The sequence below is a fragment of the Peromyscus maniculatus genome, chromosome 23 (genome assembly GCF_049852395.1).
Source record: "Peromyscus maniculatus bairdii isolate BWxNUB_F1_BW_parent chromosome 23, HU_Pman_BW_mat_3.1, whole genome shotgun sequence".
In the NCBI taxonomy this organism is placed as follows: domain Eukaryota; kingdom Metazoa; phylum Chordata; class Mammalia; order Rodentia; family Cricetidae; genus Peromyscus; species Peromyscus maniculatus.
In genome coordinates this window covers 9,279,121-9,850,717 of record NC_134874.1, presented here as the reverse complement: position 1 = coordinate 9,850,717, position 571,597 = coordinate 9,279,121, and the positions used below count along the sequence as shown (strand labels likewise).

The following is a 571,597-nucleotide window of genomic DNA, read 5'->3' as shown; positions in this document are numbered from 1 at the left end:
TCACAGTCTGCATGACAGACCACCCCGCTCACAAGCTCCAAGTTCAAGTGCTGTTCTCTACTCCGTGAATCTGCGTGGGAGAAGTAAGCTCTCAGGAGCCTTCCCAATTACGGCGACGCTCCATGCCTGCCTGGTCTGGCCACACCAAGTCTGTCAGTGGGCCAAGAGGTGGGCAGCCCATTACTGTCCCGGGCTCTCTGTCTCAGAGTGATCTTGGAAACAGCGTCTCCATAGTGGCTTCTGCCGCAGTCCACCTCGCTGCCTGCAGAGTTCTAGTGTGAACTAGACAAATATCTAGAGCTTCACGCCGGCCCCTCGATCCAGAAAGACTTAAGCAGCCAGGGACTGGAACACGAAGCCATTACCTTTTTTTCTGCTTTGTGTGTTCCATTTGTGGGATTTTTGAATAACAGCAAATGAATGGCTTTACACAGTTGAGTTTCCTCTCAGGACCTCCAAGTCCTTCTGAAGGAGTTGTATTGCTTCTCACCCCTTCTGTGGAGTAGGGATTGGCACACACACGGAACCAGGCTGCCCTCGAAGTGGGTCACAGTGTTGGAACAGATTCTTAGTCCCAATCTGTTGTGAGGGACCCCCCGGAGGCACAGAGCTGAGGGACACCGAGGCTCGAGCACCCTGGGACATCTCTCCTCCCCTACACACCAGCAAAGCCAGCTTCTTTTACTTCCTCATAAACAATGCCTGCCTCCCTTCAAACCACGCACCTGCCTGCCGAGGGCGGGGCTCTGCATATACCCGCTTCCACCCTTATTCCAGCATTAGCATCACCGTGCAATGAAGATGTTCAGGATCCCCAGGACCCTGCCATCAGGTCTCCAGCTCATAGGCCTGGAGCTTATCGTTATTAGTTTAATGTCTGGCTTGCCCTCACCAACTATGAGTTCTGCAACAGAGAAGGCCTATTCATTTGTTTTTATTATTATTACTGTGACTCTAGTACCGAGGTAAAGGAAGACCCACAGTAGAAGTGGAAAGATGGAAGATGGATGGATGGATGGATGGGTGGATTAATGATGCATGAGTATGTAGAAGAATAGATGGAAGGATGGATAGATACTAGGTGGGTAAAGAATAGATAAATGGATGGATGACAGATAAATTAAATAGGTGATGGATAGATGATGACTGCAGAGATAGATGAGTGAATAGATGAATGGATGAAATGATGGGTGGATAGATGATGGATGAATTGACAGATGTATGTATGGATTAATGATGGATGGGTAGGTGGATGAATAGATGGAAGGATGGATAGATGCTAGGCGGATAAAGAATAGGTAAATGGGCTGGGCGGCGGCGGCGGCGGTGGAGGCACACACCTTTAATCCCAGCACTCAAGAGGCAGAGGCAGGCGGATCTCTGTGAGTTCGAGGCCAGCCTGGGCTACCAAGTGAGTTCCAGGAAAGGCGCAAAGCTACACAGAGAAACCCTGTCTCGAAAAAAAAAAAAGAATAGGTAAATGGATGGACATACGGGTGGAGGATAGATAGGCAATGAATAAATGATGTTTGCATAGATGTATGGGTGAACAGATGACTAGATGGATGATAGATAGATGGAAAGATAGATGGATAGATGGACGGATGGATGGATGGATGGATGAGTGGGTGGATGGGTAGGTAGGTGGGTGGGTGGATAAGTGGGTGGATGGATGGATGGATGGATGGATAAGTGGGTGGATGGATTAATGGATAGATGGGTGGATGCATGGATGGGTGGATGGATGGAAGGACAGATGGATAATCTTCCCTCTTTCCACTGAGTTGGCTTACTCTATTGTTGCTGCTGCTGACTCCTTCAGTGACACCAGGACCTGCCTTTCCAGGTATCCATCAATGACAAAGGACCAGAAATTCTTCAGAAAACTTCTAGGTTTTCAGTTCCAGATTGGACTGCTGAGGTGCCCAGCATCATGGACTGATAACAACTGGGTTCTCAGCCTCTCCAGTGAGAGCCACTGTAGGACTATTCCAAATGCCGAGGCTCCCAGTCTCAAGGACTGGCCACCTACTAGGTTCTCAGTCCCTTGGATATGATTCAACTATTGTCACTATTTTGAAGTAAGTTGATTCAATACATTGTCTTAATGTATATATTCATTCTATCAGTTCTGTTCCTCTAGAGAACCCTGACAGATACAAGATCTGAGTTCCAAAGGTTTGGAGAAATCCATGTCAGGAGGGAACTACTCCCATGAGCCTCTGTGGAGAATCCTCCTTTGCTTCTCCCTAGCTTCTGACGGTGGCCATCAATCCTCAGCATTCCTTGGCTTGTGGCTGCATCACTGAGTTCTGCCTCTGCTATCACATGGCTTCTCCAGAGTGTTTGCATTTGTGCCACGATTTCCTTCCAAGGGCGGTAGTCAGTTGGAGGGTAGGCTGTCCCTTAACAAGTTCTATCCTGTGTCCAAACAAGCTCACATCCTGAGGCCCTGTGGGTTAGGTCTTCCACACAGAGGTGTGCATTCTTGAGATGCCCGCAGAGGGTCACAAGGAACACTCAGGGTGATGTTGGTGGTGGGCATGTTCCTTATAGCAAGGATCCAGAGGTGACCTCCGTGTCTGTGACTAGGGGAGAGAGATAACCTGAAGTGATACAGGATATATATATATATATATATATATATATATAACCTGACGGGATACGGGAGACAGAACTCAAGCCTAAGCTACTGGCTTTGCATGCATCGTCACAGAAGAGCTTAAGAATGTAGCAAAACTCCAAAACAGCAGGAATGGCATGGAGATGGACCGCTCGTTCATGGATACTGGCTTTTAATTCCACGCTCAGAGTAACACCGTTTCCCAGTCCGGGAAAAGTGGGCTGGAAGGATTTCTCTTGAAGATGCCAGGGTCACTGCCCGCAGGAGGCATCGAGACGTGCTTAAGAGCGGACGAAAGTAAAAGCCATCCAGCACAGAGATACCGAGGGACCTTGAGCAGGCGGGAAATGCGCAGTGTGGATGGAAACAGACCCCTGGGAGCGTGCTCAAGTGGGTTCCGAAATCTGCAAAAGGGGAAAGTTCCTGGTGACAAGGGCATGTGGTCATGGAGGGAGACACAGCAGCGACATTTGATCTACTGGTGACCATAGAGGAACGGGAGCCTGAGTGGGGAGGGTGTCGGCAGAAGGATCCGCTGGTGCAGGAGCAGGTGCCAAACCCAGCCTGTCCTGGGGGCTGTGAGCACATGAGACCAGTCACTCCATTTAAGGAGTTGGGGCACAGAAGTAACAGGAACCAAAAGTATATGGGCACAGGCCAGGGCACAGGCACAGGCCTCCCTTAGAGCCCAGAGACTCAGAAACCTTATAGCCTCAAGGTTGGTTTTTTTAGGTTTCTTTTTTTTTTTTAAGCTGGTGTGTGTGTGTGTGTGTGTGTGTGTGTGTGTGTGTGTGTGTGTGTGGTGTTTGTGTATGCCACATGTGTGTGGTAGCCCAAGGAGGCTACGAGAAGGTACCCAGATCCCCTGGAGTTGGAGTTAGAGGAGGTTGTGAACTGCCCACTGTAAGTGTTGAGCATCAAGCTTGGGTCCTCTGCAAGAGCAGGAAGCGCTCTTAACTCTGAGCGGTGTCTAGCTCCCCACGCCCCACCCCAAGTCTACTTTTCTGTCCTCCTTTTGGATGGGTTCTGGGGTGCTGGTTCTGCAGAGAGACCTGTGGAGGGCCTGCCCCGGGTGTCATGTGACTTTCAAAAGCAATTGCTGCATGCAGAAACACCTGCAAAAATACCTCCCAGGCATTGTGCAGGCAGGGTTGGGGGATGGGAGGGTGGGGGTTGGAGGATGGGGGTGAGGGGATGGGGGTGGAGGGGATGGGGGTGGAGGGGATGGGGTTGGGAGGGCCATGCACAATGGCATCTGGGATTCACTGGTTTTGTGGTACTGAAGCCCAGGGCTCCACACACATTCACTGGGTTTGCTCTCAGTTCCCCAAATAAGGGCCCTACCCCATAATAAAGTTCCGAGGCCCAAAGGAAGGGACAGGTTTGGTGGCAGCAGGTGTGGGGGGCTGTGCTGTGACAGCCTGCAGCCTCTCCACATCTGCTTCGTCTTCAGGCCAGTTCTCCCCTCTGTAATATAGACAGCCACCACGGGACCCCTTGGAATCCTAACTGTAAGATGCCTTTTCTCCCAGGAGTTCCGGAAGTTGGCTCCCTTGTGCCAGCCCGAGTCTCACAGACATCCCAGCATCACTCTGGTCAGGGCTGTGGGAGACTGTGACCACACCTGGGCCTCCTGCTTGCTGCCAGAGTTTGAGGGTAAAAGGACCAGGCGATCTCGTGCAAAGTGGGGGAGACAGAATTGAGCTGCGGTCATGTGACAGGCAGGTAAAGCAGAGCTCACCAGACACCATCGTGGCTCACTAAGAAGTAGGCTGAGTGTCATTTACTTCCTCCCAGACAACCCAGTTCTGGGTCGAGAGAGCGGTTCAGTTAGCAAAGCCCATTCGAAGCCCTGGGTGTTCTGGAATAGGACTTTAACTATGTAAAGATGTGTTGCATTTGTTTATATGGCGGAATATTTATTGCTTTAACTGTGCAAAGATGTGTTACATTTGTTTATGTTGCAGAATATTACTTTAACTGTGTAAAGATGTGTTACATTTGTTTATGCTGCGTTTGTTTAACAACGTACAGATGTGTTGCATTTGCCTTGCCTACCTAGGGCACTGGATTGGTCTAATCAAAAGCTGAACAGCCAATCGCTAGGCAGTAGAGGGATAGGCAGGGCTGGAGGGAAGAGAGAGTAAGTATAAGACAAGCAAGAGAACCAGGAAGATGGGAGACATCTAGCGCCAGCCAGCAGATACAGAGTAGGACATACAATAATAAAGAAAGGTAAAAAGCACTGAGGCAAAAACATAGATAATAAGAGACAGGTTAATTTAAGTTAAAAAAAAAAATAAAGAAAAAGCCTAACCAAAACCCGAGCATAAGCTAGGACCGAACATTCATAACTAATAAGAAGTCTCTGTCATGATTTGGGAGCTGGTTGGTGGCCCAAATACAGCCTGCTACACCCGAGTCCCATCCTCAGCACAGGCCCGTAATCCTAGCACTCAGGATCGGATGCAGAGGGACGAGAAGTCTGAGATCATCTTCTGCTACATGTTGAGTTCAAAGGTAGATGGGCTGTGTGAGACCTGATGGGAAAGAAGGAAGACAAAGGTGGGTGTCTGGGTGTTCACCCTGATTCATTCCTGCTCTCCAGGTAATGAAACCGAGACCCAGGGGGTTCCACATCCAGGCCACATCACACCCCCACTGTATGAGCGAGCACTCCTTACCCGGAGGCATTCCATAGTCACAGAGGACGGGAACTCATGACTCCAGTTGGACCCCATCCCGCAGGGCTCAGTGCTCCGTTCCAGTCTTTTCCTTCAAGCCTCATCAGCAACTTCTTTCTTTTTACAAACCGTACCATGAAACCAACCAACTGCTTTGGGAGCTCCCTGCTGGCTTCAGCTCCCAAGCTGTTCCCTAGTGAGAAATTCCAGGACCCCCAAGCCCATGGGGCAATATTTCTCAATGCCATCTTGTTTCAGGATGGCAAAAAAAAAAAAAAAAAAAAAAAAAAAAAAAAGACACAAATACACCCACTGAACTGCGCTGTCCATGGAGTCCTCCTTGAGGCGAGATGCCCCCATCAGGCGGGAGCCTGCACAAGTCCCTTGTAAGAAGGGTTAGCTGGGCTCCTTCGGTCCAAGCTGCGGCGTGGGGGTTGAGACAGACAGCCTCTTTTGGTTAGTCAATCAGCAGCTGCAAGGGATGCGTAGGAAGGAGCTAAAATTATTTGTTCCTTTTCTTTCTCAGAACAGCAGCCTCGTGGCTCAGGGGGCAGCTGTCTCGCAGCCTCTGCACGGGCGCCTTCTGCAGCCTCCTAGGTGCCCCAGGATTCCTTTCCCATCTCATTCCCTTCCTGTCTGAAGTTGGGGGGTGAGGATCCTGGGCCAGTGGGTGGACAAAGCAGGCTGCCAGATGGCCCCCATGAAACTCAGTCAAGTGCATGCTGGTGGATGTCCCCAGGTTCCTGGGGCAGCAGCCTGGGGAAGGCCACACCCCAGGAAGCCACAGAGGTCCCACTAATCCTGCTTTCACTTCAAGCCCCCCCCCGCCCCCCCGTGGGAAAAGACACTCAAGTCTACCGAGGAGGAGGAGGAGGAGGAGGAGGAGGAGGCCGCCCTTGCCTCCTATTCCAGAATCTACTGTTTAGCAAAGCCTAGCCAAGGAACTTTCATCCAGGTCTGGAGCAGACAGGTTGAGGCAGGTTTTAAAAAGCACTTTATGAGGCTTTCAAAGGTACTCACGGGGAAGGAAGTGAAAGGAGTCTGGGCGGTGGGGGGTGATGCCGGAGGAACGGCATCTTTATTTCCAGCCCCGCTTGAGCGGCTTCTTGACAGTTACCACTCGGGTTTTGCTGAGTCAGAAGAACCCTCAGCTGCCTGCCGGAAACACAGCTGTTAGGCGAAAATAACCACAGAAGCCAGCAAACGCGTACCTTCCAGAAAGGGGCCGAAAACCACAAAACAAAAGAGAAAGATACAAGGTAATAAAAGAGACACTGTCACACGCATACACGCCACACACGGACACCGTGCACACACTCCACACACACCCACACACCACACACATACCACACACTCCACACACTCTACACACCACACACACACCACACACTCCACACACCACACACTCCACACACAGACATCACACACACACACACACACACACACACACACACACACACACACACACCACACACTCCACACACACACCACACACTCCACACACTCCACACACCACACACTCCACACACCACACACTCCACACATAGACATCATACATACACACACACACACACACACATCCTAATCTCTCAGAACCTGTGAACAGGACCTTATTTAATGGGACCATAGTTGGAAAAAAACAATCTTTGTTGATCCCCCTGAACTCCCCAGGGAGTGCTAAATCCGGTGACAGGTGTCCTTGTGAGACTGAGGTGGAGGATAGACGTAGAGAGAAGGCCAAAGATGGAGGTAGCAACTGGCTGGTACAGCCAAGAATGAGTCTCTGACTTCCAAAGACTCCTTCCTATGCTACAAGGAACTCAGGGTCATGGCCACCCTCCACCTCCCACCCCCAGCTCTCTTCCTCAGTCCCCACAGAGGCAGCACGACATTTTTTTTTTTTTTCCTAAAATTCTCTTTCCTCGGGCAGTAGACATTATGGGCCAGGCCGGGTGGAACTGTGCAGGAACATCATCATCGAGGATTCCCGGCATCAGGGAGGAGCCAGTTCCTGTCTCTGCCCCAGGCCAGGTGAGATAACTGAGGCTGGAACCTCGGAGAAACCAGGCTGTGGGTTTGGATCTCACTTGCTGTGTGGCCAAGCACAAGCTAAACGACCTCTCTGTTTCTCCGTGTCCTGTCTCTGTGCTGGGGAATACTGAGAAAGTTTCAGGAGAGGCCCTGCCTCATGTGCATGGAAGGCCTGGGTTTTGTCCCGGGGGAGGGGGGCAGTTTTCAGAAGTTCAAGGTCATCCTTGGCTACATAGTGAGTTTGGGGCCAGCCTGGGCTACATGAGACTGTGCATAAATAACAGTTCTCCTGATAGTGTAGAAAAGATGGAGTCTGTGCGCTCCAAGCTGTGTTTGGAGGCAGCTTGCTCAGCAGCTCTCACTGTTGAGTGCTGAGCGGCAGGGGTAGTAGATGCCTGTGGTTTTGCCTGTTCAGCATCTATGTGCTGGGAGACCATCTCTCTCCAACCTTCTTACCCAAGATGGGGAGGCTTGTGATCCAGACGGGGCCAGAGTCAGGACTTTCTGATTCTAGCGTGTGACCCAGACCCAATGAGTTGAGCAGAGCGACCCGATGTCGAAACCATTGGGGAAAGGTAACTCGATTGCTCTGGGCTCTGCCACGAGTGAGTTATCAGCGGGGGAGTCAGAGCTCGCAGAAGGATGTCCGGTGGCAGAGGGCAGAGATGTGGGCAGACGTACGGAGAGACGCTGGTGTGCCAGCACACGCCTCTTCTCTCACGAAGCGACTTTTCTCGTCTCTTTCGGATACGGCTGAAGCCTAAACATGTTTTTCCTCCGGCACTTGGAGGTTTCTCGCTCTTTCTCTACATCGACCCTGACCTCTTCCACCATGACCTCTGTGTGCTGAACAACTGCCCACGTCACGGCATGGCCTCTCTCTCTCCCCTCCGCATCCCTCTTCCCAGTGGCTGTCAACATTTCCAACCACCCCCCACCGTGGTTTTCTCTCAAACTCTAACAAAATTCTCCTTGTGCTTCCAACAGTCTGTTCCTAAATGCTTTGACTCACGAGACTAAGGACCCAGTGAGGGAACACTGATCTCCCCAGTGACATGGTGCCTAACATGAGACTCTCCCAGAGTTCCCAGTGGCGATGCCTCTGTAGCAAGCACCTTACCCATGAGGCACCACCCACCCCACTTGGTACTGGCGTCTTTTATTTCTGTGTTTGTATCTTTTCCTCCTTGTGTATCTTTTTTCCCTCCTTGTTCTTCATTTGGAATGATACCTGCCATGGCGTTAAATGTATTGATAATTTTCTTTTGCAGCCTTTAATGTGCTATTAAACTAATGAATTTTTAAAAAATATTGACTTTCATCTCTAGAGGTTCCGATTGGTGCCTTCCCCTCTTCCTTTTCTTCCTCTTCCTCTTCTTTATTTTTAAACACTCTCCACTCCGTGTGGGGTGTGTGTGTGTGTGTGTGCGCGCGTGCGCGCGCGCGGGCACCTACATGTGGACATCCAGTGTCTTCAGTTGCTTTCCTCCACTTTCTTTTTAAAGATATATTTTTATTTATCTTTAATAACGTGTATATGATGTGAGGCGGTCAGTCATTGGATCCCTCCAGAGCTGGAGTTACAGGTGGTTGTGAACCGATAAATGGAGGGGTTGACAACAGAACTCGGGTCCTTTGGAAGACCAGTAAAAGCTCCTAAGCTCTGCTCCATCTCTCCAGCCTCCGAGACAGAGTCACTGAGCCTGGAGCTCGCTGATTCAACTAGTCTGGCTAGCTTGTGAGCCCCGGAGATCCTCCTGTATCATCTCCCCAGCCTTGGGATTGCAGAGCTGTGGAACCACGTCTGTCTCGGTTGGGCTTACAATTGCCGCGATGAAACACCGTGACCAAAGCAACTTGGGGGAGGAAAGGGTTGATTTGGCTCACACTTCCACAGGACTGTTCATCACTGAAAAAAGTCAGGGCGGGAACTCAAGTTGGGGGAGGGGGGACCTGGAGGCAGGAGCTGATGCAGAGGCCATGGAGGGGTGCTGCTTACTGGCTTGCTCAGCCTGCTTTCTTGTAGAACCCAGGGACGGCACCACCCACCATGGGCTGGGCCCTCCTCCATCGGTCACCAACTAAGAAAGTACCGTATGGGCTTGTCTACCACCTGATCTCACGGAGTCATTTTCTCAGTTGAGGCTCCCTCCTCTGTAATGACTGTAGCTTTGGAACAAGTTGACGTAAGACTAGCCAGAACAACATCCTACTTTTACAGGGCAGCTGGGAATCGAACTCGGTCCTCCTGCTTGCCCAGCAAACACTTGACTGCGACATCTCCCCATCTCCCTCTTCTTCATATCTCTGGCTTTATTTATGAAACCGTTCCACAGCCTCCCCCCCCCCCCCCCCCCCCCCGTTCAGTGGCTCTGGGCATTTGGCCACTGTGGGTATTGCCTGACGATGCTCTCTGTAGGGGGCACACTTCTGCGCCTCTCCGGGTGGTTCAGCCATTTCCACCAGCGCTGGACACCGTGAGCGTCACACCACGGAACACCTGGTTTGGCTGTTTTCCTCAGAAGTTTTGTTCAGGCAGGTAGTCGAATTGGCTTTCCAAGGCTTATTTCTTTTGTTGTGTTCGATTTAGAGACGTATGTCGTCCCCGTCCCGTCCCGTGCCCCCCCCCCCCCCCCCCCCGCAGCCCCAAGGCTGTTTTAACCTTGCCACCAAGGTCTAGCCTCATTGTGGTCTCCAGGAAATGCCTCCGCTGTTTTCACCCGTCGCTCCTGGTCTACTTGCTAGAACTTGAACGTCCCCAGACCCAGAAGAACTCCTGGAATGACTTGGCTCGTGCCACCCCGTGGCTGTGCTCTGCCAGAGCTTTGTAGCAGGTTGCCCAATGCCTGAGCAACTTGGCGTTCGGTTTCTCACCCGACGAGTCCCCTGTGCCAATCTGTGGCACTGTTAAGTGAGTGACTCTTGAGGGTTTCACCCCCACAGGCTTCCACCCCTGTCTCTTCACGGGGGAAGCCACACGCTCTGCTGGGATCCGGCCCCATGTAACAACCTCAAGTGTCTCTCCAGGCAGAAAGCTGGACTCCGGCTTCGTTCGTTCGTGAGCCGCCCTCTCTTCAGAACTCTCGGGCCCTCCTTGGCCAGTGTCTGCTTGTATTTAGCTGGCAAACGGCCCTGGGAGCAGACACTTTGGCCAGAGGCGGGATTTGACTAGAGGGAGGGAGGGAGGGAGGGAGGGAGGGAGGGAGGGAGGGAGGAAGAAAAAACAAGTAAGGGAGAGGGGCAAGGGTGTAACTCAGTGGTGGAAGGCTCGCCTGGCTCCTGTGAGGCCCTGCATCCCCCCCCCCCCCCCCGCCGTGAACACACACACACACACACACACACACACACACACACACACACACACACACTCACACACACAGAACTAGAAGGGCCTAGAGAGGTTTTACAACCTGAAAGTGATTGCCAAACAGCCTTGGAAATACACAGAGACTGCCCCAGCTCTGGAGACCCAGGGGAGCCCAGGGAAATTTCCAGATGCCTGGATGGATTTGCTCCAAGACCACAGAGTCCTTCCTTCTGATTTCTGAGAGACCTGGTCTGGCATGGCCCAGGATGGAGAGCTTACCTCTTGGCTAGAGGAGGGCAAGCTACTTTGGCTAATGGTCCTCACATTATGTTGCTTTTTCCAGAAAGGAGACCAGGGGTGTGACTGCAGAAGTAACAGCCAGTTCCAGAAAGGGAGGCAAGCTTAACTCAACAGGCTTAAGTAGGGTGGGGTTTGAACTCGGAGCCCTGGGCTGGCTTTCTGCTGTTGAACCGCTAGACCTTCAGATTCCCTCTCCCCAGGCATGCTGCCCTGCTTGCCAGCAGCCCTTCACAGTAATCCCCCTGTAGGCTCACAGAAGGAGCAGAATCTTCTCATCGGGCCAGAAATGCTAGTCAAGGGCTTGCTCATTGCGTACAAAGCCCCGGGGCCGCTGACGTTCAAGGAAGAGTTCTGGAGAACTAAGCTGGCTTGGTGGTGAAGGGCAAGCCTGAACCTGCGTCCCAGGGCAGCACATGAAGGAAAAACTGCAAGTGTCGATTGCTCACCTCCTGAGTGCCAGGAAGAGAATGTTGCGGGGTGTGTTCTGAGAGGGAGGCCAAGGTGGCTGCCGGCTGGTTTATTAAGCAGCCTAATTCCGTCAAGTATGGAGATAATGGAAGAGATTCCCTGCAATTGTTCTGAAGAATTCCATCGCTGCCACTCACTTTGCCTGGAGGTAAAGTGTGTGTGTGTGTGTGTGTGTGTGTGTGTGTGCGTGCGTGCGTGCGCGCGCGTGCGTGCGTGCCCCCGCATGCTCACCTTCAAAAATCTCCATCTGAGATGCTTCAAGTTCCCCGGCAAGGAAACTTTTTTTGCTGGTTCACACTAGCTTCAGAGATGGGGAATCTGAGATCTGGGAGGCAGACCAAGGAGCCAGTGAGGAAGTCAGGGGACTTAAAACACTGGAGAATCGAATTGGCCTGGGATGCTGGAGGACAACTTTGCAAGAGGAAATAGAAAGGGAGAGGGGAGGAGGGAGAGAAGGGACCCAGGAGGAAAGGGGGAAAAAAAGAGTAACAAAGGAGGGGGGTTAGGAGGAAAGGGAAGTAGGGGAGAGGAGGAGAAGGGAAGGGGAAAGGAGAGAAAGGAGAAAGGAAAGAAAAACTAAGAGATGGAGAGAAGGTAAGAGGAGGGAGGAAAAGGGGGAGGGGTACAAAGTGGGGAGGGAGAAAAGGGGAGGGAGAAGGAGAGGGAGAGGGAGAGGGAGGGAGAGGAAAGAAGAGAGAGGAGAGGGAGGGAGACTCTGCCATGGTGTTTGAAACTTCAAAGCCCACCCCAAGTGACTTGGAATTTGGTTGCCAACACTCCCATTAGGCGGTTCCCAACCACCTGTAACTCCAGCTTCAGGGGGGCGTCTGACAACTTCTTCTGGTCTCCAAGGACACCCATGCATATCTGGCATATAGCCACACAAACACACATAAAATAAGAACTTAAAACTAAACAACATTATTGTCTGCTGGTGTTTTTGTTTTTTTTTTTTTAACCAGAGTAGCCTCTCAAAGAAATAAGGATGAAGAATACACCCAAATTTCTAACAAGCTCACACTGTCTGTTCGTAGGTGTCTTACTTAGGGTTATCATTGCTATGATGAAACACCACAACCAAAGCAACTTGGGGAGGAAAGGGTTTATTTTATTTATTTTTTTTTTAAGATTTATTTATTTATTACGTATACAGAAGAGGGTGCCAGATCTTATTACAGATGGTTGTGAGCCACTGTGTGGTTGCTGGGAATTGAACTCGGGACCTCTGGAAGAGCAGTTGGTGCTCTTAACCTCTGAGCCATCTCTCCAGCCCGAGGGAAGGGTTTATTTGGCTTACACGTCCACATCACTGTTCATCATCAAAGGAAGTCAGGACAGGAACTCAAACAGTGCAGGAGCTGATGCAGAGACCATGGAGGGGTGCTGCTTACTGGCTTGCTCCCCATGGCTTGCTTAGCTTGCTTTCTTATAGAACCCAGGACCACCTGCCGAGGGGTAGCACCACCCACAATAGACTGGGTTCCCCCATCAATCACTAATTAAGAAAATGTCTTACAGGCTTTGCCTACAGCCCAATCTAATGGGGGCATCTTCTCAATCCAAGCTCCCTCCTCTCAGATGGTTGACACAAAACTAGCCAGCACACTGATAAGAAGAAAGGGATCTGTAGACCCTTTCAGGTCTTTGGGGGGTGTCTCTGTAGACGTCAGACAAGACCTCATTGCCCGTAGGTCCCATCCCTCACTAGCTCAGAGCAGTCAGAAGGCCTAAGGGTGGCACCTGAGCAGATGCCAACGTGACAAGCTTAGTAACTGTCATTTGGTCCTCACTTATGAGAAGAAATAAAGGGCCTGTGCTTGTCTGTGTGCAGATCCCATGACTCAGTATACTATCATTTTCTCCACTCACAATGAGTGCGTGCTTGTGTGTGTGTGTGCGTGCGTGCGTGTGTGCGTGCGTGCGTGCGTGCGTGCGTGTGTGTGTGTGTGTGTGTGTGTGTGTGTGTGTGTTGATTCAGGTGCACATAGATAGTGTGTGTGGAGGATAGAGGACAAGCGTCCTTCCTTAGGCACCCCCTCCCCTTTGTTTGAAACTGGGCATCTCATTGGCCTGAGAGTTCACCACACAGAGCAGGCTAGGTCCACGGCCTCCCCGGGACCCTCCTGTCTCAGCTTCTCTGACAGGGCTGGGCTGAGAGGAGCGCAGCACTGTGACCGGATTCCTACGTCGCTCTTTCTGGGGATCCAGACTCAGCCCTCATATTTATAAGACAAGCATTTCACCCTACCCCCCTGGGTTATCACACCAGCCCCTGACATTTCCATCTCAGAAGAATCAAAATGTTCTCTGTCTGAAAAGGGAGGTGTGCCAGAACAATCTTGGAGCCTCTCCTTCACTGAGCATTTGTTAATACCTTACTTGACATTCTCTAGAACATGCTAGAAAAGGGTGATTAAATTCATTAAGAGGAAACAGGTCAACGGTTCTCAAAATGGGTTGGATAGCACATCAGCGGCTCTCAGGGCTTGGTGACCGTGGAGGGGGTTGAAGAGACCGTTGGCAGGTGGCAATCCCCCCGGGTTTAGCCAGCAACTCTTGTTTCAGCTCCAGTAGGAATTTGGGGAATGGCCAAACCTGCCAGCATGGGCTTGTAATCCCAGCAGTGGAGAGGCCGAGACAGGCAGATCCCTGGAGTTTGCTAGCTGGTCAGCCTCTCTTGTTGAATTACACACACACACACACACACACACACACACACACACACACACACACACACTCACCATACCCCCCCCACACCACCACCACCACCACATCACACACCACACATACACACACTCACACACGCCCTCATTACACACACACATACTCACCACACACACACTACACATACATACACACTCACATCCTCATCACACGTACCACACAAATACACACACACTCATCACACACACTCACCACACACATACACACACACCCCCTCATCACACATATCGCACAAATACACACACACTCACCACACACTCACATACGCACTCATCACACACACTCACACACACAGAAATCTTTGTGACTGGAGATGTCACTCACTTGATAGGATGCTTGCCTAGCACGTGAAAGCCCTAAGTTTTTAACAACAGCACCACACAAATACAGGCAGAAGGGTCTGGAGTTCAAGGTCATGGAGCCAACCTGGGCTGTCTCAAAAAAATAATGATTTGTTCAACACGGCCAAATACATTATATACTTGTATGAAAATGTCCTTATGAAACCTGGTACTGTATATAATAAATCTATACCAGTAAATACAAATAAATAAAAAAGGAATTTGTTTGAATTTCAGCATTCAAGAGGAAAAAAACAGGAGAATTGGGGGGGGGGACGTTGGGATTAGCCTGGGCTCAAAAAGTAAAAGAAAAAAGAAGGATCTGTAGAGATGGCTCAGCGGTTAGGAACACTGGCTGCTCTTCCAGAGGACCCAGGTTCAGTTCCCAGCACCCACATACTGGCTCACAGCCATCTGTAACTCCAGTTCCAGGTATCCAACACCTTTCTTGGGTTCCACAAGCCCCGGGCAGGCACACGGTGTACAAACATACTTGCAGGCAAAATACTCATACTCATAAAGTAAAATAAATAAATCTAAAAAGGATTTGTCTGGAAATTCTAAAAGCAAGACTCTGGTTCCTTACAATTAGAAAATGCTTATGAGTTGCGGCTTTAAACAAACCTCCGTCTCTGCCCTTTTCACAGCTGAGATCCTAACAGGCGCTGGGTGGTAAGCCGCCTTAGTCACATCCTGGGGGCAGGAACGAATAGTTTTTCATCAAAAACAGAGCCGTGGGAAATGTGTCATAAACAGGGGATACTTACAGCCATCTAATTAATAAAAGATTCCCACCCTTAACTTGCAAATGGGTCCTACAAATAAATGAGTGGGAGAAAGACCTGAGCCCGGGAGACCAGGGCCCAAAGCTGGGGTTCTCAGAAGGACACGTGCAAACAGCTAATAAGCACACGAGAAGATGCTCCCTGTCATGGAAAACCGCAAAGGAGAACCATGAGCTACTATATTTTACCTCTCAGATCGGCAAAAATGGAAACTCCATGGAAAGAGCGGAGTTGGGGTCCCGGGGGCAAGAAACCTAGTTCCCCACAGCAGTGTGGGTGGGGCTGATATGATTACGACACTGTGGAAACGCAACTGTCGGCTTTCTTTCTTTCTTTTCTTTTTTAAATTTAAACTGGCTTCACATTCCCACTTCTGGGAATATATCCACGGGAAATGAAAATGCCCGGATATAAAGACGTAAAAATATGAGGATGCTTATTGCGGCGATGCTTGTAACAGTTTATAAAGAACGACCTGGAAACGGCCTGGATGTCCATGAATGGAAGATGGCTGAGCAAACCAGGATATATTTATACAAAGGAGCACAGCACGACCTTTGAGAACTACGGCTCGGTCTGTAAGGGTGTGTGGCTGGGGAAACCCTCATCACAGCCTATTAAATAGAAAGAAAGCTGCTATGGCCCTGTTTTTATTAAAAAAGAAAAAAAGATCAAATCCTGCAAGTGTTTTTCTATGTTTTTATAAAGAAATAAAACAATAAGAAAACATCTACAACAAATTGCCTCCCCCCTCCCCTGCTTTTTTTTTTTTTTTTTTCCTGGACAGGACTTCACAAAGCCAAAGCTAGCACTAAACTTGCTTTGTAGAAGTGGTTGGCCTTGAACTCCTAATCCTCCTGCCTCTGCCAGGGTGTTGGGATTACTGACAGTTACCACCACTCCAATTTATAACAACTTGCTATCCTGCCTGGGAGGAAGTGGAAAGCCAACTTTATTGTAAATACTTTTCAAGAAAGATTTTATTTTTAATTCTGTGTATGTCTGTACTTCTTTTTCGTGAGTATGAGCACATGACTGAAGGTACCGTCAGAGGCCAGAAGAGGGCCTTGGATCCCCAGGAGCTGGAGTTACAGATGGTTGTGAGCTACCTACCCAACATGGGTGCTGGGAACCAAACTCAGGTTCTCCAAAAGAGCAGTGAGCCATCTCTTCAGCCTCCTAAATGTGTGTGTGTGTGTGTGTGTGTGTGTGTGTGTGTGTGTGTGTGTGTGAGAGAGAGAGAGAGAGAGACAGACAGACAGACAGACAGACAGACAGACAGACAGACAGACAGAGACAGAGTCTCACTGTGTAGTCCTGGCTGACTTAGAACTCGCTATGTAGACCAGGCTGGCCTGGAATTCACAGCCATCCTCCTGTCTCTACTTCCTGAGTGCCAGGACTAAAGGTATATCTCATCATGCTCAGTCCTAAACACTTTTTATGTGGATGGATGATGGATGGATGGATGGATGGATGGATGGATAGGTAGATGAGTGAGTGGATGAACAGGTAGATGGATGGGTGAGAAAGTAAACAAACACCGATCACATTAGCATCCCTAAGCTCTTGCCCTCCTCCAGTGCCCCATGCAGCACAGAGGCCGCCTTGTCTTCCAGAGGTTCTGACATTTGCTCAAGGTCCCCACCACATCCGAGGACCAGTGCTCATTCCAACTCAGCCCATGGACTTGCAGCTCCCACCCGGCCCCTTGCTCTTAGCACCTTTGGCCTTGTATGGGTGTGCTTGGTGCGACTGTGTGTATTTTGGGGGTTTAGGGTGAGGGGCAGAAGTGTTTTCACAACTGCCTTGAACCCAGAGCCAAGATGCCCTGCTGAGGCATGGGCCCCAGAGTCACATGGGCCTGTTTTCCACCAGGCCTTGCCTTCTGAGTTCCCAGCCTGGGCACTTGGGGCTAAGGGCAATCAAATTAAAGTGGCCAAGGGAGGAGGGGGGCGGCAAGGGGCTGGTGGCCAAATCCAGGAAGACCATGCTTCAATTTGCATAATAATTTTGTTAGCAACAATGGGCACGCAGGACATCTATTTAAAGGCTGTAATGTTAATTTAATGGGAAAAAAGCTAATACAATTCCCCCAGAATTTTTCAATTAAATTAATGTGATGGGCTTTAATGGATAGCTTAAGTGGAGAGCGCGAATAGGAGAAATATTGCATAAATTATACATACATTTATATACACGCTGCCCACATAGACAACCCCCTGCTCTAAGGTTCTGACATATGAGAGGCGCTGTGCTTAAATCTGGCCACTGCTTACAACCCTATTTCAGTTAGAGCAACCCTTTTCTCGTTCCAGATGGGGGCTGTTGCTCCCAGGGGAGTTTCCACAAGCCTCGTCCCTTCAACACCACACAAGAAGATGCCGCTCTTAAAGAGACAAAATGTATCGAACCACCGTATGCCAGGATCACACACATGTATATAAAAAGCCAATGTCAGGGACATATAGCAGATCACGTCTCTCGGTCCCAACCCAAAGGCACCTGATGGAGCAGAAACCGAGTGGTCCGAATTGTACGAACCGCCTGATTTTTTTTTTTAAATCTGTTCCCCTCTTCTGCATGTGTATATATGTGTGTGTCATGTCTGCATACATATTTGAATGCATAGGTAGGGGTGCTGCGCGATTTTCTGTGCATATGTACACCCATGCGTGTGGAGGTACATGAAGATGACGTCGGGTGTGCCCCTGGATCACTGTCCACCCCATCGTTTGAGGTAGGTTCTCTGTAAACTGGGAGCCCCGATTCAGCTCGTCCAGATAGCCAGCTCACACTGGAAACCCAAGGTCTCTCCCTCCCCAGGGCTGCAATTACGGATGCTCTCTCACTGGCCTTCAGGTCTGCACAGCAAGATCCACTGAGCCATCTCCTGGGCCTCAGGAATCGCTGCTAGAGAAAATCAGGAGCACAGAATGAGGGTCTAGTGAGGACACTGTCGATGTGATGTGCAGGAAGCCCTGGGCTGGCACCGGGCTCTGCCACTTCCTGGCTGCCTGAGCAGGAGTCAGCCAGGAGATGGGGCCCAGCCTCCCTTTTTTCTTCTGCGAAGTGGGGATATTAATAGCTGTCTCGCAGCTTGCCTGCTCTTGCTCAGCGCCCCATGGAGAGCGTGGCAGAGGCAGCGGGAAATCGGATCTCTGCTCAAGCAGCCAGCAAACTACTGAGTTTAACCTCCCGAGGGCTGACACCTGGGAGAGAGAGGGGCCGCCGCTGCACCGCTGGGCGCTAAGACCTTTCTGGTCCAGAGAACTGGGTTGCGGCACGCTGGCCAGCTAATGGCTCCCCGCTGTCCGCTGGTGCAGCTGTCTCCCCTCTGAGACAGACTGCTGAGCCGCCCCCTTTCCAGGGAAGCCTGAGGGTTCCCAGCAAAGTGGGGGCAGGGGGAAGCCAGGCCTCCTCGGGGAGCTGTGGGATGCTCTCCCTGGGGGCACAGCCCAGCTCTGTAGTGGAGGTAGGCTGAGAGCGTGAATCCCCCGGGGACAACATACTTAGGCAGTCAGAGCAAAGCTGCCTTTCCCAGGGCTTGGTTTCTTCTGCTTTGGAATGAGACCCAGTAGGAGAGCTGCCTTTTTCTCTGCAGAGTGGGAAGGTATGCCCCAGGAGAATTGCCCCCAGACATTTCCAGCCACCAAGGGCACAGTCTGTCTGCAGGAAGATAGAGGGACTCTTTCCACATCAAAGCCGTTTTCTTCCCTTACTGAGGAAACCCTAGACCTAGTGATATGGAGCGTTCCCACTCTCCCCAGCAAACAGCAGAAACAGAATGGAAATTCACCAGGCAAATGAGCACCAGCTCCCTTCTGTTGGAAAAGGAAGGAGACAGTGTCTTAGAAATCAGGAAGTCAAACCATGTGAATACTTTGGAAGCCTGTGTTGTCCTTGATGCTGAGCAATGGTCAAAATGGTACCCCGTCAACTCACCTCCACCTGTGTGCACACATCAGTATGTCCATCCACTTTCCCGTACTCCCATCCATCCATTAATCTATCATCCACCCATCCACTGATCTTTCCACCCATCCATCCACCCATCTATCCATTCATGTACCCATCTATCTATCCCTCCATTTTTCCATTCACCCACCTCTCCACCCATTGAATTTGTTTTTCACTCATTCATCAAATTTCTTTGTCCACCCACCCACCCACCTATCCATCCACCTACCCACCCACCCACTGGATTTGTCTATCCGCTCACCCATCCATTAATTAATTAATTCATACATCAAATCAACCCACCCTGTCGATTCTTTGAATCTATCCATCTATCCACCCATTTCATCCATTCACCCAACTGTTCTATGCCTTGTCGCCTGTGTTGTGGATGTAGGAGAGCTTTACAATTCTGTGAACGTGTGTTGCTATGAAGCACTAAGTCCGCAAAGGGGAATTAGTCAGGGCTCCCTAAGGAGTTTACGGTCTGTTCAGGGTGGGGGTTGGGAGGTGAACATTAAGGAGAATGAGGGAAGAAGCAAGGCAATGTGGGGAGTGGAGGAAGCTCCGAATTGAATGTGTATTGGTTGGCATGGGCACAGCCATGTCAAGGAGCCCAGTGCCTCATCTTCATGGGAGTGGCAAAGCCTTCCTTGAGTGATGCTCAAAGACATAGCAAAGCCTTCCTCAATGGCGCAAGTGCAAACAGTTGGCTAGTGTGCACAAAAACTAACAACTGCAGCTCCTTCCTCCCAGAAGTTTACAGCTGAGATCACTGGCCCACACACCTCTCCCTGCGCTGTACCTAACGAACAAGCTAGGTTCCTGGTTGCTCACAGTAGTTGGCATGAGTCCATCAAAATGAGCGCGGCCCAACTGAGCCCAGCTTTTCTGTGTGTGTGTCCTTTCTAGATTCTCTCAAGGTCCCTGGTCAGGGTTCCAGAACCAAGCCAAGCTGTAGGCAGCAAGGTAGGATGAGGTACAGACTCAGAGGAAGCAACGCCCCCCCAACACCTCCGTTTCACACTTGGGGTCTCCACGACTATAAAGTGGTGACATTCCATTGTTTTCAGCGCCCGCCCCCACACACCTTGTGGAACTTCACTATGGATGCCTGGGAGGTGAAACTCACAGTCAAAAATTCTTCTAAGATCCATCTGCAAAAACCTTCTGAATTAAAGGCTCCGAGAAGGCTGCTCCGAAGACCCACCTCCAATCATCTAGTCCTGTGTCTCTGAGCAACCTTGAGATTGGATGGTCTTAAATATATTTCTCAACATGGTAGGCATTGTGAGTGGTTCCCCACCCAGTCATTCGGAGGGGACTGGGGTGGGACAGGCAATGGGTGTAGGGGGATCTGGCCAAGCACTTGCTTCTTCACACTGTACATTTTTGTTTGTTTGTTTGTTTGTTTGTATGAGACAGGGTTTCTCCGTGTAGTTTTGGTGCCTGTCCTGGATCTCGCTCTATAGCCCAGGCTGGCCTCGAACTCACAAGGATCCACCTGGCTCTGCCTCCAGAGTGCTGGTATTAAAGGCGTGCCCCACCACCGCCCGGCCACACTGTACCCTTTTTTTTTTTTTTTTTTTTGGTTTTCCGAGACAGGGTTTCTCTTGTGTAGCTTTGCGCCTTTCCTGGATCTCACTTGGTAGCCCAGGCTGGCCTCGAACTCACAGAGATCCGCCTGCCTCTGCCTCCCGAGTGCTGGGATTAAAGGCGTGCGCCACCACCGCCCGGCCACACTGTACCCTTTTAAAGCTGTGTGTGGTTGGCTGTCAGCCTCTATTGAGCACCTCCTGAAGATACAGTGTTCTCACATTATATCCCACATTCTCACCGACTTGCCAAATGTCCCTTGGGAATAGCAGGTCACGCCAGGTGAGCACAGCTGGCATACATCTATAACTCCTGAGGCTGCGCATGCCTCCCTTGTGTGGCCACTACCCTATGTGGTTTACTGACTCAGCCCCTATAGTTAAAGGTTTAAGCTCCTTCCAGGCTTATGGGCCAATGAGCATCTTTGGACATATGTCTTTGACACCTATGTGAGTCTACCTGCCGGATACATGGGGCGACACTGTCTTATTCGCCGCTTTGTAAATATTGCTTTAAGCAAACACACATTTCATGGCAGGGCAAAGCACCGAACAAAGAGTTTCCGGTTCCCATCTCTCCTCTCAAGTGGCAGAAATGCCACCTGTGGTTGGAGGGACTGAGGTCAGCACACAGAGAGACAGAACCCAGAGTTGGAATTATCATGTAAGCCCCTTGATCCAGCTGGGCCTGAAGCCACCCTATTCCCGGACTTGTTTGTTCTATAAACCAAGGCTTTCTCCTTGTGGCTTAAGCCTGTTTGAGCCGGGGTTTGGAAGTCACCGTTTGAAGAGCCCTGACTATCCAAAATCATCCCTCGTCCTCCGAGAAGCGGGAGCTGACTCATGCTTCTTTCTCCCCGCCCAAAGCCCCGGGTGCTGTCTGTACTCAGCTAAGTGCTTCCTCCGGGACAGCCACGGACCTCTCCCCAGCCTCCTCTGCCGGTGTCCCCCAACACCAGGACCAGAATGGATCCTGAAGAAGGTTTTCCTGACAGCTCTGCTAAGTGGGGACTTGATAAATCCATGCAAGGAACCTCCTGGCAGCCACGAGCCTTGTCTTAACTGAGCTCAGCGAGCTTTGCCAACAAAGCAGAAACAGCATCCGTTCCAGGGCACTGGTCTGTGAGAAAGGAGCGGTGGAGAAAGGGGGGGGGGGGAGAATCTTCCAGGAATCTCTGTCCTAAGCCACCAGGCGGACGTCACTGGGCAAATGGCCCAGTGGCCCCGGAGGTCTCTGACTGTGTTTAAACTTTCCATTCATTTCCAGAACAGGTTTGGTCTCAGGGAACCATGCCCCGCCTGCCACACACAAAGCATGCTCTTTGCGTGGCTAATGTTTATAAAGTGCTCTGAGGGACCTTGGACAAGAGCCTCCGCGCACAAGTACAGCACTTTATGGGCCAGGAGAAGGGGACAAGAACCTTCCTGAAGGGCTTCCAGAGTGTGAAGTGGTCCACATCCACCAGGATTCCAGGAGGGCTGAGGGCTGCCGGAAGCGATAAGCACGTGCTCTGGGTGCCAGGCACACTCCTATTTTCTCCATCTAGACCATAGGTGAGCACCTACTGTGTGTCAGGCCCTGTTCTGGGTCTCCATTCCCCTACCCTCTCTGCCCAGTGAAGAAAGTTGCTAGTCTCAGAGGAGGAGATGGGCAGATAGGCAAATGAGCAATTTGCAACGCTGATATATGTTAAAAGGAGAAGTAAAAGATGTCCATGAGGGACTTGGGGGCACTCTGAGGTCACCTGCCCTAAACACTCGATTGGCACATCCACAAATGATGGGGGTCCCTATTTCATGGACGGCTCCTAAGAGCAGCCTACTTAGTCACAGACAGAAAATGCCAGCACTGAAGAGGCTGAGGCAGGAGCATTGCCAGTTCATGGTCAGCCTGAGTTGCATAGGGAGTCCTTGGGAGGTAGAGATGGATAAAAGGAAAGAAGGACAAAAGGAAAGGGGAGAAGGAAGGAGAAAGAAGAAAGGGAGGGGAAGGGAGGGGAGAATGTTTTAAGGGTACTCAGGGTTGTTAAGACTCAAACATAGAAATAATGTCACAAAGGCCATGTGTTATACCCAGAGATCCCTAGAAGTAAGAGGCATGGACCATGGGTTCAGGAAGTTAAGAGTCATAGGGAGCACAAACCTTGGCCATAGTTTCTGTGGGGAACAATTGGTTGGGGTGGGTTAAGTAGGCGTAGTGTTGGCCAGCTTGGGTCTGGGGCACAAAGCTGTTTTTCATTATATGGTACTTTGGGCCTGGCATGAGCAGGCATGTGGATGGTGGTCCAGGACACAAGATCAGATGTGGGGGGGGTCATAAGGGGGGTGCCTGGAGATGGAGCCTGCCTGGCCAGTTGACACTGCTCCCTGGCGCATCATTTACTATCTACTGCATTCAGCATCCCTGGGAGGGATAAGCCCTCCATGGGGTCAGTAAGTTCACAGGCATCTCAGAAGATAAGACAGGTAGATGTGCAGAGCCAGGTGGAGACTCCAGCTGTCCCCCCTTTCTTGGCCTCTTGCAGTCACCATAAGAGCAAGGACTTTGGAAGAACCCTAGAGGGACTCTCTACCTTAGGAAGAAGGCAACCGGCTCTATCCCAATGTGTCGTTGATGATGCTGTCAGCTGTCGATCACAGGCTCTCCATCCTCACCAGCCAACAGGACAGAGGGTAAAGTGAGATGCAACATTCCCAGTGTGGAGCTGACTGATGGAAAAGAAAAAGAATTTGTGCTCAAACACCCAAGAACTGTTGGGTGTTTTCTTACACATTTTCCTCATTTCAACTCTGAGTTTGCTGTTGGGGGATACCCCTGATGAAAACGACGAGAATACTGTTTTCTAGAATGTAGCAGTCCTGCCCATGCTGTTTCAGTTTGCTGGATTGTCCAGCTTTCACGGATTTGATTCCAGACATGCTAGCTTGACTTATTCAGAGAAAAACTCTGTTTCAGCCACAAATTGTACCCTCAGCCCTTGCCAAACACATTGCAATCCTTTCAAAAGGTCCTGACAGCAGTTGTCCAGGAATCTAAAGTTCATTTTCTGGATCCCATCTCCATGCCCTCTGTGCATGCCTCCCATTGGTCCCCAGGGGATTCATCCTGCATGGGAGAATCATGGAGCTGATTTAGGTTTAGCCTGACAGTAACATAGGGCAGAGTACAACTGTATGGCAATTCCTCTGTAACCGAATGCCACATGAATGAGGTGAGTGATTGTGTGAGATGGAAGGGTGGAGGGACTGGTAGCTAGGGGGATGGATGGATTAGTTGGTTGGTGGGTAGGTAGATGGATGCATGGATGGGGTGGGTGGATGGATGGATGGATGGATGGATGGATGGATGGAAAGATGGATGAGTTGGTGGATGGATGAATGAGAGGATGGATTGGTAAATGGATGGATAGATTGGTAGATGGATGGATGAATGGAAAGATGGATGGATGGATGGATGGATGGATGGATGGATGGATGGAAAGATGGATGGATGGATGGATGGATGGATGGATGGATGGATGGATGGATGGATGGATGGATGGATGAGTTGGTGAGTGGGTAGGTGGATGGATGGATGAGTTGGTGAGTGGGTAGTTGGATGGATGGATGAGTTGGTGGGTGGGTAGGTAGATGGATGGATTGGTTAGTTGGTGGTTAGGTGGATGGACTCATGGATGCATTGATGGATGCATGGTTGGATGAGTTGGGGGGTGGCTGGGTGGATGGATTGGTAAATGGATGGACAGACTGGTAGGTAGATGGATGGATGTGATTGATGGGTGGGAGTAGATGAACAGATAGATGGATAAAATTGGTAGATGGATGGATTTATGGATGGAAGGAAAGGATAGGGGGCTGGCTTCCCTACTGATGAATTTTTGCTTCTAGGGTGAGCTTCAGAACAGGATGGACAAATGCTCTGATGTCAAACAGGCCTAAGCCTCCAGATGAAGTCTTATCTAGTTTCCAGGCAGGAGGGAAAGAATGAAGCATGCTCCAAGCACAGCTTGGTTCAAGGGAGGGCTGGGGATCTGGGATGGACAAGGGTAAATCCTGCTGTGATCTGAAGGACACCAACAAGGCAGCCTTCTGCTGAAAATGTCTCTAGACAACTCCACCCACCAACCCACCCACCTACCCACCCACCCACTACCAATCCATCTACTCACCCACCCACCCACCCAACCACCCACCAATCCATCCACCCACTCTCCTGTACCCGCACCAACCCATCCACCTACCCACCCACCCATCTAACCAATTCATCTATTCATCCATGCACCAATCCAGAAAATACCAATAACAATTGCATTATTTGCCCAACTGATACAGACACAAAAGTTTCTGTTGTTAGAAATTATATCTTCACAAATTCTAAAACAAAACACAAATAATCACGTGAAAAAAATGTTCAAACTCGCCAGGTGGTGGTGGCACACACCTTTAATCCCAGCACTCGGGAGGCAGAGGCAGGCGGATCTCTGTGAGTTCGAGGTCAGCCTGGAAAACAGAGTGAGTTCCAGGAAAGGTGCAAAGCTACACAGAGAAACCCTGTCTCAAAAAAAAAAAAAAAGAAAAAGAAAAGAAAAAAGAAAAGAAAAGAAACCAACTTTAAAAAAAAGTTCAAACTCACTCGTAATAAAAATTCAACTAAAATAATTAACTTTTTGAGACAATATTTCTCTATGTAGTCCTGACTTTCCTGAAACTTGCTATGTAGACCAGAGATCCTCCTGCCTCTGCCTCCTGGGTGCTGGGATTAAAGGCAAGGGTCATCACACCCAGCCTTTAATTAATGTTCTTCAGACAGAGTCTCGTTATGCATCCCTTACTGGCTTGAAACACAAGTGATCTTGCTGCCTCTGCTTCCTGCATACTGAGATCAGAGGTGCCAGAAATGCAAACTTAAATAAACAGATATCAAATTATCAAAGTTTTTCAGATTACACAAGTTATTTGGCAAAGTATTCTGAGAGGTGCATCCCACTATGTTGTTTATGGGAGTATTAATTGGCATAGTCTTTCTAAATAGCAATTTAGCAATTTTCACTGATAGTCCCAATTAAGCCATTCCCTTTCACTCATTAGCTCTTTTTCTAGGAAATTTCCCTAAAGAAATAATCAAGGAGGTAATCAAGTGTCTAGGTATAAGGAAATTGATTGTGGTGCTATTTACATAAAAAAGAAGTGACCCTTCTGTGTTCAAATGAGCTATAATCAAAACAACTATCAACTTGCTCATCCATCCACTCATTCATCACCCATCCATATCCATCCTCCATCTGTCCATGCACCACCCACTCATCCATCCACTTGTCCATCCAACTCACTCATCCATCCATCCATCCATCCATCCATCCACTCATTCATCACCCATCCATATCCATATCCATCCATCTATCCAGCATCCATTCATCCATCCACTCATCCATTCATCCATCCATCCATCAACCCACTCATCCATTCACTCACTCATCACCCATCCATTTCCATCCTTTATTCATCCATTCATCCATCTATTCACTCATTTATCACCCATCCATATCCACCTGTCTACCCATCCATTCATTTATCTTCCATCTGTCAACTCTTTTATCCATTCACTCATCAACTCACTCATACATCCACTCATTTATCACCAATCCATATCCATCCATCCATCCATCCATCCATCCATCCATCCATCCATTCATCCATCTACTCATCCATCCATGCATCCCATTATCAACTCACTCATCCATCCACTCATTCATCACCCACCCATATTCATATTCATCCATCCACCACCCATCCATCCATCCATCCATCCATCCACTCATTCAACAACCCACTCATCCAGCCAGCCATTCCTTCATTCATCACCCATCGATATCCATATTCATCCATCCATCCATCCATCAACCCACTCATCCATCCAGCCATTCTTTCATTCATTACCCATCCATCTCCATCTATCCATCTATCCATTTATTCACTCAGCAAATAGTTATTAATTTCATATGATATGCTTTATCCTTTTTACCCTTATGATATTAAATGTAAAATTAAGGGAAACTTGCAATATAAAATTTCATATATAACATAACTCTAACTCTTTGAAATGCATAAACATTCACAACACAGCAAACACACAGAGGAACATATATTGAACCACTAACCAGGATGATGTGTGTTTCCACAGTTTTTATTTTCTTCTTTTATTTTTCTGCTTTTCTAAAAAGTTTTACATTGAGCCCGTCAGAAAAAAATATATATATACCAAAGTTTCTTTGGATTGTTTAAAAGTTTTTACAATGAACATAAATATCACTAGAAAAGAATATGGTTGTTTTCATTAAGAAAAAAAGGTAAAAAGCCAGACCTGGTGGCTCGCACTTTTAATTTCAGCACTCAGGAGGCAGAGGCAGGATGATTTCTGTGAGTTCAGGGCCAGCTACATGGTTAATTCCAAGCCAGACAGGACGACATAGTGAAACCCTGCCTAAAGGGGAGTTTTAAGTTGTAACATAGCTGCAGAGGAAGGCGTTTTGCCTGGGGAGAGATGGCTCCCTGCCTCTTAGGTCATGGCAGAAATGTGAGACAGCGGGGAGCGTCCTCAGGCTTCCTGAATTCACAAGGCTGTGGACCCTGAGCCTAAGAACCAGATATGTCTAGAGAGCACCTTGCTTACACTGCGCTTGGCCTGCACCGTGCACAATTTGCACCATTTCCTGCCAACCCTACAAACTCCTGGCTTCTTGTATGTGTGTGTGCGCGCACATCTGCACAGTTACATAAGGAAGCCAAAGAACAACTTCAGGTGTCCCTCAGGTGACATCCATTTTTTTTTTTTTTTTTTTTTTGAGACAGTCACTCACTGGTCTGCACCAAGTAGGTTAGGTTAAACTACAGCAGTGAGTCCCTGAGATCTACCTGTCCCCACCTCTTCAGCACTGGGATTAAGAGTGTGTTCCATCACACCAGGCTTTTTAACATGGGTTCTGGGAACTTGAATTCAGGTTCACTGTCTGAGCCACTTCCCCAGCCCCTGGCTTCCTATAAATCGAGCAACGTCTTCCAGGAAGCCCGAGCTGAACAAGAGCCTCCATCACCCAGGCTCCTCCCTTTTCGTGTGTCTGACCTGTAGACTTTTGAATCAGTGATTCCTCATGTCTACCAACAACAACAACAAACAAACAACAAAAACAATAAACAAAAAACCAGGGCGGCACACACCTTTAATCTTAGCACTGTACTTGGGAGGCAGAGGCAGCAGGATCTTTGCAAATTCCAGGCCAGCCAGGGCTGCATAGTGAGACTGTCTTAAAAGGGAAAAACCCCAAAACCTTCAAAATAGTAATAAAAAAGCATCAAGCAGAACATCCATAAACCGGCGCTTTGTTTTCAAAGTCAAGTTTGCACTGAGCTCTTAGCCATCCAGCAGACCCTCTGGGCTTGTCACCCATCTTCACCCAGCACATGCAATATACACTGTGCTACAGTTTGGGGTCTCCAGGTGATAGGGACTTTCCATTCTGTCATTTTTGTATGACCCCCATCCTATACACAGCCCGTGACTGATGACGACATCACGGGACTGTATTAGATGTGTGAACGCGTCATTGTGAGTTAATAAGTTACCTTCCCTTCATTGTCTCTATGCTTCTGATACAATCTGTTTGCTCTCAAGGTGACTTACAACAGTAAATGGACTTGCTTACCTCCTCTTGAGGTACCCAAGACCCTGACGTAAGTGATCTGTGAGCATCACTATTGCCCGGCATGGCAGGTTTTACTGTTCAACAGTTATTTACAGAGGAAACTGACATTCAAAGACATTAAATGCCCATTGAAGGTCACTCGGCTCAACGACAAGCTGATTCACAGCTCCCACCCCCTCCACCCTGCCTGGCTGCCCCCGGAGCTCATGATGAAGTGATTTCAGTAGCGGAATGTTATGCCACCTCTCTGTCCCAAATAACCAAGCCTGGGCTTCGGACCAAGCATCTCCCTCCACAGCCACAGTGACCGCAGCAGCTCCCTCCTTTGTCAAAGGGCCACCTTCATCTCTTTTATTTTATTGTTTTCACTTATTTTATTGCCTTGGCACAAGGCCGACAGCAGAGGGTATGCAGAGATCAGAGCCGGCCGCTCCTCTGGAAATGACTATGAGTTCAGCCTCCTCCCGATGTCTGGAACCTGACGTCTGGAAAGTGGAACGCGGCATCAAATGCTGCTGCCGCCGCCGCCGCCGCCGCCGCCCCACCGGATCTCACTTAGGGGCACAAAAGCTGGGAAATTTCAGAGCCAATCTGGCCCAGGGGTGGGGAGGAGGCCTGAGCTCTTAAGCCGGTCTTCCAAAGTGTCTCCCTGGCAGCGAGGACTACCGTGGCCACCCGCCGGCCGGCCTGTTCCATTGCAAACAGGAAACCCCAGAGTTTATAGATGACCCCGTTACAAGGCAAATGTTTTGGAACAAATTGTTCATTTAAGTCCTTGTTTTCCACTAGCTCCCTTACCGGATTCCCCCCTCCTTTTCCACCAGCCCTCTGTCCTGGTTAAGTCGGGGCCGTGGCGCCACCTGCTGCCCATCACAGGCAGCAGGGGCTCAAGCGGAATTCGGGGGCCCTGGGTCCTCTCTCCCCACGTCTCAGATGGATAGGACAGTGGTTCTCTGCATCCTGCCCCGCCCCCACGCAGAGCCCAGCTTCTGTCCCCCAAAGGCAGCCATGCCAGCATCAGCTAGCTGCGTGACCCCGTGGACTCCATTTGGGGGGGGGGGGCTGCCACAGTAACTCCTATGCCAGGTGGGATGAAAAGGTTGTGCATGGGCCTGGTGGGTAGTACATACTCTTTCTGCGTGGTCCCTTGTTCTGTCTAGACCTCAGGAAAGTGGTAGATTTATCTCCATATCATAAATGGGAGCCCCAAATATCTGGAGATGCAGGTCAGCTGATAGAGCACTTACCTAGCATGCATGAAGTCCTGGGTTCAATTCCCCAGCACATGGTAGTACACACCTGTCACCCTAGTACTGGGACGTGGAGGCAGGAGGTTCGGAAGTCATTCAAGGCCACATTTACATAGAAAGCTCCGTGTCATCCCGTGTTACGTGATATCCCATCTCAAAGAAAGAATAGGAACCTCAAGATCTGGCCTGGAGTCCTGACATCTCAGCCCCTGTCCCACAACCATGGGCAAATCACTTCTCCGCTCGGAAGCCTCAATTTCTCTATGGTTTCAGAAGACAGTAACAGATCTCGGGGGGGGGGGGGGGGGGCTGGGAACATAATATGAACAAGGACAGATAGAGACCTTCACAAAGGGACGAGGTGTGAGCTGCAGGATGCAGAGATGATCTGTGATTATAATGCTGCCCGTCACAGAAGGCATTACCAAATGCCGGAGGGGTAGATGACTGAATGATCACAGACTCAGCATCCAGGAGTTGGTTAGTTACAACTCAGCCACCAACTGGGCCCTCTCTCCCTCACTCAGAAACTCAAGGACCTCTGATTGGCACCTTTGGTTTATCTCTCTGTCAGATGGGCACAGCAGCTGCTTTACCTCGTTCTTAGAAACATATCAGGAATCTGTCCGGTGGCTTATATGAAATTGCTTGGGGATTTTTAAAAGAGTAGGAGGGAGGGAGGGAATCTTTCTCTTCATTTAGGGTATTTTCATGCGCCTGATGACTTCGCTCTCACTCTCCAAAGGAACTGAGGGCCCCCTGAAACAAGTGGGGTTCCCCTTGAACACAAAATAGGAGTCACAGTCATCAGCATCAGCACCAGGGGCGTCTGACAACTCAAAGGTTGAGCTGGTTAAACCCTTTGCTCCTGGTGAAAGTTGAGCACACCCATGAAGTGGGTCCCCTACCTAACGCATGGGACATGAGAGACTGCAAAGAGGGTTTCGGGCTATTGGGGTGGGGGCTCATTACAGGAGAGAAGAGGACCAGCTAATATCAAGACATAGCCCTGGACCCAACTCACACTATGGGGGAGGCATCTGGCTTGGTCCTGTGAGTCCTAGGGAGCCACGGAGGGCTCATGAGCAAGGGAAGAGCCTACCCAGAAAGAGAATCAGAACGGCAGCCTGGGAGACAAATCATAACAAGGGCCACAAAACAACTTAGGGCAATGCCTTGCTCCTGTTGGCCTGGGATGGTGTGGGTTCTTGGTTTCAACTCCCAAGGTCCTCGAGTAAGGTAATCTCTGAAGTGACTGAGAATGGCACCTTTTTAGAATTGTGCCACACAGGGTTTCAAGCTGGCGTCCTCTCCTCTGCCTCCCTCACCTCTTCATCCGCTCTTCAAAATGACTCTCCTCTCCTCTTGTTCCATCCCACTTCAGTCTTGTTCTGTGACAACCAGTTTAGCAGACTGCTGCCTTGGGCTTGGGCTGCAAGTTAGCCTCTTTGTGGCAATATTTGAGCAGCTGAATATGGCATTTTAATCCCATGGAGTTGTTTAACTAAAGATACAAATGTTAGCCCCATGCAAAATGGGGGAGTTTGGGGGAGGGTTCAGGATGGGAAGCACCACTATTTGCTGTCAGCGGCTATCCATCTTACCCTGTACAGAAGAGGCTCTGTCTTCCTAGCTCTCAGCTCGCTCACCCGCCCCCACCACACAAGCCTGCAGGAGCCTGCGCTGCTTAAATATTCTGTAAATAATGCTGACTGCAGAACTTTGAAGACCGACTTGCAGAAGCCCCACAATAGAATTGCAGAATGTCAGTGCAGAAGCAGATGTTTCCCTTGCCTAGCACAGGGTCAGAAAATACAAGGAGCCAGGGCTGCTGCTTTCCCCCTACTGGGCCACAGCAGACATTACTAATCAATCACCACACTGTCTAGTTGAGCTGCTTTGCAGCCTTAGAATCCTTTGAGGCAGGAGCCACTGGTGGTGCTTGAATCTAGCAATCACTGCTAAGGTTTATTGAATACATTTACTGTGTTCCTTCATCCATGTTTCCTTTTATTACTTTAATTATCATGGCCAGGCACACTGGACACCATTGGTGTTCAGGCTGGACTATCCTTGGTGGGATGGGACTGTTTGGGGCATTGTTGAGCTGCACCTTAAATTTTTGTGCATTAGATACGACTGCGAACCTCCCCCTAAAAATTGTGACAAGCCCAAAACACTTCTGGCCAGTTGCCAAATTTCCCCTGGGTCGGGGGAGAAGACAGGAGGAAATTTGCTCCTGCTTGTGACTTTATCATTTTGGAGAGCAGAATTTTCAGGTTTTTAAAATTTTTATAGATAATGAAGATGAGGTAGAGAAGGAACGCAGATGAGTTAGTAATCAAAGCAGGAGGCACACAGCCCCTTCCCTCCACATCCGAGAAACCCCTTGTCTATGGAGGCAAAATCGGAGTGTAGAACAGTGACCCCGAGAACAAAAAAGATACTAAGTAAACTGCCCCTGTAGTGGTAGCCTTGGGTGCCGGAGGTGGCCCAGGCTGTGGCTGTGAGGCACACACACACACATCTGGTGCTTCCCCAGTGTGGAAAAGGCGCAGTGTGGACCCAGCCCCAGGGACCACTAGCTCTAGCCAGTGGCACAAAGGCTCCTAGAAGCAGGGGCAGTACCACCACTAATAACCCACCCATCTCCCCAGCGCTGACAAGCGGCTCCCCACCAGATCGGAGGCCTGTGAAGCCTGGCTTCGCCTCCGGAGATTTGGGGGTTGAAATCCTGACAGTTTAGACATACAGCCCGTGGGCAATGTCTCCCTTCTCCGGGGGGCTTAAGTCTGTGCCAAGAATTTCTAACAAAGGAGGAAGAGATTAATTAATTTTAAAAACCCATAAAAAGGGCTCACGAATCCAACTCGTATGAAACTGTCCATTTTTTCTCCTTGGTAGCGATCAAAATGTCCCGAGTTCCTACACACATATTTTACAGGCGCTTCATAAATCCTCCAGCGGCGAGGTTTCTATAAGTAAGGTCCCCCGGGAAGTCACTGCGGCTTCTTCTCATGTATTCAGGAGAAAATTGGATGGAACACTTAGGGAAGGCAGCAGGGGGGCGGGGCGGGGGCAGCAGGGACCACGCTCTGTCGCCAAGAACAGGAATCGGGTTTTCTTGGAAATCTCTGGAATTTCCAAACTGTCTTTGGCTTTTAGTGCACAAATGACCTCTTTGTGCGTCTCCTTATTCTGTTCACTTATTTATTTCCAACCGTAAAGTTGATGCTTTTTTTTTTTTTGGCATTAAATCTGAAAAAGTAGATGGAGATGAAAAGAAAGAAAAGAAGACAAAACAAACAAACAAACAAAACCCCACCATACCAGATCTCAAGATTTTATACTCGATTTTGTTTTGTTCTGAAATCTCACCTGCATTTTGACAATGCCATTTCATCATGAGTGGGCAAGATGATGGTTCAACTTTAGTGGGAATGACTGTCCCCAGGGAGCTTGTTAATCTGGAACCTTCCCCCAAGTCATCACCCCTGAGGGAGGGAGCTTGTAGGTGTGTGTGTGTGTGTGTGTGTGTGTGTGTGTGTGTGTGTGTGTGTGTGTGTAGGGGGGGGCAGGTCTCCAGAAAATACTTAATAAGCCTTGGGTGACTCTGCTCCCTCCCGGCAGTGACTGGCCCGCACTTTTGAGATATAATGAGTTGCTTTTTTTTTTTTTTTTTCAGATACTGGGCAAATCAGAGATGTGAAAACCCAGATTTTAAAAAAAGGGGCGTGGGGTGGGGGGAGTTAATGCTTTTTTCTCTGAGAGGGCTGGGCCTAAGTAGGCATTTCCCTCGGTGCGGTTACCATATGATTCTCTTCACACTCCACCACGGAGCCAGCAGCCGGGGCCGTCATCTGCACCAGCCCGAGCCAACGCGGCAGACAGCCACCTCTTCACAGAGCAGCGCTGACACCCATCTGCTCAGAGAAATTAACGTTTCCATCTCAAATAACTCATTTGGCTGGATCGTCAAGGTTACAAGCCAGCATCGAGAGGGAGGGGAGCTGGCCACCCAAGGGAGGGACGGGAAGGGGGGGCGGGGGGACGAAGCAGGGAGGACGGAGGGAGGGGCTTTGCTATCTGGAAGTTCTAAAGTTTTGTAGGCAGAAAGGGTGCACAGGAAGGCGTGGCTGTCCTGTGACTGACAGGCACCCTGAGACTAGCTCCTCCCATCCCCTGTGGTTCCTATGGATGCCCTGGCCTGGATCTTTGCGGAGAATGGATGGACTGATGGTTGTTCCTGACCAAAGAGTTCACATGAGCACCCAATGCATGCCTGGATGCAAGGGAAGGGGTGAGGCGCAGAGATTGTTCTAGAAAGGTTGAGAGTTCATCCTTCTTCCTGCTTCCTTTCTTATCCTCCCCCCACCCCCCCTCCCACCCCCCCTGCTGGCCTCAAACCTCACAATCTTCCCAGCTCTGCCTTTAGAACGCATGGATGATGGGTAAGTGTCACCATGACCCACCAGTCTTTCTCTCTCTCTCTTCTTTCTTTCTTTCTTTCTTTCTTTCTTTCTTTCTTTCTTTCTTTCTTTCTTTCTTTCTTTTTTTAAGAAAAGCCTTTCTGAGCTGGGGGGTTGAATTCTAGAAGCCCTAGGTTTGATCCACAGCACCACATAGATGGGGCGTGGCGATGCACTCCCATACCACAGCATTCTGGATGTAAAGGCAAGAGGATCGAAAATGCAAGGCTATTGTCAGTTGCATAAAGAGTTTAGGGCCAGCCTGGCTACTAGACCCTATCTCACACACACTCCACACACACACACACAAAAAAAAAAATTAAAATAAAATAATATCTAAAAACAATACTATTCATCTTAGGGTACTTTTAGACTTCACAGTCAAACAAAATGAGAGGTACCAACACCCACTCTACACTGGTCCCCAAGTTACCAGGAACTGACCAATGTCAACACATCACTAGCACTCAGAGCCCAAAATTCACAGAGCATTTTATAACTGAAATAGTGTCAGCTTACAGGAAGAAAGTTGTAAAAACAAGCCGGATTTCCCACAGGGTTCCTTCACTGATCTCTTCCTCATGGTAATGGCCTGTGTAACCACCATCCAACCACCAAAGCCAAGAGAGTCCTGCATCCCTTAACTCTAAACTAAATAACAAATCTTATTTTGATCCCACCATTTCCTCATTAACATCTTTTTTTCCTGGAGAATGAGAGCTTTCTTGTGAGTGTGTGTGGTACGTGTGCATGTTCCTATGGGTGTGTAGAAGCCGGAGGCCATGGTCAGGCGTCTTTGTCAATTGCTCTCCATGTGATATTTTGAGACAGGGTCTCCCACTAAACCCAGAGCTCTACAATTAAGATAGACTGGCTAGCCAGCAAGCCCCAGGGATTCCCCTGCCTCTGCCTCCCCTGTACTGGGATTACTGGGACATTCCATCATGCTTCCCTTTTAAGTGGATCCTGGGGGTCAAACCCAGTAGACATTCATCTCCCTAGCCAAGAGCACAGGAACTGTCAAGGTTTGGGTGTAAATTCCAGCCTTGCCTCTGTGGTGGTTTGAATAAAAATGGGCCCCATAGGTTCACAGGGAGTGGCACTATTAGCAGGTGTGGCCTTGTTGGAGGAAGTGTGTCACTAGGGGTGGGCTTCGGGGTTTCAGAAGCCCAAGCCAGGTCCAGTCTCTCTCTCTCTCTCTCTCTCTCTCTCTCTCTCTCTCTCTCTCTCTCTCTCTCTCTCTCTCTCTCTCTCTCCTCTTCCTGATGCCTGCTGATTTGAACATAGAACTCTCAGCTTCCTCTCCAGCACCATGTCTGCCTGCACACCACCATGCATCCCACCATGATGATAGTGGACTAGACCTCTGAACTGTAGCCAGCCCCAACTAAATGCTTTCCTTTATAAGGGTTGTTGTGGTCATGGCGTCTCTTCACAGCAATAGAAACCCTAACGAAGAGGGCCTCACTGGAGCTGGAGCTGAATAGGCTGATCACCTCTCCAAGCTCCTGGTCTTTTTGTCAAATGGGAGCCAATAACAAGAACCTAATGATAACTGCTTGCATCCCGAGCATCCAGCAGGTGCTGACCGTGACTTTATCTCCCTCTCTGTTTTCCATTCTCAAGGATAACTGGGCACTAGAATGAATTCCTGTTGGGCCAGTTTGAATTCCTCTAAACTGCTGGATCAACTTTCTCCATTTTCCAGAAAGAAAAAGACAGAAGCAAAGGCAGGAATGGCAGCCATTGCAAAGGTCTATAGGGTCGCTTTGGTGGGAAGGAGGGGACAGGCTTGGTCAGCATTCAAATGGGGGACATAGAGAGGTTGGTGACCAAGTGACCTGAGCAGAGGACTCACTGAGTGTGGAGGGGAGAAGCCACCAACTGGGAGATGACTGTGACTGGAGAGGCTTGTGGGCAGCACTCTGAGGCAAACCAACCGAGCAAGGAGTGAGGTAATGGTGACCTTGGCTTACCAATGAGGAGTCTGAGTGGGCTGCACACTTTTTATTTGAATGATGTGGGTAATGTAGGACAACTGAGACAGAAATGGAATTGAGGGCTGTAGCTAGAGTTTTCCTGCCTTGTCCACAGTCAGGACAAATCTTTGTCATCCGCCAGTCCCACAGCCACTCAGACCCAACCAAGTAAACACAGAGACTTATATTGCTTACAAACTGTATGGCCGTAGCAAGCTTCTTGCTAAATGTTCTTATAGCTTAAATTAATCCATTTCTATAAATCTATACCTTGCCACGTGGGTCGTGGCTTACCAGCATCTTCACATGCTGTTTGTCATGGCAGTGGCTGGCAGTGACTCCCTTTCCCTTCCTGTTCCCTTAATTCTCCTCTCTGTTAGTCCCGCCTATACTTCCTGCCTGGCCACTGGCCAATCAGTGTTTTATTTATTGACCAATCAGAGCAACAGATTTGATCTACAGACCATCCCACAGCAGGAGGCACTGGCATTTGAGGTTCCTGCAGGCACGGTGGAGGTCTAACATTCGCTGGGCTTGTATCAGAACACACATGAGGTAGCAAAAGCTGTGAATTCCAGTCCAACCTGGTCTACATAGTGAAGTGTAAAGTGCTTTCTCTAAAAGTCTGAGGACCAGAAGTCAACCCTCAGAACCCATGTACCTGCAATCCCAGAGCTGGGGAAGTGGAGACAGGTGTACTCCAGGGGCTCTGGCCAGCCAGTTCAGCTCGTTTGGGGAGCCCCAGCTTGGTGAGATACACTGTCTCAAAACAAAGCCAGATGGTGGTAAATTGTACCCAGTGTTGACCTCTGGCCTGCCAAGGCACACAGGTGCACAGCCTGCATACAAACACTGTTGCTAAAGTATCTTCCTTGGGAAAAGATGTAAACAGCCTCTGCCCTCCTCCTAAGGGCCTCAGTGACAAACTGATTTGCAACCCTGTCAAAGTTCACATGGGAAGCCAGGGAGTTTATTGGCTTACCTGCAAAGCATGAAGACTTTAAAAGCCGCCACCGTGGAAGATCTGCACCCAGCAGGGATGGGTGGTTTCTGAGCAGCTGGGGAGATGGAGGCCCCTCCTCTCATCCTTCCCAACTAGAGCCTCTACCACAGTGGTTCCCAACCTCGCTAATGCTGCGACCCTTTAATCCAGTTCCTCATGCTGTGGTGACCCGCCCCCCACCATAACAGTAACTTTGGTTGCCACTTCATAACTGAACTTTTGCTACTGTTATAGATTGTAATGTAAATATTTTTGGAGATGGAGGTTCGCCAAAGGGGTGGTGACCCACAGGTTGAGAACTGCTGCTCCAGTCTCTGCCCCAAGACCAGGTGCAATTAGGGCAGAATTACCTACAATCGCTGGGGAGGGGCACTGGATACTCAGGTGGGGGTCCCATGACTCTCCGGCCTCTCCTTCTATTCGAGAAGATTAACAGTCAACCGGCCCAGCTGAATTCCTGAATTCAGGTGGTGGGAGTTGGGCTCTGAAGATAGTCCTGTATAATGCACACCTATGTTTACATGCACATGAGCTCACACGTGTGTGTGCATGCACGCGCACACACACAAAGGTTTTCAAGATGGCTGGCAATGACATTAACCAAGGACACAAGCCTGTCCATCTGCTCTGTTGTCATCCATGTCCTGCTGTAAAAAGGCCCCATAAAGGTAGACAGGCAACGCTCTAGAAGTGTGCTAAGGAATGGCTTGCCAGCAGGTGTGGCCCTAACCCTTCCACAAGACCGTCCAGCAAAGGCACCCCACAGAGCTGGCAAGCAAGAGAAAGGAGTCTCGAGGACCTCTCCAGAGCCCCAAAGAACAGAAACGCCACACAGACAGGGGAGGCACTCTCAAGCCAAGCTCAGTCAGCCATGGATGTAAATGCCACCATGATCCGCGAGGTGATCACAGAGCCGGGAAGCATCCGTCACCTGATGATGCGGTAACTGTCTCGAGGTCACAGTGTAACACACAGCTCTGGGTGGCGGCGGTGCTCTGTGAATCTGTGTAAACACGGCCATGCTGCCAGGCCTATTAAAGTAAAGGGCACACGGTTAAGTACGGTGCGTGATCGTTGGCCGTCACTGGGTTGTACATTCGACGTACTGTACTGTGTGCTTCTATTTCAGAGTGTTTCTGTATGTCTTCTTCCCCGAGTTTGTTGATTGTAAGAACATCCAGTGCCTATGTCACAGGCTTGCCTACGCATTCTCTGTGATGGTCTCATAGCAGAATGGCCTCTCCATGACTTCCTCAGAACACGTCCCTGTCGTTAGCAATGTGTGACTGTTGACAAAAGACTTAGAGACATGAGGCCTAAGATGCCTCACATTTGCTGACTAGGACATTCTGGAATGAACTGGGGCCTCATCTCTGGGAAGTAGATGAAGCTGACTGCAATACCCAGATGTCTAAGTAAGGGAGACCTGGTGAGGGAGGCAACCTCAGCTTTCTTACTAAAAGGAAATTGTCCACTGTCAAGATGAAGAGCAAGTCTGTCTCCCCATGAAAATGGTTTTTGACTAACAGCGAGAGCTGGAGTGATAGCTCAGCAGTTAAGAGCACTTAACTTCACAACTCTTAGCACCCACATGGTGTTGCACAACCATCTGTAACTGCAGTTTCAGGGGATCCGACGCCCTCTTCTGGCCGCCGTGGGCACTGCATGCATATGGTGCACAGACTACATGCAGACACTCATACACTTGAAAGAAATAGTTTGTAAAAGTCAAACAGCCTGGGAATGTAGCTCAGTGGGTAGAGTACTTGCCCAGCATTTACAAAGCTCTGGATTCCATCCTGAGCACCCCATAAACCGAGTGTGGTGGAGCATGCCTGTAACCCCAGCACTCTGGAAGTAGAGGCAGGAGCATTAGGAGTTCAAGTCATCCTCAGCAGCTTGGTGAGTTTGAAACCTTGGTTAGAGATCTTGTCTGAAAAGAAAGTCTCCCCAGGAGGGTGCTAAAACATGAACTCCCCCTTCATCTCTGTTTCCTCCCCCTTGGCCTGGCTCCTCCCCCTTCGTTTATCTCCTCCCACTTTGCCTGTCTCCTTCCACTTTACCTCGGTCTCCTCCCCCTTTTCCTGGCTCCTCCCATTTTACCTCTGTCTTCTCCCCCTTCACTTCTGTCTCCTCACCCTTTAGCTCTGTCTCCTCCCACTTCATCTGTCTCCTCCCCCTTCACCTCTGTCTCCTTCCTCTTAGCCTCTCCAGTGGTTGGCTGATTCCACCTTTCAGTTTTGTCCAGGACCAAGAACTGGAAAGAAAGCCTGAGACAACAGCCCTAACCACTAAAATCCCTGTCTGTAGATGCCCGTGTTCCCTCGGAGACTGGGAAGGGTCAGGGGAGGTTGAGGCCCAGCAACAGATTGTCCCCTGTTGGAGACACTTGAAACCAGGACATTTAACCACAGCGGGCCGTGTATTTATAGATCCTGGCTGGACCACTGGGCTCGCTCTGCCTAACAGTAAAACGGGGCAAAACTGTCTGTGGCCGGTACAGACCCGAACTCATTTAAGGACCCACCTGCACTCTCATGGCATTAGGGGTCTTCTGTGTGAATCCCTCTTTCCTTTTCCTTCCCAAGCCATGGGCTCTGCAGCGTCACCCCAAACTATTGGCTGTCTTCCAGACTTTGGCCTTCAACCAAAGTATGGAGGATCATAATGACATTGACCCTCTGTGCTGTTCATGACTGGGTCGTTCCTGAGCCAGACGACTGTGTTTTCAAGAATTTTGATCATTTTAGAGTCACAGGAATGGTCCATGCTATGAAAGTTTAAATTTTTAATAAAGTTTTTTTTTTTTCAATTGCGTAGGGCCGAGGAGAGGGCTCAGCCAGTGAAATAGTTGCTGCACACATGTAAAGTTCAGATTCCCAGAGCTCACACTGAAAAAAGCCCAGTGTGGTGGCCCACAGCACCAGAACCAGCCGTCTCCCTCACTGCCAGCTCTGCCACTTAGGGGCTGTGTGACCTTGGGGAAGATACCTACCTTCTCTGAATCTGCTCTACTCGTAAAGAAAACAAAGATAACAAAGACATATATCCCAGGACCCCCCTCCCTCAGCCTGCTGCATGATGGGATTAAAGGTGTGTGTGTATTGCCACCACCGAGGCCTGCTCAACTTGATTTCCAAAGCCGTTGGTGGTCACAAAGAATTTCATTAGACATTCGCCATTGTGTTCATTTAAAAAGTAGAGTGTAGCGGCTCACGCCTTTAATCTCAGCACTCGGGAGGCAGAGGCAGGCAGATCTCTGTGAGTTCGAGGACAGCCTGGTCTACAGAGTGAGATCCAGGACAGGCACCAAAACTACACAGAGAAACCCTGTCTTGAAAAGAAAACAAGAAAGAGAGAGAGAGAGAGAGAGAGAGAGAGAGAGAGAGAGAGAAGAAAGAGAGAGAGAGAGAGAGAGAGAGAGAGAGAGAGAGAGAGAGAGAAAGAAAGAAGGAAGGAAAGAAAGAAAGAACAATGTAGAATCAAATAAGAAATACAGGTCACAGTGGCTTTAAGAAACCCAAGGGTTATTGAATAAAACCTTCTTTCTTGACATGGAAAAGAAAGGAAAACAAAACAACACCCCCCACCCCACCACCACCACCACCCCCCCCCCCCCCCCCCCGCCATTGGCAGTAAAGCATGGGAAGCATTCTTCTGTTTATTATTTTACCTTCAGGAAACATTAGGTCACTCAGGAACCCATGGGCAATAGAACAGGGTGGAAGTCAAGTTGCATCTCCTGGGCTGTGCTCACTCAGTCAGTCAAGTCCTTGTAGCCTGAGTTCAATTGCCAGTACCCATGTGAAAAGGCAGGCCTGGCGGTGTGCACCTGGTGGTAGCTATTGGATGGGTCCTGAGGTTCCAAGTTCAGTCAGTCTGGCCAGGGCAGTGAGTGCCAGGCCAGCAAAAAGATCGTATCCAAAAAAAAAAATCAAGCTGAGCCCGGCAGTGGTGGAACACGCCTTTAATCCCAGCACAAGGGAGGCAGAGGCAGGTGGATCTCTGTGAGTTCGAGGCCAGCCTGGGCTACAGAGTGAGATCCAGGACAGCCAAGGATACACAAAAAAACCCTGTCTTGAAAAAACAAAAAAACAAACAAAAAACCATCATGAATGACTCCCGAGGAACACCACCTAAGGTTGACCTCTGTCTGGCCTCCATACACTCCATGCTCACACGTGCATCTACACGCACACACAAATACTTCTTAAAAATAACAATGAAGCAGCATCTGCCCCACATCTGTCTCCGACCCTGTTGGATTTTAGAGCAGACAGCAGCTCTTTGTCATCCAACTCGGTTGTTAGTACAGGAGCCGAGAGTATAGAGATGGGCGGCCCGCTCAAGGTCACAGGCAGCAGCTGGGGCCGGCATCCTGAAGCCCGAGGCTCTCTTTCCATGGCTTCATCTCGCGGAAGGTCTGGCAGACAGGAAGCACGCCCTCACCCCCACCCCCCACCCCCCACCCCCACCCAGTGGAGACTGAGGCCACAGTCACAGACGGATGCTCCCAAGACGGACCGTGCTGGAAAATCCAAGTCAATGTACAGTGTGTAGGAATGTTTCCATGGAGACGCACACATCACTGGAAACAATCATTCCTTATCGAGACATAAAGGAGCCATTCATCTGAATGGCACTTCTGCAGGGAGGCGGGAGACTGTCCTGCGGACCTGGAGTGGGAAGGAGGCAGAGGCCACCTGGGGCACAGGGAGCAGGCCTAGCCAAGGGGGCCAAGGGGGCTTCTCTGGATCAGGTACAGTAGCTGGTCCTTCTGTCTGCAGACTCAGGGCAAGATGCTGAAGACACAGTGACAAGCCCTTGTCTGTCCATATGAAGTCTTTTGGGACAGCTGTAACAAGTGGTCACAGACTTGGTGGCTTAAAACAACATGGGATTTTTTTTTTTTTTTTAATTAAATTCCGGGTCTGGAGGTCCAAAATGTCAGGAAGAATTGGTCTCCCTGACAGGCTAGGGGCATGGTTGCCTGTCTTCTTGAGTTTCTAGAGGCAGCTAGTGACTACTTCCTCCAGAGTTCCCACTTTTTTGAGGCTGGGTCTCATGTACCCCAGGCTAGCCTTGAATTTACTATGTAGCTGAGAATGGCCTTGAACTCCAGATCCTCCTGCCTCCACTCCCGAATGTTGGGACTATGGGTGTGCATCACCAGGCCTCCATCTTTCTCTCCCACTAACGGCCTCTAAGCCCTGACCTAACAGGAAGACCCTGGAGGGGAGAGACTCCACTTAACCATAGTTTTTCTTTTCATGATTCCAGTTACTAGGGGTCAAGTACATGACCCAGAACTCTTCAATAGAAAACTCCAGAAGTCAGCCTTTCCTAAGCTTTCTTGTTGTTGTTTAAAAATGTTTATCACATTTGTTTTGTGCGCAGGAGTTCGAGGACAACTTGAGAGAATGCATTCTCTCCTTAACACCATGAGGGATCCGGGGATCGAACTCGGGTGATCAGGCTTGGCTGCATGCTCCTTCCCACTTTGGGTCATTTTTCTGACACTAGCCCTGTGTGGTGATACAAGCCTGTGGTCCTAGGGCTCTGGAGCCTGAGGCAGGAGACCTATTGGAGGCCAGCCTGGGCTACATAGTGAGACCCTGCCTCAAAACAAAGCAACCCAACGAAACCAGTGCTGAGGGCACGTGGTATGAGCCTGACGAATGCTATCAATTTCCAAGTAGCAACTGTGACTGTTTTGGCCACCACTAGAGGACAAGCCCCTCAAGGTGTGACTTCTGCATGGGGCATTGGCATTTAAGAAGAGGTGACCCTGAGCTGGCCCCATCAGATGATAATACAGGAAGGGGTGCTGTGGACGACTAGGAACCGCAGAAGACATTGGTGCGGCAAAGTGTCCAGAGCATCAAAATAAAATAAAATTAAATTAAAAAAGGTCCCAGGCACAGGTCCAGCAGGGTAGATGCCAAGCTGGCTCTCTGGGTTCATGTGGTCTTGAGTTCGAATCTCCGGCACTTTGCATCTTGGGGAGGCCCTGTTTGTGATGTCTCTAGAAGTACAGGGCTACCATGACCACTACTTAGCCTGTGAGCGATGAAGGGTACCATGATTTAACAGAGGCTCGGATGGTGTGGAAAGGGCTCTGTGGGGCTGGCCGAGGCGCCCAGAATCAAAGGGTCGCTCTATCTTCTCCCCTGTCGTCTTTCACCGGCTCGATCACGCCGCTTTTCATTTCCTTCCCACACAGTCTCATGTAGACCAGGCTGGCCTCAAACTTGCTGTGTAGCTGAGGATGACCTTGACCTGAGTGTGCCGCCACAGCCATCGTATGCATTGCCGGGAATGGAACCCTAGATTTCCTAAGTGCAAGGAGCACACTGACCTCTGGGCTTCACAGACTCCTCCCTCCTCCCTAGGAGTACTCTGTCCTCTGGGCTACACAGACTCCTCCCTCCTCCCTAGGAGCACTCTGTCCCCTGGGCTTCACAGACTCCTCCCTCCTCCCTAGGAACACTCTGTCCCCTGGGCTTCACAGACTCCTCCCTCCTCCCTAGGAGCACTCTGTCCCCTGAGCTACACAGACTCCTCCCTCCTCCCTAGGAGCACTCTGTCCTCTCAGCTACACAGACTCCTCCCTCCCTAGGAGCACTCTGTCCTCTCAGCTACACAGACTCCTCCTTCCCTAGGAGCACTCTGTCCTCTGGGCTACACAGATTCATCCCTCCTCCCTAGGAGCACTCTGTCCTCTCGGCTACACAGACTCCTCCCTTCCTAGCTCTTTCTGCTCTCCGTTTTGTTTGTGTTTGCTTTTGAGACAGAATCTTGCTACGTAGCCCAAATTGGCCTCAAACTCATGATCCTCCTGCCTCAGCCTCCCAAGAGCTGCAATCATAGGTCTGTGCCACTGTGGATCTTCTTCCCCTTCTTCTCAGTCACCTGGAGGTTTGAGTACTGACTCCTTCACCTTATTTTATTTTATTTTATTTTATTTTATTTTATTTTATTTTATTTTATTTTATTTTATTTTATGTTCATTGGTGTTTTTCCTTCGTGCGTGTCTGTGTGAAGGTGTCGGAACCCCTGGAACCGGAGTTATAGTCTTGAGCCACTATGTGGGGGCTGGGAATTGAACCCGGGTCCTCTGGAAGAGGAGTCCGTGCTCTTGACCACTGAGCCATCTCTCCAGCCCTTGTCTTACATTTCTATCACCTGCACCTGAGAAACAGGATTCATCGTGGTGGAAACGATGCTAGGCAACCCCTGCTTGCCTCTAACATGGTGTTTCTCAACCTACGGGTAGTGACCCCTCTGAGGGTCCAGTGACCCTTTCACAGGGTCCCCTAAGAACATCAGAAAACACAGCTATTTGCATTATGATTCATAACAGCAGCAAAATCGCAGTTATGAAGTAGCAACAAAAATAATGTCATGGTTGGGGGTCACCACACCGTGAGGACCTGTATTAAGGGTCGCATCATTAAGAAGGTTGAGGACCACTGGTCTAAGGACTGGATGATGGATGACAGTATCAGCTCTGCTCTGAGGACTCACAGGTCACACACACACACACACACACACACACACACACACACACACTGCTGCTGTGATGGGGGTCACAGCCTGGGCTTGTCAGAGCGCCGGAGCAGATTCTGGTGGCGTCGCTTGCTAACTCTGTGACGCAATCAAGTGTCCTAATCTCTCAGGGGGCACAAAGAGAACACCTAGAATGGGCCCACTCGTGATGTCCCCTTCATTGACAAAGGTGGTAAATCGGGTTCAGAGAGGGGACGCGCCTGGCCCAAGGTCACACAGCACACTGGTACTAATCCGCCTCCCGGGCAGCAAGGTCCAGGAGAATTGCTGGCACAGGTCCCGAGGATGAGAGGTGTTGACTATGCCTCCTTCCCAGCTCAGCTTCAGGAGGGAAGGGCCAGGCCCATCTTCCCCCGCTACCCCAGCCTGCAGCCTGTAAACACGCCCTCATGGCTGCTGCAGCCCGGGCTGTTCAGTTCTGCCTGCTGAGGCATCAGATGGCACCGGCAGACGGGCTCTTCATGCCGCTGGGGCTGCATCACTGCCATCATTTATTTTGGAGAGGATACAAGATGGGCTATCAGAGGATCAGCTGTGGTCAGGAGTCGTGCTGAGGAGCCGAGCTGAACTAGGGTAGCCCCCCACCCCCACCCCGTCCCCCAGGGGCGAATCGGAATCCAGCTTTTTGAAAAGTCATCAATCCAGAGACAGGGGCAAACAGTTTCCTTAATATAAAGCTTTTTTTTTTTTTTTTTTTTTTTTTTTAAGGGAGTTACACAGACATTTAAAGACTCTTGCAGGTGTCGATAGAGCTGGGTGAGAAAGGAAAGTCCCAGCCAACAGAAACCAATGAAATTAACAGCCTGGACTCAGGGGCTCCTCACGTTCCAAAAAGCCAAGATGTGTGTAAGTATCTAGATGGGGTTTTATGAATGAGAAACGGAGAGTGTCAGACCTGTCTGAATAGCACAGATGTGAGAGGAGCTTCCTGTGCCTGAGACACAGCCTAACCGACTCCTCCAGTCCCGGCCAGCAAGAGGGCGCATCAGGTAAAGGTGCTTGCTGCCAAGCCTGATGACCTGAGTTCAATCCAGGGGACTCGAATGTTGGAAGGTGAGAACTGACTCCTACAAGTTGTCCTGTGACCTCTGCACATGCACAGACATGCTCGTGTGGGTGCGCACACACATACACACACAATTTAAAAATTTAATAGAAAGAGGACCCCCACACCCACAACTCTTACTCAAGCCAACAGGAGGCGCTATAATTAAAAAGGAACCCTCTTTCACAAGAACACTGAGGAGGATGCCTGGGGGGGGACACGACTGGCCTTTCTAGATCACTCCAGGCAGCTAGCTTCCCTTCTGGGGATGAGGGAACGGGTCCTAGATGGTCCAACACACTGGCATTTTCTTTGGCACGTGGGACACATAAAAACTGAGTTGGCTCTCAATTGCCCTCTCTGCAAAATGAGTGTTTCTGAGACCTTATCCGCCGAGTTCTAGAAAACTGAGGAACTCAAAAAGAAATATCTCAGGAGCCGGGCACAGAGAGGCAGTGATGGCTGCAATCTCAGCACTCGGGAGGCTGAGGCAGGAGGATTGCAAGTTTGAGAGTAGCCCGTTTTGCATAGTGAGATCCTGTCCAAACCAAACAAACAAACAAACAGACAAACAAAAGAAGGAAGACAGGAAGGGGGAGGGGGAGGGGAGGAGAGGGGAGGGGAGGGGGAAGGGAAGGTGGGCGATCCTTCCAGGTACATCTCTGATGCCCGGCTTCCTCTGGGCCTTTGCACACTGTATGGAAGCCTGGCAGTGTCTACTTTATTCCTGGATGTCACATTGGTCACATTGGTCATTGGGAACTGAAAACACAGCCAAGGACACCGGGGAAGTGGCCAGGTGGAGCCCAGGGGGAGGGAATTGTACCCAGACCAAGGCTCTCAGCATCTGCAGCCTCTGCCTGTGTGGGGTTCAGAGCACGTGGTCAAGGCTAATTCACCTTCAAGGTCGCCAGCCCTGTAGGGGCTAAGCAATGCCTGAGCTATTTTTACCAACACACACACACACACACACACACACACACACACACACACACACACACACAATACACAGTGTCGTGCATCCTCTTGATGCGCACACTCATCAGGCTCCGATCTGAAAATAAAAGCTGGAGCAATGACCCTGCCCACGGAGCCCTTGCCACACAGGAAGGACAGGGGTTCAATCCCTCAATCCCCAGCACCTAAGGTAAAGAAAGCTGATGTCCTGGCTAGTTTTATGTCAACTTGACACAAGCTAGAGTCATCTGAGAGGAGGGAACCCTAATGGAGGAAATGCCTCCTTAAGATCAGGCATTTTTCTCAATTAGTGATTGATGGGGGAGGGCCCACCTCATTATGGGTGGGGCCATCCCTGGGCTGGTGGTCCTGGGTTCTATAAGAAAGCAGGCTGAGCAAGCCATGGGGAGCAAGCCAGTAAACAGCACCCCTCCATGGCCTCTGCATCAGCTCCTGCCTCCAGGTTCCTGCCCTGACTTCCTTTGATGATGAACTGTGGTGTGGAAGTGTAAACCAAAGAAACCCTTTTTGCCTCAAGTTGTTTTTGGTCACGGTGTTTCATCACAACATTAGTGACCTTGACTAAGACAACTGGGTATCATGGTGCTTGCTTGTTCCTGGTGTTGGGGAGGCAGAGACGGGAGGGTCCCTGGGGCTTGTGACCTGCCAACCAAATCAGTGAGGTCGGAGTCAGTGAGAGATCCTGCCTTAAAAAAAAGGACAGTGAGTAAGGAACAATATTTGAGATTGTTCACGGGCATCCACAACACACACACACACACACACACACACACACACACACACACGAGAGAGAGAGAGAGAGAGAGAGAGAGAGAGAGAGAGAGAGAGAGAGAGAGAGGCAGAGAGACAGAGACAGAGACAGAGAGAGACAGAGAGACAGAGACAGAGACAGAGACAGAGAGACAGAGACAGAGACAGAGAGAGACAGAGAGAGACAGAGACACAGAGACAGAGACAGAGACAGACAGAGAGACAGACAGAGAGACAGACAGAAACAGAGAGACAGAGACAGAGAAGGGGGCCGAGAGGGGCATAGAGAGAGACAGAGAGAGACACATAGAGAGAGACAGAGATAGAGAAAGCAAAGACACATAGAAATACACACACACACATACACACACACACAGAATGATGTTAAGAAAAAGCGAGGGGTCCTGAACTCACAACCGTAACCTGAGTAACTTCTAGACTTCCGCAGTGTGCCCATGTCTGCAGCAGTGGGAAGTGCTAGTTGCCAAGGACCTGGGTCAGGAAGTGCCTACTGATGCTGGAGAACCAGGGGCCCCAGGAAGCCCTGAGGTCCCCTGTATTTGAGTCTCCTGGAATAATATTATTTATTATTCTTGGCTGAGCTGCTCTCTTACTGGGGAACACTAGGGAGCCATGTAATCTCTCCGCTTTGCTGGTTTGTAAATGAGTTAATTGTATTTGCCTGCCCCATGGAGGTGTTGGGCAGCTAAAACAATCAATGGCAGAACAGAAAGGCCCCTTAATCACTGGGTGGGCTGGCCCTGAAACCCTAACTCTGCCCAAGTGAAATAGCTAAAGGCCATGTGTGGTTGACTGGCATCCCAGGTAGTCATCACCAACTCATAGTCAGCTTTGTGATTAACAAATGTGAAACCAGGCTTGGGAGGACCCTAAGGATAGTGTAGGACATCAGGAAGATGTGAGTTCTAATCCCAGCTCTGCCTCTTCCCAGCTGTGTGACCCTGGAGAATCTGCCTGACTTCTCTGAGCCTCTGCTTCCCGTTTTAGAAACTGTGACTGTATCTTAGAGTTGCTGGTGGCAAGTTCTAACCTAAGGTTGCCATGCAGTGGTCACATGACTTCAGCCAGGCTTGGGAGACTCTCTGAGCCTCGGTTTCCTTCTGTGTGAACTAAAACCCCTAGAGCATTGTTCACTATAGATTTATTTGTTTTTGGTGTGTGTGTGTGTGTGTGTGTGTGTATGTGTGTGTGTGTGTGTGTGTGTGTGTGTGTGTGTGTGGGTGGGTGGGTGTTGTTTATTTAGTTTGAGACATGGTCTCACTAAGTAGCCCAGACTAGTTTTGAACTCATGATCCTCCTGCCTCAGCCTCCTGAGTCCTGAGATGGCAGGAGTGTACCGCCACACCTAACTTTATTTGTGTTTAACATGTGGCCTGACACCATGTGCCCTGAGTCGCCAGCTGATAGGACCACAGCACGGTGAAGTCCAAGGCCAGGCGTGACCTCAGTTCCCTCTGTAACCCTGATGGAGTTATGTAGAGTCCCCGAGCCTCAATTTCTCCATCTACACCATGGGTCGGCCATGATGGCTCATTTGGCAACTCAACTCCAAGGCTGATTTTGCTCTGCGGAGTCACAAGCGAGCAGGAAAGCAAGGTAACTCCAAGTCACTGTGATGAAGGAGTCAGCGTGGCAACGATAAACTAAGACACAGAGGCTCTCCAATGTGCGAACGCTCAGCCTCAGTCATCACCAACTGAAGGTGGGTGTGGTGGTGTACTGAGGGGGGGGGGGCGGCGGCGGCGGCGGCGGCGGCGGCGGCGGCGGCGGCGGCGAGAGGCTCTCTGTGAATTTGAGGTCAGCTTGATCTACATAGAGAGTTCCAGGGCAGGCCTGAACTACACAGTGAAACCCCATTTCAAAGCAAAAGCAGCAACAAATGAACAGGCAAAAATGAAAACAGTATTAAATAATAATAATATTAATAATAATAATTATTATTATTAGCAAATTGACAAAGAACAGTTGAGTGGAACTGTATTAGTAAGAGAGGGAAATAAATTCAGGGGAGCCAATACAAAGGCTAGGGCACCCCTTATCAGAAGTACAGGCTGAGGGTGTGGCTCAGCAGGTAAAGAGTTTGCCTAGCCTGAATCCCTGGGCTCCATCTCAGGAGCTCAGGAGCCAGGTATGCTGATGAATATCTGTCAGCCCAGCACTTGGGAGGCAGGGGCAGGAGGATCAGGAGTTCAAGGTCATCCTCAGTTATGTAGTAAGCTTTCAGCCAAAACCTGGGCTATGGGAACCCCCCTGCCCCTGTGAGTATGTGCCTGTGTGTGTGTGTGTGTGTGTGTGTGTGTGTGTGTACATGTGTATATATACATAAGTGTATATATATACATACTAATATGCATACACACATACACATATATATAACACACACATACATATATGTGCATGTATATATGTAGTATGAGTTATAGGCTCAAACACTCCTGAGCTGTAGAAAGCACTTCCCTTCATTAATACGTGGAATGCGTCTGTCACCTACTCCTTTATGCTGTCCCAGGGGAAAGAGCTCAAGCAAAGGAAGAAGCCGGGATGTCCCCAAGACAACAGACTTGCCGTGGATCTGCATCCTGCTGGGGAGGACAGGGAATCTTAAAACACGAACAAGACGGTTCTGAGACAAACGAAAACAGGCCGCCTCATGGTTAATGCCCCAGATCCCTCAGAGAACCCCCATAAAACACTAAATCTCTCTGCTGGCAGGCAGGAACCCCCCCCCCCAAACCAGTGTGGCTTACTTTTCCTCAGTGCCCCCACCTTTTCTCTTTAAATTAAATTTTTTGCCTGAGGGAGGAAAAACAGAACGTCCCCCATGGGCTGGGATACTCACGGGTCCTCAGAAGAGGGAAGGGGGTTGCCCGTGATATTGGAGAGGCCCCGGGTGATGTGATCTTTGAAGATGAAGGGCGGCTCACTGGCCGTGGTCCAGAACTCACCCTGTTTTAGGCCAGTGAAATGTCGTTCCCACTCCCGACCTACAGACCTATGGGAGAGTGAGTCTGAGCTCTGAGGTCACCGGGTCAGAGGTGACTTGTCTCGGCATCGGTAGGAAGCCGTGTGCCGGTTCCGTCAGCAGTTCTACTTGGAGGCATCAGCAGGTAGGACATTCCCGGGCAGGGAGCAGATGGTGGAGCCTGGGTCTCCACCGAAGCCTGTCTCAGCAAACAAGCGCATATCCATCAACAGAGGATGGGAAATTAACCTGTGTGTGTCCACATACGATGGGAGGGAGCGGGGAGAGGGAAGAGAAGCAAGGGAGGGGCAGGAAAGGAAGGACATAGAAAGTGGAGAAGAAAAAATACACAGCCAGGCGCAACCACGCGTATCTGTAATTCTAACACTCAGGAGGCTGAGACAGGAGGGTCACCGTGAGTTCAAGGCCAGCCTGTGTAGTTAGAGTTTTCCGCCTTGCCCACAATCAGGACAAATCTCTGTCACCCGCCAGTCCCACAGCCTATCAGACCCAACCAAGTAAACACAGAGACTTATTTTGCTTACAAACTGCATGGCCGTGGCAGGCTTCCTGCTAACTGTCCTTATCTTGCTAACTGTGCTTTTATCTTAAATTGATCCATTTCCATACATCTATACCTTGCCATGTGGCTGGTGGCTTACTGGCGTCTTCACATGCTGCTGGTCATGGCGGCGGCTGCAGCGTCTCCTTCTGCCTTTCTGTCCTTTTATTTCTCCTCTCTGTTAGTCCCGCCTATCTTTCCTGCCTAGCCACGGCCGATCAGGTTTTATTTATTAACCAATCAGAACAACTTAACATACAGACCATCCCCTAGCACAGCCAAGTGCAGACCATCTCAAACACCTGCACTCAGGCCCATGGTCCTAATCATCCTCTATGCGGACCTGCTGGGTAACGCCACAAAGAACCCAAGAAGGGCTCCCACAGGACAAACAGAACATCCCACAGCAAGCCTGGGCTGCACAACCCTTACACTAAGAAAGAAAAAGAAAAGAGCTTTGCGGATTTTCCGGGCAGTTATTCTCAGCCCTCAGACCCCTGACTGCAGGCCCCCAAAGAGCAGGACCACGCACGGGAGCTGGCCTAGACTAGAGGTGGCGATTTCTCCAGAGAGAAAGGGACCAGCCCTGACTCGGGTGGCTTTAGCCCTTTCATGTTGGAAACATTCACTTCAGCAGGGGTTCCCGCTCTGGTCCCAGCCTTTCCCATTGGCCTTCCTCAGGTGAGCTGTCCTGGTGATTGACAAGGTCGTTAGGATCTCGTGACAGCCATCTAGTTCAAATCCAACCCACACAAGGGTCCTCTTCCCATCTGCACCCAGGCCAGGAAGGTGGCACAAGGTTCCCTCGGCCATCCCCACATCCAGCATTTAAACCATGGGAAGATGACCCGAGTGACCCCAACTTCAGCAACACCCCCCCCCCAGGTAAACAAGAAGACACTCCCTAGTCCAATTGGGTTCCACCCGAGCTGCCCCCAGCCGGGCCCACTGGAGCTCTTCTCAGCCCACGCCACCACAGCCCTTTGTCTTCCCTGAAAGGTGCATCCTCTCCCTGCCAGGGGACAATCAGTCTGCGTGAAGCATTAAATTCCACAAAGTGGGGGGGGAAAAAAATAAAGGCAGCAAAACCAATGCATTTCTACCATGCCACCCACCTACGAGTGTTGTGTGGGAAGGAAGGTAAGCCTTTCTCGTTAAAAAAAATCTTGTTACGGGACAGAACTGGGTGTGACAACCGTGATAATAAACCGCCAATTGCTGTCTCAGCAAGACCGCCGAGAACCCACCGCCAGCTTTGCATGGGGACTCTGGAGGTAGACTGACCAAATAGGTTCGAAACCCGAATTTGTTTAACTGGAAGTTTCCAAAAGCTGCTGGATATTTATAACCAGAGCTCCACCCAGAGCTGGGGTGTGCTGGGGATACTTTCTTTCCCTCTGCTTTCTGTCATTGGGTAGGAACCAGCTAAGGAGGTGAGAGCCATGGGGGAAGAGGTGAACCCAGCAGATGCAAGGAACAGAGGAGATGCCTCACCTGGTCTCAAAGGTACAGAGGAGCCTTTCTGGGCTGGGGTGGGTGGGTCAAAGTCAAGACACAGCCTGGACTTGAAATTAGAAAGACCAGAGACAGAATCCAAGCGCTGCCATTTGCAGGATGTATTTGTGTGGCCCCTCTACTCAAGCACGTGACTTTATAAACCTTACCTCTCTCATCTGTTAAATGGGTTTGATAACAGCTACGTGTGGACCATCAGCTTTCAAGGTAATGTCTGGCGGCTGTCTGACGCCACGTGGCTGCTGCTGTGGTACTGGGGAGGCACACACATAAAGCCATCGGAGCTGGGTGTGGATGCTCATGCCTGTAGTGGGCAGCCATTCCAGCTTTGATCTGGAAGTTCCAACTCTCTTTGAGGCTTCGGTAACGTCACACCTACAAGGCGGGGCTGAGAGAGGACCCTGAAGACCCGAGATCCCAATGGGCCAGCTCTCTTGGTTCCTGGACCCTGGACGCTGGAGGTAGACGGAGCAGAGTTCTCCAGAGAACACCGCCGGACTGTGCTACACCTTTCCCAGACCCTGTTATCTATCCCTTCGCTTGTAAGTTACCCCACAAAATAAACCTCCCTTTTAACTACGTGGAGTGGCCTTAATAATTTCACCAATACATGCCTTATAATCCCAACACCAGGGCCTTAGGCAGGAGGACGCCACAACTTCCAGGCTGGCCTGGGGTGCGGTGTGAGACTCTGTCTCAAAAGCAACACAGACTCAGCCCTAAAAGGGACAGCTCCGTCACCCACCATGGAGGAAGGGAGGAAGAGAGCGTGTAAGAGGCAGAAGGGGAGGGTGCTCTGGAACCCCGTCTTCTGGACCGTTACACACTCATGAACTGCCAGCACCTGTGATTGCCCACATATGACCTACACAAGACTGAGCCGGTCAACATCTGTCACCTCTGGAGGGGGGTGCTCATGGGGCCCAGGAGGTGGGAAATTACATACGGTACTGGGGTTATCTTGTTTGGACATGGGTCAGAGAAATGCTCGGCAAGGAGAAGCTCCTGGCAGACCCTCACTCAGCCTCTGGTCCCTGGGAATCTCCCCCAGGTGTCTGCAGCGAGATGATGTCAGCTCCCCCAGACCAGACCCCACCCAGCACCTCCTGTGGTCCCACCCTTCCCTCGGCAGCTCTGCTGTGGTGGTCACACCTCGTGTGTGTGCAGAATCGAGAGTCTGCTCTCTCCCCATCTCCAATGGCGGGTAGATGGCAGGGGAGACCACAGAGGACACTGGGTGGAGCAGGTGGGAACTTGTGCATGGGGCATAAGGATCGGTCTGCGGAGGTGGGGCCACGGTGCACAGATCTGTGCACACCTGCACACATGTGTGCCATGTGTGGCTGCTTCTGCCTGGTGGGAGGTGAGCATGGCCATTTTAACCACTGCAGCTGTGGTGCCCTTCAGGAGACCAGGCCCCGAGGTAATGTGCGTGAATAGGCACATTACCTCCTGAGGGTGTAGCTGCCCACCCATCTTCTAGAGGATTCTGGGAGACTGGTGCAGCTTTTCATGAGTCATCCGTGTTGTGGGTGCTGTAGCTGCCCTTGAGACACCCAGGGGACTTAGTAGTGGCTTTGAGTCACCATTAAGTAACCCAAAAGTAACCCTCAACTTGGATGGAACTTTCTCTTCAGTCTGTCAATGTGTGTTCTATGTGGGGCAAACAGACGTTTCTTTACCTCTTTTTAGGACAAGTCATGTAGTCATGTATGTATGTGGATGTGTGTGGATGTGTACATATATGTGTGCACATTTGTATATGTGCATATGTGTGTCCATATCTGCATGTGTATATATGTACATGCCTATGTTTTGTGCATGTGTATATATGTCGTCTGTGTATCGTGTGCATGTGTGTATGTGGGTGCAGTTCTGCATGTGTGTGCATATGTATGAATGTGTGTGTATGTATGTGTGTGTGTGTGTGTGTGTGTGTGTGTGTGTGTGAGAGAGAGAGAGAGAGAGAGAGAGAGAGAGAGAGAGAGAGAGAGAGAGAGAGAAACGAATGCACCTTCCAGGGACTAGGACTGATGAAGCTGTGTAAGCTGTTAGTGGTCTCTTTGAGGCCATTGTTTAGCGTCTCATCTTGACCTTGGAGTCTGAAGGGCAGTGTTTGGAAACTGCAGAGGGCTGGTTACTCTGACAACTGGCACACTTCAATTCATCTGTAACATCAACCAACCACCTGAGGTGGGTTTGAGGGCACAGTTCCTGGTGAGGCTGCCCCACATCAGACACCAGCGACAATCGCGGTCTCCAGGCCACCCGCACTTCTGACCAGCGGGCTATAAAACCAGAGCGTGGCCGGCTGGCCCAGTGACCGGCCCTCCCCTTTGGTCCAGTCATTCACCAGGACAGCTGGGAGCTCTCAGGGAAGCGCTGTACACACACACTCACTGCATTCGATCATAGAAGACAACCAGGACCACCAGGGAGAGGTGGTCAAGGTGAGGTTTAGGGGCGTCCGGAACCCAGAGCTCTTGTGCCCCTTCCATGAAATCAGACAGGCTACCTCTGGTCACATCACTGTGTTCACCCCCACCAGGAAGCCTCACCTATGAAAGGAAACCAGATACAAACTCTGCCAGAGGACTGATCTCCAGTGTCCAGCCTTGTGTCCTCCCCAGAGGCCAGGCTAGCCCAGAGTGCCAAGCCTCTCACATGGACACAGACCTTCTGGGGACTGGCCCTGTCCTCAAACATCTCTATGTTAGCATACCCTTAGATGCACACAGGGGGTTCGTGGGTAACAAAGATGCTCTTATTACGTGAGACATTCCAAACAAATCACATAAGAGGCTCATAAAGAATGAGGATGATCAAGAAGATTCTAGGACACCAGGAGGGCAGACCGGAACCTGTGACTGTGAGCAACCAAGTGTTTATGTCCACCCCAATTTCTTTCTTTTTCTTTTTCTTTCTCTTTCTCTTTCTCTTTCTTTCTTTCTTTTCTTTTTTTTTTTTTTTTTTTTTTTTTTTGAGACAGGGTTTCTCTGTGTAGCTTTGCGCCTTTTCCTGGAACTCACTTGGTAGCCCAGGCTGGCCTTGAACCCACAGAGATCCGCCTGGCTCTGCCTCCTGAGTGCTGGGATTAAAGGCATGTGCCACCACCACCCGGCCTGCCCCAATTTCATACAAGATGTGTATTCCTGGTCCAATACTCCAAAATCGGAAGTGCCTCAGAACCAGAAACTTTCCCAGAGTTGACATGATGTCAGATGGAAAGTTCCGGACCTCGAAACCATTATCCTGTACATTGTTGGAGAGGGTCTGTGTGAGGTGTGGATGAAAGAAGTGATGTTGGGTTAGACTTGGGACCTATCCCCAAACCTTTAGCCTGTTTGCAAAGAGAAAAGAAATCCAAGGTGGGCAGAGGTATTGCACACCTTTAATCCCAGCACTCGGGAGGCAGAGGCAGGCGGATCTCTGTGAGTTCAAGGCCAGCCTGGTCTACAGAGTGAGTTCCAGGGCAGTCATGGCTACACAGAGAAATCCTGTCTCAAACAAACAAAAACAAAAAAAGCAAAGAAAAAGGTTAGGGAAGAAGAAAGAGGGGGTGCGTGGGTGGAATGTAGAACTGAAAACACTTCCCCAAGCCCTTCAGGTAATAAATACTCTATAATGAAACTCTAAATCTCAGTTGGGGTCAGCAAAATGGCTCAGCAGGTAATGGAGCTTGCTGCCAAGCCTGACAACCTGAGTTTGATTCCCAGGACCCACACGGGAGAAGGAGAGAACCGATTCCAGCCAACTGTCCTCCACAGTCATGCTGTGGCCCCTGTGCGTGAGGGCTGTGGCTGTGTGTAGCTGTCAGAGGTCAACTTATCAGCTCTCACCTTCTACCACATGGGTTTCCAGGGATCAAACTCAGCTCACTGGGCTTAGCAGCAAGCTCCTTTACCCAGTGAGCCATCTTGCTGGCCCTGGTCTCGCCTCTTCTTAGTACCCAGAATGATGAAGCTGCCTGTCCAAGAGACCTCATCCTCCTGTCTCTGAGAAAGCGCTCTCGTTCCCGAGAGGAATCTTGAGCCTCGGTTTTGCTCCTTAAGACCTCAGCTGCTCTAGGGAGAGTTTTAAAATTAACTGTCAATTAAAGGAGGTTAATTGGCAACAAGCTAGTGATCCATTTTGTGTGTAACCAATGCTAGCCCCTCTCTCTGGACCCACAGATGGACCTAGGGGAACTGGTAGGTTGCAGGGACCCCGCTGCCCACGGGTGACCGTGGACTGAAGTGAATACCTCTCAGCTTTAACGCAGGCCTTACCCCATGGAAGGTGAATCTGGCGGACGTGCGGATTTTCCGGTGCCTCAGCATGGAAGCAAACTCCGCAGATCTATCTGCATGGGTATTTTAAGAGCCTTGCATGTATCTTTTGTTGGCATAAAGCTTTTCCAGCAGACTCCACAGCCCTTGGGGGGAAATGATCATGGCTGAGAGAAAATCTGAGTCCTGGGATACAGAAGACAGGGTACGCGTCACTCTGCACATTGGCAGGCCCCCATGGTTAGTATCTTCAACATGTCCTGGCCTGATTTGACTTCAGTCAGCTCTCTGTGTGTGTGTGTGTGTGTGTGTGTGTGTGTGTGTGTGTGTGTGTGTGTGTGTGTGTGTGCGCGCGCGCGCAAGTACAGATGCATGTGTCGCAGCACATGTGGAAGTCAGAGGACAGCCTTGCCTGTTGGTCCTTACCTTCCACCTTCTTTGAGACAGGGTCTCTTTGTTATCTACAGGATTAGCCTGTCTCCGCCTGCCTTCTGAGACCCAGTATTACAGATAGGCTGGCTTTAAGTGGATTCTGTGGGATTCGAATTCAGGTCCTCACGGTTGCATGGCAACCACTCTATCCACTAAGCCATCTCCCCAGCCCCCCTCCTTGGACTTCTTAGGAGTTCCTGCCCACGTGAGTCCCTGCTTGCCCTTGGCCTGTCTTCCCCACAGGCCGGAGGGGAGGGAGAGGCTGTGGTACGGTTCCTAATGATCTTTCTCTGGATTCCGCTGCTCTGGCTGACTTCATCATTAATGAATATTTATAGAGAGGGGCGATTTGCTAATCGAGTTCAGACTAGACAGGTAAGCGCTTGCAACCAAGACCATGGCGTAATGGGGTGTAGGGGATGGGTGCGCATATTAAAATGTGCCACAGGAAGGGACGGGGCTAGAGGTCTTATCTGCATTCTGTCACTGGCCCCAGACACCAGTTAGGATGCACAGGACCTGAGAAGGCCACACCTCATCTGGGGCGAGCAGTAACCGGAAGCAACAGCCGCTTCAGGAGCAAGCGGTGAAGGATGGCTGTCCCCGGTGGGTGACTAGGCACTCTGGAGCTGCCCTGGGCATACAGCCTGGCTCTCCACACCCTCTCTACCTCCTTCCTCAGAGATTTGGATGGGTGAGGGATGCCCCCACCTCTGCAAGGCTCAGAGGGGACACTCAAGGCATCAGGGCTGGTGGGTGGTCCAGCGTCTATGGTTTCTACGCTTGCCAAGCTCTTTCAACGGCTTGGTACACATACAAACCTGCTCTGAGCCACTGTGTCAGGCAGACACAGCCTGAGTTACATCCCCCCTGCCTCTACCACCCCACCACCCCCCGGCACAGAGGAGAAGACAGAGGGAGAGGAGACAAGACATTATGAAGTTTGAAGTTGTCCAGTATCACCAGGAGAAAAGCCAAGTTCATTTCCTGGCTAGGAGCTGCCATGTGGCTATGGTTATTGCTACAATAGGCACATAGGTTCTGTGTGTATGTGTGTGTGTGTGTGTGTGTGTGTGTGTGTGTGTGTGTGTGTGTGTGTGTGTGTGGTGTTTATCTGTTTAATAACAGGGTCTCACTTAGGAGCCTAGGCTGTCCTGGAATTTACCATGTAGCCCAGGCTAGCCTTGAACTCATGTCTCAGCCTCCTGAGTGCTGTGATTACAGGTGTGAGCCACCATCCCTGGTAGTATATAGGCATGTATGTGTACTCAGTGTGTGTATACAAGTGTACATATGCCTGCTTGTGTGTATGCATACACATGTATGTAGACCCCCTTGTATGTTTGTGCCTGCTTGCATGTGTGTGTGCATGTACTTTATTGCATATCCATGTATGTGTGCCTCTATGCATGTGTGTGGACGTGTGTGCATACAAGTGTAGGCATGCTAGCATGCATGTGTGTGCATGAACATGTGCACATCCATACGTATGGGTGCCTGCATATATGCATACAAGTGTATGTGCCCCTGTATGTATGTGCATGCACATGAGTGCATACAAATGTACATGTGCCTAGTTGCATGTGGGTAAGTATGTGTATACCAGCAGAGCCATCAAAGTCAGTCTGCAGCAGAAGGAGGTCAGAGCTGGTAAGCCCTGCACCAAATGCTAGCATAGCCTTAGCAAAACCCCACCAGACTTCGGTTCCCACGGCGGCTCCGTGGGAAAACACAGTCCGCAAGCCAGATCATTTTCAGACAGAAATCAAAACTGCTTATCACACACGGCATTAGACATGTGAGGAGCATGTCTCTGCACATGGCACTAATTCAACACATGACCGGCAAGGTCCGGTGCTCATCACCCTGCGGACACCATGACAAGGGGTCTATGAAGGGATGGGTGTCTCGGGGTATGGTGGGCACGCCTGTCATCTCCAGTCCTCGGGACGCTGAGGCAGGGGAATCACCCGTTTGAGCAGCCGGTGGGAGCCCGGCTCACATGGAATAGGGAAGTGAAACAAAACGCCGAGGTTAAAGGCCACGTTCAAATGTGCGTTGTTGCAGGAATGTCAGATCCACAAAGGGCGTCCACGCGATGCTGGAGGCGACTCTCCCCGTACCCTGGGAGCATCTCTCTTGGATGTGACTTCCCATAACCATGGCTCTCAGGGTGAAGGCAAACACACGGGGCCACGGGAGTCGAACAAATATTTGTCCTGTGGTTAATATTAACGTGTATGTGTTTCCTTGGGTCTTGCAGCCCGCTCTGAATTAGCGCCAACTGGTCAACAATCCACAGCAGCTCAAAGAGTGAAGAGATGTGACTGTCGCTTCACAAACCATCCGGAGCCCTTCACAGCAGCCTCTGGCAACACATTTTTCCCCCTCCCGGCTTTGATGACCGGGAGCACTTGAGATGTCACGTGAGCGCCAGCCACCTTCAGGCTTCTTCCAGTCTGTCCGTTTAAAGACAGAGGAAATGGGCAAAGAGAGATATGTGAAGTCACTCGATCTGGGACTGGAGTTCAGTGACAGAGCATTTGCCCAGACATGCGGGACACGGAATGCCCACAGAATGCCACACCCAGCCAAAGAGAGAGAGACAGAGAGAATTTAAAAGTAGAAAAAAAACCAGAAGTCTTTTTTTGCCAAAAGTCAAGTGATTGGTCCTTCATGATGATGCACACAGAGGAAAAGCCCTGAGTTCAGTTCCCAGCACTGCTTACAGTGGGACATAACGGAGCATGTCTGTAAGCCACAGCATGCCAGAGCCAGGAGTATTAGAAGTTCAAGGTCACCCTGTAGCTGGTTTTCGTTTGTTTGTTTTGTTTTTACTCTTAGGTTTTTGGGGACCCGCCACCCAGCTCCCAAATAAATATATGGAGACTTATTCTTACTTATGAATGCCCAGCCTTAGTTTGGCTTGTTTCTAGTCAGCTTTTCTTAACTTAAATTTTCATGTCTACCTTATGCCTCTGGGGTTTACCTTTCTCTATGCTCTATACCTTTCTTTCCTTCTTACTCCGTGGCTGACTGAGTGGCTGGTCCCTGACGTCCCCCTCTCCTCTTCTTGCTCCTCCTTCTCCACTTCTCCTTCTCTTTATTCTCTCTGCCTCGCAAATGTGGTGATATTTTATTTGTGCACACCACTGCCTTCCAACCCTACCTGTCCTTTCTCTTGCCTAGCGATTGGCCGTTCAGCTCTTTATTAGACCAATCAGGTGTCTTAGGAAGGCACCGTAGCACAGCTTCGGAGTTAAACAAATGCAACATAACAGAACGCAACCCATCTCTGCATCATTCAGCAAGTGTTCCTCAGCGTAAACAAATGTAACCCATCTTCAACTAATATTCCACATCATTATCCTCTGCTACAAAGTAAGTTCTAGGCTAGCCTGGGCGACATAGGACCCTATTTTAAATAACGCCAACAACAAGGAATTTGAAAATAATTAAAATGATATAATTTTCGCCTGGGGGGGTCATTATTTACTTCCAAGAGACTAGAGGCAAGATGGGAGGAACTGAGGCCACAAGGACACACACCACCGTCTGCTGAAGTGAGACAATCATGGCAGTTCCTGGGAAATAGACACTCACTACATTGGAGGAAAAAATGCAACTGGGTTAAACAATTCTGAGCTGCATCCAACTTTTAGTTTGCTCATCCACAGCAGAAGTTACCATATACCAAGCCAGGCAAAGGCTGGGGAATATACTGGGGAGAGAAGAGGCTCGGAAGCCAGATCCTCCTTGATTTTGTGTCTGTGTGTGTTGCTGCAAACAAAACCAGGGTCCTGTGTGCTTGGCAGGCACCCTACCACTGAGCTTCACGCCCAGCCCTTGATGTTTCTGGCCCCTAACTCTCCCTGCCTCAACCTCCTGAGGATCACACCTCTATACCGCCACATCTGGCTGAGCGATCTTTCAATATTTAAAATGTAAACCCAGGGTCTTAAGGGTTGGCTCAGTGGTTTAAAAGCAGCTGGTGCACAAGCAGGCAGCCCAGAGTTCCGATCCCATGTGGTGACTCACCTGTGCTAGACGTCTTGGGAGCCAGAGATAGGATTCTCTGAGCAAACTGGTTAGCCAGACCAGCTGCATCAGTGAGCTCTGGGTTTGATTGAGAGACCTAGAAGTGGAATAAGGTGGGAGTGTGATTGAGGGGGATTTCCTACATGAGCATTAGGCCTTCACATACATGTGCATATGTACACACACACACACACACACACACACACACACACACACACACACACATATTGCTGTGTTTCTGGTCACCTTGACTGCCTCACTGACATTGTAAGTCTGTTCATGAGGCTAATCACAACTTTGGTGTCCCCAATCCTTCCAACACTAAATGCTGTAACAAGCACCATAATAAGCTGAAGGAACAAGCCCCCTGGAGGGGATTTTCTCAGCTTATTATTTGAGGGGCATCATTTACCTCAAAAACTAACTTTTGTGAGAACTCAGGGCAGAGAATTTGCTGCAGAATGTGTAATTAGTAGCTGGTATTGCCATGTCGCAAAAACATCAGACATTGTTAAGAAGGCTAATGAGCTGCTTCTGCTTGGCTACAAACAGCAGGGGCAAAGTCTTTCAGATTAAGGGAGTTAATTAATGCTGTGAAATTTATGTTCTAGGCTTATCAACAAGCACAGAGGCAATAGATAGAGTTCATTGACTGTACTGGCTGTCTGAAGTGCTGGGTCACAGTGATTGATTAGTGATGTCTGCCATGGCGCAGCAGAGGGAGCTCCACTCGGAGTGAGCCTGTTTTCCACACCTGATCTAGATTTACAAATACAGGATGTGTGCAGAGTAGAGACCTGTCCGGTCAAAAAAATCAATTTTGATGAAGATGTCGATTTTCTTTTCTTGGAGTCATTTTACTGCTTATCTGTGTATATTCTCCAAACCACCCTTTGTCTATTATAGAAATGAAAGAAAGTACAGACAAAAGCAGGGAAGGGTGCAATTGTGAGTGCATGCACACGTACACACACACACACACACACACACACACACACACACACACACACACACACACACACACTGAATGCTTGGGAGCTTGCAAAGAACCAAGCATCATAAAGAAAAACCCATTCTCCTCACTCCCTTTCAATCTGAAATTGTTCCACATCTCCTGCTGTCCTCCTGTGGACCTGGTTCCCAGGTATAACTTCTCAGACAGGGGCTATTTTAAAATGCACCCACATCAGAACCTCCTTTGTATCTCTGGTAAACATTTGCTCTGAGCCCCTGAAGATTTCTAGAAGTATTTGGCATCTCACTCACGGTGCTCAGCCAAGTCATGGCTGATGTACAGACATCCCAGTGAACCCACTTTAGGTAAAAATAACCCCATGCTCCTGCAAAACACGTAATACACTCCAAGAATTTGTGTGGAAATGACCCGATTTCAGCCGACTGGGTCGGGAAAGGTTTGATTCTCATTTTGCAGATAAAAATGCCCAAGTATCTGAGGAACAGGGTGGATTCCTTGGTGCTGTATAAATAAGACAGTGGACCCTGCTGTCTCCTCCAAAGATAGTCTTTGGGGGTCATGGGAAGGCCCAGGTGCAGCTATCAGCTGGCGGAGGGAAACCGAGAAGCTAGGAAAATTCCATGATCTCAAGCTCCCCATCTCTCAGACAGCAAAGGCAGCAGCTGCCTGGTAGGCTTGGCACAGAAGTCAAGGTAGGAGGTGCCTGCCCCTGTGTGGCAGGCTGAGAGGCTGGCCCTCCAAAGGTGCAATTGAGCTGGGCATGGTGGACACCTGTACTCCCAGAACCTGCAAAGCGGAAGCAGGAGGATCATGAGTTTGAGAGCAGCCTGGGGCTTTTCTCAGTGGTCAAAAAAAACATGGCTGAGACCACTTTTCTGTGCAAGGCTGATGACCCAGCTCTACCCAGGACCCATGTAAAGTTAGGAGAGACCCACAAAATTATCCTCCACGTGGGTGTCATGGCACACTGCGTGCACAAGCACAGGACATGCACGCATACGTGCAATAATAAATACGTGACGCTTTAGAGTAAAAATAAAAGTTAAAGGTAAATCTCTCCTCTAATTCTAGGAAGCTGTGAATCTCGCCCTAAATAGCACCAAGTGTGAGCAAGTTAAGGCTTTCCGGGTGGGAGTGTTACCTAAGGTGGAGAGCCTTTGCTGAAGACATCCGAGGACAACCTCTGGCGTCCCCACGCACATGCACAGGCAAACACACACACACACACACACACACACACACACACACACACACACACACACACATACGGTACATGCCAGGCGACAGGGAGACAAAAGTGTGGGGGCTCTCTCAAAGACTGTTGTGCTAATCATTCATTAGTGCAATGTGCTGAGGCCACAGACTCTCCCTAGCCTTGAGAAACATGAATATTTGCAGAAGTCAAGAGGTAGAAACAACCCTTTTGTCCACCAATGAGCAAATGGATTAAGAAAATGCGATCGGTTCACAGGCTGGACTATTATCTCCCCATGAAAAGGAAGGAAATGCTGGCCCATGCTATGACATGGAGAAGCCTGGAAAGGTCACACTGAGTGACAGCAGCCAGTCACAGCCCACGTGGACTCTAGGACCGGCAAATCCGTAGTCCAAAAACACAGTTGAAGGGTTGTTAAGGGTCCATGGAGAGGGGAACCAGGATGATGAATCTAGGCAAAAGGCTCCCTTTTGGAATTTGCTTATGTTCTGAATGAAGTCGAAGTACTTCTGGTACCACATGAAATGTGCTAAAAGCCACTAGTTTAAATATTTTAAACTGTTATTTTTATGTCATCTTTATTTGCTCTAAATTTTTCTTGTGTGTGTGTGTGTGTGTGTGTGTGTGTGTGTGTGTGTGTGTGTGTGTGTTGGTATGTGTACATGTAATGCATGTAAGTAGAGGCCAGAGGACAACGTCTGATGCTGTTCCTCAACCACTTCTCCACCTTGGTTTTTTAAGACAGGATCTCTCCCTGGCCTGGAACTCACCGAATAGGCTAGGCTGACTAGCTACTGAGCTCCAGGGGTTTGTCTCTCTCCTCTTCCCAGGACATGGATTACAGACCTGAAGCTTTAAAGACACACTAGAAGGACAGCTTCCTGGCTCGGCAAATATCTGTCCTACAACCTGAGTGCTTTGTATCGTAGAGCAAACCCCAGACCCCAAAGCAGGGTCCAGGAACCCAGGGGCTCCTTGCTGCAGCCACACTAGAGCTTTAAAGTCAAGCTGAAGGTAGGCAGGGACGAGGTTGGTCCCCGACAGAAAGCTCTACCGACCCTGAGGAGGGTCATCATCCCATCCGCCTATGACTCAGAGAATGCTCCATTGCCACTTCCAGCTGGCTGCAGGTTCTTCCCTGGGAAGCTCCCGCCAGGAGTAAGCACACTTCATGCTGGGCACGCGGGAAGCTTTGGAAGGTCCCTCCACAATCTTCCCTTCCCTTTTAAAGCCCACACGCTGGTTTTTAAATTTCTTCTAGATGACGCTGGCCCCAGCCTTTCAGTCTTCCTTCTGAAACCGCACACCTTTTCCAGTTCAAGGAGCTGGGTGGAACCAGCCAGGCCGTTGGAGACTTCCAGGATGTGAAGGGTGCAGTGCTCCAGGCGGGGCATGCCAGAGCGCTGGCTTTGTTCCCCGAATGCCTTGTCTTGATCTACGGAGGAGAGCTGACTTTCCCCTCCAGGTAAAGGAGGCCACCCATGGGTCCCAGGTGCACAGAGGCAGGACCCGAGGGAAGCCAAGCCTGGCTTCTCGTCAAGGCGCTAGCAATTTCGAGGAGAATGACCCTCATGTTTGCTTAACATGTCTTGGGTCATAGATTGAATCCACATTATCAAAGAGAAGGAAAGAAAATGATTGAAACGCTTAAACACTCCAGGATGTGGGAGGAAGCAAGGAAGGATTTCTCCCAACCCTGACAGCAGGACCCTGTTGACATTTGACCTCCAGAGTTGTGGTAATGTGTATGATGTTTTCAGACGCTCACTTCATGGTAGTTTGTGGCGCAGCCCAGGAGACTATGGCAGCCATGGAGGGATTACACAAGACATCTCCATTCAGGAGCTAGTGACCTGCAGACAGGACAGGAAGAGGCAATGCTGAAGGGATGTCAGAGCCTATCACGTCACCTCCTGGCTTCACACAGTCTTCAGACCGTGAAAGAGAAGGAGGAGGATGCTAGGAGAGATGGTCTGGCCCTTTGATGATCGTGTGTGACGTCATCGGATGACCTCTGTGTCAGACCTCGATGCCATCAGCACTCTGGGTCTGCTCAGAGTCTGAATGTGGGTGGCATGAAGGACCAGGAAGGCGGAGGTCACGTCATCAAAAGAGAAAGAGAAGGAGGGGGGAAAGAGGACAAGCCACGGGAAACGGGAACAAACAGCGCAGTAAGTCATCTGTAATGCCCCTAAACGTCAGTGCAAATGGAGGAAGTGTTTGAAAGGTGCATGATGAAATCTTGAAGATGCTCACATAAGCGGTTAAATGGCGAAGAGAAGAATGTGGCATATCATCTTCATGGATGGGAGGACTAAACGGCCATGCTGCTGATTCTCCCAAATAGATTAGCAGACTCAACTTGGCCCCAATCATAATTCCAATGTTTGGGGTTCTTTTTTTTTTTTTTTGAAATTGACAAACTGATTCTAAAATATGTGTAGAAATACCAATAGCTAGATTAAACAAAGCAACTTTATACATTTGTTATTAGGTTATGTATGCGCATGATGTGGGGGGTGGAGTCTTGTATGCCAAGGCCGGCCTGGGGAGAGCAGAAGGTAGCTTTGTGGAGTCAGTTCTCTCCTCCCACCTTCCTGGAGTCAAACTCTGGTCTTTATCTACCCAGCTATCTTGTCAGCCTGCTTGCTAAAGTTGGAGAATTTACCTAAGAGAATAGTATCAGTTGGAGAGACAGACAGACAGACAGACAGACAGACAAACTGGTTGGTGGATTGAGTGCAAACTGTCCCACGTAGGCTCAGGCATTTGAACACTCTGCCCCCTGCTTCTGGTGCTATTAGGAGAAGCATTAAGTGGCACAGCCTTGCCGGAAGAAGTGTGTCACTGGGGGGTGGGCTTTGAGAGTCCACAGCCTCCCTCTACTCCCAGGTTTCTCTTTCTGCTTCGTGCTTGCAGGTAAGTGTGTGAGAGCTGGGCCGGGCCATGACTCGCTTCATGGCTGATAAGCCCTCTTCATGGCTGGCTCAGCGCTCCATTGACATGCAGCTGGCACCTGGGAGTATGGGGTTGGCCTCGAATGAGTTCCCTGCATGCCTTGACAGCACTCCGTCAGGGGCAGCAAGATTTCAGATCAATTCTTCTCCCCTGTGCCGTCTCTGTTGCTCTTCTGCAAAATGGAGAGAGGCTGAAAACGTGTGCGCTACTGGAAGAGGGAAGCCAGCCTGTGCAGAGCTGGGCAGGAGGCTCCTCTTTCCCATGTCAGCCCAGGAGCCCTGAAGAATGCAGACGCTTAGGAAATCAGAGTGGCTCTGTCAATAGGATTCCTTGCTATGCAAGGAGAGCTCAAATCCCAGGGCAGGAGGAGCCTAGAAAACCACAGAAAGATGCATCCCTGCTCCCAGATCTGATCCACTCTGTGCCATTCTTGAAAGATGGCACCGTAGAGGAGGGCGATCCCCAGGGTAGCCGATCCCTGTGCTACCAGTGAGCGGCTGACTTCAAGATGATGAGGAAGCAGTGGACCATCTGAGACCCCGACCACTGCATGGGCGTCAGACGGCCAGATCCTCTTGGGTAAGGAATAGAGAAAGTAGGAAGGCAGAATGGGGGGGGGGGAGCACCTCATTCTCCTCCACCACACCACTCAGTTCCTATCGAGAGGATAGGGCATTCTGGTGGTATTATAGGTGCCCTCTGCTGGTGTTGAAGATATAGTTCAGAAAGTCCTCCCTTGGTCTGAAACAGCCCTGCAGGCGCCTGACCACGTGGCAGGCTGCCCACCCGTAGAGGCTGGCTTTGCAAGACTCGGATGGCCCCAAGTGCCCACACAGTGCCATGTCCCACAATCAACCTCACCCCATGGCCCATAAATCCTGCTTTGGGAATTCTGTCCTCCGGCCCCTCCCCTGTCTCTCCTCCTGCCCTGTGGGACTTGCCAATCTCAGTCCTCCCATTACCTTCCATAGGCATCGCCTTTCTTCTAGGCAACCCTAGTTCTTTCCAGTTCCAGGGACGGAGCGGGCCAGTCACAGACTTCAGCCACCCGCTCTGCTCTGTATCAGCGGTCGCTCTCTTCACGTACACCATCCCTGTCCCCTTAGCACCATTTCACGCTATTTTAAACTGAGCTGCACACATCAATAGGGTTCTTTGACATAGAAAATTCCAGAACCACCATGATGCTTTCCGGTTTTAAGATGTTCTCACGGCCTGGATTTTTACTGCCTGAAATATCCTAAATCCACCTCGTGACGTTCTTTGAGTGACCATGTATGTTAAATGTTGAGATCCTTGCTGTACCAAAAATCGATGGAGAGCCAGAGTCTTACTTCCCCTCCCCCACCTCTCTCCCACACTGGAGATCAAATCCAGGATGTTACCCTTGCTAGGCAATCTCTCTAACCTCTGGGCCACACCTCCAGCCCCCGATGCTCTTTTCTTGTCCGCCTGATGAGCCTAGCAGACTGCCTGGCAGAGAATTTAGACCAGCGGTTCTCAACCTTCCTAACGCGGTGACCCTTTAATACAGTTCCTCACGGTGTGGTGAGCCCCCCAACCATGACATTATTTTCGTGACTGTTCCATCACTGTAACTTGGCTGCTGCCATGAATCGCAGTGTAAATGTTTTGACATACAGGGTGATCCTAGGCGGCCCCTGTGAAAGGCTCGTTCACAGGTTGAGAACCGTTGCTTTAGATGCAGGGACTGTAACTACCTGCTCCTCCACTGGCAAGTGATTGCTGAGGCCCTCTGTTTTATCTGTTTTATGTGGCGCCCGTCAAGTTCAAGGCCGAGGTCCCTGCCTCTGGGGAGAGGACAGATGGGCCTGGAGGAGGTAAAATGAGAAGAAGCAACCTCGAGCCCTATTCCAATTCATCAACCCACTCCTGGAGGTGGAGTCTCCAAACTTAAACCCCTCCCACTAGGCCCTAACACTTTCTTCTCAGGGGGCCTTGCTTGTTCACCTTCCAACACAACATGGAAAGCAATGGAGGAAGACGCGTCAGCCTCTGGCCTCCACGTGTGCACAGGTGAGCACACCCACGTGCATGCATACACAGATATAAATAAGGATTTAGAGGAAAGAAAGGATGAAGTAAGGAAAATGAGTAGCTGCATGGACCGTGGCCCAGGGGTGAGCAGTAACTTGCTCAGATGTGTCCTGTTATGCCAGGCAAACTTCCACCCGGCCCCTGCTTCAGAGGACGCACTGAAACCATGGCAACGTCGAAGTAAACAGTGTCAGCCTGAGATAGGAGAGACCTCCACGGCAGTGGTAAGAGATAGGTGGGAATACTGGTGAGGTGGCTCAGTGGGTAAAGCGTTTGCTGGTCACACCTGAGGGCCTGAGCTCAATCCCCAGCCAGGTGGTAGCATCTACCTGCAATCCCAGTATTGGGGAAGGGATAGGGACAGGAGAGTCCTTGGGGTGTGCTGGCCAGTCTGGCCAAAACAGTGAGCTCCAAGTTCAATGAGACACCCTGCCTCGGAAAATTAGATGGAGAAAGATAGAAGAAGACTTGTCAACCTCTGGCCTCCTCATGTGCATGCCCAGGTGAGCACACCCACACACATGCATACACACACATGAATAAAAGAAAACTTTTCTTAAAAAAATAAGACATTTGTGTAGTTGGTTGTTTTGCTCTTTTGGGGGGCCTGCCACCCAGCTCCCAAATAAATCACACATGGAGGCTTATTCTTAATTATAAATGCCTGGCCTTAGCTTGGCTTGTTTCTTGCCAGTTTTTCTTAACTTTAAGTTATCCTGTCCACTCTTTGCCTTTGGACTTTTTCCTTTTCTTACTTCTGTTCACTCTTACTCTGTGGCTGGTTGTGTGGCTGTGTGGCTGGCCCCTAGTGTCCTCCTCCTTGTCTGGCTACTTCTTCTCCTCCCAGAATTCTCCTTCTATTTATTCTCTCTGCCTGCCAGCCCCAACTATCCTTTCTCCTGCCTTGCTATTGGCCATTCAGCTCTTTATTAGACCAATCAGATGTTTTAGACAGGCACAGTGACACAGCTTCACAGAGTTAAACAAATGCAACATAAAAGAATGCAGCATATCTTTGCATCATTAAACAAATGTTCCACAGCATAAACAAATAGTATTCTACAACACATATGAATAGCTGGATGGGCCGTGGACCAGGGGCGAGCAGTGGCTAGCTCAGATATACCCTGCCAAGGAACAATCCCAAGAATTCTCCAGCGAACCAATGTGCCTTGGTGTAGCAGAGAGGGTCCCAGTTCTACAAGCAATAAGCCCTTGACCTCAGGGCTCTTCTGCCCTGCCCTGTGCCTGAGCCTTAAATCTGCTCTGATCCAGGCTTGATGGACAAGTGTCAGCCCAAAGACCACCTGACTCTCACAGCTGCAGAATCTCATGGTGCCTCAATACCCAGATACAAACCTCAGAGCCCAGATTCCACTCAGCTTAAAGTCCAAACCTTGCCTGTGTTTGGCATGGGGTGTGGGGGATGATAAAATTCTAAAGATATTCTAGGCAACTGTTCCCCCTCCATGACAGAGTAAGCCAGTGGTTCTCAACCTGTGGGTCTTGACCCACTTAGCAAACCTCTGTCTCCAAAAAATATTTACATTACGATTCGTAACAGCAGCAAAATTACAGTTATGAAATAGCAAGGAAAATACTCTTCTGGTTGGGGGAGGGAGGGTCACCACAACATGAGGAACAGTATTAAAGGGCCACAGCGTTAGGAAGGTTGAGAACCCCTGCTCTAGAACATTTTGCAAGCCTGAGACCAATCTCCACTGGCTTGTGGCTGTCTTGCCGGAACCACACTTCCTGCGCGCCGGGAGCAGAAGCAGAGTTGGGCTGGGCGAGGGCTCCATCTGCCCTGGATTCCAGGCTGGCTATCTGAAGGTGGCCTTACATGGCCCTCTCTGCCAGGAGGCTGAGAAGTTGTCCGCAGTGCCACCCAGCTCCGGTCCCTTCTATGCCAAAGGAGTCAGGACCAGAGCCAGCCCCTGGCATCCCCAGCCAGATGGCAGGGGAGAGAAAAAAAAAAACAAAAGTGGCCTTGTTAGTATGGTGCGCTTTCCCGGGAGAAGCTATTTTTGTTGTGGTTACGGGGCCGAAGTCTCTGCCGAACCCCCTTCCCCCCACCCACCCCTTCCCGGCGAGGGCTGCGGGATGGAATCTGTTCCAAAGTTCGGGCTTTTAATGAGAACCAGAAGTGCCAGGTTTTGTCGGAAATATTTTGGAATGGGGTACGCTCAGAGCCCCACCCCCCCCTCCTCTCGTCCTCTCTCCTGGCCACTGTACAAAGTAAATGTTGTCCCAGCAGGGACCCCCCCCCCGCCCCCATCGCACTTCAGAGCTGAGGGGAGAATGGCTGGCTGCCCCACCCCGGCTCCGCAGCTGGGGTCTCTACCCACTTTACAGCCACTGTGGCACTGGGGGAGGGGCACGGGACAGAAGTGGAAAGGAGGACAGTGTGGGGACGCGCCCCGGGGTTCTTTTGGAAATAGCCAAGGAGCCTGGCACGGAGCCCAGGACACAGGGGCCGTCAGGCAATCCATGTGCCTTGAGGTGAAAAAAAAAAAAAGAAAAAAGAAAAGGTTTCCCCAAGATGGAAGGGGGCGGGGCGGGGAGCAGGGCGGGCGGGGGTGGTCACTGCAGCCAGGAGCCCATGTTCAAAGCCCGCATTGGAGTTCTGGATCCAGAGATCGCTTTCTTCCCGTTATCTTTGATTCTTACCTTCCACTTTCAAAAAAAAGTTATATGTGTATAGGTGTGTGTGTGTGTCTACACACACACTGGCACATTGTGTCCCTGTGTGTGCAAGCGTGTGGAAGCCACAGGACAGATGTCTAGCATCCTGGGATCAGGTGATCAGCTCATATTCACCTTGGTTTTTGAGACAGGGTCTCTCATTGGCTGGAGCTTGCCAAGTAGGCTAATGTGAATGGCCAGAGAGCCTTCCTGAACGGCCTCCTCTGCCATGCTGGCCCCCGGGGTTACAATCAAACCCAAGCCCAAGCCCTCGTGCCTGCAAGTCAGCACTTCACCAACGCGTCTTCCCTTTCTTTTCTTTTCTTTCTTTTTTTTTTACATTCTTGTTTTGTTTTTCCAGTACCGGAAACTGAATGCAGGGCCCGCCCTCCACCACCAAGGTATATCGCCAGCCCGCTTCTTGCAGTTTTTATTTTGAAACAGGATCTTGCTCAGTAACCCAGGCCGAGCTTGAATTTACAATCCTCCTGCCTCAGCTTCCAGGGGGAGTAGCCGGAATGACAGACCTTCACCACTCTCTCTTTTTAAGTGAGTTAGGAACTCAAACCACGGGTGACGCTTTCCCGTATTGCAAAAATAAACACAGGTGAGATGGAAGTGTCCCCAAACTCCACAGGCTCCTGGTAATCCGGTACAGATGTCTCCCAGTGACCTCACCAATGCTCGATAGCCTCAAGATGTTGGTTTGATGACTGTGGGTTTGATTGGGTAGGTGAAAAGGGAGTTTGGTTTTGTCTTGGGGTGCCGTGGTTAGAAGGGAGGACTCTGGATCCAGGTTGTCTGGAGTCTCACTTTGGCGGCAGGCAGTTGTGGTAAACATCGCTGTAAGGTGGGTGGCCTTGGCTGAACATCCGGCCCTCTGCTGTATGACTACAATGACCACAATGACCTGTTGTTGTTCAGGACTGTGTGGGGCCAGCACATGAACAGATCTGGGCTTTTATGCTCGCTGCTCTGGCCTGGGTGAGTGATCTGCTGAGAGCGTCTATGCCCAGGCTGGGAAATCACGGACCTGAACTCAGATCTCATTTACTCTGTGTCACTGGGAGAAGTGACAAATTTAAAGAGCTCTGACTCTTTTGGGCCACCACCCTCTGGAAAGCCCACCTCAGCAAGCTGGAGGTGCTTCCCAGGCTGACACCCCCAATCACTTCCTGTGTGGAGGCATCTTTAGGATGGGCGGCTGAGAAACGCAGCCCAGGCCTGGCTGAGAACTGGCCAGAAACACCGAGATGTGCCACAGCGAGACAAGCCTTTCGAAAGGCATCTGCACCGTGGGTCAACACCAAGCCGCAAAGAGTAGATGGGAGTGCAGACAGGTAGAGGGCGAGCCAATCGAGGCTGCAGCTGGAACGGAGTGTGGCAGCCTCAACCCGGTCTTTCCCGACAAGGGCTATGTAAGCCGCTATACACACCCGTGCCTCCTGCCTTCTATGCGGAAGAGCATCTCTCTTCCCTCCACCCGACCTCAACAGGGCTGGTCAGGTGGATGTGGACATGTGGACAAAGCTTTAGGATGCTCCATGACCAAGCCAGGTTTCAGCCACTCACCTCTTTAAACCACCGGATCGGTAACAGGCAGGCCATGCTTCGAGAAAACCCAACCGGGGGCTGGGGATGTGGCTCGGTGGGTAGAGCCTGGCACAAAGGAAGGCCTGAATTCAACCCCCAGTACTGCATAAACAGAGTGTGGTGACGCGGGTCTGTAATCCCAGCACCCAGGAGGTGGAGCACAGGAGAATCAGAAGTTCTAGGCCACCCTTGGCTACCTAGAGAGCTTGAGGCCAGCCTGGGCTAAATGAGATTCTGTTGAGAAAGGAAAAGAAAAGAGAGGGGAAAAAAAACATGAGAACAAAGTCCTATTTGCAAAGCAGACATCTGTGAACGGCGTGTGTCTTCAGTAGGCTCTTTCTAGGATGGTCTCAAACCCCACCCCCCATGTGAGATAAGAATGGCCTTGAACTCCTGATTCTCCTGCTTGCACCTACCGAGTTCTGGGGTTACAGCCCTGTGCCATCACATCGAGCTCATTATGTATGTATGTATGCATGTATGTATGTATGAATGTATGTATGTATATGTGTATGTATGTATGTGTGTGTATGTATGTATGTATGTGTGTATGTATTCATTTATTTAGAGGCGGAATCTTGATACGTAGCCTAGAACTCCCAATCCCTCTGCCTCAGACTCCTAACTAAGATCATAACCGGGGCCAGCCGGTGGTGGCGCACGCCTTTAATCCCAGCACTCAGGAGGCAGAGCCAGGCGGATCTCTGTGAGTTCGAGGCCAGCCTGGGCTACCAAGTGAGTTCCAGGAAAAATCGCAAAGCTACATAGAGAAACCCTGTCTTGAAAAACAAACAAACAAATAAACAAACAAACAAAAAAAGATCACAACCAGGGTACCACGGCACTAGACTCTGTGCTCTGTGCCACATTTCTGACTAGAAGAGGAGCTATGTGCTAAATTTATGGCTGTCCCTTATTTCTTCCTTCCTTCCTTTTTGAGTGCCGACACAGGATGCGTGATGTTGTGTGAGCATGAGTATACGCATCTCACAGTGTGTGTGTGGAGGTCCACCATTCATCCAGGGACTGGGTGTGGGTCATCAGGCCTTTATCCGTTGAGTCTTCTTGCCAGCTCTACCTGGGACTTTTCAACCATCACCTGGCCACCCCTCTGCTTCCACACCAAGACCAACAGATTTGGAGAAAAGACTCGGTTAAAAGAGGCCACTGAGGCCTGGGGAACTGGAGCAGATCCCCTGCTCATCTTGACCTCCACCTCCACTTCTGCTTTGAGTTAAGAGACAGCCAAGGCAGTTACCTAGAGAAACCCTGTCTCGAAAAACCAAATCAAACCAACAAAAAACAATCAGTAAGCAGAGACCAGACATGGGGTTCACATCCATAATCTCAACTCCAGGGAGTCAGAGGCAGGAGGATCAAAGGTTGGAGGAGGCTAGCCTGGGCTACAGAATGAGCCCCTATCTCAAAACAAACAAGAAATCAGTAATTACCTACAGGTGGCAGAGTGGAGCAGACACGGGAAACATGTGACCCATGACCCCCTTAAATTCCTGCTCCAGGGAACCCAAGGCCCTCTTCTGGCCTCCACAGGCACTGCACACCTGTATGCACAAATAAGACACACACACACACACACACACACACACACACACACACACACACACACACACACACACACAATTGAATGCCAGCAGTGTTGCATGCCTGAGATCCCAGCACTCCTACAGTAAGATGGAAGGTGGAGACAAGAATCCCTGGGAAGCTGAAGGGCCAGCTATCTTGACCCATCAACTTGGTTGTCTACATGCCACGCTTTCCCAGAAGCTCTGGGCACAGCACTTATAACATCTAGGGCCGCTGAGTTTAGAAAGCTTGATTTCATTTAAAAACAAAAGAATGAAAAGCTGACCGTAGGGGCTGGAGAGATGGCTCAGTGGTTAGGGGCACTGACTGCTCTTCCAGAGGTCCTGAGTTCAATTCCCAGCAACCACATGGTGGCTCACAACCATCTGTAATGAGATCTGGTGCCCTCTTCTGGCATGCAGTCATACATGCTGTATATAAAAATAAATAAATAAATCTTTAAAAAAAGAAAAGAAAAGCTAACTGTATGTAACGATGAATCCGGCCACCTGGTTTTTTATTAATGAACTTGTAAAAAAAAATGTTTTTTCTTAATGAGAAAGGGTTCTGACAAGGCGAAAAGTCCCGGAGGGCCTTCTCAACAGGTACCAGCATCACCCAGGTCAGGTCTTCCCGTTAAATGTTTTCCTTGTGTCCCGAAGCATGGTATCTGACCTCTGACCATCTTGCCCTTTCACATCCCTGCCTTGAACCGCCAGCTCTGCCCAAGCAAGTCCATGTTAGACTTCTTTGTAAGGTACCACACCTCACACAAAGCCTGCCTCCCGGTACATGCTCCACACTTGTCTGCAGCCGGGTCCAAGCAGAGTCACACTTTAACCAACAAGAACACACCTTCCAGCTGTGAGTAGCTGCCTGCCTGTCCTGTAGGCAACCAGAGGAGACAGGATGAATGCTTAGAGGAGGGCTCACAACGTGCTTGGGGGAATTTCCGATTCCGCGGTCACCCTCGGGGAGTCGTGCGGGATGGACTAGAGGTTTCACAGAAGCAGACATTGCCTTATCCAGTAGATATTTTGGAATGGCACACAGGTCAAGGGCTTTCTAGCTAAGGAGCTGGGGGGTGTCTGCTTGCAGAAGCCAGAAAAGGCGACTTCTATCCAAGCCCCAGGCTGTGGCATGTCGCTGTGATAAGAGACAGGAAAGCCATCAAGAGGTGGCTGACCTAGGGCACAGAGGAGAGGTGGGGCAGACAGAGTCTAGGAACCTGGGAGATCCAGGCAGGAAGCTCTCTCTGTGCTGGGTGCCCTGGAGGAAAGCAGGCTACAGGGGACTTGGGCTCTTCCAGGAGGGACTCTGGTGGGTGTGGCTACCACTTACTCTCTCCAAGAGCAGAGATGTCAAGCCCATGAGAGGGTAACGATATCACAGGAATAGGGAAGGCTGCAACCCAAGCCTGCCTCTGGTAGACAGTGGCCGTTTTGAATCCACTCCATCACTGGATCCCAGCACCTTGGGAGATTGGGAGAGATGGGTCAGAAGGTAGGGAGCTGGCTTGTCAGGAGCTGTCTGTCAGCCTGAGGGGAATTAAATCTCTCTCTCTCTCTCTTTCTCTCTCTCTCTCTCTCTCTCTCTCTCTCTCTCTCTCTCTCTCTCTCTCTCACACACACACACACACACACACACACACACACACACACACACACACGACAAACAGGTGGCCAAACGCCAGTGCCCCTTGGTTCACATTTGACTTTGGTTTGGGGAGACAGTAGTCAGGACTTCCCTCTGTGAGATGCAACACTGACATGTTAAAATCCCCCTGCCGTGGATGCCTCAGTGGGTGAAGGCCCTTGCCACCAAACTTGACCTGGGTTCAAACTCCGGGACCCGTCTGGTGGAAGGAGAGGACCACCGTCTCCCAGGAGCTGTCCTCTGACCTCACACATGCTGTGTCATGTGCACACCCACGCATACAATACACAAGTCGCCTTTTTTAAAAAATCCCCCCTGCCACCACAAGCTAGAAATCAATGTGCCTTTTCACCGTGCTGGCTGCCGGCGTGAAATGCCGTATTAGTAAACGATACAGGAGGGACACTCTGATCCAATCCTGGAAAAAAAAAATCTTATTTTATTTTTTGCTGATGGCTACCAATTGCTAATGCTTCAGCAGGCAGTCGGTGTCAGCACTTACAGCCTTGTCCTCTGTGACAAAGGGTGACACTGGTATTGTCTACGTGGCAAAGTTTCCCAAAGCACGAACCTTTGTTATCGTTTAAGCAGCCTTTTCACACACGGTCCACACACCGAGACAGTCATAGGATTGAAAGGGTTCTGGTGAACCCACAGGGTCGCACGGCCATCTCCGCCATCTAATTCTGGGAAGTCTGTGGGTCCCCGAAAGAAACCCCATCCCCATAGCAGCGAGCCCCTCCATCCCGCTGAACCCTCCATCTCTGTGCCCCTGCTAGTTCTGAGCATTTCTTGTAAATAGAGTCAGCCCAGCAGTGTGTGGTGGGGCATGACTGGGAGCTGGGGCAACAGTGTCTTACAGATTCAAGGCCAGCCTGGTGCACTAGACAGAGTTCCAGGCCAGCGTACGCGGTAAATAAATTACCGTGATAAAGTGAAATCATTTGTAGATAGACAACACGGGGTGGGGGGGGGTGAGGGGGGCACAGGCCCACAGCGGAGTCATGTTTGGCTGTGGAAATGAGGTCTGCGGTACTACAAACTTCTACGGGATGTGACAGCCTGGAGAACACAGTGCTGCAGGGAGGAAGCAGCCGCAGAGACCGCCTCTTGTTTGCTTGTGTTTGTCTAGTTAGTTTTGTTTGAGGCAGGCTCTCGAGAAGTCACGTCGGCTGGCCCCACCCACAATGGGCGGGGCCGTCCCCTATCAGTCACTTAAGAAAATGCCCAATAGGCTTGCCTACAACCTGGTCTTATGGGTATTTTCTCAATTAAGGTTCGCTACGCTCAGGCGGCTTTTTTCTCACTTTTTCTTTTTCTTTGGGTTGTTTGTTTGTTTGTTTGAGTCAGGGTTTTTCTGTGTAGCCCTGGCTGTCCTGGAACTTGCTTTGTAGACCAGGCTGGCCTTGAACTCACAGAGATCTGCCTGCCTCTGCCTCCCGAGTGCTGAAGATGGCAGGTGTGCATCAACACACTTGTTTTTGTTTTAGCTTTACAAGGGCCCTCCATGCTGTTCCCTACAGTGGCTACCCCAATTTAAATTACAGCCACGACCTACAAGGATTCCCTTTTCTCTGCCTCCCCTCCAACTCTTGTTATCGTTCTAAAACATTTTAACCATGCTCCAGTTCCAGACGTGCATCCAAAGGAATTGAAGTTGGGACCTTGAAGCTCACTCTGCATCCAGGGCGGCCGCATGCACCCCAACAGCCCAGACAGAAGTAACCCCTGGGTACCTGAGATGACGTGGAGTTCCACACAAGGGAATGTTGGAGCAGACGCAAATCCAGCACAAACAGCAGTTTGGGGAAACACGGGCAAACCAGAGGATATGGTATTCGTTACAATGAACTACACACAAACAGACCAGTGCTGCAGGGACCTCGGATGAGGAGTCTTTAAAATAAAATGCTAAGCCGGGCGGTGGTGGCGCACGCCTTTGATCCCAGCACTGGGGAGGCAGAGCCAGGTGGATCTCTGTGAGTTCGAGGCCAGCCTGGTCTACAGCGCGAGATCCAGGACAGGCTCCAAAGCTACATGGAGAAACCCTGTCTCTCGAAAAACAAACAAACAAACAAACAAAAAAAATGCCACACTCAATTCAAGGGGTGGCACAATGGAGGCCAGAGCCTGGGGTCGGGGAGGGGGCAGTCCTGCCAAGAAACACGCCGCTTCCACAGTGCAAGAGGGAAGTGTGACCCCAATGCCTTCTTCTCCTCCCTTTTACTTCCCTGATGTAGAGCGGGCAACTCGGCTCTGCCACAGGCCTCCCCCAAGATGTGCCACTCCAAACCCAAAGCAAAGGCTGTCACTCAAGAACTTGGGCTTTGAATGTGGTTCAGTGACAGCACTTGCCAAGCATGCACGAGGCCCTGGGCTCCATACCCAACAATGTCACACACACACACACACACACACACACACACACACACACACACACTATGGGCAAAGACCTCCAAAACCATGAGCCAAAACAAATATTTTCCCTATATGTTGACTGACCTTGATATATTTGTTTCAGCCACAGCCCAACTAACAGAGCAGATCACATTTTGAGTAATGCAAGATGACCAGAGGAAGCGGGGGAGGGAAGGAGAGGATGGGGGATGGCTGCAGGAGGCATCTGCAGCTACAGTCATGCTTCTGATACCGACGGGAGTGAGAACTGTGAGTCTGTGCTCGGCTGCCAACTTGCCCGGATGCAGACATTAAATATATACAGTTCCTCGTATGTCAATCATACTTCAATAAAGCGGCTCTTAAAAAAATAAATCCATGGACATGGGTTTAAGAATCTAATCTAGAATGTTTAGAGATCCTGAAATGCTCTCTTCTAGCCCTAATAACACGAGAAAAATGCTGTATCCTTTGCATTTTATTTTTTTCTTTTGATTTTCTCTGTGTAGCTTTGCGCCTTTCCTGGATCTCACTCTGTAGACCAGGCTGGCCTCAAACTCACAAAGATCTACCTGCCTCTGCCTCCTGAGTGCTGGGATCAAAGGCGTTCGCCACCACCGCCCGGCTATTTTTATCCTTTCACTGTTATTCGTGTTTGTTTTTGTGAAATAGGGTCTCACTCGGTAACCAAAGCTGGTTCTGCCTCCTGAGAGCTGGATTCTAGGCATCACCCCTCTGCCTGCTCCATCTAATCTTTTCTGTTTAAATGTGTGTTACGTTTATCTGTTGTTGGTTTGGTGTGTGTGTGTGTGTGTACGCACGCACGCGCGCGCTGCCTACCCAGCTTCGCACTGAGTACCTCAGCTAAGCAGATCTCACTAGCTCCATAGTGAATGCAGAGTCATCCCCGTGGGGGCACAGACAAGGGAAGGGAGCTGGCCAAAGTCCACAGGAAGGGGTGATGCTGGTCTCAGCTGAGCTGGTGAGATCCCGGAACCCACTCTCCACTAGTTTCCGTGGATAGTCTCTAGATTGCTGCTCCTGTGGTGTGAGGTCTCTTTGCAGACCTAGCAGGAGAAACTGAGGCATTGAAGAGAACTGGTTCTCATCAGGATCAGCTGGACCCCTAGGGCCAGAACTTTCTTCTGAATAGACAGTTGCTGGGTTCCCTGCTCCGTGCTCTTCAAAGACCTGATTCTGCACCCAGCTTCCCTGACCCTTCTGAACACCCTCAGACACCAAGGACTTAGAAACAGTGCTGAGGGATGATCCAGCGCCCAGCAGAGGGAAACTGTTCAGGATCTCTATCCTTTCACCAAAATATGACAAAGGAAAAATGCTATGTCCCACCAGGAGATAAAATGTAATTCTTCCAGCTTCAATTAATTACTTCGCTGAAAAGGAGACATCCGTGAGAAGGAGTTCCCACATCACAGCTGCTGACGTGTTGGAGGATGGATGCAGTGGATGCAGAAGCAGAGACGGAGGTAGCCCAGAGCTCAACTTCCCATCGGCGGCACTTACAGCAGTCACCGCATGCCACTCTGACCCTCCTGCACTTTATTCCAGGAGCTCATGAGGTAGGGTTGGGGACCGTGTGGATGTGGCTAAGATAGATGAAAGAACAGACTGAAGTCCCAAAGTCACCTGAGTGAAGGGTCAGCAGAGCCGGGCCCAAGGTGAGCTCATTCCACACTGTGCACCTTCCAAGGGTCTGTGCAAGCAAGAAGCCCTGGGCCTGTGGAGACAGACAAAATGGGGCGCTCAAAGCAGGACCTCTGAGCTTGGATGAGGAAATACCCGCCCAGATGTACACCCCGAAAAATCCACATCCCATAGGCCCAGTAAGAAGGTCTGGCCACTCAGGGTGCAACAGCCGACACTTGCCTGCAGCAGCCTTGGCCTTCATGAGCCCCTGTGGCCACCCCAGCAGTGGGCAGCCTGGGTACCAGAAGGTCAAAGAATCTTCCCTTGGCTGGTGATGGATCATCAGGCAAAGGTACTTGAGTTCGATCCTCAGAGGCCACGTGATAGAAAGAGAGATTCAACTCCCACAAATTGTCCTTATCACATATACTTCATGGCACATACATGTACACACACATTAAACAAACAAACAAAATTATAGAAATAAGCTTCTCTAAAGCCCCCAAATATAAGCTGGACCCCTATATCACTTCTCACTCCCAGATAAATTCCAGATGGATTAAATTCAAATAGTAAAGTCATAAAAAGCCTAAGAAAGGGGTGGAAGATCATTAGACATGTACAGAATCCTGGAGAGGAAAAAGACAAACACAAAACCCATCCACAGCCATTAAAAAAAGATGGGCAGAATTAACTGTATAAAAATTAAAGTCTCTATATAGTTAAAAAAATTACAAACACAAACTATAAACTGGAAAAAAAATGTCTGGAGCCTGCCTCCTTGGTATTTAGTAAACTCATATGCATCTTCATGAAAAGATTATAAACACAAACTGCATAAAACACATACTATACATACACTTACATACACATACACATATATACGTACACATACATATACAAATACATAAACACAAATACACGCACATACATAAACACACATACATATATACAAATACACACATATACACACAAATATGCACACATATACACACATACATAAAACACACACACACATATATACATATATATACACAGAAACATTCCTAAAGCAAACATTCCTGGCCCATAAGCACACAGAAAAAAAAAAAATGTGCTTGTAACTGATGTAAAATAACAAGTCAAGTGGGCAGAGATGAGTTGGGTTGGTGATGCCCGGAGACAGGGAGAAGGGAATGTTGATGTTCATTCACGCTTAGAGAAGCCCAGATCTGCACAGCTGCTTGGAGTGGGACCCGGAGATTCCTGTAGGAACTCAATGTACGACACCCCCCACACCCCACCAGGGGGTCCAACTTCCGGCAGCTGTTCTTCTTACACATCTGCCACATGCTCTGAGATGGACACTCTAGGGCATGTCAACACGCTCGAGGATTTGGAGGAATCTATCAGGGGAGGTGAGGGTGGAGCCAGGAGTAAGTACCCAGTTTGCAAAAGAATTAGGAAGCGGCCGGGCGGCAGTGGTGGCGCACGCTTTTAATCCCAGCCCTCGGGAGGCAGAACCAGGCGGATCTCTGTGAGTTCGAAGCCAACCTAGTCTACAGAGCGAGTTCCAGGCCAGCCCTGGCTACACAGAGAAACTCAGTCTTGTAAAACCAAAAAAGGGGGAAAAAAGGAATTAGGAAGCAGCTTGGAGAGAACGTCAAGGTGTGCAGATCTGCAGAAACAGGAAGATCTGGAGGTTAGGTATCGTGGCACAGGCCTCTCATCTCAGCTGGGGAGGCTGAGGCAGCAGGCTGACCACCAACTCTTGGCCAGCTTAGACTATTGAAATAAAGACCCTGTCTCAAAAACATTAGTCAGGCATGGCGATATATGTCTATGATCTTAGTGCTTGAGAGGTAAAGAGAGCAGAGTCAGACATTAAACATGTCATTGACTACACAGAGAATTCACGGGCAGCCTGGGCTACATAAGACCCTGTCTCAAAAGGTGAAGAAGAGAGAGAATTGGCAGTCTTCAGTTGCTCCAGATGTTTTTTGTTGTTGTTGTTTTGTTTTTTAGATTTATTTATTTATTATGTATCCAGCATGTATGACTTCAGGCCAGAAGAGGGCACTAGATCTCATTACAGATGGCTGTGAGCCACCATGTGGTTGCTGGGAATTGAACTCAGGACCTTTGGAAGAGCAGTCAGTGCTCTTAACCTCTGAGCCATCTCTCCAGCCCATCTCCAGATGTTTTTAAAATGAAACAGTCAGGCGCTGTGGTGCACACATAATCCCAGCATTCTGGAGGACTGAAATGAGTTTGGGGTTAGACTGGAACATATAGAGTCTGAGGCTAGCCTGGACTTCTCTCAGAAAGCCAAGGGCTGGGGGTGGAGCTCACGGGCAGAACACTAGCATGCAGGGGGCCTGGGTTCTATCGCCAGCGCTGCAGGGATCTGAGCATCTTCAGGAGGAATGCTGGTGTCTCTCTTCTGCCTTGCATCAGTACCAGCTGTGGGGGACCAGCCTCACACTTATTTACCCCAGGAATTCTCGAGGAATGAGGGATAAGAGAGTTAGTTGGAGAATAAAGAAGCAGAGAGAAAACACAGGATAGACTCAGATGGGTCTGGATCCTTATCCACCGGCCCAGAACTTTATTCCAAAGGTCTATTTATAATAATGCCAAGGGGTGGAGCAAAATACCGCCCCGTTGCTAGTTACAGTCACCTGGTACAGAGCCGTGGTCCAAATAACCTCCCACGCAGTCCTGCTGGGTGCAGCCCCTAGGAAACCTAGTGGGCAACAACAACCAGCACAATGTCAGGACCACCTGACTGGGTGTCCTTGGTAAAGGCACCCAACTTCTCTGGGTCCCAGCTTTCTGCCCCCAGGAAACGGGGAAGCAAACGCTGCCCACGGCTCAGGATTAAATGTGTGGCAAACACTCAGAAGAAGGGATGTACAGACACAGCCGTGGACATAAAGATGTCTGACCATCCATGCCTCAGTGGTGCCTAAACATTGCTGAAACAGAGGAAATCCAGATGTTATTATCACAGAGAAGAAGGGAGAGGATTAGGACCATGGAGGAAGCATGTCAGTGGCTTCCATCCCTAATGCAGGGATTTGCATCAGCACCAGCCATCACAGGAAATGCCCCACTGGAGAAGACGGTCTGTGGATCCCTTGGGACTCAAGTTTTCACCATAAGCTCTTTTGACTGTTAAATCAAATGTATTAGTTTCCATAAACTCAGCATAATTTAATAATTAAAACAGGCTCAGTGATTAAAAACAATGGGTGTCCTTCCAGAGGACCCGGGTTCAGTTCCCAGCACCCACATTCATGGTGGCTTACAACCATCTGTAATTCCAGTTCCAAAGGATCTGATGCCCTTTTCTGGCTTCCAAGAGCACTGCACATATGTAGTGCACAGACATACATGTGAGTAAAACCCCCAAACACATAAAATAAAAATAAATTTTAAGAAATTAAAACAGAAAAAAGTCTACATAAATATTCTTACATAGGAGTAGAAAATTCCAGAAATGGTCACCTCTTAGGAAAACATGAGGCAAATTTTTAAGTGGAGAGCTTGTTTTATTTACTCAGCTTTTTCTTTGTGACCACCAACCAGCTCCCAAATCATGACACAGAGACTTGTTGTTAGTTATGAATACTTGGCCTAGCTTGGGCTCACTTCTTGCTAGTTCTTATAACTTAACCTGTTTCTCTTTATTGACCTTTTGCCTCGGGGCTGTTTACCTTTTTCTTTCTTTCTGTACGTGTTAGTTTCCTGCTTCCCCCAGGGTCTGGCTGCTGCCTGGCTTCTGGGCCTGGGTGTGTACATGTCAGTGTCCCTGTCCTTGTCCTTCTCCCTATTTCTGTCCCTCTCCCTCTCTCTCACCTAGATTCCTCCTCCTATTTATTCTCTCTGCCTGCCAGCCCCGCCTATCCTTCTCCTGCCTAGCTATTGGCCATTCAGTTTTTTATTAGACCAATCAGGTGCTTCAGGCAGGCAAGGTGAAACAGCAACACATCTTTACACAATTAAACAAATGCAGCATAAACAAATGTAACTTGACATCTTTAACAAAGGCAGCAGAAACAAGTGTAACACACCTTTGCACAGTTAAAGTAATATTCTGCGGCATAAACAAATGTAATACATCTTTGCCCAGTTAAAATAATATTCCACAACAGTTTTGGTTTTTGGGTGTTTTTTTTTTGGGGGGGGGTTGCTGTTGTTGTTTTGGGTTTTTTGTTTTTTGTTTTTGTTTGTTTGTTTTTGGTTTTTAGAGACAGAGTTTCTCTGAATAACAGTCCTGGTTGTTTGTAGACCAGGCTGGCCTCAAACTCACAGAGATCCACTTGCCTCTGCCTCCTGAATGCTGAGAATAAAGGTGTGCACCACCACATATGGCTTGTTTTATTTTGTTTGAGACAATGTCTCACTAATGTATCCTTGGCTGGCCTGGAACTCACTTTGTAGACCAGGCTGGCCTCAAACTCACAGAGATTCTCATGCTTACACACACCCACCACCACCACCACCACCACCACCACCACCACCACCATGCCTGGTGAGTTTTGCTGTCTTTTCTCTTCTACTGTGTGTGTGTGTGTGTGTGTGTGTGTGTGTGTGTGTGTGTGTGTGCTTTAACTTGTGCATTTGTGTTATGTGAACTTTGTGACATGATAGAAAACTACACACCCAAGCCAAAATGATGCAGAGGAGAGAATAGTTCCCTATCCGTGGGACGTACAAGGCCAATGCTCCCGGAGTCTGGTTCTATCGGCTGCGTGCCTGGCGGACAGCATGGGAAGCTGATGAGTGGTGTGGCTCCCGGCTTCAGTCCCACACAGGGTCTTTTTCCCATCCATCTCCCACTGGTAGCAGAATCAATATCCACTTAAAAACCTCTGCTGGCCTCCCACTGCCTACAGGGAACTGTCCCAACTCTGTACCACAGCATTAAAAGTCCCTTGCGAGCCTGCTCCCTCCCTGCCCTGTCCACCCCACCCCCACCTGCCGACATTCAAACCATACCAAGGAGGGTGGTTGGGAGAGCTGAGACCAGCAGACCCGGGAACAGCCTTTCTCCACCTGTTAGCCCGTGACCTTGGCTGGGCAATTCAGCCTCTCTCAGCAACATCTGAGATCTTCATCTGTAAAATCGGGCTAATGCTACCTGGATGTTGGAGGAGGCAGGGTGATTGTGTATGTTTACAATCTGCACACTGCACATCACAGAATATGGTACCCAGAGGATGCTCTTGTTTTGGCCTTCTGGCTCCTTCTGGTCTTTGTGGACGCCCTTCCTTGTGTCTCCCAATCTCCTTCCTCATTTTCTGGCCAACAAACTCCTTGTAAACCCTGACCACCCACTTTGTGGTTCCCATAGTGTAAATCCATTTGCTCATGGTGACAGCTGACACAGATGATGATTATGTCCTGTGCTGATCTGCTTCTGGTGGTCCCCAGTGGGGGAGTCACGGCTTCTGGACCACTTAGTATAAACTCGGGCTGAGTATAGACCTGAGCAGAGCAGATGTTCGGCTACTATTTGTTCTGTGTGTTTATGTGTGTGCTGCTTGTCTGTTTTGTTTTGAGTGCCTTGGTTTCTTGAGACAGGGTCTCACGAGGTAGCTCAGGGTGGTCTCAAACCTATGATCCCCTGCCTCTGTTCCCGAGTGCTAGATTATTTACAGATATGGACCACCATGTCCAGACTTCAGTACTTTCTGCTTTTGTTTGGTTTTGCCGATGCAAGGTTTTACGTGGCCCAGGCTGGCCTCAAACGCTTTACGTAGTCACAAGCCCTCCATGTGGCTTTGAACTCTTGACCTTGCTGCCCTCACCTCTCACGTGCTGAGGTCACAGGCGCGCCCAACTAGTGTACATTTTTTTTTTTTGAATGAACATATTTACTCACTTATTCTCTATAACCCTCTGGGCACCTGATTTACTATCTGCATTGCAAGAAGAAGACTGAATGAGAAAAATTAAACATGATTGCAGAGCTGCCCCCCTGCCCACCCACTGGGTTTCTATCTAAATGAAAGTTACGCAGATCTTTGCTCACGGTTTTCTGAAATGTTCTGCCATTCTTTACACCCAAGCCTTCAGCTCAGTGCACACCTGTTTACATGCAATGTAACCCTTGGGTGCAATAACAGCACCTCCTCTTTCAAATGGAATGTCTGCAGACAGAGGCAAGGGGACGCACTCTGCCTCCAATTACAGATGCTCGGGCCTCCGAAAGCAGCATCTTTACGCTCTTCTAGTCCACAGACCGGAAAATGTCGGAAAAGATGCTTCCAGATTGTGAGGGGAAATAAACAAGCATGTGAATGGCTGCCTGGCTGGTCCCTGTTGGGAACCTGGAAATGGGATGAAGAAGAAACGGTATCCCTTTGGCAGCTCTTGGGCACCTGGTGCTCTGCTGGGGTCTTTCATGTCTATTGTTTCATTTCACTTTATTTTTTTTAATTATACATAATTTTATTTATACATAATTATAATATTTATTTATTTTAAAATACACCTTTATGTATGGGGTAGGGAGCAGGACCACGTGTAAGCTGGAGGGAACTCGTGGGACCCCATCCTCTCCTTCCACCATGTGGACTCCAGAGCCCGAAATCAGGATTGGTAGCAAGTGCCTTTACCTGCTGAGTCATCTGGCCTGCCCTGTTTAGTTTTAATATCCATTCTGTGAGATGGGCAGAGAAGGAAACTCTGTGTGTGTGTGTGTGTGTGTGTGTGTGTGTGTGTGTGTGTGTGTGTGTAGGTATAGCCGGAATTCAACCTCTATAGTCAGCCTTTTCACACTGTGCCCCGGAATGCCGGTACACTGGTCATAGCTTCTCTTCAAGAGAGCCATGCCCCCTTGGATGCCCCGGGAGCTTCGAGATGGGTAAAAACAGAGCTGACCTCTCTTCTTTCCCCAGGCAGGAAGACGCCTGTTCTAGAGAAGCCAGGACCGCACACAGAGGGAAAGGGGTTATCCTGCCCCCTTGTGTTGGGAGGATCAGCACGCACCTGCAACCCTGCGGGCGTACTGGGACCCCATCTCTCTTCCTGCCAAAAGTACCCGAGGCTGCAACCTAGGTGTTTCTCACCAACAGAGACGCATATGTCGTTCACTCTGCACCCGTCCCGAGTTCTAGGAGTGGTGCTGGCCCAGGAATCACAACGCGGAAGATGGGGCTGTGTGTGGACTTGCCTCCCAAGATGCTGGGCAAGCCACCCGGGCTCCGCACCTGCCTTTCATTCTGAGGCTCGCTGTCTTTTCAAAGACATGTCTATCAGTGGCAACACAGTGAACCTCTGTGATTCCCGACACGTCTGTACCGAGTGTGTTCCCAGGCAAGCAAAGGCTGTCTTCACCCGGTTTTGATAGACGTAAGACCCTCCCCTATGCGCAGGCAGGGTGGGAACTCCGCGTCTGTCTGTAGGGGCGTGGCGGGGGTGGACAGTGATGGGGATAAACCAGAGTCTTTGTGTAATTGATGAAAGGCGTCGTATTGTTGAACCAGATGAAAGATTTTCTGGTCTTTTGTCTTGTCAGTGAGACTTTCTACACGTTTCCTTTAACAGGCTTCCCCCCACCCCGCACCCCAGGGATGAGTCATTTCCAGAGACTCAGCCGCCTGCAACTTCCCGGGAATTTCCCTTCTCCTGGTCAGCCTCAGTTTCTCCTATCTGTAAAACGGATCCATTCAGTCAGGATTCAAAGGGACTTTGAGGCTCTTTAAGGCTTCCAGGACCCTGGGTTTGGAACACTTCTGTCAATAGCTCATGTCACCTTCAAAGTGTTACATCGTTAAACAAGCCCTGCCTCTTCAGATTACAGAATGTGGCTTGCACGTATTGGGCTCGTGGGTGACAGAAATTGGGGTGGTCATCTGTCAAAATCCTCTGCCTGAGTGGTGCCTGTACCGTTCCCTGTAGCTAGTTATCAACGAAGGGTGTGTGTGTGTGTGCTAACACAGGTACACGCTTGATCAGGGAACAGGCTTCCCCCGGGTTTTTTTTACAATATGCAAGCTGTCACAGGTCTCAAGGCAAGATATTATTTCTGATAAATAGAGATGGACAATAGATGATTTCTATATTAATATTACTAAAAAAATAATATTTTTACTAGTAGTAGGGGGCACCTCTCCTACAACTCACCGGAGACAGGAAGGCCAGTGTATGGAGAGTTGAGCTATAGATACCAGAGACTTTGGTCCTGTGAGAGTTGGAGCACCCCACCACCACCACCTTGCCGTTCACTCCCCCCTCCCACCCACCCCCACCCCTACCCCCCACACCCCACCCTCTCTTCCTTCATCTCACGCAGTTCAAAGAAAGGGGGGGGGGTCTGCATTTTCTTCCTGCTGATGGAGGTTGATTAGCAGTCAGGTGGAGCAATGCCGGGGGACAGCACAACAGATTAATTAAATCACTCTGGCTGGCTAAGTGGTGACACTGTGATTTATAGCGCCGCTCACTCAACCAGACAGCCGGCTTTTCTCGCATGCCGAAGGAAGGAGGCCCAAGCTGGCCGGTGGTTAGAGACCTCAGGCCCTCCGAACTTTCAGGGCAAGCTTTTTTACCCAGAAGGCAGTGGGCCCCCTGCTGCTGGGCTTGCATCTCTGGGCTAGGAGACCCACAGGAGAGAGGGGAGCCCGGGAGGCGTGATAGGCAGGGTCACGTGCAGAAGTCTGATGGGTCTCGGCAGAAGAGGAGGCTCAAAAAAAAAAAAAAAAAACCAAAAACGTTCAGCCGTGGCTCACCCTGAAGAAACAGCCCCCTGCCAGTCCCAGCCTGGTGACTCCGGGCCTTTGTCCCCATTTTTTTCCAGGACAGTTATTGTCTCCTCAGCGAGATGTCCCACTGTTTCTCTTAGATGTTCTGTGGGCGGCTGCCTCCACTTCCCTGAGGAACTAGGTCACACAGGGTAGCGTGACAGCGGTAGATATTCTAACACAGTTAGCAAGAGCCAGTTCTACCATACCCTGTGTGGGAATGGGGAGCTAGCTCATTTCCATACCATTCCAGAACTCCTGAGTGTGTGTGTGTGTGTGTGTGTGTGTGTGTGTGTGTCCCTCTGCTACACTCACAAACACACCCAAACTCTCCAGCATTACAATTAACAATGCCATGCCCCCCCCCGCCCCCCAGCTTTTTAGGTGGGTGCAGCAGGTCCTTTATCCACTGAACTGTCTTCCCACCCTCAGATAGGTTTTCTTAAGGAATCCGAAACCTAGCCTCAGTTTCCCCAATTGATAGTGAGTTCTTCCTCTCTCTGGGCTTTCTTTACTCAACCATCTGACCGGCCCTGGTCAGAATTAAATTAGATACCTTATATTTGAGTCTACAGCCGGCTGGTAGCTGGTCATATGCAAGAAAGCTAGACACCCTCACTGTTCATGGACAGAGAAGCAAAGTACAGCAGAATCCATACAACGGAATGTTATGCAACCATTTTTTTTTAAAGGAAGAAAATGGGGGTGGGGGGGAGGGGACACGGATGGACACTGATGAAGTAACTCAGTCGGCAGTCGGCAGGGTGCTTTGCACAAAAACCCCGAGTTCAATCCCCAGAACCACGGAAAACCAGGGCTGGTGGCCTGAGCCTATAATCTCAACACTTAGGAGCTAGAGATCAGAGGTTCAAGGACACGTTCATTTCCATAGTGAATTTGAGGCTAGCCCTGGACATACATACTAAGCTCTGCTTCAAAAATAAAAAAAGTTTTAAAATCTAAGGAATGACATTCTGACCCCGATACAAGATTGGTGGACCCCAGGGACATGGTACTAACCGAAAGAGATCACACACACACAAAGTACTGTGTGGTTCCAGTACCTCAGAACCTACTGTCTTCAAATCGCAGAGAGAAAAGGGAAAAGGGTGGCCCCGCAGGAGAGAGAGGAGTGGAGTTGGCGTGTGATAGGTGACCTGTTGGGTGTGAGGTATGAAGGTACTGGAGAGGTTAGTGTTGCCACAGTGAAGCTACACAGTATACCTAAAATGAGTAAAATGGCAATGTGTATATGCTACTATGACTTTTAAAATTTAGATAAATTGTATGGCTGATGAGGACAGCAAGCAAAATGTCTTTTTCTTCCAATTAAGTTCTTAGTTAGCAAATCAAGTATTGTGTTTCATGACGACATTTTCAGAAGTGCATGTCATTGTATTTTGCTCCTATCCAGTCCCTCATAACCCTGAGTCCTCCACATTCCTCCTCCCCGATGTATTTTGTAATACTCATTCCCACCTTGACCTCACACCGCTCTGTGATCAGTTTAAACAAAGTGTCTGGTCGCAGAGAGGCTGCAGAGGGATACATCAGGAATGGATAAGCAGCCAACTCTGGGTCTCCTGTGGCTTATTCCCTAGCCTAGGAATCTTGGAAGCCCCTGAGAAGCCACCGGACCCTTATCGCAACTTATGAAGGGAGCCAGAGTGCCATCAAATATTAAAAGGGTAGAGCGGCTGGCATAGTTTTCCATATAAATGACACTACTTACATATATGAAGATGGCTTTTAAAATTCAAACATAATTATTTTTTAAAAGGCATCCAGCGAGCTCTGTCTCTCTTCCCTCCGACACTTCTGGCTGTTGTCAAGTTCTAGTGAGGTGCCTGTTGGCAGACAGCCCAGAGCACTTTGTAACATGCCCTCCAGATCCTCAGCGAAAAGTGATCAAAGGATTGGCAGGGCTGAAGACGGGGCTGAAATCAGCTCCGCGAGGGGTGGGGCCGGGCCATTGTCCCTCTTGGTGGGAACAGCTGCTTAGCAGACACTGGCACTGGCCTGATTATCGCAGGCACACGGGAGGCTCTGGGTTCTCTGGGGGCCTGCACCTTGCATTTTAGCAGACAGCTTGGTAAGGATTCGGTGTCAACCCCTTTTGAAATGCCTCCTTGACACGAGGGTGGAGGCGGTGCCTGGGAATCTCATTAGGGCCCCCTTGTCTCCCTCTGCCACGTCCCCCAGCCTGCTGCCAGTAAAGCCGGGGCACAAATTGCTCCCCGCTTCAATCAGCCTAGAGAAATTGCTCTGCAGACATGGTGTGGGTTACCTAGGCAGACCCTGGAGGCCAGCTCCTGGGTCCGACTGGAAGGATCATTTGTGGGTCTACAGATCTAAAGTGGGTATGGTGGTGATGCCCTGGGGGTCAGCAGCTCTGGGTTGGTTTTTGTTGTTGTTTTGAGACAGGGTCTCCCATAGCTCTGGACAGCCTTGAACTCACTTTGTAGCCAAGGATGACCTTGAATTTCCCATCCTCCTGCCTTTACCTCACAAGTGATGTACAGGTGTGGACCTCCCTGTCTGGGTTAGGGGCCAGTAGCTACTATAAATGGAAAGAAACCACCAGCAAACTGCAGAATTTTATATTCTCAGTATGGGCTGGAGTGGAAAAGGTGGCTCTGGGGTTGGAGGGACAATAGGGACCCTGCAGACCCATCTGATACTCCCCTGCCCTCAGTCCTACCCTCTACTCCCCACCCTCACCCCTCCCTTACTTGGGCCATTTTCTGGTACAGAAAGTTAAGCTGCCGGTCAGCATTAAGCCATAGTGGCCGGCAGGGCTGGGGGCTGAGGATTAAGGAGGTGGTTATGTGCACTGTGCCAACACGCCCTGGTTCCTATGTGGCAGGGTAGGGCATGCCTCAAGGCTCATCCCCCTCAGAGGTCCATTTCTTTGGTCCTCTGGGTCAGTTTTCATCGACACCCCAAAAGGAAATGGGTTCAGGGATATTGGCAATAGTCTGATGCCCGGCAGTGTGTGGGTTCAGAACAATTCCAGCCCCTCGCCCTCCACCCATTGGCAGCTAAAGGGCCCCTGGCCTTGGTCTCCAGAGGCCAAGGCTGATGGGGGGAGGACCAAGTTACAAAATGAATATATGCATGCATGTCTTCGCGTTAATCACCGGAATGCATTTTCGGAGAGGTGAGCGGAGCGGAGCTGCGGGACCCCCATTAATGTTAACTTTATTTCAGTAATGAGATGCCAGGCCTGGAACAATCACTGTGGCTAATACACTGTAATCACAGTGATGAAGCCTGCATGCTGAGAGGGGAGGGTGAGGTGCTGGGGAGGGAGGGGGCCTCAGAGCAGGGGGCCACCTGACGTGGAAGAAGTGGCAGGATCGTGACAGAGAGACTCTGGAGACAAGCCTTAGAAGGACAAGGGTCTGCAGAGAGTGGCCAGGCCAGGAGGGCTGAACCCAAGTGATGAGGGCCATCCCAGCTCACAGATCCTGTACACTAAGCTGAGAGCCATTCACAGGGATGGCCGGAGGAAAAACCTCCATGGAAGGTCCCAGGGTCCCTAGTCACCAGAAAGTGTGCTCGGGCAATGATATGAATGTGCAGGTCAACAGGATGCTGCAGGTGCTGGTACCCAAAGGTAGCAGTTGGGGGAGTCGTCATCAGTCGCTGTCACAGAGTCCACCCAGGGCGGGGGTTTAGGAGCCCAGATCACCTAAACCACAGATACAACTATGCATTAAAGCTGACTTGGCTAGCCTGAGAGAGGAGTGTGAAGGGAAGAGAGGAAGTTACGCACACAAGCTGGGTTCTAGGGGTCATGTGTAGCCACAAGGAAACCAGCAATGTGCCCAGAAAGCTCCATGTTCCCTGAACTCCTGGTGACCCAAACCCCCACTGTTCCAGGCGCTGACGTGAGTCTAGTGGGCAGAATGAAGTTTTTTTGCTTTTAAGATTTGTTTTTGGCTATTTTTAATTATGCCTATGAGTATGCGGCATACGTGGGTATGTGCAGGCACCACAGAGGCTTGAGGCACCAGGCTCCCGGGCACTGGAGTTGCAGACGGTTGGGAGCCACCCAAAAACAGTGCTGGAAATTGAACTCTGGTCCTCTCGAAGCGCAGCCAGTGCTTCTAACCCCGAAACCACCTCTCCAACCCCAGTTTCCAAGTTCGTGGGCCTCTTTGCAATAAACCGTACTAATTCATTAACAAGTGATTAATTATAGGGAAGGACATAGTTCATTAAAGGGGAGATACAGAGGGACCTGAGGTGTGCCTCCCTCCCCTGTGACCTGACTCTAGGTGGGCAAGAATTGCTGAGGTGAGGTCCCCAGTTCCCCTTCATGGGTCATTAATACAGTCCCTACCTCTCCCCAGTTCATAAATGCAGGCTTTTCCAAGCATGCTCTCTTAACTGAATGAAGTTCAGATGGATTAAGGGTGGGAAGTGTTCCCCGACGGCCACTGCAGTCTTTCCCATTTCTACAATTTCCTCCATTATGTTTTCTGACATCACCGCCCAGCCAGCCAGCCATCATTAACTCCTGGCGGAAATCTGGTGTGTCTCCAAGAATGGTCTGCAGGGGTCCCCCAAGTGCTGGTGTGAAATAAAATGGTTTTTGGGGTGGGGTGCAGCTCAGTGGTAGAGTGCTTGGCTAGCAAGAAGGAAGACATGGGTTCAGTTTGCAGCACTACAACACACACACATATGCACGCATACATGCATGCACGCACACACGCACGCATGCACACACATAGCTTCCTAGGCTCTGCCCAACTTTCCCACAAAGCACGTCCAGGCAAAGCCATATAAATGTCCAGGAGCTGCACTATAGCCAGTACCCTGGGTTGCTTAGTGCCCCTGGACTAGGCTGTCTGAGGACTTCTGGGTAAGTAAATTCTCACAGGAGTCTGGGGCACGGGATATAGATGTGTGTGACCAGCCAACATATTCCGCAGACCCATCCTGTTCCTAACCCAGTGCCTGAACTCCACTGGCTGTTCAGGAGAACGACCAGATTCCTACATCCAATAGCAGCCACTAGGCTATCCCCACCCACAGAGCTCCACTCTGTGCCCAGGAGATAGGGCCAGGCACAAATGTGGGTCACTGCCGTGGTGACGCTTGTGTTGCAGTGAAGACACTAGGCATACTGGAACACACCTGTCAGCCCAGTGTTCAGGACGTCAAGGCCAGACAACCTGGTGAGATCCTGTGTTCAAAGGAAGGAAGAGAGGGAGGGATGGATGGATGGAGGGAGGGAGGCATGGGGGGCGGTGTACAGTACAGCCCGGGAGGCCACCAGAGCAGTGAGTGGCTCCCAGCAAACCTTTCAAGACTCCCTCTGGCCCTGGTAAGGTGAATAGTCTGTGGGGAGCCGTGGGAGAGCCTGAGAGCAGGCTGAGACTGCTGGTATGACTTAGGCAAGGTGTGGGGCCCCGTGGGAGAGCAGGAGCCGGGGAAGGAAGTGTCTTGGTGAGCTCCCACCTCCCCTCCGGGAGAGATTACAAGGGGCAGAAGAAGAGTCCACAGGCTCTGCAGTTCTTTCCAGGGGGTGTGACAAGTGTGTCCCTGACAAGGGGACTCCTAGCCTACTCCTCACCCTAACCCCATGATTCTCAAGCAGGGACAATTGCATCCCACGGATGACAACCATCACCCGGGTGACCTTGTTTGTTGTCCAGATGGGAATGAGAGGTGCTGACGGCATCTCGGACTGGGAGGTGCCTCCTTATCCCAGGCTGGCCAGGAGAGTCCCAACCATTAAGGACCATCAGGCCCAATGTCAGGCCCAGCATCCTGCCCTAAACTGGGCTCCTGCCCGCTGCCAGTTCCTCTCCCACCTGGCCTGGTACAGCCACTTCAGTTAATTCAGCAGGTACTTCATCAGATGGCTGAGGCATCCTCCCTGACGCACCTCGTGGTTTAGAGACACACTAACTGCATCTCACTGGCTCCCGACAGTGACACAGATCAGCTGCTTCTGTCATCCCGACAACCACATGAGAAACACGAGTGTTGCGGACAATTCATTACCCAGCTGTTAAGAGCCACAAAGCGGGCACAGAGTTCCCACACACACACCGCGCGCCCCGCCCCGCCCCGCCCCCAGGAGGTCGCTGCGGGTGAGAGCTGGCCCCGCAGGGTGATAATGCCGCTGCAAACCCTCTCCTCTCCCTAACCTTGACACGCCAGAGCCCAGCCTCCTGCTTAACAGGCTGCAGATCCGAAGGGCAGGGTCTGGGACAACGAATGGACAGGTTTTGTTTTCTGCCCCAGGCCCATCAGATACTCACACACACAGAACCAGCCACCACCACAGAGAGTATGTATGGCTCTAACGCGGCAGGTGCTGAGAATCGCATTCCACGGAAGGAAATAAAAGTGACGTCATTACAGAGATGCGTTTATTGGGGTTGGTTGGCTTAAAAACCAGGTTCTTTCCCTCTGCAGGTTATTTTTTGCAGGCTTAGACCTTCAAGCAACAAAAGTATCACACTTCCAGGTGGTATCTTTAAGGAGAGCTAATTAGGGCTCTTGGCACTTAGAACATGAAACATTTTACAATTTTCTGAAAAGCAATTTGCCAACATTAGCTAATTAAAACACCCGGCCTTCCACAGAGGGGTAATGAGAAGAGAGTGGTACCCTCATTTCTAAGCATCTGTTCTAGGGTTAAAAATCCAAATTCCTGTTGCTCCTACTGCTTGGTCAAGGTGCTCTGAAGGCTGCTCTTTGTTGCTCTGAGCACTGTGCCCAAGAGCATTTAAGGAAAGATTGTAGGGGTTTTTTTTTGTTTTTTTTTTTAACTCTTTTGCTCTTTGGGGGTTCTTCTACCCAGCTCCCAAATAAATACACACAGAGTCTTATTTTTTCTTATGTCTGGCCTTTGTTTGGCTTGTTTCTAGGCAGCTTTTCTTAACTAGTCCATCTACCTTTTGCTCTGGACTCTTACTTTTTTTTTTCTATTTCTATGTCTCTTTTCTTTACTTCTTACTCCGTAGCTTGCTGTGAGGCTGTGGGGCTATGAGGTTGTGGGGCTGGGGGGCTGGGGGGCTGGGGGACTGGGGGGCTGGGGGGCTGGGGGGCTGGCATCTGGTTTTCTTCTCTTGCTCTTCTATCTTCTGTCCCCAGATTTCTCCTTCTATTTATTCTCCCTGCTTGCCAACCCTGCCTATCCTTTCTCCTGCCTAGCTATTGGCCGTTCAGTTCTTTATTAGACCAATCAGGTGTTGTAGACAGGCAAAGTAACACAGCTTCACAGAGTTAAACAAATGCAACATAAAAGAATGCAACCCATCTTTGCATCATTAAACAAATGTTCCACAGAATAATAAAAAAAAAAGTAACACATCTTAAAAGAATATTCCACAACATTTCCCCCTTTTTGTCTAAATAAAAATGAAAGGTTTCGACTGGAGAGATGGCTCAGAGGTTAAGAGCACTGGCTGTTCTTCCAGGGGTCCTGAGTTCAATTCCCAGTAACCATATGGTGGCTCACAACCATCTATAATGAGGTTTGGTGCTCTCTTTTGGCATGCAGGTAGAACACTATACATAATAAATAAATCTTAAAAAAAATGAAAGGTTTCAATTTTAACATAGTAGAACAATTATCAAATAAGAATTACATTCACAATGTCCAGTCCATTTGTGTCTGACAAATTTAGAGAAAATACTCCATTATCTATCCTATCTTAGTGAGTCCAAAGTTTTATAACTAACTTACTTTCTATAATAACTAAGGAAAACGAACTCAACCATTTAGTCTTAACTCCATCAAAGACCCTCAGAAGGATGTAATATTACCTAGAAATATGGCTTCCTGGGAAGTCACCCAAAGTTCCTCTGTAATGTTGGGGCATCCGTCTTTGGCTTACAGGTCTAGAATATCAGGCAGACTTTTCTATGAAGCAGGAATTTTGAAGGACTGTCCCATCTTGTCTTGGCAAAGTTTGATAGTCACTTTCCTGTGTGTCCTGCATGTCTAGTTTATACAGCATGCTGTCAGCAGTCAAGGTAAAGAGTTTCTTGCCCAAATGGCTAGCCTTGCCATATTGAAAGCAAACTCCTATAGAGCTTCTTTGATGCCCATCATCTTTTTTTTTTTTTGGTTTTTCGAGACAGGGTTTCTCTGTGTAGCTTTGCGCCTTTCCTGGAACTCACTTGGTATCCCAGGCTGGCCTCGAACTCACAAAGATCAGCCTGCCTCTGCCTCCCGAGTGCTGGGATTAAAGGCGTGCGCCACCACCACCGCCCGGCTGCCCATCATCTTTTTATGAAGTAAATTGGTGCTGGCAGATGTGTCTCATTGTCCTGAAAAACCTCAGGTTATGTTAAGCTTCTTAAATGCCATATTCTGTAGGTCTTTGAAGTGTTTGAAAATCATCTGTCTGTCTAAAATATACCTGTTTAATCTTGAAAACATACCTAATGTGACTACAAGTTTAATTATTATAGATTAACTACTAACCTCATTTCTTAATTATTCATTGCATTTTTAAATGAACTGCATAAGCACAATACCCAAAACATGAGTAGAAACATATATACAGTGTAAAAAAAATAACTTTAAATTTGTATCAATATACCAAAATCCATGCCAATGAAAATATCTGAGATTAATAGTTGTCTTTTTATCCTATATTCCTATATTACCCTAAATGATAACAAACATCCATAACCCACCAAATAACCAAAGACCACCAACCCTCATCTCTTGGGAATGTAGGCATCATGTTCTCCAGACTGCTTCCTCTTGTTTGTGGGTGAAGGCATCTTTAGGGATCCCTGAGAAAAACTGAGATAATGGCCAAGTCCTGGGAAGACTAGCTGTAACCTTTGTTGATAGATATCACCTGTCAAGATTCAGCAGGTCTCCCCTGATCAAACCTGATCCATCTCAATCCTAAAGGAATCCACAGCCTCTCATCTCCTGTGGGAACAAAAGCAAAACCTCTTCTCCAAAGCAATGCATCTTTTAAGTTCCATTTTACAAACACATTTTTTTTTACTTCCATTTTAAAGTTAAGGCATTCCTAAAGTATATAGGCTGGTTTATTTCAACAGTCCCTCTTTCAAATCCCAGGTCTCTTAGCAGCTGTTCTTTGCTTATCATCAATCAAAAAAAAAAAAAAATTCAAGGTCAATACAGCAACATACAGGATTCAGCCTCCCTGTGTATTTCCCATCTCTATGTGGCTTATTTTTTTCACTATTTTACTTCTTACTTTAAAGAGTATTATTTTTAAACTATTTCTTTCTTTCTATGACTATCTATACATATATTCTTTCTTTCTTAAGCCTAGGCACATTGTAAAACACACTGGAACCTGTTTACAAGTTTTTGTTGTTGTTGTTTTTTCCTGACTGAATCTGCTTTACTGCATAGCTCTAGTCTTTTTTGACGGTCTGGGCAAACTTTAACTGCTAAGCTACAACTAGGTTCTCTGAGAGGTTCTATTGGATTGTGGAAGCCAAGCCTAAAGCTCAAGGCAGGGTTGGAGGTGCGTTTGACCAGGAACTACATTCAACCCCCCGGAGCTCTAGAGTGCCGATGCCTGTGCTGTAGCAGGAGTTTTTTACTTAGCATTTTTCTTTTTCTTTTTTTACTTCATGTACCAGCTGCTCAAGGGCTTGTTGCAAGGCAGAAACTCTTAAAGGAGCTGTATTGTTTTATTTTAAAATTTCTCAGGCCCTATGGAAATTTGAGCCTCATGATGGTGCCAAAATGTAGTAGGTTTTTTTGTTTGTTTGTTTGGTTTTTTTTTTTTTTTTTACTCTTGCTCTTTGGGGGTTCTGCCACCCAGCTCCCAAATAAATACACAGAGGCTTATTCTTTCTTATGAATGTCCAGCCTTAGTTTGGCTTGTTTCTAGTCAGCTTTTCCTGACTTAAATTAGCCCTTCTACCTTTTGCCTCTAGGCTTTTACCCTTTTCTATTCCTGTATATCTTTTCTTTGCGTCTTATTTCATGTCTGGCTATGTGGCTGGGTGGCTGGGTGGCTGGGTGGCTAGGTGGCTGGCCTCCGTTGTCCTCCTCTTTCTTCTCTTGCTCTTCTATCTTCTGTTCCCAGATTTCTCCTTCTATTTATTCTCTGCCTGGCAGCCCCATCTATCCTTTCTCCTGCCTGTTTATTGGCCATTCAGCTCTTTATTAGATCAATCAGGTGTTTTAGACAGGCACAGTAACACAGCTTTACAGAGTTAAACAAATGCAACATAAAAGAATACAACACAGCCAAGCACTGATGACATACGCCTTTAATCTGTGCACTTGGGAGGCAGAGGCAGATGGAATTCTGTGAGTTCAAGGCCAGCCTAGTCTACAAAGCAAGTTCCAGGACAGCCAAGGCTATTACACAGAGAAACACTGTCTTGAAAAAAAAAATGCAACACATCTTTGTATTATTAAACAAATATTCCACAGCATAAATAAATGTAACACATCTTAAAATAATATTCTACAACAAAAGATCCCGGCTTCCTTCACTTTTGGAATCTATAGTAGGGACAATATGGAAGGATCTTGGACATAAAGGCTGGTCTATTAAGCCAGAGGCCACCAAACTAGGGTTGAAGGCTGAATTTGGCCCTTGGCTTGTGTTTATAAATAAAGTTTTATTGGTACATAATCAGACTCCTTTGTTTGCACATTGACTTTCATAATTCTCAGTGTCAACAAAGCTGAACCCATTTACAGCTGAAAGTATTTCTCCTTACAGAAAAAGCTTGCTGGACTTGGTGCTAAGCTGTGTGCATCTGTCTGACCATGACTTTCCAACCCAGGCAGTCCTCAGCTGCGACTTGGGGATATTATTAGATGGAAGGCAGGAAAAAGAACCTGAGAAAAAGCAAGGGTTGCCTTCATTGACTCACCCTCCACAACACACTTGAAGTGATGGTACAGGGGGTCTAAGAAGCTGGGTGGGAAGAAAGGGCAGGAGCTGACTGTGTGTCTCACCTCCTTTTCCTAACAGCTCAGCCCTGGGCACATCACCTCACCACTTCCGGCTCGTTACCCTCATGTGTAAAATGGGACGCTGCATCGGCTTGATGGGGTGTTTTACTGAGTCTTCCTGAGCCCTGTTGCAGCTCTGTGGGGGTGCATCAGTGAGAGGTTGTGGGATGTGGGACCTGGGTACCTCTGTCAGTGAGTGGCTGTGTAGAGGCTCTAGGATTGCTGGTTATGTTTGTGAGCGGGGGGGGGGGGGGGGGGGGGGGGGGGAAAGCAGCACGCAGACAGCTAGAAGCTCTCAAAGATGCTACAGGAATCCAATGGCATTCAGAACAGGCTTGGGGTCCACGCTCTGAGACAGCTCCCAGAATATAATGTTGAGGGGGAGAGCATTTGGCGTCAAGAATCCTATGCAAATTGGAGTCAAGTAGCTGCCCCCTTAGGACTGTCCATTGAAAAAACATATGGCCACTTACTCATGAAAATCACATGGCACTCAACACAGCACACAACATACAAGAAAAGAAAAAACAGAAATAGAACGTCAACACTAAATTCCTAGGCTTCCGAAAACACAGTTTAAAAAAAAAAATGTTAAGGGGCAGCCCATAGAAAGAATATATTCGCAAACCTAAAAACACATAAGGCATTCAACTGAAAAAAAAAAATAAAGACATCTGGGGAAGGATGGGTGTGGAATTCGAATGAGAATGTCCCCCCTCCCCCCACCCCCATAGGCTTAGGTATTTGAATGCTGGATCCTCCGTTGGTGGTGTCGGGGTTTGGGAAGTGAAGGGTTAGATGGTGTAGACTTGCTGGAGGAGGTCCATCCCTGGGGGCGGGCTTTGAGATGAAAAGCCTCTCATCCCTTCCAGCTCTCCCTCTCTGCTTTATGAAGACAAGAGCTCTCAGCTCCCTGCTCCTGCCACCATGCTTTGCCAAGATAGACTCTCATCCCACTGGAACCAAGAGCCAAACTGAACTTCTTTTTCTGTAAGTGGGCATGATTTTTTTTTATCACAGCAACAGAAAAGTCACTAACACAGTGGCGCATGCCTATAATCCCAGCATTTGGGAACTGGAGCCAAGAGGATCCAGAGTTCAAATCCAGCCTCAGCTACAGAGCAATTTTTGAGGCCAGTCTGAGCTATAGGGTACCACGGATTTTAGAATGACTTTGAAATTCTGGCAGGTCCACCCAAAAGAGAAATGTGGAGTGACTGAATTGGACCCAGCAATCACACTGCTAAGGATCCCCAGGAAAACTGAAGCCCATAGGGAACCACACATGAATTTTAAAGCAACGTGATTCATAGCAGCCCCAAAGCAAAAGAGATCCAAATGTCCACCAACGGAGGAACTGTTGAACAAGTCATGGGGGCACACTGTAGTGTCACACTCCCAAGGAGTCCCAGCTTCAGCACCTTTGATGTTAGACCCATGTTCTTGGGGGTTGGCTGACTTGAGCACTGGGAGATGCTGGGCAGTGGTGTGGTCTCCACCATCAGATGCCAGTGGCACTCCTGAAATCATATTCCTTGGCAAGCAAAAGACATCTTGAGGGCTGGCAAGATGGCTCAGTGGGTAAAGGCATTTGCAGCCTGAGGACCTGAGTTCAATCTCCTTCCACAGCAGAAGGAGAGCTCAGATGACTTCAAGCCGTCCTCTGGCCTCCACAATAACTCCATCTCTCTCCATCTCTCTCCATCTCTCTCCATCTCTCTCCATCTCTCTCTCTCTCTCTCTCTCTCTCTCTCTCTCTCTCTCTCTCTCTCTCTCTCTCTCTCTCACACGCATGCGCACACACACATGCACACATAAAGACATAGTGGGCCGGGCGGTGGTGGTGCACGCCTTTAGTCCCAGCACTCGGGAGGCAGAGCCAGGCGGATCTCTGTGAGTTCGAGGCCAGCCTGGTCTACCAAGTGAGTTCCAGGAAAAGGCGCAAAGCTACACAGAGAAACTCTGTCTCGAAAAACCAAAAAAAAAAAAAAAAAAAAAAAAGACATAGTGGTTAAGAAAAGCCTTCAGACATTACTGGCCACTGCATTGGGAGTCAAAGTTTCCCTGTGGTTCAACAGCTTAGATACATCTTTTCCAGGTCCTGGGAGCATCCTACAATCCTAGAATACCAAGTTGGAAAGACCCTGGATGTCCCTCTGTTTATAACCTTCACAGAAAGACACACTGGCCAAGATACGCAACAGATACAGAAGAGCCTGGGATGTTAAGGAGGTAGCTCTTCTCTGAATTTGGAGGTCAGTCCAGAAGTCAGCACCTCCGAAGACTGAGCTTAGTTACCATTGCCACAAAGAATGCCATACAGACTGGGCTGCTCAAACGGCAGAGTTATTTTTTCTGGAGCTCTAAGGTCATAAGTTTTCTCAGGTTCCTTCTGGCCCTGCAGTCCCTCAGCCACTTATAAAATAATCATTCAGAGACTTATATATTAATTATCAATTGTGTGGCCTATGGCCGGCTTCTTGCTAGCTAGCTCTTTCATCTTAAATTAACCCATTCCTATTCATCTATAAGTTGCCACATGGCTGTGGCATTACCGGTCGGTCTGCTGCCATCTTGCTGTTCCTTAGGTGGTGGCTGGCGTCACTCTCTCCCTCTCCTCTCCTTTCTTCTCTCCGTACATCTGCTTAGAATTCCCACCTGCCTCTAAACTGCCTTACCATAGGCCAATGCAGCTTTATTTATCAACCAGTCAGAGCAACACATATTCACCGCGTACAGAAAGACATCCCACTGCAGAGCTCATAGATGGAGACGGTGGTAGGCTGGTTTCTCCTGAGGTCTCACTCCATGACTTGCCATTGGCCACCTTCTCCCTTCATCCTCTCACAGGTAGTCCCTTTGTGTATGGTAGCTCAGGTGTCTCTCATTCTTCCTATGAGAACCAGTCACACCGAGTCGGGCCTTATCATAATGCTTCCTTTGAACTCAGTGGCTTCCATTTAAGAAAAAAAAAACTATTTTAAAATCACAATTATTTACTTAGCCTGTGTGTATGTATAGGTGTGCCACTGTAAACATGTGGAGGTCAGAAGGAGAGAAACTGTAAACATGTGGGGGTCACGTGGAGGCCAGAAGACCTCCACATGGTTTCTCTCCTTCCACCGTGTGGGTCCCAGGGATTGAAATCAGGTGGTCAGGCTTGGCAGCAAGCATCTTGACTTACTGAGCCATCTCATTGGTCCATCAATCATCTCTTTAAAGTCCCGCCCTCCACACAGTCACATTCTGCAGTACCGGGTTAAGGCTGCAATCTATGACTTTTGGGACTCACGATTCAGCACACAGCAAGGGCCACAGAACCCTAAGATGCAGCCCACTTGCTAGGGCTACCCTAAAATGCTAACTTCCCCTTCTAGCACATTCTCCCAAACCCCTTCCTGGCATCTACCAGCGGATAGAAGATAGAAGAGGAGGCTGGGGAGATGGGTTAGTGGTTAAGAGTATGTCCCGGGGTTGGGGATTTAGCTCAGTGGTAGAGTGCTTGCCTAGCAAGCGCAAGGCCCTGGGGTTTCGGTCCTCAGCTCCAACAAAAAACAAACAAACAACAACAACAAAAAAGAGCATGTCCTGCTCTTTCAAGGACGTGGGTTTGATTTCTAGCGCTACTTCAGGTGACTGCCTGGAACGCCAGCTCCAGGGGCTCCAATGCGTCTGGCCTCCATGGGTACCTGCACTCACAAACACCATCCCGACATATACAAAGTTAAAAATAATAAAAAGTCTTCTTTTTTTAAAAAGGTGGATGCTTTTGTTTAAATAATAGATGATCCAATCCCAGAGCCAAAGGACAAATTTCAGGGCCAATACCTAACATACTACCTTTCCAGGGCTCCACTGGAGACCCCTGCTGCCTGCCCCAGCAGCAAGGGCAGGCCGCTCTCCTCAGCGCAGAGGGTACCATCTTGGCTGAAGCCAGGAAGACAGCGCAAACCCCTCTGTATTTGTGTCCATACAACATAGATGAGAAGGCCGGCCTAGCTCGGGAGGGTGGGTGTCAGGGGAGGGCCTAAGCAGCCTTTTTAGCACCGTGTCACCCGGGGAATGCCCACAATGTGCCTTTCAGAGACACCTGGTCTGGAATTCCCACAAGACAGACAGTGTGTGTGAGACCTTGAGCCCAGAAGAACCAGGGAACTGGAGTCCTCCTCTACCTGAGGACCAAAAGGAGCGAGTGATTCAAAGGAGGGGTTGTGTGAGTGGACCCTTCGTACCCCTGTTTATTGTCACTCAAGTATGGCTAAGAAGATTCACCTACATTTTGTCCTGGGGTGGGGCAGAGGTTGTGAATGGAGTGGCAAGGGGCAGTAGCTCCGTGCCAGTAGTGACCCATTTCTTTCTCCTTGAGGGTCCTGGTCCCCCAAAACGCCAGGCCCAGGAAGGAGCCCCGATTTGCTGTCCCATCAGCTGGCTCTCTGCCCACAGTCATTGTTTTGAGGGCATCCTGGGCAAGCCTGAGCCACAATCAACACCAGGCTCACACTGGGAACGGAAAACCCATGCAGCTGGTGCCACCAAGTGGCACGGTCAGCAACTGCCAGCATGCTTGCCACCAGCCACCAGCGCCGAGCTGCGTCGGCTGCAGCCAAAAGCCAGGCCCTGAAGATCACGCCTGACTCACTCTGTGGTTCCCCCACAATGCTAAATCAGGTCAGCGAGCTTATTTATGTCAAATAAATCAGCAGAGCCAACTGGTGAGCCGCCTCGAGACTATTTGTCTTGGGCTAGCGCTAAGCACAGGCTGCAGGCAAAAACCCAGGCAGGTTTGGACGTCATGGCCAGAGCCCAAGGAGCTTGCCCTGAAGGGCTGTCCAGATCCACACCCACCGGGAAAATTTGTGTTCAGCGTGGGGGAGGGGAGCTGCATATGCCTATGGGAGACAGCACAGCTCTAAACAGAGGCTGCCCAAGAACACAGGGAGACCTTCACATACTGAAGTCCCTGAACCTTAAAAAAAAAAAAAAAAAAAAAAAACCACCATGTGGATGATGCTCTTGCTGCGAGGGGGGCGGGGTTTGGAAGGGAATTGGGGGAGGTAAGGTATGGGTTGTCCCAAGCATGGCTCATCCTTCCCCATGTGGCCTATTCAGGAAGATGATGGTCCATGGAACCTTCCCTGGGCCTTTTTCTTTTTAATTTTTAATTTTTGTAAAGAATTACTTTTATTTGTATGGTGTTTTGCCTACATGTATGTAGATGCGCCACAATCATGCATGGTGCACAAAGGCCAGAAGAGGGCGTTGGATCCCAATGGAGTTACAGATGGTTGTGAGCCACCATGTGGGTGCCGTGAATCGAACCCAGGTCCTCTGGAAGAGCAACAAGTCCTTTGAACTGCTGAGCCATCACACCAGCCTCATTTATTGATTGATTGATTGTAAATGCCTGCTCTTAGTGATTTTCCAGAACCAACAACATGCCCAAGAGACCTGGAGAGTTCTTTGCTTCTTGCTCAGCCAGTCCTCAAAGATGCATGCAGCTCAGCTCTGGCCTTGGAAAATGCCTGGAATTTATCTATGAAAAACAAAAAAAGGACTTCTCTCCCTCTGGGGTAAAAGCAGACAAGGAGAAAGGGTGAAGAACGCAGACTCGATAGGAGATCGTTATTAACGGGCTGTAGGCTCCCATGGGCTTCAGTTCTTCAGGCTGGACCGTCTAACTGGGAGGAGTCGGCTGTAACTGCATAAAGTCAACCTGCCGGGAACACACACCGTAAAATAGCATGTAGTGGGATCCAGTTTCTATCTACATACACATATAAGATACACATTTAGACACATCATTCGGCAAAACTTCCCGTTGCAGCTGCGGCTCACCTTGGGGGAACTAGGAACCTAATCGGGCTCAACTTGATTTTGAAGGCTTGTTTTTAGGGCTTGGTGGGTTTTTTTTTGTTGTTGTTGTTTTGTTTTGTTTTTCGAGACAGGGTTTCTCTGTGTAGCTTTGGTGCCTTTCCTGGATCTCGCTCTGTAGACCAGGCTGGCCTCGAACTCACAGAGATCCGCCTGGCTCTGCCTCCCGAGTGCTGGGATCAAAGGCGTGTGCCACCACCACCCGGCGGTTTAGGGTTTCTTTTAAGAGACAACCCTTATGCTGAGAGAGGCCCAGGGAAGCCCCTGCTCAGGAAATATGACATGCTCTGGGCATCTCGGCTCAAGGCCACTGAGTATCTCTGCACCCACACAGCTCTGGGCATCCCGGCCAAAAGGCAGCTTCGCTTAGCACAGGAGCGTGACAGCTGTCTCCGCAGGTGCGGGGACAGCACAGACAAGCCGATGGTGGCCAGGGAAACCAGAGAAGGAAGCTGAAGAAAATGTTTGGCCAGGTTTGATCTGTCTTTGGGATGTCTCGGGGAGGGGCTGTTTTGAGGACAACGGTGGTCCGGATGGCTGGTGTCCACCTACCCTGTGGGAACTGCAGTCTATAGAGGTCAATGAAGAGACACAGCTCTGGTCATGTTTGGCTCAGTGGTGGGACTTCTAGGTGGTCAGAGTCAGGATCTATGATCAGTGTAAGTGTTAGCAATCACCCCAGCTGATGACAATGAGTTTACCCAAGTTCACAGATGCCTGGGCTCCTGTGAGGTGGGTCAGGATGCTGCTCAGAGACGTCAGACCCCCTCTACTCACAAGCTGTGCACAACTGCACGTGTGCACGCACACATACATACTCTCACAAAAACATTCACACACACACACAGACACACACGGACAAGGCATGGGACATGTCTAGACAACACATAGATCATCACATTTATCATCCAAATTACCAACTTCTAATTAAGGAAATATTTTATTAAACTTTGAAAACAATTTTGTGTGTGTTTCAGACAAGTGTCAGTATGAAGCTCAGACTGTCCTTGAACTTGGATTTCTCCTACCTCTGCCTTCTGTATGCTGGCAATTAAACCATGTGTCACCGTACCCGGCTCAACATCTGTTTTATTATCTACAAACACAGCTTAGTAGATCTGTGGGAGCCCATTTTCGGGTTCCTCAATGGCTTTACCCAGCAGGTCCCCATAGAGGATGATTAGGACCACGGGCCTGAGTGCAGGGGTCTGAGATGGTCTGCACTTGGCTGTGCTGGGGGAGGAGGTCTTTTGCTCCACCCCCTTGGCATCTCTATAAATACTTTGGGGCAGAGACAGTCCGGGCCCATTGGAATAGGTTCCAGGCCCTCTCGAGGCTATCCTTTATTTTCTATCTGTTTATCTCCAAAATATAAATCCTTCTATCTAATATTTCCTGCTGCTCACACTCAAGAAAACTCTGGGGAGCTGTGGGGTTGGTGGGTAAACACCCCACATAGATCCATCCCCACAGGACAGGAAAAACATATTCGAGCAGTGCTCATGTACACACACACACACACACACACACACACAAATTATCACACATGCACACATGATCACACAGGAGCACATACACACACACACACACACACACACACACACACACACACACACACACACACTCTTCTTAGAATGGGCACAGCCAGTGGTCTAGCACCGGTTGTCTGTGACACAGACTTCTCTCTCATTTAACCCACACCACACATGACTGCACTTCAGGTTATCTGGGTGGTTTCTGACCACGGGCTTACACTCCGCACCACACAAAACCACCTATTTCTAGTTCTGCTGTTTGATCCCCCCTGGCCCCACGGGATGTAGAGTCCTGAGAAATACAACTGACATGCACACAGAAACATCGGAACAACTGCTTCTCCTATTTTTACTGGCAACTTGATTCTGGGGTTGCTTCTGTATTCCATGTCAGGGTCTCATTTTGTAAAGCCCAGGCTGAGCTTGAATGCATAATCCTCCTGCCTCAGCCTCCCCAGTGTTGGGATTACAGCCCCCAGGCTATCACCACAGCCTGCTGGATCTGTTTCTCTGCAGTATTAAAGGCTGTGTCTTTGTTTCTCAGTTCTGGACTCTCAAAGGGAACGACCCTAGGTTGTACCTCTTTAGAGGATGGCAGAGGTTCACCTCAGAGTCAAGGGGTGGTGGGTGGCACAGATGTGACCACCCTGCTCACAGCACGGTGGCAGACCAAACCACCTTCTCCGAATCTTTGATGAGGGACTGGAGAGGGATGCTGCAGATGGAGTGATGCTGGTACCCAGAGCTGCAGTCACACCAGGATGAACCATGTCAAAAGTGCCCAGTAAGAACCCTGCCTGGACGGTGACCGGTGACACCTTGGTGACAGAGGCATACTTACAACAGGGGAGAGAACACTGGCCTGGTTAGCTCTCCTCTGGCATGTTTCAGTCCTTCTCCTGCGCTCGGACTATGCCGTCTTAAGTAGAATCTGCAGGGACACCCCCACCCCTTCCCACTCCCACCTCACCCCACCCCGCTCCACCAACAGGTCACAAACTGCCAGCTCATCCTGCAGCCAGGTGTCTGCTGGGTGCTCAGCGAGCGCACTAAGGGACGCTGTGCAGGGTAACCGCCCTGGGCCTTGAGGCGGGGATGCGCTGTTATCCCAGCACGTCCTGTGGGGATCACGGTGTAATTTAATCAGCACATCGGCATGGTTGAACTCCCGGGGTGGGGAAATAATGAAGTCGGCCGGCGCTTAGTGCTGGGAGTTCTCTGTTCAGCCTTGGGGGCAGCTGTGACCTGGAGCTGGGCTCAGTGAGCTCGGCCGGGCCAGCCTACATGGTGTGACTGTCCCAGGCACCGTGGGCCAGTGAGCAGCATCACTGACCCCCTCCACCCCCACCCATTAGGGCCGAGTGGTACCTTCCCCACTCCAGTTATAAGGGCACTATCTCCAGACACTTCCAGATGTCCCCCGAGGGTCAGGGGAAGGGGGGAGGGGCTGCCCGTGTGACAAACCCACCGCCCTAAATCTATTAGAAAGATGGCTTTGTGAATGTGAGCTAATTGCTTGAGTGTGGCCACGGAAGGGAAAGTTAAGCGGAGAGAGGCTCAGCTGAGGTTTAGATCCCTGGAGGCTGAGGGTGGAGGATGGAGAGTCTGAGGCTAGCCTGGGACAGACAGACCAGGTCTCAAAGGAAGAGGGGGGGGGGGAAGAGAGATAGAGAATTATTTAAGGCTTATCATGTTCTGTAATAACCAATGGGAAGAGACAAAATAAATGATCAATCAAAACGTGGGTTTCCACTCACTGTGATTTAATAAACACAAATCAATAGCATTTGTGTATTTTATCATTTAACTTACGGACACAGACTTGGGCAGGACCAGCAAGATGGCTCTGTGGGCCAAGGCACGGCCACAAGACTGATGGCCCGAGTCCCATGCCAGAACCCACACGGTGGAAGGGAGCGCAAACTTTCGAAGGTTTTCTTCCGACCTAAACCATGGTACATGTGTACCCCCACCCACCCCCAATAATGAAATGTGACTGAGTTTTTTAAAGATTTATTTTTATCATTTTTGTGTGTGTCTGTGTGAACGGATGCCACGTTTCTGGTCCCTGTGAAGGCCAGAAGATGTCATCCCATCCCATCGGTTATGAGTCCCCCAACGTGGATGCTGAGAACTGAACCCCGTCCACTGGAAGAGCAGTAAGCATTCAACCACTGAGCCGATTTCCCCTGCCCCTTAAAAAAAAAAATCCTCTTTGCAACCCAGAACTCCTTATTCAGCGTGAGTTGATACACATGGGCTCGGGATTTTACAAATAACATAAATAGAAACGGGAACGGTCAACCCTTGTTAGCAAACAGCTTAAGAGATGACTGGTCCACGGCCGACCGGGGAATGGACAGACAGACACCTCCTGTACCTGTGGCTGCAGGACTTGACCTGAACAGTGGTGCTCTGTAGCAGCAAACCCACTCCCATGGAAAGACCCAGATGTCCCCAACAGGTCCCTAGCAGCCTCGCACTGTGTGCGCAGACCCTGCAGACATTAAACCCATAGGCGCCACCGTTTCCAAGGGGGAAGCGGCTCTGGGTTTTGCGTTTTTGTTTATTGGCTTGTTTGGTTTTGCCTGAAAAGTCACAGAGGAAGCCGAAAATAGCTGGTGGTTATCTTCGGGCTGTGTGGTTTTTAGGTAATAATTTTTTTTTTTTTTTTTTTTTTTTTTTTGGTTTTTCGAGACAGGGTTTCTCTGTGTAGCTTTGCGCCTTTCCTGGAACTCACTTGGTAGCCCAGGCTGGCCTCGAACTCACAGAGATCCGCCTGGCTCTGCCTCCCGAGTGCTGGGACTAAAGGCGTGCGCCACCACCGCCCGGCCTAGGTAATAATTTTATCATTTGTATCAGGTCCAAAAAAAAAAAAAAACACCTCGGGACAAATGACTAACTATGGTGCCTATTACAACGTGAGTATTGCTCTCCAGGCTTTCTCAACATCACTCCAATCTGCAGCTCTTCTCAGTCAGCCCCCTCCCCTCCCCTTCCCCAGCTTCTCATTCCTGTGTTAGCCTGCCATTTGGGCCATGAGCTCCCGGCCGCCTCGCTTCCTCCTCCTCCCATGATCATGTTCGGTCCACTACTTTTTCTCCCTGCTCTGGACTCTCCCAGATGCCTCGGACTAGACTCCCCCTCATTAAAAACCTGCCCCTCAGCCACACCCTGGAGCGGTCAGGTCCTCACTTTACAGTTAGATTGTCCGGAATTAGCTAGTTAAAAAATAAGTTCCTAATGACTATAACGGATGCCTTTCTCGTCCTTGCCCACCCCCCCCCCATGCTGCTCCCTGGGGGCTGCTGACATTGGCCTCTTGGGAGGCAGCGTCTCTCACTCAAGAGGATACCTCAGGGCAAACTCGGACAGGTAGACGTGTGACCCCGTTTTCCAAATAAAAGGCCCAAGACTCAAAGAAGGCCACACCGTTGAGAAACAGTGGTTCCAGGCTCCGGTCACATTCCTGTCCCGTCTGTGAAGAAGAGGCCAGTTCATGATTGACCTGCAAATCCCTACGTTGGGAACATCTGGGCCCGGAATCCCAGCGTGCCCCTGTTCCCCACTCCGCTCCCGGGAAGCCCTGCAGTCGGCCTTTGGGGTGTGTGAAGGGCTCCATCATGGCCCTAGAAGGCTCCCTCTACTCCTACAGGAACCCAGGAGCTCACCCTTCCATCCTGGCTGGGGGGTGGGGGTGGGGCCACATTCCCCCTGGCACCCCATCTCAGAATCCTCCTGCTGTTGTGTTTCTTCTCTCTGTGGTGACACAGGTGGCATCCCAGCATCCTCGGCGAGAGACCTACCTGCCCGCATCCCCCCACAGCTAATAACACTACACGCCTAAGTTGATGTCCGCACCTCCTCTCTTCCCCCAGGCCCCCCGATATGCCTCACTGACTTGTGCACACAAAACTACGGCCTCTGACTCCAGGAGCCCCATCGGGAGAACTCAAAACCAACCCTGCGAGGGGGGTGAGCCGGGGCCCTTCCCTGCCCAGTGCCACTCCTGTCTGAAGGAAGTACTGGGAATTTCCGAAGTAGCGTGTGTGCGTGTGTGCGTGTGTGCGTGCGTGTGTGTGTGTGTGTGTGTGTGTGTGTGTGTGTGTGTGTGTGTGTGTGTGTATTCCCCTACTTGACTAAAACACAAAACCCACATTCTACAGTCAATTAAAAGTGACTTTTGCAGCTGGGCGGTGGTGGCGTACGCCTTTAATCCCAGCACTCGGGAGGCAGAGGCAGGCGGATCTCTGTGAGTTCGAGGACAGCCTGGTCTACAGAGCGAGATCCAGGACAGGCTCAAAAAAAAAAAAAAAAAAGTGACTTTTGCATTACTGCCTTGGTGTGGACGTAGACACCAGTTTCTCCTATCTCCTGTCTAGGATAGCTGAAAGCCATCCATTCTCGGGTGGGGGGGGGGGGGGGGGGGGGGATGGAGGTGCAGTGGAGGACACGTGGGCAGGGTTCAAGGTGAAGTTCTTGTGTGGGTTTTGATGATTCTGTCTTGGAGGGGACTCGGGAGGGCAAGCCACCTCTCGCTTTTTCCCCCATCCACCGAGTGAAACACAAGCAAACTCGATCCTTGATCCCAGCTGCTCGGGGACTATAAACCCGTGGACTGTACACCACAACATGCCGTTCTGGTGCCGAGTCACAGAGAACTGGCAACGGGCATGACGTTTGCAACTGTTCACAGTCAACCTGGGTCGCCACTCTTGAGAGTGAAAACTAACTCAAGGGAGAGACTAACACCAGTGCTGACCAAGGGCAGACTAGCATTAAAAGCCAGGTGAACCCGGCAGCTGGGGTGCACCTCTAATCCCATCACTTGGCAGGTGCAGAGAGGACAGTCAGGAGTTCAAGGCTGGTGTTAAACACATAGGGAGTTGGATGCCAGCCTGGGCAATGGGAGAATATATATATATATATATCCCAGTTTATATATATATATATAAACACCCCAGTTACCAGAAAGAATGAGCAAGCCAGAACATGCCAGAACATTCCAGGACGTGCCAGAATGTGCAGGTGCACCTAGTTCTTCAGTGAACTTTGAATCCACGCACTGAGAAGTCCAGAGCAAACGGAAGAGAATCACCGGGATCTAACACTGAAAATCGATTCCCTGGCCGGGGCCACGGCTCAGGAGCAGAAGGTTTGCCAGTCACACACAAAGTCCTGGGTTTGATCCCAGTATGGCAGCACAAACCAAGAGAACAACTGCCACCAGCCTGTCCTCCCTTCCGGAGAGGTGACAGAATACAATTCAGAGGTGAGCATGAAGAGGAAGCGGGACGGAGCTGAAAGAAATCCCATCCTGAAGGCAAACGTGGCTGGGAGACAAGGCTCCACGAAGCTGCTGAGATAAAATCTTGAGACTCATGTATGATGCTAGGGCAACCTGAAGCCAACCCACAGAACGCCGGGGCCTACTGTGAGGCTCCGTGACACAAGTGTGCATTAACAGGTGGCCTAAAACCCAAGTTTCAGTTACGGCTGACAACCGCCCACCCCTGCGAGCGAGCCTCGGACGTTGACCCGCCTTCGGGACGCTCTTCCGCATGGCTACCACATCCGGCTCCCACCGAGAGTGGCTGGGAAACTCTAGGCTGGAGGAAGAGCTTAACTAGTATTTGCCTCTGGCACACGGCCAGGAGCGGAGCACAGTAAGGAATGAGCGGATGGTGTGAAGCACATTTCCAGGTCCCCACCGGCTTCCGTGACGGCCAAGGGAAAGGCTCCCCTGCCCCAAGGCTGAGCACAGTGACAGGAAACCCCACTGGGACAGTCATCTGGGGGAATTCAGGCCTCCCGACTACCATGTCAGGTATATGAGCAACCACAAGGGCTCAATGGGGACCAGCGCCCCCCACGTGAGGCTCTACATACCCCTAGATGTTGGGATATGCACACAAGGCCTGCCGGTCCAATGTTGAAACAACCAAAAGTAAGTCCGGACACCCCACACTCCTGGAGACAACCTTGCACCTGGGCGCAGGAGCGACGTCACTTGTTGACTCAAGTCAGGAAGTGAACACAGCAGTCACCTCCTCGAGCGCACCCAACTGGACAGGCAAAGGTGTCCTGCACGACACACGGCACCTCCCACCGCTCTGAGAAGTCATTAAGTAACTACAACCTAGGATCAAGCGCCCAGCCCCTGCCCAGCAGGCTCAGGGCCCTGTAAGGTGCCAGGGCCTCGTCTGGCCTGCTCCACAGGACAGCTCCGTCCATCCGCTCCAGCGGGCGGTGAGGGAGCCAGAGACACTCGATGCCTGCCACAAGACACGGTCAAGGCCAAGGATCCCTGTGTGCCTGCCTTTCTCCTTCGTCATCTCACGTGGACCAGACTGGTTCTGGGTGTCTCTCTCCATCAGGCCTCACGCGGGGAAGAGTTCCGGCGGGCTCTCTCCATAGCAGTACTTGGCTATGGGGTCGCGGTAAGTGTTCTCATGCTGCACGCTCTGTTGGCGAAGGAAGACGGGACAATGAGAGAGAGGGTCAGCTCAAGGGACAGCCACGCACTCCCTGCCCATTCCGCCTCCGGCACGCCTTGGGGTTTCAAGGAACTTTCTGGAATAAAGGCACTGGGTTTGAGCTCTAGCACCTCATAAAAATGGGTGGAGCGGTGCCCATCGGTGATCCCGGCATTGGGGGAATAGAAACTCGGGGTCATTCTTAGCAGTACAGTGAACCTGAGACCAGCCTAGCCACAGGAGTCTCAAACATCAAAACAAGGGCAAGGTGAGATGGCTCAGGAGCTAACACAGACAGACAGCGCTGGCCTCCGGGCCTGAGGACCTCGGTTTGATCTCTGGGACCCACATGGGAGAACGAGAAGCAGACTCTACAGGCTGCCCTCTGACCCCCACGCACACGCGATGGTAACGCCCACACACGTGCGCAATATTAAGTATGAAAAGAACGCACAAAGCAATCTGAAACGGATGGACACGTGGTGGGATCGACACCTGACCCCGTGGTCGGAGAGATCCAGTCCCTGGTAAGGAGCTCTGCAAGGGACTCGGGAGGTGACGCCACTTCAAACGGCAGACATGCGCTAAGAGTCTGTGCGCGAGCCAAGCGCCCTCCCCAAGAGCCTCTCTGGCTGGGCTCAGCAAGTGAAGCTGAGCCCAGACAATCCCCCCCCCCCACACCATCGGGGGTAGACTTCCAGCAATTTCTTGTCGTATGAGCAGTTTGAGCTTTTGGCTGCTCTGGAGCTCATTAATTAGTCTCTACCAAAGCTATGCACCCTGTTAATCCCACTCAACAGACTCGAAGCCCAGGCTCTGGGCACTCGAACCAAGCGGCCACTGAGAATCGTCTCCGCTTGCACAATAGTCGGTACCTTCTGGCTCTGTTGGCTACAGGAAGCTGAGAGTATCAGTTCCCCTTTCCAGCGTTAGCCAGGAAGAGCAAGTGAATCTACTGAGTCCCCTCACGCTTCCCTTTACACCCATTTACCTGGGAAGCTCCCCACCAAGACCAGTGGAATTTCACATTCTCAGCGCTCCCTCTATCCTGACCTGGGATGGTCTCAACAGTGGACTAGAGATGGAAAAGGGAATTACCAGGCACAAACCCAAAGTTTACAGAGGGCCAGAGACGGACACAAGCCAGTTATCCCAGAGGAGTGTGCTTGTGCAAGAGACAGCTTACACAGAGCAGTGACAGGTGCCCAGCCACAAAGGCAGGGAACTGGGGCAGGCGAGATGGCTCAGCATGGAAAGGTGCTTGCCGCCAAGGCTGGTGACCTGAGATTGAGCCTCAGGACCCACATGGTGTATGGAGAGAACTGACCCTCACGAGCTGTCCCCTGACTTGTATGCATGTGCCTCCCCAAGCCCAAAACGAACGTAGAAGGGGAAATACCCAAAGGTGGGGACAGAGGCCTTCCGGGGCACTCCATGGGTGGCGGGTGCACGTCAAGAGAGCAGAGCACTCAAGGTGAGGTAGCGTGTGCTCACCGAGAGCCTTACAAACCTCAGACTGACCCATGTGCCTTTAAATCCCCACCGCCGCCGACCCTTGGGTTCCAGAATCAGTCCATGGCTCTGCCAAGGGACAAGGGACTGCCCTCTCAATGACCAGCTACTGGATCTAAATATCTCGCCTACCCACCCCCAAGCAGCAGAACGTGGTGTCGACGAAGCCCCTTTCCACCCTGGGTCTGTCCATAGTCATCGGCTAGTGTCCTCCAGCTCTGCCTCCCTCCCTCCCTCCCTCCCTCCCTCCCTCCCTCCCTCCCTCCCTCCCTCCCTCCCTCCCTCCCTCCCACCTCCCCTAGCGAGGGAGGGCCAGCACCGCTTCTGACCTGGGATGAAGTTCTGCACTTGGCCAAGCACAGTTCGAAGTGGTCTTCAACCGCCATGAAGAGGTTCTGGAAGGCCACAGCTGCCCGGTTGAGGAAGCGCTCCAGTAGAAGTTGCTGTGGAAACAAGGGGTATTCAGTCCTGGTAGTCACTGCAGGCCAAGCCAGCCCACCAGGAGGGACAGAGAGCGCCAGTCTCTCATTCACCAGACACCTGGTTAGCAATAGCATGGTCCTCTCTGCAAAGGGACCATGAGTCGGGGACCAGCTCGTCTCTCAGGAGAGGCCAGTGCACCCACAGAGCTCTTCTCAAGCACCCCAGGGGATGTCTAGCTCTCCCCCTCACCTTGCTGGGCTGCAGACAGCAGGAGACACAGTACTCATAGGCTTCGCAGCAGCCATTGGCCAGGCACCCTTCACAGGAGTACTGCTTGGCGCTGGGGACACCGACATCACAGCAGCCATTGGCCAGCAGGTCCTTCCTCTCGCAGACATAGCCTGCAAGTCAGAGACGCATCCTGAGCACCAGGGCTGGCTTCATCCAGGCAGACGATTACGGGGAAAGTCGGGCTCCTCCGTTATCACTAGATCCACCTTGTCACCACGCTCAACCACTTTCCAGTCTCCTGAGTAAGCTGTGAGCTCATCAGCACGCCAAGCCACGCCCGTGCTAACATAAGCGGGCAATCTTTCACCTGGGCCTCTCTTAAAAGGTCTAAGACGGGGCTGGAGACGATGGCTCCGAGGTGAAGAGCGCTGGCTGCTCTTCCAGAGGTCCTGAGTTCAAGTCCCAGCAACTACCTCTAGTGGGATCTGATGCCCTCTTCTGGCATAAAGGCGTACATGCATCTAGAGCACTCATATATGTAAAATAAATATTTTTTAAAAGTTTAAAACAGAAACAGCAAGGCACCCATTCATAAAAAAGCATGTGCTTTGCAGATTCAAAAAGCAAGCACACCGCTTTTGATGGCTTATGCATGCTCGCTGCTTCTGTGGCCATTTGAAGGGACAGTCCACCTTCCTAACTCTGCCTCCTGGAGTGTTTGTACACAAACATGGGGCAGGGGCACAGCCACCTCCCAGAATTAGGGATGAAGTTCTCAGATCCATGAGGAGAAGAAAAACTTAATTGGCTCCACAACTGAGAAACCCCATCACACAGATATGAATGTCCGGTGTCAGCCAGGCCTCCTTACTGAAACTGCTTTACTACCCAGAGCTTCTAGACAGACAGTTCCCTGCATCCTTTGGGAACAGGACAGAAAAATCTAAGTGTAAGTCATGAGAGCCATCACCCAACCCCAGACATGTTCCCAGTGGCCATTCGGGCCTGAAGGTATATCTGTACATATATACATATATATGCATATAAGTATATGCAAGGGCCCTCGGGTAGGTGTGTGGACTCTCAGGTATAGGCAAGTGCCCTCTGGTATGGGCAGGGGGCCTCTGATGTGTGTGTGTATGTGAAGGGCTTCAGGTATGTGCAGGGGCCCTCAGGTGTGAGCAGGGGCCCTCAGGTGTGAGCAGAGGCCTTCAGGTGCGTGCAAGGGCCCTCAGGTGTGTGTGTGTGGGGGCCCTTAGGTATTCATGTGGGTCCTCAGGCATGCATGCGGGCCCTCAGGTGTGCACAGGGGCCCTCTGGTGTGTGTGTGGGGGCCCCCGGGGTGTGTGCAGGGGCCCGCAGGTGCTCAGCAGCTGTTCCGAGCACTAGCCCGTGTGAGCGCCCCAGCTCTGTCCTCAGAGAACGAGGCTGGCGGAGGATAACTTGTTTTCGGAACTGCTCTGGAAAACAAGGTCAGTGCAGGAGCGGCTGGCGCTGGCAGAACACTGACACCAGAGGGGACACCAGAGGGCTCTCGCTCAACACTTGGGGACCAGGAGAGAGCCATTCCCACCACCTGGGAGCTGGCGGTTTCTGTTGTGTTTCTGCGACTGCGTCTCCTGAGTGAAGAGACAAGCACTCTCTGATGTCCTAGTCAACGCTTCCTTCCCAGCTGCCCCCACTCACGCTGTTGACAAGGATTCTAAACGGAATTCCCAGGGAGTCAGCACGCTCCCCAGGATCCCATCCCCGATGACAATAATAAAGCAACTCTCTGCATCACGGAGATTCTTCCCACTGCCACTCCCAGCACTCGGCCTTGAACTCCGGTGCTCACCTCCCGATGATCAGGTCTAACTTCTGAGGAGAAGCAAGCTCACCCAGGCCTCTCACTGTGTATCAGAAATCATGAAAAAGTTACCTTTCCCTTTTCATAGAGTTACTTTGATTTTTAATCGTGTGTGTGTGTGTGTGTGTGTGTGTGTGTGCCAGCGCGCGCGTGCGCGTGCCCGCAGAGGCCAGCAGAGGGCGTTGGATCCCTGGGAGCCCGAGTCACAGGCAGTCAGTCTTCCATGGATGCTCGGAATCAAATCCAGGCCCCAGTCAGAGCTCTTGACCACTGACCCACCTCTCCAGCCCCTTCTTTATTTTTAGTTGAAAACAAAAAACAAAAATACCTACAAGATCCATATGAGGCATTGTGATATTTCAACACACATATGCACAGTGTGGTGCTGATCAGATCTGCAGATTTCCATCAAGTCCTGTGAGGCCAGGGCCAGCGAATGTGTTGGTCTTGACTGGGAAATTAGCATCCAGCTTCTGAAAAGTTGGTGATTCTAACTGGCTATCTTGTTTAACAGCGCTGTTACCCTGGCAACATGGTGGCATCTCGTTGCTAACCAGCATCAACGGCTGTGAGTTTTCTTTATTAAACCATGTTCCCCATATTTACAAAGGCAAAATAAAACCTGCGGCCCCTGTGGGATTTTTTTATGGGTTGGGAATCTGAGTGCTGAATTTTTTTTTTTTCTTTTTTAAACTAAAGGAATCTGTGAGTCTTTGTCTGATCTAAATTAACCAGAAGAAAATTACTGTTTTTGTGGCTACAGTAAAAGAAAATGACAATCTGCCACCTGATACTAAAATTTCCTGTTTTCTGAGTCTATAGAAACAAGCCCTGGCCTCCAAGCCAGGCCCCACCCGTTATCTGACAGCTCCCTGCATCTTCTTGGTGAAGTAACAGACCCGTGCTCCATTTCTCTTTTCTTACAAGGATACTTACAGGCCAGTAAGATGCTTCACCAGTAAAAGGGCCTGTGTTAATCCCTGGGATCCACATTGTGAAGGGGGAAAACAATCCTACCAATTAGCCTATGACCACGATATACACCATGTGGTACGCATGCACGCACGCACGCACGCACGCACGCACGCACGCACGCTCGCTCGCACGTACGCTGGCGCGCGCACGCACTAAAAAACAAACACAAGATGAGGAAGCCCTGTGCCTGTGCCTGGTAGGAAGTGGCCTGGGACTGAGGCCAGTGCTGGAGCTGTAGGCAGAGGGGACCTGCTAGGGGTCTGGTTCCTCAACCAAGCTTCCCAGACGCTGCAGGGAGCCTGGGATAGCGAGAAAGGTACGGAAGACAGACATGGGCGCCCCTGGAGAGGAGCAAGGAGGGCAAAGGCATTCATCGTGAGGGAAGGCCAGCCAGAGTCCCAGGGCCTTGAGTGTAGGGGAGAGAGGCCGTACCCAGCTCGTCCGTGATGAGGTGTTTCCCTTGAACAGAGTTCCGGCACTGGTTGCTGGGCCGGCTGCTGTTGCCCAGGTTAAACTGGACCTTCCACGGAATGGGCTGTTCGCGGTCTTGAACCTGGAGCAGGTTCCGATCTCTCACCGCCCTCTCTTCCTGCAATGAGACCATGGGTGAGAGGAAGGTTAAAAGTGTTTTTCTAAGCTGTAAGGGAAAGAATAGAGAAGGAGAGTTAAAATGGGCCAGAAGGAAACATCAAGAATGAGTTAGGGAGTTGGGGATTTGGCTCAGTGGTAGAGTACTTGCCTAGCAAGCCCAAGGCCCTGGGTTCGGTCCTCAGCTTCAGAAAAAAAAAAAAAAAAAAAAAAAAAATGAGAGTAGAAAAACATCAAGAATGAGAAAATAAATCACCAGGAAAATAAAGAATAGAGAATATAAAAGAAGAATAAAGAAAAGGTCTGAAGGAAACCATCAAAAAAAAAAAAGTGTTTTCCCTGCGATCTCACTTGCCCTGCAGGGGTCTACACCTCCAGCTCCCCCCTTTGCGCGTGCGCGCACACACACACACACACACACACACACACACACACACACACACACACACACACACACACCTCCAGCACAGGCACCGTCTGAGCAGAGCCACAAAACAAGCCAGCTGGAAAATGTGGCAAGTTCAAGTTATCCTCCCCAGTGGCTGCGCTGCCCAGAAGTGAACAAAAGAGTCTACGGAATTCTAGAAGGAAACTTCTCTCTCTGCAGGCCATTTAAGTTTTTCAATACTAGAATGCACACACCACGGGATAGAACACACGGCCCGGACACTTTCAGAACCAGGAGGAAACTATGTTAGACTGGTCATCTTACCCTGCCGCCTGATTCCTCCAGACCACGAGGGCTCGGCCGGGACAAGAACTCACGTAGACAACCTGAGTCGGGGGAAATGACTTTAAGGTCTCCCTTTGTGTGGAAACACAGAGAGGTCATCCTTACAGCTGCTTCTAGATGTCATTCTGGCTACACAGCCTTTTGCCTAGCAAACCAAGAGAGGAGTGGCCTTGGAGTAAGAGCCTGGATCTTTCTCTTAGGAGCCACACCATTAAACTAGGAGGATTGAGCCCAGCTGCTGGCTATAAGCCAAGCACAGGGCAGCCAGCCACCTTTGGAACTGCCTAGTCATGAAATGTGTAACAAAACACCTACAAAAGACCCCCTCCCGGCCGGACGGTGGTGGCGCGCGCCTTTAATCCCAGCACTCAGGAGGCAGAGGCAGGCAGATCTCTCTGAGTTGGAGGCCAGCCTAGTCTACAGAGTGAGTTCCAGGAAAAGGCGCAAAGTTACACAGAGGAACCCCGTCTCAGGAAAAAAAAAAAACAAAAAAAAACCAACTTTCCCATGGGCCTGTTTTGGGTTTTAAGGCAGAGCTTCTCATCCTATAGTTCAGGCTCACCTGGAACTCATAACAATCCTCCTGCCTCAGCTCCACGTGCTGGGATGACAGGATTATGGTGTGCACCACCATGCCTGCTGTCTCGATGGCTTGAGTGTCTGGACATCAGGGTTGTTTGTAACTAAGGAGACCCCTGCGCATCTGGTGCCATCACAGCCAGTTCAGAAAACCAGAACGGATCTTTGTAATTACCGTGGGAGAGCAACCTGGGAAGTCGGCGATGTTGGAGACGCGCACGTCCACCCACATCTTGCTCTAGGGAACTCCCTAGTGAGTGCCGTCCTACAGAAACCACAGGCAGAGGTTTCCCACAACCCCGCTTCAATCGTGGGACAGCAAAACAAATAAACTAGCAAAACCAGAAACCCGACAACACAGGAATGTCTGACTGGACACTGGCGTGGACACAGTATTGTCAAACCGAGGTTTGATACCGCACCAGGCCCTTCCTACACTTCCTCTACCTGGGACCCCTGTGAGCTCTAGAAATGTTTACATGACCCTGGGTATTCAGGTAAATAAAATAGGTATGTACGGGCTAGAGAGAGGGCTCATCATTTAAGAGCACTGGCTGTTCTTCCAGAGGACCCAAGTTTGGTTCCCAGAACCAGCACTGAGTGGCTCACAACTGTCTATAACTTCGGCTCCAGGACCCTCTGACACACAGACACATGCACAACTTACAATTTAAAATGTCGTTTTAAATTTATCTTTAATCCATCCTTGGAATAATCTTATTTTTCATCGTAAATGAAAATATGCTGGTTGTTAACTGTAGGAGAAACTAAATGAGAAATAATACCATCCTTGTACGTTTCCTGTTAAGCTGTCACTATTCCAAAAGGAAAGGGTCACTTAAAAAACAATGCTTATCAACATGAAATTAAGAAATTACCTAAATCCCAACACTTCAAGTATATTTGCTTTTTCTGTTGTTGTTGTTTAGTTTGATTGGTTTTTTGGTTTTTGGTTGTTTGTTTTGGTCTTTCAAGACAGGGTTTCTTTGTGTAGCCCTGGCTGTCCCAGAACTCACTCTGTAGACCAGGCTGGCCTCGAATTCACCGAGATCCGCCTGCCTCTGCCTCCTGAGTGCTGGGATTAAAGGCATGTGCCACTACCGCCAGGCAGGTACATTTGGTTTTTCATGTTCACCTCTGACCTCTGACCCAGTTTACACTGGCATCACTGTCAGCTGTTCTGGATGCTAATTGGATGGTTAAAACATTTCCAAGGACCACATCATCTAGATAATCAAATCTTCATGGATGCCTAATAATCCATCATGTTGGTGCGCCATCATTCAGTAGATACAGACTCCACAGACCAGCGACAACCCTGGTTTCTGCTCTCAGGAAGACACTGCAGTTCAATGGGGGAGCCCTGAGAAAGCTCTGTGAATCACTTGCAGGGATGTGTGCTAGACAGTGCCATGTAACCTCCCCAAAGTTTGATCCACCACCTGCAAAGCACGGGCATTTAAACAGACGGACTCTCTCCTACCACAATCAGGACTGGATCCTCCTCCTTCAGTCTGCTCGGTGTACAACAGTCCCTCGAGATGGCTTCCCTGTGTCCTGCCTCCTTTTTGTTCTTTTAAAAGATGTGGCTAGCGGGCACAGGACAGGTAACAACTCAGTAGCTGTAGTCCTCGGTTACAGAGAGAGAGAGGGGCAGAAACCCTGGGAGACAGGGACGCCCTTAGGTGCACCCTGTCTCTCGGAAGCAGACCCTCAGCTGACGACCGGAACAGAGCATCCCAGAAGACTCTCTGCCATAGGACTCCATGTCCCGTGGTCCCCCAGCACCTGAACTTGTCAAACACGGTCATTCAAAACCTCTGCCCAGAGGACTATGTGGGTGAGGAGTCGGCTATGATCCACTTTTGAGGTCCGGTGGTAGAGAGAGCATGTGGAAGGGACAGAAGAGCAATTCTATCCAGCGGGGGACTGAGCTTCCCAACAGTGTTCCCACTGCCCTTCTGGGCTGGCTCATCTTCAAGCCTCTCACCAGTATGTGGATTTTTTTTTTTCATTCAAAGCTGCGCGTGGTGGCGCACACCTTTAATCTAGTGCTCAGGAGGCAGAGGCAGGTAAATCTCTGCCAGTTCAAAGCCAACTTGGTCTACAAAGAGACAGCGCAGGACAGCAGGGCTACATAGAGAGACCCTGTCTCAGGCAACGGCAATAAGAAACATTCACTCAGAGGGGATTTTTACCAAGTGCCACAGACACTTCCGTCAGGGGCTTCAGGGAGCTGTTGACAAAGGCTCTGCTTGTGAATCAGAGCCCCCGACCCCCTAGAGAGGTCAGGGGTCCACACATGCACTGCGGAGGAAAGAGGGGACCACACGTGGGCAGACGCACGAGAGAACGTTCTTTGTAAGCGGTGGAGCCTGCAGTTAACGCACAGGACTTCTCAGACTTTTTAAAGCCTAAGTAGGAAGCATGCCGTGTAGGTTTTGGGGGTAATTATAACGGTCAAACGAAGGACATGTTCCACAGACGTGGCACAGCACCGCCCTACACGGCATAGTTGACCTTAAGGGATCCGCGTAGGAGTCGCAACAATGGAGGAGATATGGCCGGAGGGCAGTGCCCGCATCTGAAGTTTGAGAATTTTTTTTTCAGTTTTTTTCAGTTTGCAACCTGACAGTAGGGAATTACGGTTGTAAAGAATCATAAAGAACTTTAAAAAAAAATTTTGTTTTTTATTATTTGTGTGTGGGGGATGGGACACGGTGTACATGGTAGCTAGAAGAGAGTGTTGAATCCCACAGAACAGGAGTTAGCTGGGAACAGAACCCAGGTCCCCTGCAAGAGCAGCAAGCACTCTTAACCACGGAGCCGTCTTTCCAGCCCCGAGAGAGGTTTTAAAGATGGGGGAAGACTTGTATGTTAAGTGAGGAGACAGCACACCTCAAGAGAGAGAAGCTAAAACATTCGGATAAAAGGACAGGAAGAAACGACGCCTGTATGTCGCAGTGGCCCTTCTGCCAGTCACCCCTCCTACGCCCGCGCCGAGCTCTGCAAAGTCTGCAGAGAACAAGTCTTCGCGGTTAACCAGTTTAAAGGGGGCGAGGTAGCTCTCTTTACTCACCCACGCTTTATATAATGCCCATGTGGTGGTCTGAATGAGAACGGCCCCCCAGAGGCTCATATATTTGAACGCTTGGTCTGCAGTTGGTGGAACTGTTTGGGAAGGATTAGGAGGTGTGGCCTTGTTGGAGGAGAGGTGTCACTGGGGGTGGGGCTCCGAGGTTTCAAAAGCCCATTAGCTCTCCGCCTTGTGGTGGTAGATCAAGATGTGAGCTCTCAGCTACCGCTCCAGCACCCTGCCTGCCTGCCTGCCTGCCTGCCTGCCGCCATGCTCCCTACTGTGACGGTCATGGACTCTAACCCTCTGAAACTGCAGGCCCCAAACAAACTCTTTAATACGTTGCCTTGGTCGTGGTGTATAATCGCAGCAATAAAAGAGTACCACAGGCCACATAAGTGGACGTCAAACATAGTGCCACAAACTACGTGTAAGTGGGCGCCAATCCACATAGTAATGTGGACAACATAAGCGGGCGCCAATCCACGTAGTAATGTAGACAATGTAAGTGGGCGCCAATCCACATAGGTAATTCCTTCCCAGCAGAGAGCCCAGCCCTATAAAGGGCTGTGCCACCTAAGTCCAAGGAGAAACTTAGCTCTCACCTCAGGGCAGATGCCCCCAGAGCTGCCCAACCCTGTGCTCGTGTACCATACATCCTAAATTTCTGTTTGAAGTCATCTGCCTACCCTCCCTCCCACTCCCACAGCAGATGGCAGGCACCCAGGGAGTAGACTTCAGTGCCCGCTCTATCTCCGCCCCTGTGCACAGTGCCGTGCCCAGGTCACCCGGCGCCACTCACCATCCCCAACCCTCTCCCCCTGATGGCATCCTCTCCTGCACTCCGATCTCTATTTAAATTATCCCCTAAAGCATTAATTAGGAAGAAAACCAAAGAAAAGAGGCATCCAAGGATCCAAGGCAACTGGGTTAGCAGCTGTCTGGGCCAAGACCGCTCGCTACACAAGCTTGAGACGTCTCACGGACGCAGAGCTGAAGAGCCCGGGGGACTTCTGTGTGCCTCAAGCCTGCTCTCCACCGGTGACAAACATCACCTGGGTGTGTTTCTCTCTCCCACCTCCACCTTGTAGAAGAGAGGTGGAGCCCAGGCGGGGTGAGACAAGCTGGGCACCCAGCTGCAGGGCGGCAGTCAGCCAAGCCAGAAATCATGTTCAGGACAGGACTGACCCACGAAGGCACAGCAGGCACTGGGGACCTGTGTGAGAACAGTCCAAACCACTGAGGACCCACAGTGTGAGTTCGTGTCTACTGATGGAAAGCTAAAACAGAATTCTGAAAAATACTTCTTTTAAACCAAGTATTTACTCATTAATAAGTGGTAAAATGAACTCACATTAGCAACTGTTTTTTCTTTTTCATTTTGTTTCCTGGTTAAAGATGTTTTCCAAAAAATATCATAAACTGGGTGCAGTGGTGGCGCACACCTTTGATGCAGCACTTGGGAGGCAGAGGCAGGCGGATCTCTGTGAGTTTGAGGCCAGCCTGGTCTACAGAGTGAGTTCCAGGGCAGCCAGGGCTACATAGTGAGATGACACCCCCTCCCCAACACACACACACACACACACACACACACACACACACACACACACACACACACACACACACACTGACAGGCCAGAGAGCGGCTACTGGCCAGTAATGTGGAGTCTATGTCTCATGAGTCTGTGTGCAGAGGAGAGGGAAGAGAGGCTGTGACAATTCTGCGTACAACCATGGTTGATACTGTACCATACCCGACACCAAGTTCTATACCAAAACTTGACAAATGTCCTTCTTGTAAGTTTATTACAGTGTGACCACTGGAAAGCAGGCACGGTGATCCTCAAAAAGCCGGACAGAACACTCAGCAGTTCATTCCCAGGCCTGTGCTAGTGAGCTATGGAAACACGTCCCCACAAAAACTCATAAAGTGGGTGTTCTTTGCCAAAAGATGGAACCCCAGTGCCCATCAGTGGTGAGTGGACAGATATGACAACTATTTACGGGGGAACACTGGGTCATGAGATAACATGGGTGAGTCTAAAAACATCACAGCACTCCCAAAAGATCACGTGTTATACGATTCCATTTATGTGAAATACCCAGGGCGGGGACAGGAGAGCTGGCTCAGGGGTAAAAGCGCTGGCCACACCAGCCTGATGACCAGCGTTTGATTCCCAGACCCAGTGGGCCACTGCGATGGCTTAGCGAGTGAAGGAGCTTGCCTCCAAGCCTGACAACCCGAGTTCAAATCCTGGGGACTCACATGATGAGAAGGAAGAACTGACTCCCCAAAGCTGTCCTGAGTGCCACATGAGCAATGTGGCTTATGCACACTCCTAAAACCTTTCCCCAACACCACATGAACACACACTCACACAAAATCAATAAAAATGCAAAAAAAAATTATTTTTTAACAGGAAGTAGGTTAGAGATTGTTTAGGGTCCAGAAGGAGGGGCAAGTCAATGATAGCACCCCAAATGGTGACTGTGGTAGCGGCTACCAAACTGTGACCTTACTAAAACCACTGGGGCTGCACACTCAGGGGAACAGCCACTTCGGAAGGTAAACTGTGTCTCAGCGGGCACACTGGGACTCTGAGCTCAGCCTATAGGACCTCCATGTACTGTCTGTCACTCGTGTCCTGCTCTGTGAACAGATCTTCACAGGGCTGCCAAATGTCGACACATTTCTGTCATCTTATAAAAGCCCCAGACTCCAATTCGTTCACCTCATAGCTAATGGAAGTCAAAAAGCCCTGGGGGAGGAGACAGTTTCCAAAAATCTGATTCTTCACTTGGAAGCTTGCGTTTTATCTCTGGCAGTGGAGAACGTCAGACCACCCCTGTGAGGGAGCAGGCTCTCTCCACTCAAGCCCAAGTCTGAGATGAACGAGCCATTTGCTGGTAACTCCTTCTCCTGGATGAGACTGGAGGCAGGGGCCAGTTTAGCTTGTAACTCAAGACTTCAATCCGCAGAAGGCAGCAGAGGCTACCCACCCCTGTTCCTGCCTCAGCACAGGGCAGACAGGAGCTTAAAATTAGTCATTTTCCCAACATCCTTCTCAGCGGACCAACTTCTGGACCTGCCCAAGCAGTAGGAGAGAATGTGCTCTAGGGCAGTGGTTCTCGACCTTCCTAAGGCTGCTGCGACCCTTCAATACAGTTCCTCATGTTGTGGTGACCCCCCCCCCCCCGAACCATAAAATTCCTTTCGTTGCTACTTCGTAACTGTAATTTTGCTGCTGTTATGATGGTATTGTAAATGTCTGTGTTTTCTGATGGTCTGAGATGACGCCTGTGAAGGGGTCATTAGACTCCCGAGGGGGTCGCGACCCACAGGTTGAGAACTACTGGTCTGGGGCCAATGCTGTGGCTCCTGTCCTCGGGTGCTGAGAACCACGATCTGCCGTTCCCACTCAGACTCTCAGAGCACTCTCCCCCACGCTTGGTTACCGCTGAGGTAAGTGTCACCACCGCTCAACATGGCCAACATGGCTTAAGGGTGATTTTGAACCCCATTCAGACCTCACAGACTTCTTGAAAGGGGGGACTCTCCTGGGGTGTGCCGACCATATTCTAGAAGCTGATCGGCTAGGCTACTCTGAAAAGTAAAGCCCCGGGAGCTTAACACAATACAAATTTCATGCTTGTGCGGCCAGTATCCGACAGCGAGCTGAGACTACAGGGCGGGAACTATATACACCCCAAGGCCAGAATCCAAGCAGAGGGAGGGACGGAGGTGAAGCCATCTCCACAGGGGCTATGCTTATCCTGGCCCTCCGAAGCCAGTCAGTGAGGGACCAGAATGGGTGAGCACAGGAGAGTGCTCCAAGAGCCGCACAGGAGAGTGCTCCAAGAGCCGCACAGGAGAGTGCTCCAACCTCACAGGAGAGTGCTCCAAGAGCCGCACAGGAGAGTGCTCCAAGAGCCGCACAGGAGAGTGCTCCAAGGGCCGCACAGGAGAGTGCTCCAAGGGCCGCACAGGAGAGTGCTCCAAGTTCCCCACAGGAGAGTTCTCCAAGGGCCGCACAGGAGAGTGCTCCAAGGGCCGCACAGGAGAGTGCTCCAAGAACACAGGAGAGTGCTCCAAGAACACAGGAGAGTGCTCCAACCTCACAGGAGAGTGCTCCAAGAACTACACAGGAGAGTGCTCCAAGGGCCTCACAGGAGAGTGCTCCAAGAGCCCCACAGGAGAGTGCTCCAAGGGCCGCACAGGAGAGTGCTCCAAGAACCTCACAGGAGAGTGCTCCAAGAACCTCACAGGAGAGTGCTCCAAGAACCTCACAGGAGAGTGCTCCAAGGGCCGCACAGGAGAGTGCTCCAAGGGCCGCACAGGAGAGTGCTCCAACCTCACAGGAAAGTGCTCCAAGAGCCAGAATTGAAGGCAGAGGCTGGCGGCGCAGGGCTGGCCGGGGATGCAGAAGTGTGCTTTCCACTTCACAACCTGACAGTACACCCTACCAGCCACTTTTAAGACCTGTATTTCACAGGTGACCGCATGTGACAGAGTCCCAGGGCCAACTGAGTTGTGTGCAGCTACCCTGCTGTGAACTGAGTACCTATCCCCATGCTGGAATCAACGCTAAACCCTTCACTCCCAAGGTGACATTAGTAGACAGTGACATCCACAGATTGGAGTGTCTCCTAGGTAACCACAATTCTGTGAGGTCATGGGGTGGGGTCCCCAGGGATGGGTGGACTGGTACACTTGAAAGCGGCTGAAGGGACCAGCGTGCATGCTGCACTAGGGAAGAATAAAGTCGGCCAGGGGGCGCCCACCACATGCAGAATCTGTCAGCATCCGAGCCTGGGACCTCCCAGCTCCCAGGATGCATGTGTGTCGTTTAGGCCACCAGAGTTCCCGTGGTGTTTCAGTAGCCCACACTAAGAACAGAGATTCATCCCACCCCCACAGGGCTTGAGTCCCACATAGGTTCTGCATATCTCCAGAGACTTTTAGTCATCCACTAGCCAAAGGCCCCATCATGACACCAGGCCAGCAAAAGGTCAGCAGTGATTATCAGAGGAAACAGATCTGGGGGGGGGGGGGAGCAGATTCCAGCTCTCTAGGAATTCTCACCTGGGATAAAAGTGAAAAGAGAAGGTTGAGAAGAAAGAAAAAAAAATCCACCCAATCAAGGTGTGCACCAAAGGGGGCACCTCCAGGAGCCTGCTGGGTCACCCAGGGGGACACAGCACAGAGCCCTCGGCCACTTCCTGGCCTAGACATCTCTACCTCCTGCCCACCTGTCCATCAAGAGGCCTGGATGCAGAGCAGGGAGAATGCCAGAGGACAAACGCCGCCCGGCACAGGTCCGAGTCACTGCCGGGGGGTGGGGGGGTGGGGGTGGGAGCTGTTGTACAAAGATCTGGAGTGGGATGTTCCCCTTTCTGACCCTCCACACAGCCTTCCATGCACAGGAGATGAGGAGGGAAGAGTCAGAGGACAGGAGAGAGGAGGCCCAGATAATCAGAGGGAGGTGAACCAGAGGTGGAGGATCAGAGCACAGATTGAAGGAGGAGGGGTGGAGGGAGGACCAAAGGGAGTACTGGAGGATCCAAGGACTGAAAGGAAGAGAATCAGAGGCTTGCAGGGAGGACAGAATGGATGCACATCATAGGTAGAAGGGCCACAAGGTGGAGGACTGTAGGGAGCCCCAGAGGAGCAAGAGAGGACAGAGGATCGATCGAGGGTCGGAGGGAGGAAGTGTGAGGACTGAGGATCAAGGAAGGAGGGTTAGAGAAAGACGGAGCGTGGAAGAGAAGAGGGTGGGAGGAGGGCAGAGGAGGACGGAGGAGGGCAGAGAATCAGGGGAAGGAGGGGGTGGAGGACGGAGGGCGGGAGGGGGCTGAAGGAGGGGAGAGGAAGACAGAGGATCGGAGGGAGCAGGGCTGGAGGAGGACTAAAGATCAGAGGGAGGAGGGCCGATGGGGGGTGGGAGGAAGGAGAGCTGGGGGATAGGAGAGAGGAGGACCACAGGAGGATGGAAGATAAGGAGGAGGAGATCTGGGGGAGGAAGATCGAGGATCTGGGGGAGGAGCTGGCTGGAGAAGGAAGAAGGATCGGAGGGACAGAGGTCCCGAGCGCAGTCGCTTACCTGCTTGAAGGTGCTGCTGAGGAAGTAAACCAGCGAGAGCCCGAAAACCAGGGCGAGCACCCAGCGCTTGCGCAGCAGCCGGCGCCACAGCAGCGCCGCAAGGTTCAGCATCCCGGCGCGGCGCAGGCGCAGAGACGACCCCGCGGCATGACCCCCAAGTTCGCTCCTAACACTGCCCGGCCTCCCCGCGGCAGCCGCGCCAGCCACGTGACCCGCCGCACGCTCCGCCCCGCCCAGTGACGACGACGCCAAGCCCCGCCTCCGCGCTTCCTTGCCATTGGTCCCTGCGGAGCCCCGGCCTTCCATTGGCTGAATCCGGAGGCAGGGGGGCGGACCGTCGCCGGCCAGAGGCAGACGTTGCCGTGCCGGGGTCCTAGCGCCGACTTCACCCGGCTGAGCCGGCCGGAAGTCACGTGCCGCCCGCGCCGCGCCAGTGATTGGCTTGGGGTGGATTAGCTGAGGCCGTGATTGCTGAAGTGTCTGACAGGTAAACGAAGGGGGATGCTCGCCCATCGCTACCCTGCCGCCCTGCAAGCCTGGCCAGAGAGGCTTCCCCTGCGGGCGCGGTGCGGCCCTGGACCGGCCTGGGGACGCCGCTTGCGCCCAAGCGTCCTCTAGGATCGGTGTGGCCTCAAAGGGAGCGCCAGGGTGTGTGGAACCGAGACGGCTCATTCATTCATTCTATTGCATCCTGCGTGCAAGATATGCTCTGGGATTCGATGTTAGAATAGTTGTGCCGCCTGCTTGCAACAGAGTCTTGGGCATTTAATTTAGGACGTTGCATTAAGCTTGTAGATGGATACTTGAGGATGCTGTGTCTTATTTTCCCCGAGGATGAGTAGTTGGGCCAGGTGGAGTATTAAGCCAGATTGCAAGTTCTTGGGGACATGTTACATGATGACATTTACTTTCTTTGTAAAAAAAAAAAAAAAAAAAAATAGCAGGGTCCAGGGTGTAGCTCGGTGTTAGAGCGCTTGCCTGTATTTGAAGATGGTGCCAAGGAATCTTTTCTCAGCTAATTTGGCCTTCCAAAAATCCATAAACGACTTAGCTGGTCCTAGGTTGGTGGTCCTGAGAAGGCTGTGCAGAATTAAGAAGCCCTTCAGTGGCCAGTTTTTGTTGGCCTGGGCTAAGAGATGGTCTGTATGGGGAAAATACTCCAGGAAGATGAACCTGTTCATGGAAGCATATCCTTTATTTCTTTAAAGATGTTTTTTATTTTTTAATTAAGTGTGGGTTTGTGCATGTGAGTGTGGGTTTGTGCAGGTGAGTGCAGGTCCCTTGGAGGCCAGTAGAGGGAGCCGGATCACCTGCAGCTGGAGTTTCAGATAGTTGTGAGCTGCCCATGTGGGAGCTGGGAACTGGACTTAGGTCCTCTGCAGGAGCAGTATGCACACTTTGCAGGCCCTGCTTGATCTTTTGTTGGTGTGGGAGGTGGGACAAGGGGCAGGGATCTAAGAAAACTGTAGCTGGAAAACCCAATTTAGTCTTTGCACAAGTACTTGATCGCCTTTCATCTCCGCAATGCTGAGGTAGAAGGGCAGACCAGACACAAGGTCTCCTCGCGGGTCATAATCAATGAGCATGCATGTAAATGGCTGGTTAGTGCTGCGAAGAAAACAGCACAGACCCAACAGGAAACAGGAGGGAAAAGAAGGCCTCTGGATGGAGGTACTGTTCACACCAAAGATGTTAGCTGTGTAACCCTGAGCTGGGAAAGCATTCCAGGGGAGGAAGAGCAAGTATGAAGGCCTGGAGCCAGGGAAAGGCTAGCTTTAGAGTGACTGGAGATGAGTCACAGCATTGGTGGACAGTGATGGTGCTTCAGGAACAACCTGGAACCTTCCGACAGCTCGGGTTTTACTGGGAAGCCAGGGGAAGTTCTAAAATCATTTTCTGTATTCCCCAGTCAGGATTCATGATTTCCTTTTTCTTCCTGCCAGTGTGTGTGTGTGTGTGTGTGTGTGTGTGTGTGTGTGTGTGTATACACACATGCAGGGGTGTATGGATGCTCGTGTGCAGGAATGCAGAGGTGTGTGAATGTGCATATGGTATCATTCCTTAGGAACTGGCTGCCTTTTATTATTATTATTATTATTATTATTATTATTATTATTATTATTATTGACTGTTATTATTATTATTACTGAGGTAGGATTTCTCACTGGGACCTAGGGCTCATCAGCTAGAAGGACTGGGCCTAGGGGGTCCCAGGAACCCTCCGAGTTTTACCTCCCCAGTGCCGGGATTGCAATGGTACGCCACCATGCCTGGCTACTTACCGAGGTGCTGGGGATCAGACCGATGTCCTCAAGCATGTGCGGCAAGCACTTCGTCAACAGAGCTGTGGCTCCAACCCCCAGGGTCCATAGTTTGCCAGGATGACAAATCTATCAAAGCCGTAACCCGCTGCAAGTGCCTCAGAGACTAAGAGGCTGCCAGAACTAGCGGGCAAGTGGGGTCACCTGTTATAGTTACCAGTTGCACCCCCCAATTTATTAGACGACTCAAGTCATCCCATGGCCTGCTCACCCAAGTCCTTTGTGCCATCCAAGGTCTGATGCCTTGGAGGAACCCCTGCCTTGCACTTCCCTCTGAAGAGGAAGAGGAGCCGGCCTGCTCTCTGTGGGATCCCGTGACCAGGTCGCATCAGGAACCCTGAATGTCCACGGCCCATTTCGTCAACATGGAGTTCTGAAGTCCATGTGGCTCCTTGCGGCGCACCAGGTGATGTGTCTTCGTGGGAAGTCACCCCTTCACCCACTAAATGTGTGAGAGGGAAGGAGACTTGCAGGTTGACCGTTCCGTTCCCTCCGGTGGGACCGATGGGGAGTGGGAGGCCACAGAGAGGTTTGCTGATTAGTCTGAGGCCACACAGCAAGTTAAAAAGGATGGTGTCTGCTGCTCACGGCACCCCGTCTAGCGGCTGTCGGCAGCCCCATTAGTCATTTTTCCCCTTTTGCATAAGAAGCAGCTCCACCTGTGACTCTCAGTCGCCTCCCCGTGAGATGAGGTAATAACGCTCTCCTGTGGGATGTAACACCCAGGATTGCGTGGCAGAAGTGATAGAAATGTGGTTTGGAAGTTGTCAGAGAGCCCTAGTCATGTAACAGAAGAGTGAGACTTATTTTACGGTTACCATGGCAACAGGTAAGGGGTGTGTCAGGGGACGTGGCTCACATGTGTGTCGGCTTTCAGGTGCTAAGGAAAATGCAGAGGCGCCACAGTAGCAACACGGACAACATCCCACCTGAAAGGTAAGAGTGTCCCCCAACTCCAACTTCCTCCCATGTGGGGCCCCTAGGCTCTGGATGGTGTAATGAACAATACTTGCTTCTCAGTATCTGTTATCGGAGATATAAAACAGACCCAAGGGAAAATGGCTTTGCAGCTTATTTGGCGGCTTTGCATTCCTCTAAGAACATACCCCAGGCAGATGACTTGATAAAGAGAAAAAAAAAAAAAGTTTCCGTGGCTCACGGTCTTGGAGGCTGAGAGAACGCATGGAAAGCCTGGCTCTGTGGCCACCTTTGACCTCATCACCCAAGTATCACGGATGGCAGTGGTGGCGGCATGGGTCGGTGGGAGTGATTGACTTCTCAAGCATGGCTGAGAGGGCCAGGTGGAATCCTTGGAGGATCAAGTGTTGGTCCGGCAAGCCTGAGGACCAGTGTTTAGATTCCTAGATCCCACGTAAAGACTGGGTAGGCTTAGCAGTCACCTGGAATCCCAGTACCTGGGAGGCAGAGACAGGGAATCTCTGGGCAACTTACCTATCTAGACGAGTGGGAGTCAGCTTGCTCTGGCTTCAGTGAGAGACCCTGCCTGAAGAAATACAGTGGAGAGCTGTGCTCTACTCAGACTTTGCTCCTCCTCCTCATGCAGTGCACAGGTCGAGGACCTAAAGACCTCCCACTAGGCTCCACCTCTTAAAGGCCCACCGCACCCCCTAATAGCACCCCCCATGACCCCTGCCTTTACAGTCCCTCAGGGGACTTTCTCCTTCGACCTAAACCACAGCAGAGAGGACACCTTGCAGTGGCGACTGACACAGAGTAGCTGCTGTTGTCTTAGGACAGTTCTCAAACCCAGTAAGACGGATCCACACGGATCGTTGCGGCTCATTGAGTGATCGTTCCTGCCGGGTTTTCATACATAGAGACGCCTGGCCTCTGTTAGCTGCTACAAAGCACAGGGTCCGGCCTGCCTCTTGCCTCACAAGTTGCATCTAACTTTCACCAGCGTGAAGAAGGCTGGGAAGTCCAAGGTCAGGGAGCTGGCGGATCTGTACCTGCTGAGAACTGCCGCCAGCTTCCTAGATGGCTGGCTGCTTGTTCTGTGAACCAGTGAGTTTATTGGGGTCACTTTCCGGGGACCTCGAGTGATTCCAAGGCAGCTACAAATACCAAAAAGCCCAGCCCAGCAAGGGTGGGAATCACAGAAGCTGTTACCCCAGCATCCTCCCTTCAGGGGACCTTCCAGCACATATATATATACATGCCAGCTCCTTCCAGGACCACATGCAGCTGTGGGGGCACAGGCAAGTGGGTTGGGGTCTGATGACCTCCCCGCGTTTCCCTCCGTGAGCCCCAATCTTGTGTGGATTGGGTGCAGCTGTCCTGATTTCAGGACGGGAGCAGCCACACCTTTCCCCAGTCTCGGGTACTCTGTGTCACAGACGCAGATACCAGCGGTGGCGTCTTTAGCATGAAGCAGCACCTCCAGGTCTCAGTTTCTCCAGCCATAGAAAGATGATTAATGTCACAGTTGCTGACGGATGAAGGACTGTGTCTTCATGAACACAAGGACACACACAGACGCAGCATCTATCTTAACCGTTAGCTTGCTTATGGAATCTTCTGAGCTGAGTACAGCTTTGCTCTCAAGTGAACCCAGACATCTTCGGGAGAAGAAGCCATGGCAGAAAAGCTACTGTCCACCGGGCATTAAGGTGCCACTGTTAGAGCAGCCTGAAGATGAGAGACTAAAGTTCAGAGAGGGCAGGTCCTTTAGCGAAAGTCACACAGCCAGGAAATGGCAGGACTAAGATTAGACCTGTGGTCCATTTGTTCCCATCCAAATTTGCGCTTCAACTTTTAATTACACTACTTATTTATTTGGGTGGGGTGCCGGTGTCATGGCATGCGTGTAGGCCAGCAGCTTGTGGGAGTCAGTTCTCTCTCTCCACCATGTGTGAGTCCCAGGTATCAAACTCAGGTTGTCAAGAGTTGTCCGTAGTCACCTTTACCTGTGGAGCCATCCCATTGGCCCCTTTGAGAGCCGTAGTTCACCTTCTCCAATTCAAGTGGACCCAGTCCCTGGCTCTCTTGGCTCTCTAAGGTGGTGCTCTTAAGTGGTTAAGTTGGAAGTGCAGTTCCAACCCCCTCCCCCCAAGGAATATTCTTTCCCATTTTGGCTACAATCCCAACTGGATACAGGAGAGGGGCCGAGGGGAGGGAGGCAGACTGGGAAAAAAAAAAAAAGGCCTTGGTAGGTTGAGCTTTCCCGAGGTGTACTGAAGTTCCCTGGAGCATCAGGAACTCGAGTGAGCTCAGGGATTGGGGGAGGCTTTCTAGAGTCCCCTGGGATGGTAGGGTCATCTACAGCGGCCTGGGCACCTGACAAAGTGTGCGCTTTCTGAGCCAAGCCCTTGAAATGCAGAGAAAGCTCAAGTCCTTCGAGACACACAGCCGTGTTGCTGTTGCCACTAATATCGTAAGTATTTTTATCCAGAGCCCCGGGGAGGAGGGCCACACGGTTCCCAGGCTTTGGAACCACTAGGGAGGGGGCCCGGTGGGGAGAGTGATTCGGTAGCCATCTTTAAGCTGTCCCAGGTTTAGGACGATGTACCATGAAGTCCAGCTTGTGAAGGAAACGACCCTTCTCCCAACCAACCAGTCCCTGGCCGTGTGTCTCGGTGTCCTGTGTAACATTAATAGGTTTTCCAGGGGTAAAAAACGATTCTGTGGTTAAATGAGTTTTGTAAATACCAGGCTCAGGCAAATGCTTTAAACGTTTTTTTGTTTGTTTGTTTGTTTTGTTTTGTTTTGTTTTGTTTTTTTCTCTTCTGAAGATGGGGTTTCTTTTTGTGGCTTTGGCTGTCCGCGAACTAGCTCTGACTCTCACTTACTCTTTCAAACAACACTGGTTGAGCGTGCTTTGTACAATCTGCATTGTGCTTTCTGGCAGATATACAAAAGGGAGTAAGCAGTCACATTTGTCCCTGTCCCTGTCCCTGCATGCTGGAATCTCCAAGGGATTTGAGAAGTCGAGGTACAGGGCCCACTCCCAAAGACTTTGACGCATTCTTTGATGGGTCCAGGCCACCTGCATTTGTCCTGGGATCCCCACAGTGGCACAGCACACAACCAGGATCGAGGGTGTTGGGAAAGGTGGGCAATAAACTAACCACTGAGATCTGTCCCCTGTAGCAGTCCCTGGGTTTAGAGAGAGTTGGCCACTGCCCTCCCATCGAGGAGGAGATGTGTCAGCTGGCGTCTGATGGAGGCAGGATGAGCTAACCTAGATTCGGTGAGGCAGGGCTAGGGGACAGCGTAGTGACCACAGCTACCTGAAGCCGGGGACCCTTGAGAGGTGAGAAGTCCAGTGTGACATTGGAGTTTAGGGTGCTCATCTGAAACCTCAGTTTCTGTCTGTAAAATGGGAATGCTCTTGGTACCTGCCTCTAGAACTTAGCAGAGTCTTCTGGAAATATAGACTGGGAGCTCCTTAGAGGGCTTTTAGTGTGATAGTGAAATAGTCAAATATATATATATGATCAGTAGAGACCGGGTGGTACAAGGTCAAGTCCAAAAGCAGCTTTTGGGGGAAACAAGGTGCTTGAGGAAGTGAGCCAGGTGCTGGGATGTGGCTCAGAAGGTACAGTGCTCGCCTCACTCAGGAAGCCCTGTCAGTGCCCAGTACTACATAAAACCTGATGTGGTAGCGCACATCCTTAATCCCAGCCCTTGGGAGGTGGAAACAGGAGAATTGGGGGTTCAAAGCCATCCTCAGCTACACAGCAAGCTTGAGGCCAGCTTGAGACAGATGAAGACCCTGCCTCAAAGATAAATGCATACATATAAGTTCTTGAATCGGGACCAAATCTTGTCCCTCACCAGCCATTCACCTCTGACCAAGTGTCTCTTTTGGTTGATCTGTGAAATGGGGATATTGTGTATACCTAAAATCGGCTAGTGGGAGGAGCTGATGAGTCAGTCAATGAAGCACACTGGACCCTGAGCCTTACCACTGAGCAACAATCCCCCGCCGCCGCCGCCGCCGCCGCCGCCTTCCCACTTTCTCAAGACAGGGTCTCACTAAGTTGCCCAGCCTGGTCTTGAAGGATCCTCCCGTCTCATCCCCCCAAGTGCTGGGATCGCAAGCCTCTTAGAGCTAGTGGCACTGGTGACTTCACCCACAGGGACTGGATCTCTCATGGTGCTGGAGGCTGCAAGGTGCAAGGTCCACTTTCTGAAGTCTTTCCTCCCAACCTGCCATGTGTCTGTCCTGATCTCTCCGTACAGGGACATCTGCCATACTAAAGGATTGGGGTCCACTGTTTAAAGACCCTGCCCCTAAATAAGGTCACATTCTGGGGTTCGAGGACTCAGGACCACACCCAACATTTTGAGGGGAGATACAGTTGGGTTGGTCACATCATTGGTACTTTGTGTTCACAATCCCACGAGGGTGCCAGTTCTCTGTCTCATATCTGTTTTTCTGTGGCCGAAACAGACCACTCCAGGCTGGGTGAAGTTATAAAGAGAGGTGTGTCTCACCTCTTGTTCTGGATGCATCTGGCCATCAGGTTCTTTCTGGTTCACTCCCTCTTCCCATAAAGCTCCCAGGATTCAATCCTGGGGGTTATACTTGATGACCTCATCCAGTTCTAATTGTGCAGACCCCCACTCCCCTCCAGACACCATAGCGGGGTTAAGTCTACACCTTCCCGGCACAGGGATTAAACTGCAGTGTGAGTTTGGGGCCAGGTCTGACGTGGGCTTTGTCTGCTATCCCATCCTGCAGAAGCCGCAGCCAGGCGCTCAGCCCCGAGGCCAGCGTGGATGAAGGTGGTGTGTTTGAGAGCCTGAAGGCAGAGGCGGCCTCCCCTCCCGCGCTTTTCTCAGGCCTGGCAGGTGGCCTGCCCGCCAACCCCTTCCCAGCAGGCCTGGTCCTGGGCTCCACAGGAGGTGGCGGGGACGTGTTCATCCCGATGCCAGCCACCAGGGACGAGGCCGGTGGCCGCAGCACCGAAGGCAGCACCTACCACCATCGCCAATCCCACCACCACTTCCACCATGCTGCCCACCGCGGGGGCTCCCTGCTGCAGCACGTGGGTGGGGACCACCGTGGGCACTCCGAGGAAGGGGTGGACGAGCAGCCCGGGACTCCAGCGCCCGCACTGTCCGAGCTGAAGGCTGTGATCTGCTGGCTGCAGAAAGGGCTACCCTTTATCCTCATCCTGCTGGCCAAACTGTGCTTCCAGCACAAGCTCGGTGAGTCCCAGTGGGCGGGCCCTGCACTCCAGGGAACGGCTGGGCGTGCCCAGGGCCAGGGCCAGGCAGACAGTAGAGGAACCATGGTGCTTGAATGCATGCATGGAGTTCTGAGTCAGACCTGGGTTCAAATGCCAGCCCGATTGTATGATCTTGAGCAGGTGACCTCTCTGACCCTCAGCTTTCTCCTCTGTCCAGTGGGGTTGAAATAGAAACCTCTTTAGCCAGTATCTCAGTCGGATGGAAAGAGCAGCGTGTCCTAACTAAGAGCTCAGGCTTCGGGGGTCGGAACCACAGCTCCAGCCTGTCCTTGCTGGGCATGTTATTTAACTCTCTGCCTCGGGTCCTCGTGTCTCTCTAATAGGGGTTAGGTATAGACAGCTGTTCCTCTCAGTGCCCAATTCTGTCTGTAGATTCAAGCACTTACACACGGGACACTCAGGGAAGGGCTGGGGATGGCTCCAGTGAGTCAAGTGTTCATTGCCACAACACATCCAAATAACCAGAGTCAGCAAGATGGCTTAGCAAGCAAAGGCACTTGGCCCCAAAACTAATGACCTGAGTTCAGTCCTCCAGACCCATGGAGAGAACCCACTCCTACAGGTTGTGTTCCGACCATCACACACACACACACACACACACACACACACACACACACACACACCCCTCTGACAGAGCCTGGCACGTAGCAGGTACTCAGTTAGTGGGATGGGGACTTGTGTGGTACTTAACCAAGTACCTAGCCCATAACTCATCATTTCATGATGGTCTCTGGAGTGTTGGTGGTGCTACTCTGCCCTGCAGTACTTCCAGACTGTGACTCGGTTACTTCTTCCCATACAAGACAATGTCAGGGGCCGGCAAGGTGGCTTAATGGGCGAAGGTGCTTGTCTTGCACACCTGATTTGCTGAGTTCGATCCCCAGAACCCACGGTGGAAGAAGAGAACTCCTGAAGGTTGTCCTGACCCCCACACATGCACGTGTGAGCCTGCATTCAGGTACTCACACACAATAATAATAATAATAATAATAATAATAACCAAAACAACAAAAAAGAAAATCTCAAGATGAGGCCATCCTTTGTTTCTTTTGTGTGTGTGTGTGTGTGTGTGTGTGTGTGTGTGTGTGTGGTTTTTCAAGACCGGTTTCTCTGTTTAGCTTTGCGCCTTTCCTGGAACTCACTTGGTAGCCCAGGCTGGCCTTGAACTCACAGAGATCCACCTGCCTCTGCCTCCCGAGTGCTGGGATTAAAGGCATGCGCCACCACCGCCCGGCTCCTTTGTCTCTTATTTTCCACCCTCTGGGGCGTTCTGGCCAACTGTGTCACCCCCTCCTTTCTGGATCCCCAATATCACTATCCTTCCCTGCTCTTCCTCAACTCGGAAGCCAGCATGTCCTCAAGTCTCACCCTGAGTGCTGCCAAACTTATGTCTAAGGTTTTTGTTGTTGTTGTTGTTGCTTGTTGTTTTATTTGTCTTTTGAGACAGGTCTCGTTTGTAGCCTTGGCCGTCAGTAGAACTGTAAGTTTGTCGCTGAGGCTGCCCTTGAACTCTCAGCCATCCTCCTGCCTCTGCCTCCCCAGTGCTGGAATTCTAGACATGTGCCGCCATACCTGGCCTTGCAGCTTGTGTGATTCCTGCATGTAGTTGTTTGAGACAAGGTTCCTCTGTAGCTCGGCGGAGATCAAAGCTGGTGTCCCCTGCCGCAGTGTCCTGGGTGCTGAGGTCGTAGGTACGGCAGGTGTGCACCGCGGTGCCCAGCATCAGTGGACTGTGTGGTTGTCTTTAATTTACATTTGTTTATTTAATGTGTGTGTGTACATGGGCCCAGAAATATGTACAGTGGCACCGGTTTGGAGGCCGGAGGGCATTTTTCAGGAGTCGGTTCTGTCTTTCTACACTGTGGGTCCTGGGGATTGAACTCAAGTTGTCAGGCTTGGCAGCAAGGCCCCTTTACCCGCTGAGCCGACTCCAGCCCTGCTTATTGTCTAATCCAAAAGGAGGGTATTTAAAGAAGAAGAGAGAGATAGAGATAGAGATAGAGATAGAGAGAGAGAGAGAGAGAGAGAGAGAGAGAGAGAGAGAGAGAGAGAGAACCAGAGTCACCACCCTTCCCTGTTTCTAATGCGGAGAAACACTTCTGTTGGGTCCATCTAAGAATCCTAGAGAACACCTAACTCTAACAAAACAGTCCTAAGCCAGTCCTGTCTTAGCCCTGTCCGAAGGAGCACAGCAGGCTTTGAAGGTCCTTCAAGTCATTCCCCAGGAGCAAGCCCAGGCCGCAGACTGGCGGACCGTGGTGTTTACATGAGTTGTGGGTTCGGTCCCGTTCTCCCGTCTGCCTGACGGTGGGGAGTTTCACCTCCCTTAGCATTGTTCTGCTTCCCCGTGGCCTCCTGTGTATGTTACAGATAACTCCAGGTTTATTCTAGAGTGGACAGGGTTATGCATCCCACAGAGTCACTGCTGGAGGTTACCTATGTGCACTGCCCCTCCATGAGCTGGGTGCTGTGAGCTGTCTGTCCGTCCATCACACAGATGAGGGAACTGGGGCTCAGAGAGGGCCAGTGACTTGCCTGCACTCACACAGCAGAAGTGGCAGAGCCGGGATTTGAACTCTGGTCTCTCTCTGGCCGCTCTCCACCCTCTCCCCAGACAAGAGCGGCTCAGCCTTCTTGTGGATGTGGCTCATAGCCTAATCCCTGGAAGTCGGTCTTCCTCCCCTCAGTCCTTAGCTTGCCAACTCCAGGGACATGTTGGATGACGTTTTCCAGCATTGGTCAGGGTCTCGGGGGTAGGCTGGAGAGGTCTGAGGGGGTGGAAGCCAGCACATCCCCCGTGTTACCCTGTGCTTCCTACAGGCATCGCTGTGTGCATCGGGATGGCCAGCACCTTCGCCTATGCGAACTCCACCCTCCGGGAGCAGGTGTCGTTGAAGGTGAGTCCCCCCGCGGCTGCCAGAGTGATGGATTTCCGCCTCACAGCTCTGCAGACTTGAGATCTGACACAGGGCGGTCTAGGCCAAGGTCAGAGTCGTAGCAAACAAGGTAGAAGGTGAAGACCTACACCCAGGGTTGTCCTCTGACCTCCGCCTCTGCGTGCAAGCTGTGGCCTATGTGCACCTGTAGTTACAAGTCTATATGTCTTTTCTCATATGCACACAATTTAAAAAAACAAAACAATAATTCAAGGCGGGCGGTGGTGGCGCACGCCTTTAATCCCAGTACTAGGGAGGCAGAGCCAGGCGGATCTCTGTGAGTTCGAGGCCAGCCTGGGCTACAGCGCAAGATCCAGGACAGGCACCAAAACTGCACAGAGAAACCCTGCCTCGAAAAACAAACAAACAAAAATAAATAAATAAATAAATAAATAAATAAATAAATAAATAAATAAAACAATAATTCTACCCACTGTCAGGCCCACAGTAGTTGCCGTGGAGCTGTAATCCACAGGCTCCTCTCTAGAAAGGGGGTTCCATTGCTCCCTGACTTCGGAGACCCCGAGTTACTAGCTCATCTCTATGACAGTGGCAAAACAACACATTCCTCTGACTTGAGCTGGCCTCGGTGGCTGCACCGTTAGTCCCAGGGCCCAGGAGGGTGAACTGGGAATACATGAAGGCCAGGAGTTCCAGGCCTGCTCCCAGGCAGCCCAGAGGGCTGACAGCCAGCAGGCTACAGTGTGCTGGACTACTAAACAGGGCTGTTTGGCAGACTGGGTGCGTCCCAAGTATTGTCATTGATGATTTTCAACGTGCAATGGGTACATCAGACCATCACCCCGTCTTAAGACAAGGCACCCTACCAACTCAGACCCATCGAGGTGATTAACTAAGATAAAGCATGGAAGAGGTTGTGCCTGGCCTAGAGGAAATACTAAATCGATCTGTTTTGCAAAACTGCTTTCTGCAGAGCAGGTGGCCTTGTGATGGCCCCTGTATTCTGCCCAAAGCATGGATGCATCCCAGGTCCCCTTTGCATGTGAGATCCAGGGCTTGACCCCCTCTGTCTCATCTTCATGCAAACCCTTCTGGTAAGAAAACCACAGAGTGACCCACCCCCATAGAGGGGGACACTGGGGACTGGTCCTGTGCCAATGCAGTGTCATCACCATGGTGCCTGGGCTTAGGTGTTAAGGGCCAAGAGGATACCTAGATCCATGGAGGAGCCTCCTGGGATGCTTAAGCTCCATGAATACACAGATGACATTATGTCTGTACATGCATATTTTGTTTTGAGGGGGGTGTGGAGGAGACCTAGTCTCACCATGCAGCCCAGACTGGCCTCTAACTCTGCGTAGTTCAGGCTGGCTTTGAACTTGCAACCCTCCTTCCTCAGCCTGAGTGCCAGGATTACACACTGTACGCGCATGTTTTCTGTGAGCAGGGTCACAGTGACTGGCCTTAAGCTTAGGCATCTGGCCTCTCTTGGTCCTTCGCTTCCTGCCTTTATGGGCCTTCCTAAACTAAGCTGGGACCTGCCATTTATTAGCGAGGAGAAGAGACTGCCGAGTGAGTAAACCTCACTGACAAGAGCTGTCTGTTGGTTGGAGGTGGTGGTTTCTGGGAATGTGCGTGCAAGTGCGTGCCTATGTGCCTGGGTGTGGAGGCCAGAGATCAGCCCCTGTGCACTGTGCGCGGTCTTCCTCCATTCCTGTCCATCTTATCTCTGGAGACAGGGTCTCTCACTGATTGGCCGAGGCTGGCTGCCAGCGAGCTCCAGGGACGCTGCTGTCTCAGCCTCCCCGATGCAGCTACAGGCACCACCACACCTGGCTTCTTCCCTAGGAGCTGGGGACTCAAACTCATGCTGGTGCAGGATGCACTTTCCTGAGCCCAGCCCCTAGAGGTGCTCCCTCAGGCATTAACCTTGACTCCTGGAATAATGGGAGAGTTGAGATCGGTCTGTCTGCTCTTTCTCTGGAAATGTACACTGCAGCCGAGCACCGGATTCTGGGTCAGGTCTGAGACAGTATGTATGGAGCATTTACTGAAACCGCAAGGCAGGGTCAGTGGGAAAGCTATGATCTCATCTCTTCCAGCAGAGCAGACACCCTGGGCCAGGAAGAGACAGGCTTTGGAGGGCCAGCAGCACAGGGATCCCCCCCCCCCCCCCCCCCCGGCACTGGGACGGGAACATGCCCTTCTCTGCAGACTCTGGACATGTTCTGGGATTGCTGTCAGGCCCAGGAGCTGCTGGGAGCAAACAAAGGAGCCTTTGTGTATGTGAGAGACAGGGTGTCACTATGTAGACCAGGCTAGCCTCAAACTTTCAGAGCTCTGCCTGCATCTCTGTGCTGGGATTAAAGGCGTGGCTACCACTCCCAGCTTTCAGGACCTAACTCTTAGCCACACCTTCATCACTGGCCCCGATTTGCTTGTTCTGAGACAGCATCCTACACAGCCCAGGGTGGCCTCAGACTTGATATGCTGCAGAGGCTGACCTCAGACTTCTGATCCTCCCGTCTCTGCCACCTCTGAGTGCTGCTGGGATTGCAGGCGTGTGGCACCATGCCCAAAGTTTGTGCCCAGTTCTTAACAGCGATGGACACTCATGCCAGGCACTCTCAGTAGTGTGTGTGTGTGCACTCATTCTTAGGAACCTGGGAGGTAGTTGCTGCTGTGGATCTATTTAAGCAGCTTATCCAAGGTTGAGCAGCTCAGGTGGGATGGAACCAATGGGTGTGTGTGTGTGTGTGTGTGTCAAGTGCAGGCTAAGGGTAGACAGCCAGCCCATGTCACTCCAGAGTCGGCTGTGAATGTAAGCTTTCTAGATGGTTCTCCCGGCAGAGATTCCCCCTTCCTGTCACCCTCCGTGTGGCTACCGAGTCCCAGTGAGCTAGAAGGACACCCGCAGCCTTCCCTCACCATCAGCTCTGCTTCCTTTGGAGACAGTGACGTTTCCGCGCTCACCCCAGAACATTCTAGAAAGTTCCACTCCACGCACCACTGGCCTCCCAGCCTCCCCCACGGTTCTTTCACTCTATACACAGGAGAAGAGATCGGTCCTGGTCATCTTGTGGATTCTGGCCTTCCTGGCGGGGAACACGCTGTATGTCCTTTACACCTTCAGCTCCCAGCAACTCTACAGCAGGTGAGAAGGGGGGATCTCCAGGCTTTGGGGTGCACAGCTGAGTGCCGTTAAGTGAACAAGGACACCAGCCTCAAATTCCTCCTGCTGTCTCACACACACACACACACACACACACACACACACACACACACACACACACAGAGAGAGGGAGGGAGAGAGAGAGAGGGAGAGGACACCAGTGGATATTCAACTTTACATTTTCAGTTGTTACATGAAGGAGACGAATCAGACCCCATGGAATTAATTCTAGTAATAATTTCATTGAACTGTCAGCCTTTCATAACTGTGGGTTCTGCACCCATGGAGCAGATACAAAGTACTCGGGAAATGGTCAAATCTGGACTGAATGGCATGCAGGCTGTGTCCTGGCTGCTACTCTCTGAACCATACTGCAGGACCACTGTTTACATGGTATTTACATGACATTTACATAACATTTACATAGCACTGGGTATTAAGAGCCCTCTAAAATCTGGCTGGTGGGGGTGTGTGAGATTGTTTGCAAATCATAGACAAGAGTCCTTAGATTCAGGCATCTCTGGGGCGTCCTGGAACAAATCCTTCACGGGCACCTAGGGATGACTGTATACCCAAAACGTTATTTTGATATACAAGGAAGCTGAGGCAGGAGGATTTGACGTTGGAAACTAGTGTGGGCCACAGAGTGAACAACCTTGTCTCAAAGAAGAAGAGAGGGAGGTGGGGAGAGGAGGGAAGAGGAGGGGAGGTGGGGAGGGGAGAGGAGAGGAGCTGGCAGAACTGGGGGAGAGGCAGTGATGGTTTATTGTGTAATAGGTTCCGGGCTTTGGTGAGAGGAGACCCGGGTGGTAGTGAGAGCTGTCCACAGTGTGAACGTGCTTGTGTGAAGTCTCACACAAATGATCGGGGGAGGAGATTTCCCATTACTCCCGTTTTTACTACAATTGGGGGAAAAAAAAATCCATATGTCCCAGCATCTCTTCCTGAGGGGGTAGATGTTTTGACAGCAGCAGTTTGTTAAGGATAAAGAGCGGTGCCGTGGGCGGAGTGACTATCGCTTCGTCGTGGAAAAAGTGGAAATCTTAGGTTAGGAGAATCTCACCAGAATCTTCTCACGACAGGATGGCGGTCAGAAGGGTTCCTGTGGGGGGAGGGGGGAAGGTTAGACTCCGGACAGGGTGCAAACTCAAGGTGGGCCCCCCGGCTTGGGGATCACGGCCCCCTCGCTGTGAAAACATGCCTGCGGCAGCTGGGGCAGAAATGGGGAGGGGCGCTTCAGAGCAGTCTTGGGGGTCCGTCTGAGCATCAGTACAATCACACCCTGCACGGTCCCGTGGTCCAGGGTCCGTGGTCCTGAATGCTAAGGTCCTGCTGAAACGCAGAGGAGGTGGGGTTCCCAGGCAGCTGGAACCGGTTTCCCACTCATGCTGTTTTCTAGCCACCACCATGTTCTCGGAAGCAGACTCAGTGCCTCCATCAGACCAGGGCAGAGCCAAACTGTCAGCACAGGAGGCCAGCAGGGAGGGCAACAGAAAAGACACAGGGCCAAGACCTTGTCCGCTCTGGTGCCGTCAGTCTCCAGTTGTATATGAGTGGTTCCCGCAACCATAAAGCCTGTTGTTTCCTGGTACTGTAACGGAGTCCCTGAGGCCGGGCACTTCGTTTTTTGCGACAGGATCTCAAGATGTAGCTGGGGATGGCCTTGAACTCTCAGCCTGGCCTACATAGCAAGTCACTCAAAACATACAAATAGGGGCTTGTGAGCTGGTCCAATGGTTAGAGCTTCCTGCCCCTGTAGAGGACCCAGGCTCAGTCCCCAGCATGCACACCAGGCAGACTGCAGCTCTAGTTCCAGGAGATCTCATGCTCTGTGGCCTCTGGGAGCACCTGCAGGCAGGGATTGCACGTGAACTCATGCAGGGGCACCCATACATACGCATAAACAAATCTTCAAGATAATAGCAGAAAAATACCAATAACCCTCTTCCTCCCCCTAATATTTTATATGTAATCACTGCTGTTCTTGGTGGTGCCCAAAGGACAAACTTGTAATAAAGTAACAGGAAATGCATTAACGAGCAAAGACAGTTTTAGAGATGAGTGAACTTGGAGTTTGGTCATGGGGAAACACTTTCGTATTGCTGCCTGAACCAACCGCCACCGCCACCGCCACCACCACTACCAAAAGCAAAGAAGAGCCATCCAGACAGAAGGGGGCACATACCTGTCATCCCCAAACTAGGGTGGCTGAAGCCGAAGGTCAGGATGATGGTAAGTTCAAGGCCAGCCTGAGCCACATAGGAAGACCATGTCTCAGCAGCAAGGTTTACCTGAGGTGGACGTCAGCCAGTGAGGTCAGTGCCTCAGACTTGTCCCTGGAGGCCAGGAATGGCCACTGAAGCTGGACCGAGAAGTCCCACAGAGACAGAGCTGTGGTTGTAGAAGGGCACTGAAGTCAGCATGAGGAGCTACCAGTGTGGACTCTCAGGGTGCTAGAGTGCGGGCCTTACCCACACCCCTGGGTTCTCAGGATGCTAGAGTGCGGGCCTTACCCACACCCCTGGGTTCTCAGGATGCTAGAGTGCGGGCCTTACTCCACACCCCTGGGTTCTCAGGATGCTAGAGTGCGGGCCTTACTCCACACCCCTGGGTTCTCAGGATGCTAGAGTGCGGGCCTTAGTCCACACCCCTGGGTTCTCAGGATGCTAGAGTGCGGGCCTTAGTCCACACCCCTGGGTTCTCAGGATGCTAGAGTGCGGGCCTTAGTCCACACCCCTGGGTTCTCAGGGTGCTAGAGTGCGGGCCTTACTACACACCCCTTTCTGCCCTTCCTTAGGTTTCCCAGGGATTTAGAAAACATCTCTCTCCGTGTTTACTATGAGTTTCCCAGTGATGGAGGAAGCAGGTAGGAGCCTTGCTGGCCCCTTGCTCAGAGCCTCTAGCCCAGAAAGGAGAGCGGAGAGAAGCCAGTGCCCACCAGCCTGGCTCCGATCCTAGTGCCATACTCTAGCTGAGGCAGCATGAGCAGGTGACTCCACCTCTCTGTGCCGAGGCATCCTCAGCTCGGATGGGATACGCTTTACACCTGCTCCGTCCTCCCTAGAACCTTCGGGGAAGATGGGATGAGTTGAGCTGAACCAAGTAAATAGCGCAGGGTCGGAATGGCAGAAGGAGCCAAGATGTTTTTACTGCTGTTAAAATTGTGAATGGGATGTTGGAGCGCAGAGCCAACGTGTGGGCCGTGGACCGGGACCAGTTTGGAAACTCTCTCTCGTCTGCCTGCCGTGAGACAAGCAGAGCAACCGAGCGAGAAATTCGCAACGCAGAGTCCTAGACAGCACATTGTGTCTGCAATGTGCTTGACTGTGAACAGGTGAAATGGATTGACAACGTGCCCGCTCCTGCGCAGGTGAAATGGGTTTGCGTCCTTCCTCATCACGGGTGCAATAGGTTTGCAGCTTATAGGGTCACACACAGGCAAATGAAATTGTAAGCCGCCTGGCACAGACAGATGCAGTGGCCGACAACGTGTCTGGTCGTGCACAGGTGCCACGGGTTTGCACCCTGAGTAGCTCCAGTGTGCGGCACGGATTCGTGGACAGCATTCCTTGCAGCCAGGTGGCCTGGCTGCACATCCACCTCTGTTCCTTGCTGTCGACTTTTCAGTGGACCTATGCAGATCTCATCTGCTGGACCTGGGATCTGAGGTCCTGAAATAATGGGGCAGACTAAGTTTAATGCTGTAGACGGCCTTACGTCTGTTACAATGTACTTTTATATAGGAATGTAACAAAGAAAGCAATGATCCAAGGAAGGTTGTCTGAGTCCAGAAAAACATGTAAATAAACACCAGTGAGCACTTGCTAAATATCAACAGAGCAGCCCTTTCCCAGAACTTTCTCAGGACAGACAATTTAAACACAATTGTCTTGCACGTACTGTAGGCTGTGTCTAGGGAAGCATGAAAGCCAGGCAGAGGACCATATCCAGATTCAGGGCACACTGACCAGATTGGGTTCTATAGCTGTGTCCTGACATCCAACAAGAATAAACATGTATTATCAATTGAATGTAAATGTTTGTCCCAGGAGGCACGAAATCACGTCCAAGAACAATCCAGGGAACAAAATACACCTGAGGTAAAAGGCCCTCTGCCTTTTTTTTTCCTGGAGCCTCTCTCACGGTTCCCCGAGGCATTGTTCACCATGGGTCATCTCTTAACTGTGTTCAGACACTTGTCAGTTGCATGACTCAACCATGTGCCTCACTCAGTTTCCTTATCTGAAGAATGGGGGTAGACGACAGTACAGGCCCCAAGGGTTACCTCTGTCACCACGGCAAGGCAGGGTCTGTAGTACATCTGTGATCATCCAGGCCTGGCAGCTAAGCTAGGGGGAAAGGAGGGAGCCCCGATTTGCTGATGGCACTGAGTTAACTTGACGAGCTTAGATGTGAATGCAGGTCTCTCTGGTTCTGAATGTCCTTGTACAGTCAGTTATCTTGTGACATTAAGCTTCAGCTGTCATCTCTGAAGTGGAGCTAAGCCATGCTCACTGCAGAGCCCCTTGTGGTGGGGGGAGGGAGGGTTAATGAGATCCACAGAGGAAGGACCTTAGCGTAGGGCACAGGACTTTCCTCTCCATGCCTCCTCTCTTCCCTCCTTTCTATGAAGACTTTTGGATACATAAAACTAAAGGGGAGGGGGACAAGATGGGGAGGGGGCAGGATGGGGAGGGGGCACACAGTAGGCAAAACACAAGGACTTGTGCTTGATTTCCAGAACCCTAGCACTGAGGAGGTGGAGGCAGGGACACCCCCCTGGGGCTCGTTAGCCAGCCAGCCTAACCTGGTTGCTGAGTTCCAGGCCAGGGAATGATCCTATGTCACAAAAAGGAAAAGAATGAAGGTGGATAGGCTTCTGAGGGACACCTGAAGTTGACCTCTGACCTTCACATACATGCAGGTGCTCGTCTGTACACACATATGCACCTGGACACACATGAATACATACAACAGAATGCAAACGGAGGGGACCTTTATGATGCTCCAGGCTGATACTGTCATTTAATCCTCAAGGGAACTAAGGCTCGGAGAGATTGAGAGTCCCATCTAAGGTCACAGGGCCGGTCAGTAGTAGATGAAGAAGCAGGTGGGACGCCAAGGTCGGTGTGCTTTCTGGCGGTGATATTTGTGAGGTCCCCTTGTGAGGGAAAGCTGACAGGAACTGATTCTCTGAACATTCCCCCAGCCTCATATTCCTGAAACCCAACCTGGAGACACTGGATTTCTTTGACCTGCTATGGATCGTGGGGATCGCGGACTTTGTGCTGAAGTACATCACCATTGCCCTCAAGTGCCTCATTGTGGCCCTGCCTAAAATCATCCTGGCCGTCAAGTCCAAGGTAAGCGCTGGCTGCTGCCACCCAAGGCCCTAGTCGCTGAGCCAGCCTGGGGTTCCAGGCACCTCCTGGAGGAAGAGAAAACTGGAGCAGAGCTAATTCAATCCCCGCCTTCTGCCCACCATGATATCCCTTCATCTGCACCCCTCAGTACGTTTCCTTCAAAGCTTTCCTTGATAGAATTTTCATCTGATTTTACCTGAGGGAGGGAAGCAAAGCCTGTCCATATGCCCTGGTCCTGCATCTCTCAGAAAAGGGTGATAGAGCGTTTTTGACTCTGTACATTCCACGAACTCTTTCTGTAAATGTGACTGATCCTCTGAGGGGAAAGGGCTCTGCAATCAATTAGTAATGCCTGCTGTGGGCAAAGGCGGGGAGTGGGAGCAGTGATGCTTTGCAGTGCACAGCAAGGGAAATGCTCCAGGGTGGAGAGTTCTTGAGGAATGGCCTTTAGAACTCAGAGGACTGCCACTGCCCCTCATGCCGAGGACAACAGTCTTGAGTGACAACTGACCCAACTCACTAGGGGTCAATCTTTGAGCAGCGTCCTTCCTCTGTGATGTTGAGGTTTTCTTGGATGAGGCCCTATCTCTGTGCCCTAAAACAAGGCCAGGAAGCATCAAGACAGAGAGACAGGGAAATCAGGAGAGGAGCCACTAAGCATAAAGGAGCCCAGAGCCACCTCTGCAGACTTGCCCAGACTATAATAACCGTGGCCTGTCTAGTGCATGCCATGGTCCTATAGGCACCATGAACTTCATCCCAAAAATCCAGCATGGCCAGTGGATAGGCACAAGGGCTTTCAGCCTCAGGCACATTGGTGTCTGGACTCAGCCAGATTCCTCCCTGTCTGTGTGACGCTGGGCAGATAACAGAACCTCTCTGAGCTCCTCACCTGTCCACTGTGGGAAATCATGCCTCCCGTGAAAAGGGCTGACCTTACGGGAATGAGAAAGTGCTTTGCCTGAGCCCGGTGCATAGGAAACCGCACACAGAGTCCTTCGTGGCACAAGTTCATTGTCCTCCATCCAAAATGCTTGGATTACAGGTTGGGTTTTTTTTTTTTTTCCAGTTCTTAGACTATCTGCATATTCACAATGAGGTATGTTGAGAATGTGATCTGGGCATAAACATGGAACTTACCTGTCTCGACCCCATGGCGAGAAGGTGGCGTCAGACAGTGCTGTTGGCACACCTGCCTCCCATTGCAGTGTGTCAAGGGAGGTCAGGGCGAAATTTTCCCCTTGTGTGTGTCTTCATGTCTGAGCTCAAACGGTTGCAGAATTCCGGGCCTTTGGGATGTTGTAGTTTTGGGTTGAGGTACGCTCCACCTGCACCAATATGACTTAATCTTCATGACACCTAATCCAGGGGCTTTTCCTGATGTTGCGGAGTCCTGGCCAGGTGCCCGTTTCTCAGACTTCGTGTTCACTGTATGATGGCTTTGTGCTCACCCAGGGTTTGGAGGCTCCTACTTCCTGTCTCCTCCAAGCTCTAGTAGGTCCAGTGAGTGAGAATCCAAGAGTCATATTGTCTGCCTCGTGGAGGCCGTATGCCCCAACCAGGAATAGCTTACAGCCATCAGCTGCTTGGACAAAGTAGGCCACTTCGTACAGGAATACCAGCCTCGGCCAGCCACCTGCAGGCACAGGGCACTTCACCTTTGTGACCCTCCTCTTGTCCCTCAGCCAAGCATGGAGCCCAGCAGGGCAGGCTGGGGCTGAGGCTGGCAGACACAGCTGTGCCCCCTCCCTCCTCTCACCCTGTCCCTGCTGGAGCCTCCTGGCTCTACATAGTCTGTAGGGTCAGCCTGGAAGGTGGGAGAGGCTGAGTCCAAACCAGAGCTTGTGGTTGATGCTGAATGACTCCTGAGAACAGACTGTGAATAGAGGTCATTTTTCCTGCCCATTCTGGCTGCTATCAGGAGCGACAACCAGCATTTGCTGGTTGTGGACTTGATTTCACCATGACTATCACCCCTTCGTAAGTCACCCCTGTGGCGACTGTGACACTGGGTAGCTTGGTGACTTGCACAGAACAATAGTCAGAAGCCAAAGAGCAGTCAGGACTGTTCCTGTGACTTCCAAGTATCTGAGCGTGGAAGTCACCCCCGAGACTGAGCGCTATGGCTCTCTACTGTGGGTGGGCAAAGACACTGTGCCCATATGACACCAGAGGCAGGAGGGCCTCCCAGCGGCTGGCTCATGGTCCGTCATGTGTGGTGACACATTAGTTGTGTCCACTGTCATGTGCCTTGTCCTCTTGGAATTCTCCTGTTCTTGTCCCTGGGAGAGGGGTCTGGTCTGTCAAGTTCCCCTTTTGGATCAGCCCCCATGTTGCTTAGGGGATGACCAGTGAATGAGTTTCATGCTGGCACATGCTCCCCTTCTCCCTGCCCCCGCCATCCATCTGGCTGCCAGCAAGGGAAGTCTGGACTATGGTCACTTGAGGAAGGCTTTCCCAGCACAGGTGTGGTTGAGACAAACAATGGGCGGGGTTTCTGGAATGGACTGGGGACCTCCTCCAAGCCTGGGCGTCTTCTAGCTGCTCTGGATCTCTGAACATGATCCTCCATGAGACCATGGCTTATGTTCACAACCTGGGAATGACCTTGAACACTGTACCTTGCTTCTTCCTGGCAGGCATCGACTTCTGTCTATTTTGTGTCTTAATTGACTCTAAAGTTGAGCCTCCTACGGTTTCACTGCTGTACCCTAAACTCTGCTGCCATGAAACCGAAGTGGCCTCTCTCATTTTCTCCTTTCTGACCTCCTTGTTCGAGTCCTTGTGATCAGAGCGGTCTTTTCAGACAACCCATGTGATGGCTCATCTCATCACTTCTCTTTGCTTCCCTACATCTAAGACTCTCTGTCCCTAGAAGGGAGTAATGCATCTAGCTTATTTGTTGTTGGACCACAGCATCTCTATGCATTCAGAAATATGGTGCACGCATGCATACGCACGTGTGTGTGTGTGTGTGTGTGTGTGTGTGTGTATGTGTGTTAGAATGGATGCATATGTAAATATACATGGATGGATGAATTAGATGAATGGGAGTGTAATAGGTGGATGCATTGTTTATGATAGGCGAGTATATGAATGAGAGGAAGGGAAAAAATGAATGAATGGATTAATGAATGGATAGATGGATAAGGGGGTAGATGAGAAGATGGATAGGTGGATGGGCAAAAGGAAGGATGAGTAGGTGGGTGGGTGGATGGACAGATAGATGAGAAGGTGGACAGAAGGAAGGAAAGGAGGATAGATGGATGGGTAGATGTATAGATGGACAGATAAGAGGATGGATGAATGGAGGATCTAGCCAGCTGTCTTCTCACTTCCTCTACTCATGACAGCAAAGCCAGGATTCCATCCTCAGCTTGATTTTCTTAGGTGTGCAGATGTCCAAGCAAGGCAATCATGAAAACAGACATGCACAAACAAGCAATATTCCCTCTGTGCCATAAAAGACTGTGGGAACTCTGGAAGGACTCTGGAGGCCCAGCCGACAGTCATGATGGCCGAGCACTACCAAGCGATCCCCAGGAGCCAGGCATGGGATCCAGCAAGAACTCTACAGAGAGGCTGCCGGGGTGGGCTGAGGTGAAGGCACAGGGGCATCTCAGGCAAACAGTGGACAAAGCCCTTCCCTGTGGCAGTTCGAGTCTCCCAACACATTGTCGTCTTTGGTCTCATCCGCCCTCAGGGAGGAGGCGCCCTGACCTCTCGTCCCACGGACTGAACTAAGTCACATGGCAAAGACTGCAGACCTCGTGGTGACCACAGGCCAGTCACAGAAGAGGGGGTGTGGCTCAGCCCTTCGCTCAGCAGTCTCTGCTCACAGACGCCTCATAAGGCAAGGGCAGTTAGTTGTCTTGGGCTTTTAAAATATTTTATTTGAGGTACAACTCACATAAAGTTAACTATTAATCATTTGAAAGGGTGTCATCAATTCTGTGACATACGTACAGTGACAGTGCAGCCAGCATGCCTGTGTAGTTCCAGAACATTGCCACCACCCCAGAAGGAAGCCTGCTTTCACTAAGCAGTCAGCCCAGACTCCTCCTGCCAGCCCTGGGCAACCGCTAATCTGCCTTCCGTCTGTGGATTTGCCCACTCTGTACAGTTCCTGCATACAGAATCACGTCGTGGCTGTTAACCAACATTCATGTCTTCAATTTCATCTGCATTTAGCACAGGCTGGCACAGCTCACTCACCTGGAATCGTAGCCCTCAAGAGGCAGGGGAATCGAAAGCCCAGGGCCAGCCTGGGAACAGTGAGACCTTACTCAAAAGGAACGAAAAACAGGATTAAAAATGGCACCGTGGGGAAGAGCACTTGCTCTGCAGACAGGAGGTCCTGGGTTCACATCCTAGCACCACATGGCTGAGGTGCCTGTAACCCCAGCATTACAGAGCACAGGCAGGCAGATTCCCTAAACAGCGAGTTTCCAGTTCAGTGAGAGACCCTGTCACAGACAGTAAAGGGGGAAAGCAACGGAGGATAACTCCCAAGATCCTTCTCTGCCTTCTCTGGCTGAGAACCCCACACTCATATTAGTGCATTACACACACACACACACACACACACACACACACACACACACTCAAGCACGCACGCACGCATGCACATGCACACACACACACAAGAAAACACATCACCACCACACTGTAGCATGGCTCAGCTTTCGTTTCTTTCCGTGACTGGTTCCCTGGGATAGACCAAACGTTCATTTAGCCTTTGCCCTTTGAGGGACTTTGGGTTTTTCCCCAACTTCTGGCCAGTGTGAGTAATGCCACTTGGAACATTTCGTGTGTCGGAATGCAAATACGGTTTTTCTGAACAAATTTAGTTTCCTAGATTTGGTTAGTGAGCTCTTTGGGCTAGTTAAGAGTCAGGTCTATGGATACAAAACCCGTCTGCCCCCCATCCAAGCTAGAGTGTCTTCCCTCTCCTTCACACGGCACTGCTTTGGACTGGGGGTGGATGTGGGCCCTGACACCCTTCCCCATACCTCTGAGGTGTGGTGACAGTTATTAATGCCTCCCTGGCAACTGTCCAGCTCCTTCCTTGATGATTATTATTTTATTCGGAGAGATTAATGTGCCAGGTCAGAGCGTAATCCAGCCTGTAACAAGTGATGTGAATGGCCCTCCCAAGATAAATTGCAGGCTGGGAAAAGGTCCGCAGCCTCTCCTTGCCTGTCTGAGAGCTCTCGAGAATCCTCATCAATCCTTGTCCGGGAGGAAGAAAGCCACGGGTGTTCCTTTGCAGCTGGGGTGGGGCGGGTGGGGGGGGAGACACATCTGTCAGGGACCCCTAATGGCCCTCAGCACAGATGCTCCTGTGCTGGCCTCCACGCCATCCACCCAGAGAGTGGCCTGGTTGAATATTGCAATTATGATATTGGAGACCCCCGGTATTTGGTCCCGTTTGATGGCCTGACGTGAGGCTGAGTGTGCCACCTTGCCGGGGGACTTGGGGAGTGGCTTCCTTTTCTTCCTCTTCTCAATCATCCTTCTGCTGTGACCAGTTCCCCAATTCCCTCATGCCTCCTTAGCACAAGGGGGTCTGTCAGGAACCCTCACAGAGGGGCCCCTTGGTGAGTCAGGATCCTTGGGGTTAAAGATGGTGGCCCAAATGAGTTAAAGATGGCAGCCACTGACCCTCAGCCTCAGCTCCAAATGGCCACCCTGGCCTGGTGTCCTGAGCTGCCATTTGCTTAAGAGTTTCACTGTGTGTATCCTGGGCTGGCTTTGAATTCCTAGTCCTCCTGCCTCAGCCTCGTGAGTGCTGGGATTCTGGGTGTAAGCCACCACACCTGGCCCTGAGCGGAACCGCCATTTGTCATCATAAACCCATTTAATAGGCTGGGGTGTAAGTTGCTAGAGCGCGTGCCCACATCGAATTAATCAATTAATTAACCGCATATAATATATACAACTCATGTATCTTGGGCCCGCCGGACCTGGCTCCTTCCCCACCTCTCTCCTCTCCCACCACCTAGAGCAGCTCCTTGGGGACTTTGCATTCTCCTTCTCAGGCCCCTCACCCTTCCTGTCCCCTCTGCCTGCGGCAGCATCGCCCTGCAGTTCCCATGGCTGTGTCCTTCCCCAGGTTCCGTTCTCTGCCTCCCTGCCCTGCGCTGTCGGCATCACGGACTCTTCCTCCTCATGTGTATCGGATTGTTTTGTCTACCCCCGCCCCACCCTGCGTCACCTCCACCAGAGTGTGAGCTTGGGTGCTCGGGAACCTCAATGTCTTGGGAGTTTCTGTCCCGAGCACGGTGTAGTTGCTATGAGCTGAGAAGACCCTTGCCCTAGTCACTTGTCAGGGTTGAAGCTGGGCCAGCCTCCCCCTCCCCAGGGTCCTGTCTGGTTCCGGTTGACTGATGGTTGGGGGGGGGGGGCGGCCGTGCTGCACCCAGAAGCCGTAAACCTGAGCAGACGCCTTCCTAACCACGGTGCACCCATAACACACACACACACACACACACACACACACACACACACACACACACACACACACACACACCGCCAACACACCTGTTCTCTCTTGTTTGGTTGGTTCTAATCTTGTATGACACTTATTTACGGGGAGGGCGCATGCGTCCGCAGTGGACACTTGGAGGTCAGAAAGACAGCTTACCGGAGTCACTCCCATCATGTGGGTCCCCGGGATTGGACTCATCATCAGGCTCAGCGGTAAGCACTGTTACCCACCCAGCCATCTGACCAGCCCTTGTTTCTGGCACTTGGAGACAGGGTCCCACTGTGTAGTCTAGGCTAGTCCTCCTGTCTCAGCCTTCTGGGTTCTGGGACCACAGACGTCCTCACACCCATTGGTCCCCTCCTGCCCCTAATTAAGAGGCTGAAGTAGCCTAAATTGACTTGACACCATCTGTCCCACCCACTAGTCCATACTACCTTTCTTTTTATTAAAAGAAATTGCCTCTTGGCCCAGGATTCTAGAGCTATGCCGGGCCCCATATGGCGGATACGGGGCCCCTGTGCTCTGTACATGTGAAGTAGCTGAAATTTGAGAGGTACCTCTCCTGTACCAGCCACCTTAGCTCAGGGGTCACATGCAGCTTACCACTGTGCAGCCAACACAGACACCGTGTGTCCAGGGCTGAGGCCGGAGCTCAGGAGCAGAGAGCTTGTCCAGTGTGTGTGATACTCTGAGTTCTACCCCTACCACCATTGCCAAAACTTCTGCTGGATGGTATCATTCTAGAACACTCTTAGAATAGGGTTTAATTCAACATCCCACTAATCTGGTAAAAGAATTTTTCATTATGAGATAGCCATGAGCCTATGGGGGCAAGTGATATGTTCGGGGGTGTCTATTTGACAGGGGGGTGGACTTGTCATGGTTAATACTGATTTTCATCTTGACAAGATCTAAAATCACCCAAGAGACAAACTTGTGGGTGTAACCAAGCTCTTTTTCTGTCCTGCCAACCTGCTCCCAAATAATGACATGGAGACTTCTTATTAATTATGGAAGCTTGGCCTTTAGTTTAGATTTGTCCCACTAGCTCTTTTAACTTAATTCAACCTGTTTCTATTCATCTACATTTTGCCTCAGGGCTTTCTTTCATTCTGTGCGTCCTGTTTACCTACTTCTTCTGTGTCTGTTTGGCTGGCCGGCTCCTGGTGTCTCCCTGGCATCCCCTTCTGTCTCTGTTGAGCCTAGATTCCTCTTCCTGCTTCCTTTCTCTGCCCAGAAGCCCCACCTATACCTCCTGCCTAGCTATTGGCTGTTCAGCTTTTTATTAGACCAATCAGGTGCCTTAGGCAGGCAAAGTAAACAAATGTGAATCATCTTTACATAGTTAAACTAATATTTTACAACATGTGGGCGTGTCTGTGCAGGAGTTTCTGGACTGGGTTCGTTGAGGTGTGAAAGCCCACTCTGAATATGGGGAGCTCCATCTGTGGGCTGGGGTCCTGGATGGAGTGGGGAGGAGAGAGAGAGAGAGAGAGAGAGAGAGAGAGAGAGAGAGAGAGAGAGAGAGAGAGAGAGAGAGAGAGAGAAAGAACTGAGTTCCAGCATTTGCCTCTCCCCTTCCTAACCACAGATGCAATGTGGCCAGCTACTTCAAGTCCCTGTAGCCATGATTTCCCTGCCACGGTGGACTACATCTTCAAACTGTGAACCAAAATAACACTTCTTTCCTTAAGGTAACTTCTCGCAGGTATCGGTCACAGCACCTATGACGGTGATCCCTGCATCTGTGTAGCTGGCAGGGGTCACGCTGCTAGTTTCTCTGATGGAGACACACACGGACAGGCAGTTGTCTTCAGAACTCTGCAGCCCACTTGTCAAGGGGAAGCCACACCACACGGCAGGTGCCACCGAGGCCTTGAGTCATCAAAGCTGAACTTCAGTCCTGACTCCCTGGTTTAGTGCTGGGGACCTTGGCTACTCACCCAGTGCTCAGCTCCCTCCTCCCGGCGGGAATGTTTATGCTGTCGCACACTGAAGACACAGAGCCAGGTGTCTATGATGCCGCCATGCGACAGCAGAACAGAGCAGGGCGAGCCTGAGCAGGGCAAACAATGGCTGTTCTGCCAATCTGACCGCTCCAAGGGACCCACCGTCAGGCGACCCGCTGTCCCCCTGAGGGTCAGGGAGGAGAAGGCTACCTACCGCCAGCAGCTATCCAGCCCCACTTACCAATGCCACTAAAACTATGAAAGGATGGCTCGAGTGCTTGCTTATGTCGCTAGGTCAGCCCCTCCCACAGCAGCCTGAAATGTGTCCCTGGGAATGTATATATTGAAGTCCTAACCCATACGACCTCAGCAGGTGGGTGTATTTGCACCTTTAATTTTTAAAATTCTACTTATTCATTTAGTGTGTGTGTGTGTGTGTGTGTGTGTGTGTGTGTGTGTGTGTGTGTGTGTTCCGAGGACAGCTTGCAGGGGTCTGTTTGCTCCATCTATGTGTGGTCCTGGGGATTGGACTCAGCGCTTGAGACCTGATCGCAGGTGCCTTTACCCGCCGAGCGAGGTATTGGTCACAGCACCTGTGAAGGTGATCCCTGCACCTGCGTAGCTGGGATAGAGTCCCAGGGATAGAGTCTTTGAAGCGGAGATGGAGTTCAAAGGAGAGGCGTTCCTTACTGTTCTTACTGCTGAGACAGAGCGCCTGACCGGAGCAGCCTAAGAGAGGAAGGCGGGATTCTGCCTGTGGGTCAGGGTATGGAGTCCATGGTGGAGAAGGCGGATGGCAGGAGCAGCCCTTCCCTGTGGCAGAGGAGCTTGAGGCGACTGGTTACAGGATGTAGGCAGTGAGGAAGCAAAGAGGGAGTGGAGCCCCGCCCCCCTCAAGCCCCGCCCCATATCTCAGTCTTTGTGGGGAACAGCACCTTCAGATGGGGACTGAATGTTTCAATGCACAGTAGCAAAGTGGGTTTTTTGAATTCAGCTATAGCAAGAGGTCACGGGGAAGGCCCTGACCCAGTGTGACCATTATTAGTATCTTCTATCAAGAGGAAATTGGGGTGTCGATGGCCGCAGAGGTACCAGTAGGAGGCAGCCATCCCTAGCCATGGAGGCAGGCTTCCAAAGGATCCAGCCCTCCAGACACTAGCCTTGGCCCTCCAGCTCCCAGCACCGCGAGGAACCGATTTCTGCTGTTGAGCTGGGCTTGGTGGTGCACGTCTTTGATCTAGGCACTCAGGAGGCCGAGGCAGAGGAGCTCTGAGTTCGAGGCCAGCCTGGTCTATATAGCAAGTTCTTCACCAGCCAGGGCTACAGAGTGAGATCCTGTCTCTAAAAAGAGAGGTTCTGGTCTTGAAGCCAGCCACTCTGCGACTCTTTGTCACAGGAACCCAGACAGATGCATACCCTGCAAGCCAGCCTTCCTAGGACCCTCTACTCCTTGGAGAAGATTTTTTTGTATTTGTCTGGATGCCTGCCTTTTACTACCATAACATTATTTTGTTAAAAATAATAGATTTATAGAGTTTAAAGGTCAAAGCACCTAAACAGTGTGTCTGTATTTATGCACACATATGGATGCAAACCTACACAGACACACTTACACGCTCTTACACATACACACTTGTATGTATCCCTTCCTGCTCTAGATACCCAGTTCTTCCTCCTGAAAGTTAAAATCTCATCCTTGAGTATTTTTACAGCTGCTGTGTACATGGAGAAGCAATGGTGGGTGGATGTTCTTCCAGATCACCCTGCTTTTCTTTTTTTTTTTTTAATTAATTTTACTTATTTATGTATTTTTATTTTAGGTCTGGGTGCTCTGTCTGCATGTATGCCTACATGTCAGAAGAGGGCGCCAGATCTCATTACGGGTGGTTGTGAGCCACCATGTGGTTGCTGGGAATTGAACTCAGGACCTCTGGAAGAGCAATCAGTGCTCTTAACCCCTACATCTCTCCAGCCCCTACCTTGCTTTTCTTAGCTCCCCATCCCATTGACCCTGGAGATGGCTCCAGCTGAACACACATAGAAAACAACCTGGCCATTGAAAGGTGGGACCCAGAGGCTGTGCATTTCCTGTCAGAGTGTCCTCCTGCCATTTACCAGCTGCTTGGCCTCTCCTGCCTTCATTGCCATAGCTGTAAAATGGGTTCATAATAGAAGCCCCCTGCTAGTCACTTTCAGTAGCTGCCCAGGAAATGGCCACTCATGTAGCAGCTTCAAAGACAGCCATCAGGAGCTAGGGAGGTGGCTCAGTCAGGAAAGTACCTGCTTTGCAAGTGTGAGGATCTGAGTTCTGATCCCTGGCACCCAGGTCAAAGCTGGACGTGGTGGTGCACACCTGAGTCCCCACACAGCCTTGGGGAAGGGCGCACAGCACAGGCAGACCCTTAGAGCTCATCCAGTCCAGTCTGGGCAATTGGCGAGTGTTCAGTGAGAGACTCTGTCTCCAAACATAAGGTGGAGAACAGCTGGGAAGACACCCAACACAAACCTCTGGTGTCTGCTTACACACATGCCCACACACCCATACCACAAACACACACACTCCTGCACGTGTGCATGACCTTAGCTCTGCTGGAAACCAGCAGGAAATCTACACCCTTAGGCTCTGCCTCCAACCCCGAGTCATAAACCTCAGAGGTGTGCCCTGCTGTCAGGACCATAGCAAGCACTCTGGCTGATCTGAACACATACCGTTGTCCTACATACTCCTTTTCAGTGTTGTGTAATATTCCCAGGGCTAATTGACCCAATAGAGTTGTGATGGTTAAACTGTTTCTTTATCTCTTACCAACATGACAAATATAGTGCCCAGCCTGCACACACACATGAGGTTTCTCTCACGTGGCCATCCAGAATGGAAATGTTGGATTAATTATCTCCCGCTTTATGGAGAACCCCAGTGGGTCCCCCACACCCTGTTAATTATATCCATGTGCATTGCCTCCAAGGCTGGATCCAAGCTGCACTTTCCCGTGTCTCTCTCTTTGCTTTAGCGTGACTGTGACGTGCCTCGTCTTCAGGGTGGGCCAGGAGCCAGGCCTCACGAAGGCTAAGTCACTGTCTTTTGGAAAGGCTCTGGGTTTCAATGTAGACAGAGAGCATGACTCTAGCACTGCCCATCCCTCCCAGCCATGGTCAGCCCAGGAGCTCCCTTCTTGCAGCAGTGGGCAGTTGGGTCTCCAGGACTTTGGTGGGGATCTGTCAAGGGTCTCTATCAGGCAGACTCTCTCTCCAGAGAAACGGGGCCGGTAGCGCGCTTGTGCTTTGAGAGGTTTATTTCAAGGAATGAGCTCAGTGGTGGCCCGGTGAGCAGGTCTGAAACCTGCAGCAAAGCTGGAAGCCTGGGCAGGGGTGACGCTGTAGCCATAGACAAAAGTCCCTCCTTCCACCGGGACAGGCCTCTCTTGCTCCTATGGCTTTTCCTTTGGGTTAAATGGGACACACCCGCGTGATAGACAGTTTCGGCTGCTTCCTGGCTTGAGGTGTCAACCACAGCTGCATCTCACAATGACACCTAGGAAAGGACTGCAGAAGTAGACACTGTGGCCTCATTAGCAAAGAGGATGCAAGGTGACAGCCTCAGGGCCGAGGCCATGCTTGCTTGAGGCAGGAAAGCATCCAGAAGCGCAAATGGGGTGGGCACGCCTCACCCCAGCAGGAGGGTCTCCAGTTCAAGGCCACCCTGGGCTTAAACATGCAAAAAATACTTTATTAATTATTATTTTTTATTTTTCTGTGTGTGAAATCAGAGGACAACCTCTGTCATTCCTCACGTACCATCTGACCTCCTTTTCTTAAAATAATTTATTTAATTTTATTTTACATGCATTGGTGTGAGGGTGTCGGTTCCCCTGGAGCTGGAGTTACAGACAGTTGTGAGCTGCCATGTGGGTACTGGGACTAGAATCTGGGGTCTTCTGGAAGAGTAACCAGTGCTCTTAACCGCTGAGCCATCTCTCCAGCCCCCAACGTCTTTTTCTTTTTGAGACAAGTTCTCTCACTGGCCTGGAGCTCAGCACCTCGGCTAGGTGGGCTGGCCAGTGAGCCTCAGGGGTCTGCGTGTCTCTGCCTCCCACCTGGTCTTCACTGGGATTATGAGTGCTTTGCCTCAAAGCCTGGCTTTTTACATGGACACCGAGGAAAGAGCTCTACCAACTGAGACATCTCCCCAGCCCCACAAATAACAACAAAATCCTTTCAGAAAAAAGTATCCGCTGTTCATTACACCTGGGGGTGCTGAGGCAGGGGGTTTGTCGTGAGTTTAAGACAAGTCTGGGTTACATAATGAGATCCTGCCTCAAAAAACTAACTGCAGAGAAAAAGACAGAAAACGCAGGAAGTGCCCATTCCAGTCATCAGCATTGAATTTGCTGAAAAGCTCCTCATTTGGATCTGTGGCTGGGAAGCCCTGCATTATGGGATCATGTGATTTCCTCTTAATCCCACATTCCCAAAGAGAGAGTGCCACCACTATGATGTCAGGGCCTTCAAGCAGGCGTCTGGATTCTTCACACTCTCATCTTTATTATTATTATTATTATTATTATTATTATTATTATTATTATTTGTAGCAGGAATCTTAAAAGTTCTTATTAATAAAATCAAACCCGAGACGAGGTATTGGGGTCCATTGCTGGTAGATCAAAGAGACAGAACAAGCCACAGCTATCTCACCTCACCAATCCTCAGCTGGTCTTGTCTCCTCAGACTGGAGGCCTCTGAGTCCTCATCCGGAATGGGTCCCAGCAGAACTACTGCTCAAAAGCCTGAATGCTTAACCAGCCAAAATCTTAACCAGCCAAATGCCTCAAGTTTCTGGTCCTCACGCCTTATATATCTTTCTACTTTCTACCACCACTCCCTGGGATTAAAGGCTGGCTTTCTGGGATTAAAGGCGTGTCACCATGCTTGCCTATTTCCAATGTGGCCTTGAACTCACAGAGATCCCAGATGGATTTCTATCTCTGGAATGCTAGGATTAAAGGTGTGAGTGCCACCATTTTCTAGCCTTTGTATCTAGTGGCTGTCTGTTCTCTGACCCCAGATAAATTTATTAGAATACACAATATTTTGGGGAACACAATACCACCACAATTATTATTATTATTATCATCATCATCATCATTATCATTATTATCATGACATTAATTTTGTGTGTGCGGACATGTACTTGCCATGGCAAGTGTGTGGAAGTCAGAGGAGGATTTGCGGACATCACCTCTTTCTCATGGGTCCCTGGGAAAGAACGCAGGTCATCAGGCCTGGCTGCAAGCACCTTGGCTGACTGAGCTGTCTCACCAGCTGATGCTCCCGCCTTAGGGGCTTTGCATTTGTGTCCCTGTACATTCTCCCAAATTAGCTTCTGCCCTTTCTGCTTAGATGGCATTGGTTCCTGCTCAGCCATACACACGGACCAGTGGGCTACCCTGGGAGTGTCGTGTTGCAGCCAGGTGCTGTTGAACCGAAAGCCATGTGGGAAGTCTTCTGTTGAAAGAAGGGGACAAGGGACAGGAAGAGACACTAGTCTCTGCCCCAGGACCCTTATACTTCATTTCAGAGGAGCCATCCCAGCAGGGTGTATTGATTTATCTAGGGTCACACAGCATTCTGTGACGGAAAAACAGTGTAACACACTGGGCCTTTCAGATGGGGAGGGACATGCCCTTGATATTAGTACAATAATAAATATCATATGTTAGTCCAGTGTAAACATGGGGAGTAGCTGGTGTGTCTGCTCCCGTCTTAGGGGTGCCATCTATGTGAGTTTATCCCACACTGTCTTTGTCATGTTCTGTTGCTGTGAGGAGACACCATAACCAAAGCAACTCTTACAAAAGGAAGCATTTGATTGGCAGCTTGCTTGTGGTTTTAGAGGGTTAGTCCATGGCCATGTCATTGTGGTGGGGGGCAGCAGACAGGCACAGTGCTGGAGCAGTAGCTGAGAAATTTGCATCCTGATCCACAGGCAGGAGACAGAGACAAAGACAGAGACACCTGGGGCTTGGTCTGGACTTTTGAAACCTCAAAGCCCACCCCCAGTGATACACATCCTCCAACAAGGCCACACCTCCTAATCCTTCTGAAGCAGTTCCACTACCTGGGGACCAAGCATTCAAACCTATGTGCCTATGGAGGCCATGCTCAGTCAAACCACTGCGCACGCCCATAACACCTCGTGAGGCAGATCGTCTCAGGTGCTCCACCTGGCGGACAGGGATACTGACACACAGAGTAGCTGGCTTACTGAGGGCTAGCGAGTGATGGGTCAGACACTTGAACCCTGTGTCTTTAGTCTCAGAACGCAGGGTTTCAACATGCTGTCTCTCTCTCTCTCTCTCTCACACACACACACACACACACACACACACACACACACACACACGCAAGCGTACATGCATACATGGACCCGTGCACATGCACACGTCCCAGTCCCACATTCCTGCCAACCTGTCACAGGGCAATGGCAACTGCCACCACTCTGCACAGTGGGCCATAATCATAACAGCCCCCCTGTCAACCAGGCCCCACACCCTCCTTCAGGCCTCTCAGACTCCCGGCCTCAGCCCTCGGGTACCTGGCACCCCCTCTTCTTGTCTCCAGGGCTTGACTCTCACTTTTGTTTGCTTTTGTTTCATTTTGTCCCTCTCCCTGCCTCTTCCCTCTGCCCCCCCCCCAGACTCTCAAAGGCCACAGCCAGCCACCAAGGGAGACAGCGGGGACAGGGCACGGTGGACACCTGGGAGTTCTCACACCTCAGCCTCCACCAGTGGACGGGGGAAAAGGGGGTTACATTATTTATCTATTTACGCCGCCCTGCCCTGCTCCACACCCCCCAAGCTGTTGTTTCCCACTGGGGAAGATGAAAAACAGCCTCAGACAACGGCAGACAAGACAGACCACATGGCCCCCGCGGTTTAATTTCCTTTAATTCATTTTATATTGAACCAAATGATACTGTTTGTTTTTAATGGCGAACACTCAGCACGGAGGAGGGGCGGCCGGACTCCTAGGGGAGAGTCAGGAACACAGCTGCTGCTGAAACCCTGGCTCCTTCTGTCCCCCAGCCCCCCATCACGCACCCCCCCACCCCCATCTTCTTTGGAGATAGGTTTCCAGGTTGAAAGATGACACCCTTCGCCAGCTTGGATGGCGGCTGTCCAGAGCGGAGGCCTGGCTATGCCCCAACTACGTCACCCGTCGTCCTAGGGTGGCCCCACTGGAGAGACGACTAGGTATCCGGACCCGGCTGCTGTGGCTGTTCTTAGTGGTCCTTCTTGCTTATCGCTGGCAAGCAGGACCCACCCAGTGCCCTGTCCCAAGGAGTGGACAGGACACATGGAACTGGGCACAATCTAAGTGCGTGCCTTAACTCCAGAGCCTGAGGCTGCGTCATAAGGAAGTCCATGCTCCTCCAGAACCAAAAGTGGGGGAAAGGAAAACCTCCTCCTAAATCCAGGCCAACTCTCTGGGGCCCACCCCTCTGTGGCCTGGGCGGGGTCTGGTGCCTCTTGGAAGCCTTCTGTGACCCTGATTCTTTAAGATCCCTTTTTGCTGAGATGGGCCTTAGCTGGCTGCTGTTCTTGCAAGTGAAGAGAACTGAAATTCTGAAGGAGGCAAGGAGGCAGAGGGCTTTGGCCTATTCGAGGTCTTGGTGAGGTTGAACCAAAATGATAGATGCCCCAAGAGGTCATTCCACAGGCCTTCCCATGCTGCAGAGGTGGCTCTGTGCCTGCTCTCTTGTCCACATGCATAGACTCAGAGCCTGGAAAGGAAATCAGGCTAGTTGTGGGTCATGTGACTCACCCCAGGCCTGATCTTTCTGTTAAGATTGGATTTTACCCTCTACCAACTGGTCGCTGTGATGAAGAAGGACCCCTCAGAATCAGGGCTTCCAAGCTCAGAGCTCCCAGAGCAGCAGGGAGCAGGCAGAAAAGCAGGTGGCCCCTAAACTGCCACCCTCAAGGCCTCCCTAGTCTTACCCAGCTGCCAAGGCTAACCTTGAACCCATGACAGGCCTCCTGCCTCAGCCTCCCAAATGCTGGGATTACAGGCGTCTGCCACCATATGAGAAATGAATGGGGCTGAGCTGGGGTGTGAAGCTAAAAGGGCCTGCCACAGAGAGGAGCAAAAAGCCATAGCACTGAGGTGGTTTTCCAGATTACAGTAGAAAATCTCAGTCCCAACAGTGATGTCTGCCAAGCTCTCACTACACAAAGGGATATTCACAGCGGCCAGTGGCCAGTGGCCAGGAAAGGCTGCTCATGAATCTGTACTTAGGACTAGACAGGGAGGCTGAGTGCTGGGTTCCCAAAATCAACTGTATCCTACCATGCCTCCCATATTGTGGGTGCCGGGTGGCAACTTCCCAGTGGCCTGCTGGAAGGATCCATGTGCCCCTCCAGCTAAATGATAGCAGCTTGTGTCCAGGGCATGGCCCTCATCCCATTTCTCCTAGCAACCCTCCTTCCCTGGTGCAAGAAAGGGAGTCAGCGCTAAGGCTGGCCCAGGAGCCCGCTGGTGTGAGCCTCCACTTTCTTGCCTGTTGATGAAGACTCTAAGTGTATAGCAAAGAGCTGGGCTCTAAGCTAGGCTTGGTGGCTCATGCCTTTAATCTCAGCAGAGGCAGGTGAATCTCGGAGTTCAAGGTCAGTGTCTAGATAGTGAGATCCAGGTTAGCTTGGGCTACATAGTAAAACTCAGAGAGAGAGAGAGAGAGAGAGAGAGAGAGAGAGAGAGAGAGAGAGAGAGAGAGAGAGAGAGAGAGAGAATGCACAACTGTGTGCAGATTTTAAAGAATCACATAATGCTCTGGAAACTCTCATGACACTTTCTAGGGCCATCTGTCTCCCTTCAGTTGTCCACAGGAAATCATTCCCATGTCTGCCTTTTGTACACTTTGTCTCCATTCTTGCCAAGCTATTGATCATGGATTGAGCAAGCATGGAATATACCCAGTTTTACCCGCAGCCAGACTTGAGTTTGGATGTCAACACTGCCCACGCCAACAATTTTTTTTTGCATTCACCTCCAAAATATTTGTCATGCACAGTATGACAGAGACTGGTGTGGGTAACGGGACTGAATGAAAGGAGCCCAGCTGAGGAGCAGGGCTTGCCTCTTTGCCTAGGTGGCTATCATTAAACGTAAGACTTCAGATAACAGCTCTACTCAGGGATGAAAATAAAACACTGGAGAGATGGCTCAGAGGTTAAGAGCACTGGCTGCTCTTGCAGAGGACCTGGATTTGGCTCCCAGCAACCCCCCAAGGAGGCTGACAACCAGTAACTCCGGTTTCAAGGGACTTGTTCCCCTCTTCTGGCCTCCGTGTGCACCAGGCATACATGTGGTGCACATACATCATGCAGACACACACACACATGCATGCAAACACAGGTACACCAAAACCACATCCTGGAGGCCTGGCTTGGGTCAGTGGGAAGGGCTTTGAGCTGGGACTACAAAGATCAGGTTTCTCTGCAGTGGGGTTGGCCCCGGCCTGCGAACTGGGACAACCCGGAGGGCGGGGCGGGGGCGCGTTAAGTGCGGGGCCTGCTGCCCGCCCAGTCCCACACAGCAGGTCTGAAACAGCATCGAGACCTGTCAGTCACGCTAAGAGCTCAGAACTCCTTGGGCACCGCGGCCTCACGGCGCGGGGTGACGTCATCGGCCGGCGCCGCCCCGCGGACCTTGGGCTCTCCAGACACCGGCGGCGAGGAGCCTGTAGTGGGGAGCTCGGGAGGCCACGATGATCTCATCCACCCGGGAGAGACTGGGCCGCCGGTGACGTCATCGCAACGCCCGTTGCCAGGCAACGCTGGCCCCACCCCACCTTCCATCAGTCCTGTGTTCTCTCCTTCCCGCCTTCCCTTCTTCCCAACCCTCCTCTTGATCCTACTTCTGTCTTTATGTTCTCCCCCTTCTTCCTCCTCTTCCTCCTTTCTCCTCTCCCCTTCCAATTCCCTCATATTTATTCTTCCCCTCTCCCCTCATCTCACTGTCTTTCCTAGGCTCCTGATTCCTGTCTTCCTCACGATGTCCTGGAGCACCCTGCAGAATTTAAATCCCGGCTCCTCTGCCTGTCCTGTCCGAGCCTGTTTCCTCACCTGCTAACGATGCTAATAAGAATAGCCCCGAGGCCTCCGATCAGCCCTGGGGACAGCATGAGGGTGCTAAGTTTTCCACAGCCTCTCCCGGCCCCACAGGTAGCCGGTCTCCTTTTCTGTCCCTTCCCTCTGGGCTCAGATGGTCCTCTCAATGCCTTAGTTAGCCCAGTGTTTTGAGTGGTCTCATCTCAGGCTTGGAATTGGTCATAACCACCCTCTCTCTCTCTCTCTCAGAGGGGCTCTGGCTGTACGGTTCCTGTTGGGATGTGCTAAGAAGGAGATTATAAAACAGGCTTGGTGGGGTACCTGTCATGCCAGCACTTGGGAAACTGAGGCAATGTGATCATGAGTTTGAAGACCTTAAACTCCAGGCCATCCTGTCCAGCCGCTCCCAGTGTCCTTTTCCACCAGGTCTCTGACTGGGTCGTTTCTCTCTTACATCTTTGGCGCGGTCTTTTATCCCTGTTGCAGTTCCCTGTGCCTCTCTATCTTCTGCGTTCCTCTCCCGCAGCCTTTCAGGTGCCTTCTCCCGGAGCTCAGCGATTAGCGAGGCGCCTTCTCTCCTGGATAAGCCGGGGCTGGCCCCTCTGGTCATGGCTCTGCCCCTCGGATGATTGCTGGGACTGTTTCTCCTGAGGTCACCGACAGCTGAGGCCTCAATATCCCAGCAACCTTGCAAGTCACTTTCCTAGAAAAACAAGCCTTTCTGGCCCTCTCTATCAGCTTGGAAGAAAAAGCAAACAGGGACTTTGGCTGAGGGGCCCTGTACCCTCAAGGTTTCTGTTTATGCCCACACACACACACTAAAAGAGGCTTTGGGGTGCAGCCAGGCTGTGGGCGCAGGCAATGGAGCTATCTGCCTGCCTTTGCTGCACCCTAGGGACACCAGGAGAACCCACTTGGCTCTGCAGTTTTGAAAGAACTGTCTGTCGTGGGACCCTTCCCACGATAGCCATTCAGAGAAGCAGGTGGCCAAGTTCGGGACCCTACCAACACTGGCTGCTTACTATGGTGCCTGGTCTCAGGAGGAAACACAAAACCTGCCCTTCCTGTGGGAATTCAAGCCGTCAAAAAATGTAGTCTACTGGCTTCCAGTCTCTTAACAGATCTGCTAGGTCCGGCATTTTCCTAGACGTGTGACTTAGATAGAGCAGGATCCTTTGCTACTCACTCTGTGCCTCCGTTACCTGTGTGCCGTACACTGAGAGTGTCAACAGCACCAGCCTCTGGGGCGGTGTGCAGAGTGCTGACCAGCACATAACCTTGTAAGACACCAAACACGAGAAGGGACAACCAGTGCTGATACATGGGGAAGTGACCAAGGCAGAATCGCGATGACAGGTTCGTGACTCTGCATTTGAGCTCCCGGATCCACCTGTACCTGAAGCTCCAGCCAGCTTGCCCCCGGGGTTTTGAGATGGTCCCTTCTTTCTCCAGGCTGCCGCGTTGTTAGCCTTCTGACCCTCGTGATCCCAGGAGACACCAGTACTTAAATTAGCAATGATTAAAAGCCCAGAAGGTCAGAGCTGGCTTACTACCCCCAGCATACAGAGCAGAACATTGAGGTGCAGAGAGGGGGGGGTATTCCCTCGACTCTTGGGCTAAAAAAATGTACACATTTCACATTGAGCTCATGCTGCTAGTGTCGATGGGAAAGCCATTTCTTTCCCACTCTGTCCCCCAATTGAGAAGGCTTGGTGACATGTTGTACTTGGCAGACTGCCCATAGAGCCACAACTGACCCTTGTCGAGTCCTTCCATGTGTCTGGATGGACCCTACACCTCTCCCGCCTTAGCTCACTGCCTCCATCAGTCCTGAGAGGGGGGGCTCCCATTGGGCCCATGTTACCAATGTCATCAGATTCCGTTGTGGACATTTGCCAGGCAAAGCTCAGCAAGAGCGTTAGAACTCTAACCCAGGCACAGGACCATAAGTCCATGCCCTTTACCCAGGAACCTGTTCAGATACCAGGAGGAGTCCCAGGTGACTCCCCCCTCCGCCCCAGTCCTTGCTTCCTTCCTTCTCCACTGTGTCCTTTTCATGATCATTGTGGCCAGCTCATCAGCTGCCACCAAACCTTCTTCCTCACCCAACTTCAGAGGCTTCATTTCAGAGTCATTTTTGGATGCAAGGACGATCTGGCTGTGACATCTGCCACCCTATTGATCACCGGAGGTAATAGGAACGAGCTGGCTGGCAAGGTGGCTGTTCCCTTTCCCTCGCCAGTCCTTACGTGTCCATCAAAAAGCTATGCTCTCGATCAGCGAAGAGGATACCCTTCTCTGAATTGAGGAGGACCGGTCTTCGATCAAGGGTCTACAAGTAGCTGTCTCTCCTGCTAGAACCCCCAAACAAGCCCTCAGAGTCATTTTCTTTAAAACCCCATATGTCCAGAGATCCCGTCAGTAGCATCTCCAGCGTCTGAGTTCTGAAGGCTGTGGCCATAGGAATCCATCTAGCTGTTTGAACCATAGTATCACCCAGGCTGTCCGCCAAGACTCAAGGAAAGTGAGGGAGCCAGCCTGGCAAGGAGCAGGTGCCCCTGGGGGATGGAGGGAGCCAGTGCAAAGGCCCTGGGGTTCGACTGTGCCTGGCTCACAGGGATGCGGGCAGATGGTACATTTTGCAGCAAATGGAAGACATGGAAAGTGCTTCGGACGCCTCTTAGGATGTGGCAGAAGACACTGATCTGAGCAGCATCTGGCACGGTTTTGGACCCAAGATTGACTTTGCGTTCTGAAAGCTTGTTTTGGCTGCCATGTGAGGAATTTACAGCATAGAGCAGGCCAGTTAAGTAGCTCTTTGCAACAGGATCTCTAAGTGAATTGAACGTTGGTCATGAGAGCCAAGGATACCAAGGGCATGGAAGGGTTTTAGTCACAGAGAGGAGACATCCTTCACCAAAGGTGCCCAGCTAGGAAAGGGCTGGGTTAGGATTTGAATCCAGCCAATAGGAACATACAGAGACCTAAGCTTGAATCGCAGGTCCACTACTGGCCAGCCCCAGTCATCGGTTTAGGTTGCTGTGGCAACCAACCTGAAACTGGATGGCTTCAACGGAAGCTGATTTCTCACCGTGCTAAAGGCTGTAGAACCCATGATCAAATCCCTGAATGATTCGGTTCCCAGTGAGGCCCCTCATCTGGCTTTCGAGCACCCTTCTCTCTGTGTAGGGCAGGATGGCCTTGAACTCATGGCAAATCCCCCTGTCTCAGCCTCACAGACCTCATGAGGATGAGGTTGGAATTATAGGTCTGAACCTGGCAACTTTAAAAAAAAAAAAAGGTTTATTATTTTTATATATGTGTTTGTGTGAGTGTATATGGGTACACAGAAAAGCATGTCAGGTCCCCTGGAGCTGGAGTTACAGGTGGCTGTGAGGCTCCTGATGTGGGTGCTGGGAACCAAAGCCCGGTCCTCTCCGAAAGCACTCATAACTGCCGAGCCACCTCTCCAGCCCATGGTGTCTCTTAAAAGGACACTAATCCTGTCGCAAGGTTCCACCCTCATGTCCACATCACCTCCCAGGGGCCTTGTGTCCCAGTGCGTCTGGCTGTGTCTCCAGGTTCCACATCGGCCATTGAAACCCACTGTGGCTCCACATTACTCAGGGGGGTTGCATCTATCCTGAAGTGGGTGGACTTTTTGTTACTGTTTCCTAAGCAACCGAGTCTATTTACATAGTATTTACATTGTATCCACATGAGAAGCCACCGCAGGCTACAGGGTGTGGCGTCTATCCACATTCTACTGTTTCATGTGAGAGATTGGGGCTGCATAGATGTGAGCGTGTTTTGTTCGGAGGATTCTGGAATCCTCCACTGTGGATACTGAGGGATGGGGGTCAGGGCTTTGGTGCATGAATTAGAAGGGATGTAGTGCAATCCAGAGACAGCCATGCACCCTTACCTGAATGTTGCCACCGTCTTTTTCTCCTCCTCCTCCTCCATATCCTCCTCCTCCTGGTATTCCTCTTCCTGCCCCTTTTCTTCTTTCTTTGGTGTTTGACTTGAAACTACAATCATTTAACTCTCTCTGTTCAGTGATCCCAAGTTCATTTGGGGTATACTGGGAACAGCTCATCTCTCTGTCATATGATGTCTCCTGGACCTGGGCAGCTCACACAGGCCTTGTCTCTTGAATCTGCTTCCTCAGCTGAAGAAGCAGAAGTGGCTGGCCCAGGGTCCAGGTCCTCAGCCTCCACACATAGCCTGTTCTCCCGCACCCTCCCCTAGCCAGCCTCACAGACAGCAAGGGCGGGGAAGGAAAAACTGCCTCTTCTCTACGGGCCTGGGCTTGGACAGTCCAGATATCTCTCCGCCTCAATTCTAACCTGCTTTCTTTCTGCCCCCCTTTTCTCCCCCCCTTTCTTCCTCCCACTCTGTGATGCTGGGGATGGGACCCAGAGTTTCATGTGTGAAGGCCACACTGAGTCTCCCACCCTGTATTCCCCTTGAAGCTGCACTCTCCTGCGCCTCTTTCCAATGTGGCACTGATACGTAACACCCCCAGGCCCGGATTAGCATGAGGCCGAGCATTGGCTGTCACCGTGGCCTACAGTCTTGCTGTGAACCTGTAATTTCGACCTTGTAGTCCCTTGGATCTGCATGGTACCTGTGGTGTGGTGGATCCCGATCACCTGGGCTCCTCAGAGTGGAAGGTTGGACTTTCAGAAAGTTTGCAGTGGACCTTATGGGAATATTTACACCACAGAAATTGGCAAACACACAAATTAGGGACTGTTTACCCCCAGGGACCTGGTTTACCAGAACGCCACTGCATACAGTTGTGAGTGTGTGAGTGTATATGTGTGTGCTCGCACACGCGCGCGCACATGTGTAAATGTGTACATTGTATGTATGTGTGTTGTATCTGTGTGAGTGTGGAGGGTGTAGGTACTAGTGTGTGAGTGTATGTGTGTGAGTGCAGGTAAATCAGTGTGGAGTATGTGTGTGTGTATACGCGTAAGTATGTGTATCTTTGTATGTAGAGGAAGGAACTGAAGCTCAGAGAAGTAATGTTGTCATCCAAAGTCACCCAGTTTAGTGGATGGCAAACCTGACTACGGCAAGTCCCCTACCTTCATCTCTGAGCTGTCATGTCCTGCCTCGTGGATGACTGCTCATCATGAATATTCATTACTCCCGGGGACACACGAATGACCAACCCTTCCTCTCTGTTCTGTGTCCACACTGATGTCTTGGATGGTTCCTGCCTCCGCCCTCCCCCTTCTCAGGCCAGCTGGTCCGTTTATCTCCGTCCTCAGTGTCCCAGCCTCCTCACCAGCCCCAGGTTTGTCTCCAAGCTTTTGTTGTTTCCCTGCTCTCGCTGTGTCCCGACTCATCCTGACATCAAGGAAGGCAGAATGTAGCTCGCCGGCCCGGCACCGCCCCCATCACAATCCAAGCCCAGAACCACCACCATCCCCCTTACTTCCCCACCCCTCACCCCACAAGGTCGTACAACTGTCTCCACATGCCTCTCTCCTGGTGACAGGCAGAAGAGGTGCCCGCGCTCCATCGCCCCTCTCATTGTGGGACGTGCCATAGAAACCCGCCTTCTGTTTGGTGGTCGTCAGAAGTAACAGGCACGAGAAGCCTGGAATTAGGAAGCTGCTTAATTAGGGAGGCTGTTCCCCCTGGATGTACACAGTTCCCGGTGGCCACCCAACCCGGCAGCTAATTGCTACTTTTAAGAGGGTGCCGCTAGGCACTCCACTGCCTTGATTTTCTTTTCCGCGACACAAGGGCTTGCTGATGAAGCGGAGCTCTTCTCCATCCCCTTCGCTGTCTGCCAACTCCAAGAAGGCGCCAGGTGGAACCTTCAGCCTCAGAGCCCCCTGTCCCGCTGTGTGCAAGGATACGCCCTGAGTTGAAGATGCAGGGTGGGCGCCCCAGGATCTCCTCTGAGGGCCTCAGAGTCCAGCGGGAGAAACGGGGAGGGGGCTGAGGTTGGGAGAAATGCTATAAAGAGAGAGAAGAGGGAGAAAGAACATAAAGAAAAGAAACATCGGGCACATGGATGGATTTGTAGATGGAAAGGAAGGGGTGGATTGATGTGGATGAAAAGGGAAAATAAATAAATGGCTGAGGGGTCTGGGGAGATGGCTCGGTGGATAAAACACTTGGCACCCAAGCATGAGGACCTGAGTTCAGATCCCCACTTAGCCACCTAGAAGCCAGGTGGGCTTGGAGCCATTTAGCCTCAGCACTTGGGCGGTGGGGACAGGTGATGCCAAGGGCATGCCGGCTGGCTAGACCGACTCTGAGTCCTGCAAGAGACCCTGCCTCGGTAAGGAAGCGACAGAGGATTGCAGAAGACACACAATGCCAACCTCTGTCTTCCACATGCATACACATGAACACACATGCAACTGTACATACACCACACACACATATACATTTTTCTGAAAAAGGGAAAGGAGGGCTGAGGGATGGTGGGGTACATGGGAGAGAAGAGAGGAGAGTTCTCTCTGTCATCCATGGCTCTGCAACATTGCCACATGGCAGTGATGTGTCAAGTGTCTTCCTCAATAACTCTCTACCGTATGTACCGAGGCAGGGTTTAGGAGCTAGATTTGCCTCCAGGTGATACTCGTGGGACAAGGGGTCCTATGGAAGGAGTTTTGAAGGGAAAGGAAGGCCCCTTCAGAAAACAGCGACCCCCCCCTCCCAACCAGGACTCAGCCAGTCATGAGGATAAAGAGGAGCAGATGGCCGATGACCATTCTTGGTCCTTTTGTGTATCTGCTTCAAGGCGTCACCTTCTAGATGCCTAGCGTCTGGCCACCATGATGGATGGGAAGAGTCGGATAGAAAGTTGCCCTTTGGGTGCTGAGACGGCTTAACTGGTAAAGGGGCTTGGTGCCAAGGCTGACAACCTGGGTTTGACCCCTGGTGCCTGCGTGGTTGGAAGGAGAGAACCAGCTCCTGCAAGTTGACCTCTGACCTCCACACACAGCTGCGGCTCACACACGCATGCACACACTCATGCACTAACTAAATAATATCCGATAATTTTTCTAAAGAAGTCAAGCTTACATTCTCCACTAGCCCATCATTCCTCCTTAGGCTTCTCCTGTCACTCAGTCCTTGGTCTTTGTCTTGAAGAGCACTGGGCGGTTATTCTCCAGGCTCAGCTATAAACTATTGTTTTCTGATGGTTCCACGGAGGACCACAGACGTGACACTGTCCTTCCCAGTGTGTCATATGCTGAGGTTCATGGCGTTACGGTGACTTATTACTGGGGGTGCTGACCTTGGTTGCTTGGGTAATAGGGTGTGTGGTTAACCACAGAGTGGCTGTTTCACGGGCTAATCTTTCATAGCCGCGTGGCTTTCCACCGTAGATCTCCAACAAGCAGACCCCACCGATTGGGTGTTTCCTTTGCAATCTTTTCTGCTGTTACAGAGATCATCCTGGTGACGTCCCTTCTTGGCACATCTTTATGCAAGGCTCTGGTTATTTTATTTGAAGAGTTACAAGTACTGAGCTCGCTTGTATGAGCTCCACATACAAGCTGTGGAGCCTGAGGAAGGGCTGTTGGCTCTTTGTGTGTGTGTGTGTGTGTGTGTGTGTGTGTGTGTGTGTGAGAGAGAGAGAGAGAGAGAGAGAGAGAGAGAGAGAGAGAGAGAGAGAGAGAGAGAGAGATCCACATGTGTACATAGGTCTTTTGTGTGTGTATATACATGTAGAAGTCCCAGATTGATGTTAAATGTCTTCCTCACTAACTCTCTACTTTATGTACTGAGGCAGGGTTTCTCACTAAACCTGGAGCTCACTGACCCAGCTACTCTAGTTAGCCAGCTGTCCCTGGGGTTGCTTGTCCCTGACTCACAGACTCTGGGATTACAGGTGGGCTGCCACACCTGCCTGGCTTTTATGTGGGCGATAGGGATCTGAATTCTGGTCCCCATGTTTGTTTGGCAAATGCTTTAATCCACTAAACCATCCCCCCAGCCCAATATGGAGTCTCTTATGACCATCTCTGAAGAACCATGATGCCTGTAAAATCCATCCACGTTGATAGACATATCAGTCATCTGTTAGTTGCAATATCTGAGTGGTCTCCTGTTTTATAACTATTGCCTGAATCTGTGTTATGTGTTCAGCTATGGGTGGTGCATTTGGGAAGTTTCCAGTTGGTGGGTCTTGTGATTATAGTTGCCAAGAACATTTCCTACTAGTGGGCCCATTTTCATTTCTCTCAGAGAACCTCCTTGGAGGGGTGTCCAGGGTCCCCCATCAAGTTAGCCGTCATGTTCATTAGATTCTGTGAAGAGGGGGTGCATTTCTCTCCCTTTCCTAGCACAGGCCCTCATGAGGCTTGTTCAAGGCCAAAGGGAAGAAGGACCCCTGAACCTGTGGACTGGTAACGAAATAGGTCCTCTTCCTGGCTCGCTCTTGGGGTAAAAAAAAAAAATAGGAATCTCATCCTGGGACTTGTCAGTATGGCAGCGAACCCGGAAAGAGTGAAGTCCCATGTCGAGATCTTTCCCATGGTAACATCTGGCCCCTTTGGAGGCCACAAGGGTTGGAAGTGCAGAAGTAGATGCCCGCGCTTGGTCCCCAGCCTGGCTGTCCTTGCTCCCGTCCCGTGGTGCCAGAGTTAGCCCTGTTGGGTAACTTGGGGGAGGCAGCGACTGTCTTCTGCCCGCCACGCTGCACCCAGTCAGACAGTGACCACACAGCTGCCCCCTACCCGAAGTGTTCTGTTTCTCCATCGCTGACACCTGATCCCGGCACTTTGGTCTTGTGGGCAGTAGGCCGTGGGCGGTGGACAAGGACTCCAGGCAGGAGCCACGTCTCCCTGGCCACATCCATCGGTCCCCATTAGAACCAGCTTGAGTGCTTTCCAAAGCTGATTAATGGCCTGCCTGTGACCTGGACTGTCATTATGGCCATGCCTGGGCCCCAGCTCTGTCCTCTGGGTCTTTGCCGCTAACACTAATTGATGCTTTTTGTGTGGCTGCAGGGAAAGTTTTATCTGGTCATCGAGGAGCTGAGCCAGCTGTTCAGGTCGCTCGTCCCCATCCAGCTGTGGTACAAATACATCATGGGGGACGACTCTTCCAACAGCTACTTCCTAGGAGGGGTCCTGATTATTCTCTACAGCCTGTGCAAGGTGAGCTGGCCCGGGGCATGCTGGGCCTGGCTTGAGGGGCTGCTGAGGAGCCAGGGCCAGCCACGAATACCTTCTGCTTTTAAATGAAAATATATTTCATAGAGCATAGAATTAACCATCAGCCAATCTGTCCATCTCTTTTCTTTCTTCTTTCTTTCTTCCTTCCTTTCTTTTTCTTTCTTTCTTTCTTTCTTTCTTTCTTTCTTTCTTTCTTTCTTTCTTTCTTTCTTTCTTTCTTTCTTTCTTTCTCTCTCTCTCTCTCTCTCTCTCTCTCTCTTTCTTTCTTTCTTTCTTTCTTTCTTTCTTTCTTTCTTCTTTCTCTTTCTTTCTCTCCTTTTTCTTTCTCTAGTGCTGGGAACTGAGTCCAGGACTTTGCTCATGGCAGGCAGGCGCTCAGCCATTATGCTGTATCCCTCTTTCAAACCCTGACACGGGGTCTCATCAAGTTCCCACGCCATCCCTGAACCCCCAGTCCTCCTGCCTCCGCCTCTGGAGAAGCTGGGACGGATTACAGGTCTGCATCACCAGGCCTGGCCGCTGTCCGTGGCATTTGCCATCACAGTGTGCGACAACCACTTCCTCTATGTTTCCAAGACCTGTTCTCATCCCACGAAGAAACCCAGTACCCAGCTTTCCTGGGTAGCAGCCATTCTCCATTCTTCCTGCTTCCCAGCACCCGGCAGCCACTAATCCACGCCATGTGTCTACACATGTGCCTGTGTTAGGTGTTACGTATCAGTGGGCTGTGCCACAACCCTTTGAGTGTGGCTTGTTTGATTTACCATAACATTTTTGAGATTCACTCACGTCGTAGCATCGTAGCATATACCAATACTTTTTAAAATGAATTTATTTAGTATTGGAAGAAGGGTGTGCACGTGCTACAGTGTACATGTAGAGGTCAGAGGACAACTTGCAAGGGTCAGGTTTCTCCTTCACCCATGTGGGTTCTAGGGATTGAACTCAGGAGTTCAGGCCTGATGGCAAGTGCCTCTACCCGCTGAACTATCAAATTGGTCCCTAAAAGCAAACTCTCATTCTCTCTCTTGCCTCTCTTCCCTCTTCCTTCTCTGTTTCTGGCTTTAAAGGGTCTAGGGATAGTGAATGCATTCACTCTGCTTCTTTCCAGCAGGACCAGTCAGGCAATCCAGGCAGAACCAGCCCTGGGGCCTTATCTGGCTCACTCTGATCAGCTACCAGTGGCTGGTTCTAGTGCTGGAAGAGTGCTGTGACTGATTAGCAATGCCTGCCTTGGGCTTGGCAAGGGGGAAAACAGTCTACATGCTGTTTATTTATCTGATCAGGGTAACAGAGGAGACTGTTGATATCAGGCGTCAGGACAGAAGTAAGGCAGAACTGATAGAAATAAGAATGATCAAAGACGAAGGTAGGGGCTGCCAGGAGGAGGTTCTCAGCCTTCACTCTGCTTTGCTTTCAGTCTTTTGACATCTGCGGTCGCGTGGGTGGAGTCAGGAAAGCACTGAAGCTCCTTTGCACCTCTCAGGTGAGTGCGCCTCAGGCCCCGGGAGCCAGACCGCAGCAGCCCTTTCTCACTCCCCACACTGCCTCCCACGAGGGCTCATGGCTGCTTGTCTCCCCCTCTCCCTCTTCCTCCAACAGAATTACGGGGTCCGAGCCACGGGACAGCAGTGCACAGAGGCGGGCGCCATCTGCGCCATCTGCCAGGCTGAGTTCCGAGACCCTATGATTCTCCTGTGCCAGGTGAGCAGGCGCCACCCAGTGGGACTCCGCTCCACAAAAATCCCGGCCTGGGAGCCCATCTCAGGGGCCTGTGGGGACCACCCGTCAAAACCAGAGGCAGCTAGACCAGGGGTTTTGGTTTTGTTGTTGTTGTTGTTGTTTGGTTTTTCGAGACAGGGTTCTCTGTACAGTTTTGCGCCTTTCCTGGAACTCTCTCTGTAGCCCAGGCTTGCCTCGAACTCACAGATCCACCTGGCTCTGCTTCCCGAGTACTGGGATTAAAGGCATGCGCCACCGCCACCGCCACCACCCGGCGCAGGCTGCTTTTCTCTCAGAGCATCAGTGTTGGTAAATGTAGAATTTGTTCACCGCGGTACGTAATATCAGACCATTCTGTGTGCGAATCCCAGCCACATCCATCCTTTAAAAATGTCTGTGCTGTGGATCTAACTCAGGGCCGGCTCCTGCTGAGTATGCATTGTACCTCTGGACACCTCCAGCCCCCAGCAGCATTCCACATTATTATTTTTTTATTTTGAGACTCAGGAACCTTTGAACACAGGCTCCTCCCGCCTCCACCTCCCAGCGTTAAGATCACAGATGCGTCTTTGATACCTGGTGCAATGGGGTCAGGGGGTTGCCACTCCATCCCATGACAAGTGTCAAATGATCATGATGCTGCTGCCTACTACGTATGGGTCCGACTGCAGTTAAAAGAAGCCTGCCCCCGCCTGTGGCATCAGCTCTGGCTGCATTTAAATGAGATCATCTGTGCGGAGCTAAACCTGCCTGGCTGAACCACAGCCGCTGCCAGCATTGTCCTTGTTATTTTCTGCGTAGTTATCATCATCCTTTGTTTTCATTATTGTCGGGGGTCTCCAAGCCACGGTGGTGGTAAGTGCTTTGACTCCCTCACGTGCCCCCTCCCCTCTCCCTGACATCAGGGGTCAGGCGTCAATTCAGTAAATGTGAGCTGGGTCAGAGCAACCGATCAGAGTTCAGAGGCCCTCGAGGTGGAGGATGCCCAGAGCCTGTCGCTCCTCTGGAAGCTCTTGGTCTCCTTAGGGATGCAGACACATATTCATAAATAACTATGAAACAAGGCAGGCAGTGATAAGAGCTGTGTAAGAGAGATTCATGCAGAGTCCCCAGGGACCAGGGCAGAGAGTGACATGCTCCAGGCTGAGGAGGCTTTTTGCATAAGCCTGGATTCCAGAAGGAATGAGAAGGAAGGCAGATGGCCTCTCTAACACCCTCGGAAGATGGGATAGGAGGTAGGGTCCTCTTTTAGCATTAGCAAGAAGAAATTTGTTATTGCTGTCTGTGAGAGACTTTTAAAGGAGTTTGTTTTTAATTGAAATTTTAATGTTCTGGTTTGGTTTTTTTTTTTTTTTTTCTTGGTGAGACCAGGTCTCATGAAGCCCAGACTAGACTCAAACTCACTGTGTAGCCAAGGATGACTGAACATGATCCTTCTGCCCCTGCCCCTCAAGTCCTGAGATTGTAAGTGTGCACTGCCATGCCTCATGTGTGCTGGACAGTCTACTAACTGACGAGCTACAGCCCGTCGCCGTAATGGTATTTGTTTCTAAATGGACAGTGTAGCCAGGTGTGGCAGTGTACATCTTTAATCCCAGCACTTGAGAGGCAGAGGCAGAAGAATCTCCCTCCACAAGTTCAAGGCCAGCCTGGGCTCCGTGGCAAGCCCCTATCTGCCTCCCCCCCCCCCCAAAAAAAAAGACATTTAGTCTGCTTGAGTCAAACTTCAGAAAGGAGACATAACAACTAAATATAACTTGTAACCATGATTGGATCCTGGGACAGAGTATGATAAAGCTGCTGTGGCAACCCTGTTCTTTGCACTTTGACAAATCCCCTTCCTGGTCATGCAATAATTCGAGGGGAAACTGAGCCTGGGTGAGGACGGTGTTTCCATCATTGAACTTTAAGTTTCTTCCAGAACAAAAGGGTTTGTTTTGCCTTGTTTTTGGCTTTTCTGTTTTTTAAGGAAAAAAAAATTTGCAAGCCATACCAAGATGGAGCCAGCAAGACAGCAAGGCATCTTGGCAGGTGAAGGTGCTTGCCTCACCTGAGTTCAGTCCCTGGAACCCAGCACACTCTGCTCTGACCTCCACACATGTACCATGGTGCCCACGTGTGCGCACACCAAACAAATAATAAATACAAAGACTAGTGAGAGGCTGTTTGCCCTCATCCTCAGGCCTCTTCCTGTACCGGTCCTCACAAGCAACTCCGTGGACTGCTTCCTTTATTTCTTGCCACAGATATTTTACAGAGTTCAGGGTCATGTCAAACATAGCACGTGCACGTGTTATCTGTATCCATGTGTGCAAACATGCACACCCATGAACATCTTTTCAAACAAGCTGAGCGAGCAGCCTGGTCTCCCTGAGCTGTGTGTTGCTCTGCACCCTTGTGACCTGTGGCCAGTGCTTTGAGATCAGTCCTTATTCTGTCTTAGAGCCACAGACCCGACATTCTGGGGATAGACCACCGTTAGTTTGGCTGTTTCCTCACTGAGGCACAGTCTCCTAGCATCTCTTGCTGCTGCGAAGATGGCTGTCCCAAAGGTGGCTGAAATAGATTGATCGTGCCCGCCCGAGCCCGTGGTGTTGATTAAATGAGTTCACTCAGGTAGAGCCTCGGAAGCCCCACATGGCCCGCGACCGGCGTTCAGCGCAAGGTAGCTGTTCCCAGCAGGCTTTCTGTCTCTGACGTGGACGTGCTCTTGGTGTTGTGGAATTCCTAATGGTAGAATTACCGGGTCAGAGGTCCCTCCATGTTGGCAGCTCTTGCTAAATTGCCCTCTTTGGAGAGACTACGTTACGTGCCTATTCTTCATAAATGGGGTGTGGCCAGCCCCTTGCTCCTACCCTCGCCTGCACGCGGCAGCGTCACCACCCCCCTTCCTCCGCCAGACTGACAGGTGACAGTGCCGGCTCGGCTCCTCTTTCATTTGCATTTCCCTAATTATGAGCGTGGCTGGGCAGCTCTGCTCGTGCTTTGGAGCCATCTGTATTTCCTTCTCTGTGACGGGGATTATCTGAACATGACGGCGAGGTGAAAGTCATCCTCCTGGCAGTCTCTCCGTGCCTCAATCTGTCTGTCTCTTCCGTTCTCCTGGTACCCCATCTTCCCAAAGGTGGATGAGGAATTCTTGGGAGGGGTTGAGCAAGACACCCTTGTCTTAGATCTAGGAGTGACAGCCATATCCAGTGGCCGACTGAGCTCACATCTCCACCTTGCTCTGCTGCTCTGTGCTGGCCTGCAAGGGCAGAGGACACCTGTGCAGGTGAAAAAGGGTCTACTGTCATTGAATGAATGAATGAACGAATGAATGAATGAATGAGCTCAGATGTCACTTAAGAAAGGTTCCCCATTTGTGTTTCCCCAGACTAGCCATGTTCCTGGCTACTGTGGTCTTACACACCATGGCCTTATGTACTGTGGGTTTTCACCACAGATCCCTTTCCCGTTGTTACCATGATCATTTATGGAGTTAATGATTGTGTAAGGTCTGTCTCCCCTTGGCCAAACTTTGAGCACCTTGCAATTGGAGGATGTAACTGTCTTGCTTAGCAGCAGAGACAGTACTGGCACAGTGAGTATTGGGTGGTTGGATGGATGTGGATGGGTGGGTGGGTGGATAGGTGAGTGGATGAATATGGATGAATGGGTATATATGTGGGTGAATGGATGGGTAAGTGGCTATTAATAGATGAATATGGATGGATGGATGGATGGATGGATGGATGGATGGATGGATGGATGGATGGATGGATGGAGAACCCTTCTGTCTTCCCCTCAAAGAGTTATAGGGTGAACATCAGCCATCACTTCCTCCGCCCTCAATGCACTCCTTGAGGTAGTGCCTGGGAAACAGATTGTGGATGTAAGGTTCTTGGGCAATGAATATCCACAGAGGCTTGCCGGGCTGCTCACATGCTGGTCCATGTAGTCTCTCCATGTGTTCATGGTATGCCACACTCCAAAGCTCAGGAACTCAGGAAACAGAGATGCTCAACACAAAGTCGGACTTCTCTAGAGGAATCCTTTGCCAAAGAATAGAGAGCAAAGCACTCTCCTGATCCTTGACCACTGTGAGCCTGGCTGAGTGTGAACATTCTTGACCACTGTGAGCCTGGCTGAGTGTGAACATTCTTGACCACTGTGAGCCTGGCTGAGTGTGAACATTCTTGACCACTGTGAGCCTGGCTGAGTGTGAGCATTCTTGACCACTGTGAACCTGGCTGAGTGTGAACATTCTTGACCACTGTGAGCCTGAGTGTGAACATTCTTGACCACTGAGAGCCTGGCTGAGTGTGAACATTCTTGACCACTGTGAGCCTGAGTGTGAACATTCTTGACCACTGTGAGCCTGGCTGAGTGTGAGCATTCTTGATCACTGTGAGCCTGGCTGAGTGTGAGCATTCTTGATCACTGTGAGCCTGGCTGAGTGTGAACATTCTTGACCACTGTGAGCCTGGCTGAGTGTGAACATTCTTGACCACTGTGAGCCTGGCTGAGTGTGAGCATTCTTGACCACTGTGAGCCTGGCTGAGTATGAACATTCTTGATCACTGTGAGCCTGGCTGAGTGTGTGAACAGCTGACAAAACCATGACACCCACTGATTTGGGGCTTAAAATTTGCTCATACTTGATGCTTAAGAGGCTGTATTCAGCTGGTCAGTGGTGGTGCATGCCTTCAATCCCAGCACTCAGGAGGCAGAGCCAAGCAGATCTCTGAGTTCGAGGACAGCCTGGTCTGCAGAGTAAATTTCGGGACAGCCAGGACTACACAGAGAAACCCTGTCTCGGGAAAACAAACAAATAAACAAACAAAAAGATCTGTATCCATTTCCATCCTTAGACTCCCTGTGGGGAGAGAGGAGCCCTGCTTATTGGCAGAACAGATTTGGGCTCAGAAAGGCAGACATGCTCACCCAGGATTCAAACCCAGGGCCTCTAGTGCTGTTGACTCCGCCCTTTCCACTAAGTCACAGCTTCTTGCCTGGAGGCACCCTGAAGGCTGTGCTGGGGGACTAGGGGACCTTTCCTGGAATACATGCCAACATGCTGCTCTCTGTGCTGCAAAGCTGGCGCTTATGACCTCCTCAGGGGGAGGGACGAGCTGAGCTGGGATCCAGGCTCTGCACACCTGCCTGTGGTTGCTGCATCCTCTCTCTTAGACGCTGAGTACTTCCTTTTTGGTTTTGTTGTTGTTTTGTTTTTCCAGGCAGGGTTTCTCTGTGTAGCCCTGGCTGTTCTGAAATTGATTGATTAATTGATTGATACTGGTTGATTGGTTGGTATGTGTGTGTGTTTCTTGTTTTATAATAGCCACATTTTCAGCCAAGTTTTCACAGAACCAATCATTTCTGTCCTCATGTCCCAGGCCCTCCCAGTGTGCACACTATACCCAATAGCACATAACAAGTGATGATTTTGCTAGAGTCGGCACTCTGTATCAGCTACCTCTGCTACATAACAAATTGTCCCAGAGCTTAGCAACAAACATCTGTGACCTCATAGTTCCCATGGACCACAAATTAACACAGACTAGCTGTGCCCTCTGCTTTGAGGTGACTCATATGGTTAACATGGAGGTCTCGGGGCTCACCTGAGGGAGCAGCCGTCTCCAAGCTTTAGGGTAGAATTGTGAGTTGGCTTCAGTTCCTCGTGGCCTGTATGACTGAAGTTCGTTCATGGCTGTCGTGGCCAGAAACTGCCCTGGCTTCCTTGTCTAGCTGGTATTGTTGGAGCAAGCCTATGAGAATCTCAGAGAATGTGAGCAGGGTGAAAGTAATAGTTTTTATAATCCAATCCAGAAGTGACTCCCATTGCTGTATTGTCCTTGTTAGAAGCAATGCACCCTGGGTAGGGGTCCTCAAGGAGGTGAATCCTAGGAGGAAAAGATCACGATGGCTGCCTATGAATTCCAGTCCTCTGTCTGGCTGCTGTATGTCCATGGGCCTGTGTCTTCCCCCTCTCTGAGTCTTGACCCATCTCTTTGTGATCACATTAGCAGTGAAGGGACATTGAAAATGCCCCTGACTCACCTGCTGGACCCACCTGCGTCTGTCTGCTTTGTCCAGGCTCACTTCCCCCTCCACCCTCAGCTCATGCATAAGTCCTGGGACAAGAGATGCCCTTCTGCCTTCACGGCCTCTTCCCTCACACAGGCCTGGCGTCTGTGGTTTATCCAGCCGTGCGCTGTCTCCTCTGAGTCTCAGAGCACAGTGTGTAGAGATTGCAGATGCCATCCAGGTATCTCGTGTATGAGCGTCGTTCCTAGGGCTCCTCACCCAACTCCACAATCAGTGAGTCCCAGCCTGGAGAAGAAAACGCTCCAACAGCGGCTGCAATCCTGCCCAGATGACCCCAGCTGGGAAAAACACTCCATCTGGTCCTCCCGATGCCTCCTCCCCTGCAGAGATGGACAGAAGCAGGCTGAGGCTCATGAACGCCTCAGCTAGGGCTCTGGGCAGACCTGGTTCCTTGGATGCCTTCGCTTGGCCCCGGACTGTGTCACTTCTCTGCTGAGGAGGCAAACACAGAGTCTTCCTCATTCTAGCGCCCACGAGTCTCTGTCCCGATCCACATTCATTTCGCAGACACGGTGACAGAGCTCATCAAGGCTATGCCATCATGGACATAGACGTCTGATGTTCAGAAGCCAATGGGGGGGGGGGGGACGTGTGTTTGGCTGTCCTGTCTAAGCCATTTTCACATGTCGGCTAAGCGTGCCAAGACAAGGTTACTACCCCCATTTTACAGATGAAGAAAGTGAGTCACAAGGAAGTTAAGTAATATGGCCTGTGCGGGGACATGTGTGGACCAGCGTGTCCTCAACCTAACAAGCAAATGGGCCGTTTAAATTTATCAAATTATAAACAGAATGCTGGAAATGCAAGCTCACTTGGCAGAGTTCTCTCCTGACTTGTATAAAGGGCTGAGGTCAGTCCCCAGTGGGGACACACACACACCTGTCACCTCAGCACTGGGGAGCTACAGGTAGGGGAGTCAGCAGTTCAAGGTCATCCTCCACCACATGGCAAGTCCAATGGCAGCCTGAATGAGGTCCTATCCATTTTTTTTTTTTTTTAAGGAAATCCTATCAGGTCATTCCTCAGAGCCTTACCGTCGTGGCTCCTTGCTTCTCCCAGAATAAAAGCCAAACTAGGCCTTGCGCCTCATGCCTGCAATGCCAGCATCTGGATGCTGAGGAAGCAAGCTCAGCCAAGAATTCAAGGCCAACTTTGGCTTTATAGTGAGTTCCAGGTCAGTCTAGACTACAGAGTGAAACCCTGTCTCAAAAATGATGTCCACCAAAACAAGAATTGTCCAAGTCCTCACATGGCTCACAGGATCCTGTACAGTCTGTGCCCCTCATCAGCCCTCTGACCTCATATTCATTTTTTTTTTCTGTGTGTCTGTCTGCCTCAGCACCCCCATGCATTCTGGCCTCAGGACCTTTGCACATGCTGATGAGGTGTGCCAAAACCCCCAGCCAACCCCACCCTCCCACAGAAGGAGCTACTTTCGCAGGGCTGTTTCCCCAGGCCCCACCTCTGCCTTCCAGCCAGAACACCAGCTACTGGCATTTCTATTTTAGACATGGTGGGCCCATGGTCTCCCCTCGTGGAGGGCATGGGTGGCCTGGTGAGTTTGCTGCTGCCCCCAAGCTCCCGATCACACTCATTCCTGCCGCTGTCCCCGTCACAGCACGTGTTCTGTGAGGAGTGTCTCTGCCTGTGGCTGGACCGGGAGCGCACCTGCCCGCTCTGCCGCTCGGTTGCCGTGGATACCCTGCGCTGCTGGAAGGATGGGGCCACGTCGGCACACTTGCAGGTGTACTGAGCTGAACACAAGTGTCTGGAGATGCCAGAGGGCCCGGCACGGCTGAGCCCAGCCCCGAGGATTCCTGGGAAAACCTCCAGCGCTTTCTCCTGCCTTCCACCACCTCCACCTGATGGCCCCAGGGTCTCCCCACCGACAAATTTCTCATCACCCTGGTGCAGTGTGTGCATCCTGCCCCGCCAGAAAGGGAAGCCCTCCTCACTCAGGCGTGGCTTCCCTGCAGGTAGGTGGTCCGTCCCCTCGAAATGGAGGAATTGCCCTTACACAATCCCCCCTTATTTAACTGCTCCCAGCTGCTGCTGGTACTCGATGCTACAAACCGGTATGAGCTGAAAGAGTGCAGCCTCTCGCACGTGACCCAGGTCTGCAAATGAGAGCCACTGGGGAGAAAGTTCAACACGTGAGCACCAGGCTTCACCCACCTCCGGGAGATCACCGAGATAAGAAGTGAGGTGTGGTCACCCAGCTAGCACAGGCCGATGGGTCTCCGGCTCTGCCTGGTGCTGTTGCTGCAAGTACAAGGAACAGCAGAGCTAGCTTGTCGAAAGCACAGAGGCTGTTCTGTCCCCACACTGGCTGAGGATCAGTGGCCTGGGCACACAGCGGAGGCAGACTCTGCTGAGCGCGCAGGCTCTGAATGCTGGCTCCTGAGGTCAAGTGGTGGGAGCCGTGGAAAGACTTGACCTTCCCGAGTCCTTGTTTCCCGGGCTCTGCCAGGGACAGCCCATCTCCAAAGGGTCCAGAAGTGCATGCTACCGGGCCTCTGTCATCTCTCCTCTCCTCATTCTCTTCTGTACTGTCCCTGCTGACAGCTCAGGCCTGGTGCAAAGCTCTGGTGGACATGGCTACCCCTCCTGGGAGCCTTGGGGAGCTAACAGTTCAATCCACGTCATAGATGGCACACGGCTCAGGAGCACTCAGTCCATTTTTCCTTCCCTCTCTCTAGTGAGTTAATTAGCTCTGAGAAACAACAGTCCTTCCAGAGTCTCTAAAAGACTGCTTTATATCTTTAACCGAACGCCGGAGATGGACCACAGGGAACGCTGGGAGCAGGCACCCAGGTGCACTTCACTCAAGTCTCTAAGACACAGCTGCTTCTCCCGTCTCTCTGCTTGGAAACCTGGGTTAAGATAGCACAGGTGACCGCACAGAAGCCTCTGGAAGCCTGCCTTCACCCTCTCCCAACTCTGTTCTCTCATTGTCGACATCCTGAAGACAGGCTGGCCCCAGCCACATTTGAGAAAACAGTGAACAGCTAGTGGGCAGATTAGCATACATGCCCTGGGGGAGATGGGGGCCTCACTGCCATCTCCCTCCCCCACAGTAGATTCAGGACTCATGCCCCCCCCCCAACCCCTCTCCTGGACTTTTTCTTTTGCTTGGTCTCCTTGGCTCTTTCCTGGTACCAGCAAGACACCCTTTCCAGGAGACCACGGCATTCTTTAAGCTCTGTTACTATGGCAATAGCCGTGATGTTAAACAATCTCGCTGTCTGGATGTTCTAAGAGGAGAGGGAGGATGGGTCCCTCTGTTCTCTCTGGCCCGAGGGGGTACCTAGGGAGAGCAGTGGAGCCGCCTGCAAGTTGTTTTTATCAGAGAGATCGCTTTGTCTGCATTGTGGAGGGGTCGGAGCTGGGGGAGACTCACAGAAGTGTAGTGTCGGGTAGAGCAGAGGCAGCCATTGGAGTTCAGGCTTGGGAAAGGCGACTCGAAGCTCTGCATGACTCCTCGATGTCCCTATACCCTGTAGCCATCAGTAGGGCCACAAAACCTAGCATGTTACATGCTGGGACCGAGAAAGCTAACAGATCTTCAGGTGTAGTTCAGTGAGTAGAGCGCTTGCCTAGCATGCAGGAAGCCCCGAGTTCCATGCCCGGCACCACATAAACGAGGCATGGCTGTGCACACCTGTCATGCCAGCCCTGGGAATTAGAGGCAGAAGGATCAGAAGTTCAGGGTCCTTCCTTGGCTACAAAGCAAGCTCCAGTATAGCCTGGATTACATGAGACTTTAAAAGGGAGAGAAAATGTACACTAACAGGGTGGGTCACTGATGAGTGCTCCAATGGTTTTACCACCCACCCCCATTACTTTTCTAGCACTGTGTAAATATAAACTATACACCTGCCATATAAAGAATGCCACAGGTCGGGGCATTCCCTAGAGACAGTGAGCTGATGGAGTCTAGGATCTTATTTGCTCATATATCCCGTCAGGGGTTTTCTTCCAGGTTAGATGACTCCTCCTCTGCCCTAGCAAAGGCAGAGTTTCCCCGCACACCGAGCTATGGGAAGGGTGTCCCCCGGAGAACCCTGCCACAGTCCTCGTCTGATTGGCACGTGAGTCCTTTGTATCGAGGGGTTCTGTCTCTGGCTCCCAGTATTTTGTGGGTCACAGGCTCAGATGGCACTGAGTCCCCAGCGTCTTGTTTGTGCAGAAGAACCTGAGAATAACGGATGTAGGGAGGGGCCGGAGAGAGGGCAGAGTGGTTAAGAGTGCTTACTGCACCTCCCCGGGCCTGAGTGCAGCTCCCAGCTCCAGCTCCAGGGAATGAGAAGCTCTCTTCTGGCCTCCATGGGCACCGGCACACATAGGGCGTGTACAAGTGTGTGTATGTGGGGGGAGGAGAGAGGCCCATGCACACACACAATTTCAAACAAAATAAATCTTCAAGAAGTGTGTGGGGAGAAGAGAAACCTGCTTTGGACAGAGGTTAACAGGGCCAGCCTTTTCCAAAGGGAATGACACACAGGTATGGAGCCTTGGGAACTTCCCGATGCTAAGGGCAAAATGGGCGGCAGTCCTGAGGTCTGCGGTGCTTTCCTTTGGGACACGTGGGCTATCTTTGGTGTCTTTGAGACCGTTCTGCCAATAAACCTCCCCTGTGGACGCAACTTGTATTCGTGGGTCAGTCTGCCTCCTGAAGCCAGATAGACCTGTTTCGGGGCATGCGGCACCCGTGGGGATGCAGCGGGTGATTCTCCCTAGAGAAGCCGAGAAAGGAAGAAGAGAAAGTGGGTTGGCTGTGCAGGTGCCTCGTAGGGAGGATGCTTGCCACAGAAGCATGAGGACCGAGTTTGGATCCCTAGAGCCCATGTACCCCCGTAAAAAGCCGGGTGTGGCAGCAAATCTGTGGGGGCGGGAAGACAGGCGGATTCCTGGGGCCAGCCAGCCTCGCTCCGAATTCAGAGATCCTGCCTCCAAACGTGAAGTGGAGAGAGACACATGAAGACACCGAGTGTTGACCTCTGGCCTCCCTATCGACATGTGTGCACACACACACACAAGAGTAGAGGTGAGGGGGAGCCATGCTGGACGGTCACTTCTGGGGAGACGGTCTCCGGGGACATCCCAAAGGAGGCTCGTAGCATAGGCTGTGTCTGAGACTACCCCACTCTGACCTGAGTACCCACAAAAACACACCAGGGGATCCTTGACTCTGAATTGAGGGGGCCTTCGGGGCATTTTGACCTGTCACTCTGGAGGCCCCACATCTCACTGCTGGCCAGGTTCTGTCATAGCACACCCCACTACTGAGTGGGGGTGTGGAAGTGGTGGTCAGGAAAGGGGTGCCATCACAGCACACCCCACCGCTGGATGGGGGCGTGGAATTGGTGGTGATCAGGAAAGGGGTGCTGTTACGGCACACCCCACCGCTGGATGGGGGTGTGGAATTGGTGGTCATGGTTCACAAGTACAGTGAGACTGAGAGGAGGATTTATAGTGAACTCGATCTCAAAAACCAAACTAATTTAGAGAAGTAAATACAGAGCTTGCCAGGGATCTAGACAGGGGTGGAAACCTCTGTGTAAATTAATAGCATCAGGTGACAGTTGTGCCCCTAAGGGACTTGCTAGCCACCTAGCCTGGCTGCCTCAGCAAGCTGCAGGGCAATGAAGAGACCCAGCTTCCAAAGACAAGGTGGAGCTGGGCACAGTGGCACATACTTTTAATCCCAGCACTTAGGAGCAGAGACGGGTAGACCTCTGAGTGCCTGGTCAACTTACTGAATTACAAGTTATCCAGGGCTACACAGTGAGATCCCATCTAAAACAAAACAAGTGGACAGCTCCTGAGGTTGACCTCTCACCTCCATGTGCAAGCACACATGAGCACACACACAAATGGGAGGATAAGGGTGTGGCCTTCTGCTCTCTGGCAGGCTGAAGGGGGCCTATGCAGGTCAGGAATCAGCTGTCACTGTGCAGCCATGGTCCTCTCGTGGTCTCTGAGACCCCACCTTCCCAGAGGAAATGAACACGCAAAGGCCTTCATGAGAGGTGCACAATCAATTTTTTAATAAAAGTGTAACAAATATGTACAAAGCGTCCAGGTAGGAAATTCCCCTTACAAAAGAGCACAAGGCAACAATGTCGGGACCCAGACAGAATGTCCCCCAAGTTAACTGCCTCTCCCCCAAGGCTCCAAATGCCCTCACAGCCACCTCTGCCGTGTATATGGGCTCCTTGACTCTTCTAGTGCAAAGACCTCGGGGGTCTGGGGTTCGGGGGAGAAGACAGATGAGAGAGGTAAGAAAAACATCCCACAGCCTAGGAAGTGAGTGGGACAGGCCATTTGCACCTTAGACAAGCCCTTACGCCCCCGGGAGTTTATTGAAACTGAGGGCAACCCCTGAAGTCATCCATTCTGCTCTCAAGTGTCCCCAAATAAGGTGTTCTTCCCATTGAGCTTACGAGACACTCCATGGTGGCCACAGGTGTGTCCTTGCCCACCTGCCCTCGAGCTAGAAAACCTTGCTACCAAACACAATGCTTGCTTTTAAATGAGCAACATCAGAGCCCCTTGATATAATACGGGTACCTCACTGGCTTGGGGGATCACACAGACTCAAAATGCCAACCTTGGCTCAGCCACCTCGCTGTCGGCTGCCTTCGGCTTCCTCACCTGTAAAATGGGATCAATGGTACTAGCACTAAGGCAGGGAATCTCTCAGGAAAGGCCTTGGAAAGCATCTCGTGCAGCGCTCGGCGGCAGCGGCGGCACTCACTCTGTGAAGGGGTCTCTGATTATTGTACAAAGGGACCCATCTTCCTGCTGAGGAGAGAGCGTAGCAAGCTTTTTAATTGCATTCAGCCCAGAGCGTGGCATGCAGAAAAATACCATATAGCAATCTGCCAGCAAGGCGTGGGGTCACAGTGGTGACCTGGCAGATCTGTTAGAAATTATGAGCCAGACTGAAAAGGGACATTTCATGGCATCTGGTCTCCAAAAGGACTGTTGCTGTACCATGACTAAGTTTGTCCCGAGATGGAGGTCTCCGGCTGGCACGCTGTAGCTGCTCAATAAACAGGTGTCAACGGAATCGATTAAAACGTTTAAAAAGATAAACTTTTGGCTAACGCTTTCAAAAGACACTGTGATGTCAGCGTACCCTCTTTGTGGGGCTTCTGATCAGCTCGAGTGGGAACAATCTGCTTTCCCTCCATCCCTGCCTCCCCAAATCCTCCACTGACTTCTGACCCCCTGGTTTCCCCCAATTTGACTTCGGGCTCAGAAAAGAAAACAGTATGAACACAGAAGAGAACCTGTGTTGTGGTCACTGCAGCTTCTAACCGTTCACTCTGGACATTCAAACAGTCCACAGCACAAGCCAGGAATGGTGGCCCACACCTATAATCAGGAGGCAGAGGCAGGAGGATCAGGAGTGTAGGGTTAGCCTCTGCTGTATAGTGAGTTCAAGACCAGTCTGGGCTCCATGTCTCAAAAAAACCAGTAACAACAAACATAAATAGTCCACAGTCGTGACTCAGTGTCTCCCAAAAGTACGCATGCAGGGTGCTTCCTCCCTCAGTTCTCGGTGAGGAAAGGGACACGTGGTCCATTTCAGAGACATGACCATAGAGTCAGGTGCACACGAGACATGAGCTCAGCTGTGTGACGTGGCATCGGGGCATTCACATCCTCTTTATCCTGCAACAGTATGTTTAAGTCACCATCCCTCAACACAATAGAAACAGAACAAGGCTATCCACAGAGCTGAGGAAGAAGTATGACCCACGACAACGATGACGCTGGGGGAATGGTGACAGGAAGTATTGGGGGGGGGGCTCCTGGATCAGGACACTGCCTGTACTGCGCTCTCCAAAAGAACCCTGACTCAGACTCCATCTAGACCAAGGGAGATGGAACCCCAAACTTTGAACAGAGCTCTTGCTTGTTGAGGATGAGGTAAAGGAGGGAGGCTTCCAGAAGGGAGTGGACCTACTCTGGAAGGCTTCAGTCCCACAGACTCCAGGGCCCTCACCCTCAGAGAGCAGGCAGCCGCTTTTGGACCCAGGTGGCAGATAGCGCCTCATCTCCTCACACAGCCAGCTCCCTGGCAATGATCTCAGAGGCCTCCTAGGCTTTGCATGGACACATACCACACACACACACACACACACACACACACACACACACTCTGCTGCAACCCAGCATGAGGTCTTTTTAAAATTTATTTCAAAGCCTCTCTCCCTCTCTTTCCTTCTTCACAGACTCTGTGGAGAGGCAAATCAAAATCAATGCTCCTTGGCAGCCAGGGGAGGCAGCGGATAAAGGCAGGGCTGGTGCCAGCATTTCACACACTGTGGAAGTTTTGGGTTTTGTTTTTTTTTTTTCTCTTTGTAGTAACACCGTCAACAGAAAGCCCATCCCCCTATCTCATGCAGTCCAAGTAACACCACATCAGAGACCGTGGAGACGAGAGAGACACAGCTAGCATGCTTCAGTATCCTAATACAAATGTCCATCAAGAAGTCAAACCTCATATAAAAACAGCATTTAAAAACAACCCCCATCAAATTCGGGGCAGGACTCAAAGGAAAGGCGGAGGCGGCATGCGAGCCAAGCCTCAACCACCCGCACCCCCCCCCCCAGATCCGATAAATATGTGGTTTCCATTACTACAGGAGAGTATTTACAGAGGACTTGGCTGAAAAGCTCCATCGGGAGGTCATGGGTGCCCGGGTTCTCTCAGCAACACAGCTTCATTGAAATGAAAATCACCGGATATGCCAACCCCTGTGTTTGGAGTTCACATCCTCCAGGGAGATATCGTCCGCTAACAGGCAATGTCAGGCTCAAAAACAAAACACAAAAAGGGAGGTATTCTCTGACCTCTCACCCTCGCGCTGGGTTTCTCCGGGGTCAGCATGTCCCCACTGCCATCTTGACGATATCTCTTTAAAGGGGCTGACATTCTGTGATCTCCACCATAGCAAGCACCTTCCCTGGAAATACAGTGCTTTGCAAGGGCTCTGTTCCTCGCTAGGAAAGGGACTAAATACAAACAGAGAGCGTTTTCCAGATCATTCTATGTCATTCCGGCTTGGCGAGGGCATGGCCTGCTGCCTGCTGCCTCCCTGCCAAATAAGCTATTTATTTTCCTTTGCCGAGTTCAGTTCTGGCAGCTAAGGCGGGGTGGGATGGGGTGGGGAGGGCATTGAGTTCTCAGTTGCGTTTTCTTTAATAGGTTATTTAAAGAAATATAAGGCATGGATTCGACATGGAGAAGGAGGAGGGCGCAAACTGGGAGAGTGCGCACTTTAGGACCTGGTCACGCTTGGCATAGTTGGTGGGACCATTCCCCTTGTAGCCCTGTGCACCCTAATAACTAATGCTTCCTAGCAGATCCCCTGATCCCCAGGCACCATGCATCTGTGACCTGCAGATCCAGCCAGGGGAAAGTGACTGTCCCCTGGCAGGCAGTGTCCCAAATGCCAGATGTCAAGACAGGAGGCTCAAGGACGGAGGTCAGCCTGGGCTCCAGGGCCAGACCTTGTCTCCGAAATTTAAAAAGGGGAAAAAAAAAAATCAAAACTCAGACTAACTGTCTCACTGAGCCCACAGCAGGCTCCCTCACCATCACCTCAGCCACAAAGACTGCCACGGAGGTAATAAAATATCCGTGCAGAGGAATAATACCTGTTTCTGTTGGGAAAAAAAATTTTTTTCTTTTAATGAAAGCAAAAATTAAATCATCACTTCTGAAGCAGTAAGCCTTTGCAGCCAAATATCAGTCAGGCGCACAGCTTCATTTTACATATATATATGTATTTATATGTATATTTATATTAGCCCTTCTAGAAACTTCTGAAAACAGTAGCTTATCCTATGTGTGTTTGAGGAGCAGGGGAATCGGACATTTCATTTAAAAGGTCCGCCTCCCCCCTCCCCTAACATCCCCTGCTTATAAATCACGCTCCATCAGAATGTAGCCGTTTCTTGGCTCTTTAATCTATAAAAACCTAAGCCCTGAATCCCCTTAGGAAGTGGGGGAGGCCACAGCAGTCTCTCAGGGTACGGCTGCAAGGGGGAGGGGGGACTGCCATCTCCTAGGCAGCTTCTGTATCCTAGCTTACCCCTCCTCCCTCCCAGGCCCCCAGGGGGTGGCTCCTAAGCCCCAGGGAGCATTCCCCCTCCCCCGCATAGAGACTCTCCAGTGGTACTTTTGTCACTTGGCCCTTTAAAAAAAAAAGAGAGAGTATATCCAAAGAGCAAAATAGAAACCTGTCATCCCCCGGCCGTCGTCCGGGTCTGTCACTACGACTCTGGCCATGCCAAGGACACACTTAGCACCAAGAAAATTGAAGTGAAGCACCACACACACCAGATAGGTAGGAAAAGAAAATGACATCCCGTTTCTCTGGCTGTGACCAACCATGAGAATCTAGAGAGCTGTCTAGACAGGGACAGAGAGAGAGAGGATGGGACATGTCAAGAAATGGAGGCTGCCCCCAACCAAACGCCCCACCCCCACCCCCATCTTCGTCCATCTCGCCTTTGGCGGGCGCTCTCACTACTTCACGCCAGCATCTGTCCTGGGCGCTTGGTCCATGCTGAGGCTGATCCCACCGGTCCATGTGAGTTTTTTCAGCCTCCACACAACAGCAAGCATCTCTCTCCCCTGCTGCCCCAGACGTTACAAAGTCTCAAAGTTCACATTGCAAGGTGCGGAAAGGGGAGGGACCACGTCTCCCCGCAGGCATGCACAGATACAGAATTTTGTATTTTCTTTTTGTGTGTATGTATATATATATATAGCTATATGTAAATAGCATTGGGGTGGCTATCTCTGCAGCTGGACTTCCCGAGGGGCTTCCTCAGTCCGTGTTTTCACCATCAGCTCTGGGTGGGTCTTTCCACTCCGCTTCCTTCCAAGCTCCGGGCTCCCCCCACTCAGGAAAACGGGAACCAGCTTCCTCCAAGGACACAGGGTTTCGCCAACCTGTGGAAATAAAGATTTGTTTTTCTGTCAGTGCAGTCTGGCTTCCGGGGTGATGTCAGTGCAGAAGGGGAGGGGGAGAGGGGGATTTGCAACACAAAGCTCTGATTGGGAAAGAAAGGGCTCCTCTTCTCACAGTCCCAGAGGCTCTGTCCATGTGGCAGTCACAGCCTTCCTTACCTGAGTGCACCAACCATACCCCCCCCCACACACACACACACCTGCTTTCAGACCTGTACATTTGCATGGGCATCATCTGTGACTAGAAACAGAATTGGAGCCAGGCGTGGGAGCGCACGCCTTTGATCCCTGGACTTGGAGAGGCAGAGGCAGGCAGATCTCTGTGAGTTCAAGGCCAGCCTGGTCTACACAGTGAGTTCCAGGATAGCCAGAGCTACATAGAGAAACTCTATGTAGACTAGCATGCAAGAAACCTCTGGTTCCACCCCCAGCACTGCAGGAAATCATACATGGTCATGCATGCCTTGGAAGGCAGAGGAAGGAGGATCAGGAGTACAAGGTCATTCTTGGCCAGTCCCAGAAACTAGGAAGTTCCAGGTGAGTCCATTTGATGACATAAGATCCTGTCTGGGGGTGAGGAGGTGGGATGAATTGAATTTGGGCCCTGAAGGTAAGTACCACTCTCTATACCAAAACTAAAATGTTTATTAATAGGAATAGATAAATGACAGGTAGATGATTGATAGGTAAATAATTGATAAATGGTGGGTGTGAGGTAGGTAGGTCAGTAGTTAGGTAGTCAGTAGGTAGATGGAGAATGAAAATCCAGAGGCTCATTATCCTTCCCTATTTGGAAGCAGCCTATTCGTCTGCTTGGCTCACACCTCCATCTCCCCATGTTCCAGACAGAGCTAGTTTTCTCACTCATCCATACATGCACACACACCCCAGTGCCCTGTGCTATGAGCCACTGCTGTGTCCCTTTCCCGTGGGAAGTTCCAGGGCCACAGGGGTGGTGTGTGTGTGGGAGAAGCTCTTATTACTTCTCTCCTGAAGAGCAGGTGCAGTCTGTGGAAACATGGGCAGGAGAGGCAGCACATAGGCCCCCAGAGAGAGATAGATCCCTACTGAGAATCGGATTCCTAAGAATCAGCCAGGATACAATGAGGCTCTCTTGGGGCTGAGTATGGGGGAGGAGATAGAGCTAGCAGGCGAGTGAGCGAGCGCACGCCCCAAACATCAAAAACTAGCACCCAGGAAACACGGCCTGCTCCAGTGAGAAGATTGTCTGGTCAAGGCTGGAGGCGGCACCAATCAATTAGTATAAACCCAAGTGGTTAGAAGGCAGTTTGATAACACGTCTATTTAGCCAAACAGGAATAATAGGGTTCCATCTTGGTCTCCCCAGAAAAGGGTTCTTGATCCAATTTACCAGAACCAGACAAGAGTTCCCTCCGGTGGGACAGGCCTCAAATGCAACTGTAAAGTGGTTGGTTGCTGGCATAGCGTTCATGCCATTATTGTCCTAGAGGTTAAAACACTGAAAATAAGTGATGGTGGAGTGTTTAACCCCCCCCCCACACACACCCATGGGGACACATATCACAACTCCTCAAAGGCCCAGGAGACATCACCAAAGGGGGTCAGAAAGAGCTGGGGAGGAGAGACTGTGTATCAAAAAGATGTCTTGTGGACATGACATGGCCGTCCGACTTCTGGCAAGACTGGGACCATCAACGTTTCATCATGGATGGGGAAGGGACTTAGGGGTCTCCACCCATCCCAGAGGGACTCCTGAATGGATACTGGTGGGAAGGCATCACACTGTCCTCAGTGGTGTAGCCACAGATAGCCTGTCATTGCTCCACCGAGAAGCTTCTCGCCCACACTTGGGCTGGTCAGTCTAATTAAATTCAGTGGACCGTGGATTTCAAGAAGACCTGGAGATGGGAGGAGACCTTGTTGAGAGGAAGGGTGTCAGTGGGAGAGGGAGGGGGGAATGAGGGAGGAGAACTGGGGGTGAAAATGTCTAAAGCTCATTATGTAAACATTTGAAACTACCAATGAAAAGATACGGGGGGGGGGGGGGGGACTTGTGCACAGACATTCATAGCTTCATGCAAACACCCAAATGTGCATCAGAGATGAATGGATTGAGTGCAATGTGGTCGGCTCAGGCCATGGAATATTATGTGGCCATAAAAAGGGAATGAACTACAGATTCATACACAAGATGGATCAAACTTGAAAACGTTATGCTAAGTGAAAGAAACCAGGAAGAAGATGAAAGATGGAGTATCATGCATTTACATGAAGGATTCACCAGAGGAGGCACCGTCTTTGGACCCCGAGAGCAGAGTGATGGTTGCTTAGGGATGTGAGGAATGGGATGTCCTGGGGAGTCATTGTTCATAGACACTTTCTTTTCTGCTTGCTGTTTGATAAGACAAGATCTACCCAGGTAGCCCAGGCTGGCCTAAAACTCACAATTTTCCTGTCTCCACCTCTCCAGTACTAGGATTTGAGGTATGCACAGCCACCCCTGGAAGATTTCAGAAGCGAAGGTGACAGAGGTTATCAGAGGAGACACAAACAGGAAGAACGCACTCCATAGTTGTTGAGAGAAAGCCCACAGATCTTTATTTCCCGATTGGAAAAAGTCCCGAATGTTGGTGGGTATCTGTGGTGTCTAGCTTCCTGCTGAGTGTGGCCAGAAGGGGACACAGAGACCTTAGACCCTGGATACTTACTCTTCAGGGGACTTTCTCACTGGTCACAGACCAAAAAACCCCAGCTCCAGCCCCACTGTGCCCTGTTGAGTGGTGACAGCCCCCCTCTATTGCCAACCTCGGGGCCCCACATCACTCTAAGCCCTGTTCACATCTCTGTCTTGAACCCTTGTCAACCTCTCCTCTGATGACTCAGGTTGGGGCTAGCCTCTGCCTCTTCCCTGGACAAGGGACCGATGCTCATCGGACTTCACGACGGTGAGTCAAACACACGGTCCCCACAGTCCACATCAGTGGGACCCAAATTGGTGACTTCACACTCTAGAGACTTGCTTAGGCACTGGCAGAAGAAGATTCTTAGCCACCCATCTGCTAACACCCTTTCCCCACGAGGAGGATGTGGCACACCAGGATCCCTACACTCTCCTGGGGCTACTTTCTACCTTCTGAGAATCTAGAACTGAAGCCATCAATTGACTCAACTGATACACACACCTGACTTAGTTTATGAAAACTAGCTTTGATGGCACCTAAAAAGTCTCACTTGGTCGATTCCTGACCACAAGGCTATGGGACGGAAATCAGCAGAGCCCACAGCAGTAATGGAGACAGTTGGGGGGTCCTGTGGCACCCATGTAATCCCGGCATGCAGGAGGTGGAGGCAGGAGGATGGAGCAATGGAGAAAGTGGTAGGAATACTTACGGGTACCTACCGTGTTCATAGAGTTCTGACTATGTGCTAAGCCTTGATCTCTGTGCTAATGAGGGGCAGGGTCCCTTGATGTGCCTTTCAGTATTACCGGGGAAGGCATGACAGGTCAGAGGTCAATGCTTGTGGTGGTTTAAATGAGAAATGTTCCCCCTGTAGCTCACATTTGAACACTTAGTCACCAAATGGTGTTTATAGCTTATATAGAAATCAGGATGGAGCTCTGTGTTGGTTAGCTCTTGTCAATGAAACACAAATTACAGTCACCCAAAAGAGGGAATGACCCTTAAGGAATTGTGCCCACTAGATTGGCCTGTAGCAAACCCATGATGCATTTTCTTGATTGATGATTGATGGGGGAGGACCCAGCCCAATGTGGGCGGTGCCGCCCGCGGGCAGGTTAGTCCTAGATTGTATAAGAAAGCAGGTTGAGCAATCTAAGGTGAGCAAGCCAGTAAGCAGCACTCCTCCATGGCCTCTGCTTCAGTTCCTGCCTCCAGGTTCCTGCCTTGGCTTCCCTGAGTGATAGGCTACAAGGTATACGATGAGGTATACGATGAAATAAACCCTCTCCTCCCCAAGTTATCACAGCAACAGAGAAGCGGACAGGGCAAGCCCTACCCACCAAGGCAGCCTCTGAGAAGACCCAGCATGTGAACTGAGACTTGAGACACAAGCATGGCCTTTCCCATCTATAAGAGGGATCATGAAAGCGAACCGGAACAACCGGGATTCAGACAAATGGGGAGGGAACCGCACCAGAAAGCAACAGGAACCCGTGTTGCATCGGACGTTTTTTTTCTAAGTAGCCAGCAACTGGGCTGACTTGCCTGTCCTACCTGGAAATCACTGAGCATGGAAGGAATCTCAGGGTTTCCCAGGTCAGCTTTCGGTCACCTTAACAAAGTATCGGAGGTAATACCAAGAGGGAAGGTTTATTTTGGCTGGCTGCTTGGACTTCATTGCTTTGAGGCTGGGATGTGGGATACTGCAAAGCTGCTTTCCTCATGTGGACCAGGAAACAAGAGAGAGGAAGAGCCCGGGGTCCCAATATCCTCAAGGATACACCTAACAGTGACTGGAAGACCTTCCACCGGGCCCCAACACTTAAAAGGTCTACCATCTTGAGGTAGCACAATAGCATAAAACAAGGCCTTTACACATTCCACCTTCGCCTTCTGGGGATGCATCCAAGCCACGGCCCTGCAGCTGCCAAAGGGACCCGCTCTAGGGCCTGTTAAATCACTGTTTACTGAGTGATATCCACAGAGACACGAGCCCCAGAAACAACTGTGTGTACCAATAATGAGCATGTGTCCCTCACATTGTAGTCTCCATGTGACCGAGTCCCACAGTGAGGGGTTGGCCTGGGTGTGCATTTTTTTTTTTTTTTGAGGGTTGCAGATCTCACTTGTAGGACACATATGCCCAAAGACCCCCTTCCAGCTTGATCTATAACCACAGCAGCCACGTAAAAGGACTTAAAAGTGTTTCCCCAACAGAAGGTTGGATTGGCAAAGTAAACTACATGTGGATTAGAAAGATATAAACCGGGGCTGGAGAGATGGCTCAGTGGTTAAAGAGCACTGGCTGCTCTTCCAGAGGACCTGGGTTCAATTCCCAGCACCCACATGGCAGCTCATAACTGTCTGTGATTCCAGTTTTAGAAGATCCAACATCTTTACACAGACATACACAGCAGACTAAAAGGGGACCCGACATCTTTACACAGACATACACACAGGCAAAAACATAAATGCATGTGAAACAAATTATAAAAAAAAAGAAAGACATAAACCGAGGTGGGCCAAGGTGGCACATGCCTTTAATCCCATCACTCAGGGGGCAGAGGCTGGTGGGTCTCTGTGACTTCCAGGCCAGCTGAATCTTGTCTCAAAAAAAGACAGGCAGACAGACAGACAGACATAAACTGAATGGTGCTAGAGCTGAGCTGGGGCTCACTGGACTAGCAAGGCCCTGGCTTCCATTCCCAACACCACAAAAAGTGAACATGCCGAGACAGAGCAATGGAAGTTTAAACATTAAAGTCCTTTTCTCCTTTAGTGAGTATGTATACACACACACACACACACACACACACACACACACACACACACACACTCAGTATCCTTTATCTGAAGTGCTTAGTATTACTAAAGTGGTGTCGGGGAATATGGGAGATGGAGAGATAGATGTCTCAGTGGTTAAAAGCAATTGTTGCTCTGCTAGAGAACCATGTTCAATTCTCAGCTTCCCACATGGCAGCTCATAACAACCTTGAACTCCAGTTCCAGGAGGAATCCAACGCCCTCTTCTGGCTTCTGTGGGTACTGCATACATGCAGGCAAAATGCCCATACACATAAAAATAATAAAAAATAATAAAAAATATTTAATTTTTTTAAAATTAAAAGGCCAAGGGGTGTGTGGAAACCTAACTGTAATTCCTGTGTTTAGAAGACAGAGACAGGGTGTCCCCAGAGCAAGCTGGCCAGGCAGACTAGCTGGACTGGTGAGCTCTGGGTTATGTGGTTCAAGAGGAAGACACCCAACATTAACCTTGAGCCGTCATGTGCACACAGGCGAAATTACACACACATACACACACACATGCATGCCAACACATAGTGTTTTAGAGTTCATATTTTCAGATTAGAGGTGCTCAAATCGTCCAGCTAGATTTATGGAGACACAGGCAGCTAGGTGACAAGTATGATCTAATACACGTGTGTACAATTTGGCAGAAGGACAGGATGATGTGTTTCAAATCTCCCCTGCCCAGAAGGGAATTAAAGTTAGTTCTGCCTGGGATGTTAATGTGTATTTACCAACAGTCTATCTTTCTTCCCCTTTTTCTTTCTATTTTTGTTTGTTTGTTTGTTTTTTCAAGACAAGGCTTCTTTGTGTAGCCCTGGCTGTCCTGGAACTCGCTCTGTAGCCCAGGCTGGCCCTGAACTCACAGAGATCCACCTGCCTCTGCCTCCCAAGTGCTGGGATCAAAGGCGTGCGCCACCACTGCCAAACTTTTTCTTTCTTATCTACCATTCGGTCTCCGAAGCCCGGCATGATGCTAAATTCTACTTCTGCCGCACTCTGGCGGACAGAGGAGCACGCCAGCTCCCAGCGGCTTGGTGTGGATGGTGTCAGATGGCGAAAGCTCTCCTAGTGCAGTGCAGAGATTTGGAGGAAAGCTCTTTGGGGCAGCATCCCTGACGAGGAAAGATTGCTCTAGTGAGTTCTCACTTCAGTCTCGATCTGAGGTTTCATGCGGGAGGCTGAGGGGAGCTAGTGGGACTGAGAACCCCCTGGGAAAAGTGTCTGCTCCCCTTAGCCTGGCCCCTGCTATCAATCATTAGGTGTCAACATAACCTAGGAGGTGACTGACTTCTTTAGGGTCTGAGGAGACTAAAGAACCATAGCGCCTTCCGCTGCCACACCCAACAACTGGCTTTCAGAAGGGCTAGCTCAACGCAGGATCGAACCCAAATAACCTGGGCATTCCTTTTTGAGGCAGGGTCTTGCTCTGCTGCTCAGGCTAGCCTCAGACTCCTGTCTCAAGCAATCCTCCTGCCTCACACTCCTGAGCATACACTACAGCTGCGTGCCACCAAGCCCAAGCCGGACAGACACGGACTGACCAATATCAGGGCGGATGTACCCGTTATGTGCTACATGTTATAATACGTGTTTTGGAGGATGTCCAAACAAAAATGTTCGCTGTGAGCTGGTTTCTAGGGTTACAAAGTGGGGAAGGGTGGAAGTCCACGGGGGAGGGAGCTAGATAGAGAAGCGGTGATTCATGCATTAGAAAGGTTGATGCCCACCTTTCAGTACGCATGGGGGAAGATCTCAATGGATGAGCTCAGGCGCTTAAAGTGGGATCCGCACAGGTGTGCGTGGGCCTGGAGGGAGGGCTGCCAGGGAGGGGGAGCTTCCAGGTGGAGGGAGGGGGAGCTTCCAGGTGGAGGGAGGGCTGCCAGGGAGGCCCCCCCCACACAGGTGTGCACTGAAACTCACTGAGCCCCCTAGAGTGAGCCAGGGTGAACTGTGATGTTGATGGGTTTGTCACCCACATACCCCTGTATGTAGGGGTCTTACTGCCACGTGGACATAGAGAATGTCACTAAAACTTTGCATATTTTCAAGAAAAACTGGAAATGCGGACTTCTGCAGGAGCACGCCTGCTTTGTAAATGTTGCAGGAAAATCCTGAATCGAGCGCAGCTGAGGCCCTGTTCCACATGGAGGTTGTCATACTCAACCCGTGCTCTGAGGAACAACTAGCTGGCTTTTAAGCATACCCCATCTTACCACCGGGGGTTCCCTCTGGGCCTCAGTTTCCCCATCTGCAAGGCACAGGGGTTGGATGGGATGGTATCTAATATCCTGTCCGGGTCTGGATGTGTTCCAGAAAGTTGGTATGGGAAGGGGGTGTTGTCACAGCCCTTTTGAGAATTGGTCAAGACAGTGACTCCTCTCCCAGACGGGCTGCAGTACAGGAGTATGACGTCAGTCAGGTTTACTGGGTCATTGCCAGGGACTTGCTGACTCCCCACAACCACAACTCTGTTCTTCACAGTGCTAGTGCTGGGGTATGGTGAGGGGTGAAAGCACATGGTTGCTTGCTCCATTATGAGGAGTTCAAAGCCAGCCTGGGAGTGTGACCCACGGCGCTGACCATGCGGTCACTCTCTCAGCTTAGACCTGGTGACTTCAGCAGGCTGCTGAGTCACAGATAGGGGGAGAGGGAAGCGCTAGCAGCTGCTTTAAACTGAGGATCAAAAAAGCCCTTAGGGTTCTTTCCGGCACCATGAATGTGGGCACACAGGCTGACCTCCACCCCAAAGAAAAGCAGCAGAAACCCAAACTGTCCATCTCCAAGGTGCACCCATGCCAGGCCACACACAGCAGGTTGGATCAGCTTGTCTCCTGACACCAGACACAGGGGGGGTGGTGTCTCACAGTTTGGGTGATGTGGGGCCAGGTCATCGATAGACAGGACCGTCACTGTGATTCCAGTTCACAGAGGAGCACCCAGGGTCTGGAAGGTAAATGGATGTGCTTACGGTCCCACAACTGGTAAATGGCAGGTAGAAGCTTTAATTAAAGCCAGCCTGACTCCAGGATTCATGCCCCCCAGCTGCTCCCCCTCAGGCATGAAGTATGGGTGAATTTTCTTGATGGTGAAGTCATAATTGATGAGTAAGTCCCATGGTCTGCCAACAGGTGGGGTTTCTTTTGTTTTGTTTGTTTGTTTGTTTGTTTGTTTTGGTGTGTGTGTGTGTGTGTGTGTGTCTGTCTGTCTGTCTGTCTGTGTGGATATTGTGTCTCTGTGAGGCCACAGGGGTCAGTGTCAGATATCTTCACTTCCTCTTCACCTTAGTTTTTTGGGACAGCGTCTCACTGAACCTGACTGAACTGCCAGTTTGGCTAGGTGGTCATTGAGCTCCGGGGATCTGCCTGCCTCTGCCTCCTCAGCTCTGGGATTCCAGGCATTCGCGCAAAGCCTGGCTTTTATATGGGATCCAAACTCAAGTCCTCATGCTTGGGCGGCAAACAGTTCATTCCCTGAGCTGTATTCCCAGCCCCTATAGGCTGTATTTTAAATCTGGGCTGGCTTTCAAAATGGCAGTTCTTCCGGAATCCATTTCATTGGGCTCAGCATATCCCCACTAGAGATCAGAAGTCACCGCACTAAAAGCCATCGCCCCATTGCTAGCATGAGAGCATCCTGAATGGTTCATCAAGTCCAAAGCACTACAGCCAAGATTGTATGATAGATGTGATGCCTGGCCCAGGGATCAGGTAGGCTAGGAAACACCCCAAGGCTTTGGGGACACGGCCAAGATTTGGAGCTCTCTGCACTCCCTCATTGGCTAGAGGTATAGACCATGAAGAACATTCCAGAGAAAGGCGAGCACTGGGAGGCAGAGACAGGCAGATCTCTAGGAGTTTGAGGCCAGCCTGGTCTATATAGAGAGTTGCATGCTAGCCAGGCCTACGCCACGAGACCCTGACTCTAAAGAAAAGGAAGACAGATAAACAGAAAGAAAGATTCAGCTAGGGATGGCAGCCGCCAGCTCTGGAGTCAAGCTGTCAGGCACATGATGTATTCAGGCTAGCGACAGGGATGACCGTGGTGGGGGACAGGAGTGGATGGCAGTGTGTGTCTAGATTCTAGGCATCTTCTAGAATGAGAGTCTAGAAGGTTCCTTTGAGTCTTTACCATGAGTTCACATTTTCTAGACAGTCTCTGGAACACACAAATGCTGACAAGCACTTCTGTACCAGAGTTCCACTCTTGAAAATTTGGCCATTTTTTAAGCTCGGTCTGTGCGGAGCCGAGCCACGGGGCATTCCTTACCACACCACAAACAGCTGGACAGCCAACAGCAGTGGATAGGGAGCACAAATGATTAAAAAAAAAAAAAGTCAAAGGATGCAGGACCGGCCAACCCTGGAGTATCACAAAGGGTTCAGTGGGTAAAGGTGCTTGCCACCAAGCTCGAGGACCCGAGTTTGATCCCCAGGAGAGAACTGACTCCAGAAAGTTGGTGTCTGACCTCCACACCTAGGCTGTGGACACACAGACACACACACATGTGCACATACACACGAACACACAAATACACCATGTGCGCACACACAAACTTTTTTTTTTTTTTTTTTTGGTTTTTCGAGACAGGGTTTCTCTGTGTAGCTTTGTGCCTTTCCTGGAACTCACTTGGTAGCCCAGGCTGGCCTCAAACTCACAGAGATCTGCCTGCCTCTGCCTCCCAAGTGCTGGGATTAAAGGCGTGAGCCACCACCGCCCGGCCAAACTTTTTTTAATACATAAGATACGGCTTCTATGACCTCAAGAACTTCTGGTTCTTGGCCCTGTCTGTGCCCACAGTGCCTAGCAAACCGTGGGCATGAAGCGATCACCAGTTCAGTGATGGGTAGAGCCGGTGCCTGGCACAGCCGAGGCTCTGGATGCCATCACCAGCAGCATAAAACTCCACCTATGAAGATGAGAATAGAGGTTGAAAATAAGAGAAAGTGGTTCTGTGTGTGTGTGGGGGAACAACTAGCTTGCTTCGTTCCGGCTGGATTTGTTTTCCCAGTGCATAGCTGTGCAGCAGGGACCAGCAAGTCTCGAGGGGTGTGTGTGTGGGGGGGGGGAAGGCGCGGGTGCAGCGCTGAACAGCGCTGGGTCACACAGTCATTAGAGATGAGCAGAGGGGAACAGAAGCTGGGTCCCTTCCTCCTCCCAGGTAGGTTGGCTTTTCAAAACCTAGTGGTGGGATGGCTGGATCCACCTGGCTGCATCTGGAGCATATTTAATTACCCAGTGAAGCTGTTTCTGCGGCCACGGCTAATGCTGGCGCTGGTGGTCCTCTCACTAGGCAAGTGAATAACTCTAGACAGGGACCAGCTTGGCGGCCAGAAGGCTGCTGCTGTCCTGCACATCTGGCCCCTTCCCCAGAGTTCATCCTCAGCAGCTGTCGGCCTGCAGTGACCAACTCCCTCCCCTGCCAAGCAGGACGGAGCCTGCTGGGAGGCACCTCCAGATTTAACCACTTAATCCCCAAAAGTGCCCTGTCTAGTTGACTGGCCGGTCAGCTGCCACAGCATTAATTCATTAAGGCCTCCCCATTAGATTCCTTGTAGCTGACCACTTTGCTTCTGGGGCCCACAGGCCCCTCCTTTCTCCTCTTCTGGTCCCAAAGCAGGAGTCTGCTGCCCTCCCCTGGCTCCCCTTTCAAAGACAGATTCCAGGGCCCCATTCCCTCTCTTCCTCCTTCCCCTCCCCCTCTTGAGGCACGCAGCTCCCAGCTCTCTCCCTCCCCACTCACCACACAGCCTCTTTTGTTTCTCTCCGGTATCTTTGGGCCTTGACTGGGTTACCTCACCCCTTCCTCCTGGCCTCACCAGCCCCCCTAGATGCATCCTCCCGCCCCTCCCCTATTACCTTACCAGGTCCCCTCCTCCACTGCAGCCCCCAGGCCAGGGGAAGAGGTGGCCAGCCCCTCACACTGGAAACCCCAGCTTGCCCTCACACTTTGCAGAGACTCCAGTAAATAAATGCCCTCTGCCTGAGAGCATCTTCCCCATTTTGAAAGAGACAAGAATGGCCCTGACCGGTTCAAGTCGAGTGAATTAAGAGCCAGGCCTGGCCCTGGCCACTTCTAAAAAGCTACTGTCAGAGCACCTCCATCTTCCCTGGAAGAGGATGGCTACCCTTTTACAGGCAGCTGTGGCTCTTACCTGAGGTCACACTGCCATGCTAGGGGTGGAAGCCAGGAATTTGCTCCTGCATGCTGAGCAAACCCTTCAGCGCCCAGCCACATTGCCAGCCCTTCTGGTCCCTAAACCTACCTCCTATATATGCAAATTCTGATAACTTTACCCATGTGTGCACATGCAGAGGCCAGAGGTGGAAGTTAGATGTCTTTATTGCTCCATCTTTTCCCCCCAGAGTCTCCCCCTACACACACACACCATTTTAGCTAGGCTGGCTGGCCAGGATCACCTGTCTCTGCTCGCTCTCTCGCTCGCTTTCTCTCTCTCTCTCTCTCTCTCTCTCTCTCTCTCTCTCTCTCTCTCTCTCTCTCTCTCGCTTCATGCTACCTCACAGGGCACGTACACAGACCCAGGGGATCCAAACTCAGGTCCCCATGCTCATACAGCAAGCACTTGACCTTACGGAGCCATCCTCCAGCCTCCACTGCCTGCTCCGTTATATCACCATATTCTGTCATGAACCTTCCCGAGCGGGCTAGTAAGAATGGCTAGGGGTGGGCAGACGGTTCAGTGGGTACAGGCATCAGCAGCCCAGCCTGACGACTTGAGTGTGCTCTCTCGGGGACACACACACAGAAGAAGGGAACCAACAGCTGCCCCTTGTCCTCTGACCTCTGCACTTGTGTGCCCACGAACAGTGAATAAATAGGATAAAAATTAAAAATTTCCCAAAGAATGATGGTGCGATCCGCCAGCAATGAGCATGGTAGAATTCGGCCTATGTTGGAAAGAGGGCCAGCTGATACATACATGCTCAGGAAGTATGGGTAGCTATTTTGTTTGTTGTTGTTACTTTGCTACCATGGTTGAATCCACGTTAAACACAAGCTCCGTGATCCATCACCGAGCTGCGCAGCAGCCCCCAGCCCTTACCGCCACCTGGGATCAGTCAGCACTGTACATGCAACCCACCTAACTTTTACCTGTGCTGGAAGCTCAGTGCTATGATTGTCTCCATTTTACATACAGAAAAACTGAGTCTCAGAGCTTGCTTGCTCGCTTGCTTTTATTGGTAACTTTGAGGAAACAAAGTGTTACTGGCTCCCAGCTGGGTCTCAGAACTAGGTGGTTGGGACCACAGACCCTGCTTAAAGCTAAGCCCCTAAGAGATTTGGAGTGGTGTCCCCCAGTCCAACACCCTCGCCCAGACACAGAAGGAGGCACGCGCATTTCCATCCCCCACGCTGGGTAAAGTGGAGAACACCCTACCTCTGGTACACAAAACTCAACCTATTACCCTCTCAGCTGGCTTTCTTTGCTCTAGCCAACTTGGGCAGACTAGGAAATGATGGGCTTGGTCCTCTTGTCAAAGGAGGAGGTGTGGAGCCCAAGGTGAGGAACCCCAACATGGGCTTCAGGAAGCGCAAGGGACCAGCTGGAGAAAAGCACTGGCACCTTCACGGGTCAGGAGCACCAGAGAGGTGAGAACCCTGATGGGTGTGGCTGGTGTGTATGTGTGTGGGGGTGCAGCAGGCAGAAGAAGCCAGAAGCCAAGAACTGGAGTGTATTTGGGGGTGCCTGTGTCAGGGCGCAGCATGGAGCTTCCTCTGGGACAGAAACAGAGCTGGGGTAGGAAGAAAGCCAGTTCTGAGGTGAGAGTTATCTTCTGTCTCCTGCATCCACATCCACACCACACCAAGAAAATCCTCACCACCACCACCACCACCACCACCACCACCACCACCACCACCACCACCACCACCCCTGCCATCCGGGCTCCAGTTTCTCAACTTCTCACCCTGGTCAGGGCGCAGACTGGAGTACCGGGTCCGCCTAGACCGCAGCCTTTTTTTCGGGGTCCCTGAGCACCCCAACTTCTGACATACATGCACACCTGTACAGGCTACAGGCTCCAGCCCTGGTCCCGAGTCTTCGGCCTCCTGGGCTTCTGCCATCCCGCCTGTACCCCCACGATGCCAGAGTCCACATCCCGGGCCCCTTTCTATTAACCTTCCTTCTCTTCCTATAGACACCTGCCATTTCTTCTTCTCTACAGCCCCCTCGCCCCGCTCCGCCCGCCCCAACTCGGCAACCTGCTTTTCTCTCCCCAATTCATCACCTGTTTTTCCTTTCCTCTCTCTCTCCTTCTTTCTGCCACAAATCTGTGGCACCCTCAAAAATATTGATCCCACCCCCCCGGGATTCCGCGGCAGCAGCAGCACTTTTGGAAGGAGGGACAGAAGGGGAGCAGCGCATGGGACCTCCAGAGCCGGGAAATCGGGCTCAGGGCGCCCCGAAGCGACACTTCTCTTCGCCAGCGCCCGGGGCTGCGCGAGCCCACGCGACATCTGTCGCCCGCGCTCCCGGCTCACACCCTGCTCACCCCCGCAGCTCCCCGGGCGCTGCCACCCCCCACGCTCCGGCTGCCGCCTCTCCCTGCGGCGCGGCGCCAGCTTTCCAAGGTGTCTGCGCGCCCGCCCGCGAGGCTAGGCTGGGATCGGCGCGCGCGCGACGCGACGTCTCCGGGTTTCTGGTTACCTCACCTGTGGTCTTCACCCCCACTCTCGGAGGTCAACCTAGTGCCCCCCATTCCCGTTCTCTGAATCCTCTCTACTCAAGAACCTAGGAAGGTGACCCTGACACTTCTACCCCCCCCCCCCCCAACTAGCTTAGCACACACAACGCCTGGCAGACAGCGGGTGCTCCCAGGTCCCCCTATCAAGGACCCACCTACAGCCACTGGGCATCAAACGTGAGACGCTCAGCACCCACTCAGCACCCTGTGACCACCGGGAGCACACAGCAGGCTCCCACACCTCACACCGCATCCATTGGGGGTGACAGGAGGCCAAGCTCTAAACCGCGACACCTCGCGGTGAAAGGAGCCACGAAGTTACCCGGGAGATGGGACGCTGAAGTGCGCCTGCCTGGGGGGTCGGGGATCGAGGACCAGCACCCAGCCAGTGAGAAACTTCCATGGGAGGGGATGGAGGCGGGGGGGGGGGTTGTCACAGAGAATGAGGATTCGCAAACTGCAGATGTGACACTCGGGGGAGCAGGGAGTTAAGAGCGGAGAGATGGAGACCTGAGCAAGCCTGGAGTGACTGTTGGCGTGGATGGGACTGGGGAGGGGGAGGCTTTTAGCTCCGTCCAGTATGGTTCTGCTCCGTGTGTTTACTGGGGCTGGTGACGACGGTGACGGCTTAAGTCCTTCTAAAGCCACTGTGCGGGAGAGGAGGGAGGGGGAGAGAGAATAGAGAGGGAGGAGAGAGTGGAGACATAACAGAGGGGGGCGAGGGGAGAGAGAGGGAGGGAAAGAGTGTGTGAAGACGGGAGAGGGAGAGAGAGAGAGAGAAGAGGAGAGGAGAGCGAGAGAGAGAGAAGAAAGGGGAGAGAGGGAGAGAGAGAGAGAGAGAGAGAGAGAGAGAGAGAGAGAGAGAGAGAGAGAGAGAGAAGAGTGCAGATACAACCGAGGAGGGGAAGAGGAGAGAAAACATTGAAGAAAGAGAAGACAGGACAGGGTGGAAAGAGAAGGGAGCGAAAGACAAGAGAGAGGTGGGAAGAGAGAGAGAGAGAGAGAGAGAGAGAGAGAGAGAGAGAGAGAGAGAGAAAGAGAGAGAATCAGAGTGAGAGGAGAGTGAAAATCGGAGAGGGGAGGAGAGAGGCAGTGTTGGGGGGGGGGGAAGAGTGAAGACCGAACCTAGAGAGACAAGCGGGGAAAGGAGGGAGGGAGAGAGAAAACGAAGAAGAGAGGAGAGAAAGAGAGAAAGGAGAGAGAGACAGAGAGAGAGAGACAGAGACAGAGAGAGAGACAGAGTATGAGACAGAGACAGAGACAGAGACAGAGACAGAGACAGAGACAGAGACAGAGACAGAGACAGAGACAGAGACAGAGAAAGAAACAGCGCGTAGCAGACGCTCCGGGTCTGGGCCGAGAGGGGACAGGGCAAGCGAAGAGGAGCGAGCTGCTCCCGGAGGTGGCGCCCTGGCTCCCGCCGCCGCGCTCGCTCTCCCTCCAGCTCCCCGGCTCGCCCGCTCGCCTTCTCGCCGGCCCGCGTACCTGTTGCTCGGTCCGGGCTGGGTCTCGGCTCCGGTCCCCCCTACCAAGAAGGCCCCGCGCGCGCCGCCTACGCGCTCCGCCTGCCGAGCAGCCAGGCCGCCAGCGCCGCCACCTGCGCGGCCGCGCACAGCCAGGGCCAGCGGGCGCGGAGCGCGGGCAGCAGCGCAGGCAGCGGGTCCCGGGGCCGCGCGCGGCGCCGCATGGCGCGACGGTGCAGCTCGTCGCCCAGCGCCTGCAGCCTCAGCGCGGTCACCTGCGCCGCCGCCCAGCGCAGCCCGGGGCGAGCGTCGCCGCAACCGCACACGGCCGGAGGCCCGCGGCCGCGATGCCGGGGACACGGGCACATGGCGTGCGCGGAGGAGCCTCCCCGGACCCCAAGTTTCGCCCTGCGCCGCGCGTTTGTTGTGCTGACGGCGCTATTATTAATTAAAGTGTCACATGGTGGAGGGGGCGGGGAGGGCGCGGGGAGGGGGTTACATCATCCGGCCCGGGGGGGGGGGTTGTGTGTGTGTGTGTGTGTGTGTGTGTGTGTGTGTGTGTATGTGTGCAGGAGAAGCAGCCGAGAGGTAACTTTTAACCCTAGCGACGCCGGCAAGGCGGGGACAGGCAGGGACGCGGGGCTTCGGGGATGCTGGCCCAAGGCGTCCGTCCACTGTCTCGATTCTCGGGATGCGGGAGCTCCAGCTCGGACGCAGCCTGCGAAGCCAGCTCGGCGCACAGTGGGGATGACGCTCCAGCGAGTTCGGTGGTTGTTTGAAAAGATCCCCGGGCTGTTGTGTGGCTTGGGTGGCGGGAGGCAGGGGGGATTCTAGTCGACTTGCCCGGTTTCGGGGCTGACTCGGCACCTGTCAGCTTTTGGGTCGGTTCACACACTCCTAACATGCGTTCACACCCCCTTCTGGTGACCTGACCTAAGCACATCCTGGGGTGAGAGCCCGAAATCTGAAATGGAGGTGAGGGGGGCACTGGAGCTGGAGGGGTTGGACCCCAACTCCGGCGAGTTGCCCTTGCACTCCAGTCCCCACCCCGCCCCGCCCCCGCCCCGGGACCTTTCTAGAGAGAAGTTCTTATTGCCTGCTTGCTTTGTGAACATTATCTTTCCTAATGGGGTTATGGATTGTAGTGGACCCTGTAAGACACTGGCTTGGCGCCTGGTGAGATGACCTAACCTGAAGACCAATCCAGTTCCGCTCCAGCCCGGAAAGTACGCTGGGGAGGGTGCCGACTAGTTCTTGGGATTCAGTAGGGTGTCAGAGAGGACCCCCCCCCATTGTCATATCCACTGGGATTTGGACCTGGAGGAGCAGGGAGGTGCCTCCAAGCCAGTGACTTCAGAACCTTCGAGACCCTTCAGGGTCGCCCCTTCAGACCTGCAGAATATTGTCAAGGCCTGAGGAGGCCTTTGGTGCGCCTTGGAAAAGATTTTTCATGACCATGAACTTGGTGGAGTAGCACCTGACTGTAATCCTCACAAGTTCAAAGCCAATCAGGTCCACATAGGGGTTCCAGGCCAGCCAGGGCTACCGAGGGAGAACTTTATATTTTAAAAAAACCCAAAGAGTCAGGGATGACTCCGTGGCCGTTCAGTCCTGTGAATCCGTGTGATCCGAAGAGAAAACGAAAATGGATACCCACAGTATGTCCTCTGAGCTCCGTATGCTTACTATGCTTTTATGTGTATGCATGCACATTAAATAAATAAATAAATAAATAATAGATAGGCAAATAAATAAATGTAAGTGTTAAAAAGAAAAAAAACCAAACCAAAAGACATAAAACTATGAAATCACCTTTTGGTGATTTTTGTTGTTATTGTGACTGTTGTCTTTGTTTTGTTTCGTACAGGCCTGTTATGTAGTCCAGACTCGCATTTAACTTGAAACTCCCTTGCCTGGTCCCCCTGAGTGGTGGGACACCAGGTGTGTGTAACATGAATTGCGAAACAGTCTTATAATAAAACAAACAAAACAACAACAAAAAAACAAACCCACCTGGAGCCAGATATTGGGATGAATGCTGAAAGATCAGAGAGACAAAGGAACAAGCCCCAGCCACACCTCACCTTGCCAACTCCACAAATCCTCTGTTTGCTTCTGCGTCCTCAGCGGAAAAAGAACTTTTAGTTCCTGTCACCTCACGCCTTATATACCCTTCTCCGCCCAGGCATCGCTTCCTGGGATCAAAGGTGTGTGTGTGCTTCCCAGTACTGGGATTAAAGGTGTGTGCCACCGCTGCCTGGCTCTGTTTTGTCTTCTAGACTGAGTCAATCTCATGCAGTCCAGGGTGGCTTTGAACTCACAGAGATCCAGACAGATCTCTGACTCCCGAGTGTTAGGATTAAAGGTGTGTGCCACCCACTGCCTGACCTCTATGTTTCATCTAGTGGCTTGTTCTGTTCTCTGATCTTCAGGCAAACTTTATTAGGGTACACAATACATCACCACGGATGTGCAGCGACATGCTCAGCTTGGCTTATTTTCATCTGCATTCATGGTATCTCCCTTAGCGACTTGGTGAGGTGACACTCAGAGATCAGCATAGCCACGCTGTGTGTGCTTCTGGTGGCCCTCACCTTCCCCCAGTCTCAGTTCATCTTCCCTAACAACTGCCCACACTGCCCAGTACCTTCCATGTCAGCAGGCCCGCCAAGGGCCTGGCTTGTGCTCCTACCAAGAATCTGTTGCTGCCCTGTTTCTAAGATGAGGAAGCCAAGGCCCCGGTCCATGAGGCCTCTTGCCCAAGATGAGGGTTAGTGCAAAGCCTGGCCCTGAACTGGGGCACCCCGTCGCAGGCACCAAGCCCTAGCCATGGTTAGACTGATAATACCTCCCTCCCAGGACCAGGGCCCAGACTAAATGAAAGAACTGCGTGCCAAGCGCCTGGCATGCGGTGGGCCCAAATAAACCTTGGTCCCCTCTGCTTCTGGCCAGAACCACTTCTCCATCTCCTGGGACTCCGGCTCCCTAATCCCAGCCATCCTTACGGAGGGCAGCTGAACCAATGCCCGAGTGTAGTGGTCCAAGATTGAAGATACAGTGTCTATTTAAAAAGCCCTTTGGTTTTGAATGGTCCCCACCCCTCCCTTTTAATCTCCGCGCTTTTAACGGCTCACTTCATGGACATTAATTTTAATGGGACGATTATTGCCCTGTTTGGAAGCCTGCCCCTCGAAACGCTGGGCTCACAAGGTGGCACGGGGTTGGCTCCCGGCAGCGAGGATGCTTTTTTTTTTTTTTTTTTTTTTTTTTTTTTTAAAGCAGAGGGAGTGCAGCTTTGGCTGTGGGGTTGAGAGGAGAGGAGAAGGGGGTGATGGGGAAAGGGGGTCAAGGGAAGGCCTCTGTCTGCCCATCGCTGAATTAGTCTCTAAAGTTGGCTCACACCAGTTACCCTGCTCTGGTTGCACTGGGTCACTGGGAGGTTGGCCTTGAGATGTGGCCTTTAAGAAATTTATTCTCCTCCCCCCCTTTATGTTCGTGTGTGTGTGCGCGCGCGTATGTGCCATGGAGTACATGTGGAGGTCACAGGAGGATTTGCAAGAGTCAATTCTTTCTTTCTACCATATGGGCTCGGAGATTGAACTTCACTTATCAGACTTGGTGGCAAGCCCCCTTATCCACGGAGCCCCAAGATGGGCCCTTTTGAAGCATCCATTTCTTTAACTTGGAAGTAGAGATGGTATCAGCATGGACCTCACAGGCTTGGGGATCTTGTAAACCGCCCCCACCCCCACTAGCATGGAGCCTAGCATATGGCCTTCCTTCGTTTACTAGCACAGGCCTGTAAATCCCTGCGACTCAGGAGGCCGAGGCAGGAGCATTGCTAGGACCTTTTGGGAAGACAGAGTGAATTCAAAGCTAACCTGGGCAACTTGGTGAGACCCTGTCATGTTGGGTGGGTGGCCGACAAACACTTGTTGAGACGAAGGCTGACCGGTTAAATGAGTGACCATCTGATAACTGATAATGACTGAGCAGGTGGGTGGATGAATAAATGGCTGACGGCCTGAATCGCTGACTTATTTGAATGAATGAAAACATTTTCATTGGTCTTTTCCTCTTTAATGTACAAAGCGGGGTGGGCTGGAGAGAGGGCTCAGCGTTAAGGGTTAAGCACATCTGCTGCTCTTCCAGAGGATCCAGGTTTGGTTCCCAGCACCTGTATCTGGCAGCTTACCACCACCTGTGACTCCAGGTCCAGGGACTCCAATGTCTTCCGGCTTCTGTGGACAACTACACAAATGTGACATATACTTACACACATACACACACACACACACACACACACACACACACACACACACAGAGTCTAAAAGATTCAATGATGCACATGGGAATGTTATAAACGATGGCATACTGATACGTTTATGTGTGTATGTATGTACACACGTGTATGCATGTATGTGTGCCTGGCTTAGAGCATTCTCTTACCCCCTACAGAAACCAACACTGTTTTGGCTAGAAGAGGTTGTAAGTTCTTTTATTTGATTAAAACATTATTTACTCAGTCTGGTGTTTGAGAGCCAGGGAGGCTTTCCTTAGGTGTTTTAATGCACGTGGCTGCGTACAGTGGCAAATGAAGGGAAAGCTGTTGCCTCCCCGAAACAGCTGTGTTTCCGGGAGACATCTGTCAATGCCAAGTCCAGATCTGATGCCAGGAGTCAGCTCACAGCACATACATTCTCTAACTCGAAGCCGGGGATAGTGGGGGTGATAGATTTAAGTTTAGGAGCCAGAAGGACCTAGGTCATGGTGGCCGTACTAAATGACAGCAGGAGGCCTCTGCAGTCTCTCCTCTCTCTGGGCCTTGGCTTTCCCATCTGTAGACTGGGAATGGAAACTCTAGCCTTGGGATGGCTGTGAGCATTGACACAGAAGATTTATGTGGAGAGTTAATAGACGTGATGGACACTAAAAATGACCCGTGATCTTTGTGGATGTCCCGGGCTTGGTGAATATCCACTTAGGAAACAAAATAGAAACAGTGACCCAACCCCACTGAGGAAACAAGGAGAGTCAGTTCTCAGGGAGCCTGGAACCTGTGTCTCACAGTTACTCCCAGGCTAGTCCCCTCCATCTGACAGACCCAGAGCCAAATGGCTCTTGTCCTTCCTGGGTATCCTGAGGAGATAGGGTAACCCCTTCTCCGGGGGCTTCCCGATGACCCCTCTGGTGCCTTCCCTAAGGGACTTTTTGTTGAAAGTAAAGAGCAGGTGAATGGCCACAGCGGGGGAGAAAAAAAATTAACCATCCAGTAATTATAGTCTCAGGCATAAACTCGCTTGTGCATAAAGCCTAATTCCTTGATTAGGAGTCAGGAGACAGGGGGCTGATTCAACTCCTGTCCCTGCTGTGAAAATTATGCCTCATTGCCCCCCATTCAGGCAATAATCACCTCCCCGAGGTGGGAGAGATTAGAACTGATAAAGATGGAGGTGAGGGTGAAGGTGACTGCCATGGAGTGACCCAGAGAGTCCAGGGACTGAAAATGATCCTCTCTGACCTCAAGACCCCATTTCTCGATATTCACTCTAGCCCAGTGCAGGCAGGTGTTCCCTGGACAACGTTTCATCCTCAGACTGGAAGGGCTTATTGGCATCTAGTAGACAGAGGTCAGAGAACTGCTCAACACCCTACTTGAGCACAAACTTTCTGGCCCCAAATGTCAATACACTGTATTCAAGAGCCTCCCACCAGACAGGTTGCCTCAGCATGTACTTGGTTCAAGAAGCAAGAACCATCCGACTCCAATCAGACAGTGTTTTATTATTCACTTGACAACTCCAGAGGACGGGTTGCCAGTTTACAGCCTGTGTGCCCACCTGGCCTTTGCCCACTCTTCTAACAGTTTGACTGCCCTAAGGTCACCCTCATTCAGCTCTGCATAGTATCTCAGTGTTGATACTGCGGTACCTGCGGCAGAGTTGAATTGTTGAGGAATATTATTTGAAGGTGTGTTACTTTTGTTTATGTTGCATTTGTTTAACTCTGTGAAGCTGTGTTACTGTGCCTGTCTAAAACACCTGATGGTCTAATAAAGATCTGAATGTCCAAGGGCAAGGCAGGAGAAAGGATAGGTGAGCCTGGAGGTGTGGCTGTACACACCTGTAAGTCCAGTGCTTTTGTGGGAGCACGGGCAGGGGCACTGAGACTAGCTTTTGAGTGTTACCTGCCCCTGGATAAAAAGGTGCTTGCTCCTCTCCAGTGCACTGTCTCACGGGCCTGAGGATGGAGAGACAGAGGAAGTTGCGGGGAGGATGATGGCCATCTGTAAGTCATCATCCTGGGGCAGCAGCAGAGACTGAGCTGTGGTTCCCAGGGAAACGCATCGATATCAACAAGCGGGCACAGAAGAGCCTGCTGACATGTATTCCGAGAGGGCCCTCTGTGTTCGCATTCTCTGGAGGAACCAAACCCATAGAGTGTACGTGTGTGTTCTAAAGAAGGGCGACTGAATTGGCTGGTGGGATAGGGCTTTAAACAATGACAAACAGTTCAGTCCGAGAAGCCCGGATGCCCTAGCAGTCCCAACCTGGTGCTGAGGGCTGAAGTTCCCCGGAGGGTCTGGTCGCTGGTGTTGAGTCCAGATGTGGAAGGCGGAGGAAGCCAAGGTCTGCTTCAAGCAGGCAACAACAGCAACCACATTGGCTCAGAACAGCAGAGGGCTTGCATGCTCCCTTCCTTTAGTGTCTGGCCCATGGGAAGGGGTGCACCCCCACTTATGGTAGGTCCCCTCTACCCCAGTCACTGTCTCCCATGTCAATCTTATTTGGAAACAGCCCCCCAGACACAGAGATGTGTTTCGCCAGCCTAGATGACAACCAAGACCTACCGTCACCCTGCCTGTGGGGGCCACTCTATCTCCTCTGTTTTAAGCACTTCTGGAAATCCAGTTGATTGCTATCCCCCCCCCCCCCCCGTCTTTATCCAATCAAGAGCTGGCCATGTGACTCATTAGGCTCCCAGCCCGGACTGAACATCAGGACCATCTGGGGACCACTAGGGTTGCAGAAGAGACTCCAGTCTGAGGAGACTGCACAGAGGGCTAGCGCCCAGTGACTTCCTGGATGGGCTGGTTCAGGGCCTGGACCAGGAGATGGACTCCAGGTTGTGAGTGCATTCCGTAGAGATGGCTCCTGGGTTCCGTGATGACAGCCATGGGTCAGACAGACCTGGGGTTTGACGTTTGGAGGGATCTCTCTATGCTTGACTTTCTCAGCCATCCTTCAACTTCGGCTCTTCTTTAAGTCAGCGAGATGTTGGGGTCTGGTGCTTATAAATGAAAGACCGGGCTTCAAAGGAGCATGTGCAATATAGCAGAAGGTGGTCCACATAGCTCAGCATTCACAGAGCCCATAGTTGACAATGTCTCCATCTGTTAAGACTTATGGATCAGAGCCAGCCCTCCCTCCCCCCTCCCTCTCTCCCTCCCTCCCTCCCTCCCTCCCTCCCTCCCTCCCCCTCCACCTTTCTCCTGTTCTTCTCCCTCCACTTTTCTCTGTATATATACCAGGATGGATTCAAACTTGCAATTCTCCTGCCTCAGACTCCTGACCGCTGGGCCGACAGGTGAGCCCTCACACCTGCCTGGCTTCATCTTATTCCTATTACATCACTGACCGCATACCAGCCGCCACAGCCCCACGCCTTGAGGTGGCTATGGTACCCAACAAGGACCACTAAGTGACCGGGGATGTGAGCAAGCCAAGGTATAGCCTCTGTGACAGTTGCTGAGTCGGACACTTGGGATGTCCTTGGAGAGGCTGTGGCTTTGCTTTTTACAGGCGGCACACCTTGGAGCTGCTCAGGGTCTCCAAGGACAAGTGGGTTTTCAAGTTCATCAGGAAAGGGTGGGGCATGCCTGTGCACCAAGGAGAAACAAGAGCCGAACCACAAAGGTCCTGACCCCCAGGAGCCAATCAGTTGCCCAGGACAGAGTCCCTTCTCCTACTTGAAGAGTAAAACATAGGAAAACATTACTCATTGTAGATACTGCCGTAGCAACCAGCTTTGAGCTGTAGTATCGCTTACTGTTTGCCCCAGGACATCTTTACTGCCTTGGTATGGGTGTCCATGGCGACCCATTTACTGCTACCCAGGCCTGGAGTGGGAGGTTGTTTAAACTCTTGGCTTGACCTCTGATGAAGGAGGAGAATCCCTGGATAACGGCTGCCAGCTCTTATCTCACGGAGGACACTTCCGAGCTGTGTTCTTCAAGCATCTTTAAAGACCCCAGTGGGGTAGAGCTCAACTCACTCACAGTAGGACCAACTCAAGAACGCTCCTTGGAACTCACTTCCAGCAGCCATTTCGTCAAACGGGCTAGTTTCTCGAAAGCCGGGGGGGGGGGGGGGCAGGCTCTGCCTTCTGGAAGCATCAGGATGTGTCCCACAAGGTACAGATGATAAAGAATTCAGGCTTGGAACTGTAATCCCAGCTTTTGGGAGTTGGAGGCAGGAGGAGCTCCGTGAGTTCAAGGCTAACTTTGGCTACGTGGTAAGTGCAATACCAACCGGGTTACAGAGTGAGCCTTTGTCTCAAAAATGACAACAATCACAAGGTCCTAATTCTGTCCCTGCTGGAGAGTTCTTCTGTTACACACACACACACACACACACACACACACACACACACACACACACACACACACAGACCAAACAACAATATAATGTCCCAGCGCTGATAAGAGGAAGTGGACACAAAGTCCCACCCCTAATTAAGAAACTGTTTGCAATTGATAGCTTCTGGGAGAGGGGGAAAAAAATTGGTTTTCTTCAATGGAGTGACTCTGGGTGTACCAACCACACCCCAGGGCAGGCGCCACACTCTGAAACAGTGAACTAACACAAATTGGACCCCACCCCCCATTTTGGTTTTGTTTCTCTGTGTGTTGTGCCTTTTGTGTTGTTTTGGCTTTTTGTTTATTTGTTTGTTTGTTTTTTGAGACAGGGTTTCTCTGTGTAGTTTTGGTGCCTGTCCTGGAACTCATTCTGTAGCCCAGGCTGGCCTCGAACTCACAGAGATCTGCCTGGCTCTGCCTCCTGAGTGCTGGGATTAAAGGCATGCGCCACCACCGCCCAGTGCTAATGTTCTTTAATACTGATGCCCCTCGATGTTCTTTCTATTTATTTATGCGATTTTCTTAGAATAAAGTCTTGGGAGTAGAATTGCTGAGAGAAATGGATGTGTGTAAAAGAGCATGTGGAATGTCCATTTCGGTCAGCCTGATCTTCAATTAGTTTGTTGAAACTTACTGTTGCTGTTTTTAAGGACTTATTTATGTGTGTTTTTTAAAAAATGTATCTCTATACATGTCTGTGCATTTATGTGCACTGAGTGCGTGTAGGTGCCCCTGAAGGCCAGAGGGCATCAGATCCCCTGGAGCTGGAGTTACAGGCAGGTGCGAGCAGCCGGACATGGGTCCTGCGAATGAACCTGAGTCCTTGGAAGGAGCCATAAGTATTTTTTACCCACTGAGCCACCTCTCTAGCTCCCTGACCCTGCTGCTATTTTTACTACAGCAGAAAACAAACAAAGAAATAAACAAACATGGTAGAGAAAGCCACCCAGTTTCCTACCTGCCTTAGATGTGGGCTGTGTGACTTAATGGTTAACTGAGTCACTATCCTTTAGAGCCCAAAAGCAAGCAAACAAACAAACAAACAAACAAACAAAAAACGGCAGCAGAACCCTGAGTTTGCAAATCACCAGTCATGTGTTTTGGGACATGTGTTCCAAGCCTTTCTTCTTGGGTTTTCTCATCTCTAAAGAGTCACTACGCATCTGGTAACTGGCTCTTCCGGTGCCGGCTCATCACCAGCTTCCAATCTAAGAGCCAATCATCTCCAAGGGAAGGGAGGCAGCACAGGCTAATTGTGCCAAAAGAAAGTCGCCAGCTGTGTTATGTGTTGTGGTACAGGATGCCGGGGGATGAATAGCAGGGAGTCAGGACGGATTCAGAACTGGGATAAGAGTAAGCAAGCTGTGAGTTGAGATATGGAAGGTGTCTGTCTAGTGGGGTCTCACCAAGCCAAGGTGAGGAGATGTCACGGAAGCGCTCAGGGCAGAGGTCAGGCATTACTGTAAGAAACAACTAGCCGGGCGGTGGTGGCCCATGCCTTTAATCCCAGCACTCGGGAGGCAGAGGCCAGCCTGGGCTACAAAGTGAGTTCCAGGAAAGGCGCAAAACTACACAGAGAAACCCTGTCTCAAAAAACCAAAACCAACAACAACAACAACAACAAAAAAAAAACAACCCAAAAACAAAAACAAAAAAAAAAAAACCAAACAACAACAACAAAAACAAAGCCAAAAACTTCTACTGGTTTCATTTTCAAAGGGGCCTCAAGACAGCATTGGTCTCACGACAAGTGAGCAGACACATTAGATTCTAGTGACCAGAGCCCCGCCCATGCCTGCTACCCACCCACCCGACCACAAACTAGAAGTTTAGAATAGAAAATTGCTTACAGCCTAGCCTGCCTGCAAGGCCACATGCCCGACGAGGTTTAAAATGAACAGGACATAAAATGTAAAATTTAGAGATGCTTCCCCCCCCACCCACCCCCACCCCCCACCCCCCCCCCCCCCCCCCCCCCCGCTCCCAGAGCTTTTGTTTAGAAAAAGATGATGGAAGTAACAGATGGAAAGGTAACACCCAGATGATACAGGATGGGTGAAATGGGGGAAGGGGCTTGCTTGCATTTGGGTTTCAAACCTCTACATTCAATCAGCACACCCGGCCTTGCAGAGCAGTAAACCTCCATGCCAAGTCTCCAGTGCTCTTATTATGAAGTGAGGGTCACTGTTCCTCACAGTTATGGAAGTGGGGGATGCCACCCTATGCCATGTCAACATAAAAACAATTTTCACCTCCAAGGGTGACAAATAGGAGTGACTGCGGTGTGCGGTGTGCGAGCCATCCTCTGATGCCAGGAAAGGATGAGGGTTGGCGGGAGGCTGGGAGGTCAGAGCGGCAGTGGAGAGTGGAGGGCAGATGGGACACTTGATTTGTCAGCACACAGGTGTGGAGCGGTCACTTATGAGGAGGCCTAACTTCACATTAGTGCAGCCATGACAGGCTGCACACTAACAATACTGGGACGAGGCTTCACCCTTACAATAACCAGGAAAAGCAACAAATTGTATCTTGCAGGGAACCAATCAGAATTGAGACAAGTACTAGATGCTCTAGAACAATAAGGAGAGCTTACATCACTTGCATATCGGTTGCCAATTTCCTTGCAGCAACGCCAGTACCAATCCCTGTTTGGCAAGACTTCTGTTACCTCACTCCTGCCCCATCAGGAGATCAACAACTCCCATCTGAACCCGGAATTCCCCTACCCCCACCCCCATCCTTTACTCCTTAAAAACCCTGCCTCAACTGAGCTCAGGGCTCTTCTTGATCCAACCACTGTGTCGGAACAGACAGAGAGTCCAAGCTTGAGCTTGCAATAAAGGCTCTTTGCTTTTGCATACAAACTCGGACTCCTGGTGATCTCTGGGGGGCTCATGACACAGGCATAACAACTTATATTGTTCTATTATTAAATAAAACTCATGAGTCAGATATCGGGGTCAAAACCTGATTGATCAGAGAAGCGACCTCCTCTCTCCTTCCTTGATCCAAAAGGGTATGAGAATCTTTATAAGCCCCTCCCTACTACTTCTTGTCTTTCTCTATATGTCCTCCCAAAACCTCTATGGCTAATTCTAGCCAGCTAGTAGCTAGCTCCGTTCTCTGATTCAAGGTAAACTTTACTGACATTCTCAGGAGTGTCAGAGTAGGATCAAAATATCCCACAACACAGGTGGCAGATGAGCAAGTGGTCAGCTGTTGGCAGGCGCCCAGACTTACACTGAGGTCCACAGGCCACACACAGATTGGCACAGAGGACTAGAGACAGACATACAGGCCTACAGACTGACTCACAGGCCTACAGGCAGACACACAGGCCAACTTGTGAAGGCTCAGGCCTCTGCTCTCAGGCTGTATTAATGTAGAACCCATACAACAGTGGCACTCAGCCATAAATGGTTGTATAACAGATGACATCATCATTTACTTTTGAGTTCCAAGGACATCTAGTGTCAGCCATTTTGTGCTGGCTCCATGTGCCCTCCCCGCACCCCCTCCACCCCCATGTCCAGCATTTGCCATCTTGGTCCACATCAGCACCATGTTGTCAAAATATAAACTGGCCCTTTACGTCACCCAAATCCCATGGTCCAATGTGGTAGAGGTTTCATGAAAAGAACAAGAAAAAAATCAAGACACGTTAAAAATACATTGGTGGAAATATCAAGTAGGCAGTTACAGTCGGGTGGGGACACCTCCGTTGTAGGCCTCAGATGACATTCTGAGCTTTGGGGTTGGCAGAAGATAGGAGCTAAGCTAATACATCAAAAGGTTTCATGGGACCATCACAAGGATGCCAGGTTAGACCCAGAGGTAAAAAAGGAATGGTTAAGAAGAGGGCTAATGATAGCCCAAGACAAACAAACAGTAATTTTAGGCTCTGGACCTGCAACATTCCAACCTCCCCACACTCACTGAAGTTTTAACCAGTTAATCAGCCTTCAGTGGAAGTTTTTTTTTTTTTCCCCCAGAACTTTCCTTTACAGATACTTCCCCACCTTACTGCCTTTGGACTGTGGTTCTGGAAATCTCATGATTTTCTGTGGCTGGTTTTTCTCTTTATTAGCTAGTAGCTTAAATGACATCTCCTTAGAGAGGCCAGGACTTCGTGACCATCCTTAATCACTAATTGGCCCCTCCCTGTGTCAACCACTTTGTTATTTGACCTTATTTCTTATTTTTCTACATAGCTTTTCCCATGGATTCAGACATTCACATTAAAACATCTATTTACCGCCGTTTTATTTGAATGTGGGTGTGGTGTGTGTAAACTTGAATGCTTACTTCAGGTTGAGCTGGCTCAGTAGGAAAAAGTGCTTGCTACCAAGACTGATGACCTGAGTACCATCCCTGAGAGCCACACGGTGGAGGGCAAGAACCGACTCCTCGGAGTCGTTCTCTGACCTACACACACATACACACACACACACACACACACACACCCCTACATAAATACAATAAAAAACCCACTACATAAAAAAAATGCTACCTTTGCAATATGTATGTAGCAGCCATTGAAAGCAGGTTTAGTTGACGAAGGGAAAACTCTTCTTTGGTGCCAAGGTGGTAAAAAAAACAAGAATGCCAGAGTGGAGGGGCGTGGCCTCCCGGAACCTAAGAGCCGCGCTCCCGGAAGTTTCCGGCCAACGGCGGACACTTCCTGCGGATGGACGGTCCGTCAACAGCTGGCGGCCCCTGGGTGACGCGTAGGCCCGGGAGCGTCGAGCATGGACGACCACAGCCTGGAGGAGTTCCGCCGGCGCTGGCAGGAGGAACTGGCGCAGTCGCAGGCGCTGAGGCGGCGGCGGCGGCCCGAGGCCGGGGAGCGGCGGCCGCGGAGGCCCGAGGCGGGGGCGCGCGGTGAGCAGGCCTCGGGGTACCTGGCGCTGGCGCAGGGTCTGCTGGAGGGCGCGGGCCGACCCCCGGCGCCCAGGCCCGGCCGGTCTGACAGGAGGGATGCGACCAGCCGCTCGCGCTCACCCCCGGACCGCGACGCCGTGGAGCCCGAGCCGCTGGTGGACCAGCTCATCCGCGACTTGGTGAGTGGCCCGGGCGAGATGACTTTCCCTGTGGCTCACCCCACGGAGGTGCGGACGCGGTCACAGCCGGGACGCTGCACACCCAGGGCGTCCCTGGAAGCATTGGTTCTCCGCTGGGAGTTCGGCCTGCAAACATTTTGGGGGTGTTGGCAATAGATGTGTGTGTGTGCTCTTGGGCTTGCAAGGGGGTAGAGGATTGTTCCCGAACAGCAATGCTTACTTAGACCAGAGTCCCCAAAAGAGATCCCCTTCATAAAGTGACTACGTGTGAGTTTGAGACATCCTGCCCTAGAAACATCCTTAAAATTGGAAGAAAGGTTGACTTTGGAGGAAGGTCCAGAAAAAGCACAGGACAGAATTACCGTTCACTTTTCTCTATTGTTGGACTTTCCTAACTTAACGTGGTACTAAAACAAAACAAAACAACAAAACCAAAAAAGCAAAACTTAAATTAGAAGATACGGAAGGACTCCGACCAAGAAGAATCTTTTGGTTAATATCCTTAGGGGGTTCTTAGCATTTGGAGGGCATGGGTCCCTCAGAGAATCAGGAAGCTTTTACTCCAGCATCCTTTACCAAGTCGGGAGAATCAAATCAAGACCCGCCTCCCTCTCCCCCGCCCCCCAAACAGGGATCCATTGCTTCCAGTCCAGAAGAGAAGGTTTAATGGCTTCATTCACCAGGTTAAAATTTCCATAGCATTCCAGTAGGGAATACTTTTCTGTAAGTGACGGTTGTTTAGAGAAATAATGGGATAGAGCACACACACACACATATACACATAATTTTAAAAATGGATAATTTTATGCAATGGATAGCTTTATTTAAATGACACTAATAGCTTCTATTTTGAGTTTCAAGTTTATTCCCCTTTAAACCAGTGTCTTGTCTTGTGCTCCGCCTTGATTCTAAAATGGCCATAATACGAGGTAGATACTAAGTAACTCCTTTTACAAATGAAGGGACTCAAAGGTGGTCTTTTCTGCCATTTGCCCAGGATTACCCAACTGATAGATTCTGGGGATTGAATTTGGATTCCTGAGTTTTGACTTCACTAGGTGAAGTTTGAGTTGGCTGCCTTAGAGGCCTTGGTGATGTGTAAGTTCCCAGGTCCTCTCAGACCTGCTAAATCAGCAGCCCAGGGAAGGAGGTCCACATCTGATGGAGGTTTGAGAATCTGTGGAGGTTGAGATAGTCTCAGCTGTGTAGCCAGTGCTGGACCCTGTTCTGGCTAGTTTTATGTCAACTTGACACAAGTTAGAGTTACTGGAGAGGAGGAGCCTCAGTTGAGAAAATGTCTCTATAGGACCCAGCTGTAGGCAGGCCTGTAGGGCATTTTCTTAATTAGTGATTGATGGGGGAGGGCCCAGCCCATGGTAGGTGGGAACACTCTCGGGCTGGTGGTCCTGGCTTCCATAAGAAAGCAGGATGATCCAGGAAAGGCGCAAAGCTACACAGAGAAACCCTGTCTCGAAAAACCAAAAAAAAAAAAAAAAAAAGAAAGCAGGATGAGCAAGCCAGTAAGCAGCACTTCTCCATGGCCTCTGCATCAGCTCCTGCCCCCAGGTTCCTGTCCTGACTTCCTGCAATGATGGACTACAATGTGGAAGTATAAGCCAGATAAATCCTTTCATTCCCAACTTGCTTTGAGTCGTGGTGTTTATCACACAATAGAAACCCTGACTAAGATGGACCCTAAGTCCCATACACAAGACTTTTTAGGCCTCACATAAAGCACCCCCAAACAGAATATAAGTGTCCTAAAATGGAAGGGATCTACCCAGGGAGAAGGTCCGGGGCATAGCAGAATCTTATGTTTCATATAGAGTTGGCAAAAACCTGACCTGTGTCCTGTCCCTGGGCTCCTCTGCCCTTCAGAAGCACCTCATTAGGTACTGTTAAGGTCTCTTGAGCAGCATCCAACTCTCCAATCGGTGACATCTGTACAGTAAAGAGGCAGTAAGTCATGTGCTTAGGTAACTGGAGTTACAGGAGGTTGAGCCACCAGGCATGGTTGCTAGACATCGAACTTGGGTCTTCTGGAAGAGCAGACTTTGCTTTTAAATAAATATTTTTTTTTTAAAATTATGTGCACAGTGTTCTGTCTGCATCTATATTTGCACACCAGAAGTAGGCCCCAGATCTCATTATAGATGGTTATGAGCCACCATGTCGTTGCTGGAAGTTGAACTTAGAACCTCTCTCTGGAAGAGCAGCCAGTGCTCTTTAACCACTGAGTCCTCTCTCTAGTCCCGGACTCTGCTCTTAGCCATCAGGGTATTAATGTGTATTCAGATGCCTCCCCCCCCAGATGTCTGTATGCTTAGCCTGAATGTGGAGATCAGAGGACAGCCCCAGATGTTGATCCTCAGGCACTTCCACATTTTATTTGAGACTGAGGATAGGATCTTGTTGGCCTGGAACTTTGTCAAGTAAGCTAGCTGACCCTTGACTTTGCAGAGATCTGTCTGTTTCTTCTCTCTTCTCACCTTCTCTGGGATCACAGCCATATGTCCTCACACTTGCAAGGCAAATGCCGTCTTTACTGACTGAGCCGATGCCCCATCCCTGGCCTTGAGCTCTTGGTCTCCCACCCCCACCCCCTCTTTTCCACCTCCTGAGTGCTGTAACTGAAGCCTGAGCTTGGTGCTTGCCGTCTGGTGGTCAGAGGCAGTATCTTCACTGTTCCTAACAACCCTTCCACGACCGTTTCACCCTGTCCTGGGAGCTGAGCAGACAGAAGGTAGCTTGGCTTTGAAGGGACAGTAAACTCCTCCTGTATCTTCAAGTGACGGTAATATTTATTTAAAAGCCTCAGGTTCCTGTGGCAGTGAGTGTGAGCCCCACAGCTCACGGAGGCACATGAGCAACTGAGTTCGGTCCTCTGCAGTTCATCAGGGGTTTGCACCACCTCTTACCAGATGGTTTTGTGATGGTTTGTTTAACGATGGCAACCAGAATTAGATATTAAACATGGTGGGTAGTGTAGGATGTTTTTCCAATTGTTCAGTTTTCTTTATTGAGATAAAGTTTATACATGATCCGAATAAAATTGTTCTATGTTCCAGCATGCTTGCTGGTCAAAGTACATAATGCGTCAAGGAGCATTTAAAAAACAAAACAAAACAGGGTGTTTTAGTTACTGTTACACATTGCTGTGAAAAGACACTGTGACCAAGGCAACTCTTATAAAAGAATGCATTTAACTGGAGCTTGTAGTTTTAGAAGGTTAGTCTGTATCATCATTACAGGAAGCAGATAGGCATGGTGTTGGAACAGCGGCTGAGAGCTTTACATCCTCATTAGTAGGCAGAAGGGGAGAGAGAGAGAGACTGTGGGCTTTGGAAACCTCAATGCCTATCCTCTCCTGCAAAGCCACACCTATTAATCCTTCCCAAATAGTTCCACCCGCTGGGGACCATATATTCAAATATATGAGCCTATGGGGGACATTCCCATTCAAACCACCACACAGGGTGTCGCTGTGAAGATCAGGCCAGCTTCTAACTCAAATCCTCCTGCTCGTTCTGGGACCAAAGATGTGGGAAGAAATATTTTGATTGTTTGTTTTTTATCTGATACATGTTAGGATTGTGCTTTTGTCAATGGAAGTGTCTTTTGTGAAAATTGTCTTTTGACATTTTTTATTAGGCATGCTTTGAAATATACAGATGCTAGTTGCAGAGTTCATTGCCTTCTTAGAATGTACACACACACACACACACACACACACACAACACACACACACACACACACACACACACACACACACACACACACACACACACACCCAAAACCCCTGATCTCAGGACTGGGTTGCCAGCCTGTCAGCACCATGTTTCTCGCTGCGCTCTCATCCACTCACTCCACTCTGCCGTCTCCACAGTGGCATCAGGCAGTTTTACTCTAGTTTGGGTTCTTGTGCAGAACGCTGTGGACGAGTGGGTCCTGAGGCATGGACCTGATGTTGCTGTCTTCCAACACGGTGATAACTAGGTGTAGTTGGTTTCGCTGTTTGGGGTTTGGGAGAGAAGTGCTGCCGGGAACCTTATGGGATACGTCCATGTTTTCCTTGGTTATTTGCTCGGGAGTAGGATTACAGGGTTGTGGGCATGCAGGTCATAGTTACAGCAATCTCCCCACAAACTTGCCATTTCTACTTGTTGGTAACAAATATAGTAGAAGCAATAATGTTCTTAGTACCAGTGCCACAAGGTAATCTCTGCCTGGCAGGATCTGCTTTATTGTGTGCCTCTCCTGGAGTTTTTAACTCAGGAGTAACTCCTAGAAAGGAAGGTGGAGTTCCCCCAGGACTCCCTGCGCCAACAGGCTGATGCAGCTGAGGCAGAGTGTGCATGCAACCTGGAGCGGGTTCTGTCTCCTGCCCCCGCCCACCCCTTCGGCGGCTGTGTTACACTAGCACCTCTTGTGTTTTGTCGGGTAGGCTGGCCTTGAACACGCTGCAGCTGAGGACAACCTTGGACTTCTGATTCTCCAGCCTCTACTTCCCCCAGCGCTGGGATTACAGTTTTTTGGTACTGTGGGTTCAGCTCCGGGCTCTTTAGGCAAGCACTGTTCTGAGCTGCGTTCCCAGCCCACTGGCACGATTTTGGTGCCCACTGCACTATCACTATCGTGAGGGCAACAAAGAGAAGTGTGGCCTTCCGCTGGCACAGCGGTGTCCGAGTGTCTTCTTTGGCTGGACATAGACCAGGACCTTTGATGGGCAAGCACAGCTGCAGTGAGACTGTGACGTCCTGCCTTCTTAGGCGAGGCTTTTAATAGCAGCACTTGGCCGTCTTGCTTATGGGAGTGGCGTGTGAATACCTACACTGGCAGTTTTGGATGGGCCAGTGCAAGGATGGCATACCCTGGTCAGGATTCCAGGGCATAGATACTGTCTTTCATACCTTCTCCTTGGGGACAGTGGTGGCATTTCAGTTATGCTTATGTAAGCCTCTGGGTTGTGACAGCCAGCTGCTTGGTCGCATTTTATTTAGGTGGTGTATCACAGCTGACTAACAGAGTCACAGACGCCCAACACAAACCGGCCTAAAAACACCCACTGGGGTCTTTGGATCTGTGTCAAGTTCCAGGAGGTGCTGCTCGTTCTGGGCAGTGGCTGCCCGGCTGGGACCTCTCCTCCCATCAGTGCTGCTCGTCTGCCGGCTCTCTCCACAGTAGGCTGTCCCTTCTTGAGGAGAGCGGGCTGCGGCGGCTGTAGCTGTATGCTGTGCAGGGTAGCGGTGCTGGGGAGCACGGCGTGTGCTGTGTCATGCGCAGCTGAAGCTGTGTTCTTACTGGTCCAGACTGGGTCATCTCTTACTGATGGAGGTGGCCCAGATTTGTGTCCATTGCCCACTCCTGCCCATCTGACAGGTCTGTGCTCACTGTGGAGCTAGGGCAGGGGGTCGGCTGTGTCCAGAGTGGACTCGGCCTCGGCCTCGCCGGCTCCATGATTGGTAGCATGATGTGAGTTCAGGCAGGCCAGCCCCGGTGGGGCTCTGGGTCTGCCCCAACTCAGATTCAGACCCTGCTGCTGGCCAGTGCGTCCCTCCTGGTGTGCTGAGCTCATTGTCAGCTGAGCTGGAGTGACTCCCCTGCCTCTGCTGTCCTCTGCCTTCCTGTTAAGGCTCAGTTGAATTCCCTTTGCTATACTAACTCTCTCTGCTCCCTCCAGCCCCAATTTCTTTTTTCTTCTAACTAAAATGTTCTTATCAGTACCATTCATTTAAAAATGTTATTCATGAACTAGCGGACTTCTGTGTGGGTGCCTTTCCCATGATCTGTGTGAGTATTCACTAAAACAAGTTTGAATGTCTTTACTAGGAGGTTCTGTTCCTTGAAACTGTGTGGGCTTTGTCCATCCATCTGTCCATCCGTCCGTCCATCCATCCATCCATCCATCCATCCATCCATCCATCCATCCATCTGTGTATCTATCTATCTGTGTATCCATCCGTGTATCCACTCCTCAGTCTACATTGTTCATTAAGGGGCATGGTAGCACCACACACTTTCCTGAGTGCTAAGGACAGTAGCAGTGAACACGATGGACGGGCTAGAGAGTCCCTGGTGCCAGAGGCTTCCTGGCCGAGTGGTCACATGGGTCATACCTTGCACTTAGTTTAATGCTTGCAATTCTTTCTTTCTTTTCTTTTGTTTTAAATGATGTGTGTTTATCTGTATGTCAGTTTGTGCATGGTGCCAGCAGAGGCATTGGATTCTCTGAGGCTGGAGCTGTAGGAGGTTGTGAGCTATCTGACATGGGTACCAGGAATTGAACTCAGGTCTTAACCACTGAGCCATCTCTCCAGCCCCTGAGTAGTACTCCATTGTGTATATGTACCACATTTCTTTCTTTCTTTCTTTCTTTCTTTCTTTCTTTCTTTCTTTCTTTCTTTCTTTCTTTCTTTCTTTCTTTCTTTCTTTCTTTCTTCCTTCCTTCCTTCCTTCCTTCCTTCCTTCCTTCCTTCCTTCCTTCCTTTCTCTTCCTTCCTTCCTTCCTTCCTTCCTTCCTTCCTTCCTTCCTTCCTTCCTTCCTTCCTTTTCTTTTTTATTATTTTATTTATTGTGACTATTATTAGTGTGTGTGCATGTGGAGGGTGTAGGGGGTCAAAGACGACTTTTTGGAGTTGTTCCTGTCCTCTCACCATGGGTCTAGGGATCGAATTTAGGCTCCTATGGCAAGCTCTTTTGCCCACCCAGCCATCTTACCAACCCCCGTTCAATGTTTTAGAAAAGTTATAACCTCACTTTTTTTATTTATTCTTTTTTTATTGTTTAAAGTTAATTTATTTACTTATTTTTCTATTATCTTGATAGAGTATGTATTCTTATCTTAGTAGTGAGATGTTTCATTGAGGCTTGCTCAGTAATTGAGTAAAACCGAAATTTATTATAAGCCACAGTTGTCCTAGGGACCTCCATGCTATATATATAGCCTCCATGGTTCTATGGATTGTAGTCTGATTGTTCTTTATTTTATATCTAGAGTCCACTTATGAGTGAGTACATACCATGACTGTCTTTCTGGGTTTGGGTTACCTCACTCAGGATGATTTTTTTCTAGTTCCATCCATTTGCCTGCAAATTTCATGCTTTCATTATTTTTCTCTGCCGAGTAGTACTCCATTGTGTATATGTACCACATTTTTTTTTTCATCCATTCTTCCGTTGACGGGCATCTAGGTTGTTTCCAGGTTCTGGCTATTACAAATAGTGAAGCTATGAACATAGCTGAGCATGTATCTTTATGGTATGAATCAGCATTCCCTGGGTATATGCTCAAGAGTGGGATGGCTGGGTCTTGAGGTAGTTCGATTCCTAATTTTCTGAGAAACCGCCATACTGATTTCCACAGTGGTTGTACAAGCTTACATTCCCACCAACAGTGGAGGAGTGTTCCCTTTGCTCCACATCCTCTCCAACATTGGTTGTCATTGGTGTTTTTGATCGTAGCCATTCTGATAGGTGTAAGGTGGTATCTCAGAGTCATTTTGATTTGCATTTCTCTGATGATTAAGGATGTTGAGCATTTCTTTAAATGTCTTTCAGCCATTTGTGTTTTTTGTTTTGTGAATTCTCTGTTTAGCTCTTTAGCCCATTTTTTAATTGGACTGTTTAGTATTTTGATGTCTAGTTTCTTTTTTTTCTTTTTTCTTTTTTTAAAGATTTATTTATTTATTACATAAACAGTGTTGTGCCTGCATGTGTCCCTTCAGGCCAGAAGAGGGCATCAGATCTCATTACAGATGGTTGTGAGCCACCATGTGGTTGCTGGGAATTGAACTCAGGACCTCTGGAAGAACAGCCAGTGCTCTTAACCGCTGAGCCATCTCTCCAGCCCGATGTCTAGTTTCTTGAGTTCTTTATATACTGTGGAGATCAATCCCCTGTCAGATGTGGGGTTGGTTAAGATCTTTTCCCATTCTGTTGGCTGTCTTTTTGTCTTATTGACTGTGTCTTTTGCCCTGCAAAAGCTTCTCATTTTCGAGAGGTCCCATTTATTAATTGTTGTGCTCAGGGTCTGTGCTGTTGGTGTTTTATTTAGGAAATGGTCTCCAGTGCCAATGTGTTCAAGAGTACTTCCTACTTTCTTTTCTATTAAGTTTAGTGTAACTGGATTTATGTTGAGGTCTTTGATCCACTTGGACTTGAGTTTTGTGCATGATGACAGATATGGATCTATTTGTAATCTTTTACATATTGACATCCAGTTATGCCAGCTCCATTTGTTCAAGTTGTTTTGTTTTTTGAAACGGGTGTAGTTGGAATTTTCTTTGGGCTACCAACCAGCTCCCAGATAAAGACACAGGAGACTTATTATTAATTATGAATGCTTGGCCTTAGCTTAGGCTTGTCCCACTAGATCTTTTAACTTAATTCAGCCTGTTTCTATTCATCTACATTTGCCTTGAGGTTCTTTACCTTTCATTCTATATGTCCCACTTTCCTGCTTTTTCCACGTCTGGCTGTCTGGCCCTTGGCATCTCCCTGGTATTCCCCCCCCCCCCCAACCAAAATTCTTCCTCCTGCCTACTCTCCCCACCTAGAAGTCCCACTTATACCTCCTCCCTTGCGATTGGCCATTTGGCTTTTTATTAGACCAATCAGGTTCCTTGGGCGGGCAAGGTGAAACAGGAACACATCTTTGCATAGCTAAACAAATATTCCCCAACAGACCAGGTCTCTCTGCAGCCCTGGCTGCCCTGCAGTTCTTAGAATCTTTGTGACTTAGGAACTCTAACATACTTGTTTGCACCCCAAGGTCCACAAATTCTGTAGTGGATCCTGATACTCAGACTGTGTTGGGCCTTTTGACCAAACACATTCACACGCTCCGTCCAGCCTTTCCTAAGAGCACGTCCTCTGCACTGTGCCCTGCCCGGCTCCCACATCTCCAGTCCCACTTGGACTCACCCAGGCTTTGGAAGCAGAGGCTGGCCTGTTTGCTGCACAGCCTTCCTTCACTGCCACACCAGCCTCTGGGGAGTCTCCGAGTCCATAGCTGCCCTTTCTACCTCCCTTCTTTGCTGGAGCCCCCAGGGAAATGGCCAGAAGGTGATGAATGGGAATGTACCTCATGGTTTTGAAACCAGTCCTAAATAACTAAATCTCGGTGTCTTTCCCAGGCGAGGGCACGTGTGAGGCGGCCAGCGGGCAGGTTAGCTTCTGTAGGTGGCAGCTGTCTGTGCAGGCAGTGCACATCTCTACTGAATCCTGCTGGCCTCCAGCTTAGGGTCGCTCTGGAGATAAATTGGCTTTCTGTGGACTGCTTGGGAACTTAACCTCTCTTTATTGCATTGTTGGTTTTTAAGAGAAAGGACTCCTAAGTTCTAAATAGCTGACTTACTAATGAGCCTGGGCATACCTTGGGGGACTATCTCCTGTATTTATTCTGTCTTATATGCGATGACTTAGCTCCATAAAAGATTCAGCTCCTTCAGTGTAGAGGCCATTTCTCATACATTTGCTAATAGCACCTCCCCTCCCCCAGCACTGGGCCTGGCCCTGAATTCAGACAGTGTTTTGCACATCAATTATTTTGAAGCTGGATGGTGTGCCTCCTGTACAGATATCTAGGAACTTGAGAAGAAATCTGTGGTGTGCATTGACATTCCTGTTTGTTTGTTCCAGGAAGGTATTTCAAGACAGAATTGGTGCCTGTTTTGAAAGTGTTTGAGACTTTCCTCATCTACCAGCTAATTTTCTCAAGCCCCAAGTGAAACTGGATGCTACCAGGTCCTGTGTGGGACTGGGTGGTATGTGGGCTGAGATAAGCCCAGCAGACAGCAGCAGGCTTCTCCATCCCAGGGTCAGTAGAAGATGTGTTTAAACACCATCTTGAGAGCGTCTGAGTGGCGGTCGCCGCTGAGATAACAGTTGGGAGTGCATCCCGGAGTTGGTTTCTCCCCTCTGCCCTGGTTTGGCTCGTAGTGATTACCCCTTCTGCTAAACAAGGGTAGGCAGATTAAGTTTCTCACACGACGGCATAAAGAGCGTCCATTTATGGAGTCAGGCTTATAGTAGCCCTTGGGGGACAATCAGCCTCTCTGGGGACAGAGCCCTTCACAGTTTCTTTCGGTGTTTTTGGAGTGAGTCCAGTAGACTTTGGGAAAATCCAGTGTTCACTGACCTTAGCGTAACACAACCCCTTTGTGCGATTCCTCCCTAGACTGGGAGGAGGAGTCTAGAGTCTGAGCCTGGCGAGCTGTGATGTCACTGTCGGTCAACTGATGCTCTTGCAGTGTCCCTTGAACATCTCTGTGCTGCTGCTGCTGCTGCTTCCTCAGAACATCCATGGTGTCTCTTTTGTCGTGAGCCACACCAGGACGACCCCATAACTGTTGGGCTGGCTGTGTGCCCCAGGTGTCTAGGTGGCAGCCCGACGCAGCTTGATAGGATCGAGGGCTTTCTCCGCACACGAGCACAAGTAGCGTTTGCACACTCACTGTTCACCATGGAAGGAATGGCTGCATGTCGTCACAGGAGACGTGCAGCAGCCGTGAGCTTGGAGTGGTCGCTGGGCTGCAGCCTGGGTCAGAGTGCGATCAGGTCTGGCTTAGGTCCATCACAGGGTCGACCAAGCTCATGAAGTAGTCTCTGGTGAGGTGTTTTCCAAGTGGTAAGCTACTAATACAACAAACTGATGTTCGTGGGCCGGACACTCACACTCTTTCCTCTGGTTGGCTGGTAGAATAGCACCCCCTCTTCACCTGCGTGCTCTTGTACCACCTCAGTGGATGTCGGAAGGAAGTTTCTACACCAGCCTCTCTGCAGCTCTGCACTTAGAACCCTTGTGCACATGGCCTCAGTGGTTGTTTGGGAGAAGGCTGGACTTAATGGATCCAACTGTGAGGTGTAGATTCACACGTGGGTTTAGTGGGCTGGCCATTCAGAAGTGAGAACTGAGGCCAGAGGCCCATGCTCAATGCAGACTGCTCTCTGGAGGGGCTGGCGCTTTTGTGAGGCAGCCCCTCTGGCCAAAGGCAGCATCTAGGAGGGTGCTCAGCTGTGAACTAGGTAGCCCTCTCTCGTCTGGGGGAATCTGAGTGACCCACTGCTTCATCACTAGAGACCACAGCAGGAACGTTTAGGTGTGGTCTCCTGATCATGGCCATGCATGTGCCGCAGCTACTGGTACTCTTTGGTGACTGACCTCCTTGTCCCTCCTACCATTCTTTAACTGTTAGTGATGGGAACAGGAAGCCCAGCCAGGTGGAAGTGGGGGAGGGGACTCAGACTGTTAGAAATTGACATTGTTGATTGACATTTCGGAGTTTAAAGCACTCCTAAGGATGGTGATTTAAAAGAGAAGGTTGGCTCTGCGGTGGTGTTTGTGTTCTTCCGGTTTATCTTTGTGGTCATCCTCCAGCTCCCCCAGACAGCCCAGCAGTGTCTGACCGACTGTTGGTGCCGTGGTCTTCTCAGCACTGCTGGTCCTGCAGCCTGCTGGGCTGCGTCTCTGCTCCCCGGCACCACGACCAAGCCTTCCTGAGTTGTTAGGTACCCTCTCGAGCTGGCGCTGCTGTTCTGTGTGTTGTGTGTTTGGATCCTCCACGGTTGGGATGTAGCCTCACTCTGTAGTCCCCTCGTTACTGCTGGTGATGTCTCTGTTTCTAGTGAGACGCGTTACAAGGCAACGAGTCACCAACAGGAAGCAAGAGTGACTTGAGAAAATGAAAGGGAGCTGGCATGTCCTCCAGGAAAGTGGTACCCAGCCTCTGCGTGCCTAGCAGCAGGGCTTGCATTGGCCTCTCTGGGAAATGTCTTCATGTGTTCCTTGGGCAGTCACCGTGAGTGTGCTAGACAGGAAGCTTAGGTGCCTTTTGCCTGATCGTTTGGGATCTTGGTGCTTCCAGGCCGTGTTCTTCCCCAACTCGGCTCAGGGAGGGCAGTGGGAGGCGGTGGGTCATGCTTTCGCAGAGGGACCGTGTTCCCTGTTGAGCACGGGAGGCCGTGACTTCTGCCCAGAATAAAAGCAAAGATGGCTCTTGTTCATCTCAAGACTGGTTTATAGTGTGGCTTACCGTAAAGGAGCCCATGGCTCGAAGAGCGCCGCAACCTGCCTCGCTCTGTCTTGTCCAGCCTCACCCTGCCATAGCTCTGGTTGTATGAACATAAAGGGACACCTCTCTCTCTCTCTCTCTCTCTCTCTCTCTCTCTCTCTCTCTCTCTCTCTCTCTCTCTCTCTCTCTCTCTCTCTCACCATGTGGGCAAAGTTAGTACTCTCTGCTCCTGCAGACAGAATAATGTAGAAGAAAAGGTGGAGGGCACCAGGGAGGTGGGTGGCATTGTGAGTGATAGCCCTTCACCTTGTGTGTGCCTGCCAGGTCCCGGACCAGCAGTGACCTCTGCAGGGGTTGGGGAGTCTCTGGTTGAGTCTGGTTGGCAGTAGTGCTCTTCAGTGAAGAGTGAAGGTGTCATTGTAGTCAAGGACCTTGCCTGACTTGAGTCCCCATGCCTTTCCTTTGTTTTCTTGGGCAGGGACCAGCGCCTTCCAATTACCCTTGCAGATGGTTTCCTGTTTTTCTGCGTGGCCAGCATCCTTCCACTGACTGAACATTCTGTCCCTCCTTTGCCCACAGAGACCGGTCAGTGCCCTTTCCCCAGAGAGCCTTTTTGGCGTGTGTGCTTAGCCTCGCTCTGTTTTTGCAGTCCAACCCTGTGTTTCCTCCGAGGCTCCAGATTCTCCCTCAGTCCTGAGACTCCGAGATGAATAGTAACATGATTCTTGACAGTTGTTCAGCCTCAGTCTTGGAAGGGTCTGACTGGTGCTCCCCCTCCTTAGTACACTGGAGGCGTTTTCTCAAGTGGCCACCTCGTAGCGTGGAAACTCACAGTGAGCGGTGAATTAGCAACTTGCTTTCAGTCAGTATGTCAGCCAGAGCTTATTAAACATGAATTTCCCAAGTTTAGTCTGTTGGGACCAAGGGCACACTCTGCGGCCAAGAAGCTCGGCCATAGCCACGCCTGGCAGGTGGACCGGTGGACCTGGGGCGTTCACTTCACACTTGGCCTTCCCCAGTCTCCCTTGGATTCCTTTGTGCGCTGGGATCCGCATGACCTTATCTTTCAGCCTAAGCCCGTTACCTCATCTCCGATTGCCTGCCCCAGGGCGGGCTAGCTCTTGTTGCTGCGCATTAATAAACAACACTGAGAAGGAACGCGTGCTGTGTTTGTACTGGCTCGCTCAGGTGAACCAGCACGAGCCCCCAGAGCATTGGAAACCCCGAGGAGAGGTGGGCCTGGCTCCCAGAGCAGCCCCTCCCTGCCCTTTGCCCACGAAAACATGTTAGTGACCTGGTCAGCGCTTCTCCAGCTGGGGCCACCGCGCCCATGTGGTGGGCAGGCTCGCTTGGCCTGGGGGAATGGTGGCCTCCCCGGCCCAGGCAGGCTTTCTTGGCTACCGGCCACCTCAGCTTCTCTTAGAATTCCGTCAGACGGTTTCTGACACACCTGTGCACCCCTTCCTGTGGCACCTGCGCTTCTCCTTCTGGAGCATCATGGGAAACAGTCACAGTGCGTTCACAGTGACTGAAAGGAGGGTAGATGTGGGCAGAGACCCCACTGTCTCACGTTCTCCCTGAAAGGGCCCCGCTCTGGTGTCCAATGTTGGAAAGCCTGGCAGTGCCAGCTGCTCTCGGCCTCACCCTCAGCTTCTTCCTTCTCTCCACAGAATGAGATGGAGGAGGTGCCCTTCTTTGACGTCCAGCTGCCTTATGAACTGGCAATCAATATATTCCAGTATCTGAACAGAAGAGAACTGGGTCGCTGTGCTCAGGTAAGCATTTGCTCACACCTGTCCAAGGGTCCCCAGCTCTGAGCAAGGGTGGGGAGCCCCTGGAACAGTTGGCTCTGTAGAATTCCACAGTTGACAGAATGATGAATGGCATGGCAGCCTTCTCGAAGGAAGGCCGCCTTGAACTTCAGGGTCTTTCTCCACGTTCCCTCTCGATGCACATCCTCCGTGACTGTCTGCTGCACAGTCACAGTCTGAGTTATGACTGAAATCCTGGGCCCTGCCTGCGGCGAGCTAGCCTGTGTTAATACATCCCACGTGTTAGTACAAAGACGGAGCCCTTAAATCAGACTAGTCATCGGGGTGGCAGCTAAGGGTCAGCCCAGGGACAGATCGGTGAAGTCCCGTTTTAGAGGGATAGTCTGAATTACCCTTTAAATAGAAACTCACTCCTGAGGCGAGTGAGAAGGGAGACACTCTGAAGGGGTGACACAGGAGCATTGCCCATCATGCCGACCCGGGAGTACCTGCCTGTGGAGCACAGCGTGGGCCAGGCCTTGGTTGCATGCAGGGGTGTTGTGGGAATGCTTTCCCTGGGGAGACATAAACAAGTATCTCCCCACTTATATAGGGCACTAATGACAGACAGTTCCATCAGAGTGTTACCTGGGGAACCAGGAGGTCCGTTGACATCCTTACAGAGCATGGGGGAAGGTAAACTATAGGGATGTAGATGACCCCAAAGCAGCCACACCCAGACAGCCTCACCCCAGCTGCACAGATGGAGTCCCCTCTTCAGTTCACCTCCCCCAGCTGATATCCTAGCACCCTGGAGACTCCCCGTTAGGGCAGAATTGCCTCTGCATGGCCCGGAGGTGCACGGGAGCAGTGGACCCCGGCGAGTCCAGGGACCATCGCCACCCCACCGTCTCTGAGGGAGGTCAGCAGGCTGAGTCAGGCTCCTGCACAGGCTGGCAGCTGCCCTGGTGATGGTGATGGTGTCCGCTTGGGGATAGCTCTTCTCAACAAGACACCGTGGAGGTGTGGGGTGGGCCCGTGATCTGTATTTCTGACCAGGTGTGCTCTGGGGAGGCCAGGGCTTATGCCCTTCAAATCGTTCTTGTCCTTTTGGGGAAAACGTGATTAAGTTACGGTTTTTCCTTTTAGCTTTATTTTTTTCAGTTGTCAAAAATTGTATGTCTATTAAAACTGAGTGAGTACTCATGGCCATGAGTTTGACCCCCAATGCCACCACTAGAAAAACAAACCATACCAAACCTGAGTTTGGCTAATGATGTAATAACTCAGTGGTAGAGTACTTGATTAGCACGTGAGGCCTGGATTTAAACCCATCACTGTAAGAATAAAAAGCAATTCAATGGAAATCTGTAACTGGTCAGCATGACCAGTCTGAAAGTGAGAAGTCATGCCATCGTCTCAGCGGATACAGAAAAGCACTTGGCACAGTTGAGCGTCCACCATCCGTGTTCACAGTAAAAACTGCACAGATCAGCTGGGGCAGCCCTGTGCTGGGCCGTTTTCTGAAGTATCTGCTTCGTCAGTGACTCGGAGCTGCAGCGCGCCTTTGGTGTGTGATCGCAGCAGCGTCGCCTAGGTGGAGACTCCATCCAGCCCGTGTTCCTGATGCTGGTGTCCATAGCAAACGATGAGATGAGCGAAACGCTGGCTGAGTGTAAACAGTGCTCGGCGTCATCACACACACACACGCCCACCCGACCCCGGGAAATTTGTTTTTTTGTTTTCTAGCTCACGCCTTGGCTCGGCTCCCAGGAATGGAGGCTGAGGGCAGAGTTCTATCAGCCTGATGCCGAGGCGGGGCTTGGAACCTCTTCAGCCAGCCCTGCCCTGCACAGTCAGCACTGTGCTCTCAGCTGCTTTCTTGGGAGTGGACTGCTGTTGAAGGAACACTGCTCTGCCATTTTGTGGAGAGCCGTGTGGCCTTCAAGTGTGCTACCCACCAGGCAGGGCATGATAGGTTAGGTCCAGTGGAGCTGCACTCGGGAGAGATTGGCTCTGCTGGGTGGTTGTCCTGCAGGTGTGAACCGTTCACTTTGCAGCACACTAGTTCTCACTGGAACTCTCCGGTGTGTGTTCAGTTGGCGTGCATGCGTGCGTGCGTGTGCGTGCATGCGTGTGTGTGCTCGTGCGTGTGTGTATAACCTATTTTTGAGAACACGTGCACAGCCCTTTCAGTGCACAGTGATGGAGTCGGCTGTGATGGAGGAGCTGGGCTTTGAGTGTCTTTACATGCAGACCGCAATGGACGGCCAGTCGTCAGTAGGATTGGCTTGGTTTCTGTCATCGTTAAAATAAACGACAAAGTAATAAATATAAGCAGTGTTTTCATTTGCCCTGTGGTATGTTTGTTTTTGCAGAGAGGAAGTCCTTCCATTGAATGGGGTCCTACCGCTTTATGGGCTCCCCCTGCTCTGTCTCTCGCTCCCGCCTTCTCTCTCTCTCTTATAATCTAGGGGTACTCGGACAGTCTAAAGCAGGTACTGTAGATGTTCTGGCTTGGAAGGTGGAGGAAGGGACTGTAGATGGCTTCCAGAAGCTGGAAAGGTAACTGAAGCTTCCTGAAAGGAGGTTGTCTTGGCAAGCACTGGCTCCCACTTGTGCCTTCAGGAGTGTGCGTGGGTGAATCTGTGTGGAGTCCTGAGCCCGTGGTCCTCAGAACAGCCATGGGGAGCTGGTGAGGACACTGAGCAGGAGTGAGCCCAGGAGAGACAGAGACCGAAGGCCATTCTGACGAGGTGGGAAGGCTTGCCGAGTTGCCCACAGCGATCACAGAGGCTGTGTCTGTATGTTGAAGGCCTTGCTTTGCCTGCTCTAGGGAAAGAAGGGTGGCAGGGAAACTGGTTAAGGCTGTGGAATCTTCCAGAGGAGAGGACATGGTGATATGATGAGGGTTATTCAGTACAGATGGGTGGGGTCAGGATTGCCTGTGGGCTGGATGTGGGGAGAAGGCTTGGTCAGTGAGGATGGCTGGCAGTGAGAGAGCGCCGTCCCCCGAGGAGCCGGCGCAGGGCAGGGTGTGAGGCTGGAGTTGAGGCCGCGGCAGCGGAGCCCTGCTGTCAGTGCATCAGTGGGGTTAAGTCAGGACCCAGAGAGAAGGGCACGGGAAGGAGTATCAGGAGGGTGACGGGGGGGGGGGGGGGGGGGGGGGCGGGGGGGGCGGTGAGAGTTGGCTGCTTTCCTTGTTCCTGTCAACCCCACAGCAGCTTAGGGAGACGAGATCGACTCCGGCTCAGACCCTCTTTGCAGAGAGGGCACGAAGAGGGCTGGGCTGTGAACCCCAAGACTCCTCCCACTTCTAGCTGTACCCCACCTCCTAAAGGTTCTTCACTTCCCCAACAGCTGCTGCCGGCCAGCTGGGCCTGCACGCCCTACCACGTAAGCCTGGCACAAAACCACGATGGCTCTCAGGGCAGCAGAAGAGACTAAGGGTCTAAGTGCTGCTGCTTGTCCTGTGGGGCAGGACTCCAAAACGACCACAGGCATTGGCCCCTTGAGGGGTAACAAGCCCCTGGGTTCAAGAGCACACGGGAAGTAGCTGGGACAAGGCGTGCATAGAATGCTACCCTGCTCCGTGCCGTGCCCTCCTCAGGCGGACTGGAGTGTGGACCTGCGGAGAGCGCCTTGCTCCCCGGCTACTGGTAGGCCTAATCCAGGCAGAGCTAATAAAGCCAGGTTTTTGAGCCAAGGGCTTTTTTTTTTCTTTTCTCAATGTGGCAATTCACAGTGGCGCTATAAAGCAGAATGCTGGAGCCACTTTTATTAGCGAGCTCTTGCAGCTGAGGCTCGCTTGCTCGGTGGGGCTTTGAGCTGGGCCGTTCCAGTTCTGGGGTATTAAAGACCGTTAGACCTTTGGAAAATCAGGCTTGTAAACTTGCTGGATTGTAATATGAGTTAAGAAATCAAAGCCATTAGAAAGGCTTTCCTTTGGTGGGACCCTTTCAGATTCGCTGTGAAAGTTGAACTGAGTCCTTCTGTTTCCCCGAGTTATAGTCTTAAAGGCTGGCTGCCGTCTTCTCCTTTAAAAGGAAGGCACCCCCTTTTTCAGTTTGCTGGTGACTGTTGGTTCCCGTCCCTGTGTGACATCTGGTTGGAGGTGCAGTTGTGACCCTGTGGAGATCATTCTTTGCCGCGGGCCGCAGAAATATATCATAAGAACTCAGCTGGTTATGGCAAAGTCACTACCTGGAGGGATCAGGGAATTCCTCCAGAGGAAGCCAAATCCCAAGGAGTTTTTGGTGTTACTTGGCTTGTTATATATCAGCTGTCTTCTGTTATGAAAATCATGTGTGCCTTCATAGTTTTCCCAATTGACTTTCCCCTAAGAAGGACTAACAGTGTAGACTGATCACTCTCTGGGCATACACATTCCAGGTATTTGGAGAACAGCCTCAGGAAAGGCTTTCTCTGGAACCAGTTATCTCCCTTAGCCACTTTCAAGGACTACAGGAAACACCACCCAGGTGGACGCCCAACTGCCAAAGACTAACAATGATAACAGCCCACCTGAAAGTCTCCTGATTTAAATTCCACAAGGAGATACCACCCAGGGGGGCGCCCAACTTCCAAGGACTAACAAGTGATAGCAGCCCACGTACAAGTCTCCTGACTTACAGTAAATTCACAAGAGGACGCCGCCTAGGCCAGGTGGACACTAAGTAATAGTTTTACACAATTTAGCTTAGGCCCTCCTTTCTTACAGCCTTACTAACTTTATAGACCTCTAACTACTTACCTAACCACTTCTAGGAATATTTAGATAAACTTGTGTGCTAACAGCTATGCTCAGCCAGAACTCCCAGTTCAAGCCTCCCTGTAATTATCATTATTGGTAGCATCTGGCCAGGTCCATCACTGGATGGAGGAAAGTACCTCATCAGAGATACCTTTGTACTCTCTAAGAACAGACTTAAGCATCCAGGCTACCTGTTTGAGAAGGCCTGGCGGATGTGCTAATTAAGCTTAACTTCCTCTTTTCCCAAACCTTACCTCCAGTTCCAGATCTCCCTTTAGCTATCACCAGAGGCATCTAGCTGTACACAGGTTGCCTAGAGATTGAGCACACTTTTCCCCACCCTGCAGTAACGGCAGACAGCTTGAACAGATAGGAGCCACAGGAAAAAAGAAGACAGTTTTATTTTCTCCCATTGACCTAGCAACTTATAGATTTTTAACATCCTTTACCAAACACGTTTAAGGTTATAGTTGTGCACGTAAGATCCCTCTTCTTAGATGTTACCCATATTTAGCCTTTAGTTAATTCATTAGTCACTTCCCCTTTGGGTCACAAATGGTAATTAACAACTAGTGCCCCTCTTTGTAATTCTTATCAACCCTCCATTTGATCCTGATAGCGGACAATCACTGCCTGAGGAAGTTCAGGCTGAGTGTCCTGGGTGGAGGGGAGGATTGTGATTTTAGGGAGATATATAACTGTAAAGCAGAGGACAGGAGAAAAAAGAGAGAAGAGAATGGAAGAACTAGATGGGTAAGAACTTGAGAGGAACAAACTGAGATGGGAAAGAAGTAGATTGAAGGGCTACAGCAGAGTACTAGAGGAACGAGATGGAAGACGAGGAAGAGCCAGATGAGAGAGAAGGAGACGGGAGAGGAGATGATATGGGAAGGAACAAGATGGATGAGAACCTAGAAGGGGCAGAACTAGACAAAGGGATTAAGATAGAACATAGAGGGGACAGTAGATAAATATAGAGAGAAATCAGGCAAGAAAGGAGCTAGACATGAGAACAGAACTGAAGCTGTGTATAAAGGATGTTATGCCAGAGGAATTAAAGCAAGTGGACTATAGAACTCGGTGTGCTGAGATTATATTTCCTGATAATAGTCCTCGCCGTTAGTAGTTCTCTCTCCTGAGCCCCTGGGATGTATAATATTAAGGCTGGTTCCTTTAATATTATACAAGAATTCTTAACCCGCCTCTCACAAACCCTCCCAGATATATATGTGTGTGTGTGTGTGTGTGTGTGTGTGTGTGTGTGTGTGTGTGTGTGTGTGTGATATCTAGAACTTAAACTCTATCCTGAGTATTCATCTTTGCAGAACACAGCAACAAAACATCCTGTGTTCTCAGTTTCTGCCCGTCACGAGCCGTATAGACTTCAGAGTGTTCCCTAACAGCTTGGTGTTTTTCTGGGAGATGGTTATGAAAGTCTTGTGGCTTCCAGAGTCCTTCGGGTCCTCAGGGCCGCTTCAGACTGTTTAGCGTAACCAAGTGTCCCTCTGTGGTCTCTGTGCGCCCAGTTGAGATGCTCCGGAGAGGCCGGGGCCTGGAGGAGGAGCCGGGTGGCCTGCTGATTGTCTAAGGCCCTTCCTCCCTGGGCAGGCAGAAGGCCCAGGGCCCGGTTTGGGCAGCTGGAGGTAGGAGGTGGGGGAAGATGGCTGCTGCAGGTTAACCTTGGAGCTGGGGCGAGACAGGCCTGGCGTGAAGATGCAGAAGAGGTGGGTGTGGGTGTGGGAAACCCCGCCTCTTAGAGAGGAGCATGCCAGACCAGAGGCTCCAAGGAGTCCCAGCAAAGGGTTCTGTTGCTCAAACCAGAGTTCTCTTAGCTCATTTCATGTGGGGCCCTCCTCAGAAACGGGACAGCACTCCAGGAAGCCTGTGCCCACTAATTCCGCTTTGCCCCGCCGCCTGGGCCTGGGATCTCAGCCATTGTAAGTCTTGTTCGCAGAACAAGAAGTTGTATCGCAGGGTTTCCATTAGAGTCTTGTCTTAGTGCTCCTTTTTTTCTTTGTTTTTTAATTTTAATTTTATTTTATTGGGTTTTTGAGACAGGGTTTCTCTGTGTATCTTTGGCTGATCTTAGAGCTCAGATCAAATGGTCGAATTTCATGCCCTGTGCCAAGCTAGTACTCTGTCCCTGAGAGTCCAAGCGCTCATTACTCCTTGCCGTAGCCGCATTAGATCCTGGGTTCTAGTGGCCTGGAAGGAAGCACCTTCCGCTCTGGAGTTGACTGTGGCTGCCCTGCCGTGGCTGACTCTGTCCCTTTCCCCCTAGTGCCTTGTGCTCACCCCCATCCTGGCAGAGACGGATGAACAGACACTCCTGGGTGTCATGGGTAGGCTCAGCTGTGGACCAGACATGCCAAAAATAAAACCCCAGTGTTCTCTCTAGTTCAAAACTGGGGCCTCCACTTTACTGAGCCATTTTCCTGGTCTTTATGGCCTGAGCATGTGTGCTCAGATGAGGCCTTATCTAGACGCTATGGCTGAGGTAGAGGAGTGTGGCCTGACGGTGTGGTTAAGTGGATTTGTGACTGATGGTGTGGCTGTGCCAGCGAGGACTGCGGAACGGATCCGTGTCTGCTGTGGGCTAGGATCCGTGGTTTGCCTTCAGCCCTGTCTTGGTTAGCTCCCCCTCCTTTTCATTCTCCCCTCTTAAAAATAAGACACAAAGACCCGCAGGTGACGTTTTCTCGGTGACGGATGGGGTGAAAAGCAGCTATTGCGGCGGAAGGCAGAGCTGGAGTTCATGATACCCGAGGAGTGTGGCTCAGTAGGCGCTGGGGTGACGTTTACCACCGGTAGTGTGTTTAGAAACTTGGCATTTAGATACGGAAAGAATATACCGGAAGTGAGGGATGAGGTGCACATGTGTACATGAATCCATGTGGAGGCCAGAGGCCAACTGTGGGGTCATTCCTTGGGTGCTGCCTACTTTATGTCGACTGGTCTCCTGGGCCTGGAGCTGCCATTGCTGGCTGGGCAGGCTGGGCAGCAAGCACCAGGGACTCTCCTGCCTCTCTGCCCCTCCCACACTGGGATTGCCAATGCATGCTACTACCCTAGCCAGGGTTTTAGGGGGGGTCGGGGGATGAGCTCAGGGACCCGCGTTTGCATGGCAAGTCCTTTACTGGGCCATCTCCCCAGCCCCATTTGGAACTTGAAAGAATATTTAGTCTATGTGTATGTGTGTTTGCCTGTCTGTCTGTCTGTCTGTCTGTGCCCCGAGTTTGTGCAGTGCCTGTGGAGGCCAGAGGAGGGTGTCAGTCAGTTCCCCCGGAACTGGAGTTAGAGACAGTTGAGCAGCCTCAGATCTCTGTTCCAGCCTTTGCTGTGCAGACTTCTGTGCACAGGGTTGTCGGCTCCACAGGTTGTGAGGCTTTGTGGTTTGTTTTGTTTTGTTTTTTTAAGCTGAGGACTGAACCCAGGGCCTTGTGCTTGCTAGGCAAGCGCTCTACCACTGAGCTAGATCCCCAACTCCGAGGCTTTGCTCTTTAGAGTGGATGATCTCAACTGACCAGCGGATTGTCTGCCAGCTCTGATTGGCCAGTGAGCCCTCTAGTGAATGCTGCAGTTAACTCTGCCTTCGACTGGGAACATCTCCCTCCTGGCTTCTCTTCAGTTGCTTCATGTTGCTGTTCCTGTGCGTCCCTGACTGGGGATCTTCTTCCTGAGCGGGCCCTCGTTGGGTCTTCTGCGCTGTTTGACCCTCTGCTGGGGTCTCCTTTCCTGTTTGCCCGTATGTTTTCTTTCCAACGGGCATCTAGGGTGGGGGCTGTGGCCCTGGCAGAGCCTGAGCCTAACCGGCCGCAGGCATTTGAAACAGCTGCTCCTGCCTCTGTGGAAGGGGCAGGCTAACTTGTCTAGGGGTTGTGTGGGCCCTCAAGTCCCCACTGGGTTAGCTCGTGACTCAGGAGATGCAGTGGTCCCCCGGCCTCTGCTGAGGGCCCGTTGTGTGCTGGGACACACCTTCCCATCCCAGCAGGTCACAGCTCTGCTTCAGCCCTGCCTTGATGCTCCCACCCCCACCCCAAGTGCCCAGCACAAGCCCTGTGTGTGGCATGCTGGACTCCCAGAAATTACGGGGTTTTCAGAGATCTCGTGGGCACTCCTTCCCAGTTTTCCTCTTCCGCTGTCTGGTCAGCATCTGTCAGTCCCAACAGCAGAACCTTCTCAAGTGCTGCATTGCTGAGACGACCCCTCCTCCTCCAAGATAGCGCCTGCTGTGTGCTTCCGGCAGGCCCGCAGCTCGCTAGCCCAGGCTAGCCTTGAGCTCACAGCAGTCCTTGTGCCTTAGCCTCCTGAGCGCTGGAGTCCAGGTGTGAGCCGTGTGCGGGGCCAGCGTGTTGAGTTCCTTTCACGCTCAGTGTTTGGAACAGCCGCCCTGCAGTTGAGGCAGGTCAGGCCGATCAGATAAAGCCTCGGTAGTGCTCTCCAGCAATCTGCCAGGCAGGTCAGCCGCTGCCGGCTCTTCAGAATTAGGTTTGGTAAGCTCAAAGCCTGCCTGTCTGTCCCATGCCCCCACCCCCAATACTGCTGCTGGGGTGGCCGTCATGAACGTGAGGCTGTTGGTTTTCAGGGGCTAAAGGGAGAGGAGGCACACGCTGTGGGCCAGTGCCTCCCAGTCCTTACTGAGACAGTTGAGCAGCCCTCAAATCTCTGCTCCAGCCTTTGCTGTGCAGACTTCTGTGCACAGGGTTGTCGGCTCCACAGGTTGTGAGGCTTTGTGGTTTGTTTTTTTTTTTTTTTTTTTTTTTTTAGCTGAGGCCCGAACCCAGGGCCTTGTGCTTGCTAGGCAAGCGCTCTACCACTGAGCTAGATCCCCAACTCCGAGGCTTTGCTCTTTAGAGTGGATGATCTCAACTGACCAGGCAGTTTTAGAGCGCTTGCCGGTTAGGCTTAGGCTCTGCCAGGGCCACAGCCCCCACCCTAGATGCCCGTTGGAAAGAAAACATACGGGCAAACAGGGAAGGAGACCCCAGCAGAGGGTCAAACAGCGCAGAAGACACAACGAGGGCCCGCTCAGGAAGAAGAGCCCCAGTCAGGGGCGTCCAGCCTTTCTTCCCTGTTAGTTTTTAAAGACGGGGTCTCTAGTTCTTGCTAGCCTGGAACTCACTGTGTAGACCAGGCTGGCTTTGAACTCACATGTAACTGCCTGCCTCTCGTGAGTGCTGGGATTAAAGGCGTGCACCATCACACCCTGCCTTCATCCTTTTTTTCATTTTTACTCATTTCTGTCTTTCTTTCTTTGGGTACTACTTGGTCCTTCGAAGGTTCAAGCTTTTTATTACTTCCCAGGGTCCTGAGAATGTCAGTAAAAAACCTGTTGGTGCTTAAGTGTGGGTGCGTGCAAGCCACAGTTTCCACACGGAGGTCAGAGGAAAACCCAAGGTGGCAGTCCTCAACTTCCACCTGGAGATAGGGGCGTTCTCCTTTTACAAAACTTAATTACTGTGTGTGTGTGTGGCGTGTGCACATGTTTGTATGGTGTGCATGTGTGTATGGAGGTCAGAGGACAACTTCGTGGAGTCAGTTCTCTCTCACCTTTCTGTGGGTTCTGGGGATCGAACTCAGGTTGTCAGGCTTGTGCAGCAAGCAGTGTACTGAGCCGCCTCACTGGGTCTCTCGTTCACCACTGTGCCTGTGTGCTAGCTAGCCCTTGGATTTCAGGTGCTCTCCTGTCTGTCTTTACTGCCCACCGGTCCATAGGAGACAGGCTGCCTCGTCCAGCTTTACCTGGGCCCTGAGCATCCAAACTCGGGTCTTACATTGCAGTAAACCCCGGGCCCACCACCGTCTCCTCAGCTATTCCCTGCCTCCCCCTTGCCCTAGTCAGACCTGGAGCCTCACACATGCTAGCTAAGTTCTATCTCTGAGCTAGAGCCCCAGCCCCGCCTTCGTTTTTGGTCCTGTTCTAATTGCACCGTGGAGGAGCAGACTGTGAGACATCTTCATACCCCCATCCCTTAGTCATGTTCTCTTCCCTCTTCCTCCAAGGTCTGACGTGGTCCCAAGAAGTGGTAGCAAGTGTAGGTTCTTGTAAGCAGCTGACCCCTCTCTGTTTGCCAGGAGTAAGCTCCAGTCTCTGGACGGCAGCAAACATGGCCTCCATCCTGCATCTCGGGGCACGCTGTAGGTTGGTTTTGTTGATCTGTGGGGTCAGTCTCTCATTTGAATATGAGAGTCCATGCCTTGTGCATTGTCCTGTGAGGAAGTAAGCTTGCTGCACCCTAACGAGGGCTGGAGATGAACATACTGAGAGTTAAAACCATCCCCCGATGCTGTGGGGACTGGAGATTTGTGCCAGATGTAGGAGTCGCTTCTCCATCATATATCACGGTCCCAGGCAACAGCTCCAGTGTTGTATTAATGCTATCACTATGTTTTAATCTGTACATATACGAGTTCTCCATGCAACAAAAGTTTGAATTTTATGTCACCAGAAATTGAGTTGATTAAAGCCTTCTACATCACAGACCATCAGACTCCCGATTTGTAAGATAGTCATCAATCTGTCTGCAGCCTCTCTCCTGGAAAGCTCTGTGTGCTGGTGTGGTCTTTTCCTGTGTTCAAGTTTGTTCTTTTAGCATTTTGTGTATCGGTACATTTTTTTCCTCTTTCATTTGTTAGATGATAACTTACCATGCCATCTAAAATGTGACGTTACATGGTGGTATAACAGTTTTGAAATCTGGAAAGATAGAACTGGAAACATTTGCTTGTAGTTTTTCCACCTCCGAGTGTTTTGTTAATGAGACGTTGTATGCTGCCATACGCCTGGGGCTATACTATAGGTGTTGATTGATTTTGGATGGGAAGGCCTCTCTAATTGCAGTTCTTGACATTTGCGTCACCGGTGCTGTCCTAGGTGAGCAAGACATGGAAGGTGATTTCTGAAGACGAGGTGCTGTGGTACCGGCTGTGCCAGCAGGAGGGCCACCTTACCCAGAGCAGCATCTCCGATTACACCTGCTGGAAGCTCATCTTGCAGGAGTGCCGCGCCAAGGAGCACATGCTCAGAACCAACTGGAAGGTAGGCAGTGGCCAGTGGTCCCCTGCTGCAGACGGCTTACAGGGACACGGGACGGACACGGGCATGCAGTCGGGGAGGGAGCGGGGTGTGTTGAGCAGCCCCCCCCCCCACACACACACACTGCAGAGTTCAGCATCTTCCTTACACTTGCCCCTGCAGCCTTGGGCCCAGAGCTTCCTCCTGCTGTGCAGGAAGGAGTCTGAGGGGGGCTCTCTGGTCCTGCCTTGCCTGGCTGGTTAGGGTCACCGGAGTCTCGCTCTGTCAGCCCCCTCCCCCTTCCTCTTTCCCGGCCTCCCTCCGGAGGGCTGACATGCAGCAGCACCGTGCACACGGGCACAGGCGAGAGGCAGGCACTTGGAGGCCCCTGCGGAGGAGCTGCTGCTGCTGCTGCTGGAGAGGTGGCGGAGTGCTGAGTGCTGTCTGCTCTTCCCTCACGTAACCCTTGGCTTGCCGCCCTGGCATTTATCACTTCAAGTCTCTACAGAAATATTAGATCACAGCTAAGCATTTGCAGAGAAGCATTTCAGGGAGAGCAAGCTGTCAGGAAGCGTGTTCCAGGGCTGTGTGAGGCGCGGCAAGGTGGTGCATGGCCAAGCTGCTTTCCCACCTAGGCAGCTGGGATTCACCCACTAGAGATGGGGTAGAGCTGGGCCCTTCTCTCACTTAAAGGTCAATCCAGTAGACTTTGAGGCAAGAAAGCCTTGCCATGATTGGTGGTGGCATATGGCCTCTGTGCATGTCTGTCTCTAGGCCCCTCGTAACCAGATTAATGACCAGTGCACTGGTTCTGTAACATCAGAGAGCAGTGCTTATTCTATGGGATGCTAGCTTTAGCACTGGTGATGTTGGGCCAGCTCTTTGCAGGATGCCAAGCAGCACCCCAGGGTCCCCACTAGATGCCAATAGCACTCTGCCCCTGTTATGGCACACAAGGTATCTCCAGGCATTGCCAGGTATCCCCTGGATGGCAAATTGCTCCTGGTGAAGAACTAGTCATCACTGGAGAATTGGCCAAGCCAGTCTTCTTAGCCTGAGAAGACACTACTAACTCAGTAGGATCTCACCGGCCCCATGATGTCTGCATCCACTAAAGGTAATGGAGTAGGCTTGTTTGGAGCCTGCCCACCTGATTAGGTCTTCTGATGGACGGGCAGAATGACCTGTGGAAGAAAGCTGCTCAGATGAAGCAGGGGCTAGACGCAGCATCCACAGTCCACCTGAAGGCGGAGGGAAGGAAAGCTTAGAGTTGGGCTTTCCTGCGTTTCTGTCCAGAGAGGCAGGAACCAGAGAGCAAGCTTGTCCCTGGCGTTGCATTTGGAGATGTCAGAGTCAAGGGGAAACAATAGCTCTGCTTATGCTGCTGCTTTGGGGCGTGGGGTGGGGTGGGGGCGAGGGGAGGAGGGCAGGGTGTCCTCGTCTGGGCCGGGGATGGTAGAAGGAAAGAGCATCACGAGGAAGAGGTGATGTCACCCAGTGTCTGTTCACTGATTTTCTCTGGTAAGTGGAAACCGTCAGATGTGCTCAGTATGCACTTGTCCATTGAGTGATCTGGTTAGATGGGCAGCAGCATGTGAGGCCCTCTGGCATCCTCGGTCACCTCCCAGAACTGTGAGCTGAGAGGAGCACTTGGGTGAAGTTTAAGTGATGGATGACTCACCGAATGTCGGGGTAGAAATCGAAGTGCAGTTTTGGAAAGAACCTCCATCAGCACGTGCAAAGGGCGCTGTGGCAGGTGTGTCAACCTCTGCAAGCCTCCATTCTCATCTGGGTGGCTCAGAGTGACTCTGCTCCCAGGCCTGTGCGGAAGGTGGCCCTTAGGGATGACCTGATGTGGAGCCTGTGTTCAGGGCTCCAGCCAAGCGCAGTGATTCAGACCTAACTCAGATCCATTTCAGGACAGGTTGGGCAGGCAGTTGGTGTGGTAACTCCTAGGTCAGTGTCCCCCAGAAAGGACCCTGGAGTTCTGAGGCTCTCAGGGCATGTGCTGTGAATGCATGTCTGCCTGAATCTGCACTTCAGAGCTAACTGGAAATGGGTTGGTAGGTGGGTGAGGTTGCCATGAAGCTTTTCTTCTGGCGTTTGCCACCCTGGCATTCTGAGATCTGTCTAGAATGAGAATAGCCAGTGGGATTGGGAGCTTGGGGTGAAGGGCTGCTGTTTTACTGAGCTCAGTGAGTGCTGGGGGTACAGCTTTCATTCAGGCCCTCTGCTTTTTTTTTAGTCCCTTCCCCCAGATGTGTCCAGGCTCCCTTCAGCTCAGTTCCATCGGACAGCCCTGAAGGTCTTCTGCCCCTAGGCTGTAGACGGGGCCTGAGGATTAAGTGAGGGTCATTATACAAATTCTCTTGCTCAATTTCAGTGCCATAGCTACTTAATGACTGTTGATTTTAACGAGTGGATGCCATCGTCTCTTTCCTAATGGCATAATCATCGCAGTGGCTAACGCTGGGTGTGGTACTTACACATCAAGTGTTAATCCTTGGCCAGGCCAGCAGAGCTGGCAGTTCAGTAACAGAGTAATCTTGAACACTGCTTGTGCCTACTTTGGGACTCACCTGTCTTACTTACTGTGTTCTGCTTCCTACACTGATACTAATATCTTCAGATTCCCTGCACTCTTACTTTAAAAATAGTTGATATGTTTTCTGAATTTAACAGCAAATCACCTATACAGTCTGGAGAGTGACATATGATAGCTATGCTTCTGATGTTGAATGAATGGAATTATTAATATATAGCAAGCGGAAGTAAAGGAGTAGCGAGCGGGTGGAGAGAAGCAGCAAGTATCTCCACGCCTGGCCGGATGCCCCCAGCATCCAGCAGAGGTGACTAGAGCAGCCTGATGGAGAGTCGTCTGCCTGGGGGAACTTCCCGTCACAGCGCTGCCCCAGGCCGGGCTCCCAGCCTCTCTTCCATGGGTTTTTATGCTGCAGGAAAATCAGCTGTGCCACCTTTGTGGAAATACTTAACTGTCTAGCAGTTGGCTTGGCAACTCCTTGGTACTCAGAGATGAGGGGTTTGGTTGGTTGGTTTGGTTTTTGGAGCAAGGTTTATAATGTAGCCCTGGCTGTCCTGGAGCTCAATCTATAGACCAGGCTAGCCTCAAACTGAGAGATCTGCCTGCCTCTGCCTCCCGAGTGCCGGGGAAGGACGGGATTTTTAATGCCCTGGTTGCTTGCTGTTTACCCTTCTCACCAATAGAGAGCCAGGGTCATGCTTGGATCTAAAGTAGGGAGGCAGCCAGCGTCTCAGTGAGCGCAAACAGCACCTGACAGTTTACTGATGGAAAGACCACCAGAGATCATGGGAAGCCCCACAGAAGTCCCACAGGGCCACAGCTGGAACTTGCCTCCTCCTGCCTCTCTCAACACTGGCCTAGTGTTCCCACGGAGCAACCCAATTTCAGGGTTAGGCTTTTCTCCAAAGACCCTTTTCCTGAGAAGTCTGACATGTAGGCAGAATGGCGTCTTTTCTGCCCTCCCTGGACTCCTCTGAGCTTTTCATTTGTTTTAGCAATTCTTTTACATGTCCATTGGGTGCTTCCTCCTGGGAGCTGAACTGCTGAAGTACTCGATGCGCTGCTTCAGGCCCTTGCCTGTGTGCACATACTTCTTCCTATCTGGTGACATTCTGGGGACAGGCCAGCACCTCACATTCACTGCTCCATGAGAGCCTCTGGTAGAGGCTCACCAGCATGGGGTTGCCATGTTATCCTTTGAAGCCATTGAAGATGGCTACGAATACAGGTGAGGGCAGAGCACGTTATCAAGGGGCTACCCCAAGACTAGTATAAACCACATCCCCCTTTTCCTCACACAGAATCGCAAAGGCGCTGTGAGCGAGCTGGAGCACGTTCCCGATGCCGTTCTGTGTGATGTGCGCTCCTATGATGGCGTTGTCATCGCAGGGTAAGCAAAGCGTGTTCCTTCGCGTCAGCTCAGTCTGTGTCTTCACCCTCTGCCTGAGCACCCCAGTTCCAGCTGCTCTTAGGGTTCTGTCCTAGGGCCTGGGAGCTGCACAGCAGGAGTGGGTGTGTGGAGCAGGTCTGTACCTGTTTGTCCCAGTGTCTGTGGAGACCCCGCTTGGCTCCCCATTGTGAAGCAAGGCTGTGGCCACATGCCCTTCTTCCCCATACAGTGCAGCTGCACCTCATCGCTGCAGTCAGTGTTCGCTGTCTCCTGACTGAGAAGTTTAACATGAGCCGCTCTTCCGGAACCCACCGTGAGGAGTTCTTCGTGGTTGTCATCCCAAGAGCTGGCCATGCCTTTGTTGATTGTACAGTCAGATCAACTGTATCTTAGGGTTAGGGTGTCTCTTGAGCTAGGGTGTCAGAATGTAAACTTTATACACTTTTGTCGTCTCATGCTGTGTGCCAAAAACGGAGCCCCTGAGTTTCTGAGTCAGTTGGCTTTGTGGGAGCCGCTGCAGGGCTCCTGCCTGGAGGAGAGCGGAAACCAGAGCCGACTTCTGCTGACACAGTCCTAGTCACTGAGCCATCCCTTCAGCCCTTTCTCTCCTGAAGTAGCATTCCTCGGTGAGACCAGCAAGATGGCTCAGAGGGTCCAAGTGCTGCCCCCAAACCTCACTATCCAGAGTTTGACCCTGGAACCCACACTTTTTTATGTTGGTGGAAGGAGAGAACCGATTTCTGCAAGTTGTTCTCTGACCTCCATACATGCTGTGGCACATGCGCCGCCTCCCAAATATGAAATGTTAAAAAAAAAAATTAAAAGCACCACTTGAATTCCAAATAGATTATTGAAATACTTTATGGCAGGCTCTGCCATAAAAAATTGTTTCTTTTTTATTACACTTTAACTTATTTACTGTGTGTGTGTGTGTGTGTGTGTGTGTGTGTGTGTGTGTGTGTAGGGGGTGCACATGTGCCACAGCATATGTGTGCAGTTCAGAGAAACTTGCAGGATTGGTTTCTCCTGGTACTGTGTGCGTCCCAGGGATTGAACTCGGGTTGTCAGGTTTGGTGGCAGACCCCCTTACCCACTGAGCCATCTCGATGGCCCTTCTGTTTTAAAGAGGATTTGGCCAGGAAGGCCAGTTTTTCTTAGCTTCGGTTCACTGACCTCACACCCTTAAGAGAGACCCCTCAGCTCTTACAGACGAGTGGGTAACCTGGCTGGCTGGCTGGCTGCAGTCAGACCTGCAGCTTCATTGTGAGGTGTGGTTCTCTGAGCTCCCGATGGCAGAGAGCTTCCCCTCATGTCTGAGGGGTGGTAGCCAGGCGGGGTTACATTATTCTGACTTCAGAGCTCTGCCTAAGTGCATAAGAAGGTTGCGCTGCTCAGGCTGGACTGAGAGTCCTGGCAGACTGGAGAAGTCGGCGACTCTCCTTCCCCAAGTTCAGTTTGGAGCTTCTCTGAACATGGAGCCCCAAAAGGAGACCGCGGCTCTGAAGGCAGCTGCTGCTCCCCCCGCCCCCCAGGGATCTGCCCAGCACTAGATAGGCCACCAAAGGCCCAGCCATACTGGTGTTCTGGGGATCGATTGTGTGAAATTTGAGCCACGGGTCAGAGAGGCTCCTGGGCTCCTCTCTGAGAGAAGCTGCAGTTGAGACCTCGGTCCGAGACCCTGCGATCTTGCTTGTATGCAGCGCGTCTTGTGTTTATCATTAAAATTTGATCTGGCGGTTATGATGCTTGTTTTCTGGGTCAGCTCTTGAGTCCTTTTCATTTGAGACAGTGGTGTTTGTGGTTACCTCATTCCCAATCAATGTTGTATTCTCTAGGCTTTCTCCAGCTAAGCATCTCCAAGGAGCCTCTTAAAGAGACAGCCCTGCCTCTCCTGGCTTTCCTTCCTGCTGATTTCCTTACTCTTCGTGTTTCTCTTTGTTTGAGGGAAGGAGAGCCTGGCCAAAGGCTGCTTTTCGCGCGCCTCGGCCTGTGAGCTCTGCTCCACACGACTGGAGTACAGGCTGCTTCTCCCCGTCTCGGTACTCTCTGTGCAGTGGTCTTGCTTTGGCTCAGGCTGCATAGACCCGGGCTGGCAGGTTATGGACTGACCTGGTTTAGTTCTTGCTGGCTGAGGCTGAGCTGGGCCACGTGTGCAGGTCTGTCCCCAAAGCCGTCCACTGTCCTTGCCTCCTTCCCTGTCGCAGGCGTTCTTGATCGTCACCTTCCGACAGCGGACTCCTGTGTGGTCTGTGGCTGACCCCTAACTCAAGTGCACCGTGTGTTTACCGCTCTGTCTGTTGAGTCACCTGGCCACATCTGTTTGAAATCTGAGATACAGTAAATATACCACGACATTCACTCTTTCAGTCTCAAATTGAGTGAATTATAGTCATTGGCAAGACTCTGCAACTGCTACCACTAATTCCAGAGCATTCTCGACACCCTACAAGAAAACCACTTCCTGTTCTTTGTTTCGTTTCTCTGTGTAGCCCTGGCTGTTCTGGAACTCACTCTGTAGACCAGACTGGCCTTGAACTCGGAGATCTGTGCCTGCCTCTGCCTCCTGAGTGCTGGAACTAAAAGACTTGCGCCCCCACACCCAACAACCCCAGTCCCCATTCTTGCTGGGCATTTCAGCCCTGCCTCCCTCCAGGAGTTCCTAAGTACTCTTGGCTAAGAACCGGCTCCCTCTCAGTGCCCGCTCTTCTAATAATGCTGGTGAGTGATGGAGTATACGGGAAAGTGATCTTACGGCTGTTCTGTCTCACGAGATACCTGTTTATATTATTTTACATAGAAGGAACTTTAACCTTTGCAGCATAACTGGTCTTTTCAACTATTTGTAAATGTCTTTTAAAATAGGTGCTCTGTGGTCCTCTGTTACCCTGGGATGGTGTACAGTCCTCTGTTACCTGGGGTGGTGTACAATCCCCTGTTACCCTGGGGTGATGTGTAGTCCTCTGCTACCCTGGGGTGATATGCAGTCCTCTGTTACCCTAGGGTGGTGTGTAGTCCTCTGTTACCCTGGGGTGGTGTACAGTCCTCTGTTACTCTGGGGTGATGTGTAGTCCTCTGCTACCCTGGGGTGGTCCTCTGTTACCCTGGGGTGATATGTAGTCCTCTGTTACCCTGGGGTGATGTGTAGTCCTCTGTTACCCTGGGGTGGTGTGCAGTGCTGTATAAGATTTTGTATGGAATAAGTGCCAACATTTTATACATAGCCTCTCTCCACTCCCATTACACTCTATTTTCCCTGGGAAGGCAGAGAAATGTGTGGGGTTGTTTTGTTTGTGTGTTTGATTTTTAGTTGTCACAACTTGAAACTATGCAGTTTTAAGCGTGGAAGCAGCTTTAGCGCTGATCTTGTTCCGGAGCTCTCGGGTGTGAACGGTGGCAGACTCACCTTCTGGATGGACACATGCACTGTGCACACACGCCACCCTCTGTCTCCTCTGAAGCCTGTCACAGCATCATCTTTGTTCTTTGAAGATGCTAGTGAGGTCACGTTAGTTTGGCAAAGGTGTTCGAGTGCCCGAAGTCCCCCTGAGTGCCCTGACCCTGCAGTCTACACCTGTGGCTTGCTGGGCCGTGCGTGTTGATTTCCAGGCTGGTTTTCTACTTATTTCCACATAATACAATCAAAGCTTATACTGCATGGTATACTTTTTTTCTTGCAAAGTTTTTCCATGTTACTTCTCATTACTCCACCAGTTCCTAGTTTTCCCCTTCATTCACCCAATGGCAGACAGTAAATAAGTCATTTCCTGTTTCCTAGCTGTTCTGAGAAGTGTGTTGGAGGATGGCATCATAGGACGCACATACACAAATTAGAAGGCTATGCTGTCACTAGGCTACCCAGTCTCTCAGGGACACAGTTGTGGGGCACGTGATTGTGGTAGCATCAAGATCACTTCATGTGGATGGCATGTCTGCACATGGTTCTGTTTCTGTTTTGGCGCCACAGATAGTCTTTAAAATTATAAAGGGGAGGCTGCTGCGGAACTTCATGTTCCTTATAAAACGTGTGTCCATTCAAGTTCTGTGCTGTTGCTGTGTTGATATTTCTCTAGCTGGAACCCCTCCTGTGGATCTACTGGACTTAGAGGAATTTTGTCTCTTCCAGATTCTGAAACTCTGCAAGTTCTTTCCTAGCCCTCGATTTTTGCAGTGTGACTTGGTGGTTTGAAGTTCCCAAACCGTCCCTCAAGCTTGCTCCCGCACACACTCCTCTGCTTCTTGATGCTGCCCTCAGGCCGCTGCCCTCAGGCCGCTGGTGGCTTTCTGGTTCGCAGTCTACCAGCCGCTTCCTCGCGAGCCCCCTGCGGTTGATCTGTTGACTGCACCCTCCCTCCGTGAGATGGCAGGGGTCATGTGGGAGGCATCTTTGGCTCCACAGCACCTGCTTGAGCCTAGCTCCCAGGAGACACAGAGGGCGAGTCCCGGAGTCCCAAATGAAGCTTCCCTCGGGCCTTTCCTCCTGCCCTATGAGTCTCCAGGGGTCGCTCAGCCATGGGACCAGCATCCCAGGAAATGTGAGGGCTAGCCGAGGCTCCTTCCACCAGGACTAGCACTCGAGACAACTCTGTTCCCGCTAAAACTTCCCACTTGTTAGGACACAATTGTATTCAAGGTCACTCGAGATACAGTCCCTTCCTGTCCTGCCAGGCTGAGTGTCCAGCCGTGTTCTCCGTGCTCTGGCCCTTGCTCTGCTGGCCAGGTGGCCCCGGCCGCCGTCTGTGTTCCACTTCCATCTGCAGAGCTGCTTGACAGCGCATCAGGAAATGTCCCGTTTGCCTCCTTTTTAGTTTTGAATTTTGTAGGTGACAGCTCTTAAAATTTCCAGATGTTCTTAAAATTATATATTGGAATTGGAAGTGTAGCTCAGGAGAAGCCAAGAGAACCTGAGGTGTTAGGCCCAGTCCCTAGCACAAAGAGAAAGACCATCAGTAGACTCGATGTATTCCTGGAGGAGAATTACTAGGAGCCAAGAGCTGTGACAGCATCCCTGTTCTGTGGGCTAGGGCCCTCCTTCTCCCCAGTGGCCCTGTGGAAGTTCAGACTTGCAAACAGATGACATCATGGGCTCAGAAAGGTCCCAGCACCAGACCCGAGGTGTGGGGCCAAGATGGGTTTGCTGTGAGTCCTGCAGGAGAGCCACCTAGTGAAGGGCGACCCAGGGAGAGCCTGGCGGTCCAGGAGCCAAGCCTGGGCTCCTCTGAGGCCCCGTGCCAGCCCTGCCGCCATTAAGCTGTTAGCTCACCCAGAGCTTTTATCCATGCCCAGAAGTGGGTGGTGGTGTGCAGTTCACTCCCCTCGCTTGGTATCACATGTCTGAAGCGTCCCCTTCCCGTCAGTTAGCTCACTTTCTCCTCATTCCAGAGGACTGCGTCTCCCAGACGTTTCAAAGTGTTCAGCCCTTTATATGCTAAGGGATGTTTCAGTCTACCTAGGTGCTTCTCCCCGGTTTCCATGGTCACCGTGCACAGTTGCTGCCTTTCCTGGGGGAAGCCGCAGCTGTGTATCCATGTTTCCCTCTGCAGATGGGGTTGGAGGGAAAACTGTATCAGTCAGTGCTGCAAAAGTTAACTCTTCTTGACCTGAAAGTGCTTGGCTGCCTTGTTCTATCTCATTCCGTAGAGGCAAGGCCACTGGAGGGGATGCCTGAGGAACACTGCAGCTTTCTGGCTGGCAGGTGAGCTGGCTGTGTCTCCACCGCAGACCTGCTGCAGGTTTATCTGTCTATCTGCTGCAGACCTGCTGCAGGTTTATCTGTCGTCTGTCCACAGGGTCTGGAATCTCAGTGTTTGTTCGTTGGAGCTGGAGCTTCTTTAGACTCCTAAGTTCCTAAGGCCTGAATCACCACTTGGTGTCATCTGTCTCAGGCCTTGGTCATTTACACTGAGACACATAGCACTGCACGTTTAAACACAGTTGTCCAAGGGAAGGTAACTTACCGACCAGCCTCTTCCCTCCCTTTCTCAGTAGCCGGATCTTCCTCTGTGCTATGCGCCAGCTCTGGTCAAGGCTGTGCTCTGGCGCGCTGTGTGTTTGCCTTGAGTTTTAAAGTCTTTTCTGTTCAGGAACTGACTTCTCAGGCGTGGTAGTGATCTGTGGGTTCGTGAGAAGGTGTACAGAGTGGAGATCCCTGCACGTTCCTCGGAGGCTGCTGGGACAGCAGGGCTTTGTAAGTGCAGACTGGTGACGGAGTCCCTTACGTCCTTGTCACCATGCTTACACTTACCTGGGCATGCTTTCCAGCTTTCTTCTCTCCAGCCTCCTTTTCCTGGCAGTTTCCTTTCAGCCTCGCCTCATATGGATTTTGTGTGGCTGCTTCTGGCTCTGGGCTGCTTCCCATAAGGGGCTCCATCATGACCCACTAGGGACCGCTTTTTTAAAATACTTTGAAATTTATTTATTTTCTGCTGTGAGGCATGTGTGCTCTTCTAGTAAATAAGTCTGAGGTAAGCTGCTGATACTCCACTAGAGGAGAGCTTTGCATTTATTACATCTTTAATGAAGGCGCTCCAGAACGTCCTTAATAAATACTGATGAACTCATGGCTGCATTTATCCATCTCTGCTTCTCCAGGGAATTCTGGGAAGGGCCACAGCTCCAATAACTCTGCATAATCATCATCGACTCTGACTCTATTGATTGTCATTAACCAAGATGTATGGAAAGCAGTTCTAAGTGTGCAGTGCATGCACCACACAAGGGCCATTAAGACGGTCATTATTTCTCAATTGCTACGTCTTACACTCCCCTCGATGTTTGCTCTAGTGCATTCCCACAGAGTGCCTGTACTGTGGGGCCGAGTTCATTTTGTTAATTGTGCACTACAGTAGTCATGTTCTGTAGAAAACAGTAAATACTCTGGATTCTATTGATCACTACAGAAAGCACAGAGCAAGTGAAGAGTTCTCAAAAACCTGTGTGCCGAGGGTGTAAATACCCCTGGCCTGTGGGTGCTGCCTCTGTGTGCTGAGGGTGTAAATACCCCTGGCCTGTGGGTGCTGCCTCTGTGTGCCGAGGGTGTAAATACCGCCTGGTGCTGCCTCTGTGTGCCGAGGGTGTAAATACCGCCTGGTGCTGCCTCTGTATGCTGAGGGTGTAAATACCCCTGGCCTGTGGGTGCTGCGCCTCGGCAGCTTTCAGCCACTTCCGCCTTGCAGGTTGAAGCCGGTCAATCTCTCATTCAGGTCGCAGTTCTCAGGCCAACAAAGGCTACAGCTGCGGGTGGCCACTGAGCAACATGGGCGATGCTGGGGAGTGGGGGTAGGAAGCAGGGGGCGTGACCCCAAGGAGAGCACCCAGACAGGACCGGGTCCAGGCCAGGTTCCTCCTGGGGAGCCCACTGCAGCTGGTCCAGAGGATTGTCAGCACTTAGGAGTGCACAGTTGTGGGCAGGGGTGTCCCTCTGCACTCCTAGGCTGCAGTGGTCATTAGTAATCCACTGTAGCATCTGGGTGTCTCCCTGGCTGGAGGGAGACACAGTGGAGTCCTTGGCACAGGGCTCCAAGTGCTCAGAACCATGTGCTGCTGAGGCTGATCAGATTAGAGTTGGGACTTATTGGGTGTGGCAGAAACAGGGTCCTGGGGAGGAAGAAATTTCGATATCTTTGTTCTCACCAAGGGTATGAAATTGGGTATGGAAGGTGGTCTTGAGTCAGCCCAGCCCCTTGCTCCAGTTCCATGTTTGCTGGTATCTGACTTCCCATGAAATAGGGTGGTGGGACTGGTGGAGAGAGCTGGCGTGGGGGGCTGTGTTCTTCCTGCCCAGCTAAGCACAGTATACAAACCACAGATTCCTTGTGTTGCACTGAAATGGGGCTGTTCTTGTGAGCAGTGGCTGTTGAAAGCTGTTGCTTCTGGGTGTGGAGTGCCCGTGGCTAAGCAGCAGGCCGGGGGGGACCGGGCCCTTCACTCGGCCTCAGCGCCCTTCCATCAGCCCCTCCTCCACTCGTCCATGTTGCTGGAAGAGCCGAGAACACATTTGTGTTAGTGACTAAGAGCCGGCACTGTGGAGCAAATGCAGCCTCCCCTGCTGGGTGCCGCGCGGGAGGGATGTGAAAGGTCGTGCGAAGGGGGACCAGCGAAGGGGGACCAGCTCCTCTCCCCCCCTTCCTTGCGGCCTTTTGCTCTGACTAAATCGTGTGCCGGCAGAAGCACACATTAGCGAGAGCTCTTCAGTGGTGGTCATTTTACATTGGCGACTGCCCTGGTGTACCGCGGAGCTGGCTTGGGGTCGGCTGCCGTCTCTGATGCCCATATTTAGGGTGCAGCACCTGGCCAGGCGTGGCCTGCCTGGGAAAGCAGGTAGCTCTTCGCGTCCCGGTCCGTGTGCAGCCTGGGTGTCATCACTCGCTGTGACGGACGAGGTTGGCTCCGCTCTTGTGTGCTCATACCTCGGCTAATGTGGTTGTGGTTGTACTGCGCACACTAATTACAGCCATCAGCACCAAGGTCCGGAGGCCTCCTGACAGTGCGGCTGCCCTACTGGTGTCCTCACCGGTTGAGCGTAGTTGTCTTTAGGCAGCAGTGGGCATCTGGAGCCTTCCCTTTCCACCTCCGCCCCCCCTTCCCGGGCTCCTCCTGGCTGTTGTGAGTGAGCACGCTTAGACCACACTTAGGACTCATGCAGCTCCCTCTGCCCTAAGCAGGACTGTCCGCTGGTGAGAATGCCGGTCCGCAGCATGCTTCAGCAGGACCACGTCCTCTGTCTGCTGTGTTGCTCTCTCCCTTAGCTGTGGAGCCGGGCCTGGGGCCTACAGCTCTGCTCAAGTCGGAAATCTGCTTCCGTAGTGAAAGGGGCAAATGCTTGTTATTTGCACGCTTCTTTGGCTTTGAGGGACAGAATTAATTCAAGTGGCTGTCTGGAAAGTTCCCTGTTTATGAAAATAACTGGGTTTGCCTGTGTCTCCTAGAGCTACAGGTTAGTGTGCTTGGAAGGAGACGCAGAAGTCTGAGGAGAATCAGTCGCCTGTGTTCTGGGGTTGCTGGTTAGGAACAAGGGCAGCTGCTGCCACCTGTGAGCACACTTCCGGTGACCTGCCCTTTCCAGACGCCTTTTCTCGGTGGCATCAGCTGTGTGTGTGAGATGCAGGCCGGGTGAGGAGGTGAGGCCAGCTGGTGACGGCACACAGATGCCAAGTCAGCAAGGCGGGCTGAGTGCAGGTGGACCGGCAGGGAGTCTGGGATGGTCCCTGGAGTGGGTGGGAGGGCCATGGTGTGTGAGTGGTGGAGCTAGCTTCCACTCACGGAAGGAAGCGTGTGTGAAGGAGCCGGGTCTGCGAGCCAGAGCCTGTGCAGGGGTGGCTGGAGGAGCGCTCCTGTCGGCTGTGCCCTCTGGGCTCCTGCCCTCCCCCTGCGCCTCCCCCAGATGAGGACATTGCAGTCATCATCATCGTCGTCGTCGTCATTGTCTTACACAGCTCACTTCTGTGGGGCTCAAAGTGTTGTTCTTGTGGTATTTTGTTGCTGATTTGCCTCAGAACTCTGGAGAGGGCAGTGAGCTGGGGCCCTGGTCCCTCAGAGCCTCTCTCTGATCCCTGCTCCTCCCACTGTAGCCCCAAGGGGGCGTCAGCGTGAAGTTGGCTGCTGACAGGCATTGCCACCAGTGGACTGCACCGGTGAGGGCCGAGGGACCGGGGGAACTCGTGGGGGAACACGGCATGAAGACCACGGCTGTGCTGAAGCAGCCCAGCCAGGGCTGCCGGGAGCAAGACTGTTCGTGACTGCGTGGTGGTTCCTTTCATTGAGTTGAACCTCAAGAGTGGACTCAAGGTCTAGACTCACACTAGCCTTCCTGCTGTCTCTGTGGCTGAAACAGTGGCTGGATTCCAGTGAACGACCCGAGTCAGACTGAGGGTGCTGAGCCTGGTGCAGTTGAGGGGGGCAGTTCCTGGAGGGGTTCTTCATCAACAGCGGTCATCCAGATCACTTCCTAGGAGCCTGAGGCCTATGGCTGTAGTTGTTCAGGGCCGCATCAGTGTGCAGCTTTGGTTCTGCATTGTCGCTGTTGAGGACAGAGAGGAGGGTTAGTGGTCCTTGGGGCGGCAGCCGTCCACTGTGGGGAAGCCTCCTGCTGTATGCTCCTCTTGACGGCGCTGTCTGGACTCTGTCCTGCAGAGTGAGCTCATGGCCACATGACTGTCGACTGATAGGTGGGCAGTGCTGCGGTGTGTTCTAAAGGAATTCCCCTGCGTCAGGGCACACGCAGAGTCATCTCTGAGAAGTCTCCCCTCGGGTGGCTGAGATGGCTAAGCATTGTCCTGAAGACCCTGGCCTCCTGGTCCATCTGTGGAACCCACAAGACGCCAGGAAGAGAGGCCATGCAGCAAAGTTGTCCTCGGACTGTCACACACGCCCCTCCTCCAGCACACACACACACGCCCCTCCTCCAGCACACACACACACACACACACACACACACACACACACACACACACACGCGCGCCTCCTCCAGCACACACACGCCTCCTCCAGCACACACGCCTCCTCCAGCACACACGCCCCTCCTCCAGCACACACACGCCCCTCCTCCAGCACACACGTGCTCCTCCCCCAGCACACATGCACAGTAATGTATAAACATGGGCCTCTCACCTGAGAGTGGCCTTCTGAAGCTACCTCAGACATGCTTGTGACCTAGGTTTCGGGGTAAACTAGATTTTTTGACTCTACAATGAGCCTCTGAGTGTGTGTGGTTGGGGCCTGTGCTCCTCATGAGACCCCCACAGGTGCTTCTCCTTAACCCAGCCCTCCTCAACTGAGGGATTCAGTGGGAGGAATGTAGACTCCCCCCCCCCCCCAGTAACAGGCAGTGCACAGCTTCATTTGGCCACCCCATCATCTAGGAAGTGTCCAAAGCCGCAGGCCAGAGCTGGTGCCCCTGCTTTCTTAGTGGGCGGGACAGGCGCCTTTCACAGGCAGGTGGCGGTGCTGAGCAGATCCTTGTCCTCAGGAGCCCGGCTCAGTTAGCTCTGCTCCTGGAGGAGGTGTGAGGAGCTCAGGCTTCAGGGCTGTTAGTTCTCAGCGTCCCGGCTGCATCTGTGTCTCTGCACGCATGCTTGATGGGAACACCAGCACTTGTCCATGTTTCTGCCTGTGATCCCAGAGTGGGAGGGGTGACAGCTTGGTTGTGAGGGTGGGAAGGAAGTACACCATCACACAGCTCCTTCCTTTCCTCTTCCTTTCATCCTTTTTTTTTTTTTTTTTTTTGAGACAGGGTCTCATTATGTAGCTCTGGCTGTCCTAGAACTCACTGTGTAGAGCAGGATGGCTTCAGACTCAGAGACCTGCCTGCCTCTGCCTCTCAAGTGCTGGGATTAAACGTAGTAGTCACTGTTGTGCTGGGCCCACAGCCTTTCGTGGCTCAGTTGACACCTTCTCCCAGTCACCCATCCAAATGGTGCAGCACCTCCCTACCAGCCTGCATGCTGCTGTGTGTGGCTCCAGATTTCTCTTGGAACCAAGAGTGTTCTTCTCTTCCAGATACACGTCAGGGGATGTGAGAGTGTGGGACACCCGCACCTGGGACTATGTGGCCCCCTTCCTGGAATCGGAGTCTGAGGAGGAGGAGCCTGGAATGCAGCCATATGTCTCCTTTGTGAGGATCAACAGCTCGCTGGCAGTGGCGGCCTACGAGGATGGTGAGTACCCAGTACCCCAGTCCTTCCCCTCCCTGTGCAGGAGAAAGTCTCATCAACTGCAGCAGCTGCAGCTCCTCCCACCTCCTCCATGCACACACATTCATATGCCCCCCACCTCCTCCCTACACACGCATTCACATGATCCTGCCTCCTCCATGCACACGCATTCACATGCCCCCCACCTCCTCCCTGCACATGCATTCACATGATCCTGCCTCCTCCATGCACACGCATTCACATGCCCCGCCTTCTCCCTGCACATGCATTCACATGCCCCCGCCTCCTCCCTGCACATGCATTCACATGCTCCCGCCTCCTCCCTGCACACACATTCACATGCTGCCACCTCCTCCCTGCACACGCATTCACACACACCCCAGCCTCTTCCCTGGGAACACAAGCACATACAAGTTCATACACTGCCTTCTGCCTTTATGTGAAGAAGCTAGCCAATAACCCTGGTCCATTAGTAGGCATTGGAACATGGTACCCATTAAAACTGGTGTTTAATTCATCCTGGAACCGTGGAGCTGGATATCATTGCCAGGCATCATGAGGCTGGCCAGACCATCTTAAGCAAATGGTGTGTTTAGTTTAAAATATTAAATATACTTGGCCTCCTTTTCCTGTATCCTTGGCTCAGGCTGAAAAGACTGGAGACAAGGATGGAGAGGTGGTCTGACATGGATGGGCAGAAAACTGACAGTCAGCGCCTGCCTTCACCTGGCGCTCACCCACCAAGCACAGTCCTTGATGTGCTGTCTCTGGCCTGGAGAGACTCCGGAGTGTGTGAGAGCGACTGTGGGTTTACAGAACTGTCACGGGGATGATGGGACACGTGACACTGTTAGCTGATGGAAGTGATCACGTCACTGGCCACAGCAGCCTGCCTGCCTGCCTGCACTCACAGTCCTGATGTCCATTGTTGGAAAGCCTGCAGCTCCCAGAGCCCCCCACTACCACCCTGGGCCTGGAATCTGCACCCCAGCACATTTCAGGGACTCAGTGTTCATACCAGGGCCTTGCAGAAATTTAGGCAGCATGTTGTCATTTGGCACAGAGGGGTGGGCCGCAGTAGCTATTAGAGTTTTGTAAACGTCTAATATTTAACAATAAAAATTCAGAGCTAAAAGAGTAAATATAGGGTGGGTTTTTTTTTTTTTTTTTTTTTTTTTTGTTTTTCGTGACAGGGTTTCTCTGTGTAGCTTTGGACCTTTCCTGGAACTCACTTGGTAGCCCAGGCTAGCCTCGAACTCACAGAGATCCGCCTGGCTCTGCCTCCCAGGTGCTGAGATTAAAGGCGTGTGCCGCCGCCGCCTGGCTAAGAGTAAATATAGGAATTTTAAAAGTTGAACAGAACTTTGTACTTTATTCTTCTGGTTTCATGTGAGTAGACACCTTTATGGACATTAGCTAAGTAGAGGCTGGGGATGTGGCTCAGCCTTGTGCTTGCCTGCCATCATGAGGCCCTGGTTCAACTCCAGCTTCCTCAAAACAGCAGTAACAGCAAGAGCAAAAGCACGCTGCTTCTGTTAGGCTTTTCCGTGTGTGGTTGCCATCCCAGGTGAGCAGTGTAGCCGCACTGAGCATGCTCGCTGCTTAGTCTCCAGCTGGACTTGCAGCTTTGGAACTCTAACAGCACTTGTCCAGCACTCGTGAATGGCGCACAGATTTCTACCATTGGGGAAACTGAAGGCCGGAGGGTGAGGTCGTTGGGGAAACTGAAGGCCAGAGGGTGAGGTCGTTGGAACCACAGCTGCTGTCCTCTCGCAGCTTCACCGTCGGCGGGAGTGGTGTTCCTGACAGCAAACACGGAGACTCGTGAAGGGAGCACTGGGCTCAGCATCCCTGACGAGCTTGCACATAGAGCTTGAAGGGACAATAAACTGTGGTCCACGTTAGGTGTGCAGACAGACAGACAGACGCACAGTGACTGCACACGGATGTGCGTGCATGCAGACACAGGGAGCCTGGTGCACGCTAATCACTGCCCCTCTACTGAATGCACTTGGTGTTGATAAGAGCGTCTTTGGCCACTGTCACTGTCTTTGCGTAGAAGTGGGGAGCACCCTAGACATGATAGAGAACCTTCTTTATGTTTGAACAGGGGATCTCAAAACATGTCACAGATTTTGCTTAAAAACCTTAATTCATCCAGAAGTAGTGGACATCTTTACTACCTGTATTTGGGAGGCCGAGGTAGGTGGATTCCGAGTTAGAAGCCTACTAGGTCTACTTAGTGAGCTCCAGACCATCTGGGGCTACATGTTGAGGACCTATCCCAAAAAACAAACAAACTTTATATATATATAAAGTTCAAACAACAAAGCTATTAAGAAGGCAAAAGAAGAGCTGAGCACGTGCTTGTTCTACCCTCTTAAAGAGACTGCCCCTCAGCTGGGCGGTGGTGGCACACACCTTTAATCCCAGCACTCGGGAGGCAGAGGCAGGCGGATCTCTGTGAGTTCGAGGCCAGCCTTGGCTACAGTTCCAGGAAAGGCACAAAAGCTACACAGAGACACCCTATCTCGGGGGGGGGGGGACTGCTCAAAGTATTCTTCACCCCGTAGCCCCCTGTGCACACTTCAGTGTGTCTTGTTGTTTTTAACCTAATGACCCCCGCAGTGACCTCCTGGGTTACTCCTTCCTCCTCTCAGTGCCGTACCACATCTGCTGAGCCCTTACTGCTGCACATCCGAGCGCCTTGTTCTTGTTGAAGGCAGTGACCTTGAATTTGTGTGGACGTAAACCCAGGGTACAGCCCTGGCCATTGCTGGGTTGAAGGCTCTGGTGTCTGGTGTTTGGGTAAATAACTACCAAATTGTCCCCTAGAAGTGTTCCGTTGTTGTCGTCTAAATTTTATGTGTACGGGTGTTTGTCTGCGTGCTTGTGTCTGTGCATGTAGTTCCCGTGGAAGCCAGGAGAGGGCACTGGATCCCCTGGAACTGGAGTCACATAGAGTTGCGAGCCGCCATGTGGGTGCTGGGAATTAAATCAGGGTCTGTGGAAAAGCAGCCAGTGCTGTAGCCATGAGCTGTCTCTCCAGCTCCACCCCTTGGCTTTTTGATGTAGTCCCATATCTGAAAGCCTCGTTTCTCACACCTGTGTGGTCCTCCTTTCTGTGTAAGCCTGTGGCTCACTGAGAAGCAGGTGTGTCCTCCACATGTGTGCAGGGAAGTCGTTTCCTGTAGGAAGGGTTTCCAGGTAGGAGGGTGAGGACAGTGTCTTCTGCTCTTCCAGCAGGTGTGGGCAGTCCCCTCTGCTCACTTTGGTTGGGGTGTTGATGGATTTGGTAGGGAATGGTACATGACTCTGGTTGTGGTTCTCCCGGCGGGAAGGGTTGAAGCTTTTGTGACCACACCTGCTGCTGAATCCATTCTAGAGCAGGAGGAAGTACGGACCTGAGGAGTGGTGGTCTCTAGCACCAGGAGACAGGCTGCCATGTCCCACAGGTCCAGGCTTCCGATAGGCGTGGTCTGTGCTTGGTCTGTTCGGGGCACTGTGGACTGTTGAGCTTTAGGGTCTCGGGCCGGCAGGCAGTCACTTGGCTGTGAGGTCAACTGCAGTCCTTCTAGGACTCAGGGTCTGCCTCAAAGCTCTGGCTTTGTCCAGTGTGAAGACCATTCCTCCTCCAGGAGCTCACCTCTCACACCAGCAGACGCCGTCAGATCAGGCTGTCGGGATTTCCGTGGGAGAGGGCAGCTTCTGGCCCTTTTCCAGATCCCAGGCCGCCTTGTCCTCAGTCTCACTTGGCCGACAGATTGAGATATTCCCAAAGAGCTGACTCGGAGCTCATAGGTGTAGGTATCAAATGCACGTTCTCCTTGTACCCTCCGGGAGCAGTGGCTGGTGCTTCTTGGGCAAAGACACTAGAGAAGGACCTTGTGGGGTCTGCTGTGTGCGGTTTGGGGAGGTACTGACCTTACCCAGGCCCGATGTTGGAGCTGCCACGTCCTCTGCAGCAGGAGCCTTCCTGCAGGGCACTCAGTGGGAGACAGCCCTGCAGCCCCCTTTCCCGAGCGCCCCGAGGAACCCTGCACGCGCACCTGGGGAGCTGGGAGCTGGCAAGGCGATCCACAGTTGTGATTTTTTGAATTCCGACCCACTGGCCTCATATTTCTTGTGCCTCGTTTCCAGTTGTCAGCACTGGCCACCCTCCAGTTTGATTTGACCACTAATTGTGCGGCACGTTACCATCCCGAAATGAATCAAATCGAAACGCTTTTCCTGGAGCATTAGATAAAGCGAGCGAAGGTTCTGAGTAATGAGCAGACGCTGCTAATGCAGGGACAGCGGAGACCTTGCCAGGACGCCATCTGCACCGTGCCTGCCTGCCTGCCTTTGGCCTCAAGCCACGACATTAGGGATGGCAGTGCGCTGGGACCCAGGAGCTCCCCCTCAAACCCGCTTCGGTGAGAAGTGAGGTTAGACATTGTTCTGTGAGGAGAGGTTTCTGTCTGTCTACCTGAGGGGGAAGAAGAGGCGAGCCCTGGGGGCAGCAGCACTCGAGACCTTGATGGGTCAGGGCAGTTCTCTCTGATACCCCCAGGAGGGTGAGCGGCTCATTCACTCCCGCAGCACCTCAGGTAGTTGTCACACATTGTGACAGGCCTCATTGTCGGCCAGGCCCTGGTGACCATTTCTTACTTACCAGTGGATCAGCGGTGGGTGGGAGAGGGTCTGCCTGCTGTCCCAACTGCCCCGAGGCTCAGGAACAAACAGCAGAGTTGAAGCCCCTTTCAGACCCCCAGGCGTTCCTGGCATTTCCCTAACAGTGGGAATGCTCGTGGTTTTCTGATAGTCAGGGGAGAATTAACAGACGACAAGTACATCTGACCAGTGGGATGGCTCAGGAAGTGAAGGTGTTTGCTGCCACGCCTGAGGCCCTGAGTTCTTCCCAGAACCATGTGCTTGAAAGAGAGCCAAGCGCGCGCGCGCACACACACACACACATACCACATCACACACAAAAGCACACTCTAGGTGTTACAGATTTTTAAGTGCAGAGTTCAGAGCTGAGATGCTTTAGAAATATTGGAGACATTGAACTTTTTTTTTTTTTTCTGAGACAGGGTTTCTCTGTGTAGTTTTGGTGCCTGTCCTGGAACTTTCTCTGTAGACCAGGCTGGCCTCAAACTCAGAGATCCACCTGTCTCTGCCTCCCAAGTGCTGGGATTAAAGGTGTGCGCCACCACCCGGCAAACTTTTTTGTTTTTTTGAGACAGTGTCCTGACAGTGAACTGGCTCTGTTCACTTGGCGTGGCAGTAAAGCCAAGGCTTGCGCCCCTAGTGTCGCTGTTTATCCTGCAGCGTCACCGACTGGTGGAGAGAACGTTTTCGTTGTTTTCATCTGTACTGTTAGTCTCGGGAGCCCCAGAGTCGTGAATGGGTGAGGTCTGATTCTGGGGACCACGGTGTCTGAGTCTCCGTGGAGACCAGTGTAGAAATGGTGAGCATCCATCTTTGTAAGCGCTACCAGTGCTCAGATTGCGGCTTGGTGTGAGTTTGTTGAGTGTAAACGCCCTCCCCGCCATCCTCCTCGAAGTGCTGTTGGTGAGGAAGTGGATGAAGAATCCGGTGAGAGAGTTCCACTCCTGTCCTGTGTGCTGCCTAAGAAGGGTGAGATGCATCCCTTCAGGGGAGGCGAGCAGTGCTAGGAGCCTTTGGGAAGAAACTGAAGGTCGGACGCTGCCGCCATTGCCATTCGGGTGAAGCTTTCTTGTGAGAGACCATGAGCTAGGCCTTCCAGAAACTCGATCTGTGAATTCCTAGCTGTAAGATAGTCGCCTAATAGGCCTCTGAGTTAAAGCCCACAGGAAGGGGACCCATCGGACAGGGCTCCCTCAGCATGAACGTCAGCTTTTCCCTGACCATAGAAGAGAGCCTGGTGGTTGGGATGATGCTCCAAGGCTGTCTCCGCCACAGCTAACAAGGAGGAATCGTGACATCTTTAGTGCAAAACTTCCATTGTCTTTATTTTGCCCATGGTCATCCGTCTGGGAATGACTGAACTGGGGACTGTGACATGGACTCTCCTGGGTCTGTTTCAGGATTAGTGCAGCCAGTTGATAGATAGTCCACCTAAATTCCCCTGGAGTTGGTAGTTTTGTGGCTTTAAAACCAGAAAGACGGGCAACAGTTTGTTCATGGAGATGAGTGTGTTCACTGGGGCTTTTTTGGGGATTTGAAAAAGGGACTGTTCCAGTCTCTAGAGTAGTTAGCATCTTTTACCATGGGTATCTCCTGGGGCCCAGAAAGCAGACATTCTGTGTTTAAGGAATCCCTCACACCAGCTCAGGGCCTCAAGGTGCCAGGGCAGCAGCCATGGCAGGACTCTGATCAGAGAGCCTTAAAATGTACGTTTATGTTTAGGGGAGTCTTGGGAAAATCTCCACCTTTTGACCCCGAGGCTGCATAGAGCTGTGGGTCTCCATCTGGGGAGCTTCCATTGGCTCTGCAGACTCTTGTGTTGACCTGGTCTCGCACTCCCGTCCATGCTGAGGGCCGTGGATGATTCTCAGGGACCCAGAAGCTCTGGGTGTAAACCTGGAGTCTTGGCTTCAGTATTTCAGATGCTCAGCCTCCCAAGGCAGCTGAGAAACGCTGGACTTACTGGAAAAGAGTGAAATGATCTCCTCTTGAACAGAGGAGGCTGTTGAATGTGCTGGGTCAGGGTCGAGTGCTGGCCACTGCTTCCTGGGGCTGGCTGTAGTGCTGTTAATGCAGTTTCCAGTGTGAGGCCTGACCTCAGAGTAGCTGTCTGTCCAGTCTGTTGGCGTTGAGAAGCGGGCCAGGGAGCATGGGGAAGGGGACCAGACCAGGGGAGTGAGCTGTCTTCCCAAATGGACCTGTGGCGATGGAGCATGGCTTTATTTCCAGGGAAGATCAATTTTACAGGAGAGGCTTGGCCTTTCAGCCCAGGGCGGCCCAGGAGGAAGGGAGTGGAGCAGCACGGGGGGGGTGGGGGGGTGGGGGGGGGGTTGTATGGATGGGAGCCCCGAGAGCTGAGCTGCTGAGCATGCTGTGCATGAGGGGACTGGCTCCCCCCTGCTGCAGAGAAGATGACAGCCGGCAGAGGCCCCAAGGGCCGGAGTGGAGAGGAGGGAGGGTGTGGGGTGTGGGGTCTGTAGTGCAGAGCAGGGCCGGATTGGAGAGGAGGGAGGGGTGTGGGGTGTGTGGTCTGTAGTGCAGAGCAGGGCCGGAGTGGAGAGGAGGGAGGGGTGTGGGGTGTGGGGTGTGTGGTCTGTAGTGCAGAGCAGGGGAAGTTGGGTAACTGGAGAGGTGTGTGTCCATGGCTGACCATGGAACTTGGGCAGAAAGGACAAAGTCGGGAAGTGTGTGAACGCGTCACATACAGAGAACGGAAGAGCCAGCTTGATGGTGTCCCATTAGTCAGATCTGGCCAGTTTGAGTATCAAACCTGAACGAGGACAGTGACAGATTACGACTTACTGAATAAAGCAGGAATCTCCAAGCCGTGACAAGAGTAAGGAATAAAAAGGGAGAAAATCCGCTCAGCTAGAATGTCAGCTATAAATAGAGAAGGACGGTGGGAGGAGGAAGTCACTAATAGTGACTAATAACTAGATGAGGAGAAAAAATAGTCTGTGCTGAAGCTGATAGATGCGAATGAGACGGGCTCAGAGTGTTCTGTAGCCCCAAAGAGTGTCCTCAGAGAACAGTCGTTAAAAGAGAGACGGGCAATGGCAGGGGCCGCCTGGCAGAGTCTGTCTCAGTGGGGGGCCATGTGGAGAATCGTCACTTAAGGCTCATACAGAGAACACGTAGTCGCCACATGTGTGAGCTGCCGGCCCCACACAGTCGTGAAGCACTAAAGGACAAACCCAAATGGAGGGTCACTCCGTGCAATGGCTGCCCTTCTCAAGGCTGCCAGTGGTGGAGAGCTAGGACAGTGTCTCGGGGCTGTTCTAGACTATAGGACAATCAGCAGTCCACTGGGTGTTTCCTTTTCTTCTGTACCAGAGATCAAGCCCGGGGTCTTGTGGTGCTGAGCAAACACTTCGCTGGCCTGCGTCCTGTCCTCCAGGCTTGGGGAGAGGACAGCCAAGGACTGAGGTGTCCTGGCTTGGGTCTCATAAAGCTGTGGTTAGACAGTGGCAGAGGCCTGAGGACAGGGGTACAGGGCTTCTGGAGACTCGGTGACTCGGACTTTGTTTCCGAATGACAAAAGTAAAACTTTAGTCTCTGCTCAAGATTGTGCATTTGGAATTGGATTTTTCTTTCCGGGTTTTTCTTAAAATCTGTGTGTGTGTGTGTGTGTTTGTGCGCGTGCGCGCGCGCACACACACGCGCGCGCAGGAATGTACACAGTGTCTGAGCTAAGGTCTTCCTGCTTATGTGGCAAGTACTTTACACACTGAACCATCTCCAGCTCTGCTCTTACAAGGAACTCAAGAACTGGATAAAGTATGTTGTTTCCAACATTGCCTTCCCTTAAAGAAGAATAAAGGTGAGGCCCAAAGTGACCTTAGCATACGAGCAGGAGGCAGCAAAGAACACGGCAAGGGGAGTGGACATGTGGGGTGCGGAGTCTAGGAGAGAGCAGCAAGAGCTCCAGGGTGCACAGTGACAGAGACCTGCCCAGGCCAGTGACAGGGACACCTTTATTCTTTTAACAGTCTCTTCAAGAGTAAGCAGTTTTCCTCACACACAGTGATAGTGCGTGGGGGCGGGGGTAGAGCATGTGTAGAAGCTCTGTTGTTGTTGTTGTTGTTACAAAAACACCTTAGGAGAAGAGACAGTTTTCTGTTTGCTTAAGAGCATCCCTGGGAACCCTGTGCCCAGCCATCACTAATCACGCCTGGCAGTGGCTTCCTAGAAACCAGGTCAGGCTGACTCAGTGCACACAGGGCTTCTAGAGGCTGCAGAAGATGAGAATGAGAAACAGAAGGAAAAGAGGTAAAAGCATCTATAGATAATCTGCCGAAGGGCCAGCCCTCAGCAGGTCAGGTACTGAAGAGGAGGCGTGGAGTCACCAAACTGTTGGACAGACGCACAGACACACACTGGAGCTTTAGCTACAAGGCAAAGCCTGCCTAATCCTTCATTTTGTTTTCCTCTCTGCTGTGCCTCCTCTGTTCTTTCTCCGTTCTGTTCTTCTGCCCGACATGTTCCTCCTCCTTCCCTCATGTTCTCCTTATGCTTCCCTTCCTTTTCTCTTACCCCTTTCATACCTCCTGAGACAAAAGTTTCTGTGCAAGAAAAGATCACCTCACAACCACAAGCTACATATTTTTCAGAACAAATTAAAATCCTTACACAGGAAGAAATCACATTATGATCACAAGTTACATGTTTTTCTTAGAAGCCCACAAGTAATTAAACCTTTTCCTTTATGTTAATTTTCCCACCGTAACGTCTTCACCCCAAAGCAGCGATTCTTTTATAATTGATTAACAGATTTGTAAGCAAGCCAAGTCTGTTTCAGCCTGTTCCCTTTGTACTGGCAGGCAGCTGTTTGCGGTTACAAAGAAAGGATCAGTCATTTTATTACTTATCTCAAAAGGTAATCTTATAAAAGATCTTAAAGAATCACAAATCTAAACTTTTATTTATAAAGAACAGTCATTTCTACTTGAAGTCCTCAAAATGCACACCGACTCAATTTTTTTTATCAAGTCATCCTAGGAATCCAAGGGCAAAAATGGATACAAGAAATATTATCATCTTTGGTCACCAACCCATCTTATCAAGAAAGGCACATTAGCTAGTAATAACCAGGCTGCCATTGTTCTTGTTCCCTGATCTCAGTGAGTCCCTCGCTCAGCTATTAAAAGTGTGCCTTTCTAGACTTCAAATTGTTCCTCAAGATTTTCTACATCAAAGCCAAACAAAACAAAAACATCTTTTAACTAACTTGACTAACACTCCACATCTCTAAATTCTTTCCAAGGGTGGTTGCTGTGGGTTGGTCTTTCTGTACTCTGTGAATATGTGATGCTCTCATTGGTTGATAAATAAAGCAGTTTGGCCAATGGTGAGGCCAAATAAGGTTAGGCAGTACTATCAAACTGAAGACAGAGAGGAAGAAGGGTGGAGTCGGGGCAGCCACCAGCAGCCACCAAAGGAGCAAGATGCCAGAGACTGGTAAGCTGTAAGCTACATGGTGATACAAAGGTTAATAGAAATGGGTTAACTTATATCTAAGAGCTAGTTAGTAAATAGCCTGCACCATGGGCCAAACATTTATGATTAATATAAGCCTCTGAGTGATTATTTGGCTGCTGGGTATTTAGGAGTTGCTGGCTGGACACAGAAACGTCCACCTCCAGATGGTGGTTGAGTCATGAATCTGCTCTAGCATTAATCTGCTTCACTGGTGAAGTGAAGTGCTTGCCTTTCCAGAAAGCTGTTGAAGTGCGCACTGCCCCATCCATCCCTCCCCAAGACGACCCCCCCCCCACTTGATGCAGCAGACAAGTTGCTGAGAGTGGATTGTAGTGCTAAGTGTAGAACTTCTCCGAGAACTGTAGAAAGTCTTCCTGACTTTGATCCAGGCAGAGACTCCTCAGACACAAAAACACAAATTATAAAAGAAAAAAGTTAACATCAGAATCAAAACCCTCATTTCTTAGAGACGCCACTAAGATGTGAAAATATGAATGAACTTGGGAGAACAGGGCCTAAAAACCAGGTGGACTAAAGTCTCATGAAATAACCAACTTTATTCAGGGCATCGGACAATTTATACTCTGAGGGTTAAGAAGGATCATATGAGAAAGGTGTACAGTCACAAGGATTAAGCTATCCATGCAAAAACATATTTTTCCATAGAGGCATATGAATAACAACAGCTGAAGTAAGCTCCTGTCTGCTGCCTTGGGAGGAGCGTGCAAACACCTTCCATGACAGTCCCGTGTTTTGAAGAAACTGAGCTCACAAGACTCTTGTCACTTTCTTGGAGTTTTCTCACAAGCACTCAGCATTCTCACGACTCCATTCTTGGACTGTGTTCTAATAGTGTACATGTGTGCATGCATGCGTGTTATGAAGGACTTGCTAGCCTGGCTGATAAGTCAGGGCCTGGTGGTCCAGAGGTGCAGAGAAGAACCTGGGGCCTCAGAAGTTCAGCCTGGCACCTGAAGTCCTGAAGATCCCCAGAGAGCCACTGCCCTCTATTCCCATTGGAAGGCCCAAGAAGCTGGAGTCTGGTGTCAGCCAAGGACGGTGGCAGTTGCAGCAGAGAGAGATAAATGAGCAGGCAGGCAGGCAGGCAGGGCTGCTTGTTGCTCAGTCTGGATCACCTGACAGAAGGAGCCACTGTGGGCAGGGTCTGCTCCCCACAGCACTCCTCCCTGAAAGGGCTCTCAGAGACTCAGCAGACAGGGCTAGTTCTGTGGATTCCAGAGCCCATCAGGTTGACAGCCCAGTCTGCTGCGGTTGCATGCAGCCTGATGCGGTTGCATGCAGCTCGATGTAGAAAGAACTTTATAGAGACAGACAGCAAACAGTTAAGCACAGCAACACTGTAACTGTTGCTTCAGTGAGGTGCTTGCATGGCCTGCCTGCCCGCCCGCTTTGAAAAGATGATCTACATTAGCTATGGAATCACGCTGTTCCTTACCCACAGTGCTTAGACATACTAAGTGCTGGTGATCCCCAAGCAGTCCGTGTTCCTGTGTCTTCGCAATGGGAACAGCACTTGTACAAATGGAGTGTGGGCTGCCTTAGGATGCAGCGTTCCCACTGGACAATCTTAACCTGGAGGCTGACAGCACGTGAACACACAAACTTGTGCTTGGTTGCTTATGGGGTTTTTGTCCATTGTAGCTCTACACTAGAAGCAACCCAGAGCGTATGAGGTGGCGAGTATGCCTTGTGTATCCATGCAGTGGAATGCTGCACATCAGTAGAGTTACGTGGGGGGTCAGCCACATAGCAGCAGTGAGCTGGACCTCTGCAGTGTTGAAATGCGTGGCATCAGCCAGATTGTCAAAAGTGCATCCTGCATTAAAATTCCACTGCTAGGGAATCCTAGAACAGATAGAGCCATGACAGTAACCAACAGGTGAGTAGTCAGCAGTAGCTGGAACTATGGGAAGAGACTTGGCTGTAGAAGGGTGTAAGGGGACTTTTTGGTCTGGGGTAGTTCTGGATGGTGGTTGTAGTGAAGGCTACAGGACCAGTATGTTTTCTGTTCTGGCCAAATTGTACATTTGAAGTTGATAATTTGGGTTGGGGATTTAGCTCAGTGGTAGAGCATTTGCCTAGCAAGTGCAAAGCCCTGGATTTGATCCTCAGCTCTAAAAAAAAAAAAAAAAAAAAAAAAAAGTCAGTACCATTTTAATTACATTTGCCACATCATCTTGTTCTTGCAGTGATGGTTGTTTTGGTCAGTGTGAAGTGAAAGTGAGTGCGACTCACTTTCAGCTGAGGGTCATGTCCTGGTTCTCATTCTGAAGGTTACAGGAGTGTGTTGTTGTAGAACCTGAGCTGCGGAGATGGCTCAGGGTCAGAGCGCTTGCACTGGCAGAAGACACCCAAGTTCGGTTCCCAGCACCGGTGTTGGATGTCTCACAGCCTCCTGTAACTCTAGTTCCAGGGCTCCAGCACCATCACACACACACACACACACACACACACACACACACACACACACACACACACACGGCGAGGGTTGGTAAAAATATATATTGTGCTATCCTTGTACAATACTGAATCCAGCCTCCACCCAGATTTTGGGTTTAAGTATTAATACTGGAAGTGACTGACTAGGACACCTATGTACAGAGTGAAACATCTTTGGGTAAAGATTGGAGATAGAGGCGTCAAGCTAAATTAGCGTCCCCAGTGGCTGAAGTGGGAATCTGATTGTCTCAGATTCACAGAGACAATCCCAGGGGGGCACCCACAGCCTTAGGGCCCAACTCCAAGTCACCAGAAGGGCCAAGGAACTCCCACGGAATCAGGAGGGAATACAGAAAGGCAAGATTATGGCAAAGCACAGTTGTGTTTTAGTTACCCAAGGCCAAATGGAGTGAAAAACTGAACCCGCAGGTCACCTGACACCATAGCCATTCAGAGTGAATGACCAATATCCCCAGTAAGTAGAGAGCTTGCTGGTCTGGGGTGGACCTGCAGGATTATAATCCATCACATCATCATTTTGTGCTTGGCTGGCCAGAGACTGTAGGAAGTAAGGTCCATACAGTGGTGTGTGCCTGTAGTCCCAGCTACTTGGGAGGCCGAGACAGGAGGATGGCTTGCACCTGTGAGTTACAGACCAGTCTGGATACCAAGCAAGACCAGTGTCTTTAGACAACAACAGACAGAGGTTTTATGCTTGCATTGGCCCCATACTCACTGCTTAGCTCTATCAGTCCACGGACTCCCACCTCGGCCTCCATAGTGCTTAGAGCTTTACTTTATTAGAAATAGTCCTTAAAATTCTATTTTAAAATCCTTGTGTGAGGGGCTGGAGAGATGGCGCAGTGGCGAAGAGCACTGGCTGCTCTTCCAAAGGACTAAGGTTCAGTTCCCAGCACCCACATGACAGTTCACACCCACCTGTAACTCCAGTCCCAGGGGATCTGATACTGCAGGGCTAAGCATGCAAGTGATGCATAGGCACACACCACACAGAACACCCACACGCATAAAGTTGTGAAGTCCTCTTAAGAAAATTGAACCCAGACTTGAAGTGATTAGTGTCATAAAGCCCCACCCCTGTCCTCTGCTTCAGCACAGGGTTCTGAGCTCTGTGTAGCTCTGTCGAGACCAGAGCAGCTTAGGGGAAGAAGGTGTTGGTTGGGCTTACACTTGGAGTCGCAGTCCACTATGGAGGGAATCGGGGCAGGAACTCAAGCACCTGGAAGGCAGGTCCACTTGCTGTTCACACAGCATTACCTCCAGCCAGGGAACTCTTAGGAGTGCACCAGGAACCATGGAGGATGCTACTTGCTGGCTCACACACAGGCCCTTCCCAGCCAGCTTTCTGATGCAGCCCAGGACTAACTACCTGCCCAGGGAATGGTGCCTCCCACGGTGGCCTGGGCCCTCCTCTATACACTAAAGATCAAGACCATTCCCTGCTGCAGGCCGCAAAAAAAAAAAAAAAAAAAAAAAAAAAAATGAAGTAGGAATTCAGCTGATTATAACAAAGCTATACCTGGAGGAGTTAAGCAGTATTCCAGAGAATGAGCCCAAGGCTCAAGGAGTCTTGGTGATATTGGCTTTTGAATGTTAGCTCTTTCCTGCTATGAATTTCTCGTGTGCTGTTGTAGCTTTTCCGTCATTCATTGGGCACAATGCCCCCTGTACAATTAAAGTATTTGTATAACTTTCTCCAGCTGTGCTACAGCAGACACAGTCAAAATCCCTAATTTCAGGCCTTTGTGTAGTTATTGTCATTGGCAGTATCCAGTCAGGACCATCCCCAGAAGGATGAAAGTATCTCATCTGAGATACCTCACAGACTCTCTAAGAATAGACTTAAGCATCCAGACTGTCTGTTTGAAAAGGCCTGGCGGAAGTGCTAATTAAGCTTAACTTTCTCCTTTTCCACATCTTATCTCTAGTTTTAGATCTCCTTTTAACAAGTACCAGGTGCATCTAGCTGTGATGGAAGTTGCCTAGCGACCGAGCACACTCCCCCTGCCCTGCCAGAAAATGGCAATAGCTTGGACAGATAAGAAGCCACAGGAAGAAAGAAGGCAATTTTATTTTCACCCATGACCTAGTGACTTATAGGTTCTTAACATTTCTACTAAACACTTCTAAGAACATAGTTTGAGCGTTTAAATTCCCTTTTAGTGGCAGTTAATGAGGCAGTTCCACATAGTTTATCTGATAGTCAAGGGGGGTTTCTTTTGCGTCAGTTTACAGCAAGCAGAAGGGTCGGGTACAGGATCCAGGAGAGGTGAAGCATGGTCCAACTCTCTGGAGCACTCCGACTTGGTCTGCAGTCCAGCTTCCAGGATAATGAGGTAGTCAAGAGAGTGAACACAGATGAATTTCAGTTCTTAAGGGGTCCCCACCTGTCTGGGCTATGCCCCAGGCGGGGTCAGGTACCTAGCAGTTACGTGCAGTCTACTAGGCCGATGCTTCAGGGGTGAAGCATAGACAACCACCCCTATACCCCTCTTCTTAGGTTTTAGCCGAATTTAGCCCTCAGTTGATTCATCCCATTAGTCACTTCCCTTTTGGGTCTCTAATGACAGCTGACAGTTACTGCTCTTTGTGTGGATCTTATCACCCCACCTTTTGATCCTGAGGGAATTCAAGCCTGGTGACCTTGCCTTGGTCAGAGTATTGATGATTGCATGGGTATATAACTGTAAACCTCAGAGACTTGGGGAACTAGATTGGAGGACTAGAGAGACTAGAAGAACGAGATGGAAGGTGAGGAAGAGCCAGGTGGGGAAGAACAAGATGAGGAAAGACCGGATGAGAGAGAAGGAGATGGGAGAGAAGCTGAGATGGGAAAGAACTAGATGGATTAGAACCTAGGTGGGGCAGAATTAAGATAGAACTTAGAGGGGACAACAGATAAATGTAGAGAAATCAGGCAAGACAGGAGCTAGGCATGAGAGCAGAATCGAAGCCGTGTAGAGAGAGAACTGACTCAGAAGAATAAGTGAATGGACTAAGAGTTTCGTTTACATAGATTTATTAGAGTTTCCCTCAGGTTAATTTGCCGCTGGTAGCGTCTCTTCTGGAAATCTGGGAGAAAGCTATCAAGGGGCTGGACCCTAATGGCTTTCGTTAATTCCCCAAAGGCATACATGCCCAGAGGCCAGTCTGGTCTGGCAGTCCTTCAGTTGAGACTCCCGTCTTTAAAAAAGATTTTTTATTAGATTTATCTTATGTGTATGAGAGTTTTGATTACATGTATGTATGTGTACCATGTGTGCCTGGTGCCCAAGACTATCAGAAGAGAGAATTGGAGCCCCTCAGATTGGAGTTGCAGACACTTGTGAGTTGCCATGTGAGTTCTGGGAATTGAACCGGGTCCTCTCCAAGAGCAGCAAATGCTCTGAATCACTGAGCCAGCTCTCCAGCCTGGAGACCCCCTTCTCTGGTGACCATCGGCTGTGCCCAGTTGCCTGCTGAGCAAACCTGTTAGTGACGAACAGTCTTTTTTTTTGTTTTGTTTTTGAGACAGGGTTTCTCTGTGTAGCTTTGCACCTTTCCTGGAACTCGCTCTGTAGCCCAGGCTGGCTTCGAACTCACAGAGATCCGCCTGCCTCTGCTTCCCGAGTGCTGGGATTAAAGGCGTGTGCCACCACCGCCCGGCTGAGGAGCAGTCTCTTTAAGAGGGGAGAACAAGCCCGTGCAGCAGCCTTTACTGGAGGCGCCTGGCCTGTGCTGGGGTGGCCGGCTCCAGCTGATCCAGGGAGGTTGTGGCAACAATAGTTTTGGACTCTGTCAGAGTTTAATTCACCTGAACTCCTCAATAGACCTTTTAGAATTTGAGTTTGTAGTTTAATTTTGCCCACCAGAATTAAATATCCTCTATAAAATGATGCAGATTGTGCTTGGAAAAAAAAATCTCACACTAGTCAGATCGTCATCAAGGTGTGTAACAGGTTTGTGTGTGTATTTGTTATGTAGCATTACATGTGGAAAGAATCCAAGCACCGTGAACGTGTACGACGGCACGGAAGTGCTGGTTTGTTTCCGGTGTCGTCGTGAAGCTATGGCTTGTCCCCCAGCACCCCAGGCAGCCTTCCCAACCAGCATCCCATGCTCTCCGGGGTGCCCTGTCTGGTCCCCTTGGTGACGTGACCGGAAAGTGGTGGCTAGCGTCAGGCTTTGCCAAAGTGATGCCTCAGTGATACTGTCTCATCGATGTCCTCTGCCTTCCCAGAGGGGCCCTGGTAAAGCCTCCCAGCGTTGGCTGGCTTCTCAGTCATCTCTTCTTCCTTGGACTCGGTGCTCTGAGTTACACTGAGATGCCTGGCCCTCAGCAGTGTGCTGTTCACCTCGCCCTCAGCCACCCCGCCTTGTTCAGATGTTCTCCTGATTGCCGTGGACTTCGGAGTTCCTGGGAGCCCACCCTCCCTACCTTCTCCTTGAGCCTCTGCCGCCCTGGTCACCCCAGCTTTCGCCCTTTCCCTAACCTTGGTCCTCCAGGCCATTCAGAATCCAGTCTAAAATGCACCTTCCAGAATCCTTTCTCTTTACTGCTTTTCCTCTGGAGGCAACGGCATGCAGCCTTGCAGAAGGGGTCCCCTTCACTCCGCCCTTTTCCCCTTCAAGGCATACCTGACTCAGCCCTCTGGACCCTTGCTCGTACCGAGCTAAACTCCTGTTCTGGGGAGATGATTCAGTGCGTAAGCTGCTCGCTGTGTAGCTCTCACAAAAGAGCTGGGTGTAGTAGTGCTCCCTCGTGCCCTGCGTGACCCCAGCACTGGGGAAGTGGACACAGGGGGATTCTGGGGCTCACTGGTCAGCCAGACAAGCCCAAACAGTGAGCTCCAGATTCAGTGAGAGACCTCTTCACACAAGGAGAGAGCGCACACGCCAGCCAGCCAGCGAGCAAACCGCTCCTCTCAGATTTGATGCGTGTCCGCAGCCTGAATTCAGTGTGATGTGTGCAGTTAATGAAGAGGTACATGTTTATGGCTAGTGAGTGCTGTGGGTGCATTTTAAATTTCTGTTAAAACTGCTTTTCCCTTGTCAGAGAATCCCTTCTGCGTCCTTCTTAACTGATTGTAGAAAAGCACTTATTTCCATAGTGGGAATGGAGCATGCCAGCTGTCTGTAGAAGTAGCCGGCTCATTCTGTGTCTCTGAACACAGCTAATTGATCCTGTCTGGTTAGCTGTCATGGGGCTGAGACCGAGCTGCAGGTGTTAATCGCGTGAGCTCAAGAGGCAGGCTTGAGCTCACTGTGGCCGGCTGCTCAGAGGGAAGGCTCCAGAGCCCATGAGCAGACATGGTAGGTGAAGGGTCTGCCGTGTGGCTGTCTACACTGTAACCTCTTTTCAACCGTAGGTACATGGAGCAGATCAGAGGGGAGGGGCAGTGCCTATGTGTGTCTCCAAAACCAGTTCAGTGGTTATTTACCTTTCAAGCAATTAACGTAATTACCATTGTGCTGAGAAGTAATTGGGGAAGTTCTGCCCTGAGCTCTTACAGCCCCACCGGGACAGTTTTAGTTGGGACTTATTTTTTTGATGGAAGTCTAATTGCAGTTTTGGCTTTGTGCACACAAACAGAAGCAGCTAATTGTTTAGGCAAATAGCAGATTAATTTAAATATGCATCCCTAATAAAACAAAAATGGTATCCATTATGGTCCTTGTTCCCGTGCCGAGGAATATAAATACCGTGCGCAGGCACCATTAGGCGGAGTTCTTAAGGACTGTCGTCGCTCTTGCACAGTGGTAGCACTTTCCCGATCCCAGTAATCTTTACAAAAGCTAACATAAATCAGCTTAAACTCATTTAGATCCCATTTCTACTATGTGCAGTTTCATTACCACACTCTGCCTGGCCTCCTTTGGGAGGTGGAGGGACGTGCTGCAGACTGGCATGGGTGCCCATCCACAGCTGCTCAGCAGCCTTTATGTCTCCTCCAAAGCCTGGCCCTCGTCACTCATGTCACTGCTAATGACTTCCTGGTCTAGGGCAAGTGCTGAGTGCCTCTAGCCCGGCTGCTCGTCAAGGTGGAGGGTACTGAGTGGGGAGCGGGAGCCAGGAGCACTGCCAGGTCCCGCCCCTGCCTACTTGGGGGGCTTTGGCCTTCCCTCACTGTCTTCTGTCAGATGGGCTGGGAAAGGTCCAGTGTCCTCCTTTGTCTGCGCCCTTTTCAGATTTCTGCTGAGTGAACGGGCTCTCTTGTAGCCCCAGCACTCCCTGGAGCTCAGAATCTTCTCTGCAGGTGTGGAAGACGCTCTGGATGGATGCCTCCTGCCTCTGTTTACACTGTGGGGCCCGGACTCCAGCTCTCAGAGCCTGGAGCTGCTGCAGGAAATGGTGGCATGTTCATAAGTCGCCAGGACCTCCCTTTGCCTTTGCTGAGCGATTTTCTTGTTTCACCTTGGCCTGAGATGCAGGGGAGTGGAGGACAGCTCAGTGCCTCTGCACTCTAAACTCTGTTCCAAGCCAGCAGGTGGTGGGCAGGCGTGGAGGACTTGAGTCATCTTTTGGCATAGGCTGATCAGACCAGGGCTGGGGACCTGTTCATGGACCAGGGTTCACATTTTGTTCCATGCTTGGAGTAGAAGCCTTTGTGGGATGGAGCTGGCTCCTTTAGAGAAAGCTGGATTGTGGAGACGGACAGGAGGAAACAGTTGTAGAAATTAGAGGTGAGATCTCTGGCATGTACAAGTGGCCTTGGTCCTCAGTGTTGTCTGGGTCACTGGTTCTGATCCCTTGTCAGCCTGTCCTGTCCTGTGCAGCTCCACTGGGGTCTGTTTTTTGTTTTTTAAGACAAGGTTTCCCTGTGTAGCCCTGTCTGTCCTGGATCTCACTCTGTAGACCAGGCTGGCCTCAAACTCAGAGATCCGCCTGCCTCTGCCTCCCGAGTGCTGGGATTAAAGGCCTGTGCCACCACCGCCCAGCCTGGGGGTCTGTTTTTTACAACTGAACATTTCTAATTGAAACAGAGGTGAACGTTGGCAGGTTCTGCTAATGGCACACCACTCCCTCTGAACCCACCCTGGGGAGTGCAGAAGCCCAGCACACAGCCTGCCTCTTTATCTGCCATCCAGTGCCAGAAGCCAAGTTCACCCTGTTGCTGGGCCTATAATGCGTTCATTTAGACGAATCCAGGTCAGAGTTTTAAATACTGTACCTGTTGGAGAACTGAACTGCTTTGGTCTGACCGTCACTGCCAACATCTCCCCTAACAGTCATGTGGTGAACGTGGACCAGCTCAACTCAGTGTCCAGAAAGGTCTGCTGCCACTTGTCAGGGTGAGGACAGGTGTGTGTATGTTGGGGTGTGATCTGAACAAAGTTTATAGCTTCCTTCCTGTTGCTGGGATAAAACACTGACCTGAAGCAACTGAGAGAAGAGGGAAGGTTTATTTGGTTACACTTCCCAGTGCCAGGCCATCACTGAAGAAGGGCGGGGCAGGAGCTGAAGCAGAGACTGGAGGATGCTGCTCGCTCACTCATACGTATCCCAGACCCACCTGCCAGGGAATGGTGCTACCCACAGCAGGCTGGGCCTTCCTCTGTCAGTTAACAATCAAAACAGACCCACCCACCCCCCTCTCGTGCCCTGTGCAGTTCCTGGATGGAGACTCACTTGTCAGGGGACTCCAGGCTGTATCAGATTGACAGATCTCCAGAGGCCTACAAGTGAGAGGCTGTGTAGATACCACCAGAACTGGGCTGCATGCAGGAAGGAGCTTTCTGTCTCCCATTGTCCTAACACCTCGATGCCGCACAGGGCACAGCCGGCATCGCCCCCGTGTGACCTTGTTGGCCCCTCCTCCTTTCTTCTAACCTCCAGCTGTGCTGTGGGACATTCTCACAGCGGAGGGATTGGAGGGATTTGCCTTTTCAAGTCTCTGCCGTTCTCAGGTTGAAAAGGACTGGGATAGAACTGTGTTAGTCAGGGGTCTGTCTGTCCCTGCCCTAAGCTCTCCCCTCCTCTTTGGTGCGGGGAGTAGGAGGACCTTGTGCACACTAAGCAGGTCGGTCACAGCTGCCCCGCGACTGCCCTGTGCTGGGGCAAAGCTTCTGGGTCTCTAATGTTGAAGGGGACGTTGGTGAACAGGGCAGAGGATTGCATGGGGAAATAAGTAGCGCTCTCTCTTACTTACATCACTCTACAAGATACTGACCCACCTGCTCCTGCAGAACCAGTGTGTGAGGGCCGTGTACAGATCTCGGGAAGGGAAAGTGGCCGTGAGACTGTGAAGTCCTTGGACTTGGTGTGGATGAGTACTGTCACTTGAAGCCAGGCTGTGGTGAGCTAAGCATGTGTCTAAAGAGTCCTGAAGCAGCTGCCCAGTGATCCCGGGGGAATTTCAGGCACTGGGTCAGCAGAGGAAGCATGATGGAATAAACACATAGCCAAAAACTAGGACCGTGGAAAATAAAAACAGTGTAAGTAAGTAGTGGGGCTAGAGAGGTGGCTCAGTGGCTGAGACCACCTGCTGCTCTTGCAGAGTGCTCACAACCACCCATTGGGAAGCTCACAACCACCTCTAGCTCCAACTCCAAGGTATCTGAGGCCTCTGACCTCGTGGGCACCTGCACTCATGTGATACGCATACACACAGACACTTACCTAATTAAAAATAAAATAGATCTAAAAATGTAAGTAGTCTTAGCTTGTATTTAAAAAACAAGACCAAATATATACTATCTGCAGGAACTCCACCTTACGTGTGTATGTCTTTAGAGACAAGTTATTATTCAGCCTGGACCTGGTGTGTTGCTCAGGCTAACCTCAGACTGTCAATCTGCTGCCTCATCCTTCCTGCCGCTGAGGCTACAGGTGTGTGTGTCGATGTGCCTGGCTCCAAGAATCAGTCCCACTTTAAAAATACAGACAGACAGCAAAGGAAACAGATGGGCAAAGCCAGAGTGTGGGGTGAGCGGCAAAGTGAACTTCAGAGACTCTGGCCAGGGACAGAGAGGGACATTACATGTGAGAAAGGGACAGTTAATTCAAGAAACCATTAGAGCACTCAATGCTTGCACACCAGACTTGGTGCTAGGGGAGTGCAGTGACGCCAGTGCCATTGACGGGGAGCCAGCCTCGTGGCACACATAAATGTAACTGCAGAGGAGGGCTGTCAATGGTGAGAGTATGGAGGTGCTCGGAGAGAGTGGCCTCGTGATCGAGGAGCCCTGAGTGTCTGAGGCAGCTTGGAGCTCGGCTCTGTGCTGCGCTCTGTTTACTGTGCGTTTACGTGTTTATCGCATCCAGTTCTGTTGAGAAAGAGATGCCAGCCAAACCAGCCCTTGCCTAGTAATGAAACTGTGTCTAGATAGACTCCGAGTGTGCTCGAGTGCGCGGTGTTGAACAGCCAGCAGAACATGGGCCGAGTGTGGTGGTGTGTGCGTCCTCGCCCAGCTCCAGTTCTCTCTCCCCAGCTCAGTGCAGTGGTCCAGCCACTTAGAGCTTCTACTGTTCTGCTCCGTAAAATGGGGGAACTGCTCTGGCCACAACGGAGAGCACACAGTGAGAGGAGGCATGTCATGTGGACTGCCCAGAGGCTCTGCAGGGCAGTTCTCACTGTGTGATGCCTCAGAACAGACTCAGAGCCGCGTTTGGAAGAGGCCATGTTAAGATGAGGCCTCCTCGGGCGGTGGGGACACTAGCGCCTATTTAATGAGTGGGCCTCAAGATGGGCATTTTCTGTAGCACATCTCCTGCGGCAGAAGAGAGAGTTTACCAAAGTATATGCCAGGGACCATGTCATGGAGCCTTTTATGACCTGCCTGTCCTCCGTTCGATCATAGTCCTTAGAAAAGTGCATGTGGTTCACGGTGAAGCCTTCTCCTGGAGGAGAGCCCTGTTGCTCTTGGTGACTACCAGCTGCGGGCCATTTGGAAGTCTTGCACCTGCAGTGTAGAGATGAGGGTGGTGCAGAAAAGGAGATAGTGGACTGCACAGAGATGGAGAGTGAACAGTGTCACTGCCCCTGTAGGAGGTTGGGAGCTCAGGCTGGCTTTACGGCTGAGCATTGTTTGTGGAGGGTCTCCCCTGGTCTGCCCAGTAGTCCTGTGTACTGGGTACTGCTGTCTTCAGAGGTAAGAGACTGGTGAAGAGGAGTGACATGTCCCAGTCCTGCAGCTCGGAAGCAGTGGAACAGATCCAAACAAACGTGCGTCTGTGTCATCTTGGTGGAGTGAATTTGGAAACTGACTGCATGCTCGTTCTGTGCCTGTGTGAACTGGCTTACAGCTGCTCTCTGCCTTGCTCCCCCAGGGATTCTTAACATTTGGGACCTGAGGACCGGGAAGTTCCCTATCCATCGTTTTGAGCACGATGCAAGAATACAAGCCCTTGCGCTCAGCCGGGAAGAGGCCACGGTTGCCACAGCTTCTGCTTTTGACGTTGTGATGTTGTACCCTAACGAGGAGGGCTACTGGCATGTAGCTGCGGAATTTGAAGTTCAGAAACTGGTGAGCTCTTCGTCTGTTCGTTAGCTTGCCTTCTGAGAATCCCTGGGTCTAATCAGACAGATAGCAGTGATGCCTGAGCCTTCTGTCCGTGAAACTCCCAACAGCCCACTGAAGTGGGTGATAAAATTTCCTTCATTCCCAAGAAGTCAGGAATGGCTCAAAGTGGCGTATTGACCTGCCCCTGGTTTCTGAGCTAAGAAATAGTGACTCAAATCCAAGTGTAGGCTGAGGCTATGGCTTAATGGTAGAACATTGACTTAGTGTGCGTGAGGCCCAGGTTCCAGCCTCTTCTTCCTCTTTAACTATGTGGGTGTGTGCTCATGAGGACATCAGAGGTGTCAGATCCCCTGGAGCTGGACTTGTAAGGGGTTGTGAGCTAGGAATCTAATTCAGGCCCTTGCAAGGAGCAATACATGCTCTTAACTGCTGAGCCATCTCCACCCCAGCCCTGCTTCCAAACCAAGCAGCACAGCAGCACATGCAAACGCGGAGCTGGTCAGGGCCAGAGTATGCTCGGACCTCGGTCCCAGCCTCCTTCCCCCTGGGGGCCTGAGCTTCATTTCTGGCCTAAGGCCTAAGTGAACAGCAGTGGTAGGTACATTGTAGTCTGTGTGGAAGGAAGCATTCATCCCACACTGTTGTCTCACCTAGAACTAAGAACAGCTTTTGAGGGAAGTCAGTGTGGATTGAGAGCCGGGCTCAGGGATGTGCATGAAGCTGAGCCAGCTCCGGGAACTTCGCACAGGGCTCTGACAAGTTCAGTTGTACACAAATCTTGTCCACCAGGCAGAGGGGGTTTGGTGATAAGACAGTGTTCAACTGTCTGTGCCGAATTTGGATTTAATTTGAGCACACTTCATTTTGGCATTAGCCAGAGGAGCAGAAGAGCCAGCCTTGATCAAGGATTGATGGCGACTTGGAACCAGCTCCTCTCTCCCTTTCCCTGTGGGAATCTTAGATTTGAATAGCAAGCACCTGGCGTCACTGCTTCCCCTCCCTGAGCTGCTTGCCACCGCGGCTCAGCTCTGCGGCTCTCACACGGTGTTCTTCTAACATGGCCTGCCGCGGTCAGCCCATCCTGAGGCCTGGGAGAGATGTGGGGTGCCGGGCTAACGAACAACATGCACCAGCCACAATTGTGCAAGCTGAGTGCCCTCGTGAAGTGTGAATCCTGCCTTGGCAGTCAGGTGCCGTCCTGGGGCTGACTGGAAGCTTTTGAGGTCGTTTACACCTCTAGTGAATGGCGGCCACTGCCAATCTGAGCCTCTTGGCGTGCTAGAAATCCAACCGGAAGATGAGGTTAAATGGCTACTGAAAGATGTCTGTTTTAAGACACTAAGAGATGAGTTTTCTTCAGAGAGAGGAAGTGGGCAGCCCTGCTGAGGATGTGTCAACTCCCAGCATTATTCTCCAGTCTGGGTGCCAAGTTGCCACAGTATGCACTGGGCATCCCTGGACCAGGCACCCCCATCCATGGAGCCCGACCATCTTTGTTCCCTAGCTGTGCCTCCTGAATAACAGTGGCAGCGTTCCCAGGTCTGCAGTGTTAGCTTGGAGCAGCTGGCCTTTGTGACGGACCTGCAGCCCAAGATGTTGGGCTGCCTCGGCACAGTTTGGACCCAGGATTAGCAGAGGCACCGGATGTTTGCTTGTGCTCAGCTCCCCAGGGCAGCCTACAGAACTCGGGCTTTTGAGCGCCTCTGGCATATTGTCAGGGCGATGCTGTCCTTCCCACCATGGCTTTTCATAATTCCACAGTGGACTCACCCTCAGCATCCACTCTCTGTGATTACTAAGTAGGTGGGTCTGACGCAGACTGCTCTGGGGAGAAGCAGATCATCCTAAAGGGGATCCGTCCCCCGTGCAGTCAGAGAGGACACTGACCGGAGTGTGTTATCTGTACTGGTCTCTATCCTCAGAGGGCCACATGGCACAGGACGAGCAGTGCCTGGCAGGCAGGGAGGAGGCTAAGAAGACAGTTGGGATCTTCTGGTGACGCACTGGTGGGACACACACATAGTCCAGAATGGTTTGGTTCGTTTGGGACTGGGACAGTTTGACTTTTTCAGTTTCTGGTAAAACAACAGAACAAAGAAGGGTAGCTCCAAACACTGCGGTGTTCAGGATTTCAAAGACCCGGTAGAACTGACAGCCGCAATGGCCTTGCTCAGCCTGTTTCCACCCTTGAAGACAGCCATTGTTAACAGACACACCCATGCCTGAGCCAAGCGCGTTGTGACTCCACCCATCTGCTGGACTTTTGGGGGTAGCCACTGGGAATCCTGTTCCCTTGCTCCCCAGACCCAGTTCATCTCCACAGTGATCCTGTGGATCCTAAGGAAGCCTTCAGGTTTCCTCCTGAGGTTGTGTGGCATTTGCTGTGTGGCTCTATCCTGTCTGCACAGTGACAGGTGTGGTCCCGCAGTGCACACCCTCTGCGGGTGTCCGGAAGCTGCTAGAGGGGCCTCCTGGGTCAGAGCTTGGCACTGTGGTAAGCACTGCCAGTCTTTCCCGAGTAAGACTTGGACAGGGTTATGTCCCCTGTTCACCTCCAGCTCTGTGTCCTCTGACTTCCTGGTCCTCATGCTGTGACAGGTGGAAAATGGTGGCTCCGTGGATTTTCCTTTGTGGCTTTCCTTCTTGGAGCGCATTGTGTTTCTGCTGTTACAAGCATCTTTTCATCTGGGCAGGAGCCATGTTCACCCCCTATAAATGGTCCCTGTGTCCACCTGTTTCTGGGCCACTGCCCTCTTGATGTACAGGGGAAGTTCCTTTCTTGACCAAGTCGAGATGCCTGTGGATGACTAAACAAGCCCTCTCTTTGCAGGTCGACTACCTGGAAATCGTTCCGAATACTGGGAGGTACCCCGTGGCAATAGCCACAGCTGGGGACCTGGTGTACCTGCTGAAGGCCGAGGACTCAGCCAGAACCCTCCATTATGTCTATGGCCAGCCTGCCACGTGTCTGGATGTCTCAGCCAGCCAGGTCGCCTTTGGGGTGAAGAGTCTAGGATGGGTGTATGAAGGAAACAAGGTACGGACACAGTGGCTTGAACAAGCGTGGGTTCAATTCTTCTTTTTTAATAAGCTTGTATTTTTCTAATTCTTTTATTTTATTTTATGCGCATTGGTGTTTTGCCATGAGTGTCGGGTCCCCTGGAACTGGAGTCACAGACAGCTGTGAGCTGCCACATGGTTCCTGGGAATTGAACTTAGGACTTCTGGAAGAGCAGCCAGTGCTCTTAACCGCTGAGCCTTTTCTCCAGCCCTGGGATTTAATTCTTTTAGATGCAGCTGAAACATTAAGCTCTTCCTGTTCTGGTTTGGTTTAGTTACTTGAAATAGGGTCTCTCATATCCGGATCAGGCTGGCCTTGAACTCACTGTGTAGCCTTGCGCCCCCTCTTGCCCTGAACTCCTGGCGTAGCGGTGTGCGCAGGCACACTTGGCAGGGCGTTAACACTCTTGGTGCTCTTCTGTCTTCAGCTGCGTTAGTGCAGCGTGTGAACATGGCAGAAAATCCAAGCAAGTAGATAGAACCCGAGCTGCAGAATTCTCCTCCACGGCACACAGTAGATTAGTGATTTCCTGGTGTCTGTGTAGAAATAGACATCTGTCGACGGGGGGCAGGTCTTTACAGACGTGGGGTCATGGTATGCGCCCTCCCTGTTCTCTGCCTAGCATGTACTCAGCAACATGCCTCAGACAGTGGTTCATAGCTCATGTCCCAGCTCTCTGTCCTGGAGTTCCAGCGCGTGCTTAGAGCTCACAGGCTGTGTAGCCAATGCGGTCACCGGTGTGCATGTATGTAGACCCCTCTCACTGTCTGGGCTACCTCAGGGAACGCACACCACACACTGCAGCCTGCAGAGATCCTTGTGCAGCCTGTCTTTAGGACGTGCATCGCAGTGGGGTGGTCACTGCTAAACCACACTCTAAGGCCGAGCCAGTGAGACAGCTCAGCAGGGAAAGACGCTGGCCACACACGCCTTCCGACCCCAGTCCCATCCCTGGAAGGAGAAGAGCCAACTCCACAAAATCATCCTCCGACCTCCACCTGTGTATGGTGGCATGTGTGTCCCATGCACACACACACAAGGTAATAAAATTAGGAAATGAAATGAAGAATTTACATTATAGTTTCTGTTGTCATTAGCTGCGTGAAAGCGCCCACTGACGTGTGTGAGCCGGACAGGAGACAGTCTTTGTGTTAACTCTTGGGTGATGACTGTTTTATCACTGCAGGTTTTACTGTCCTGATGCAGTCTTAGAGCTGCCTTATAGAACCCCCCCTTCAGGTGGGATCAAAGAGTTGGGTGAAATTTCCTTTGGCTTTAGGTTCCCTCTGGTTGGCCTGCTCTTGACCCCACTGGCAGTCAGGGTCTTCCTGGGAAGGAGCACCTGAGCCAGTGAAGGAGTTCCTTTCCTCCCCAGAAGTGGTGTGGATTGGAGCGGCAGGCTCTGCCCAGCCCTCTTCCCTGTGACCCAGTGTGACCTCAAGCAGGTTGCCTAGACCTCTCTCTGCCTCTCTCTTAAAAAAAAATTTTAGATTAATTTATATTTTATGTGTGTGAGTTATTTATCTACATGTATTTCTATGCACCACATGCATGTCAGAGTGGGCTCTGGATGCCCTGGAACTGAGTTACATACAGGTGGTGTGAGCTGTCATTGGAGCTGGAAACTGAACCTGGGTCCTCTGCAAGAGCAGCCAGTGCCCCTAGCTGCTAAGCATCTCCCCAACCCCTGCCTGTTTCCTCTTTGGTAAACCTGTTCCTGACAGTACCTGCCGATAAGCCTGGGCTCCACCACTGCACTGTGCCCTCGGCTCCGTGGAAGAGTGTATTTGGTTCACATCAGTGCTGCTCTGCTAGCCCGGTGCATTTCCTCTCCCTGCTGCTCACACTCGGATACCGGGCTCCAGTGATGTTTCTGCGTTTCATTTTCCCAATGTATTTGAGCTGTGCAGTCAAATACTGATGTATGTATGGGTGCCACTGTTTGGGGCAGTGCTCAAAAATGGGAGCAGCCTGGCTTCTACTTACACATCAGGAAGACCAGTCAGTGGCAGCAGAGGCCTCTCTGGAAGGCAGCACTTTGTGCTGGGTCAGCCCACGTGCTGGAGCAGACCCTCATTCCTAGCGGGGAAGCCTGTGGGGAGGACGCCAGAGTGACTTCCCGGGAAGGGGCGAGGAGGAGGTCCCGGTCTCTGGGTCGGTGTTCCCTTCCTCCACCCTGGAAAGACTCTGGTCCCGGAAGGACGCGGGAAAGTTCTGTGTCAAACCGCCAATTCTGTGCAGCGTGTGTTGTTAGTGCTCTCGGTGAAGTCGGGGGACAGTGCATCAACACTCGTCTGTTTCAAGTCTTGGTGGTTTAACTGTTCTCTCTCTTAGGTGGCTAGGGCTTCCCTTGCTGATGAGCATGGGCCCTGTCACTGAGCTGTGCCCTCGGCTCTGTGCTCCTCTGCTGTGCTGGGTTACTCTTGAAGGCCCTGCTCCTTGACTAACACGGATGATGTGTTGATTTCCTCTAGTCATGGAATTTGTTTTTAACGCCTCTCAAATTTTCAACCCAGTGAAAAGCTTTGATTGTAACAATCGGCTGAGTAAGACATTCATTCTTTTTTTTTATTTTTGAAAATCATGCATTTTCATGCCCTGCCCTGCGAATTACTTATTAATTAGTTTTTGTTGCTCTTTTAAAGTGATGCATGGAGGTGTGTTGACCACAGGAGTGTTGCTGGGAGCAGTCATTCATGCAGATGTTCTGTGAGTGTCTCACCAGTCCTCAGGTGCCCGAACCTTAGCATGGAGATGTTTCTCCAGTGAGTGCCACCCGAGGACCAAACGACCTGCCGGCCCTGTTCTTTAGTTTCACAGAGCATCTCCTCATCTTTACTGTGTCTTCTGCTTCCTCGGAACAACTAGGTGTTAATCACAGTTGCTGGTATATGGCAGTTAAGCCATGTCATGGAGGTTCAATGACTGTTTGCTTGTCAATACTGTGATTTGGCCATGTGCATTCAGCTTGGCGATGCAAGCCACTGTGGTGTCTATTAGGGCACTGTGAGCTGCCTAGCAGCAGGCTTGCCTGGAGCTGTGCGCACATGTGGCGGGTGAGGGCGCATCTGTGCCTCTGGTCTCTGTAACCAGGACTCAGATGAAGGCCATGTAAGAACAGAGTTTGAGTTGTCTGTTTGCACCTGATGCAGGACTGGGCCTTAACTATAGTTCACTGTTATCAACCATGATGAGAGCACACTAAAGTCCAAATGCTGAGATGGATTTTAGTAGGGAGTGTACCACTCCATAGCCTGTAGGTGTGTCCAGGGATGCTGTTGCTGTTCACTGGACAGTGTCCTTGTACCATATGCTGACCACACTGGTGTCTTAGAGGCACCACAGTTCATGAGCGTTGAGTAATAGTGTTTCAGCGTCCATCCTCCATCTGCTCAGCCAGCCAGCCTGTCCTGTGGTTGTCACGGAGACTCACCACATCAGTGTGTCTCTGGCATTCCTCCACACTGGGCCATCAAGTGACTGAACTCTGTTAATAAGCCATTTACAAAGATTATCTGCCTGAGCGTGGGAGCAGGGCTGTCTTCTGTGGTGCATGCTGGAAGGCCTTAGAGAGTTAGTGCTCTGCACATTGGACTCCCATGGGACAGTTATGCCCAGGTTGATTTGGAGGTCAGAGTTGGCGGCCACAAAGGATTTACCAGCATTTTCTCTGGCTATATAAAGTCAGAGAAAACATGTCTAGTGTATATTTTAGCCTTTACTGTAGAAGTCAGATCTTTAACCTTTTTATATGTGTGAGTGGTTTCCTGCATGTATACTGTGCTCTATGAGTGTGTAGGGCCTGCAGAGGCCAGAAGAGGGCACTGGATCTCTGGAACCGGAGTTACAGATGGCTGAGAACCACCATGTAGGTGCTGGGAACTGAACCCGGGTCCTTGGCAAGAGCAGCCAGAGCTTTGACCTCTGTGCCACTGCTCCAGCTCCTACTCTGATTAGGTAAAGCATTCTCCTGACTCAGCATCCAGATGAGGGGAGCACCAGCCGGAGATTCCTCCCAGATCCTCAACCCCTGCCCATCATTTGGTTTTGGAGCCAAGTTGGCAGTGCCCGTTTCTTGTGTATCCTTCTGAGATGGGCCATGTGTTTCCAAGCAGAGTGCCATCCCTCCCTCTTTAAAGTGTGGATGGAGCTGGACGTAGTGGTGCACATCTTTAGTCCCAGCACTCTGGATGCAGAGGCAGGAGGATCTCTTGAGTTCAGGGCCAGCCTGATCAGGAAGTCGGTCCAGTCAGGGCTCCATAGAAGGACCCTGTCTCAGGAAAACAAGCATAAATAGTAGAACTCTGTGTTACTGTTTTGCACCTTGTTTTTGCCTGAGGGGAAGCCTGTTTGAGGTAATTTTGAAAGACATTATGGAGCTCCCTGGTATTGTCGCTTTGGAACTTTGTAGCGTTGCAGATGATAGGTGGCCTCACCCCTGCAGCCGCTCCTCTTGAGGGTGTGGCCAGCATCAGTGCCTGTAGGTGAGTTCCTCCTTGAGTTCTTGCTGGGTCAAAGCAGTGTGCTCCTTCATGACATTGACGGCACTGCTCTGTACCGAGGGTGCTCTTGAGGGGTACCAGCATTGCACCCCAGAGTACCTGGATGTCCTTCCTCTGTGGCTGGGAGGGAAGTGTGGAGCTTCAGCTGACTTGGCTGTTCAGTTCACATTTTCACATCTGTCTGCTTGGAAGGTGAATGACCGGGCCACATGGCTTCACTGGCATCATGTGGCAGGGCTAGCAGCCCTCCTGGGCCAGTGTCATGGTGGGAAGAATGGTGGCATGCACTGCTTGTTGGATACTCCTTTGCGGGCCCGCGGTTCTGTTGAATAGTTTTCTTCTTCATCAATGAGGGATGGCCACGGGATTCGTGGGTTAGGTGAGGGGTGCTGGGTAGCCAGGGCTTGTGTGTTCTCTCTGGGGGCCGTGCTCTGCTGCTGGCGGGAATGATGGGGTGGGAACGGTGATCCCCCAGGAAGAGGGGCTGCTCAGAGGTCTTTTAACGTGCAGCAGAGGTGGATTCTGAGTTCTTGCTGTCCATTCGTGGGTTCTCGGACTCCAGTGGACAGTTTCCTAGAGGTAGCCGTTACTGAGTGCCCGGGGACAGGAGAAGAGACAAACGAGAAGTGTCTTGACCATGCCCTCCCCCTGCGGAGTCAGCACAGCTCTTCTCACGGCCCCGGTGCTCAAGCAGCCGCCTCAGTTTTGTTTGTGTGTGTGTGCATTCGGGATTCAGCAGCAGCGCTCTCCTTTCTGTACCATTTACAATAGCACTCTACCTTTATTAATCCCTTCGCTGCCTGGATTAAATTGTGCTCTCAGGGTGGACAGCCAGAGGCAGAGCTGCCCTGGGTGGAACACGATGCTGTCGATGAGTCTCCTGCCTCATAAAGGGAGCCGGGGCCCCACTTAGTGCTCTTAGCATCAGTCTATGTATCTGGACATATTTCCCAATTTAGTTCTGAAGCACTTGGCATTTGATGGCAGATTGTATTAAGCAGCACACGGCGTGCATTCTAATCAGGGCGAGGGGTGAAGTCATCGCAGGCTGGAATGTGCTGGGCAAGGAGGCTGGCTTGGGCTGCAGCAGCTTATATCATGCTAGAAAATAATTGCTCGAGTCTCTGAGCTAATAACTTCCCACGTGCAGCCAGGGAGAGACTTGGGATTAGTTGTCTGCACTGGCCACAAGGTGAGCTGTCTGTCTGGAGCCTCGGGGGTCAGAGTGTGGCTGCAGATGGGCCACACTCTGCCATGTCTTGCCAGAATCGGAGAGCCGGCTTTCCTATTCAGCTTTCCTTTTGTTGAGGTTTCTGTTTCTGAGAATCAGGACTGGTACTTCACATGCAGACAAATAAGTAAAAACTGAAAGTTTATCAAATACTTTCACAGTCTACCCAAAACTTTCTTTCTTTTCTTTTCTTTTCTTTTTTTTTTTTTCTTCATATTTGCTTCTTTGTTGGGGAGTTGATGGCTAACTAACTCCTGGAGACTAGTTTTCTGGAAGAAGGTCCAGCATTGTTACATACGGTCACGTCAGTGAGCCAGCTGCATGGTGCCGGTTCTTCAGGATCTGAGGGTCCTATGAAGAGATGACTCAAGCATGCTTCTAACTCTCGGCTCTCGCCCGGTGCTCCTTAATAGTGACCAGCAATGCAGAAGGGGTTTTCCCTGGTGGAGGTGGACACAGTGAGTTCAGGAACTCCCAGGCTGCTGACAATGAGAAATGAACACTCAAGGTTGCTTTGTGCAGGTTTTAGTATTAAAATAATCCAATAACTGATGTGTTGGCATTATTAATGATGAGAGATAATGAAACTCTCCAACGTTTAGTGAGAACCTTGAAGTATCACCGCAGAGCTCCAGGTTTGCCCTGCACTGTCAGCCACACTCAACTCAGAGGCTTTAGAACTCTGAGGACTTAGAACTGAGCGTCTGTTAGACTGTGCAGCGTGAAAGGTTCTGTGGAAGACATTTCTTGTTATTTTGGGGGGCAGCTGAGTGTGCTTTTGGATCCCTGGTGAAATGACATGATAGAAGGTTTATGCGGGGACAGTGACTTTCACCAGGGGCTGAGCAGGGCTTCTACAGTCAGATACTCTTTGGGCAAGTTACTTGCCTTGCTTTTCCGATTGAGAAAGTGGGGTGACGTTTAGCGCAGGACTGGTGCTCCTGTACCCACTAGCATTGGAGTGAAGTTGGAGTTGTGCCGGGCGAGACAACAGGCCCGAGTGGCCCCGGCCCGTTGGAGCCCCGGTGATCCCTGGGAGGTATGGGAGCCCAGCTTAGTTTCTTTTCCTGAGACTGGTTTTGAAAGAAGCCTGTGAGTAGAAAGGGCCGTGTGGAGCTAATGTAAGGAGCTGATAGGGTGCTGAGTCATTCTGCATCCTTGCCGGCGGGGCTGGACCACACCTCGGGTAGCAGCTTCTGTCTGTACACACTCCTGCATCGTTTTGGATGTCACTGACATTTGTAATATTTCCCGATTTTTAAAGAAAATCATCAGTATTCTGAAAGGCACTGAGCCAATTTATAAAGCATTATATTGAAGTGTCTGCTGCCCCTTCTTATTAGGCTTTTGAATTAAGATTAGATTTTTATTAGGGTCTAATTTTTCCAGTGGCTTCCCTGATTGTATGTAGAATTCCTGTCCTGGTTCACCATCCCACACACATGGGAGGCCGTGAACTTGGAGTTGACTGTTGCGATGATTTCCCCAGCACAGATGGGGATATCCGGCTTTGATTTCTTTGTGCCAGATGAGTCTCGGGGTAAATATTGCCCAGACAGCAGTTAGGTTTGTTAGTGTTAAAAATCAGCATGTTTTTCAGCTAGTCAGGATCTGAGGGGGCCTGGTGGAAATGTTTGCCTCTTTCCAGGAGTGAAAACAGTAACTGTGAGCTGCATGCTCCTACATAGTCCAGACAGTTGAGACTGATGGACTTGGCTGGGAAAGCAAGGACACACAGCACATGGCCTATGTGGGCTCAGCTATTCAAATGTTTGCTGTATTCAGATAACACACAGCAGTTATAGTAGAGAACCTGGGCTCTTTACCCAGCACCTTGAAGACTATATTAACGTAGCCTACGCTTCTGTCTCGTGTAAGGCCCTGCGTTGGAGAGTGGGGTTAGCACTGACATTGGGTACTAAGTTGCACAAGTACTTCTAATGGACGCCAAGCCACTCCTCACAACATTCCCTCCCCGATTAGTTGCAGGATGGATTCTCTTGCAGCTAGGCAGAGGAAAATTTTAGCTCAGCTCATACTTGAGCAGTCACTTGCCAAATTTAGGGACTCGGGCAAAGTGATGAGGTTTGCACAGTGCTAAGATGAGGCTCAGGTCCTCTGAGGGCCATCTGTACAGAGGCAGTCCTGCCATGACCTGGCTTCCAGACACCACTTCCCTCCGGTGCAGGGATAGTGCACTGGTGGAGTCAGCTTACCGTTCCATATCCAGGTTTCTTCAGGTCCCTGTCAGTGTCTAGGCTGGGGCCCTGGCCTGAACTCCTCCTGTTCGTGCAGCAGGCTGGGGCTCCATCTCCCTGTTTCCCTGGGGTGGGAACTCATAGGCCTTGTTCATGGGAGGTTGTGAAATGCACATTCAAATGCCTCCCGAGCTAGATCCTTGCACCCCTACTCCCACACCCCTGCAGTGCCTGACACCCCCACTCCCCTGCAGTTCCTGACACCCCCACTCCCACACCCCTGCAGTACCTGACACCCCACTCCCCTGCAGTCCCTGACACCCCCACTCCCACACCCCTGCAGTACCTGACACCCCACTCCCACACCCCTGCAGACCCTGACACCCCCACTCCCACACCCCTGCAGGCCCTGACACCCCCACTCCCACACCCCTGCAGTCCCTGACACCCCCACTCCCACACCCCTGCAGTACCTGACACCCCCACTCCCACACCCCTGCAGTCCCTGACACCCCCACTCCCACACCCCTGCAGACCCTGACACCCCCACTCTCCCACACCCCTGCAGTGCCTGACACCCCACTCCCACACCCCTGCAGACCCTGACACCCCCACTCCCACACCCCTGCAGACCCTGACACCCCTACTCCCACACCCCTGCAGTGCCTGACACCCCCACTCCCCTGCAGACCCTGACACCCCCACTCCCACACCCCTGCAGTGCCTGACACCCCCACTCCCACACCCCTGCAGTGCCTGACACCCCACTCCCACACCCCTGCAGCGCCTGACACCCCCACTCCCACACCCCTGCAGTCCCTGACACCCCCACTCCCACACCCCTGCAGTCCCTGACACCCCCACTCCCACTCCCCTGCAGTCCCTGACACCCCCACTCCCACACCCCTGCAGTCCCTGGCACCCCCACTCCCACACCCCTGCAGTGCCTGACACCCCCACTCCCCTGCAGTTCCTGACACCCCCACTCCCACACCTCTGCAGTCCCTGACACCCCCACCCCCACACCCCTGCAGTCTCTGGCATAACCACACATGCACACCTGTACCTCCTACCCTTACCCATACTCCTGCACTCGCTGGCACACACATATACCCCTGTACTCCATGGCACACACCCACCCCTGTTCCCCTTCGTGTGCATGCACATGCACTCACACACCCCTGCACCCCCCCACACACACACACACTCCCTGGTACACACACATACACCAAGTGTATTTCCAGTTTTATCAGAAAAATGGCCCATGCCAAGCACTGTAGGTGAGGCCCTGCTGCCTGCCTGTAGCCACCTTTAAAAGCCCTCAGAAGTCAGACCTTGGCTTCCAGCTCTCCACCCACACCTACAAGATGAGTCTCTCTACACAGCCTAGAGGTGTCGCCCTCTTGAATGTGGTGTTCCTTCCTGCCCAGGACTTCCCTCTCCCCATGGCCTTTCAGAAGAACAGGCCTCAGCTTCGGGCCTGCATTTCCTCTCCTGACCTCAGCACACATGGGCCGGAAGCTCACATTTATCCATGTTGCTGCACTGTAGCCTACCATAAACCAGTGGCCAGGAGACCAGAGGCAGAGGGTCACGGCTGAGGGACACTGAGCTCCTCAATGATGGGAAACAACACAGTAAGTGGCGTGCAGAGTCCTGATGTGTTTGGAGTCAGCACCCGCAGGAACAGAGCTGGTGATCAGTGTGTCCTCGCCAGGCAGGGCTGCGGTGTGCGGCGTTCTGAGTTGCTATGGACACTGTGTTAGGACTGCACACTTTGTGTGCCCTTGGTAGAGCTTCAGAGAGCAGGCGCTTGGAAGGCCAGGCCCCGGGCTTGATGCCTCCTTCCAGAACGTCCAAGCTGGGTAGGGGATGTGCCTCTGTCAGCTCCATTTCTTCATAGGAACAGTGGGGGAAGTAGTGGGCCCACCGTACAGCACCGTGAGGGTCAGCTGCGGACACACAGCGCTGCCCAGAGCTGAGCTGACTCCTGGGAACACCATTCTGAGCAGGGATCGGGAAGAGGCACGCCAGTGTGGTGGCTGGGGCGGGAAGGGCTGGGTTCTTCCTGGCCTGCTTCTCAACTGGTCCCTGTACAGTGTGGGGCAAGCCATTTCAAATGGCTTTCAGTTCAGTTTCCTGGTGGCTAAGTACAGGTGTTAGTGGGTCTCTCCTCTGGGTAGTTGAGACTGGAGTGTGCTCAGAAGGGCTGTGGGAGAGGCGGGCGCCACACTCTTCTGCACCCCAGGAACGATATCGTGGACCCTGCGGTGAGCACAGGTTTCTATGGCTTGGGGATGTATACAGCCAATAAAGGCACCCTGTGTGGACTGTGTGCCCACTCCAAAGGCTCTGGCTGTTGTGCTGGTCCAGCCCCTCAGCGGCCATTTGTTTCCATGATCTAGGTTAGAGGCCTGCTGCTTGTCTCCCCTCCGAGCCTCTGTCTGGTCTAACTTGGGGCTGAAACAGAAGTCAGGCTGGTCAGAAGACAGGGTAATCAGCTAAGTGCCTGAGTTTGCTAACAGTGCCATCCGTCTGTCGGCCACAGAGAGCTGACCACAGCCCTTCCCCTGCACCTTCCCATGTGAGAGGACATAGCATTTTTACTTGAAGGATTAATGTTCCGGGATGCAGGTTTGGTTTCTCCCTCTAAAGCGCATGCTGACCCCGGTTCACATGCCCCTGCTGCATGTGTGCCTAATGCCTCTGGAGTGTTTAGAAACGGCAGCTCTGCTGCGGCGCCCCACGCAGGTGTCCGTCATCGGGCATGTGTGCATAGTGACTCACCTCTGCTGGACAGCAAGGTTCCCTGCTCACTTGGTGTGGTCCTCACCGTGCTCGTGGTGGTCAGGTCTTCCCTCCTCCCTGTGGTGATGGTGATGTAAGGCAGTATCTGAAGCAGGCAGGATTGCATCTGCCGACTGCTCTGAGGAGACCTGTTGTCCTGCACCGTCCTGGGCATGTGTCAGGAGAGAGGCATGGGGACCAGCGTCCTGGACTCCGCAGGGATACACTCACCCTGGTTCCTTTCAGCCTTAGGTCACAGTAGGTGTTGGTTTGGCCGCGGTCTGGTCCTTTGTAGACATCTGCCCACATCACAGAGCCCCGCGCCTGGCACGCCTGTGTGATTGGCACTGCCTGCCCAGAAGAGCCCAGTCCTGGAACAGCCAGGGTTGCAGGTGCATTGGCACGTGGTGGGGGCGTGCGCAGGCCTTCCCTACCCCGTGCCTGGCGACGCTCAGCAACGCCGTCTCATCCCCGCAATATCTTGGCCTTTGGGCTTGTCACTCCAATTAAAACTTAAACACAAAAGCAGCCAGGCTTCTCCCTTTGTGTGAGTGAGCGCAAGACAGTGCCAGAGCGTGTCACGGAAACTGTTGGGGGCTGTTTTCAGGGAGCTGTGCTCATGTTGGGGAGCCATCTCTCCAAGTGCTGTGTCTTGCTGGGGTGCTGCTCAGGGCACCTGAGAGGCGGGTTTCTGTTTGCCAACAGTGAAGTCACCTCTGAGGCGGTGGTGAAAGTCACTCTCCACATGGTCACAGACACGGCCGCGCCAGGCCTCACGCGATGACTTATCTCTGGCAAGGACTTAAAATCGTCTCTCTGGCTGCTTGTCAAAAATTACATCATATCAGAGTAAACTGCTTTTAAATCAGGCATCCATTATTCATGTATATTAACTGCTTTTTTATTTTTTTATTGGCTGTTTTGTGTGTGATTTACTTTTTCCCCAGCCTCCTTGCCCTGCCCAATGTCCATCTTTCTCATCCTTTTTTAAAATCTTAGCTCACCTGTGAATTCCCCGTGTTGTCCACTTAGCTGTGTGTGTGTGAAGCAGTGTGCACAGCTTGCTGTGTGTGTGAAGCAGTGTGCACAGCTTGCTGTGTGTGTGAAGCAGTGTGCACACCTGCTGTGTGTGTGAAGCAGTGTGCACAGCTTGCTGTGTGTGTGAAGCAGTGTGCACAGCTTGCTGTGTGCGTGAAGCAGTGTGCACAGCTTGCTGTGTGTGTGAAGCAGTGTGCACAGCTTGCTGTGTGTGTGAATCAGTGTGCACACCTTGCTGTGTGTGTGAAGCAGTGTGCACACCTTGTTTGTGGTGAAACACCTTACTTGTCATTACCGGGATGTATAATGTAGCCTTTCCCGTCTTCTGTATTTACAGAATGCGCCCCGGTGGCCCCGTCCTTGCGGGCCACACCTAGGGAGCCCCAGTGCCGCCCATGCTGGGTGGACAGCACACTGGCCACTGTGTTCACACTCTCGAAGCGTGTCTTTGCTAAGACGGTGCTGTTCTGGCCATGGGCAGACAGCATGTGCGGTCGCATGCTTCATCTCCCTCGTCTGGTGCACATTCAGCCGGCAGTGGGCCAGACACTGCTCCGGAATCCAGAGAAGTGGGCCTGAGCAGCCTGTGCGCCCGGCATCTGTGGCTATGGGACGTTCCCCTCACTTCTGGCATCTGCCTGGATGGGGGAGAGTTGGTTCTGCTGTTTACTGCCCACGCCAGTGCCGACGCTTCGTCGTGTGGTCTATGTTATGTGTCTACACAGTTCCTTGCGTCACTCTTCCTCCCAACCTCGCAGACCTTTTTCTGGAATGATCCTGTTTATTGGCTTTGCTGGTGAAGCCCAGGGCTGTGTTCTACCTGAGATGTCATTTCCCTGTCCCTCTGCAAGGCCAGTGTGGCCAGACTGCACTGTTGTAGGTGGATAGGCGTTTGCTCGGTCCCTTTCAGATACCGCTGGGGTTGACATCGTGGACACTGGTGCGAAGGTGGCTAGGGATGGGACTGCTCACCCCTCTGAGGACTTCTCGCCCTTTGTCCTGAGCCGGCCTGGGAACCCAGCCCAGCCCTGTCTCAGAAACAACAGAACCACAGCGCAGAACCTCCTCACTTGTGGCCTCACCCCAGCATCTCTGTATGGATTTATTTTCCTTTCTCCTGTTGGAGATTTCTAGTGTTTCCTGTCAGCTATAGGAAGCGCTCAGGCTGTACCTGTTGAAAGCTGCTCTGCTCGCTCGCTCGCTCGCTCAGTGGAGCAGGTTAGATGTATGTTGGACCAACGCACTGATTCCCACTCTCTCCACCTGCGTCTCCGCGCTGTGTTCTGAGGACCTGTTCACAGCTCGCTTCCTGCTCCCTGTCACCTCGGTCTTTGCTTAGCCCGTCCGTCTACTGTGACTTCTAGAAATTCTGGGTTCAGTTTCTCAAATGCACTCCGTTTGCTGTGCCTCTCACATGGCAGGCGGCTGTCCCTCTCACGAGGGAGGGGACTGTCCACATGCTGGCTCTGTGTCCTTTACCTGAAACTGCCAATGCCTTGCTAGCCCCTCCCTGCTTTTCTCCGTCTCAACTGTAGGGTTTATTGTGAGCGAATGCATGGCTGGTGTTGATGGGTAGGCACCACCAAGGTCTCTGGGTCGTGGGAGCATTGTGCTCCCCTGCGCTGAGCCGAGCTGAGCTGCACCAGACAGGGCCCCACCTTCACCCCACAGGCTCAGCTCTGTACAGAGACCTCAGATGCTGGGTCCCCACCTGACATTGTCAGGTGTCCCCAGAGCAGCCCCTGACCAGGCCCCTCGCTCCCTTCTGCTCTCAGTGCTCCCGTCTCTTTGGGCTTGCGTGAGTTGTTCTGCCTCCCTTGAGTGAAGGGAACGGGCAAAGGGCTGTTTGGGAACAGACGTGAGCTGCACTTGGAGAAGCTGTCTGCCAGGCTCCCTGGTCTGCAAACTTGTCAGACAGCAAGGGACGCCCCCCCCGGGGGGGGGGGGGCGTTGGGGCAGGATGAACATGTCCTTGTGGAGCCTCAAGGTCACCCAGGAGTGGAGGAAAGAGTTAAGCAGTAGAGGAAAGGCCCAAACCGAGGGACTTCTCGGTTTGCTTGGTTCTCAGTCCCAGCCAGCTATCACCAAACACACCAAAACACACACAATGCGCACGCCTAGCCAGATGCAGGCCCACATAACTACCGTGGCCCCTGGCCCCTGCTGGCCTGAGTGAAAGGCAGTGGGCAGCAGCCTTTCTGCTCCAGGGGGCTTACGGCCCGGTCGACGAAGCACTCTCCACCTGTGTAAGCGCTTGGTAACCAGGCTGCACCTGACCTTCAGGACTGCAGTCCTGGGGCCGTTTCCCCTGTGTTTGAGAGCTGCAAGCGGATGGCAGCGCTCAGGGTGGCACTTGGGAACACCAGATGCAGCACGGTGATGCACCTCCTGCTCTGCTGAGTGGGAGTGGAGAGAGCAGAGGACCCTTGTGGGGGTGCAGATGGAGAGCGTGAGGCCGGCTCGCTCTCTTCACAACTGGCTTCTGACCACGACTTTTCTCCCAAAGAGCAGTGTATGTGGTGGTGATGGGGGAGGGAGGGAGAGGGTCAGCTGTGACTGAAGTCTCCAGGACTTTGGGTCAGGCCTTTACTCTGAGTCTTTGGAATCCACTCCATCCCCATTCAGCACGCCCCTTGTCTAAAGGGAAGCGGGCAGACACTCTTGGCTTCCAAAGGTTCTGAAAGTGCGGTTGTTGTGGGCAGAGGCCGCTGCCCCTGCTGACCGTGTCGCCAAGGCGGCTAGGGTTCTGGGGAGGTGAGCCGGCCGCTTCCTGCAGTTTTGGTAAAGTTGCTTTCCTTGCTCATCAGAACGTGGCCACAGTTCTCTGTCAGCAAGGCTCCAAAGCTCTCTGAAGACATCTCTCTGTTGGTGGCTCATGCTCACAGATGGGTGATGTCAGTCCCGTGTTTAGGAAGAACTTGCTGTGCTGAATCCTGGTTTCAAAGGGTGGAGGAGGGGGTGGCAGGCTTTGAACTAACCCCGCTGAGAGGGTCGCTGAGAGGGTAGTAGCCGTCTTCTGGCCCTTCCGTCAGGATCTGGCTGGAAAGCCTCTAGACCCCCGACACAGACCCAGTCATGGGGAAGACGTTGGCCTCCCTGCTCAGGCTGGTGCTTTCGGTCCATGCTTTCAGTCGTTGGACCTGTGGCCATTTCCTTCCTGACTGTATGGCAGGCAGGACAGCAGCCCTCCTCCTGCTTGAGACACCAGCTGCTAGGACATAGCAGTACGATGGCTCTGTGGTCCCAGAAGAGGCAGGTCCCATGTGTGGAGGAGGGTGGAAGGGCTGGCCCAGCCCCCGCTCTCTCAGCTGTCAGCGCGTTGGCTGCCACACCCGTTCACTCCCGTCCCACTGCACAGAGGAGGACTCATCAATGGTTGTCACCGTAATGCTTGTGTGAATGCTTTATCAAAAACCAAACCGAGACAACTTACTTACCAGTGTGAATTACGTATGCACGGAAGTTCTCCATTCCAAAGAACCAGGGCTACTTGTAGTGGAGAAGCACCGTGAAAGACCAGCCACACACACAATGACTGGCATGCACAGAGCAAGAGAGACAGACCCTCACACTCAAAATCTACTTAGTTCTGGGTGGCTGGTTCCTGGAGATGGGTGGCAATGGGCTACCACATTCTTCTGTTATGTAATTTATTCTTATAACTTACTATAAGATACATTATATTTGAAACAGTGTATCTTTAAAAGTGGAACTGAGAGCAGTCAGAATAGTTGAAAGCCAGGATTTGAAAGCTGTGTTTTATCAGAAACTTCAGCTCTCTGAGGGGGAAATAAACAGAAATAGAAAACTTCCTGCCCAGCCCCTTCTGAAGAGGATGCTTTTGTTCACTTGGAGTCCTGTAGATCCGCCTAGAAGACAGAATGGAAACACACAGGGGCTTGATCTCACAGCGCATCGCGCATCTCTGGCAGATGTCTTCAGGACACACAGCAGTCTGCAGGCTTAGCTTTAGACCTCCTAGAGCACAGCAGACAGCGACGGCAGCGCCTGCGTGTACCGTGCTTGCTGCTAACGCTGCTCAACCTGCATTTGCTGCTTGGCCGCTCTATCGACTCGCCGGCCACATTAGTGCAGAGCATCTGCTCCCAGATTGCGGCGGGGGGAGTTTCCCTTCTCTCCAGCATCTCTGAACACCTCTGAGAACAACTCAAGTGGTCGTGGGTTAAGACTCGCCCAACCAGGGTAATAAAGAGAAAAATTGTCTAATGCATGGTCTTAACAAGAGGGAGTGTGAGCATGAATAATTGATATCACTAGTCTGTGGCAATCAGATAAAATGAAGTCCCATTTGCTCAACCTTATTAAAAGAGAGAGAGTGTGGGAGGGAGGGAGGGAGCCATGGTAAAGGTCGTTAAGGGACTTGTAGCGTGGAAGACCTGCCTTCGAGATGGTAATGTGTTTTCCAATCTCTGTGGTCTTTAACTAAACGCAATAGTAAAGGTTCTCTTTGGATAGTTCTGATCTGTTGAATTATTGAACGTTTTAGAAATACTTGACTGCTGACTTGGATGTCTTTATGGTGAGTTTGCAGAGTCTTGTTGGCGGGGATCATCTCCCTGTATCACTCAGAGATGATTGATCCACTTGTCCAAAAAGAGCTAGGAAAAAGTGGAGCCTGCCGCTGGCTTGTGTGAGCCTCAGTGCTTGTACTTGGCCTCCGCCGCTCCCGTAGACCCCCTTCCTGCTCGCACACTGGTGTACTTTCAAACAAAAAGGTCAGTCCAAAATACTGAGATCTCTATGACGTCCAAAATGGTTGCTTTAAAAAAAAATAGCTCTTTTAAAATTGGGAAACAGTGTTGGACCTGCCGAAGGGTGTTTTGGCATCTCTGCTTGCACAGAGCAGGGCACTTGGAGTCTTACCACAGACCCGCTTAGTGCTGAACGTTCTCAAGACACACCACCAGGTTGCTGGATTTCACTTGCCCTCCCTCAGGAGCCACCTGCGATAATGTCCAGCTCATTTGCTGAAGATGGATTTGCTCATGTCTGTATTAGGAACAGCACCATTTTAGTTATTTTTAAATTGCTTAAAACTTTCTGGAAAAAAAAAAAAAAAAAAACTTTCTGTCAGGAGTTGGGAATGGCACATGTCTTTAATCCCAGCACTCAAGAAGCAGAGGCAGGGGGATCTCTGGGAGTTCAAGGCCAGCCTGGTCTACATACTAGTTTCCAGGACAGCCAGAGCTACATAGCAAGACCGTTTTTTAGGAACTTTTGTCAGGAACTTTTCATTTTAGCTGCATCTTAGCTTGTGCATTAGGTGTTGAGATGGTTTTGTGACTTCCGCTGTCTTTCCTTCCCATGTTAGCAGTAGTTAACTACTATGATCGTGGAGTTAGACTTCCATAGATTCTTGAAGACTCATGCATTAGAAATGTGTACCGTCCTGAGAATGACGGTTCCCACAGTGGAGATGATTTAACTTGTTAGGAATTTCTCAGGACCGACATAAGACTCTCCACTCAGAAGTGGTAAGTGTCTGGATTAACCAGGAGAGAGAGCATGGTCTCTGTGGGAATTCTACGGAGTTGCTCTGCAAACCCAGCTCAGCGTGCTCACCACACGCGCAGTCAAGTCAGCAGAGGTGTAGTGAGGACGTCTGTGCACTGCGAATTTGGGGCCAGGACTGTACTGTTCACTGAATACCTCCAATTGAGCTAATAATATTCTTTCATTCAAACTGACTCTCGGGGCGTCTGCGTGATCCATCCTTTGTTCCCCTTTGCTGAAGAAGCAGCACAGGCACCTTCCAGGAGGATTGCACTGTCTGGAGCCCACAGGCATCTTCTCAGCGGCTGAGAGACCGGAGCTGGGGGTGGGGGGGAGAGCGGGGCAGAAGGGGGAAGGAGACACTATTGGACTGTAGCTCCATGCGGTGTCTGTGCAGCTTCCCTCAGCCCCTGTGAGCTCTTCAGTTAACCCCAAGATCAGAAGCCTGTGACCTGTAGCCTTTATTCCTTTCCAACAAACAGGAAACAATTACCTGGGCTAGGGTTCAGTTCACCTGTGTGGGGAAAGCAGGCTGCCTGGCCCCGTTCATGCATCTCTGTCTCATGTTCTTGCTGTACTTGGGCCAAGGAACTCTTTGGTTTCCCTTTCTTGGTCTTTTGTCACTTGAGTAACTGTGCCCCTCTACTCTCAGTGGCCTGGAAGTGTCCAAGCCATTGAGTAGCCCGGCATCTTCTGGGGACAGTCCTCAAGGGTGGCACAGTGGGAAGTATATGAGGCCCCGCCACGCTGACTTGTGGGTCTGACACCCTGTGCTCTCTCCCTCTCTCAGATCCTGGTATACAGCCTGGAAGCAGAACGCTGCCTCTCAAAGCTTGGCAACGCGCTCGGTGACTTTACCTGTGTCAACCTCCGGGACAGTCCTCCCAACCTCATGGTCAGCGGCAACATGGACAGGAGGTAGGTCTGGGCTGAAGTGACCGTCATCTGTGGTCCTGAGCTGTGAGGGCCCCATGCTTCCACCTTGCCTGCAGCCCCTGGCCCTCCCCATCCTCTGGACTTGGAGCGAAGTCTCGCATTAGGTAATAGTTGGACCTGCTGTGCCTCCGCTTCGATTCTGGGGCACACAGGACGGCTGGTTCTCTTCTCAGGCAGTTGGTGGATGGTCCGGCGAGACCACTTGGAATATCTTTTGTCCCCCTGCTGCAGAATTTGTTTGGCACCGACAAGCTCGCTTTCTGATATTAAAAACAATAACCTGAGGGACGGGCCGTGTTCAGCACAATAGGGCTGCCTGCCAAGTGATGCCAAGAGTGGGTTTCAGAGCACTGTGTGTCCCTCTGGTGACGGCAAAGAGACTTGATGGGAACAGATTCCAGTTTCTATTTAGCTGATTAGCGGCCTTCTCTTTAACACATTGGCTGAGGGAGTCGGTTTTCCTGGTACAGGGGCCAGTGCCAGCCTTTCGCACTGCAGGATTAAAGTGTTTGAAAAGACCCTTCCAGTCCAGATTCCGTTTTCTCCCCCTTGTCTTGTCTCCTCCTTTGCTTTTTGGCTAGTTACCTGCTGCGTCTGATCCAGTGCCCCAGAGAGAGGTAGACTGGCCGGAAGCCAAGGCTGTTGGCACCCCTCCCCTGGGCCCAGCCCCGGGCTGCAGGTGCGCGGCTGCTCGGCTCTGGGTGTCTGTTTGTGCCAAATCCCAGAGCTCTGTCCCAGCGGAGTAGCAGCTTACAGAAATCGCTATTGGATCACATAGTGTTTCCATCCTGAACCTCACCCCCTTGCTCCACCCCCACCTAGAGCAAAGAGAGCCGGAGCATGCTTTGTGGGGAGAAGGCACTCAGTCCCTGTCTCACGGTCAGATGACTCAGAAAGTGGGGCTTGCAAATGGAGCTCTGAGTTCAGTGTGCTAAGGCTTGGGGGGCTAGACAGGTGGTTCAGTCAGTAACCGACTGCTAGGCAAACATGACCTGAATTTGGAACCCAGAACCCATGTAAAAAAAAACAAGGCATGCTTTAATCTCAGCATTTGGGAAGCAGAGGCAGGGGGATCTTTGTGAGTTCAAGCCAGCCTGCTCCATGTAGTAACCAGCAAAAGCCACATACTGAGACCCTGTCTTAACAACAGCAGCCAAAAAAGGCATGGTCACACTAGTCTGTAACCCTGGGGGGAAGAGACACAGGCATGACTGTCCTCAGAGTTCAATGGCCAGCAAGTCAGAGCTCTGGGTTCAGCCTGTCTCAAGAGATAAGGCAGAGGGTAATTGAGGACAGCTGGCGTTGACTCTGACTTCGACATGCCCTTGTTCACAGGTGCATACATGCATACACTGCACACATGCAAGCCCTTGCTCACAGTTGCATACATGCATACACTACACACATACATGCCCTTACACACACACACACAACAACAACAACAACAACAACCATGGCCTAGGCTTTGCAAGTAGCCCCAGTGTATGTCCGGGGAAACAAACTAGTTCTTGTGAGTTGGGCTGACGGTCTCCACTGTTTTTGAGTGGGGCAAATGTCAGGGGCTCTTGGGGACCTCCACATATCAGGCCTGGGCAGGGGACTCTGCCCAGAGTGTGTGTGCAATGTGTGAGCTTCTTGGTGCTGGCAGGAACCCAGAGAGCAGAGGAGCCTCATGTGGAAGACCTTAGCCCAGACAGCTCCAGACCATCCCAGCCACTGTTAGCTGTCCCTCACCCTAGCTGTCCTCCAGGACACACAGGGAATTCTCAGGAAAGCTGACCTTTTCCTCTGGAGTGTACCCACCTCATCATGTGTCGTGACTAGATGAGGAGCCACACGCCCAGTTGAGAACGCCCTCTGGTCAGCATGAAGCCCAAGTCTGATTTTGAGAAATCCGTTTTATTAGAGTGTAGTGGAGTTAAGTTTTTAAAATAAAGCAGGGAGGTCCCAGGATTCTCAGCACACACAGCATCCATCACTAGCTGACGGGCGCGAACAGGGCTCCTCGGTGTTAGAATAAACCCGAGCTACAGGCCTGAGCTTGTGTCTGCAGTGAGGGCCACAGTGAGCCTTCGGAGGAAAAGCCAAGACTCCCTGCCTCATCTAAGAGTCCAGGCAAGTAAACTGTGGAGAAGAATTAAAACACTTAAAGCTCCTATGGACAAGTTTGCTAGAGCAGCCGTGCCCAATGGCTAGGAGTAGCTGCATGGACACACTGTCCCCAAACCTAAGTCATTAGTCTACTCTTTTCTCCCTGGGAGATGGAGGGTTTTAAGCTCATTCAGTTCCAGGAAGGTGGTCACAGCGTCCTGCCTCCTTACAGTTGTGTGTGTGGGAACCCCTGCTGAGGGCAGGACCACAGGAAAACACTAGGGACAGGGGGAAGCCTCCAGGCACAGCCACTTCCCAGGGTGCTCGGCTGCAGTCCATCCTCCTGACTGCCCTCTGTGGTGCCTAGGTGCCTGCCTTCTCTGTTCATCTGTGGCTTACTGGAGTCAGACTGAGAGCTCCGGAACCAGAACCTCCACCTTCCTGTCGGTGCGTGGAGGAGAACTCATGGCTGGTGGTTGAGGGCTGTGCTCGCTGAGGTCCCTCCCTGTGTACCTCGACAGTGAAACCCGGGTTAGAGTGGAGCATCCTCAGGCTCTGCCAGGGAGAGCCAGGGCCAGAGTCAGTGCTGGGGTGAGACGGCAACTGTCGGTTGCTAGGGCACAGCCCTTGGACCAACAACTCTGTCACCCTCCCCGGGTACAGCTTAGTGTGTGTGTGTGTGTGTGTACATCTACCGTGTGTGTGTGTGTGTGTGTGTGTGTGTGTGTGTGTGTGTGTGTGTGTGTATCTACTGTGGGTATGTGTACGCTACAGCACGTGTGAAGATCACAGACAACACTGTCCTCAGCCCTTGCTCCCTCCATGTTGGCTGTGTGGTCAGATGAGCTGGCCCAGGAGCTCCCGGTGACTCTGCCACCCCTCCCCCTCATCTCACCATAGGAGAGCTGGAGTACAGACGTGTGCTGCTGTGTCCAGCTTTACCTGGGCCTTGGGGGCCAAACTTGGGTCCTTATTCTTATCTGCCAAGTGTTTTACCCACAAAGCCGTCTCCCCAGCACAAGGTCATTTTTAGAACCGCTTCCTTGATGTGGAGTTCATGTGTCATGTGATCCGTCGATTTGAGGACGGTGCCCTGGATGGAAGCCCGCACTGTGAGCAGCCACTGCTGTCTCCCCCAGGCCCTCCATTCTGGTGTACATTTGCCTGTGATGTTCGTGAAAATGGTTGGCATGTGACCTTTTACGACTTATCCCTAGTCTAATGTTTTCAAGGTGAGCCCACGCGGTAACTTGTACCAGAACGTCACTCACTCTTTTTTAGTGGCCAAGTAATGTCCACATTGGACAGACAACATTCTGTCCATCTCGGTAGGCCAGTGGACATCTGGGTGGCTTAATTAATTCAATCTCTTAATAGTTTTGACCATTGTCATAATTCCCGTGTAATTTTTTACGTTTCTTCGATTCTCTTGGGTGTAGACACTCGAATTGAGTTGCTGGCTTCAGTGGTAACTGCCCCGCTCCTCTCAAGCGGCTGCTCATCCTGCCTGCCCTGGCCCTGAGGACTCTCCCAGCTCCTCCCTGTCCCAGTGTGTGAGGCACCTCCTTGTGCCTCGTGCTGGAGCCTAAGGACCCATTTCCTGTGTCCATCTGCATGCCTTCCGCGGAGAGATGACTGTTTTTAGTGGGGTGCAGCATGAGACGTGGTCTCACTGTAGCACACTGGCCTAGCATTTGCTGGGTACAATTAGGGCGGCCCTGTGTCTGCTGCTGAGTTCTGGGGTTACAGGCGTGAACTACCACACTCAGACTCAAATCCTGTTTTTACCTGAGGTTTTTATGGTGGAGTTGTGATGGGTTTTTTATTTTTTCTGGGTGTAAGTCCCTGGTCAGATCTGTCATGTGCAAGTATTCCTCCTCTTGTGTAAGCTATGTTCGTTCACTTGTTGACAATGGCCTTCAAAGTGTGGGCTTTAAATAGTGATGGAGTGTGATTTATCTAGTTTGTATTGCTTGTGTTACCACTTACTCATAAAAAATTCCTACTCCGAGGGTATTAGTTTGTTTTCTTGAGTTTTATAATCTAGTGTCTACATTTGAAATGCATGACCTGTTAGGTAGTCTGGGGTACAGTGTGAGGTGGGTGTGGCTTGTGCTTAGTCGTCTCAGCACCGTTCGCTGTCGAGATTGTTCTTTCATTCTGGAACATTAATTGATCACAGAGATCGAGTGTGTTCCCAGTTCCGGCTCTGCCCTGTTTGTCTGTTTCCCCGGTGCCTGATGGACGGCCCTGCAGCTTTTGGTTAGGATGTACTAGACAGAGGAAGCCCCCACCACCCCCAGATGCCAGGCTTGCTAACAGTCGCCGTAGGTGGAGGGAGAACATCTGTGTGTTGGAGTTGGGTGTGGTGCTGTGCCACCTGGGAGGTGGAGGCGCAAGTCTCAGGACAGCTTGGACTAGATACTGCAGCTCTGTAAAAAACAAAATGGGCCCGAAAGATGGCCCAACTATAAGGAGCATGTGCTGCCCTTGCAGAGATCTGAGTGTGATTCTCAGCAGCCACATCAGGGGGCTCACAACTGCCTGTAACTCCAGCTGAGGGGACCCGATGCCCTCTCCTGGACTCTGGAGGCTCCTGCACACACATGTGCACATATATGCACACAGACACATAATTAAAAATACAATCTTAGAGCCAGGCAGTGGTGGCGCACACCTTTAATCCTAGCACTCAGGAGGCAGAGGCAGGTGGATCTCCGAGTTCAAGGCCAGCCTGGTCTACAGAGTGAAGTCCAGGACAGCCAGGTCTCTTACAAAGAGAAACCCTGTCTCAAGAAGAAAAAAAAAATCTTAGAACAGGATAAAATGTGCAACAGTATTTGTACTCTTTTTAAAGTTATTGAGTGTGTGCATGATGAGGGGTACATGTGCCGTGTGTGTATTTGGAGGTCCGAGGACAGCTGTAGAGCGGGTCCTCTCCATCCAAGGCTCTGAGGAGGAAACTCGGGCCACCAGGCTTGTCGTGAGTGTTCACTGCTGAGCCAGCGCGCTGGTTCTCACTCAGACTTGAGATGGAAAGTGTCATCTAAAACCTTGGTACTTCCAGGGTTACTGCTTTGGCCATCAGTGCTGTCCCAGGCTGGCTTTTTGTGAGCTGTAGAGCTCAGGGTTTAGAAGATTCCTTGAGGAATCGGGTGCCGAGAGCTTCGGGATCACCCCAAAGGGATTGCTGCTTGTATTTCATGTAGAAACCTCCACTGTGGTGATACCGTTTGGCACAGAGCAGGCTAAGCTTAGCCCAGCTGGACAAAGCTGGATGTGTTGTGCATCTGAAAATGTAAGTGTTTCCAATTGCTATTGAGATGAACAGTCTCAGAAGGCTGGCTTCGGTGCTGTGTGGGTGAGGCATGGATCCTGCATACACACTTATGTGCGGCCTTCCTCCACAGCTCAGGTACAGTGAGGTCAGGTGGAGGTGTGCACTAACCTTTTAAAAATACCAGTTTCTCCCGATTCATTTAGTCACAGTTTAAAAAGGCTTGGGTGTCAATGGTTTCCCTACATTTACCTTTATTTTCTGGATATAACTGTAGCCAAGATTGCATTCTTCCTGAAGAACAGCCAACCCAGAGCCGAACGCCGCCAGCTTTGCCACCCCGGTCTGCCTTGTTACCGTACAGGACTGTGGAGTCCAAACCAATAGGAAGCACGCCCCGAGGTGTGACCCCCCAATTAGAGAGTCTTCTCGCTTCCTTCCTGCCCGGCACATAGAAAGTTGTGGTGCGCTCGTGTGTGGTGCCTGCTGCCAGGGTGCGTGCAGGGCGCGAACATTACGCTCACTCCATCTGCAAGTGTTATAATGAGTTATTCAGAGCTCTTCACACAGGACCAACCAGAGCGTGCCTCCCTCTCCGTTCCAGCGCGTTTTCCTGCCCATCAGATGGATGCTCCTCTGCTGGAGTCTTTGGAAGGTTCTGGTGTCTTTTGTTTTAATTGGCGGGCTAAAGCTGCCTCCTATGGTGCGGTTTTCATTAGTGGAGGCTGCAGAGAGGGGGTGTTGGGGCTGTCCTCCAAGCCCATCCATGAATATTAAACATACGACAATTACAGCTTTCAGACCAATTATTTTTCCTTCAGCAGGCAAAGTTGGTGATACTCACTAGATGAGGATTCGCAGTTTCTACCATTGGCCCCTTTTTGTCCCTGGAATCGGTCACCCTGGCACGGCTCTGCCCGTTTGCTGGGCTACCTGTTTCCAGCGTGGAGAGTGCGGTTTGAGTGTGGAGGCTGCCGGCTCTGCCAGGCTGCCGCCTGTGGGGTGGGTGCTGCACCCTGTCAGCTCTTCCGGCCTGGTACCCGCCTCCTCGTCTGAACTGATGGCCTGAGCGGACAGGACCCTGCAGTAGTGCAGTTCTGTCTGCGAGGAGAAGCCAGGCGTCTCTTTAAGATGTCAGAAACCGTTCTTCCACACGGGCTGGTTTGTTTCCTTAGTGAGCCTGAGCTGCTGGGGCTCTGGTGCCGCCGTCTAAACACGGTAGAGAAACAGACGGCAGACTTTGAAGTAATGGACCAAACGTGTTTGCCCGTGTCCGCGTGTTACGGCTACACGGTAAACGCTCACAGAGGGCTCTGGATAGACCTGACTAGCCAGCATGCACTCCCCCATCTGTTTCAATGCCCAGCTGGGCTCCGGCCTGAGGATCCCTCCCTCCGGGGTGCCCGACAGCCTTGGGTCTCCTGGCCTACAGAGGCCTGAAGACGGGCAGCTGTGCCCGCGTGGAGGACAGGCCTCCCTGCTGGAGCCTGGGAGTGAGTGGCGCTCGTAGCCATAGGCCTGCACTGCCATCCTGCCGTGTGGCCTTGATTCTGCATCCCAAGACTGGGATTGTGTGTTGTTTGGTTTGGTGCTCTGTCGATGGTGGTGGTGTGGTTTTACAAGTTTTCCTGTACCCCAGGCTCTGTTGATCTTGAACTGGCTCTGTTGTAGCCTGTGGTCCTTCTGCCTTTACCTCCCCGGTGGGTGCTGGGATTCTAGACTGTTCCACAATGCCCAACTTGTGTCGTTCACATTATACTGCGTAACACTGAGAACAGGTCACCATCTGAGACAAATCAGGTGTGTGCACATGCACACATGCGTGCACCGGGTGTGGCCGACACCCTCTGAGGCCTGAATTTTAAACGGTATATTATATAGTCGTGTCTGGAACAAAGCAGGCACCTCCCTCGAGGGTCTGGTGCATCTCCACCTCTCCTCCCGAGCAGCTGCTGTTAGCATTGACTTCTGAACCGTGCTGGGGGAAGCATGCTCTGCACCCGAAAGCAAGTGCAGTAGGGCCTCAGTGCAGCCCCCCATGCACCTGCTCACACTTGAGCAGTTCCTGGCCCCCTGGCCCCTCTGCAAACGGTGTGGACATGTCGCCTGCTCACAGTTCACTGCTCACAGTTGAGGCTCCTGTGAGCAGCTCCAGCTCTGAATGTCTGCCCAGTGCTCCACTGTCGGCTCGTGCTGGGGCTGCCGAGTGACGACGCAGTTACGTACACCATCCCCATCCAGTCATCCAAACTCATGGCGTCTCTAATGCTGCCCCATGTCCCTGTGAGTCTATTGGTCATCCCTAGCAGGTAATTCCTCCTCCCTCAGGCTGCCGAAGACTGTGTGCGCCCATTTTAAAATGACCGTTTCCAGTACGTAGTTTGTATTGGGGTTAGTGCTCACTAGCTCTAGTCCCAGGGCGTTACCAGCTGGGGTTTCTCCAGGACCTTCTCTAGGTGTGATGCCCCTGCCCTTCACGTCTCTGCTGCTCATGCTCTGCTCCCGTCGTGTCCTCTCATGAAGTTCATGTTCAGGGTGTGTGTCTTCATTCTGGAGGGTGAAGGGCTGTGTGAAGTAGGGTAGGAGTCAAGGTATCCTGCGGACTGAGGGCAGCAGCCTCACCCCTCCCTCCCTCCCTCCCACAGCTGCTCTGCGATTCTGCAGGGCAGTGGAGAGGAGGCTCCCCTGAGCCCAGCAGAGCAGGTAAAGGGCGTTGGTTTTGTTTTTACCACCTTAAGTGGTGTGTGGTGGGAGGCTGGCCTCGCTGTCTGAAACCAAGGCCTGTCCCTGTCCCCTGATGAGCACTGGGACTACAGCCTGAGTTCTCCTGACTGTATTAGTCATGCTTTCTCATTTCTGTGACAAAAAGAACTCAGTTTATTGGGGTTCAGGGTTTGAAGGTGTGGTCCATCAAGGTGGAGAGTCATGGCGGCCTGGATGTGTCCACTCCGTGGGAACCCCCCAGCGGGAGTGCCTTCTAAGCCACTCCAGCCTACCCCACACGGTGGTACTCGAGCTCAGTCCCTGCAGCGGGGTTTGTGTGTGCGCCTGTCCTGAGTCTCACCGCCAGGCCCAGGGTCTGAGGAGTGTTACAGGTTCCGTCTTTGCTGAAAGAACGTGATAAAGGAGCAGCATCCGTTTATTTCTTACTACCAGTAGACTTGAATGTGGTGTGCTCAAGAGGCACTCAGTGCTGTGGGGTTTTCTTGTCTTTTCTCACTGTGAGTTGTGGGTCTTCACTGTTTAACGTGGAGGAACCAGTTAGGAGGAGGCCCTGCTGTCATCTCCCATAATCTTTTCAGGGTGGCTTTTGTGTTTAAGAAACCGCCCCCCCCCCTTCTTTATTTGAAACAAGGTCTTGCTACATAGCCCAGGCCAGACTCAGACTCAGCAGCCCTGCCTCAGCTGCCCGAGTAAACCCAGACATTTCCCCAGGTTAGACAAGAGCTCCACCACCACGCTGCATTCCACGTTTTTATTCAACACAGAATATCACTAGGCTGTTCAGGGTGGCCTGGGACTTGCAATCCTCCTGCCTCAGCCTCTCGGGTAGCTGCTATTATATGTAACTCAGCTGAGTTGAGAAAACATAGTAGACCGATATTAACTGCTATCATAAAACTGAAATCCATGTAGCTCATATGGTGCCCACAGAGTCCAGAAGAGGACACTGGGGCCCAGGAGTTACAGCTGTTTGTAGTCCGCCAGATGTGGGTGCTAGGAACCAAACTCTCCAAGAACAAGCCATGCTTTTAACTGTGGAGTCGTATTTCCAGCCCCTTGACTGTTTCTTACAAGTAATGGTTGTTACACAAAATGTAGCTGTTGGGGCTGGAGAGACGGCTCAGCAGTTAAGAGCACAGGCTGTTGTTCCAGAGGACCCGGGTTCAATTCCCAGCACCCACATGGTAACTAGCAGCTGTAACTCCAGCTCCAGAGGATCTGATGGCCTCCTCTGCCAGCTGCAGGCACTACACACGGGGGACAGACAGACAACTGTTTAATGTAGTTGTCGAGTTGGGCATATTAATATGGATAAATGGCTGTCTCTCTCAGCATCATTCCTCATCTTCATGACAGTTTCTAACACTGGGCAGGGGTGGGGTGATCGTGCCTGGCTGTTTGGAGGCGTCCTGTTAGCGGGGAGAGGGGGCTTGCTTCAGCCCTGGTAGAGCTGACTGGGTTTTCTTCTGTGTGCAGGACATGGTAGCTCGGCTAGTCTCCAGGGGCCTCCTGTGGTCCTGCTGCTGCGGGGCTGGGGGTTGTCTGCCTGATGCCAGCTGTGCTAACACCATCCCTTCCTGGCTTCTGTGGTGTTCCTGGCTTCTGTGGTGTTCCTGGCTTCTGTGGTGTTCATGGCTTCTGTGTTCATGGCTTCTGTGGTGTTCATGGCTTCTGTGTTCAGAGCCTGTAGGTGCGGCCCCTCGCACTCAATCTGGTTTTTCTTGTTTTTCCTAGAAAGCCACTCAGTCGTCTAAATGTTCAATTCCGGAGCTTAAAAAATGGACTCAAACAGAAAAGCTGGGGAGTGATAGAGAGCAGAGAAGCAGAATTCTAAAGTCCATGAAACACCGTCTGTAAAAAGGAAGTTAGGGCCCCCTGGCTTTGGTTCTCCTGGGCAGGTTTACAAAACAGGAAAATTAGCTCTGAAATCCAACTTTTCTGGCACAGAACTGCAACATCCATCTTCGTCCTCTGTGCATGCAGCAGGTCTGATCTGTGTCCCGTGTGCACTTGGGAAGCCTTCAGGCCTGGGGAGCGAGTGAGGCATGGTCTTGGGGTTAAAATACTCCACGGGACCCTTGGAAGCAGCGAGTGCGTGCACCTTGTAGATAGTTTGGGACAGCACAAGCTTTACCTGTGCCTTGCCAGGGCTTTCATGGGCTTTGTTGATAGAAGACCAAGTGTCTGTCCTACTGCAGATGTTGAGCCCCATTGGATGCTGCAGAGACCACATAGCTGAAGCCGTGCTGGGCTGCAGGCTTGCTCACTGACCCTCTCCTCGCATCTTCCAGAGTGAGACTCCATGACCTCCGCAGTGATAAAATCGCCCTGTCACTGTCCGCCCATCAGCTGGGGGTGTCCGCAGTCCAGATGGATGACTGGAAGATCGTCAGTGGAGGCGAGGAGGGGCTGGTGTCGGTGTGGGATTACCGCATGAACCAGAAGCTGTGGGAGGTGCACTCCAGGTAAGCTGGCTCCTGCTCTGTGTGGACCCTGGTTGCTGGAGTGGTTCCACCTGTGCCCATGCTGCCACCTTCGTGAAAGCAGCTTTGCAGGAAGGAGACCTAGGCTTCAACTCCTCTCTTTTCCCCCATTAATATCGCCCAGAATAACATGCAGCCTCACTGAGCATCCTAGTTCCTTGGGGGTGGAGTGAACTTTTCACAACTGTGTTGGTCACTGTGGATTCCTTCATCTTAATTACCAGGAAACCAGGGAGCCAGCTTGGCGAGACTCATTTCCAGTGGGCAGGTGGATGGGTTGGCACAGGTGTGTTTAGGTGTGTGACTTGGGCCTTCCTTCACTATGAAGAAGGGCACATAATGTGCAAATTAAGTGAGCACCAGCCAAGGGGAGCTCATCTGGCCTTGAACAGGCGAGATTCTGTGAATGGCGCCCACTGGTAACATTGTTCATGTGAGCCTGCCTCGGTTTTGAATTTAGAAGCAGCCTGGAACTCCCACCGGCTCATGTGCCTTCAGTAGGGGAGCGTGGCCCCAATTCCTGTCTAGCTGAACTTTGCTCCACTGTAAAAGGGTGTGGTGCTGTGGAAGTGCCAGCGTAAAATCATCACAGACGCAACTCTCCCACCCCGATGCAAAATCAGACAGCCCTGCCTCCGTTTAAGTGCAGGTCAATGGCTTTATAAACAAAGTGGAATTTGTTTCGTGGCCTGAAGGGTGGTGAACACTCTGGCCAACAGCTTTTATGAGACCACACCGCCCTCTGTCCCTACCTTAGATGGTGATGCACAATGGTGCCACCAGGTGGCGCCAAAGGACAGCTCAAACTCCCACACCAGACTCCAGCATTTGCCCAAATTTCAGGCAAGCCAGTAGAGAGCTGGGAGAGCTGGTTCTCTGTGCCTCCAGGACAGCGCCATCCATCCGTCCGTCCATTCTGGGCTTCTGCAGTGGCTCAGGCAGGCTGCCCAACGCCCAGCAGATCTTTTCACCACTCGAGGGAGGCCCAGAGAAGTGAGGTCTTCTCTTGTAAGGGTCCTGGTCCTTTCCCAAGCTCTAGTCCGGCTGCTGGTCTGACCACCTGTCCTCAGCCTGCCTCCCCTCCCCAAGTCCCCCTCCTTTATGCACTCCCCCGTTATCCTCCAGCCAGAAGGCCTGTTCCTACCACAGGCTTCCTCCCTGCTGACCTCAGTCAGCCCCAGCTGGAGTGGCATGGAACTCCTTCCTGCAGCCTTACCTTCCCAGTCTGGAGCCTCTGAGGGCAAGCCCCCATTTCCGGGAGCCTCACTCTGTTGTCCCCTGGCTCACAGCATGGCTGCCAGTTGTAGCCATCACTTTGGTACCGGGGCCTCACGCACATGGCTTTTTGATCTCGATGCCATGTTGCAGGCTTGTCTCATGAACATCCTTATATCCCAAACACACCAGCTTGTTGAAGCAGTTGGCTGGAATAGGTGAAGGGTGCAGGTGTGTGCAAAACGGTACCAGAGAAAGGCTTTGCTCAAGCCTGCTTTGGGAGCTGCGGCTGCGCCCCAGGTCCTCCTCCATAGTGTAAAGTATGCCTGGGGGTCCACTGTTCACAGCCAGGGCAGGCTGCACTCCCCTCACAGTGCTCTTCCCCTGCTCCAGGCACCCTGTGCGCCACGTCTCCTTCAATAGCCACAGCCTGATCACTGCCAACGTGCCCTACGAGAAGGTGGTGCGGAACTCCGACCTGGACAACTTTGCCTGTCACAGGAGGTCAGTGAGGGGTTGGGCCCCTCCTGAGAAATGACTTTTAGCGTAGTTTCATCCCCCCCCCCCCCCCCCCCCGTCACATGTTCCTCTCAGAACATCAACCTTGGGCCCTGTTTTCTGTAGAAATTGGGGACAGTGGTTGCAGTAGAACAGAAGCACATACCAAGTGTCTGTCTGGAGTATGCCACGGCTGCTCCTGACATCTGGGGCAGAGCAGGGCCACGGTGTCAGTGTGACAGCGAGGCAAGCCCTCTGCGCTGAAAGATCCCATCAGGTGCTTCTTCCTAAACACTGTCTGCTGGGCCTCCCTGCTCACTCAGTCATGGTGTCTGCATATCTGACATTGTGGGCCCAGAGCACATACTGTCACCATGGAGGGCTAGCCTAGATTGCATGCCCCTTGCTGACTGATGCTTATCTCTGCTTCCTCTAGACATCGTGGTCTGATCCATGCCTATGAGTTTGCTGTGGACCAGCTGGCCTTTCAGAGCCCTCTTCCTGTCTGCCGCTCGCCCTGTGACACCATGGCTGGGTACAGCTATGACCTAGCACTGTCTTTCCCCTACGACACTGTTTAGGGCATCCCCTCATGGAGAAGTGGGAAGGGCCACTTTTCAAACATCAGAACTGTAGGCCAGCGGACTGGAAGTTTGGGGACAGTGCCTCTCCCAGGTGGCCTGTGGCCACACAGCCTCGGGAGCCACCTGAACAGTCTCCCTCCTAGGCCTTTGGTAGCACACGCTGATGACTCGGGAGCTAGCCTTTCCAGAAGCGGCTCCTGCACCTCAGCCTGTGGCAGGAGCAGCAGCTGTCCCTCGACCCACACTCTAGGGACACAGGGCCTTCGCCTCACTGGCCTCCTGTGTGTGGTGCTGACCCTGCCCTGGTCCAGCCCTCCGTGGCTCTCACACAGTTCATGTAGACCCTTACCTGGGTGAGGACGGCCTCCCTTCCGCTGCTGTTCTGTCCAGTATATGGGCTGCGAAGGAAACAGCCATCCTTCCCGGGGAGGGAAAGGCACTCCATGGGGATGGGTTTGGGGGCCCAGTTCCTGAGCCTGGCTGGTGGTATCTCTTCCCTCAGCACCCCAAGAGCAGCACAGTGCTCTTGACAAACAGTAACCATAGCTCACCTACTCTGCCTGCAGACTGTCACAGGCAGATCTCCACACTGTGGCCAGGAGACCCCGTCAGTGAAAACATTTGTGGGCAGACTCTAATTCCCGTTGACCAGGCACCTAACACGCCTGTACAGAGACCCACCCCACTCCGGCAGAGTCCCTGTCCCAGCAAACACCAGCTCAAAAAGCAGTATAATAAACACGTGTGCCAGGACATTCCACATTGGCTCTGCAGAGGGCAAAAAGGCACGGAGTGGGGAGGCTTCCTGCCCTGGACACCAAAGTGGCTTAAAAAAATTAAAGAGGAGCGAGAGGGGCTGAGAGGGCATGCATCTTCCAAGGGGGTGGGGCTGACCCACGTCTAAGCCAGAGTAGTACTGAGTGCAACCCTGGGAAATAATACTCACCTTCCTAGTGGAACCTGGGGCCTTGTGTGCGTGCTAGTCAAGTGCTCTGCCACTGAGACACACCTCCAACCAATACGTGGCTACGTGGCTGGAAGGGTTCTCAGCTTAGACATTCAGGAGGCCTCAGACCCCCTCTGTCTAGCTGGACAGGCCACAGAGCCCGCTGAAGCTTGGCATGGCCTCCTGGCAGGCCCCTCCCTCCCAGGGAGGACTTTGAACCACACTGCAGGTGTGGCAGGTGGCAGCTCACCTCCGGCTTGCTGGGCTGGCGCCCCCTGCTGGCCTGGTCTTGCTAGGGCTTTCCCAGGCCTGCATCAGTGCCACTGAGGAAACTCCGTGATCAGCACGGATGAAGGGCCATCGAAGAGCTGGAAGAGCAGATGCAGAAGTGCCTGGAGTGGAAATAGCATACCCACCAGCAGCTAGGGTAGTTTGGAGCATACCCCGCCCCTGGGCTCCATGACGGGGTGCTTAGGGACATGGTTTCTTCCACAGCAGCTCTGTGGGTATTCTCTGTCAGCTCAGCCTCCCAGGAACACCCCCACACACACACCAGAGCAGCAGACCTACCCAGAGTCTGTCCCCACCGGCTTCTGGGGCTGCTGCCGCTGCACCTGCTAGCAGGGTGGGGACAGGTGGTCTCCCTCTGCTGCCCTGAAAGCCAGGAGCCACTAGGACACGCCCCTGGGAACAGAGGTGGCCGCACACCTGCAGCTTGCCTTCTGCCTTACACAGCCACATCTGCTCTGCCATTAAAGGTTCTGACTCACTCACGGCCTTGTTCGCTGCTCCTGCGAGGTGCACAGTGCGGATCCCTGCACACTTGAAGTCTTCCCCCACCGTTTGTAGCCCTGGTTTGTCACCCGTGGGGGCGGGGGCGGGGCGTGCAGCATGACAGCACGTAGGACAGGGTCTGGGGAGCGTGCGGTCATCTTTGGCCGGGCTTGCTGTCTCACCGTTGTGACTGGGCTGGCTGCCCATGCAGGCCGTGAGCAGCCTTGCTTCGACTGGAGCCCAGACAGCAGTTCCCATGGAACGAGGGACAGCGTGGCCCTCAGCTGAGCAACAGAATTAGCAGCCTTCCCCAGCAGTGTGCTTTCCGCCCGTCCTGAACTGGAAGGCCAGCAGCAACCCAGGACGAAGCACTCAGTCCCCACCCTAGGCTCGCAGCCCCTCCATGCGGGTGGCACACTCTCCCCCCCCCCCAGTCCACTTGTTAAATGGCACATGGCAGCACCACAAGCCGTTTGCTTGGAGTTGAGAACCGCCTCCCCTGGTGGGGGCTTTCAGGTGGTAACTGGCCCGAGGTGGAGGCTCAGACGGACACTGCTCCTCCCGAGTTCTCGCTTGAAGCAGCAGATGGCACGGGCCGTGGCATTGTGGCCACACACCCAGACCAGATGGTTACCTGGATGCTGTGGCAGGCCTGCGGCGACTTGGCCGGCGCTGCCTGTGTGTGGTGGCGGCAGATTCCCTCCTGGGCAGCAGCCCGCGCTCGGCCTCTGATGCTGCCTCCTGCTTTGTGCCAGGGAACCTCACCCTGGAAAGGGAAAGGACTCTGGCCCATGCCCAGCCGAGCCTTGCTCTCCTAGCTGCCCGTCCCAGCACACACACCCCTCAGCTACCACTTCCCGGTGAAGATGAGCCTGCCCCTTGCTGGCTTCCTGTCACTGTGTTGCCACCCTGTCCTAGCCAGAGTCCCATGCGTGCCCTCCTGTGGCTGTGACAGACAAAGGTGCTGCTGATGCCATGGAGAGCAGCCTGGTTCCGGCACTGGCCCCTCAAGGTCACGGCATGCAAGGGCGGCCTCTATGGCAGGTGTTTGCCAAACCCTCAAGGTGACTTGCACTTCTGCCTCTCCATCCGCCCACTTGGGCCGCTTCCAGCACGGTAGAACTTAGCTGGTCCGCCACCACAGGCAGGTGGGGCCAGGATCCAGGGTCGGATCCAGGGTCAGACCCATGGCTCTGCCCGCTCCCATCAGCACGGCACACAGGCATGTGAACCAGAGTCTAGCAGTTTGTTTATGGGTTGAAGAGCCTGCTTCCCCATAATGCACGCATCACAGGGCTGCAGGGAGCCATCAAGCCACTTCTATGAGGTCTGCGTTGCAGAACCCTCTGGGAAACCTATCAGATTAATCCTTTGCCTCAAACCACCACCAACCAAAAAACAAAAGACCATAATGACTCCCACTTGTTTCCCCCACCACTCGGGAGGCTGAGACAGGAGGATCTGAAACAGAAACCAAAGTTGGTAACAGGACAATAAGTATAGGCTAGATCTCACGTGACTGCTATAGACCATAGAGAGTGCACCAGACCTCTACCCAGCTCCACACACAGCCCTGGGACCTCACAGCCCCTGCTCATCAGCACCATCAAACATCTGGCTTCAGGTTCCATCTGGATGGTCACCGCCATTTCTGATGAAGATCACTAACCAGTGTGCGTGATGGGTTGCACATACTCACCTGTCCCAAAATAAATCTCAGCATATATACCCCGCTTCATGGTGCTGGTTGAGGTACAACAGGGGTGGGGTACCTGGCTGCACTGGAGCCAGGTACCCCAGCAGTCCTGCAGGTAACAATCCACTCACTTCCTCCCCGACCTATAGACCACATAGCCCACAGGGCAGGACTGTGCCCAGGGCAATGGCCCTCAGCCCTTGTTGCTCTAAGGCCAGAAGCCCCATGAGGTACCAAGGAATTAATCTACACTCCCTGGGAGCAGGTTTGCACCGCTTCAAAGTCCTTATCCTGCCTGTCACAGAGCATGCTGGGAGCAGAGCAGAGCAGTAGTACTCCAGGTGAGTTCTGCAGTGGGAATGGGGTGCCGGCCTAGCCTGGTCCTCCCAGCAATTGTGAATAAATGAGCTTGCTTCTGTGCCTGGAGGACTGTGCTCCCAGTGAGTCAATCTCATTTTAATTAGCTGTTTGGATTAGCCGTGCCCAGGGCTTCAAAGACATTAGCAGGCCCTCAGTGGGCAGCGCAAGCAAGCACGTTTGATGCGCATCCATCAGCGCAGCGGTTCCCGACTAGACCTCCAGGCGCGGGCTGGGGGAAGGTGATCCATTATTTATGAAAACATTCTACATTCATGAACTGCCTTTGTTGAGAAGGACGCAACTGAAACAAATTGGGGGCGTCTCAGGAAACCCAGGCCCGTGAGATGCCAAGGTGACGGCTGCCCGCAGAGCCTGCATCCCTCCTTACCGTGGCAGGGAGTGCCGGAGATCCCCAAGAGCCCGGTCTCAGATGCTTCACGCGTGATCTCCCAGGCCGAACTGCTGGCTTCCTAGAACCCTAGACCTAGCAACCTGGAAGCCAGGAGGCCCCCGACTTGGGGGATGGGGTGGGGCACCTCTGTAGGGTTCTCCCTGAGGCTGACAGGGTCTGCTTGGCTCTGAGCAGGGAGGCGGGAGCCCCCTCCATCTGTTCCTGCCTGCTGTTTTGGCAAGCCTTTGCCAGACCAAGGCCTGTGTTCAGAAGCACAGCCTGGCAGTGCCATCGGGCCTCTGTCCTCACCAGAGGAGCGGGTGGTAATGGGTGACTGTGATCCAGCGTCGGTCACAGGCCCAGTACAGTCAGTTCAGCCCTGCCTGCCAAGTACTTGCTCAGAGCACCTGCAGACCCCTCAGCTCCTCACTTGCCTCTGGGGTACAGCGGAGTAACCAAAGTAGCCCCCGACACACACACACATACCATGGCGGTCCTAACATTCCCCTGAGCATAGTCTCTGTGCGCCCCTATAATTGGTCACACAGCATGTTTTGCTTTGAAACATGAAATACTAATTAGACTAATTGGAACTTCATCCTCAGCAGTAGCCTGGGACTCCCTCGCGTGTCACTGAGTCACCTCCCCCCCCCCCTTTGTGCGTGTTAAATAGAAAACACCTGTTGATGAGAAGCCCAGCCCGCCACTTAGAACCTCCTCGGACAGCTTACTTGGGGACAGCAGCGTGAAAGGACCCATACGGAATCTGGCACATCACCATGGAGACACCAGGCTGCCATCAGCCATGACAAGCACCCACAGGCAGAGGGGAGGCTGCTGGGGTTCGTTCAGGCATGAGTCACTGTCCCCTGGGAGGTAGCAGCAGGATAGTTGTTCTAGTAACAGCAGACGTCATGATTTTACCAAACCAGCAGAACTAAAATACACGTGCCAGGCCAGCAGGATGGCACGGAAGGCCAAAGCGTTTGCTGCAAGAGCCTGATGGCTTGAGTTCGGTCCCCAGACCCATGTAAAAAATAAATAGCGCTGGGTGTGGGGCTGAAAGGACAGTGTAGTTCCCAACACCCACATCAGGCGGCTCACAACTACCTATAACTCCAGCTCCAGGGGTCTGTCTGATGCACCCTCTTGGCTCGGAGCACCCACACTCGTGTGTACAAACTCACACGGGCATATACACTTAAAAAAAAAAAAACTGGTGGCCCACATCTGTGATCCCAGAGCTCATGTGACATTGGAGGCAGAGACGGAACAGTTGAACCTGTGAGCCAGCCGGACTGGAGTCCACAGCAGATAGATTGGGAGAGCCCCTGCCTCAACCTGGTGGAAGGCAAGAACTAACCCCCCAAAAGTTGTCCTTCCACCTCCACACATACACCGTAGCATGTACACACTCATGCTCACACCTCACTCACACTAGTAATAGTAACAACTTAAAATGTATACATGGGGGAGGGGGGCTAGAGAGATGGCTCAATGGTTAAGAAAACCTGTGCCATCATGAGAACCAGAGCTTGGATCTCGGCACCCACATAACAAACCAGGTGCCCTTCCAGCACCTCTAACTCCAGCTCCAAAGGATCTGAACCCCTCTTCTAGCCAACATGCACACACAAGAACACGCAAGTAACAATAAAAGTTTTAAGGAAAACAAAAACGTCGAAAGCCACATCCACCTACGCATGCATGACAAGGATGTGGAAGGGAAACAGGACAGGGGCCGCAGTGAAGATACCTCACAGACGCCCTCTGTGGCCCTAAGGGCCTGGGACTACACAAACAAGACCAAGCATGCTCACATGCATGCTTGTTCACTGTTGGGACTGTGAACAAGAAACATGCCAACAGCAGCAGGTGCCAGCCTCCCTAAGAACTTTCTGGAATCTAGAAAGGCACCTCCCAGTGTCAACAGAGAGAATAAACCATCCTGGAACAGACCGACCTGGAGAGCAAACACCAGCCAGCCACACGCCATGAGGGGACTCTGCTCCACACCGTGTAAAGACAGCCGCCAAGACGGCACAGTCACGGGTGGTCTCAGCACCAGCCTACTGGGACCACCCCCACCCCCACCCGTCCTGAAATGAGAGGTGACAGGCAGAGCTGTCTGAGCTTACCCGCAGTAGGCACCTCGGGTCTCCACTGCTGCCTGTGTTGGGAACCGGGGTGTCCTGGGCTCACAGCTGCGTCCATGGTGGCAGCCCCGGCTGCAGGCATCCACCATCAGGAGCTGGCAGCAGCAGCCAGCCAGCCATGATGGTACTGAGAGAGCTCCATCACCTACGTTCCAGGTCTTCCGGAAGCCTGCCCAGACAGACAGGCTCTCCCAGGCTTCCCCTGGGTGGAGTCTGCAGGTGGATGCCTGGTCCTTCAAGGAGAAAACAGATGGTACACCAGGACCAGCAGACAGGACGCCGGCCCTTCCTTACCAGTCTGCCTGCTCCTCAGAATCAGTCTCATGTCACCAAGGACCAGGGTCCTTTAAGGGAATGTGAGGGACAGACGGGGATGCCTGGCTCATTAAGAAACCTTTATTGTCATCATTAGAAATAAAAACAGCAGAGTCCCGCACACCACACCCACACCCCACGGGAAGGATAAGCGAAGGGGTACTGTCACAGCAGCTTAGGCAAAGGGCTGAACAGTGGACCTCGCCACTTCCAGCTTCCAACCACCCCCTCCCTTGCGTTGGCCAGTGGCGGCAGGTCAGTGGCAGAGGGCGATGGTCTCCATGTTGAGGAAGCGGATGTGCATCTTGGTCTCGATGTCGATTCCCTGCCAGATCTGGAACGGAGGGAGTGGCATCAGGAGGCATTCCCACCACTGCCTGTCGCCTGCCTGAGCCAGGTCCTCCGCCTTCCCACCCGCCGCCTTCTGCCGCCGACGGAGCCACTTTGCCGATAAGCAGCAGGATGGGTTCCAAGGCTGTGAGCTAAGTGAGGAACAACTCTCATCCCTCTCTTCCGGTTGCTCTGGCGCTGACCTTCACGTTCTTGCTGAGATGGTTACGGTGGCGAGTTAGAATGAAGTCCTGGATCCAGGGTCCTCACTGTCCAGGCTCTTTGACCTCACCCCCCCCCCATACACACCCCAACAGGCTCAGAATTCATGCAAATGAGAGCCTCCTTTTCCTTTTCCTCCGTGCAACTCCAGGATCACCCCACCATGCTTCCCGCTCTCCAGACTCAGATCGGGCCAGCCTCATCCACAGAGCGCCACTCTGTGAACTACTAAGGGCCATTACATGGCAAGCTTCATTAGACAGCCAGCATTAAACACCCCACCAGTTCAGTCACCATAACCCCTGTGGGGTAAGGGGTCCATCTGCTCCAAACCCGAGCTCAGGTAGAGCAATTTGTACCAAGTGACATTGCTGTAGACTGTCAACCCTGGCCGGTTAGGGCCTGCCTGGATATCAGGTCACAAGGTCATTGGCCTACAGGACAAAGCCTTGTCCCTCCCAAGATCACCCTCTCCTGGTTCCTTAGCAATTAACAATTCGGGGGGGAGCACAAGTGGGGAGTCGGGATGGGAGCAGGGACAGAGGAACCTAATAGGCAGGTGACGTGTCTCCCTGTGACATCGGAGCATCAATCTGTCACTCAGCATCTATAGAGATGCCCCTATGGCCTTCCCGCTGTCCCCCGCACTGGTCCTGTGGGGACATGGGAGCAGTTCAACTTCACATTGAGCAGCCCCAACTGCTGGAGTTTGAGATGTTCTCCGAGAAAGATCCTGGACTCCGTGATGAATTCAGCTAGGTTCTGGGAGAGGGCACAGTCATGGGGAGGGGGGCACAGAAGGGACAGAAAAGGGGAGCTAGCTTTTGAAGAGGCCTGGGGAAAGCACCAGAGTGGTTTGTCAGGCTGGCTTCAAGCTCAAGACGCCCCTGCCTCAGCCTGCCAGGTGCTGAGATGGCACTCGTGGGCCACCACGCCACGCTCAAAGCAACTGCAACTGCACCCTCCCCGATACTCCTGCCCCCCCCCCCATGTTCTGCCCCGTGGACCTGGATGAACAGGTCCCAGTGCAGGCCTGAGCAAACCCACACACCCTGTGCAGCCTTGGGTGTGGGCCTCTGACATGAGATAGGGGTAAGCTGCTGACCTGTCTCCTTCCCCGAGAGACGGGGCCCATGCCTGGGGGGTCCACTGTTTATGCTGCCTGACTCATAGGCAGGGAGGCTGCAGTCGGCCTCTCTCAGGTGGACAGAGGGGCAGACTTGGAGCACAGTGGCCGGCCCTGGCTCTGCAAACCGAACCCCAGAGGCCCCAGGCTCCCTCCACGCACAGGCCTTGGTGGAGCCTGCGTGCTGGGAAGCTGGACTGGGTTCAGAGGTCCTCCCGTCTCCGGACCTCCTTGCCCACCTCCATGCCCAGAAGGCTTGGAGAGAGGATTTTAGCATTTTCTTCTTGCTTCCAGAGAACTTGGTCGTCCTGGCAGCCAGGAGCCAATCTAAACTCCCAGCCCTAGAGTGTGTTTGTGACAGTGAAAGCCGTCCATCTGCTAGATGGGTACAGACGCCATCATAAGAGGGAGGACAGGTGAGTGGGTGGCCACTTAAAGCTCCCATCAGGACGTACTAGGGAGGCAGAACCCATCAACATGTTGTCTACTCCAGTCTGCTTGCAGAATGCTGGTGTTCGTCCAGGTGCAGGAAGTTTCCAGAATCTTCCAGAATCCCTGCCGTACTATGAAAAGTGGCTGCTCCTGGGAAGGGACGCCAGTGTCCCAAGGGACAAAAATTGACTTCTCCAATCTACCTGTGCGCCACTGAGGTCAGGGACCACACAGCCACGCTACCCTTTCCACAAAGCCAAGCGGATCAGTTAATGTGGTTTCCAAGGCCTTCCTTATAGAACAGCCCTGACAGGCACTTGTGATCTGCCCACATTTCCACAAGGTCCTCATGGTGTCCTGGTACCCCCATGCCCAGGGTCCTTCTGTCTTCCCCCCCACCAGCACCCACCTTCAGGAAGTCCTCAAAGGTGATCCCCTCGTACACCTGGTCCGGTTCCTGAGGACGAGATTGTAGAGGGAGTGAGTGGCCAGGGATTCCCCCAGGAGGACAGGTCACCTCCTCCAAACACCCAGAGCACAGAGATAAGAGGTAGAAGAGGGGGGTCACGTGTCCCCAGCCAGTCTCCTGGAACCGCAACAGTGGCTGAGGCTTCTGCCCACTAAGCTCCCCCAGGAGGGTTGGGGAGAAAACAGTGAGCCCCAGACACGGGCCCTCCTTCCTAATACAGCCCACCTCACCCTATCCCTACAAGTCCACCTTGCTATGTCCTGCCAGCCTGGCTCCCACCTCGGCTCCCTGTACTGATAACAGAACTATTCTGGGCTAATCTACACTCACAGCCCTCTGGGGGAAGGAGAAGGCAATGATGAAGGCCTCTGTGGCTACCCTTGTGCTAATGAGTCACCGTGATAACCAGGGAACAGGGACCGAGTGTGGCTTCAGCCAGGGGCCTCGCATGCTTGACAAAGCAAGTCTCCAGCTGTGTTCATCCTACTGTAGGGACAGAAGGGATGATACCAGGGCTCCACCCAGGCCAGTGGAAAACTGGGGTTTTTATGACATGTTTTTTTTTTTTTTTTTTTTTTTTTTTTTTTTTTTGGTTTTTCGAGACAGGGTTTCTCTGTGTAGCTTTGCGCCTTTCCTGGAGCTCACTTGGTAGCCCAGGCTGGCCTCGAACTCACAGAGATCCGCCTGGCTCTGCCTCCCGAGTGCTGGGATTAAAGGCGTGCGCCACCACCGCCCGGCTTTTATGACATGTTTTATGAAACAGAGAAACCCTACAAGAGCACTGATCCTTGCCCCCCGGCGCTGTTGAACAAGTCTCTAAGACACTCCACCCAGCCCCAGCATCCCCTGAGACGGTACCATTGCAGGACCCCAAAGGTCCCCTGCTGGCTACTTGGGGTCCCCTGCACTGCCCCAGAGACCTTCACCAGGATTCAGCCCTTTGTGGCTACCGAGTGCCAGCTAGCCTCTTCTCAGCAGGGAAAGGCTCGGAAATGCACACGCCCCCGCTGAGAAGAAACAGGAACGCCACAAGGAGGGAGTGCCTGCAGCTCCCAAGGGTGCGTGCACCAGTGTCGCCAGCCCTGAAACTGCAAGTCAGGGGCTAGGCTGGAGCTAGGCCTGAGCTTAGCATGTGTGGGGTACTGGGTTCAAATCCCAGACTCGCCAAAATACAAGTAACCCAACAAAACCCATGGTGTGTCCACTGGCACTGGAGGGGGAAAAAAGCCCTCAAGGGTGGTTCCCTACAGGGCAGGGCCTCGAGTGGGCATGGAGAGAGAGCGACCTTTCACCTTTCACCCTCTCTTGGTTGCTCCTGGGGTCAAGGGTCAATGTTTTTTTAGGGTTTGTTTCATAAAACACTTCATTAAAAAAAAAAAAGTTTTCCACTGGCCTGGGCCTGCCCTGTCCCCAGGGACTGTTCCTCTCTGTTCCTCCCTCTCAGGGAGAGAGAAGTGGCCACCCTCTCTCTTCCAGGGCACCAGGCTCCCAGGCTGGGTGAGGGGAGCTAATTATAGACTCGGCCCCACTGTGGGGAAGTCTGGTAAGCAGGAGTGTGGTTCTGGCAAGGGCAGGAGGCTGGGAGTTGGAGCCCCAGGACGAAGCCTAACTTAGAGGCCCCTCCCCCTCTACCCACCAAGATCCCTGCATAGACATGGTCTAGAGATGCTACTTAAAGAGTCCCCGCCCTGAGTCAATAAGTGGCTTTGGAAGGACATCAAAGCAGGGATGGCGGGTGCCGTGGTCAGAGGCATTAACCATCATGGGAAGCCAGTGGTCGCCCTGACCCACAGCTCAGCCCGAGTCGGTCCGTGTTGATCTGGCTGCTGCACAGTGTGCGCTCTATAGGTAAACACGCAGGCCAGGCTCCCCGGTGGGCTCTGCCCCCACCCTCCTGGGGATCTGCACGGGGGTGGGGTGGGGGGGAGGGAAGCCTCGGCTTGTGAGGCAGAGTGGATTTTTATACAAATCAGCAGGCGCCAGCTGCCAACAATTTTACTACAGCAAATTAAGAAAAGTCACCGATTGAAAGTGGAGTGGGATGGGGAGTCATTTAGAGAGTGTAATTAAACCAAATGGGCATTTGGCTCTGCCCCAGTTAGAAGGGGGAGCGCTCTTCTCCACCCGGGTCAGGGCCCTTCCCTGAGGCGGTTCACACGCAGAATGTGGCGGGTTTTACTGGGGCCCGGTTGCCTCTCTGAGAGCGGCTCAGATAAACAAGCCAGGAGGGGCAGGCAGCTCTGCCTCTGGGCAAGTGAGGAGCCTCAGTGACAGGCAGGGGGCATAGAGGGTGGGATCAGCATGGAGCTCTTGTCAACGCGGTACAACCACACCAGAACTTGCTGGAAGCCCGGCCCGTGGAGGTGGCCGTCTACGCACCCAGGTTGTTCCCAGGGCTAATGGGCTGCACCCCACCCTGCGAGAGACCACCCCCCCCCCAGCCAGGAAAGATCACAAGCTCCACAGAATCTTTGTGTTGAGCCCAGTTTCCCCACTGATAGAACGGTGTGCACGGATGGCCAAGCCCCACCCCCTCAGCCCCTCGGCCACGCCCCCAACACCAATGGTCTTCACAAATCACGAAAGATGCTGAGCCCAGGGTCGAGCGAGGCCTGAGAAGACGTCCACTTCTAACTGAGGAGGCGATGCTCCTGGGGCTCCCTGCTGCCCACAAGGGTAAAGGAGGCCACAGTGGAGACTGAGCTCTGCTTGGCTGCATCACGCAGCAGTCCCCCGGGGCCAGGAAGAGCCTGCAGGAGGTCCTGACTTCCACTCCATGCCAGGCTCTGGGGAGAGCGGCAAGCGGGGCACACCTGGCTCCTGCCACCGAGACCATCGAGAGGTGCAGGATTCCAACCACGGGAAAGGCAGTGTGGAGCCGCAGAACGGGGCGGGGGTGGGGGGGACCTGTTGGTGGGCCCCTGCTCCCCAGCCTCCCCTCCCTCCACCCCAAGGGGCGCTCACCATCTGCCCCACACACACACTGGCTGCCTCCATCATGGCTCCATCTGCAATGGACCGAGCTGACTCCTTCTCGATGTGCGGGTTTCCAGAAAGCAGTTCCTCCACCACCTGCCAGCAGTGGGGCAGACACTTGGTGACCTTGGAACTGACTCCACGATGGTCTGAGGAGGGGAAGGCGCCGGGAGCCCCGGGCAGGGCCAATGGGGGCATACGTTACATTTCTATATTCTTCCAGGGTGATGCGGCCGTCGCTGTCCGAGTCGTACATATGGAACAGAACTGCAGATGGCGGAGGCGGTGGGAGCCAGTTAGGAGCCGCCAGGAGTGGAGTCTGTGTCTCCTCCTCCCCCAGAGGCTCCTGCTCTGCAAGCTATACCAGACTGAACACAAGATACCCGAGCAAGATCCAGATGCCAGAGCCTTGGGGCAGAAGGACACCGGCCATGGGACCTAACTGGTCTCTTCCTGGTGGGGTGCCTTGAGCCAGTGACTTCTCTTCAGCCTCAGTTTCCCATCTATAAAATGGGAGTTGGAGGCACCACCTGCCGCCACCACTACACTTCAGACACGTGACAGGACTGGACACCTCATGAGCACAGAGCCATTATCTCAAAATGCCAGGTCCTGAGCCACACTGCCCACATCCTGATTGCTGGCCGGTCCTAGGTGGATCCTGAGGGCGCTGCTCTGGCATCTGTCAGGAACCAAGTGCCCAGAACCATGCAGTGTGTATTTCCTGGTCATGATGTCCTAGCCTGACCCTGTGAGATCAGGGCTGCCACGGTCCACTTCACAGATGGGCTATCAAGTCCCACGTGTGTTAAGACAGGGGTCCTGAACCGGTTCAGACCTGTATTCCTCTGATTTCATGACCCTCATATTCCCAGCCCTCAGAGCAAACAATCTCGGGCTGGACTGTGGGTACCTCCTGAGCTGCGATACAGGAGGCCCCCAGCGTGGTTTTCCCACCAGCCCCTCACATGCACTCCAGGGCTAAACATAGCTGAGTATTTGGAGCCTGAGGAGGTGGGGAGGGACGTCAAGAGTCGTGGGAAAGATCACAGTACTGCCGTCCAACCAGGATGGCCACTAAATGCTACCCAGAGCTGGTGACCTGAGGAGCCGCCTCAGGAGACGGCTGTCACAGACTGTGCTCACAGCATGCCATGGCGGGGTGGGGCAGTTGTGGGACCCAGACTCAGGGGCTCCCCAGCCCCGGATGTGAGGTTCTATCTGCAACAGAGTCCTCAGCCCCACAGTCACCCATGTTCACAGCCAGTACACCATGCCCGGGTTCAAGGTCACTCAGCTAAGTGGAAGACCTCAAGTAAAACCCCAGCTCTCTTAAGTACGTCACCCCGCAGCCCCCCACCCTGCCTGTCCCCCAGATCTGAAGCTGCTGCACTTTTATGAGGCTACCAAGGTGCAACTTCAGAGGGGCCACACCAACGCCGCTGTTTAGGGACACAGGCTAGGTCCCCGGCTGTCTCCCTCCCTCCTACATGGCCTAGCCTCCCCTGCTCTTGGGGAGTCCCGTGTTCTGAGGACGCAGCACGCACATTTCAGCTTCTCCTTTCTGGACAGCTCCACCTGCTCCTCGCCCAGGGTGGTGTCGATGGGCCGGAAGTAAGACATGATAGTCAGGAAGTCCTCGAAGTTGATCTCATCAGCCAGGCCACTGGGTCCCTTACGCAGGTTCCTAAGGGGATGGCAGGGGGAGGGAGGACCTCGATATATAAAAACATCTCGAGATGGTTTGGGTGGGTAAAGGTGCCTGCTGACCTGAATTCAAGCCCCAGGGCCCACATGGTGGAAGAACTGACCCCTATAAACATGTTCCTCTGACCTCTACATGTACAGAATACTGTTAGAGTATAACACACACACACACACACACACACACACACACACACACACACCTGCCTCCATGAACATGTGCACACAGACAGACAAACGTAAAGAGACAGAACCCAAAGTACCTGCTAACTTTGGAGGCATTTGTCTCGCGGCCAACAATGAGCAAGGCAGAAGTGGAGGGAGCCGGGGGAGCTGTCCAAAGCCACCCCATGTGGTGGGATATCTGTGTACACTGTACACTGAAGGTGTACTGCTGTGATTGGTGTAATAGAGGGCTGACCGGCCAATAGCTAGGCAGGAGGTATAGGCGGGATTTCCAGGGAGGGAGAGGAAGAGGAGGTGGAGAGATCTAGGTGCGTGGGGGACACAGAGGAAGCAGCGTGGGTGGTATGGAGAGATGAGGTAATAAGCCACATGACAAAATGTAGATTAAAATAAATGGGTTGATGTGAGTTATAAGAGCTGGTGAGACAAGCCTAAGCTACAGGCCAGCCTTTCAAAATTAATACGAAGTCTCCGTGTCGTTATTTGGGAGCTGGCTGGTGGGACAGAGAAAGACTCCTTGCAACCCAGGACACCCTCCCCCTCCCCACTCTCTGTCTCATAATGGAAGAGGTGGCGCACCTCAGCCTGCCCAGGGGAGGGAGCGCACCTGTTATCGAAGAAGGCACGAACAATTTTGGATCGGATCGGGTTGAGCTCCAGGTCAGGGACATTGTTGAAGTTCTCCTTGCTGAATTCCAGGACACACAGGAGAGAGAGTCACAAGAGGGTGGTCGTCAGTGGCATGGGACACAGGCAGGGTGGTGTCTCTTTATCCCCAACAGTCCCACCCTCTCTCCCCAGGCCTCTTGCCTACAGATGGGGTGAGGGTGGGGGGGCGGAGGGGGCCTGTCACATGGAAGAACCGGAGAGGTGGGTGGGACCCTCACACTCAGGCTGCAGCGACAAGATCTGTCCATGTGGGTGCGCTTACCTGGGCTCCCAGCGGCAGGATACTGGCCTAAAGGCCTCAAGGAAATGGACTTTCAGAGCATCTCATGACCTGGCACCCCCTAGCTCATGCCCAAGAGAAGCAAGGACACACAGGCAGTCTCCACAGGAACCGCGTAAGAACCATAGAAGCGGGGCTGGAGAGATGGCTCAGAGGTTAAGAGCACTGACTGCTCCTTCAGAGGTCCTGAGTTCAGTTCCCAGCAACCACATGGTGGCTGGCTCACAACCATCTGTAATGAGATCTGGTGCCCTCTCCTGGCCTGCAGGGATACATGCAGGCAGAACACTGTATGCATAATAAATAAATAAAATCTTAAAAAAAAAAAAACAGAAGGGCTAACCAAATGCCTGCGACCAGATCAGTGATAGCTGAACTGCAGGCCATCCACACGGGGGAATATTACACAGCCAGGAAAAGAACTGGAACACTGATACCCACTACAGGAGGACGAACCCTAAGATTGACATTGCTGGAAAGACATTGGCACTGAAAGGCCATGATTCCGTTTAAGTGACGTGTCTAGAACAGGCCAAGCCACTGAGACTCACAGGAGAGGGGTGACCCAGGGCTGGGGGAGCCAGAAGACCCCTAAGGGGACAGGCATCTCTTGGTGACAAGAATTCTGGATATTTAACTCCGCTGACACTGCCATGCATTTTAACGACTGAGCTGTAGGGTGTGTGGGTTTCATGTCAGGAAAGACAAAAAACCCACCAGCAGCTATGGGCCTGGGCAGGGTGCAGGCGCATGTCCCAGCTGCCTGTCCTCACAGGAGGGGCCCAGCCTCCATCCAGGTTGCCTGCGCCTGCTCCATGGCAGTGGCCTTCCAAGGGACCTGGGGCACGGCCCAGTAATTCAGGGGACAAGAAAGAATGTCCAGGATGGGGAGGAGTCAGCTGATTAAAAAACAAAACACACACACACACACACACACACTCACACCCCTGAGGACATTAGTGGGGGACGTGACCCTGGAGTAGACTGGGGCTGGGAGGTGAGGCTGTTTGAGTTGGAAGGTCCCACAAACGGTCCCTTGTCCCATCCTGGCTTCACCTCACAGGAGAGGGGCGCCTCGGGCTCCAGACACAAGCAGAACCAGGTGACCGGATCTCTCCTGTTCTTACCACCCCTGGGTGGCTTCCTGCCCCTCCCTCATGGCTGGCCCGGTGCCCTCTAGCCAAACAGGAGCTGGTGAATGGGTGCAGCCACCTTTTCCATTCACCAGGGCCCAGTTTGGAAGAAAGACACACTCCGGACAGTTGTCCCGGAGTGATGGGTGCCACTATATGACCAAAAATTAGATTTGGGGCAGGATGGGTATGAAAGGAACTAGGGGGCTGATGAGATGAGATGGCTGAATGGTAAAAGCACCTGTGTGCATGTCTGGAGACCGGAGTTCAATTCCCAGAACCCACGTAAATGTGGCAGGAGAGAACCAACTCCACAAAGTCGTGTGAACACACAATAATGAGTTAAGTGGGTCCCCATGGTCCAATCTGCAGTCCTGGGTACTTGAGAAGCAGCAGCGTGATGGTGTGTGAGTGCCTGGGATCCTAGCGCCGAGGAAGCTGAGGCAGGAAGGCCACAAGTTCAAGGCCTGCCTGGGATGCACAGACTCTGTCTGCTGAGAACCTAAACCAAACAAGGGAATGTAGCAAGGACACAAGCTGCCACTGAAACCTCAAGAACATCACGCTCAGGATGGAAGCCAGCAGAGTCTGGTTTCCAGGGTGACGGGGGCGGGTGTCTTTCTGGGATGCTTAAAGGGACCGAGCAGCTTAATTGGCTGGATCATACATGGGAATGAGTTCTTCCTCCAAACTACCAAAAAACTTTCCCCTGGTTTCACTAGAACAGTAAGAACTACAGCACCCTTCGTTTCCACAGAGGGAATTTCCACACCGGATACCGGCTAACTGCCCTTGCAACGGGCAACCCAGAGAGAAGACACAGGGAGCCTCAGGGCCAGACACACGAGGGCTCTGTCCCCGCCCCCATGCAGTTGCTAGTTTCCAACAACCCCAGGAGGAAGCAAGAGAAACCAGAACCCTGGACAGAAGGAGTCAAGGTTACCACGGAGACGATCAGATCATCAGAGCGGCCCCCCCACACACACACTTGCTGGTCACCGCTCAGATGACAGTCAGTGGCTGTGTGAGCTGTAAGGCCTGCAGCATGTACCTCAGGGTACCCGACAGGGGCTTCTGTGATTCCCTGGAGTAACAGGTGGGACACAGAGAGAGCCAGTCCCCTGCCCAGGCTCACCCAGCTGTGGGGAGTCACACTGGAACCCAGGTACACTCATACCCCTGGCACTGCCCTGCCCACTCACTCTCCTCGCTCTCCGTCTCTACAGGTGCCTGCCAGACTCACACTCCTACCCCACCCGCCCCTCACTTCAGGCACCTGCTTCTGTGAAGGTCAGTCTCCGCATCTGTGAGATGGGTGCAGACCTAATCCTTCCCTCTGGACCAACAGGATAAAGTACAGAGGTTGTGGCTGCCGACCCAGGCTCTGCCCTCTGCAGCACATGGTCTTGGGAGAGAGGATGCCCCCCCCACCCCAGCCTCAGATGTCCCGGTTGTTAAGATGGGGATCGTGAGAATATGGAAGACCCTGGGACGGGGGGTGTCGCACATGAACACAGTGGGAACAGAGATGCCGCGGCGGCCGTGGACCATGGCATTGCAGCGGTGGACAGAGACATTAGTGACACCAGCCTTCCCAAGGAGGGACGTCCCACCCCCATGACAATACCATGGAGGGCAGGGGCTTAACCCATTTTAGAGACAGACAAGGCAGAGACGGATAGAAACTGCGTCCTAGCCAGGAGTGGTCGCACCTGTTACCCCAGGCACTCGGGAAGCTGAGGCAGGAGGATTGTGAGTTTGAGGCCAGCCTACAACAGCTTAGCAAGCCCCTGTCTAAAAAGCAGAAAAAGGGCCGGGGTGGGGGGCATGTAGCTCAGTATAGAGCACTTGCTGGAGGCCCCCAAAAAGGAGGGAGAGGAAGGGAGGAGAGAGGGGAGCAGGGACGGTGACTACTGCCCAGGTGTGATGTCTTGGCCTTGGTCTGGAAGCTGTCACTCACAAGAAGTAGGTCTGGCTGGCTGGTACCCAGCAACCCCTGACTTCTGCCGCCCCCCCCCCACTCTGACAAAGAGAAGGCAAGAAGTCTTGGGGATGGAGCTGGGCCAGGCCAAGCTGAGCGGCCTCGGGGCCACCATCTCATGCCCGCCAGGCCCTCACTGGGCTTGTGGAAAAAAAGCTCCGCTCCACCCTGAGGCCCTGGATGCTATCAGGTCACTGCCCTCGGGACTGAGCTGACCCACCTGCCATCAGTCCAGCATGGCCGCCCTAGTGGTCAGCAAGGGGAAGGACCCCAGGAAGCCCCGAGAGACACCACCTTCCATGCCTCCTCCAGGGCAGCTTGAAGCCCCAGGGCAGGGTGTTTTACATCACCTCCCCCACATTCTGGAGTGCCCTCCCCATGCCAGGCCACTCACTGGGAGTCTCAGTCACCCTCACACCCACAAGTAGTGAAGGTGATGGGCCCACTTTCATAGACAAGAGCACGGAGTCCGGAGAGGCCAAGCCCGTAAGCCGCAGCCACACAGCTCACTAGCAGAAATACTCCGGCCCCAGAGCGCACACTCCCCTCCCCCTAGCTTGGACCTTTTGGCTTTGGAGAGAATTAGAGCTATGGGCCCCCATTCCTGCCCAGACTCCCAAAGAGGATAGGACATGTATCCAGCCCACAAAGGACACACACAACCAAGGAAAATCACCCAGGGCTGGGCTGGCCTCTTCTGTAAACCCAGTGCCGTGGGCTAGTTTCCGGTGGCTTCTGAGCCCCCCCCCCCCCACACACACACACAGCTCAGCTGCCGAGGTCACTCTGCTAGGCCTCAGGGCAGAGTTCACAGTGAGCTCACAGAGCACACGGTTTTCCCATACTGGGGAAACTGAGGCCTCGTGGGCACTCTTCAGGGCAGGGATCTTGTCTCACAGGGCAAATGTCTTCCCAGGCAATGCTGGATGGAGGGGACACTGGGGGTGGACAGCTGAGTGGGATGGACCGAAGGACAAGAGGACAGGACAGAAGACTGGGGAGAATTGTGCACTTTCTGATGGACCTGAAGCAAGACAGATGACAGACAGACAGCACAGGGCAGCCCTGGGTGGGGGCGGGAGGGGGTCAGAAGAAGGGGAGGCCCCGTTCACTATGACTAAGGAGCAGCTGGGAGGGGTGAGGGCCCACCTTGGGGCACCACGTGGATGTGCGGCTGCAGTCTGCTGTGGCATGTGGGCTGAGGTACACATACATGCAGGAAGCATGTCAAGCCAGTTGGGGGTGAGTATCTTCCCCGATAACCCAGCCAGAGGCTACCCTCCCAACTCCAGCCCCAAAGGAACCCAACTGGTCACACTGCTCATGATACGGGATAGGTTGGCTTAGACGCCATAAACTTCTTGGAGAGCACCCACATGGAATGAGGAGGTGACTATTAACTATGCTAAGAGCCAGGGTTCTGCCTGCCTACAGCATGGAGGGTCCCCTCAACATCCCCTCACCCTGTACAGTTGGACCGTCCCCCACTTTGATCTCAAGCTCACCTCTGCGCAGATGGGACCTTCATGAGGTCCCTCCCTCCCAGGACTCAGGATTTCTACACCCTCCAAGCAGATCAGCAGGCTCTGATCTACATCTCAGGTGGGGCACAATAACCTGGCCCATTTGCCAAATGTCTGGGAGCCAGCTGCGCACATCTGTGAGCCGAGTGCTCAGATCCAAGCTCAAAGCAGCCGCCTGCTTTACCCAGAAGGCTGGCTCAGAAAGAGAGGACTGGTCCAAAGCCACACAGCCAAGAGCTTGAGGTCTGTCTCCCAGGTAAGGCTGGGTCTGACCCTAGAGCCTGCTCCTCAATTCTAGGCAAGGCAAAACAGTTTGTTTCTGGCCCCTGGCCACGGCAATTGGCTCGCACTCAGGCGCCTGAGCCCATGAGAGCAGGTGAAAAGCCAGGTGACTTCATGGGGTGTGCCCAGGTTTTTCCTCTGGGCTGCTCTGCACAGATCAACCTTGTCTTTGATAGAATTGGGGGCCAATTACATTGAGACCAGAGGCCACAGAACCCTGAGACCATGGGAACCTTCAGGGCGCCACTCTGGGTTAATTATGTGCCTTTGTGTAGCAAGCAAGGAAACATGCGTGTGCACATGCCCCTCCCCCCCCCCTTGAAGGGCGAAATTAAGTCCATCTATGAAGAAGGGCGCTTCCCTGGAACCTGTGCGAGGCTTGCATCAGTGTTCCAATGAGGTCACCTTGAGACACCATGCATATTTTTAGGAAACTGCTATCTGCTAGAAAGTTTGTGACAGACGGTTCTTCACTTCTCAGGGTCTGTGGCTCCCACCTGTCAGTCCAGCTTCTTAACAGCCAGGAGGATATCAAGTGAGTCCAAGGCTAGCCTGGGCTATAGAGTGAGTCCAAGGCCAGCCTGGGCTATAGGGTGAGTCCAAGGCTAGCCTGGGCTATAGGGTGAGTCCAAGGCCAGCCTGGGCTATAGGGTGAGTCCAAGGCTAGCCTGGGCTATAGGGTGAGTCCAAGGCTAGCCTGGGCTATAGGGTGAGTCCAAGGCTAGCCTTGGCTATAGGGTGAGTCCAAGGCCAGCCTGGGCTATAGGGTTAGTCCAAGGCCAGCCTGGGCTATTTAGCGGTGATGCAGCTGAGGGGCAAAAGGAAAAACAGGGGACTGGGGCTGTAGACCAGGGTGAAGCGCCTGCCTGGCGTGTACGAGGCGGTGTTCATCCCCAATACCAAAAAACAAATAAATGAAGCCACAGTGGAAAACATCAACTTCCCTACCAGAAAGGAGACGCCACCACCCACCTCATCTTGTCCAAGGCTGGAACGACACAGAGGAGGAGATAAAGTCTAGAGACAGGCTCACCAGGGTGAGGCCAGCACCCAGGGAACACAGCTGGATCAGCTGGCTCTCACACTCCAGCACCAGGGAGGATCCAGCAGGCCCTCAGTGTGTGGGTGGGTGAGGGGAGGGAGCAAAACGTCAGGACTGGTCCAGATGGCACACCGCATAAAGCGGCTGGGCAGGGCCGGGTGGCTGACTGGCTTCCCTGGGTTCCTCCCCTTCGCTGGCTTCCCCTGCAGGCGTCTGATCCTTTAGGAAACAGAAAGGGCCCCTTCCTCCCTCTCCACCGCATGACTTAGAAAGACCCAGGAGAATCCACACAACAGGTTTGCTGCAGAAATTGGGAGAGTCCCCGGAGCCAGCCAGCCCAGAGCCCCACGGACCCCAGGGAAAGAGATAACGGCCTGGCTGCGCGTCTTACCGGATGGTGGGCTGGTCCCCGCTCAGCTGCTTGAATCTCCGGTGCAGTTGTTCGATCTGGTCGGAGGAGACTGAGAGGGGAGGGGGGAGAGGGGGAGAGGGAGAGAGGGAGAGAGGGAGAGAGGGAGAGAAAGAGAAGGAGAGAGAGAGGGAGAGATCATTGACTCATTGACATTGAACTTGAGGTGGTCGGAGGCTGTGGTATTCCTTGGCCCCTCCATCCCTCTTATAACACCGAGACATCCCCGTTGACCACATCGAACCATGACCGAGGGACACAGGAGAGCCCCCCTTTCTGCCTGCTGGGGCAGCTCTGGGGTCATCGGCTACTCCCTCAGCAAGATGGTGGCTATTTATGAATGACAGCCCCTGACGGCGTCGGCGGCGGGCCAGGGACCATCAGCCACTCCCCGACGCTTTGTCCTCCACCGCCTGTGAAAGGGCACCTTGGACCTGCTTGTTTGCCCACCCCACCCCACCCCTGCCATCCTCTCCCATAGCCTATGGGGCTTCTCTCGGCAGGGAGAGGACCAGGAAGGGAGGGAGAGCAGAAGGGAGAAGGTGGGCCTGGAAGGAGAGGGAATCCCCCAAATATACAAACTCTGAGGCAGAGAGTGGCGCGTGACCCAAGGGGGTCCCTACGGTCATCTCTGGCTTGACTATTGCCAGCTGCCACTCAGAAGGCTGAAGACCACAGCACTGGCAACCGGGAACTCTGGGATACAACCCAAAGCACACCTTCCCTCATGGGACGTCACCTAGGTATACCCAGGTGCTTGATGCTCTGGGCCTTCAAGCACTCCTGAGGACCATGTCCAGTTCAGGCCAAGCCTGCCCGTGCAGTGACTGGGTTGGGGACCTGCCCTACCCACCTGCAATCACCTCACGCCCCGCCCCCACCTCCACGCCACCTCTCATTCTAGACGGTGTGAATCCCTGAGACCTAACGGCCCTCCCCCTGTCCGGGAGTCTTCCCCGCCACCTTCCACCTCAGGCTGGAGCCTCGGTTTGTTCAAGAATCCACCACAGAGTTCTCAAGCATCCCCAGCAGCTGCCGCTCACCAGGGAAGACTAGGGAAGGCTGCCAGCCTGGGCCAGGCACCACTCCAGGGATTAGCTCATCCATCCCACACAGCCCCGGCAGGCAGGGGCTGCCTCCCCAGGCCGCACATGCAATCACAAATGCTGGGGAAGGTTGATCTCCAGGACGAGAGCTACCTTCCTAGAGAAAGACACGGCCATGGACAGCAGAGACGAGGCAGCAAGCAAGCGGACCAGGGGCCCACGCCCAGTATGTACGTAACAGGACGAACACAGGGTGCTTGTGGCCTGGTGGCCGGGCGGTGCGAAGCATTATAAATTAGAAACCACCCCAGACAGCCAAAGTACATAAGTGTGATGCAGCCAACCGATGGAACCGTATACAGTAATGAAGCCGGGCACCATATGTTAACACGGAACCAGAGAAGCCAGGCATGAAAAGGCATGTGCTTCACGATTTCACCTGGGCAAAACTCATACTCAGGGAACACACGTCTGCAGTGTTAGCCATCAGGGCAGTGGCTACCTGGGGGTGGGGGCGGGGGGTGGGGGGGCAGAGTAATGTGAATGGAGTGTGAGCAGGGCCTTGGGGGACAAAGAATATTCTGTGTCTTGATGTGGGCACAAAGTGACACAGAGGTCTCCTTGGAAGATGTGGGGCTTCATGCTTATGGGGTGAAGAACTTTTTTTTTTTTTTCCGATAGGGTCTCATGTAGCCCAGGCTAGCCTTAAATGGTCTATGTAGCAAAAGATGACCTTGAATTCCTGATTCCCCCTGCCTCCACTTCCTGAGCACAGGGATTACAAGCGTGTGCCACCACACCCAAGTTATTAAGAGCTGGGGGCGGGACCCAGTGCTCTGTGTGCTTCAGGTGAATACTCTACCCACTGGGCTACACTCCCAGCCCAGGGGCACAATGCTCTCTGAGTGAGCCCTGTGATTCACCAAAAAAAAACTTTACCCACCACCTTCAGTAACACCCCCGGGGAGGAATGGGTCCTGAAAATAAGAATCCACCAGATGCTAAGTGTATGTATACACATCTGCATCCCTGTTGAGGCCCAGCAGCCCTCGCGGCCCAGCAGCCCTCACAGAAACACTCGGGAAGAACCAGAAGTGTTTCCAAATTGGGACTGTTTTCAAAATGTCTCTCTGTATCAAATCTATCAAGTCTTTGACCGTCGGTTGCTGAGCGGGGTCCCCAGGCTGAGCCTGAACTTTGCCCAAGCAATCCTCCTGCCTCAGCCTCCCGAGATGCTACAACTGAAAGTCCTGCTCCATCTTTAGCCATATCGTCAGTGTGGCTACTGGAAAGTGTAGAATTAGGTTACACCACAATTGCTGGAAAACTCAGGCTTAATTCTGTCTCGTGCGACATCTGTAACAGATGATGGTGTACACGCCCTTCCAACCAGCAACCCTAGAACAAACCCAAGGACTGAGCAGTGTACAGAGCTGGCCACAGGAAGCTTGCCTGCCTCGTAATAAAAGCTAATAACCCTGTGGAGAAAATGCCAAGCCCCCAGGAGACCGCAAGCATCCTGGGACATCCTTAAGTCGGAATACTACACAGCCTTGGAAACGTATTTGAGACAGAGTCTTATGTATCCCAGGCTGGCCTTGAATGCTCTGTGCAGGATAATCCTCCTGCCTCCACCACCCAAGTGCTGGAACTACAAGCATACGCCGCCACATGTGACTTATGTGTTGCTGGGGGATTGAACCCAGGGCTTCATGCATGCTCACCATGCTCGCTACGGACTGAGCCACATCTCCAGCCCTTGAAAAACTATTTTGAAGGAGTGAAAGTCAGCATGTAGTGTTCCCGGCATGTCACCAAGGGGACAATCCAACCAGCCGAGATGATGCTTGACGTGAAGTTCACATTGAAGGTGTGTGATCACACGGGACAGAGCACACAGCAACTAGGACTTGAGGCTTGTCTCCGACTTGCCTGTGTTTTCCAGTTTCACTCCGTACAGTGCGTAGGCATCAGCCATAACAACATTTCCCTGCACATGTCACAGTCCATATGGGACAGCAGACGCTCTCAAAATTACTAATAAGTCATCCTTGGCTCGGTGCCGTGGTCCGGGCACATGTGATCTTATAAAGGACATTTTTCCTTCCCTTTATCCCTCCCTTTTTGAGACAGGCTCTCATGAGGCCCAGGCTAGCCTCCAACTCACTTATGTAGCCAATGATAACCCTGAGCTCTGATCCTCACCTGTGTTGGGGATTGAACTCAGGGCCTCGGGCATGATAGGACAATGCTCTACCAGAGCCAGAGCCCCAGCTCCTCAGCCTGATTTGTTGGCTTGAAACAGAGTCCTCCAATATAGCTCTGGCTCTCATCGAACTCACGATATAGACCAGGCTGGCCTCAAACTCACAGAGATCTACCTGCCTCTGCCTCCCGAGTGCTGGGATTAAAGGCGTGGTCACCATGCCTTATACTTCTGGTGAGCATAAGTTGTAAACTGCGCTTCCTGGAGTTTCTAATAACCACTGACCCACGTCCAGGTGAAATTAATTTTAGTGATATAATTTTAGTCCACAAGATCTAAAATACTACCATGTCAACACATCAAGTAATAAGGCTTTAGAAGGCCGGGTGAAATCTGCGCCTCACATTTCACTGGGAAGAAAAGAGTGATGGGAAAGATGTTTCCAGCACCCCCCACCGCCCTGGTGGGGAGGGGGTGTGGGCAGGAGGGGCTGCCCGATGCCAGTCTCTGCAGCCTGAGACAAGGGACAGCATGGTGGCAGAGGGTATGGTGATAGCTCTGGACCCCAGGAATCCTGAGAAGGTGGAGGCCGTGGGAATGGCTGTGGTGGGCTGTGCTGGCTTCATCTACTAGGACAAGTTTTAGAGTCTTCACCTTCAGGGAACATAGGACTCCAGGCCAGGGACCAAGACCTGTCACCCCTGGCAAGACAAGATGGAGAGTAGCCAGAGAGAGGGCTGGGGACAGCTGGGAGCCGGCAGCGGACCTGGTGAGGAGAGAGAGGCTTGGACACAGGACCTGAGTCTGCTCTCCTCAGGGGCTCCCTAAGCCTCCCTGCCTCCGGTCCTCAGCAGCCACACCAGCCTGAATATGAATGCTCGACCCCCAGGAGCACACCAAATAGGATCTGGGGACTTGCGAGGTACCCGGAGCTCTGTGGCTTCACCATCCTAACTGACGGGGGCCAGGACCCCGTGGCCGCCGCCCCAGGTTTACAGAGGCTGCTCCTTAAGCGTCATGCTGCCTCCTTCCCTGACAGAACAATAACACCTCCCACCTCCTAGGAGGTGGCTCCCATGGTGACATGCCATCCTAGTCACAAATGCTATTCACAGCTCTCCAAGGTGAAAACAACCACGTCCCCCGTGGATGGCTGACTGCATGCACTAGGGGAAATCCACAGGCACAATCCTGTTCACAGTCGAAAGAGCAGCTGTTGCAACCCTCACTGGTGCAGGGTGGGACAGTGACAATTGTCCCCGGCACCAAGGCCACCTGGTCCACCTGTCCACCTGTCAAGCGCCCAGCTGTGTGATTCCTTGGAAGGGGGACACGGACTCTTGCTGGGCAAGAGCCAGGAGGAGAGGGTGCAGATGGATAACGGGTGGGCACAGGGTTTAAATGGGGGTGATGGAATGTTCTGGAAAGAGAGGCGGCGATTTAGAACACTGAAGGCAGGGAGCCCAACCAAGATGCTCACTTCACAGCCGTTAAAATAGTCAGAGAGAGACTGGGGGGAGTTTGTGTGTGTGCATGTGAAGGGGGTGAGGTCAACATCTGTCTTCTTGTCTCTCGCCGCACCTGAGCTCACAGATTCAGCCAGAGTCCCAGGGCACCTCCCCTCTCTGCCTCCCCTGCGCTGGGATTGCATGTGTGTTACTACTCTGTATATGAGTGGCGAGGGATGGAGCTAGGTTCTTCGTGCTCGCAGGGCACTGTACCGACTGAGCCATTGCCCCACAGTCCTAAGATGGTCATTTTTTTGTCACATGAACTTTGGCCCCAGTTGAAAGAGCCGCGTCCACTGCTTAGCTCTGAATCTGGGTGGAGAATCAAGAGCCGTCCTGGCTTGCGGTCTGTCCCCTGAGCAACTCCAGTCTTCAGGGCTCTTCTGCTGCCTCTGGACTCCACAGAGAGGGCCACCTGGGGCTCCAGACACAGCAGTGACTAATGCCGGACTGGGGAGGGAGGGACGGACGAGGGAGGGAGGGAGGCCGGGCTTCCGGAGCCTTGCAGGGGAGCCAGTGCCAGCTGCCCTCTCGAACACCCCTCCCCCACCCACCTGCCAGCGCCGAGGCAGCCACAGCCCTGGTGTGCACCCACCACACTGCCGTGGACTTTAAAAACCTGCTCAGGGTGCACCCGGCCTTTTGAAGTGGTTTTTCAAATCCAACAGGGAGGCAGGCAGGCACACAGACCCTTTAGACCCTCTTCCGCGCAGACGTTTCAGCCCAGTGCAAAAGCCACAGATGTGCCACACCAGCACAGAAACAACACCATCTGTGGTCACCTCGGGGCCCCAAGGGTCCCCCGCTGGGGTCTCTGTGGGCTTCTTCTGCACAGCACACATCTTTGGAGGGGGAGTAGGCATGATGATGGGTGGATTGCTTTTGCTCTGCCACACGCCCTGCACTCTAAGCAAAGGAGGCAAGGCAGAAAGCCATGAGTGGGAGAGCACAGCTCGGAGCGTTCCAGTTGGGGTGTGCCCGCCTTTCTCCAGCCCTACTTGGCTCTTTACCGTTCGCCTTATAGCAGGACTAAAGAGAGTGACAGCCCTGACTCAGAGGCAGGAGCGGAGCCAGGGCTCAGCTCTTCTCATAGTGCCGCCCCGCCCGGCACACCCCCACTTCCCTGCTCAGGAGGCAGGATCAGAGAGGCCGTGTGGCTCCCCGAGGGTCACACAGCTCAGAAGAGCAGAGGTAGGGGCTGTTCTCCCTGCCACGTGCCACCGTGTTCTCTGTGCGCTGGAGCAAGGGGCACATGCATCTCTGCACACGAGTGGAGCGATAGGGAAGGGCGGGGCAGCCTCCATCCAAGCCGATGTTGTTCAGAGAGTGGGTGCCGTGCACAGCATCCAAGAAGAGACAGCTCAGCCCCGCCTTCAGAACCATCCCAGCTCCGGGTTTATCCCGAGGCTGAAGCAAGCAGCGGTAACTTACCTTACGTGCATGGGAAGAAGTCGCAAAGAAACCGGCCCTGCTTCTGAGGGCTGGCGCAGGCTGCACCTGCCACTCCAAACACATACATGGCCACTGGAGAAATCCAGGGAACGCCCTCATGGTCTACCAAGCTTAGAAGAAAGCTTTCTCTCCCTGAACAGGGCCTGGGGGCACACACCTGTCAATCCAGCACTTAGGAGGCTGAGGCAGGAGGACCTCCAGTTCAAGAACAGCTTGGGCTGCAGGACAAGCTCATGTCCCAGGGAGGGAGGGGACACACCCAGATGCCAGAAACAAGGGGAGACGGAGACCCCCACAGAGTGATGAGCAGAAGTTGCTGGATGCTATTAGAATGGCGGCAAGCCCTGATGGCTGTAAACCCATCGAGAGACCCTGCTGGCCATGGATCTGTGTAAGCTTAAACCAGGACCCCACCAAACACTGAAATGCCAACGGTAGCCATCCAGGTCGGATGGGTTAAATAGGAACATTTCTGCCAGCCCAGGCTCTGCCTCTGCTGGGCGGAGGGGGAGGAGGGAGGCGAGCCCCACGTCGAGAAGTTTACACAGAAAGTGTTTGCACACTGATGATAACCCCGAGGTACTTAGCACAACAGATGCAAAAGTAATCTTAGAAACCACTTCTATGACTCAGGATGCTCAGGACCCCTGCCAGGGGGAGGGACGGAGATAGCCCTGCCAGGGGGAGGGACGGAGATAGCCCTGGCAGAAGATGAGCCTAAAATCAAGTCAAACCATACAAGCAAATGAACCAAAGGAGGATATTCAAACCCTACAACAAGAACTTAAAAGTGATCGGTAAAGTAATTAGAATTTAAAAGTTTTGCTGGGTGTGGTGACACACACCTTTAATTCCAGCACTCAGGAGGCAAAGGCAGGCAGATCTCTGTGAGTTCAAGGCCAGCCTGGTCTACAAAGGGAGTTCCTGGACAGTCAGAGCTATACAGAGAAATCCTGTCTCGAAAAACAAAACAAAACAAAATTTAAAATTTTTAATGGATGTCTTAGGATTTCTAGTGTGATGAAACACCATGACCAAATCAAGCTGGGGAGGAAAGGGTTTATTTGGCTTACACATCCACATTGCTGTTCATCTTAGGAGGAAGTCAGGACAGGAACTCTAGCAGGGCAGGAACCTGGAGCCAGGAGCTGATGCAGAGGCCATGGAGGGGAGCTGCTGACTGGCTTGTTCAGCCTGCATTCCTACAGAACCCAGGACCACTAGCCCAGGGATGACCCCATCCACAATGGGCTGGGCCCTCCCCATCAATCACTAATTTAAAAAATGCCCTTCAGCTGGATCTTAGGGAGGCATTATCTCAATTGGGGGTCCCTCCTCAGATGACTTTCGATTGTGTCAAGTTGACATAAAACTGCCCAGCACAGTGGGGGACGGCTGCGACCGTGCTGGAGAGAGAATTAGTGAACTGAAGGGCACGCCTCAGGAAGTGATGCTGAATGTGTCTCAGAGCAAGGGAGAAACATGAAAGGAGGTGTTCAGGAGGCAACAAGAAGGTCCAGCATATTTATAACGGGAACCACTGAGGGGCAAGATCGCCAGGAGACAACATTTTTGTGATAGAAGATAGGAGTCTTCTTTAGAATCAAACGGCACAAACCATTCCCAGGTTATGGTCACATCTAAAAATGCCAACACAGGGGCTGGAGAGATGGCTCCGTGGCTAAGAGCAGCCAATGTTCTTCCAGAGGACCCGGGTTCAATTCCCAGCACCCACATGGCTGCTCACAACTGTCTGGAAGGCCAGTTCTAGGGGATCTGACATCTTCACACCAATGCCCATAAAGTTAAATAATTTTTTTTTAAAAAAAAGAGTGTGTGGCACGCAGTTGCTAGAATTAAAAAAACAAAACAACACAAGTTTTAAAAGAGGGAAAATAGGTTTCAATAACAAAAGAACAAAAAAGTCACTAGACAAAAACCCGATTTATCAATAGCAACCCAAAACAGAACATTGGGTGGGGGTGGGGAGGAATCACCCAGCAAGCTCAAATTTTATACCCAGTTCAATGCTCATTCGTAGATGCCCAGCAAAAGAGTTCAATTTATAATTCACAGAGAAGAAATCTATGGGAAAAAAACGTATTAAGAAAGAAGAAGATTTATAATGAGTGGCGTTTGCGAAAATAAATGCTTGCCCAAAAGGATAATTAGCCAGCTGGTAGGCAGGCCTGAAAAGTAAAAACACACAGCCAGACAAAACTCAGCACAGAGGCAGAGGTAACAGTTCGTTTTAGGCGTGTCCACGATGGGAGAGAAGGGAATTATGGACCGTGGATGTGAGAACAGCCACACAGGGCTGGCGACATGGCTCAGAGAACAGAGGTTCTTGCCGCTGAGCCTGTGCCGCAGGGTCTGCATGCACACAAATACAATTTTAAGAACTGTTTACACTGGAATGTGCTCATCACCCTATAATGAGAACGATTCAAAAGCTTTGGACTGTGTGTGGTTCGGGTTTTACTTTGTGATGGATGAGGTATCTTGGGGATGGGAGCCCAAGTCAAAACACAAAAGGGATTTAATATTTTGGTTTGATTCCAGGCAGGGTCTCATGTACCCTGGGGGCTGACCTCAGACTCTGTACGTAACTGAGGATGACCTTGAATTTCTGATCTTCTTGCCTGCAACCCCCGCCCCCCACAAGTCCTGGCACCACCACACTGGTCTTATTTGGTGCTGGGTTATTGGACCCATGGCTCTGAGCTCATTGCGCTAAGCAGGCGCACCATGGACGGAGGCCCTATATAATATTTTTAAGGCATCTATTCTGTTTTGTTTTCATGGCACCACGTTAGGCGAGTGCCCTAACTGCATTCCATGTTAAGCTTCCCTGCATGTGTCTTGAGTGTAGGGAGGAATTTTCCGTGTGGGGGTGTCACACCAGTGCTCAGAAGTTTGTATCTGGGAGCACTCAAGGTTGGAGATGGGTGATCAGCGCGTGCTTGCCTGGGGCCCCTCTTCAAGCCGCGACCCTTGAGGCAAGATATTCTCCACAAAGGGGGCTTGAGGCACAGCGAGGCTCCTCCTGAGGGGGCTCTTGGAGGCTCAGCCTCATCAGCAATGCCCCTGCCTCCCCTTCTAGAGGACCTCAGGCCCTGGCATGACCTCGGACACTTCCTGTCGCCTCCCAAGGGGAATGGAAAGCCACTCCTGACAGCCTGCCCATCCGAAAAGGTCACACCGCAGGGACAACAAAGGGCCTTCTTGTCCCAGTGCCTAAGGTAACCGCCACCACCAACGGAAATGCCCAGTTGACCTTCTGGCTTTATGAATAATTCAGGTGGAGCAAGTGACAAGGTGGCTGGTGGCCCGGCTCCTCCCTCGGGGCCCTGGCCCCACCTTCTTCCTAGAGCAATGGGTCCTTCAGAGGTGCAAAGACCCCATGTCCCTCAGCTTAAAAGTACCAGGGACCCAAGTGCTTTGGGGACACAGGAGCTCCTGATCTGTCATCTGACCTGTCACCCAGCCGGCGGTATGCCTGAGCTCTGATTAACCTCCCATCTGGGGGAAGGAGGACTCTGTTAGCTCAAAACAAAATACCGTGCCCATAGCGGGGCGGGCAGGGAGGCCGGGGCGTAAAGAAGCACAAGGAGCTCATTACTGTAGGTCCCCAAGCCAGCGAGTCCAGCAACCGCCACCTGCGCTCCCACAGACAACACACGTTTCTCTTCGGAACAGATGCGAGCCACCCTGGAAGCCCCCAGGAGACAGATGGCTCACACCCCAATCTAACTGCCTACCACCCGGCATGCAAGTTCTAGAACATTCCATACCACCCAGAACCCACCCTGTCAGCCCTGAGGTCCAGTGCAGCCCAGTCCACCAGCGTGTGGCTGTAACGTGCTCGCCGCCTCTCCTGGGCATGCCAGGGACCCGGAGGGTTGCGGGCTCTGCCCTTTACCTGTTCTCTTTCTCTCTCTCTCTCTCTCTCTCTCTCTCTCTCTCTCTCTCTCTCTCTCTCTCTCTCCATTTGAAACCTCACAGGAGAACCTGCTCTGGATTCGAATTCAGCATCTAAGTGACCATGGGCAGTCACTTTCTGAGCTAAACCCCCGTTGTCTGTAAACTGGCCATGAGGAGGAACCCTCCCTCAGTGAGCTTTTACAAGAGAAGATGGCATCCTCAGGGCAGGGGAGTAGCTGCTGGGAGGCGGCAGTGGCGCACACCTCTAATCCTAGCACTCGGGAGACAGAGGCAGGAGGATCTCTGAGTTCGAGGCCAGCCTGGTCTACAGAGCGAGTTCCAGGACAGCCAGGGTTATACACAGAGAAGCCCTGTCTGAAACAAAACAAAATTGTTTTAATTTCCTCCTTCCCCCCATTTTTCTAGAGATGAGGTCTCTCTGTATAGCCCAGGCTAGCCCAAACTCATGATCCTCCTCCAACCTTCTGCTGGGATGACAACAGGTGTGTACCAGGTACAAATGGCTTCTAAGGCTCCTGTCCTGAGAACCTGGAGAGATGCGGGTAAGCCCCCTTTTGTGGGGCTCCCAGGGTCAACAGCGTTGGCCACTGCTGGGACAGTGGCTTTGGCTGGCTGCTCTCGTGCCTCTGTGGAGGGCTGAGTACCGAAGTGTCAGCCCCACGCCATTCCAGCCTCCCCCTGTACCTCAAAAGATCCTCGAGCTTCTGAAGGGCAGAGAACCCACCCATCCCCCAGCCTCATCCAGAGCCTGCAAGCCTTAGGAACCATAGGCAGAGGTCGCTCCCAGGCCTGAGCTGGCAACCTAAGAAGCGGATGAGGCAGGAGGGTCCTGAGTTCAAGGCCAGTCTGGGCTACGTGGGAAGACTGTATCAAAAATATTTTTAAAAGCGGGGGTCAGGGGTGCAGCTAACTGGCAGAGTACTTGTCTAGCATGTGTGAGGCCCTGGGTTCCAACCGTAATTCTATGAAGAAGTCTATGGCCTAAGAAATCACACCTGGGGTGGGAGGGATGGAGGGTGGGAAGGATGGAGGGTAGGAGGGAGGGGGGATGCTGGACTCAATGAAAAAGCAGGAACCAGGCCCCAGCTGCCCTTGGCTCTCCCCTGGAGGGGAGGGAATCTCCCTCCCATCCATCTGCAGAGCCTCCATGACCTCATCCATGCAATGGGCCAGCAGTGTCCCTGGCAGGGTCCAGGAACAGCAGGACCTTGCAATTGACAGCTGGGCTGGCGCTTGGCGCTGGGCAGACGTCACGGGCCTGCCAATGTGGCCATGAGGCCTGAGCTCTGGCCCCAAGGCTCTGCTGCTTCTGGCAGCTTCTTGGCTCTGCAGGCATGGAGAGAACTTCTTGGAGACAGGAGGACAGACCGCTGCCTTTCCCAGCAGCCTCCTGCCTGGCTTCCATCAGGAGTGGGGCAGGCGGGGGCACCCCAGGCTTGATCTCCCTTCTGGAAAGACAAGCTAAGTCTAGGTGGGTGCTGGTTTGGCTCGGAGGGAGGCTTGAGCCATGAGTCAGTGAGTTCTCTCTGTGGAGGGGGGAGCGGTCTTTGCTGTGCCCTGCGCAGGCCGGCAAGCTCCATCCTTCGTCTGTCAGGCCCATTTTCCATGGGCTGGCTCTGGGCTGGCACGGACAAGGCCTGTAGGGGGAGGTGGCCCTTGGCTCAGTGATGCTTTCCGGGTTATGAAGGGTTCAGTGACAGCCCCCCACCCCACCCCGTGTGAGCCTCATATGCGTTCATTGCCAACCAGCAACTGTGGAGAGTGGGGGCACACTGACGCCCATCTTTTAGGGGGGCAGGTGATGGTGCAGAGGTGGTGGTGGGAGGAACCCAGCCCATTAATGGGGGGAGGGGGCAGGTGATGATGCAGAGGAGGTGGTGGGAGGAACCCAGGAACCCAGGGAGTTAGGTGAGCATGTCCGACCAAGGCTTCATGAGAGTGGCCAGGCAGGACAGTTTTCTAGGGAGCAACAGCTTTCAGAGCCCTCTTTGCCCTGAAACAGGGCAGGGAGATAAGATCAGAAATCTTAACCCGGGAGGAAGTGATGGGAGCATTCTCCTATCAACAGAAAACGGCACAAAAGACACTGTGCAATGGACTGGCCACAGACCGGCTTGTGCAAAGGTCCTGGGGTGAGGGAAGGAAAAGCAGTCCACCCTGGGCAGCGGTCCCTACCCTGGAGGTCAGAGAGACAACAGAACCCTTCATCTCCACCTCCGCGCCTGGCTGTGGGGCTGGAGGCAAGATGCTGTCTCTCTCGGAGCCTCATGGGGGGAAAATGGCCATGTCACCATCACCCTTCCTAGAAAAATGTGGGTGAAGACCTCCTGGGTGTCTTACAAAGTGCTCAGTGTCGGAGTGGGCAAGCCCAAGTGCAACGTGTCCCCCTGGCCACCCCAGTCCTGGGACACTCCTTAAGTTCTCACAGACGCAGCCCTGTCCAGCCCACTAACCTCACGCCAAGCCCAGCCCCTTCCCGATAGCATCACCTCCTCAGGTCCACACAATGGCGAGGCCCAGGTGGAGCACCGAGGCCCGGAGAGACCGTGTGTGACCTGCTGAAGGTCTCACGCCAGGGCTAAAGGGGACAACACTTAGCTCGATGCGCCTCTGAGGGCTGAGCAGCACCTCCGAGGAAGGTGCTGCGCCCATCTGACGGTAGAGGAAACCGAGGCACCCCAGAAGGTGGGCTGCAGGGTAGCCTGAGCCTCGAGGGCTGCTGTGCCATCCATCGGCATGACAACGGCCTCCCGCCGCCACAGGGCCCTGGCACCTGCCGCTCCAATGCTCCTGTCACATGACTCGCTCAGTTACCTGTCCGCCCCTCCCCCGCCCCCGGTTCCCGGAAACATAACACCCCACGGGGTAGATGCCCGTGCTGTGCATCCTGCTTGGGAATATGGGCCTCTCTGGGTGACAGACACAGCCACATTCTCTAAAATCTTCAAAAACCCGGGTCCATAAAGATTCGCCAAGTGGGTGAAAGTGCCCAGACGGCGGCACCAGCCACCTTCAAGGCCTGCGGGACCCCAGGAAGCATTGTCCCCCCGGGTTTAACAACCTCGGGTTCCCGCCCCCCAGCTCCTTTTGGGCTCGAGTTCTGAGCCCAGGCAGCAAGAGAAGACACCTCAGCCATCAAGCCTGAGCGGAGCATCTGTCACCGTGGGAGGTTGAGCCCAGGAAACTGACAAGGCTCCCAGCATGCTCTGCGGCCCATCACTGTCAAACCCACAGCCCGCTGGAATTCCCCCCCAGAAGGCCCTGGGTGCCGCCCCGGTAGGGGTTCGACCTGCGCCCGCTGGGCCAGCAACTGGCGATGGGTCAAACTGAGTCAGGAGTGGGTGGGGGCCTCCGTCCTGTCACGTGGGCCTCAGGGATCGCGTTTATAAAACTTTCTGTTTGTTTGGAGTCAGAAAAGTGAATTCAGAGAGAAAACTCAAAAGTGGGGCTTGGGAGAGCGCTGCCCTCCAGTCCCAGAACTGGGGAGACTGAGGCAAGGAGGGTCCAGGATCATAGCAGCCTCTTCAAACAGCAGTGCACACTGCGTGCACACACTCCCGGCTTGCACGCAGGGTTCACACACTCCCGCTTGCTTTGCACAGTTTGCACACACTCCCGGCTTGCACGCAGGGTGCACACGCTCCCGGCATGCACACGCCCACACTTGCCTTGCACACATTCCAAGCTTGCACACCGTGTGCACACACTCCGGACAGCGTTCCCTCCCACCGTTCGCTCTTGCCGGGACCGGACGGCTCCGATGTCGCCCTTAGTGAGTTATGTAAACGACTCTCTAACCGGATCCACTCCACACTTTGGCACTCTGCGTGCGCGGGTGTACACACTCGGCAGTTTGGGACTGTCTATGACTTCACCGGGCTCTAGGGAGGCGGGTGGCAGCGGGGGTCCCCTCTCGGTGGCTGCTGACTGGCTGCTCTCAACTCCGCAGCTGCCTCCAGCCGCAGCTCCCGGCGTTTGGGGCACCCACGGGGCACCAGAGCCGGCAAACTGAGACAGACTGGGAGACGGAAACTAACTAGCCCAAGGTCACACAGCCTTGGAAGGGCTAACACCGGCTTTGTGTGGGTCAGCAAAGCAGGTTCTGGCCGCTCGCCTGCCCAGGTCCGGGTCCACGCGTCGCTTCCGAGCCCAGGGTCAAGCGCAGGGCGGACCCGCACTTCCTTACGCTCGCCCAGCCGGGTCTCTGTGGTCCGGGGAGTGCAAGCCAGCTCGGAGGACGCGGGGCTCGGTGCCCAAGCCTGCAGCGGGAGGTGGGGACTGCGGGGAGGCCAGAGGGTGACCCCCCGCCTAAGGTCACCGCGGGCGGCGCGGCTCCTCCGGGTGCCGCCACTTCCAAACTTTCCTCCCTGCGCATCCCCAGCCGCAGACTTGCAGGTGCGGCGCCGCGCGCGCTCAGCGCTCTCCGGGGCTGCCGGGGCGCCGGCTCTCGCAGCCGGGGCCACTTGCCCGGCTCCGCCCTGCCCTCTGCCTTAGCTAGGGGAAGCTGGTGTCTCATCGCCTCCCGCCACCCACCCACCCCTCCACCCCCGTCGGGGGGTCCCCCCTCCAGCCCCTCTCGGGGACATCGCCGGCACAGCAGCGGGCGGGAACCCATTGGAAGCAACCAAGCGGAGAGCGAGGCACAGAGAGGGCCAGCCACTGGCCCAAGGTCACACAGCGCACCCGGCGGTGGCGCGAAGCGGGGGGCATGCAAGGCGACGGTCCCCGCGCGCGGCGGGTGCTCGGCCACCGTCACGGTACTCACAGCCGGTCTTGCCCTCGAGCTCCCGCACCTCCTCGGACGCCGAGTGGGCAGCGCCCATGGTGCGCGGCGGGGCCCGGGGGGACGGGGGGCGCCCCCTCGAAGGCCGGGGACTCTGCCTGGGCTTGCGCTGAACTCGAGCCGGGTGGGGACGCGGGGACAGCGGCGCGGAGCCGGTTCCGCGTGGGGCCCCGAGCGGCCTCTTATAGCAGCGGGCGAGCGGGCGGGCGGGCGGAGCGGCGCGGTCCTAGCGCTAGCCGGCTTCCCTCGCGGCCGTGGGGAGCGGGGGCGGGGGTGTAGGGGGGACGGGGAAGTGGAGAACGCAAGTCCGCCATGCCCCTGCCGCAGCCCCGCGCCCACCCTCCCAGGGTCTTCTTGCAGGAGAGTGGAGAGCGTGCGTGTGTGTGATGAGCACAGGCTAAAGCCGCCCCTCCCCTGCTCCCCGCACCCAGGTGGGAGCCGGGAGGAGGGCGCGTCCGTCCGCAGGTGGCCGCAGTTTAGCTGCTGAGTGCGGAAGGTGGGACCGGTGGGACCGGTGGGTCCCGGGACCCGCTAAGCTGTGACTGGCCAGTCCTGCTGCTGCTCTAACCACCATCGCTCCACCTCCAAATAGGGTGAGCGCGATGAGATGCTCGCCAAGGGACGCGCGTGGAGCAAGGCGCCGGGGCTGGGGGGGTCCCGTGGGATCGTGTCCAGGCGATGAGGGAGGGGCCGGGAGGAATTCATCCTCAAGGCTGCTCTGGGTCCCCCACCCCCACCCCGGCCATGCCCTGCCCAGTTCGGTGACACCCGGACGGGTCCACCTGCCAAGTCTGTACTGGCTGGGAGTGCTGGGGTCCCCAGGATCTTTCACCTTGCCGGTCACGGCCGTGGGTGGGCCCAGCTCTTTGGTGCTGGGGCCCTCAGGAGCTGACTGTAGCCAGCCCAGGACCAGGGCCCTGGCAGCTCTTACAGGACCAGGGGGCCTGGCAGAGCCGGAAAAACCCGCCCCACCGCTAAAAACCGATTACAGTCCACTCTGCTCCTCCGGGGAGCTGGGTCAACCCCTGAAGGTCCTCCCTGAGGGTCCTCCTCGGAGGTCCCCCCTGCAGCTGCCCAGGGCTCACTGACACCCCTCCAGGTCAGGGAAGCTTGACTGTGGGGCGTCGCTGCTGACTAGGCTGTAGTGCCTCTTGGGGGGATTGTGGCCCCAAGAATTCTACAAACCCAGACAGACCTTGGTGTCGGGGGAGGGGGGAGACAGGAAAGGGCTCCCCGGACCCCGGGGTGTTGAGGCTTCTAAAACATGCCTCCCTGCAACTTAGTTTCGTGTCTGCAATTCTGGTTGGGGCTTCCTGTCAAGAGATGATCTGCATTCTCAGAGTCGTGGCTCCCACGAGCCCAGCACCCTCAGCACCTCCAGCCGACAGCGCGTTTCCGGGCGGCTCGATCCTTCTGCCCAGATCCCCGTCTTCCTCCTAGACATCCTCAGAGCAGCCTTTCTCAGGGGTTTCCCTGTTTTTCCCAGCTGCTGCCAAGCAAGCCACGGGCCACCTAGAGGAAGGCTGGGGTGTGGTCGCCGAGGAGAGCCCGCCCTTCCCCCCCAGGGCTGCGAGGAGTCCTCAGGAAGCAGGAAAGGGAGCCACAGTTTAACTTGGGGTGTTCGTTCCCTCGTTGAGTGCAGGGTCCTGACTAAGCTGCAAAGAGGGATAAGGGCACCACTTTCACTCCCGATGGACTGGGAGGGAGGGAGACAAACGGCGGCGCAGAGGAGCGGGTGAGGGTGGGCGTGGGCTCTCAGGAGGACTGCAGAGATCAGAACGTCCACACTGAGCTTCCGAGTCCATAATTGTCCCCACCTGTAGCCCCACAGAGACAGATGGTTCCGGGAAACTGCGTGGGTGCTGCGGCGGCACCCACTCTCTCCCTCTGGCAGTGATGTGAGCACCCAGCAGGGCTTGGCCACACAAAGCCTGCTGCCGCTAGTCCAGGACGCCAGCGCTTTTCATTCAATCTTACCCATGGTCCTGTTGGCGTCATCCAGCTAGATGGAGGTCTGGAGCGTGACGTGGGGTGTGGCTGCCCGGGAAGGAGCCAAAGGGGGCTCCCTCCTACTGCAACACGGGGCGACTTCCCTCCCCCAGGGCTGTCTCCGGTCACCAGGTAACTGCTTCTCCTTGGGGGCACGGGTCCCCCTAGAGGAGCTAAAAGCCAGGGGCAGACAAACCTGTTTGTCTCTGTGCCCTGTGATTTGCAAGTCTGGTCCCTAGGAAACCAGAGGCAGCTGAGCCCAGAGATGTCAAGCTGGGCCCTGCCTTTGGCTCTGCTGTGGGATCCTGCTTGCTCAGTTTCCCCATCTGTAAGATGTCCAGAGCATCAGGGCGGTCTCCCTGGGGTGGCTTCGAGGGTCAAATAAAGATTCGTCTGCTCCAAGTGCCAGAAATGATAATGCCCGCATTGAACACCCAGGCTTTGCTGGTAGAGGCCCTCTAGGAAGACCGCAGTGGTGCTTGCCAATTTACACAATGTAGACATCCCACATGGCTGATTTTAAGCCAACAGTAACTCAGCAAGGAGCTTGCGGGAACCCCTCTATTTAACAAAGTTCTGCGCAGGCCAACTCAAGCCTGGCATCGTCCACCATGGACTGTGAAGGCTCCACATGTCCACATATGTCATTCATGCATTGGCTATGGAGAGCCAGGAACATGGGTGACCCTAAGAGCCCTCAGTGTGAAAACAGAGATGTGGGGAGCCATCACAGCTCACCAGATGCTGTGGGGGCCTGGAGGGAGACCAGGCAGACCCCTGTTTTGTTGGTGGGTGACCCCGGTGAGCTGAGTCAGAATCAGAACATGGATTTGAACTCTGAGCAGCCATCTCTATGATCCTGTGAGGGTGGGGGTAACTCCCCAGGTTTGCTCATGCCCAAGGGGCACAGGGCACGCTTCTTAACCTATAGGCCACTGACTCCAAGAAATTAGAAGGGACTCTAGGCGCCAGCCAGCTTGACAACCGGACCAACTTCAAACAGGAAACCATCACTGAGGCTCTTGCCAAATCCTTCCAAGGACACAGGTGTTCTGGTGCCAGACCCAGGAGGCTGGGGCAGGAGGATTGCTGGGAACTCACAGGCAGCCCTGGGGTACATAGTGAGACCCTGTCCCTGAAAAGGAGGGGGTCTGAGGCCATGGCTCAGTTAGTACTACGTTAGCCCGGCATCAACCAGGCATGGTGGAATACGCCTGTAATCCCAGCATTTGGGAAGTGGAGGCAGGAGGGTCAAGAACCCGAGGTCATCCTTGGCTACACAGAATTCAAGGCCAGCCTGGGCTACATGAGATCCTTTCTCAAACAGAGAGAGAGCGACCCCCCCCCTCCCATGGTATACTCCCCATGGCTTATGCTTGTAGCCAAGCTCTTTAGTTCAATAAATAAAGAATAATAATATTTCTTATTATCTAATAATAAAGAACAGAATTAGTCCCCACCCTTCTCTAGCCCCCCCCCCTTTTTTTAAATTAAATCACACTCTGATTTGGGACCAGAGCTCAACAAGGGACCTTAGGAGTCCCCCCACGCCATCCCCGGGGACCTTGAAACACCTCCCCAAAAGTCACCCCGTCGATCTGGGTGGGGGCCCCTCTGGGTGGTGAACTCGGACCTCTCATTCCCATCCCTAGCCTCCTCCAGGTTGCAAGGCCACTGAGTCCTCAGAATCTTTTTCTTAATTCCTGGACAGACCTCAGAGGGCCACCACTCCATGGGCCAGCGGGGGGCCTAAAAATAGGAGAGCGGGTCTCCTTGGGGAGGGCGGCTTGAGTGCACTGCTCCATTATTTACACAATTATAAATAGTGACCAATCACTGGAGTTGGCAGGGGCAGACGGAAGATTGTCCCTGGATGGGCTTCAAATCTGCATTGGAGTCGAGAGGCAGAGCGAGGTGGCCGGGGCCCAGAATCCATTTCAAATTCACTGTCCCTTCTATGGAGCTTGGGGGAGGGGGGGTCAAGGACAGGAGTCCTCGAGAGCGGGTGCACATGGGTGGGTGAATGTGGCTCTCCTCACAGCCTGGTGTATCAGTCTGTGAGGGGGCTCTGAGGAGCCGCCTCCATCATCACACAGTCCAGTCCCAAAGAGTTATCCTTCTCCCTCAAACCTTGGACTGTTGGGTCGTGGATGTGGGGAGCCAGAGCTGCAGAGAGAAGCCTTGAGGCTGTTCTGTGCGGTCCAGATGGGTCCCATGTAACCCCAGCGGGGGCCTATACAGGGGAGAGGGAGATGGAGGGTTGCAGTCCAGAGTAACAAGAGACGGGACACTGGCCCAGCCATGGCTGGCTTTGAGGATGAAAGAAGGGACCATGGGCTAAGAAATGCAACTTTTTTTGTTTTGTTTTTCGAGACAGGGTTTCTCCGTGTAGTTTTGGTGCCTGTCCTGGCTCTTGATCTGTAGACCAGGCTGGCCTTGAACTCACAGAGATCCACCTGACTCTGCCTTCCGGGTGCTGGGATTAAAGGTGTGTGCCACCACCGCCCAGCTGGAATGCAACTTCCGAAAAATGCAGGAAAACAGACCCCTTCCCCTAGGCTTCTGGAGAAATGCAAACTTCACCTTGCTGTTGGCCCACTGAGGCCCCCCGGCTCCCAGAACCAGTAGATAAACCGTATTCCTTTAAGCTACAAAGGTGGCTGTGACTTGGAACAGCAGCACAAAACAAAACTAACAAAAAAATCACCAAGTAGGGACAGAATTTGAGCCTGTAAGACCTCAGGGCCGTGAATATGGTGGGGACAAGGTTGTCAACCCAGATGGGCATTCTGCGCTCTCTCTCTCTCTCTCTCTCTCTCTCTCTCTCTCTCTCTCTCTCTCTCTCTCTCTCTCTCTCGTGTGTGTGTGTGTGTGTGTGTGTGTGTGTGTGTGTGTGTGCAGCTTGCCTCAGGTTCTTCTTAAAATCCTAGTTCCTGGGTCCAGACACGGCAGTCCAGAAGCCGGGATGTGGACATTTAAAATCAAAACTCCAGGTGGCTCTGAGGCAGACTGGCTGCGGATGTGTGTGATGTTTTCATTGATTTCCCTGACTAAAATGAACAACCTGGACAGTTCTACTTTCTTCCTGGGGCTCGTGTGACCATTGTGGCTGTCATGTCACGTTTACATTTTTCCCATTCACAAAGATACCTCACATTTTCAGCTATGACCCTGCAGTCCCCCCCTCCCTCGCCCCCCCCTCCAGCCCCTGGTACTCACCAGCTCTGGATTTCCCATGTAGATGGAATCGTGTGTGAGGTGGCCTTTTCACATCTAGTTGATTCCACGTACCATGTTTTCAGTGTTCATCCACACTACAGCATGCTCTGCTACTCCTTTCCTTTACATGGCTGAATACTATCCCACCACAGGGACAGTCTGTTTTGTTTATTCGTTTCTTCAGAGGATGGACATGCAGTGGGCTCTGTCTTTTGGCCGTTGTGACTCATTCTGTTATGAACATTGATGTACGAAGATCGGACTGAGCCACTGTGACAGCCGTATTTGGAGTTACAAAATATGGTGGCTGGGGGGAGGTATGTCAGGCTTTTTCTTTTAGGCCGCCAACCAGCTCCCAAATCATGACGCGGAGACTTCTTATTAGCTATGAATGCTCTGCCTAGCTTAGGCTCTTTCTAGCTCCCTCTTTTAATATAACTCTTTCTCTTTGTCTACCTTTTACCTGGGACTTTTTACCTTCCTGCATATCTTACTTTCACGTCTGGCTGCCTGGATTCTCGCCCTGAGCTTGTTCTTCTCGAGTTCCTCCTGAGCCCAGATTTCTCCTCCTGTTTATTCTCTCTGCCCGCCAGACCCGCCTCTCCTGCCCAGCTATTGGCCGTTCAGCTCTTTATGAGACCAATCAGGTGCCTTAGGTAGGCAAGGCGAAACAGATGCAACTCATCTTTACATAATTAAACAAATGTAACACACCTTTACATAATGGAACTAATGCAGCATAAATAAAAGCAACACACCTTTACACAGTTAAAAGTAACAATCTGCAGCATAAACAGATGTAACACATCTTTACCTAGTTAAATATTCCACAACAGGAGGGTGTTCCTCCTTTTCTATGAATTACTTCCAAAGGCAGGGTCCTGCCTGTGGTCCCAGCAGTGGGTGTGGGTGGGGCTACCAGACAAGGGGGATCTCCATTCGCCAGTAGCCTTCCTTAGATCATCTCAGCCAGCATGGCCAAATGGGAAGACACTACCCCTTCACCATCCCATGTCAGAGATGTGGAAACTGAGGCCCAAGGGGGCTCAGATCTCCAGCTCCAGTTCACCCAGTAAGCCAGTGACCAAGCCCTACTGGGTCCCGTGACTGCTGACGCTTCTTACAGGTGACTAATGCCACCAGGGTGACCCAGCTGGCAGATAGGAAAATGAAAAACACTTCTTCAGACCCATCGAGCCATGGGGTCATTTTGTGAGAACCTAGAATTTCACAAGTACTATTACCCAGAACGCAAATGGTCACGCCTCCCCTCCACAGGACATGACAACCCAGGAGGTAGAGTCTCATGTAGCCCAAGCTGGCCTTGAACTATGTGGTTGAAAATGACCTCGAATTTCCAGTTCTCCTGCCTCTGGAGAGCTAGAATTACAGGGCTGTGTCACTGAGCCCAGTTTTTACAGCTGGAGATGGACCCCCTCTATTCCCAGCATGCTAGGCTCACTCTCTCCCAAGGGAGCCACACCCCTATCCAGGTCCCCATTGGTCCTGATGTAGCCAGGGACAAATCCTGGACTTCTGGGACAGAAAGGGGGTCCGATTCACTTGCCCACAGGGACTCTGAAGTGTACTGTGAGCTGGTGCATTATAGGGGTGCTGGCCCCTTGGGCCCAAGTGCCACCACCTCACAACATCACTGTAACAGACTATACAAGGAGGGAGGCCAGGAATGGAGAAAGCAGGGGTTTCTGGGGTGACTGCCCCTGGCTGTCTGGCTTTCAGCCAGGCACCCACCTCCATCCTGACATCACGGCATCATGGTGGTCTGGGCCGGAGGCTGAGACTGTATCTAGGGGCCCAGAGCTGTCCTGCAGGATGAGACCATCAGCTGTGTGAGCCGAGCCTGCCACCTCCTTCCGGGCCTGGGGCAGTGGAGGTGAGGGGGTCCTGCAGAGTCCTCCTCCTCCCACCCCACCCCCCAACCCCTGTGAACACCTGCACCCGTGGGATGCACAGAGAGGCAAGGTGATAATCAACACAGGGTGGGGTGCGGCATCACACAGGGTGAAATTTCAAGCTAAGCGAGGAGAGCCTCTATCAGGGGACCAGCCCAGGCAGGTGCTGCAGAGCCAAGGGCCCAGGCTGGCCGGCCTGACTCAGCAGAAGCCCAGGCCACTGCTGGCTGCTGACGAGGCAGGGGCAGGAGAGGCAAACTGCCTTCCAGCTGTCCACTCTCGCGGGCGCCCAAACCCTCCAGGGCTGCAATAGCCCAAGTTAGAGAATTCCACTCCTCTTTCACGAGCCAATGGGAGGTGTGGGTGGGTGGGGCACCATTTCTACTGGGGGGAGGGGTCCCAACCTGAGCCAAGCTGGGGGCCCCCAGCTGAGGGATCTGGAATGGGGGGGTACCCCATCTTTCCACTTCCAGGGAAGCTTGAAAGATCCTCAAGGCTAGACTATTTTCACAGAGAAGGACGCCGAGGATCAAAGTGGTCCCCAGCAAGTGTGGGAACTGGACCTAGACTCAGACCCTGGTGTGACGGGCACAGTGGGCTGTGACCGCCAAAGGCATCCCTGGGCCAGGCCACTCAGGCCCGACTAGCTGGCCTGCTTGTGTACCCATGCAGGCTCCTGCATTTCTATAGACACTAGAACCTCAGTGCCTCAGCTCTAGAACCGGAGAGGGACCCCAGAGGACCAAGTGATTCAAGCCCCATGACAAACAGCCTCACCCTGAAGCCTCAGGTCCCATCAGGGGATCATACTCGGGCCACACAGGCAAGGTTGATAGTGGGCAGGTGTGACTTCGGTCACCATTGACTGGGGGTGCCTTGGGGCGGCTGTGCATCTCAGTGGGGACAGCACAGAGGAGGGTGACTGCCAGGACAATTTAGCTGCTGTCCTTCATCTCCCAGGAGCAGCTGCTGTGAGGAATGAGGAAGGCAGGTACACAAAGACTTCATCACCCAGGAGCATGGAGGCCACCACGAGATGTCATAAAGCTTGGGTTAGACCTGGGATTTCTGGGCACAGAGGAGGGTGTGGCAGGTGAGAACTCAGCCCCCTGGGATCCCATGGTGCAGGTGGGTGCATACACAGAAGGCATTAGTCGTCCTGAGGGACCCTCAATCCAAGAGATGGACAGTGATGGAGGGCACAGTGAGATGGCCCTGGAGTTACAGCCAAGGCCCCCGCACAGTGGCATAGTAAATGGAGAGGCCCCCCTTTTCACCGACAGTATTTCCCACATACCAACCAAAGGGCATAGACCAGGGGTCACTGCTTTGGGCCAGCATAAACCCACAGACGTCTTCATATACACACAAACTTGGAAGTAGCTACAGGGTCCCCTCCTTCTGGGGACTTGTGGGTGATCCTCACCTGCTAGGGGATGACAGCCCCCACCAAAATGAGCTGGACCCTAAGCACGTTCAAATGCACTTGTTCATTAACCTTTGCTCCCAGGAGTGGTTAAAACTTTGGCTCAGCTGTGCCTACAGCCCTATTAAATTAGACAGGGTTGGGGACAGGAGAGTGGTTTTAATATAGTTTAAGTCTCCCAGGTGATTCCAATATGTCCAGCTTGATATCTCAGCCACTAAGCCTGATGACCCAAGTCATATAAGGAAGGACAGAACTGAGTCTCATTAATTGTCCTCTGACCTCCACATACACCATGGCATTTGTGTGGCCATGGCCACATGCACACACATACATTATATATATATATATATATATATATATATATATATATATATATATATATATATATATATAATGTTTAAAACAATTTTGAAAGCACAACTAGCTGGAGAATTGCAGAGTAAAAGTCAAATCCAGCTGGAGCTGTGTGTGTGCATACTTGTGTGTGTATGCATGTGTGTGTGGGTTGTAAATGCATGCATGCCATGGTGCAGATGTGGAGGTCAGAGGACAACTTGCAGGACTGCAGGATTTGGCTTTCTCCATCCTGTGGGTTCCAGGGATTGAACTCAGGTTGTCAGGCTTTGCGGCAAGCACCTTTACCTGCTGAAGCCGTCCTGTCGGCCCCCTGTTGGACTTTGAACACACTCCCAGCTTCGGTGGTTCTTCTGGATGCCAAGGTCGCAGGCTCTAGCAGGCACAAGGACTCCAGAGCATCCTGTTTGCTGACAGGGGACAGCCTGGGGTCCAGGCTGAGTGAGATAGCCCTTCGGTGAACAGGAAGGAAGTGCATAGGGGTGGGAACTGCCTGGCTCCATCGGGCTGACCTCTGGCTCTTGTTCCCTCCTACTGGTCAGGCCAGGCGGCCAGCAAATGGCAGGATGTGGGGAGGGGCAACCTAGAGCCCCCAGCCTCAGCTAGCATACCTGTGGCTTCCTTCCATCCCCTCCTTCCTCCTACCAAGATGCTCAGCCTCCACTCAGCCTTCTGCAAGGGAAGAACAGGCAACTTCCTGGGGACAGGGGTGTGTGTGTGTGTGTGTGTGTGTGTGTGTGTGTGTGTGTGTGTGTGTATACTGCTAGTGTGAGGGCGGCACATGCCTGGTGGCTGCTCCCAGATGATGTCACGGGCAAGCAGCCCCTGCCAGGGCCCACCACTATTCTGTCTGCAGAGAACACCTCTGCCTGGCGCAGATCTACCAACTTCTGCAGGCTTTTTATAACCCCAGCTGGGAATATGCACAGGGGGCAGGGTAGGGTGGGGGCGCTCCTGGGGAAGCACGAGGTGTTTGAAGGAGGCAGCCGTGGTGAGTGGGCACATCCTCTTTCCCGACTTTGTGGACGGGGCCAGAGGGTCACCCTTTGACAGACAAGAGTCGTGGAACACCGATGGGTGCCTGGAGCTGCTTGCTGAGTTCTCACAGATCTGTAGACTGGGGCAGCTTGAGGCTTCCTGGAGTAACCCTAGGGAAGTTTCTCTGCTGTCCCAACCAACATCTGCGTCCTGGAGTCAGGTCAGGGACAGGTGTCACAGCCCTGGGCTGCAGCGTCAAGAAGAGCGGAGACACATGAGGAGCAAAGAGCACTGGGTACTGATGTAGAAACATGAGGCGCCGTCTGCGGAGGTGCCCTGAGCCCAGGTGGAAGGGCCTGCTATCTTCTCTTACAGAATAATCTGGGTAGGGGGTCCCCAGTGTAGCCCAGGTTGGCTTCAAACTTGCTATGTAGCCAAAGATACTTGGAACTACTGATCCTCTGGCTTCCATCTCCTGCATGCTGGGATTACAGGTGTGTGCCACACCCAATTGTTTAATTTTTCTTTTAGTTATATTATTATTATATATGTGGGGGTGTGCATGCCACAGTGTGTGAAGAGGTCAGAGTACAACTTCCTGGAGTTGGGTCTCTCCTTCCACCTTCCTGTGGGCTGGAACTCAGGTCCCCAGGCTGGTGGGCCATGGGTTCTCACCCATGGTAGGGGTAGGCAGCCATTTTTAAATAAACGGTTGAGAAAGCTGAGTCCCCAGAATGCAGTGTCAGGTCTTGGAAAGTTGCTAGAGGATTCTCCCAGTTTGTACACGGACCACTGCCGTTTACAATGGGCCCTTCCGTCTCGCCGTAACTAAAGTGCTCATGAACCAAGTGTGTCTGTCGGTGAACTCAAGGCGCTCGAGGGGATTTAGTTAGAGGCTTCACGGTGCTCGGAAAATCCAGCTGGCTTAGAGCAAACCACTTGCGGGCACAGATTCAACAGGACCACAGCTGTGTTTGTATTTCAGCGTGCAGAATATTACACACAGGGTCTCACTACGTAGCACAGGCTGGCCTTGAACTTGTGGAAATCCTCCTGCCTTAGCTTCCCTATCCCCAGGACTTAGAGATCACGGGCATGTCCCCCATGCCTGATGTAGGGCATCTTTATTTAATCACTTGTGTTAGTGGCTGAACCTGGCCCCCGCTTGTGCTGTGCGTGATTTTACCATCAGGCTGTGCCCAGACCGGAATATTACATTTTAACTTTTTAGTATTTTTTTTTAATTTAATATCTCTATGTGGTCAGGCTAGCCTGAACTTCCAATCTTTTTGTTTTGGTTTTTGTTGTTGTTGTTGTTTCTTTTTGTTTTTTGAGGTAGGGTTTCTCTGTATAGCCCTGGCTGTCCTGGATCTCGCTCTGTAGACCAGGCTGGTCTCAAACTCACAGAGATCCGCCTGGCTCTGCCTCCCGAGTACCGGGATTAAAGGTGTGTGCCACCGTGGCCCTGCTGAACTTGCAATAATCTTCCTGCCTCAGCCTCCCGAGTACTGGGGTGAAAAGCATGAACCACAGGCTCCACCTGCTCCAGGCAGCCACCCAGTGGGCCATGCGCTGGTGTCTACCCCGAGACCCCCAGCCTTCCTCTGGGGTGAGCGGACTCTAGGTCTGTGATAACCAACAGCCAGGAAGCCCCACGGCCTGGTCTCAGGATGGGAAGAGAACCACCATCTGTTTCTCCACGTCACTCACTCCCAGTGAGCAGAGGAAGTGCTCCCAGCCCCAAGACAGGATCGCTGAGCTCACAGCTGACTCCTAAGCTTCCTTAGACTCCAGTGGGTCCCTGACTCAAGCCCCGGAGGCACCACTGGCCTCAAGGATATGCACTGTGCCTGGGCCTTGGAGATGTGACAGCATTTCTATTGAAAATGGCAGCGATGTCATCCCCAAGCAAGCGTGTACAGCCTCGAGGCCTCAAAGGAGAAGAGAGATACCGTCCACGAGAAGGTGGGCAGACGCCTGTCTCCCGGCCTTCCATCCATGCTGTGTGGCCACAGGGGAAACAGTGAGGCTGCCAGCCAGGCTTGCCTTCTCCAGAGTCACTGAGAGGGAATGTGGAAACTTACCTCGCCCCCACACCCTCATCCCCACAGAGGAACTCGGTCCCCTGGAGGGAACAGCAGAGCCCTGGCCATGCGACCAGCTGGCAGGGTGCCTGGCTCATCTTATGCCCTGGCTCGCTCCTGGCTGTGTTCCCAGTTCAATGGCCTCCTCCTGGCAGGTCACCGGGCTCTGGGGCTTAATGAGCTCTATGGGGGTGTGGGGGGGGTGATGCTGTTGGCCTCGGTTTGCCAGGAGACCATGCTGGGGTGACTCATGCCCGGATGGTGCTGGTGAGCCGTCTCTCACTGTGAGAGTGAAGCGCAAGGCGGTTGCCCAAGCGCCCTCACCCTGGGACCCTGTGTTCGTCTCTATTACTCCGTGTGCCGCACTGGCCTCTGGGATTGCCGTCCCCACCACACAGACCCACCATGCTCATCTGAGAACCAGGGAACCAGGCCTTCTGCTCGGCAGCGTCATGCCCACCCCAGCTCCAAGCAGAGGCGATGGATGGCCGATGGCTCTTACCTGGAGCATCTTAGCGAGCGGCGAGAGCTTGCAGAGCAAAACTAAAGCTGCCAGCCTGAGAAACCAAGGAGTCAACAGGCCAGCCTCTGAGCATCTTGGGTTGGCAGTTTCTGATCCCTGGAAAGGTAAAACGGTGTTGCACACACCCAGCAGTGCCTTGGCCTGTGCACCTTTTCTATATGTTTCACTAACAACCGAATTGTCCCTGCTATGGTTGTGACACCAGCCACGGGGACCCGCGGGCGCCGTTGGGGGCGGGATGGTGGTGCTGGTGGTGGCTTGATTTCTAGCTGTTCCCAGGAAGGTGAGGTGTTCACATAGATGAGACCAGGAGAGCTGTGAACAGCAGCTGGTTCGGGGTACCAGAGCAGAGCTGGGCTGAGCCCTGAGCCCTGTTCGCCCAGGAGCTGTGGCACCCCAGACAAGTTACTCATCCTCTCTGAGCCTTCCTTTCCTTTCGCAGGAATGGGAGGAATTCCGAGGACAGCCATTTGTGTTGACTGCTGCGACAACACGGGATGCCTGTGTCTTCTGCCAGTGTTCTGTCACAGGACAATAAAGTGACTTCGCAGAACATGCTAGAAGCGTTCACCTGTGTTCCGTGCGTCAACACCTCTGCGTCACGCAAGGCTCTCATGAGAATGAAGACTTACGTTCTTTGCTGGCAAAACTGCTGGGAACTGTCTTGCCCCTTACAGACAGATGAGATCACAGCGGGGTGCAGAGGCTCCAGCATGTGGCAGGCTGAGTGAAGATGTCAGGAATTCCAGGCCAGCCTGGGGCTAAACAGTGAGATCAAATGAAGACATGAAACCACTTGACAAAAAAAGAAAGAAAGAAAGAAGGAAGGGAAGAAGAAAGGAAGGAGGAAGGAAAGAAGGAAGGAAGGAAGAAAGGAAGGAGGAAGGAAGGAAGAAGGAAGAAAGGAAGGGAGGAAGGAAGGAAGGAGGAAGGAAAGAAGAAAGAAAGAAAGAAAGAAAGAAAGAAAGAAAGAAAGAAAGAGAAAGAAAGAAAGAAAGAAAGAAAGAAAGAAGAAAGAAAGAAAGAAAGAAAGAAAGAAAGAAAGAAAGAAAGAAAGAAAGAAAGAAAGAAAGAAAGAAAGAAAGAAAGAAAGAAAGAAAGAAAGAAGAAAGAAAGAAAGAAAAAGGAACAAATTAAGATAAAACAAAACCCCAGAGGAAACCCCACACCAGCATCTGGACCTTTGTGAGTGACCACACTACCTTGTGCCTTGCCTCATTCTCCCGTGACTCCGTGGTGGCCAAGGATCCTCCTGGGTCAAGGGGAAGACAGGGTTGCAGCCCCTAGCCCAGGCCTGAAAAATGTTAGAATCCAGTCCTCGAGAACAAGACAAACTGTTTCCTATGGATTTCATACCTGGAACAAAAGAACATTCTGGAACCCTAACCTGACCGTCAGCATTGGGCTGCATTTTCCGGACGACATCTAGATCCTCACTCTGGCTGGGGACCAGCGTGTGCCGTGGAAGGGAAAAAGTTAAGCCTCTCGGTGGGACCGCAGCCCTGCTGGAGCCTTGTCCACGAGCAGTGTAAGGTCACTTCTTCAGCATCTCATTTCTGCAGGGCGATGGATGCTGCCGGTGGGTCCCGACTCTGCAGGCGCCGGCCAGGTGCCAGGCAGAAGTGCCAGCCGGTTTCATCAGGGGATGGTGCATGGCACCGAGAGATCAAAAAGGAACATCGAACATGGGCATGGGTGTGAGGAGTCGGGCAAGGCGGTGACTTGTGGGGGGGGGGGCGGGACTCAGGTCTAGATTATACTGTTTACAGTGCATGGTTTGTGGAGTGTGGAGACAGAGCCTGAGGCCTTCTGCATGCTGAGTGTGTGGTCTGTGGCTGGGCTCCACCACAGCCATGTTTTCATCTTTTGAGAAATATTTTGAAGCATATTTATCTGTTTATTTATATATTTGTGTGCATGTGTGTGCAAACTGTGTGTGTGTGTGTGTGTGTGTGTGTGTGTGTGTGTGTGTCTGAGGACAACCTGTTGGAGTCAGTTCTCTCCATTCAGCATGTGTGTTTAGTAGCTGGACCTCAGATCACTATGCTTGAGGACGAATGCCTTTAGGGCTGAGCAATCTGTGGCCCTTCAGCTTTCCATATTGACTCAGCAAGACCGACATGAGCTGTGCCCCTCGGCGCTCGGTGGCAGAGGTCACATTCTCAGCAGGACAGCATCCCCCTTAGCAAGCAAAATGTTCTCCAGCTCAGCAAGAACCACTTCTGACATAGAGATAACAGCTGTGCCAGGATGTGGACGTTTCCCAGGGCCTCATGGCACGCTGGTCCCAAGTGTCCATCCACAGCCAAGTGGAAGAATGGTGTCTCGTGTCGGAGATGCACACCTTCCCAGCTGCAATCGTGACTGGACGTTGAGAAAGAGACCAGACACAGAAGGCCTCATGGCCAGCATCCCACAGACACAAGTGTCCACAGGAGACAGATCCACGGGAACGGGGAAGAGTGGTCAGGGCTGAGGAGGGAGAAAGGGGTGCCATCTTGAAGTGGCTGGATAGAGTGGTGGCACTGTCATGGATTAGTCTGTGGTGTCTTGTGTTTTGTGCTTTGCTGTATTCAGGACGGCTAAGACAGGGGGCCGGCGTGGGGTTCGTCGACAGACCACAGACAGTGGTCCAGCCGCAAAGAGAGACAAGGACATCTCCACGCCACAGTGGTTTGGAAAATACATTTCCAATGATCAGGGGTACCTTGGCGGGTGTCAGCTGAGGGGAGAACCATGACATCACGGAGAGGAGGCTGCGCAAGGCCGCCGAAGAGGCTGGAACGTTCTGGAAGAGAACTCCAGATACCATTTATAGGTTATTGGGTAACCAATTAGAGACCTCGGAGTGTCACTCGGGAGAGTGACAGCGTGTTACAAGCTGAAGGATCGAGTACTAGCATGGGCCTCCAAGCTGGCAGCAGGCTCACAGGACCCTCCCTTCTGAGGTAACCAGGCGGGCAGGCTTGAGAGAGGGCTTCTAGGTGGACTCGGTGACAAGTCCAAGATAATGTTGGGTTACGTAAGGCCTTTATTGCTCCTAAACACTGGTGGCTTCTGTGCGCTTTGGCTGCAGTGGTCTGGGCCCTGTTTCACTCAGGGGGTCCTTAGGAGCTGGAGCCCTGGCCACTACTGTGCTGCTCTCTATAGCTGGCGGAGAACTGTGGGGGGTCACAGAGAGCAGGAAGGACTCTGGGGATGGACACATGAGGACAACAGTGCCCACTGGCCTTACATCCCTCCAGGGAGGTGTCTCCCAGGCTCCTCTGGAGTTATGGTGGCCCTGACTCAAGTCTTTTTTTTTTTTTTTTTTTAAAACAAATGTAGGGGCTGGCGAGATGGCTCAGTGGTTAAGAGCACTGGCTGCTCTTCTAGAAGGCCCAGGTTCAATTCCCAGCACCCACACGGCAGCTCACAACTGTCTGTGACTCCAGTTCCAGGGGATCTGACACCCTCATGCAGATATACATGCAGGCCAAACACTAACGTACATAAAAAAATTTTTTTTTAAACAAGTGTGTATGTACCGGTATACACCTGTGCACCTGTGTGTGGAGGCCAGAGGACCATCTCCAACTGTCCTATATCCATGGAAACAGGGCTTCTTATTGGCCTGGAACTCACCAGGTCAGCTAGGCTGGCTGGCCACATACCCCCAGGACCTGCAGCCTCTGCTTTCACATAACTGACCTTACAAATACTGCCATAACCAGCTCTCAGTGTGGGAGCCAGGAGGAAGTTCCTCAGCCCTCAGGCTTGCAGGGCAAATGCTGTACCAGCTGAGCTACCTGCCCAGCCCGGATGAAGGTCCCAGCTAGTGATGGGTGGCCAGCAGAGGCCACCCCAGGAGACCCCTTCGTGACTCCCACAGCATCTACACTGGGGACTGACTGTGTAAGGGGCACCCCACTGTCTGTCATGTCCCACAAGGCTGGGGAACTGTTGACACTTTCCCAGATGGCCATCTTTAATGTTAGCGGCCCTGCTGCGGGACCAGCAGGGGTCACCTCACATACATGATGAGCAGCTGTAGTGGGCCGACCTGATCCATTCACAGGAACTTAGACGTGTCCCTCCACCCTTATTCTCTTCACACGGGATGGGGAGAAGCCCCAGGGGACCTTTGGTAGCCACTTCTTTAAGCCTGGGTCTCTGGATGCCAGCTCCTCCCCCTCCCCAGCAACCCCAGAGCACAAAAGTTCTATGGTGCTTGAGTGCAGTGTTTGGGGGGTCTGTTTATTACAGAAGCGGTGTTAACCTGATACAGTCATCGCTACTCGGCTGCTGCACATCGATGCTGGAATTGCACAGAATTTTTCGAAGAATCCGTAGAAGGGAACGTTCTTGAACTCCCAGGCTTGGGGGTGCTCAGAACAGGCTGGGGGAAGCAGTGCAGTGAGGTAGTTGTGTCCATAGCATGGCTGTGAAGGGCTGGGTTCAAGGGTAGGTTTCCCATCCACCCACCCCCACACACAGCCTGGCCTAGGTTCACACACAGCAGGACCTTATGCTCACAAGCGCCTAATCCAGCAGCAGCCTGCCTCCAAGCAGCCTCGAAGGGCAGGGATCATCACTCCTTTCAAATCAAAAGACAAGCGAGAGATGCCGCCCAGAGCAGCCGAGATGTTTGGTGATCGGGCTTTGCCAGCCATGTGGCCAGGCGGACTGTTTAGGTTAGTGTCTGCGGTGGTAAGCCAGCACACCATGACAGCCATCCGAGTCCTCATGAGCCCAGTGGCCCATTCTCAATTCTGCCTCCGTATACATTCCTTCCTTCCTTCCATCCAAAGCCAGATAAACGAAGACAGTACGGGACACGTCTGGATGCCCATAGTCACAGATGCTTTCAAATGAAGTCTCTGGCCGTCCAAGTCCCTCCACTTCCAGTTGGGTTCGACTTTAGAGGAAAGGGACCTGCTGCTGGCCTGGCTCTAGTTACTACAAAAGACGGAAACACTTCTGAACAAGAGCGTTAAGTAGCTGGTGTGGCACACATAACTGAGTCCAAGAAGGCACTCCAAGCTCGAAAACAAGGCCGTGGCAAACTGGGGCGACAGGGATGGACTAGCGAGCCTTGGACACCTCAAGTCTCTCTGAGCCCACTTCAGAGTATGCCTGCAGACATTGGACCTGGGGTGGCATGCGTGTGTGTGTGTGTGTGTGTGTGTGTGTGTGTGTGTGCGCGCGCGCGCTGGGCAAGTTCTAGGTCCTGGGGAAGACACGTCCCCCTGTCTGGCCTCTCGGTCTAGGGCTGCAGGTGTATGAGGCCCCTACTCTGAATAGCCCCAGCCGGTGTTCCCAGTAGGACATCCCTGCGGAGTGTGGCTACCATGCCAACAGTGACAACAGACACCACTGTCCTGGTTTTTCCCTCCTGAATTTGCAGTTCTCAGTTCACAGACAAAAGGGGCCCTCCTCTGACAACCAGACACCCGGAGTCTTTGCAGGGCCCAGAAAGTCCACCTCAGTACGACACCTGTCAATCGTTAAAAGAAACACTAGGGTCGGCTAGCTTCTTCCCCTATTTTATACTGGAGAGAGACCCTGCTTTCTCTTCTCTCGCTACTGAATGAAAGTGGGCAGGTCACTGGTGTGGTTTCTCTCGGTAAGTTCGTTTATTAATTGTACAAAAGAAACCAAAAAAATAAAACAAAACAAAAAACCCCTTGGCATTCATTTGAAGAGAAGTTGCTATAACCAAATATTTAGTATTTTAACATTGTTAAAGTTCTACTTTTTATAACAGGGCTTTTGAAAATGGAGAAAACTTTTGGAAAAATTTTTAAAAAGAAACTTATGATTTATTAGAGTACAGGATCCAAAACACATTTTTAGAAAAATATAAAGTGCCCAAATACCAACTTACACGGGTGATACAGGCTCCCTCAGCCAAACGAAGCCTTCGTGGAGAGACACGTTTAAAAACAGTCTAGGTACATATTTACAGTCAGATCAGGGAGGGAAGCCATCTCTCAGCCTCAGTGTTTCTCTATGGAAAAAGGAGATCAAAGCAGAAGCCCAACAATGGGAACTCCCAGCATGCTCCGCGGCTGCTTAGTTACGGGGACGCAAGAGTGTGAATCTGTGTGGGTTGGTTTTCACCTTGAAATGAGTAGCTGTAAGATCCTCCAGCCTCAGGCAGATGCTAAGTGGTCCGTCCAACTGCCAAATACGAGTTCAAACCCGCCTCTGAGTTCTGACTGGTGAGACACGGACGCTGGGCGAGAGCCGTATCAGCTGCAAGAGCCTCCGGCTTCCTGTCCCTCCCGAGACTACCCAATGGTCTCCCTCCTGTCATCCCGGGGCTGGTGAAGGGCAATCAAGGAGGGGCAGTCATCTAGTGTTGTGAGGATACACATGCAGAAGGCAGGCAGGCGAGGCAGGCAGGCAGCTCCCTAAAGCCCCCTCACTAGAGCAATGGCATTTTAACGCAGGGCAGAGGTGCCGTCAGCCCAATGGGTAACTACCTACAAGGCAGCTTGTCTGAGAACCTGGTGGCCCCTGCTAGGATCTGCTACAGAGCATCAGGTGAAGGCAGGGTGACCCGAGGCTAGACCTCATCCTGGACAGTGTCCTGGAGCCTTCAGACTGGCAGCATGAAGCCCAGAGCATGCACTCCTCTTCCCAAAAGCCCTACACTCTCAGGATGGACGGTCTGGATGTAACTCTAAGGGGTGACAGGGGTGTGAGACCTGTTTATCCTGGTTACGCTTCTCGAGTTCATTTTCCTGATCAGAACACAAACCATTCTCTTGGTCTTTGGGGACCAGGAGCTACAAGTTTTAAGAGCAATTTTCATCTGGTCTGCAGGCCTCACTAGGGAAATGGACCTATGACCAACTTAAGACCCACTCCTGGCACTGGGGCCGATTCCTAAATTAACAAGTAGTCATATTAACGGAGCAGCTGTTGGATGTGGAGAACGGCACTGGGAAAGGCCATTGCTGTGCACTTGCTCAGAGAGCCGACGGAGTCAGACGGAAGCTCACGATGGGTGGAAATGTGCACAGACCCAGTGGGAGACAAGGGAGATGCTGCCGTTCCTTCTCCCAATTAAATTAAAAGGGGGAAGGGAACACTTAAAATCTGTGTTTCATGTATTAACAAAAAATAAAAAATAAAAATAAAATAAAAAAGGCTCCGAGTCCCATCTCCATGCCTTCATGTGAACACAACCACACTCAAGGCAGAGGGCAGGCGGTCCTGCCTCGGGTGCCCAAGTTCTAGAGAGCAGGAAAGGTGGAGCCCGTCTGTCCAGCCGGAGAAACGCCGACACAGTGTGAATGGAGACAGGATGGGAAGAGGATGAAAGAACAGAGTGTGGACGGTGAGACCTCATGAAGACAGAATGTCACACACTGTCACCACGGGACAAGCAGACAAGCCATGCCACTGGACACGGTGCCTTTCAACTGATTCACTAGTGTAGCGGAGAGCAACGCTGTCTCTGTGGCCGGAGGAGCACACGCCATCTAAAGTGGGGAGGCAGCCAAGGCTGCTGGTGAAGTGGCTGTCCTGTGCTGACTCCAGGGGACGGCACGTGTCCTTCAGGAATCCTGGTCCCCCAGAAGGCAGCGGCGGCAGCGGCAGCAGCAGCAAAGGTGCGACCTCCCCTGAGTCTACTCGGCTGGGTCCTCCTTCGCACTGTAAATGTTCTGCACCGTCTCGTACACAAACTCCAGGTCCTCAGGATACCGGATCTCCAGCTCTGCGTTTGGGATGTAGTGCGTGCCTGTGAACTCTGAGAAGTAGCGCCCCACGTCCGGGTGTGAGATTTCCTGAGGCTCCACGTTGTATTCCAGGTTTTCTGTTGGCAAAGAGGCACCGGACACTGCGGTTAGCGTTCCACTTCCTGCAGCGGCTCTCTGCAGAAACCCTCCAGCCACTCCTTCCACAGGAGCTTTTGGAACAGAGCAGAAGTTACCACAGAGAAGTTTTGGTATTAGAGGAACCCAAGAGGAAAAGGTGGAGGTGGCCCCAGTTGGGAGGGGGGAACACACGTTCCCTTCCCTGTGGCCCTGCTCAGAAGACCTCTTCCTAGTCTGAGTGGGTGGGACACACGGCTCCAAGATCCCAGTGGTGCCTCCGGGGTGGGTACTCCCTGCACAGGACAGACAGACATCCTCAGCCGTACATCAGCCAGTGGCAGGGTCAGAACCCACCCTACTACCACTTGGTTGGAAGTCTCCAACCTGCTCTAGCTGTCCTCAGAGAGAAGCCGCTGCCACAGCCGCCCTTCTCCACCAGAGCTCCACTCGGGGCTCACACTGCCTGGGTGAGCGGTGCCTACAGCCGCACTCACATCCTGCTCGGCCCCCAGGAGAGCCTGGCTGCCTTCTCCTGATCTCGGCCTTGCCACAGGAGAGAGGGACAGAACCCAGACATCTACAGCGGAGGAACAGATCCTCCAGGTGTCTCACACAGAAGACAGTGGCGCAGAAAGTCCTACTGCTGGGAAGGGCCCCCAAGAGAGGAGGCCAGGGCACAGACACAGACAGCTCTGCTCCAGAATTCCTTTAAGCAGGGCCTGGCAAGGCTTGCCACAGCAGCACACAGGGTGGCCCCAGGCCCCCAGAGGCCCCCCTAGAGCAGGCTGTCCCTGTACTAGTCTGTGAGAGGTGGACAGTGTGGCCAACTACCCCTGTGTTTCCCTTTAAGGGTCTGGGGAAAATGTGAATGTACTGCTTTGGGGCCACATCTTCAGAATGGGTTAGGGACGTGTCCCCATGAGAAGTAAAACTGGTAGGAATTCACCAGCACACTAAGACACTTAGTGTGGACACAGGGGTCTGACCAGGAGGGAGGGTACTGGGTCAGGGAAAGTGTGCCCCTGAGAAGATACCGGGAGACCTGGCAATTCTAGACCGCAGATCCGTTTCGAATCTGGAGCTTACTTTGGCCAGCCCTGTGGTGGCCTCACAGCATGGCCCTGCTCTGGCCCTGCCCCACAGGGAGAGACCTGCCTGCGGGCTCTGGGCAGGTCAGACCCAGAAAGTGTAGAGCTGAGGGGAACGTGTATGTGCATGGAGGAGCTGGGCTGCCTACACACCAGCAAGGCTGGCCTGCCCGCAATCAGCTGATGCAGCCAATTTCAGTCCCTTCACATTTTACACTGTTCAAGGGCTGTAACTGGGACAGACTGACACATATAAGAGTCAAATAAACCCCCCCCAGGGGCTGTTTCACAATAACACTGCCTGTGCTGCCCAGCACCAGCACCTGCCCGGGGGGCTCTAGCCATGTTTTCCTGGGGCCCAGACCATACCAGGCCAGCTGCTGAGGCCTCAGGCCCCACAGAAAACACCAGAGAGCACAGTCTTGGACCTTCAAGAAAGGAAGACTCATGCTCTCAAGGAGCATGCCGTACTGCAGGCAGGACGGAGGAAGTAAAACCAATTCAATTCTAGTGGGCATCTGACCCCTGCTTTGAGGCGAGTTTGTCTAATGTAGTGGGGTTTCACGGGAAGCTACAACCCCCCAGAAGGATGTGTGGCCAAGTCTGCAGGCATTTCCGGTGGTCAGAGTTGGGAGCTGCTTTGGCTTGCAATGGCGGAGGAGTTCAGGGGTTCTGCTGAGCACCCCAGAGTGCAGGCCCCACTACAGGAACTATCTTGTCCACTGCCCATCTGCTCGGGGGAGATGCCCTGCTCCACAGGACCTCCCGTCCCTGAGCAGCCCTGCCATGGCTGCCCTCTCTCTAGGTGCTCAGCAGTGGCCCGTGCAGGGAGCTCTTGGCCTCTGCGTGCCTGGAGGAGGGGTACACAGCTCTGGAGACAACACAGCCAGGTTCTGAATATGGCTTCTAACGAGAGGTTGCTCTGGGAGGCCCAGGCAAGAACAGTACAAACTGGGAGCTAACAGCACAAGCTCCAGGCTCCCCGGGGCCACCTCCAGCTGGACTGCTTCCCTAGCTTGCTGGCCCTCCCTCAGGCCTGCTGTGGAGCAAAAGAAGAGAACATAAGACAGTCTGTTCTGGGGTTCTGGGGACCGAACTTGGGGTCTTGTGCATGCCAGGCAAGCACACTACACTCAAGCTGCACCCCCAGCCACATGGAAGGTTTACTTTGAGACTAGGCTGCCCAGGCTGGCTTCAAACTAATGCTCCTCCTGCCTCCCAAGAGCAGGAACCATAGCTGTGCACCCCAGACACAGAGACCGAACAACCTGTGCAGGAGAAGAGAGAGGGAAGAAGCTGGTCCTGTGCATCTGGAGGGAACATGTTACCTGACATGCCTGTAAAATAATGTACTCCAAGAACCCCAAACACTTGCAGTTTTCAGAGAACTATGTTTGCTTATTTAACCTCAAATCTGTAGCATCCTTCAACTCCACGGACATACATTCGGAAACCCCACCTGGAGTCCTCTAGGGGCACCTGGCCCAGGGCCTCCCTCTTGGGGGGGCACCAGTGGAGTGTGTCCCTTTACCCTTGGTTTGTCCTGCATACCCTGGAGTTTGGTACTCATTTCTGTTGCTATCTATATCCAATGCACACTAAGCATTTATCTGCATTGGGTTTACCTGCTACTCAGCAGTAAACTAGAGACACACACTGCTCCACTGTCTCAACAGGGACCACAAACCTCCTGGTACTTAGTGTGGATGTGTCTCTAGTCAAGGGGCCATGGGGCGGACCACCAGGCAGAAGAGTGTATGTCTGAGGGTTTTACTTCTTAAATGACAATGCCAGGCCACTAAACGGCTCAGTAGGTAAAGGCACTTGTCACCAACCCGAAGACCTCAATTTGGTGCCTGGGACCCCCGTGGTGGAGAGAACTGACTCCCACAAGCTGGCCTCTCATCTCTCCATGCACACCACAGTCCAAGTCCATGTTACAAAATAGAATCTAAACAAGTGAAAGCCAAATGGCCCCCTCAAGTGACCAAACATCACTTTATACCCCCAGCCCCACCACGGGGACCTCACTCCAGGACCACATGTACCAGCAGGAGCAGACTGGGGTGGGGACAGCAATGTGGGTGTGACACAAGTTAAGGACGGAGAAGCGCCACCCAACCGGGGCTCCTGGGTCCAATGCTGCACCAAGAGCCATCTGGTATCAGACAAACACCCGACCTTCTGATAGGGATGAGATAGGCTTTCCCGGCACACACACACCTCCCACAGCACACAGGAGCCGTGAAGTAAGGGACAGGAGCCCTGAAGAGCTGCAGTGCTCCCCCCAGTGGGCGCAGGGAGCCATACACAAGACTCAGGAACTCTAGACACTGCAGAGTGCCACCCAAGGGCTCTGGCAGCCACTCTTCAGTGCCCTGTGGAAGGCTGAGGGCTGGAGCAGCGGCGTCACTAATGGCCTCTACTCAGGGAACTAGAATCACTACAATTAGATCAAAAGAAGTAAGACAAATAGTACAAAAAACCCAGAAACCTTTGAAGGAAAATTGAAGAAAGTAATTTAAAAAGGTAGCTTGTTGGCCGCTCAGACAGCCCAGCAGGTAAGAGCGCCTGCTCCAGAGGACCCAAGTCTGGTTCCAGCACTCACTTGGGGTGGCTCATGACCACCCATTACTCCAGTCCCAGAGGATCCAACGCCTGTCTTCTGCAGGCACTACACTCACACTGCACCTACCCACCCACCCACACCCACACCCCCACACATACACGTCATTAAAAGCACAATAAAGTCTTTTTTAAAAAGTAGCTCCTCAGACCTTTGAGATGATGGCTCAGTGGGTCAAAGCATGTGTTGTGCAAACCCGAGGACCCAAGATGATCCCTGGAACCCGCATCAAGAGGGGAGAGAACCAACTTCATAATGTCTCTGACCTCCAACACGTGCCTTGGAACACGTATACCCCTGCTTATGGCACACACATGCAGTAACAATAAATTTTCTAGAACAATTAAAAATCTAGTTCATCCAGGCCTCCATCCTGCAGCTAACTATGGGCTGTGAGCATCGAACTGTCCCTGTGATCACAACACACTGGAATAAGAATCGAGACTCTGGTAGGGAGCCGGAGGGGGGAAGGTGGAGGTTGGAGGGTAAGGGGAGGAGGGGCATCAGGGAAAAGCATCTCCAAGTCACTGGACAAGAGCAGGGGCAGCAGACACTCCCAAGCTGCAATGCTCCTGTGTCAGCCGTGGACAAGTGCTGGGCAAGCTGCAGTGTCATGGTCTCTGGGGAGCAACATGGACAGGACACAGCACGACCACGGCCTTCCTGCTAACTGGAGAAGCTGAGTTACCTCTGCATCACCGGGGGTGGGACGACATGGAAGCACAGGCCCTACGAGCAGCCTGGTGGGGCAGGACACCCAAGTAGTCAGGCCTCAGACATCACTGTTCGTCCACAGGTAGAGCAGGTAAAGAGACAAGGAGCTGAGCTCAACCTCAGACAACCCCAAAGCAACCAAGGCCTGGAAGCTTCCAACAATCAAAGCCCTGGCGCAGGAGCACAGGGTGGATGGGCAGTGAGAAGTCCTTCCCAAGCGAGGCTTTGCAAAGGGGGCAAACCACAGCACAGCCATCTGCTGGAGCTGGTGGAGCTGGAAAGGCCAGCCTGTGGTGACACCAGGGTGATGAGAACACTGAGGAAACATGAGCTATCAGCCACAGGGTTTGGTGTGCTGCCACAGTCCTGGTGCACCACGAGGCAGGATCCTCCAATGACCCTTCCAACACTGGCAAGAGCCTGTGTCTTTATTCACTGATGAAACAGATAGAGACGTGGAACCCACTGTCGGTAAACGGGGCACCATGTGCAGTGCGTCTGCAGGCGCAGGCAGGTGGAGCAGCAGTTCAGGGGAAAGAATGAGACACCCCAAGATAACAGAACAGAGAGCCCAGGCTGGAAATCCAACACACACACACAGTTCGTTCACAAGGTCACCAGAGACACGAGCTGGCCCAGGAAGGTGAGGGAATGCATATGTGTGGCTGTGAAGGAGAGGTTCCTAGTGACCTTGCACCCCACAGCCATCACACAGCAGCCCCCAGGAGATGCCATGGTCCTGTGGCCAACAGAAGGGCCTTCGGAAACCAGCAAAAGCTAACGTGATCACAGCCACTCCCATGGTCCGTCACTGGGTCACTGGGTCACTGGGCCACAGACATTGTCTTCTTCTTTTGGTTGTTCACCACTGTGACTGCAAACTACTATCCACGGGTTTGCGCACGTGCAGTGAGGTACACTGAGGCTTCAGCAGAACTGTTCAGAAACTGAAGCTAAGTGCTCCATTTACAAACTCACCGAGCAAACCAACTCAATGAACTGTTTCTAGACACCCCAGTACCGATTTAAAGATGTCCACACTCACTCTGTAGAGTGGACAACTGCTGCACCCGGTACCAGCAGAGCCTGGAGTCATGGCTCAGGACAGAAAGCCTTCCTCAACTGTCATGTAGCAAAGCCCCAGGCCATTTTTAAATCACGGTGACTTTCAGAAATGCAGTTTCGATTTTCACTGGCCTCAGCTTCAAACGCTGAAGACTGCCCCGTGGGAGCCTCCAGAACACCCAGGGAGCATTCAGCCCCTTTACCTCACCTAGGAACCCAAGGAGGTAAGGTGCCTGCAGCCATACTGCACGGGTGCTCCTGGCCTCGGATGGCTCACAATCACTCACGTGCCACTATTCCTGCCTTCTGAAGCCCTGACACTTCAGCCCTCGGTACTTGATCACTGTGTGGGCAGAGCAGGCCTGATGGTTCAGGTTATAGCCCATCACCAAGCTCCGGGCTTCACGTCCTCGTGGGCAAGATAAAGTGGAGGTGGCCTGCACAAGGTCCAAGCTCTGCATGTATGAAATGCCCAGCCTGGGTCCCAGACAGACTTAGCACCCATGAGGGCACACTATTTATCACATCAGGATCCACAGTCCCTCTTATTAATAAAAACCATTGTGCAGGGAACTGCAGTTTCCACCTGTAGCCACATGAGGGCGATTCAGGCCAGCGCTGCTGGAAGTCAGGCCTGGGAGATGGGAATCAGGAGTCTGGCTGGTGAGGACAGTGAGCAGCTGCCACCCCGGGACACGCTGGTGAGCTCTGCCCACAGCATGGTCAGTCAGGGGCGGGTGCAGGTCAAGCAAAGACCTTACCTTGGGCTGCGTATCTGCAGGAGCCATCCTCCACCAGCACGTTGTAGAAGGGCTGATGGTGGCCATGAGGCAGACTGTGCACGTTCATGTTGCGGATCCATTCATGGCCCATCATGCAGGTGGGGTCCCAGCCATAGATCACACAGTTGTAGCCATACCTGGGGAGCACAGGGAGACCACAGATGAGCTCCTGGGAAGCCTCGGAGCTGTGGGGAAGTCAGGAGAGCCTGGCCGGGGTTCTTCCATGCCCTTTGTTCATTACCTGCTTTTATCCCATGTGGAGTCACTTGTCAGGACACCCTGTCCCTCTTTACAAACCTTCCTCTCACCATCAACAAAGCACTTAATCTGGAAAATAACCTTGTTTGTTTGTTTGTTTCTAGACAGGTTTTCACTACATAGTCCTGGCTGTCCTGGAATTATGTAGCCCAGGCTGGCCTCAACTCAGAGATCAGCTTGCTCCGCCTCCCATGTGCTGGGATTAAAGGCTTGTGCTCCTACCATGCCTGGCTTAAGAAAAACTTTGGAGCAGAGCAAGAGACTACCTCTGGTAAGATGAGGTTAAATCAAAGTAAGTAAGGGAGCCCTCCTTCTCTTTACAGAGGCCAGGCTAGGGGGAAAGTGCAACATCAGCTTCATTAGTCCAGAACTGAGGAGCAGGAGCAGGGAGGAGGGGGAGGAGCAGGAGGAGGAGGAGCAGGAGGAGGAGCAGGAGGAGGAGGAGGAGGAGCAGGAGGAGGAGGAGGAGGAGCAGGAGGAGGAGGAGCAGGAGGAGGAGGAGGAGGAGCAGGAGGAGGAGGAGCCTCGTGTGCCGTTCTCTCTACTCTTCCAAGTTTGGAAAGTTCCCAAAGAGAGTTAAGAAGAAAGAATTCACTGAGTGGAAATCACAGCCCCTCACAGGGGAGGGTTTGCTGGTTATCCTCACAGAGACAATGGAGGGGTGAGGAGCAGCCACATGTCAGCAAGGAACACTGTGTGGCCTGACGGAACTGCCTGTCAGTGAGGGAGTCCTGAAGATGGAAAGGAGGCAGAGGCAGGCTGATCTTCTCATATCTTAGCTAGAACATATTAGTACTAGAGCTACAATCTTCATGATAGGACAGCTACTGGAGCAATCTTGGAAATTTGCCATTGACCTATGATCTGGACATTGGTTGTAGTTCCATTTCTGTTTATGTGATTACCCTTTTTCTTGGACAATACTTGATAATCATTCTTATTGTATATAGTTTGCATTAAGTTTAGAACCTTCTTATTTAGACAAAAGGGGAAATGTAGTGGTATTTGCTCCGCCCATGACCTTGGGACATAGGGCCCAAAGGAGGCGGTACTTCCTGCCTTCGTACCTGACCTCTTAAAAGGAAAGTGAGAAGAGTCACTTCCCCTTCTCCCTGCTGCCTGCTGCCTGGTCTGACTGAACTGCCAGGTGGATTCGCTCCCAGTCAGAACAGAGAATGACTTCAGCTGTCTACTCCGTTCTGCATTCGTGAGTCTATTTCCTCAATTTATATCTTAACAGATCCCTACTACCCACTAAATAGACTCACGTGGACTGATCTTAACACAGCGCCACCTGCGGCTGGGCTTTCCAGCATGCCAAGGGCTCCTCGGGTGCCTGTGGGATAAGAACCTGCACCAGCACTCTGGAGTTAATCCTGCCTGGTGAACAGCCATGTGCAGAACTATAGCTCAGGAAAGCCCTGCTAACCCAGACCAGAGATAGCAGGGGACAGAGAAGGGACAGCAGCAGGAGGAGGAGAGCTGGGGCCGCAGCTCAGTGAGCTTCTAGCTTGCTCAGTCCCTAGGCTCGACCCCCAGTGCCCCAGACAAGCTCTAGGAGCAGTCAGAGTCCACAAAAGACATTACAGCTCCCAGTAGGAAGCAGGGTGCAGACGGGGCCCCGCTGTGCTGCCTGTGGTGGGCACTCGGTGAAAGAGCCTGCAGTCCCAGGGTGGGCCTCTGCGGGCAGCCCCGGAGGCCGGAGCAGGCACTCACCTCTTGTGCTTCATCACGAGCCCGATGGAGTAGCAGACATCTCTGTGCTTCTCCTCGGAGCGCAGCTTCACCTCCACGCCCACCTCCTCCTTCTTGCGCTCAATGTGTTCTAGTGTGTGCTGCACTAGGTAGCCCACCGCCCCGTGCTGCCCGGGGTCAAGGGTCTGGATGTGCTGGAGGATGTCAAGCACCTTCAAGACAAGACAGAAAGACTAGGAGATAATATTTTCGCCAGGCCTTTTCTTTTCCGAAGCGTGGGATTGACACCTACCCATGAAGCCTGACAAAGGCCGGCGACAGCACACCATTGTGGACCAGGAGTTGTAATGGGCCAAACATTTCTTGGTTAGCGTAGGAGCTGAGGAAGCCAACTTGTCTTTATTTTTAAAGTACAGAAACCATTCTATCCTGTCATTCTTGCTTTAAGAAGGGAAAGTCCTCAAGACCCCTTAACCAAGACAAAAAGATACTTGGAGAACTGTCTTGGTGCCGGGCGAGTAGCTCCAATTCAGACGTCACTCGAGGGAGGAGCTAGGCCTCTGGATGGCAGCAATTCATCAGTCACCTCTGCAGAGCGGAGGCTGGCAGCAGGAGCAGGGCTGACCCTGCACGGTCTGTCTGCTGCTCACAGTGCCTCCACTCAAGGGTCAGGCTTCAAGCAAAGTGTCTGTATGCACATCAACATGCTCGAACCCACACAGCCCTGTGATGCTTGAGAACAGCACACATCAGTCCTGGTTTACTGAGTCCTGCCGGAGTTGGAGCTCCTTACTAGGACAGGTGACCTCAACTCTAGGCCCAGATCCATCAACCAGCTGCTTCTCTGCTGAGCTACTCCCTGTCACACTGACAGCCAGACGTCTCAGCAATTATTCTGAAGCTCAACCTCACCTTCCTGAGCAATAAATACAGTAGGAACACAAGAGATATCAACAGGCTCCTGGTATTTCTCGGTGATGAACTGGAGGTGTCTATTAGGCATGGTAGTGCACAGCCACTACTGATTTCCAAGAAAGGAATTTGGCTCAGTGAGTTTAAATGCTGGTCTGAGGTGGGAGGCTTACAAAGATGTGGCCCTGGGTATGACTCTCAGCCCACAGTCTCAACCGCCACTGTGCCAGGGAAATACAACAGAATCATCCTAATTACTGTGATGCAACTTAACGTAAGAACAACAGGCAGAGTGCCAGCACCCCAAACACCCTGAAGCTTGCTTCAACAGAGATCCACAGGAGCCAGTCCCCGTTCACACCCCACCTCCAGGAGGGGCTCTCAAAGTGGGGATGCTCATGACATCTGTCCTTTGTAGCTGAGAGCATCCAACAGTGAGCCTCTGTGGACTCGGCCAGAAACAATGGCCATCCTTGTGTGTCCTGGCCAGTGAGCCACTGTGCACACAGCTAGACACGGACTCTTCAGGGCACAAAGGTGGCCCACATTCAGACTGAAAGGCAGGAAGTTTTGACTCCTTGCATGGATGTGTGAGGCTGAGGGTGAGGGGACATGTGACTTGGACCTGGTGTGTTTACAAGACAATGCTGACAGTGGGTATCATGTTCCCAGCCAAAGCTCGAGGCCTTGGTTGGACACAGTGATTTACATCCATAATCCCAGCACTGGGGAACAGGACCCTGAGTTCAAGGCCAGTGCAGACTACATACTGTAACCCTGCCTCATAAACAAAAACAACAAGCTGCTATCCACCCAGATAAAAACAAAAACAAAACCCAGGGCTCAGGGCGAGAGCTGGGAGGAGCCCCGTTGCTCAGGGACACTCCCTTCCACCCACCACTCCTCTGGCTACACAGCAGCACACAGGCTGTGGCCCGGCTCCCACAGAAGACGACAGTCCCACTTCTGTAAGTCCACTGACAGGCAGCTCCAAGGCCACCAGTCCACCGTCCTGTGTGCACGAGTCCTGCCTGTCCACTAAGTCTCCCTCTGAGCTCTGGGCTCCCCTTGCTTGTCTGTTAGACTGTCTGCTGGCTGCAGTTGGGAGGGCAGGAGCCCCTGACACAGGCCAGAACACTGATTGCCATGGGTGGTCCCAGGCCAGTTCTATACAGCCTGCCATGGCACTTTCTCCCAGCCCCAACAGCCTAAGCCTTAAACACCCTCTTCCGGAGCGGAATGCCAGCCCCACGCTGGAAAGACTGTAGGTTCTGGGAGTCCCCCTCACTCATGTCCCAGGGAACTATGGTCCCCCAACCATCCCCGAACATGCCACAGCCAGTGCTGTGAGCACAGAGAATGGCTAGTGGGGAGCACACTGTATGTACCGTCGGTGTAAGGAGGGTGGGGTGCCAATGCAGCTGAGGGGTCAGCAGAGGGGCAGGCAGCATTGCATGGTGGACACAGCAGGACTGCATTAGAGCACGGGGTGGGTGGGGACACCACGACACACAGATGTGGGACATGGAAGGTCAGGCAGGTGGGACAGAACCATGGAGACTTGTGAGCCACACTGCAGGGTAAGAAAAGCATCCCCAAGGCAGCAGAGAGCCACTCAGGGACCACTATTCTGGTAAGACCCTGACTGCCGTGGACACGACAAGGAGGCAGACAGGCCATGTCTTCCCATCCCCTGCCCAGGTGTAAAGGCATTGAAAGAAGCCCCTGGGACGGCACACAGGGTAGAGGAACCTAAGAGCATCCTGGTGTGAACCTCAACGGCGGGAGACCCAAGACGGGAGAACAGAAGGAGCCTGGGAGCCAGTGGCCATGAGGCAGAAGGGGCATCAAAGTAGGAGAAAGGGCAAGGCCACTTCCTGGCCTTGCCACAGCGACAGAAGGGCCGCTGGCAGATCAGGGCCTGGGGAGGGCTGGGAGTGAGAGCGTGCATGTTTTGGGGAGTGTACAGGAGCAAAGGTCAGTGGCGGGCATCAGCATACAGTGGCCACGTGTGAGGTAAGCATGCAGGGAGTAGAGGGGATGGTGGCCAAGGCAAGGCCAATGGGGCCGGTCAGAACGGCTCAGGCTTTCATGCAGGGAAGGGAGGAGGGTGCTTCCGGCACTGCACAGAGGGCAGGCGGTCACAGTCCCCGAGGCTCTGGCAGCAGCACTAAGTGCAGCCGGCTTCTCCTCAGCCACTGTGACTCTCAGGGTGACACCCGCGGTGGCCTCAGTGCACTGAGAGGTAACTTCTTGACGTTTAGCACGGGAAACCGGCAAGAACCAAAGAGTCCACAGGACAGCTGAGAGGACAGAGCAAAAGCTGTGACTTCCACAAACATGACCTCCTGACTCCACTCTCCCACCCACAGCCACAGTGACCAAGAGGACTGGGCTCTGCAGCTCTCCCGACTTCACCAGACAGAGAGGGAGAAGGGAGCCAGCCTGTAGGCTTCCTGCTCAGGGACAGATCATCTTAACAAACAAGGCCCATGGCCACAGGCTGATGTCACCTCCTCTCATTAAATGCACACCCCTCCCCCAGGCCTCTGGCAGGCTGCCTTCCTCAGGTGACCCACCCTCGAGCTCCTCCAGAAGCCCTCCTCTGGAGAGCAGCCTGTCTACTGACATGGGCCCCTAAGCACCTCTCTCACGCTCTTGGGGTCACCATGAACTGAGGGGAGGGGTCCAGATGTTCCACACGGCAGCACATGCAGAAGAGAAAGGGAAGGTGACAGGGCGCTGCTGGGCAGTGGGCGTGTCCCCGGTGGGCGTGTCCCCAGTGGGCATGTCCCCCAGTGGGCGTGTCCCCCAGTGGGCGTGTCCCCAGTGGGACTGCCAGCCAGCTGCAGACTTGGAAGGCAGCACTGAGAATTTCAACCACAAAGGCCCGTGACTGGACCTGCCACTCAACTGGGACAACTCAGCGAAGGGACCTTTGCTCTCTCTCCTTCTGGATGATCCTGAAATCCCTCAACAAACAGAACTGGCTGAACAAAGTCAAAGGACTAAACCCTGGGCTCCTGAGTGGGTGACGGTTCCCAGGGTGCACTCCTCCAGAGCACATGTCTGTTGGGTCGTGGAAGACATCTTAAGGACTTGGGGCTGCCCATGTCTGCACCCCACTATGTATGTTTAAAGCCATGAACTGATGGTCCAGTATAGTCACTTCATGAGAGAATTTACTTTTTATTCTGAAAGTGTGGATGTGTTTGTGTGTGTGTGTGTGGGGGGGGGTGCATGAGGACAGAAGAGGGCACTGGATCCCCTGGTCGTTGAGAGTGCCAAGTGCACGCCGGGAACTGAACCTCAAGTCTTCTGCAAGAGCAGTAAGTGCTCCTAACAGCCAAGCCATCTCTCCAGCCCCCAGAGCAGTGGCTTTCTGTGGAGACCGCCCATCTCGGGAAACACCCACAGAGGCTCAGAACCACACTCTCTGCAGGCCTTCTAGACAGACAGCATGGACTGGGGCCTCTCCCCAGCCCAAGGGAGGGATGGGAGTGGGCTATGACTCCTGCACACTCACTCACACAAACTGCACACAGTGGGCCAAAGTCAGCTCTGTGCTCCACAGGTGACTCCTCATAGCACTCACTGCCAGATGCGGGGATTACAGCATGGGCACCCCCAGAATTGAACAGTAAGAAGCCTCAGCCGGTCTCAGCTGGATCTTCTCATGTCCTACAGCTGCAGCAAAGCCCGCACAGAGCACTTGTCTTGCCTCTCCTTGCAGTCAGGTGACTTTGGGAAGGCACCATGGGGTGGCAGTGGGCAAGAGGCAGGACAGGGGTTTTGTGTCCAGAGCTCAGAGGTCATTCCTGGTGACAGAACCAATGCTTCTTAGAAGAGAGAAAAACATTTCTTTAGGGGGTCAGGACTGGGGGACGGAGCAGATCTGAACTTACTCCTTCAACAGCCTTGGTCCAGCTACAGCTTTCCTCTCTAAGGCAAGGCCGAGCAGCAAAGTAAGATAATTACCTTCTCTGGCCAGATACCCAGATGGAAGTAGAGTCTGGCCTGGAGGAGCAGGAGCTGCACCTGGTCCGGGTACATCGCCAGGTACAGGTCCAAGGAGTCTCTGAGGAGCTGGTAGGACTGGTCAATGCCTTCCCTGGGGGAGAATAAATCACCTCTGACTCAGTGTGGGCTTCCCAACACATGTCTAAAAACAACTGTTTCAAATTCGCAAGGCTTTCTGACTCCCAGACGCCCTGCTCAACACTGCGAGCTCTTAGCAAAATCCACAGTGAACATAAAAGTCTTACAGCACATTAAAATCTGTGCTCACTAAGCAGTCCCCTCAGCAGCACACACAGATCCAGAACCCCGAAGAGCAGAACAGAGGCTGGGAGGGGGCAGGGCTACCCTGGGTGACACTTGCAGAGCTCACACCAATAGGAGTGAACCCTGGTTCTACTTGTCAGTTTGGGGTCAGCACTTGTAATAAGTGTCTGCTCTGTGCTAGCTAGGGCTTAAGGAGCAGACAAGCTGCATACACATGTGGACAGGAGGTTATAGCCCCCTGCAGTCTGCTCACCTGTGAGGTGATAGCCCCCCCTGCAGTCTGCTCACCTGTGAGGTTATAGCCCCTGCAGTCTGCTCACCTGTGAGGTTATAACCTCCCCCCTGCAGTCTGCTCACCTGTGAGGTTATAGCCCTTGCAGTCTGCTCACCTGTGAGGTGATAGCCCCCCTGCAGTCTGCTCACCTGTGAGGTGATAGCACCCCACCCCCCCTGCAGTCTGCTCACCTGTGAGGTGATAATCCCCCCCTGCAGTCTGCTCACCTGTGAGGTGATAATCCCCCCCTGCAGTCTGCTCACCTGTGAGGTTATTGTCCCCCCCCCTGCAGTCTGCTCACCTGTGAGGTGATAGCTCCCTGAAGTCTGCTCACCTGTGAGGTTATAACCCCCCGCAGTCTGCTCACCTGTGAGGTTATAACCCCCCGCAGTCTGCTCACCTGTGAGGTTATAACCCCCCCCGCAGTCTGCTCACCTGTGAGGTTATAACCCCCCGCAGTCTGCTCACCTGTGAGGTTATAACCCCCCTGCAGTCTGCTCACCTGTGAGGTTATAACCCCCCCTGCAGTCTGCTCACCTGTGCCACCAACTGACAGTTGTTCTAAAAAGAATCTATTAACAACGAATTCTGCTAGCTGAATCCTATTGGGCATCAGGAAACTGACTGCAACACACATCCTACAGCCATTTCCCAGGACAGGTTTCCTTGAACTATGGAGCAAAGTTAACCCTAGACTCTGTTCTTACAGGAGGGTGTAAGGTCAGAGGTCACAGCACCTGGACAGGAAGACATGACCTCTGCCATTCTGACACTGACTTCCAAAGAATGCATTCAGTGTTTGAGCAGAGTTAAGCCCACCACAAACACCAGAGGGTGAGGCTATGAACAAATGCAAGGCTGATGTCCCAGAAGCAGTCATCACAGGGCAGCTCATTAAACACGCTTCTTGTGTTTGCACAGAACCTAGAAGGCCTACACTGCGGGAGCAGAGGAAGCCAGGCCCTCACCTCTTGCCCAGGCTCAGCAGGTTGCCCACCATCCGCTGCAGCACCTTCTTCACATTCACCACACCGTATAGCGCCGCCGTCACGTGCTGGCCAATCAAGTACTCACACTCCTTCACTGTCAGCTGCTTGCCCTTCCCAAAAGCATCTATGTAGATGTAGTCGAAGATGTCCAGGGTTGCCCTGCCCAAAGACAGCCAACGAGTCAGAATTACAACCTGGAGGAGGAGGCCACGGCAGAGGGGGAGGTCACAGCACCACTTTACCATCGTCACCAGTACCATCGAGGCCTTGGCCGTGGTGACCACCGCCCTGCTCTCCAGAAGCACCAGGGCAAGGGAGATGGCTCAGTGGATCAAAGCGCTTGCTGTCGGCCTGACCAGCTGCGGCTGCTCCCTGGGCCCCACATGGTGGAAGCAGAGAACTGACTACCAAGCTGTCTTGACTCTACACAAACGCTGTGCATGCGCACACATAATGCTAACCAACAAACAAGTAAGCGGCAGCAGGGAAGCCGCCCGACAGCAGACAGAGTCCTACAGCCCTGAGCCAGTTTAAAGAACACTGACAGAAAGACATGGGCACGAGGACCAAGATGGATGCTAACCACAGAGTGGCAGACTGCTGCCTGTCTGGGATCCAGGGCCTACAAGGACCTAAGAAAACGTACGGAGCCCAGACCAGGACTTGGCCCTCCTCTGTGCCCACACAACCCCAGGCTGGTACCTTGGGGGCAATGACCCTGGGCCTGCTCACATGCCCACAGCACTGCCAACTGTGACTCTGAGGGCTCATGGAGTAGTGGGTGGCTAAGCGTTGGGGACAGCAGCGCTTCTTCTGAGCAATCTTGATCCTGTGCCCACTGCAATCACACAACATTTTCCTCTTTGGCTGCTAACTATCTCAGTCGGATTTCTTTCCTGAGTTGCGTTCATAGCCCACTTTTGGCAAAGACTTGAGACTTACATAAATGTTCTAAAAGAGCACAGAACTTGTTGGCGTCTGCTATGAGGCTGAATTCCTATGGACAAACACACAGGCCTAGCGAGCCGAGGTCATCACGATGTAAACCACACAGACAAAATGTGCACGTGCCCAAGTGCCAGAGTTTTTTAAAGACATACCTGGACTAGCTGTGCCCCAAGAATACAGGGCTGAACACGGAAGATCAATTTTGGGACAGGTGAACCTCAGTGATAAAGCACAGTTCAATCTGCAGCACACACACACAAATCAAGCCCCCCAAACAAAAACCCACATAGCTACTCCTAGACATAAAAAGTGAAAGAACATGTACAGCTACTAAAAAATACATGCTTGAAAAAATCTAATGTCTACATAGAAATACAACTTAGCAAAATTAGCCAAGCACAGCAGTGCATGACTTCAATCCCATGGTAGAGGCAGAGGCAGGAGGATCTCTGTGATCTTGGGGCCTGCTTGATCCATATTGCAAATTTCAGGCCAGCTAGTGCTACAGAGTGAGACCATGTCTCCTTATACAAAACAACAAACAAACAAACACTTCACAAAATTGGAAATTTGGGAGGTAGTTTTGATGACACCAATAAAAGGTGTCACGCCAAACAGCAAGCTAATGCTGAAAGCTGAGAAGCATTCCGTGTGGAAGAAAGAAGCATTCCGTGTGGAAGAAAGAAGCATTCCGTGTGGAAGGAGATCCCTGGGCTGGAAAGATGGAAAGGTGCTTGCTGCCAAGTTCAAGGCCCTGAGTTTGACCCCTGGGACCCAAATAGTAGAAGGAAAAAAACTGACTCCCCCACAAGTTTTCCTCTAACTTCTGTACACACACACACACACACACACACACACACACACACACACACACACACACACACACACACAGAGTTAAAAGCAACAACAAAAACCCTCAAAAATCATCCCCAGGCAAGGGTATTGCTATCTGTTTCTGCTCTGTAGTCAATAGCCAACACACTAAGCTAGAAAAAACAAACAGCGCTGTTCAGACACTGTGACATGTCACCAAAAGCCAGAGCTACGAACCATCTGCAGAATAGACTCATCCAGCCAGGCACTGAAGGCCAGGCCTGTATACAAGTACCAGCCACAGCTAGAGCCAAAACACTTGGTAGCTCAGGATAGCCCTAACCGAGTCATGTGGAAAGGTAAACAATTCCTAACAGACGCCCAGAACCACAGTCACAGACAGCAGGAGGCTACAGGACCTGACATTAGTGCCAGAACCAGCCAGAACCAGTCAGAAGCAGTTTCTAGCTGCAATCAATAGCAAAGTAGAACTTTCTGTTTTCTTGTTTGATATAGGGGCTAGACTGTAGTTCAGGCTGGCCACAAACTCCTGCCTCAGCCTCCCTGTGCCCTTCACACAGGCCTAAGGAACCTGATAAACTGACTCTCAATCTGTAAGGAAGACCAAAAGCTAGGAACATCCAAAGCACTTTAAGATCTGGATGGGGGCGGGAGGTCATGAGGGCTCAGAGTACAGCCTGGGCAGCGAGGGTGGAGCCCAGCTGCTAACAAGGGCTGTGTGTGTGCCAGCATCGCTGCTGGTGGCTCAGGCTTCCACAGGTCTCTGTGTTTGTTTCTGCCCCCTGCCTGGGTCCTGGAGTAAAGTGACTGATCCTCCTGCCTCAGCCTCCCAATCAGACAGGACTTCAGGTCCTAACAAATCGTTGCATTGTCTGAGCCTGGAGTGGTGGCTCAGCTCTGTAATACTAGCACTCAGGATGAGAGGCTGAAGCAGGAGGATTCCAAGTTCCAGGACAGCCTGGGTAGCATAGTGAGTCATAGTTGATTCTCAAAGAATCAACACACTCAATAGAGACAAAATGATCAGATCATGTAGGACCCTCAGTAGTAGTAGATGTCACAGGAGTATCTTACAGATGCACAAGGAGATAGGTAAGCATACCAAGGCTGCAAATAAGTTTTCTTATTTGCAAATAATAGGAAGTAGATATCCAGATTGCAAACATTAACCTACCAGTCAACTGTGAGGACTATACGTTTGGAAAATGACAGTCTATAGTAATGTAAAGAAACTCAAAGTAATGGATGGGGATGAGGGGTCTTCACACCTCATGAAATGTCTGTCTTCTTAAACAGGAGGGGCATGTGGAGTCCAGCTGCACTTCCTTTCTACAGAGCAGGAGAGATTAGAGGGTAAGAGTGTGTGTATGTGTGAATGTGTGTGTGTGTGTGTGTGTGTGGTGTGTGTGTTGCACATGTACACTGGAGGCTCTCCTTGAACTTTTAAGCCAGCATTTACAGAGAATACTAGCCCCCTTGGCTCTGACGAAGCCAGGTTTTTGAGCCCTGTCTGGCTTCAAAGCTCAGGGACTGCTCATCCCACTGTCCAGGACAGGACAACAGGATGAGTTTTTTTCCCTCGTGTGGAGAAGTGCTTTTCTCCTTGGGGAAAACTCTGCTTAGGAGAAGCAGAGGACTCGACCTGAAACCAGCCAATCCCAGAACACAACTCAGCTCGGCCAGGCTGTAAGCTGCCCAGCCTGGTCCTCCTCTCTCCCAAGGGGCAGCACAAGTGTGGGAGGAGGAGGAGGAGTTTTATGACTGAGGAGAAAAGAGAAGAACCTTTGATGGGATGGACCTTCACACTATGGACCCTGACAGCCACAAGACTTTTTTTAAGTTAGGCTTTTGAGATGCTGTAGAGTTACATGCCTGTGTAAGAAACATAAATACACATAGTGCTTGTCACTCCCCACATAAGGGGGACCCAATATAAGCTCAACGTGACCCCTCAGAAGCAGATGCCTGCTTGGTAATCCCTAGTTTAACACCAGAACCCGGTCGTTCCTCAACACCCATTGAACACAGCACAGATGGCTCACCCTTCTGCGCCTTGGCACCACCTCAGCAGGAAGTGGCTTGGGAAGTTGACGGGCTCCAGCGGGACCCCCAGCTGCCGGGCGATGGTCAGGTAGAGCAGAGACATGCTGATGGGGATTCCTGTTCTGCGGGTCAACACCTGAGGGAGGAAAGTTGCTGAGGCTCAGGAGGGCCAGGGGCTGGCTCAATGCGGTGCCAGCATCCCATTTAGATCAGGGACCAAACCCAGCACTCTGGCTGTTTTCTTACAGCCTGCAGAAGATGTTTGCCTCCTTCCCTAGCCCCAAGACAGGGTCTCCTTACAAAGCCAGGCTGGCCTCAAACTTGCCACCCTGCCCCCTCCGCCTGCCAATGCTGGGCTTACAGGTGTGGACTACCCCACACCCAATTTCTTGCTTTTAGCTTGTGTTTTGTTTTTGCTGGGCTAGGCATGGAAGCTGTAGCCTTGTGTACACTGGGCAAGCATTCCACCACTCAGCTATTGCCCACACCTGAATTTTCAAATGTTTAAAATATTCTAAGAACAAAACCATTTTGCGACATGAAAATAACAGAAGCCAGGTTCTATGGTCCATGCCTATAGTCCCAGCACCTGGGAGGCTGAGGCAAGATGCCAGAAAGTCCAAGACCAGCCTGGGCTACCAAGTGAGAACCTATCTCAAAATAGGCAAAGAACCGTAACCAGCATGTTCCATGCCCACACAGCTCTGCTGGCACACAGAGTACACAGCCACCCAAGGCTTCAACTGCCTGTGCCCTTTCACCCAGTAAGACAGTACTGAGCACACAGACCACACAGCCTGCAAACCTGGACTGCCAGGCCTTTTACAGGCAGCCTGCTGGCCTCCTCCTACCAGAAAGCAAGCATGTAAAGTCTGTGATAGGACAATAGAAACCATGTTACAGAGAACAGGACAGACAAGGAAATGCACATCAAAGGTTTGTGGCTGATGTAGCTCGGCCATAGGCTTCCAGGCCAACGGAGGCAGGTCTGTGCAGTTCAGCACTCATAATCATAGACTGAGCAAACTAAGCCATAGAAATGCCCATCTCTATTCACAGGGCTTCCTTACAACAGCCATCCTGTTAGCTGGAGAGATAGCTCAGTGGTTAAGAGCACTGGCTGTTCTTCCAAAGGTCCTGAGTTCAATTCCTAGCACCCACATGGTGGCTCACAACCATCTGTAATGAGATCTGATGTCTTCTTCTAAACATACATAAAATTTAAATTAAAAAGAAAAGCATCCTGTAGCAGATCTACCCCACCATGCTATCGCATGATAGAGGAAAATGGGCTTTACTGAGATACGGAAAGACGACAGCATTTGTCAGCAAGAAATGGACAGCCCATTGGAGATGTGACTGCACACACACAGTCACCCTTGTCTGTCTAGAGGGGAGTCAGGTCCGAGCACCCTGGAGCATCAAGGGTACAGGGAGATCCAGTAGGTACAGGCACAGAACCTACACACCCACCCTTTCTCAGCTTTAAGTCACACACTCCCCAGCACTGTCCGACTGCCTTGCGTGTGCACACGTGCAGGTTTAGGCAGTGAACGGTGCCTACACAGGAGCACACAGAGGGTGCTGCAGGAGGAAGAGGGAGCTGCATGGTTCCTCTTGCTGCAGCCACATGTACCTGGTGCATGTAGAGGTTCAAGGCGTTGTAGTAGTCCATGCGGTTCCCTTTGAACTTCAGCTGGTCGTACAGGACATAGTTGATGGCGTCCAGCACTTGGCTCTGGAGCTCTATCTCCATTATCATGGAGGACTCGCCTGCAGCACAAAGAACTCCTCTGGGTCACAAGCATGAGCAAGTACACCCCAAACACTCACACCACAAACACAAGCAAGGCACACCCTGAACACGCAGTGACAGGCAAGGGCCTGCATGACAGTCAAGTGCTGCCAGCCTGGGAACGGAGACAGGGTGGCGTTAGTGCTTTACATCATTCAGGCAACCACCCCAGGACCTCTGCAGCCTGGCTCATCTACAGCATTTCCACACCTGCCCTGAAGGTCAGGCTGGGGTGGCGGCTGTTGATACCACGGAGGGTTTTGCACACAAGTTCCACGATGCTATGGATCTGGGCCTGGATGTCTCTGAGGCTGATGTCGGAGAGAGGGTTGCAGTACTGGTCGATGTAGACGGCACCTGTGGGTGAGAAGTGTGGAGTCAGCTTGCTTTCTACCTGACTGGTAGCAGCGTGTTACTGAACTAGCACCTGGGGCTGTGACTTCTCACACCACACACCACAACAGCTCCCCCCTGGATGCCAGGAAAAACCCTACCACAGGGAGAGAGATCAGATAACTTCACCACAAAGCACTTCATACACCATTTAAGAAAACAAAACAAACCATTTTTGGGGGAGGTCATGATTCAGTAAGCAGGACACGTGTCCCCACATCCTATTATGAAGACTGCCAAACACCCACAAGGAAGCCCTCAGGCCACTTCTCTCCTACACTCACTCCTGTGAGCCAAAAACCCAACCACTGGCAAGCGATTCCTCTTAACAACTAAGCCAAGGGTAGGAATGACAGACAGACCATTCCAGCCAATCACAGCTCTCATGGGTAAAGACTCACTGACCGAGAGACAACACACGCTCATAAGAGAAGGAGCCTTGATGACCCCACCGAGCAGGGCCAATTTCATCACTGGCCTCAGCCCCAGCCGACCTCATACCATGCCTAAACCATCACTTGGTGGCAGAACATGCTTACTTAAAAGCCTCACAGTCACCTTTTAAATTCAAGAGACCTCAGGCTAGCCCTACCTTGCTGCTCCTACCAACACTCCAAAAGCTGAAGGTGGTTCAGGGCATCGGGAGACCCAGCCTAGACTACAGCGATTGTGCTGTCAGCCACCTGCTCAGGCTTCTTCAGTGGCTGCAGTCTAGTCAGGGTTGAGGCTCTGGAGCCAGGACCCCCACCAGCTTCCCCCGGCTTCTACTGCCTACCTAGTGACCTGGGTGGACTGTGGAAACTGAAGCTTTGTGCTTGAAAAATGTAAAACAAGGCCGGGCGGTGGTGGCGCACGCCTTTAATCCCAGCACTCGGGAGGCAGAGCCAGGCGGATCTCTGTGAGTTCGAGGCCAGCCTGGACTACCAAGTGAGTCCCAGGAAAGGCACAAAGCTACACAGAGAAACCCTGTCTTGAAAAACCAAAAAAAAAAAAAAAAAAGAAAAATGTAAAACAAGTATTTATTTCTCAAATATAACCTACAGAAAACAAAGACTGTTTCACTATTCTGAACTGGTGTGGTGGCACACACCTTTAATCCCAGCACTCAGGAGGCAGAGGCAGGAGGATCTCTGTGGTCAGTCTGGTCAACACAGCCAGCCAGGGCTACATAGTGAGACTGCTTCAAACCAAAGAGAACAAACACCTCGAGAGAGCTGAACTCCCAGCTCTAAGTGTAGAAGCAGACAAAAGGATGGCTGTGACTTTCTTTTCATCTGACTACAGTTTCCACCTCCTGTCAGTCAACATCAGACCTTCAACCATCAGCATGTATCTCCACTAGGCACTGTGGGCTGTGGCAATCTCTACTCAAGGCCTGGAACGTAACAAACCTACTTCCAAGGGCCGGGCATATCTAGCACTCAGAAGACAAGCTGACAGCTAGGCTGTGCTCTGCATTTAAAAAAGAAAAAAACAAACAAAAAGCCAGGAAATGCACTGAACACACTGGACACTGAGGGGAGGCAGTCCCTGTGACAGCCAGGGCAGCTGCCGCTGTGGAGGCCAGTGAGCTCTGCAGGGCTCAGCTGAGACTCACACAAGTGAGCCCTGCGCTGAAGGGCTCAGGGGACCACAGGAGGTGAAGCTGGCATCTCTAGGCACGGGTCAGGAGAGGCCTGATGCAGAGCAGAACCCTGCAGAGCAGTTCGGAAAGGTGTGAAGTCAGGGAGGGAGGTCCAGACCACAGAGGGCCTGGGATGCAAGCAGCCATCCAGGAACAGGAGGCAGTGCTGCAGAGACGGGGACTAAGTGGGTCAGGCCCAGGGCTGACTGCAGGACAGCAGGCAGCGATGCCCAGGGCTGACTGCAGGACAGCAGGCAGCGATGCCCAGGGAAAGCCAGGACTCCTCAGACAGGCTGCCGAGAGCCTGGAGAACTGTAATGGACAGGATGTGACCTAGAACACCAGCAAGGGGGGACGTCACCCCATCTGGTGGCCCCCAGGAGCAAGGAGGATCCATAAGCACACACTTCACAACCACAGCACGGGAGGCTTCTCTCTAAGAATTAAGACAGTGGTTAAAAAACCAACTCACATTTTTTACTATTCCCCTAAGAACCCAGTACCTCCTAGCACAGAGCCCGGTCACCTCTCCCCTCCCCCCATTTGGGCCACGCCTCCGGCCACAGGCCACACTGCCTATCCTCACTAACCCCCAGCTGCTACAGAGGACACAGGTAAATAGGGGCAAGCAGGCCTCCGAAGTAACGGTTTTGAGCAGCAGCAAGAACTGGTTTCACTAGACAAAGGTCACTCACTCTGCAGGCCCACATGTGCTGTGTGTTGAGGTCAGAGGTCAACCTCAGCATCGTCCTTGGGGGCTGTCCATCTGGTTTTTGCCAAGCTCACTGACCAGAGAACCACAAGAATCCTCTGTCTCCGCCTGCCCAGCGCTGAGGTCACAAGCATGCCCAGCAAGTCTGGCTTTCTACACGAGTTCCGGGGACGGAATCCATTCCTCACGAACTGTGTGGCAAGCCTTTCCTGACTGAGTGTCCAGCTCTCAACTGTCACTGACCAGTGACGACTCGTAAGACACATGGTCACCTGAGCTGACGTGGAGAGGCCACCGGACTCTGCTGGAAGTCTGAGTGCTGTCTGCTGTGTAATCCTAGCGCCCTCTGACATGGCTCTCCTTCCCCTCGTCCTGGAGGGGCAGCTGTCACAGGATCTGACAGGCTGCTCAGCCGCCCAAGAGCCCTGTCCGCAGGCACGAAAACACCCACCTTCCAGATAGGACTCGTAATCGTCAGGCTGCTGCAGGAAAGCCTTGAGGTTGTTCAGGATTTTCTGCTGCCGCAGGTAGTACAGAATTTTCTTTGCGTAGTATTTCCAGGTCAGAGCTTTCCTGGGAAGCAACCAAACAAGCCACTAAGAACTTCAGTAGCCCAGCTCCCCCATCACTTCACACACTCCTCGTTATCAACGCAAACACAGCTGGCACACATCTGCACCGCTGTCTGCGCAGGGCTCTGCACCCTGACGAGACGGTCCAATGGCAGGCAGACACTTACACCCTGACTCTGGGGGAAGGCTGTGAACAGCATCCTGGGAGGTGCACTGTGCTGATCCCCAGGGCCCACTTCCGACACTCAGGGCACAGGCTGCTCCTTTCTCCTTTGGGCTTGGTGAACTCAGGAGTCCTTCTAGCCTTACGGTTTCAGGTGTGTCCACACTGACCACCTTTCCAGAAGTTACTTTCTGAAGAGGTTTTCTGGAGAACTCAGACCTGCACACCCAACCGTTACTCCACACCTGCCTAGATAACTGGGGGGGGGGGGGGGGGGCTAAGACTTCTTCCCCTGAGTCACTGTCAGCTGGTGATGGTCAGGCCTCTGGGCCATCTTGAATGCCTGACGCCCCGTCTCCCAACACTCTAATAGGAGCACCTCCCACTAACGTGGCAGAGCTGGCCCAGACTCTGTGGGTGTCTCAGTCCCCTCCTCCTCCTCCTCCTCCGCTCCTGCTTCCATCCTCTTCCTTGTCACCGCTGGACAGGGCAGTCCATTGTTCCAGTGATACTGTCACCCACAGGACCATGGCCCCTGACCCAATTCTCCAGCTTCTACTTCCTCACGCTAAAGCCCAACTCCTGGTGAAGACCCAGCACGTCCCTTCACCCGGTCCCCACTGTGCCTGGCCATGTCACCCACACCTTCCTCAGTGGACTCTTCCTCCCTGGAGGCCTGCAGTCTGCACCTCCTCGTGGCTCTGTGCAGACAGCCCGAGGAGTCAGGCCTCTCCCTCTCTTCCCTCCACAGGGGCCACAGCCCCCACACTCCAGTTCCCTCAGCATTTCCCAGGCACACGCCACTTCCTAGCAAGACAGACAGCTTCCGTGTTGTGTCGCTACCCTGTGAGCTCGAGAAGGCAGAGGTCTGGGGCTGCTGCTCACAGCTGTACCCCCAGTGCCCACAGTAATGCTGGTGCACTGAGGGTGTGCAGAAGACTGTGAAGCCCTTCAGCAGGTCTCCCAAATGAGACAGGACCAACGTGTGTGGCAGCCTCTGCGCAGCACTAAAGGCCCCTCCACCCACAGAGCTGTCTACCTGTTCCACCTGCTCTTTCTCCTCTAACAAAGGTGGAGGGCAAGTGCCGTGTTCACCGTCCAGGCCAAGAAGCGCAATGCTGCAGTCACAGTCCCACTTCATGCCTCCGTGGCCACTTCCCGCACCTCTCTAGAGTGACCACCGACACATCCCCACAGTTCTCAGGGGTCCTCTAGACCTTGGCATCTCCAGGGGCTCCTCCCCGTCTCACCACTCTTAAACAGTAGCTTCCCACAGTCCACACTCATGTGAGCTTTAACTTGCTCTGAATTTATTAGCAAGCAGACGAAGAGGCTGCCAAGAAAGGCGCCAAGCCTGAGTCTGATCCCCAAGATCCACATTGGGAGAAAGGAAGAGCTGATTCCTATGAACTGTCCTCTCATGTACATGGCACAAGTGTGACCACACATACACAGAAGAACACAATAAACAAGAACACAAAATAAATTCACAACTAAGTGGCTGGGGAGGTTCTGCAAAATTCAAATGCCAGTTATGTGGCAAGCTGCCACCCCAGGCGGTGGTGTACTCTTCCATCAACAGTCACCTGTGGATGCCTGCTTCGCCAGTCTTCCACCCCAGCACCAAAGAAAAAAGGCTCCTGTCTATGATCCTCTCAGGAAGCAGAGGCAGGAGGCTGCCAGCAAGGCCAGCCTGGACTACCGGGAGCCTCTGTCTTAAGAAAAAGGGAAAAGGTGAGATGGAGGTGGTGACAAGGTGTGGCTGTCCCTTCTGTAGTATCAGCAGCCACTGTGCTCAGCGTTCAGATCTACCGATCCTTCAGAGGAGACTCTAACTGAGCCAGCCCCTCCTCATTTATTAGAAAGACTGCCGCAAACACCTCATCATTCCCTAGTTCCCCATGGGATGACATGTAGCAAAAACAGGACAAATGCTCTGCCTTTCCTTTTACTCATTTCTGATTCTCCTTCAAAAACCAAGGAACATCTTGAAATCGCACTGGGACTCAGCTAAACTGTCTGGAGCAGTCCAATATGCTCTGCCTCTACCATGCTGCAGCCCCAGCCAGCACACCTCTGGCCCACAGATGCTTCACACGCCCCACACTGACAAGAGGGACTGATGGTAGTCATGCTGTCTGGCTCCAGGTGTCAAGAGGCTCTGGAGTCATCTTGTACATTTCTGACACAGGCCTGAGAAGCAGCCATTTCTCCATGATCATGGCTTGCATTGGGGAAGCGGCAGCTGAGGATAGAAATCTGCAAGCTAGGACGGCCATTTCTACTGGGTGGTCATGAGTTCACACTGACACTTCCAATTCAAATTCAGACATATACAACTTTGACCTCCTTCTGCCTTCTATGTGTATCCTTCTTCCTGAACAGTTCTGCTCCTCCCTGATACCTGAGATGACATGACAGTCATTCACTGGCCTGACTGCACATCTCTGTCCTACACACAAGCCTGGCCTAAGTCTAATGACCAGCTGTCCTGTCATCTCCCTGAATATAAAGAAGCTGGGCAGTCCCCACATGATCTTGTGTGGACAAGTGTGTCTATCTGTCCAGGCCCGTGTGGACATACACCATGGGGCGGGAATATGTGGGAGTCAGAGGACATCTTGCAGGACCTACTATGTGGGTCCCAAGGACTGAACTCAGCTCTTCAGGCTTGGCAGCAAGCACCTTCTTTACCTGTTCAACCACCTTGCCAGACCACTGCTCGATGTTCTTCTAGCTACGTGGAATCTAGTCGGGGCTTCTGCCCTGACCACACACACGGTACTGTCTCCTAGACAGCTCTTATTTGGAGCCAGTGGCTCAAGTTCAGGTTACTACACATTTGAGTGCTCACCAGCAGGCGTGAGTCAAGACTATCTCTGTGGTTTTGCTTTTCAAACTCACTTTCTAGCAGATGTGTCAGAAAGAGCCCCAAGTCTGAGTCTTCCAAGCTGACAAGTTTGTCTTTAGCCTTTCTTTATCCTTGGAAGTCAGTTCAGCTGGATATAAAAATCCTTGGCTGGCATTTCCTTATATCTTGGAATACCTTTTTTCCTCTGGCATCAAGTGCTGCTGTTGAAGTATAGGAGACAGTGTTTCTTTTCGCACAGAAGTGACTTCATCTCTTTTGCCTGGATACTCAAAGGCCCTTTCTGATTCTAAAATCCAGCGACTGAAGGGTCTCGCTGGGCACTGGCCACCCAGGTTACTTCCTCAGGCACAGCACAAGCTCTTCAATGTGCTGTGGTAAACTGTTCCTGCAGACCACACAGAACAGCACAGCTACCCTCATCACATACCCAGAGAGGGGCACTTGAGTATCTACAGAAACTGCTCGCTCCCTACTGCTTTCCACAACAGGAATGGATGTCAACAGGGTCGCCATGCAAACTGACAAGCCCAAACATTCTAAGAGGCAGGACATTACATGTCATTACACTTATCCCAGCAGGGGCAACAGTTACTTTGAAAACAACCACTAATACATACTTCCTCTGGCTACACAAGTTCACTTTTCCTGACAAACTGACTAGCATGAAAAAGCAGCTTTCCCAGTGATTTTAACATTCCTCTGAAGAGTGAATTCCAAGGTGTTTCCTTAAAAGCACCGCCCTGCCCGCTTTCCTGTGGCAATCTCTGCAAAAGACGGATGGCTCCCAGCCTGGCCTTCCAGTCACAGTGTTACCGTGTGGGCTGCTCACTCTTGGGGAGTAAGTGTCGAGTAGAAGGCTAGCTTGCTGGTTTCTGGCTGGGCATCCAGTTCCACTTAGTTCTCCCTACTCAACAAGCTGCCTGCCCCTTTCTTTCTCACTGGGGACCTCTCCTGGCATCCTCCTGTCTATGTCCGTTCCCACAGAGCTCTGTTCAGATCACCAGTTCCCTCACATTCTGACCCACTAGCTCACAGTGTAAGCTTCTCATTACACCAATTTAAACACTTTTTTCCTGGCTCTTTTTTTTTTTTTTTTTTTTTTTTTCATTTTACATACCAACCACTGTTCCCCCTCCCTCCCCTTCTCCTGCCCCCCCCCCCCACTTCCTGGCTCTCTTGTAGATTTACTTCTCTGTACTTACTTTATGACAACATTATCCAGTTGGAAAAACAACTCAACAAAACAAAGACCTTCCCATCCTCACACCGTAGTTGTTTCTTTGTATCCACCTGGAGCAGCTCTGGCTTGTGTATTAATTTGAGGAGAACTGACATCTTTGGCTAAGTCTTCTCACATTTTCCACACACTGCAACAACCTAGGAAACCTATGCCTGAGACTCCACAGGACTAAGAACTGAAGCCTCTAGAGTGGACATGGGAGGACAGCAAGAGGCTGTCCACCAGCCGGTCCCCCAAGACAGAGGGTAGCTACAGTAGCTGTTATCTACGGGAGCTCCTCCTGTAGCAGCTGACTGGGACAGACCCCTGGGGTAATTCCAAGACCAAAGCCGAGCAGGGTCTGTCTCCCACAAACAATGATCCCTCTCCCCCTTTCTCATGCGGTTAGGTTAAAAAAGACAACGTAAGTCACTATTAAAACCACACAGTGGGGCTAAGAGCCAGGGGCAGAGCACTCAGTTGGCCCTGGGTTTGGCGTTCAAGACAACAAACGGAAGAAAAACTACAGGGGTGAAGTCAGGAAAGGCCCAAATAAAAGCAGGAGTGGGAAGGGCAGGAAAAGAGTGTAAACAAGAGGAAAAGTTTACACAAACAAATCAAAGCCAAGAAAGTGCACCTCCAACCCCATCTACACACATGCCATGCCTGAAGACTGTCGAGGCCACACAATCCAGTGCTCACTCCAGTCAGTGCACACATAATCCTACTCACAGACTCGGGTCGGGGGAGCAGCCCAGGCGCGGAACACTGGCGTCTCACCTGTCCCCCGAACCCCATGAAACACTGCCTCCTGGTCTGGACACTTCGCAGTGACCCTCTCAGTGCGTCTTGTTCTCTAACCTCTGGACCACAAGGTCTTCCCGACAGGAGGTTAGGGCTTCAGGCAAATCACTGGTGACTGGAAATTAAGCTTCCCAGCAGAAAATATAAGATACATCATTCTAAACAGTAAGAGAGAGGGTTGATTTTGATGGTCAGCGATGTGTTTTTGGGTGAGTTCGTGTCTGTGTGGCTCTGTGCCTGTGGATGCAGGCATCCGAGTAGGTCAAAGGAGGGACGCAGGTCCTGTGGCACTGGTGTTAGAGGTGGCTGGGAGCCACCCAACGTGGGTGATGGGAACTGAAGTCAGGCCCTCCGGAAGAGCAGTTCCGTACTGAGATGTCAGTCTCTCCAGTCCCAGGGGCTCTTCTTAATCAGGAGAGTTTGTGGAGGACCCAGGCTCACTCCCCGCTGCACCTTGAATCGCCCCTAAATCACTAAGTGCAATGTAAGCAGCTACTGTTTCAACAGCAACAAGAGAAAGGGTCTGCACACCCTCAGTAAAACCATGATCTGTATGTGTAAGTGTGTGCCTGGTGCACAGATGTGAGCACATGTGGAGGCTAGAGATCACTCAGGTGTCATTCCTCGGGAGTTACACACACTAGTTTTGGGGACAATCTCTCTCTGGAGCCTGGTGCTGGCCACTTGGCTCAGTTGGTGGCCATCAAGCCCAGTTCTAGGATAGCAAGCCCATGCCACGGAGATCGGACTGGGGTCCTCATGCTCGCAAAGCAAGCTGTACTGACTGACCGTCTCCCCTGCCCCTGGACACTTTTTTTTAAAGATTTTATTATTTTGAGACAGGGTCTCACTCTGTAGCCCACAGTGTTCTGCAACTCACTCTGCAGCTTTTGAGTCTGCTGCTTCTCCCTGCCTCAGCCTCCTGAGCACTGTAATTATAGACTTGAGCCCCCAGGACTGCAGGGACTGATGTGCATCAGTTGTCCTGGTGTCCTGATCTCACACACACAGAGCTTTTCAAATTAGCTGTGGCGAGATGGGAAGTAATGGAATGCCAGGGGTCTTCCCACAGCACAGCCATTCCCTCTGCAGCATTATGATGAGGATCCAGAGAAAGCCATGGCTTACCTTCCTTCCATGTTTAGGATGCACACCAGCTCATCCTCAAAAAAGATCTCCGGCCCCTCCAGGTTTTCAATGTCACTGAAGCCGTTACAAGGAACCTATGGAGACAGACACAGGAGGCCGCAATCGTGAGTTAGCGTGGCTGACGCTGGCAGATACACAGCTGAACCACAAGTGAGGGCAGCTGCTCACGGTGACAGACAGCGGCTCTTACACACTGTCTCCTAGGGCCTTCAGGGCAGAGAGCAACATGGAAGTCACAGCACACCCAGGCCTCACTCTCACAGGCCGGGAGTTTCTGGGATTGGTGGTGCCGAGTCTCATGTGCGGATACAGAGCTCACACAGGCTGAGGTGCAAGTCTCCAATCTCGCAAGGTCTTTGCTACACACAACTGGAGAGGCCAGATGCATTTAGCCCAAGGCAGAGATGCTCCTGAGGCTCCCTGGATGAGCGCTCTGCTCTGCACACTGGGGCAGTGGTACATGTGTGCTGTGGTGGAGGTGTGCCTATGTTGAGGTAACGGTGCGACGGCTATTGAGGTGGAGATACGTGTGTGCTGAGGTGGTAGTGCACGAAGACTCTCTCTCGGGTTAAAGTCCTGGGATTGCCCCAGTTTTCCTCAAGATAGCAGCCACAGTGTTCCATGTTAACTTGTGTGCACGTGGAGAAACTAAGCACACCGGAGTGCTGAGGCCAATCAATCATCCACCTATGAGTCCACCCTCAGTAGCCCCTGCGGTGTTCCAAGTCCTCCATACACTTCTAACAAGCAAGCAGAAGTGCAGGGAAGGAAGAGGGAAAAGCCCACCAATCCATCGGTATCAGAGAAAGGCAGGCTGTTAAAAGCACACACAAACCCAGCTGGCTCACGAGCAGAGGCTGTGAACCAGTAGCCTGTGACCAGTGGCATCATATATGCCCTGCACCAAAACACCCGTGTGTTCTAGGCTGGCTAGGGCACTGTTCCAGGCCGAACAAACCCTTGGTTCACTCTGTCATTAATAAGCATTAACACACAAACTGGAGAATGTCTATTTGTAGTCCCCAGAGGGGACTGCGTTAAAAGGTGCTGAAAGGTCAACTCTGCCCTTTCGAAACTTGAAACACCTTGAAAACACTGCCCATGAATCCCGTTCACAGCCGAGTGGAAAGTCAGAAGCGGTTTTCAGAAAGACAACCTCCGTCAAAGCAGAAGAGCAAAACAAATATCAGCTGCAATCTGTGGAGGAACTGAACCATACGGGGACAATTCCCTAGCCCTGCGCAAAGTAGCGTCAGGAATGGACACTGATTTCCACGGGACATTCTGGACAAGGGAAGACAACCAACCCCAAACCATACCAGAAACACACACTTCAGCCAGTGAAGAAAAGCAACATACAACTTGGGCCAAGCCTGACCATGCTCACTTGTCATCCCAGCCCTCAGGAGGAAGCTGGATACGAGTTTAAGGCCAGCCTGGGCTACACGGTGAAAACTCCTCTCACAGAACAAAGAGCAGCAGTGCTAACACAAATCCTGACCTGCCAGGAGCAACGGATGCGCGCCAGTTTGCCATGGGGCAGCAATGGAACTGACCCCACAGGCAGCGTTTAACCCCGCTCCCTCAACTAATAACGCCAGTTCCCTACTGAGCAGGGCGCCACTGACTTCGGCAGCCTCCCTGGGAACACCAGTGCAAGAGCTTTGGAGGATCCAATCATCGATGCCTCCTCCCACATCACGAGGGGAAGCGTGTGTAACAATCTCGAAGAGAAACAACGCTTCCCGTGGACACCGCCCTGGCCCTGGGTATCCCTGCCCCGCTGGCTCCTCAACACCCCACTCTCTCTGGCTTTAGAAAAGTAGGGCTGGCTGGCAGGGACAAATGTCTCCGTGTTGTTGCGGGAGGGGAGGGGAGGGGAGGGGAGAGGGGGCACAATGACTCTTGTAGCCATGTGAGGGAGGGATTGTGTGAGCACTGAAAGGGGACACAGCAGTAAGAGCCGAGCAGCCAAGGCGCGTGTACACACACACACACACACACACACACACACACACACACACACACACACACACACACGGCCCCCGCCCCATAATATAACAGGTGCTTACGTGCTCCGAGAAGAACCGTTTGGAGAAGGAGGCTACAATCTTCCGGGCCTCTAAGCCAGCTTTCTGCCGAACTTTATACTCCTCTAACCAATTGACGTAGTCGGTGGGACTGTAATGCTTCATCAGGGAGGGCCACCTAGAAAGGGGGAGAAAACACCCTCCTCAGCTCAGCTCGGAGCCTGCGAACCCAGTGACAGCGGGGAAAGGGGGGGGTTAGGGGTGGGGGGGCGGCGGCTGGCAGCGGCTCTGGCTGCAATCCCCATCGGGCATCCACGCACTCCCCTCCCTCACTACTCAATACAGTGACCTTGGCGTGGCGACACGAAGACCGTGTTTACACACACACACACACACCCAGCCAGCCCCCCCTCATCATCTCCGCGGTGGCCACACTCAACGGCAGGGATGATGCTAACGGTTCGCCCAGATGGCGCGCCTCCTCAGCACCCACCAGGCCTCCCCTCCTCCCCCCCCCCCCCCCGCAACCCCGGGGCCCCGCATCTCCGTTGGAGTCCTTGCCCCCCCCCCAACACGCTGCAAAACACGGGGACGTGGGGGGGGTAGGGTGGGGGAGGGAGCCGCCCGATCCCGGAATGGCATGAAGACCCCCCCCTACACACACACCCAGGCTGTCGAGAACGGAAGGTGGACATCACCCCCCCTCCACCCCCACCGCACCCCGCAAGGTCACGAGATGGGGATGGCAGGTCCCATCCCGGCCTCCCATCCCGGCCTCCTCCCAGCCAGGCAGCCAGGCAGCCAGGCAGCCGGGAAAGGCACGCAACGCCGCTGCCCGCACGTAAACATCATCCCTCCTGCACCGAGCCGCCGCCGCCACCGCCGCCACCGCCGGGGCCGGGGCCACAAAAGATGCGCGGCGCGGCGGGTGGGTCGGGTCGGGTCCGCCGGCTGGGAGGGAGGGAGGGAGGGAGGCGCGGGAGGGCCGCAGCGGCGGGGCCGGGCGAGCGGGGAGGCCTGGGCCGCGGGGTGGCGGAGGCGACCCTACCGGAGGGGTGCGCGACTCCCCCCCGCCCCCCGGGCCCAGGCCTTTGTCTGCGGCCGGCCCCGCGGGAAGCGGGCCTGGCCGGGGAGGCGGCGCGCGGGCCGAGGGTGGTGGCGGCGGGGTGGGGTGGGGTGGGGTGGGGCCCCCCGCGAGGCCCCCGGGCCTGCCGCTCCCCGCGGCGCTGCGGGGGAAGCACGGAGCGCGGGCGGGCTCACCTCACCCGGAACTGCTCCTTCCACACCTGGCCGCTGCTCTGGCACACCTCGCGCAGCCGGCGGCAGGTGCTGGACACGCGGCCGATGTCGAGCGCCGTGAGGGAGCCGCTGCACAGGATGTACTCCAGCACCTCGCCCGGCAGCTGCACCAGGCAGCTGGGCCCCGCCGCCTCGCCTGCGGCCTCCTCGGCCAGCGCCGGCACCACCTCCATGGCGCTGTCCCCCGCTGCCGCCGCCATCTTGTCCGCGTACCTGAGGGGCCGCTGCGGCGCGGGCACGCGCGAGGCGCGGGCGCGGGCGCGCGCGGGGGCGCACGGCCGCGATAGGAGAGCCCACAGAGGCGCCCCGCCACGCCCATCCCGGGGCGGGGCCGGCTGGCGCCACGCCCCTCCGCGCCCCGCCCACCGGGCCTAGAGCAAGCTGGGGAAGAGAGACCCGGGCTGCCGAGATGGCCCCCCTGGTCCTGATTATCCCAACAGCATTAAATATATATATATATATTTTTTTTTAAAAAAGCTGGGTGCTCACTTCCGCAGCACATATATTAAAACTAGAACGATAGAGAGAGGACTAGCGTGGCTCCCGCGCAAGAATGACACGCAAATTGGTGAAGTGTTGCTGGATGGTCAGTGGCGGCGCACGCCTCTAATCCCAGCACACCCAGGAAAGGCAGAGGCAGGTGGATCTCTGTGAGTTTGAGGCCAGCCTGGGTCTGTAGAGCGAGTACCGGGACAGCCAGGGCTACACAGAGAAACCTTGTTTGGGGGCGGGGGGAGAATTAAAGTTGGGAGTGGGGAGCCAGTGAGATGATTCAGCAGGAAAGCTTGACAGCCGGAGTTCCAATCCCGGAAACTGCATAGTAAGACTGGAAACTGACTCATGTTAAGTTGTCCTCTGGTCTCCACCTTCGCATCATGACATGAGTGTACAAACACACTCAGTAACTAAATAAAACTTAAAGCCGGCCACGATGGCTTACTCTGTAATTCCAGCTGAGGAGACTGAGGCAGGAGGATAAAGAGTTGGGCTATATTACAGTTTGAGACAGAGTCTCACTTAGTCCACGCTCGTCTTGAACTTCCATCTGCCTCCATCTCCCAAGAGCTTGTATTATAGGCACGTACCACCAAGATGTATTTCAGAAGAGGCGGCGTGGGGGTGGGGTGGCGGGGTAGCGGAACTCAGTGTTCTGTGCAGGTTAGGCATGCACTCTACTGAACTACATCCCTAGTCCCCAAATTAAGTTGTCAAAAATGGTTATCTATTCTCTTGTGCCAAGCACTTTCTGGAAGTAATTTGGCCTTCCCCAGGACTAACTCGTTTTCAAGTGGGTGCTGGGCCAAGCATACTATTTGCTTTTTGGGAACTCCTATTTAGCCCTCTGATGATGTGGGGAAATAATATTAACCCCCGGATCTATGTCCTGCTTTTAGGCAAATCAAAGGATGGTGAGGAGCACTCCTGTATGTGACAGGGTCCAGAATGACCTCAGCCACTGATTCTTTGGACTCTGCCTCCCAAGTGCTGGGTGTGGCATTAGAAGTGTTTATGGTGTCCATTTTCAATTGTCTTCCACTCAAAAATCCTTCATATTTGGGGATGCATATGCCCTCACTGGCAATGCAATAATTACCATGTGCATACCCATTCTGCAGTTAAGAAAACCAAGGCTTATAAACATGAGCCACTGGTTGAATCATGAGGAACAAAGATCTGGATCTGAACCTCTAAAGCAGGTGTTGTCAACAGGTGTAGTTGGTATTTTCAATGTTAGCCTCCGCTCTATTATTTTCTTAATGCATGTGTATATGTGTGCACATGTATGTGAAGGGCAGAGGAGAACCTTAGGTCGCATCTTTAGTAGCACCATTATTCACATTTTAATTTATTTCCTGTGCTCCTCTGTGGGTGGTGCATGAATATGGAAGTCAGAGAATTGTGGGAGCCCATTTTCGGGTCCCTCGTGGCTTTACCCAGCAGGTCTGCATAGAGGATGACTAAGACCACGGGTCTGAGTGCAGGGGTCTGAGATGGTCTGCACTTGGCTGTGCTGGGGAGGAGGTCTTTTGCTCCACCCCATGGCATCTCTATAAATACCCTGGGACAGAGATAGTCGGGGCCCGTTGGAAAAGGTTCCAGGCCCTCTCGAGGCTATCCTTTATTTTCTATCTGTTTATCTCCGTAATATTCTCCACAATATAAATCCTTCTATCTAATATTTCCTGCTGCTCACACTCAAGAAAACTCTGGGGAGCTGTGGGGTTGGTGGGTAAACGCCCCACAGAGAACAACTTAGAGGAGGAGTTGGTCCTGTCCTCCCAACACCTGGGTCCCAGGGATGGAACCCAAGCCATCTGGCTTGGCATCAAGCACCTTTACCTGCCAGGCAATCTCCATCTCTCCTTTAAGAAAAACAAGTGGACAAAACTGAGTTCAGTTCATTGTTAGAGCCTGTCTCCGGGAACACAGATAGCATAAAACCGGAGTCCTTGAATCTCAAGACTGTGGCTCCTGACTAAGGTTTACAAAGGCCACAGTAAAGAACTCCCCTCATGTCAGATGTTCTGGGTCAGAACCAGCAGGTCCCCCACAAGCCATCCATGGCTCTCTATGGTCCTTAGAAATAAATCTGAAATCCCTAACATTGTTACAAAGGGACAAATGTCGCCTGTCCGCGGTTGAGGCCCTTCTCCCCTCCTCCTCCAGCCTGAGCAGAGCCCAGATGGCTGTTATCTCCTTCCTCCCACTGGTATCCTTCTCCTGGGTGCCTCTCATTGTTTGGGATGCACTTTCAGCCAAACCTCCCCTTTTCCAGTTGCTGACCCTCCAGCCTGGCTTCTCTGATGGCTGTCTTCCTCTCCTTGCCTCCCATAATCCTTTGCTCCCTATAGAACCATTTCTTCAGCATGTGTCTCCTCTCTGATCTGAAGCCCCCCCCTTCAGGACCAGAAGTCTCTGTGAAGGGTTGTCTACACGAGGATGACCTGTGGCACGTTGTGAGTGGAGGAGGGTTTGCCTTAATTAAGTTAACCGGTGTGAGAAGACCCAGCCCACTATGGGCGGCGCGGTCCCTAGGCAAGGGGGTGAGGTCCTTAACTGTGCAAGAGTAGAGAAAACTAGCTGAGCACAAGCATGCATGCATGCATGCATTTCTCTCTGCTCTTGACCACAGAGGTAATGTAACCAGCTGTCTCAGATCCCCACTGCTATGACTTCCTTATCACCTGGAAATGGGAGCTAAAATAAACCCTTTATCTCCTAAGTTGCTTTTTATCACAGAATTTTATCGAAAGCACAGAAATGAAGCTAGTGCAGACTGCACAGGTCTAACCAGTTGTTGGGCTAGAAAAAGTGACCCAGCCTATGTGAGGCTCAGTTTTTCCCATCTGTAAAATGGGAAGAATAACCTACCTACTGACTAGGGCAGCTAGGGGTGTTAAGTGAGTAGATGCACGTGGGTTGTGCAGTACCGCGTCCAACCTAGAGTGGTTGTGGCGGCTGCAGGTGCTTGCATTTGAGTTAGGACAGAGGACCTCTCTGCAGGCCCCACACTGGTAGAACAGAAGGCAGCTGGACAGTCATGATGCACTTAGAGCTGGAGATACTTGGCTCCAGCCTGGACCCTCGAAACCTGGCTTCCACAGACCACAAGCCTCTCTGTCCTCAGCCCCTGCCTGGTTCCCGCTGTGGCCCTGGACTGCTCCCCCAGCTTTGCCCCCCACACACACGCTAAGCTGTTGCAAATCATCCTTGGTGTTGCTCAGACCTGGATAAACCATTTCCAGCCATCCGTCCTGCAGCCGGGAGCTGCTGATCAGTGAGCTTATCAGGAGTGACTGTCCCTTCATTGTGCAGCCTGCCACCAGCTCTTAGATGGCCAAAGATAATCAAAGACAGTCACTGGGGAGATAGGAACCCCCCCAAAAAAATCTGGCAGTCAAAATGCTCTATACAAATGAAGAAACCGGTTTTGTTATCGAACAAGCTTCAAACGGAGTGAGCCGCCATCACAGAGAAGGTGATAAGGAGATGTCAGCGTGGCAACCCCGCTCTGTATCCGGGAAGCGCTAGCCACAGAGCATAGGCTTCGTTTGCCAATTCCCAAGGCTCACCATAACTTGTCCTTGGGTAGAAGACATGACCTCCTTCTTTGAGACACATTCTTGCTTCCTCCCTCCTAAACTGGCCTACTTGTCCGGGACCCATCAAGCTGGCCAGCTGCCCTGTGCATCAAGAAATAATAAAACGTTTCATCTCTTTATCACACAGGTGGTTACAGTTGGGAACAAAGAGCCCAGCTAAACTCTCCCTGGGGACAGGGAGGCAGGGACAGGGTCTCCCTTGATATTTATATTTTCAAGGAGATGTTTCCCAGGCTCGTAAAAAATTGAAAAAAAAAAAAATCTGGGTAATGATTCTGGCCAGAAACTTATTTAGGCCTTGAAAAAAAAAAAAACAAAAAAAAAGATTGACAGAATGCCTCCAAACCACAAATAAAATGTGAATTCTGCTGCTGCTGTTGCTGCTGCTGCTACAGCAAGGTGACCCCTGAGGGTAGCATGCCCGGAAAAGTCAACACAAGAGGACAAATTCTACATGATCCCCTCATAGAAAACTGCTAGGAAAGATGAATTTATCAAACAGAATTAGGACTGAGGTTATTAAGGTCAAGCGGAAGGAGGAAAATGGGGGTTACTTTTATTTTTGAAAAATTAAATTATTTTTTATATATAGGTGTCGTGCCTGTCTGCACATCTGTCTGTGCACCACATGTGTGCCTCGTACCCAGAGAGGCCAGAAGAGGTGGCGGATCTGGAACTGGACTTACAGATGGCGTAAGCTCCATGGTGGGTGAGGGGAATTGAACCCGGGTCCTCTGGAAGAGCAGCCTGTGCTCTTCACTGCGGAGCCATCTCTTCCAACCTTTGGGTTACCTAATGAATGCTGACCTTCTGAGGCAATAAGAAAATCCAGGCAGGGGATGTTTTTAATGTCATTGAACTGCAGGGGCTAAGAGGGACGCTGTGTAGTCTGCTCACCTGGATAGAACAAAAACAAAGACGAAAGCACTCATACAAGCTTTGCCTATCAAAGGGACAGAGAATATATGTAGAGACACATTTCACAAGAAAACGCTTTAAGAGGTAAAGCTGTGGTAGGGAAGTAGTTTAGTATATGAGAGGTTCAACACTGGAAAAAAAAATGAGTTCTCTCTGTCTGTCTGTCTGTCTGTCTCTCTCTCTTTCTCTCTCTCTCTCTCTCTCTCTCTCTCTCTCTCACACACACACACACACACACACACACACACACACACACACACACATGTGACAAGCGTGATGATGCACACCGCACACCTTTAAGCCCAGCACTAGGGACGCAGAAACAGGAGGATCTCTGTAAGTTGGAGGCCATTCTGGTCTACAGAGTGAGTTCCAGCACAGTCAGGACTACATAGAAAGACCTGTCTCAATCAATCAATCAATAAACCAATCAATCACCAATCAGTGCCACATACTTGTGCTCTAGCTAAACTGCCCAGATCCATGACTGTGTCCTGAGAGCATCACCCACCCTGGTGGGGGAGGGGATGTTCTAAAAAAACAGACACTTGTAGGCCTTTGAAACAATGGACCTCAATTAATTTGTTTGTATTTTTTTTGTTTTTTTCGAGACAGGTTTCTCTGTGTAGCTTTGTGCCTTTCCTGGAACTCACTCTGTAGCCCAGGCTGGCCTCGAACTCACAGAGATCTGCCTGCCTATGCCTCCCGAGTGCTGGGATTAAAGGCGTGTGCCACCATCGCCCGGCCTCCTCAATTAATTTAAATGACCCCCTTGTCCAGAGAAAGGGAAAGGCTGAAGCCCTGGAGCCAGCCATAGAGGGAACTGAATCCATAGGAAGGGATTTCACAAAGTTCTGACAGCTTAACAGACAGGTTGGACCCATCTTGGCAGTTCACAGTAGGTTGTAGCTCCAGTTCCAGATCTGTCCTCCTCTGCACACATGCACACACAGGCATGCACTTAGAGACTAAATTAAAAAAAAAAACACAGGTAATCTATCTTAACCACCATGTCAGTTTACCAAGACTGCCTTGGCATATTTCTTTTTCCTCTTCCCCATGTGTCTACACCGAATAAGCCTCTTTTCTATTTTCGCCCATATATTTTATGTATATGAGTGTTCTACTTGCATGTATGCCTACGTGACAGAAGAGGGCATTGGATCCCATTATAGATGGTTGTGAGCCGCCATGTGGTTGCTGGGAATTGAACTCAGGACCTCTGGAAGAGCAGCCAGTGCTGTTAACCGCTGAGCCACCTCTCCAGCCCCCTTTTCTGTGTGTTTTCATAGCTTGTCTTTTCAGTTGGTGGTGTTTGAGTCAAGTGGATGAGTCTAGCATGTAAAGATTGCTAAGATCCAGGCCTTGACCTGAAAAGCTCCGGTAATAAGCTAATAGTTCCCACCCCCCAAGTTGATAAAGGCACCCACACAAGCTAGAAATCTCAGGCCCCATCCTGCCTTCTCCATCCCATTGGCTCCCCAGTGCCCCGTTGTTGTTAAAGAAAGGGAACATATTTCACCGGACTGTATGTGGGAACGTTTCTGGTTATCTTCCACTGTGGGCTTGGGACTGTATGTGGGAGTGCTTCCGTAATCTTTAACTGTGGGCTTGGGACTCTTTATCTTAGCTTTGGGCTTTGATACACAATCTTGTCTTGTACCCAATCTCCATAATACGGGTAGAGAGAGGCTTGGAACCCACCACAAAACCTTCATCAGGGTCCCTTGCTCTCAAGATAAACACAGTCGGCCCTCAGTGGCCTCTACACCGTGGATCCAACCAACCAACCAAACAACTGGGAATCAAAAATACTTAAAAAAGTCAGATGTGGCGGTGGCCATGCCTGTAATCCCAGAAACTCATAGGGGCAGAGGGAGGACCACAGAGAGTTTGAGGTCAAGCCTGGATATAAGAACTCATTTAAAAACAATAATACCAACAACAGATGGGCTTGGGATGTGGCGCAGTGGATGGAGCACTTTCCTAGCATGCACCAGTCCCCAGGTTCTACCCTCAGCAATGAATAAACTGCTGTAATGGTGCTGACCTCTAATCTTAGCACTTGGGAGGTGGAGGCAGGAGGATCAGGAGTTCAAGGTCATCCTTGGCTACATGGTGAGTACGAGGCCAGCCCATGCTACACAAGACCCTGTTTGAAGAACAAAATATTTAGAAGGCGGTTTAACCACATGTCCGTTGGACAAAACATGGGTGGCAGATTTCCCTAACCACGTAGTCCTGTCCTTCCTCTACACTTTTTCCTTTTCTTTTCTCCTCCAAGCCTCACGCAGGCAGTCACAGCCGCTGTGTGTTCACCATGGCAATGGCCATGTCCCATCCAGAAGACAGTGGCCCACGGTACTCCTTCCCACCCTCTGATCCCAGCTGGACTTGAGGCCTGCTCTATGGGAGGAAATACATTCCTGACACCACAGCACTGGCCAAAAGCTGCCTATGTCGGGGAGGCCTTAGGTTAGGGAAATCTGCTACCCATGTTTTGTCCAACGGACATGTGGTTAAACCGCCTTCTAAATATTTGTGTTCATATCATAAACGAGCCAGGCTTTTGGCCTCTTTTGGCAGCGCACGACAGACCGTCCAAGCGAGGACGTGTGACTGGCCAAAATGCTGAGCCTAAGTGATTTGTGAGTGCTTGGCTCCAAACAGGAGTCAGCGATTCTGAAAACAGACGGACGGCTTTCCCGGCTTTCGAAACGTCACCTAAACGACCGTGATCTGAGCTGTTGCTGTGAGAAGAGCCAGTCCGGGAGACTAATGACACATAGTTCAGCTGTGTGACCTTCTAACCCAGTGACTTTTCAAGTTAGCTAAAAGCAAGTGACTTCATAGCCCACAGAGCTTGGGGGGCATATCCGGGTGTTTCCTCCATTTCATGAGAAACCATAGACTTGGGGTGTCTCAGGGAGCCTCCCCTGCCATCCTCCTCTCCCATACTGAGAGACAACTACATGCGCACATGTGCATACACACACACACACACACACACACACACACACACACACACACACACACACGAGCGCACTTCTTCTTCTTCTTCTTCTTCTTCTTCTTCTTCTTCTTCTTCTTCTTCTTCTTCTTCTTCTTCTTCTTCTTCTTCTTCTTTTTTCTGAATCCCGCTCCTCTCCTGCCTGAGACCTTTGCTGGCAATTCTGTTTTCCAGCAGAGCCTGCTCAGAATGCAGGGACACACGTCCCCGATCTCAGACTGGATGAGCCCTTCTGCCTCCCGGGCCCTGCTTTTCATCTGCCCATACATCTAGGAGTCTGCGTAAGGTACGTTATGTTGGGACGCTGTCGTGTGCTGTTTGAGCCCGCCGAGGAAGCTGGCTCTGGAAGCAGGGTCCCCTCCTCTACCTCAAGTGTGTCTTTGTCCAGTGTCCTCCGAGGCCCCTTGTCTAGGGACAGGCTCGCCCTCCCTAACTCTATGACAGCAAAACAGGGCAAAAGTAAGAACACAGTGCCCTTGAGGTAGCACCAGGAGCAAAGCATTTCACAGAGGTTATTATCACTTATCTCATGATATAAAGATGCCTGCCACGGAGAGAGGCTGGAAGCTCAGCTGTGGAAGGAAGGGAAATTCTGACGGACACTCCAGCTCACAGCCTCAACTTCCCCAGTTCATTTCAGCTTGATGGTTTGAGAGCCCGATCTGATGATATTATGTTTCCTCTCCCTCATTCTTTTATTTTGGCTGTTTACCTAGTCAAAACCCAAATCACTGCCCGGATACATAGTCAATCAATCAATCAATCAGAGCTGGAAGGATGGCTCAGCAGTTAAGCGCACTGGCTGCTCATCCAGAGGACCTGGGTTCAATTCCCAGCACCTACATGGTGACTCACACCTGTCTATGGCCGTAGTCCTATGGGCTCCGATGCCCTCTTCTGGGGTGTAGATTTACATGCAGACAAAATGCCCATATACATAAAATAAATAAATAAATAACCCAAATCATGGCTGCCACAGATCATTCTCTGGACCGGACAGAATGGACCGTGACTGCTGAACTCTCCCGCTGGCCCAGGCAGACCCTGGAGTTAGAAGGTCTGGGATTCATCCTGTTTGGTAGTCTCATCTGAGGAAGGGGATACTTACAGAGGAGTTGGTCAGTGCTTCCCAAGGAGGAGAAAAGGGGGCCTTGGGAGGGACACCCCCCCAGCGTAGTCGCATTCATTAGCTCCACGCTGCACACAGCCCTTCCTGTGAGGTGGGCATGTGCAGGAAAGAAGGACGGCCACTCAGCAAGGCTCAGATAGTCACCGAGGCCAGGCGTGGTGTCACAACCCTGTGATCCTGGGTGTTGGAAGCTGAGACAAGAGGACTGAGAGTTTGAGGCTAGCCTGGGCTATCTAGTGATAGTCTGTCTCAAAAAAAAAATCAAGGGTTGAGGGCGCTGGGGAGACAGCCCGGTATGTAACATGCTTGCAAGGATAAGGACCTGGGTTTGAGCCCCAGAACTCACGTTAATAATGAAAGAAAAGGAGAAGAAGCTGGAGAGACATCTTAGCAGTTAGGAACACCCATGCTTGCTTTTCCAGAGGACGTGAGTTCGGTTCCCAGCACCCACACCAGGCAGCTAGCTAGGAGCTGCTGCCTGTGATTCCAGCTCCGGGAGATCGGACACCCTCTGGCACCTGCAAGCCTGTGGCATGGACATTCTTAGGAATAAAAATGAAAACAATTATTATTATTAAAATAATAATTAAAAAAAAAGAAGCAAAGAAATGTCAAGTATGGCGTCGAGTGCTTGTCATCCTAGCACTCGGGAGGTGGAGACAAGGGGGTCCCTGGGGCTCTCAGGCCAGCCAGCCTGAAGGAATCAGGCAGGGTGTTCCACGCTAGTAAGAAAGCATATCTCAAAAAATAAGGTGGATGGTCCCTGGGGAATGTGAACTACGGTTGAGCTCTCTCTCTCTCTCTCACACACACACACACACACACACACACACACACACACACACACACACGAAACATGACCACCACCAAATCAGAGGCTAGGGATATCATTCAGTGGTAGAATCCCCACCCAGCATGTACAAGACGGTGTGTCCCATCAAAAAAAATCAACTGAGGGGCTGGAGGAATGGCTCAGAGGTCAAGAGCACGGGCTTCTCTGGCAAAGGACCCGAGTTTGGTTCCCAGCACCCATGACAGATGGCGCACAAGCACCTGTAACTCCAGCACTGGGGGATTTGATAGCACACACACTGTTGCTAAAATCCCTCCTCTGGTGGAGACGTAAACATCATCTATCCCTCCTCCTAAGGTTCTAATGACAAACAGAGGTATAATTCTACCGAATGGGGAGCTGATGGGTTTATGAGGCTCACCTACAGAGTAAAGCAAGGCATTATGGGAAGGAGCATGCGCCGACTTAGAGCAGTCACGCTGGAGGGTGTGTACCCAGCGTGGCTGATGACTTCCCTATGGCCAAGTCGATGGAGCCCCTTCCCTAGTGTCTCTAGACTGTATACTCTAGCCCCCTGCTTAGACCCCCTGCATTTAGGGCAGAGCTGAATACACTTGGTTGGGAGGAGCAGGTACGAGTCCCAGGCCACCCGGCTTCCCCTGAGACCTATGGGAGAAGGTTAGGAATCAACAAGTCCACGTGGGATGATTTTTGGTAGGAGAGCACACACAGCTGAACTCATGATGATGGTGGTTGTTTGGCTCCCAGGGTAGTCCTGTACAACACACTCGTACACACATAACTAAAAAGAACATCTTTTAAAAAGTTGGCAGATGGGCCGGGCGGTGGTGGCACACACCTTTAATCCCAGCACTCGGGAGGCAGAGGCAGGAGGATCTCTGTGAGTTCGAGGCCAGCCTAGTCTACAAAGTGAGTTCCAGGAAAGGTGCAAAGCTACACAGATAACACTGTCTCAGGGGGGGGAAAAAAGTTGGCGGAATGTTCTGCTGGGGTATTCGAGGGTCTCTCCGGATTTAGAGAGATACATGGTTGGTCCAGCCAGCCTCACTTCTCCTTTATGGCTTGTCTGACCCTCTCTCCTTCCTTGGGTGTTCCTGGAGTCACCTCATTCCTGGCATCTTCCTCCACCATCCTCTTTAACTGCCCTGTCTGTCTTCTCCATTATTTTTCCCCTCCTCTCTGCTGGCCATTGTCCCCCCACTGGATTCTGACTGAATGGATGAATCCTGAAAGTGACAAGTTGGGCTGTGTTTTTTACACATGGGGAGGAACTAGAGTCCTTAGGAGTCAGGGTCGGGCTGTGGCAGTCAGGATCATAGTCCCCAAACATGTCCCCAGGCTGATCTCCAGAAACTGACGGATAGTAATGGTTTTGGAATGGTGAAAGAGACTTCTCGGGTATGCTGAAGTTCGGAAGCTTGAGACAGACCTTATGCTGAGTGACCTGGGGCTGGTGTCATTACACAGGCCTTCAGGAGAAGGGGGCAGGAGGGCAAAGGTCAGAGAAGAGCCCAGAGTTGAGAAACACCAGCTTGAGGGAAGCTGGGCCATAGGCCAAGGAATTTATCATGCTTCCAGAAGCTAGAGACAGTAAGGAAACACTTCAACAATAACAAACTAACCCAGTCGCCTCCTCCCTCCCTCCCTTCCTCCTTCTCCTTCTTCCTCCCTCTACATTCCCTTTAAGGTCTTCTATGGATCCCAGGGCCTTATGCATGCTTGCCAAGCACTCTGTCACCAAGCTACATCACTAGCCTTTTGTTTTAGCTTTCTGATGCTGCTTTTGAGAATTAGCTCTGATGTAGAGGCTTAAAACAATGTAAAGTAGCCGGGGTGGGGGGTGGGGGTGGGGGGTGGGGGTGGGTGGTGGCGGCATAAGCCTTTACTCCCAGTACTCGGGAGGCAGAGGCAAGGGGATCTCTGTGAGTTCGAGGCCAGCCTGGTCTACGGAGTGAGTTCCTGGTCAGCCACGGCCATGTCAAGAGACTTTATCTCAAAAACCAAGGAAACAAACAAAAATCCCGTTCAAACTGATTACCCAGCTCAAGAAGCTGGAAGTTCCTAGTGAGACTTACGGGACTAAAAGAAGGGGTACTGATAAACCATGCTCCTTCTGGAGTGTTGGGACAGAGCCCTGTGTCTGTCCCAGCCTGTAGAGGGACACCTACAGCCTTGGGTGTTGTGAGAATTCTCTCCCTAGGGGTGGAGAACTAAATAACATCTGCCTCTTCCCCCAAGGGCCCGATGACAAACCAAGGTTCTGCTGCAGGGGAGTGTTTGAGGCTGACTTACAGATCAGTGCACCGGTGAGGGGTTGCAGGCAGGAGCCGCAGGGGACCTCAAAGCAGCCACGTGGCCTGTACCTGGCACCCAAGCATGGACAGTGAAGCTTGAGCTCACCGCTGCCTAGGTGGAACCCTGGCCCCACCTCCTCCTCCACCTACACACACTCTAGCCCCGCCCCCGGCCCCCGGCTGCTTCCAACTACAACTGGTTGGGAGGGGTGGCTGGCGACTCAGGTGAGAGCCCCATGACTCTCCCCATCCCCCCGCCCCTTGTGCGAGGGAACGCCAGTAGTTAACCAGCCCAGCTGTGACGATCACCTGAACGCCTGGAGATGGCAGCGGTTTGGCTTGGAGGTTAGTCCCGCACCACACTGGGCCCAGCCTTTGTAAGGCTGCGACCCTTCAATGCAGTCCCTCATGTCGTGGGGACCCCCCGGCCATAAGATTATTTCCGTTGCCGCTTCATAACTGTAATTTTGCTACTGTTATGGATCGTAACGTAAATATCTGGCAGGCAGGATATCTGATACCTGACGTCTGTGAAGGGGTCGTTTGACACTCCCACGCCCCCACCCCACGAAGGGAGAGAATCACCGCGAGGGTCTTCAGATCTTGCAGACAGCAAATTAAGGAAGAGCTGAGACAGTGACCCTCAGGTCACAGGCTAAATACTATAGTTCAACCAATTATAAATATGCTCCTTGGTGTGTGTGTGTGTGTGTGTGTGTGTGTGTGTGTGTGTGTGTGTGTGTGTGGTGTCTGCACACCTGTGTATGTGGTTGCACGTACCTGTGCGTTCCGAGGCCAGGGAGTTATTATTCCTTTCAGGCAGTCTCTCTCCTGAACCCAGAGCTCATGTTTTTCAGATAGGTTGGGGCCAGCAAGCCCCCATCCTCCAGCCTGCCTCTCCAGCACTGGCTTTACGGGGGAGAATGAAAATACACCCGGCTTGTTTCCTGAGGGCTGGGATGCGAGTTCAGGCCCTGAAGGTTGTGCAGCCAATGTTCTTAACCCTGGAGCCAGCTTCAGAGCCCTGGTCCTTGGTTTTACCCTTTTGTTGACTTTGCAAAGGGTAAAGTGAGGGGGGTGGAAATGGATGTTTCTTCTTTTCTTCTCCTTCTTTGTTTTTTCAAGACAGGCTTTCTCTGTGTATCCCTGGCTGTCCTGGAACTCGCTCTGTAGCCCAGGCTGGCCTTGAAGTCAGAGATCCTGCCTGCCTCTGCCTCCCAAATGCTGGGATTAAAGGCGAGTGTCACCACCGCCGCCTGGTTTATCTTCTTTTTTTTGAGACAGGGCCTCCTGTATCTCAGGCTGGCTTCAGACTTCCAGTGTAGCAGAGGATGACACTGAAAATCTGATTCTCCTGCCTCCAACACCCAAGTCGCTGGGATTATGGGTGTGTGCCCATACCTGGAAGCCTGTGCCTGTATTTGGAAGGTGTGTGTGTGTGTGTGAATGTGTGAGTGTGTGAGTGTGTGTGGGAGATGAGACATGCGTGGTGGGCAGAGGACAACTCTGTGAAGTGAGCTCACTCCTTCCCGGGGGGGGGGGGGTTCCAGGGGTCAAACTCAGGTCACGTGTCTTGGTGGGACGCACCATCATCCAGGGGGTCATCTGACCACCCCAGGGAAGTCCATACTCTAGATTGATCTCCAAAGACTTAACAATATTCTTATTCCCCTTCCTCCACCCACGCAAACCATATGCCCTTGCTACCTTTTTCTTCTTTGATTTGTTCCTGTGAAGGTTCTGTTTTGGTGTAAACTTAAAAAAAAAAAAAAAAAAAAAAAACACTCACCTGGTTGCTAGGCAACGGGAGCTATACAGTTGGGAGGCCCATACGGTGAAGTTGTCCCCAGCTAACTCTCAGGTGGGACCTGTCACAACGCCAGCCTGAGTAGATGTCAGGTGGGAAGCTGGTTAAACACGCAGATGTGGAGGCCAGCTCCAGAGACAACGCTCCTGGGCGTGTCCGGGAGCTTTCAGGAACGGACTCTTTACAGAGCCTGAGAGGCCAGAGAAGACCAGGGTTGGGTGTCATGGAGCTTCAGACTGCGCACACCCAGAAGAGAAATAAACTGAGGAAATCGAAAGAGGCAGAATTCAGGCCTGTTTATTTTCCTATCAAATCTATCCCACTCCACCTCACCCCACCCTATCCCAGCCCATTCCATCCCATGTATTGCACGTGTAAACTCATTTAACCTTATCACAATCCAACAAATTACAACCACCAGCCTATTTTTATGGCAGAGAAGTGAAGGCACAGAGAAGTTGAGTAACTTGTCCAAAGTCACACAGCTAGGAAGTGGAGGAGCTGGGATTCGAACCAAGATTGGGTATCTCAGCAAATACCCAACATGGTGGATCAGAATGTGGGTTCTTAGGATGGATAGCCCTACCCTTGTCACTTATTAGCTGTTGACATTCTACAAGCTGCCTGGTCCCCCTGTGCCTCAGTTACCCAAGTTTTGAATTAGAGAGGGTCACGGGCTGCATGCTGACACACATCTATCAATTTATCCCGAGTTCCTCAGGATGTGTCCTGTCCTTACATGCTGTGTGACTGACTGTAGGTGACCTGCCAAAGCACCCTGTGAAGCCTGGCTTTTCATCACCACGAGCCATTGTGTTAACTGGCTAATCAATTTTGTAGTCCCACAAGGAGCAGGGTATGAGTGGCCTTGCCTGGTTCCCGCTCCATCTCTGCCTTTCATCTTACACACTGGACCTTGGATGTGAGGCTCAGGGTTGGGGCTCAAGAGTGAGGAATAGAGAGATGGAGAGGGAGGGGTTGGGGTTGGGGTCCACATGCCCATCCTGTGTGAAGAAGGTGCATGTGAAGCTCAGAGGACAACTTTCGGGAGTCAGCCCCCCCCCCCTTTCCCACATGTGGGGCCCAGGGACTGATCATCAGATCTAGCAGCAAGTACTTTTTTTTTTTTTTTTTTGGTTTTTCGAGACAGGGTTTCTCTGTGTAGCTTTGGTACCTGTCCTAGATCTCACTCTGTAGCCCAGGCTGGCCTCGAAATTACAGAGATCCGCCTGGCTATGCCTCCTGAGTGCTGGGATTAAAGGCATGCATCACCACCACCCGGCAAGCAGCAAGTATGTCATTTTGTACTGCAGAGCACAGGAGATTGGTGTGACTGTCCTCCTGGCTGTGTCCTGAAGGGCATGTGAAGACACATCCCCCCGCCCTGCCTCACCCATGTGCTGTGGGACGGTCTTTCTGTATGCTGTGAATATGTGTTGCCCCCATTGGTTAATAAATAAAGCTGCTTTGGCCAATGGTGAGGCAGAAGATCCTGGCGGGGAACCTGAGCAGAGAGACAGGGAGAAGAAGGGCAGAGTCAGGAGAGATGCCATCCAGCTGCCCAAGGAGCAAGATGCCAGCAGACCAGTAAAGCCACGGCCATGTGGCAATACATAGACTAATAGAAATGGGTTAATTTAAGATAAAAGAGGTAGTTAGCAATAAGCTTGAGCCATAGACCAAACAGTTTGTAATTAATAATAAGCCTCTGAGTGGTTATATAAAAAATGACTGATGCCCAGGTGGGACTGGGCAGGACCAAGAAACTTTTGTCTACACTCATGCAGCCCTTTATAGTAACCAATCCATCCTGGTATCTAAGACAAGCATCTCATCAGCTCTGGCGGGGGCTTTACATTAAAAAATATTTTATGCATATGAGTGTAGCCAGAGTTTTCCTGCCTTGCCCACAGTCAGGACAAATCTTTGTCTCCCGCCAGTCCCACAGCCGCTCAGACCCAACCAAGTAAACACAGAGACTTATATTGCTTACAAACTGTATGGCCATGGCAGGCTTCTTGTTAACTGTTCTTATATCTTAAATTAGTCCATTTCTATAAATCTATACCTTGCCACGTGGCTCGTGGCTTACCGGTTATTTACATCTTCCTTGTCCTGGCGGCTGCTGCAGGCAGTCTCCTGCCTTCCTGTTCTTTTATTTCTCCTTTCTGTTAGTCCCGCCTATACTTCCTGCCTAGCCACGGCCAATCAGGTTTTATTTATTGACCAATCAGAGCAACACATTTGCCATATAGACCATCCCCCAGCCCAGCCAAGTGCAAACCATCTCAGACACCTGCACTCAGGCCCGTGGTTCTAATCATCCTCTATCCGGACCTGCTGGGTAAAGCCATGAGGAACCAGAGAACGGGCTCCCACAGGACATACAGAACATCCCACAGCATATGAGTGTTTTGCCTGCATGTATGTCTGTCTGTGCACCACACGTACACCTGGCGCCTGTGGAGACCAGATGAGGTCCTTAAATCCCCTAGAACTGGAGTTACAGATGGCTGTGAGCCACCATGTGTATGCTGGGAACTGAACCTGGGACCTCTGCAAGAGCAGCCGATGCTCTTAACCACTGAACCATCTCTCCAGCCTCCTTGTAAGGGCTTTGGAGATCTCTTTTATTTTTCGAGCTGGGCCTGAAAGCAGCTAGGTTTGAGCTCTGGGGTCTTTAGGGATGATATATGCGGGGAAGGACTGAGCAATGGGGTTACCTCTCTGGGGCCCCTCCAATGGATGTGCCTGTGATGGGGAGGAGGGGTGTCGTGGAGGAGGGTGCCTGAATGGGGAATGGAGACCTCGTGCCTCCCTCAGTCCAGGAGTGTCAGTGGTCAATTGGTTCAAGAATAAAATGGCCCAAGAGGGACCGATGGATAAAATCTAGTCTTCTGGTCACAAATCAAGACACCCAAGAGACTTCTTCTTCCCAACAGTGCTCCCTTGTCAGCTTCCTAGTGTCTCAATACATGCTTTCTGGATACCCAACCAGTGACTGTGGTAAGGGGATGTGTGACATTCCAACCCAATTTGACAAAAGACACCAGCCGCTAGAGTCAGTCCACTTGTTTTTAATAGTTTAACCATAATGCAAACAAGCATAAGTAGACTCTGTGTTGAATCCCATAAAATGAGAAGGTGAAGATTATATAGAAGAGAAGCATGCGAGACCACAGCCTGGACAACCTCGCGGAGGGCGTGGGGGCAGGTGGCGGTGCTGGAGCACACGGGACACTTGGCAGAGATTAGCAGCATCGGGGACGTCAGAGGTGGGTGGGGGCCGCCGAGTTTCTGACAGCTTGTGTGTGGTGAGATGGAACCCAGGCTCTTCCCATGCCTCCCCGGCCCCTGCCCCCCCCCCCACTCCCTATAACCCCACAGTGAACATTCCGGGTGTCACCTGATCCCATGTGGGACTTCGGGCAAGCCACTGCTGAACCTGGAGTGAGTCACACAGTCACACGGACAACAGAGCAACAAAAGTGTGGGAACAGAGCTCGGGGCACAGAGGTGGGGATAGGGATAGCCTCAGACCCTACTTGAGGGATGGCTCCTCAGGGCCATCTGTCTTTCAAATGCTTCTTGGCCACCCTCTGGCTTCAGAGTTGGAGACTTTGCTATATCATCGTCCACAAAGCTTTTGGGTCTCGGCGTGAAGCAGGTTAGAGGAGAAGCAGCCATTGAACAGAGGCAGGCTGCTGGCTCCCTCCAGATCTGTAGCCAGAAGGCCTGCAGCAGCAGGTAGACAGTTCCACGCCCCCCACCCCCGAGATCCAAAAGCCATGGTTTCTTGGTCCAGTGGCTGGAGGTTCTGCCCTCTCAGGGGCACTCAGGACTTTCTGGTGACCTTTGTGGCTGTCACAGATGGTGAGAGGCTGCTAGAGGCATTTAGTAGGAAAAGTCACAGATGGTATTCAGCGTTCTACAGTCCCCAAGACAGCCCATGCTAGGAAGACTCATTTAACTCCAAACAAGAAGGCCAAGGTTAGTGGGCTCCTGGCTACAATCTCCTAGAGGTCATGATCACACCTGGCCACTTCCATGTCTTGACTGGTCTGGGAGATGGAGGTTATCAGTGGGTAAAAGTCACCGTTGCTCTGCCTTCCAGGGACACTTCCTTAGGAACTGACTGCCTTGGGTCAGAGATGCCCCATTCTCCAGAGCCGCTGAGATACATCCAGATCCAAACAAACATAAACACAGGTGGTGCATGCTCACCCCACTATCTCCCTTGACTCTGATTGGTTGACTATACTTTGCTAAAATACCGTGACAAGAAGTGTTTCTGATTTTGGATTTAAAAAAATATTTGCATATTCATTAATGGGATATTTGGTAGCTGGGACCCACCTCTAAGCATGAAATTCATTTGTTTCATAGATACACCTTACCTATGTAGCCTGAGGCAATTTGTTTATGGTGCTGGGATGAAACCAAGGACTCTGGGCATGCTAGGCAGACTCTACCTTTGAGTTAACACCCACTGTCCCCATTCTTTTTAAATCATTTTGTGGCTAAATTAAAGCATTCACTCGGCTGCACCAAAGCATTTTAGGTTTTGGAGCATTTTGGTTTTGGGGATTAAGATGTCCAACCTGGGTCCTCATGTTCAAGACATGGTCAATGTGTCCTCTTGGGTGCCTTTCCCTCTAGGTGGGATCTGGCAGTGAATAAGAAAAGAGAAAAAGCCAGGGCAGCCTGAACCTCTCAAGGTTGGGTCCTGAGGAAGCAGAGCCCGAGGTGGAAAGAAAATAAGATTAAACCTTGGCTGAACTCAACCTAGAAGCCCAGAACTTTCCTAGGGCACAATAAAAGGCTGTGTGTGGCGGTGTGTGGTGTGTGTGTGTGTGTGTGTGTGTGTGTGTGTGTGTGTGTGTGTGTGTGATGCTGTAGGGATGGTGGCTCAGACATCAGGGTCTGTAACCATTCCATTTTGTCCTGAACTCTTGTATCACAAAGCAGGTCTTTGCCAGGGAAATCCACCCCCTTGGTCCTGTGTCTTCTGGCTGATTCACTTTCTTCCTTTGTCCTGAGGCCTAACTCATCTTTCTTGTCCGTGGGGGCGGGGCAGGATCTCTCTATTCTCTCTATGACAGACAGGTGGCAAATATTGTTGACTTAGCTTAAGAATCTGCCAATCCCCTTACTCAAGCTAGTGATGGCAATAATCAGCCATCAGCCATAAAGGGGAAATGGAAGCTCATTAGAGCTTGAGATGGCACTGTCGTGGAGCATTATCTCATTAAAGTCACCTTGCTCAGGTAGAGTGTGGATTCTAAGAAATGCCAAGGAACCAGGCCTTCTGCATAAACAAGGCAAAAGGAGTCTGTGGGTCAGGTCAGCTTGAGAAACTTCATAGGGGGAAATCTAAGCATTTCCCCCTCAAAGTCACCTGCTTTCTTCCCTAAGGACATGCAAGGAAGCCCTCTTCCCTCCCACAAGCTGAACTTGTTGGGAACAGAAGTCACAGGAATGCCAGGGAGTGTAAGTCTCCAGCCCTCCTGTTTTGAGGGGTCATCTTCTTCCTCCTGGTCAAACCTGCTTTTTTTGTGAAGTGAGGTTGGAGCTACTGCCAAGGTAGAAGGCGAGGCAAACCAGCTACAAACCGGGTCTCCGAAAATGCTCACCCACCCTGATCTCTTTAATTCTGAGCTGTACTTTGCACTTGTTGCTGCAGGCTGTGGGCCTGAACTAAAAACCACCAGCAGAGGGCAGTATTGACTCACCATCGATGCTCACCTCGCTCAGCCTTTGGATAAGCGACTTAAGAAGGCTTTTTGGAAAAGGAGAGAAGGGCATCCAATCAGTCTCTGCCCTTCTAGCCAGGCGCTAAGGAAGCTGCCTGTGTTAAGAGTTCAGAGGTCTTTTTAAAACATTCTCCCTTGGGGCTTGGGGATGTAGCTCAGCCTGGCCCGTGTGGGGCCCGGGGTCTCATCCCTAGCGCTTTAAAAGCAAAGTCCTTCTTGAACCCAGTTATGTTTATCATGTCTTTGGACTTTCTGGCAAGTAACATGAAGCTTCTGTCTGTTCACCCGCTCCTGGGAGCACTGGGGTGGGGGGAAGGGGGAGGAGCCTGCCGCTCAGTCAGCGCTCCTTACTCGGAGGTGGAAAAATCACTCATGCATGCTTGCATGCAGCTTGGCGTGCAGAGAGGGCTCTTGGATGGAGGTGGAACATCGCAATTTCGACCCGGAGAATCAGCTACATTTTAGGAAGTGTCCTCAGAGGTTTGAAAGATTGAGAAGGGAGTCCCTGGGGGAGAAAGCGGTGGGAACTGGGTGGGAGGGGCAGTAGGAGGTCACCGCCCCCTTGCCTCCAGGCTACAGAAGTTAGGGATGAGGTACTGGGACCTTAGTCCCCATAGTCAGGGAAGACTGAATAGGAACCGTTGCTACTAAAGGAGGGTGGGTAAGGTGATAACTGGGACAAAGTCCACATGCTAGTGATGGAACACGGTGGGGGTGTCCAGGGCAACCCGAGAACTGTCTCTGAGTTTCAGGCGGGGGGGGGGGGGGGGAGGGGGGGGCGGGGCTTGAAGGCCAGGGATGGAGCTTACTTAATACAAGTGCTTGCCTGGCGTGCAGCGTGCAGGAGGTTGTGGGTTTGAGGCCCCCCCCCCCCCCAGCACAGCATAAACTGGATGTGATAGTGCACGCCTGGGATCTTAGCACTAGGGAAATAGAGGCAAGAGGATTTGGGATTCAAGGTCATGAGTTCAAAGCCAGCCTGGGCAACAGGAGACCCTGTCTGGGGGGAAATAAAGAAAAGAAAGAAGGAAGAGAGAGAGAGAGAGAGAGAGAGAGAGAGAGAGAGAGAGAGAGAAGAAGAAGAAGAAGAAGAAGAAGAAGAAGAAGAAGAAGAAGAAGAAGGAAAGAAAAGAAGGAAGAGAGAGAGAGAGAGAAGAAAGGAAGGAAGGAAGGAAGGAAGGAAGGAAAGAAAGAAAGAAAAGAAAGAAAGAAAGAAAGAAAGAAAGGAAGGAAGGAAGGAAGGAAGGAAGGAAGGAAGGAAGGAAGGAAGGAAGGAAGAAAGAAAGAAAGAAAGAAAGAAAGAAAGACAGGCAGGATTGAAGGCCTTAGGGTTTGGGCCCCACAACTGTCAAGTCCTTGGCACTTCCTACTTGGCAGCCCCCACACTCAGCCTCCATCGGGAGAACCAGGCCCCGGCTCAGGACACAGAGGAATTTTTGTTGTTTTTGCTTTTCTGACTCATAAAACCAAACCGGAGGAGCACAGAACATGGGACCCAGGGCTGATCTCTTGAACCTGGGGGGCCGGGAGCGGGGTTCTTGCCTGTCCACGCTGCCTGATGTAGCTTTTATTTATTTATTTATTTATTTATTCATTCAGCTAAGGGGCCACTCGGCTGACTCCGAAAATGGTTGCCGCTGCCGATGTGCCCTGGCTAAACTTCTCACTGTTGCCAATGCGGCTGGCTTTGGTGGTGGTGGTGGTGGTGGGAGGGGAGGGGATTATTCTCAAGCAGGAGGCAAGCTCATCTGGAAGAATAACAGGCAACTATCTCCTCCAAAGCACTAAAGGAGGCCCGTTCATTTAATAAGGGCCAACACCGTTTCCTTGACGGCAAAGTCCTTACTCCCAGCATGCTTCACTGCACAACACCTTGGCCCCTGGGCCCATGGTTGCGGTTGCCTGGGGGTGGGGGTGGGGGTAAGCTCAACATCTGGTGGCCCCAGCTGGGGTGGGTGGGAATGGGGTGGCGCTTGCGCAATCCACTGTCTGGGTAAATTTCCCAGACAGACCTCAGCTCATGGGGTCAGACTCCGGAACACCTCGGACTCTGTGATTGGCTCCTTCGCCGGGACACCTTCCTCTTCATCACTCTGCCTATCTCCTTCTGTGATGGGTTCACCCAGATGAGCAAGGGGGCTTGATGCGTTTCATAGAGGCTGGCACAGATCTGTCACGTTTGAGAGAGGCTGGCACAGATCTGACGGACGTGGGAGGGATTAACAATAGCTAGGAACACGTCTCATGGCACTGGACATCTTTCACGAAGGCAGTGGACTCGGGCAAGAGGATAGAGAGTGACTTAGGCCTGACGCTCGCGTGCACCCTGGAACGCACGCACACATGCATGCATACATGCACGCACGCACACACGCACGCACGCACGCACACACCATAAAAAAAAGGACGGAGGGGTCAAGGGACTGGCTCAGGGGGACTCTGAAGCCCAGTGCCAGTTGCCTCCAGACCCCAACAGAAAGTGACGGCCACGCCCCGGTGGTTTTATGCGCCGCAACCTGCCCTCGGCAGCAAGCAGGTAGGGAGGATGCAGTTTTGTCAGAGCCGGGGTACAAGGGCGATGCGTCGCAGCTCAAGAGTCAAGGAGAAAACCCAGGGTTGGGGGGCTGGAGAGAGAGCCCAGCCCGGAGCGGGAAGAAGGACCAGGACATAGCAACAGGACAAAAGGCAGGGAGGGGCCACTTGGGGTCCTGTGGGGCGGGGGAAGGTTCAGCCATGTGTGTCCGCGTTTAGTCAACCTGCGGCCGCCCCCTCGCTTGGGCACTTGGGGCGGCCACCCCACCATCCCATGGGGCAGGAGGATCCAGTTAGGAGCTGAAAACCCTGTTGGAGGAGAGAGGGAGGGTATTAGCGGCAAGGAAGCCAGGCTCCTTAGCTTCCTTCAGGTGACCTGGGCGTGACTTGGGTGCACCGGTCATCCCAGCACTTGGGAGACAGAGGCAGGAGGAGAGCAAGTTCAGGCTAGCCTGGGCTATACACAGACTCTGTCTCAAAAAGGCAAACCCCCAAAAGGGTGGGAGAGATGTCCTAGTGGTTAAAAAGTTCTTGCGGCTCTTCCAGAGAACCCGAGTTCGGTTCCCAGCACCTATGTGTGGCAGTTTGCAATTAACTGTTTCTAACTCCAGGTCCAACCAACGCTACCTTCCGGCCTCTGCAGGCACCTGACACACGGGTGTGAATGTATACACATGCAATGGTAATGTAAGCTGAGTGGACAGAGAGTGTTTGGAGGCAGCCGAGCTGTCTGAAGGAGAAACCGTGAGAAGGTTCAGGAAACAGCCATTCTGACTGGGAAAGACTCCCACCTGCTTTAAAGGGAAGGGCTGGGGGGAGGGGATGAGGATGGGTCCTCTTGCTGTACCCTGGGAGGCAAGGTTTACATAGGGAGACTCCATCCCGCTCTCATGACGCTTCAGGCTGTTTCCAGCAACTTCTAGAGGCTGAGTGAAACCATCAAGATACTCTGTTTTCATCTGCACCCATTAGAATATTCCCAGTGACTTGTGGGATAGGGATGGGGGTTGGGGTGGGGAGCGTCAAGAGCTACAGTAGTTGGTTGGGGAGATCGTCGTTCCACTGGGGGGCACCCTAGACAGGTGTCAGTATATCCAGAGGGTCCCCAGAGGGCTTGCTACCCACACTGTGCCCTAACTTTTGAATACCAGACTCAGCAGGACTGGGGTCACCCCGGGGAATGTGCACTCTTTTGTTTTATGGAGACGAGGTCTTCCTGTGTACCTCAAACCAGCCTCAAATGGGCAACCATTTGCCCAGGTAGCAACAGGATCACAGCCATGCATTTGGGTCTGGGACCGCCGCCCTCCCCCAGCACACACAGGGAAATCAGGCAAACGCCCAGCTGCAGCCCCTCTGCCCAGGGCTGGAGAGAACTTACTCGTCATTATCTTTTTTGCTCTCTTCAATGAAGGCAATGGACTCAGATCTAAGGCGGTTGGTCACTTCGTATGTTCTCAGGGTGACTCCGAAGATGTCCTCGTGGTACCGGTTGTCATCCTATGGACAGAAACAGCCAGGGCACAGATCATACGGCGGGTAAGGGGTTGGAGAGGACCAGCCAGAGTGACACATGGAATAGCACGTACAGACAAGACAGAGGCCGAGCCGAAGGTCCTGGGGTCTCTTTGGTCTCTGAGGCTGTGTGTTAGCAGTTACTCTCTTACCCTTTTGTGCCTCTCCGGGCTGGGTGGCAAAGAATCGGTGGGGTGAGCATTTAGATAAAGGGAGGGTGGCTGCTATGAGGGTTCTGAGCCTAGAAGAAGCAACAAAGCCTGAAGGAAGTCTCTTGATTTCTCTCTCTCCTCCTTCCAATTCTGCCCCTGAAGGTTCAGATCCCAGCAAGGCTGAATTAAGGGTGAAAGGCCCCCAGGTTATTGGTACCAGCAGATGGGAGAGGAAAAAGAAAGTAGCTGGGGGGGGGGGAGGGGGGATATAGCTAAGTGGCACAGAGCTTCCTCAGCATGCACACGACCCTGGGTTTCATCTCCAGCACAGGAGGAAGAAAGCGTGTGTGTGTGTGTGTGTGTGTGTGTGTGTGTGTGTGTGTGTGTGTGTGTGTACATATTCAGAAGTAATGGAAGCTCCCTTGGCAGAAGTGAGGGGTGGGCTGTGGAGTTAAGAAGAATATTCTTTTTTTTAAATTTAATTTAATTTTATGTGCATTGGAGTGAAGGTGTCAGATCCCCAGGGACTGGAGTTACAGATAGTTGTGAGCCACCACGTGGTTGCTGGGAATGGAACCCGGGTCCTCTGGAAGGGCAGCCAGTGCTCTTAACCACTGAGCCATCTCCCCAGCCCCAAGAAGAAGAAGAAGATTCTTTAAGAGCGACATCTTTGTGGTTGGGAGGAGATATTGATCTCAGTGCTGATGAGGGCAGTGGCCAGGAGCTTGGCTTGGCTAGCAGAGTCCATGATGTACTCAGCTCGAGCACCCTGCTTCTGCAGCAGGGCCCCACATCTGGAGAGAGCGGTTCATTTCCAGCATGAGTGGGGTTTCTCTGTCCTAGTCTGCAAAGTTCCTGGGAAGCTATGTAAGTGTTCCCAGGGGACCGTGCCAAAGACACCAAGGGAGTGGTGGGCTCCACAGCATCCCTCCCTACCTGGTATGTCTCCCCCGATCCCACCCCTGTGTATGTTTATCCATGTGGGTACACGTGTGTGTGCACACATATGAAGGCCAGAGGATGACATTAGATGTCTTTCTGGATCACTCTCCCCTGGGTCTCTCACCTGAACCTAGAGCTCACCGATCCAGCTAGTCTCACAGCCAGATTGCTTTGGAAGTCTGTCCGTCCATCCGGCACCCCCCCCCCCGCCCCCCCTCTCCTCTGGCTCTGCCTTCTGTGTGTGCTGGGACCACAGGCAGGCTGTCATGCCCATCTGGCAGTTATGTGAGTGCTGGGGATTCGAACCCAGGCTTTCATGTTTATACGGCGAGCACTTTACCTGCTGAACCACATCCACAGATCCTGGCCAATTTCTAGCCGAAATCTCTTTCCCCTCACTGGGATTTAGAATGAAGTTTAGAGAAGAGTTTCTAAAAACCGATTCTTGGTTACTGCTTGGGGCCAGTGAGGAGGCTCGGCAGGTAAAGGCACTCGCCGCCAAGCCTGATGATGTGAGTTGAATCCCTAGGACCCACACGATAGAAGGAAAGATCACTCCGCATGGCATCCTCCGACTTTCACGCGTGTGCCACACAAGCTGTCCCATCCCCCCGCCCCCTCCCACTAAAAAAAACTTGTTTCTCATTTAACAAAGCAGTGGTGGGGTGGGACCCCTCTGGGATTCAATTTCCATTTGTGGGGTGGCGCTCACATAGTTGGGACTCTGCTGAGGAAACTGTCGCAGCCCGTAACCTAAGCCTTTGGATGCGTTAAGTCAGGCCCTTCCTTTAGGGCAGTCATACTCGGTGCCAGGTGAGCGGGTTAGAGATGGAGCATCTGGACCTCCAGTCCACCCACCCGCTTCGATGAGCCTTTTTGTGCAGTGCAAGCCATAAGCAATGGCGTGGGGCTGAGGGGCAGCTCGGCTTGGGGGTCAGGACGTGTCGAGTCAGGATGACGTCTGTTTAACTACCCACAGGTTCACACACTTGTTGTTTTTGTACGCTAGAGCCTCAAACCATACTGACTCTGTGTGTGTGTGTGTGTGTGTGTGTGTGTGTGTGTGTGTGTGTGTGTATGCCTGCATGCCTGGCTCTTCATCTCCTCTCAGCCGTGGCTAGGTACAACCCCAGTCATAAAGGGCAGAAAGAGCTCCCTGAATTATGGGCACCGATCGCGTGACAGGGGAAACTCCTGGACCCTCGTTGCCAGCTGTCACTCACCCTCAGTCTGCTGAGGAACACACCAGCATCCTCCTCTGACAGCTTCCCCTGCTGGGTCATGATGCGCTGGATGGCTTTGAGGACATCGGCAGCCATGGTGACATCCCCACAGACGTAAATGTGGCCTCCTTGCTCCTTCAGGGCGCGGTAGACGGACTCGGCTAGCTGCTCCTGCAGCACGTCCTGGACATATTTCTACAGAAGAGGATGATGAAGGGGGGGTCGCTGTGAGAGGCTCCCGTTCCCCAATCCCAGAGGAAGCAGAGTGTGATGCAGGGGCTTGTGGGTAGGGAAGATATTTTGTGAAGTAACCTCAGGGAAATGGGACAAGGGGTCAGAAAGTGCAACAGGGGACCAGACCATGGTGTGCAAGCAAGCTGATTCCAATCTCGGGCAGCTCAAGCTTGTCTGCTGGACCTTCTGGGGAGCTGGGGGGGGGGGCGTGCTCGCTAGTGTAGCAGGAATCTTAAAGAGTCTTATTAATAAAAATAAACCTGGAGCAAGGTGTAGGGGTGAATGCTGGAAGATCAGAGAAGCAGAACAAGCCACAGCCACCTCACTTCACCAATCCCTCAGCTGGTCTTGTTTTCTCAGACTGGAATGGAAGCCTCTGAGTCCTTATCCGGAATGGATCTCAGCTGAACTGCTGCTCAAAAGCCTAAAAGCTTAACCAGGCTAAAAGCTTCTAGTTTCTGGTCTTCACACCTTATATACCTTTCTGCTTTCTGCCATCACTTCCTGGGATTAAAGGCGTGAATCACCATGCCTGGCTATTTCCAGTGTGGCCTTGAACTCACAGAGATCCATGCCTCCAGAAGGCTAGGATTAAAGGTGTGAGTGCCACCATTTTCTAGCCTCTGTATCTAGTGGCTGTTCTGTCCTCTGACCCCAGATAAGTTTATCACAATATTTTTGGGAACACAATATCGCCACATTGACATGCACAAGCAATCCCACGCATGCCCACTGAGTGTGGCTAGGTGTGGGTCAGTTTACCTTTGGCCTGTCAGGTTCCCGGGAGTAGGCAGTATACAGCTCCCTGAAGACACCCTTGTTCTTGGCCTGCAGGGTCTCTTCTCTGTAGATATGATCTATCTTGGATTGTCGGCACCCGAAGACCAGGACCATGGGGCAGGGATTCATTCCTGGGGAGTGGGAAGACCTCATATCACACAGACGGCTTTGATGCCTAAGTAGGGGCAGCAGTTGAACTACAGGAACTGGGGTGCCAGGACCTCAGGGTGTGACCTCAGAAGAGAGCTCACACACTTGGGGGCACCCACATATTTTCATCCACGCACACAGATGAGCACAGCCTGTGGAGGTACGGGGGATTCCTTTCCTGGTCTCACTCCTTCCAGATGCCCGGCCCTGACTCCTTACTAGCCTGCTCTTGGGAAATGCTGAGTCCAGACTGGAGCCTGACGGCCCGGATCCGAGTCCCAGTTCTGTATGACCCTGAGCAAGTCACTTCTCTCTTGCAGCCTCAGTTTCCCCATGTGAAAATGGAAGCACAGACTATCTCCCAGGATGCAAGGGAAAGGGTGATTCCAGGGACCCCTCCCCCCCATCCCGGGTGTGAAAATCTGCAGCTGCCCCAGCTCATGTAAACTAGCACAGCATTTTCTAGAACTCCTACACATCTACCTTCGCACCTTCGGTTACCTCTCTACTTATAACAGTGGGTGCGATGTAGACACTCTAAAATAACTGTTATACTGCACTGTTTAAGGGGAAGAGTCTGTAGATGTTCACTCCAGACTCCATATTTTTCTTCAGTTGTTTGATGGGCAGTTGGATAATCAGATTCAGAACCCAGTGTGTGGGCTGATGGTAATACCACCAACCACCTCCTGGGGTCACTGTTCTGCCGGAAACACAGCTGTGTGTGGAACTTTCTCTTTCTCTCTGTCCATCCCTCCCTTCCTCCCTTCCTCCCTGCCTCCCTCCCTCCTTCCCTTCCTTCTTTCTTTTTATTAATATTCCCTGGCCCAGAACTATGTAGACCAGACTGGCCTCTGAGTCCTGGTCTAACACAGCCAGTCTAGGTTTTAAATGTGAATTTGCGTTGTCCTTCTGTCTGATACTACTGGACTCCTTATTTGATGAGTCTGCAACTGGGGATCTTTTCTCTCCTTTTTCCAGACCTGAACTTTATCTCACACAGCAAGGCCTGTCCTTGTGATGGTTCACGGGGCAGTCACATGCACAAATCCATTCGAGAAGGATGCGGCGTGCCTATCCTTGGTGGCATATTGGACTTTTAGGACCAACTCTTAAGTCAAGGAGATGCTCTCTGAGGATGAGATTTCAGGCCCCTGAAACAGGCTATGTAGCAGGTCTGTTTGAGTGGGCTGCTCAAACTGCACCCTGCGGCTACATCAGTATGGCAACTCCTCCTCTCCCCTCCCCAGGCAGTTAGGTGAAGCAGGGGCCCCCCATCTTTCTCTGGGTCAGAGCTCAGTGGCCCCTGGACTGTATGTACCTTTGTGTTGGATGTCAAATTGTCGCTGTTGCCAGAAGCTTCGGAAGGGCGCGATGCCAGTGCCTGGGCCAACCAGGATGCAAGGGACCTGGGGGTTTCGAGGCAGGTGGAAGCTCGGGGCACTGGACAGAAAAGAGAGAAGCATCACTGTGCGCTGCTCCATGTTGGAGCCCAGGGTAGCCAAGGGTAGCCCAGGCATCCATCTTAGAGAGATGTACTGTTCTTTAGTGAGACCATGGGCTCCCTTTTTGAGTGAGAATTCACAGATTAGAGGAATTTAAAAGTCAGTTTGCTGGAGTTTGGCTCTTTCTCCATCCCCCATCACTTGTCGTCAGGCTAAGTCCCACGAACAATAAACCTGAGCTAACCTGGGCTTACTCTGTGTTCTGGCTTTGGGAATGGGGACCCCTTTGTTGGGGAACTATTGTATGCATTGTGGGAGTTAAAATGCCACCCTGGGCTCCTACCAACTTGATAACAGGAGTAGCTAACTCCAGAGTCATGACAATCAAAAATGCCTTTGGACATCATCAAATGTCTCCAGAGTGGGAGATCACTCTGGCTTGAATTTTAACTTTAAAAAATTTCAATTGTGTGTGTGAGTATATCTATCTACCTGTATCTATCTGTCTGTCTATCTATCTATCTATCTATCTATCTATCTATCTATCTATCTATGTATGTGTGCACATGCATGTGTGTATGTTTGTCTGTACATGTGTGTGCATGTGGAGGTCAGAAGTCAACATCAGATGTCTTTCTATCATTTTCCACTTTATTTTTCGAGCCAGGATTTCCCACAGAACCTGGAGCTCCCTGATTCAGTGGCTAGCTGCCTCTAAGCTCCATTAACCCACCTATCTGCTTCCCATGCCAGCGCTGGGCTTACAGACATGAGTACCCTGCCTTGCTTTTAAGTGGGTGCTGAGGATTTGAGTTCAGATCTGTACACCTGTCAAACAGGCCCCTTACCCACTGAGCTACTGCCCCATGTCCTGATTTCTTGAGAACCAGTCTTTAGTCACCGGTGAGGTCTTTAATCAGCGGAGTCACAGACATCGGTGCCCAAATGAGCTACCTGGGGATGCTAACATGTATGTTCCCAGGCTATGTGGTTAGGCTGGGTTTAGGACTCTTGTTTTAGGACCAACTCTATGAGACTCTGATGAGGAGAGTAGGCGGTCCATACCACCAACATTCTACCCTCCACAGGAGAAAAGCGTGGTGGGCCCAGCCAGTGTCGGAGCAGAGTTTCCATTGAGGAAGCAGCTGTTTATGAGGTGAGGGTCCCAGCTCAGGACCATCCTTAAAATGGGGAAATCGTCTATTGATGGGGGTGTTTAATACATCCCCAATCTCTGAGAAACTGGAGTGAAAACCAGAAAGAAAAATATAAACGAGGAGCCACTGAGATGGCTCAGTAGATAAAGCATGTGCTGTGCAAGCCTGCCGATCTGAGTTCGATCCCCGGATCCTATGTAAAGGTAGGAGGGGAGAACTGACTCACTGAGGTTGTGCTGTGACCTCCACGTGTGTGCCTGCACTCACACATCACACACACTGGTAAAATTAAAAAAAAATAAAATAAAATCAACCTGGCGTGTCTTTCGCCCTCTGCCTACCACCTCAGGGATATCTGAGGATGTCTGAAGACATTTTGGGTTGTTACATCTTCAAGGATAGAAAGCCCACTGGTCTGTAAAACTCATGAAGGTTGAGGCCATCTTTTTACGGTCTTGTATAAGTATTTATTACCCGGATACCCCGCTGGCTGTGTGTCCCTTGATCCTGTCTCCCTAACAACTAGAAATAATGCAGGATATTGGCGTTACCCCTGCCTCTATCTAGAGCCCTTCAGGCTGGTCTTTCATATACTCCAATGCACAGCATCATTGCACTGATAGGAGATGGCCATGCATCTCCCCGATATCTGTCACTCACCCTCTCACGAAGCAGGGGACCACATCATCAGCCTGTATCCGGTTGAGCCAGGAGGAGCACACGCCATGGTGAATTGGTCCTTCCCCATCTAACAGGAGAAAGTGGTCCATCTCATCACATCATGGACTGTCTCCCTTTTCCAGTCCCAGCCCCACCCCTCACCCCCAGGAAGTATCTCCCAGCTCAAAGCCAAGTGCTTCCCAGTTCCAGATCTGGACCCCTGCCTCTGAAAGGGAGGAGGAACTAGCACCCTCAGAGTGAGCTTCCTTGTGCACGGGCGGGCGGGCACTGGGTTTGGATAGGTCTGGAGGCGAATACTAAGATCCTGCCCACTTGAGGGTCTGGGTCAGGTGCTGTGAATGGCTTGTTCACCCAGGTCTCAGAGCCTCTAGGCACTGAACATTTCAGTGGCTTGATCACAAGGGAAAAACATCACAGTGAGGCTTGTGTTATTTAGTACCAGCCAGGCTTTCGTGATGCCCCTGGTGAGTGCTGCCCGGCAGGGTGGACAGGGTGGGGGGAAGCCTGTCTTAGGTGCCACTCCCAAACACACACCTTCCCTACTTCTAACCATACTCAGGGGTAGCTCAGCTATGGGGACGCACTCCATTCCCCGGACTCGGGCTGGCAGTGTCCTGTAAGAATTTGGAATCTGCTCCACAGGCAGTTCAGGGAGAGAGACCTCCAGACACCTGGAGGGGGAAACGCAGACGCAAGGATCTCCCAGCTGGCACTTTCCCGCATGCGCACCTCGGGTGTGGTAGGAGACAATGGCCACGGTGAGGTGCACCTCGTCGGGGTACATGTCCGGAGAGGAGCTGATGGAATAGTAACGAGGCTGCAGCAGCGAGAGCTGGGTGAGGAGAAGTGTGGCCGGCATCTGGATGGAAGGGAACTCCTCCAGCACCTCCACCATAGTGGGGTTCTTACCCCATTTCCACTCCTCGTATTCCTGCAGCCCCTGTGGCAAGAGAGAACAGAGAGGAGCTTGAATCCGGGTCCCAGATTTCTGGCGGGGCCTGGAGCAAGGCGAGGGCAGAGGTGAACGGACCTGATGATATTCACTGCCTACAGTGGGGCTATGCAACTCTGGCTTTGAAATGGATCGACTCTTAGGGTTGTGGTTTGAGTGTGAACTGGTTCCCCATAGGCTAACGTGTTTGGACACTTAGTTCTCAGTTGGTAGTGCTGTTTTGGGAGGTTGTCCAATCTTGAGGAGGTGGAGCCTAGCTGGAGGAAGTGAGTCATTGGGGGCGGGCCTTCAGGTTTTATAGCCCAGTCCACTTCCTGTTGACGCTCTTCTTCCCTGACTGCAGATGCAATGGGACCAGCTGCCTCGTGTCACTGAGGCTCTTCCTCTCCTGTCCTGGTGGCTGCACCCTGTGACCTTTTTTCCCTTAAGCTGTTGCCCATTATTATTGGGCATTTGGTCACAGAGATGGCCATAGCTATTCCGAAATACCCAAGGCTGGTTAATTGGCTTGGTGGAAATCTATCACTCACATCCTGGTGGCTTGTGATTAGGGCGCCAGCAGATTGGGTGTCTGGGGAGAATCTACTTTGGTGTAGATCCTGGTGTGGATCCTGTAGATCATGTAGATCCTGGTGGTGCCTACATGTCCTCACATGGCAGAAGGGGGGAAGCAGATTTCCTGGGTTCTTTTTATAAAAATGTCTATCTGGCCTATGAGGGCAGAGTCCTTGACTCAACTGCCTTACAAAAGTCAGTCAGTCAGTCAGTCTGTCTGTCTGTCTGTCTGTCTCTCTCTCTCTCTTTCCTTCCTTGCTTCTCACCTCCCTTTTCTCTCCCCTCCCTCCCTCCTTCCTTCCCTCTCTCCCTGTCTGTCTCTTTCTTTCTTCTTTCCCTCCCTCCCTCCTCGCTCTGCCTCCTCCTACAGTACCAGTCCTTGTGGTTGAGTTCAGAGCCTTGTGCATGACACTGTGGCTTCCAGCCATCAGGCTGCACTCCCAGCCCAATCCCTACCTCTTGATGTCTTCCCCCTGTTAAGTGACACACCAACTCTGAGGGAGTCTAATTTTGATGTGAGAACTCTAGGGGCCATAAACCCTCACCCCGCAGCAGTGGTTTACCATCATCCCATTTCACAGATGCGGCTATAGAGACACAGAGTTCTGGCTTTGTGTCTGAGCCGGGAAAGGCAACCTTTAGCCAGCACACCAATCCCTGACCGCCACCTGTTTGTGTGGCCTGTGAGGCAAGAATAGTTTTTACATTTTAAAAGCTTTACTTTAGATTTCTTACTTATGTGTATGTGTCTCTGTGTCTGCGTGTACGTGTGTGTGCATGCATGTATGCGTGTGTCCGTGTGTATGTGTGTGTGCATGTGAGTGCTCGCAGAGGCCGGAAGAGGGTGTCAGGTTCCCCGGAGCTGGAATCACAGACAGTTGTAGCCCACCTGATGTGGACTCTGAGAACTAAACCAGTCTTTGCGAGAACAGCACGTTCTTTAACTGCTGAGCCGTCTCTCCAGGCCGGAGCACAGTGTTTTCAAAGGTATCTGTCTCCAACACTGAGCCTCTCTGGCTCAGCCGCCAGCTGCTCAAGGCTGCATTACTCACTTCTCTAACTGCTGCGTCTGAATCCCTGACAAGAAGCAACCTAAAGGAAGGCAGATTTGTTTTATTCTACGATTCAAGGAGATACAGCCAATCATGGTGGACAAGCAGCTGCAGGGACACAAGACAGCCATCCTGCTACACATACGCAGCCGGAAGGAAGCAGAGAATGAACAGGGACATGGAGCTGGGGTGTAAGACCCCAAGGCTCACCCTTGATGACTCACTTCTTCTAGGGAGGCCCTGCCCACTAAAAGTTCCATGACCTTTCCAAACGGTGCTACCAGCGATGGACCAAGGAGGAGCCTGTGGGGGAACACTACACATTCAAAGATTTATTTTTATTGGTTTTAATTATATACAGGTGTGTGTGTCTGCATGTGAGTATTGCACTTGAGTGCAGGTACCAGCAGAGGTCAGAGGTCCAAATCTCCTGGAACTGGAGTTAACATATAACTGCAAGCTGCCTGATGTGGGTGCTGGGAACCAAACTTGGGTCCTCTAAAAGAGCCGCAAGTTCTCTGAACAGCTGAACAAACTTTCCAGCCCCCCGTTTCACATTCAAAACACGGGTGTTCACTTAAAACTGACGTCCCCCTGCCAGTGACCGCTATCTGAAACTGCCATTCAGTACCTGTGCTGCTGCTGGGCATGGATTCCTGCAGGATGTTCAAGCTCATGATAGATGTCAAGGTGACCCCTTCTAGGGAACCCTGACTTTGGCTCTAGGAACCCCCAAGGACCTTGGGCATTGTTCAGAAACCACATTGGGAGTGGGATACTTCCACCCGACCTCGCTCCTTTTCTCCTCCTCTTTGGCCAGCTTTGTTTTGCAGTCTGACCATTCCCTCCCAGCCCCCCACCCTCACCCCCCCCCGCCCCCCGCTACCTCCCGGCCCATTTTTCTCTCTCACAGTTATTTCTGACAACAATAACAACAATAATAATAACATTCGGCTCACTTGTCTTGGAGACTCTGTGCTTTCCGGGAGAAATGGACTTCATATGAAATTCTCTCTCAAAGGATACTATGTAAAATGTTCCCTCGTCATACTCACCCCCGCCACCCACCATTAATCATAAGTTTTGAGTCTACATTATACATATTCTAAAAGTTCTAAAATCCTGCTCAGCTTAGGATGCACAATGACGGCCATCTGTCTCCAGCTCCCCACTTCAGAGTCCTCGCTGCCTTCTGGTGTTTATTTTCACATTTCTCGATAATACGCTCTTGCTAATGAGCCTCCCCCTTGCTACTCACCGCCCGGTCCCCTTTCTTGGATAGCATAAGAAATGGCCTCAGCTCGGGGCCTTGCTTCCTTGGAAGGAGACCCCCAATTCCTGGAAACACTGGGTTGGGTGCTCCACCTGAGCAGGTCTGTGACTTTCTTTTAAATTATATTAGTTTTTAAATTTTAGATTTATTTTATGTATCTGAATGTTTTTCCTGAGTGTGTGTGTGTGTGTGTGTGTGTGTGTGTGTGTACTGTAAGTGTGCCTGGAGATCCCAGAGGTCAGAAGAGGTCATCTGATCCACTGTAACTGGAGTTATGAGCTGCCGTGTGGGTTCTAGAAATAAAACCTTGGTCCTCTGCAAAGAGAAGCCAGTGCTCTAAACCAACGAGACATCTCTCCATCTAAACCCCTACATCTTTTCTTTTTTGTGCACAGGTATGTGTGTTTGTGAGTGGGACTGTGTATGTGAGTGTGTGAGTCAGTGTGTATGACTGTGTATGAGTGTGTGTTTGTGTGTGAGAGTCAGTGTGTGACTGTGTATGTGTGTGTGTGTGTGTGTGTGTGTGTGTGTATGCACACATGCATACAAGTGGAGTTCAAAGGACAATTTTCAGGAGCAGGCTCTCCTCCACCATGTGGGCCCTAGGGATTGAATTGAACTCAGGTTGCCAGCAGGGGACTTTACACACTGAGCCATCAATCCCCCCCCCCTTTTCAGACAGTGTCTCATGCATTCCAGGCTGCCACTGAGCTCTCCATGTAGTTGAAGATGACCTTGAACTCCTGATCCTCCTGCCTCCACATCCTAACTGCTGAAATAACAGGGATGCACCACCAAGCCTAGTTTATGTGGTACTGGGGATTAAATCCAGGACTTCCTGTGTGATAGGCAAGAGCCCTACCCACTGAGCCACACTCCCAGCCTTAGGTGCCCTGCTGAGCAAGGCCAGAGAGCAGCTTGGGTAGGCACCTTCTAGGCAAGGGTGGTAAAGCTTTTGGGCTCATCTGATCACCAGAGGTCTCTTTTCTAGCAGTCTATATTTTCTGTAGCTATTCTGCATCAGAAAGCACCATTGTTACCACCACCACAATGGAACCCGTTTGTAAACCCACTGTGAGGATCTCTGCTACCTTTTCTTCCATGCATGGGTTAAGGTGGTGCTGACAGGAGCTCAAAAATCACAAAGGAAGGTGGTAAGAGATATTTAGAGCCATGCCTGCTGAGGTTCGGGAGGGGGTCACCCTCGACTTATCAGGCCTTAGAGGCAGGAAGAGTCAGATGGGACAAGCCAATATGGCGCCTGTATGCAAATGAGGACACGCCCCCTCGCTCGAGACTGCCATCTGCCGAGAACAGTTGGAAGAGCACAGTATGCATTGCTTTGCAAAACCCAGGACCCACCTTGCTGAGGACCAGCAGCCGCTGCTTCTCTTTCTCGCTGGTGGCCAGGGAGGCGAACTGCTGCAGCTGCAGGGGCGTGGGCGGCGTGGTGATATCCAGGTAGTACTTAAAGGCCTGGAAGATGGTGCAGGGTGGGAGGCGAGGCTCATCCTTCCAGTTACTGATGACACCTGGGGAGGCACATCGGGAATGAGGCTCCGGTCCCTGAATCCTCGCCACACTTATCACTCCGGGTGTGGAAAAGGAAGCACAGAGAAGTTAAGGAATCTGTCTAAGGGCCACACAGCTTTCAGGTGCCAAAGCAGGTGTTCTGGCCTCACACCTTGCTCTCACTACGCTGGACCCCTGGCTCCCCATGTCCATGGCTTCTGCATTCAGTGCATTTGGCAGAGGAATGAAAGCAGTGAAGAGAGCGAGAGCAATCTCATCTGTACCGAAATGTCCAGACTCTTTTTCCTTGTCATTATACCTAGACACCATAGTGTAGCGACCATTTATATAGCATTTACATTACCCTGGGTAAGCCATCTAGAGAGGGTTTAAAGTATGCAGGAAGACACACATAAGTGGTATGTAAATATGACAATGTGCATAGATGTCATGTAAACACAACACCTTTTCTATAAGGGACTTGGGCATGGATGGATTCTGGTATCTTCTAGGGGTCCCTGGAACCCTTCCTCCATGATGGGAGGACTAGTTTGTCTCTGTGTACCTTCCAAACATGATCCCCTACCTCAGTGGGAATTCAAGACATGATGGAAATTCTGGTCTAACACAGAGAGCTACATGGGATTGGATTCATTAAGGGGAGTGTGGCTCCTTCCAAGAGGATTTGCAGGAAGGCTCTAACAGACGGCATACCATTATCACCCTCTAATTAGTTCCCCCTGTAAAGGTGACAGTCATGGGGTCACGGGCTGTCAGGTATGGCCACCACAGCTCCTTGTACCGGGGTCTGGAGCCCACGCCTATCTATGAGGTGAGGGTGAAGCTTGGAGACCCATCATCGGCTTTGAAGGTTCTTCAAGCTAGGTGTGGTGGTTTGGGTCTGTGGTCCTAGCACTTGGGAGGCTGAAGCAGGAGGGATGGGAAGTTGGGAGTCAGCCTGGTCTACATAGAAAAAAAGGGAAGAAGGGAGGAGGGAGGAAGAGGAAGAGAAAATGGGGAAAGGAAGGGAAGGAGGGAGAGAAAGAACAGGAAAAAGGAGGAAGGGGAGGGAGGAAGAGAAGGAAGGATGTGAAGAAGAGAAGGAGGCTCCTGATGAGACATCCATCAGCTGGAGTGAGGTAGGGAGCCCCCACTGAGAGGCCGACCATGCCCTGGCCGCTGCTCTGCCCACTTGGGGCCGAGGCCCTCCCAGCCCTTCCGGCAGGTGCAGCCGGGACCCTCACCCAGAGCTGTGTTCCTCTCCTCCAGCATCTCCACCTTCACCATGTGATTGGCAGGCGGTGCATCCTCCAGCCGCTCAATGAGTGCATTCACAAGGTCCTCGTGGTTGCCAGGGAAGACACCTAGGTGGTCCCCTGGCTGGTACTGCAGCTCCTGATTCCCATTGGTGTGGAGACGCACGAAGATGGTTGATCGGCTGCAGGGAATGAGGGGGAATCGTGGGACAAAGACCACCACCCTGTCCCTGCTTTGCCCCTGGTCTGTCACTGTTGGTGGCAGATCCCCTCCTTCCATGTTCCCTGGTTCTGGACTGATGAGGTACATGCCCAGCACTCATCTCAGAGCTTTCCAAGCTCTCTAGTCAGCTCTCCATCACAGAGACAACAGCCAGGTTCCGGACCAGGGACATCACCCATGCGATGGCTCACCTCTGTCTCAACTCTATTCTTAGGGCCAGTCCCCAAGCTCTCATGGCCTCACTGGTGTTCCCAGCTTGGTTTCCCATGCTGTCCTGTCTTATCCTTTAAGCTCTGCTACAACCTGCTATTTTGTCTGAGATGTATGTTTCCTGAATCTTCCTGCTCTTGCCTCATTTTCCTCAATTATGGTAGCATTTACTTCCTTCTGCGGCTGGTGATCTATGCTAGGGTAATAGGAACACCATGACACAGGACATTTGTCTATTTTGGCTGTGGCTTTATCCCCATGACAGTGGCTGGCACATAGTATGTGCTCAGAGTCCTTGCTGAATGAAAGGACTTCAGGCTTCCAGGGTTAACTAGCTACTAGCCATGTCCTTAGTGCCCATCAGGGTTCTCCTAGGGATCAGTACCTCATTGTAGCCACACATAGGGTGTCTCCGATTTATGAAGTTCCATTTCTTTTTTTTCTTTTTCTTTCTTTCTTTCTTTCTTTCTTTCTTTCTTTCTTTCTTTCTTTCTTTCTTTCTTTTTTCTTTTTTTTCTTTTTCTTTTTTTTTGGTTTTTCAAGACAATGTTTCTCTGTGTAGCTTTGCGCCTTTCCTAGAACTCGCTTGGTAGTCCAGGCTGGCCTCGAACTCACAGAGATCCGCCTGGCTCTGCCTCCTGAGTGCTGGGATTAAAGGCGTGCGCGGCCGCCGCCGCCGCCGCCGCCGCCGCCACCACCACCACCACCACCCGGCTCCTTTTCTTATTTCTCATAGAATTCTATGCTCTCTCTCTCTCTCTCCAGGTGTGTGTGTGTGTGTGCGTGTGTGTGTGCGTGTGTGTGTGTGTGTGTGTGTGTGTGTGTGTGTGTGCGCGCGCGCGCATACATGGTGGTGGTGGTGGCATGTGCTTGCCATGGCACACATGTGGAGGTCAGAGGACAGTTTAAGGGATTTGGTTCTCTCCTTCTGATCTGTAGGTCTCAGGGATTGAACTCAGGTTGTCAGGCTTGGCAGCAAGCGTCTTTACCCACTGAGCCCTCCTGCTGGCCCTGTACTCTCTTTTTCAAGCAAGGTCCATATTGTAGTATAAGGAAGGCCTGGCCAGAGGCTCAGGGCCTCTCCTGCGTAGATGCATCAGTGTGTGAGAGTGTGGGGTTCTGGGGAGAATCTACCCACATGGGCTTGTGTGTTTGCAGTTCAGGAAGCCCACATTAGCCAGGTATTTCAAGAATGAGTTCTTCTCCATGGGTTTGAGCCCAGCTTGGTCTACAGAGCAAGATCCAGGACAGGTACTAAAACTACACAGAGAAATCCTGTCTGGAAAATTAAAAAAAAAAAAAAAAAAAAAAGAATGAATTCTTGGGGCTGGAGAGATGGCTCTGTGATTAAGAGCTCTTGCAGAGGACCCAAGTTTAATTCCCAGCACTCACGTGGCAGCTCACAACCACACGTAACTCTAGTTCCAAGGGAATAGGATTCTCTCTTCTGGGTATATATGTCCATGGTACACAGATACTCATGCAGACAAAACATCCACACACAGAGAATGAAATAAAACTAAAAACAAAACAAAACAACCCAAAAGAGGGCTGGAGAGATGGTTCAGAGGTTAAGAGCACTGGCTGCTCTTCCAGAGGACCTGAGTTCCATTTCCAGCAACCACATGGTGGCTCACACCCATCTGTAATGAGATCTGGTGCCCTCTTCTGGCCTGCAGGGGTACATGCAGGCAGAACACTGTATACATAATAAATAAATAAATCTATTTAAAAAAGTGTTAAAAGAAAAAAAAAAAAAGAACGAATTTTTGGGGCTGGAGAGATGGCTCAGGCTGTGCTTGCTAAGGACCTAGCTTTGGTTCCCAGCACCCACAGCACGGGGAGGCTCACAGCCTTCTCCAACTCCAAACATTGCTCTTTCCTCCTTGCCAACTGGTCTCAGAGGAGGGAGAGACTCGCGTTCCCCACATGTAAATCACACTTGAATAGATCAAGAGCACTTGCTATTTAGGGATGCTTTTGGCACAACCAAGAGCCCCTTTGTGCCGCGAATAGCCACCGTTATTAAAAATAGCTAAGCTGGCACGTGTCCTTGTGTGTATGGGGGGTGGGGGTGAGTGTGAAGCCTTTTCTTGAAGCCTGGCGGCCTGTTTGTGGTGTGGTGGGGAACTTGGGAGGCCTAACTGTGTGTTCCTAGGGTTTGGGACGGCCCCCTCCTCTCCCAAGAGGGTCTTGTCCTCTCTAGGATGGTGAGCTTGTCAGTTACAGCAACTCATGTGACTGGTTTTCCTCCCTAGCTCACATCAGCCTTTTAGTTCCTGGGAGCAAAGAAATCACCACCATTGTTTTCCCTGTTGACAGGAAGAGATTGGCAGAAGCCACTAGCCAGCAGGGGGCGCTGCAAGGCCTTTAATTCAGGAGCCCGTTGCTCAAGCAGCGTAAGTCTTGGAAAGGCTTTCAAATCAACTCCCACTTTCTTCCCAACAGGAAGACCAAGAGCCCAAACCTCCTGAGCTGGCGGATGCTCACTGGCTTCCCCCAAGGCCTCTCTGCCCTGCAGGTGATTGGACAGTAAAGGAAGGGACAGGCTAGGGGACAGGATGTGGCCAGCAGGTGCCGAGAAGGTGGGTTCAGGTTCTACCCCATCTGGGATTTTGCACAAGATGACTTTGCAAGTGACTAGCAGGGCATGGCTGGGTGCCCAGGGCATCTGGGTGGACAGTCCTTAATGTTTTGCTGTGAAGCTGAGTTTCACTGGCCAACCTGAGCACCAATTACCATCACTCAATTCTGCTGCATTTTTTTCTATGTTTGTTAAGCTCTGGGACAGGGATTTTTTTCTTTCCCTTCCTTCATTCCCTCCTCCTCCTGACCCTCCCCCCCGCCCGCCCACCCCGCGCCCCCATCGCAGACAGATGCTCTCACACTCTAGTTCAAGCTGGCCTGAAGCTCATTATGTAGCCCACCATGGCTTTGAACTCTCGCCTCAGCCTCCCAAGTGCTAAGATTACAGGTGTGAGTCCCGACTCATATGGTCTGTTGAGATGCTCTGGGAGGGAAGGGCACTTCGGGAAGCAGTAGCCATTCAGGCCTCGTGTTCCTCTCTCCTCACAGCCTGGCCTGTGACCTGCTGATTTCTTTCACCTACACAAGTGTCACTTCCACGAACTCAGACAGACAGACACACACACAGACACATGCGTGCACTCGCGAAGACACACACACAGACATACCCATACAGAGACACAAAGACAGACGTGCACATGGTCGTGGGTCAGATAGGTTCACAGATGAGACAACAGCTATCTAACACTATTTCCTATCAAATAGAGAAATCCGAATAGCTAATAGTTTCTCCCTGCCTGAAGGGGAATGAGAGTCATGAGCTAGCTCCCCTCCACGAGGTACAGTCATCAATATGTGGTTTTAGGTACTGGGGAGAGAGTGATGGGCAAGGCGAGCTGGCAGGCTGTCTTATTCTCACTGAGAAGTCACTTAAAGATCCCACAGAAGTTAGGGGAGTGGCTACGTGGCAGCGGTGGACAGAGTGGTGTGTAATGGAGACAGTGGTCGCTCTGTGGTCTGATTTTTTTGTTTTGTTTTGTTTTTTGAGAAAGGGTTTCTCCGTGTAGTTTTGGTGCCTGTCCTGGATCTCGCTCTGTAGCCCAGGCTGGCCTCGAACTCACAGAGATCCGCCTACCTCCGCCTCCCGAGTGCTGGGATTCAAGGCGTGCGCCACCGCCGCCCCGCTCTTGTGTGCTAAAATTAAAGATGTGTGCCAACATGCCTGGCCGTGACTGCAGAGTTTGAGGGAGGTGATGGGTGGATCCCAGGGATCTCTTCGTGACCTGTGTGACCCCAGGGACCTCTTTGTGACCCATCAGACAAAGGTTTCAGAGTCGCCTTTGATCTGCAGGAAGCACTTGTAGGCTGTGAAGCAGAGAGTGCATCTGCTTCAATTCACATTTTAAAAAGATTTCTTGGACTGCCTTAACAAAACAAAACAAAAACACAGTTCTCAGGCTGGGGAAATACTCTGTAGTAAGTGTTCCTGCCACACAAGCAGAGGACCTGCCTTCAGATTCCCACTCGCACGTAGAAAGCTGAGTGAGGTGCCATGCGTCTCCAATCCTGTAGCTGGAAAGGAGGGTGCCTGGGCCTCACAGATCAGCAGTCTAGTGGAAGCAGTGATTTCCAGGTTCAGGAAGGGCCTATCTCAAACACCAAGATTGAGAGTGACGCAGGGGGATCCCGTCTGTCACCTTGGGCCTCTATACACATGCACACACATGCACAAACGTGTGCACCCCACACAGACATAGAGATCGCTCTCTTGGGACCTCCCCTGACCACTGAAAATTCCCTCTGTGCTCTTGAGTTCTCAGTTCTCCCTTTCTAGACAGCTTCTCCCTTTTCCTCTCTGGAGTCCACTCTTCCTAACCAAGCGATCTCAGTCCTTCATTCTTTCTCCGCCCCTCGACTTCTAGAATTTTCTGTTTCTGTCCTGCCCACACTCACACTATGGCATACTCTCTTACACATTGTTTTTCCAAATTACTGTGCCTGCATCACAAAATTCATTTCCAGGCAGGATGCTGAGTGCTGTCGCTCAGCACGGGTCACCCTCCAGGGGCCACTGACTTCCTCTTGGGTCGGTACTGGACCTATAATTAAGGATTGCTAGTGGGAATGATTTGTGATATCTTGTTTATGGTTTCCAAGGCCAGAGAACCCCCACTGGGTGAGTTCTGCTATTCCACTCAATTATACTTAAAAAATTCTATAAAGCATTATCTTTTAAAAATATATTTGGTAATTTTTCATTTTATGTGTGTGTGTATGGGTGTTTTGCCTGCATGAACATTTGTGCACCACATGCTTGTCTGGGCCCACAGAGGCCAGAAGAGGGCATCAGATCCCCCTAGAACTGGAATTATAAGTGGTTGTGAGCCACCATGTGGGTGCTGGGCATGGAACCCAAGTTCTCTAGAAGAGCATCCAGTGCTCTTAACCACTGGCCTCTTGTTCCAGCCCCCAAACTCCTAAGTCACAATTTTGTCTTTTCCCTGATAGGTTACAACTATTTTAACTCAATTCCAGTTCCTAACCTTGCTTGGCATATTCCTCTGTAAATTGTTGTCGGAACTCTGATGGAGTCAGTTCCCTTTGGGTGGTGGATAGGGCCAATTCCAAGGCCATTTGCCTGTTTTTTCTTGCTGCCTAAGAACCATGCTCTAGGCAGGACTCACCACACACTGGTTTTTCAATGCGCTTGCAACATTGTATCACGCTCATTACTTTCCCCGGGATTGAATTGAGACATCAGCTATGGCTTTCCAACACGCAGCTCCTCTCCCTCAGATGTAAATCCACCTAATGCTGCATTTAACTAATTGTTCAAAGGTATTAAGTGCCTAATGTATTCTATTAATGTGTGAGAATATTTGAGAAAGAGTTCAAGAGGCTTGGGGGGCTCTGTCCTGTGAACCTCTTTAATCAAAGGCTTGGAAGGGCACGCAGAAAGCGTGCATGCTAACTATGCAGGTAACGCGAGGAAGCTGGGAGGAACAAGGAATGTGCATGGATCCTGTATTATGCCAGCCGCTTGGGGAGGATCATTGTCAATGGTCACAGCAGAGGCCATCTGTGGAGTCATTTGGCGTGGCGGCCAGAGAACCAGGTCAATGTGACCTTGAAAAAAGATGCTTGCATTTTCTCACGGTCCCTTCTCATATCTAACATGTGAGCAATTGTGGCCTTGATTTCCTGGGCGGGTGTGAGTGAGAAATAGCATCCAGAGAGGTCCGCTCAGTGCATGGAAGACAGAGTGTATTAGATACAAGTGAGCCAGCTTGCTGCCAGCATTTGCATGGTGTAGTGAAGGGGAAGGGTCCTCAGAGCATGCAAGTGACTTTTATAGAAAAACATTTATTTTGTCTATGAATACTTTGAATGTATGTATGGTCACTGCTACCCATGGAGGCCAGAAGAGGGCACCACATATCCTGGAACTGGAGTGATAGATGGTTGTGAGCAACCATGTGGTGGGTGCTGGGAACTGAACCAGGGTCCTCTACAAGAGTAGTCAGTATATATACATATACATACATATACATATACACATATATAATGCATACGGTGTTCTGGGGGCATGTATGCCTGCAGGCCAGAAGAGGGCGCCAGATCTCATTACAGATGGTTGTGAGCCACCACGTGGTTGCTGGGAATTGAACTCAGGACCTCTGGAAGAACAGCCAGTGCTCTTAACCACAGAGCCAGCCCTCCAGCCCAAGTAGCCAGTACTTTTAGTCACTGAACCATCTCTCTAACTCTCGATTCCATACCCTGTGACTTTTCCAAGGCCACACGGACCCAGTTTGTGTGTGGGAGAGCTGGGGTCTGTGCCTAGGGCTGCAAAGAATAAATAATTTAAAAGACATAGCTGAGTTTTAATTGAAAAGTGAAAAAAAAAATCCCAAGAGGGATCAGTGCAAAGACTTAAACAATTATTATAGATGCAGAGAGGTTGCCAGTCTGGGTGCGATCATTTTGAAAAGAGAGATGCCTGGGTTCAGTGAGGACACAGGCTTAATGGGTGAATGGGTTGGTTGGGAGGACAGTGTCGCAGGGCAGGTGATATTAATATGTCCTGTTCAGTCAGGCTGGTGACCACAGCAACCGACCCGACACAGTTGTTGGTGGTGATCATGTGACTTCTGCTGCTGGAGCTGGGAGTGGTATTCCCAGTGGAGGAGTAAGAGCCGTGTGATTCAAGTCTGAGGCTAGGGAAGCCAGGTCTGTGGAGAACAGCTTGGAGGTAAAGGGACCCAGAGGATATGGGGTCAGTGTCCTTGGTCGCCTAAGTCTCTTACTAGGAAGAAATGAATTTGTTCTGGGTGTTGTTGAAGAGGCTAACCGAGTTTTAAGTCAAGTGCTGAGACTTAAAATGTAGTTCAGTGGTCCAGCACTTGCCGAGTGTGTATAAGATCCCAGGTTCAAGCCCCAGCATTGCATAAAACAAAAGCCACACTCTGCCCAAAGTGCTAAGACAAACACACTCTGTATCAGATAGCAAGGTTGGCTACAGTAGATAGTAAGTTATTTGGCTATGTTGGGTAGTAAGATAACTTCTAGGGTATCTCATCCAGTAAAAAAGAATTTACTGCACAAACCTAATGACCTGAGTTCGGATCCCTACAGCCCACATAAAAGGCTGGGTGCATAGGGCTGGACAGATGATGCAGCAATTAAGAATTGTAATTAAGGCTTTAAATGGATAAATCTCCCCTTCCTGCCTGTTTCCAAATAACTACTCAGAGGCTTATATTAGTTATAAATGTTTGGCCAGTGGCTCAGGCTTATTACTAGCTAGCTCTTACATCTTAAATTAATCCATTTCTATTAATGTATGTATTGACATGTGGCTGTGGCATTACTGGGCAGCTGGCTGGAGTCTCCTTGACTCTACCCTTCTTTCTCCCTATATTCAGTTTGGCTTTCTAGTCTATCTATATTCTGCTTTGCCATAGGCCAAAGCAGCTTTATTCATCAATCAATAAAAGCAACACATATTCACAGCGTACAGAAGGACATCCTACAACAGGTGGCCATGGCAGAGGACCCAAGTTTAGTTCTCAGCATCCACATAGTGGTTCATAGTCACCTGTAACTCCAGTTTGAGGGGATCTGACACTCTCCTGGCCTTGGCAAGCGTAAAACACACACACACACACACACACACACACACACACACACACACACACACACACTAAAATAAACTAAACTAAACTAAACTAAAATAAAATAAAATAAAATAAAATAAATAAACAACAAAGAGCCAAATGCAGAGGACACGTTCCTGAAAAGCCCAGCAGCCCATAGGAAGGGACAGGAGGGTCCACAGAAGCTCCATAGACCAGATTTGGATTATGCATCAGCGAAGAGTCCCTGTCTCAAAGAAGGTAGAAGGTAAGGATGGACACCCAAAGGTTGTCCTCTGATCTCCCTAGGCACGGGGTGGCACCAAGTCACCCCCCCCCACAGATGATATGTTATAGTTAGGGTTTCAAATCAAAGAGTAAGTTGTTTTGGGGTACACCTTTCATCACTCCATAGCAGGTAGCTATCTCTGCAGCGCTTAAGAACAGCGTTCTCAGCCTTCCAAATGCTGTGGCCCTTTAATACAGTTCCTCAAGTTGTGGTGACCCCCCCCCCAGCCTTAAGAGTATTTTTGCTAAGGTTATTAACTGTAAATCTGTGTTTTCCAATGGTCTTAGGTGACCCCTGTGGAAAGGTCATTCGATCCCCAGAGGGGTCGTGTGACCCACAGGTTGAGAAACACTGCTATTGAGAAAAATCACTCACAGTAAGATAATTTGATTAGGCCGGGTGGTGGTAGCGCACACCTTTAATCCCAGCACTCAGGAGGCAGAGCCAGGCGGATCTCTGTGAGTTCGAGTCCATCCTGGTCTCCAAAGCAAGTTCCAGGAAAGGCTCAAAGCTACACAGAGAAACCCTGTCTTGAAAAACAAAAAACAGCAACAAAAACCCCACAACACAACAACAACAAAAAAGATAATTTGATTCAGCACTTTCTGGTGGAGATGCTACCTACAGAGAACACCCAGCTATTTCACAAGGGGACTCCCCGCGAAGATCATCCTGAGGCCCATTTCTTTCTTGACATTGTATGTTTGACACTTCTCCTTTGTTCCTGTCTCTAGTTGGGGACAGAACGTGAAGGCAGAAGTCTGAGACCTGGTGTGAGGGGACTCCTGAAGCTCTCGGTAGCCTCTGGAATCTGAGCTCTCCTTCCTGGCTATGGGTGGCAGCTGGGAGCAGAGGGGACTGCTGCTGAGCACACCTGGGTGCTCCTCCTACCTGGATTTAGGGCTCTGCAGGTTTTGGCGGCTAAGGAACCGAGCGGCCGAGACTCGCTTTTTGTGGACGTTGGAAAGACCTGTGAGGAGAGAAATAAAGGTCACCATGAGAGAGGGTTAAACAATGGTCCACAAAACCTCTCCAACTTTGAGTATGTATATGTACATATATGTGTAGGTGTAATAGCATGTGTGCAGGAGGATGTGTGGATGTGTGTGTGTGTGTGTGTGTGTGTGTGTGTGTGTGTGTGTATGTGTAAGCCAGAGGACAACCTGAGTTACCATTGTAGGTAGTTTATAAATTTATCTTTTGAGAGAGGGTCTCTCACTGGCCTGGAGCTGGCCAGTTAGACTAGGCTGGCTAGTGAGCCCTAAGGTTCTCTGGTTTCCCTCTTTCCCCGCGCTGGGACTTCCAGCACGCAGCACCATGCCTGGCCTTTCATGGGTTCTGGGGAATCAAACTCAGGTCCTCGTGTCTGGAAAGCCTGTACTTTACCAAGTGAGCCGTCCCCTCAGACCCCTCCCCAGCTCTTCCTCTGGAGTGGAAAGGATGAGGGTGGGGCCAGGTATCAGCGGGGCTGGGTGAGGTGGTTGTAGACACTGAACCAAATTATGCCAAGGTGAATAGAATGGAGGTGGGATGGTTCATAGGGCGGGCTGTGCAGCTGGAGAGAGTCTTCCAGTGGTACAGTCCCCTGCATGTGGGGACAGAAGTGTGGTCTGTGTGTGTGCAAGGGCTTCTCTGAAAGGGGGACCAGAGTGATAAAGCCACCATCCCCACACACCCTTGAAGGGAGCTCTCCAGCCCAACCCTCCCTAAGGGGACGAGGGCCTCCTAGGAGGGCAGTGTCAGTACCTTGTGTCAGCTCTGGAGCCTCAGCCACGTAGGTGAGGCGGAACTTGTTCCTCTTCCAGCTGCGGTCATTGCTGATGAGGGAATTGTTCGCCTTCTCGATGTTGACGTCATCCCCGACGCAGAACACATCACAGGCTGCCTGTGGCCCACAGAGAGTTTTTGGTGACCTCAGTTATCCTAGATGGCGCCTCCACAGGAGGCTCTGAGGCATGACATGGATGTCTCTCCCCATCCCTCTTTTTCTCTCCTCTCTCCCCATTTCTCTCCTTCCCTGTCTCCACCTATTAATCCATATACCCGTTCTTCCTTCTACCATCTATCCACCAACCCACTCACCCATCCATTGATCTACCCACACTTTCATCTACCTAGCTGTCTGTCCATCTACCTTATTGATCCTTTTTTCCATCCATTCAACTAACCATCCATCTATACATCCACCCACCCACCATCCATCATCCATTCATCCAGCCAACCATACACCCATCCATCAGCTATCCATCCATCAGCTATCCATCCATCCAACCATCCATCCATCCATTCATCCATCTATCTATCCATCCAATCATCCATCCATCCAGCAGCCATCCATCCATCCATCCATCCACCCACCCACCCATCCATCCATCCATCCACCCACCCACCCACCCATCCATCCATCCATCCATCCATCCATCCATCCATCCATCCATCCATCCATCCATCCAAACATCAATCCAGGCATCCATCCATCATCCAAACATTCCTATCCATCCACTGACCCACCCACTCATCTACCTTTCTACTCACCCATCTATTTGTCTGTCTTCACCTAATATTTATTCACCTACTCACTGTTTCATATACCCATTCATCTACCCTCACCCATGCATCCATGTGCTCACCATCACCCAATATTTTGAACAGTGATTGAGGTCTTCACTTCTACTAAAGACACATCTATGATGACCTTTATTACTAAATCCCATGTGCCCAGAGGCTTAACATTAAAATGAAAATAAATACCATAGAACTTTCATCTTCTTCAAAAGATTTAAAAAAATTATACAAAGCTAGGAAAAGCTGTCTGAATACACATTTTTTTGTTTCCTTTTTGGTCAAAGCTCCTTTATCAGCAAACATTAATGATCCTAAGATTACTGCCCAGAATGATTAGTAAACTTTTTCTGAGACAGGTCCAGGCAAGTCTTGAACACGCAGGTCCAAGTGATGCCCCTGCCGCAGCCTCTCAAATAACTGAGACTGAGGCATATACAACCATAGAAATATTTTTTTCAGTGAAATGTAAAGTTTTCAAACATAGGTTTTATTATTATCTGGCTGTGTGCCTATTTAAAAACAGTTGACATGTTCATCAACATAAAAATAGAAAAGTAAAATATCATACTGTGGAATATTGTTTGGCTACAAGAAAGGATAAAGTACTGACCCATGCTATAGTGTGGATGAACCTGAAAATCTTTATAATAAGAGGGGCTGGAGAGATGGCTCAGAGGTAAAGAGCACTGGCTGCTCTTCCAGAGGTCCTGAGTTCAATTCCCAGCAACTACATGGTGGCTCACAGCCATCTGTAATGAGATCTGATGCCTTCTGCTGTGTAGGCATACATACAGACAAAACACTGTATGCATAATAAATAAATCTTAAAAAAAACTTTATAATAAGGGAAAGAAGCCAGTCATGAAAGGTCACTTGGTATTAGATTTCACCCTCATGAAACGAACAAGAAGGGATGTCTGCAGACACAGACATGAGTGAGCTGGGGGTGGGATGGGAGACCAGGATGCCAACAAATGGTTAGAGCAACGGTTCTCAACCTGTGAGTCATGACCCCATTGCCTATTTCCAAACCCCTATCTCCAAAATATTTACATTATGATTCATAAGAGTAGCAAAATTACAGTTATGAAGTAGCAATTAAAATAATTCTATGGTTGGGGGGTCACCATAGCATGAGGAACTGTATTAAAAGGTTACAGCATTAGGAAGGTTGAGAACCACTGCTCTAGAGGTTTTTCAGGGGCCTGGCCTCTGGGATGCTCAGTTAAGGTTGGCTGCCGAGATGAGGAAACACAGTTATCTCGGATATGAGTGGCCCTGAATCATCTCAGGTCTCAATGTCTGGGTGGAAATCCAGGAAGAGGCTTATAGACACAGCTCCCTCTAATATCTCATAGAGCCTTGGGCCTCAGTTTCCCCTTTTGCCTTCTGCACAACTGCCATGACCGAAGCTGCCCAGGACCCTTCCTTCTGGGGTTGCTGATGAGGAACCAATTCCAGGGCAGTGGACAGAGAGGATAAAAGCCACAGTGTTGGCTTTGGTGACGGGGAGGACTCTCAGCGGAAAATGTGTGCGGAGCTGTATCCTGGCTGAGGACTGCTGTGGATATTGCTCTATATATAAATAAAACACTGGTTGGCAAGTGGCCAGGCAGGAAGTAGGTGGGACAAGGAGAGAGGAGAATTCTGGGAAGCGGAAGGCTGAGGGGAGAGACACTGCAGCCACCGCCAGGAGAGGAGCATGTAAAGACGCTGAGAAGCCACCAGCCACGTGGCAAGGTATAGATTTATAAAAATGGGTTAATTTAAGATAAAAGAACAGTTAGCAAGAAGCCTGCCACGGCCATACAGTTTATAAGTGATATAAGCGTCTGAGTGATTATTTTATAAGTGGATTGTGGGACTGCGGGGCTTGGGGAACCTGGAGAGAAGCCCTCCAGCTACAAATGGCGCCCAACGGCTCAAGTTTCCACCTTAAACCTGAGAATATTTAATAACCAATTCTGAACAGAGCCAAAAACAGGTTCCTGCTTCTTGTCTCATACGGGCAGCTAGACAGCGCAAGACGCAGGTTTGAACACTGGCGGGTTCCTGGCGGGTGCGTTTGACCGGCACTATGGCGGGAATGAGGCATCTGCCAGGGGCACATTATGCTATGCGGTAGATTTAGTCTTTACTAGTATTTAAAAAAAAAAAAAAAAAAAAAGGTTTCTGGGCTACACGCTGCTTTGATAAAAGCTTAGACCCACTATTTCTGAGACTTGATGACTCCCAGAGCTGGCGGAAAACGTACCACTGCCATGTTGGGAAGCTGAACTGGGCGGAGCCAGCAGCCACAGCGCTGTTTCAGGCTCAGAAGGATGCAGTTTAAAGCAATAGGCTCGAGGTAATATAAAACATAAGCCACGTAAAGATGGCTACCACACAGAGAATCTGGATTATGTTCTCTTTGATATTCGTAACTGAAAAAAAACATTTGATTACAAAAGCTGTTGAGTTATGCCAAAATGTATATTTTAAAGGTACCTTCACTTCAAAATTTGGATTTAAGGATATGTTGCTTTGGAAAAGAGATTCTGCTTTTGTTTCCACAGAAAGCCAGAGGCTGTGGATTTGTTCCAGATTAAGATACATCAGGTTTCACCAGCCAAGACCCCCTGAAAGGCCTCCGGTGACACCATGGCCCAGATGATCCAACATCCAGAGCGGTTTCAAGGCAACTGGTTCACACAATACAGCCTCACGGACTACCCCATAGGCCTAAAAATTTTCTTTGCATCCCCATAAGATACAGCGCCCCCCTCCAGCAGGAAGTAGTAAGAGATGCTACGCCCAAATTCCCAAATATACCAAGCTGGCTTTAGAGGTGGAATTGGCTCACTCCCCCTCTAAACCCAGACATATTGCTTAAAAAAAAAAAAAATTGGTTAAGAGATTCTTGTGTCCCAAATCAGAAGAGCCCTCTGGTGTGGGACAGAGAAAAACCAATATTTTTATTTAAAACAGGTTGATTATAAATGTGATCTCTTTCTAAAAAAGAAAAGGGGATATGATATAGATATATAGGAGAATGTGGAGATGATGAGATAAAAGGGTAGATTAATGAACCTGCTTTTAAAGAAAACTTGTTTGAAATGTCTTACATTGGTATAGATTTTAGTTCATGTTTAAAATGTTTTACATTGGTATAAATTTTAGTTTATTGATACAAACTTTAAGTTAATTTTGTTATACTATATATATGTTTCTATTCTTGTTTGAGGTATTATGTTTATGTAACTCATTTAAAATTGTAATGGATAATTAAAAATAGATTAATAATTAGTCATCTATGATAATCATATTTGTAGCCATGTTAGTTAAGTCTTCTAGGTATACATAGATATATTTCAGATAGATAGGTAATCTTCAAACACTTCATAGACCTGGAGAATATGGCATTTAAATAACTTAGAATTCTGTTGACGTGAGACACAATTGCTCCTGGCTGCACCAATTTGATCCCGAGAGAATGTTGGGCTTCTAAGACATTTCCATTGGGAAGTTTGTCTTCTTGGCACAAAATGGCCTACTGGGCAAAGAACTGCCCTTGCCTTGATGGCTGACAGTACAAATGCAATGCTGTCCTTTCTGGACAAGCGGGACACAAGGAAAGCGACCACTGTACTCTGCCAAGACAGGGTAAGATGGTCTTTCAGAAATCCTGCTTCTGAAAATGGTCTGTCAGATACTCTAGGCCTATAGCCAATTTGAATGCACCAACAATGCTGAGAAACATTAGGTGACTGTCCAGGCTGCCAGCTGTCTTGGTCTACTCTTGCAAGATTCCCGAAAGTTGCTTGCATCCATCTACCATTTCTCAGGGACCATTATGTTCCTTCTCAGGTCTTTGATGTGGTTGAAAACTAGATAGTTGTAATTTCCTCAGTTATGATAAAAGATAAGTTAGATATAAAACCTTAAACTCACAAATATAAGATAGATAGGACATCTTCTTTAATATTGTAACTATAATTCTTGCTCGGTAATTGTCTTGTTATATGTAATTTTACCATGTTAAAGTTAAAACCTTCCTTTTTAAAAAAAGAAGAAAAGGGGAAGTGCTGTGGATATTGCTCTATATATAAATAAAACACTGGTTGGCAAGTGGCCAGGCAGGAAGTAGGTGGGACAAGGAGAGAGGAGAATTCTGGGAAGCGGAAGGCTGAGGGGAGAGACACTGCAGCCACCGCCAGGAGAGGAGCATGTAAAGACGCTGAGAAGCCACCAGCCACGTGGCAAGGTATAGATTTATAAAAATGGGTTAATTTAAGATAAAAGAACAGTTAGCAAGAAGCCTGCCACGGCCATACAGTTTATAAGTGATATAAGCGTCTGAGTGATTATTTTATAAGTGGATTGTGGGACTGCGGGGCTTGGGGAACCTGGAGAGAAGCCCTCCAGCTACAGAGGACACTGGGGGAGGGCTCTCCCTTGCCTATCCTCTCTCTCTCTCCTTCCTTTCCTTCCTAACGTTTCTCCTTCCTTCCTCCCCCTTCCCTTCCTCACTTTATGTTTCTACCCATACCTCCTTCCCTTTCCCATGCTGGCATTAGAATCCTGCGCCTCCAGCATGCTAGGCAAGCACCCTACCACTGAGCAATCCTACCATTGAGTCACACCACCACGGACCGCTTGGCATTGGCTGGGGGTCTCCTACCTTGAAGACCTTCTTGGCCCAGGTCCTGAAAGCCTCTTCCTGCCCGCAGAGCTCATCCCCCTCCCTCATCTTCAGAATCCTCTCCCCTCCCAGCTCCTCCAGGAGGGTGTCCACCGCGTGCCCGAAGGCGCAGAAGTGGGGGTACGCCCGAGAGCCCAGGCCGAATACTGAGAACCTGTCCAGGAAAAAACAGAAGGTCTGTGACGGAGGCTGTGGGGCATAGGAGGTATAGGGTATCTGGTACCATGGGCTGATTAGTGTGACCTCAAAATTCACGGGCTTGAGTCCTGAACCCTTATGGGACTGTATGTTGAAATAGCTTTAAGGAAGTGACCAAGGTTAGTAAGATCCTTATAAAGTCAATTTCCTCTCTTTCTCCTCTCCCTCCTCGTCCTTGTCCTCTTCTTCCTCCTCCTCCTCTTCCTCATCCTCTCCAGAAAGAAGGTAGTTTTTAACAAGCCAATAAAAGAAGCCAGCTGGAATCCGCCCTTTGCTGAGGTCCTAACTTTCAGAACTATGAAGAAACACATTTCAGTGGAAAGATGGCTTTAATCCCAAGAGCTCTTAAGACCCTTCTTCCTCTTGGTCTCTAGTAGTGATTACTGTCCTCAAGAGAAAGTTCCAGTGGTTTTTGAGGAAGGAGAGTCGGGGAGGGCAATGAGCGGGAAACACTAGCTGTTGGATGCACTCTCCTGTGTTAGCTAGATCATCCACAGAAAAGAATCTCAGCGGGGATGCTTTTGTTTGCCACGGATCAATTTGTCTTAAGAAGGAGGGCTATGAGAATTCTAATGTGGTGGCCTTTGGGGAGCAGGACTAGCAAAGTGACTAGGAGGACTTTTGAACATATCACATGTTGGTCTAGAGGTAGAATTTCCTCCATGGGGTTAAAATAGAACCTTAGTCATGCACACTGTACCCTTTCTAATGTCTGAAACTGATGTTTTCACAAGCTCTCTCCACCAAGAGAACACTGATACTTGAGTCAGTAGGGGTCAAGTTAATATGAGTTTTCTCCTTGCTGAGGTAGGGACCAAAGTATAGCAGTGGGATGGACCTTGTTAACAGGATTTTTGTTTGTTTGTTTGAGGCAAGGTTTCATGTTGCCCAGGTTGGCCTTGAACTCTGATTCTCTTGCTCCCATCTCCTGAGCACTGGGATTTGAGGTGTGTAGTACTACATCCAGTTACTTTACAGTCTTACAGATATTATAGAGCTCATTTCTGGAGAGTGGTCCTGGCTGGTGTTCTCAGCCAATAGGACTACAATGATGGGTTCCAAAAGGGCACAAAAGCCACTCTCTCATCTCCAAGGAAGGTACACTGCTGAAGACAGTCACCCCAGATAAGCCAGGGAGCGGAGCCCTGTCATCCGCTGTCCCTGAATGGCTCAAGGCTGATGGGGAAGAGAAGACGATGGAGATGGAGGAGGAAGGAGGGACATTGGGACGAGACCCCGCATCATTACAACATGAACTGGGATGGATCCAGGGGTCTCACTGGTGGAGCAAAAGTTACCACAGGACCCTATGTCCTCCTCAGACCCACACCTACACGGTTATATCATGACGTTCTCTTCTCTCACAGCCTTCTGTTCCAATGGCTCCTGAGCCTTCCTAAGTGCGGCCTGTGCATGAGGCCGGGTCTTTCCCATCATGCCCCATAGTTTTGCTGGGTCTGGGTACCACTCCTCACAGGGAAGCAGCCTGCACATAGATGTAGTAACCAGTGTGGGCAGATCCAAGGGGTGAGAGAAAAGGTCTCTTCTGCCTCATGCCATCCATCTTCGCCTTAGCCCAATACAGATACACCTACGCCCAACACCCCTGTTATGTGGGTGTGTAATGTCGGCCACATGTGAGCATGCCTGATACTGTTAATGACTTTTCATGCTCTTTGAATTGCTTTAAAAAATTATTTAGATGTGTCTGTGAGGGTCTGCACACATGTGTACAGATGTGCATGCCTGTGCACAGGCAGAGGCCAGAAGAGGGCATTGAATATTCTCCTCTCCCTCTGCTTGTTCATTTGAGGCAGGGTCTCTCCTTGAATGTGGAGCTTACATTGTCCAAGTCAGCAAGTCCCAGCAACTCTCCCTGTCTGCGCTCTCCTCAGACATGGGGTTGCAGGCATGTGTGGGGTGCCTGTTTCGTGTAACCTCCTTTTGATTTTTTACTCACTGGCTTGGCAGACCACATCCTGCGGTTCGAGTATTTGAATCCCCCTGACTCACATTGGGAAGCCTATTGTGAGGGATGAAGGGAAAGGGCTTCTGGGAGGTGATTAGGTCATTAGGGTGGGGCTCCTTAGAATAAAATTAGTGCCCATCTAAGGGGCTGAGGAAACCAGACTTCATCCCTTCTACCATGAGGACACGCCTATAAGGAGCTGTGTATGATTAGGAGTGAGCTCTCATGGGACACTGGCCTCGGACTCCCCGGACCCCAGACCTGAGAACCATTGATGTCTGTCAGCCTTTTGCTAGAGCATGGCCAACAGACTCAGACACGTGACCGTCACCAGCTCACCAGCAAAGGATCAGGTGGCTGACTCATGACAACACTCTGGATGGGCTGAGGGGCCCACACCACAGTCACTGGGAGACTCACGTTTCCATGACAATCGCTACTTAGGAGTCCAAAGCTCCTATTTTAAACCTCAAAACCAACAGTTGACTTAAGTCCTCATCTGCAGGGCCAGATAGCAAAGACATTTAAGATTTCAAAGTTGAAGGTGCCTTGTGGGCCGTTAGACAAGAAAACATCCCTCCCCCCAAAAAAAACCAACAACAAAAGCCTGCATATTTTTAATTGGTGAAATTAAAATATCACCATAATAATCAAGTACAAGGACTTTTGTTGTGTGCACGGGTATGGAGGACAGATGTCAACTTTAGGTGCTGTGTCTCAGAATAGCTTTTTCTTTTTTTTTGAGATAGGATGCTCACTGGGACCTAAGGACCCTGTCTCTCCTCCTCAGGGCTGAGATTACGGCTGCACACCTCGATGCGTGCCGCCATGCCTGGATTTCACCCAGGTGTTAGGGATCGCACTCGGGTCCTCAGGCTAGTGTGACAAGAACTGTACAGACGGAGCCAACTCTCCACACTCTTGAGTACAGTTCTTTAAATGCAAGTCTGCCAATGAGAAGAAGGGAGGTTTTTTGGAGGGGGAGGGCAGGGAGGATTAGGGTGGGGATTGCATTTTTTTTTCCTGACTGGATTATGAAAGTAATGCTACAATAATATTCTGATATCAAAAGCTAAGAGCTGTCCCACATTATGAGGGATCCTCCGCCCCCCCACATACAAAATAGAAAAGAGTGTAAAAATGTTGCAGTAGACATGATTCTTCCCCATTTTAGGAGCCCTGTGTCCTGTGCTGTCTATGAGCCTGGCTCTGAGCAGGCACTGAGAAGGCTCGTCTGGCCAAGGTGGGAGACGTTCATGACTAGGTCTGGATGATGGACGGACAGTGCATTGGTCTGTCTTGGCCTTCATCCAGGACAGCATGTCTTGACACTCCCCATTTTTTTTCCAAATATATATTAAACCGAACACACATCAACTCCTCAAATGCACGTCTTTGGCTACCTCCTCCCCCAAATTACTTCATGGAGGGTGACTCTGCTTAGGAAGACGCGGGTTTGGGGAGCAGTTTTCAAATCGGGCCTCACAGTAGAGGCCACCAACAAGGTTTAGAAGAGAAGAGGTGGAGAGATGGTGTAGGCCCAATACTAAACCAGCTCCAGGATCTCTTCAGGCTGGGCTTACACAGGCATCACACTGCTAGATTGCAAACCTCCCCAGGTTATTTTTGTTTTGGTTTGAGACTGAGTCTCCTAATGTAGCCCAGGCTGGCCTTGAACTTGCCATCCTTTTGCCTCAGCTTCTCAAGGGCCGGGACTACGGCACAGCCAAGCACGGGTCACCTCCAGGTGGCCCTACCGTGCACCTAGGGTTGGGAGCCACTGGGTCATCCTGGCACCTAAGGTTCACTCTGTAAAATTTGTCTCCTTGGAAAAATGGCGTAGACAGTGGCATCCGGAGACTAGTACCCAACAGCACAGATGGTGGATGAACCTTGGGGATGGGATCTGGGGGGAGGCAGGGTTAGAGGTCAGAGGTCATCAGGTACAAATGTCCCCCCACACACATGGGAGACCAGGTAATGTAAGTCAGAGAGGGAGGGACCCCGGAGGAATGGAGGGACACTGGGTGAGAATTCTCCTCCTGATCAAAGAGCCGCTTTGCAGCTGAGCCCTGCTCCCTTAGGGCCTTCGTCAGCCTCAGTCCCCTGTACCCGTGCTCACCTCACGTTGGCCAGGGGTCCAGTACTTTCAAAGTTGTCCCTGAGGTCGGGTCCGTCGCCAGATGACTTGCGGGAGTCAGAGTATGAGGAGACGCTGTTGAACCGGACCTTGTAGCTCCTGTGGCAGACGAACACGCGGCTGTGAGTTCTGCCCTGGAGCCCCCTCCCGAGACACGCTCCCACTCTGGATCTTCAACCTGTTGGTCCTGCTTCTAAAACCTTCTCTGCAGTACTGGGCCAAGCTCTACCACTCCTCCGGGCTCTTGGAGAATGCATGGACTTACCCACAATCACCACAATGACAGCCGACCTCTCAGACTTAAATGTTTCCGGGCCCCCTGTTTAAATTGGGAGGATTGAGACCCACAGAGTTCAGATGGTCTCATCAGTACGGAGAGGGGGAGGGAGGGACCCTGTGGCTGTGAGACCAGGTCTCCTGGCCTCTCAAGTTTTAGCATGCGGGACTCGGCTAACGTGAGGGTACTGGTTCAATAGGGATGGGGCGGGGGCCGAGAGCCAACGTTTCTGTCCCCAGACTTCACGGAGGGGCTGGAAACAAGTGCTTTATTGGTGCTCTCCAATATGGTAGCCATTTGCTCCCTGCAGCCATATAAACCCAAAGATAATTATAATGAACTACAATGAAAAACTAAATGTCCAAGAAGAGGGGACTTGGCTAAATGTGGGATGCTTAGAGTAGCTATCCAGAGCAGACTTTTCAGCCATAAAGAAGAAGGAAGTCACCTGGGTGGTGGTGGCACACACCTTTAATCCCAGCACTCAGGAGGCAGAGGCAGGTGGATCTCTGTGAGTTTGAGGCCAGCCTGGTTTATAGAGTTCCGGGGCAGCCAAGGGTACACAGAGAAACCCTGTCTCAGAAAACCAAAACACTAAATAAATAAATAAATAAATAAATAAATAAATAAATAAATAAATAAATAAAAAATAAAAAAATATCCCATCATTTGCAGAAAGTGGGGGCTGGGTGATGGTTATGTAAGCCAGCCCCAGAAAAATATTCCACATTTTCTCTCATTTGTAGTTCCTAAATTTATGGCGGTACCTGACATCATATACGTATAAACAGCCTGAACGTACAAATGAAGCTGTTTAGGGGACATGGGAAGGGTGAGGAAGGGGGTTAGGGATGTATGGGAAATCTGTTCAACCTACAATGTGTATGTGTTTGAAAAATTTCAAACGTTGGTTCCTTGCCTGCACTAGTCACTTTCTAGTCCAGGTGCTCAGTGGCCATATGTTGCTGGTGGCTGCTTGACAGCCAGGATCGACAGATGAGATCATTGTAGAAAGTCCCTCAAGGCTGGCCCATCCCTGCCAACACTCCCCTGCTGTGGAGTGACATTCTTAGACATTTTAGGGTCACGAGCCACATTTCCAGGAAAGATGGAAACTGTTTTTGGCACTGATCTGAAGCACGCATGGACACTGTGTGTGCGTGAATGTGTGTGCATGTGTGTGTATATATGTGTATGTGCACATGGGTACACATGTGTGCATACATGTAAGCTTGGTGGTCACATTTGTGGGGTGTATGTGTACTTACTTGTGTGTGGAGACCAGAGGTCTTTAGGAGTCTTCCTTAGGCGCTGTCTATCTTGTGTTTTGAGACAGAGTCTCTCATTGGTCTAGAACTCACCAAATAGGTTAGCTAGTCTCTGGAACCTGTCTATACTTGCCTCCCCAGGACAGAAATAATTATACTTGCCTTCTTGGCTTGTTCATTCGTTCTCTCTCTCTCTCTCTCTCTCTCTCTCTCTCTCTCTCTCTCTCTCTCTCTCTCCCTCCCTCCCTCCCTCCCTCCCCCTGCTTCTCTCTCTCCTTCTCTCCCTCCCTCCTCCTGTTTCTCTCTCTCTCTGTCTCTCTCTCTCCCTCCCTCCCCCTGCCTCTCTCTCTCTCTCTCCCTCCCTCCCTCCCTCTGCTTCTCTCTTTCCTTCCCTCCCTCCCTCCTCCTGTTTCTCTCTCTCTCTCTCTCTCTCTCTCTCTCTCTCTCTCCCTCCCTCCCTCCCCCTGCTTCTCTCTCTCTCCCTCCCTCCCCCTGCCTCCCTTTCTCCCTCCCTCTCCCCCCCCCTCTCTCTCTCTCTCTCTCTCTCCTGCTCCCCCTTTTGAATTTCTGGAGACAGGGTCTCAATATGAAGCCACGGCTGGCCTTGAACTCATAGCTGTCCCCTGCCTCTGTCTTCCGAGTGAAGAGATTAACAGTGTGCGCCACCACACCTGGTCCCACCATGCCTGGCCCATGACTTTTTAAAACGTATGTTCAGAGGATGGAGCTCAGGTTCTCACTTTACAGGTCCAGCATCTCCCCATAGTTTTCCCAGCCAGGGAGGATGTCTGGGACCTGGGCCTCAGCCCAAGAGGCTCAGGAACCTGAGACTGAAAGAAAAATCCATTTCCATCAAGACCTTTTGCTTTTAGACACAACAAAAATGAGGGCTGGCAGTTACTGCTCTGGCAGAGGATCTGAATTCAGTTCCCAGCACCCACACGGAGGCTTAAAACTACCTGTAACTCCAAGGGATGTAACTCCCCCTTCTGGCTTCTGTGGGCACTACACATACTCACGTAATTAATAAAATACATCTCAAAAAATCCAAACTAAAACAAAATTCCCAATACTCAACAAACAAACAGCTCTTCCCTTCCCCTAAACGAAGATAGAATTCCAAGAAACACATTAGAATGCAAAAGGAGAGAGAGAGAGAGAGAGAGAGAGAGAGAGAGAGAGAGAGAGAAGAGAGAGAGGAGAGAGAGAGAGGAGAGAGAGAGAGGAGAGAGAGAGAGGGAGAGAGAGAGAGAGAGAGAGAGAGAGACAGAGAGAGACAGAGAGACAGAGAGACAGAGAGACAGAGAGACAGAGAGACAAAAAAGGAACATGCACATTCTGGCAGAGCATTTCTAGGCTGGATGCTTTTCAAAGTTTTTGTTCTAACAAGGTTCTAAATACACGGATGTGTATTTTCTGCCCCCAAAATAGACTCACATTGAGTCACTTCTCCAAATCCGTCACGCAGCATACCAGGGGGGTGGCCGTGTCGTTAGCGGGGGAGGCACGATGGGTGGATGGATGGTTGTGGGGTAAAAATACCAGCACGTGTACCGTATGAGGCTGGAGGTTTCTGCCATTGCTCTCTCTGTTGTTGACAATTCCCTCCAGCCTCAGCAGCAGCCTCTAGAGACTGGCAGGGGCCGAGATCTCTCCCCATTTGGTTAACGAGAAAGACCAGAGGTCAAGAGATTTGCTTAAGGTCCTTGCGTTAGTAGCACAGCCTGGGTGAGAAGTCAGGTCTCTTTGAGATTCAAAGGTGGCCAGGGATGTTCCAACACTGGGCATGCATCGTCTAATGTATGCCATGCCTGCACACACATACACACACACAGCAGCAGCAGCAGCACACACACATGCACACGCACACAGATGCTCTCTACCTGCGCTGGCTGTCACGGACAGCAACCAGACTGTGGGCTCCAGAGTCAGCCTGGGAGAGGGAAGGCCCTTTACGGGGAAAGAAACGCAAGGGTTCCGGGTACCTAGAGGGGAGAATGGATGGTGCCCTATCTCTCCCTGAAGGAGGTGGGGAGAGGGGAGCTGCTGTGGATGGAAAGGAGAGGGATGGGGAGGTTGATGCCAAGATGCTGGAGCAAGTGCTGACTGAAAGGTGCTTATGGTTCTGCTCCCTGGGTACCCAGAACCTGAGTTTGGTCCTGTGCTTTCAGGAGGGAGACCCGGAGAGATCGTCTCCATACATTTCTAAAGTCCAGCCAGTTATGCATCATACACAATTCTTCCTTGTTTGTTAATTTTTCTGTTTTTGTTTTTATAAGACAGGTTTCTCTGTGTAGTTTTGGAACTCACTCTGTAGACCAGGCTGGCCTTGAACTCACAGAGATCTGCCTGCCTCTGCCTCCCAAGTGCTGAGGTCAAAGGCATGCGCCACTACCACCCGGCTCACACACACATTCTCAAGTCACAGGGTCTGCTCTTTGGAAGCAACCCTGTATTGGTCTCATTGAGGGGGGTTCAGTGTGCGTGTGCTCTGTGTTCAGTACCTCAAAGAAGGTTCTGGAGATTTCCAAAGGTGGTTTGGCGCACAGATACTTCCACCTTGTAAAATGCTCTGACGGGGAGTCTGTTTTGCCCTTCCACATGTGGGTCCTGGCGATCGAACTTAGTGATCAAGGTTGGTGGCACGCAACCCCCACCCCACTGAGCCATCTTGCCAGCCCTGTAAAATGCCTTTAGAACCTCGAGAGCCCCGTGGGAGATGTAACTCCTCCAAGAAATGAGCGTGAAACCACGGGCGTCTGCCTCACGAAATATCTTATTTACTCTTTCAACTTGACTTGGACATGAGCCGCGCAACCTCTGCAAGTCTCGGATGGGAGATTCTAAGGAGAAAGTGGTTCCCACTGACTTCCAGCGTGAGTTCCAAAGGCAGAGAGTTCCAGAGAACCGAGGTTTGCACAGTGTGTCTCATCTTTCCCGAGACTCTCCCATCTTCTTGTTTTTCCCTCATTTGGTTCCCACCAATCAAAAGGTCAAGGTAGATATTACAATCTATGCTTGATAACAAAATTGGGGGCACAGAGGAGAGGGGTGTTGAGCTGGAGACCATAACAGCAGCCTCAGTGAAGCCCAGACTACCAGCTAAAACCCATCTCCAAAGGCCATCAACCATTGCCTGGTCCTCACATGAACCTAGGTGTCAAGACATATTGTTCAATGGGTCCCAAGAGCAGCATGTGACGTCAGAGGGGACATTCACTTACTTCCTTTCCTCCTGCACAGAGTTCGGGTGCCTCATCTCCATCAAAGCACAGCCAAATTTCTAGAAGTCACAACAAATGAGCAGAATGTGAAGAACGTATTAGTGGATGGGCACAGAGTCTGGGGCCTTAGCTGGTAAAACTAGAGCCTGAAGCCTGATGGATAGGTATCAGGGACAGCCAGGGGCTGAGATGGGCAGCCAATGCCCCAGCTGCAGGTTCAGTGTATGTATGGGGATGGGGTGGTTCACACCCAACAGGTGTGAACTCTCCACCCCAGTGTACGACTAAGTGTTGTGGTCTTTATTGTATGAAAGTACTATCCCCTGCTCAGAATTGGAGTAACTCAAACACACAGCTCACTGTGTTTAGCCAGGAGACACTGATAGACAAAACCTGGTATTGTCCCATTTGCCCAAGTTGGATCAAATCAAATCCTGGCTTTGGGGCTCGTGGAGGGAGGACTTGCTTCTGAGGGGCAGTTGTGGGGAAGGGTCCCAGCTGTAGCTATTTCCTCTGGGGGATGGAACCCCACGCTAGGGCAGGGGCATTCCCTCTCACCTCCCCGTTCTCAGGGGGGTCTCCATTGCCAAAGGTGCTGGTGACCACCAAGACCAGGGCTTCGTGCTCCAGGTGCACAATGTCATACTCCTCCATGGACATTGCCTAGGTGGGCGGGGACATGGGAGAGGGGAGAAGTGAGTGGTGACAGGGAGGGATGAAAAGGGGACAAGGGATACAAGGAGCAAGAAGGTGAGCTAGTCTGAGCTGCCTCTGTGCTCGGGGCCAATGTTCCTACTATTCAGTGGGCTCACTAATGACATTTGCTGGCATGACATCTTGTTATGGCCACTGTGTCCTGAAGGGTTATGGGAACCTGGGCCCTGGTCCAATGAAGGAGTTTGTAGGAGATTATATCCTTATGAAGACCCCTGGACTATGTTTTCTTTGCTTGCATATGTATATGTGTGGTGTGAAATGTGTGTGTGTGTGTGCACGTGTGTGTGTGCACATGTGTATGATGTGAATGTGTATGTGTGCATATGTGTGTGTGGTGTGAATGTGTGTGTGTGGTGTGCATGTGTGTGGTGTGGATGTGTGCATGTACATCTGTGTGTGATGTGAATGTGTGCGTGGTGTGTGTGTGTGTGTGTGTGTGTGTGTGTGTGTGTGTGTGTGACGGTCAGAGATTAACATTGGGCATCTTCCTCCACTGCTCTCTACTTCATTTCCTGAGACAGGGTCTCTTAGTTGAGCCCAGAGGTCACTGATTTGTCTAGGCTAGCCAGCCAGCTTGCTCTGGAGAGCTCCCCTGTCTCACTGCGCATGTTCTGGGACTACAGGCAGGCCACTACCTGGCATTTACATTTGGGTGCTGGGCATCCAAACTCCAGTTGTCATGCTTGGATTATAAGTGCTTTTCTGGCTGAGCCATGCACTCAACCCTGTGTCCCCAGATCTTGGAGTCCTGACCACAGTTAGGGTAGGCGTGGTCTGGCAATACCTGACCAGGTTTGCCCAGTATTTTCTCTAATCCTGCCTCCAGTACCCCAAAGGCCCTGAGCCCCTCGAGGCTGAGGTGCCCACCATAGGGAAAGACTGTCACCTGCACCTTAGCATCACTTGTACACTTCTCAAAGGACTTTCTGAGGAACTCCAGCCTCCCCCGATGCTCCATGAGAACCAGGGATCTTGCTTGGGTCAGATATGCCTGGGAAATATGTATAGTTTGTAATTTCCCAAATTATAATGGGTGTTCATAGATTAAAAGCTCTGAAAAGTCCTGATATATCCGTGGAGCTGTAGCTATTGAGGTTTCTCACACTGATCCTAGCAGGATGGGTTGTCATCAATCCATTAACATTTTGCTGTACAGATGGAGGTTTCCTGTGAACTAGACTCTTGGAGGATCCATGGGAGACCTATCTATGTCTGATATGTATACAAATACGTGCATTATTTCCCATGAGGGCCCAGCAGCTTACACTAGCCTTGCTCACCTTGGCATCAAAGGCGTGCTTGAAGATCTCGCACAGGGTCTTGGCGTAGGCTTGTGATTTGCCTGTCTCCGTGGCGTAGAGAATGGTTGCTTTGACCCTCTTGGCCATGGCTTGCCCCATCAGCTTGGCTGAGAACTTGACGGCTCTGCGAGGGAGCAGGTGGAGAGAAACATGGGGAACAGAGAAGGGACACAGGAGGCTAGGATGAGACTTAGGGACCCCTAGAGACACACAGCACCCCAGAGTTTGGAGGCCATATTGACCTGTGCAGTATTTCCCCAGAGCAACAAGTTCCGAGGTCCGAGGTTGGCAACATGGCTGCTGTTGGCTGGTTGCTTCTAGTCCTGAGTCCTGAGAACCTTGTCACCAATAATCTCCCAGCCCTGAATCAGAGGGGCTTTAGAGATTCTGAGATAAGAATTGTTCTCATTTACGTATTTAGTGTGCATGGGTAGTCATGTGCTTCTGCCTTAGCCCAGGCACGGAGGTCAGAGGTCAGCCTACCGAATTGGTCCTCTCCTTCCATCGTGTGGATCCTGGAATTCCGATTCAGATCCTTAGGCTTGGCAGCAAGTGCCTTTATCCCCTGAACCATCTCGCTGGTCTAACTTCAGTGGTTTTTATTGTTGTTATTATTATTACTTTTTTAACATCCACGAAGGAAGAACAAGACTGCTTTATTTACAGACATACATCCAGCCAAGCTTCTGCATGGAGCTTGGTGCCTAGCAGCCAGCATCTGGATAGATAGCAAATATCTCTCGAAAGACACTGTGAATTTTTAAAGACCCTGTGCCTAAGCCGGGAGGAGTTTGACATCAAGTTTGAGAACTCGAAGCTAGGGGTGTGGGAATGGTAGGGGAGGGACAGGCACAGGGGGAGATGGAGAGGAAGAGGGAAGGGCAGGAGTGGCTGCCTACCAAGGACTTGGCTCTACCTTGCTGAACCTGAAACTCCCCTCCCTGTTCTTACTAGGAGTCTCCTGGTAGACAAATTCCTAGACATCTCCCACCTGAGGCATATTGGCAGGGAGTTCATCATTTTATAGAATTGGGGAAACCACCCACACTGCAGGAAGCCTCTGAGCTCAGGGGGAGGAAGGAGAGGAATAAAAGTGCCCTGGAGGGCTCCCCCTGGAAGGCTGGGAGCACGGAGAGTGCAGATAATTAACCCACAGGGTCTCCACCCTGAACTTTAATAACAGTGTTCCTTCCAACTGCTTTTCTCTCCTGGCTCCTGCAGAACGGAGCTGTAGACAAAGGCTCTCTGGAGACCGTTTGGGGTGCTCTGGAGGAGGCTGCTGGTGAGCTCTCAGGGGCCGGGGGTTGGGGCCGGGGAGGCACGAAGAAGAGGAAGGAGGGAAGAAGGGATGGATGGAGGGAGAATGAGAATATCTACTAGGTCCAGGTTCACGGGATCAGGTACCGCAAGGTGGACAGGAGTCTTGCCTCTGGGGTTCCTAGTATAAATGGTACCTGCTGCACACCTGGATGCCACACCTGAGAGTTCTAGAACCTAGGGGATGAACACAAGCTAGCTTAGCTTGTATCGGTGTCTTCTGCAAACAGAGGTTCCTGCTGAGGGGTCACTGGGGTTTTCTTTCTTGGGACAGACAGCTGTTGATTTCCATTAAATCATCTTGGCTTGGTGGTGTACACCACATACGACAGCTGGACCCTGGGTTAAAAGTGATTCCTTAGTGCCCTCGGTCCATAGCCTCCTGATCTTCCTTTTGGCTCAGTTAAACCTTATTATTATAATGATAGTAATTAATTATAATAATAATAATTATTATTACTAAATTTTAAAAAAGACAGGGTCTTGCCAGGTGGTGGTGGCACACACCTTTAATCCCAGCACTCAGGAGGCAGAGGCAGGCAGATCTCTGAGTTTAAGACTAGCCTGGTCTACAGAGTGAGTTCCAGGACAGCTAGAGCTACACAGAGAAACCCTGTCTCGAAAAACCAAAAAAAAAAAAAAAAAAAAAAAAAAGGACAGGGTGTTGTTATGTAGCTCAGCCTGCCTTACCTATACCCCCATCCTGTGTGTGTGTGTGTGTGTGTGTGTGTGTGTGTGATGGTGGTGGTAGAATGGAAATACCCACCACCGTGCTGGCACAGAGTACAACACCTGCCTAGCTCCGGGTACCCCCAGCTTGTGAACAGATCCCTCCATCCCCTGGTGCAGGGCACTCACTCTGCCAATTTCTTGAAGCCAATCGCTCGCCGCTTCGTGGGGGTCCCGTTGGTGCCCTTCCACACATGGGTGTTCCATGGGTCAGGCTGGGAAGAGAAGCAATGATACCTGTCATAGCCCTGAGGAAACTCAATCCCACCTGGAGATGCCCAGGGCAGCTAGGGCTGCCCAGCCCTCAGCCCCACAAGGTAGGGATGCAGCCAGGGATGGCCACAGATGTCCCTATACAAGGCGATGGGCACAGCCTCCCCGCACGGTCCCACTAGCCCTTCCCGCTTAGCTCAGGTCCCTTCAGACTCTGAGATAGGATCTAGCTATGTAGCCCAGGCTGGCTGCAAACTTGACATCTTTCTGCCTCCTGAGCGCTGAGGTTCTAGGTGTGCACACCCCCTCCAACCCAAACTCTTCCTGGATAAGCACGTCCTCTTCCTCAATACTCATTTCCTGTCTCCGTAAGCCTCTCGGGCTACTGGGCACCCGTGTGTCCACAGCACTGATCCCGTAGAGACAGGCCCCTGTGGATTGGGAAACTTGGCCCAGGGCAGGGTAGATCTCGGGGCAGAGGGGGAGCGCGCAGGGCAGTGTGGGGGCAGGACCTGGTATTCGAAGGATGGGGTGAGTCGATAGTTGAGCATCTCCTGGTGGAAGACAGGGGTGATGCTGCCGGACATGGGGGGCACAATCCACACCCAGTCGGCGGGGCAGCCCCCTCTGCAGCGGTATTCATTTTCCATGTGTTTGATGAAGGACTCCGTGGCAGAGTGGTGGTCAACGATGGTCACCTTGTCACTCTGCAGGAGGAGAAGGGACAAGGAGTCAGGAATGGAGAGGAGGTGGGATGTTTGGGAGCCCTCCTTACAGAGTCTGCCAAAGGGGCCGCCTTGGGATGAGTCTGAGTTCTTGAAGCCTAACGGTACAGGACAAAGGTTCTGCTTGGTGCTAGTGTGCCTCCAAGACCTGCCTGTCAATCTTGCCTATATTCCCCCCCCCCACCTTTCTAACCCCCAGGGGCGAGCCTCAGGCGGGGGCTAGACTCTCAGGCTTTGGTTTTGTTTTTCTTACATCTGTTTACTTATTTCATGCTTTACTTATCTTCTGTAACTATTTATCCCAGTGAAATAAAATCCTGTCAACTTAGTTTTAAGGAGTGAGTTCGAGCTGACTGGAGATCAGAGGAGCGAGCCAGCGTGGAGGTGGGCGGACCAGTGTCTGGTACAGGCTGGAGCTGGCGGGCACAGATTCCCAAGTTGTCGAGAGAAACACTGCCCTGACTCCGTTCCTTCCCTCACCTCTCCTATGGCCTGAGTGTCTCCACCAGGGGCTCAGTTCTGATCATTTCCACAGCTCCTTAATTCTCCCTGGGAGGTGGCCTCTTGCCCCGCCACCCCTACAGATCTCTGCACCATGATGTTTTGTGAGGTGCTTGCTCTATTCACGTCTACCCAAGGCCTGCACGAACATGCTTGTCCTCTGTCTACTCGGACTGAGGCCTCTGGCGCTCCCAGGACAGGGCTGACCTCAAGTCCTGAAAGTGGAGGCTGAGATCCCAGTTAGTGCCTGGACAACTGGAAGAATTGCCAGTGCCCACCTTGTGCTCGAAAGCGGCACTTTCTAGGTGGTATACTTCCCACCCATCTTACTAGAACTCCTTGTGGGGGTGAGGGCAGGGAGCTATGTGGCTGAGAGTGAGGTTGGGTGTCGTCCCTGGGATGTGAATGCCAGAGTCTCTAAGAGATGACAAAGCATGGAGAGACTGCCCTCAAACTGCAGAATGGGGAGTATCAAGTCCAGGGTTCTCTCCCACTTCTCTGTAGACTTCAATGTCTACCCTGCCAAGGCCCACAAGACAGGAAGGCATGTGAACAGGAAGTAGGTCACATTGACAGATGGGAGCCCCCTGAAGGTGATATTGTGTGTGTGTGTGTGTGTGTGTGTGTGTGTGTGTGTGTGTGTGTGTGTGTGTGTGTGTATTCAAGTGTGTAGGAAGGTGCACGTGTACGTGTGTGGAGGTCAGAGGGGAACTTTCTTCAGATGTCCGTTTGAGTCAGTCTCCTCTTGGCCCAGAGCTTCACCAAGCTGGGCTAGGCTGGATGGCCAGTGAGGAGCCAGGGATTCGCCTGTCTCTGCCTCCTCTATCAGCATCGCTGGGATTACAAACATTTGTCCCTCCATCTGGCTCTCTGTGTGGGTTCAGGGGGTTGACTTTAGGACCCCATGCTTGTGAGGCCAGCACTCTATGATATATACTGACAGAGCCACGTCTCCAGCTCCCAAAGGTGGATCTTGTTGGCAGAACCTTTGACCCTCTGAGTTTCTAGAAAGTTCTTTCCCCCCCTCTCTCTTTTGAGGCTTGAGCATGGCGCTGAGCCTTAGGGTACCTGGAAGCTGTACAGAACAGCAATGTTGATCTCCACCAGCGCCTGGTCCTTCCACAGTGAGGACGTCTTCCTGGTGTCCAAGTCCATCTTCTTGGCTACTTCCTGGAAGGGTGAAGGAAACATAGACTCATGGGCTGGCTAACTCTGGATTTCAAAGACAGCTGTTATGAGTGGTGGAGTTCTTTAATTATCAGTGAACCCATTCATGGGCTGACTAACTGGCCCACAGGCTCCAAAGATTTGCTGCTGACAATCCAGGTGGTAACCAAAGAGACATGGTTGGCCCTTTTGCCACCAAAACTCATGTGCCAATCAATGGAGAAGACTGTGCTAATGCCTGACACTTGAGACCTGGAGAGCCGGGAGCTAGCTGATTTCTCAGCCAACAACACTCTAGCAAAATAACTTGAAAGAAATACGTCCTGGCATTAGTATTTGACATAACAGAATGAACAGCCCGGACGCAGAGGCCTGAGGCAAATTCCTTAATTAAAGTCATGCCTTTCCTTCTCTTTGTCAAGGCTAGGCGCTGGTGGGAGCCCGGGTCTCATTACTACGCTCAGATGCCACCATCCCTCAGTCTGGGTAAATTGTTCCTCAGCCCTGGCTGACATTGTACATCCAGCAGCTGGAATTGAAGGGCCGGGGTGGCAGAGCCTCTCATTTAAGTCCTGAGGTGACTTGGAGAGCAGAGAGCAGACTTATTAATTCACTGTCCGAGGTGAAGGCTTTCCGTTTAGCTTGGATCGGAATCCGGGGATACCTCTGCAGAAAGTGAATGGCTCCTGCTTTATGTGATATGCTTACCACCCTGGTAAATTTCTGAAATGGGGGAGGATACACACAGCTGGGGCATTGGGCAGCATTACTTTGATTTAAAGAATAAAAATTTGTTAAAAAGTTCCCTTTCTGACTTGAAGAAAAGCCCAAACCGCTTCCAGATGTTGCTTAAACTAGGATGTGGACTGATGTGTTTTTTCTTCCTTTGGTGCCAGAGGTTTGTATATCCTGGTGTTCATCTAGTAGAATCTTCTAGGGAGCTGTAAAAATGCTGATACCCAGGCCATACCCCAGACCAACGGTGTAAAAGTCCTATGGACTGAGGCCCAACCACCAAGAAACTCTGACAACTACTTTCTATAGTGACACCAGTGAACAATACTTTGTTTTTCATGTTTTTGAAACAGGGTCTCATGTAGCCCAGGCTGGCTTGGAACTTGCAGTGTAGTAGAGGACAGCCCTGAACTACTGATCCTCTAGATTCTACCTCCCGAGTGTGGGATTACAGGCGTGGGCTCCCATGCCTGGTGACGCCAGTGGGTTTTTAACAGCATAAACCTAGCGCTTGGCTCTGAGTTCTAATCTCAACTCTTCGACTGATAGACTGTGTGATCCAAGCCCAGCCTTGACCTCTCAGTTTCTCTCTAACTGCTTTGGAAACAAGGTCAACAGTTGCAAATTGTTGTTAGGACATTTGTTGACAAACAAAATACAACAAAAATACAAAGTCCAGCTAGGGCTCTAGCTCAATGGTAGAGAGCCTGCTCAACCCCCAGCAACCACACAGAAGCAACCAGAAAGCCAAAACTGAACAAACTTAATAAACCAAGAGCCCCAGTCCTCCAGGAACACACACACACACACACCCTGCATAGCTTCTTCAGCTGGCCCTCTACACCGAGCACTCCTCAACTGCATGGTCAGACCACCCTGGACCAAAATATTAGAAAGAATTGCATCTGTACAAAGCATGTGAAGTCATTCCCCCATCACTGGTCCTTGAACTGTAGAGGGACAGCCCTTAATATAGTACCTACCCTGAGTCTAGAATCATATGCCAGCTCCAGAAGGTTCAAATATATGGGAGGCTCAGTGTAAATACGGCATATGTATGGGACTCGAGCATCTGAGGTAGGAGTGTGTGTGTGCGCGCGCGCGCATGTGTACATATGCATGGGTATACACATGCGCATACATGTGTGTGGGTGCACATGCTATATATGTTCATGCAGAGGCCAGAGAGACGCCTCAGGCACCAGTGTTGTTCTTCGGGGGGTATCTATCTCATCTTCTGAGGCAGGCTCTCACAGTGGCCTGGAACTGACCAAGAAGGCTAGGCTGTCCGTCCAGCGAGTCCCAGAGACCCATCTGTCTCCACTCCCCTGGTCTCGGGGTTATAGGTACCCACTACCAATGCTGGATTTTAAAATGTGAGTTCTGGGGATTAAACTCAGGTTGGGTGGGAAGCCCTTCACCAGCTGAACCGTCTCTCGGCCCCTCCGCAGATAGTCGTAGCTAGAAGGGTCCAGGGAATCCTCCGTGGATGTGTCGAGGGAGGACTTCATGTGCAAGGTGCTTGCACAGTAGGTATGCGCTGCGGAGGTGGCTGCGCTACTTGCTACTTCGACCATCGCTAGGAAAGACACAGGCGCTTCTGGCATGTCTAGAAGATTCACCAGGACTGCAGTTCTGTCCCGTCATCTCCCAAACCCCAAAGCTGCCGAGCAGTTGCCCACTGTTCCCGCACCCAGGGACCTCACCTCCAGGATGTTGTATCGAGAGTTGTCACAGTAGTCACGGACGCCGATCTCTGTGCCCATGTACCAGCCGCTGAAGGGACAGGCGCTGAACTCCAGGCCGCCAATCTCGAGCAGCATGTTGGACACGGCGGGAAGGCCGTACCATTTGAGCCCCAGGTCTTTAAACCAGTCAAACCTGCAGAGAGCAAACGGCCCCCCCACCCCGCCCCGCTCAGCACGGAGCAGTGTCTCCCGAGCACATGGGGGCAGCATCCTCAGGTTGGGGATGCTCCAGGCCCCCCGAACCCGCTGGGGCCATGCACAGACCCCGATCATTGACATCTCCACCTCCCCACAATCTCCTCTTGCCTCTGCCTTTCACTTTTAAATCTGTGCTTGATTCTAGGCTTAATATTTCTCGCTCTGGGAAACCTTCCCAATGCCCGGCTGGGTCCGGGGGACCTCCTATTTCTCCTCTGCTGTGCTCTTTTGGAACCGAGTGTGCTAGGAGTTGTTTTTCTACAATCTTCTCTCCTCTTTGACACAAACCACAGAGGCAGGGACACAGTGGGCCCCTAAGCCAGTGCCACGGCTGGACGGAGTAAGGACTGTGAAGTTGGTTGGACGGACCTAGAGATGAAGGGAAGCCAAGTGTGCCTCGGCATCTGGTTGTGTGTTCCAGTGCATCAGGAGCCCCAGGACAGGTGTTCCCTGTCCAGGGGAGACTCAGGCAAGGCAGGTGGGGTACCAGTGTCAGGTTGTAACATTGCAGGTTCCCCCAGAGGCTTAGCCAACAAGGTCAGCACTGTCATTTGTATACAGGATATTTTAAATGAAGCCACACTTAAAAAAAAATAAACATTAAAAAAAAAAAACCAGCCGGGCGGTGGTGGCGCACGCCTTTAATCCCAGCACTCGGGAGGCAGAGCCAGGTGGATCTTTGTGAGTTCGAGGCCAGCCTGGGCTACCAAGTGAGTTCCAGGAAAGGCGCAAAGCTACACAGAGAAACCCTGTCTCGAAAAAACCAAAAAAAAAAAAAACCTCTTTAAATAGACAGGTTTCCTCTTGTGTGACTCACCTATCATCACACCCTCATGGCAGGTCTGAGCTGAATCCTGTTTTTATTTTAAAAGTTGAGATATACTTCATCATAGATTAAAAATAATTAACTTGGTTTTTAAGGTCTGTTTGGCACATTACTTAAGTTTCTTAGCAACCTCCCTTAGGTTAGGCTCCAGTCTAGCACCTCAGTGTGGCTTTCCTTCATTCATCTTATAATTACATTTATTTACTTGTGTGTGTGCATGCGAGGACAGCTTACAGGAGTCAGTTCTGTCCTCCCTGGTGTGGGCTCGAAGATCCAACTCAAGAAGTTAGTCTTGGCGGCAAGCTCCGTTACCAACTGAGCCAGCTAACTAACATCTCACGAACCTAGCACGTCCTTTACTCTTAAAGGACACATGCCACCTGCTTCTCTGACCTTGATCTCCTCGCTACTTCTGGGCTCTAGATTCTGTCTGAACTTGGTTCACTCAGGGTCAGCCACTGTATGCAGCTTCCTCGACGGAATGCCCATGTCCATAGTAAGACAGTAGGCATGTCTACTCATGTGACCCCAGCGGCTGGGCAAAGGGCAGGTCATGGAGTTGCTTAGGAGTAGACGTGTCTGATGGCTCAGGCTGGTTCAGAAGGACCCCTTGTCTCCCAGCCTGATAGCCAGGATGGGACCTAGGACCCTGTTGCTGTCTGTTGGGGTTGGGAGAACCTGGGGCGGGTGGGGGGGAGCAGGAGATGGACAGAGGAGTTTTTGGGGGGACCTCCACCCCCAGGGCAGTTCCTCTTACTTGGGGTGCCTGATGGGCACTTCCAGCACCAGCTCTGGGGGGATCTGGAAGAGCTCAGGGTCGTTGCCGTTGGCCTGGAGCAGGAGCGGCAGGACGTCGAAGCGGCCTCTCGGGGCTTTCCAGCCCTGCTGTATGCAGATCTACAAACAGAGTCCCCCTGTCACATCTTTGCCTCTGCCCCTCCACGCACAGCAGGCACAGGGGGCCAGGGCAAGCAGAGGTCCTTACACAAGCTCTCTGGGGCCTCTCAGTCATGAGAGGAGCTTAAAAAATACAATAAAATAAAAGCCTCCTTTACAAGCTCAGTCTGATCTCACCATAGAACCAGGGCAACTTCTCCAGGGGACACAGGTCAGCACTGTCCAGAAAGGGTCTCCTGGGCTGGCTGGGCACACAGAGGGGATGAGGGCTGAGTCTGACTAACTGTGGCATCCCCCACAGGCTAGCTTTATGTGTGGTGTTTAGTGCGGCGAGATACAAAGGAGATCTCCAGTGCTGTGGCTCACTGTAGAAAACGCACAGCTGTCCACAGACACAGCGAGACACAGGAGTCCAAGTGTTCTGGAGGCCTCATTAAAAAGAAAAAACCCAAGAAATGAGGCTCACTTCACTAGCATACTCATGTTAAACTGTGAATTTTAAATCCAACTATGTACCTCATATGAATAATAATTCATTAACAATGGATTAAGATTTTAATGAGACATTTGACACCAAAATTAAATAAGACATTTGTTCATTTACTAAATATATTAAAATCTATGTTTATAGAATATAATAAAGTGCATTAAATGTCAATATCCATTTACTAATTGTATACATTTTTATTCTTTGATTTTTATTTTAAGTGTTCTCTCTGCGGTGTGTGCATATTGTGTATGTGCTTATGTGTGTAGGCTCTCAACCTTATTTTATTAGAGAGGGTCTTTTTTTAAAAAAAAACTTTATTGTTTTTATTTTATGTGTGTGGGTGGTTTGTTTGGGTATATGTCTATGTACAAAGTGCATCCCTGGTGCCTGTGGAGGCTAGAAAAGGGTGTTAGATTTCCTTGAGCTGGAGTTATAGACAGTTGTGAATCACCATGTGGGTGCTGGGAACTGAACCATGGTCCTATGGAAGAACCGCTAATGCTGTTAACCATAGAGCCATCTCTCCAGCCGTGAGGGTCTCACTGTGTAGCCCTGACTGTCCTGGAACTCACTAAGTAGTCCAGGGAGGCCTCTGGCTCCAGAGTGCTGGACCCAAGGTGTGTGCTACCACACTGGGCTCTACCAACTTTTTTGAGACGTGGCCTCTGGCTGCACCTGGAGCTCACAGGTGTGGCTAGATCGGCAGCCGACAGGCAGGATCCTCCTGTCTGCAGCTCCTCTGTGCCGGTATTACAGGCATGTGTCTCTGTGTCCAGCTTCCTGTGGGTGCTGGGGATCCATGTTCAGGCTCTCAAGCTTGTGCAACAAACCCTTTGCTTACTGAGCCACCTCGCCAGCTCGATTTTGTTCTGAGACCCAGTCTCACTATGTAGCTCAGGCTGGCCTCAAACTCACAACCCTTCCACCTCAGTCTCCAGAGTGCTGGAAGTACAGGTGTATGTACACCACCATGATGCACAAAGAAGTGAGTCTATTTTAAATATGATATTTAGTAATAAAATTAAATATACTTAATCCACGAGGTTTCCTAATTTATCCATATGTTAATTTGCTGTACTCTACTACTATAATTTCAAAATATACTCAATATAAGACTATTGATGAACCCTTTCCCTGTTTGTCTTTGGTCGTCTTGGAGGTCTCTTGGTTGGGGTCAGCTCAGCTGTGTAGCATGCTTACAGGCATATGCATGCACAGGCCACCATCGGGGACATGAAGGGCTCCATATAACAACGTGGCCAGGTTTGGGATGTTTCTGTGTGCGGTATGAGTGGAAACAGAAGTCCTACATCTTGACTTCAGGAGGACACATCCTGGTCAGGGATGGTTCTGGACACAGATAAGGAAGAAGATTGGGGCGCATGGTCATGTTCAGCTAAGCAGGAGGCAAGGTCAGCCAAGTACACGCTTGGCAGTTAGCACCCAGCCAAGTAGAACGGAGTCTGGGGAGTCTGGCCCAGGCTCTGAGTGCACAGGTGCGGCTCCTGGTTGCCCTGGTTACAGTCAGTTCTCAGGATTATCACATTTCAATGAGAAAAGCCCTATGCATATGAAGTCAGCACACAGGGGTGGGGAGAAAAGCAGGGTGTGTGTGGGTCGAGTAAAGGGGGAACCCCGACATTGGCATCTGTTTGCTGTGTAACCAGTGGGCACAGCCTATTTGATAGAGTCTCGCCCCTGAACTGCGGCTCACTGTGTCCACATGGAAGGGACCCTGGGAAGAAGGGAGATGGGCAGTCTTGGTTCTCTTGGTAGCATTTGTCAACTTTGGTCCCCAGCATTGTGGAATACAGATGCCTGGGCGAGTCAAGCTCGCTCCAGGAAGGATTGATAACTCAAACTTTTTTTTCAAGACACAGTTTCTCTGTGTAGTCCTGGCACTCACTGTTGTAGACCAGGCTGGCCTCCAACTCACAGAGATCCCTCTACCTCTGCTTCCCAAGTGCTGGGATTAGAGGCGTGCGCCACCACACTTGGCTCACACTATTGATCAACACATGAAGGAGCTACGTCTGTCAGCTCAGGAAGGTGGCCAGGGATGTGACTTCACTGGACAACATTTCTCCTGGTGGGAAGCTGGAAGACCGTCCCTAGAGTCTTAGACATTCCTTCATTCATTTAATAGTTGAGGATAAATTCCTCGGCATTGGCAAGACTCAGTCTATTCAACTCTGAAAGGGGGCGGAAGCTCCCCTACGGGGCTGTGTTGTGAGAATGAGGTTGTGGGCGGTTACGTGTCAGGGCAGGTCTGAGGAGTGGGTCCTGTGTTCCTTGCTGCCTGGCCCCTCTGGGATAAAAAACGTTCAAGTGGAAAAGCACGGGGGAACCGAAAGCCCAGCCAGGGACGGGCTTGGCGCCTCTCAGCTCACCTCTGTAAATTGCACATTGGCGGGGTCCCCCAAGGTGGAACCATCTGGCTGCTTGTAGCCGGCGTAGCGGATGAGCTGTGAGTTCCACACTCGGAAGTCATGCTTACCGTCAGTCCTCTGAGGAAAGATAGTGATGGCCGACCTTGGGAGAGGGGAAAGGGCATGAGTCACCAGGGGGGGATTTGCCCTTTGGAGGACACAGTGGCAAAGCTTGGGGATCGGATGTTCGGGTCCCTAGCGGTGGGAAAGGAGTTGAGTTACCAGCTCCTGCCACAAAACCCATAGTCTGTGCAAGGTGGAGGGTGGGAAACACACATCCTGGCCTTGAAGCTGTGACCCTCCTACCTCAGGCTCCTGAGGGCTGGCGTGAGAGAGATGTGCCACCACACACCGCAAGGCATACGCCCTCCTGAGGGATGTGCCGCCACACACTGCAAGGCATATGCTCTCCTGTCTGAATGTCATGTTCCATCCTTCGTCTGAAATCCCTCTCTGCTGCCACAGGCTCACAGCCAAGGCTGAGCTAGGTTCTATTTCCATAAACAGCATTTGAGATGGAGCTCCCTGGACCCCGTTTTTGAGCGCGTTTTGTAGGTCTTCCTCTCTGGGCCAGGGGATGCAGCACTTGCTGCGGCAGGCCACGATGTCACTGACGCCAGAGAATGAGGACAGAGTCTGGGCTGAAGGCAACTCACGGAGGTAAAAAAAAAACGAGGTTCCGACATCTCTTAGTGAAAAATCTCCGCACCACATGGGAGACAAGCAAGCCGCCTTCCCTCTGGCATGAAGACACGTGGCTATGTCTGTGCGTGGCCACCAGCCAGAGCCTGTTTGTGTGCACATACATTTAAGAAGCCTGTTGACAAACAGGAGAGCCACACATAGCGAGTGGGGTGTGATACTCGCTCTCCACGTGGGAACCGAGCTGGAGGGAGACAGAAGCACGGCCACGCCTCCTCGTCTGCCTTTCTGGAGCTACCTGAGGGCAGTTGGAAGGCCTGTGCTGTTGAGTCACCTGCTCAGGCATAAACTATTTCGGCTTGCAGTCGTACATCCTCCTGTGTCTGTGGCGTAGTTTTGAGACCTGAGATTTACATCTTAAGAAAACAACCCTAAGTGATTATGTTAATTAAGCTCTCCACGAAGCTCCTCTCCCCAAAGTAGATCATTGAACACAGCAGAGGGGTGCTGCCGAGTGTGGGGTGACCCCCCTTCCTCTTGCCGGCTCACAGTGTCCCTTGAGAACCACCAGAAGAGCCCCTAAGTGACTCGAGGGTTTAGTCTTGGCAAGGCCCAGACTAAGAGTTTAGAATATGCTGGAAGGTTCTCTCTCTCTCTCTCTCTCTCTCTCTCTCTCTCTCTCTCTCTCTCTCTCTCTCTCTCTCTGTACGTGCATGTACACGGAGGTCAGAGGCCCATCATGCTTTTTGAGACAAGGTCTCTCAGTCATCGTGGAGCTCACTGACTGTGCTAGGCTGGCTGGAGAACAGGCTCAGGAATCCATCTCCACTTCCACAGCCCTGGGATGGCAAGCACGTACCACTACACCTGGCTTTTTGAAACCTGGGTTCTGAATTTGAACTCAGACCCCCGTGCCTGTGTGGTGAGCACACCTCACCAGCTGAGCATCCTCTCTAGCCCACTCGCTAGAACGTTCTTTGATGTTTTCTCAGGGCGATGTTATTTAGCAAAGAGTCCTAAACATGAATTCCTTGCATACAAATTATTTCTGTCTCTACCGGTGACTTAGGCGGCAAGGAAATCAACACAGGAGGCAGACAAGCCTTCTCTGTCTGAGCTCAGGGCACCCCAGGGTGGGGGGGGGTTGTGGGAATATCCCTGAAAAAGCCTTGGGTGGTTCTGAGGGGGGACTGATTCTCAGCAGCGGGGAACAGAAGTAAGTCACCAGCAGGATTGACAAGTGCAGCCAGCTGTGGATGGGGTCTCATCTGTGAGGGAGCAGCTGAGGCCAGTGTGGAAATCACAGACCAAGGTGCCTCCCTGCCTCAGCTGGCTCCTGTAGCCTATGCTCTTTGTATTGCTCCAAGAGTCCAAGGTGGGGTCAGATGGGGCAGAACTGGAAGGCGCAGTGTCCCGCGGAATGGGAGGTAGCCACAGACAGCAGGGTGGGATGCTGTGAGGACTGGCTCTACTTGGAAATGGGAGTTTGTTATTATTATTATTTTTTTCTTTCTAGGAATCCTAACTAGTTCCCTATCCTCTCCGTGGGTGGCAGGGAACTACAGTCCAGTGAGACGCTCAGTTTTCTGTTGTTCTTTCCAGCAGAGGAGGAGCGGGGGGGAGAAGAATGCCAGGCTATTTCTGCCATCTGGGCTGCCTCCCCAGGAGGGGACAGCCTTCTCTCCCGGCAGCTGAGCCATATCCAGAACCAGAACTCCATGCTGCAGGGACAGCACCCGCCCCACCCCACCCAGCAGGACAACTTACCTGAGGTTCCCTTTGTTGGTGGCGTACTTCACGTGGTTGCAGATGTAGTTGAACATGCCATGGGCTGTGGTGCAGTCTCTGGCATCAAACACCTGCAAAAAAAAAGTGCATGGTGGAATTGCTGGCTGCAAAAGGGCATGGTGGGATTGTTGGCTGCAAAAAGTGCATGGTGGGATTGCTGGCTGCAAAAGGGCATGGTGGGATTGCTGGCTGCAAAAAGTGCATGGTGGGATTGCTGACTGCCTCCTATCTCTCTGGCAGCCCTAGGGAGGGCTTCCTTTCTAAGGTACCCTGAACACACTCCAGCTGCACCCCATCTTAGATATCCAGGCCCCTATTCTTGAGGTCCAGACTGTATAATTTTGTATTCCCTTTTTTGTATGCTAATAACTGAGTAAATATCTCCAAAAATATGCACAGAGGGCAAATGACTAGGAAAGCAGGGTGGTGGAGAAAGGAGTGAGCTGTAGCGGGCTGGTTTATATTTTCTGTGGGCTCACCAGGCATTTCAAAACAAGCACAAAAAAAATCAAATAATCTAGAACAGAGGGTGGAGGTGGGGGCTCATGAGACCCCACTCTGCCCTGAGGAGCTACTGGCAATTGATAGCTTCTTGCTTCCTTTGGTGGCATCACACTGGAGAGCTGACCACGCCCCAGTGAATAACCCCAACTCCCACCCCACCCCCAGCTCATGCCAGAAGCCCAAATCAAATCAGTGGGTCACAGAACATAGCAATAAAATATAAGACTTGGACGTAGAAGAGGACCAGCTGGGAATGTGAAGGTACCTAGAGAAGGTAGTGGGAAGTGAACATGATCCAAATACGTTATAGAAATGAAATGCTATAATGAAACCATCAGGATGCAGAATATACGTTCACATAGCCCATTGCACAGAAAGCCTTGATCCTACAAACCAATCTACTTGTAGCATTAAAATGCTCTCTAGGACAGACTCATACCAGGGACACAGAAGTGAACACCATCAGGCAGGTGCAAGAAAAAATGAGTGTTGGGGTCTTCGGCAAACAGGACAGCCTGGATCCTACTAGGAGGCGTGGCAGTGTCATTCACTGGAGAGCCGTGTTCCGGTAGACCTCCACCAGACTGGATCTCTTTTGAAGCTCCCTCTGCCCCCTTGGCTCCCTCCCTCCCAGAGGGTCTCCCAGGCATCTGAGTGTCACCACCTACCTGCAGCTTGGACCACTGGATCCTGCCCACACATCGAGCAGCATTCCGCCAAGCGTGCTTGGCGCCATAGATGAGCTCGGTGTCCTTGAGCTGGTAGGTGCTGGTGCTTTCGATCTCCTTATTCACCTCCTCCAGCCTGTCCATGTGGGCCTTGGAGCCAAACCTAAGGGAGCGGGGACAGAGAGGGGGCCGCAATGTGATGGCTTGGAAGTGTTCCGTGTGTGTTTGTGTGTGTGTGTGTGTCTGTGTGTGTGTCTGTGTGCATGAGTGTATGTGTGTGTGTGTGCATGTGTGTGTGCATGTGTGCATGTGTGTATATGTGTCTGTGTGCACGAGTGTGTGTGCATGTGTGCATGTGTGTATATGCATGTCTCTGTGCATGAGTGTGTGTGTGCGTGCATGTGTGTGTGCATGTGTGTATATGCGTGTCTGTGTGCATGAGTGTATTTGTGCATGAGTGTATGTGTGCGTACATGTGTGTGTGCATGTGTATATATGCATGTCTGTGTGCATGAGTGTGTGTGTGTGTTAAAGCTCTGTGCTACTAACAGGTGAAGGAGCCTTTATGAGGTGGGGAACAGGGGTGTCTTTCTCAATCTCTCTCCTTCTTACTTTTTCAGGCAGGGTCTCTCACTGAACCAGGAGCTCATCAATTTTGCAAGGCAGTCCAGTGAGCTCCAGGGATCCGCCTGTCTCTACTCCACCCGCAGTGGAGTCACAGACACATACCAACATGCTCTGTTTTCACAAGAGTGTTGGGGATCTGAACTCAGGTCGTCACACTTAAACGTTGAGCATTTTCCCACTGGTCCAACTGCCCGGGCTCCTGTACTTGCCTTTTAATGGATGAGTAGTATTGGTCGAGAAATTCTTTGGCTAGTGGGAAGAGCTGGTCCTTGGTGTGGACGTCTTCTGGCTTCCGAGTGTGCTGGGATGGCAGCATGATAGAGCCCATGCAGATGTGCTCTGTGCACCCCGTTTCCTGGGGGCCAAGAGGGAGGTAAGTGAGTGTCTGGCTTCTCGCCACCAAGGTTAGCAGGTGTCATGACTGAGGACCAGGGCCCGGACTCACAGAAAGCTTGACTCGGCATTCTATTCCAAAGGGATCATCCCAAGCCAGCTTCAGATCATTGCTGGACGTGATTGGTTGAAGCCCTCGAGGAACTGCCCAAGGTGTTTGCACTGGTCGGTTAGGGAAGGGACCCTGCCACTGGAACACACAGCCACGGTGCAACAGCCTAGTGTCTGTCTGCCTCTGACATCTCTACCTGAATCCTCTGTCAATCATGTACCCATCTATCACCTATCAACCTATCATCTATATATTATCATCTATCTATCCTCTATCAATCTATCATCTATCTATCATCTATATATTATCTATCTATGATGTATCATCTATATATCTATTCATCTATTATCTATTTATTAGTCTATCATCTAGGTATCAATCAATCATCTATTTTTAATTTTCTATCTAATCTATCATTTATCATGTCAATTATCTATTATCTACCTATCACCTATCTATCATCTATTATCAACTTATCAACAATCTATCAACCATCTATCTATATGTCTGTTTACCTACCCTCTATCAATCTATCATCTGTCATCTATATATTTTCTATCATCTATATATTATCTATCTATGATCTATCATCTATTAGCTATCTATTAATCTATCATCTAGGTATCAATCATGTACTTTTAATTTTTGAACTAATCTATCATTTATCATATGTCAATCATCTATTATCTACCTATCACCTATCATCTATTATCAACCTATCAATAATCATTTATATGTCTGTCTACCTACCCTCTATCCATCCATCATTTATTAACTCTATTATGTATCTACTATATATCTACTCATAATCAACCCATCCATTAGTTATTTACTCATCTATCATTGAACATCTCTCTATCATCTATCTATCTATTTATCTATCTATCTATCTATCTATCTATCTATTATCTATCTATCATCTATCCATCTATCTATCTATCTTCTATTTTTTTTTGTTTTGAGACAGTGTCTCATATAGCTGAGGCTGGCCTTGAGCTCACTATGTACCTGAGGTTGGCCTTAAGTTCTTGACTCTCTGCCTTTACCTCTCAAGTACTAAAAGTACACGTGTGTGCCATTACACCCATTTCCAGAGAAACTTTTTTATTCTATGTTGATCAAAGAGAACTAATGACATTGTCATTCTCATCTCATCATCTGTTGTCATTGATATTATTATTATTATTATTATTTACTACTACTGAGACAAGGTCTCATATAGTCCAGGCTAGCCTATATGGCCATGGCCAAAGATAACCTTTGAATTTCTGACTCTGTTGCCTCCACCTCCTGAGTGTAGAGATTACAGTCACGCACCACCACACCACTTGTGTGCTGGCGTGTAAACCCAGGGCTTTGGGCGTGCTAGGCAAGCACTTTAATCAAGCTTCCCTCCCCCCAGCTCCTATTAATGTGTCTGAACACATCCTATGGCAGATGGATGTCGAAGATGGCCTTGCTCTTCCCTTCCGTGCACAGCATCCCCTGTGATGTGATTCTACTTCACCTCCCCCGAGATGCAGTCAGCCCCTCACCCCTTGGATCCGGTTGCTTTGCACCCATAGAATCCAGTAGGAGTGACCCTGGGCCGTGTGCCAGCCTAGGTCTCAAGAGTCTTGTATGCTAACGGAAAATAGAGAGATCTTGCAATCTTCTGCAGCCCTGGGGGTAAGCCCAAGGTTGCTTGCTGGGAGAGGAGAGGCCGTGTAGAACACAGTCACATTCTGCCAGGGCTCTCCTAGAGCAGCCTGACCTGAGCTGTCTTCTCGAGGGACTGAAGGTGCATGAGATAGACCCCATCAAAATCAGCCACTTCTTGGCCAGGTCTGCAGAGCCACCTGGCTAGACTGTGGACTTTAAAAAGTAATACACAGTAGTTGTTTTCAGCCACTGAGTTTGAGGCCCACTTGTTACATTGCACTAGCTGACAGATACAACACTCCTTCAAGAGGCTCATTTTTTTTTTAAACAAAAATGGAAGGCAATGGAGTGTTGAGTACTAAGAATGTGGTAAAGAACAGAGGACACAGCGTGAAGCAAAGGAAGGGTTGGTTCGATACCCCATCCGTGATCACACTGTAAGAGGCAAAGGATGTGCAAGAATCCTTAAAATCTGCTGGGAGCAGGGTGCTCACACATAAAAACCCATCAGTGGGGCATCCAGGGAGGTGTGAGCCCATGCCTGCCGACTCTCTGGCTGTCACAATGTGGGTGGGGATTCTGGCCTCTCATGGGGGGGGAGCTTCAGATAGTGTTGATCACATTGCCACGCACAGGACCCTCCCTCCAAGATAGCCCCCTGCCTCTTGTGAGGTGGGTCAGTCCTAACGCTCACCAATGTACTCTTGAGGTGCAGAGTATCGGTGAGGACCACGTCTGTCTCCCAGTTCTTGACCTTGAGGAAGCGGGGGCACCTGGAAGGACTGCCATTCTTGGTAGGCGACTGTTTCCCCGAGGCAGGGGGCTGTAAACGAGAAAGGAAGCGACATATGAGACCTTTAGGCTTTGCTCTTTCTAGAGTTTTCTCGGGGTCACCACTACCTTCACAGAGAGAAGGCCCCAACCTTCCCCGGGTGTCGGGTGTGAGGTTCCCAGGAATGAAGCTCTGCCTATGCCAAAGACACACGATGGCATGGAAAGATGTTATGGGTTGAATCCTGGGGTAAAAGGCAGAAGGTCATAGGGGATTGCTTCAATGTCTTTGCCACAGAGTCAAGAATATCTAGAACAGACAATACATTCTTGTTTGTTTGTTTGTTTGTTTGAGACAGGGTTTCTCTGTGTAGAACCTTTCGTAGAACTCACTCTGTAGCCCAAGCTGGCCTCAAACTCACAGAGATCCGCTTGCCTCTGCCTCTCGAGTGCTGGGATTAAAGGCGTGCGTCACCGCCGCCTGACTCTAAACTATACATTCTATTATCTAGAATATCTCATAGAGACCCAGTGAAGCTTTGTTGAATGAATAAATGATAGAAGAAACTAGCAGCTGTTGAGTAGTTGCGGTCCTTAGAGTTGTAGAAACCGGGTCATTTGCTTGATGGGAGCACCCCTATGGGAGAGGCAACCCGGGGAGGGAGCTAGTCTGAGCTGTGTGACTCACGCATAGGCAAGTTCTAACTCCCAAGTTCTCACGGCCACGTTTCATCAGAACTCATGGCCAGAGTAGACACTGGCCAGTTTAGCCTTCTGAAACAGGAGAGAAAGAATAAACAGATACAAAGATGATATGTCGGCAGGTGGGATGAGAATGCAGAGGGAGGGAGGGAGCGAGGGAGGGAGGGAAGGTGGGAGGGAGGGAGGGAGGGAGGGGATGGAGCCTGAGTGGAGAAAGGGAGAGGTGAGCGCGAGGGCCTGTGGTCAGGATGAGTTTGCTAAATTCGAAGGACCAGGGGGCCATGGAGCTGGCTCAGTTGCTTCACCGAGCACACGGATCTGAGCTCGATTCCTGGGACCCACGTGAAAAACCCAGGCACGGCCATGTGAGGGGGAGAATAGGGATGGGAAGGCTAAAGGTCAAGCCCATGGCCCACAAGCTTGGAGGGGCTGAGGCAGGAGGACAGCTATGAGTTAGTTACATGATGGCGCTGGCAGCCTGAGTCTTTGAAGACCAGCACTGCTTTCCTCCCTCAGTCCTGGGTGTCGCTCTGGGCTCCTCGCTTTGGTGCCCCTGGGGGCTGAGTGACAGCGGGAATCCAGGAGGGGAGCGGTGGACATGGTGTCCCCATCAGGGTGGGAGGGCAGAGGTTCGGAGTGAGGCGGGGAATGAGGACAAGGCGTAGGGTGTGGCAGGTGGAGGGGTGCCCCAGCCCTCCCCACCAGGCAGCAGAGAAACAAGATAACAAGCCAATGGGAGAGCCTGGGTAGCACACCAGACGCCTTGCTGGGGCTGCTGTACTTGGCTTTGATGTTTTAACTAGCCACCAGTGACCCTGGATGACCCGGGAGGGGACAAACGAACAGACAGAGACGCGTGTAGCAGACAGGGGCCCCGCATACAGGACACAAACGGCTTTTCTGAGTGGGAACCAAGGTCTCGGCTCAAAATGCAGATTAGCATGCCCAGGACCATGAGGCTGGAGCGGGCACATGTGGACTGAGCTGGCGGCCACACTCGTCCTTTCCTGGCTTTGTGTCCGCTGTAGGACGATGGAAGAAGCTTCTGGGTTTCGGGGGTGGGGGTGGGGGACACCTGCTCTAGCTGGAGGCTTGCAGAAGTGTGAGAGGAGGCATTGTAATGATTTTCTGAACTCACTCTGCCAAGGGCTTTGCTGAAGCCTGAGAGAAAGGCCTGGGCACTCAGGCTCCACGGAGGCTGAGAGACCCCACACAGGTGATAATGCTCGCCCTGTAACTGGGGAGCAGGTATGACTCACTGACTGTCCTGAGGCAGGGGTCTGGGCTCTGCAGCCCATGGGCCCAACCAATGCATGCCTGTGTGTTTCTGTAGAACACGTTTTCCCATTTTTCCACGGTTCAATATAAAAACCTCAACAAGAACGGTACTTGGTGTTTCATGAACGTGATACAAGGCTCAAGTTTCAGTGGTAAGTTTCTCAATGGTCATCCATCCTGTTGCCTGTTTCTTTTGTGAGGGGCTGGGACTGAACCCAGGCCCTTATACACACTTGGGTGAGTGATCCCCACTGAGCTACATGTCCAGCCTTTGAGGCAATTCTGTTACGTTTTCCAGACAGGCTTTGCACTCATGGTGTAGCCCAGGTTGACCTTGAACTTGTCATCCTCCTGCCTCAGCCTCCTGAGTAGTTGGAGACATGCACCTCTGCCATCAGGCCTGGCCTGTTCATAGCTTCCTGTACACTGTAGTGTCAGTGTGTTGTAATTATGACAGGAACCAAGACTGGAGAGTCCCCAAAGCCAAGGATGTCTCCAGTTTTGCCACTGGCCTATTTTGCTCAAATGCCATTGGATTGGAGCTCTTTCCAGAATTTCTAGGAAATAGCCCTGTGTGCCCTGCTCTCCAACAACCCTTACCACATGCTAGACATCTTCACAGAGCTTAGCACAGCCTGCAGGTGGGTTTTTGTACATGTGCATGCGTGTGTGTGTGTGTGTGTGTGTGTGTGTGTGTGTGTGTGTGTGTTTTAGAGGTCAGAGGACAACCTTGGGTATTATCTCAGGCACTATCCACCTTATTTTGAGACAGGATCTTCTATTGGCCAGAAACCCACAAGTAGCATGGGCTAGCCAGCCAGTGAGCCCCAGGGGTCCACCCCTCTCCATTTCTCCAAGTTACAAGTCTAAGTTAAAAGCACCATGTCTGACTTTCCCCTTTGATCTTAGCATGCTTGAAAACGTGGAGTGGCCTAAATGCACAGCTAAGGACTCTGGTAAGGTCTTAATTGAGGGAGGACAGAGAAACATGAAGCTGCTGGGCTGTAGCCAGGGTAACAGAGGTGCCTGGACTCTTTGTGGGGTCACAACCTGACAGACCCATCATAAAGTGAAAACACCATAAGAAGAAAATTCGTTATGACACCTAACCCACGGGCCATCCCGGCTCTGTAGCGAAGCACACTGTAGGTGCCGGGTGTTTCTCCTTGTGATTTCTCACCGACAGGGAGCTGCAGCGATTGGGCTGCGTATTCCAGCAAAACCTGAAGTACAATTTCTACAGAATAAATATTGCTTTCTCACCATCGTGAAACTGAAATGCTAAGGATCTCAAGGATTGTGGGAGGGAGTCGGGGAGGGCTGAGAGTCTTGAAGATGCTTTCTTAACACTGTGGTTGGTGGAGGGGGGGGGGAGGGTGGAAGAGCCGGAAGGTAGATCTTCTAGAAGTGGGGCTGGAAGAGGGGAGCCGGGCTGAGTCTGGGGTGTGAGAAGAGCCAAGTCAGCCGGGTGGCTTCCTGCCTGGGTTATAGATGTTCTGAAAACTTGATGAGACACTCTCAGACTCTTGAGAAGAGAAGAGAATGGGGGAGAATGTGGGAGTTGGAGGGAGGAAGTGTTTAAGGTATAGGAAGCCAGAACCTCAATATGACAGGAAGGTGTCAGAGCAGGGGCCAAGGACCTGTGTGTTTCCAATAATTGGGTCCCCTCAAATCCTTACATCAATGCCCCAAAGCCCCGTACCTCTGAATGTGACTGTGGTGGTCACTTTGAGAGGGTCTAGAATCACCAATAGAGACAGGCTCCTGGGCATGCCAGCAGGAGAGTTTCCAGATTAAGTTCACTGAGGTGAGAAGACCGAATCTGACTGTGAGTGTCCCTGTCCTATGGGCTGGGGTCTTGGAACCGAATACAGAGGAGGACATGAGCTGAGCTCCAGCATTCATCTCTCTGCTTCCCGACTGTGGATACAATGTAACCAGCTGCCTCACACTCCTGTCATAACGCTGTCCCCCTCCACCCTCTAACTGAGAGCGGGAATCAACCCTTCCTTCCATGGGTTGCTTTGGTTGAGCATTTTGTCTCGGTAACAAGGAAAGGAACTGATACAGCACCAGGTTGTCAGGACGGGGTTATGCAGCCCCGGGTGAGTGAGCCCTGGAGCTGAGCCCAAGCTTGTGCGGCCTTCTTCCTTGTTGGCACCAGCCACGGCTGCTCTGTGACAGCCCTGCGCCAACCTGCCTCCTCTGGACTTGTCCTGAAATGAGGACAGCGAGCCAGGCATAAGCTGGGCAGCAGGCCATCACACCACAGGGGCTAGACGCCGCCCACTGCGATCTTCCTGCAACCCTGGGCAACACCTGCTCCAACCTGTGGGGACGACTTCTTCAGGAGAGCCAGCCTAACCCAGTTATGGTGGTGGAGCATCCACGCCATGAGCACATTGTTGCTCGGAGCACGGAACCAATTGTGCTTAGGACCTGAGAATGGTTTCTGTGGGGTAATGCACAAAGCATTGTGTCCAAAGTGATCTGGTCCCTGCAGGGACCCTATGGATGCCAGCAACTGCTCACTCTGTTTCCTTTCCCCATCCTACCATGTTTAGCCCATGGGGGTGGGGAGGAGGAGTACCCAGGAAGCAGACCTGCTCTAGCGGAGGCAGCTCAGACCCCTGAGATGAAGAGATCTTTAAGCTAGAATGTGAGCCAGGGAGGGACGGCCCAGTTTCTGAAAAGCTGGCTGCGCAAGCCTGAGGACCTGATTTCGGATCCCCAGCACCCATGGAAAAAGCCAGGGGTCACAATTTGTGCTTGGAACCCCAGCCCTGGGACAGAGGACAGGTGGATCCCTGGTACACTCTGGCCAGTTGGTCCAGTCAAAATGGGTTCAGTGAGAGACCCCAGCTCAGAAAAATCAAGTGGAATCACCCACTGGGGCACGAACAACCTACTACAGGCGACACTAAATGGGTTATAAAAAAAAAAAAAAAAAAAAACTACAAAAGGACATGAAGTTGGGAGGGAGGCAGAGGGTATGTTAGGGTAAGGGACAGTGAGGAGGGCTGGAAGAAGGGGATGCAGGATGGATGTGACCAAGATGTATTGGATACGTGCAAGGAATTTTTGAAAATAAAAAAAAGAGGATGCTGAAGGTGACACTGGCATTGACCTCTGACCACCATGTCCACACAAATACATGTGCATATGCATCCACACATGTGCACTTGCACATGCATGCCTCCCCCAAAAAAGCTAGAAAACTCACATTGCCCCCCATCCTGGAGAGACCGCTGGATAGTTGCATGTTCCAAGACAACCCTAAACTTGACCCTGTGACCACACCACACTAGAACGGCTATGTGCCCAAGAAATTAATTTGAATACTGAATCCTGTAAATACCTGTGGCTCATTTCCACCGGGTCTTGTTTAGCAAGTAGAGGAATGGGGAAGTAGAGGAATGAAGGGAGGGATCTCTAGAGCTGTCAGGATCTCTGTCGGGAGGTCAAGGGGCCTCAGCTATCAGTTGGGAAAAGGGGCGGGCAGCTCAGCCTGAGGTAGGGTTACAGGAAAAGGATTTTGATAGAGTGCCACACAGTGACTCAGTACTGAGAGAATTCTCCCTGGCTCCCCATCAAATGCCATGGCCTCGCTAGGTGGGGACAGCTTGCACCGAGTACACTTGCTATGGAAACAAACCGTTATTAGAATATGTGGAAGTTCCCACCGGGCTGAACCCAAACACTGGGCTAAGGGCATTCAAACCCCATTTCCTGGCTCCACTCTGGCTCTGACCCCCAGACAGCAGGACTTGGTGTCTTTGTGTGCATGTAGGGTATGTGTGTGTGTGTGCACGTGTGTGCGCGTGCGTGTGTGTTCACGTGCACATGAGCGTTCTATATGTGTGCTTATGTGTGCGCATGCGTGGCATATCTCTACCTGTTTGTACATGTGTATGTGGAGGCCAGAGGCCCCTATTGGGGTATCTTCCTCAGTAGCTCTCCACCTCATGTTTTGACACAGGGACTCTCACTGAACATGGAGCTTGCCAGTCAGTTAGACTGGCTGGCCAGTGAGCTCTAGGAATTCTCCTGTCTCTGCCTCCCCAGTACTGAGTTACAGGTGTGCACTCTGTTGCCTGGCATTTGACATGGGAGCTGGGGATTTGAACTCAGCTTCTCATGCTTGTACAGCGAGCATTTTACTGATGGAGCCATCTCCCCAGAGCTGGTGACAGTCTTTCCATTAAGGGACCTATAAAGACCAGGGATCACCAAACAGATTGCTTAGGTAGAGGGACGGAAGGCATTGACAGAGATTATATTCCGACACCCAGTGCAGTGGATAGAAGGCCTTGTTCAGGAGAACTTTTTGGAAAGCATGGTTTTGAAGGGCTGCTTCTTAAGGGCAGTGGGACTCAGCGTGGGTGAGCTGAGCCAAGCAAGGTGGGGCATGTGAGTCAAGTGTAGTGTGTGTGTGTGTGTGTGTGTGTGTGTGTGTGTGTGTGTGTGTATGTGTGTGTGTGCGTGCATGCGTGTGTGTGTGTGTGTGTGTGTGTGTATGTGTGTATGTGTGTGTGTGCATGCATGCGTGTGCATGCATGCGTGTGTGTGTGTGTGTGTGTGTGTGTATGTGTGTATGTGTGTGTGTGCGTGCATGCGTTTGTGTGTGTGTGTGTGTGTGTGTGTGTGTGTGTGTGCTGTACACACTTGAGTGTACAGGTCACATGTTTGTGCCTGCAGAGGCCAGAGCAGGAGGCAGGGCATCAGCTGTCTTCCTCCGTCACTCTATGCCTTGTGCCCTTGAAGCAGGGTCTCTCCCTGAGCCTGAAGTTCCCCACAGTGCCTAGGCTGGCTGGCCAGCAAACTCTTGAGATCCTCCTGTCTCCAGCCACAAATGCTGGGGTTACAGGCATGTATAGCCCTGCCTAGCTTTTTATGTAGGTGCTGGATTTGAACTCAGGTCCTCACACTTGCCCAGCAAGTGCTCTTACCCAATGAGCCATCTTGCCAGCCCAGTCTCCTTTGTACTATAAGCTATCTCTAGAAACATTACCTACTGCTGCATTAGGTAAGGGGCTGGGGATGAAAAGAGATGGCAATCCTGAAGTACTCAGTACAGCACTGGCAACACTCAGTAAGTACCAGGTCTGGCTGCTGTGGTTGCTGCCATTATTCCATAGATGAACCCACTTCATTCCCCCCCCCCAGGAGATGATGAGCCCCTGTGATGAGGGGGAGGCTCAACTCCATGCTAACTAGTCATCTGATGGAGATCACCAGTGAGGACGGGGCCATCCTGGTCCCATCTACAGCACGGTTGGCTACCATGCTGTGGCCAGGAAACCCTGGGCTCTAATGGCTGCACATCTATCTCCATGGTGGTGGTGTTAACCGCCACGGCTGATATTTTTATTTCTATCACTAACAGGCCTGGGTCAGGGCTGACGAAGGGTCCCTGCTGTCACGATGGGTTGGAAGCTGTGAGGCAGAGAGTCTGCTCTATCCCTCTGTTGCCCAGGCCCACAGGGCAGCTGTCCCTCTGCCATTCGACAGAGCAGGCAGGCCCCAGCTCTCAGAGACTCCCCTGTAGACTAGGGGGTGTGGGTGCAGGAGCCTGGCCCCTCCTGCCTTGTAATTTGGGGCTCCCCAGAGGCCAGTGTGCTGGTACTTGCTTGGAAATACAGAGACGCTCCACAATGGATTCTGACATTTTGAAAGCAGCCAGGAAGCCCTGGGTCCCCAGGGAGGGGAAATGCCAGCTCCTGGTGAGGTGAGGGGTGGGGAGGGAGTCACAAGGAAGGCCGCTGGAGTGACTATCTAATCTCTTAAAACCAGCAGGAGGCTGGAGACAGGATGGGGGGCTGGGAGAGAGGGGCGGACCCCAGGGGAGAAGCCACTTTGGCCTGGAGTCTTCCTTACCTGTGCATTGTGGGTTGGATGAGTGATTGATTGGACTCAGAAGGTGGACATCTGCCTCCAGACAATGTAAAGTTACTTCTCCCTTAGGAGAGCAGCTGGGGCACACGAGAGACACAGATAATCAATGAGAGGGGGCGCTGAGAAGGGCTGGGTCCCACTCCTAAGGTTCAATAGAACCATTTTGGCTTAATGGGACACGGCTCCCACAAGCTCATGCTCTGAACAGTTGGACCCCAGCGGGTAGTGATGTTGAGAGGCCTGGAGCCTGGCTAGAGGAAGTGAGTCACTAGGTGATTGGCACTGAGGTCATAGCTGTGCCCCCCCACTTCCTGTGCTAGCTCCACGTCCTGATCTGCCAAGATATGAGCAAGCAGCCTCACCCACTTGCCACTGCGGCAGCCAGGATGGCTCCCCTCTGTTCCTTTCCTGCCATAACGGACTATACAAGCCCTGAACTGGGCAAAGAAAATAACCTCTCCTAAAGCTGCCTGGGAGCAGACACTCTGTCACGGCACAGAGAAAAGAACAGAGGGAGAAGGGACCAGCAGCAGGTCTCACGTTATTTATCTGTTGCGACATTTTACATATGATGATTATCATGTATACATACAGAAGGGCCTTAGCATGGTGCCTCAGGTGGGGTGAGCCTGAAAGCTAACAGCAGAGATCCAGTAGAGAGCCTCAGAAGCGCAAACCCACAGCTTGCCAGCCATCATCATTTGTTTTTACCAGACAACTTTTTATCTACTTTATGCTAGGCAAACTCCTACTTGATCTTCAAAGCTCAGGTCCAGTGGTACCTCTTTGATGAGTCACGTAAGTTCCCACAGCACCCCGTTTAGCACTAAGCACGCAGTGGATGTGCACTTGGCCACAAGGCTCTTGAGGGCAGGGAAGGTGGAGTTTGCTTTTCTCTGCTTCTGTCACAGGGCTATGCACAGGGGTTTCGAGGAAGTCCAGGAAGTAGTGCATTCTGCCTTCCATCTCGGGCCAGAGGCAATTTGTGCTGTGGATGTACAAGACGAGGTCCACAGAAGTATCACCAAAGACTAGAAACTACAGGATCTCTGACCCTTCTTGCAGCAAGAGAAACCACCACTATATAGAAACGAACAGCTCAGCTTTCCCAGACTGGTTCAAGGCTGGCACCTGTGTGCCAGGCTCTCCAAATTTAAACAAATACGAGCCCCCAAGGATGGTGGCACTCCTTTCTGGGCCAAGAATGTAGCCTCATCATTTCTTTAAAAAAAAAAAATAGTGCTGTGAGTTAGGAAGTTCTTTCTCGTGTCTAGCCTGTATCCTCCTCGCTTCCTTCATACTCTGTGCCCCTTTGCCCAGTTCTGGGGAGGGAGAATACAGACAGCTGCTCCCCCTCCATGGTCACCAGTCTCTTCCTGACTTGGGAAGCAGACAGAGAGGTCCCTCTATGCAGAGTGAACAGCGCTGTCTGCCTGAGGATGCTCACAAAAGTAGCCTGTGAAAGTACCATTGCAGAAAGCCACTGCTGGCCGAAATGCAGAGAATGCCTGGCTATGGGATGCTCCATTCCAACCAACACATCTGTAACACAACCCTCCACCTAAGGCTCGGGGAACACCATCAAAGAAGAGCGGGAAGATTCTAAGAGCTGGAGGACCAGGGCACCTGTGTATTCTAGACACGACATGGAGGCTGCTCCCATGGCCCCTCAACTGTATGGCTCCCTAAACAAGACCTGCACAGTGACGACACATGTGGATGTGGGTGGGGGAATGTCACAGGGCCCCACCCCTATGTGAGGAGCTACCAGCCATCATTCATAGCTGCCAAGAGAGAGAGACTTAGTCTTCTCTAGGAACTATCCTGGACAGGTGATCCAGTCAGCCCTCAACTCGTGTACGTACAGCAACAATGAACAAACTCAGCGAGCGCGCGCGCGCGCGCACACACACACACACACACACACACACAATGACTAAAGAAGAGATCATGAGGCTGAGTGAGAGTGGGGGAAACAGGAGGAGTCGAGGGGGGAGGGGAGGGCAGGAAATGATATAAACACAGCCCTCCCATTTGAAAGTCTCCAAAAAATAAAAAATAAAATTGAAAAAAAAAATGTTGGTGAAAGTACGAAAGAGAAAAGCAAAATTGCTTTGGGAAAGGAGGAGGCGGGCTTTAGCAGCCAGGTGAGATGGCTTTGAGCAGCCTCTGGGAAGGTGGGTGTAAGACAGTTCCACACCATACAGGACCAGTTCTTTATTGAGTTGCCCCACTTGAAGGCCTTGGGGGCAGGGATGAGATGCCGATGGGCCACAGGGCTGCCTCTTTATCTCTGGGGCTGGCAAAATGGACCCTAAACTTGGGTCTCAAGGAATGCTCTTGCTCACTCTCTGTCTTGGGGATTGAACACAGAACCAAGGGAATGCCAGGGAAAATGCCCTATGACGTCAGTTAAAGCCATGGTGCTTGTTTTTCTTTTTCTGGGAAAGGGTCCCACTGTGTAGCCCAGGCTACCCTTGAACTCGCAACCCGCCACCTCGGCCTCTTGAGTGCTGAGGTGACAGCCTGCCACCAGCGTGGCCAGCTCCTTTCAGCTCTGTTCCTGAAGGCAATGTGGAGCCTGGCTGTACAGTCAGTGAGTCTGGGAAGACCGTGTACATCAATGGTTTGGAGTTTTCGGGCATGGATTGTGCTGAGGTTCCGATGTGAGGGGTGGAGTGGACCCAACCCCCTCACTGCTGGTCTCTGGGTCAGTCTTTCACACAAAGCCACTTGGTCATCTTACTGGGCCCTCAGTGCTCAGCACCCCTCTCGTCCCCTCTCATGCCACACTGGCTGAGAAGCCCATCCCCAAATCACTCCTGCTGTGTTTTCTGTACCGGGCTCCACCCCTCTGACTAGAAGATCAAGGTGATATTTTTTTTCAAATTGCCACTTTAAACAAGGAGAACAGCATGAAAGGAAGTGGCCACAGCCCTGCTCTTGCTCAGACTTTGCCAGGGACTTCCAGTTATTTCTAGAGAAAGTCAAGAATGCTTTTGCTTCTTCCCCAGACATCCCCCTTCAGCCAAACTCCAAGGCTGCCACCAACAGGGGATTACAAACTCCAACGGCAAACCAGCAAAGCAGGCTGGCAATGTCAAAACACTGCATTTGGGTATACATGAAGCACATAAGAATATTCCTCATTTCTTATCTTTCTTGACATATAGGAACGTCTTAGTCAATTTCTACCCTTTGTTTATAAAGACATGACTGAGGCAGGAGGATGGCAAGGTGAAGAACTGCTCAGGCTACTGAGTGAGTTAAAGGTCAGAGAGGGTAACTTAGTGAGGCCTCATCTAAAAAGAAAATTATTTTAAAGAATGGGGGAGGGGCTGAATGGCTCAGAAGCCAAGAGTAGGCAACACACTTGCAGAGGACCCATGCTCAATTCCCAACCCCGATGTTGGAAAGCTCTTCACTGCCTGTAGTTCCAGTTTTAGGGGATGTGAATCTCTGGCCTCTGCCTCCCAACTGCAGAGATTACAGGTGTGTACCACTACACTGGTTTATAGTTCCTTTCTTTATTAAAAATGAAACTATGTGAACTGATAACCTTCCCAAGATAAAGATGGGCAGGAAGTGGCACCTCCAGCCAGATCTAGGCTCGGCCACAGTTGGTCAGGTGTACAGTCTGTTGTCCTAAGAGATGAGTCTGATTTTTAATTTATTGTCATGGTTTCAGAGTTTTGCACAAAAATAGTGATTTGTTCTTTAAAACATACACTATCGAACCATATGTGAGCCTATCTTATTAGGGGGTGTCTTAGTCACTGTTCTGTTGCTGTGAAGAGACACCATGATCAAGGCAGCTCTTATGAAAGAAAGGATTGAACTGGGGGCTTGCTTACCCTTTTAGAGGTTTAGTCCATTTTCATCATGGCAGGGAGCATGCAGCCAGTGTGGTATGAGAGGGGTGCTGAGCACTGAGGACCCAGTAAGATGACCAAGTGGCTTTGTCTGAAAGACTGACCCAGAGACCAGCAGTGAGGGGCTTGGGTCCACTCCACCTCTCACATCGGAACCTCAGCACAATCCAAACCACTGGTCTACACGATCTTCTGACACATAGACCTTCCTCCAGACACTTTCTTCTGAACTCTGTAGACACCTGTGCTCATGTTGCCAATGCCCACACACATATAAACGTAACTAAGATAATAAAAATGAATCTTAGAAAACCCCCAAAGAATGAGGAGATAGCTCCAGAGTAGAGCTCCTACCTAACATGCACGAGGCTGTGGGTCATCCTAGAACCCCCCAAAAAACTAAACAACAACAGTAACAACAAAGGGATACAAAAAGATTTACCCCCTATCCTAAATGTAAAAATAAAGATAGCAGCATTGGTGTGCTAATAAATGATAACAGGCACTTGGTCTTGCGGAGATGGTGGCAGTCATGGGTGGTAGGGATTGTCGCAAAGTGGAGAGTCTCCATAAGGAGGTTGGCTTACGGAGACTGCTGTTACCCTGTGGTGGTTTGCATAAGAATGGCCTCCGTAGGCTCATTTATTTGAGTACACAGTTGCCAGGGAGTGGAACTTTTTAAAAGGATTAGAAGGATTTATGGGCGTGGCCTTGTTAGAGGAAGTGTGTCACTGGAGGCGGGCTTTGAGGTTTCAAAGCCCATGCCAAGCCCAGAGTCTCTCTATCTCTTCCTATAGATCAGAATGTAGTTCTCAGCTACTGTTCCAGTCAGTGCCTGCCTTCATGATGCATGCTCCCTGCCATGATGAAAATGGACTAAACCTCTAAAAGGGTAAGCAAGCCCCCAGTTCAATCCTTTCTTTCATAAGAGCTGCCTTGATCATGATGTCTCTTCACAGTAACAGAACAGTGACTAAGACACCCCCTAATAAGATAGGCTCACATATGGTTCGATAGTGTATGTTTTAAAGAAGAAACATCACTATTTTTGTGCAAAACTCTGAAACCATGACAATAAATTAAAAATCAGACTCATCTCTTAGGACAACGGACTGTACACCTAACCAACTGTGGCCGAGCCTAGATCTGGCTGGAGGTGCCACTTCCTGTCCATCTTTATCTTGGGAAGGTTATCAGTTCACATAGATTCATTTTTAATAAAAGAACTATAAACCAGTGTAGTGGTGCACACCTGTAATCTCTGTAGTAGGGAGGCAGAGGCCAGAGATTCACATCCCCTAAAACTGGAACTACAGGCAGTGAAGAGCTTTCCAACATGGGTGTTGGGAATTGAGCATGGGTCCTCTGCAAGTGTGTTACCTACTCTTGGCTTCTGAGCCATTCAGCCCCTCCCCCATTCTTTAAAATAATTTTCTTTTTAGATGAGGCCTCACTAAGTTGTCTTCTCTGACCTTTAACTCACTCGGTAGCCTGAGCAGTTCTTCACCTTGCCATCCTCCTGCCTCAGTCACGTCTTTATAAACAAAGGGTAGAAATTGACTAAGAAGTTCCTATGTGTCAAGAAAGATAAGAAATGAGGAATATTCTTATGTGCTTAATGTATACCCAAATGCAGAGGCCAGAGATTCACAAGTTCAAGGCCAGCCTGGGTTATACTTGAAAAAAGCCAAGGGCTGCTGATATAGCTCAGTGTGCAGAGCTCTGTCCTTGCACAGCCCCAGGTCCCATTCTCAGGACCTCATTCTCCTACAACAAAAAGAAATTATGAAGGAGTTTTTAAAGACCACAGTAGTTTGTTTTCTTGCCCATGAACAGGAGTCCCCAGTGTTCCAGTAAGGCCTTGGCTTGTTTGTTTTGCTAGGGTGGACCCAGGGCCTCCTGCTTGTTAAGCACATGCTCAGCCACTGAGCCCATCCCAGCTCCAGTGTGGCCCTGAGTTTTGAGAACTGTTTAATGCTGTTCATCCACGAATATCCCTGGGTGTCACCGGCGAGACAGCCAGTGGGATCGTGGAATTCCCCACGGCCCTTCTTCCTCCTTAGCCATCAGCAGCCACTTCTGCTGTGGCTCCGGCTCGGCTCTCCCGCCTCTGAAGGCCTGCAGAAAGGCTTGGCGTCCTGGCTCAGAGGGACTGAAAGGCTCCATTTCTATGCAGGTATTGAGAAAGGGGGGTACCGCCCCCTCTTCCAGACCTCCCATGAGTCACCCCACTCTTGCTGCTGTGGGGTAAGGGTGATGGGTAGGAGACATGAACTCTTTCCAAGGGTCACCCTGGCCTGGCCCATCGTCAGCTGCCTGGGCAAGAGAGAAGTAAGTGGCTGCTGGTCTGCGGCCAAGCTGAGGCACTCTTAGAAAGGGATGGTGACTCAGCTGTCAGCACACATCTCAGCAGATTGGCAAGGACTGAAATACTTGGGAACAGATGGAGCTGGCGAGGCTGTGGGCAAACAGCCCCCCTCCTGCTCCCGCCACTTATCTGGTAAGATGGGTACTGCCACGGGGTTGTAAATGTAAATGACTTTTGACTCAACCTTAACACTTCTAGGAATTTTCTTCTCTCCTAAGTCCGCTCATGGGCCAAAGGAAGTATCTATACAATGCCACAGGGGATGGGGCTGCTGTCACAGCCAGAGAGTGGCCATAGCCCGTGTTCTGTATGAGAACTTATTCCACAGAGGAAGGCATAGCCTTACACTGGAATATTATACACTTGTGAAAAAGAACCAGGCCCTCAGCACTGGCTACTTTTATGTCAACTTAACACAGGCTAAAGCTGTTGGAGAAATTCAATTAAGTAAATGCTTCAAGAAGATCGGGTTGTAGGTGAGCCTATTGGGCATTTTCCTAATCAGTGATTGACACAGGAGGGCCCCGCCCATGGTGGGTGGTGCCAACCCTCGGCTGGTGGTCCTGGGTTCCATAAGAAAGCAGACTGAGAAAACCATGAGGAGTAAGCCAGTAAGCAGCACCCCTCCATGGCCTCTGCATTAGCTCCTGCCTCCAGGTTTCTGCCCTGCTTGAGTTCCTGTCCTGACTTCCTTCAGTGATGGATTATGACCTAGAAACTGTAAAGTGAAATCAACTCTTTCCTCTCCAAGTAGCTTTTGGTCCTGGTGTTTATCACACCAATAGAAACCCTAATTAAGACCCCTCCCCTGTTTACTTTCTCACAGGGACTTATCTCCTAGACACGTTAATACAGGGAAAAGCCAAGCCAAGTGCAGACACAATTTCATACAAAGGCGTGAAAATAACACACGTGTCATTTGTCTGTGTATACACGAGATATTAGAACACACAAAAAACAACCAATACCGTTGGTCTCTAGGGTTGGTATTAATGGGAAAAAAGGTATTAGCGAGGATATTTGGTGGCTTTAGATTTTTTTTTTATATTTTCATACTTATCTTTAGGTTTATACATTTATAAAAATACTCAGAGTTTTATATTTTCCGAGTCTTTAGAACATGGACCACAAGTGCCCTTCCTGGTAGTAACGGGAACGTAAGATGTGGAAAATTGGCAAGTTCCCAAACACTGGCCAAACACGACACACCCAGAACTGGAGCCGGTCCTCGAACCCCAGCCCCAGCCCTCTTGGCTTAGCTTCCAGGCCAATGGCTCTGGGATGCCCTGCTCCCCTCCCCTCTCTCACCCCCACCCGCAAGGAGTTGTGGGAACCCCGGACGCTGCCAGTGCGGGGTGTGTGTATGTGTGTGTGTGTGTGTGTGTGTGTGTGTCTACTTACCTGCTCCTTCTCTGAATACGGATTGTTGAGGACCACGGGGACGTTGCCCTTCCCCCACAGGTCATTGAAGACTCGGTCATTGTCACTGCCCAGGGGCAGGGCTTTGGGCGCCTTGCCATCCAGGTCTCTGAAAGGCAAGGGCGGGGGAGGGGAGAGTGAGGAAGGCTGACAGCAGGGTGGTGGCCTTGATCTGGGAGCCCCGCATCTGCAGAGAAGCCTGGCTCACTTGTAGGTCTCTCTGCAGTAGCCTGTGGGCCCACACATCTTCATCAGAGACACCGCCCCCCACCCCCCACCCCCACCCCAACCCCAGTGCCACAGGGAAGGCAGTTCTGGGCTTGTGTGCAATGCCTGTGGCTTCAGCGTGGCTGCCACATAGACACATCACTCGGCCCTCCTCCCACTTCCCGGGTCGGAGAATCTGGCATCTCCCAGGTCTGTCAGCATCACCGTCATCAGGTATGTACTAGACACCCTACCCACCCAGGACAGCTCATGATGAGAGAGGCAGGTCATGGGGTGGGTGGGAGTCCTGCAGGCCGGACCCAAGACTCCTCATTCTGATCTTGACCAAGGCTTTGGGCATCTTTAATTTAAGAAATCACCAGCGTAGGGGGCAGAGCAATGAAAACAATATCACTCAGCGTGGTGTCTAGAGTTAATTAGTATTCACCACATGTCAGGCACCGTGTGTGTGTGTGTGTGTGTGTGTGTGTGTGTGTGTGTGTGTGTGTGTGTGTGTGCAGGAGTATGTGGAGGCCTGAGGTGAGCCTCAGGTGTTATTCCTCAGGAGCCATCCAGCTTCCCTTATGAGTCTCTCACAAGTATAGAGATCATGGATTTGATGGGACCGCAGAATAGGAAACCCCATCCATTCCCCTGCCCTGCCTCTCCAGTGCTCAGGAGCCTTCCTTCATGTGGATTCTGGGGACCAAACCCAGGTCCTCATATTTGCAAGGCAAACCCTCACCCCAGGTGAATGGTCATCTCATTGTGTGTGTTTGACTCATCTATCCCTTGAGATGGCCCATGGGGTGGGAGCAAGAATTAGCTGCCGCCATCACACATTCATAGATGGTGCAGATGAGAGACAGAAGGGGGGGGGATTGTGGAGGTTAGAGCTGCTCTCAACGCCAGAGTCCAGGATGAGATGGAAGACAAGCCTCTGGCCATGTTGGTGGGGAATTACCTTGGCTGGGTCAACTCATACAGAAAGACCCATCTTGACTGAGGGCAGGACTGTTCCCAGGGATTATGGACTGTAAGACACTAAAGAAAGTGAACTGAGGCCCAGCATTCATCACCCAATGCTTCCTGACAGAGCACACAATATGACCAGTTACCTCAAGCTCCTGCTGCCTATGATGGACCGCAACCTAGAACTGTGAGCTACAGACCCCCATGCCTTAAGTTGCTCCTGTCTCATTATTTTTATCATGGCGATGGGTGAATAACTCATCCAGGGGCCAAGGTCCCAGGTGGTCAGTGGGGAAGGCAAAGCTTCCGGCTCACTGCTTACATTTACTCTGAAGTAGAGGCTCCTAGGACTGTCTTTATTCACCACCACCGTCACCACCATTCACCACCCTCAGAAACAAATCTCTGGCTTCCCTTTCTCATCAGCAGTAACACTAACACCAGTGACACCCTCACTGTCACCATCCTTTTCACCATCACTGTACCATGACCACCATCACCACCACGGTCACACATCATTACCAACATTAACATCATTACCATCGTCAACATAACCACCCTTGATATAACCATCACCGTCACTATCATCACCATCAGTGCTATTTAAACGATTGCCATTACAAGCATTTCACCATTACCACGATCATGACCATCATCATTACCATCATCACATCACCATCACTGGTACCCAAACCATCACATCACTATCATCTTCATTGTCACCATGATCAGCATCACTATCATGACCACCAGCATCATCACTATCATCACCATCCTCACTGTGTGGTGGCTTGAAAGAAAATGGCCCCCAAAAGGAGTGGCACTATTAGGAGGTGTGGCCTTGTTGGAGGAGGTGTAACACGTTGGAGATGGGCTTTGAGGTCTCCTATGCTCAGGCTATGCCCAGTGTCACAGTCCACTTCCTGTTGCCTGTGGATCAAGATGGAGAACTCTCAGCTCCTCCAGCACCGTGCCTGCCTGCGAGCCACCATGTTTCCCGCCAAGATGATAATAGACTAAACCTCTGAACTGTAAGCCCCCCAAATTAAAAGCTTTCCTTTATAAGCGTTGCTGTGGTCATGGTGTCTCTTCACAGCAACAGAAACCCCAAGACACTCATCATCACCATCATTGCTACCCAAGCCATCAACGCTACAATCACCATTACCATCACCATTTCCTCACCTTCTTCACCATGACGACTACCACCACCTTCGCTCTCACCACTACCAGCATCACAATAAGAGTCACACGAGAAAGCCCAGATCCAGATACAGAAAGCCATTAGCTCACACCACACGGTCCTCAACCACAGGCTTGTGCCTGACTCCAGAACATGATCGCTTGCATGGGAAGCCCCATTGGCTTCCTGCCCTTTCTTCTGATTGGCGCAGGCCAAGGCTGTGCCAGCAAGGTCCTATAGGGTAGCCAGCCTCAGAGATGAAGACTGGACCACGTTACCTAGATGCCTATGTCACCTCTGTCCTTTCCTGTGAGGACTGCTCTCCTGTTCCCTTCTGTTAATTGACCTTGCATTCAATTGCAGATGTACCTCATTGTCACACCCCATCCCCAACTTTAAGCCACTCAGCTACTTTGTGTCCCCCGTGGGTATTGGTTGCGGGCACGGAGGCTGTCTCTTATCTAGCTCTCTGTGTTAACCTTCCCAGCTTTGGGGACTCCCTCCTGACCAGGTCTGTGTGGATTGTCATTTGTGGTGAATCAGGAGCTGGGAGGTTGGTTCTGGCCCTGAGTGGTTCCCCTTCACACTGCTCCGATGGGGCCAGCCCACCCCTCCTGGCTGGGTTTCTCCTGGCCCCTCTGGCCCATGGCTCAGCCACTTCTGTTCTTCTGCTGGGTGAGGATTACATCACCAGAGGGAACATTCTGTCTCACCCTCTTTAAAATGTCACCAAAGCATCCCTAGAGTGGTTCTCAATGGCCAGCATTTCCCAAGTCAACGGATTACCTGTGCAGCAATTAACTAGGGAACGGGCTGTAGAGAGCCGCTTCAAATGTCACTCAGTTCCATTTCAGCTCTGTTGTTCCTGAGCTGACAGCGTCATGTGACCACAAATGGGGGCCTCAGCAGACAAGGGAAGAGGTTAATGCATTTGGGGACGTCTGTAATGTACCAGGTACTTGTACACAGTTATTTCATCTCATTTCAACAGCCATTCGCTGCTCTTGGTTTCAGACGAGAGAGCAGAGCCCAGAGAGGCAATGTGTGTTCCCTGGAGGCCCACAGCTTGAAGCCGAGGTTTAAGACGAGGTCTGATGGCTGGCTGTTAGCTCACATCCCTTCTGAGATTACAAAAAGGGCCGAGAGGGGGGAGGAAAGACAAGTCAAGATACTTGGATTCTCAGCTACAGGTGACAGAGCAAGAGCCCCAGCATTTGTGAGGTCCATCACCTAGGCAACTGAGGTGGATCCTCTTGTGGCCTTGCAGGAAGGAGCTCACAGGTTTAACATCTATTTTTTGTTTTTCCTCCCTTCCTTTTTCCTCCTCCTTCCTCTTCCTCCTCCTCTTTCCTTTTCCTCCTCCTCCTTCCTCTTCCTCCTCCTCCTTCTCCTCCTCTTCTCCTTTTCTTTCTTCTTCTGTTATGAACAACTTTGTTCAAAGAATGCCCTTGGATGGGTTGTCTAACACATGCTGATTTTAGAATCATGTCTGATGAGCAGGAGATAGACATTTTTAGTATGGAGCCCAGGGAATGTCAGAGCTGAGCTATCTGATCTCCATGCACTCAGGACAAATTCGGGAGTAGACTCCCCTGACCCACAGCCTGTAGGAGAGGGGCTGTGGAGGACCTGGTACCCCAGAGGTTCATTTGCATGGTGAGGGCTCCTGAAGCATCCTATGGGGTCTGTTCACAGTGGCACCCATGAAGCATCCACAGTGGGGACTGGGCAAACCAGGTCTGACCCTTGGCTTTGTTTATTAAGTCAGGTGAATCTGGACATGGAACCAGCCCCAGTGTGTCCCTTGTCACATGAGGGTTAATGTCAGCATGGGTAACGATGGAGCGAGAGGACCCTCCTGGCACAGGGCTGGGGAACCGGCTAGTGACTCTCCGACATTCTCCATCCTTTGTTCACAGCGTCATCAGATGGGACAGAGAGACTTCTAGTCCTTCAGGATCTTGGTCACTGTCCAGGCTCTAGTCAGCCACGATGGCCATGCTTTCCGCTTGTACCATCAGGTGTGGTCACTAGTCACATATGGTCACTAGACACTTCCGAAGTACAGGTCTGCAGTCAATGTGGTTAGATTCCCATAATCCCCGGCCCCGATCTCCACTCTCCCCTCCTCTGTGTGCCCTTATGCCCACCCCCAGCCGAGTGCTGCCTCTGCTCACGCTTCAAAGCCTATGGGACACCCACCTCTGCTGGGTACTGGGTGAGGGCATGTGTGTACACTGCCCAGCGCACAGTCAGCACAAACAAGACACTAACTACAATGACGTTCCTGAACAGCGAAGGAAGCTGCAGCTCAGAGAGATTGGGTCACTTGTCCAAGGGCACATACCCAGTGAGAGAAGTTTGCAAAGCTTCTTTTTTAATTTTTTCTCTTATACCTGGGCATCCTGGGGCATGGGGGTTACACAGTGGACCCCAGAGGTGCATCTGGCTAAACCACATACTCATAGAGTTGTGAGCATTTTCTTAAAAAATTAAATTAAAAAAATATTTGAGTGTATGAGAGATAGAGATAGAGATAGAGATAGAGATAGAGAGATAGAGATAGAGAGATAGAGAGATAGAGAGATAGAGATAGAGATAGAGAGAGAGAGAGAGAGAGAGAGAGAGAGAGAGAGAGAATGAGAATCACAGCATGTGTGTGGAGGTCAGAGGAAAACTTACAGGAGCCTATTCTCCCATAGCCTGGGGATCAAACTCAGGTCAACAAGGCAGCAAGCACCTTTACCTACACTGCCGACTTGCCGGACCCAGAACTTTAAATTAGGTGCTAGACACGCCCCATCAATGAAGTAACTCCATCCACTGGGTAAATGCAGGCTTGGTGATGGGTTTTTATTGTTTCCCCCGGGGGTGGGGTGGGGATACCAGGACCCCACTGACGTAGGTTGTCTCTTGACTTCTGGCAAGGGTGGATGGATGACTTTATTTGGTCATCACTCATGGGTCCAGGGCCTGCCTGCCCAGCTGCTTCCAATTGCCTTGATGTAGTTGGAACTGTCTGGGCCTCAACTGTGGAGGTGTGGAGCCAGAGACCTCCTTGTAGTGGGCTTGGTCCCAGGCCTTGAGGGTTGGTGAGCTTCCTGTCTCACCCCGTGGCACACCTCATGATGTGACAAAGATATCCGTGGACACTGTGCTGAGATGCGCCCTAGCCACGCTCCATGTCAGTATCCTAGCTCCATGTCAGTATCCTGAACCTGGCGGTCTTCAGCACAGGGTATTTGGGAATCTCTCACAGAACGCACGGACAGGTAGCCTAGTCTGACTCCTCAGGAAGCTCAAATGGCTGACCACTGGCTAAGCCTGGGGACCTGGCAAGGAACAGGTGTGTCAGGCCTGTGTGCCAGGCCCCAGGAAGGTAGAGGCAGTTACCAGACGATGCGGCTATTGCGGAGCAGCTGGCCTTGGCAGAAAGCCTGCTCCAGCTTTCCATGGATGTGTTGACTAACTCGTTCCCATCCTCCTTGCCCTGCGCTAGCTTTTCATTGCTACCTGATCGACCTGGTCTCAGACGCTGGGGGCCGAGTTAATACAAAGACCCCACGTTTATGGAGGTGGGATGTGGCAGCCTTGGCCAAGCTTCCCCTTGGCTTCAGCAGGGGGCTGTCACCCTGATGGGGAGGTCTTGTTAAACAAATTCAGAGGTTTTTCTATTTTGAGACAGGCCCAGGCTGGCTTTAAATTTGCTGTGTAGTCAAGGATGACCTTGAACTTCTGAGCCACCTGCTCTAACCCTTGAGTGATAGGATTACAGGTGTAGGTCATCACAGCTGGTTTACGAGATATGGAGCTGAAGCAAGGACTCTGCGCATGCTAGGAAAATACTCTACACCCTCAGTCATTCTTTTTATTTTTTCAGACAGCCTTACTATGTTGCCCGGGCTGGCCTCAAACTTGCCACCCTTGGGCCTCAGCTCTTCTAGGTCTTGAGATTACAGGGTAGGCTGTAAAGTTTGCTTTTAAGACCAGGAACACTACAGGGGATGCTGAAGATGGGAAAGAGAGGTGGGGCGCTGAGGCTCAGTCATCACCTTGACTCGAATTACTGATACCCTCAAGGTGGGCAGGGACCCTTGAGCCTAAACCTGCAAGAGTAGGTAAGTAAAGAAATTGGGAGGTAATAGGCTGGGTTTGGATGTCGGAGGACAGGAGAGTTCCTATGCATTGACGCAACATCTGTCCTGTCCTACCTGGGCATGGAGTGTGTGAACAGCCAGCCTGGCTGGATACACAGCACAGGTGCTCTCAGTATCCTCAGGGGCTACGTTTCTGAAGAACAGTGGTGTCTGGGAGGTGGCCCAGTGAGTAAAGCACCTTAGTGCAAGCCTGAGGACCTCAGTGTAAGCATTAGGACCTTAGTGCAAGCCTGAGGACCTTAGTGCAAGCCTGAGGACCTTAGTGCAAGCCTGAGGACCTCAGTGTAAGCATTAGGACCTCAGTGTAAGCATTAGAACCTTAGTGCAAGCCTGAGGAGCTCAGTGCAAGCCTGAGGACCTCAGTGTAAGCATTCGGACCTCAGTGCAAGCCTGAGGACCTCAGTGTAAGCATTAGGACCTTAGTGCAAGCCTCAGGACCTTAGTGCAAGCCTGAGGACCTTAGTGCAAGTATAAGGACCTCTATGCAAATGTGAGGACCTTTGTGCAAGCCTGAGGACCTTAGTGCAAGCCTGAGGACCTTAGTGCAAGCATTAGGACCTCTATGCAAATGTGAGGACCTTTGTGTAAGTCTGAGGACCTGACTTTGATCCTCGGTGCTCACATAGAAAGCTCCTCCCACTGTTCACCCTGCATCCCTGGGAGCCTTCCTTTACTTCTTTGAACCTTTCATGCTGGTCCCTGCTCAGGATCTCTGCTCCCACCCTACCTTCTTGTCAGGCTGCCCTCCTCCCCAGCTTTCACATGACTGGCACCTCTGTCTTCCCCCACTTAACATCCTCCTCACTCCTGAGCAACTTCCCCCCAAATCTCTGGCCTATTTCCTCCCTGGCATGAGTCACTGGGAGAGATGACGGCAAACGTCTATTTGTCTATTCTTCATGTCTCTGATGTGACTCGGGGAGGGGAGAGCTCCCTCAGCAAGTCTCCAGCTCTGAGAGCAGAACCAGGGGCAAGACCGTGCTTGCTCAAAACTTCACTGGGCGGAAGGCGGCGAGAAGCCCGCCGGGGACAGGCCAGTTTTGGGGAGGTAAGACACGTGAGTGAGTTCTTCCACAGCTCGTTCAGGATGAAGGGCCGAGTGTCCAAGTGACAAGACAGAAAGGGGACAAGGCAGGGGAGGACAGATTGGGGAAGACATGTGTGTCTGATGAGGGGAAGAAGGGAAGTCGCACTGGGTTGTGGCGGAGGAATTTGCGGGAGAGCTTTTGCAGTCCTGTTCAGAGCTCTGTGTGCGATGTGCACCCACCCAGGCAGCCTGGAGCCAGCCCAGCTGAGGGTCACTCCGAGGTCACACATGCTCACACACACATGCACATGCAGGTGTAAGCATGAGGACCTGTGTGTAAGCATGAGGACCTTCATGCCTGTGCCTGTGCATGCGTGTGTGAGCATGTGTGTGCACATGTGTATGTGAAGGTCACTGGGAACTCTCCAACTAAGCAGGACCGGCTGGTCAGCAAACTGTGCAGGAATCAGGCTGTCTCCGTCTCTCTAGCACTTTTGATGTGGATGCCTGAGATCTGAGCCCAGGGCCTCATGTTTGTGTGGCAAGCTCTTTCCCCACTGAGCATCTCCTCTGCCCCCTCTTGGGCCCCTTGGTAAGCAAACACTAATGAACTGCATAACAACAGGCCAGCCACCTTGCCCTGCTACAGGAAGAAAAGGACCCGGGATCCCGGCTCTTCCATGGTGATGGCTGGAAGGTTGGGAAACCCACAGAACGCATCAGAGACGCTCTTCCGTAACTCAGGAGGCCCTCCTCCTCATCTTGAAGGATGACAAACCTTGGTCATCTTGCCCTACATTAGTTACCCCAAGCCAGAGCAACTTCAAGGTCTCAGTTTCCCTTCCAGACTCAGATGAAATGTTCTGACAGCTTCAGACACCCAGTGGCCGGTAGCCAAATGCACTGTGGCAACAAGGCCATCCATCTATGAGGCCACAGAGGTCAAGAGCACAGCCTCGGGCCCGAGTCTGGTTTGGTGGCCTGCTAGCTGTGTGGCCCGGGATCAACCACAGAACCTCTTTGAACCCAGCTTAATTCATCATGGAAATGGGACACTTTTAAGAAGGAAATGGGATTGACAGAGAGATGTTAGTATGGGGCCAGCCTCCCCGGGAGTGGTCAGCAGAGGTGGGCATACGACATGATCCTCCAACCCAGGCTTGCCGCAGAGTGGGTGCCCTGTGTATTGTCCGTCCCCCCCCCCGCCCCCCCCCAGCTGTTTCTTTTGTCCCTTTAACTCCAGACACTTGAGAGGCTTGTAGGTTACACGCAAGGCTGTGTGACCCTGGCTAAGTGGCTTCGGCTCTCTGATCCTCAGTTTGCTCACTTAGAAAACCGGGCTGAAGCTGTGTGTCCTACTTCTCCGGCAACATTTACATGACCTCTGAAGAGGTATGTAGGGACTGACCGAGGGCCTCGCAAAAGTGAACAGGGGGGCAGGTTTTATGATCATAGGGCCGGGATGACCGGCTGTTCCAGATGGATGCTGGCCCAGGGACCTTGGCCTCCTTAGAACCCTGCCTCAGGGCAGCAAGCTGAGCAACCTTGATATCCCCTGACACTTTTTAAAGGGACCGCTCTCAAATACAGAAGGTACCAGAAGTCTGTGTTTGCGGACTCCTGGGACCACTTGGCTCCTGGGGTGAGGGGATTTGGCTGTCATTCATAGGAGTGACAGCATCACCTTTGGTCCCCACTAACCCCAGTGATGGAGCAGAAAGCTAAGTCCACTCATAGCAGGAATGAAGGGCAGCAGAACCAAGACAGCGAGCACCCTGTACTAGCAAGTGGCTGATGCTCCGGGTAGCCTCAGGAGTCACTGGCTGATGGGCGTGCCCTGGATGTGGGATTTGGGTAATGTACCCCATTGTCTCCCAAGTGGCTCAGTGTGGTAACCATTCATCCAGCCTCCAAGTTGCCAGTGACAATCCTCAGTCCCAAATGGCATCTGGTCAGGGAGGTCAACGGGAGTATAAGATATTCCCCATAGCTGTGTGCACCAAGGGTCCCTGATGGTCTCAGGGATGCCAGTGACCCCAAGGACAATGTGACACTGACTCTGGCATTTGATTTCAATCCCCAGGAGGTGGTGTGGCAGTGGGTTGGGGGACATTCTGGGCTGTTGCTCTCTGCGTTCAGGGGTGTTCCTTACATTGTAGAGGTGGTGGTACCATGTGGGGACAGATGGACATGCCATGCCAAGGGTAAGTTCCGCCTAAGGAGCCAGGCCCTCAATAAGCACAGGACCTTCCATGTAGATGGAAAGCAGGCAGAAGTTCCTGGGCTCTGCCGCACCATGCCGATGGCTTTGATCTTCCATGTGTGAGTCCACAGAAACCGGGAGTTACCAAGCGAAGCCAGGCTGACCTGCTGTCTCATTGAAAATTGCTCATTTCAGAAAACGGTATCACAAACCCTGACACCACTGTGGCCCTTGGGATACCAAGATGACACATCTATATCCTTCTGTATCTGATGCTCCTGTGTGTGTAACAACAGTTCTGGGTCCAGGCACACACCTTTGACCTGCCGGCTGAGGTCCCATTGTCGATGGCTGGCTCTCTCTTTAGGAGACTGACACCGTCCTTTGTGTCACAGTTAGGACATGAAGTGTCTGAAAATGTCGAGTAGGGGTGGGCTCTATCAACCCTATGCTAGCTTCCGTGGTCTTAGGTACGACATGAGCATAAGCCACCAAGCTAGGGGAATGGGTGTCGTTAAGAAATGTCACCCGTTCCCTAGAACCTGTTCCTCGGAGTGGCTTCCCAGGGCAGCTTTCTTCTGAGCCTTCCTGGGCAGCTTCCTCTCAAACCTCAGCTTATCTATGACTTTTGGCTAAGACACTCGGCATGTGCAAGGTAGATCTAGGCAGCCAGAGGGAGGACCACAATGGGAGAGCGATTGTACGGAGCCACCCCCCAAGTCAGAAAAATGGGTCCAGGGGCAGTGTCCTATGTCACATTGGCTGTGCCTCCTTGGAGAAAGAAAGGCAGGCAATAGTTTCTACGGAACGGAGTATGGAGTTTTGTTTACAGTCCTCTTTTTGCTCCGTAAGCACCCCATGTTCTGGAAGGCAGCCATGCTCATCACTTATACATACCACTAGTGTTATACCAAGAACTTTATATTCTAGGTGCCACCTTTGTGTCCCTTCAAGTGTCACCTGAGGGACCGGGTCAAATTAACCACATGACGGGCAGGGAGTACCCACCCAGTACTCACTGTGGGTCTTCCAGGGGAGGACCCACATCATATGGAGTTTGGGAGTGCAAGCCTGCCTGAAATAGAACCCAAGGGGTCCTTCTATCCACAGCCTCTGGCCCAGCTGCAAATCCAAGTCAAATGTATGAAACATGGATACATCTGATGGTCAGCGGCCATTGGCCAGGGACTCCACCACACCAGCTAAGACAGAGTCTCATGGAAAACTCCCTGAACTGGTCTTCTGCTGAGGAACAGGGTTAGTTGACTAGGATCAGCTTGTGTCATGCGCACAACAGAGACAACTCCGGAGTCCGGGCACACCTCACGGCTTCAGTGAGTGTCGCGGATGTGTGCAGGGTTTGAATTCTGAGTGGCCCCATCCCCGTCTTGGCAGCATGGAGCAGGGCTACTGGGTTTGATGGCGGAAGAGGCATAGGGAATTCCCTAATTGCAGGACACACAACTCTCTGACTGCCAGGGCCAGCTGTTCTTTCCTCCCTCAGACGGAGCTGGCAACACCCACAGTTCTGCCGGACCCCTTTCACCAGAGACTCCCAAAGCAGTGGTTTGCTGAACAAGAGGGGTCATTCCCAGTACTTTAGGATCTACCCCCAGGGTCCAAGACTGGAAGACTGTGGTTTAGGGTGTTGGACTAATTCTGCAGTCTTTCCCTCTCCTGGAAAACCTCCCTTGTCCTTAGCTGGCTACGGAGAAGAGAAAGCAGAGTGGATTTGAGAGTTCAGCTCTCCCCTGCTTTCCTTCCCAGGATCATGGCATGAGCTACCTGCCCAGTGAGCTGTGTGCACGTGCCTCTCAATCCCTGGTCAGTATCAACAAAGCCATTTCCACCTCTCTCAGCCCCACCCTTGACACATCCTTCCCACATCTACCTTATGGGACTTCGGGAGCATTCACGGGACAAACACGTGAAGACACAATTCCCTGGACCATGGTTATTAATGACTCCGCGCTTCACGGCAAGAGCGGCGTCTTCAAATGGATGTCTGCTCACCTCGCATGACTAGGATTTCCAGGGAGACATGAAGGGTAGCCCAGCCATGTGGGTGGGCAGGCTGGCTCCTGGGTTGCCAGGTGGAGCCTCCACATGCACACCTCCACACACGCACACACTTCGTGTAGCTTACCTGTCCACCTGGACTCCTGTGTCTTTCGTCTCTGCTTTGGCTGGTCCCCCTCTGCTGACTGCTTTGCCTCCGCTATTGAGGAGGCTCAGCACAGGCTCTATCTCTTTGAGCAGTTCATCATGGTCTCCACTGTCCTGGAGACTGGCCTTGGTACTTTTCATCGTAGGGTCAATGGCCAGGCCATTAGCCTGGGAGACTGAGCCAGCTTCCTGTCCATTGCCTTGGGCATGCTGAGGCCCATTACCCGGACCTGCGACCCTGCCTACTGCTAATGGCTGGTCTTTGCTGGCTGACGGTTGGTGGGACAGATCGACGGCTTTGGTGGGGGGACCCAGGGGCTGGGTCACCCGGATGGTCTTGGGGGTTCCATCCCCCGTGAAGGTGGTCTCCAGGTGTGTAGTGAAGCCCTCGGGGCCCCTCAGAATGAGGACCACGTGGGTCTCAGAGGCAATGCCTCTGAGTACCTCCAGGGCGCTGTCATAGCTGAGGTCCACCAGGGGCCGGCCATTGACGGCGAGAATGATGTCTCCGGCTTGGATAAGGCCGCTCTGCTCCGCGGCACCTCCTCGAATCAGATCCGAGATGATCACGGGTGGCTTGCTGACCCGTTCCTTCACCAGGAAGCCCAGACCCCCGACTTTGCGTTTGAAGAGACGGACAGAAATGACATTGGGTTGGATCTGCTGAACCCCAAATGTGTGTTCTTCCATGGTGTCTGTGTCCTTTGGAAGACCTCCAGGCTAAGATGACTCTTGCAGGAGACCTGAGCTACTCCGGAAAAAGGAGCTGGTTACAGAATTTCAGTCGCCTCTGTCTTTGACGTCAACTTGGCGTCACCGGCTCATTGCCATTCAGCCTTGGGTGGCATGATTTCATGTGTCCCCACCTCCTTCCTTGTTCTCTAAGGAAGCCAATGTCGACCAGGCACACGTCAGGAGCGGTGAAGGGCTGTGTCCCCAAGCAACAGGTCAGGAGGACTGGAGGTTTGCTGTGTCTTATGGCCGCGTCTAAAGTGACACACAAGCATGGGGACTAGTCTCTGGGCATCTTGGTTACCAGCTTGTCAACTGCAGATGTGATGTAGGGGTTCCTGGATCTGATGAGTAGAAAAAGAAGAGAGCAGGTGAGGAGGAAGTGGAGCAGGGCACCCCATACCTCAGAACTAGGATGGGAAACACTGAGTCACGGATGCCTGGGGTGCTGAAGCTGGCCTTCCTCGGTGGACACCCACCTTCGCCAGTTAGCAGTGGCTACCTGGCTTTATCCCTGCCATCAAAGCCCTCAGGGACCAAACAGCCTCCCCGGGAACAAATCAGCCAAGACAGCCAGGCAACCCTAGAGACCCAAGGGTAAGAATTCTCAACCTTTTATCTTTCCCAGCATGGGAGCCACGGCTCTGACTTGTCACACTGTCCTTGGTGCCCTGGGTTTTGCAAACAGTTCCCATTCACAGCTCAGAAGCTCCTCCAGCACCAATCTTTGGGCTCCCCACTCTGGAACCTCCCCACCAACCTCCACCTCCACCATCACCAAGAACAAAACCCACTGGATAGATACAGAGGCTGCATTAAGTGGTACCATGGACAGAGGATTCCAACTGACACCCCCACCCCCCGCCCCCTCCTCTGAAGCCGGTTCACTCATTATTATATCGTTTCAATTTCAAAAATAGACACTTCGCCATGTCACGAAGACTTCCAACACAAAGAGCTAGGTCCACACAAAGCTCTAGAGTACATTTGTTCCTCACATACCACATGAAAAACCCCAGTGAGGGAATATGAGGAAGACAGACTGTGGCCCTCTGGGCTTAGTAATGGCACATAACATGCTCAATCAATATCCACTGACGGGAGACTAACATGGGAATTTTCTGAATGCATCTATTCTCAACAATTATTTTTTCCTCCTTTGATGTCCACAGAAACCCATCCCTAGACCTGGAGCCCCAACTTGAAAGAAGTCTCAGCGCCTGGTCCAAGGTCACACAGAGCGGTCGGCCGAGGGACAGACCAGCTTCCCTTTCAAGCCTGAACTTCGAAACTTACCCGATAATTACTTCCGATACCTATGTGCACAGCTCCATATTTAAATTCTCTAAAACGCTGTCCGTTTTCAAAGCATCAGTTGTCCCAGGGGAGGGACTTGGGGTGATGCTTACAGTACCAAAGGCCAGCAGGGGCCAAGCTGGAGTGTGGTGGTAGCTCGGATCAGGCAAGTGCAAACGAGCTGTGTGTATGGGAAGCTGTGGGCTGTGACAGGTGATCTGTTAGTGGTGGGCTGGGTGGGGATGGGGGCAGGGGAGGACAAGCCAATCCTTTCATCCATTTCTCTCCTCCCCTCCAAGCCCCGGTTCTACCCATATCCCTAGACTCTTCTTTCCAGCATCCTCGCCATGCCTTAGCACAAGGAGGGCCACCCATCTGCCGGCGTGACGAGCAAACCCAAACCTTGCTTCCTTTTGCTTTTAGCACCTTCCCAGGGCCACCCCAGGGCTGAGCCAGCAGACACAAGAGCTGACTACAGAGGTCCCCCCCACGCCTTTCAGAGGAGGTCCCCCTCCCCCCTCCAGGGCCCCTTGAAGGAGGCTGGTTAGTGTTTTTTGCAGCTTGCATTACGTAACCCCACCAGCCGCTCTGTGTGGGTTGGGGAGTAACGAATCCCTGGCCCAGCCCGGGCTGCTTTCTCCATCTGGCGCGGCTCTGTGTGTGTGTTTCTCTCTGTGTATTCATGCATCGCCCTCACGCTGTGGCATTTCTCTGCTGTGTGTGGCCCTGGTGTCAGTAGCCTGAGTATGTTTTAGCATCTTGCTGCCTAGGCTCTGGTGTGCAAGGTAAAGCACCCAGGATCGCCATGCTCTTCCTTGTCTAGAAGGACAGGTTCTCTTCTCTTGCTTCCTTAGCTCTCCATAAGTGCTCCATCTTCTGGGGACCAAACTCCAGCCAAAGGTGGAGACAGCTGGGGCTCTAGGGCTTTCTCCGGGGTCCACATTTGGCTCTGGACTCCATTCTTTAATGGGAGAAGGGTCTGGAAGGAGAGGCAAGGACTCTAAGCTCACTTATTACAAACCCTGGCTTAGGCCAGACCTTAGTAAAGGACAGAGTGTGGACCTGGCCTTTGGTGTGCCTTGATTAAAACGAAACCAACCAGAAACAAAGCGTGTCATGGTGTCTCCCATCGTCAGCCATGCTCAGCTTGCCCTCTGTCTCTGCAATCTTCTAGAAACAGGTGGGGCTCTTGGCAGGTGCCTGGTAAACTAGGATCCATGGATCCATCCTTCCCTCCTTCCCTCCCTCCCTCCGTTTCTTCATGTGGTACAGGGAATGGAATCCAGGGCTTCACGTATATACTAGACTATATCCCTTCTTAAGTTTTATTTTGAGACAGGGTCTGCTGAAGTTGCCCAGGCTGAACTTGAACTGTCTCGGTAGTCCAGGCAGACCTTGAACTTGTCATGCTCCCGCCTCAGTAGCTGGGATTACAGGCCTGAGCTGCTACTCCCAGCACCTGTCATGGTCTTGACCCCACAGTGACCTGGCTTTTTTTTTTTCTTCTACCTAGAGGAGCCATTCCATCTGCCATTGTGTCTTGTTCGTAGCCTGAGCAGAGTCAAGTTCACCTATCCCTCCTTTGCAGGTAGACACATGAAACTTCGTAGGGACGCTTATGTGTCGAAAACATCCAGGTCCCCTGAGTCTCTGTGGCCTGACTCTGTGTTTCTGAGTGGGCTTCCTGTTTGCCCTGAGCCTCATTTCCCTTATCTGTAAAATGGTTTCTTAGTAGCAGCCACCTGGCTGATTAACCCGGGGAATTCAACAGGCACAGAAAACACAGGGACAGCCATGCCACAGAGAGGAACGTCGCTCAGAAAAACCCGTCTCTGGTTATTATTATATAACACGGTGATTTGGACTCCCTGGATTTTAATCAGTATGGTTTGGTATTTTGTCTTTTGTTCCCCCTCAATCACAGTCCTTTTGTGACATCTCTAAGGGTACCCTTCCCTGCAAAGGGCACTGAGGGCTCTCACCTGGTCCCTTCAGAAGCGTCATCTACAGGGATGTAGGTGGAGAGAAGAGAGAGAGAGAGAGAGAGAGAGAGAGAGAGAGAGAGAGAGAGAGAGAGAGAGAGAGAAGCTAGGCTGAATGGTCCCGTCAAGTTGCTGCCACTTTTGGGAGCTGGGATTCTAAACAAATTCTCTCTCTCTCTCTCTCTCTCTCTCTCTCTCTCTCTCTCTCTCTCTCTCTCTCTCTCTCTCTCACACACACACACACACACACACACACACACACACACACACACACACACAGAGACAGACACAGACACACGCAAGCACACACATACATGGTACGTACCATGGAAACCACACTTGGACATGAACCTCTGCTGGGAACTTCACTCATTCTGGGTGTGTTTATTTCCTTTACCTTGCTGTGAGGAAATAAGGGGGTGACTGCCAGGGAGGAGGAAGCAGCCCAAACAGGGTGTGTCTGATGTCGCCTCCTTGTGTGACCTTGGGCAGGTAGCGCCTCACCCTGGGTCTCATTTCCACAAGGGGAGGAATGGGGATGGTTGGGAGTTCTTGGCCAGGAAGGGTGCCAAGCCCTCTGCGGGGATTCCATTCAATCCTTTTACAGCCAGCATAGGAATAAAGAACCGTTCTCCTCCTTGCCTTGAGGGTGGATGAAGGCCACAGATCTGAACTCTCCTTGCTGTTCTTCTGGTTTTGTCTTGTTCTAGAAGGTTAAGCTTTATGAAGTCTTTCCTGTTCGGGTAAGTTATCAACAGGCTCTTAGGAAGATGAGAGGGAAGGGGGAGACTCCAGAGAAGTTTAATAGTCAGGGTTAGATCTAGTCCGAATGCCAATTTCAGACATGATGGCGCCTCCATCTCTCCCCAAAGCACGCCCTCCACTGTGGCCTCACATTTCAGCCCTGTGCTGCTCAAGGTCACGCCCAGGGGCTCTCCTCATGCACACATAGGATGAATGTAAACTGCTCTTCATTTGTTATGTTTGTTGTGGTTTTCCTATTGGCACACTTTCCATTTCAGGACCAGGATGAAGATGAGCCATTGAGAGCCGAGGATAGCTCATTCATTGAAAAACAAGGAACAGAAAAGTCTGGAGACTTACGGGAGCACGCTCAGTGTTGTGAACTCAAGTGGAAACATGGGTATCTGAGATTCCCAGAAAGAAGGGGGTCTGGGTGAGATGGAAGAGAGAAAACCCTTGCCTGTGGTAAAGCGACTACAGGCTGAAGGACTCAACTTTTGAGACTATGAAGAGTTAGAATGTTGCAGACTACAGGCTGAAGGACTGAACTTTTGAGACTATGAAGAGTTAGAATGTTGCAGATCAGAGCCAGATCCTCTCTGGCTAATTCTGGTGACTTTGGAAGTTGCCTTTTGCGCACCCCTGTGTTGGGCCCAATGTCCTTGTGACTATCAAAACTTTAGAAAGGATTCTTAGCCAGCCACTAGTTCCACCAAAGCTAAAGATGTCGTCGCCGTCGTATGTTACACAGCGGAATCTCCCAGGCTTTGTTGTAACCCTCTACTCCCGCCCCAGTAAGAACTCCGGCAAACCCTTTCAGAGTCTTCTCCTCTGTAGCTAATGAAATCACATGTAGCCACTTTCATGACAGAACATGGAATTTAGGGAAACCTGAATCTCTGTCCCCAAGCCGTGGTGGTCACTCAAATTTGGCTCCAAAATAAACTCTCTTACTCCCTTTGAGGTGAGAATTGTGGATTTTTGCATTAACCATCATATCCGATGGTGGTGAGGCACATGGTCCGAGGTGGCAGCCCCTCACTGTATGTTGGCTGGGCTTCCTTCACTGTGGCTAAGACGTTCTGGAAAAATCCAAGTACACCTTATGCTTCAAGGACTTGTATGAGAAAGAGATCGCAAAATGTATCAATTTTTTTTTCTGGGTTAGGTTTTTTTTTTTTTAAACTATGTTAGCCCAGGCTGGCCTTGAACTCATGACCTCATTGAAGACAGCTTTCCAGGGGCTAACATTACCATATTGTATATAAATTTAAAATAATGTTTCCATCTGAAAATGATACTATTACGGATCTATTAGGCTAAATAGAATTATGGAAATCAGTTTTCCTTTGTTAGCTATTATTTATTTATTTATTACATATATTTTTGTGATGCCAAGGATGCCACACGCGGGCCAGGCAGGTGCTGTCCCCCTCAGCTGCAAGCCTCTCTCTCCCTTTAACTAAGTTTCCTTTCATTGTGATTACCACAAAGCTGGACAGTTTGTCACGGCTCTTACCACGCTGTCATCAGACACTGTGGGTCCAACTGTGACTCTGAGGCCAGTGGGCTGGCTGGCCCAGCAAGTAAAAGCTCTTGTCACCGAGCCTGATGATCTGAGTTCAATCCCCGCAATCCACATAATGGGAGGAGAGGTCGACTCCTCCAAGTTGTCCTCTGCCCTCCACATGTGCCCGTGGCAAGCATGCCTACCCAATGAATATAGGTCCCTAGACTCTCACCTCCCTCTTGTCCCCTAGGAATCTACTGGAGACTTAGCTGGGCATGGGTATGGGAGGGCATGATGGAGGAGAGAAAACCTATCGATACACAGGAGAGGTGAGAAATGGGTGTGTCTAGGACTAATATTCTAGTTCCCGGAACGCTTCCCTCTGGGCATCAGATGAAATCTAACATCTATATGCAAGGAGTGTGTTTTGGAGAACAAGATGGGCATCTACAGATCGGAACGGAGCCATCCTATTCCCTGTCAGGTGAGGAAAATGCATGCAGGGTAAATTCTGTACATGTACGCACAGTGATCATTCTGGAAGGGAGAGGTATCCATGCATGCATCTTCCCAAGGCCCTGCAAGTCAGAAGTCGGTGGGCACACCCTCGGCACCAAACACCTTTCCTCAACCTGGAATGTCAGATCACTTAGGTTCGAAGCACAGATGTATTTATATTTTAAATGAACAGTATGAAAGAAAACAAAACCTAGCCTGTTTGCAGTCTGCACAGCCACGAGGTCGCCCTCGGAGCCACAGCCTTGTGGCAGTCTCTCTCACTCTCTCTGATCTTATTTAAAAACACATTTCAAGTTCCCAAGTCTTAAAGCGCACAACAAGACACAGCCTCCCCCCCCCATACGAACAAAAGACAACAAGCTGCGCCCCCTTTAAACAATACCCCAACAACCAACTTCCGTAGTCTTTAATTTGCAGCCTTTTAAGATCCAAGTTGAAGCCATCTCTCCCACGCCAGCAAGCCAGAGCCCCAAGCCTGCCACGCCCCCACAAGTCAGCAGGGTATGTGCTGACATCCTGTGCCTTGGGGATCCCAGAGATGAGTCTCTGGGCCCTGTTGTGAATCATGCAAGCAAACTGTGGAACCCCCCTTTGGGGCTGCAACCTTCTGAGAATGACTTTGACTTTCTCAGACTGAATCCACAGCTGGGCAGGAAGAGTTTGAGCTCAGAGTCAGGATGGAGGAGGATTGTAGAATCCTGATCCCCATGGCTGGGGGATCTAGGGGGGGGGGATGGGCCCTCTCTTACTCTGTTGCGTGGTACAGACTCTTTTAATATTTGACAATATCGGCCCTCAATTTAAAATGCACATGCCTTTGGTGTGGCTATTGAGAATTTGGACTTTCTCCTTCAGATAAACCATAGAAAACATTAATAAACACACATACACACAGAGGTGGACATGCACATATGAACACACACACATACACACATGCATGAATACACATTTCATACATACCTTCATGCACACACACATACATACACATGTCTAAGGACTCACCTATCCGTCAAGGAAAAGTAACCTCGCAGTGTGATGTCTGTGTCCTTTTGGGTAGGTGCTAAGCTGGGGTGGGGCTAATCTGTAAGGATCCATCAGGATAACCCTCAGATAACCCTGCTGCTGAAGAGACACAGTAGCCAACAATCCTCTAAAGCTCTGCCTGCCTACCCGCAGATCACCACAGCTCCCTGACCTCATCAGAAATGTTTCTGTGTGCCGCGGATGTGCTAAGTGCAGAAATTCAAAACTGGTCAAGGAGCAGAGGGTGAGGGTCCGTCGAGTGCTCAGCCACAAAGGGGGGACATGTAGGTCACTCCCCGCCCTGCCAAGGCTCAGGGAACATCACAGAGGAGGTGTGGAAGGAGTGTGAGAACCAGAGGCCAGGGACACTGGAGTGAAACAGTGTCTTCTGTGTATGACAGGATGGTTGCATCCACAAACTCACGGCAGCGGTGGCTGCCTGCACAAGACCAAGCCAGTCGACATGGAATTGGGGCTGTCTGTACAGCTGTCAAGCCAGGTACAGCCTGGAATTGGAAGAGGTTCACGAGACCCACCCCTAACTGAGCCTCAACTGACACTGAATGGCTTCCGGGTCAGGAAGAGTCAGTTTTCTTTAAGGGTGTGGCTCCTGACAGGTTGACCATGCTCCAGGACCGGGCCTGACATCCAGGAGTATGTGGGTAGTACAAGTCAGAGTGGATGAGCTGAGAGAGAGAGAGAGAGAGAGAGAGAGAGAGAGAGAGAGAGAGAGAGAGAGAGAGAGAGAACAAGAAGTTGGGGGTGGGTAGGGAGGTGAGATGAATCTGGGAGGAGTTAGGATGATCAAAATACATTGTATAAAGTTCTCGAAGAATAATGTACTTTTTAAAAAGTCAATGAGGAATGACCTTTGAGATACATTACTCTGCTGGGTGGTGGTGGTGATGGTGCACACCTTTATTCCCAGCACAGGCAGAGCCAGGTGGATCTCTATGATTTCAAGGCCCACCTGGTCTGCAGAGCGAGCTTCAGGACAGTCAGGGTACAAAGAGAAACCCTGTCTTGAAAGTAAATAAATGAACAAAAAAAGATAGATTACTCCATTTAATGTGGACCATACTAACATATTTACTTATGGATCCAATTTGCCTGTCCACATTTTCACGTGAGCTTGGAGAAACCAAATATTTCTGGACACATACCCAGGCCCTTGTCATCAGTGACTGTTTCTCAGAAAGGAGGGATTTGGGTATAAAAGGGAACCTTACTTTTTGGATATTCTTTCACACTTGATTATTGATAACTGCTTTGGTTATTTTTTAATATCACTTTTCCCAAACAGGACAAGGTCTTGGAAGCCAGGCTGTCTCTACTCAGCTTCGCAATGGCGGGGAAGTTACTCAACCTCTCTGAGTCTGCGTCACCGTCTGTAAAATAGAGTTGATGGCAGTGCAGGTGTCTGTGTGGATGGAGTGAGATGAGAGTTATTAGGGTCTATTTTTTTTAAATGTTCCATGGACTAGGGGACACATCCAATAAAAGGCCCCTGTACTTCCTTGTAGCCAATTCTGACTATTGAGTATTCATCTTTAAACTAAGCATCTTTGGTATCCGGTAGATAGATACGTGTTGTTCCGGGCACTTTGTACTGTGGATACATGGACTGATCCTGAGTCCCAGGAGAGTGAGTGTCTGTTCCCAGGCTACCAGCTCCTCCTTGGAATGTAGAAAGAGCAGAATGGAGAATGTTGGGATGTTGAGCCCGAGAGACACAGGCAGAGACATTCAAACCCCCCAAACTCAGTAGTGAGCCAGCCCTGTGAGGAAGGTCTGGAGATGTCACTGTCTACCACCCTGAGAGAGCTACAGGGCTCTGTCCCCATGCTGGAAGACAGGGGAGTCACAGATCTTTCATCTTGACTTGGCTTCCCAAACTCAATTACCAGAGCTAGCTCAGCCACCTGTATGCTACTACATCCATCATGATGACAGAAAGTTCCAGAGTTCAGAGCAGAGGCTTGGCTGTTGCCTTCTGCTCATCTCTCACCCTGCCCGGGCCTGCCCCATCCCTCGGTAGAGGTCAAAGCATGAATCTGGAGCCAGAAAGAGCTTGGGATGTAGGTTCACTTTCTGCTAGCCTCAGATTCCTCATCTGGGAGGCAGGAATGTTGATGGGTTCCATCTATGAATTATGGGAGACAATTAAGTGGGTGGGTGCTCAGGGGGGTTATCCGGGACTCATGTACCCCTCCTGTCACCTTTAGAGTCTCCTTTAGACAACACACTTTTGTGTGTTGTCAAGACACACAAAACTCAGTGCCCCGGAATTATTTACAACAGCCAGGGAATAGAGCCAGCATAGATGGCCATCAGCAGATGAGTGGATTAAAGAAAATGCGAGCTATGTGTGTGTAATGGAGTTTTGTTTATTTGTAAAGAATGAAATTATGTCATTTTTTTTCTCCCAGTGAAATGGATAGAACTGGAAATCATCATGTTAAATGAAATAAGGCAGACTCAGAAAGACAAATTGAGGTTGAAGTGTGCCATGAATCCAAGTCATCTTGCATGACCCAGGGAGGCCCTGTCTCAAAACACAAAACCAAAAAATGGGGGGGGGACACTTACACATTTTCTCTTATGTGAAATCTAGATTAAGACATTTTTTAGGATGTCAAAGTAGAAAAGGAAGAAGAGTCGTAATGGAGCCTATTATTTTGTATACTGATTAAAAACACCCTTTGGACAATCTGACGGTGATGGTGAAACCTGGAGGTACTGTATGTGGGCTGTGGTCAGATTCTGACTCGGTAAAGATGGGAGAAAATTCCAGGAGGGGCCACGGGAGCCCAAGCAGGAGCTATTCCAGGTACTGTGCGGTCAGCACCGGGTAGTGACCCTGAGGGAGCAGGGTAGAGGGCAGGATGCCCAGTGGAGAAGGAAGGCGAGTTCTGGGGATGAGGGGACTGATTGGACAGAGGGCTGAGGGAGAGGGTGGCGTCTTCAGGGATTTCATGGCTTCAGTTTCCGTGGAGGTGGGGTAGGAAATCATTTCCTAGAGGAACGCAGGCTTGTGTGATGGGAGAAAATCATGACAGTGAGCAAAAGTCATTTGTGAAATTGTGCTTTCCGAGTCCTGGTGCATCATTTGACGGCGGTCTGCAGGATCGCGGGAGTCAACACTTTGTGATCCTTGACTCCCACTATTCTGAGAGCCCAAGGGGATGACAGAAAATATACTTGATCAGGTCCATTCTCTGGCACTGTCCCTGCCTGGCAGACGGATGCCCGGCCTGTCATCTAAACACCCAGTTCTCAATTTTCTTGTGACATTGAAAAGGTAGTCAGAAGCAGTTCCCGAGGATTTTATAAAGATTCGAGCTGGTGGATACTGCAGAGAATACTCTGTAAACCATCACATCCGCTGTAATGACACTGCTGGGTCTTTGTCTCTAAGGGGACATCGAGGACGTCATGCCCTAAATTGAAGCTGAGTGTTAACTAAAGATTCAGTAAACTCCCCCCTCTCCTGCATGCCATGCTTGGATCTGGGGAGGGGGGGACTAGGCTCAGAATGTGGGAAAATGGGCTCTTGGAAGGATACAAGGTAAAAACATCTATTTAAGGCACTCTTGGTATTAAACCCCTTAACTTTAAAGATGTCTGTAGAGCCAGGTGGTAGTAGCACACACCTTTAATCCCAGCACTTGTGAGGCAGAGCCAGGCGGATCTCTGAGTGTTCGAGGCCAGCCTGGGCTACCAAGTAAGTTCCAGGAAAGGTGCAAAGCTACACAGAGAAACCCTGTCTCGAAAAACCAACCAACCAACCAAACAAACAAACAAAAAAAGATGCCTGTAGACAAGTTGCTGCATCCACAGGGTCCTGAACTCATCACAGAAGAATTTCAGCAAAGGGAGAAAACACAGCAATGGAGGGGAAATGTGCCTGTCATAAGACAGCTATGCCCGTAATACCAAGAAATCAAACAGGGTCAAATCTGAGTAAAAGCTTAAGGCTCTCCAATACCAACAGGGCTGTGGGGATGAGGGCCCAGGGCAGGAGAAACTAGCCCCAAAGGCAGGTATGGCCTGCTGGCCACATGGCTCTCAGATAGAGTCTACTTCTAATTGAAGAATTAAATGATACAGTTCACTCTCTTCTTAGAGGATACTAGTCTGGAAGCACGTAATACTTATTTCTGAATACATTTTCAAGTTCCGGAAACATCTTCTACTCAATATTATTTAGGTTTTTAAACATATGAAATTAGTAGTCTTAGGGACGAATTGTACCAATTCCAAAGGTCATGACTTTAATATTCTGAACATTTTTTGTAGAGAGAGTCTTAATTTTAATGAATTAACAAGACAGGGTGCCACGCATCCCAAACTGGCCTTGAATTCACTGTGTGGCTGAGGATGACCTGCCACCTCAGGCACTCTTGCCTCTGTTTTCCAAGTGCTGGGATCATAGACGTGAGCAACCATGCCTGGTTTGTGTGCTGGGGATCAAAGCCAAGACAGACCTCTTGCTAGGCAAGAACTCTACCAGCTGAGCGACATCTCTAGCTCTAGGAGGATCTTTAGTGAGTGATCGAACCGAACTTAAAAAAAAATTCCGAAACGATATTATTTATCTCCTCTTTATAGATGGAAATGAGCCTCGGAGACACCAAGGAAGGCGGCTGACATCGCTGGAGTCAGCGGTGGGGGGGCACAAACCGAGTTTGTCTAAACTTGACGTCTTTGCTCTTTAGTCATTTTCCAACTAGTACTGCATGTTCGCGACTCAAGCAGCCTGACCGCAGAGGCGACCTGCCGTCCCAGTGCCTGGAAGGTGAGAGAGACTCTGGGCTGTTCCCTTCAGTCGTGCCTCGGAGTCTGAGAATGTCCTTCGGGCTCAGGAATCTCAGAACATCGGAGTCAAGTGCTTATGAGTTCACCGGGGAAAGAGTCTACGGCATTACAGTTTTCCAAATGCTCCTGGTAGCAACAGGGGCTAAGCGGAGAAGTGTGCGGATCAAGGTGACTGGTGAGTTCCAGCTCACAGCTAGAGATAGGCTTCAGAGAGTTTCTCAGACTGTCGGAGCTAGGATCAAACTCAGGACACCCAGACTCACCCGGGCTCTCGTTCGTTTTCCTTTCTCCCCTTGAATGTCAGAAAGCGGGCTGCAGATTTTGGCCTCTTTCTATCTAGATGCTTCTGGACTGTTCTAAAAGAGCCCAAATGGTTACAAATTGATTTCCTCTCCTTCCCAGTGAATGGCCCTCAAGTACTACTCACATCTGAGGATGGAGATCAGGGTGTCAGAAGGACTCACAGGTGCTGGCCAGGTGAACGGACTCTAGCCACTTCAGAAAGTAAATGTTTCAAAGGCCAATTTCATGATTATGATAGAAGGCTGTATGTCAATGTTGTGAAGGAACTATAAAGCATAGTATAGTTTTTTTTTTTTTTTTGGTTTTTCGAGACAGGGTTTCTCTGTGAAGCTTTGTGCCTTTCCTGGAACTTACTTGGTAGCCCAGGCTAGTCTCAAACTCACAGAGACCCACCTGGCTCTGTCTCCCCGAGTGCTGGGATTAAAGGCGTGTGCCACCACCACCCGGCACTGTATTTTTAAACTAAAAGAATAAAATTAAAATGAAGATCATGGTCTCAGAAAACCCTGCTACAATTCCCTCATCAACTGCTTTTATTGAGCAACTACTTTGTTCCCCAAACAGAACCAAAATGCCTGGTGAACCAAATGAGCTGTGAGGTTGGATGCTACTCACAGACAGAGGTCATATTTCTTGGGTTTACTGCATCCTCGTTGAGATGCCTGGGGCTCAGCACATCTTAGGTGCCCAACAACCCAGGAATGGAGCCTTAAAGTCTACAATCAGCCTTAAAGTCTACAGAATCAAACCAGTGAGGACTGTGAAGGATGGGAGAGCCCGGGATGTCCAGCGCCTGGCACTTCCAGCAGGGATTTGCCCCAAAGGAGAGAAAGAGAATGAAATCCCTTCCCTTCCTTCCAGGAGCTACGGGGAGGGGGGGGGGAGAAGGGAGGGAGGTGGCCTGCCAAAGGGAAATATCAGCTGGACTTCACGGGCCCAGGAAACCAATCACAGACCCAGAAAAAGGGGAATTGAAAAGGAGGGGTCTCTGTGAAATCACCCGGGGTGGATGTCCTGCTTCCCAGAGTCTAGTCTGCAGGCCAACATCACCATCCGAGATACAAACCCTCAGGCCCCACCCAGATGCCCTGCTTCACAAGCCTCAGATTCGTGTGCATAGGACCAAGGAAGCATGTGAGACACCTTGGGCCCTAGTTTACTTCCGAATGACCGATGCGCCTTCGGGCAGTCGCCAGTCTTTCAAAGCCTCAAGCAGAAGTCTTCCAGGTAGCAACTGTGATAATACTAGGTTGAATCAAACAAAATCCGACAATTCTGTGACCTACAAAGATGACAGTTTCAAATGAAACTCCAATTTCAGCTCAATCTACACCCCGTTCCCAACAAAAGCATTTCTGATCTAGGATATGAAGCTTAAAAAAAAAAAAAAAAAAAAAAAGGCTCGGGCCAGAGTCTATTTATAACAGCCCACGGGTACGCAGGTGAGCTATGTGTCGGCCACAACATTGAGTCCCCCTTCCACTTAAAAAGTGGAGGTTTCTCGTAAGATTTATGGGAACATCAGGCTTCCTTGTGCTCATATCAAGCTGAGATTTCTTCAGACGCCCTGCTCTCCATCTTAGGAGGAGGTGTGAGGATGGTTTCTCAGGAGGGGAGGTGAAGTAATTGCAATTATTCGGACTGACTGAGGGTAGTCAAGAAACACATAGGTAGAGAGAGGCTGGAAAGCTACAGCTCACAATCTTTTTTTTTTTTTTTGGTTTTTCGAGACAGGGTTTCTCTGCGTAGCTTTGCGCCTTTCCTGGAGCTCACTTGGTAGCCCAGGCTGGCCTCGAACTCACAGAGATCCGCCTGGCTCTGCCTCCTGAGTGCTGGGATTAAAGGCCTGCGCCACCACCGCCCGGCCTACAGCTCACAATCTTAGACGTATGCAGCTGTCAATCACAGCAGGACTGGGTGGTGGTATCACCTGAGCTCTCGGTCACCACTGGCCACCACACAGCCTCCTCCACACCTGCTTCCTGCCATGGCTTTGGAGGGAAGACCCTATTTAAGACTCCTTTAGAAAGTGGGAGTTTCAGTAGGAAAGAGTGAAGTCTCCTTCTGGAACTCTTTAATGAAGGGCCAAGAGGCGGCTGGGCGTTAGGGTCTCTTGGAAGACCGAAGTGACTCACGAGGTCTCCTGAGGGCGCTCAGCCTCTGTGCAGCTCATGCCTCTGGCTGAGGGCTGTCCCTAACTTTCCATGCCCTGGTTGAAATTCACCACCATCTGTATGCATCCTACACTGGAATCTTACTAGGCCAGCTCCCTACCACCCAGGACTCTTGGTAGGTACCTGCTCCATCTAACGCTTCTCTTACTGTGGAATGGGTACCGAGCCCTTCCTATAGGAACATCTATCTTCTCAATGAGGCCTTTTCTCTTTGCTGTCAACCCCAGTCCTGACCTCCCCCAGAGCCGAGCAGATTCCAGTCTTGGTCCTTCACACAGAGGGAAGAGGTCATTCCAGGTCCCATGTGCTTCCCATCTTAGCGTCTTCCCTGAGTTTGGCGTTGGGCTCCTTTTGTACACCTGCCAATCCCCTGGGAGATCCCAGCCTACCTCAGCTTCAAGGACACACCCTCTTTCTCTATGGCTCAGAAGAATGCTACAAGTCTCCCTCGAACTGAAATCACTTAACGAAGATAACCATAGGTCACTAAACAGTCCTTGATGACTCCGAGGGGTGGGATGGAGGACCGAGACCAGAGACACACTCCCTGGCACTGGGTTCATATCCTGACCCTGAGTGGCTCTGCACAGGCCTTTAGCATCCTTGTTCCTGTTCCCTCATCTGTAAAATGAAGATAGTAGTGACTTGGGATGATGTGAGCCAAGATCTTCTTTCCCATGCTGGCCTTACACTGTCCTTCCTGGCACCTCATGTCTCACGACATAGTTATACATAGTTATTCAGCTAATACTTTTCCTTAACATTGATTGGCATGTGTGTGTGTGTGTGTGAGAGAGAGAGAGAGGGGGGGGGGAAGGGAAAGAGGAGGGAGGGAGGGAAGGAGGGAAGGAAGGGGAGAGATATAGATAGATAGATAGATAGATAGATAGATGGATAGATAGAGATGATAGATAGATAGATGAGAGACAGAGACAGAGAGAGAATAAGCTAGCTAACAGGTACATATGTGTGGCCTGAGGTTCATGTATGTCTTCCTGAATTGCTCTCCATCATATTTTTTGAATCGGGGTCTCTCACCGAATCTGGAGCTTGCTGATTTGGCTAGATCACCCGGCCAGACATCCTTTCATCTCCACCTCCTGAGTACTGAATTTATGGGTATGTGCTTCAGAGGTAAGCCCTGAGGAATTGAACTCAGGTCCTCATGTGTGAGTGGAAAGTTCTCTACCAACAGAGCCACCTCCTCATCCTCTATCCAGCTCATGCCTTTGGAGTGATACCCATGTGTTTGTCAGGGTATGTGCTCCTTTCACAGGGGCCCCCAATTTCATTGCATCTCACCGCCGCCCCCCCCCTCCGCCCAATTCCACTGTGCCTGATCCTTCTGGCTGGGTGGGACCTGCTTTCTTGTACCAGGTCCCTGGTTACATCCTCCTTGCCAGTGCCTTTAACTGTCCATCAAGAATGTTTTCATAGATGATCCTGGAAACTCCAGCCATAATTGTTTTCTATGCCCTGCTTGGACTGCCTGGTAAACCCTCACCCCACCATCCCACACGTCCTGGGATAAGAAACTCAGAAGGAATTCTGATGGTTATAGCTGTGGTCTCTTTGATCTTTGCCCATTGGCTTTACTGGCGCTTCCCAAGCATCTAACTGATGATTGTAACACCCTGAGGTGTGAGGCGAGGTGGTTTAACCTAGCTTCCGCAAGAGAGAGGTTTGGGAGAGGCTGCTGAGCCATGTGCCCAAGGTCACCGGGTAATTAAATGGCAGTTACTGAACTTGAAGCCGGCTTGGACCAGCTCCGGAGTCTTTACCGGATTTGTTCATACGGAGGTGTCTATCACGCTTGGTGTCACAGGACTAACGGCCCCAGAAGTGACAGGGCTGGCCTGGGAGAAGGCTGACTGTCACCAGGGAGGTCAGAGTTGTTGTATGAACAACTCCATAGAGCTAGAAGCAAGAGCAGAGCTTGTGGATATGGCCAGGATGCCACACTGGCCTGGGAGAGGGCAATTTAGGAAGCAGTTCCAGGGGTGAGCCACAGGTTCACTGCATGTTTACTGCATGTTCGCCGGCAGGCCCGGGACACGACCTGCTGCTGGCCGAGAGAACAGTCGCCTGGAAGCTGCTCAATGCCTGTGAGATGATGAACCCAGAGGAAAAAAAAAAAGAGTGCTAGGTGGGGACTTACAGAGACATGTGTGACACCGTCGTCAGCCTTCAGAAAGCCGAGACTCACAGTCTTAATTAAAATGCCCAAGGATGAATGTAAAGAAAGGCTGGCAGGAAAAACAATGATTCTCTACTACACCTAGGGGGTTGGTGAGGGAGGTGAGTCTTCCAGGAAAAGGGGAGGGGGAGGGACAGAGGGAAGAGAGTGGGTGCTCAGGGGTGTGTGCGTGCCTGTATGTGTGGAGTGATGGTATGGAATGGGAAAGATAAATTTCTCCTTATTTATTTTTAGATAGGGTCTCATGTAGCCCAAGCTATGAATATTCTTTTTCTAAGAGATCAGGAAATTGAACAAAAAGAAAAGTTTCACTGAAACTATACCTCCCAACTTTTTATTAGGAAATCATGCACACAGGCACATGTGTGTAAGTGCGCGCGCACACACACACACACACACACACACACACACACAGGTCTTGCTGTTTTAGCCAAGGCTGGCTTCGAACTCCTCCCACCTTGGCCTCCTGAGTGTTGGGATTACAGATGAGCATGAATGACTTGTTAGGAAATATTTACACACAGAAACCCTAAACGAGTAGCATAGCGACAGCCTCCATTAGATTCCGTAGCTGTTTACATTTGTATCTTTGCTCATCTACCCCATCAAAGCATCATTAAGCATTTACTCATCTACCTGCAAGCTCTTTATGTATTCAGTTATCTGTCATTTACCTGCCTGTCTGTCTGTTCATCTACCTGTTTGTCTTAACTTATCTGAAGCCCAGGCCTTGCATATGTCTACCACTGAGCCAGACCCTGGTCCTTCTCCTTACAGTGAATCATCTTAAAATAAATTGGAGACATCATGATGTTTCAGCCCTGAGTAATGGCAAAAATAAAAATAATTATAACATTCTATCAATATAATATGCTAATATTAACAATCATTAGTATAACGTATTCTTTACTATTATGGTTTTGTTTTGGTCTTTTTTTTTTTTTTTGACAGAGTCTTGCTCAGTAGTTTCTGCTGGACTCAACCTTGGAACAATCCTTCTGCCTCACTCTCCTGAGTGCTAGGATTTCAGGCACGAGGCATCACACCAAATTTTCAGCCCTAAGTTCTTCAACATGATGTCTTTGCTCTTAAATTTTTCACCCAATACTCAATGAAGTTTTTTTTTGTTTTGTTTTTATTTTAATGCCAATCTTTGCAGGAAGCCAGAGTGTCACTGCTTGAGAGAAAAGCTGACATCTTACCTCCCAGCCACAGCAGTTGTAAGTTCAAGACCAAGTCCAGGATACTTATCTTTGACAGTAGCTTTAGTTTAGGCTAGAAATTTAACCTGACTACACCTATCTCTTTAAAAACAAAAACAAAAACAAAAAAAGAACAAAGTCCAAGTATTCTTCCACCCAATGTTATCACAACCTTTTCTTGTCTTTTATTCCCCGAGAGGGTTTCCTGTTTCTAGACTCTAGGACAAGGCACCCTTTGGGTGCTCAGTCTTCGGGTTCCAGGGACTGAACTCTGGTCATCAGACTTGGCATCAACCCTCTCTGTCTGCCTGGCCATCTCGTGGGTTCTGTCTGCTTTTTCTCTCAAGCAGCAGGGAATTGATGACTATGTATCTCCCCACACCAGAGTTGTGAATGTCTGGTAAAAAGATAATAAAAAAATAATAAAAGCACCTAGATAGTCCAAAAGTAATAATAATAATAGTAAAAAATCTCTACCCAGCTAGGAGACCTATCTGGTCTGGTGAACCTCTGTCGTGCTTTGTAAGGAGACAAAGGGGTCTCGTCTCTGAGACTGCGTCACAGGAGAAGGAAATGAGAGGCGAAGACTGCGCTTCGTCAGCAGACTTGCTCTTGACTCTGTCGGCTACCTGAACACTGGTGTGTGATTGTAATTGGATTTCATTTCACTTGTTGAATATTTCAGGGCTGAGCTGCAGCGTCAACATCAGAGAGACAAATGAACCCAGAAGACGTCAGTTGCCACTGCAATCTATCTAAAATTAAAATTAAAATTCCCGGGATGGAAGACAATCTGATAATATCCACAATATCAAAAAATAGGATATTTTTATGGCTAAAGGGAACTGGCTATGCACACCCCAGGTCTTAACCCAGTTTCTGTCAACTGGATACCTCTTAGACCCTGCAGACACCTTAGAGCAGTGGTTTTCAACCTTCCTAATGCTGTGACCCTTGAATAGAGTTCATGTTGTGATGACCCCCCTAGCCATAAAATTATTTTGTTGCTACTTCATAACTGTAATTTTGCTAGTTATGATTCATAATGAAAAAGCCCAATATGCAATCCCAGTGGGGGTGTAGAACCACTGTCTTAGAGGAAAGGACTGTCTTACCCTTTCCTGATGCCACCCTCTCTCCTAGGAAGTCTCGCTGGAGTTAGAAGTTCAAGGTTTGTCCCTTAAAGCAAGCCACCCAACTCTTGTTCATAACAAGACATCAAATCCTTTAGCTGCTGCTTTGATTTCACGCAGGCTCCCTTCTTCGTGTCTAAGTGGAAATGGGTTCCGGAAAGGTCCACCTTGTTTTTCAGTTTGGCTGCGAAGTTTTAATAAAAAAGCTGTTTCCAAAAGTTATTTAACGCTGAGATGGTGGAAGCCAATAGAACTTTGGGGCACCTCTGAAAGCCTGGAGAATTTATTCCAGGGACTTTTCATGACAAACGCCTGATGCACAGTATGATGCTTTAGACTCAGGACTACCCTTCCTGGGAAAATCACCATCAATACAAGATGGCGCCGGGTACTGTGAGGCACAAAGCAGGGAAACATGTGGGACAGGGCACACCTCCCTGCTGCACACAGAAGCCATGTCCCTTGCAAAGGGTTTCTGACTTCCATTTGAACAAGGAACTCTCCTTTTGGGCAGAACTCAGGGACTGAGACTGAGCAATGTACGTCTCAGGTGAGGGAGAGAATATTGATGCTAATGAGGCTCTGAAGACCACTAGCCCAGGGCTTGCAGCTCAAACACCTCTAAAGTCAGGCAAGTGGCATGGACCCCATGCACTGGCCCTGAGATGATCTAGATCAATACACCAAATCAACTGAAAAAAAAAAAAGCCTGTAACAAGAGCCCTCCCCTACATCTAAATCCAAACCAGCAAAACATAACTGTCCACCAGCCTCCTCGCACAGTATCTCAACAGGCATCTCATTGGAGCCACCATGGATTCCAAAGTCTCCATTTCACAGATAGAAAATGGAGGCTGAGGGTGAGGATCAGGCTCAGGCCAAACAACTGGCCAGTCGAAGGGGTTTCTTGCTTTCAGCTTATCTCCTCCTGGTTACTGGGTCCTGTCCCTTTTCACAAGGCTGCCCACTGACTCCTCCTGACAGCTCACACAGTACTTAATGATTGCGTGGATGGCATGCCAAGGGTCGGGAAGCTCAGCTCACTCATCCCGAGTCACTCACTGGATGCATCCCATGATGATGCCCCTGTCGATTCCCTGTGATGCTTTCCCTTGTGATCTGACTGTGGCCAGCTCATCCTGGAAGATGCCCTGTCACCAAAGAGATTCGTGCAAATTGGGGTGGTACTGTCTCTGAATGTCTCTGCCTCTGAGATGTCTCCCCCGATGCCCTCAGCCACACCAGCCTGGCAGCAGTGGCAAAGCACTCCCACCACTCCTGAAGAAATGTCACACTTGGCACAGCGCTTGCTGGATACCCCACTGCCTGATCCAGCCAACCTCAGGGTGGTCAGAGCACTTGTATCAGGCACCTGCCCTCAGACATGCAGCGTTCACACACATGATGTCACATCTGACACATGCAGATGTCTGTTGCGGAGCCACCCATGGTAACGGCCCTAATTCTTAGCCTTTCTTGCTGAATACAGATATGGCAGGACACGTGCCCAAAGAGCCCTGTGAATGCCCACTCTGGGGACCCAGCGGCATTTTCTGTTGATGTGTTATTTGCATTGAACGGCTCCAAGCCGGCTCCATTTCCCAGCGTGGCAGGCTACTCGCTCCCTCCTTCCCAGGCTCAGAAGCTTGAGGTCCACAGACACATAGATGATTTGCCAAGGCTGGGCCAGGGCTGACCACAAAGCAAGGGCTTTGGCTGAGACCAGTGACAGCTAACTCATTCCTGAGGAGTCACTTTAAAAAGGAGCTTTCTCCCTGAAAGGATTAACCAGTTAGCTAAGGCTCATTGCTAGATGGGAACTCGGGACTGATATCTAGCGAGGCTGAGGTAGGAGGAACCCCCAACAGCTCCCTAAACTTACAGGGATGATCAGAAGAAAGGAAATCCTGCTTCATCCATGCCTAACTCTGGGGCCTGTCTGTTGAGAGGACACCATGAAATATCACCCACAGGTTCTTGACAAAATGCCCAGACGTGAAGACCAACCCTGGCTTTGACAGAGAAGAGCTGTGTGACTTTTGGCAAATCCCATGTCTTCTCTAGTCCTTGGCTTCCCTCCTGCACAAGGAGGTCAGGAACCAAGGGCCTTAGAACCTTCTAGAAAAGCCCTATTGAAATGCATATACTTCATGTCTCCTGCAGGGGATGGGGACTCTGCAGACAGAGGGGTCCTGACACCTCTGCTTCCAGCTTGTGGTTCTGACATTGCTGGTCGGCTGTGCAGCATCTGACACTCACTCGATTGGAAGATGTCTAAAGGCGATCAGACATCAGGCGACAAAAAGGCGTGTCTACACTGTCTGCAGCCTTTGTGTTATTAACCACACAGCCTCACACTGCTTTGGGGTGGGAAAGTGTGCCCCTCCGTGGAAACAACCTATGTAAAAATTGCTCTTGAGTTGCCAAATTCAACCTCTTAGTATGCCAGTCTCCCTGGAGGGAGCATACTTCTTGTCTGTGGTTCTTAACTGCATTCCGAAGCACACCCACCCCTGCCGAGGCAAACCGGGAACCTGAGTGACAGGCTGTGAGCCAAGAGCTGTCGTAAGACACCCAGGGACACAGACATATGGACACACACACACATGAATATGGCACATTTTCTTCATGCTTACAAAAACCTAGGCAAGCTAACCCTGAAGTCATCCCTGTGAGGGCTGGAAGTATCTGGAACACTTTCTCCCAGCACCTTGGACAGCTCCTTGATGCTTGGCATGGAGACCCCTGGGGACTTTTCACATCAGTGCACTCCCCAGGTTCTCAGCTTCCTTCCAGGGTCGCTCCTCAGAGATAAAGCCTTTATGGGCTGGCACTGGCCATTTGGGGAAAATGGACAAGAGGCAGGAAGAGATTCTAGATCTCATGCTTGCTTCAGAGCAGACCTTTCAAACTGGGTTTCGTTCTCTTTTATTAAAAAACAAAACAAACAAACAACCCAACAACTTTAACACACGCTGGGTGTCTCTAGACCGCCTGTTACAGACATTACAGTATCTTCAAGGCGGCTCTTTGTAGAAGTGATTCTCTTATTTGACAGATAGTGGGACTGAAGCTCAGAGATGTTATGTGACCGACTGAAATGTCACACAGCCATGGAGCAAACAGGGTGGGACAAAAATCTTCAACAGGTCTCTGATATGCTGCTTGCTCTTTCCCTGAATGTCCTGGGACTTTCGGTAGGGGGTTATCAGACTTTATGAAGTCTCTCTGGAGGGAGGCTGCTTGTGCAGATGCATCTGGAAGTGTGCGCAAAAGTGGGGCATAGGTCAGGCTGGCTATGCATGCACACCCCCTCCCCCCCAGTTTAGGAAGCCACAAACCTGGGTGGAGGTCTCCTTGGTTGATGATGGGCAACTAGCTTGGTTAGCCCTACCTCAGTTTCCATATCTGGAAAGTGAGGTTCAGGTAGCTGTCCTAAGTACTGGGGAAGTCAAGATATTCCAGACACATCCTGTATGCGGTAGGAGCTTGCGGCATACGCAAAGCAGCATGCCCCTCCGTTTCTTCTAGAATTTGGATCGGGGCAGTGGCATTGGCAATCATGGGGATGAAGTGCTTCCTTTTGGGAACCCGTGAAGGATCCTGAAACCCTGCTGAGGCTCCCCAAGACAAAAAGTGGGCATGACCCCTTACTCCATTCTGGCATACACCTCAAGTTTAAAAATCAAGCCCCCAAACAACCTCCATTAGATACAAAAGCAAAAATCCAAGCAAGAAAATCAATTCTCCAGGAAGCTGTGTTAATGCCCACCCCCCAAACCCTGTTATTTGACCTGATCCCAGTTTAAGTGGGGCTGGGCAAGGGGGTACTTTTCCTCATGCCCCCTTTAGAGGAGTGGCCTGAAGGGTCAGCTCCTTTCTATCTTCCTATTGGGGCAGGCACTTCCTGGGTGCCCCAGGCTTGCCTGAATATCACACCTGCCAGCTCACCTTTGGGGACTCTCCCTCCATGGGGGGCCTCCGGAGCTCCCTCTCAGTCTGTGAATATGTGTGAGTGAGGTTTGGGATTCCCCATGAGTAGGACAATGTTTTTTAGAGTCTCATCTGCCGCAAAATGGGATGCATCTCCCCAGGTGCTGCTTGAGCAGACTGGGAGATGGGGGTGGGTGCAGCCTAAATCACCCTCCTGAGGACCCTTGGTTTTGGTCTGTGGGAAACCACAAGATGCAGAGGCCCCAAGATCTGTTCCAGGCTGCATCAGTCCGGACCACCAACAATACTTCCCGCGCACTGAGCATCTACCCTCAGCTCCACACCGACATTTACGACGCTTTAAAGGTTTGCCAACAATCCCCAGGAAAGGGCCACTTCTCTATTTTACACACGAGAAAAATAGGCTTAGAGAGGGGAGGGGACTCACCTGAAACGGTTGCTTTAGGAGTAGAACCCCAGGGAAGTCCCTCTAAGGTCCCTGCCCTGGCTGTATGCCTGAGGCTTGCTCCAGACAGCCAGGTCCCCAGTGTACAGAGACAGCTGCAGGTGCTGAGGCCACCTTGCCCTGAGGGTGGAGGTGAGCCTCTCACTTCCTGTTCTCCAGAGAGCAAGCCCAAGAGTCCAGTGCTGGACTCCAAGATCCAAGTGTCTATGAATGGCCAGGGAAGCCGGATCTCCTGGGGACCCTGTCTCACTCTTGGACCACTTGGATAAAAAGCTATGCGTGGCAGGGACCCACAGAATGCCTTTCCTGTGCTCTGGGAACCATCAGCCCCTCTCAACGGTCTTCTAGGCTTCTGGGCGGGAGAGGTGCAACTTTCCAGGTTGGGGGGAGTGAAGGCTGCTTTACTGGATCGAGGCAGCCCATAGGAGCGGAAGGCTGATGGGGGCAAAGTTGGAAAGCCAAGGAGCAGCGCTCCAGCAAGCCAGCCTTGCACTCCGGTCCCCCTCTGGTCATGCCAGAGTCACCAACAGGGTCACAGGGGTTGGGGGGATGGCAGGAGAGAAGAGGAGAGGGTCTTCCAGAGGAGGAGGTGGCTCAAAGTTGAGTCCCCACAGGTGCCAAGGTCCCCAGGGGTCGTGCATACCCACCCTCGGGCTACGTGCACGCCTTGGGTCATGAATCCCTGCTATTGTGACACGGAGGTTAGGGACATCTGGGGAACGAGGTTGGGAGGGTCCCCTGCCCTTGTAAAGTTGGAGCAAGGTAGCAGGACCCATCTTCCCAGGCGCTCACAGCCCGGCGACCCGGGTCCGCCCCATCGCTAGGAGAGCCAGGCTACCAAGGAGAGCCAAGTTGGGACGCACACAGTCAGAGCCAGAGCACCAGTCTGGGAGAGAGGGTACGTGGGACACGCTGGGTCCGGGGCAGAGAACTCACCTGCCGCTGGAGCCCGCGCAGTTCCAGGGCTGTGGATCTCGCCGCCGATCACCCTGTCTCCCGCGCCTCCTTCTCCCGCGGCTGTCAAGCGCGCAGATTCAGAGCCTCGCTCCGGGGCAGGATGCTCCAGGCTTCAGCAGCGCCTCGGGGTAGGAGCTTCCAGAGCGAGCGCTCCCCGCCCCCTCCCGGTCCCTAGCTCCCGCCTCGCTCCGCCCTAGCCCAGCCAAGTTCAGGACTGGAGGCTGCCAGCGTCCCCGCGCGCGCAACCCAGCTCACCCCGGCCGCAGCTGCCCTTCGGAGCAGCCGCTGTGCTAAGTGGTCGCCCGCACACCCCGCGGCTGCATCAATATGCAGGGACCGCGCAGCGAGCTCAGCGAGGGTCGTGAGGGGGAATTTATTTCTTAATGTCCCTGCTTTATCCTATCACCGCTGAAACGAATTAGTGGTGACGTCCAACCGGCTGGTTTATGGGCGTGGGGAGGGAGACGTCGCAACCCTCATTAAAAGGGCCGCTCTGGGCTTGGAAGCATACATCTTTTATGTAACCTAATTTCCATTTTTTTAATCAGAAAAAAAATCAACATACACACAATGACAATTTTGGGGAACCCGAAGGGGGCTAGAGGTAGTGACCGCAGTAGGGAGGGAGGCTGTTTTGGGCAGAGAAGGACCTCGCTGAGGCAGGTGGTTGTCTCTGTCCTACATGGTGGAATGATTCCTTAATGGGATAGCAGGGGCACCGCCCCTTGAGGCAGGGCAAGCAGCCCCTCACAGAGCCAGTGGGAGAAGACAGCCTGGGTTCTGGCCCGGGTTCTTGAGCGGGCAGATGTTCTGGAAAGCATGCCTGGTTGTTGCGTTTTTCGGAGCAGAGTGTAGGCATTGCATCTAGGGAGGGGGAGTTGGAAAACCCCCGAGGGGGTCTTATTTTCCTATGGCCTGGAGACCCCAATACCAGGAGAGGCCAAGGGCTGGGCTGGGGGAAGGGCAGACTCAGAGAACACTTCCCTTCCTTTCTTAGGGGCTCTAACATATGGGTAACCATATAAACCCGTCTCTAAAGCTGTCTTTTCCTGGGCAGATTGCACAGGCGTTTTTTGCATTTAACTGTCGCTGTTGCTCACACACTCTTGGAGAAGGAGTGGTGTGTGTGTGTGTGTGTGTGTGTGTGTGTGTGTGTGTGTGTGTGTGTGTAGGGGGGAGTCGGACTCAAGGAAGGAGAGGAAGATTCAAACCCAAACACGCCCAGACACCTGGCTGCTAGCTTGATTTCCCCCTCAGTCCCAACGAAGGCAAAGCATGCTCAGAATGATTGCGCCGAGGCCAAGAGCTAGCTACCCCTCCTTGTCACTCATACGTGGTCTTCAGATAATCTTACACGTCAAGCCTGAGGAAAGGGGCTATGACCTTGAGGGGTGCAGGACGAGGACTAGGAGAGGAGGGGAGGAGGGAAGGGAGGCATTAGGAAAAGCTGGTGGGGTGTGAAGAATATGTCCAGGGAGGGCCTGAGAAATCCCATCGGCCTGCCAGGGCCCTACCACTTCCTGACTCGGTGTGCCGAGTCCGAAGCCTGCTTCCTGAGCCTCGGATGTGAGTCTTGGGCTGTGGGGAGGCTGGTATAGTCAAACGTTGGTGGCAATGCTCTTCGTTTAGTGTCTGGCATACAGTACCTGCTCTGAGAAGACCAGCCATCCACGGTGACACCGATGGGGATTGCCTATATGTCAATGGGTAAATGAGCATCCCAGAAGTGGAGGCTGGAGTGAGCCCTTGCAGCCTGGGCTCTGTTCCTCCTGGACCCCGCTTCTCCCCGATGCCTTTCAAAGTTGAGCACTGGGCTTCCATGGTGTTGGGTCTCAACACTGCTCCCTCAATTACCATGGCAACTGGGGAAAATCAGGAAGCCAGGAAGGGAGGCTGCTTCTCCACTGGGCTGGCAGTTCACCTGCTCCAGAGCCTCGAGCCAGCCTGCTGTGTGTGGGAGTTGGGGCCAGCAGAGGTCCAGAGTGGGCCATCTCCCATGCGAAGGGTGGTCAGTAGGGAAGGCAGAGCTGTGACATGTGGGGTCAGGACCCAGGCTGGGCTGTGCCTCAAGAAGTAGAGTTGGCCTGTTGGGGGAGGAGACAGAAGCTCACTGCCCCCAATCCTGTCATTGTTGCTAGGCATCCTGGTACAAGTGATGCTGAGGCAGGACCAAGAGGTCCCGAGGTCCCTGCTGCAAGGAGGGAGCCCAAGTCCAGGGGAGGAGCCTACCACCACAAGGAGGTGTGTGTGTGTGTGTGTGTGTGTGTGAGAGAGAGAGAGAGAGAGAGAGAGAGAGAGAGAGAGAGAGAGAGAGAGAGAGAGAGAGAGAGGATACAGAGGAATAGAGACAGAAATAGAGGCAGGTATTTATTTATATAGAGACAGAAAGAGCCCTGCTACAGACAGACAGACAGACTTGCCATCCTCACTTAGCCTTGTTTCCACGGGGTTAAGGGGAACTAGGATGTAGTTACTGGGTCAGAGAGGACCACGGCTCTCTCCTGTGGATCACATCTCATTTTGCCAGTTTTGAACCAAGCCCTTTACAGTACACAGTTGACTGGATTGTCACCAAAATGACAAGAAGTGGCTCCCCTTCTTACTTGTGCCTTGGTGGGGTGCTGGAGGCTCTGGAGCCAGAGCCTCTCCTAGCCCCCAAAGCAGTGGATGAGGAAATAGATACAAGGACCCAGAACCTGGTTGCGGGGGCATGGCTCAGAGGCAAGGCTCAGCTGATTGTGCAGGAGGGCCTGAGTTCCATCCCCAGGACCCCGAAAGTGCTTGCCTACTTATAGAGAAAGGGGGAGGGGAATGAAGTCAGAGTCACTGTGCTGGGGGGTGGCAGAAGGAACAGGAGCGGCTCTCGGTGTTGGGGAGCCTCCTGGCTAATGCTGGGCAGAACTAACATTCCTAAGAAGTACAGGAAAAAACAAAACAAAACAAACAACCCCAGCCGGGTGGCTCTGGGCAGGGTAATAGTGACAGTCCCCCAAATGCTTCTTGAATCTGGTGACTTAGAAGGTGCTGTGGCTGGATTCTACCAGAAGCAGCCTGGAGCATCCAGGGGTCGATGACGAGGATATCGCCTTTCTCAGTCTGACACGCATCCAGACATCTGCTCCAGGCACGGGGTCTCACCCCAAACCCCTGCATGGACAGTGAGTGTTTGCATGCCCCCTGTTCCATCTTCCTCATGACCCTCTACTAAGAGTTGGCCCAGGGAAGCAGGGGAAGAGGGACTTGGTTTGCTTACTCTATGTGGCTGCCACCGAGGGCTAATACATTACCCAGGGCTAATGAAAACATAATTATCTTCTTTTGGCTGCAGAGAGGGGCTAATTTAATAGGCTGCGATCGAAAGGCATCTGTTGAATTCACCCATCAGTGAAAACACTTGAAGGGCCCGGGAGGGGAGAGGAGAGGGCTGCTGGCTGGCTTGCAGCTGTGTCCAGGCTGCAGGGCGCCTACAGCTCAGATAGCAGCAGCTGAAGGACCACGGCAACCCCCAGGTGTCTATGCAGACACAGACCTGGGGGCTCCATTCCTGCCATGAGTTGCAGGCTTCTCCTTTGCCACTAGCAGCCTCAGCCTTCTCATCCATACAATGGGGCTTAATTATTCCTCTTATACCACAACTTAAGGGACACACTTGAGGTGATGAGAGAGGAAGGGTCCCAGCATGTTCTATGTGTTTAATAAAACAATCTCTTCTCTTGCCCTGACTGCGCAGGCTGTACTGAGATGTAGGGTCCTTGCATTAAAAACCCCCCTCTTTGGAGAAGCCCTTGCTCCGAATACACCGTGCACTTGGGAATATTTACAAATTCAGTGTTAGACTGGTAAGAAACTCAGAAGGGTAGGACGACCACTATCACTCATCACTCCAAGTCGGTGGTTCTCAAAGTTCCTGGACAACTAGGTCACCATCCCCTGAGAACCTCTTGATGATGCTCACCCCAGACCCACCGAAGCAGACACTCGGGGCTGTGTTTGTGACACACTCATTGGGGGTGGGGGGGATTTGTCAGAATCCAGTGCCAACCAAAAGCCAAACACACACTTGTTTAAATAAGTGAATGAAGGGCCAAGCATTCATTCAGCCAGGCTTCGTGTGCTCAACATCACCTCCCTTATTAAGCACCAACTGTATACACAGCCCCATGCAATGAAGCCCTTGAATTCTTCCAGCCTCTTTAACCTACGCCCACATTCCCTCACACCCCAGTTCTGAAGAGTGCCCCTGAGTTACAGGGGTGATGACAGTCTCAGGGCTGTCCCTCTGTTGCCATGGTAGTCAGATCCCCTCTGTCCCTGAATCTGCTCCACTCATCTCTCTGGGTGAGAGATACTGGTTTCAGAAATGAAGTTAGCTAGTGTCTGAGCTCAGCCCTGGGTGTTTGCCTGGGAGTTGTCGGTCCAAAGTGCTTGTTATGAGACTCCATGCCCACCAGTCTCTTTTGCAGTCAGAGAAACAAGAGCCCTGGAAATGCTGTCTGGCATTATACACAGAGATCCTAAGACCAGAAAGTTCCAGAGCCATCTAGGGGCAGCAGCCTGTGGGTGGCTGATTGGTTTTTCCCCTCCAGCTCAGGGATCATAAGAGGGAAAACATTTCATCTAAGCAGCTTTGGAGCCAGAAGGCTGGCGGGCCAGACAGGACCCAGTATTAGGAGCATGGTTATTTGAGAGGCTAGTGTCCCTAGGGAAGGAAGGAGCACAGTCCCTGGAGATGTTACCTCAGACACCGGAAGTAATTTGTAAGACTCTAGCAGCGATAAGGGAGGAACCATTTAAGGTTTAAAAGGAGCAACCTGGGCATAAGAAATAATGTGACCTGACTCTGTCACTCATGCATGGGCTGTGTGAGCTGGGGTAAGCAGCTTGGAGTCTCTGAGCCTCAAAGGAGAATTTAATGTATAGATGGGTGGCTCCATGTGTTATATGCAAAATCCAGCACACGAAGGTTTCGAAGTGTCCAAAGCCCCTTCAAAGGGCCCCCAGACCTGGCACTTCGTCTTTGGGGGTCCCTGATGGCTGCTGCATTTACCAAGCTAGCTCAGCAGAGGCAGTTCCAGAAATGGTTGACAGATGGCGCTAAGCCTTCACGGTAGCCAACTTGCTTTTTGAGACCCATCTGGAAGACGCTATGGTTTCTTAGAGTCAGCTTTTGGGACCTCCGGCCTGGGTCCTGGACAAACTGGGCTGCTTTGAATGATATGGGACTGCTGGGCCTGTTAATACCTTAGTCCAAGTCTAGTCCTGTAACTTCCTGTTCTTTTTCAGGTCTCCTCCGTGTGGACAGCTGGGCTGGAATTTGCAGGGTACAGCCAGGGCTTCTGTGTCTTACTTCTTCTAGAGGACATATCAAGTGGGCTGAGTGTGAGGCATCGGAGAATGGTGGGGTCTGCAGAGAATTCTAATTATTCCCCTGAAATTAAAGCATCGAGGCCACTCGTTGGAGAATTCTGACCACAAATGTGGGTTTCAGTTCCTGTGAGTGGTGCTGCGTGGTGTCAAGAGAGATCCCCATTATAGTGTCACAAACTGCCAAGTGCCTAAGAATTCCCAACATCCATGGATGAGACCCCCCTGCGGTGATATATTGTGTCCCCCAATATATTGTGCACCCTAATAAAGCTTATCTGATGGAGATAAGGAAAAAGCCAGTCACTATATTAAACATAGAAGTCAGGCAATGGCAGCACAAGCCTTTAACCCTAGCATTCAGGAGGCAGAGATCCATTCGGATCTCTGTGAGTTCAAGGCCACACTGGGAACAGAGCCAGGCATGGTGGCACACGCCTTTAATCCCAGCACCCCCTCAAAACATGGAGAGCTAGGATGGCTGTGCCCTTAGCAAGCTGTTGGGGAGACCGAGTCAGATGACCTCCTTGTTCCAAGTTGACTATTTTGTTGCTGTGACACCGCCCCCCCCCCCCCAATAAGCTGGGCTGGATCCTCATCTTTGGCTGCAGACATCTGGAATTCAATGACACAGCTTCTCGGCAACCATGACACCATTCCCTTATCTAAGTCGAGATAGAGATCTCCTGTGACCACACCCCTCTTTACCACACCACAGATGTTCACAGAGAAGATCATACCATTGGCTGTTGCTGAGAAGTCCCTAAGGAAGGTCACTGGGGATGTCGAGGACAGAGGGGCAGGTAGAAATTCCAGCTTTATATTTTAAAAAGCCCCCCAAAGTCAAGGTCAGGTACCATAATTCTTCACCCAACTCTACCTCACCTGCCGTGTGACCTTGGGCAAGACTGCTCCCCTCTCTGAGCTCTATGAAATGAAGGAGGTTGGGCTAGAATGTAGCTTCTGTCTCTACTCTAGGTTTGCTTAGGTCTCACGGCAGTTTGGTGGGTAGAGGGTGGAGTCTGGGGAAGGATGCCATAGCCCCTTGGTCCCTCCTCAATTCAGAGGATCTCTGCCTTTTGAACGTTTGGCTTTCTTGCTTGTATATCAGGACGATGGTGCTAAATGTAGCTTCCCATCATTCAGTCAGTCAACCACACCTCCCTGTTTCTGTGTGTGTGGAGCGCTGTGGGGCCGATGAGACCCGGGGCAGGATTTTTGTCACCGGAGGACCATGAACTCATGGCCCATAGCAGTCACCTGAGCGCTGACACTCTGCAGTCTCTATGGTCTGCACCCCCGCACCGGGAACCTGTCAGCCTTACCCTCACTTCCAAAGCTATAATGAGAGAAGCCACTTTATTCTCCCCAGTCAGACGGCCCTGAGCTCTGACATCCAATTGATTCAAGTGGACACTCTTCCTCTTTTCGTGTGGATGGGGGAGGAGCTGGTGCCATTTAAAAGCTTAGGATTCAGTTCTGGGCTCTGCTGACTCTTAACTGTGTGGTCCGAGGTTGGTTATTGGACTCTTTTGAAGGTAGCGGCCACGTTGGAATCTATTTTGATGTTTTCAAATGTCTAGCAGTTTGCTAACATGTCCCAGGCATTCGGTAACTCAACCCAATTGCTTGGGAGGATTTGGCAGTTTCTCCACACTACTGATTTTAGGAGCTGAGTCCTTGGACTAGCAGCAGCAGCAGCAGCAGCAGCACCTGGGTTGTGTGGAACCTACACATTTTTCTGCCCTTGTTCCAGTCAGTAACACCACAGGAGGGACGGAGCATGGCTAGCTGAATTTTAAGAAGTTGCTTGCAGTTCTGATGTGCCAAGTAAGCTTGGGACTCACTTCTCTATATTCATGATATTTTCACAATATTCATTATCCAGATGAGGTTGTGTATATGATTATATATGTAGAATGCACATAGTTTACTTTATTATGATTATTATTTGAGACAGGGTCTCAGGTCGTCCAGACTGGCTTTGAACTCCCTATGTAGACAAGGATGAACTTGAATTTCTGAACCTGAGTGTTGGGGTTATGGACACATTACCACCATGTCTGTCTTTATTATTTATTTGTTTTAATTAATTATTTCTTTCTTTTTTTTTTATTGAAACAGAGTCTCACAGAAACTAATAGACAAAGTAGTAAAGACGATCTGTGGTTGCTGGAAGGGCCCAAATAGCCAAAGCAGTTCTTGCAGAAAGAACAAAGCCCAGAGGGATTGCAATATGAGACCTCAAAATGTACTACAGAACCATGGTGACAGCACCAGCATGCTACCGGCAACAGACCAAACACGACCAGATGAATAGAACAGAGGGCCCCAAGAGAAAGCCATTCACATCAAAGATCCCAAAGCAGTGGGGAAAAGACTTGACAACTGGTGCTGGAGGAACCCGATGTCCACAGGAGGAAGAACAAAGCTAGGTTCCCTACCACACTGTGCAAAAATTCGTTTACACTTGATCAGAGACCTTAATGTAGGATCTGAGACTTGGACGCTGCCCTACTTCATGATACAGACAGACAAGGATGTTCTGGAGAGGACCTCAGCAGACTGAGAAATCATAGCCCAAAGTGTCAAATGGGAACGTGTGAAATTAGAAGTGTCTGGATTAGCAAAGGAAACAACTAAGTAAACGCAGAATGGGAGAAGGCCTTTGCCAGCCCTCCATCTGACAAGGGGATAGGATCCATAATATATAAAGAGTTCAAACAAATAAACATAAAAAACCCATCCAATCATTAGTGGGCACCATGATCAAAAGCAACCCGGGAGGAAAGGGTTTGTTGCAGCTTACAGTTCCATGGCATCGTCTACTACTGAGAGAAGTCAGGGTAGGAACCTGGAGGCAAGAACTGATGCAGAGACCATGGAGGAGTGTTGTTTACTGGCCTACTCCTCGTGGCCTGATCAGCCTGCTTTCTTATACACCCTAGGACCTCCTACCTGGGAGTGGCACTGCCCATAATGGGCTGGGTCTCCCACATCCATCTTTAATCAAGAAAATGCCCCACAGTCTTACCTTTGGCCAATCTGAATGGAGGCAATTCCTCAATTGAGGTTCCTTCTTCTCAAGGAACCCCAGCTTGTGTCAAGTTGACAAAAAAAAAATGTGGCTCTTCCCAGAGGGAATGGGCCATGACCAAGAAAGTGAATGCTAACAAGTGCTGGCAATGATGGGCGAGCGATGAACCTTGAGGTCACCGTTGGTGTTGATGGGAATGGAAATGGGTTCGGCCTCTGTGGAAGTCAGTATGGAGGTTGAAAGCAGGGTCAGACATGATGGCCTGCCATTGCATGATGGCAGGCCAAAGCAGAAAGATCAAGGCTACGTCATGGGGTAGACTGGGCCACTTTATCTTACTCAGTCCAATCCCCAACCCCAGCAACAGCAGAATCATCATGTGATCGTGTGATCTAGTTACACAATTCCTGGCTACAAACCTGAAGGAATGTAAACGGGACAACTAGAGAACTATTTGCACATCCACACCCTGCCCTCCCCGCACATTCAGGCTCACTGCAGGACTATCCATCACCACCAAGGTATAGAATCAGACTAAATGCCCAGAATCAGATGGATGGATAAAGAGAAGGGGGGTATACACATAATGGAGTATTAGTCAGCCATGAGGAAGAATGAAATCATGTCATCTGCAAGAAAATGTGTGGAACCAGAGACAACGATGTTAAGCAAAATGAGCCAGATTTAGAAAAATTTAGACATTGCATGTTTCCTCCCATACATGACATCTAGATTTAAAAGTAAACATGGGGATAAAAATAGAAACAGGAGTGTTTTGTGGGGGAGCAGGCTACAGGAAGGACAGGGCAAAAAGGGAAGATGATGGGGTGAACATGATTGAAGTCCATTGCATACATGCATGAAAATGCCACATTTTAGCACTGTTAATATATACATAAAAAAGGACTGTCGGGAATAAAAAAAAGCAATGTTTCTCTAGGAAAGTAAAAAGGCATCTAGAGGGGCCCCGAGGGGGAATAAAGACCCCCTTCTTCTCCCATCCTACCCCAGGAGCCTCTGAAACACTTAGGACTTCCAGGAACACAGCTTAAAATGCATTACCTGGGGACTCTTCATCTTGCTGCCCAATGCCTACCTACCCAGCAAGCAGTCCATCCATCTGTCCATCTAACATCTGTCATCCATCTACCCACTCATTCTTACACATATGAACCTGCCCACCCATACATCCATGAACACATAAATCTGTTCATATATCCATCTATCCACACATCCATCTACCCAAGTACCAATGCACACATGAATTCATTCATCTATATACCCATCCACCACCCATATATATATCCAGTCCATGCATATATGAATCTAACCATCATCCATTTGTATATTCATTCACCCACCTATCCATACACATATATGAACCCATCCACCTACCCATCATTCATTCATCTATCCATCTATTCATCTGTGAATACATAATAATCTATCAATATATCATCCATCCATCTTTTCACCCATCCACTCATAATCCATTCATATACCCATCCACTATCCACCCATGCATGCAAGAATTTATCTATCCATGTATCTCTCAGTGCATATATGCATGTATCTTTTCATGGATTAATTAAACCATTATCTGTCCACCCATCTATTCATTAATCTATGTATACACAAATTCATTATCCATCTACTCATGAATCCATCCATCTACCATTTATCAATATATATCTAATCCATGCATACATGAATCCACCCATCCGTCATTCATATCTACCCATCCACCTATGCATACATCAATATATCATCCATCCATCCACCCATTCATTCATCATCCATTCATACATCCATCCACTATCCACCCATGCATGGATGGATTCATTCATACATATATCTATCTGTCAATGCATGTATGCATGCATCTTTTCATGAAGGCATTATTTTATCCATCATCTATTCACCCATATATCCAGCCATCTGTGCATACATAAATACATCATCTATCTACCTATGCACACATGAATCCATCCATCTATCTATCTATCTATCTATCTATCTATCTATCTATCTATCTATCTATCTATCTATCTATCATCTATCATCTATCTATCCATCCATCCAGGTATGTATGTATGTATGTATGTATCTACCTACCTACCTACTTACCTACCATCTATTCATCTATCATCTATCTATATATCTATCTATTTATCTACTCATCCATCCATTACTCACACATAATTCATCTATCCATTCATTCATGCATATATGAATCTATCCCACCCATCCACTCAATAATATATCCATCATCTATTCATCCAACCATCTACCTATGCCTATATAAATCCATACATCATCCATTAATTCATCCATGTACTATATTCTCATGTACACATGAATTCATCCATCTATCAGTCTATCTGTTGATGCATCCATGTATCCATGTATATTTATCCATTCATCTGTTCACTATCTGTCCATCCACATATCTATATCTATTGAGATTACATGTCTCTTACATTTCTGTCTTACCAAGAAGACTGTTTCCAAGCATACATGTAAAGAGGACAATATTGGAAACCACAAACAGTGTGAACATTCTTTATTGATGTGCTCACTATCACATCAATAAAGATACCAGTGGCCTTTGGGACAGAGAGCAGTTTTTCCCATCATGCAAAAGTTGGTTTCCTGAGTTTTGGATTCTTCTCCTGAAGATAACCCATGTCATCGGGTCCTCTTTGTGTTGCCTGCTGGGATTGGGCTCAACGCTGATCTCCTGGTTTCTACTGTTGACATGAGTCATAAAGGCCAGTGCCCCTGACCCAGGCACCTTGTGTCACATGCAAGCATACATGAAGCTGCAGTCGGCCACATGTCAGCTTATGAGTGGGCAGCAACCTTCAGATGTCAGAACTTGGACATTGTTCAGCCGCTCTGCACTCAGCTCTGTGTGTTGGTCCCATTATCATATAAAAACACTTAGAGGATGACCCGGCCTAGAGAGCCTATAGTGGCTCCTCAAGGAGATGGGTAGAGACACCCAAGGACTCCAGCTGAGCTGTAAGACATGAAGGGGAAGCTTTGGGGCAGAGCACATAAAGTAGGTAGACACCAGGAGAGGCCCACAGTGGGTGACTGATCTCCTCAGCCATACTCCAATACTCTCCTCTCCAACCATGGCTCAGTGCTGTCCAGTGCCTCAGCCTCCACATGTGGCAGCAGCCCTTAGGAAAGAGCCATGTTTCTCCATCTCTGGGGTCCTGGCACTCCACACCGGTGTTTTGTACACAGTAGTCATGTAATAAAGGTTTGTGGACTCATAGGAACATTCTAGGTGGCTTCATCCCACGGGCCAGCCGAAGTGTGAACTCTCACCCACTTGGTGGACAGCATAGGAATTCTCAATCTGAAAACCCAGGAAGCTCCCAAACCCGAAAGTTAGTGTGCTTTGGTTTGAGGCTGTGAGTGGAAAATTCCACAGTTGACTGCTTGGGAAGTCCCAATAAAATCGCACTGATAATACTGCAGAAAACTACTTTCAGCCTGGGTGTGGGAGGTACGCAGGAAACAGAAATGAACTCCGTGCTTAGATCAGGGCATAGAGGCAAATATTGCAAAACCCAAAAAACGCCTGAAATCTACATTTCTGCCCCCAAGCATTTTGGAGAAGGGACATGACTTGTTTTGCACATTTGCACATTGTTTGCTGGTCACTGGTGGCAGAATCAGGTGTGGGCTCAGGAGACCTGCCTCTAGGGTCTGTGCGCTGACACAACACGATAGCGGCCGATGAGGAAGGGACAGGTGGAGGGGACAGTCCCGGGTACGGAAAGCTGAGGAAGCAAATGGCATCAGAGTATCATTGCTACATCGTCACCATGGTTATTGTTCTGGGCCGTCCCTCCTCCAGCTGCCCTGTGAGTTGGGTACTACTGGCTGAACTTTGGGGGACACCAAGGCTTGGAGAGGCAGAATTACTTACTCCAGGACATGTGTCTAAACAGTGACAGCTGTAAAGTTGGAATCCAGGTCTGTTGGACTTGGATACCAACCAATCGTAATGGGAAAGTCTGGAGGTAAAGCCTGGCAGGTGGTCCTCAGGGTGAGAGCCAGGCAAAGGGATCCACTGGCTAAACTCTGAGACAAGGTTGAGCTGATTCACATCTAGGGCCAAAGAGAGCACAGTAGGTATAGGGCAGATGAGAAAAGTGGGTAACCCCCATGAACTTTCTAGCACAGGCTGTTCCCATCATGATTGCACCCCACTAATCAACACGATGAGAGGATGACCACAGGAGCCACAGGACACCCGGCTCTAACCAAGCCAACCTCTGCCTGATGCTAGCTGTGTGACCTTGGGCTGGGGACCTAGCTTCCCAGATGCCCCCACCTCACGCACAGCATCTGTCTACCTTTCAAATGTTTTGAAAATCACACCGACCAATAACCACATTATTCAGGTGTACAGCGGGCACCTGAATAATGAAAATTCCTTCTTTCTTTACTTAACATTGATTCACACACACACACATACACGCACACGCACGCACGCGCACGCGCACACACACACACACACACAGAGAGAGAGAGAGAGAGAGAGAGAGAGAGAGAGAGAGAGAGAGAGAGAGAGAGAGAGAGAGTCATGCACACCACGGTGTATTTGTGGAAGACAGAGAACACCTTGTAGGAGGAGTCAGCTCTCCTTTTCTACTATACGGGTCCCAGGGATCAAACTCAGGTTCTTAGGTTTGGCAGCAAGAGCCTCCACCGGCAGAACTATCTCCTACACTAACTACTTAACTGGGTTACCATTCACGATCTAGAACTTTGAATTTCCCCCAAGCTTTTTCCTCAGCCACACCAATGAATATACATATATGCCTAGTCATCCCCACTCCTGCAAAACACCTGGGCCATGGCTTAGCATTCGATCCCCTGGTAAATACTCACTGGGCATCACTGTGTGCTTTAGGCCGGAGGAGATAAGTAAACTGGCGGGCCTGACCTGGCCCCCCTCATGGGACCCGGATTCTCATTCCACAAACAAACGGAGAAATAATATATCAATTGGAGATAGTCGCTGTGACTCAAGAATGGAAAGCAGCTATGACAAAAATGTCAGGGAAAGAGGCAGAGACGCCATGCTGGGGGCTGATTTCACACAACATGGCCGAGACGTGGTCTTAGAGGCCGTGCATACAAGTCAGTGTTCCGCAAAGCCTTGCTAAATACAGAGACCACCATACAGATGACGTAGGCAGCATTGATATGAAAAGGAAAAATCCATGGGGACTTTGTCCATTGTTTTCAGAACCACAGACTACTGAGTTGATACCTGTTCTGGTTAGTTTTAACTGTCTACTTGACACAGTCTAGAGCAGTGGTTTTCAACCTGTGGGTCATGACCCCTGTGGAGGAGGTTGAACGACCCTTTCACAGGGGTCACATAAGACCATTGGAAAACAGATATTCACATTATGATTCATAACAGTAGCAAAATTACAGTTGTAAAGTAGCAATGAAAATAATATGGTTGGGGGGGGGTCACCATAACATGAGGAACTGTATTAAAGGGGTCACAGTATTAGGAAGGTTGAGAACCACTGGGCTAGAGTCACCTGAGTCAGGAATCTCAACTGATAGATCACCCAGTTCACAATGGCCTGTGGGCATGCCTGTTAAGGATTGTGTTGATTTTAATTGATGAAGGAGGGCCCAGTCCACTGTGGGTAGCACCATTCCCCAGGCAGGTGGTCCTGGGCTGTATAAGAGAAGTGGATAGAGGAATTTATCACAGCAACAGAAAGGATGTTAGAATAACATGACCTCATTCAGATATCGAATATGTCCCCAACCCAATTATCACCATCAGCCATCAGTCATCACCACGACTCCATGCAGGGCCACCTGAGGGCCTGGAAATCATAGGCATGGGAAATGGGTCCTGCCATGGATTCTGCCTCAAGCCTGAGAAGTGGTCAAGGCCCACACCAGCTAATACTTCCTGTTTGTTCTCTCTGCTCCAGGCACCAAGCTAAGTACCACACCATTAAGGCTCAATGACCCCATTAGGAACGTACTAATAGAACCATTTATTTTTAAGAAAAGAAAGGGGGGGTTCAGGAAAGGTCACATAACTCGCTTGAAGTTGTATAATGACCATGAGACATGTTCAGGGGGATGCCAGGCCGATGGTACTGGCAACACAGAAGAGGTAATCTAGCCAAGCCTGGAGCAAACAGGTTGTGTCTGCCCTTGTGGGGGAAACGCTGAGTTGGGGGCAGGGGAATAAAGGCTAGGAAGTGGAGGTCCGTTCTAGAACCCAGGGTATGTGTGTGTGCCACATTTTGGTGGCTTCATTACCCTCCTCCTCAAGCACTCGGGGTAATTCCCTGCCCCTCCTTCAGCTGAGGCCACCCCTCATGCAGGACTCTGTATCTGCATGATGCTGTATCCACAGGATGGAGTCACTCTGGGGACTGCAACGCATCTCCATCTGTCCATCAGAGGCTGGGTATTTGCACTGGACTGTGGAGTTGGTTTGGGCTTCTGGGGGTATTAGGGCTATGGGGTCAACAGCTGGGGAGAGTAGGGGTGTCACAGTGTCTAACAGTTTGCTAGCACATGCCTCTAGAGCGCCACCCCTCCCTGCGCAGTGGTATTTGCTCTGCCCATGACCTTGGGCGATAGGGCCCCAAGGAGGAGGTGCTTCCTGCCCTTGTACGTGACCTCTTATAAGGAGTTGGAGAAGGGTCACATTCCCCTTCTCCCTGCTCCTGCCTGTGGGGTGGATTCGCTCCCGGTCAGATCAGAGGATGACTTCTGCTGTCTATTCCGTTCTGTATTGATGAGTGTATTTCCTCAATTTACCTTAATAAATTTCCCTAATACTTCTTAATCAGACTTCCTTACCTCCCCATTTTCCTTTAACCCAAGGATGTAACCTTTCTTTCAGGCCACCGATGGAGATCTCAGCTTTGGTCAGCAATTGAATCAACTGTCACATGCTTATGGTCCCAAAGGCTCTGTGAATTTGTCCATGGTCTCCAGACTCCTCAGTCATAATCCCAGGTCTCCTTCTTTCCAATGCCTCTCTGTTTGAGCTGCCACATTTCTGGTCTGGGGCCATTCATTAGCCCCAACAACACAGCCTGTTTCCCGAATCAGAGCTCTTCCTAAGGAGCCCCCTGACTACATCACCCCCTGAGCTCGAAGCCCTTCAAAGTGGGCAGAGTCTTCTGGACATGTTTTCCCACAGACTCCTCCCAGCCACAGATGTCCACTGAGGATGGAGGTGGTTCCTGATGGGGTGTGGGGAGGCATGCCTTCCTCCAATCAGCAGGATGAGGCTGACCACCACTTCCCTTGCTCAACATTCACATCTTTTCTTCTAATACACCCCGATTTTGTTTGGGGAGCTCCCCTTTCCATCTGTGAAGCCTTGGAACTCTGCTTCTCCGCTGTGAGGCGTAGCTGTCCAGCTTTGTCTCAAAACCTTTGTGCTCCATTGAGTCCTTTGTGGACTATCCTCATGTTGCTGAAAATTTAGTGGTCCACTTATGATCTTGAAACCAAAGGGAGGGGGAGGAGGCTGCTCTCCTTTCTCAGCCAGGAGGGGACCTGGGTTAGCATCTGGTGATGGCTTTAGGTCCCTTCACTGGTTTCTAAACCCTCTTTGGTACCTTGGGAAGCTAAGCCAATCAGCATACGCCCCACTTCTTGGATTCAGCCAATAGAAGGCATGGGTAGAACAGAGGGGGCGGGGTCACATGAGGTTAGGTCTCTGCTGCCACATTTGCGAGAGCAGGCTCTGCTACCCCTGTCTTGCCATCAGGCTTGATGTGGGGGTTCAGAGGACTACTTGCGGGAGTCAGTTCTCTCCCGCCACCATGTGGGTCTCGGGAATGGAACTCAGGTCATCAGGCGTGGTGGCGGGTGCCGTTACTGGGCAGAGCTCATAGTCTCACACATAGTCCCTCCCCCAGTGGCAGCAGGTGTGTGAGGCAGTTGGTTATGCTGTATCCCATGATCAAGAAGCAGAGAGATGAGGATTGGTGATCAGCTAATTTTCTCCTTTCTATGCAGTCGAGGCCCCCGGCCCATGGGATGGTGCGTCTACTCTCAAGGTGTGTCTGGCCACTTCAATTAACTGAATATCGACAGCTCTTCACAAACGCGGCTAGAGGCTAGTCTCCGAGGTGACGCTAAATTCTGGCAAGTTGACCATCACTACCAACCTAGTATGGTGGTGTGTGTGTCTATGCTCCCAGTGCTGGAGAGGCAGAGACAGAGGATCTTTGGGGCAGCCCATCCTGATGGATAAGTCCCAGTGTCCTTTGTCTCAAAAAATGAAGTGGAGGATGACAGAGGAAGGCACCCAACATTGATTTATAGCCTCCACATACGCATTCATGGGCATGCACACCCGCACACACCTGTGCATGCACACACATAACACATACACACACAGTCCTATCTGTTTACTCTGTCTTCATTTTGTTTCACAGGCTCGTTCTAGCCACCTTTGTCCAAATTGCACTTCATTCTCTTCATGGGACATGTCTACAAACAAACAAACAAAAACAAAAACAAAACTCTAAAAAAACTAAAAACAAAAACAAAAACAAAAACAAAACAAAAACAAAACCCAAACCTTAAAATACGTGAATTGTTTTCCCCCTCTTTAATTAAAGGTATGAATAACTTCTACATTTTAGCCCAGCCACTGTGGAGACAGCCAGTGCTCTCTGAGCCCAAGAAGGCATGAGCTCTGCGCCATGGGAGGAAAGCATGGGCTTTGCAACCTCAGGTGGAAAAGGTAGATGAGGATTCGGGAGCGGCCGGGCTGACGATGTCCTTTGAGAATGTATAATCTTGCAGACGGCGTCTGAAGTACACAGTAGGTACTCAATAGACACTTTCATTTGGAGTGGGAACCATCATTTACTCCTTTCTCCCCAGTCTTTGGAAGTAGGCAGGCACTAACCATCCTGAAGAGATTTAAAAGCACCCCCCCCAACACACACACACAACACCCTGCTTCAAGCTGAAGAACCTCCCATTTCTTGTTTTCCTCTTGTGTGCTCCTTGAAGAGCATCTCTGTGCTCCCAGCAGCCTGAGAATCATGCTATTCACAGGCTGAATGGGGGTAATTCTGGCGATGCTAAAAGCCGCCTTCCCGCGGTAGCTAGCGGGGAAAACACTTGCCCGTCTCCCGTGCCATGAAAACCACTTGAATGGCCGCCTGCAGCTCCTGAGAGCAGCCTCTTCGAGGAGGCTGGGTTTGAAAACAGAGTGTGAAGAGGTCAGGCTGGGTTTCAGTAGTCCCTGGGTGAGAACTCTGGTCTCCCTCCATAACTTGCATGATTTTTTTTTTTTAACTCTATGAGGGCTTCTTAGTGGCTGAAGCAGAAGGTTCTGGATAAGGTGAGACTCATAGTGGCTGGGCAGAGATGCCCCGCCACGTTAACATCATTACCCAGTGGCCTTTATATCAGGGTGGCAGGCACCCATGACCACAGGAACCAAGGTGTTCATCATGGAAGCAGGTCACATGGTTATACCTCACACTCATTAACTTCTCATGATCTTCTCTTGTCCCCTTCCTTCCCCCAAATTGTCCTCCTCTGTTTTCATTGTGTGTGTGTGTGTGTGTGTGTGTGTGTACACATGTGCATTTTTTATCCAGATGCTGTATACTAGAGTAATGAGTGGGATCCCCCCCCCTCGGTTTTTCGATATAGTTTTCCTCTGTGTAGCCCCGGCTGTCCTAGAACTCACTCTGTAGACCAGGCTGGCCTTGAACCCAGAGACCCACCTTCCTCTGCCGCCTGAATGCTTGATTAAAGGTGTGTGCCACCACCACCTGGTTCTACTTTTAAGTTTTTCAACAAGAGAAGAAGAAAAGATAAACTTGTGGCCAGAAAAGAGCTAGAATTTTGAGAGGGAGCCAGGTCTGCCTCCTGCTACAATTGGGGCCAAGTGGCTACAAAAACATGAGTAAATAAAGTCATGAATAAATAGAAATGGGCAAATCAAGGCACGCCACGGACCTTCACAGAACCCACAGTGGGCGGGACAGCGATGTAGGCCTGGCCAATCATATCACAGCGACTCTTCTTGCAAAGTGATTGGCCTGAAAGGTGAACATGTGACTCAAGCAGAGCCAGTCAGGCCCTTCCCTGGGACGGAGCCGCTGTTGCAAGGTGAAGGAAGCCGGGTTTTGACCAAGGAGGCTCTGCTTTGGCTCTGAGAGGCATCATTGTTGCTGTCAGGAAGAGGCGGGAAGGAGGATTGAGGAGACAAAGCATGTGATGCATTCCTTTTTCTATCTTTCCGGACTTGGGTCTGTGTCACTTACAACCAAAAGAAACCCGGATGCTGTAATAGCCCTTTCTAGACACGGTCACACCAATCCCCCATCCACAAGCCTACAGAGTTGGTCTTGCTCACCCTCAGAGAGGCTCAGAGAATTGCCACACAGCCAGTGAGAGAAGAGGCTGGATCTGTGCGGTTTGCACCCACTCCTAGAGGGCAGGGGCATCTTAATGAAGATATCTAGAACTTCTGGCACGTTCTGTGTCTCGACAGCTGGGGGAAGCCGGTTCTTTTGAGTGGCTGGTGGGTGTGAAGGAAGGAGGTTTGGGAGAACACTCCGACTTGGGGACAGAGGACCCGGAGGTGGCCAAGGGCAGGGAGGGGTTTAGAAATACAGAGCCCTGAGCTAGCTGTTAATGCTGTCGTCTACCTAACACATCCCTCTCAGGGCACGAGACTCCAGAGTGCTGGCTCTTCCTCCTGGCTGCAGCCACTGCGATCATGGTCATTTTTAAGATCTAAGTTGCAACATAACCTCCTTGGTTTGTGTTCACAGGTTTCATTCTACTGGTAGGAGGGGCTTGTCTTTTTTCCTTCCTTCCTTCCTTCCTTCCTTCCTTCCTTCCTTCCTTCCTTCCTTCCTTCCTTCCTTCCTTCCTTCCTTCCCTCCTTCCCTTTCTTCCTCTCTTCCCTCCTTCCTTCCCTTTCTCACTCTTCAGTTTCCCCCTCTTCCCCTGCTCCCTCTTACATTTTCCCATCATTCCTTGCAGCCTTCCAGGCCCTGTGATAAATACAGTAGCTCTCTGGAGAACCAAGACGACACAGCCCCACACCCACACTGGCCCTCTCTTATTCCTCCAACCCATTCCCTACACAACAGCCAGGATGCTTTTCTCAACACCACTCATTCTGGTTCACTTCCTTTGAGCCCAAGTGGCTACCCGATGCCCTCAAGGTAGCATGAGCTACTGAAGCCTCTGGCCTGGCCACCTCTGTCCCTCCAACGTGCTCTACCCCAAGATCTCTACTCCACCCTAGACAGGGTGACTCAGTTGCTAGTTCAGCCATGTCTTCCACCTCTAGGGCTTAAAAAAAAAACAAACTGCTCCTTTAGATGCCCTGAACACATTCCCACCAGCTCTTCATGTGCTAAACCCTATGACCCTCCGGCACCAGTGGATCACCCACTTCCGCAGAAAAGCTCTTCTCCCTTCTCAGGGTGGGTGGCCCTGCTGTGCACCCAGAGTCCCAGGCTCACCTCCAGGCCAGCATTCCTTTTAGCTCCCTAGTGGCCAGCTGGTCTCTCTCTCTCTGCGTTAGGCTCATGGCTGACTCTCTAACACCGGACAGTCTCAGTACTAGGGGTTGGGCAGAGGGCTGGGGTAGGGAGGGTTGGTCTGGTGTGCCCATGCAGAGTATGCAGAAGTAGGAAGCCCTGTAGCTCTCTAGTAGGGCTCTGGAGGCCATGGGGGTTGCTGGGAATTTCTAAGTAGTGGGATATAGGTCTTGCTGTGCAGTCTAGGTTGGTGTTGAACTGATCTTCCTGCTTCAGCCTCCCGAATGCTGGGATCACAGAGTGTGCCACCATGCCCCTCCTTGGAAGAGAGGTTTCGAGACACTGGATGAAATGACAGATGTGTCAGGTAGGTCTGCTTGTGATGCTGATGTGATCATTACGGGGAGTGAATGGATTGACGCGGCACGGTATAAATATGTGTGATGACTGTGTGTCACTGACCGGAAGAAGTTGAGCAGGGAGCTGGGGGTGGTGATGAGGCATGCCTTCACTTCTGCCCCCCCCACATGCCCTGGGGGGTGGGACAGAGGTCCTGGTTCTCCACCATGGTAGAGACTGAAGGTTCTGGGAGGAGCCTCTGGCCAGCACTCAGGCATGGCTTGGCCCGGACTGCATCCCATCTCCCTAAGACACCCCAACTAATCACTCAAGATGCAGCTCAAATGTTACCCCTTTGGCCCAGGCCTTCAGCAGCCTCTCAGGGTAGTTAGTCTCTTGACTTGCATAGTTCCTGGAATACTGTCTGAAATACAGTGGGTGCTCATGGTCCGCAATGACAAGAAAGGATGGGACAAGACTGGGAAGCGCGATGGGGATGGTGACCACAGTAATTCTGAGTTCTTCTCTGGCTGGCTGCTTCTTCTTCCGAAGAGCCAGACTGTGTAGGAATCAACCCCAGCCAGTAGCTCCCGACATAATCAATGTGCGTGCATGCATATGTGTGTGTGTGTGTAGTATATGTGTGTACATGCCCACACTTGGATATACAAGTGTACTTACACATGAGTGTAATGTGTGGCCAGAGGTGAACATCGTCTCAGCTGTCTTCCTTGAGTACTCTCCACGTTGGTTTTTTGGGACGACGGTATTTCTCACTGAACTCAAAGTCAGCTGGTTTGGCTAGGCTGGCTGCCAGTGATCCCCGGGAAGCCTGACTCTGTCCACACCCAGCTTTTATTTTACATGCATACTAAGGACACAAAACCAGGTCCCGATGCCTGTGAAGCAAGCACTTTACCAATTAAGAGATCCCCCAGCTTCCTCCACGTGTTTTGTTTAATGGCTACTGAACCACACATACACAGCAAACCTTTGACCCTAGAGGAGACCAGACAGGTCCTCCAGAAATATCATGAAAGTCACAGCATCTGTTGAGTGCCCATGACACATCAGGAATTGTCCCAAGCACTTTTAGGAGTTCCATCTCCTTAAACCACGAAGGTGGCTGCTATCTGATATTGCCCACATGCCAGGCACTGCAGGGAACACACTGGTCCTCCGTGGGGGGTGACTTTCTCCTCCAGGACACTTGACTATGCCATTTTTGGTTGTCACAACAGGGGCATGGAGAGGGTAGATCTCAGACATGATGCTCAGAGCCTTACAGTACCCCAGCACATAGAATGACCTAGGTGAGGGCTATGATACCTAGCCGTATACATAGCCCAGTGGCCTCAAGGCTCAGAGAGCACAGAAGGTAGAAACTGAGGATCAGGGAGGTCAGTGGAGGCAGGATGTGAACTTGGTGATTTGGGTGCCAAGCTCTGTGCCCTCAGGGTCTGCTCTGGGAAGGGGGAGGGCTAGAGGCTGCACTGGGCAGGAGCTAAGGGTCTGCTTTCCTGATTAGTGGCACACAGCCCTGTCTGAGGGTCACCAGAGGGCCGGGAGGGAGCTGAGTGCCTTGTCCAGAGCCCAAAGCAGGCCTGTGGGGAATTCTCCCAGCCAGCCAGAGCAGCCACCAGATGGGGGACTGAGCAGAATTTAATATGTGACCATCTGCAGCCAGCAGCCGTACGTAGAACATGGCAGGCAGCTCCTCCTGGGGTGGGGGTGGGGGTGGGGCTTTGGGGTCAGCTCTGTGTTCTAGGAGTCACCAAGTAGTCTCAGAAGACCAGATTGTGGAGGAGAGCAACACACACACACACACACACACACACACACACACACACACCCCTACACACCCTACACCTCCTCACACCCAACTCACATCACCACACCCCCTCACTGCCTGCCTGCATGTGGCCACCCTCCACCATGGCAGGAGTGTTGCTGAGTACCGAGACCATTAGTGGCTGCGGCTGTCAGACCATCTGTTGCATCCCCCACACCCCCAGCCACCCACTCCACCCCATGCCTCTCCCTGGTAGACTGAGTACTGAGCCAGGGATGAGCTATTTCTTTGTGTTCTGGACTAAACAGAAGGCGGCATCGTAGACAGCAAAGGAGACCATTACCCTAGACTGGTCCCTAGACTCCCCACCCCGAGCCTTTAGAAGGACCA

General features: G+C 51.5%; 7 protein-coding genes, 1 long non-coding RNA gene and 1 other non-coding gene across 13 annotated transcripts; 4 read left to right on the top strand and 5 right to left on the bottom strand.

Annotated features, from left to right (window-relative positions):
* Window positions 1–112,768: 112,768 nt before the first annotated feature.
* Spring1 (SREBF pathway regulator in golgi 1) lies at window positions 112,769–129,961 on the bottom strand. Its single transcript, XM_006970802.4, has 5 exons — window positions 129,750–129,961; window positions 119,105–119,261; window positions 115,867–116,018; window positions 115,524–115,637; window positions 112,769–113,670 (listed from the first exon to the last, which is right to left on the bottom strand). Exons 1-5 carry the CDS (start codon window positions 129,858–129,860, stop codon window positions 113,587–113,589), a joined length of 618 nt encoding a protein of 205 aa, XP_006970864.1. The 5' UTR covers window positions 129,861–129,961; the 3' UTR covers window positions 112,769–113,586.
* A 154-nt stretch (window positions 129,962–130,115) lies between these two features.
* On the top strand, window positions 130,116–189,881 carry Rnft2 (ring finger protein, transmembrane 2). Of its 3 annotated transcripts, none has more exons than XM_006970803.4 (11): window positions 130,116–130,236; window positions 132,305–132,476; window positions 132,948–133,006; window positions 137,778–138,247; window positions 141,109–141,185; window positions 144,239–144,339; window positions 149,567–149,720; window positions 177,256–177,405; window positions 178,844–178,909; window positions 179,026–179,127; window positions 186,854–189,881. In XM_006970803.4, exons 2-11 carry the CDS (start codon window positions 132,453–132,455, stop codon window positions 186,986–186,988), a joined length of 1,338 nt encoding a protein of 445 aa, XP_006970865.1. In that variant the 5' UTR covers window positions 130,116–130,236; window positions 132,305–132,452; the 3' UTR covers window positions 186,989–189,881. The 3 variants fall into 3 exon arrangements, with proteins under 3 accessions (XP_006970865.1, XP_076417201.1, XP_042124410.1); XM_042268476.2 differs by having other exon boundaries at window positions 130,220–130,397; XM_076561086.1 differs by lacking the exons at window positions 177,256–177,405; window positions 178,844–178,909; window positions 179,026–179,127; window positions 186,854–189,881 and adding an exon at window positions 153,111–153,585.
* Window positions 189,882–196,086: 6,205 nt separating this feature from the next.
* Window positions 196,087–212,292, bottom strand: LOC107401396 (activator of apoptosis harakiri). Its single transcript, XM_076561087.1, has 2 exons — window positions 211,894–212,292; window positions 196,087–196,213 (listed from the first exon to the last, which is right to left on the bottom strand). Exon 1 carries the CDS (start codon window positions 212,237–212,239, stop codon window positions 211,961–211,963), a length of 279 nt encoding a protein of 92 aa, XP_076417202.1. The 5' UTR covers window positions 212,240–212,292; the 3' UTR covers window positions 196,087–196,213; window positions 211,894–211,960.
* Window positions 212,293–225,185: 12,893 nt separating this feature from the next.
* Fbxw8 (F-box and WD repeat domain containing 8) lies at window positions 225,186–325,589 on the top strand. The gene is made up of 11 exons (XM_006970804.4): window positions 225,186–225,569; window positions 239,251–239,355; window positions 250,959–251,123; window positions 254,943–255,031; window positions 266,525–266,682; window positions 289,541–289,737; window positions 292,565–292,771; window positions 310,856–310,983; window positions 321,385–321,558; window positions 323,185–323,295; window positions 323,726–325,589. Exons 1-11 carry the CDS (start codon window positions 225,258–225,260, stop codon window positions 323,868–323,870), a joined length of 1,791 nt encoding a protein of 596 aa, XP_006970866.3. The 5' UTR covers window positions 225,186–225,257; the 3' UTR covers window positions 323,871–325,589.
* Window positions 325,590–330,570: 4,981 nt separating this feature from the next.
* On the bottom strand, window positions 330,571–360,376 carry Tesc (tescalcin). Its single transcript, XM_006970805.4, has 8 exons — window positions 360,198–360,376; window positions 345,258–345,327; window positions 338,564–338,644; window positions 337,614–337,753; window positions 336,272–336,333; window positions 336,055–336,162; window positions 333,031–333,078; window positions 330,571–330,845 (listed from the first exon to the last, which is right to left on the bottom strand). Exons 1-8 carry the CDS (start codon window positions 360,253–360,255, stop codon window positions 330,768–330,770), a joined length of 645 nt encoding a protein of 214 aa, XP_006970867.1. The 5' UTR covers window positions 360,256–360,376; the 3' UTR covers window positions 330,571–330,767.
* An 18,107-nt stretch (window positions 360,377–378,483) lies between these two features.
* Window positions 378,484–413,922, bottom strand: Fbxo21 (F-box protein 21). Of its 2 annotated transcripts, none has more exons than XM_076560126.1 (12): window positions 413,618–413,922; window positions 412,400–412,535; window positions 410,307–410,401; window positions 404,000–404,121; window positions 401,030–401,176; window positions 400,661–400,797; window positions 399,024–399,160; window positions 395,179–395,358; window positions 393,631–393,763; window positions 388,762–388,973; window positions 386,767–386,924; window positions 378,484–380,511 (listed from the first exon to the last, which is right to left on the bottom strand). In XM_076560126.1, exons 1-12 carry the CDS (start codon window positions 413,854–413,856, stop codon window positions 380,324–380,326), a joined length of 1,884 nt encoding a protein of 627 aa, XP_076416241.1. In that variant the 5' UTR covers window positions 413,857–413,922; the 3' UTR covers window positions 378,484–380,323. The 2 variants fall into 2 exon arrangements, with proteins under 2 accessions (XP_076416241.1, XP_076416242.1); XM_076560127.1 differs by having other exon boundaries at window positions 388,762–388,952; window positions 413,618–413,901.
* Window positions 397,995–405,981, top strand: LOC121825423 (uncharacterized). Its single transcript, XR_013047524.1, has 3 exons — window positions 397,995–398,073; window positions 398,278–398,334; window positions 405,866–405,981. It is a non-coding gene; the product is annotated as an uncharacterized LOC121825423 (long non-coding RNA).
* A 215-nt stretch (window positions 413,923–414,137) lies between the features above and the next one.
* LOC121825558 (U6 spliceosomal RNA) lies at window positions 414,138–414,244 on the top strand. Its single transcript, XR_006067885.1, has one exon. It is a non-coding gene; the product is annotated as a U6 spliceosomal RNA (small nuclear RNA).
* Window positions 414,245–433,601: 19,357 nt separating this feature from the next.
* Nos1 (nitric oxide synthase 1) lies at window positions 433,602–549,231 on the bottom strand. 2 transcript variants are annotated; one of them, XM_042267997.2, is made up of 29 exons: window positions 549,097–549,231; window positions 524,109–525,204; window positions 512,196–512,322; window positions 496,603–496,731; window positions 494,032–494,177; window positions 493,196–493,358; window positions 492,003–492,094; window positions 489,555–489,696; window positions 486,535–486,674; window positions 484,712–484,886; window positions 482,172–482,273; window positions 480,390–480,584; window positions 479,794–479,879; window positions 477,598–477,742; window positions 476,159–476,263; window positions 475,601–475,659; window positions 470,814–470,930; window positions 466,504–466,678; window positions 461,025–461,163; window positions 460,170–460,248; window positions 450,884–451,077; window positions 449,490–449,659; window positions 445,025–445,235; window positions 444,275–444,362; window positions 442,334–442,455; window positions 440,845–440,993; window positions 439,849–440,043; window positions 437,398–437,516; window positions 433,602–436,325 (listed from the first exon to the last, which is right to left on the bottom strand). In XM_042267997.2, the coding sequence occupies exons 2-29, from the start codon at window positions 524,816–524,818 to the stop codon at window positions 436,310–436,312; spliced, it is 4,290 nt and encodes a 1,429-aa protein (XP_042123931.1). In that variant the 5' UTR covers window positions 524,819–525,204; window positions 549,097–549,231; the 3' UTR covers window positions 433,602–436,309. The 2 variants fall into 2 exon arrangements, with proteins under 2 accessions (XP_042123931.1, XP_006970870.1); XM_006970808.4 differs by lacking the exon at window positions 549,097–549,231 and adding an exon at window positions 474,260–474,361 and having other exon boundaries at window positions 524,109–524,951.
* Window positions 549,232–571,597: the final 22,366 nt, after the last annotated feature.

Bases quoted from the DNA above. Each gene is read 5' to 3' on its own strand.
- LOC107401396 (XM_076561087.1), bottom strand. From the start codon at position 212,239: ATGTGCCCGTGTCCCCGGCATCGCGGCCGCGGGCCTCCGGCCGTGTGC.
- Fbxo21 (XM_076560126.1), bottom strand. From the start codon at position 413,856: ATGGCGGCGGCAGCGGGGGACAGCGCCATGGAGGTGGTGCCGGCGCTG. The intron at 412,536-413,617 runs GTGAGCCCGCCC...CCCCCTTTCTAG, and splicing joins AAGGAGCAGTTCCGGGTGAG to GTGGCCCTCCCTGATGAAGC. The intron at 380,512-386,766 runs GTAAGGTCTTTG...CTTTGCCAACAG, and splicing joins CTGCAGATACGCAGCCCAAG to AAAACCTGGAATACAACGTG.
- Nos1 (XM_006970808.4), bottom strand. From the start codon at position 524,818: ATGGAAGAACACACATTTGGGGTTCAGCAGATCCAACCCAATGTCATT. The intron at 496,732-512,195 runs GTAAGTAGACAC...TCTCGTTTACAG, and splicing joins CGTATTCAGAGAAGGAGCAG to CCCCCTGCCTCGGGGAAACA. The intron at 470,931-474,259 runs GTAGAGAGCATC...CGTCTGCCACAG, and splicing joins GTCCGTGACAGCCAGCGCAG to GAGCTACAAGGTCCGGTTCA.
- Fbxw8 (XM_006970804.4), top strand. From the start codon at position 225,258: ATGGACGACCACAGCCTGGAGGAGTTCCGCCGGCGCTGGCAGGAGGAA. The intron at 239,356-250,958 runs GTAAGCATTTGC...GTGCTGTCCTAG, and splicing joins AACTGGGTCGCTGTGCTCAG to GTGAGCAAGACATGGAAGGT. The intron at 255,032-266,524 runs GTAAGCAAAGCG...CTTCTCTTCCAG, and splicing joins GATGGCGTTGTCATCGCAGG to ATACACGTCAGGGGATGTGA.
- Tesc (XM_006970805.4), bottom strand. From the start codon at position 360,255: ATGGGCGCTGCCCACTCGGCGTCCGAGGAGGTGCGGGAGCTCGAGGGC. The intron at 336,334-337,613 runs GTGCGTGCTGCG...CGCCATCTGCAG, and splicing joins CAGAAAGGAGAAGCTGAAAT to TTCTGTTCCATATGTACGAC. The intron at 336,163-336,271 runs GTAACGTATGCC...CACTGCTGGCAG, and splicing joins CCCTGGAAGAATATAGAAAT to GTGGTGGAGGAACTGCTTTC.
- Rnft2 (XM_006970803.4), top strand. From the start codon at position 132,453: ATGTGGCTCCTTGCGGCGCACCAG. The intron at 138,248-141,108 runs GTGAGTCCCAGT...TGCTTCCTACAG, and splicing joins GTGCTTCCAGCACAAGCTCG to GCATCGCTGTGTGCATCGGG. The intron at 149,721-177,255 runs GTAAGCGCTGGC...GTGTGGCTGCAG, and splicing joins TCCTGGCCGTCAAGTCCAAG to GGAAAGTTTTATCTGGTCAT.
- Spring1 (XM_006970802.4), bottom strand. From the start codon at position 129,860: ATGCTGAACCTTGCGGCGCTGCTGTGGCGCCGGCTGCTGCGCAAGCGC. The intron at 115,638-115,866 runs GTGAGGGGGAGA...TTGTTTCCACAG, and splicing joins GCTGTCTGCAGCCCAGCAAG to CAACTTCTACTGGAGCGCTT. The intron at 113,671-115,523 runs GTCAGAAGCGGT...CTTCGCCAACAG, and splicing joins AGTGCAGAACTTCATCCCAG to AGCGTGCAGCATGAGAACAC.